Source organism: Apodemus sylvaticus, chromosome 9 (assembly GCF_947179515.1).
Source record: "Apodemus sylvaticus chromosome 9, mApoSyl1.1, whole genome shotgun sequence".
NCBI classification, from domain to species: Eukaryota; Metazoa; Chordata; class Mammalia; order Rodentia; family Muridae; genus Apodemus; species Apodemus sylvaticus.
Genome location: NC_067480.1, coordinates 59532538 through 60109253, shown reverse-complemented (window position 1 = coordinate 60109253; position 576716 = coordinate 59532538). Strand labels below are relative to the sequence as shown.

The following is a 576716-nucleotide window of genomic DNA, read 5'->3' as shown; positions in this document are numbered from 1 at the left end:
GCATTTTCCTACATACAAGAAGCATGCCACAATTACAAAGATAGATACTACTTCAGAGTAAAAGCTGGAAAAAAATTCTAAGCAAATGCTTCCAAAAAACAAGCTGGAGTTGCCATTCTAATATCCAATAAAATAGAATTTCAACAAAAGTTATCAGACGAGATGGGGAAGAATACTTCATATTCATCAAAGGAAAATCCACCAAGAGAAAGTCTCACTTCTGAACATCTATGCCCCAAATGCAAAGACAACCACATTCATAAAAGAAACGTTACTCAAAATGCACATTGAACCTCACACAATAATAGGGGGAGAATCCAACAGCCCACTCTCAACAATGGACAGGTCACTGAAGCATGACACTAAACAGTGGCACTGTGAAGCTAGTAGAAGTTATGAATCAAATGGGTTAACAGATATATACAGAACATTTCACCCTACAACAAAAACATATACCTTCTCAGCACCCCACAGTACCTCCTCAAAAAGTAACCATATAATCATTCACAAAACAAGACTCAACAGATACAAGACTTAAATAACCCAATGAATCCTATCAGATCACCATGGACTAAAGCTAGACTATGATAAAAACAAAAACAACAAAAAGCCCACATGCCCATGGAAACTGAACAACTCTCTACTCAATGATAACTTGGTCAGGGAGGAAATAAAGAATTTAAAGAATTTCTAGAATCCAATGAAAATACACAGCATACCCAAACTTATGGGACACTATGAAAGCAGTGATAAGTGCCCTCTTGAAGAAACTGGAGAGATCCTACACTAGCAACTTAATAGTACACCTGAAAGCCCTAGAAGAAAAAGAAGCAAACACACCTAAGTATCAAACTCAGGGCAGATATCAACCAATTAGAGACAGAGAACAATACAAAGAATCAGTAAAACCAAAATCTGGTTCTTTGAAAAAATCAGCAATATAGATAAATCCTTAGCCAAACTAACTAAAGGGCACAGAGACAGTATCCAAATAACAAAATTAAAAATGAAAAGGGAGATACAGAAACTGAGGAAATTAAAATAATAACAATAATTGGCAGGTCTTATTAACAAAAGCCTTTACTCAACAACACTGGAAAATCTAGATAAAATAGCTAAAAAGTATGCTTTTTTGACAGATACCGTGTAAGAAAGTTAAATCAAGAGCAGGTAAACTATCTAAACAGTCTCATATCCCCTAAGGAAATAGAAGAAATAATTTAAAAACTCCCAACCAAAAAAAGAGCCCAGGGCCAAATGGCTTTAGAGCAAAATTCTACCAGACCTTCAAAGAAGAGCTAATACCAACACTCCTCAAAATATCCCATATGATAGGAACATAAAGCACACTACATAATTCATTCTATGAGGCCACAGTTACACTCTGATACCTAAACCACACAAAGACACAGCAAAAAGAAAAAGAAAACTTCAGACCAATTTTGCTAATGAATAGCAATGTAAAAATACTCAAAAAAATAAAAAGTTTTGGCAAACTGAATCCAAGAACACATCAAAACCATCATTCAAATACATCAAACATCAAATAGACTTCATCCCAGAGATGCAGGGATGGTTCAATATAGGAAACTTCATCAACATAATACAGTATATAAACAAACTCAAAGGAAAATAATCACATAATCATCCCATTAAATGCTGAAAAAGCATTTGACAAAATACAACAGCCCTTTTGTTAAAATCATTGGAGAGATCAGGAATTCAAAGCCCATATCTAAACATAATACAAGCACTATACACCAAGCCATCAGCCAATATCAAATTAAATGGCAATTACTTGAAGCGATCCCACTAAAATCATGGACCAGATAAGGCTGCTCACCCTCTCACTATCTATTAAATATAGTACTTGAAATTCTAGCTAGAGCAATAAGACAACAAAAAGAGATCAAGGGGATTCAAATTGGAAAAGAAAAAGTCAAGATATCACTATTTGCTGATGATATAACATAGATAAGAGATGCCAAAAAATCTACCAGAGAACCTCTAGAGCTGATAAATAAATTCAGATAAGGGGCTGGATATAAAATTAACTCAAAGAAATCAGTAGCCAACTTTACACAAATGATAAACAGACTGAGAAAGAAATTAGGGAAACAACACCCTTCACAATAGCCATAAATAGTATAAAATATCTTGATATAGCTTTTACCAAACAAGTGAAAGATCTGTACATAAAGAATGTCACATCCCTGAAAAAAAAAATCAAAGAAAACCTCAAATGATGGAAAGATCCTCCATGCTCGTGGATTGGTAGATTCCAACACAGTTCTTCACAGACATGGAATGAGAAATTCTCAATTTCATATGGAAAAACAAAAAACACAGAATATCAAAAACAATTCTTAACAATAAAAGAATTTGTGAGGCAATCACCACCCCTGACCTCAAACTGTACAATAAAGAGCAAAACACATGATATTGATACAGAGACAGACAAGTTGATCCATGGAATAGAATTAAAGACCCAGAAATAAACTCACACACCTATGGTCACTTGATCTTTGACAAAGAAGCCAAAAACATCCCATGGAAAAAAGAAAACATCTTCAATAAATGGTGATGGTCACCTGGCATTCTATATGAAGAAAAATGAAAATAGATCCATATTTGTCACCTTGCACAAAGCATAAGTCCAAGTTGATCAAGGACCTCAACATAACACCAGATGTACTGAATTGAACAGAAGAGAAAGTGGGAAAGACCTAGAACTTACTGGCATAGGGAGAAATTCCTTAAACAGAACTCCAATTGCTCAGGCTCTAAGATCAACAATTAATGAATGAGACTTCGTGAAACTGAAAGGTTTCTATAAGGCAAAAGACACAGTCAATAGGACAAATTGGCAGCCTACAGATTGGAAAAAAATCTTAACTGACCCCACATCTGATAGGCATGGCTCCCAGTTGAAGGAAGGGGCCACTCACCCATCTCAGTATTTTAACCCAGAATTGTTCCTGTCTAAAGGAAATGAGGGATCAAAAATGGCACAGAGACTGAAGAAAACCCCATTTAGAGACTGCCTCACTTAGGGATCCATCCCATTCACAGACACCAACCCTAGACACTACTCTGATGCCAAGAACTGCTTGTAGACAGGAGCCTAGTAGGACTGTCCTTTGAGAGGCTCTGCCAGCACCTGACTAAGACAGATGCAAATACTCACAGACAACCATTGGACTGAGCCCAGGTACCCTAATGGAAAAGATAGGGATGGACTGAAGGAGCTGAAGGGGATTGCAACCCTGTAGGAAGAGCAACAATATCACCTACCTGGACCCCTCAGAGCTTCCAGGAACTAAACCACCAATCAAGAAGTATACATGGTTGGGCCCATGGCTCCTGCTACATATAGTAGAGAATTGCCTTATCTGGCATCAGTAGGAGGGGAGGCACTTGGTCCTGTGGAGGCTTGCTGCCCCAGCAAAGAGGGGTGCTAGAGAGGTGAGGCTGGAGTGGGTGGGTAGGTGGGGGAGTACCCCCTTAGAGGCAAAGGAGAGGGGGAATAGGATGAGGGGTTGCAGGGGGAACACCAGAAAGGGGAACAACATTTGAAATCTAAATAAATAAAATAAGAAAGAAAGAAAGAAAGAAAGAAAGAAAGAAAGAAAGAAAGAAAGAAAGAAAGAAAGAAAGAAAGAAAGAAAGAAAGAAAGAAAGAAAGAAAAAGAAAGGAAGAAAGAAATAAAGAAGGGAAGGAAGGAAGGAAGGAAGGAAGGAAGGAAGGAAGGAAGGAAGGAAGGAAGGAAGGAAGGAAGGAAGGAAGGAAGAAAGGAAGGAAGGAAGGAAGAAAGGAAGGAAGGAAGAATATCCCAGATTTAACTTCTCATGAACCCATGACGTTGATTAACAAAGTATACTCACAGCCCCTAGAAGGAAGGGATTCTTCCACCTCTCAGAAAGATTCACCATGCAAGTATTCACATCCTGTTGCCTGACATGATCATGGCCGCATTAGCCGTCAGATGCTGGGCATTAGCTGATGTCAATTCTCCCTCATGTCCTGTTTTGTTTTGTTATTTTGTTTTGCTTTGCTTTGCTTTGTCTCATCATATCTCACTCTGTATTCCTGACTGACCTAGAACTTGCTGGGTAGATGGGACTGGCCTCCAGCATTCAAAGATCTATCCCCCTGCCTCTGCCTCCTGAGGGCCATTGTGTTGTTTCAGCTTTTATTACCCTCACCTCCAAGAGTTTTTCTTCTTACCTTGAAAATTAGTTGGTAAAATTCAATATCATGTGAGTGCCAGAAGAACGGAGTGTATAGGAAGCAGGAAAAGAGATAAGTCTCATAAAAGACCATACCCGCCGGGTGCTGGCGGCACATGCCTGTAATCCCAGCACTCTGGGAGGCAGAGGCAGAGGCAGGCGGATTTCTGAGTTCAAGGCCAGCCTGGTCTACAGAGTGAGTTCCAGGACAGCCAGGGCTATACAGAGAAACCCTGTCTCGAAAAATCAAAAAAAAAAAAAAAAAAAAAAAAAAAAAAAAAAAAAAAAAAAAAAAAAACCAAAACCAAAAACAAAAACCCAAAAAATGAAAACAAACAAAAACAAACAAACAAAAAACAAACAAACAAAAAAGACCATACCCAGAAAGGTGGAATTAACCTATGCAGTGTGGTTTAGTCATTCTCCTTCCAAGTATATTCTCTAAAGAAACCTTGCTCAAATGTACAAAAAGATAGGAAAATATTTAAGGAATAGGTTTCTTTTGTTTGTTTATTATTATTATTAATTATTATTATAGTTGCTTTATTTACATTTCAAATGGTATCCCCTTTCCACATCCCTCTGAAAAACCCCATCCCATCCCCCATCCCCCATCCCCCTCTTCTCTTCCTCCTCCCTACTTTCCTGACTTGCATTTCCCTATTCTGGGGAATTGAGCCTTCTCAGGACCAATGGCCTCTCCTCTCATTGATGTCTGAAATGGTCATCTTCTGTTACATATGTAGCTGGAGCCATGGGACCCTTTAAGGGATAGTTTTATGTGTTAAAAAAAAATGCAATAGAATACCAAAATATGTCATTAAAACGTGGATAAACAGAATTGTAAAAGAATGAATCAAAATCTACTTAGAGTTATGTAGTTCACGCAGAAAGTTGAGGAAAAATAAAAATAAAAGTTACAGAATAACAGGTACACCATAATGATACTTCTTAACAGTTAAAAAATATTGTTTGTGTGTGTACATATGTGCATGTGTGAGTATACCTTTGTGTTCCTTCTTTGAGAATCTTGTCCTTCTTTTTCCCTTCACAGTCTACTTTGTTAAAATGTACATATTTTTCTCTACTCTGAAATGTAGTGAAATTCTTCTGAAAGATTAATTCCTCCCTTGGAGAAATAAATATGAAGGCCCCTCTGACAGATTGTTGAACTTGGTTTTCAGCTCTGTTCTTTCTTGTGCATCTCACTCAACCTTTATATCCTTGCTCCAAAATAACCATGCTGTGGCTGTATACAAGAGCCTCATGTATCTTTCGTGATCAAATTTAAACTAGTCTTTTAAAACACTTTCTTAACTACTCCTAATTTGAATTAAATTTACTCCTTTTATTTTTTAGAGCCACTCACAATCTCAATGGCTTCTGTCTTTTTACATGGTTCTATATGCCTGCCTTCCCACTACATCAGTTCCCTCTAAAAAGGGAATTTTCTTTGTTTCTGAATTTCTCCTTTACAACCAAAACAAGTATCAAACCTTGGAAGAATTCACCAGCTGTTTGCTCATCTTGGTTTAATATCCTCGTTTCTGTTTCTCCTAAAGCTGCTGGATGTCTATACACCATGTTGCCTAAAGTCAATATGTTTATTGCCCAACTGATTAAAATTATTTTGGGGATGAGTGCTCTAGAGCTAGCTAACTCTAAAACAATGTCTTCTCCTTTTCCCTAGGAGAAAAGGACTTCTCCTAACTTCAAATAACTATCAGCTCTTTCCTGAAATAATCCTCAGCCTATTGTTCTCTAGAATAAATGTACAGACACTGTGTGTGTGCGCGCTATTTTCAAACTTCTTTTAATTATTTTTAAATATTGAAAATGATAGGACTTTAAAAGCATTTAGTTACTCCGGATATTTTCAGAGATAATTCAATGATGATTAAAAACCTACCAATGGAGCAAATAATGACATTAAGAATCAACAACCAGAGTAAGTCAACATTTCCCTGTCACTTTCAGGATTAGAAAATTGTTGGAATTTGATAGGAAATACTGGAAGCTCTGAACATTTTCTGATAAACATCCCAAATTAGCAAGTAGTTAAGAGACTTCCTTGATAGCTTATATATAACTGAATGAAGCTAAGAAATAACCAAAACTGAACGAAACTCACTCATATTGTATAATTCTGAAATTAACATATTTAGAAGTTTCATATTCACATGTTACATGTGACATGACATATTAACATATTTCACAAGATAAAAGATACTGTGCTTTAAGTTTTTTCTTTTTTTATTCGATATATTTTTTATTTACATTTCAAATGATTTCCCCTTTTCCAGCCCCCCACTCCCCGAAAGTCCCATAAGCCCCCTTCTCTCCCCCTGTCCTCCCACCCACCCCTTCCAACTTCCCTGTTCTGGTTTTGCCGAATACTACTTCACTGAGTCTTTCCAGAACAAGGGGCCACTCCTCCTTTCTTCTTGTACCTCATTTGATGTGTGGATTATGTTTTGGGTATTCCAATTTTCTTGGTTGATATCCACTTATTAGTGAGTGCATACCATGATTCACCTTTTGAGTCTGGGTTACCTCACTTAGGATGATGTTCTCTAGCTCCATCCATTTGCCTAAAAATTTCATGAATTCATTGTTTCTAATGGCTGAATAGTACTCCATTGTGTAGATATACCACATTTTTTGCATCCACTCTTCTGTTGAGGGATACCTGAGTTCTTTCCAGCATCTGGCAATTATAAATAGGGCTGCTATGAGCATAGTGGAGCACGTATCCTTATTACATTGTGGGAAATCCTCAGGGTATATGCCCAGGAGTGGTATAGCAGGATCTTCTGGAAGTGAGGTGCCCAGTTTTCGGAGGAACCGCCAGACTGATTTCCAGAGTGGTTGTACCAATTTGCAACCCCACCAGCAGTGGAGGAGTGTTCCTCTTTCTCCACACTCTCTCCAACACCTGCTGTCTCCTGAATTTTTAATCTTAGCCATTCTGACTGGTGTAAGGTGAAATCTCAGGGTTGTTTTGATTTGCATTTCCCTAATGACTAATGAAGTTGAGCATTTTTAAGATGCTTCTCCGCCATCCGAAGTTCTTCAGGTGAAAATTCTTTGCTTAACTCTGTACCCCATTTTTTTAGGGTTGTTTGGTTTTCTGGAGTCTAACTTCTTGAGTTCTTTATATATATTGGATATTAGCCCTCTATCTGATGTAGGATTGGTGAAGATCTTTTCCCAATTTGTTGGTTGCCGATTTGTCCTGTTGATGGTGTCCTTTGCCATACAGAAACTTTGTAATTTTATGAGGTCCCATTTGTCAATTTTTGATCTTAGAGCATATGCTATTGGTGTTCTGTTCAGAAACTTTCTCCCTGTACCGATGTCCTCAAGGGTCTTCCCCAGTTTCTTTCCTATTAGCTTCAGAGTGTCTGGCTTTATGTGGAGGTCCTTGATCCATTTGGAGTTGAGCTTAGTACAAGGAGACAAGGATGGATCAATTCACATTCTTCTGCATGCTGACCTCCAGTTGAACCAGCACCATTTGTTGAAAAGGCTATCTTATTTCCATTGGATGTTTTCAGCCATTGTTGAGGATCAAGTGGCCATAGGTGTGTGGGTTCATTTCTGGATCTTCAATCCTGTTCCATTAATCCGCCTGCCTGTCACTGTACCAATACCATGCAGTTTTTAACACTATTGCTCTGTAGTATTGCTTGAGGTCAGGGATACTGATTCCCCAAGAATTTCTTTTGTTGCTGAGAATAGTTTTAGCTATCCTGGGTTTTTTGTTATTCCAGATGAATTTGATAATTGCTCTTTCTAACTCTGTGAAGAACTGAGTTGGGATTTTGATGGGTATTGCATTGAATCTGTATATTGCTTTTGGCAAAATGGCCATTTTAACTATATTGATTCTACCGACCCATGAGCATGGGAGGTTTTCCCATTTTTTGAGGTCTTCTTCCATTTCCTTCTTCAGAGTCTTGAAGTTCTTGTCATACAGATCTTTCACATGTTTGGTAAGAGTCACCCCAAGATACTTTATACTGTTTGTGGCTATTGTGCAGGGGGTCATTTCCCTAATTTCTTTCTCAGCCTGCTTATCCTTTGAGTATAGGAAGGCCACTGATTTGCTTGAGGTGATTTTATAACCTGCCACTTTGCTGAAGTTGTTTATCAGCTGTAGGAGTTCTCTAGTGGAGTTTTTTGGGTCACTTAGGAAGACTATCATGTCATCTGCAAATAATGATAGCTTGACTTCTTCCTTTCCAATTTGTATCCCTTTGACCTCCTTATGTTGTCAAATTGCCCGAGCTAGTACCTCAAGTACAATATTGAAAAGATAAGGAGAAAGGGGCAGCCCTGTCTAGTCCCTGATTTTAGTGGGATTGCTTCAAGTTTCTCTCCATTTAGTTTGATGCTGGCTACTGGTTTGCTGTATATTGCTTTTACTATGTTTAGGTATAGGACTTGAATTCCTGTTCTTTCCAAGACTTTAAGCATGAAAGGATGCTGAATTTTGTCAAATGCTTTTTCAGTATCCAATGAAATGACCATGTGGTTTTTTTCTTTGAGTTTGTTTATGTAGTGGATTGCATTGATGGATTTCCATATATTGAACCAACCCTGCATTCCTGGGATAAAGCCTACTTGATCGTGGTGGATGATCGTTTTGATGTGTTCTTGGATTCGGTTGGCAAGAATTTTATTGAGTATTTTTGCATCGATATTCATAAGGGAAATTGGCCTGAAGTTCTCTTTCTTTGTTGGATCTTTGTGTGATTATGGTATCAGCGGAATTGTGGCTTCGTAGAAGAAATAGGGTAGTGTTCCTTCTGTTTCTATTTTGTGGAATAGTTTGAAGAGTATTGGTGTTAAGTCTTCATTGAAGATCTGGTAGAATTCTGCACTGAAACCATCTGGTCTTGTGCTTTTTTTGGTTGGAAGACTTTCTATGACTCCTTCTATTTCATTAGGCGTTATGGGACTATTTAGATGATCTATTTGGTCCTGATTTAATTTTGGTATTTGGTATCTGTCAAGGAAATTGTCCATTTCCTCCAGATTCTCCAGTTGTGTTGAGTATAGGCTCTTGTAGTAGCATCTGATGATTTTTTGGATTTCCTCAGTTTCTGTTGTTATATCCCCCTTTTCAATTCTAAGTTTGTTAATTTGGATACTTTCTCTGCGCCCTTTGGTCAGTCTGGCTAAGGGTTTATCTATCTTGTTGATTTTCTCAAAGAACCAGCTCCTGGATTCGTTGATTCTTTGTATGGTTCTCTTTGTATCCAATTGATTGATTTCAGCCTTGAGTTTGATAATTTCCTGTCTTCTACTCCTCCTGGGTGAATTGGCTTCTTTTTGTTCCAGGACTTTCAGGTGTGTCGTTAAGGTGCTAGTGTATGCTCTCTCCTTTTTCTTTTTGGAGGCACTCAGGGCTATGAGTTTTCCTCTTAGCACTGCTTTCATTGTGTCCCAAAGATTTGGGTATGTTGTGCCTTCATTTCCATTAAATTCTAAAAAGTCTCTGATTTCTTTCCGTATTTCTTCTTTGGCCAAGGTGTCATTGAGTAGAGTATTGTTCAGCCTCCATGTATATGTGGGCTTTCTGTTGTTTTTGTTGTTATTGAAAACCACTCTTACTCCATAGTGATCTGATAAGAGGCATGGGATTAGTTCGATCTTCTTATATTTGTTGAGGTCTGTCTTGTGACCAATTATATGGTCGATTTTGGAGAAGGAACCATGAGGTGCTGAGAAAAAGGTATATTCTTTTGCTTTAGGGTGAAATGTTCTATAAATATCAGTCAAATCCAATTTGTTCAAAGCTTCAATTAATTTTACTGTATCCCTGTTTAGTTTCTGTTTTCCTGATCGGTCCATTGAGGAGAGTGGAGTGTTGAAGTCCCCCACAATTGTTGTATTAGGTGCAATGTGTGCTTTGAGCTTTAGTAAAGTTTCTTTTACGAATGAGGGTGCCCTTGCATTTGGCGCATAGATGTTCAGAATTGAAAGTTGTTCTTGGTGGATTTTTCCTTTGACCAGCAAGAAGTGTCCTTCTGTGTCTCTTTTGATGACTTTAGGTTGAAAGTCAATTTTATCTGATATTAGAATGGCTACTCCTGCTCGTTTCCTGTGACCATTGGCTTGTAAGATTGTCTTCCAGCATTTTACTCTAAGGTGTTTTTTATCTTTGACACTTAGGTGTGTCTCCTGTATGCAGCAAATTGTAGGGTCCTGTTTCCTTATCCAGTCTGTTAGTCTATGTGTTTTTATTGGGGAATTGAGACCATTGATGTTAAGAGATATTAAGGAATAGTGATTATTACTTCCTGTCATTTTTGATGTTCTTTTTATATTTGAGTGGTTATCTTCTTTTGGGTTTGATGAAGGAAGGTAACTATCTTGCTTTTTCCAGGGTGTAGTTTCCCTCCTTGTATTGGAGTTTTCCTCCTATTATTCTTTGCAGAGCTGGGTTTGTAGAAAGATATTGTGTAAATTTGGTTTTGTCATAGAATATCTTGGTTTCTCCATCTATGGTGAATGAGAGTTTTGCTGGGTATAGTAGTCTTGGCTGACATTTGTGTTCTCTTAGAGTCTGCATGAGATCTGCCCAGGATCTTCTAGCTTTCATGGTCTCTGGTGAGAAGTCTGGTGTGATTCTGATAGGTCTTCCTTTATATGTTACTTGGCCTTTTTCTCTTACTGCCTTTAATATTCTTTCTTTGTTTAGTGCATTTGGGGTTTTGATTATTAAGTGACGGGAGGTATTTCTGCTCAGGTCCAGTCTGTTTGGAGTTCTGTAGGCTTCTTGTATATTCAAAGGCATCTCTCTCTTTAAGTTAGGAAAGTTTTCTTCCATAATTTTGTTGAAGATATTTGCTGGTCCTTTCTGTTGTAAATCTTCACTCTCATCTATACCTATAATCCTTAGGTTTGGTCTTCTCATTGTATCCTGGATTTCCTGGATGTTCTGGGATACAAGCTTTTTGCATTTTGCATTTTCTTTGACAGTTGAGTCAATGGTTTCTATGGTATCTTCAGCATCTGAGATTCTTTCTTCCATCTCTTGTATTCTGTTGTTTATATTTGCATCTATGGCCCCTGATTCTTCTCAAGGTTTTCTATCTCCAAAGTTGTCTCCCTTTGTGATTTCTTAGTTGTTTCTACTTCTGTTTGTAGATCCAGGATGGTTTTGCTCAGTTCCATCATTTGTTTGCTTGTGTTTTCCTGTAATTCTTTAAGAGATCTTTGTGTTTCCTCTTTCATGACTTCTGCCTGTTGACTCAAGTTCTCCTGCATTTCTTTAAGGTTTTTTTTTTTTTTTTTTTTTTTTTTTTGCCTTTCTTCTTTATTGGCTTCTATCTCTTGGGCCTTATTCTCCTGCATTTCTTTAAGAGATCTTTGTGTTTCCATTATACGGGTTTCTAGCTTATTCATGTTCCCCTGTATTTCTTTAAGAGCTTCATTCATGTCCTTTTTGTGTTCTTCTAGCAGCATCATGAACAGTGATTTTAAATCCAAATCTTGTTTCTCTGGTGTGTTGGCATAACCAGAACTTGCTGATGTTGGAGAGTTTGGTTCAGATGCTGCCATATTGCCTAGATTTCTGTTCGTAGTGTTCCTGCGTTTGCCCTTTGCCATCTTGTTCTCTGGAGCTAGTTGGTCTTGTCTGTGGTTGGTGTTTCTGCCTCCTGAGAGGCTCTAGGGCTATTTCTGCAACACTGAATGGCAGGGTTTCCCCTGTTGCAGATTGTTGATGTGCTGTCCTCCTCTTGGGGGCTTTTGCAGCCTTAGTGTGTTTTGCCCCAGATTGTGACTGTGAACCAGATGGTGTCTGTTTGCTCCTTCAGGGAGTGCTGAGGGGTGTATGCTGCGGGGACCTTTTCTGCATGCTGATTACTCTGCTGGCCAGTGGAACTCCCAATTGGGTTGGTGCACACAAGGCTAGCCTTGCTGCTCAGGCCCTGAGTCTAGGCAAAAGCCTGGCAGGCCAATGTCTGAGCAAAGTTCCCCTCAGCTGTGAGTGTTAATTGGGTCTGTCAGGTGGCCAGGATGGCAGCTTGCCTGTGCTCCTTGAGAGTGCTGGGAGAGTCTGCTGAGCTAACAACTTCCTGGCCAGGTCGGCACACAGATGGCCCACCGAGCAGCCCAGGGCCTGGGGGCAGTCCAGGGCCTGACCGTCTGAGACCCTGCTATGTCTGCCTCGGGCTATGCCTGTTAGCTGGTTTGGTTTTGTCTGCTAGGACTCTCTGGCTTCCAGTAGGCAAAATGGCGGGGGGGGGGGGGTCGCGCGCCGGCCCGGGCAAACAACCCCCTGGCCGGGTTTGCATACCGGTGCCCCCCCCCACTAGCTCAGTGCCTGGGTGCAGGCCAATGCCCGCCGGGCTTAGACCCCCTCGATGTTGGTCTTGGGTTATATTTGCGTACCTCAGTCTGTCTGATTTCTCTGGCGTCCGAGAACCAATATGGAGGCCTCGTAACTGACTGGCAGGAGGCAGAGTTCTGATGTGGCTTCTGTGTGGTGAAAGGCACCATAAATCCTCCTCTGTTTGCAGCCTGGCTGGCCAGCGATGGCCAGTGGTCATGGGCGCAGGGTCTGCTTGGACCCTGTCAGCTTGGTTGCACTGCTGATGGCCCTTCCTCTGGACCAGCCGCTGCTGCTGTTGCTGCTGCCACCGCTGCTCCAGAACTTCTGTACGTTTTTTATATTACTCTCTTCATCTTTCAAAGTTTACTTATGCTCTTACTGAAACACACTCTTTAGTAGTTCTTCAGAAAAATCTGTGAACCATAAAACGATCTGTTTTTGAAGCATGGCTTATTTTGTCCTTGATTTCGAATAATGTTTTTGCCTTGGTACTTTAAGAATATTCTCTCTATGGTGTTGTGCGGCATCCATTAACAGAAGTCAAATGTCACTTTAACTGAGACTCATTTGGCAATTTTTTTTCCTGTTTATATTTCAGAATTTTACTATACATGTCCAATTATAAATGTACTGTTGTTTATCCATATCGTTATACAAGTGCATTTTAATTGGACAACTCAAATCTATTCTGTCTATCTAAATTAATAGTCCTCAGTCCCACTGTTGAAACAGCCAGAATAATCTCCAATTATAGGACATTTTTCTACTACCTCTTTAAGCTCAACTTTTTAAAATTTCCCATGTGTTTTGGGTTCAATGTAGACGGTTCCACTTAGGCTCATATGGTGGACTCCTTGGTCCCTAGATGTTGATGCAAATTTTTGAAGGTTGTGGAATCAGTCCCCAGATGCTAATGAAATTTTTGAAGGTTGTGGAATCATTTAAGTAAAGGATATAACTGGAGGCAGCCTGTTGCTGAGGGCATGCTTTGATGGCTACATCCATGCCCACTCTTGGCTCCAGCTCTGATTCCTAATCTAAGGAACAAGACCTCGGTGTGAAGAATAAGCCATATAACAGACTCCTGCTATCATAGATGGAGCCACCCAGAACTCTCTGTTCACTGCTGAAAGGTATTACATCCCATGAGCCATGAGCCAGTATAAGATTTCCCTCCCTGAAGTCACTTTTTCAGCTATTTTGTACAGCAATAAGAAATGTAACTAATAGACCACATGACCATTAGATATAAAGTACATTCTCTTCTTTTTCCTAATTTATCTTATAACTTTAATTATCAGTGTGTTTTAATTTTAATTATCAGTGTTCAGAGTAAATTTCTTTAACTTACCTTCTAACTTATTGGATTTTTTCCCTTTAAATTGTGTGTAGTGTGTAAAATACTTTCTGCATAGCAATAAGTACCTAGATTGGATCTTTATCACCCCAAATAAAAATCCAGGCACCCATTAATGCTTTCAAGATAGGTCTTTTGCTCTAAAACTAAATGTAAATTATCTTGATCATGGTTATGCATAGCCCTTTAGGATTCTCCTCTATTTGTTGCCTGTCATTGAAAAGTTTCTATCACTGTCCTTGAGGGAAAGAGTGCCCAGGTCAATCCTTCCCCATTGTGGTTTAAATTCTAGTTGTTCTTGAGAAAATCAGCTAGCTCATTTTTCCAGAAACTTTCCCTCTGCCTCTAATACTCGAGCTTGGAGACATTACAATAGGAGGTGTGAGTTCTTTGATACCACAATCATAGTGCTGCTTATCAGAGGAGAATAACCATCACTCAATTTATATCTACAGAGGCTTTGATCCCAGTGCATTGTTCTCCATTGTAACAGGATAATGACATCACTGATGCTTCCTACCTGCTTAAATCCACTGAACCAATGAGAGAGAAAGAGACATGTCCCCAGAGATGAAGAAAATAATTTTCTTAAGAGCTGGGAAACTTGACTCCCAGGCACCAGAGAGATCCAACAGACAGCACCAGGTACACAGACATAGCCTGAGGCTAACATCGCTTGGGTCTCAGCCTGTCAGGCTTTTGCCTGCACCCAGGGCCTGGGAAGCTCTGTGGGCCATCTGTGTGCCACCCAAGTCAGGGATAATTTGCCCTGCAGACTGACCAGCACTTGGAGGGGCGCTCTACCATCTTGGCTCCCAGACTCCAGATAGATCTAACAGACATCACCAGTTACACAGACATAGCTGCAGTCTAACATCACTGGGGTCTCCAACCATCAGGCTTTTCCCTGCCCCCAGGGCCTGGGCACCTCTGCAGGATGTCTGTGTCCCAACCCTGTCAGGGGTCCTTTGACCTCCAGAGTGATCAGCACTTGGAAAAGGTCCCTGCAGCATTTGCCATCTTCACTCCCTGACAGAGCAGACGGGCAGCACAAGGTTCACAGAGACAACCCGATTATAGCATGAGACACAACAGAGCTCCAAGGGCACCCAAGAGGAGGGCAGCACATCAGCAATCTGTGCCAGGGGAAACCAAGTCATCCAGCAGTGTGAAAATAGCCTTACAGGCTCACAGGAGGTTCAAGCACCAGCCAATGACAACAAGACCAACTAATGCCAGAGATAACCAGAAGGCAAAAGGCAAACATAGAAATGTTACTAACAGAAATCAAGGCTTTATGGCAGGATCTGAACTCAGTTCTCCAACATCAACAAGTCCTAGATACACCAACACACCAGAAAAACAAGATTTGGATTTAAAATCACTGGTCATGATGCTGTTAGAGGAACACAAGAAGGACATAAATAAATCTCTTAAAGAAATACAGGGGAACATGAATAAGTTAGAAGCTCTTACAATGGAAACACATAAATCACTTAAAGAAATTCTGGAGAACATGGGTCTTCTATCTGTTGATAGAAGCCAATAAAGAGGAAACACAAAAAAATATTTTAAAAAATGTGGGAGAAATTGAGTCAATAGGCAGAAGTCATGAAAGAGGAAACACAAAAATCTCTTAAAGAATTACAGGAAAACACAAACAAACAAGTGAAGGAACTGAGCAAAACCATCCAGGATGTAAAAACAGAAGTAGAAACAGCTAAGAAATCACAAAGGGAGACTATGTTGGAGATAGAAAACCTTGGGGGAAAAAATCAGAGGCCATAGATGCAAATATCAACAAGAGAATACAAGAGATAGAAGAAAGAATCAAAAATGCCAAAGATACCATAGAAATCATTGACTCAACAGTCAAAGAAAATGCAAAATGTAAAAAGCGTGTAACCCAAAACATCCAGGAAATCCAAGACACAATGACAAGACCAAACCTAAGGATTATAGGCAATATAATTGAGATTAGTTTCTGTTTTCCTGATCCGTCCATTGAGGACAGTGGAGTGTTGAAGTCACCCACAATTATTGTGTTAGTTGCTATGTGTGCTTTGAGCTTTAATAAAGTTTCTTTTACAAATAAGGGTGCCCTCGCATTTGGACCATAGATATTCAGAATTGAGAGTTCTTCTTGGTGTATTTTTCCTTTGACCAGCAAGAACTGTCTCTCAGTGTCTTTTCTGATGACTTTAGGTTGAACGTCAATTTTATCTGATATCTGGCTTCTTTCCTGAGACCATTTGCTTGTAAAATTGTCTTCCAGCCTTTTACTCTAAGGTAGTGTTTGTCTTTAATACTGAGGTGTGTTTCCTGTATGCAGCAAAATGTAGTTTCCTGTTTACGTATCCAGGCTGTTAGTCTATGTCTTTTTATTGGGGAATTGAGTCCATTGATGTTAAGAGATATTAAGGAATAGTGATTATTACTTCCTGTCATTTTTTATGTTATTTTTATGTTTGAGTGGTTATCTTCTTTTGGGTTTGATGAAAGAAGGTTATTATCTTGCTTTTTCCAGGGTATAATTTCCCTCCTTGTATTGGCGTTTTCCACCTATTAATCCTGTGTAGGGCTGGGTTTGTCAAAAGATATTGTGTAAATTTGGCTTTGTCATGGAATATCTTGGTTTCTCCATCTATGGTGATTTAGAGTTTTGCTGGGTATAGTAGTCTTGGTTGACATTTGTGTTCTCTTAGAGTCTGCATGGGATCTTCCCAGGATCTTCTAGCGTTCATGATCTCTGGTGAGAAGTCTGGTGTAATTCTGATAGATAAGTCCTCCTCTATATGTTACTTGGCCTTTTTCTCTTACTGCCTTTAATATTCTTTCTTTGTTTAGTACATTTGGGGTTTTGATTATTATGTGATGGGAGGTATTTCTGTTCTGGTTCAGTCTGTTTGGAGTTCTGTAGGTTTCTTGTATATTCATGGACATCTCTCTCTTTAGGTTAGAGAAGTTTTCTTCCATCATTTGTTGAAGATATTTGCTGGTCCTTTAAGTTGTAAATCTTCACTCTCATAAACACTACCTTAGAGTAAAAGACTGGAAGACAATTTTACAAGCAAATGGTCTCAGGAAACAAGCCAGATATCAGATAAAATTGATGTTCAACCTAAAGTCATCAAAAAAAGACACTGAGGGACACTTCTTGCTGGTCAAAGAAAAAATACACCAAGAAGAACTCTCAATTCTGAACATCTATGATCCAAATGCGAGGGCACCCTCATTTGTAAAAGAAACTTTATTAAAGCTCAAAGCACACATAGCAACTAACACAATAATTGTGGGTGACTTCAACACTCCACTCTCCTCAATGGACCGATCAAGAAAACAGAAACTAAAGAGGAACACAGTGAAACTATTTGAGGCTTTGGACCAATTGGATTTAACATATATATAAAACATTTCATCCTAAAAACAAAAGAATATACCTTTTTCTCAGCACTTCATGGTACCTTCTACTAAATCAACCATATAATTGGTCACAAAACAGACTTCAACAAATATAAAAAGATTGAACTAATCCCATGCCTCCTATCAGATCACTATGGAGTAAGAGTGGTCTTCAAAAGCAACAAAAGCAACAGAAAGCCCACATACACATGGAGTCGGAACAATACTCTACTCAATGATACCTTGGCCAAAGAAGAAATAAAGAAAGAAAGCAAAGACTTTTTAGAATTTAATGAAAATGAAAACACAACATACCCAAATCTATGGGACACAATGAAAGCAGTGCTAAGAGGAAAACTCATAGCCCTGAGTACCTCAATAAAGAAACTGGAGAGAGCACACACTAGCATATTAATGTCACACCGGAAAGCCCTGGAACAAAAAGAAACTAATTCACCCAGGAGAATTAGATGACAGGAAATCATCAAACAGAGGGCTGAAATCAATCAAGTGGAAACAAAGAGAACCATACAAAAAATCAACAAAACCAGGAGCTGGTTCTTTGAGAAAAACAACAAGATAGATAAACCCTTAGCCAGACTAACCAAAGGGCACAGAGACAGTATCCAAATTAAGAAATTAGAAATGAAAAGGGACATATAAGAACAGAAACTGAGGAAATTCAAAAAATCATCTAATCCTACTACAAAAGCCTATTCTCAACACAACTGGAGAATCTGGAGGAAATGGACAATTTCCTAGACAGATACCAAATACCAAAATTAAATCAGGATCAAATAGATCAGCTAAACAGAAAGAAATTAAAGGGGTCATAGGAAGTCTTCTAACCAAAAAAAGCACAGGACCAGATGGTTTTAGTGAAGAATTCTATCAGACCTTCAAAGACGACCTAACACCAATACTCTTCAAACTAGTCCACAAAATAGAAACAGAAGGAACACTACCCAACTCGTTCTACAAAGCCGCAATTACAATAATACCAAAACCATGCAAAGATCCAACAAAGAAAGAGAACTTCACTTCTTAAGGTGCCTCTGGGCCATCCGAATTTCTTCAGGTGAAAATTCTTTGTTTAGATCTGTACCCCATTTTTTAATAGGGTTATTTGGTTCCCTGGGGGGTCTAACTTCTTGAGTTCTTTGTATATATTGGATATTAGCCCTCTATCAGATGTAGGGTTGGTGAATATCCTTTCCCAATTTGATGGTTGCCATTTTGTCCTTTTAAGAGTATCCTTTGCCTTACAGAAACTTTGTAATTTTATGAGGTCCCATTTGTCAATTCTTGATCTTAGAGCATAAGCTATTGGTGATCCGTTCAGGAACTTTTCCCCTGTGCCCATGTCCTCAAGGGTCTTCCCCAGTTTCTTTTCTATTAGTTTCAGTGTGTCTGGTTTTACATGGACGTCCTTGATCCACTTGGAGTGAAGTTTAGTACACGGAGATAAGAATGGATCAACTCAAGAAGGAAATCGAAGGAGACCTCAGAAAATGAAAAAGTCTGCCATGCTCATGGATTGGCATGATTAATATAGTTAAAATGGCCATCTTGCCAAAAGAGATCTACAGATTCAATGCAATTCCCATCAAAATCCCAACTCAGTTCTTCACAGAGTTAGAAAAAGCAATTCTCAAATTCATCTGGAATAACAAGAAACCCAGGATAGCTATAACTATTCTCAACAACAAAAGAAATTCTGGGGGAATCAGTATCCCTGACTTCAAGCAATACTACAGAGCAATAGTGTTAAAAACTGCATGGTATTGGCACAGTGACAGACAAGTGGACCAATGGAATAGAATTGAAGATCCAGAAATGAATCCACACACCTATGGTCACTTGATCTTCGACAAAGGAGCCAAAAACATCCAGTGGAAAAAAGATAGCCTTTTCAACAAATGGTGCTGGATCAATTGGAGGTCAGCATGCAGAAGAATGCGAATTGATCCATTCTTATCTCCATGTACTAAACTTCACTCCAAGTGGATCAAGGACTTCCATGTAAAACCAGACACACTGAAATTAATAGAAAAGAAACTGGGGAAGACCCTTGAGGACATGGGCACAGGGGGAAAGTTCCTGAACAGATCAAAAATAGCTTATGCTTTAAGATCAAGAATTGACAAATGGGACCTCATAAAATTACAAAGTTTCTGTAAGGCAAAGGACACTGTTAAAAGGACAAAACAGCAACCATCAAATTGGGAAAGGATATTCACCAACCCTACATCTAATAGAGGGCTAATATCCAATATATACAAAGAACTCAAGAAGTTAGACCCCAAGGAACCAAATAACCCTATTAAAAATGGGGTACAGATCTTAACAAAGAATTTTCACCTGAAGAAATTCAGATGGCCGAGAGGCACCTTAAGAAGTGCTCAACATCATTAGTCATTAGGGAAATGCAGATCAAAACAACCCTGATATTTCACCTTACACCAGTCAGAATGGCTAAGGTCAAAAACTCAGTAGACAGCAGGTGTTGGCGAGGATGTGGAGAAAGAGGAACACTCCTCCACTGCTGGTGGGGCTGTAAGATGGTACAACCACTGTGGAAATCAGTCTGGAGGTTCCTCAGAAAAGTGGACATGACACTTCCAGAGGACCCTGCTATACTTCTCCTGGGCATATATCCAAAGGATTCCCCGGCATGCAATAAAGACACATGCTCCATTATGTTCATAGAAGCCTTGTTTATAATAGCCAGAAGCTGGAAAGAACCCAGATGCCCCTCAAAGGAGGAATGGATACAGAAAATGTGGTATATTTACACAATGGAATACTACTCAGCAATTAGAAACAATGAATTCATAAAATTTTTAGGCAAATGGTTTGATTTGGAAAATATCATCCTAAGTGAGGTAACCCAATCACAAAAGAATACACATGGAATGCAATCTCTGATAAGTGGATATTAATTAGCCTAGAAGCCCTGAATACCCAAGGCACAAATCGCATAACAAATGACTCCCATGAAGAAGTATGGAGAGGGTCCTGATCCTGGAAAGGATTGATCTAGCATGGGAAGGGAATATAAGGACAGAGAAAAAGGAGGGAGGTGATTTGAGAAGGGATGGAGAGAAGAAGGTTTATGGGACATATGGGGAGGGGGGATCCAGGAAAGGAAAAATCATTTAGAATATAAACAAAGAATATAGAAAATAAAAATATTAAAAAAAAAAGAAAAAAAAGAATGGATCAATTCGCATTCTTCTGCATGCTGACCTTCAATTGAACCAGCACCATCTGTTGAAAAGGCTATCTTTTTTCCACTGGATGTTTTCGGCTACTTTGTCGAAAATCAAGTGACCATAGGTGTGTGGATTCATTCCTGGGTCTTCAATTCTATTCCATTGGTCCACTTGTCTGTCACTGTGCCATTACCATGCAGTTTTTAACACTATTGCTCTGTAGTATTGCTTGAAGTCAGGGATACTGATTCCCCCGAATTTCTTTTGTTGTTGAGAATAGTTTTAGCTATCCTGGGTTTTTTGTTAATCCAGATAAATTTTAGAATTGCTCGTTAACTGTATTAATCCTGCCGATCCATGAGCATGGCAGATTTTTTAATATTTTTATTTTCTATATTCTTTGTTTACATTCCAAATGATTTCCCCTTTCCCGGATTCCCCCTCTTCATATGTCCCATAAACCTTCTTCTCTCCATCCATTCTCCAATCACCTCCCTTCTTTTTTTTCTGTCCTTATATTCCCCTCCAATGCTAGATCAATCCTTTCCAGAATCAGGACCTTCTCCATACTTCTTCATGGGAGTCATTTGTTATTCGATTTGTGCCTTGGGTATTCAGGGCTTCTGGGCTAATTAATATCCACTTATCAGAGATTGCATTCCATGTATATTCTTTTGTGACTGGGTTACCTCACTTAGGATGATATTTTCCAGATCAAACCATTTGCCTAAAAATTTTGTAAATTCATTGTTTCTAATTGCTGAGTAGTATTCCATTGCGATGAACATAATGGAGCATGTGTCTTTATTGCATGCTGGGGAATCCTTTGGGTATATGCCCAGGAGAGGTATAGCAGGGTCCTCTGGAAGTCTCATGTCCAGTTTTCTGAGGAACCACCAGACTGATTTCCAAAGTGGTTGTACCATCTTACAGCCCCACCAGCAGTGGAGGAGTGTTCCTCTTTCTCCACATCCTCGCCAACACCTGCTGTCTCCTGAGTTTTTGACCTTAGCCATTCTGACTGGTGTAAGGTGAAATCTCAGAGTTGTTTTGATTTGCATTTCCCTAATGACTAATGAAGTTGAGCATTTTTTAAGATGCTTCTCCACCATCCGAAGTTCTTCAGGTGAAAATTCCTTGTTTAATTCTGTACTCCATTTTTTAATAGGGTTATTTGGTTTTTTGGATGATAACTTCTTGAGTTCTTTATGGTTCAATATAGGGAAATCCATCAATGCAATCCACTATATAAACAAACTCAAAGAAAAAAAACCATATGGTCATTTCATTAGATGCTGAAAAAGCATTTGACAAAATCCAGCATCCTTTCATGCTAAAAGTCTTGGAAAGAACAAGAATTTAAACCCCATACCTAAACATAGTTAAAGCAATATACAGCAAACTGGTAGCCAACATCAAACTAAATGGAGAGAAACTTGAAGCAATCTCACTAAAATCAGGGACTAGACAAGGCTGCCCTCTCCCTCCATATCGTTTCAATATAGTACTTGAAGTTCTAGCTAGAGCAATTAGACAAAATAAGGAGGTCAAAAGGAAACAAATTGGAAAGAAAGAAGTCAAACTATCACTATTTGCAGATGATATGATAATATACTTAAGTGACCCAAAAAGCTCCACCAAGAGAACTCCTACAGCTGATAAACAACTTCAGCAAAGTGGCTGGTTATAAAATCAACTCAAGCAAATCAGTTGCCTTCCTATACTCAAAGGATAAGCAGACTGAGAAATAAATTAGGGAAATGACACCCTTCATAATAGCCACAAACAATATAAAGTATCTTGGTGTGACTCTAACCAAACAAGTAAAAGATCTGTATGATAAGAACTTCAAGTCTTTGAAGAAGGAAATTGAAGAAGATCTTAGAAGACAGAAAAATCTTCCATGCTCATGGATTTTCAGGATTAATATAGTTAAAATGGCCATCTTGCCAAAAGCAATATACAGATTCAATGCAATCCCCATCAAAATCCCAACTCAGTTCTTCATAAAGGTAGAAAGAGCAATTCTCAAATTCATCTGGAATAACAAAAAACCCAGGATAGCTAAAACCATTCTCAACAGTAAAAGAACTTCTAGGGGAATCAGTATGCTGGACCTCAAGCAATACTACAGAGCAATAGTGTTAAAAACTGCATGGTATTGGTACAGTGACAGGCAGATGAATCAAAGAATAGGATTGAAGACCCAGAAGTGAACGCACACACCTATGGTCACTTGATCTTCAACAAAGGAGTTGAAAACATCCAGTGGGAAAAAAATAGCCTTTTCAACAAGTGGTGCTAGTTCAATTGGAGGTCAGCAAGTAGAAGAATGCAAAATGATCCCTTCTTATCTCCTTGTACTAAGCTCAACTTCAAGTGGATCAATGACCTCCACATAAAGCCAGACACACTGAAACTCATAGAAAAGAAACTGGGGAAGACCCTTGAGGACATGGACACAGGGGGAAAGTTCCTAAACAAAAAACCAATAGCTTATGCTCTAAGATCAAGAATTGACAAGTGGGACCTCATAAAATTACAAAGTTTCTGTAAGGCAAAGGAAACTGTCAAAAGAACAAACCAGCAACGAACAAATTGGGAAAAGATCTTCACCAACCCTATATCCGATAGAGAGCTAATATCCAAGATATACAAAGAACTCAAGAAGTTAGACCCCAGAGAACCAAATAACCCTATTAAAAAAATGAAGTGCAGAGCTAAACAAACAATTTTCACCTGAAGAATTTTGGATGGCTGAGAAGCACCTTAAGAAATATTCAACATCTACAGAGCAATAGTGTTAAAAACTGCATGGTATTGGTACAGTGACAGGCAGGCAGATCAATGGAAGAGGATTGAAGATCCAGAAATGAACCCACACACCTATGGCCACTTGATCCTCGACAAAGTGGCTGAAAATATCCAATGGAAAAAAGATAGCCTTTTCAACAAATGGTGCTGGTTCAACTGGAGGTCAGCATGCAGAAGAATGCGAATTGATCCATCCTTGTCTCCTTGTACTAAGCTCAAATCCAAATGGATCAAGGACCTCCACATAAAGCCAGACACTCTGAAGCTAATAGAAAAGAAACTGGGGAAGACCCTTGAGGACATCAGTACAGGGAGAAAGTTTCTGAACAGAACACCAATAGCGTATGCTCTAAGATCAAAAATTGACAAATGGGACCTCATAAAATTACAAAGTCTCTGTACAGCAAAGGACACCATCAAAAGGACAAATGGGCAACCAACAAATTGGGAAAAGATCTTCACCAATCCTACATCAGATAGAAGGCTAATATCCAATATATATATAAAGAATTCAAGAAGTTAGACTCCAGAAAACCAAACAACCCTAAAAAAAATGGGGTACAGAGTTAAACAAAGAATTCTTACCTGAAGAACTTCGGATGGCGGAGAAGCATCTTAAAAAATGCTCAACTTCATTAGTCATTCGGGAAATGCAAATCAAAACAACCCTGAGATTTCACCTTACACCAGTCAGAATGGCTAAGATTAAAAATTCAGGAGATAGCAGGTGTTGGAGAGGATGTGGAGAAAGAGGAACACTCCTTCACTGCCGGTGGGGTTGCAAATTGGTACAACCACTCTGGAAATCAGTCTGGCGGTTCCTCCGAAAAATGGGCACCTCACTTCCAGAAGATCCTGCCATACCACTCCTGGGCATATACCCAGAGGATTCCCCACCATGTAATAAGGATACATGCTCTACTATGTTCATAGCAGCCCTATTTATAATTGCCAGATGCTGGAAAGAACCCAGGTATCCCTCAACAGAAGAGTGGATACAAAAAATGTGGTATATCTACACAATGGAGTACTATTCAGCCATTAGAAACAATGAATTCATGAAATTCTTAGGCAAATGGATGGAGCTAGAGAACATCATACTAAGTGAGGTAACCCAGACTCAAAAGGTGAATCATGGTATGCACTCACTAATAAGTGGTTATTAACCTAGAAAACTGGAATACCCAAAACATAATCCACACATCAAATGAGATACAAGAAGAAAGCAGGAGTGGTCCCTGGTTCTGGAAAGACTCAGTGAAACAGTATTTGGCAAAACCAGAACGGGGAACTGGGAAGGGGTGGGAGGGAGGACAGGGGAAGAGAAGGGGGCTTACGGGACTTTCAGGGAGTGGGGGGGGGCTAGAAAAGGGGAAATCATTTGAAATGTAAATAAATTATATCAAATAAAAAAAAAAAAGAAAAAAAAAAAAAAAAAAGAATTCATGAAATTCTTAAGCAAATGGATGGAGCTAGAGAACATCATACTAAGTGAGGTAATCCAGACTCAAAAGGTGAATCATGGTATGCACTCACTAATAAGTGGTTATTAACCTAGAAAACTGGAATACCCAAAACATAATCCACACATCAAATGAGGTACAAGAAGAAAGGAGGAGTGGTCCCTTGTTCTGGAAAGACTCTGTGAAACAGTATTCGGCAAAACCAGAATGGGGAAGTGGGAAGGAGTGGGTGGGAGGACAGGGGGAGAAAAGGGGGCTTATGGGACTTTCGGGGTGTGGGGGACTAGAAAAGGGGAAATCATTTGAAATTTAAATAAAAAATATATCGAATTTAAAAAAAAGAAGAAATGTTCAACATCATTAGTCATTAGGGAGATATAAATCAAAACAACCCTGAGATTTCACCTCACACCAGTCAGAAGAGCTAAGATTAAAAACTCAGGAAACAGCAGGTGTTGGCAAGGATGCAGAGAAAGAGGAGCACTCTTCCACTGCTGGTGGGACTGTAAGATGGTACAACCACTCTGGAAATCCGTCTGGCGATTCCTCAGAAAACTGGGCATGACACTTCTGGAGGAGCCTGCAATACCACTCCTGGACATATACCCAGAGGATTCACCAGCATGTAATAAGGATACATGTTCCACTGTGTTCATAGCAGCCCTATTTATAATAGCCAGAAGCTGAAAAAAATTCAGATGTCCCTCAGTGGAGGAATGGATATAAAAAAATGTGGTATATATACACAATGGAGTACTATTCAGCCATTAGAAACAATGAATTCATGAAATTCTTAGATAAATGGATGGAGCTGGAGAACATCATCATAAGTGAGGTAACCCATTCTCAAAAGAACACTCATGGTATGCACTCACTGATAAGCGGATATTAGCCTAGAAGCGTGGAATACCCAAGACACAATCCACATATCAAATGATGTCCAAGAAGAAGGAAGGAGTGGCCCCTGGTTCTGGAAAGGCTCAGTGCTGCAGTGTTGGGGATTCCCAGAACAGGGAAGTGGGAAGGGGTGGATGGGGGAACAGGGGAAGGGAAGAGGGCTTATGGGACTTTCGGGGAGGGGGGATCCAGGAAAGGGGAAATCATTTGAAACGTAAATAAAGAATATATCAAAAAAAACAAGAAAAAAAAAGAGCTGGGTAACTATTTTTAATGGTCACACTGAGAAGCTCAGAGTTTGGATTATCCTTTATTTGACATGATGAGCTGAACATCCTGTGAACAATCTGTTCCTTTGGTGAAGACTGAAAATACATACAAAGATTATGGCTTTAAGATACAATATGCATTAGTCAAAGAACCTGGAATTTGCAGATAGGAAAGCAAGCTTGTAACACCTAACAACAACTACCAGTCTTGAACAGTATTTGTGACAAAAAAAATAGGAATTTACACATGAGTTTTTCCTCTTGTTCCTCAAAAAATATTTATTTATATAAATTCAATTTTAGGGGAGACATAAAAGACAAAGGGGTACTAATAGAGAACTGGTTAATAAAATCTCTGGTCCAAAAAGCCCTGCATTTGACTTTCTGTCAACCACATCACACAATTTGTCTACAATGTAGAGATTCTAATATTTGCCGTATCATCAACAGATAAACACTCCTTGAGTGAGGATTAAGATGTCACATAAATACAGCAGAATTCAGTTCTTCCTAATGCCTTTCAAAGCCCACGAAAAAGTTAATCCATTTGAAAATAATTGCTTAATTACATGAAAAGACATGAACACCTGACTAAAATAAGATTTCACACCCTGTGGGAGAACTTGCATAGAGCTGTCTTAGGAATTTACAGAGGGAATAAATTGGACCCATAAACTTGGGGCCTCAGGTCACGTTTATCTCCATTGAAGGCTTTTTCCAACTGTAAGGGAAAAAATTTAGCCTTGTTTTATGAGATGAAAAAGTCATAAAACATACTGCCCTTACACAACCGACTGCCTCAAATTGCTTCTTCTCTGAGCAATTATCATGCAAGCCGCAGGAATCCAATGAATTCAGGGATGCTGTGGGCCACTGTAAAATGCCAATGTCGGTGTTTGAAATGAAATAGCTGACCACTGTCAGATGGAGGCTGGTGTTATGAACAGAACTAGCATTTAAAAAGGAGCAGGTCTCTGCCTACCTATCCATCGCCCCTGTGTGTGCTGGACAGAAGGTGCTCGGATGCAGAGGAGCTCACATTTGCCTTCTTTTGTCCTTTGAACTGCTTCTCCTTTAAACACATCTTCAAATGTCACCAAGAGTTGATTACAATTTGCCAAATTCGTTCTTTAAACCTCATCTGCTTTAATGTCTCTGAAACACCACATCTGCTTCCTAAAATTCACCTTGCAGCTGTCCAGGCAAGATAATACCAGTTAGTCTTAGCCAACAGCCACAGAGGTCCCTTCCACTCTTCCATAAGCTAGTCATCTACAGCCTGCACTTCATCTCTACTATCTACTGAAGACACCCAACACTAGAGAAATCCAACCTCCCTCTGGTCTTTAAAGTCAAGTTTCCAAAAGCCCCAATCCTTAAATTTACATTTCTGAAAGCTTTCACTGATGAACTCATCAGCTCTGCCCAGCTCCCACCACCCTGCACAAGAACCACCTCTCAACCCTACAGATTACTATGCTTAGTGTTAACTCTTTGTATAGTGTCCATTGCAATCAGATCTGTTTTCTTGTTATTTCTTGCTATTGTACATTGTCTTCATTGTGGTCTTTATTATCTGCCACAGTGGCCTCATAGCCATTTTAATGTTAGCAGCTTCTTTTTGACAGCCTGATTCATTAGAAGCACGAAGAACATGATCCCCTTTTCCTTTCCACACCTGTGATTTTATGTCCTTCAAATACAGTCATTTATTAGCCATTAAGTCACTGCTACATTTTGTTCCCCTCTGACATTGTTGATGTCTGTCTTCAAGACCTTTCAAAATTGGCTGCATGTTATGGGCTGAATCTTTTCTCCAGACACGACAAATTCTTATACTGAGGTCTTAACCTCCGTTGTATTTGGAGACAGAGACTTAAAGAATAAATTGAGGTTAAAAAGAGACATAAAGGCAGGTCCCTAAACCAACAGAATGAATGCCCTACATGAAGAAGAAAAGAAGTCTGTGGATAAAGAAGGACAGTATGCAATGCCACAGCAAGGAAACAGGCTATTCATGACCAGGAAGTCCATAAGCAACTGAGGATACTGACACCCAGGTCTTTAGACATCAAGCATCAGAACTTCGAGAAAGGAATTTATGTTGTTTAGCTATTCAGCCTGTGGATTTCTCTTATGGTGTCTAGGGAAAACTCATACACCATCACTTCAAGGAAATCTTTCTGAATATCTGTTACCTCTACAGAGCCCTTCATGCTTCCTTTGCATGCCACAGATTGATGTGTCTAATAAACTAGGGTCAAGTATTCATTTATTTACAGACTTTGAAATGTTTAATAAACATATCTCCCCTAGCCTAAATCTGAAACTTATTCAACTTTCATACTTGCTTTGCATATGAAGGTGAAAGCATTTTTACTGCATCTAAGTTTTGAATGTGATATCATACTTATACTCAAAGCACTTCACATCTTCTAAAGACTATTTTGATTTTATTTTACCTTTGTTAGCATTTTGCCTGCATGTATCTGTGTGCATCATTTGTGAACACAGCCTATGGAGGCCAGAAGAGTGTGTCGCATCCCTGGAAGCAGAGGTTCATGAACTGCACTGGACAATGAGACAAAAACCCCAGTCCTCTAAGAATGTGCTCTTAACCACAGAAGCATCTGTCCAGCCCCCATATTTAGATTTTCTTAACTTAAGAAGGTTCAATCTACACTTTATTTTAAATGGAGTTTTTTGATTTTAAATAATTTTAGAATTGCTAATGTGTTTCAGTAATGGTATAGAATTTGGGATATATTCCCTCACCATCTCTTACTCATGATATATTCTGTAACATGGGAATGAACTCTGGTACAATAGCTGCTAATCTCTACCCACAAAACCTTCAATCCAAAATTTGTATTGGCTACAAGATGTACAGGAATAAAGATGGAGCAGAGACTGGGGGAACAGTCAACCAGTGACTTCCCCAACTTGGGACCCATCCCATGTATACTCTGCTATACTTGCAGACAGGAACCCAGTGCAACTGTTTCTTAAGAGAATTCATCCATCAACAAATGGAGGTAGAGACAGAGACTCACAGTCAAATATCAGGTGGAGCTTGGGGAATCTTGTGGAAGAGTGGAAGATAGAATTGAACGAGCCAGAAGGGTCAAGGTCACCACAAGAAGACCTACAAAATCAACTAGCCTAGGCCAATGGGGCCTCTCAGAGACTGTGCGACCAACCAGGGAGCATGAAGGGACAGGACCTAGGCCCCTGCACATTCAGGCAAATGTGAAGCTTTGGTCTTCATGTGGGACCCCTAACAAATGAAATGGGGGGCTGTCTCAGTGTCTGTTCCTTGACATTGGATTCACTTCCCTCTACCTGGACTGCCTGGTTGGGCTTCAGTGGGAGAGACTATACCTAGTTCTACTGGGGCTAGATGTCCCAGGATGAGGTGGTACCCAAAAGGGGCTCTCTTCTCTGAGGAGAAGGGGAGGGGCAATGGGGGGAGTGGGGGGCTATGATTGGTATGTAAAGTGAGCAAAAAGAATAGTTGCGATTTTTGCCTACAGGATACCAGAGAGCTCTAGCAAGCAAAGCCGGCAAACAGGCATAGCGCGAGGCTAACATGGGGGGGGGGTGTCTAGGCCCCAACAGGCCCTGGACTGACCCCAAGAACTGGGCTGCTCAGTGGGCCACCTGTGTGTCAACCCGGCCAGGAGGTTGTTAGCCCAGCAGACTCTCCCAGCACTTTCAGGGAGTGTGCACGCCCACGCCCGCCATCCTGGCCACCTGACAGACCCAATTAACAGTCATAGGCCAAGGGGAACTTTACTCGGACCTTGGACCTTGGCCTCCCAGGCTTTTGCCTAGACTCAGGGCCTGAGAAGCTAGGCTAGCCTTGTATGTACCAACCTGGTCGGGAGATCGGCTGCCCAGCAGAGTGATCAGCACGCATAAAAGGTCCCCGCAGCATACACCATTCAGCACTCTCTGAAGGAGCAAACGGGCACCATCTGGTTCACAGACACAATCTGGGGCAAAGCACACTAGGGCTGCAAGGGCACCCAAGAGGAGGACAGCACATCAGCAATCTGCTACAGGGGAAACCCAGCCATCCAGTGTTGCAGAAATAGCCCCAGAGCACCACAGAAGGCTCAAACACCAGCCAGAGACAATACCAACTGACTCCAGAGAACAATATGGCAAAGGGCAAGTGCAGGAACACTACTAACAGAAATCTAGGCAATATGGCAGCATCTGAACCAAACTCTCCAACATCAGCAAGTCCTGGCTATGCCAACACACCAGAGAAACAAGATTTGGATTTAAAATCACTGGTCATGATGCTGCTAGAAGAACACAAAAAGGACATGAATGAATCTCTTAAAGAAATACAGGGGAACATGAATAAGCTAGAAACCCGTATAATGGAAACACAAAAATCTCTTAAAGAAATGCAGGAGAACTTGAGTCAACAGGCAGAAGTCATGAAAGAGGAAACACAAAAATCTCTTAAAGAATTACAGGAAAACACAAACAAACAAATGATGGAACTGAGCAAAACCATCCTGGATCTAAAAACAGAAGTAGAAAGTATCCAAAATTAACAAAATTAGAAATGAAAAGGGGGTATAACAACAGAAACTGAGGAAATCCAAAAAATCATCAGATCCTACTACAAAAGCCTAAACTCAACACAACTGAAGAATCTGGAGGAAATGGACAGTTTCCTAGACAGATACCAAATACCAAAATTAAATCAGGACCAAATAGATCATCTAAACAGTCCCATAACCCCTAAAGAAATAGAAGGGGTCATAGAAAGTCTTCTAACCAAAAAAAGCACAGGATCAGATGGTTTCAGTGCAGAATTCTATCAGACCTTCAAAGAAGACCTAACACCAATACTCTTCAAACTTTTCCACAAAATAGAAACAGAAGGAACACTACCCAATTCCTTCTACGAAGCCACAATTACGCTGATACCAAACCACACAAAGATCCAACAAAGAAAGAGAACTTCAGACCAATTTTCCTTATGAACATCGATGCAAAAATACTCAATAAAATTCTTCCCAACCGAATCCAAGAATACATCAAAACGATCATCCACCATGATCAAGTAGGTTTTATCCCAGGGATGCAGGGTTGGTTCAATATAAGGAAATCCATAAATGCAATCCACTACATAAACAAACTCAAAGAAAAAAACCACATGGTCATTTCATTGGATGCTGAAAAAGCATTTGACAAAATTCAGCATCCTTTCATGCTTAAAGTCTTGGAAAGAACAGGAATTCAAGGCCTATACCTAAACATAGTAAAAGCAATATACAGCAAACCGGTAGCCAGCATCCAACTAAATGGAGAGAAACTTGAAGCAATCCCACTAAAATCAGGGACTAGACAGGGCTGCCCCCTTTCTCCTTATCTTTTCAATATTGTACTTGAGGTACTAGCTCGGGCAATTAGACAACATAAGGAGATCAAAGGGATACAAATTGGAAAGGAAGAAGTCAAACTATCATTATTTGCAGATGATATGATAGTCTTCCTAAGTGACCCAAAAAACTCCACTAGAGAACTCCTACAGCTGATAAACAACTTCAGCAAAGTGGCAGGTTATAAAATCAACTCAAGCAAAATCAGTAGCCTTCCTATACTCAAAGGATAAGCAGGCTGAGAAAGAAATTAGGGAAATGACCCCTTTCACAATAGCCACCAACAGTATAAAGTACCTCGGGGTGACTCTTACCAAACATGTGAAAGATCTGTATGACAAGAACTTCAAGACTATGAAGAAGGAAATGGAAGAAGACCTCAAAAAATGGAAAAACCTCCCATGCTCATGGATTGGCAAGATTAATATAGTTAAAATGGCCATTTTGCTAAAAGCAATATACAGATTCAACACAATACCCATCAAAATCCCAAATCAATTCTTCGCAGAGTTAGAAAGAGCAATCCTCAAATTCATCTGGAATAACTAAAAACCCAGGATAGCTAAAACTATTCTCAACAATAAAAGAAATTCTGGGGGTATCAGTATCCCTGACCTCAAGCAATACTACAGAGCTATAGTGTTAAAAACTGCATGGTATTGGTACAGTGACAGGCAGGCAGATCAATGAAACAGGATTGAAGATCCAGAAATGAACCCACACACCTATGGCCACTTGATCCTCGACAAAGAGGCTGAAAACATCCAATGGAAAAAAGATAGCCTTTTCAACAAATGGTGCTGGTTCAACTGGAGGTCAGCATGCAGAAGAATGCAAATTCATCCATCCTTGTCTCCTTGTACTAAGCTCAACTCCAAATGGATCAAGGACCTCCATATAAAGCCAGACACTCTGAAGATAATAGAAATAAACTGGGAAAGACCCTTGAGGACATCGGTACAGGGGGAAAGTTCCTGAACAGAACACCAATAGCTTATGCTCTAAGATCAAGAATTGGCAAATGGGACCTCATAAAATTACAAAGTTTCTATAAGGCAAAGGACACCATCAAACGGGCAAATTGGCAAGCAACAAATTGGGAAAAGATCTTCACCAACCCTACATCAGATAGAGGGCTAATATACAATATATAAAAAGAACTCAAGAAGTTAGACTCCAGAAAACCAAATAACCCTATTAAAAAATGGAGTACAGAGTTAAACAAAGAATTTTCACCTGAAGAACTTCGGATGGCGGAGAAGCATCTTAAAAAATGCTCAACTTCATTAGTCATTCGGGAAACGGAAATCAAAACAACCCTGAGATTTCACCTTACACCAGTCAGAACGGCTAAGATTAAAAATTCATGAGACAGCAGATGTTGGCGAGGATGTGGAGAAAGAGGAACACTCCTCCACTGCTGGTGGGGTTGCAAATTGGTACAACCACTCTGGAAATCAGTCTGGCAGTTCCCCCAAAAACTGGACATCTCACTTCCAGAAGATCCTGCTATACCACTCCTGGGCATATACCCAGAAGATTCCCCAGCATGTAATAAGGATACATGTTCCACTATGTTCATAGCAGCCCTATTTATAATTGCCAGAAGCTGGAAAGAACCCAGGTATCCCTCAACAGAAGAGTGGATGCAAAAATGTGGTATATATACACAATGGAGTACTATTCAGCCATTAGAAACAATGAATTCATGAAATTCTTAGGCAAATGGATGGAGCTGGAGAACATCATACTAAGTGAGGTAACCCAGACTCAAAAGATGAATCATGGTATGCACTCACTAATAAGTGGATATTAACCTAGAAAACTGGAATACCAAAACCATAATCCAAACATCAAATGAGGTACAAGAAGAACGGAGGAGTTCTTCTGGAACCCTTGTTCTGGAAAGACTCATTGAAGCACTATAGGGCAAAACCAGAACAGGGAAGTGAGAAGGGTTGGGTGGGAAAAGAGGGGGAGGGAAGGGGGCTGATGGGACTTTTGGGGAGTGGGGGTCCAGTAAAGGGGAAATCATTTGAAATGTAAATAAAAAATTTATTGAATTAAAAAAAAAAGAAGAAGAAGAAAGCCAGAGTTGAGTTACCAAGCTAAAAAAAAAAAAAAAAAAAAAAAAAAAAAAAAAAAAGAATAGTTGCTAATCCCAACAGTTTTTCTCAAATGTCCAATTCTGGTCCAGTGAAATGCATACTCTCACATCTCATTTGTAGCTTTGTCTCCTTGGAACCATCCACTTTATGACATTCCTGCTTTTTTATTTATCATCAAGGTCTTTATGCTTTTTCAAGGTATAAAATGGTTATATGTAAAATGTCATTCAAGTTTGTTTTCCACAGTGTTTTCTCCTGATTCAATCAAGCCTCCTGTTCCTGACAACAGTGTTCAGAGGAAAGGTTGGACTCTTCTCAGCGAAACAAGATGATAAGAACCAGGCAACATTGTCCTATTTTATGGGATACCACCTTGAATGTGAGTTAAGGTAATGTCTGACAGCTTTCTTTACTATAGAGTTACTCTTTTCCCTTTGGAGTTAATAAATATCTAGAGAATATATATATATATTCTCTAGACCATATACATATGGTTTTTTTGAGACAGGGTTTTTCTGTGTAGCTCCAGCTACCCTGGAACTCACTCTCCAGACCAAGCTAACATCAGACTCAGAGATACACTTGACTCTGTGTCCCTTGTGCTGGGATTAAAGGTGTGCACCACCACCACCAGGCTGTGAGTGATACTTTTAAATTGTGCAAAATTTTGTTAATCATACTTTGCCCATGATTTAGCATCATTACATAAATCTTACCTGAAAAAATTATTATAGAGTATCTACATAATGATGGGTCTTCTACTATTCTCCTTTTTAAAACATTTACTAAATGTCTTCTACTAAGGAAATATCTGATGGTCCTTCTCCATTATTATCCAAACATTTAATTTAAGTTTTTATTTATTTTTTTTAGTTATAATCTAATACTATGCTTATTTTGAGAGGCTAGATCTTGGGTTCAGAGTCCATCTTAGAGAACCTGATCTAAGTTTGAACTCAAGTTCATTATCAAACCAATATCTCACACCAGTGTTCAGGTTTTTCCCCCAACAAGTCTGTACCTCTAGGTCACAAACCTGTCCCTGACACTTCACTTCCTAACCACCACCAATCAGGAGAAAAACAAAAGCTAAGTTTATGGTTTGGCTTCTAGCATCAGCCAATAATGGTAAATGCCATACCAAATGTGTGCCAAGCTAGATACTCTCTTCTTTTTTTTTAACTTTTATTTATTTTTTATTCGATATATTCTTTATTTACATTTCAAGTGATTTTCCCTTTCCTGGATCCCCTTGCCTCTATGAATGCTTGCCTAAAGCGAGGCTCAGGGCTGGCCCTCCCATTCTGCTGCATCATGGATGGTGTTGTGGTCCAAGTTAAATAAAGAGCTTAAATAAAGAGACACTAATGTGATTGCATCATAATTGGCTCCTTGGTAGTCTTTTCGGGTTCACGAATGATTCCTGTCACAACAGCTTATATTGTTCAAATAATTCCAGTCATAGGCTTTGATTTTGGACATCCTTAAATTTGGTTCATTATCCTCTTCTTCGTCAATGCCAGAAAAATCTGTGAAGTTCTTTGCAAAGTGTGCCATCCTGACTCTGATTCCACCATACCTCTGCATCCATAGTGAGGCTTATGAGTACATTGAACCCACACAGATAATTTAGATAAGCTCTGTATCCTAAGGTCAAGTGATAAGCAGTTTTAGTGCACCTGAAATTTAATTTCTTCTTGACAGGTAACTGCATACTCAAGCTCCTGAGGTTAGACTGTGTACGCACATCACTCTGCTCAGTATGCTTGTATCTCTGATTCTAATCCTACATCTCAGGGTTAATCCTAATCTCTGTTCCTTATTTCTGCTTCTTTCCCTGATTATGTGACCTATTACTTAATATATCTTTCTAAAAAATCACATTAAATTATGTCCAAATCGCTGTTCATACTCTATGAGAAACAAACTTAATAGACATAGTATCACACCCATACCCATTTGTTTTGTTTAATTTCACAGTATTAAACCAAAGTAATGCTTCACATGCTAGTTTTGCCTTTCCTACCTCCTCTGTTTACTTGTAGAAGAGTTAAACACACACTTAACTATGTTCCTTCGTTGGAGGCTTTCTCACATCAAGGTTGCGTTTACTTGCTTTGTTTTAATTTCCTTGTAAACATATCCTTGCTAGAATATCCATCATATCCTATGTGAATAATATTTTCTGTTGATAAAGACAAGACCACTGCTCAAAAGCAGCTCAATAAATATTCCCTTACTACAGAGATTTCATAGTCATAGACTGTAGGCCAAATACAGCCAATAATCCTATTTTCAGTAATATTTTCCAGTATTCAGCAAGTACTTATTTTTAACTTTAAAAACTACTTACAAAAACACTAATAATTATTGTCCCACATCCAAAAATTGAAAGGACAGAATTAGAACTCTAAGCTCACATTTCAGATGGCAGTAACTGGAGAGAACTAAGAAGTGATTACCTGCCTGAAAATTATGTAAACTGACTTCTTTCCTGCTTCCTGACCCCTCCCACTTTCTTCACTTTCATTCAGTGTGGGACATGGTGGACGATCTGAGGGGAATGCCACTGAGTAACAAGGTCAGGTTAGATGAACAGATTAAAACTATAGGACCACCTATTGATTATTTTAGGTATAGAAAAATTTTCAAAGTACATTCTGGACAAAACATCATTACAAACATCTCCATGAGGGGAATAAATTTCTCCTGTTTTACTAAAGAGACAAAGGAGACCCCAAGAAGTTAACGTAATGAAGAATGACAATTTGATCAGGGATTCACGGTCCTTAAGGATGCCAGATGGTGAAAACAGATGGGATGACAACATCTAGGTGATTAGAAAAGTCTGCACAAAAAAAGATCACAGAAAAACTGGAAAAGATTTTAAAAAGAAGAAAACTTTCAGAATAGCAAGATATACAATAAGAAAAAGAGAACAGAAGGATAAAAAAGTAGTTACAAGAACAGCTGGTAATGAGAGCAAAGCCCTAACCTGAAACTATCAGACACCAAGCAAAATGCAAAGAGGGTAAAGGAAGCTGCAGAATCAATAAGACCTCAGGAAGCCACTGTAGAGTGAGGACTGTCCACACATGCTTCCCAGCCCACAGCCAAGTGCTCATTAGATAGACGGGAGCCTCCCGCTTCACCACCATGTTTTAAATCAACTGCACATAACTGGTGCACTTATTTATCCTGCTTCTCCTGTGCGCTGTCTAAAACAAAGCCTTGAAAATGTGGATGGATGTTAATTGCTCCTGTTGAAATAATACTCACTCCTCAGTCATTTCTTTGAACATATTTCCTTCATGTTCCTAACTGTGGAAATCTGGGTTACTCTGGGTTACCAGGAATTACTCCCTTTTGTTATAAAACAACAAGTTTTGACCTGATTCACTCACTTCACTCTGAGCACGTGAATGACTGAATGACTTACACAAGTCCCATCGAGACACTATGAGTCACAAACAGATAAATAATCCTTTAATGCCAATAAATATCTATATCATGGATATATCAAATCAGATTAGAAACATCAAACACTTGAGCTTATTAATCGTTCCTTGGATAAGCCTCTCCCATCAGAGACTGGAAAAGAGATGCGACAAGCATGAGGACCTATCTCTTGGTTACTTGCTATGAGCCTCATTTTGGAAAGTTATTTCCATGAAGGACATTTGCCTCTGTCCCTTGCCTCTGTCCCCTTTCATGTGAAGTTTCTTCCACTCATGACATTCAGTCCACTTCAAGACACGTCAAACAACTTTACCACTCTGACAGAGCTATGTACCTCTGTTATGTATTCCAAACAACTCCTTGCCTGCAGCTTATAAAACTTCTCATCAAAACCCCTACAGAACTTCCTCTTGTGCCTGTAAGGGCCATCTCCTCCCATATTCAGAACAGCCTCTATCATGCCAAAGCCTCTTTAACCCTTTCTTAGCAATCCAGTAACACGTACATGTGTGTGGCTGGCTGGCTGGCAGATAGATAGATAGATAGATAGATAGATAGATAGATAGATAGATAGATAGATGGAGTTGCATGATGTGAGAGCTAATATTGGAAATTAAGATTGGAATGAGAAAATCGAGATTAGCAACAGTCACGAAATCAATAGGACTTGTTGAACTAAATGTACCAAGATTGACATGTTATACAATAAGTTCTGATATGGGAAGACAAAAACACGTCCATCTATGTTCCTAGTTCACTATGCTTTCAGCTCCAAACTGCTCAGCTCCAGGGTGGGATTATCCGACTGCTTTCATCACTGTTATTTTGCCTTGAGCTCCTTGCTCTGATGGTAAGTGCTTAACAAGCATTCAAGAAACAGCGGGGCAGGAAGAGGAGAGGAGATAAAAAGTAATAGGAAACTTCCCAATTGGGAATGTCTGTTAATCTTGTTGTCTATATAACTCACCCATGGCCAATTTCAAGCTGCCTTCATGATGTCATGAAAATAGAAAGAGATATGACATACAATACCAATTTATAGGGTTTCCACACAACATACATAAAGATAGTAAAATGTACAAAAATAAGTAGGATTCCAGCTGAAATCCTTATTACTTTGTTTTTAATACAATGTACTGAATCACAAATGATATCATTTAATTTTTCATAATTTTTTAGTTCAACACCCAGCTAATAAAATATCTTTAAATTTAACAATTAGTCTTTGTAAGTCAGGCTTGAGCCAGCTATTTCTTACATTTCAAAACTGTAGACAACAGGAGACATTTCAGTAGGCTAGAAATCTTATTGAAGTTTTTATAAGTACATTTATTTTTTGAATCTGAGATATCTGTTCTATAAAAATGTCATTTAAAAGGAGAAAACTGTTTGGGTTTTGCCTATTTTCTTTCTGTTTTGTTTTGTTTGTTTGCTGTTTTCAGAGAAAGTCTCAAGCCAGGTTGGCCTCAAATTAGCTATATACCTAAAGCTACCTTTGAATTCACAATCTTCCTTCCTCCACTTCCTAAGTGCTAGGATTGCAAGACTGTATGACCACACCACCCAAAAGATTTGATCTTTGTGTTGTCTCCCCCATAGATTGTTCTAGTTCATTCCAAAGTCTCTCCAGGTGTTGCAAAGCATCAGCCAGTTTCTTAGATGACAACAGAGACAGGCACAACCCAGATGGCTGTCATCTGTGTACACATGAAATCCACATAGGTCTCTCTCTCTCTCTCTCTCTCTCTCTCTCTCTCTCTCTCTCTCTCTCTCTCTCTCTCTCTCTCTCTCTCTCCCCCCATGTGCCACATTTGGACACTGAAGTGCTTTCTCTGGGTGAAATAGGGGCTTCATTCTCTGAAGGTTCACCGAAATCAAGTAAAACCGACAAACCAGTTGGAAATTGCACATGCTTATTATACTCAAGGTCCCAATCACAAAACATTATTACACAATTACACACCAGCCCAACATGACTTAAAAAGTTATGTATATTTTTCACTATGGTGGGAACTGAGGAATGACGGCTGATTTTTTTTTTTTTTGAAACTCAATAGGCTTAGAAATACAATGGCCTAGAACAAAGTCTGTTGAGCATGTCACCCAACACACAATAAGTGATTTTCTATGCGACTGAAATAGAGGACAATGGTGTGACAAATGTCTGTGAGGTGCCTTGACACATTTCACTTTCTCCTGTTTTGCGAAGGTAAGGAAAGCTCATAGAAGGAATGAAGAGGAGTCGTGTCTTTGCTGAATCAGATGAGTAAATTCACAGAGCCCCACCTTGAGCTTAGGTAGAGAGCAAGAAGCAAAACAAAGGTAGAGGGAGTTTTGCTTGATTAGAAAGGCTGCACATTTCTTTGAGACAAAATCTGTCAGAGCAAAGAAGAACATATTTTTGGAGTATTATGTTTCAGGGCCCAAAATGGATGTTTTGTGACTTAGTCTTGGAAAATTTGAATAAACATCCTTTCACCTCAAACAGATCACTGAAGACACATCAATGAGTCCGCCCAGGTCTGTCTTAGTGAACATGGGTGGAAACATGAACATTATACACCCACAACTCCCTCCACACTGAGGGTAGCTCAGGAGGTCAGCTCTCCTCACTCAGCAATTGTTACCGCTTATTAAACTTGCAGTGTGTGTATGCAGATCTGGGAGAGGGGCACTGTGGAACTTCATGTACCTGGTGCCTTTTGTTTTATTCCCTGTGTCTTAGCAGCTTCCCTGCACTATGAAGTGTTTCCATCTGGAGCAGCAACTGCCTTCAGCATCATCTGCCACCTCCCATTAGCACCCTCACAACACACCAGCCTGCTCACATAACAATCTTTCCCCAGAAGTACTGGCAGGTGAGCACAGGAGCAGATTCCTAACCTCCATGACTTCCTGACTTTCCTTCTTCCTATTCCAATCCCAAGATAATTAATTTACACCTGATAAACCAGCCTCCCACCATCTTAGGCTTAAAAAACATCTTGCAGAAAAGATAAACAAGGTCCACTCCTATTTATGATTAAAACTCTCTTTCTCAAGGATTGGGCAATGCGCACCTGTAACCTTAACTACAAATGTTCTGTACTGGCTGTTCTGGGAAATGACAATCATGTCTTTGTTTTAAAAAGTTATAACTGTATTGTAACCTTTCCTTTGTTTGAAAAGGTTGTTATGACTACCTGTTGTGATGACTGTCTTATAATCACCTTGTTATCAAGTCTTTATTTCAGAAGGTCATTGTGACTAACTTGTTATGGCTTTGTTCTGTTTCTTAAACTCTACCTATTTTGCCACCAAATCCTCCATTTGGAAACTCCCTATCCCTGAGTTATAAATACCATGTGTTCGTCATGTCCAGTGCTGACCTCTCAAAGCCCTTAAGTGGAAACAGCTCATGGACACAAATTTAAAAGGCTTGCTCTAATTAATTATTTGCTTTAATTAATTTGGCCATGATGATTTGGTTCAGCAATCCTTCTCTAGAATCTTTGGGATTAACACATCCTCAAAAGCATATTTCTTCAAGAAACTTCCCCTGTTCTCACTGAAAAGTTTGAGTTTTTAAACAACCTGAAAACTCCTGTTATTTCCATGAATTTCCCCATCATGTCCTTACCTAGAAATAAGAGGGAGTAAATAAAAGGGATACTTCAACCAGTATCTTTGAAGGAATCACTATAATAGTAAGGTGGGGTATCAATTTTAAGAAAAAAATGAATTATTTTCTATTTTAAATATTCTTCCTTACCAGTAATGCCTTTAATAAACCCTCCTAGAAGTTAAAAACAATAGGTCCTTTATCAATTCTATTCAACTTCTCCATTCCTCTTCTACTATAGTAAAGAGTCCTCTTCTCTTTGTAGTAGAGGTATGGCTGAGGAAAGACGAGCTGAACAAGAACAGTATCAGAAGAGCACTGTTTCTCTTTGATAACTGAGTTTCCAAGCCATAAACTTCTGGTACATGTTGCTCTGGACTGTTTTAGAGCCATGAATACCTGCATTTCTGTAACCTGTTGTGCTATCCCCAGGTACCTGGTCCCTCTCAGTTACTTATCACTATATTGATTGCAGGCCAGACTTCATCCTAACTCTCTCTTTGGAGACTTCTCATTCATTGGAAAGGAAGGAAAGGGAGGTAGCTTGAAAGTTCCTGCTGCCCCCAGGCTTTGTCCTCGTCTCTTGGGTGAATTCATTTCCTCCTTCATTTTCTAAAAGTTTCCTCAAGGCATTTGTGTGGTCACTGGGGAGACAAAGAGGACTGTCCATCTGTTGAGTACAATCTATAGCATAGTCAGTTCTTCAGAAATGGCAATAGTAATAAAAATAATAATAATAATAATAACTATAATAATAATTAGTACTTAAGCCCAAGATCTCAAGGATAAGGCTTATAGGGACAAATGTCTGATCTAAAGACCAAGTAAAAGTCTGACAGAAATAATAAAAACAAAAACAAACAAGAAACAAACAAAAATAAATAAAGAAGCATGACCCAAATAGAAAATGGCCTGAGCAAAGGTCCAAATATGTGACAGAACCCAGAAAAGGAAGAAAGGCTTCCACAATCACCCAGAAACTCCAAAGAGAGGTAGACAGTGCACAAATTGGGCAAGAGAGATGGGTGGGACCTAGTCACGTATTATTATGGTCATCATTCTAGAGAAATCAGTACCAAGAAATAGAACAAAGGCTAGAGCTGGCCCTCACTTTGTAAACAGGAAAGCTAGATCCAGGGTGCTTTCCTCTTCTTTTCTCAGAGGTGTAAGAATCTATTTTTAACTCTTCCCTTTGGGCATACTATGACAGGGCAAGACCATACAAAGTTTCCTCCGTCTTCTTGTGAGGCCATTTCAGGTTTAACTAGAATTTGATCTCTTTAATGAAGAAATCCTTGGAAAATTACTCAAATTTATTCTAGGAACACAAGGTCAAGATGATCTAGCTAACCTGTCTTACCTTCTTGTGCAGAACACCCTCCAGCTAACAATTTATCTTAGCTTCTGTTAAACTGCTTGCTTCTGAGATACTTTGCCCTACAGCTGCAGAGATGCAGAGCTACAGAGTAAGGTATTGGGATGTGGCTTTTGCCTTCAAAAGCCCCTTGGTCTAAATGCTCAGAGCTAAACTTAGAGCCTGATTACCTGAATGTAGTCCCAGACAGCTGGACTAAAGACTTTCCCTTGGCAATAAACTGTCTGAGTAGTCATCTTTGACAGGCTCCCCATAACAATACAACTGCATCTTGTTGTGGTTAAATTGTTTTCTTCGTACTTCATATGATCAAGTTCTGCCTCAGAGAGAAGCTTTGTTTGGAGAGACAGCCTCTAGACAGATATGTTAAAGTAGGGATATTAGGGTGGGTTAATATGCTTCGTATCCTTCTTAAAGAAAGTCACATGAAGATGTTTGAGAAGTTGGATATCTGAAGGCCAATAGTAGTAGCCTGAGCTAAATCCTTCCATCAAAGTCCTTAGAAGGAAGTAACACTGAGACAGTTCCATCTTAGCACTCCAGCCTGCAGAGCTCAAACAGTACATTTGGGCACACATTTGCGGTACTTCTTTTCTTCAGGAAACTCATAGCATCAACTTAAGGATTTCCTTAAGACCCTCTTCATCTTTCCTCTTCTGCCAGCCCCCCACCCCCAAAAGGAAACCTATTTCACAAATGTATATTACACATCTTAGAATTTCATTTCATTTGCCTTCTTTTAACATCAGTGTGTAATTTTATCTCACAAGGTTAGATGTAATGTAGGAAAAACCTCTACAATTTTCAATCCCATAATAATCAAGTTCTATAATCACACACAGAAAAGAGAAGTACAAAAGAAAACCAATGCTGAGCCCTCTTATAAAGCAAGCACAAAGGCAGGAGACAGAATTGGCGGCTCACTATCATTAGCTGGAGCAGCTCAGGCTCCTTTGTAATCTTAGCAGCTATTCCACAATCTTTTCACTCACAGTGATGAACTGAACTTTTTGATAAAAGAAAATATTTGATCTCCTTTTAGCCAAAAGTCTTCCCTTCGTAAATCCATTTAATATTCCAGAAGGATTTTCTTCCCTTTGAAGAAACATAAATTTGACATTCTAAAGGCAGTCGTGTTTTAAAGCATACAAAAAGATTTTTTTGGAGAGTACCTGGCAAAGTACTGACTTACCCCTGTGGCTCAAAAGTTCAATTATGACAGACATTCTGCTCAGAATAGCATTTCTACCTTTTAACCTTTGTCTAAATAATGTCCATTTCTTTCCCCGGTGATGGAGTTCAAGCCCTTGAAATATGCGTGTGAATAAACTGAAAGGCACTTCAGAGGTGGCCCAGCAGGTAAAAGTGCTTGCTGTAGAAACAAGCCTTACAACTTGAGTTCGATTCCAGAAACCCACAGTGAAGGGAGAACCAACTTCCAAAACTTGTTCTTCTTTGACCTCCACCTGTGCATCATAACACACAGGCACCAGAGTGCACATGTTCATGCACATGTTCATGCACACACACACACACACACACACACATATGGGGGGAATAAAATAGCAGAAGACATACAATTTTGCTACTTTTTCTCTGTTTTGAGGTTTTAAATATTGCACCTATGTAAATAAATAAATAGACCCACTAGTTTTCCAAACAGAAGGCAGAGGTGAATGGCTTTTACTCTCTCAGAAACTGAATGTCTACCCAGCACACAAACCTCTTTAATCATGAGGATCTATTGAAACACGCCCTCATTTAGAACACTTGTGCCATGAGAACACAAGGTGAGGAGATTATCTCCATGCAGAATATGGGAACTCTCTTTTAAAACTATTTACAGTGTTTGTAGAACTGATAGCTAGTCTTTCTTGTGGGTGAAAAAGACCAGTGAAACATGATTTAAAGTAACAACTTCAAACTGACTCCATCTAGCAAGAGTTCTACTCACCCCACTCATGGAATTGTCATCACATGAGAAACAGTGAGATCCATATGAAGAAAGCCCGAGGTTGAGGACAACGATGGCGTTTGATAATGTGGTTGAGAGCAAGCAAAGGGTGGAAGGGCCGTGGGGATCCTGGGAGGAGAGGTTTTTGGTATGCAATAGAAACTGACTGCATGTCTAACTGAAAGGCAATAAACAGCAAGACTCTGCAGGACAAAAACAAGAAACAGCCAGGAGGAAGAATAGAGTACCTCCATCAGTGCAAGCTTCAAGAAGGAAGGGGTTACTTACTGGGCATCACCACTGCATGAACCTGCCCAGCTCCAACTGCTTTTCTCTCGAGCTTAAGTTCAAGGTGGCTCTGGGAAGCCTTTCTCTGCCACCCACCTTGAGGAGGGAAGAAATCTTCACTCAAGCCTGCTCACAATGGAAGAGATAATATTCCCTAGAGATCCTGGGAGGTATTAAGAGAAGAAAGTTCTTCAATGGACGCTCAGTTTCATAACGTAAACTAGAAGGATAAACAAATAACTGTCCTCTACAAGTAAGCACATAGAACAGGAAAGAGTAAATATCATGTGCATTTTTAAAGATAAAATGTGCAGTTAGGAGGCAGAGGATTTCAGTTTGGAGACAGCCTGATCTACAAAGTGAGCTCCGGAACAGCCAAGGCCACAACAACAACAAAAAATCCTGTATCCAAAAAGAAAGAAAGAAAGAAAGAAAGAAAGAAAGAAAGAAAGAAAGAAAGAAAGAAAGAAAGAAAGAAAGAAAGAAAGAAAGAAAGAAAGAAAGAAAGAAAGAAAGAAGAAGAGAAGAGAAGAGAAGAAGAAAGAGAGGAGGAGTGCAAACTTCACATTTCACCTATGACTTTATGTGGAAAACTTAGTGAACTTTTAAAAGCCCAACTAGTGATAAAGGAACAAAGAAAACTTGATACAAATACATCATAAATATTAACCAGAATGAAGTTCAGTGCTTTGTGAAAACAAGGACAGGACTGAAAAGCATTATGTTACATGAACTAAGTCAGCTCTGGAAAGAGAATTACCTCATAATCTCACTCATGTGAAGGAACAAGCACAACAGCTGTCCTGAGAGGCCAGGGAGTTGGGGGACGGAGAGGCAGTGGAAGATTCATCAGTGAAAACTGAGTTACAATTACATAGGAATTGGAAGTTGTTGTGTTATTGCCAAGCACAACTATAGGAAATGATAATTTACTATGTATCTCATTAAACAGAAGGAGTAGTCAGGTTTTGATGGACTATGGTAACAACATATGTGAAAGAGAACTACTGAAAGGGGAAAAGAGTTGGAGCTGGAGCTCAGCAGACAGCACTGCCTAGCATGTGCAAGGCCTTGAATTCAGCCCCAGTCCGCACAGACACAGGCAAGCATGCACGAACACATTCTCTCTCTCTCACTCTCATTCTCTCTGTCTCTCTGTCTCTGTTTTTCTCTCTTTCTCTCTCTGACACACACACACACACACACACACACACACACACACGAACAATGAACAGATTAGTTTTGGTGGTAGTTTCAGAGATTTTAGTCCATGGCATTTGTCTCTGTTGTTTCTGGGCCTGGGAGGCAATATATAGCCAAGTGAGCTATCAGTTCATGGGGCTAAGCAAAAAAAGAGGAGACAGAGGCAGGGGATAAAATGTTCTTTCTCCCAAAGAAGTTTCTGCCATCTCCCCATGGCCATGAAGCACTGATGCCATCAATCGATCAATCCTGGATGAAGTTAGAATCCCAATCATCTCTGAACACTGTGCAGTGAGGACAAAACTTTTCACCACATGAGCATTCAGAGCTATTTCAGATAAAAACCATAATAACATGTTCTCTTGAAATATGAATAATGGAGGAAAGAGATATTTTTAACTTGATCTATACATCATACAACAGATCCACATAGGCAATATAACAGTTCTACACAAATAAATTCAATGTTTTGTTTTTCATACATCAATTTTAAAATGAGACTTAAATATTGCTTGTTAAACCTCCAGTTGTTTTAACCTTTTCATATGCTCAAAGCATATGCTCAAAGCTATCTGCTGAACTCTATAGTTATAAATTATCATGAACATATTAAAAACTTTATAAATACTTGCAAAGATTTATTCTCTAAAAGCAAGATAAAAAGCAGGTAGAGATACATGGACTCTAACAATACTTCAGGGACCAACAAGATGGTGATTCATACTATAAGGACTCTTATTATTAACCTTAACTTTGAATCCCATGTAGTAGAAGGAGCAAGCTGACTCCCTTGGGTTGTCTTCTGAGCTCCACATGTGTGTCACGGCACAGGAACTCACACACACAAAAATATATAAATAATAGGGTTCAGAGAGATTGCTCAATGAATAAAAACATTGGCTGCATTAGAAAGAACCCAAGTTCAGTTCTCACCTCCCACATAGCAGCTCTCAACTGTCTGTGACTCCAGTTAAGGTAGCCTGAACTGCTCTTGACCTCCAGAGACACCAGACACACACATAGTACACATGCATATAGACAAGCAAAATACTAGTGCACGCAAAATAAAATTTTAAGTGTGTTTTTTAATCTCCTAGGAAGGATTATTTCACAGTAGACTTTCTGATATTCTGGGCTCTATATACATTTGTGCATATATAAATATATATGCATAGCAAGAATAAAGGAAAAAGAGGCTATCAACTTGAGAGTTAGAACAATGAAATGGAAGCTTCAGGATATGTCAGGTGTTTTGCTGATAGTCACATGGTGTTTTGTTCTTGTGGGAAGACACATGATGTTTGGAGGAGTATGAATAGGACTCAGCAGACAATGACAGGTGCTTTTCATAGCTAGTTTTGCAACACTTCATTGGTCTCACATCTTCAAGATCTTCGCTTCATAGAGAGAGACATGACAAAGAGCTTCTCCTGGCATCCTAACTGGTTCTGGTTGCTCCCGCTGACTTGTGCAGATTCAGGGGAAGTCTGGCAGTTTCTCCTAGATTGTGCCACTGCTACTGGTTTGTTTGTGGTATCCTGATAATACTGAACTGGATTGCTGATATTCTGACAAACAGATTGGAGTTGCCTCAAAGAACTACTTCTAAACAGGTCCACAACCCCTTGTCCTATTTACCATCGTTTCTCCCCTACCTTTGGGCAGTGGCTAGAAGGTGGGAGGGGGAGCAAAGCATTTGAAAACTCTTAGTAAAAGTAGGTTTTGAAAAATCTAAGGTCAAGAAAGGGGTTCTAGGGAGGGGAGCTGGGAGGATCTGAAGGGAGGACAGAAAGTGATGTAATGCTATTTTGTTAAAAAATAAATTCTGGGGGAAAGGAGTTTACAATTAATGCTGAAACATTTGATATTTATGAATACTAAACTGTAGAATATACTGATTTTGATTTTAAAAGTGTGCTAAATAAACAAATCAGTTCAATAGATATTTGACACTATCTCTCTCCTAAATCCTGGGACTACAAAACTAAATGAGGCATAACCTCCACCTTGAACCCATTCAGAACCTAGAAAACTGGTAATAAATAATTCTGATGTCACATGGGAAGGCAATGACAAAATTGTATGCAAGATGCAGAAATGGGAGACAGACCTGGAAAGAGACGGTTTTAAAGGATTTGACATTCAAGGATTAAAAGTGGCTCGGAGGACAAAAACTTGCTAACCAGAAAAATAAATAACAAGTCTTGAAATGTTAAGAAATATGGGAAGACAAAAGGTAAGCAAGAAACTTATCATTGCCAGAATGTCCTAACTTAGATATGCCTGCATAACTAGTGGCTAGAGCCACAGCTTTGTATGACATAAAAGAAGCATGCTACACATTCCTCACTCCAGGAAGCTGATAGGGGAAAATAGCTATGTAATTAGAAACCCGACTATATAACATAACAAGACGCCATCTTTATTTTTTGAAAAAGTAAACATTAAAAAAGAAAACATAATAGGAAAAAATAAACTCAAAATTATAGAACAGCATCATTTCCCCACCTCTCTATCCTAAGAACCAAGAGCTCCCCATCAAAAACCTTGAGAAATGCTGTTTAATAAAAACATGTGCAGTGGATCTCTGGTATGTAAGACCACCGTCCATTTCTTAACACCCTTAGCAATGGGCAACTAGCATTCATTTCATACCATTCTCAAAAGTATCAGGGCTAGGGACTTAGCTCACTTATAAAGCATTTTCTAAATAAGCACAGGCCCTAAAGTCAGTTTTCAGTTCCAAAAGTAGAAATTTAAGCCACATTGCATTTTTAAGAAATTATTTCATCCTCAGAAGATAGCCTGTCTCTCTCTATCTTTAGCCTATCTAAGTAAAAGAAAAAAGAAAAAAGAAAGTAAAAGAAAGAAAAGAAACATTGTGTGACATGACATGTACTATAAGTGAGTAGAAACATTGGCCTTTTTTATCTTTGACCATGGTCAACTAATGCATGGCACTGCCCTAGTAATAGTTAGTGGTCCAAAGCTGGACCTGAATAATGACACCAAGCTGAAGAAAATACAATTGTCCCATGAGTGAGGGAAACCACTGTCTTTCTCTACTTCTCTCCCTGGAACTTGGAGACAAATACAACTTATTAATAGGTCAAAATTAGTGATCCTACAACTACAAGAAATAACCAAAGGGCAATGTATTCAAGGTAGGTGGTAAATAAGAAGGAGGGGATGGACAATTACAATAGTTGATGGCATCATTGAATTCCTGGATTACCCAATGCTGAGGAGTAAGACCTAATTCATGGTGCCTAGGAACTCATCTCTTAGGGAAGAAAGCACACAGGTAAGAAAGTAAAAGCCAGAGAGAGCCTCAGAGTGTGATCCCTAGTTTTCAAAATGGAGAGGCTAGTCTGTAAATGCATTTTATTGTACTATAGTGACATTTACTAAATGTTTCATCCTATAGCCTTACAAAGTCATATAATTGTAAAAAGTAAAATATCTTTTAAAAATGTAAGTGCTGAAAAGCATCTCAGAAATTTCATATGAATTGAGCCAAGGTCTCATACCTGCTAAGCATCACTCTCTCCCTGACCTACACCCCTATTCCTACCATCATTTATCTTGTTTCAGAAAAGTTTTGGTGGACATTATGAGTGGCCATGACTGGATCCTTTGAAAACATAGCCAAAATGGTAAGTTTTCATAAAGACAATCAGCCTTGTAATTATAGCTCAGAAAACTGTGTCTTTAATATACCTGGACCTTCTCAGTTGTTAAATCTTCAGTTGTATTATAAATCCACTTGGTTTGGGTTTTGTTTTAATTAAAGGAGATTCATAAATGTATAATTGGTAAGATCATGTATTACCTGGAAACCCTATGGCTAGCTAGCTTACTTCTCCACCTAATAATTTGTTAAGTACTCTTACAAGCACGTTTCTCACTACATACTAATATGCTGAACAGTCCTCATGGTTTCTCAAGGCCAGAGACTTAGAAAGAGATAACTTGAAAATGAAAACCATGTTGAAACAATTGAGTTTTCAGGAATAAAATTTAATTTATATTAATATATAATAAAAATATTATATAATATAGAATACTATATGGTACATGTTATATGTTATAATACATATTATATGATATATGTTATATAATATGTTATATCTATAATATATAACATATATTAAATATTCTTCCAACTTAATTGAACTTCTTTTGATCTGTGTTGATGAATATAAAAACAGTCTCCCATATTTCATCTTGGCAAAGTGGAAATAGATGTGAAAGTGTCGTATGCATTCATTATTAAAACTGAATCACCTACTCTGCAGAGCAAAGGCTTCTTCTATTAGCAATATTTTGACTATCTTTACGCCAGAATCTTCTTTTTGACAGTCGTGCAGCTGTGCAATTTTGCAGCTTCCTGAGCTAAACTCCAGAGGCTGAGAGTCCATGCCAGCTGTCTTTCAATTTCTCATCAACTCTCTTGGTGTTTTGTCAGCTGAAAGCTTTTGCAAAGTTTCCAGGGCCTGAATTCATTAGATAAGGGAAATGGGTCATCTAAATCTTAGCTAGACTCAACTGCTGTAGACACTCGCTACTGCAAATTCCCTTCAAGACTGGACTAGAAATAGACCCCAAGGGTTTGGGGCAGTGTTGGTATTTGATGATACCTTCGCAGCAGCAGCTGCTGAAGCTGTGTGTGTCTCAATAAAAATTTGTTTTAAATTCTTTTTCCGTCACATTTGCTGTAGAAAATTGGATCCCAACAGCTTCAACCATACGGCAAGAAGGTGACTTCAAGTTCCAGTGGGAGAGCAGATGAGAGACAAGAGGCTTGTCACTAAGGCACCTTTAAAAAGTGGCTATTAGAAGGAGAAAAATCTATCTTATTTTTAAATAGTTCTCTGGCATCCAAAAACAGATAGAAGACAGATTGCCAGGATCATTAAGGAAGCTGGAAAACAAAGCTTAGAGCAACAAAGGGAGATTCCTCTGAGAGAGAAACTGCCTGATTATCACAAGCTGTCGCAACTCAGCTGTATTTTGGAACCCTGTGCTTCTCAGATCTGTAGAGACCCAGCCCTGCCCACAGCTCGTTATTAGACAGAAATGCTTAGTGTCTGCACTTTAACTGTAAGGGGGAAAACATAAATGATACAAGGAATAAGAAAGACACAAATGAGAATCTCATCTTTGAAAGATGAAAATCTGAATCAGCCTTACCTGCTGGAATTGATAATTCCCAGGACAGTGATGGGGAAGCTATAGGGTCTAGCTACTAGAGAGAAGTAGAAATGTCATCAACTGAACTTCAGATTATGTGAATAACTTGTATTTGGTCATTGTCGGCTGCTTTTCTACTAAACTCTTACAGCAATGAAACAAAGCATGTCCTTCAGAGTCAGCATGGGCCACTCCACAGTCAACTCACAATTTCCTGTAAGACCTGAAGCATGGTGTTGACACTTTCTGTACGAGACACCTTATTAGAAAAATATGAATGGTATTCTATTTACCCTGTTGCTACTGGAATTGAGTGAGGTACAATGTACATGAGGTGCCAGGAATGCAATATGTGAACAATGAGTATGAACAATTAATTCCCAGTGGGTGCCATGGTGCAATGATTGTATATGCATTGTGCACCTTAAATTCAAAGATCAGCACATTGACTAAATCCAGTCTTCAGAGATGCTCAGGAATGTGAATGATTATTGAAGATCAATTTTTATATAGCACTTTGACATTTGGGATGGGAGGCAGAAAACATCTACTAGGCAGCTAGATCTTTACAATAGAACTCATAAGTCACATGACAGTGTTGTCCCATGGTGCTTTGTCCAATGCCAGAAACAGTCTATTCCTCATACATATGACTTACTGGAACATGAAATGTAGCTACTGTAACTAACTGAATTCCTTAGCTTTATTTTCTTTAAATCTCCCATTTTCATAATCAATTGTCTCTAATGTTGTCAAACTTAATAGCATTGCTCTATACTGACTGACACTTTCACTAGAAGATCTAGAGAATATAAAAGAAAAAAGAATAAAGTCAATAAAGGCTCAGTATAGGTTCTAGAGCGATGGCTCAGTGGCTAAAAGCAGACTGAAAGACTCATCTAATAAAAACCTCAAGTCTTTGAGGAAACAAAGAAGATATCAGAAGATGGAAAGATTTCCCCCTACTCATGGTCATCCTCCCAATGCAATCCCTGTCAAAATTCTAACACAATTCTTCACAGATGTTGAAATAACAATTCTTAGCTTCACTTGGAAAATCAAAAAACCTGGAATAGCTAAAACAATCCTGAATAATAAAAGAACTGCTGAATGCATCCAACCATCATTTCAAGTTTACTACAGAGCTATAGTCATTTTTAAAAAACACATGGTATTGACCCAAAAACAGATATATTGATCAATTGAATAAAATCGAAGCACTAGACATAAATCCACACACCTCTGGACACATGACTTCTTTTATAAAGATGCCAGAAATACACACTGGAAAAGAGACAGTATCTTCAACAAATGGTGCTGGTCAAACTGGATGTCTGCATGTCCAAATAGATCTATATTTATCACTATACACAAAACTTAAGTCCAAATGGCTCAAAGACCACAACATAGAACTACATATACTGAATCTGATAGAAGAGAAAGTAGGGAATAGCCTTGAAGTGATTGGTACAAGAGAGGACTTTCTGAACAAACACCATTAGCACAGATACTAGAAGCAACAATTAATAAATGGGGCCTCATGACACTCTTGGGAATATAGCTAAAGGATAATATATCCCACCACAGAAATGAACAATCATGTTCATTTTTACTTTCTTCATAATAACAAAAAAAAAATGAAAACAACCTAGATATCCCTCAACAGAAGAATAAAGAAAATGTAGTACATTTACATAATGGTATACTGTTACAGTCCAAACTCTGCCACGGGGTACCCAGGATTCTTTGGTCCGGGAAGGTATAGGTCTGGCTGAGTTGACAGACAGAAAAAACCACACGCGCGCACACACACACAGACAGAGGTGGTTTGAATCTGGATGTATATTTCTGGGTATCTCCTAGTCCAGTCAAGTTAACATCTCAAATTAAGCATCACATTCAACTGTAAAAGGCTAGGCTTTCTCGGGCAATACAAGGTGTTTACCCAAAGTCCAGGGTACATGCAGTTAAACAGTTTCTTCTTCATGGCTCCATTGTCGCTAGCCCGGGAGCTGAAGAAGGACAGTTCCGTGCCTAGTTTCCTGGCAAAAATGGCAGCATTGTAGAGCTTGGGAAGCTGCCTGGCTTGCTCTTTGGCTTCCAAGAGTACTTTCGCCTAGTCTGCCCATTGCATTCTTCTCTGTGCCATGCCCGGAGCCACCATAGGCTCCCCCAACCCTCCAGGCTCCCCCACCCCCACCCCCCTACAATCCATATGAAAGATATGGATTCTTTCATATCTGTATTTGCTTGGTTATACTATGTCCTGGCCTCTAGGAAGGAGGAGAGTTTTCAGAAGTACAGTAAATTGCCAAGTGAGATTTTCAGCTTCTGAATATATAAAGCGTTCCACTTTTCCCAGGAGACATTTCTCACCTCTGTCTGTAAAATATCACTTTACAAAAAAAATAAAATAAAATAAAATAAAAAAATATCACTTTACAGGCTTTACTGAGCCACCACAGCAGTGTACTACTTCATTTTTAAAAAATAATGACATCATGAAATTTGCAGGCAACTGGATAGAACTAGAAAAAAACCATTCTGAGTGAAGTAACCCAGACACAGAAAAACAAATATGGTATGTCTTAATTCATATGTTGATACTATCCATTGACTAACTGATAACCAAGCTACAATCCATATATCTAGAGAGGTTAAGCACAGAGGAAGAGACTAGTTGGGACACATGGATCTCCCTGGGAGAAAAACATAGAATAGATTTTATGGATGGAATCGGGGCAGCAAGATATAGGAATGGAATAATCTGGTGAGTGGAAGAGGAGATGAGGTTGTAGAAGGGAGTGTGGGGAGAGATAGCAGGAATTGAGGGGCATTCATGGTGGTGGTATGGAAACCTAGTGCAGTAAAAGCATCCTAAAATATGTGAATGAGAAATGAAATGAGAAAGATGGAGCCCCAACTGGCCATTTCTTGTCACCAAAGGAAGCTTCCAGTTCCAGAACTGAGTTACATACAACTGAGTTGTTGGTCAAAGGTATCCCATGGAAACCCCCGAACAACCCAGGCTGTTGCCAAAACAATACAGGTTACTCTCCACAAATTGACAGCAAGGCCCCTTTGCTGAAGACCACACCTACAACACAACTCTTGAAACATGGAGAAGTTAAGCTGTAAACCTACATAGAATGTTCACCCCTATATTCTAGTCTCTTTGGTGTGGGAAGATACTCTACAGGGTACCAAAAAAGAAATGTAAACACCAAACAAGCCACAAAACCTTTGATCTGCAATGCTATCCTGCCTGCAGAATATGCTAGGGCAATGGTAGCACAATGCTTGTGAGAGCAACCAACCAATATCTGATTTGACTTAAGGCCCACTTTAAGAAATGGAACCCATACCCCATACTGCTTGTGTGACCAACAACCAGAGACTAAATAGCCCAGATACCTAGGGTAAAACCAAATACCACAGGTATAAAAAAAAAAAGTAGTGATAAAATGGCTCCTAATAATACTATCCTAGGCTCATAGATCAGTGCCTTATTCGGTCACAATCAAGGAAGCTTCTCCCTGCAGTAGATGGAAACAAATACAGAGTCACACAGTCAGACACTATGCAGAGAGAGAGAGACCTTGGAACATAGAGCTTTAAATGGGATATCTTCATCAAATCCCTCACCTCAGAGCTGAAGGAACCCCTTGGAAGAGGAGGCAGAAAGAGTCTAAACCAGAGGGGATATAGGACAACAATAGCCCCCTGTATTAATTAAGCAAGGTGCATATGATCTCACAGAGAAAGAAGCACCAGGATTCATAGGGCACCAGGATTCACAGGGTCTGCACCAGGTCTTTATAGTTTTCAGTTGAGTATTTTTATGGGGCTCCTATGTGTGTAAACAAGTAGGTTGCTAACTCTACTGCCTTCTCTTGGGGCTCTTTTCCTTCTTCTAGTTTGTCTCATCCAATTCCAGAATGTGATGGGTTTTGTTTTATCTTACTATATTTTATTTTGTTACATTTTGTTGTTATCTCCCAGAAACCTGATTTATTTTCCAATGACAGAAAGGGAATGGATTTGGATGGGAGTAGAGGTATGGAGAAACTGGAAGGAGGGGAAACTGTAATAATGTAATATCATATGATAAAAGAATTTATTTTCAATAAAATGGGAAAGGATAATGTTACTCCAGAAATCCTGGGTTCAATTCTCAGCACCCACATGGTAGCTCAGAACCATCTATAATTCCAGTTGTAGAGTATCTGACACCCTCTTCTAGTCTCCTCATGCAAGTTGTGCACAGACCTACATGCAAGCAAAACACCATATGCATATAAAATAAAATGTTTTTAAAATGTGTGTTCAATATAGGTATCAAAAAAATCTGCTCCCTTAATGCAATTCCTGTTTCTTTAGCATGATCATATGGACTGAGCTTTGAGAAATCAGTGTTTTCCCTACTGAAATCAGCAAGGAATAAGGGAGATAGTAACATAGTGTACTAGGATACTTGAATAGCTTTCCCAGAGTCCTCAGATATGATTATCAGATGTTTGATAAAACAAAATACGCCAACAAACTCCTTAGGAAGTCCTGCTTATGTGACCTTCCCAAGAGGGTATTCCTGATCTAACTCAATACCAGTAGGAGCCAACTTTAAAAGAACTTTAAAAAGTTCTAGGCTGTCAACAGGAAGCCTGGAATGTGGCTGTTTTTTGACTGATGTGCAGCCTGAAAATCCTCATTTCCTCTTCTTTGGAATAATCCCTGTAGATCAATAAATAGTAATCTCTCTTTGCCATGGACTGAATATCTTCATAGGTTCTAGAGGCTAAAACATCTTTATGGGGCTATTATACTACCTCTCACATGTATATGCATGTATGCACATGTTTATGTGTGCATATGCACACACATATTCATTTACAGATGATACATAGATGATAGATAGATGAGAGGGGGGGAATAAGTGATAGATATCATTTAATTTGAGGACTCATGGTCCAGAAGTTTTCCATGACCATCATAACAGAAGGCATGACAAGAGAAAGCATGGCATGGAAGCAGCAGCTGAGAGCTTATGTCTGATTCAAGGCCAAGGTAGGGAGAGGAGAGCTCAAATAGCACTTTCTAGTGCCACCACTGAACACACAGCAATTCTAGTGGCACTGTATCACCCACTACCATAATAGTAGCAAACAAATCATTTTCTCCAGCACTTCAACAATATCACACCACTGTATTACAGTTCATGTATACCAGAAAATAGAGACTGTTTCTTCTATGAGAATCTATAATTAGGGATTTAGTCAATCTGACCAGAATTTGGGCTGTGTTTTAGCTTGTTATTTGTGCATTTGACACTTTGTGCTCCATAAGCATAGAATCTTAATTCATATCTTAGGCTCTATTACTTTAGTTCTCAAAGGTTCAAAATAAATTATTAATTTTCAGATGATACATTAATATTAGGGTGTCAGGGGTTTAGGATCTCAAAAACTTGATGGCCACCAAAGCTACCCTAAGCCAATGACTTTCAAGTTTTTATCCTATATATTCAAAGAATGAATTCACAGATCATGGAATGTGAGTTTTAGAGAGACATTTACTATAGATTCATAGATGGAAACTTAGGAGAAGAGGCAAGAAGAAAGATATAGAGAGATAAGGAGAGGGAGAGAATGATGAGAGACAGAGACAGAGGCAGAGAGACAGAGACAGAGAGACTCAATGTAGGGTCCCAGAAGATAAGGCACTGTGGAGCCCCTCTGCCTTGGGGTCCATAGGTTTTACCGGATGGAAGAAGTAGCAGCTAGAATGAGCTGACTAGTCTCCTTACCACTCCAGGTGTCCAGGTGCCCCAAAGTCTCATTCACATCTCCAGTATCATTTCTAAGAAAGTGCCACTTTCCTTTTGTGCCTTCCAAGAAAGGCAAAAAAGATAAAGAAAACTAACTGGTTCCCTATGTCTTGATATCATATTAGCTATTTTGTCTCTTGACTTCTTATGTCAAGTCAAATGACCTCATATCAGTAAACACTGTTTCAATTTTTAAAATTATTATTTTCTTTTCGATAGTATAATATAATTAATTATTTCCTCCTTCCTTTCCTCCCTCCAAATCCTGTCACAGACCTCTTTTTTTTCAAATTGATATTCTTTTTCATTAGTTATTGTGCAGATACACACATACACACACACAAAAAACACGCTTCTAAATACATAAATATGACATGTTCAGTCTGTAAAATGTTACTCATATCCTTGTTTTAGTGTCTGAACATTTGGTACTGGATAATCAATGGATATGCTCCTTTCAAGGAAAGACCATTTCTCTTGCTCTCAACATTCCTTAGAGGCCTCTAGTTCCTTGTATAGGGTTTAGACCTTGTGGGTCTTCCACCGTCCATATTAGCAAATCTATGGGAAAGCTTAAGCAACCAAAACTGCAAAGATCTTTTCAAAAGAGACAGGAAAGAGCCAAAGGAACTGAGTTTTCTGTGAGACTGTGTCTCTAGGGATGTCAAAACTATCTCTTAATCATCTTTATTTTCTCAGCCTATTGATTCAGCTCCTAAGAATCCTAAGGATCCTAAGGATCCAGCTCCAAAGATATACTCTGGGTTTCCGCTGGTATACGTTGGCTAAATCATTCAAATCCCCTTCCCTTTACTAGATCATCAGCATATCTACAGTAGTGTAGCAGAATTTTCCCTGTCCAATCATTTTAAATACTAAAATAACAAGAAGCCTGTGATTTGAACTCCTACTGGGTGCTCTGTAAACACCAATTATCACTGAACTCCTATATAAAAGAAAATGTTAGGGGTATGGTACAAAACTATTCTGCTCTTTGTCAGAAAGTTGGACTTCTTGCTTCCAAGGAGAGACTCCGACCTTCGAAACAGTCATGAATCATCCTCAATCTTTATCAGTCTTTCTCTATGTTTCAATCCATCTAGGAACAGCCAGTCTACTTAAAGCACCATTCACCTCAGCCGCTTAAATACCTGCTGTGTCTCCCACTGTGCTTCCTCCCATAAGTGCCCCATCATAGCCTTACCACTACTGAAAGTTTTAAGGACGATAGTGTAGCGGAGGCCAGGACCCATCAATGTCTCCTCTATTCATGAGGATGATAAACCAATGCTTTGTCCTAGCTCATAATATAGTTCCTTGGGGTCCCACTTTTCTTGCTACTAAGTAGAACAGTGTGAGCAAGGCTGGTTGACTGATTAAAACTTCAGTGATGTAGAGAGATCGGACTGTGGTAAGCAAACCATTTGAGGACCTCTTTAGCCCCTTTAGTAACCACTTACTGACCCTCCCTCTATATGCCTACCATCTTTGTGTCCGTTATGTAAGTGTTTTAGCATGTACAAACAGACCTCTAATTTTCACCAACCAAACAACTAAGAATGTGTTCTGGCTGAGATTTATCTGAGGCCTATAACATACTTACTTCACATACTTACCAACGTATTTGAAAAGCATGTCAATGTCTGGCTTCTTTGTTCCATTAACTTCATGGAATTCCACCTCACTAAAATATGGAATTTGGGAAAATCCGAAGTCTATGATCCCAGGTTGTAGTTCTAGAATAAACTATCTCTTTTGTTCCTGTGAGATGAGAGACATTTTCTTTTGACAACTACAGATTTCCCCAGTTTCATCTCTGAAGAGAGTTTCTATGGCTCCGATGTTTGCTACAGAAGGTTTATGGATAATACTTCTTGAGAATAATTGTGGAGTCCTAAAGGAAAACTGGCTGGCCAGACAAAAACAAAAATACAAAAACATTTAAATGTCATTCTTATTTTGTTTTTTCAGTTTTGTTGTTGGTGTTGCTTTTTGTTTGTTTTGCTTTGATTTGTTGTTTTAATTTAGTCAGGATCTCTTATATCCTAGATTCACCTTGAACTAGAAACAGAGTTTTAAACCTCTACAATAAACCGTTACCTGAAACACAAAGGTCTATTGAGCCTCTGGAGATGTTAGACAGAAAAAAAGCAGGACCACAACCTGGAATAAGCTTCTCAAACTACCGTGCACAGAGCTAGTTCCTGTGAAAATGCCCTCTAGCCCTAAAAAAAAAGTTCGGTTCATATTGAATTTAGTTTGCCTATAGGTAATAGGTGCATTTGCTTAGAGTAGGGAGAATCTGGGGAGAGGAGTAACAGCTCAAAGGAAATAGATTTTACTTTTAAATTACTTGAAGTTGACAGTCTAGAAAGTACTTGGCCTCAACAAGCAGGATTTGAACAAAGATTTTCAACATACACTGAAAAATGCTAAACAGTCCTATATTCTTTTTAAAATTATGAATCTTTTAAAATTTATTTTTAAAACTTAAAAATATTTTAAATATATTAATTAAATTAATTAAATATGTTTTTAAATTATTTTATAAATATTTATAGTTTTAAATTATTATATCTTACATGTATGTTTGTGTACCCTGTGCATGTCTGATGCATGTGGAAGCCAAAAGAGGGTATCAGATCCTCTGGAACAGGAGTCACAGATTGTTGTGACCTGACACGTATTTGCTTGGATCTGATCTCAGGTCCTCTGGAAAAGCAACTACTGCTTTTAACCACTGAGATATCTCTTTTGTTCATTTTAGATTGTAAACTTTCCTACTCCCCTAGCCCTTTATAATTAAATTTACAACATGTCAGAATTTCTATTTTGCCAAGGGGCTTCAGACAGTATGTGAGACCTCTGGGACTGAGCAGGTCCTCTAGGGTTAGCTCAGTTAAGTCAGGGCCCTGAGTATTTGAATCCACATAATTTAGCAATGAGTTCAAACTATTCCACAAAATAGAAACAGAAGGAACACTACCCAATTCCTTCTACGAAGCCACAATTACGCTGATACCAAAGCCACACAAAGATCCAACAAAGAAAGAGAACTTCAGACCAATTTCCCTTATGAACATCGATGCAAAAATACTCAATAAAATCCTTGCCAACCGAATCCAAGAACACATCAAAACGATCATCCACCATGATCAAGTAGGCTTTATCCCGGGAATACAGGGTTGGTTCAATATACGGAAATCCATCAATACAATCCACTACATAAACAAACTCAAAGAAAAAAACCACATGGTCATTTCATTGGATGCTGAAAAAGCATTTGACAAAATTCAGCATCCTTTCATGTTTAAAGTCTTGGAGAGAACAGGAATTCAAGGCCCATACCTAAACATAGTAAAAGCAATATACAGCAAACCGGTAGCCAGCATCAAACTAAATGGAGAGAAACTTGAAGCAATCCCACTGAAATCAGGGACCAGACAAGGCTGCCCCCTTTCTCCTTATCTTTTCAATATTGTACTTGAGGTACTAGCTCGGGCAATTCGACAACATAAGGACGTCAAAGGGATACAAATTGGAAAGGAAGAAGTCAAACTATCAGTATTTGCAGACGACATGATCGTCTACCTAAGTGACCCAAAGAACTCCACTAGAGAGCTCCTACAGCTGATAAACAACTTCAGCAAAGTGGCAGGTTATAAAATCAACTCAAGCAAATCAGTGGCCTTCCTATACTCAAAGGATAAGCAGGCTGAGAAAGAAATTAGGGAAATGACCCCCTTCACAATAGCCTCAAACAGTATAAAGTATCTTGGGGTGACTCTTACCAAACATGTGAAAGATCTGTATGACAAGAACTTCAAGACTCTGAAGAAGGAAATGGAAGAAGACCTCAAAAAATGGGAAAACCTCCCATGCTCATGGATCAGTAGAATCAATATAGTTAAAATGGCCATTTTGCCTAAAGCACTATACAGATTCAATGCAATACCCATCAAAATCCCAACTCAATTCTTCACAGAGTTAGAAAGAGCAATTATCAAATTCATCTGGAACAACAAAAAACCCAGGATAGCTAAAACTATTCTCAGCAACAAAAGAAAATCTGGGGGAATCAGTATCCCTGACCTCAAGCAATACTACAGAGCAATAGTGTTAAAAACTGCATGGTATTGGTACAGTGACAGGCAGGAGGATCAATGGAACAGGATTGAAGATCCAGAAATGAACCCACACACCTATGGCCACTTGATCCTCGACAAAGAGGCTGAAAACATCCAATGGAAAAAAGATAGCCTTTTCAACAAATGGTGCTGGTTCAACTGGAGGTCAGCATGCAGAAGAATGCGAATTGATCCATCCTTGTCTCCTTGTACTAAGCTCAAATCCAAATGGATCAAGGACCTCCACATAAAGCCAGACACTCTGAAGCTAATAGAAAAGAAACTGGGGAAGACCCTTGAGGACATCGGTACAGGGAGAAAGTTTCTGAACAGAACACCAATAGCGTATGCTCTAAGAGCAAGAATTGACAAATGGGACCTCATAAGGTTACAGAGTTTCTGTAAGGCAAAGGACACCATCAAGAGGACAGATCGGCAACCAACAAATTGGGAAAAGATCTTCACCAATCCTACATCAGATAGAGGGCTAATATCCAATATATATAAAGAACTCAAGAAGTTAGACTCCAGAAAACCGAACAACCCTATTAAAAAATGGGGTACAGAGTTAAACAAAGAATTCTCACCTGAAGAACTTCGGATGGCGGAGAAGCATCTTAAAAAATGCTCCACTTCATTAGTCATTAGGGAAATGCAAATCAAAACAACCCTAAGATTTCATCTTACACCAGTCAGAATGGCTAAGATTAAAAATTCAGGAGACAGCAGGTGTTGGAGAGGGTGCGGAGAAAGAGGAACACTCCTCCACTGCTGGTGGGGTTGCAAATTGGTACAACCACTCTGGAAAGCAGTCTGGCGGTTCCTCCGAAAACTGGGCACCTCACTTCCAGAAGATCCTGCAATACCACTCCTGGGCATATACCCAGAGGATTCCCCACCATGTAATAAGGATACATGCTCTACTATGTTCATAGCAGCCCTATATATAATTGCCAGATGCTGGAAAGAACCCAGGTATCCCTCAACAGAAGAGTGGATACAAAAAATGTGGTATATCTACACAATGGAGTACTATTCAGCCATTAGAAACAATGAATTCATGAAATTCTTAGGCAAATGGATGGAGCTAGAGAACATCATACTAAGTGAGGTAACCCAGACTCAAAAGGTGAATCATGGTATGCACTCACTAATAAGTGGTTATTAACCTAGAAAACTGGAATACCCAAAACATAATCCACACATCAAATGAGATACAAGAAGAAAGCAGGAGTGGTCCCTGGTTCTGGAAAGACTCAGTGAAACAGTATTTGGCAAAACCAGAACGGGGAACTGGGAAGGGGTGGGAGGGAGGACAGGGGAAGAGAAGGGGGCTTACGGGACTTTCGGGGAGTGGGGGGGGGCTAGAAAAGGGGAAATCATTTGAAATGTAAATAAATTATATCAAATAAAAAAGAAAAAAAAACAAAAAAAAAAAACAAAAAAAAAAAACAAAAAAAAAATGCTCAACTTCATTAGTCATTAGGGAAATGCAAATCAAAACAACCCTAAGATTTCATCTTACACCAGTCAGAATGGCTAAGATTAAAAATTCAGGAGACAGCAGGTGTTGGAGAGGGTGCGGAGAAAGAGGAACACTCCTCCACTGCTGGTGGGGTTGCAAATTGGTACAACCACTCTGGAAAGCAGTCTGGCGGTTCCTCCGAAAACTGGGCACCTCACTTCCAGAAGATCCTGCTATACCACTCCTGGGCATATACCCAGAGGATTCCCCACCATGTAATAAGGATACATGCTCTACTATGTTCATAGCAGCCCTATTTATAATTGCCAGATGCTGGAAAGAACCCAGGTATCCCTCAACAGAAGAGTGGATACAAAAAATGTGGTATATCTACACAATGGAGTACTATTCAGCCATTAGAAACAATGAATTCATGAAATTCTTAGGCAAATGGATGGAGCTAGAGAACATCATACTAAGTGAGGTAACCCAGACTCAAAAGGTGAATCATGGTATGCACTCACTAATAAGTGGTTATTAACCTAGAAAACTGGAATACCCAAAACATAATCCACACATCAAATGAGATACAAGAAGAAAGCAGGAGTGGTCCCTGGTTCTGGAAAGACTTAGTGAAACAGTATTTGGCAAAACCAGAACGGGGAACTGGGAAGAGGTGGGAGGGAGGACAGGGGAAGAGAAGGGGGCTTACGGGACTTTCGGGGAGGGGGGGGCTAGAAAAGGGGAAATCATTTGAAATGTAAATAAATTATATCGAATAAAAAAAAAAGAATTGACAAATGGGACCTCATAAAATTACAAAGTTTCTGTAAGGCAAAAGACACCATCAAGAGGACAAATCGGCAACCAACAAATTGGGAAAAGATCTTCACCAATCCTACATCAGATAGAGGGCTAATATCCAATATATATAAAGAACTCAAGAAGTTAGACTCCAGAAAACCAAACAACCCTATTAAAAAATGGGGTACAGAGTTAAACAAAGAATTCTCACCTGAAGAACTTCAGATGGCGGAGAAGCATCTTAAAAAATGCTCAACTTCATTAGTCATTAGGGAAATGCAAATCAAAACAACCCTAAGATTTCATCTTACACCAGTCAGAATAGCTAAGATTAAAAATTCAGGAGACAGCAGGTGTTGGAGAGGGTGTGGAGAAAGAGGAACACTCCTCCACTGCTGGTGGGGTTGCAAATTGGTACAACCACTCTGGAAATCAGTCTGGCGGTTCCTCCGAAAACTGGGCACCTCACTTCCAGAAGATCCTGCTATACCACTCCTGGGCATATACCCAGAAGACTCCCCACCATGTAATAAGGATACATGTTCTACTATGTTCATAGCAGCCCTATTTATAATTGCCAGATGCTGGAAAGAACCCAGGTATCCCTCAACAGAAGAGTGGATGCAAAAAATGTGGTATATCTACACAATGGAGTACTATTCAGCCATTAGAAACAATGAATTCATGAAATTCTTAGGCAAATGGATGGAGCTAGAGAATATCATACTCAGTGAGGTAACCCAGACTCAAAAGGTGAATCATGGTATGCACTCACTAATAAGTGGATATTAACCTAGAAAACTGGAATACCCAAAACATAATCCACACATCAAATGAGGTACAAGAAGAAAGGAGGAGTGGCCCCTGGTTCTGGAAAGACTCAGTGAAACAGTATTCAGCAAAACCAGAACGGGGAAGTGGGAAGGGGTGGATAGGAAGACAGGGGAAGAGAAGGGGGCTTACGGGACTTTCGGGGAGTGGGGGGGCTAGAAAAGGGGAAATCATTTGAAATGTAAATAAATTATATCGAATAAAAAAACTTTAAAAATATTTTAAATATATTAATTAAATTAATTAAATATGTTTTTAAATTATTTTATAAATATTTATAGTTTTAAATTATTATATCTTACATGTATGTTTGTGTACCCTGTGCATGTCTGATGCATGTGGAAGCCAAAAGAGGGTATCAGATCCTCTGGAACAGGAGTCACAGATTGTTGTGACCTGACACGTATTTGCTTGGATCTGATCTCAGGTCCTCTGGAAAAGCAACTACTGCTTTTAACCACTGAGATATCTCTTTTGTTCATTTTAGATTGTAAACTTTCCTACTCCCCTAGCCCTTTATAATTAAATTTACAACATGTCAGAATTTCTATTTTGCCAAGGGGCTTCAGACAGTATGTGAGACCTCTGGGACTGAGGGTTAGCTCAGTTAAGTCAGGGCCCTGAGTATTTGAATCCACATAATTTAGCAATGAGAGTGAAACAAAGGCTAAAAATGCTCACTTCAGCTAAGGGCAGTGCCTAGGCCGAGGCTCAGTTGTGAACTCTCAGCAATCAATTCTCTCTGCAGCTGCAGGAATGAGTCCTTAGAGGAAATACAAAAAAAGAAGTGGAGTCTTTAGTTCTGAAAAGAGCTGTGTGCAGCACACTCCCGCTTCTGCTACAAAGGATGCCTGTTGGACACAGAGCCTGTTAGATCACAGCTCCTCCAGCTGTCTTCCCTTGCTCTCCTAAAATTCAGGCCACACACCCCTGTAGTCTCTCCCTCTCAGATGTGACAAGCAACCTCTTTTGTCCTTATAATTTCTCTCTCCTTTGCAGCTGGAAGCCCAGCACCCAGATTCCCAGGTTCAGACAACTTTAAATTAGAACATTACAGCAGTCCATTCCTTCCAGGGAAGGGAAGCAGTGACTAGCTCATCCCTATTCCTTACTACTTAGAACCACCAATGGCTGTACCTATCAGGATCTCAGAAAAATTTCCTACCAGACAGCACATGGCCACCATATTCTTCTAAGGAACAGAGAAGGCTACAAAAAAACAAGAAACAAAAAACCCACCCAACAAAGACAAGAGCAGATATCAGCATCTTCCCAAACCTGATGCCTAGACACCATTGTGAAAGCACAACCAGTAAGAGCCAGGACAATATGTCTCCACTAGAGCCCAGCAACCTACCACAGCAGGCCCTGATGTTCCCACACAGCTGAAGCACAAGTAAAATGTCTATGAAGATGATAGAAGTCTTTAAAAAGGAAACAAATAAATCTTCTAAAGAAATCTATAAAAAAATGCAAACAGTGGAAGGAAATGAATGTTCAAGAAATGAAAGTGGAAATAGAATCAATAAAGAATACTGAAACTAGGAAAATATGAAAAAGAAAACTTTAGAAACTCAACCAGGAACCTCAGAGACAAGCCTCACCAGCAGAGAACAAGAGACAGAAGATAGGAGCTCAGGCACGGAAGACACAATAGGAGAAATGGATACCTCAGTCAAAGAAAATGTTAAATCTAAAAATATACTGGGACAAAACATCCAGGAAATCTGGGACAGTATGAAAAGACCACATCTAAGAATAGAAATACAGGAAAGAGAAGAAACCCAGGTCAGAGAAAATATTTCCAAGAAAATAATAGAAGAAAATTTCCCTACCCAAAAGGAGATGCCTATCAAGTACAAGAAGCATAAAGAATATCAAGTAGACTTGACTAGAAAAGAATGTCTCCTCAAAACATAATAATCAGAACACTAAATGTACAAAACCAGAAAGAATATTGAAAGCTACAATGGAAAAAAGAACAAGTAGCATATAAAGAGAGGCCTATTAGAATTACATCAGACTTCTCAATGAAAACTCTAAAAGTCAGAAGAGTCTGGAGAAATGTGGCACCAACTCTAAGAAACCACAGATGCCAGCCCAGACAGCTATACACAGAAAAACTTTTAATCACAATAGACATAGAAAATAACACATTTCATGATAAAACCAAATTTAAGCAATATCTATTTATAAATTCAGCCCTACAAAAGGTGCTATCAGGAAAACCCCAACCAAAGATGTTAACTGTTGAGGTTTGGTCTATTGATATGTATTGTAATGCTGAATACTGGCCCTCAAGGTCTAGTTGCCCAAATGCATGAGGAAATTCTTATGTATACCAAGTGATGCTATGTAACCTTGAACATTAATTTAAAATTATTGGATAAATAAAGATGCCTACAGCCTGTATCTGGGCAGAAGAAAGGGAGGTAGGCCTTCAGTTCCTGGGGTTGGGGTCTGAAGCAGAGCCCACAAGAAAGAGAGGAGAGAAGTGAAAAAAGGAGAAAATGCCATAGGGCAGTTGAATTGTGAGAACATGGCCATGAGGGTTGGCCAGCTGGAGTAAGGCAAGCCCGTGCTTAACACGGCAAGTTATAACTTGGGGTTATTGATTAGGAAGAAGACAAAATAGCATCAAGGGTTGATACCTGCCCAGCTCTAGTGCTTTTACGACACAGACTAACACAATGGGTGGGTACAAAGACAGACTCTATCTTTCTGCAGAATCCAAGAAATATACCTTAACATCAAGAATAGACATCAACTCAGGGAAAAAATTTGGGAAAAGATATTCCAAGCAAACACACCTAAGAAGCAAATGTATGTAGCTATTTTAATATCTGCCAAAAATAGATTTCAGTCCAAAACTAATCTCAGAAGAGATATAGAAAAACACTATATACTCATCAAAAGGGGAAAAAAATCTACCAAGACTACGTTAAAATGTTAAATGTTTATGTACCATATGCTCAAAAATAAAGGGCACCCATTTGCAAAAGAAACACTACTATAGTATAAATCACATATTGACTCTATGCTGAATAGTTTTATATTAACTTGATACAAACTAAAGTCACTTGAGAGAAGGGAACATCAATTAAGAAAATGCTGCCATAAGATCAGGCTTAGTAAGGCTGTAGATCATTTTCCTGATTAGCGATTGATGGAGGAGGATCTACTATGGATAATGCTGACCCTGGGTTCTGTAAGAAACAAGACTTCATGAGCAAGCCAGTAAGCAGCATCCATTCATGGCCTCTGCATCACCTCCTGCTTCCAAGTTCCTGACTCCAGGTTCCTGACATGTTTGAGATCCTGTCCCGAATTCCTTCGATGATAAATAGCGATATGGGAGTATAAGCCAAATACACGCCCTTTTCTCCCCAACTTGCTTTTTGGTCACTGTGTTCTATAGCAGCAATAGAAACCCTAATAAAGACAAGTTGGTACCAGGTAATGAGGTATTGCTGTGACAGACCTGGCTATGTTTTCAGGAGGATCGTGGAAGGACTTTGGAACTTCGGGTTAGAAAATCCTTTGAGTGTTGAGAGCTCAGTGAGATGTTCTACAGGAGCTGGGAAGTTAAAGAAGTTGAGAGCAGTGCACAACATGGAGGCCTGGCTTGTAAAGTTTCCAAGAAAAATTTAAAGGCTCTATTGAAGCCCATTTGCTACTTTAAATTAAGATTCTGTCATTCTAGCTAAGGGCGGTTGAAGAGTCAGCCGAGATTAACAAGAGACCAGCACCACTGAAGTGAAACTTTTTCATTACTGGGAAAATTAATGCTAGTTAGCCCGAGCTAAGAAATTAACAGTGGTTAAAAAGAAACCAGTATTGTTGAAGGGAAATGTTGTGTTTTATTAAAAAAAAAGTCAGGGTTATTTTTGGTGGAGAGGGAAGGGGTGCCCCTGCAGACCCATGCTGAGGCATCCCTACCCCTTACCCCTTGAAGTTCCAGCCATATGACAGTATAGTATAGAATAGAGTTTATTTAGGGCATGCAGAGGGGAGTTGAGGGGGTAGTAGAGACAGAGAAAGGGGGGGAGTAAAGGCCAGCCGTGAGCACATGGAGAGATGTATGTAGAGATGGAGGTGGAATGGGGAGAGAAGAGGAAGAGGGGGAAGAGATTAAGAGAGCAAGAGAAGAGAGTGAGGAGGGGTGTAAGGAACAAGATGTAAAGAAATGATACCATAGATGAATGTAACCATGGAAACCAAGCCTAGACTGTGTGCACGAGTATGATAATGTAAACACCCAATTAAGTAAGTAATGTGAACGCCTTTATTATGATTGGCTAAGAGTAGCTTAAAAAAACTTGTCTGGCCACCACAACTCACTCACTCCAGGAGTCCCACGGAGACACTGTCAAGCTGAGAGAGTCCACTGACCCAGATAAACAAGACAAGCCTGCACGGGGGACCGAGCTCCAGCAGGACCGAAAGCAGGTCCGAGTCACGGACCTTACCCGCCTTGCCACCATCGAACCAGGCTACGACCCTGGGCCAGACCGGAGATCAGTGAAGTGTGTGTGCGCACGAATGAATGTGATCCCATATTGCTACTTATTTGTCTATTGGTACCTAGGAATAAATGAGCTATCATAACCTCACCTCTGACTTCAAGACTGCCTCCTCGACTCCATCCCCAATCCCCATTAGCGCAAGGGGGCAAGCAGCCCCTTTTATATGAGTCGGGCATACCTGACTGTCAGAGATAACTGTGAAGCAGAGCCTAGAAGAAATGCCAACAGGAAGTCTTCTGGGAAGTATTTCCTCACGATCAGCACGCAGAAGCTGGGCTTGTACCTTATGATGTCCGCTGAGCTTTGTAGTACAAGAGTCACCTGGGTGGCACTGGATTTTAAGGCATAAAGGGGTCACAGAGAGCAGCTGAGGCTTGACACTGTATGTCAGGGCTGGAGTACCTTAGGAGAACGCAGGAGAGGCTACTGGTGAAACGTAGCCCAGTTGCAGCAAGGCATCTCTATGGTTATCCATGGGTGGCTACAGTATGGAGCCAGCCAGAGCCTAGAAGGCAAGTTTATGGGTGTTGCAGAGAAGAGAGTCAGAGAAATGACCCAAGCCCCCTGGAGGAGCCCAGGAGATCATGAGTGAATCCCAGATATTGGACATTGAGTTATTTCAATTAATTGTTTTTGCTTTGTTCAGATCATGACTGTGGCCTGGTTCTTCCCTCTTAAAGTAAGAATGGATTTAATTCATGTCTTTATCAGGCAGGTGCCCGTAGTCAAGAGACAGAATTTTTAAAGAGATTTTAGGTTTTAAAAAAGACTTTGTATTTATAAAAAAAAAAATGAAATTTCAAAGTGTTAGAATTTGTAATAACTGGTACTTTTTAAAGTTTAAAATGTTTTATATTTTGATATTAATGGGGATGAACAAGAATGGAAAGGTGTGGCTTAACAGTGGTGTGTTTGTCAAATTGACAAGGTATCAATTACACTGCAATTTTATGTCAATCTGACACAAACTGAAGTCATCCGAGAGGAGGGGGCCTTAATTAAGAAAATGCTTCAATAAGATGGGACTGTAGCAGGCCTGGAGGGCATTTTCTTAATTAATGGTTGATGGAGAAGGGCCCAGTTTATCGCAAAGTAGAACAATGCCTGGGCTGGTGGCCTGGGGTTTTATGGGAAAGCAAGCTGAGCAAGCCAGTAAGCAGCAGCCCTCTAAGGCATCTGTGACAGCTCCTGCCTCTAGGTTTCGGCCCTGTTCGAAGTTTTGTCCTGATTTCCTTCCATAAGCATTGAGTGACATACAAGTATAAGGCAAATAAACCCTTTCCTCCCCAACTTGCTTTTGTTCATGGTGTTTCATAACCTAAGGCAGACCCTCACCCACAGATGATAGTGAGAGATATCAATATCCAACTCTCACCAATAGACAAGTCATCAGACAAAAATTACACAAATTCTGGAGCCGAGTGAAGTTATAAACCAAATGGACTTAATAGATATTTGTAGAACAGTTCACTTAAACACCAAAGGATATAGCTTCTTCTCAGCACATCATAGAATATTCTCTAAAACTGACTACATAATCTAAACACAAGCGAGTCTCAACAGATTCAAGAAAATTGAAATAACGCTCTGCATCCTATCTAGTACCAGAGTAAAGCAACAAACAACGGAGCCTCTCACTTAGAAATTAAAGTCTTTCCAGAATCAAATGAAAATGAATGTATAACACAGTCAAACTTATGGGGCACAATAAAGGTGTCTCTAAGAGACAAGTTAATAGCACTAAGTGCCTACATCTAAAAATTAGAACAATGTAACAGCACATCCAGAAGCTCTAGAACAAAAATAAAGCACATTCAAAAGAAGTTGGTAGTAAGAAAGAATCAAACTTAGGGCTAAAAGCAATGAAATAAGGGGGTAAGGCCAGGGGGAAGCACTACAATGGGACTACTCAATGGAGCGAAGAGTAGGTTCTTTGAGAAGATCAGAACAATAAATGGGGTTCAAATCTACAACCAGGAAAAGACCACAGGCTCAATTCAAATTATAATTAAATGAATTTATTAATCACTGCTGACAGGACCACAGCCTGACAGCCAAATTGAAAGCATGCCATGCAGATGGGCTAAAGGGAGGCTTTTTAAAGGTGGAGACCACAGTTATCTCATTCCTGTAGAATGTGCAGCTGAGTGAGAAACTTACACACACACACACACACACACACACACACACACACACACACACACACACCAGTTAGTGAGGAGTTGCCTCTTCCTTGGACTTACAGCCATATAGAATCTGTCTCCCTTTACACAGTGATAAGGGGGTTTACAAAACCCAGAGCAAGTGGTTAATTAGCTCACAGCAGTTTTACAATGCTGAGGGGGGTATAGAGTCAGAGTTGCAAAGAGCTTGTCTTTTAGGAATTTAGACTGGGTGCCTAGCAAAAAATGGAGTTTTCCTCACCACCAAAACAGCACCTTTGGTGGCTCCTTGTCTTAGGACTTTTCTTTTCTTCCTTTTCTTCCAATTCTTACTTTCCTTTTTTCTTTTTTAATTTTACCTTATTTTTTAATTTTTGTTTAATTGATAGTTTGTTTTCTTCTTATCCTACAAATTCTTTAAACAAATATCATGACTTCCAGATAATGTTTTTATGGGATTCCTGAGTGTGTGAACAAAAGAATATTCATTTCTTGTTCCTTCTCTTGGGCTCTTTTCCTTCTGTTTGTTTTTCCAACTTTTTTAATTGGATATTTTATTTATTTACATTTCACATGTTATCCCATTTCCCAGTTTCCCTTCTTCAAACCCCTATCTCATCCTCCCTGACCCTACTTCTATGAGGGTGCTCCTCCACCCACCCACCCACTTTTGCCTCACAGCCCTAGCATTCCTCTACACTGGGGCATCAAGCCTTCACAGGACCAAGTGATGGAGTTAAGGCCTCTTCAGCTCCTTCAGTCCTTTCCCTAACTCCTCCATTGGGGTCCCTGTGCTCAGTCCAATGGTTTGACTACAATCATTCCTATCTGTATTGGTCAGGATCTATCAGATCCTTTCAGAAGACAGCTGTATCAAGCTCCAGTCAACAAGCACTTCTTGGCAACAGAAATAATGTCTGCTTTTGGTGTCTCCAAGTGGGATGCAGGTGAGGCAGTCTCTGGATGGCCTTTCCTTTAATCTCTATCCTGCTCTTTGTCTCTGTATTAACTTTAGACAGGAGCAATACTGGGTTAAAATTTTGGAGATGGGTGGGTGGCCCCATCCCTCAACCGGGGGAGGGGGGCATGCCTCACTTCTAGATCTGGCCTCCACATGTTTTTCTTCCTCTTTGTGGGGGTATTTCAGCTAATGTCATTCCCTGTGAAGTCCTGGGAGACTCTTGCTTTCCTGGCATCTGGGACTTTCTGGTTTCTACCCCTCATTCCCCATTCCCCATTGCTATACACCTCTGTTCAATTTCCCGACCCTCTGTACATCTCCTGCATCTCCTCCTGTACCTAATTCTTCCTCTCTTTTTCCCATCCCCCTCTTCTCTTCCTCCCAAGTCCCTCCCAGCTTCTACTTCCCTTGATTGTTTTGTTCCCCCTTCCAAGTAGCACTGAAGCACCCACACTTTGGTCTTCCTCTTGATCTTCATGTGGTCTGTGAGTTGTATCTTGGTATTCTATGCTCTTTACCTAATATCCTCTAATCAGTGAGTAGATAACATGTATGTTCTTTTGTGATTGAGTTACATCACTCAGGCTGATATTTTCTAGATCCATCCATTTGCCTGTGAATTTCATGAAGTCATTGTTTTTAATAACTGAGTAGTATTCCATTATATAAATGTACCATATTTCTGTATCCATTCCTCTGTTGAAGGACATATGGGTACTTTCCATCTTCTGGCTATTATAAATAAGGTTGTTACAAACATAGTAGATCATGTGTCCTTGTTATATGTTGGAGCATCTTTTGGGTATATGCTCAGGAGTGATATAGTTGGGTTCTCAGGTATTACTTTGTCCAACTTTTGGAGAAACCACCATACTGATTTCCAGAGTGGTTGTACCAGCTTACAATCCTACTAGCAATGGAGGAATATTCCTCTTTCTCCACATCCTGGCCAGCATCTTCTGTCAGTTTTTGATCTTAGCCATTCTGACTGGTGTGAGGTGGAATCTCAGAGTTGTTTTGATTTGCATTTTCCTGATGACTAAGGATGTTGAACATTTCTTTAGGTACTTCTCAACCATTTGAATTTCCTCAGTTGAGAATTCTCTGTTTAGTTCTGTTCCCCATTTTTAATAGGGTTAGTTGTTTCTCTGGAGTCTAACTTCTTGAGTTTGTATATATTGGATATTAGCCCTCTATCAGATGTGGGATTGGTAAAGATCTTTTCCCAATCTGTTGCTTGCCGTTTTGTCCTATTTACAGTGTCCTTTGACTTACAGAAGCTTTGCAATTTCATGAGGTCCCATTTGTCAGTTCTTGGTCTAAGAGCATAAGCCATTGATGTTCTGTTCAGGAACTTTTCCCCGGGGCCCATGTGCTCAAGGCTCTTCCCCACTTATTCTTCTATTAGGTAAAGTGTATTTGGTTATGTGTGGAAGTCTTGAAGCTACTGGGACCTGAGCTTTGTACAGGAGATAAGAATGAATCAATTCGCATTCTCCTGCATGCTGACCTCCAGTTGAACCAGCACCATTTGTTGAAAATTATATCTTTTTTCCACTAGATTGTTTGAGATTCTTTGTCAAAGATCAAGTGGGCATAGGTGTGTGGGTTCATTTCTGGATCTTCATTGCTCTTCCATTGATCTACCTGCTGTCACTGAACCAATACCATGAAGTTTTTTTCACTATTGCTTGATGTCAGGAATGTTGATTTCCCCCAGAAGTTCTTTTATTATTGAGAAACGTTTTCACTATCTTAGATTTTTTGTTATTCCAAATGAATTTGCAAATTACTCTTTCTAAATCTGAAGAATTGAGTTGGAACTTTGATGAGGCTTGCATTGAATCTGTAGATTGCTTTCAGCAAGATAGCCATTTTTACAATACTAATCCTGCCAAACCAAAGGCCTGGGAGATCTTCCTATCTTCTGAGATCTTCTTCAATTCTTTCTTCAGAGACTTCAGGTTCTTGTTTTATAGATCTTTCACTTGTTTGGTTACTGACACACCAATATATATTATTTGTGACTATTGTGAAGGGTATCATTTCCCTAATTTCTTTCTCAGCCCATTTATCCCTTGAGTATAGGAAGACTACTGATTTATTTGAATTAACATTATATCCAGTTACTTTGCTTAAGTAGGAGTTCTCTGGTGGAGTTTTGGGGGTCAGTTAAATATATTATCATATCATCTGCAAATAGTGATTTTTTTACTTCCTTCTTTCCAGTTTGTATAACTTTAACCTCCTTTTGTTGTCTAATTGCTCTAGCTAGAAATTCAAGTACTATATTTAATAGATAGGCAGAGAGTGGGCAGCCTTATCTAGTCCCTGATTTTAGTGGGATTGCTTCAAATTTCTCTCCATTTGGTTTGGTGTTGGCTACTGGTTTGCTGTATATTGCTTTTACAATGTTTAGGTATGGGTCTTGAATTCCTGATCTTTCCAAGACTTTTAACAGGAAGCACTGTTGAATTTTGTCAAATGCTTTTTCAACATCTAATAAAATAATAATGTGATTTTTTTTCTTTGAGTTTGTTTATATAGTGGATTACATTAATGGATGTTTGTATATTGAACCATCCCTGCATCCCTGAGATGATGCCTACTTGATCATGGTGAATGATCATTTTGATGTGTTCTTGGATTCAATTTATGATAATTTCATTGAGTATTTTTGCATCAATATTCACAAGGGAAATTGGTCTGAAGTTTTCTTTCTTTGTTGGATCTTTGTGTGGTTTAGGTATAAGCATAATTGTGGCTTCATAGAATGGATTGGGTAGTGTTCCTTCTGTTTCTATTTTGTGGAATAGTTTGAAGAGTATTGGTATTAAGTCTTCGTGGAAGGCCTGATAGAACTCTGCATTAAACCCACATGGTCCTGGGCTTTTTTTGTTGGAAGACTTTTAATGACTGCTTCTATTTCTTTAGGGGTTGTGGGGCAGTTTAGATGGTTTATCTAATCCTGATTTAACTTTGATACCTAGTATCTGTCTAGAAAATTGTCCATTTCTTCCGGATTTTCTAGTTTTGTTGAGTATAGGCTTTTTAGTAGGATCTGATGATTTTTTAATTTCCTCGGTTTCTGTTGTTATATCTCCCTTTTTTATATCTGATTTTGTTAATTTGGATACTGTCTCTGTGCCCTATGGTTAGTCTGGCTAAGGTTTTATCTATCTTGATGATTTTCTCAAACAACCAGATCCTGATTTTGTTGAGTTTTTGCATAGTTCTCCTTGTTTCTACTTCATTGCTTTCAACCCTGAGTTTGGTTATTTCCTGTTGTCTACTTCTCTTAGGTGTATTTGCTTCTTTTTGTTCTAGAGCTTTCAGTTGTGCTGTTACGCTGCTAGCATATGTTCTCTCCAGTTTTTTGTTTTGTTTTGTTTTGTTTTGTTTTGTTTTGTTTTGTTTTGTTTTGGAGGTACACAGAGCTATGAGGTTTCCGCTTAGCACTGTTTTCATTGTGGCCCATAAGTGTGGGTATGTTGTACCTTCATTTTCATTAAATTCTAAAAGTCTTTAATTTCTTTATTTCTACCTTAACCAAGTTATCATTGAGTAGAACTCCATGTGTACTGGTCTTTCTGTTGTTTTTGTTGCTACTGAAGACCAGTCTTCATCCATAGTTATCTGATAGGAGACATGGGATTCTTTCAATCTTCTTGTGTCTGTTGAGATCTGTTTGGTGACCGATTATATGGTCAGTTTTAGAGAAGGTACCATGAGGTGCTGAGAAAAAGTTATATTCTTTTGATTTAGGATGAAATGTTCTATAGATATCTGTTAAATCAATTTGGCCCATAACTTAGGTTAGTTTCACTGTGTCTTTTCCATGATCTGTATATTGATGAGACTGGAGTGTTGAAATCTCCCACTATTATTGTGTGAGTTGTAATGTGTGCTTTGAGCTTTAGTAAAGTTTCTTTTATGAATGTGGGCACCCTTGCATTTGGACTATAGATGTTAAGAATTGAGAGTTCATCTTGGTAGATTTTTCCTTTGATGAGTATGAAGTTTCTTTCCTTGTCTTTTTTGATAAATTTTGGTTGAAAGTTGATTTAATTCGATATTAGAATGGCTACTCCAACTTTTTTTTGGTACCATTTCCTTGGAATTTCTTTCTAGCCTTTTACTCTGAGGTAGTGTGTGTTTCCTGTATGCAGCAAAACACTGGGTCCTGTTTATGTACCTAGTCTGTTGGTCTATTTTTTTATTGGAGAATTGATTCCATTGATGTTAAGATATATTAAGGAATAGCAGTTGTTGCTTCCTGTTTTTGTTGTTAGAGGTGAAATTGTGTGGCTATGTTCTTTTGGGTTTGTTGAAAAAAATTACTTTCTTGTTTATTTTTTAAGGGTGTAGTTTCCCTCCTTGTGTTGGTGTTTTCCATCTATTACCCTTTATAGGGCTGGATTTGTAGAAAGATACTGTGTAAATTTGGTTTTGTCATGGGATATCTTCATTTCTTCATCTATGGTAATTGAGAGTTTTGCTGGGTATAGTAGCCTGGGCTGGCATTTGTGTTCCCTTGGGGTCTATATGACATCTGCCGAGGATCTTCTAGCTTTCATAGTCTGGTAAGAAGTCTGGTATAATTCTGATAGGTCTGCCTTCATATGTTACTTGACCTTTTTCCATTACTGCTTTTAATATTCTTTCTTTGTTTGTGCATTTGGTATTTGAAGTATTATGTGATGAGAAGAACTTCTTTTCTGTTCAATCTATTTGAAGTTCTGTAGGCTTCTTGTATGTTCATGGGTATCCCTTTCTTTAGGTTAGAGAAGTTTTCATCTACAATTTTGCTAAAGATAGTTATTGGCCCTTTAAGTTGGGAATCTTCATTCTCTTCCAAACCTACTGGATTTCCTGGATGTTTGGGGACAGGAGCTTTTGGCATTTTGCATTTTCTTTGACTGTTGAGTCAATGTTTTCTATGGTATCTCCTGCACCTGAGATTCTCTCTTCTATCTCTTGTAATCTGTTGGTGATGCTCGCATCTATGACTCTGATCTCTTTTCTAGGTTTTTTATCTCCAGGATGTCTCCATTTGTGATTTTTTTTTTTATTATTTCTTGATTCACTTTTAGAACCTAGATGGTTTTTTTCAACTCCTTCACCTGTTTGATTGTGTTTTCCTGTAATTTTTAAGGGATTTTTGTAATTTCTCTTTCAGAGCTTCTACCTGTTTTACCTGTGTTCTCCTGTATTTCTTTAAGGGAGTTATTTATGTCCTTTTAAAATTCCACTATCATCATCTTGAGATGAGAGTCTTTTTTCCTTATGTTTTGGTGTATCCAGGACTTGCTGTGGTGAGAGAACTGGGTTCTGAACATGACAAGTAGCCTTGGTTTCTGTTGATAAAGTTCTTGAGCTTTCTTCTTGCCATCTGGTTATCTCAGTGTTAGTTGGTCTTGCTGTCTCTGACTGAAGATTGTCCCTCCTGTGAGCCTGTAAACCTAAGATCTTAGGTGTGTCAGCACTCCTGGAGATACCAGCTCTCTCCTCAGTGGGGTGTGGGTACAGAAAACTGTGGGACAGTCTTAGCTCTAGGGTGCAGATGGAGACTAGTAGGATCCTCTTGTTTTTGTTTTTTTATTTTTTATTTATTTACTTATCTTTTTAATGTATGAGTGCTTTGTTTGCAAGTATGCCTGCATGCCAGAAGCATGCATCAGATCCCATTATAGATAGCTACAAACCACCATGTGTTGCTGGGAATTGAACTCAGGACTTCTAAAAAGGTAGCCAGTGCTATTAACCACTAAACCATCTCTCCAGCTGCAGGAAGTGTAATCTTTTAGCAAGAAACTATCGACATACTAGGTCCCAGAGATGGTAATAGACATTTTTGTTTATCATGCCATTGATTCTGACATAACACTATACTGTTATTTTGGCTAAGGCTTAGACAGTGTAAGTAATTTATCCAAGTTTAATAGCTATTTAAATATCTAATAAATGTTTCTGAATAAGGCCTGTGACCTTTCTTCAAAAATCATGCCTCTAAATCGTGTTGCCAGGCTGTTTTAGAGCAAAGGAAACTACTTTATTCTAAACTCAAAGTTCCCTGTGATGCCATTAATTTTATGAAGCCAAAAATATTCCCATCTGGATATGAAGTAGTGCCCTCATGATGCACAAGCCTTGACTTTGTCCTCTGCCCACACCCATGGTAGACTGAAAGGTAATCTGAGTAAATATCTCCACAATACAAGAAAAGTCTTACTACTTAGCCTAAAACTTAAACTATAAATAAGTACTAAGAAAGAGCCTAAGTGATAAAGAGCACCCAAAAATTTTAAAATTAGGTCAGTAAAAAGCAGAGTGAAGAAGGAAAGGGACCATGCAGAGAAAAAGACACACTAGCCCAGGTGTGAACTTTATCTCCATCTCAGTATCTCTGATGGGCCATAACTAAGTTTCATCTTAAAGTAGGAATGTCTTTCTTATGCCAAAATAAGCAGTAAAGGCTTGGAACATTGGGCCCTGTTTTTTAATAGGGCTACCAATATTTTAGCCAAGTATTCTCCAAGGGAAAAGTAATTAAAAAAAGATAAAAGACATCCTCCAATACTTCCAATCAACAAAGAGTTGAACTTCCCAAGTATCATGATTGTTATTCTGAGTGAATTTAACCCTAGAATGAGACTATTGTCTCCCTCTCCATCACAGAGGACTTAGCTATGTGAACCAAAAAATATATTGCATAGTGTACATGATGCCTTCAATATTGGGTGAGTTTGCTGGACCCTGGTCCAGCCAAACACTAACAAAGTAAGTAAATACAGACATGATAGATCTCCCAAGCAGATCAGAGTTTGGGGCCCTGATGAATAACTCTGCTGGGAAATTAAGGGAAGTGATCATTTTATATGGGAACAGTATGTCTGTCTTTTCTCAATTCAGAAAGCCTTGAGACTTAATACCAGGATTTTCTCCTGACTTTAGTCTGCTTCAGTCCGTACTCACAGGCATCATTTTAATTGATGGAATTCAGTCAAATGCCACTGCTTCCTTATAGTAAAAAAAAGAAGCTGGGGAAAATGGGTGATTTGTGTACACATAGACATTTTACTGAAAAATAAGAAGTGGAATCTTACTTTTTAATCTGCAGTGAAGAAAAGGATGGTATTCCCCTCCATTGTCTGAAGAGTCACTGGAATAAATAATAAAGATATTTTAAATAGGATGAAAAGCATAAGAATGTTTTTGTTTGGGGGATTGCTCTTTTGATGGGGGTTGGTTAGTTTTGTTATTTTGTTTTGTTGGTTTTTGGTTTTGGTAGAATCTTGTTATGCTGGTCTTAAACTATGATGGAGTTCAATAAAACGAGAAAAGACCATAGACTCAATTAAAATTTTAATTAAATGAATTTATTAACTACTGCTAGCAAAACCACAGCCTTAAAGCCAAATGACAGTGTATCTTGCAGAAGTAAGGTAAGGGTATTTAAAGGTGGGGGCCTCAATTAGCTCCTTTCTGCAGAATGTGCAGTTGAGTAAGAAACCACTTTGCTCCCCTCAGCTAGTGAGGAGCTGCATTTCCACCTACATACAACAATAAAGGAGTGATCTCATTCCCAGTAACACAGCAATAAGTAGGTTTACAAAAAACAGAGAAAGTAGTTAATTATCTCAGTTTTACAGTTCTACGGAGGAGCAAGGAATTAGAGTTTCCAGGAGCTTATCTTTTAAGTTTATAATGGGTATCTAGTGCAAAATAGTTTTCCTTAGCCACCACAGAACTTGTAACCCAAATGCAGAGATTACAGGTATGCACCACCACACTGGACTTTACACAAATTTATAACACATGAAGTAATTACAGCATAAATAAAGGTCTAATAATATGGATACCTATTGGTTTAATGTAATTCAGAATGAATATACCCCTTGCTGTGCAAATAAGGGGATAATAGGAAATGTTTTGGAAATATTGAATGATCTTGGAAGACCACAGTAGACTTGAAGAACATTTGATGGTCTGGGACAGAGTCCATTGGGCCAGAAGAATAGACAATAGATTATAAAAATAATTGATATTTATGGAATCAAAATAAAGAATGATGGTGTGCCTTCTACATAAATGATAATTAACTGAGATAAATTTAGAGGGAAAAACAGGTACATATGGCACAGTGGCTCAAGGCTAATACAACTGCAGAATTCCTATGGTGGACACCATGTAATGCTTAAACAATAATTAGACATGACCACACACAACAGGTGAGGTCAGCATAGCTAAAGAAAAGTATGTCCCATTGTTGTAACTTTTCACCATAACTCAAAAATAATCCTTCTCTCCATTAAAATTTGTTCATAGAATAGCCACTCCAAACTTCCATGATGCAACTCTCCTGAGTCGTTTGTCCCCACTTTGTTGAATACAAATGCCCTTTTCTTTGTTTTCTTTTCTAACCCACTTTTAAGTCTAAGTGTGAATTGTTTTCTTAATAAACCTTACATGTCATTAGTTATTTAACAAACTAATAACTCTAACTTTGCTTGACTTATTTTTCCTAAAACTCTTTAAAACATTTTTAATTAGAGTGCTTGTGTGTGTGTGTATGTGTGTGGTGTGTGTGTGTGTGTGTGTGTGTGTGTGTGTGTGTGTGTATTAGAGACAAACAGACAGACAGAGAGACAGAGAGACGGAGAGACAGGGAGCCAGAGAAAGAGTCAGGCAGGGAGTCATTCATGAATGTGGAGGTCAGAGGACAACTTTGTTGAGTCGGTTTTCCTCCCACAGTCACATTGGCTCTGGAGACTGAACTCATCTACCAGGCTTCAACAGCAAGGACTTTTAGACACCCAGCCCCTCACCATGAAATCCTCTCCTGGGGTGTCAGTCAGTCTCTGAGCTTCACCTAAGTAGAGGATTTGAAAGGAACACCTCAGGTGCACACCCAGTGACACCCAGAGATCTTGATTTGTTTCTGCCACTGCTAATGAAAAGACTACTTGAAGCAATAGTCCTGTTCCATGTATCTGGTCAAGTAGAAAAGAAAACTTTCCAGGAAGCCTCTTGCTGAGGCTGCAAAACAAGGGAAAGGTAGCAGGACCTTGAGTCTATAGTTGATTCTAAAGTTCAGTCTCCAAAACCAAAGTGAAAGTTGACAAAGTAAAATTATGTCACAGTGCCAGTCTTAGGACTTTGTTTTCTGAAATAAACAATTGTATTCTCCTTTCAAATAATCACATATGTATATACATCATGAAGGTTCTACTTAACTCTGATTTTTTTATACAATGTGGAAGATGAAATTAGATCATGAAGGCCCCTTAACTAGTTAAAAATAAGAAAAAAGAAAAAAGATTTCCCTAGGAAATGCAAAGCCAGAGATATTTTTCAAATCTGCATAGGTCCTATCATTTGTTTATCATGATCCACATGAGAAGCCTCTGGCTCAGTCATCTACAAGATTCAATAAAAAGCACATTGCAACCCACTGCGATATTTTCCCACAAGTACACAACTGTGAATGCCTCATACAATCAGGAAATCTGCATTCAATGTTGAATCAATAGCTACATCAGGTATCACTTTGTAACATTTTGTCCAGACGTAATAAGACATTCTATTTTTAATTTTTAAGACATTCAAGAATAATTAGCACTGAAACATTTCCCAAATGGTGCACAAGAAACACTACTCAGTATCCTCACTGTTTCTTGTGCAGCACTGGAAAAGCAGCAAGAACACACCTGACTGCTTCTGATCATTAAGCAATGGAGAATGCAAGCCAAATCCCAACCCAGAAATCCCAAAAGCAGGCTGTTCAATGCTGAGCAAGTGTATGTCATACAATATTCATTTAGCAATACCAACTGAGAGCTACAGAGGGAACAGACTAGCGGGTATGGTTCATATATGGTTTGGCTGTGTCTCTCAAAGAGTCGTGTATTGAGAGGTTGATTCCTGGTGCAGCAATGTTAAGGGGCAGCAGGGTCTTTATAAGGCAGGACCTGGTGAAACCTGGTAGAAGGACTTTAGGTCACTGTGGTGATACATCTCTAAAAGGGTAAATTCCCTGATGAGACTCTGTCCATCTTTTGCATCCCATCTGGCTATGGGATTCTCCCTCTTCTACACATACTGAAGGGGGCATAAAGAGAGAGAGAGGGGTTTAGGGAATGTGGCACGGAGATGTGGGGGAAGGGGGTGCCTAGGCGGGCCCATGCCCAGGCACCTCTTCCCCCTGAAGGACCACACACACACAGACATGGTATTGAATAGAGTTTATTCAGGGAGAGAGAGGATGGGAGTTAGAGAAGCAGAGAGAGAGAGAGAGAGAGAGTAGAGAGCAGAGTAGTAGAGGCCGGCCATGACCACATGGAGAGAGGTGAGAGTGCCAAGAGGCAAGAGCGATGAGAGAGAGATGAGAGAGAGAGAGAAGAGGGGCAAGTAGCCCCTTTTATAGTGGGCCAGGTCTATGGGGTGGGGCATACCTGGCTGTTGCCAGGTAAGTGTGTGTGGTGGGGAGCTTAGACAGAATACTAACACATACCATGTCCAGGATGCTATTAACCATGAAGACCTTCATGCTTTCACCAAGATAATGCCTACACTATGTCCTTGAACCTCCAAAACTAGAGGTAAATAACCCTCTTTGTTTGTCTTTGTTTGTCAGTCACCTGACCCCAAATGTTCCATTATAGTAACAGAGCTCTGAGTAATTGTTGTTTAAATTCCTTCCCTCAGGGAGACATAAAACAACATCCACCTCTCTTTCCAAGGTCTCAAGCACAAACCTAGGCACAATTCCATCAAAGTTCACTCTGTGGGACCAATAAATGTGTTGGACTTTCTTACAGAGCCTAGGTGATGTTCCAGTCCCAGAGTAAGAAAAGGCAGCTTCTAGGGAGGCCTTCTCCAGCTCTGGCCTCCTCTGAGTCCCCCAGGGCAGGCTCTCCCTGCAGAAGCCCTTTACAATGTAAATTAGGTCTATGTGAGAAATCTCAAGCTCTCCAAGGTTTTTTATTATACCTTGGGGGGAAAAAAAGAAAATCTTTCTAAGTCTTTCAGTCTTGCTGCCCTGCATGATCTGGCCTCTGGCGCTTCTCTGATCTCATTTCTTTACTGTTCCCACCCACACTTCCACTCAATCTACTACAGACACTTTGGCTGCCTAGCCATAAGCAAAGCTCCCACGTCTCATTTGGCCCCACTTTAAGCCTCAGCACTTGAGGATCTCTCCACCTGAACCACAAGCTCTGCCAGAGAAGCATTTGCTTCCTCACTTAAGTTGGGCTCTAATGTCACCATCTTAGGGAGGTCTCTTCTGATATCTGATGACCACAGCCCAGCACTTCATTGTCTTCAATCAGTTGCCCTGCTTTTTTTTTTTAATGCTCCAAAGAGCATTACATATTTATTATCTTCCTTAGTATAAGGAAACTCCATTAGGCCAGGGAATTCATCTCATTAACCTCAGTCCACCCTGACAGTGCATGGCACCGAGAACACAACCTATACACATTTGTTAAGAAAATGGTGACAGCTGTGTTCTCAAGGAAAATTGTCCACAAATCGCAACCTATCTAATCAACTTCTACCACCTTCCTGTACCAGCCAATGTCAGAGAAAAGTAAGCTAGCAAAGTGAGAATAATCGAACATATGAAGACATACAAAGTATACCTTTGAATAAAACAGTCTGGAAAAAAGTAACAACCAGATATTTTAAATATTGATGCAGGGAAACTTCCATCTTATCACCTTGTGCTCTGACTCTAAATCTCCTCACCGCAGCCCTGTCTTTACCCCTGGGTATTTCTGTGTCTTTACCACTGTGTAGTCTTGTACTGTGTCCAAAGCTATGGATTTGCCTGGGCCAAGCATTCCAAAAGGCTGGGAGAAATATCATGCTTGTGGGGGTCCGGGGGCGACCAGTCATGGAAGATAGGGTGTTACAGCTGACACAGCAGAAAATATATTTAACCAACACCCTAAGTTTAAACTTGAGGAATTCAAGTTCCAGACAAAAAGGTTGCCAACAAGCCATCATGATTTAATTAATTATCTTTCTTAAATAGATTTTGTTCAGAAAGTATGATTTGCCATGTCCCATGTTTTGCTCATTTCTATTGATAAATTTGTATCATATGCCCTAATTTTCTTTTTCATGTGTAACTTGCAACAAGATCCTGCTATGAAGCCCAGGCAGACTTCAAACTCATCACGTTCCTGCCTCAGCTTCCCAAGTGCTGGAATGACAGTGGGTGCCGGCTTAACCAGCATAATGAGCAGTTCCTTTAGACCTGGCAGAGTCTTCAGGGGCAGACACCTGCACATCCTGTAGCTCCTATTCCATGTCCAGAAACACAGCTCTGAATTACCTTCTCAATCCTTCTAGGATTCAAAACTTTTTCTCAAAAGTCAGTCTTCCCCTGTCCTTTCATCTGATTAACTGGAGCACAGTCTACCAAGACTTAGCAAGAATAGCAAGAGCTTGTGTCATTTGAACTCTGACCTGCTCTGGCTTTCCTTCTCTAATCTCAGGATAACAGACATTCCATTCTGAGCAGGTGCAGCCAAAACCACAGAAGTCTCTCTCCTAGCAGCTTACGGGGGGGGGGGGGGGGGGGGGGAATCTGTTGCCTCTCCAGGAGATGGAGGCCACCAGCACTCCAATACACACACACACACAGAGAGAGAGAGAGAGAGAGAGAGAGAGAGACTGATTTTGAAGAAACTGAATTCCAGGTTAGGGTTCTATTTTTCTAAACAGGCCCTGACCTGTAAAATACAAGCTGTACCCCAGACAGAGTAATAAAGTGGTTGACTTCTTGTGAAAACTAAACGTGCTTACTGTTCAACCCACTGCATAACAATTACTGCAGAGGAATAAAAATGTCTGTCCCATTGGCATTTGGAGGGTATCTCCACCATCTTGGCTCCCGGACAGACCAGACAGGCAGTGCCAGGTACACAGAGATATCCCAAGTCTAACATCACTTGGGATGCAGCCCACCGGGCTTCTGCCTGCTCCCAGGACCTGGGCAGATATGTGGGCCATCTGTGTGCCAGCCCTGTCGGGGGACATTTACCCTGCAGAGTGATCTGCATTTGGAGAGGATCTCCACCATCTTGGCTCCCGGACTGAAAAGACAAGCAGTGCCAGGTACACAGAGATATCCCAAGTCTAACATCACTTGGGATGCAGCCCACCAGGCTTCTGCCTGTCCCCAGGGCCTGCGCAGCTCTGCGGGCCGTCTGTGTGTCAGCCCTGTCCTGGGCTCTGATGCTGCAGAGTGATCGGCACTTGGAAAAGGTCCCTGCAGCATCTGCCATCTTCATTCCTGGACAGAGCAGATAGGCAGCACCACGTTCACAGAGATATCCTGAGTTTGACATCACTCAGGACACAGCCCGCCAGGCTTCTGCCTGCCCCCAGGGCCTGGGCATCTCTGCGGGCCATCTGTGTCCCAGCCCTGTCGGGGGACGTTTGCCATGCAGGGTGATTGGCGCTTGGAGGAGGGTCCCCATGGCATCCACCTTCTTTGCTCCTGGGCAGACCAGACAGGCAACACCAGGTACACAGAGATAACCCGAGTATAACATTGCTTGGGGCAAGGCACACCAGGGCTCCAATGACACCCAAGAGTAGAGGAGCACATCAGCAATCTGTGCCAGGGGAAACCGAGTCATCCAGTGGTGCAGAAATAGCCTTACGGGCCCACAGGGGGTTCAAGCACCAGCCAGTGACAACAGGACTAACTAACACCAGAGATAACCATATGGCAAAAGACAAACATAGGAACATTACTAACAGAAATCAAGGCAATATGGCAGCATCTGAACCCAATTCTCCAACAATAGCAAGTTCTGGATGCCCCAACAAACCAGAAAAAACATGATTTGGATTTAAAATTACTTATCATGATGCTATTAGAGGATTACAAGAAGGACATAAATAAATCTCTTAAAGAAATACAGGAGAACATGAAAAAGGTAGAAGCCCTTACAAAGGAAACAAAAAAAAAAAATCACTTAAAGAAATTCAGGAGAATATGGGTCAACAGATAGAAGCCAATAAAGAGGAAACACAAAAATCTCATAAAGAAATGCAGGAAAACACAAACAAGTGAAGGAACTGAGAAAAACTATCAAAGATCTAAAAAAGAGAAATAGAAACAACTAAGAAATCACAAAGGGACTACTTTGGACATAGAAAACCTTGGGAAGAAATCAGGTGTTATTGATGCAAATATCAACAACATAGAAGAATCTCAGAAGCCGAAGATACCATAGAAACCATTGACTCAACGATCAAAGAAAATGCAAAATGCAAAAAACTTGTAACCCAAAACATCCAGGAGATCCAGGACACAATGAGAAGACCAAACTAAGGATTATAATAAATGAGAGTAAAGATTTACAACTTAAAGGGCCAGCAAATATCTTCAACAAAATCATGGAAGAAAACTTCCCTAAATTAAAGATAGAGACACCCATGAATATACAAGAAGCTTACAGAAATCCAAACAGACTGGACCAGAACAGAAATACCTCCTGTCATGTAATAATCAAAAGCCCAAATGTACTAAACAAAGAAAGAATATTAAAAGCAGTAAGAGAAAATGGCCAAGTAACATATAAAGGAAGACCTATCAGAATTACACCAGACTTCTCACCAGAGACCATGAAAGCTAGAAGATTCTGGGCAGATCTCATGCAGATTCTAAGAGAATGCAAATGCCAGCCAAGACTACTATACCCAGCAAAAGTCTCAATCACCATAGATAGAGAAACCAAGATATTCCATGATAAAACCAAATCTATACAATATCTTTCCACAAACCCAGCCCTACAAAGGATAATAGGTGGAAACACCAATACAAGGAGGAAAACTACACCCTGGAAAAAGTAAGACAGTAAGCTTTCATCAAACCCAAAATAAGATAACCACTCAAATATAAAAATAACCAAAAATGACAGAAAATAATAATCACTATTCCTTAATATCTCGTAACATCAATGGACTCAATTCCCCAATAAAAAGACATAGACTAACAGATTGGATATGTAAACAGGACCCTACATTTTGCTGAATACAGGAAACATACTTCAGTGTCAAAGACAAACACTACGTCAGAGTAAAAGGCTAGTAAAACAATTTCACAAGCAAATGGTCTCAGGAAACAAGCCGGAGTAGCCATTCTAATATCAGATGAAATTGACTTTCAACCTAAAGTCATCAAAAGAGACATGGAAGGACACTTCTTACTGGTCAAAGGAAAAATCCACCAAGAAGAAATCTCAATTCTGAACACCTATGCTCCAAATGCAAGGGCACCCTTATTCGTAAATGAAACTTTACTAATGCTCAAAGCACACATTGCACCTAACACAATAATTGTAGGTGACTTCAACACTCTCCTCAATGGACCAATCAGGAAAACAGAAACTAAACAGATAGTTAACACTTTGGACCAATTGGATTTAACAGATATATAGAGAGCATCCCAAAGCAAAAGAACATACCTTTTTCTCAGCACCTCATGGTACCTTCTCCAAAATCGACCATATAATTGGTCACAAGACAGACCTCAACAGATATAAGATCGAACTAATCCCATGCCTCCTATCAGATCACTATGGAGTAAGAGTGGTCTTCAATAGCAACAAAAACAACAGAAAGCCCACATACACATGGAAGATGAACAATACTCTATTCATTGATACCTTGGTCAAGAAAGAAATAAAGAACAATGAATTCATGAAATTCTTAGGCAAATGGATGGAGCTAGAGAACATCATACTAAGTGAGGTAACCCTGACTCAAAAGGTGAATCATGGTATGCACTCACTAATAAGTGGATATTAACCTAGAAAACTGGAATACCCAAAACATAATCCACACATCAAATGAGGTACAAGAAGAAAGGAAGAGTGGCCCCCTGTTCTGGAAAGACTCAATGAAGCAGTATTCGGCAAAACCAGAACGGGGAAGTGGGAAGGGGTGGGAGGGAGGACAGGGGGAGAGAAGGGGGTTTATGGGACTTTCGGGGAGTGGGGGGCTAGAAAAGGGGAAATCATTTGAAATGTAAATAAAAAATATATCGAAAAAAAAAGAAAGAAATCAAAGACTTTTTAGAATTTAATGAAAATGAAGACACAACATACCCAAATTTATGGGACACAATGAAAGCACTGCTAAGAGAAAAACTCAGCCCTGAGTGCCTCCAAAAAGAAATTGAAGAGAACATATACTAGTAGCTTAATGGCACACCTGAAAGCCCTGGAACAAAAAGAAGCTAATTCACTCAGGAGAAGTAGAAAACAGGAAATCATCAACTCAGGGCTGAAATAAATCAAGTAGAAACAAAGAGAACCATACAAAGAATCAACAAAACCAGGAGCTAGTTTTTTTGAAAAAATGTCTGTCCCTAGGTGGCTATGGTGATACAAGGCTAACCTGAAGGATCCTTGCAATCCTATGTGTCACATGAACTTGACCAAGTAATAAACTATAAAAGATGAACTATATACACAAATGCTTTTAATACTGGTGAAATGTGTATAAGGTTAAGAGATTGTATTTGTGGCAAATTCCTGCTTATGTTGTACTACAGCAAAGTAGACGTTTCTGGGGAAATTGGGGAAAGGGCATAAGACATTATCCTATGTTGCTTTCAAAACTACTTGTGAATCAATACATGTAATAAAATTTTACAATTACTTAATGAAAGTGAATTAGTATCACAGAATTAAATGATTATTGCTAACCATTTAAACCAAATAGTTTCCTTCTTTCTAAACAGAGTTGAGCACTGAACTCAGCACTTTGCTAAGCAAGTACTCTGCTCCAGTGCCACATTCCCAGATAATTTCTTTCTTTCACACCACTTTGTCCTTTTACAAAATCAAAAACACTAGAAGTCATATTTAATGGCTACTTTCACCAGTTGTGCCTCATAATGAATCAGAGACTAGGAGGTTAGTTTTTGTTAACTGTAAATCTAACCACACAGGTAGTTCAGGAATGTATGAAGTACACAATCTATAGTGTTACGGGCACATATACTAGTAGCTTTCCCTCACTACAACAACAAAAAACAAAACAAAACAAAAACAACAACTGAGAGGATCAGCTCAGGAACTTTGGAAGATTCCACCAGACCCCTCCAGAAGGGAGGGACTAAATTACATTCCTCAGACCTCAGGGAGGTCCCTGCAGCTAGGGGAGGCCCAGAGTTATTCCGAGACCATTGGCCACTGACCTCGTTCACTAGCAACCAATTAATTTAAAGGTAATAACACTGTTCTGCCAATCACATTGTGCCTAATGGCGGCTGCCCTGAGGACTGTATAAAGGCCCGCTGAGTGAACTGTGTGTGGTCAGTCTCTCTCCATGTGCAGTGTGACCCCAACATGTTGGAGCAATAAATTCCTCTTGCTTTTTGCATCGATTCCTGACTCCACGTTGTTCGCTCAAGAGGTCCCGGTAGGCTAAGACTCCCAAGTCTTACACAACAAAAAGGCAATCCAGTCTTTGATTAGGTGATTTCATTTCTTTGAACCTCTAGTAAGAACAGCTCCTTGCAGCAGGAATACAAAGGCCAGCAAAGTTTTAACAGTGAACCAGAACACAAGGAGGAGGAGGAAAGAGCAGAGTTCCACAATCCTTTTCAGGTCAAATCCTGAAGGACCTAAGTTCCTCCCCCTTTCAAGTGCTACCCCTTAAAGGTGTCATGACCTAATAGCACCACTCGAGGGAGCAGTCCTTTAGACATGAACCTGTGGTAGAGAAGCAGTCACCAAACCATAGTAACACAAAAATGACTCTCAGCCTGCCTTGGCACAATGAGCCGGAGAACACGACAAGAGACTTAAATGTTCTCCAAGTTGGAGTTCTAAAATAGTATAATTTCATGGGGAAAATTTTTTTAAAGTGATACAAATGCATAAGCAAATGTCTTAGCATCTGGGAAATGCAAATTAAGGCTGCTTAATCAGAATGGCCATCATGAAGAAAACAAAGGACAACAAACACTGTTGGGGAAAGGAAGCTTTATTCTCTGCTGGTTGGATTGTAAACTGGTACAGCCACTATGGAAATCAATGTGGAGGTAGCTCAAAATCTAAAAACAGAATTACCATATGGCCTAGTGTAAGACTCCAGAGAGCCTTGGCTTTCTGGGGTCCACCTGAGTAAACAAGATGGAACTGAGAATCAATGCAAAATTCAAGAGGAATTTATTATTCCAATGCACTTTGGGGTTGTCCCACACACAAAGGAGAAATGGCGACACACCCCCAAGCCTGTTTGAGCAGTCTTTATGCAGTTTGTCTTGTGGAATGTGTTTACCTGCTCTAGACCTTCCCCCCTCCAAGGAGTGTTTACTGGCTCCAGACCTTTCCTTTCCAGAATGGGGGTCTCTTTAGGGTCACTCTTCTGCAGCCACCTGGGAATGGTTCCTGAACCCCTTAGCTAATGCCCTGCCAGTTCCCAAACCTCAGATGCTTCAGTCCCTTATGTAAACTATCCTAGTATTTGCATATAGCCAACACACATCCTGATGCACACACATATGATCTCTAAATAGCTCTCTTCACTAGCTGTATAACCCCTGGGTATATACTCAGTAGAATCTAAATGAGCATACACTGGAGATTCACATCCATGTACACTTCTGCACAATATCGAGGAAATGGATGTAGCCTAGATGCCCATTAACAGAGGAAGGGATGAAGAGAATGTGGTACAAATTCACTGAAATTGTATGTAGCCATGAAGAAAAATGACATCATGACATTTGTAGGAAAAGGGATTCAACTGTAAAGCATTATGCCCATCAAAATAAGCCAGATTCAGAACAAGTCCACACATGCTTCTCTCACATACAGGATATAGAGTTACAGGAGAGAAAAGGCTCAGGGAGGAAGGGAAAAGGGAGGGAGAGGAGTAATATGGCAAAGAGGGAAGGCACCAGAAGGGAAAGGAAGAGTAGGAAAAGAGGTATGAAATGTACTTGTTGTGGAAGCAGAAGTGAGGACCCTTGGTAGAAAGGGAATTAATAATAGGAGAGAGAGCAGGGAGTGTGGAGAAGGACAGTGGGTGATGGGGATGAATGAAAACAAAGTCTATCTAGCAATGTAAATGTGTAAAAATACTATTTGTGTTGCCTTGAATCTTGTTTGTTGTTTGTTTTTCAGGATACAGTTTCTCTCTGTAGCCCTGGCTGTCCTGGGGCTTACTCTGTAGAGCAGAGTGGTTCAGACTCAGAGATCCACCTATGTCAGTATCCCTACTGTTGGGATTAAAAGGGTATGTCAGCACATATGGCTGGCATAGGTCTTCTTAATGGTCTTAGTAAAGAATCCAGAGACTGCCCCACATGGGGATCCATCCCATAGACATTTGTCAAACCTGGACGCTACTGAGGGAAGTGCTTGCTGACAGGAGCCTGATATGGATGCCTCTTGAGAGTCTCTGCCAAAGCCTGACAAATACAGAGGTGGATACTCGCAAGCAAACATTGGACGAAGGCAGGGTTCCAGATGGAGGAGTTGGAGAAGTTGAAGGTGGGGGAGCAATAGTGTCAACCTGCCAGATCCCCCACCCCAACTCCCAGACACTGAACCACCAACCAAAGAGTACACATGGAGGGACCCATGGCTCTGGCCGTACATGTGGCAGAGGATGGCTTTGTTTGACATCAGTGGGAGGAGCAGCCCTTGGTCCTATGAGGGTTCAGTGCCCCAGTGTAGGGAAATACCAGGGTGGGAAGTCAGGAATGCGGGGGAGCACCCTCACAGAGGCAGGGGAAGGAGGGATGTTATAGAGGGTTTCTGGAGGGGAGATCTGGAAAGAGGGTAACATTGGAAATGTAAATAAAAAAATATCTGAGCTGGAAAGATGGCTCAGAGGTTAAGAGCACTGACTGCTCTTCCAGAGGTCCTGAGTTCAAATCCCAGCAACCACATGGTGGCTCACAACCTCTGTAACGATATTTGATGCCCTCTTCTGGAGTGTCTGAAGACAGCTACAGTATACTTATATAATAATAAATAAATGATTCATTTTTTATTAAAATTAAATTTATTTATTATAAATTTATTAAATTTTTTAAAAAAATAAAATTAAAATTAAAAATATCCAATAAAAAATAAGGAATGCTTTAAAAAGCAAAAGAATTAAACAAGTACTGATTTTAAACTGGCATAACCTCAAAGATTACCTAGCAAAACACTGAACATTACAGAAATTCGAGATAGTGGAAAGTTGTGCAGAGTATCGGAGCCAAGCCTGTCAGGAAAGGGGGTGGACATTAAGAGACCAGTCCCACTTCAGACAGACTTTAAATGTTTAGAGGTAACTACTTCACATTTTATTTCTTTTTTTAATATCTCTGCTGTTTTGATACCAAAGATATAACAATATATATTTATACCATATATGATATTTTGCCCTACTTTTAGCTTCAATTTAAAAACAAGGATAGCTTGTCTTCCTACCATCTCTACAAATAGGAAAACAATTAGAAGATGCACAGATATTTACTCCTACATGTTCTTTGGTGGTAAGAGTTCAAGCTCCTCTTGAACTCTTGAAATTCAAATTCATTACTTTCCCATTTCTTATCAATGCAGTCAAGGCATTTACTTTAGAAAATGAGCTCTGGGGTCTTTTTCCTTCATAGAAGCTGACCAGATGCTAAAATGAACAGGTTCTTCCTTGGGAGTGTTAGGACATTCTTATAGCTTTATTATAATTTTCTAATAAAATCTTTCTGAATCCAAGTTTAAGATTTCAATTTTTTTTTCAATTTGGAGCAGTGTTTTGCTTCTTCGAGTCACATATCTTATTATTTTCATACTACTAAGACCTCTATTTTCAAGTTTTCCCCTGAGCCAAGCCCAAGAATAATGTTTAGGAAAGTGCCTTCCTGTGTCCCTAGACCAGGACTGTAGTCATCTTTACGTATACACGTTCTGCCAGCCTCGTACTACTTTGTATATCTTATTCTTTAACAGCTCTACTTTGTAAGCCAGACTTGTTGAAGCAATAACTCCAAACTCCCAAAGGGATTTCTCAGCCATATCAGTTTTGCTGAATTTTATTGTGTCACCACAGGGGTTTGGAATGACAAAAACTTCTTCATGGACAGCACTTTAAACTTTGCAAAACATATTAACCCATATATTTTTACTCTGTGGCTCATTGTGGATGTTTTTTGCTACTTTTTCTTGCTTAAAAGTGAAGGTGAGAGCCAGGTGGTGGTGGCACACCCCTTTAATCCCAGCACTTGGGAGGCAGAAGCAGGCAGATTTCTGAGTTTGAAGCTAGCCTGGTCTACAGAGAGATTTCCAGGGCCGCTGGGGCTACACAGAGAAACCCTGTCTCGAAAAGTGAGAGAAAAAGTGTTCATTTAAAAAAAATGAAGGTGATAACAAAGAGAAGAGGCTGTCCATGTTCCTGAAATGGCGTTCAGGCCACAAGGTAAGTGCTACTGACTTTGGCTCATCTACTTTCCTCGCTGCTAATAAGGACTCTCCCCCACTCTCCCCCACTCTCTGCCACTCTCTGCCACTCTCTGCCACTCTCTGCCACTCTCCCCCACACTCCCCCACTCTCCCCCACTCTCCCCCACTCTCTCCCCTACTGTGCTTTCTGGAAGGCGGTACCATCCTTGCAAGGCTGACTTCACCTAGACAACCACCAAGGTGAAATGTTCCGTCTCAGGAGATTGATGTGTATGCTTGGCTCCTGGAGGAATTCAAACATCTACTAAATGGCCAATTAAAGTGGATTCAGTCAAAAAAAGGTCATTTCTAACAACAAACTCCTGTGATTGTAAGAGCATTCTTTCCACAGTCTAGCTACAGTTCTGTTTTGTTATAGATTGTCTCTTCCTTATCATGGCCTATTTCTTATTGCTAATGAGAATAAATGCTCAAGTTATTATATAAAAGAAACATTTAGAATATGTAAATGTTTGCCTTGTTTTTAGGTAGTACTCCACTTACTCAAAGTCTAAAAAAGGTTTTTTTTTCAGCTTTCTAAGTTTGCTTCCCCTACTCTACTTCAGTATAGTAACCTAGTGTAAAAGAATGACAAGAGAGAAGTGTGCTGTATCTCCACTGCCTAAATCATAGCCACATGTAGCCAGTAACCTATCAAATCCATAAAATATGACTGGAGTGACCAACTAATTTAATTTAGTTTTAATTAGCTTAATGCAAATACCCACAGGAGATAGTTGTTAGCAGATTTTATAGTATAGCATTTTACATAATCAAGACAATATTCTTAAAAACAACCATACTTCTATTCCCAGGTGAAAATTTCCTCTTGGATCCCATTTGTAAATGGGAGAGTGGCAGAAGGTAGCATCCCCAAATATACAATGAATCCTCACATTCATGTGAGGATTATTTTGAGTTTAAGGCACTTGAAAATTAACAGATGCAAGAGAAACATTCAATTCTTCTTTCTTTTAGAAGCAGAGGATATCCTCATGTGGTACACACACACACACACACCATCACCACCACCACCACCACCACCACCACCACCACCACCATCACCACCCCAACAATAAAAAATGAAATGCTCCCATCAACAATGAGGCACATAGGGCAAGAGAGCTCTGGACATCCACACCCTGCTGGAAGGCTGTCCTCTTTCCACCTCTCTGCAATAATTTAGATTCTTTGAACTTGCTTCTTTATTCTTCCTGCTATATAAGATTAGACCCTCCCTTTTGCTTGGGTTTTTCTTCTGAGCAATCCCATGTTGCAGACGGCATGTAACTGTTATATCTCTGAGGGAAAAGGTATCCTGGTCATCAGGATCCCAGGAACACCACAAAGTTATTCTGCATAACAAACCTTACACAAGAGATTTACTGGGAAAGACACAAGAGGGTGATTGCCTCTACATGGGCGAGAAATAAGAGAACTGCCTGAGAAGGAGGTTTATACAGGGTTTCGTCGGGGCAGAGTTTTCCAGGGTGATTATTTGCAGAGTGGAGATTGGTAGAATTTCAAGTCATGCGCATAGGGTAAGCTCAATGACTGGTAAGTTTTCAAAACATGAAAGTGAGCTTGGACTTTTTAATCCTATACAATATATAAAGCTTTGTGCTTCTATTCTGTGAATTATTTGTATGCCAATCAAAGCTTGTCAGGCCCAGCCAAAAGCCCTAGGGGATAGTAGTAAAATTTGTGTCTACCTTAAATCAGTGTTTCTCAAACCCATTTCTCAAAATCCTTCTATTCACAGAAGTTAAAGAATACCTATTTCTAGAGCCAAGAGTTTATTCTAATACAAGGCTGGGGAAGTTAAAGATTAATTTGGAGTGTCATTTTCAGCTTTAAAATGTATGTAAATATCTCCATCCTTGACAAGATGCTTGTCATCAAATATAGAAGAGAGTTGTTCAAGTTCCTTCATTGACTAACCAACAAGAGTCTATTTCATTAATGTTATCACTAAGTTAATGATTAACAATTTAAGAAAAAGCAGTTGCATCAAAGACTGCTGTAGAGCCACTAAGCAGACCTGACACCTAGTCAGTTGCTTTTCTAAGATGAGTGTCTTTAAATTAGTTGAGCTTCCTATTAAGTCTACAGTACAAATAGCAACTGCTTACCAGTGGGTTTATGAGCTGTACCCAGAAAATGATTGCTAGAACATTGCCAAAGCAGTAGGTGGGTGAAACATAATTTTAGGTACATGTGGGTGGATATTCACACTGTAGCACTTTGCTAAGATGTCAAATCCCTGATGTCATATGGCCAATGGTACAATGCTGTTTACCTTCCAAGAAACAACTCATTAGACCATTTTCCAGTGTACAAGGACAACTGATGATGACATGTTGTATTTTACTTTAAATATTTTCATCTTGTCATAAAAAATACATACAAACTCACTTTGAGAATTGCTATCTTCCAATATTGTTTTTAAAAATGTATACTAGCTTAAAGCCACATCCTTCTCAAGGCCCTCCAATAACCACTGAGCAGAGACTGAGTCATTGAAACCAAGGAAAAACAAAACCACTGGAGTAGAGAAAACTATGGTGTTCGTTTCCTTTTCTCCTACTTAAAGTGTTATTTGCTGTAACTGACTTAAACCTGTTGTTGGGATGAATCCTGCTTGAAGCCAGTCTCACTGGTGTGGAGAAAGGTTCATTTAAGTTTGCTGATTAAAGTTAATGTGGGAAACCAAAGATGAGAGGGCGGTAGAGTGCATGCTTAGCATGCATGCTTAGCATGCATGAGGCCCAAGGTTCAATCCTCAGCTGCAAGAATTGCACCATCATCCATAAAAGTTAACTTGCATCATCTTGTTTAAAACTCTTTCATTCAGCTGGTGGAGCACAGCAGTAGTGAATCACACCTTTAGTTCCAGCATTCAGGAAGGATCTCTGAGATAAAAGCCAGTCTGTTCTACAGAGTGAGTTCCAGGACAGTCAGGGTTACACAGAGAAACCTTGCCTTGAAAAAACCAAAACTAAAAGAAAAGAAAACTCTTTTATTCAAATGCAGTCAATTCAAAGTCTACCTTCCTGTGCAGTTTTCTTTTCTTACCTCTACTTACTTTTTCCTGTCATGGCATATGCATTCCAAGTTAAGTTTTGGTAAGCTTCCTACCAATGAACTGGGGTCACTAGTTCTTCTAACCTTGGGACTATCTATCAATCAAGACCTCATTTTTTAGAGAACTAATGTTTGCATATCACTTCTAGATAGCAATATGATTCTTATAATTCTCCCCTGTAAAATATGATCAATATCACATAATATCATTTTAACTTCCTTGTGACCATGGCTCAGAGTGTACTTATACTTGAGAAAGAAGCTGAAAGCAAGCATACAACATATACAAAATGGTAGATGGGATCTTCTTGATCACAAATGCTGTATTTTAGATAAGCATTTCCCTTTCTCTCTAGCTCTTTATTTTAGCTTCTCTGTGCACTTTGTTAGGTGGTTGCAATGGTGTTCTCCTCTTCTTTGTTTCAAGGGCCAGTGCAGTGTGTCAGGTAGCTCAGGCTTGCCAATTACCATGAATGTTGGCACTTGGTTTCAAACACCCATTGTTTTATCCAGTGACTCATATACCTAGTTTTCTGTGTAATTTTAAATTGTAATACTTTTAATATGTTAATGGACTATTGGTAGAAAAACAATCATCCCTAAGTTCTATAGAGCTTCCACTACTTCTGTGTTATCAGAGAACACACAGTAGTAAGGGGAGCTCAAAATAGAAAGTAGCTGTGAACTTATAAACTAGCTTTTGTTTGACTGGAGCTGTAGAAGAAAATTGACTACATGTATGAAACAACTACTTGTTTACATTTATTTAGATGGAATGTAAGAGGAATGGTAGTTATTCATAAACTAGTAAACATGTCTTTCTTAAAAGCATATATGAGCCTTCTAGGACTCACAGAGCAAGCTCATATATCCCCCTCAAGCCATAGTCTTCAGCTATGTCAACCTGAATATTAATACCGGTGATAGATGTTGAGCACCTCCCCGGGAAGCTTTACAACTAGCTGTCTTCCTGTGTCATCTGCTTCAGAGCCAAGAACAATAAAATCTCTCTTACTCACAGCTGTGCATGTCTCAAGGAGACCCACATCCCATAACTAGTAGACAGATATAAGGTCACTCCAACCCCATGCAGAGCAGTACTGGTTCTCCATGAAGCTGGGAGAGGTTTCCACAGAGATAAAACAGAAAGTGAGATCTGCCAGCATATAAAACCTCAAGACAGGCCTCCAGTGGTCAACTTCTTCCAGCAAGACTGCTTCTCCTAACGGTACAACAAGTTTCCCAGTATCCCCAGTTGAGAATCAAGAGTTTAAACACATGAAGTCTCATCAACATGGCAACCTAAAAAAGACCTAACAAAGACAGCATCAATCTACATGCTAATGTGGGAGACAGAAAGCTCATGAGTCCTCATCCTTAGACAAGGATCTATAGGCAACCAAGGAATGCTGGGAGCAGAAGAAATTATATTCACCAGGGAAGAGCCCCCAACTGGTTGTCTAATATCAAGAGGTCAGCCCTGAAGTCATATATATGCAAGCAGCATATAAGTCTAAGCAGGTTGTACTCATGTATTCAGGAATATTGAAGAAGTAGAGGAAACAAATTTGAGAGAAAAAGGCAAAGTATATGGGAATGATTTGAGGAAGAAAGCTAAGGGGTGGATGATGTAGTTACATTTAATTAAAAAAACAAAAGCTTTAAACAAAAGAATTCAAACATAAGAGCGTGTGTTAGGCCCTTCACATCCAAACCACAGTGCAGATCAACTCACTCCTGAAGTAGATCCAAGAAATCAGACTTTTTCAAAAGCTTCCCACAGGAGTCTCAAGTGCAACCAAGACTTAGAAGACTTAATACTCTAGATTTTGAAAAAGGCTATACAATTAAATAAAGCAGAAGGAAGGGGTCTGCTGTGTGTGTCTGGCCTTATTTTATGCTAAGATGTCACCCCACCTCCTGCCCTGTTAACCATGCTGCTCACATGCAGCCTGGCACCTGCTGCACCAAGTAAATGATGTACGCAGCTGATCAAGGTCTAGGACTAGACACTCTTGGTCTCCTCTCCTGGTCTGCAATACTGGTGGTTTCCTTTCCAGCTACAGTATTTCTTGAGTACACAACCATGCAAAAAGCACCCCATATTTATCCACCCCACCACCAAATCTCAACATTGTTGCTCCCCCAACTACTTTGAGCCTTTCAGCTCCTGCACCATTTTTCTATACCATGTTTTTTCGGGCCCTTTAACACACTTAAAGGATCCTTTTACTACTTTCTCACCTGCTACTTCCCCCTGAATCTTCTCTAATGAGCATTTTATCCCAAACCTTTAATCAAAGCTGCTCGTAGCAAGACCTCAGCAGCATTTGTATTGACTCTGCCCTCAGAAAGGATCATGAAGAAGGATGCTCAGGAGGACAAGCCCACCACTTCTACCTCAAGACCCTATCTTAAGTCTGAAGCTCTAGAGAGCAAAGACCCTGTGCCTAATCTGGAGGTCACCATCTTCTTTACTGATCCTTGTCACCTTGTCACTTTGCACACTACTTCACTGATGGACCATCTCTTATCTTTGCCATCTCTTGTTCTTGGGGAACTATGCAGGTTTTAAATACTATGTTTGCTTGATACTCTCAGTATTCCAAGCTTATCACCCCAGTTATCCATTTCCATTGTCCCTTGAATACATGGTTATTTAACTCTTTTCACAATGAAAGCACAACATTGTTTCTCTTCTAACTTGCCCAGTCTTCTCAAGCTCAGTAAACTTGATGAGACTGTACTACAACTCAGCACTCTCACCAAAATCTTTAAAGTCAATCTGAACTATTCCTTTCAAATCTGTGCCATAAAATCTGCCAATGCTACTTTAAAATATATTTTAAAGAAATATATAGAGTAAGGTCGCTTCTCACTTCTGCCCTTTTACCATCCTAACTACTCTTTGGCCTCTTGAAATAAATCTCAATGTTATTGGTGGTCTAGTGGCCTTTTCTTCTTACCTCAGGCTAGCTGACTGGTTCCAGGTCTTCCCCCATGAATAGCCAGCTTCTGGAATACATAGGCCATTTGTACTTTGTGATGTCAATCACTGCTACTGGGCTACAGGCAGGTTCTTAGTTAGCCCTCTATGGTGATTCACAGTGCAGTGACTAAACACAATCTTAAGTTTTCAATAAATGGTAAGTGGATAAATAATGGAATGGATGCACGCTAAAATATAGACCACAATGAATAAAGAGATTTATAGATCTGCTTGGCAGAAAATTCAAGGGGTTATTATTAGCTCCACTCACTGGGCATGCCAACTGGAAAGAATGTCACACCTGCTCTGACATATTCATTTTTCTCCTGGATTTGGTTGGCAGAATGAATTGTCTTTCTCCTTTCCAGAGGCTGATTAATTTAAGCAAAAGGGCATGTGTGGTGACCCACACAGCACACTGCCCAAGTCATTTGACTCCAATAATTCAATATGTATAAAGTCTGTCTGTTGAAACAAGCAAGGTGCTAATGAAGCTAGCAAAAATCAATCCTAAAATTATGAAAGGCTTAGAATCCTCTATTTTTTTTTAATGATCTCAAAATAGTTCATAAACAGATTAGGTAGGTCTGACATATTCCTGGATAACTCAAGTTGGCAGAATGTAATCTTTTTAAAGTTTTAATCACATTTATTGTTTATTTTCAATGCAAGACTACCTGATAATGGCTCACAGGGGCTTACACCTGGCCCAAATTAAAATTTACATGCATTTATTTCCCCAATGGCAGTGACTGCATGCTTTGCATTCCCCTTCATTCTCAGCAGGCTTACTCAAGATTGTTTTGAATCTGAGTTTTATAATTAGGACTTAACATTTAAATCACATTCAGGAATCTGTGCATATGGTTAAGCAGACTGTCAGAATAAATTATGACCCTATCAAATAGTAATCTGCTTGTATCTTCTCCCAAATGCACTTGTTTAGATTCCCTAGCCATAGTTCACCCCTCATCCAACCCAGGACAATTGTCCACTATGATGGCACTTTTGCCAACCTGTCATCCTGTTCCAGGACTTCCAGCCCTGGTGATTTATTATGGATCTGCAGCAGGAGGAAAACTTTCACTAAAGTGTCTAATGTGCTTTTTTATGTAAATATTATTAACCATACATATCTGTCTCTATTGTACAATATTATAGTTTACAAGTCTTCAATAATCTCGAGTAGGTAATCCTACAATGCATTGGGATAAAATGAGGTTGAGGGAGCTTAAGTGATTCCACATTTATGCCTAATCAGTATCAGACTGGACTACAAATCCGAGAGCCTTTCCAAAACTACCATCCACAGCTTTGTACCAGATGCCAGAACACCTTGACTTTTCTGATTGGTTGTTTGTTCAGGATTTTGCTTTATTATTTAGCTTCATTTTTTGCAGGGCTCAGGATCAAACAGAAGGTCCTCTGCATATTAGACAAATAACTCTAGTACTGCCTGCTCAGTTTTGCTGTTGCTGTTGTTGTTTAGTTGGTTGTACAGGTTTGTTTCTTTTTGTGTTTGTTGAATCTCATCATGTATCCCTGGCTATAGGGCTGGAATTGAGAATGGAAATCGGTGGGGGACATCTCTAGGCCTGAGACAGGGGAGGCTCCAGAGAGTCTATGAAGGTGACCCTAGCTAAGATTCCTACCAGCGGGAGATACTGAGACTGAAAGGGACACCTTCTGTAGCCAGACAAGACTTCCAGTGGAGGGAAACCCACAAAACCTTCAACCAACCCAAAATTTGCTCTGCCTAGAAGATGCACAGGGATAAACATGAAGCAGAGACTGGAGTGAGCTGTCCTGGCTGCCATCAGAGAGCACAGGCCATGGCCTCAACAAGGGTCACAAGGTGGCTAAGAAGCCTGACACAGCCAGCTCCGTGGGCGCCTCACCAAGCATACCAAGTATGTGTGGGACATGATCTGGCTTCTCCTCCGTATGGGCCAAGAGAAAGTGGGAGGAGCTGAGCAACGTGCTGGCAGCCATGAGGAAGGCAGTGTTCAAGGATTGATGAGCCCTCCCCCAGTAAAAGATCATTCCTACAAACAAAGAGAGAAACTGAAGTAAAATCTTAAGGGTTCTTTGGAAAAACAGTAGTGTTGGATGGTGTTTTGCTGAAGCAGACATAGGTCAAAGGAGGTTCTTCTAAAGAAGCATGTGAAAGGACACATGATGAAGGAGTCAAGGTTAATGATACCCTATTGGTCCACCTTGCATTGTGTAGATAAGCTCTATTTGTTGTGAGTCCATAGAGAGAAATGTACCAAAATCCTTCTGGTGCTGTGCTGTGGCTTCTTGCCGCTTCTGCTGACTTGAGCTGATTGGCAGAGTGTTGTCAACTTAGACAGACTCATGAGGACTTTTGGTAACTCACATGCTGAGACAAGACCATGGAGGACACATGATGTTTGTAGGGAGTATAAATAGAACTCAATGGACAGTGATGGAGGCTGAGTTTGGCTTGCTTATAGAGCCAACTGTGCAAAGTTTGTTGGTCTCATGCTTGTTGGTCCCTTGTCTTTGCTGATCTTTGCTTCACTGAGAGAGAGGCACAGTTCAGAACTTTCCCTGGCATTCCTTTTGTCCCTGGTCCCTCTTGCTGACTCATGGAGAAGCTGAGACCTCGCTGTTTCTGCTAGGTAGTAGGACCATTGCTGATTCAAATTTGCTATCCCAACTCTACCGAATTGGATGGCTGATATATCTGTGAAGTATGGATGTAGCTGCCACTGCTGACCTGTAAACTGGACTGCTGATTTCCTGACAATGCAGATGGGAGTTGCTCCAAAGAACCGTTTCTAAACAGGTCCACTTCCACCATATTCTTTCTTTCTCATTACTTCTGATGAGTGGTGGTCTAGAAGGAAGGTTAAAGCATTTAAGAATCATCATTAAAAGTAGAATTTTGAAAAAATTAAAGTTACAAGAGACTGAGGGTACAACCAACCAATGACTATCCCAAATTTAGAGCCATCCCATGTGAGAGTGCTAACCCCTAACATTATGGATGCTCTTCTATGCTTCCAGACAGGAACCTAGCATAACTGTCCTCTGATAGGCTTCATGCAGCAGCAAATGGAAACAGATGCAGAGACACACGGGCAAACACCAGGTATAGGTGTGGAAGAACAAGGGATAGAATTGAGCTAGATAGAAGGGTCAAGGACACTATTGAGGTTTAGTCTTTTGCTGTGTACTGTAAGACCCCCAAGACATCTCTGAGTTGACCCAGAGATGAGAGGACCTGCATGTAGACCCAAGTGAGGCTATGTGACTTTGCCCACAAGTTATTTCGGATTGGTGAATAAAGATGCCAACAGGCAATAGAAAAGTTGTGTCTTCTAGTCAAGAATTAAATGACCAAAGGCAATGTAGAAACCCCAGATTATGATTAAAAATTTTTGCAACAGAATACCACAAGGCAACATACAGAGTCAACTAACCTGAAACCAGGGGAGCTAGTAGAACTGAACCACCAAAGAGGGAGCATGCAGGAGTTAGACCTAGGTCCCCTACACAATCATGTAACTTGGTCTTCATGTGGGTCCCCTAACAATTGGAGTGGGGCCTGTCTCTGACTCTATTCCCTGCCATCAGATCCCCTTCTTCTAACTAGGCTTCCTACTTAGGCCTAGTTCTTCTGAGAGTAGATGTCTCAGGATGGGGTGGTACCCAAAGGGGCTTCCCTTTCTCTGAAAAGAAAGAGAGGATGGAATGGGGGGAAGGATTTATAAGGCTGCACTGGGAAGGGTGAAGCTGTGATCAGAATGGAAAGTAAATTTAAAAAATAAATAAATTATTAAACAAAAAATATGTAGACCAGGCTGACTGGGAACTCAGAGATTTGCCTGTCTCTGCCTTCAAGGTGCTTATATAGAAAGCTTACACCAACATACTAGCAACTGTTCTTAATCTATACACTATTATCAAAAGCTAGCTCCTGTGCAGGATGTTGGGGTACCAGTATCTGTAATCCCAGCACCACTCTGGAAGTAAGAAAGAAGGATCTCAAACTCAAGGACAACCTGAGTCACATATAAGCCCTTGCTTCAACAGCCAACACAGAGAGAAGTAAGCTCACCCTGAGCCTCAATAAAGTGTGAGTGACTAGTTATTCCCAGTATTTTGGTATTAAAGGAAGAAATTCAGAACATTAGCAACCAAATTTCAGGCTTTAGCAATCAAGTCAAAGATAAGTGGGTTGGTGTAGGATGGAACACAAAAGGAAAAGCTCTTTCCAATACTCCTAAAATAACATCTGGAAAGTTCTTGCAAATGTTAAACTTAGTACCAGACTCCCACAGAAGTTAAACATCAAGTAAAGCTGCTTCAGACAAATCTAATTTTATTCCAAAAAATGAAGTCAACATATTATCAGGAAAGGTGGGGTGCTTTAAAAGAGTTAGAATAAATTATAATAAGATGATGGGGTTCCTGGATGAGAAAATTCCACAAATAATTACAATTTGTGTTGTGATGTTAATCACATGTGCAATATTCTTTCACAAGAAAGAAAATTTGAAAATACGCCTCTTTTTCCTAAAGGATGGCATAACCACAATCTGTTTGCTTTGTTCTTGTCCATTAAATAATGCCCCTGCTGAAATCAAGTGACCTAAGAAGCCCCCTGACAGAACACTGGTAATCATCTTTGAACCCAGCATCTGTCCATGGGAAATACCACAGACATTCCTGACTGCCTCTCTCTTATCCCTATAGTGCTTTCCCCATTTTTGTCTTTCTGTTGTGTCTTGTTCTATATAGCACTACCAACTTCTCAAATGTCTTTTAATAGCTTATTGAAAATTACCCACTTGTTTCCCTTATTGAAACTATAGGAGACTGAAGAAGATTAAAGTAACTACTGAACCTAATAAAATTAGACCAGCCTCCCCTTGCAGCAATGCTACTGTCCTTTTTTAAATTCACAAAGTAATAATGTCTTTCACTTTAAATGTTACTATAAAGGGAAAGGAGGCATTGATAAGACTATCTAGTCACTGCATAAACTGAGCAGGGAGTCAATTTAAAGCCACAAAATGAAAGGTCTAAGGATGTCTGAGAGAGAGGAATGTAAATATACCCCATGCACAAGCCTGACAACATGAGCAAAACCCAAGCATCTCTGATCCTACATACAGGGAGATGAGAGTATCAAACAGGAGGCTCTCAAGAAACTCATTAGCTAGGTAGCCCAGATTTTACAGGCCCTGTCCCAGATAAGGTGGGAAGGCAAGGAGCAGAAACCAAGCATAGTCCTAAGAACCCTAAATGTGTGTGCCACCCATACTCACACATGAATGAATGCATATTCTTACATACTTATTTAAATTTTCAATAAAACCGATGTTTATTAATTCATTATTCCCACCACCAGGAAATGTAATCATCCTAGACGTCCATCAACAGATGAATGCAAAAAATAGGGTGCATATGCACAATGATATTTTGTGCAGTCATAGACAAAAATGAAATTGTGACATTTACAGGAAAATAGGTGGAACTGAAAATCATATTATTACAAAAATTTTTAAATGTCACTCAGAAATAAAGATACAACGTTTTCTCTAATATGCAGAGCCTGGATTTGAGAGAGAGAGAGAGAGACAGAGAGACAGAGAGATAGAGAGATCGAGAGACAGAGACAGACACAGAGACATAGAGACACAGAGACACAGAGAGAAAACTGAAATACATGTGGTTAAAAAGCAGAAGGGTGAACTTACTGTAAAAGTGAGGGGACCCAGCTGGAGGTGTAGCACAGACACAGGAAGGGCACTGGAGAAGGAGAATGGATGAGAACAAAGGATAATAATGATGCATGCAAAATGCCATAATGAACCTCATTGGTTTGCCTGCTAACCTAAAAATTAATTTCAAAACACTAAAGTCTGAGGCTGAGCATGGTTGTTTACACATTTAATCCAGCACTCAGAGAGTAGAAGTTACATGATCTCTGTGATTTTGAGGCCAGTCTAGCCTAGAAATCTAGTTCCAGGACAGCCAGGACTATGTAGGTAGACCTTGTCTCAAAACAATAAATAAATAAAATTTGGGTTGGCAAGATGCTCAGCAAGTAAAGGCAAACTAAGGTTTTGCCAAACTAAGCTGAGGTAGTAGAAGAGAAAGGTTATTAGGACATGGGGGAAGTGGACTTGTTCAGCAATAGTTCTTTGAGGGCAAGCTTGATCTTCTTTCTTTGCAGTTCAGTCCTGTAGCAAACACTAAATATTATTCAGTGTAGATCAGTCATCTAGGCAGGCAGATACCATACACAAACCAGCAGCTACAGTCTAGACCAGTCCTTTCAGCAGGTAGACACCAAGCATGAACAAGCAGCTATAGTCCAGTCCTTTCAGCAAGCAGACACCAAGCAGCTGTAGTTCAATCTGAAGAAAATACCAGCCTCATCAACTGGCCTGAGGCAAGGCTACCTAAGCAACAAGCTGCCACAGGAACCTCACAAACATCTCTTGGGCAAGCTTTTCTCAATGATGATATTACCACAAGTTCAGCTCAACAACATTACGTAAAAGAAACCAATACGTGTTTGTCATTAGTAAAGTGAGAAAGAGCAAACCAAACCAAAGCTCAGTGCTCAACTCCCATTGTCTATGGGGTCATATTTACACTCCTTCTTCAAGTGTCATTTCATGTATTTGCTATATCAAAGCATCCTTTCACCTTTATCTGCTTCAGGAAAACATTATTTCGTGTGTCTACTTTAGTAAGACACCCTTTCACTTGTGTGCCCCAGCAAAACATCATGTGGCATATTTAATTTTCCTTAGAACTGGAAGTTTCTACTTCAGAGAAGCCCATGAAAAATGCTCAACTCTATTCTAGGAACCCAAGGTCAAGATGCCTTATCTAACTTCACTTTTTGTGCAGAACCCCCATCATCATCCCCAGCTAACTGCTTATCTTAGCTTCTGTTGAAATGCTTGCTTGCATGAAGCTTCCCGATACCTGTGAAGTGATACACCAGGAAGTGATTTTTGCCTTTAAAAGCCCCTTGGTCTAAATGCTTAGGGATCCAAATACCTGAGTATAGTCCCAGCTGGATGGAATAAAGCTATAAACGATGTATAAGCGATCATCTCTTCTGGGTTCTCTATAACAATATATTGTTTGTAAGTTATGTCGTTATGCCTATTTATTTCTTTGTTTAAAATAAAACATTAGATATGGAAAATATGACTTATAGAAAGTCTAGAATGGAATACTTGCCTAGCAAGAATGATGCCCTAATGTCTGGCTCCAGTACTGAGGAGACTAGGGGTAGATAGAGGAACTAAGAATAGTTTTTCCTTATAAATTAAATACATAGGATCTATACTATGTATGAAAAAGACTAATTTGCTAGACACACAATAAACAAAGACAAAGAGGGTACGAAAAAGACTAATTTGCTAGACACAAAATAAACAAAGACAAAGAGGGTTCAAGAAAATGAACCAATCAGAATTTACAGGACTAGGTGACTATTTGGACCCCCCCTTCTGTCTTTAAGAAGATAACCATTATGAATTACCCATGCTGTTGGCATAAGGCTAGATCAAACTAAAGAACACACTAAGCTGAGATATCATTCCGTAAAATTTCATTGGCACAGAGAAGGACAAAGAATGTAAGAGGGATGGATGAGGCAGAGGTGAGGAAGAGGAGAAAGAAAGTAGAATTTTTTTTTTTTTGGAGGCAGTTTCTTATAGCCCAGACTGGCCTCACACTCAATATAGACAACATTGAATTTGAACTCTTGATCACCTGCTTCTGCCCCTTATGTACTGAGACTATAGGTGTGTGTTCCTACGGCTAGTTTTCGTTGTGCTAAGGATGAAGCCCACAGCTTTGTACATGCTAGACAAGCTCTATTTTAACTAAACTACTTCCATAGCCCCAAAGTAGGATTATTCTTCGCTTTACTTTAAATAAACTGAACCCTTCTTATGTCCTTAAACTTAATCTGACTCTCCAGCACAGGGGTGGCTGTTTAGCTGGAAGACCTCAGCTAAAACCAAGTGAGGATAACAACTGTTTACTTAGCTAACACTTGGCTTAAGTCTGAATAAAGTGCACACCCTAGAATACCAGCTCCTCACAAATACATTGATTCACTAATTCATTGTAATATTACACAATTTTTATCCTGCACAATTGAGGTATATTGCTCTTAAAAAGAAAAATGAAATAGTTTATTGGTACTGAGATTTACACTTGACTGACACTCATGCTAATATTGACATCCTACTTAAATTATCCAGGAATGTTTCTAAATACTCTGTAATACTATATGTTCCCAAATAACAGAAACATTAGTGAGTATGGTTTAGTGAAATCAGTCTTCCAGAGCCAACATTCTACTGTCTGTACAGTTTCAAATGCACAACCATTGTTCCTAAAATCCTAAGAAATATGACAAAGTAGAAATGATCTTACAATTAGGACATAGTGTTGGGAAACATTATTTTATTCAGAATTTTATTGTTAGCATAAGAGAGGCTGAGCTATATCTCTGTGTGTCACCTGAGGTCCACCAGGCCTACCATCAGGCTCCCTGCAAAGCTTGTCTAACCTACAGGAAGCAACTAGCAAATAGGCTCAGCCCTTCAGGAAGGAATAGAAGCTGCAGACTGAAGAAAAGACTTAGAAATGACCAAAGTCACCTTTAAAAAAGAAAAACTTGGGTGAAAAAAGAGAGAGAGAGAGAGAAAAAGGAAAGGGTCTTCTCAAAAAAAAAAAAAAAACTTTGCCAAAATGAAATTAAATTGATGCTGGGGGGGGGGGAGGAGGGAAGGCTGTTGTTTCTCAACCAAAACTTCTTTTCTAGGTCAGTCATGCTTTCTTTTAAAAGAAAGAAAGGAAGGAAGGAAGGAAGGAAGGAAGGAAGGAAGGAAGGAAGGAAGGAAGGAAGGAAGGAAGGAAGGAAGGAAGGAAGGAAGGAAGGAAGGAAGGAAGGAAGGAAGAGAAAGAAAGAGAAAGAAAGAAAGAAAGAAAGAAAGAAAGAAAGAAAGAAAGAAAGAAAGAAAGAAAGAAAGAAAGAAAGAAAGAAAGAAAGAAAGAAAGAAAGAAAGAAAGAAAGAAAGAAAAAGAAAATTGTGTGTGTGAGAGATGGGGGAAGGGGAGAGGGAGAGAAGGATGGAGGAAGGCAGGGAGGGATGAAGGACGGAATAGAGAGAGGGAGGAAGGGAGGGAAGAAAGGAGGGAAGGAGGGAGGGAGAGAGAGGGAAGAAGTGAGGGAAGGGAGGGAAGAAGGGAGGGAAGGGAGGGAAAGAGGGAGGGAAGGGAGGGAGAGAGAGGAAAGAGAGGAAAGGGGAGAGGGAGGAAGGGATGGAGGAAGGCAGGGAGGGATGGAGGAAGGGAGGGAGGGATGGAGGGAGAGAGGGAGAGATGGAGGGAGGGAGGGAGGGAGAGAGGGATGAAGGAATAAAGGGAGAGGGGGAGAGAGGGAGGAAGGAGGGATGGAGGGAAAGGGGGAGGAAGGGAAGGAAGGAGGGAGGAAGGGAGAGAAGGGGAAGGGAGGGAGGGAGGGTATGTGGATATGTGTAGGTCCATGGAGTCCAGAAAAGGATGGCCCACGTTCTGCTTCTACTGCTCTCCACCTTTTTCCCTTGGGACAGAGCATCTCACTGAATATGGAGCTAGGCTGGTAGCCACCAAAGGCCAGGGATCTTGTACAGTCTTCACCCGTACAGTGCTGAGGTTACAGGTACCCCTATACAAGAATCCTGAGAAGCAAAGTAAGAGGTGAGACCTCTTACCCACTGAGCCGTCTCTCCAGCCGCAGCAGCCAGGCTTGTGTCTCCTAGTTATCCAAGTGTTTCACAGTGTTGACGAACAGTGGGCTGAGTCTTAGGTAGCTCTCACAGTGGGAGAGTGGCAAAGTCTTTTCCTTTCTACAGTGAATCCTAGAAACATACCAGGAATGTGTAAATTACTGTTGAGCAGAACCAAGTTTTAACCTCAATGTAATCTGTTAAAGACAAGGTGCAGGTCAGTAAGACAGCTTAGTGAATAAAGGTGTTTACTGGGAACAAGAACTGACAAGCTGGCCTTGATCCCTGAGTCCCGCAGAATGGAAGGAGGGAACTAACTTCAGAAAATTGTCTCTGACCTCCACACGCATGCTGAGCCCACATACAACATAGATAGATAGATAGATAGATAGATAGATAGATAGATAGATAGATAGATAGATAGATAGATAAAGATGCTGTGTGAATCTTTAAAAAGAGTGTATTAAGGACTGATTTACTTGACAATTTTTTTCATTAAGTAGATTTCAGGTTTAAAACAACACTCAGCAACTTACTTGTTTCTTCATCTAGAGAAGGAACTTTTAAAATACAATTCTACTGCCACAATCTGTGAATCAAATTCTCAAACGCTCTGTTTTCTAAGACACATTTCCTGGTTCAAACTGTACATACACAGGAAGGGCAACACTGTCTGCTGACACTCAAAGCCATCTTGTTATCTTCAGATTGAACCAGTATGCCATGCAGATACTCTTGTGTGCATCTGCTTACAAGCAATGAACACAAGCTCGGTAGACAACCAAAAATCCAAGGGAGCGTTTCCAACACACAAATTTATCCTCTACTTCTCTTTATATTTTAAGATAGAATTGCTTGCTTTTTTAAATAAGGCTTGTAACTGTTTTCTTTGTTCAGTCTTGTATAGGTAAAAAAGAAAGACATTTACGCAGATTTACAAGCTTTCACATAGTTGAGAGGAATACCGAAGTATCTGAACCCAAGAAGGCCTGGATGTGACCAATGTGCTCCATCTTGGATCTGCTCTAAAGCCTGCTGCACTCTTGTCGGTAATCTATTCAGTTTTCATATTTACACAACAAATCCCCTGGTCAGTTTAACTCCAATCACACACTTCCTCCATTTCATCTTTAAAAATGTATAGCTATTATGCCACAAGATAAATAAATAAATCTTTGATCTTATAAGGCCAAAGGCTGGACTGACACTAGGCAACTAGACATGAATGTCCATCTCATTCTAAATCTCCAGGTTCCCAAGTTCTCATGTATTCTTCTGTCATATATCCAAAACCTCTCCATTCAACATTTCATTACTGTTCAGATATTGAAAAAGACTCAAAATTCACCCTAGAGGGAAAATCCATAGCTTGTCAGTTTCTGGTAAAAATAGAACCAAAAATAGCCAGGGACTCACTTCTTATCTAAAAACAGTTACCAAGTCAAAAGAATGTACCATAACCCAAAACATGCTAACCACAACCAATCAGGACAGTACCAAAGTGAAACTGGACTTCTTCACAGGACTTGAAATACTACTGGCACCTTATTGCTGCTTTCTTAAAATTCTGAAGGCTTGTGATATAACTCAATAGGTGCAGTCTTTGCCCCATTTGTATAATCTCTAGCTTCCCACCATCTGAGTGTAGTGACATCTACCTGTATCATTGTACTCTAAAGATAAAGGCAGAAGGATCAGGAATTCACTGTAATCTTTAGCTATGTACTGAGTTCAAGGCCAGCCTTGAATACCTAAAAAACCACACCCATAACTACCTAGTATGACCTGTGCAAAGACAGCACTGATAGACATGATACTGTAGATGGCGAAGGGGAGCCCAGGGAGCCCAACACTACCCAAAGATCTACAGGCTATGAAGGAATGCTGAGGGCAGGAGAAGTAGTCTTTCTCAGGGAAGAACTCAACAACTGATTATTCAATTCCAAATGGTCAGACCTGAAAATAAACATACAAGTAACATTATATAGACTGAACCAGTCACACACACACACACACACAATGTATTTAGGAATATATATATTTCAACATTTGAACAAAAAGGCCATGAATTTGAAAGAGAAATAGGATGATACATGGGAGGGTCTGCGAGAAGTAAAAGGAAGAGAGAAATAGTGTAAGTATATTATAATCACAAAAAAATTGAAGAGTTAAAGACAAATTAAAATAAATAAATAAATAAGTGAATGTTCCACCAAAATACCAGCCAGCAGGGGGAGCCCAAACAGAATTTTAAAATGGTGACAGTATTGCTAACATGATGGCTAGCAGAAGTACTGCAAACATGAACATTGTCGTTCTGCAGAATAGTGAACATTTGGCACGCGGTGGACTAACGATAAAGCAGAGGACGGGGAACACAGAGCCAGCTTTGTTCTGTGCCTGCTCTCGGCCTCAACTAGCTGAGGAAGTTCATTACAACTCAGCCTCAGCTTTGCTGTATCTTTAAAGCAGCAGGTAAAAGATATTTTGCAGCTGTCACAACCGAACTATCTCTAGTGTTGGAAGACCTACCAGCTCGGTGTATTATGAGGCATCTAGTATTATGACATTGCTTGTAAAAGAAATCTGAATCTAACATCAAAACTGTCGAAAGCCCATTTCATTCTTTTCAATAAACATTTAAGATAGTTTATCTTTTTTCTTCTCTCTCTCTCTCTCTCTCTCTCTCTCTCTCTCTCTCTCTCTCTCTCTCTCTCATTTTTCTTTCTCCTTTTTTCAAAAATGTGACCATATCCTTGAGGCAGAAGGAAGTTCTGAATCCTCACGGGCTGGCAAGTCCTTTTTGAAACACAAAGAATCCCTAACGTCTAGCCTTGGCAGGGCCCCTTTCTCCCTCCCCCTTTTCCTGTTGGGAGCCCTCTGAAGTCTTGTCTGTGGACTAGTGTAGAAAGCACGGCTGTGCACAAAGGCTGCTCGTCACTTCTGAACGTGCTCCATCAGCATGCTGCCTGCCACTTCATCTTGTTTAGCCTTGCGGACTGCTTTGCAGAAGGACACCGCCGCCCACATCTATCTCCCTGAGACAGGTGGAGAAACAAATCCTTTTTCCTGTCTCCAAAAGGGCTGACAAGCTTTTAGTGGTGTTTATCTTCACTGAAGGATGATAACCTTGGATGTGAACGTTGAAAGAGACTGATACGATTAAACTCCCTCGTCTGCATTCCACAGTTTTCTTTGAGAGGGTAAAAGACTGACTGAAGCTTGTCTTTTCACTTGTTTACATTGATCTTTCTAAACTTAAAGTTATATTTATATAAAAGTATATCATTTTATGAAAATTTTGCAAAAATTCTTTGGTAAACCTAAAATTCTTTTAACCGATTATGCATTTAGTATTTTCCATACTGTCCCCCATCACTCCTCCCATATTATCCACATTGGTTCTGTCTGAACTAGTACTTTGTGACTCCATATCATGTCATAGTCACACAGTCTTGAGGATCCCCTGATTGAAGTTGAGTCTAAGGACTATGATTATCTACACTGAATAGACTCAAGGGCAATATAATCTCCCCTGATTGTTGACAAGTCTACAGACTATATGATTATTTATATTGACTCAAGGGCAAAGATGGGTAAAACTAGTGTTCTACCATTAACTTGTATATTAGGGGTCTCTTGTAAACTAGATTATGGCCTAGATTCAATGCTACCAAAGTTCAATAGATACAGCTATATGTAGTAGGTGGACAGTGTCATCTCCCAGAGGACTGTTTGCTTAAGGGACTATGAAACCCCTAAGAAAGAGTTTGTCTAAGAGAATAAAAACCCAGGTACTAAACTTTGACTCAGAGGAGAACCCTCCTTCTGACTCCAGTGTCAGGTTTGCTCCAGCTCCCCAGGATTTCCTGTCTACTGCGTAGAGAGAGAACACTACATGAGCAACAATTGTGCCTAGGCTGTGGCCTCCAGCAGGCATCTATGTCACTGAGCCTCAGGGGAGCACTGTGGTTTCTAGTGAGTGATTGGCAGTGGGCTGCTAAGCACAGCAACAGCTGGGTGAGGGTGACTTGTCAGGCAAGGCTTAGGTTATGCTCTGCAGTTCACTCCAGGGAGAAAGGCGCAGGCCCTGCCATATAAATAAATAAATAAATAACCGCATGAAAGGGGTCCTTGAAGGCACCTCTACAAATCTCCTCCTCTGCCGAAGGCTTCATTTCCTTAGGAGTGCTGAGCCATTCCAGGATCTGTGGCAGGAATGAATTCTCAGATTTCAAGGCCTTGAAGGTGGCTTTACACTGGACTGGTTCCTCTCTACAGTTCCCTGACTGCCAACAGCGACTAAATCAGCATTGCCCACAAACAAGCTCTGTGCTCAGTATGTGTTCCCAAGCGGACAAAATAGTCTTGTGGTCTTATTCTGACCTGCAGGGGGTGTTTAGCTGCCTGGGCTTTGGCCTTGAATTTCTTCCGTGTAACACAAGAATATCTAAAAGTTATCCTATCCAGTTTTGTTTTTGGAAATTGAGATTGCATTCTCAGTGTGTTATCCTAATGAAACACAAGGCCTCTCTTCTTTGCAACCCATTTGTACAGAGCGTGAAGGCCATTCTTCACTCTGAATTATTTTTTATTTTTCCACCTTTCAACCTTCCCAAAATAATCCTTAAATCTTGCAGATATGCTAGGGAGCAAGATTTATTTTATTCGGTAAACTTAAACAATGTAAATTATAACGGTCTTTTAAATAGCATAATATAAAGCAGGATGAGATCAGTGAAACTCTATGACCAGGCTTTAAAATTTAAATTTAAATTAAAATTTTAGAATTGTAACACAGGGGCAGACACAATGTAACAATTTCAAGTTAATTTTTTAAATTATTTTATTATTACTATTAATATTATTGTTGTGTTTTCATGTGTGTGTTTGTGTGTATAAGTGTGAGAGTGTATGTATGTGTATGTGTGTGTGTACTAGCATAAACACACCATAACTCATGTGTAGAGGCCAGAGGAGAGCTTGGGGAAGTTAGTGTTCTCCCTCTATCGTGGCTTCTAGAGCTTGAACTTGGGTTATCAGGTTTAGAGGACATCCTAGCTAGGTTTTTGTTGTTGTGATAAAGCCATGGCCAAAAACAATTTGGGGGGAAAGGGCATATTTCCACTTGTATGTTCTAATCTTTGATAGAAGACAAAGCAGGAACTCAAGACAGGAATCTGGATTCAGGAACTGAAGCTACGATCATGGAGGAATGCTTCTTGCTAGCTTGCTGTCCCTGGCTTGCTTAGCTTTCTGCTCTGTACAACCCAGAACCATCCACACAGGAGAAGCACAGCCCACTGCAGGCTAGACCGTTAATCAAGAAAATGCCCTGCAGACATGCCCATGAATAACTGAGAAGCGATTGCTCAACTGAGGGTCCCTCAGTTCCCAAATAACTCTAGTTTGTGTTGACAAAAACAAACCATCACACATAACAAACACTTTACTTGTAAGCCATCTCACTGGACATTGATCTAAATTCTGATGGAATGCATGAAAGGAAATATCTGTTGGCTTGTTAGGAGCAAGAATGTGTTCAGAATGCTTCTCTGAGGAACCCAGACTGCAACAGAAATGTGTAACTTAAAAATAGAGATAATACATTGCATCTCTCTAGAACAACACAATAATAAATAACTATGTAGATTATCTAAAACAATATCTGTGTCAATGAAAATTGACTCTCTTGCCCTGACCCCAGCCCCTAGAACCATGGAGCCTGTGCCAGAGAAGAAAAACAAGTTTTTTGCTGTGCCACAAACCCTTAAGAAGAAGTAAAGGAACTTCACTGAGTTGAAGTGAAGCCTCTGCAGAAGTTTTCCCTCAAGAGACTTCACAAGGCATGGAGGAAGCTTACCTACGAAACACAAAGCACTTCTGCAAGGAGTATAGGCAAGTGTAGAGGACTGGGAGCCAAATGGCTAGGGTGCCAATAAAAGCTAGAAGTGTCTGTGTACCTGCCATCAGAATCTGAGAGGCCATGGTTGTAAGCCCACAGCCCCATAAAGTCTTGCAGCTTCTCCATCTACGTAGGATTTTCAGTCGCACCTTTGCAAGGCTCAATGAGACTTCAATTAGCATGCTAAGGATTGTGGAACCATACATTGCATGGGAGTACACCAACCTCAAGTCAGTAAATGAAGTAGCCTACAAGCCTGGCTATGCCAAAATCAGTAAGTAACAAAATGCCTTGATAGATAATGAGCAATCCTCTTGGTAAATATGGCGCACTCTTTATGGGGAATCTAATTCCAGTTATTCAGTTGGGAAATGCTTCAAGGAAGCAAATAACTTCCCGTGGCCATTCAAATTTTCTTCTCCATGAAGTGGAATGAAGAAAAAGACAATTCATTGTGTGGAAGGTAGAGGTGCTGACATGGTGCAGAAAACCAGATAAACAGGCTTTCCAAACCAACGAACTAAGGGGTCGCCTGTAATCTGATCAGTTTTAAACATTAATGGCTTGGCAAATTGAAAGGGAAAGAAAAGAAAAGAAAACAGACTCTCCTTTTTCAAAATCATTACAAACAGCCCTATGCTATTGCAATGAGGATTAGAGAAGCAGTATCCGTCACTTGTCTAAGTCCATGTTGCACAGAACAGAGTTTGTTGAGTATAACACAAAACTGTGAAGAAGTCACTCCTGTCTGGAAGAATAATGTCTGCTCAAATATGAAAATAGTGATCTTTGGTTACAAAGTATTGAATACTATGGAAAACTCCCAAGGATATCAACATTGCATCCCACTGTCAAAGACAAGCTCCGATAAACCCTAGTTTAACTGTGCAGCAGACCAACAGGCCTGGAACAGCTCCAGGTGAAGCCATCTGCATATTCCTCCACTGAATCAAGCCAACACCTTTATATACCTCAGTGACCCATCGTGAAGAGGACATTACACTAAACCTATAACCATGAGATCAAGAACAGGTTTCACCTCCTCCTAACTAAAAGTCTGGGCAAGCTATGCAAGCTCAGTGAGTCCCAGTCACCTCATCTGTGACATTGTTCTGTTACTGGATCTTCATTATCCTCTGTCCTATGCCAGCCTCATCTGTATGGATTTCTCAGGCTGAAGGAGTCTATCCCTAGCACTGTGTCACATTTAATTTTAATTGCCTCATGGTCTCCTTCATCAAATGAATAACAAATCTGAAACACTAAGAAGTTAATTAGTGAATATCAATGTGAAACATGAGGCGGAGCAGAAATCTGACTACATGTGCCTACCTATTATTTAAACTGCCTCCCAGAAGCAAGTGCTGAGCAGGGTATATTAAAGGAGAGAATGCAGGCATGGCCTGGCAGCCAGCTGACCTGGCACACTGCACTTCTGAATTAGAAGCATGTCACGTCGTGGTCCAGAAGTCAGAGCACTGGATTCTGAAGTACAGGTGAGTAGCTGGTAGGTGGCCTGTAGATGTGTCTGCAACTGTCCCCATATTTTTTAATGTCCTTCTTCCACATAGAGACCCTGGTGTTATGAGAGATCACTGTCTAATTTTAGGTCATGTGCTATTACCTAAATAAAGCAGATGCTATTCCCTGAAACCTTCTCTGGAGTGGTTTGTCTCAGAGCCTTTACTGACCCATGGGCATTGCTGTCTTGAAGGCAGCGTAGCTCACACAGAAGAGGAGGAGGAAGAGGGGGGAGATGAAGGAGGAGAATGAGGAGGACAAGGATGAGAATGAGGAGGAGGAAGATGAGGAAGGTAGGGAGGAGAACTGGCAAGGAGGAGGGAAAAGCAGCAAATGGGTTTTGAGTTCCTGGAGCTCATTAAACATGTACTTACCAAGCACAAATCTTCTTCCCTCAAGGTCTGAGAGTCTAGCCGGTTATAATCCCAAAACTAGCTTAGAGATGTGGGAGGTCAAATGGCCACTGTCACCAACCCCAGAAGATTTGAATGAAGCATTAGTCAGTGGGGTAATTTGCTCTGATATGATACAGATCAGAGACTGTATCTGTGATGCATATCTATCGCCAGCACCGTGTGGAGAGAACTTTAGTAGGTCTTCACAGCCATGCAGGTCATGACATTTAAGGGTTTCCTCTCTGTCAGCCCTTTCCTTCAATTTCTACTAAAGTAACATTAAAAGAAAGAAACACTTACTTTTCTTTGATCAGAAGGAAAATTGTATTTTATTTGGACTGAAATAAATTTTAAACTATCCCTGCCAAAATAATACATTTTAAAATAACATAAAAGCTAACAAAGCATGCTTGCACTCCCCGCTCTCCCCGTGATGCACACAGCTCCACAGAGCTTAATTGCTTCCACGGGCAGAGCCTAGGATGTGAAAACTCTATGGCAGTTGTGTGATGCCGTTTTACATAAAAGGATAAGACAGAAAGCTGTCTCCTTGCTCTGCCCTGCAGTCTTTCTTCTGTAAATTTACCCTTCTTTATGCTAGCTTTAATTCCCTGCCAGAAGGAGAGGAATCCTGCCCTTTCTTTCTTCCTCTCTGCCAAATTCTTATTGATCAGTTGGTGATGAGTTAGGAAGAGCTTGATGAGAACACCGCCGTCCAGGCCTTCAATGTCGAGATCAAGAAAGGCTTATAAAGAGACGCCTTTCATCTGCTCCGAAATCAGGACCTTAGGTAATCAGTTTGTGTCCAGAGGCAATGAGTCCCCCAGATGCGGGTCTGTGACTCAGAGAACTCTGGCCCAGGTTTTGTCAGCTCATTAAGGATACAGTCTGCCACAAAGTGACTTTTGAACACACTAAGGAGGAAGAATCAAATGGGTTCTGCAGTGACAGGGTCAACCGGATCAGAGCTTGAGCCTGGAAATAAATCAGATACTGAAGAAGTAAACAGAGAGAGGCTGAAGATACCGTGGTTACAGACAGAGGCTTTTATCTGTCCGCCAGCAAGCCGCCAACGCTCTTTACACGTTGGTGTTTGTAAGGTGGTGTCTTGTCGCATCCTGTGCTTCTCGTCCATCTCTCTCGGCCTGTGAGCTCTTGAACAGCCAGAACCTGATCGTGCATATTTTTATTCCATAGTTTGCCGCACATTCTTTCATATAGCAGGCACTTGATGTGTGAAGACATAAAAGAGGAAAGGAACAAAAACTCTATGTCCTGTCTCTCAGAGACATTTATAACTAGGCCTTTTGCTGTAGGGATTTTATAAAGCCACGATAGAAAACACACCCTGACTGTAGGGAATAGCAACACTGGCAGATGGCATCGGGGGTGGCAAGGGTAAGAATGATTTCTGTTTAGGGACTACCCTGTCCCAGTTTTCACGTATTGCCTCACCTAATTCTTTAAGATGATCTCAAGTGTAGGCTTTCTTTCTTTCTTTCTTTCTTTCTTTCTTTCTTTCTTTCTTTCTTTCTTTCTTTTTTTTTTTTTTTTTTTTTTTTATGTATCAGATAAAGAAACCAGGGCACAAAAAGATGAACTCAGGTTAGCTTCAAATTCATAGCAATTCTCCTGCCCCACCCTCCAAAATCCTAAGATTACAGGCCTAAAATACCCTACACAGCTCAGATTAAGTATACTAAGATATTGTTTTCAAGAAATTGAGCATTAACCAGGAATACAAAGTGATCCCAAACAAAGTGATGGCAAACAAATCCCAGGAGACCCTGGCGTGCTTCGCTTCCTGCTGTAAGAGAAAGGGTCCAGACAACACCCAGGGGATGGCTTGAGTTGATCTAGTTGTCCAAGGAGAGCCACAGCAGCTGCGAGTTGCTAAGCAGAAGTGCGGAGAGGAGAGGGCTCAGCGGAGAGCAGACACAGCAGATCTGTCGGGCTGTGCTCATTCTTCTGTGTTGGCCTTTGAGGGGATCAATGTGCTCAGGAGAAATGCTAGTGAGTAAATAAAATCATGTTCATTGTAAGGAAGCACTGGTAGCTTTTTGTGCCAAAACCACTTCAGTGAACATAGTGGACGTTTCTAAAACCCTCTGAACATTCTGTAAGATGTTCCGCCAACACCAGTGACAGAATACAAGGGCAGGTCTCTGCGTTGAGGGATTGACACTGTGATAGGAAGAAGAGTCTCCGTGGTAGTCAGACTAGTTGATTTTCTAGAAAAGGGGTAAACCAGCAAAGAGCGTTTCACAAGGCCTGGGTGTGAGGAGCCCATGGACTACTTCTCGCTGAGAACGCTGGGTGCTAGGGAACAGCCTTGTGAACCGCGAGGTTGGAAGGAACTGGGCCCAGTGAGCCTGCTTTTAATTTCATCTTTGGTTTTATTATTAAAACGCTAAAATCATGTTATATGTTTTGTTTATTTTCTCTTAGGTCAAGATCTCCCTCTGCAACGCAGGCTGACCTGCGACTGACTCTGAGTCAGGGCAGGACTGAACTTAGAAACAGTCCTCTAGTCCCAGCCTCCCTGTGCCGGGGGTGGGGAGGGGGATTGCACAAGTGAGCAATAAACGTTGAGGTCACGTTCACGTACAAAGGACTTTCTGGTAACAAAAGGCATTACTAATTCCTAAAACATAAACAAATAAGGGTTATTGACTCCCCAGTAAACAGCACTTGCTGCTGTGCAGAGAACCTGGATTCTGTTCCCAGAAATCACATGGTGCCGCTTAAAACCATCTGTCACCCCAGTTCCACAGAACCCAGCACCTCTTCTTGCCTCTAGTGATACTAAGCATATGCACGGTATAGATACATACATACAAGCAAAAAACTCAGACGCATAAAATAAAAATCGAGAAAAGCTGTTTAAAAGAACTGATTATGTAAACTGAGATTGCATAACTAATTTTTTTTTGAGGATCTAGAGCGTTCAGCATTTCTGCCTGCAGAATTATTTTTTAAAAAGAGCCATGGCTGGGATTTGGATGGTAATGAGTCACTCAGTGAATTGGGGAGCATAGCTTTCACTTCGTTACTTAATTTATAGACTGCCCAAAACAAGGAAACCTGGAAGCACTGAGTAAGAGAATGGAGAACTGCATCCGAGCTTTTCTATAGGGGCACTCAAGAACTGTAGTGACCCGCAGGTATCAATACAGACTGAACTCTATTAGCTGATCTGCCTGAGTTCCTAGATGGGCTGAGGACCGAGTGGTTTCAGGCTCTACTACAGTGCTCGATTTTCCCAGGTAGGGACAAAAGGCAGGTTCCAAAATTTCATCAAGCAGTTTTTAAAACTACTTGGGGAAAATAAAACTGTAGGGAAAAATAAAATAATACTTGTTACTACTTTTTTTACAATTCAGATCAAATACCCTCTATAAGAACTTGCTAAAATAAGTTGGCTTGGCCAGGAGGGTAATCATCCGCCACCATCTTGTCTCTAACACTTCATGCATTAATTAGCCACCAAGCTAAATTTTTCTAGGTAAGTTGTTTTTGTTTACATAGAATAGGAATAATACTTCTCTATTTACATAATTGTAATGAGAAACAAGTGGATTGTGGATGTGCTTTTACCAGAATATAGTAAACTTTCAGTTTATGATTCACTATAATTGTTTCTTTCATTATTTTTATTATCATTATTAATTTGGCTTTTATTCTGATACCCAATACAGTATGTTTGATGAATGTGTTATGGGATGAGTGCTTGTTTACCTTCAAAAATCCATGTACTGGAATTCATACACCCCAATATGAAGATATGGGATGGTAGAGCCTTAGGGAGAAGTTCTGTGCTACACTGGAGCCCTCATGTACAAGAATTGGGTGGATCAATGCAAGCAGATGGCATTCTAAAGACCTGGGGAGAGACTTCAGCAAACTCCCCATCTTCTAGATTCTTGATGATGGCCTTCCCAGCCTCCAAAATTATGAGAAATCCATGTGCTCTGTATACAGAAGCCAAAAGACAAGAATGTCAGATACTCTAGAGCTGAAGTTACAGGTAGTTACAAACTGCCCAAAATGGATGCTGGGAATTGTATTTTGAGTTCTCTGAAAGACAAGAGAGAGCACTTAACCATTGAAGCATCCTCCAGACCAAATACCTCTTCTTTCCATGGTCATTGAAGATGTGGACCAATTTTCAAACAAAAAAAAAGTTATCTTTCTCCAAATTTGACTTAGTATAGACTGCTATAGATGGTTAACACTGGTTGTCACCCGACTGGGTCTAGATCACTGAAGAGAGAAACTCTGATGGTGTCGATGAGAGAGTTTACAACTTGGGTTAATTGAAGTGGGAAGGCTGTCCTTAAATGTGGACAGGGTCATTCCATGGGCAGGGGTCATGGGGTGACCAAAAAGGAAAGATCTAGATGAACACCAGCATTTAACTTTCTGCTCTCTGGCTATGGAGACAATATGGCCGTCTGCTCTAGGCTTTTACTGCTGTTCTCTTCCTGCCACAATGGACTGTCATCTTGAGCTAGGAGCCAAGTAAACCTTCTCCCTTAAACTGCTTCTGTCAGATATTTTGGCATGGCACTAAGAAAAGCAGAGAACACAATGTATGTCAGCTTTTCTCTATTCTCTGGAGAGCATCAGAACATCACATTGGCTTCTCTGAATTACCAAAGACAATCCCTTGTGAAAAGGAGGCAGCAGGTTCTCTGGGAACACTGAGATTAGCCATGTTTAGGTTCTGAAATTCAGTGTATGGAGCGCTTGAGAAGGTGAGCCCTTGAGAATACAGTTAGGTCTGAAAGGGTTGAGACTCTATGATGGATGTTAAGCAATAGTGCAAACATTCACTTTGGTCCAAATTTTCATGAAAGATTATCAAAGGAAGAGTGTCCCTTACTCTGATCAAGACAAGCAAGCATCAGCAAATGTGATGCTAAATGGAAAGACAGCTTCTGTAAACTGAATAATAAAAAGTTTAAAGCATAACTATGAAAAGTTAAAACCATGAGAAAGAATACGTTAGCAAAAACCAGCTGACTTCCTCTTCTGAACTCCTGTACTGCTGTTCTGCTTTCCGTCTGTATTAATGTCCCAGTTTATGTGTCTCATAGAAGTGGAGCGGAGTGCTTTCAACTTATAATGAGCTTATGGAATAGTAACAGGTAGCGAATGTTTAGTCACATATTAGTCTTAATGGAAAGGCATGTAAACAATTCTGCTGTAACTCCTTGTTAATCTATGACATGAACTACTGCCTAAAACTTACTATGAGCTTATAGAATGTAAAAGTGCTTAGAAAACCACGTGACCAATTATCCTGAGAAAGTATAAATACTAAGAACAACAACAAAGAGGTGATTTACCCCTTCTGTGCTTAATCCAGTATGTGTATATCTGTGTATGCCTGAACTTTCTCCCCTTCCTTCCTCCTTCCTTCTTCCTTCCTTCCTTCCTTCCTTCTTGTCTTGTCTTGTCTTGTCTTGTCTTGTCTTGTCTTGTCTTGTCTTGTCTTGTCTTGTCTTGTCTTGTCTTGTCTCTCTGGTTCACAGAGTTGATGGCCACTGAGTCTCTCACCTGGCCAGTAAGGTGCCCTTAAGCCAGAGAGAAAAGAGCCCAAGCAACTAATCTTTTTTCTCAATCCCCTGCTGCTATCAGCAGGAGTGAAACTACAGAAACTAGCAGTTTTTAGCTACAAAATATCGAAGAGTTAAAGAGTTAATCAGCAAAAGTCATCATGTCCTCCTTCACCAATGCCACCCTGCCATTGGTTAAGCCTGTGTTGCTGAACTGAACCCTGACACTTTTTTTCCTACTGGGTTACTTCATACAGTCTTAAGATGAGGAAAGTCACCTAGTCTTATTGTAACTTGATATGTAATGTTCGCTTAATATCCCAGGACACCTGCCTTTTTCTGAAGGGAAAGGGGAAAGGTGTGAATGGGAGAGGTGTATGATCTAAGAGGATAGGATGGAGGGGCGACTGCTATCAGATTTAGTATATGAGAGAAAAACAAATAAAAAATAAAATAATTTTCTTTACTAATAGCTTTGAGCAATCAGTTTGATAAAGTTTGCCTTATGTTTCTTGTAAATGTGAGCTGTGTTAAAAATTTTATTATTATCATCTCAATTCTGACAAATTTACTCATTATTTCCTTTAATTTTTTCTCAAATCCTTATTTCAAGCACAGTTTCTGAAACAGTAAGTTGCAAACCCTTATGGGATTATATAAATAAATCTGGAGTTATGTGCACCACAAAACTGGAAAATCTTAACAAAATGGATAACTTTCTAAACAGATAACACTCACCAGTGTTAAATCAGGGTTGGGCAAACTCTTCAAACATACCTATAACCTCCCTAAGGAAGTAGAAGCAGTCATTAAAAGTCTCCCAGACAAAAGTGCCCAGGGCCAGATAGTTTTAGTTGCAGAATTCTACCAGACTTTTAAAGAATATCTAATACCAATATTCCTCAAACTATTCCACAAAATAGAAACAGAAGGAACATTGCCAAACTTATTCTATGAGGCAATAGTCACCCTGATACCTAAAGCACACAAAGACTCATTGAAGAAAAATAAATTCAGACCAACTTCCCTTATAAACATTGATACAAAAATACTCAATAAAATACTCACAAACAGAATCCAGGAACACATCAGAAAACATTATCCACCATCAGCAAGTAGACATCCCAGGGATGTGGGGATGGTTTGATACATGGAAATCCACCAAAGTAATTGTGGTGGTTTGAATATGCTTGGACAAGTGAGTGGCACTATTAGGAGGTGTGGTCTTGTTGGAGGAAGTGTGTCACTGTGAACTTGGGCTTTGAGCCACTCCTCCTAAACACCTGGGAAGCTAGTCTTTTTCTAGCTGCCTTCTGAACAAGATGAAGAATTCTCAACTCCTCCAACTCTATGTCTGCCTGCATGCTGCCATGTTTCCTACTATGATGATAGTGGACTGAACCTATGAACATATAAGCTAGCCCCAACTAAATGTTGTCCTTTATAAGAGTTGCCATAGTCATGGTGTCTCTTCACAGAAATAGAAACCCAAACAAAGACAATAATTCATCATATAAATAAACTGGAAAAATCTCATTAATCATCACATTAGATACTGAGAAAGCCTTTGACAAAATCTAAAATCCCTTAATGTTAAAAGTTGTAGAGAGATTAGGGATATAAGGTCCATACCTAAGCATAATAAAAAGCAATATACAGCCAAGCCAGTAGCCAACATAAAGTTAAATGGAGAGAAACTTAAGGTAATTTCACTAAAATCTGGGACAAGACAAGGCTGTCCACTCTCTCCCTATCTATTCAACATAATACTTGAAGTTCTAGCTAGAGCAATAAAGCAACTAAAGGAGATTAAGGGGATACAAATTAGAAAGAAAGAAGTCAAAGTCTATTTGAGAATGATATGATAGTACACATAATCAACCACCAGAATTCTAACAAAGAACTCCTACAGCTGATAAACACCTTCAGCAAAGTGGCTGGATACAAAATTAACTCAAAAGAAAGAACAAAACAAAACAAATGGCCCTCCTTTGTACAAATGATAAACAGGGCAAGAAAGAAATCAGAGAAACAATATCCTTTACAATAGCCATGAATAATAAAAAACATCTTGGTGTAACTTTAACAAAGAAAGTTAAAGACCTATCCACTGTTGGTTTGCAGTATATTGCTTTTATTATGTTTAGGTATGGGTCTTGAATCTCTCCAATACTTTTAACATGAAGGGGTGTTGTATTTCGTCAATGCTTTTTCTGCATCTAAGGAGATGATTTTTTTTTCTTTGAGTTTGTTTTTATAGTGGATTACATTAATGGATTTTTGTATATTGAACCAACCTTGCATCCCTCAGGTGAAGAAACTTGATCATGGTGAATGATGGTTTTCATGTATTCTTGGATTCAGCTTGCAAGAATTTTATTGAGTATTTTTGCATCGATACTCATAAGTGAGATTGGTTTGAAGTTCTCTTTTTTAGATGGGTCCTTGTGTAGTTTAGGTATCAGAGTAATTGTGGCTTCATACGATAAATTAGTTAGTGTTCCTTCTCTTTCTATTTTATGGAATTGTTTGAGAAATATTGGTATCAGGTCTTTGAAGGTCTAATAGAATTCTGCACTAATTCCATCTGACCCTGGGCTTTTTTTTGGTTGGGAGGTTCTTAATGACTTCTTCTATTTCCTTGTGTGATGTGGGCCTGTTTAGATAGTTTACCTGCTCTTCATTTATCTTTGATATGTGGTATCTGTCTAGAAAACCATCCATTTCATCTAGATTTTCCAGTTTTGTTGAGTATAGGCTTTTATAGTAGGATCTGATGGTTTTTTGAATTTCCTCTATTTCTGTTGTTATGTCTCCCTTTTCATTTCTGAATTGTTAATTTGAATATTACCTCTGGGCTTTTTAGTTAGTCCAGCTAGTGGTTTATCTATCTTGTTGATTCTCTCAAAGAAACAGCTTTTGGTTTTGTTGATTCTTTGTATAGTTCTCTTTGTTTCTATTGGTTGATTTCAGCCCTGAGTTTGACTATTTCCTGCCCTCTACTCCTCTTGGGTAAGTTTGCTTCTTTTTGTTCTAGAGCTCTGAGGTGTGCTGTTAAGTTGTTGGTATAAGATCTCTCCAGTTTCTTTACCAGGCAATTAGTGCTATGAATTTTCCTCTTAGCACTGCTTTCATTGTGTCCCATAAATTTGGGTATGATGCATCAACATTTTCATTAAATTCCAGGAAGTCTTTAATTTCTTTCTTTATTTCTTCCTTGACCAAGTTATCATTGAGTAGAGAGTTGTTTAGTCTCCACCTGTATGTGAGATTTCTGTTATTTTTGCTGTTATTGAAGACCAGCCTTTGGCCATGGTGATCTGATAGAATGCATAGTATTATTCCAGTCTTCTTTTATCAGTTGAGGGTTGTCTTATAACCAATTAATATGGTCGATTTTGGAGAAGGTATCATGAGGTGCTGAGAAGTTGTATTCTTTTGTTTGAGGGTGAAATGTTCTGTATATATCTATTAAATCCATTTGGTTCATTACCTCTATTAGCAACTTGCTGCACCTCAACAGCCAATATCTAATTAAAAGGATCCTTACTTGAAGCAATCCCACTAAACTCAGGGACAAGACAAGGATGCCCACTCTCCCCATATCTCTTCAAAATAGTTCTTGAAGTGCTAGCTAGAACAATGAGACAACAAAAAGAAATCGAGGGGATACAAATTTATTTTCATGGCCATCTGTCTATCTCTCCTGATCCTACACCTGATTCTGAACTCCTCCATTCCTCTCCCTGTCCCCACTCCCACTCAGTTTTCTCCCTTCATCTGCTTCCTGTGAGTATATTATTCCCCTTTTAAGTGAAAGTCAAGCATCCTTGCTTGAGTATTCCTTCTTTGTTTAGGTTCTTTGGGTTTGTGGAGTGAGCATGGGTATCCTATACTTTATCATCCATTTGCCTGAAAATTCATGTCTTTGTTTCTTTTGTTTTTTTTTTTTATTAAGTATCTTCTTCACTTACATTGCAAATGGTAAAACCTTTCCCAATTTCCCTCCTCCCAAATGCCCCCCTCCCCAAAGATTCCCAACCCCTCCTCCCACCCCCTGCCTCCATGTATATGCCCCTCTACCCCACACACTCCCACCTCCCCCCACCCCACCTCCACCCGTTTCCCTTTGTGGGGCCTCTATTGAGCCTTTACCTGACCAAAGTCCATTCCTTCCAATGATACCCAACAAGGCATTCCTCTGCCACATTTTTGGCTGGAACCATGTATACCCCTTGGTTGATGGTTTAGTCCCTGGAGTCTTGGGGTATCTGAGTGTCCAAAGTCATTGTTCTTCCCATGGGGTTGTAAACCCCTTCAACTCCTCCAGACCACCCTCCAGATCCTCCATTGGGGACCCCAAGCCAAGTCCAATATTGTTTGCTAGTTTCTGCTCTGTATTTGTAGGGCTCTGGCAGGGCCCCTCTGGAGACAGCCATGGCATTCTCCTTTTGGTATACGCTTCTTGTCATAGTGTCAGGGTTTGGTGACTGTTTATAGGATGAATCCCCAGGTAGGGCAGTCTCTGGGTGGCCTTTACTTCAGTCTCTGCTCCACACAGTCCCAAATAATATTTCATACCTAGGTGTGACCCTGACGAAGCAAGTGAAGGGTTTATATGACAAGAACTTTAAGCCTCTGAAGAAAGAAATTGAAGAAAGTCTCAGAAGATGGAAAGATCTCCCATGTTCATGGATTGGCAGGATCAATATAGTGAAAATGGCCATCTTGCTGAAAGCAATCTACAGATTCCATGCAAAAAAAAAAAAACAGGTTAGCAAAACTATTCTCCACAACAAAAGATATTCTGGGGGAATCACCATCCCTGACCTCAAGGTCTTTGTTTTTAATAGTTGAATAGCATTCCATTGTGTAGATGTACCATATTTCCTGTACCCATTGTTCAGTTAAGAGGCATGTAGGTTGTTTCCAGTTTCTGACTATTATGAATAAAGCTGCTATGAACATAGTTGAGCAAGTGTCCCTGTGGTTTAGTGGAGCATCTTTTGGGTACATGTCCACTAGTGGTATATGTTGGTTTTTCCACGCAGTTTGTCTGCCTGCATGTTGTGCAGATCACCTGTTTGCCTGCAGTGCAAACCGCCAGGGATGTGGTGGAGATGTGGGGATATGGGCTGCAATGAGGGGTCACACCAGACCAAACAGTTCCATGTTGGGCTTTATTTAAGAGGGGGAAAAGGTGCAGCGGGCAGGAAGAAGGAAGGAAAAGAAAGAGAGAGCAGAAACACTACCCAATTATATACGGGTGATGATGTAAATTACAGATAAAAGTAGGCCCATTGAATTCTGGGTATATGGTGGCTGTTTCCTTGGCAACAGGCCTATAGTCTCACTGTGCTAATTGTCACCTATATGATGTCACAGGTCTCGGTATTAACAGTATAGCTTGGTGTTGAGGTATAACTATTCCCAGTTTTCTGAGATACTGCCAAATTGATTTCCAAAGTGGCTGTACAAGTTTGCACTCCCACCTGCAATGGACGAGTGTTTCCCTTGCTCCACATCCTTGCCAGCATGTCCTATCTCCTGAATTTGTCATCTTAGGCATTTTCATGGGACAAGATGAAATCTCAGGGTCATTTTGATTTGCATTTTTCTGATAACTAATGATATTGAATTTTTCTTTATGAATTTCTCAGCCATTCAAGATTCCTTTGCTGAAAATTCTCTTTAGCTCTCTGCCCTATATTTTAATTGGGTTATTTAGGTTGTTGGTGTCTAACTTGAGTTCTTTATATATTCTGGATATTGGCCTTCTGTCGGTTATAAAATTGGTAAAGATCAGTTACTAATCTTTAGGCTGTTGTTTTATCCTATTGACAATGTCCTTTGCCTTACAGAAGCTTTTCAGTTTCATGAAATCCCATTTATCAACTGTCAGTCTTAGAACCTGAACCATTAGTGTTCTGTTCAGGAAGCTGATTCCTGTATCAATGAGGACTTTGAACATTTCTTTAGTTGCTTCTCAGCCATTCGAAATTTCTCTGTTGGTATATCCAGGGCTTGCTGTGGTAGGAGAACTGGGTTCTGATGGTGCCAAAGTATATTGGCATCTACTGCTTATGGTCTTACCCTTTCCTCTTGCTATCTGGTTATCTCTGGTGTTAACTGGCCTGGGTGTCTCTATCTGGAGCCTGTCTCCTGTGTCCCTGGGTTGCTGCAGGTCTCCTGGGAAACCAGTGGCCCTGGATATAGCAGATCTATTGGGGGGCCTTCAGACTGTGGGTTCTGTTGCCCTGGGTGCAGCAGATCTGCTGGGAAGCCTTCAGATTCTGGGGTCTTCAGAGGGACACACAAGATGCTGACCTGTCCCTGAGGAAGGCACACATCAGAAGGGCATCTCCTTTAATCGTTTTGATCCAAATTAACACTCTCCAAAATTAACTTTCCTCCAGACATGTTTAACTCCCAGGAGTATAATTCTAGCCACTTCTTAGGCAGATTCAGTGAGACATGAGTAGCGGTGGGTGTCAGGGCTAACATGATTTCAGCTGAGCAGAATTTCTGTTTAGAAAAATTATTAAAGAAAGTGACCCCTCCATGCCATTGTCTAAAGTCATACTACTTTAATTTTTATTTAAAAATATATTTAATTAACAATTTTTAAATTATTTATCTATATTCTTTTGTCCCTAAGAAGCTTTACTTTAGACAATGATCTATATTGTTATTCCTACTCATCTACCCTATACACATAGATTTAGTTTGCAAGTGAATTTTTTCCTCATTTAAATGAGAACATGAAATAATCTATAAGAACAGATCCACATATAAATAACCCAAATGGATTGTTAGACTAGAAAGAATAATTAATTAGAGGTTAACAAATTTACTCAGGTGTAGTGGGCACACATGATATGCTAAGTCAGGAGGATGATCTTTAATAGCCAGGCTAGACTGTACTGAGTAGTACTAACCTATCTTAGAATGGAAGGAGGAGGAGGAAGAGAAGGAGGAGGAGGAAAGGAAGAGAGGGAGGAGTAGAAGGACAGAAGGTGAGGAGGAAAAAGAAGAGAAACTGAGGGAAGAAGGAGACAAGGAAAAGGAAGAGGAGGAGGAAACTCTCAACAAACTGGAAGAACACTCAGTATCTCACTAGCTGAGTGTCCGTTTGGGCAAACTTCAAATTTTCCCACTAAAGAAACACTGTTGACCTAAACAAACAAACACTTTAGGGACGCATCTAGCTCTATTCTCTAATTTTTCAGTTTATCCATTGCTATTTATCCTTCTATTTTATGTGGGTGTGAATGGGGCCCAAGAAATTACTTTGCACACTGAATTAATTTTCTATTTGATAAATTATTTCAAAAATCATTTATATCCTGCTATTAAAATATGGAAAAGATTTAAGTCAACTCTAAATTTTTTTTTAGAATTATTATTTTTAATTTGAGAATTTGGGTTCTTAAACCCAAAATACATTTTTATTTCTAAAAATGTTCAGAAATCCTAAACTTAAAAAACAAAACAAAACAATAGTGTGTCCTGACTTCATCTACTTGAGAATAGGGAGCACATATTTTGCAACATGGTCATGTTCCTCTCTTTCTACCTTACCACCAACATCATGAGGCCTGGAGACCCCCCAGACTATGTTGATTTCGCCCTCACCACCACCACCACCAAGCAGTGGCATAAAGCAGAGAATACATTTATGGTTATGAGGATGTGAAGAATGTGATGGCTTAAATTACCATACACACACACACACATGTTTCTGGGAGAATGAAATGCTCACCTGGTAGAGGTAGGTACTGTTGCCCAGCCCAGTGGCCTGGGTTTGATCTGCAGGACCCATATAGTAGAGAAATGAGCTGACTGACAAGTTGCCTCCACATCTGTACCACATCACACACTGTCTCAGAATTTCTACTGCTGTGACAAAACACCACAACCAAAGCCAAGTTGGAGAGGGAAGGGTTTGTTTCAGCTTAACACTTCCATGTAACCATCTGTCACTGAGAGAAGACAGGGCAGGAACCTGGATACTGGAACTAATGCAGAGGCCAGGGAATGGCACTGGGTTGCCATGGCTTGCTCAGCTTGCTGTCTTATAGAACCCAGGACTACCTGCCTATGGGTTACACTGCCTAGAGTTAGCTGGGTCCTCTTACATCAATCACTAAGAAAATGTCCTTACAGACTTAACTACAGGCCAGTCTGGTAGGAGCATTTTCTCAGTTGAGGTTCCCTCTTTCCAAATGACTCTAGTCTGTGTCAAGTTGATAAAAAAAACTAGCCAGCATGCACATGTGTGCATGTGAACACACATTCATGCATACACATATATACACACACAATATGAATAGATGATAGACAGACAGACAGACAGACAGACAGTAATTATAAAACAATTTTATAGATGTACTCTAGGAGCTAGAGAGATGGCTCAGGATAAAAAGTACTTAATGCTTTTTGAGAGAACCTAGATTTGAGTCCCATCTATCACACAGTAGTTCACAACCACTGTAATTCCAGTTATAGGAGATCAGATAACATTTTTTGGCCTCTGAGGACCAGGTACTCATGTGGGACACAGAAAATACATACAGACTAACTAACACATATACATAAAATGAAAACTCGTGCTGGAGAGAAGGCTCAGTGGTTAAGAGTGCCAACTGCTCTTCCAAAGGTCATGAGTTCAAATCCCAGCAACCACATGATGGCTCACAACCATCCAGAATGAGATCTGATGCCCTCTTCTGTAGTATCTGAAGACAGCTACAGTGTACTTACTTATAATAAATAAATAAATCTTTAAAATAAATAAATAAATAAAGTGAAAACTTTAGAAAAAAATGTTCTAACCTTAGAAGATGAGCATTAGACCTTATTTGGAAATAGAAACTCTTAAACATAACCAAATTGGGATAGATTGTATCAGACTAATGTAAATTCATAAAAGGAAGGGTATTTAGACACAAAGAGCAAAGAGACAAGCCCATGACATGGAGGCAGAGATCTGACATAGCTACAGGGCAAGGAAGCCAAGGGTGACAGCCAAAAGTTGCAGCTAGAAATGAGGGCCCGGTCAGTGTCTCCCTCTGAGTCCCTAGAGAAACCAAGTCTTAAAACTCCTAATCTCAAACTTCAGTCTCCCTAGAGACTATGAAGCTGTGAGTCTACAATGTTCAAGTCTCCAAGTTTGTGGTGCTTTGCTGTGGTAGAACTGGGGGCTCAAAGCAGCTTCCTTTTTCTTGTGTTCCTTTTCTACAAATATGTCTCGAAACACCTGATTTGGCAGTGTCAACAGGAAGAGATTGTGACCCTGGTGATGAACCTTAAACATGTGATCAAGAGCATCTCCTCAGTCTCAACTCTTGGTCCTAAGCCTTCTCACGACCCTGGTGGATTCCTGTGAGATCAAAGTATGGTGGCTCCATCTTCCCCCATGCTGCACCCCCACACTACAAGTATATATCACATACTTGTTTTTAAGGGGTTTTTTATTGTTGTTGTTGTTATTGTTGTTGCAAAGAAACAAGGTTTCAGAAATGACTGGAAAGATGATCATACAAAAGTGATGCACATGGCCTTTCTGGGTTTGTTGTTGTTGTTGTTGTTGTTGTTGTTGTTGTTGTTTTGGGGGGGGTTTTTGGTTTTTTGGTTTTTTGGTTTTTTGGATTTTGTTTTTTCAAGGCAGGGTTTCTCTGTATAGCCCTGGCTGTCCTGGAACTCACTCTGTAAACCAGGCTGGTCTCGAACTCAGAAATCCACCTGCCTCTGCCTCCCAGAGTACTGGTATTACAAAAATCCAAATCAACTCCCCCCACCCCCCAGACAGGGTTTCTCTGTAGCCCTGGCTGTCCTAGAACTCACTCTGTAGACCAGGCTGGCCTCGAACTCAGAAATTCACCTGCCTCTGTCTCCCAAGTGCTGGGATTAAAGGTGTGTGACACCACCGCCGGTCTCTGTTTTTTTCCTATGTTCACTGTCAATTGCTTGCTTATTCCCCATCTCCTTGCCTATTTCATCCTGTTTACAGTAAAGGGAAAGCTTTTGGATTAATGGTGTGTGCAACGCCTGAGCCACACTACAGCTAGAATGGGATTTTCCAGTAAATAACACAATCTTGAAGTTCACAGTGTGATCAAATATTCTGCAACAGACTGATGCACAAAGAGTGTCTGTGTTCATCTACAGAATCACTTTGTTCACGTTTCTAAATGCAGAGCCTGTCGTGGACCACTTAATGTAAAACAGATAAGAGGACTTAGTCTTTATTCTCAAGAAATTGTGCAAAATAAGAGGGAAATATTTGTCCCAAATAGTTATTAAAAATAACTATTAATAGTTATTAAATATTGGCACAAATTACCTGTCATGAACATGTCTACAGTAAAATGACTTTGAATCGAGGGTTGGAAACTCTGTCCACTGAGGTGAGAAAGGGCACTCAGGGATAAGCAAGGTCAGGAAGTCACAAACAGACATGTCCATGTCTATGGAGATTCAGGTGTTTGCTGGGTGTAGAATAACACAAAATTTAAAACAAGTAAGAAAACTATCAGATGGAAACGTGAAAACAAAAGAAAATGTTCAAAAAATTCATAAATTCCAATCCTTTATGCAAGATATCTAGAAGAGTACTGGATTTAATCCTGAGTGTTATATGGTAGCAATAGGAAAAACAAAAGAGAATAAAGGTGAAATAAAAATGGTGACAAGGGAAGCCACAGAGTTGATTCAGCAGGTGAAGGAGCATGTCTAAGCCTAATGTCCTGAATTTGATCCCCATAGCTCACATCTGAAAAGAGAAAACAAGCTCCCAAAAACTGAACTTTAACCTCCACATGTGCAGTATAGCACACCTGTGCCTACACACAAGAATAATACATAAATGTAATTTTAAGGCAGTAAAGAGGTAGAAAAAATGTATTTGGGTCACCAAGTACAGAGGAATAATTAGAACACAGAGAATTGAAGGCCAGCTTGCAAGATTCTGGCATTGATGGCAAAAGCAGAGACATCACAAGAACGAAGGCAAGGAAGAAAATGAATTCGGTGTGTCCTAGAAGGGAATACTGGTCAAGCTATCTAGATCAACAGAGATTGCAGAACTAGAATTCAGATGACAGATATGATGGAAGTGAGAGATGTAGTATGACTGACAGATAACACTAAAGAAATAGATAAGCCGAGTCAGATGCACATATGAAATAAGAAAGGAAGGTATGTGCTCTGTGAGTGATTAAAAGCGTAGGATCTGCTACCAAGAAATGAGAGTTGGAACCTTAGTTCCTTGACTAACTAGCTGTGTTACTTGGGTACCTTTGTTGTTGCCAGTCCCTCAAGAATTAAATACCATGCAAAGTTAAGCTATTTCTGCAAAGAAATTAGAATAGTGCCTGCCCCATAGTCACTGCTCAATAATATTAAAAGAGGTAGTGAGAGAGGGAAGGAGGAGGAGAAAGAGACAAAGAAAGAGAAACAAGTGCATTTTCTCAGACGAATGGATGAGCGCCATATCCAAGTTGTGTGACTACACAGATTGGGCTGAGCCCAGTGTCCTTCTCTGTTCTAACTACCCCTAGGCCTAGGTCTGAAAGCTTCTAGCTTCTGTACAGTCTATTTGTTCAAACAGATTCAAACTGGCTTCTCTCAACTTCCTAATGAATTGTTCTGCTTGACCTTAAAATTACTTAAACAAACTTTGGCAATCTGTTTTAATCTTCTGGCTCATTCTGTCTTTACATGCAACCTGTCTCTGTAAAACTGCCTCAGTAAAACTGACCCCCTACCCCCACTGCTATCTTAAGTCACCTCTCTTTCCTGTGCTGTTATCATTTAGTTGGGCATATCCTATCTCTTATTCATTCTGTCAAACCTTTCTCTGATTCATCATTTTGTCTGCCCCTCAATCAGATAGCACTTTCAAACATGGTTGCTTTCTTCTTCAAACTAACCTTGCTTATATTGTTTGGGATTAAAGGTGTGTACTAAGGGTGTGTCTGTAATCCAGCCAGAGAGATTCAAAGTGTGTCATTCCAGCTGGATCACACAGACCTAGAAGGTCTTTGGATGTGATCCCTTGCCAGAGCAGTCCTGCTGCTGGATTAAAATTCCTCTACAACCAAGGGAAGAACTCTAAGAAAAAATGACATGTGGGTGGCAAAAATAATGAAGGAAACGAAAAGATATACTTGGAAGGCATTGACAATGAGATAGATAAGAAGGCACTGATAGTGAGATAGATAGGAAGCACCAAGGATTACAGGAATCTCAGGATGGCATGTTCAGGCAAAGGCTGAGAAGTCCAAAGAAAATAAAGACCAATGAACAGTCTTCCAGCCTAGTACTCAGTCGGTGGAATGTTCTCAGGCAGTGAAGCGAAGCAAGCGAAGCAGAAGGCAGATAGACAACCTTCTCACCAGTCTTCTGCTTCCAACATGGATGTTTCCTTGGCTTATGGGAACTACCTGATAACTAGGCATTTCTTCTGATTTTGTCAAGTTCCTGGAATCTGCACAAATTTCCCTGGGTTTGAAATTTTAATAGGATAATGCAAATAAACCAAAAAGTATGTTTTATTATATTTAATTCTTTCAGAATGCAATATCTATACGATGTATTTTGATAATGTCCATCTCCTAGTCCTCCCTGCCAATTTCTCAGTTACCCTTGAACCCGTCTGTAGCAGGAACAGGCGGGACCTCTTTTATATAAATGCAGGTGGCCACGCAGCTGCAAAAGCATCTTCTGAAGGAGGACCTAATTATGGACTGCCTGAGAGAATTGCTGGTGCTGACAATGCCAGTCAATCAGGAACTGCTGTTTAGAAGAGATGCTTTCTTGGGACCACTGTGGGTGCAGGTGGAGGGTATTAAAGGAGCTTGCAGCAGTGTACAGAGAGCTTGCTGTGGCATTTCTCACTTGCTCCCAGAGTGACTCTGGGTGCCATTGACTCTCTACCATCTCACCTCCCACCCCCAAGGGCAGGGAGGGTCAGGAGGCAAGTAGTTCAGGGCACAGGTAACACCCATCTCTATCCAATTTCATGTTCTCTTCTTGTTTTAAATAACCCACTATGCACAAGGGTACAGGGCCATCCACTGGAGTGTGGGCAATCTACTAGGTGTCATATCCCCGAAGAAAAATTACTCTCCTTTCCCCGAGAAGACATCAACTACAATAGTTCCTTGACTGGGGATGGGAGCTTGTGGCAGCTCCTCTCGCATTCATGCTGGAACTTGATCTGACTCAATCTTGTGCAGATCCTGTGCAGGTAACCACAGTGGCTGTGAGTTCACACTTCAAGGTAAAGTGGTAGCCAGAAAGCCCCAGGCGAGGTACCTTGTAGTACTTCCTCCCACACTAAAAACAGTTCCATTCACAAGTAGTTCTCATATGTTAGAGATTGATAAAATGCAAAGTACTAGCTTGTATAGTTTTTCAAAAAATGGTGTGATATTGGGCTAGGAGAGATGGTTCAGTAGCTAAGAGCACCTGTTGCTCTTGCAGGGTCAATTAACAGCACCTACACAGTCACTAAAAACCATATGAAACTCCAGTGCCAGGGGACCAGATGCCATCTTCTGGCCTCTGCAGGCTCTACATGCATAGAAAATGCACATGCAGGCAAACCTCCAAGACACATAAAATAAATATTTACTGGAGATTGTTTTACAGCTTTATACCAATATGGGCAAACTGACATCACAGCACCACTGACCTGTGCTGACCCTTCTTTCATTGTTTTGAGGAACATATTATAGCTTGCAATGTACATCTGAATATTTTATATGCATTTTATTATAGGAATTATTTATTTGTGGGGGAGGCATGCACATGCCAAGTACACATGTGGACGTCTAAGGACATTCATGGGAGTTGGTTTTCTTCTCAGACTCAGGTGGTCAGAATAAGCAGCAAGCACATGTTTGGCACTCAGCATCCCGCTAACCCCAAAATATTTAATCTTTTGACCTTTGTTTTTAGTTTTGACTTTGTGTCCATTCTTAGTTATAGAAGCAGTGTTGATTTTCATGTGTTGATCTTGTAATATCCTTAAACCCACTAACTTTTAAAACTTTTTGTGGATTCTATCTGATTTTGTGTATGTGATTATGTCACCTGCAAAGAATGACAGTTCTTCTTTACTTAAATGTCATTTACTTAAAAGAGAAGAGGAAGAAGAGGAAAAAGAGAAAGGAAGAGGAAGTGAGGGAAGAGAAAGGAGGAAGAAGGAGGAACAATAGCCAGGTTGCTGGATCCAGCACCCAATTAGGCCCAAGAATTACTTGGAACAGCTGGAAATACTGGTCCAGGATCTCACAGATGATTCACTTCATGAATGGTCCCTCAACAAGACAGGGATGGTGCTAGTGGAAGATGTAAGACCAGGAGAAGATCCTTAAGTCATTAGGTATGTACCCCCGAAAGGACCTTGGTACCCTGGTCCCCTCTTCTTCATTTCTTTTCCTTCCCAATCATTACATCAATGGTTGTTTTTACCAAGTACTCTTACCATGAAAAGTACTGCCTCATCACTACCTTAAAGCAAAATGGCCAATCAATCATGAGCTGGAATATCCAAAATTGAAGACTAGAGTAAGCTTTTCTCTGTCTAAGTCCACTTCCAAAGGTATTTTAATTAGTTACAGAAAGTTAATGATTCCCATAGGTGGAAAACTCCAGGTATAGAATTATGATATTCTGCTCTTCATCAAGAGGTGGTATCTGGGGTAAGGGATGTCATTTAAAGCACAAGGAATAAGGAGGCAACTCAGTGATAGAGTGCTTCCATATGCCTGAAGGCTGGAGTTTAATCCTCAGCACTCTGTACACACACACACACACACACACACAGACACGCACGCACGCACGCACTCATGTAGACACACACAGATACACACATATGTAAACAGACACAGAAACACAGAGATACACAGAGAGAAAGACAGACACATAGACAAACACACAGATAAACACACATGTAGACACGCAGACAGACACACGGAGTTATGCAGACACACACACACAAACACACACAAACAAATTTCTGGTCATGGGGACAATCACCCACATAGTCTTTTAAAGTAAATTAGGAGAATGTTCCACACATTCTTAAGACTATACAGTTACACCCAGCTCAGATGCGTCAAAGTAAAGACAAGCAATATTTTGTTTCCTCTGTTAAATCTCATTCACCCCCAAAACTATCCTGGTAGGTTTTAAACAACACACAAAAAGTATTAAGTTTATCTTATCAAAGAATGTGTTTTTAACTTAACTTGCTTCAAGTGAAAAATGACCTGTGACTTAATTTTTCCTCCTGATGCTTGGGATGTACAAGAATCCAAAGGAAGATGAAGTTAATGTTAAAAACCTACTTACTGTGCTTGAATATGACTTCCTTTCTATGATTCATAAGTGAATTCCTGCACAGCATGTGTTCATCATGACCATGAGTCCTTTCAGCAGCTACTTTTAAATTCCTTTAAAATGAGAAGCCTGAAATAGCTTGTGTAGGATGTATTTACTGGAACAAACTGAAGTACAGGACTTCTCTGTAATTTCAAGCTTGCATAACTTATTCTTTCTCACAAACCCAAGGCCTAATGCAGACTAGGTAAGTAATTGCTTGCCCAAATACACTCTTTAGTATATAAGTATTTTTTCCCACAACTATACATTGAATGTTGATTGTCAAACAAAAAAAGTTTAAGAAAATAATACATGTTCACTTTTCAAAAGTCAGCAGAGTAATATTTTAAGTGTTAATGCTCAAGCTTAAATATTATTGAAATAGGTATTTCATGAGAGACATATTTAGTCTTTAATAAATTGATGATATAAATTTAGAAATAAAGATTTGTGATAATTATTTACGTAGTCATAGGTCTATTTATGTTAATTTGAGGCCGATAAATATTTTAAAATAGAAACACATTTAAGGGTTGAAGATAGCAGGCCATGTGTAAGATCTCAATTCAATCCCCAGCTCTAAAATTAATTAACTTGTTAAAAAGCACAGTGTGTAAGATTAAAAAAATAAATACCCCCAGCCCCCATACTGGCAACTAGACCTAAGCACAACAGATACTAAGGAGCTGCTGTACTACTGAATTACATCCATGGCCCAATAAACACTATATAATCTCTGTCTTCTAGCTTCTAGTCTGGATTAGAAGATAAAAAGGTTTGATCTCCAGGGTGCAATAGATCCACTGCAGGTGGCTCTTAACGCAACTACTTTAGGCTAGCAATGAGATTCCAAGAATCCTGTTTCCAGAATATGATAGCTGCCTGAAGGTCTAGCTGCTAAACTGAGGTAGATAGAAAGAAGTTCCTTCTTAAAACTTAAATACATATGACATTATATAAATATCTATACACACATACATACATATACATTATGAATATTGTGCTAAGGCTTTCTCTCTTAAAAAAGAGTTTACATATATTTGTGGGGATGTTTAAGTATTAAATAAAAATAGATTTTTTGTTGTTGTTGTTGTTGTTGTAACACTCTCTCCATTCTCTCTCCCAACAAATTAATCAGTTACTGTTTGGCACATATACAATACAAAACTATTTTGTGCATTACATTCCAGATTGTGCACACTTTCTTTGTTTCACTTGCAGTCATGCCCACTGCTTTTTATCTGGGTTAAAGACATGTCTTTAAGATCTTTTCAAGTCTGCAGATAACAAATCATTCTCATTCTTCCTTAGTTACAAAATATACAGCTGAATGTCCAAGTTAGGAAGCTAGTCTCGTATTGACAAACACTCAGGTGGTTCTAACGCTTGCTAATGTTACCGCAGTGCGTGTGCACACATAAAGGACTAGTTATTAAGTTGCTGGGTCAAGGTGTGCTGAGATTTGCCATCTTGACACACATTGCCAAATTGCCCTCCACATGCACTGTCAAGTGCCAGAGCCAAGAGCTGCAATAGCAAAGTTTCTATTAACACTTTGTTCTACCTGTGGTAAGGAAAGGTGTTCTCCCCAAATACACAGGCACAAACCTGCTTTGAGAATTCCTTTCCTGGGAGACATAAACAGTTACCTCCCCCTCATGTCCTGAGGACTCACACAAACCAAAGTACAGTTTCACCAAGTCCACCCTGGACAGCCAACAAGTTTATTGTGATTAAATACAGAGGATGAATTAACAGAGTGTGGGTGGACCCAGGAACATCCCAGGCAGTCTTCTCTAGGCATGGACAATGCTTTCACCATAGATGCATAGATAGGGTCCCTTTCAGTAAATCTTCCTAAGCACTGTAGCACCTGTGGAAACACACTCACAACTAGAACAAAATTACAAAGCATGAAGTAGTGACTGAAATCTAATATGATGTTCCATGAACTTTCCCACACCCTCTTTCTCTGAGAGAAATCAAATCAACAAGCCTGCTCTTTTTTTCTTTATCCAATGCTTGTTGAAATTAAGATGTAATTGCAAGAGGAATCCCACTTACACCACATGGTATGGGCAGGGCAAAAGACACCCAGAGGCCCTGGTGCCACTAAGATGAGGAAGAAAGCGGTGGAGAGTCGGGAGGAAAAAAAGAAGCAGAGCACTGTATGTACCGTGAAGAGAAACGGAACCAGAGATAAGATGGTGAGGAACAGCTGGATGTGAGGAGTCTGCCCTGTCACCTGAGGCTGTGATGAGGTCCTGTGTGGGCCTGTGTACTGGAGACTTTCCGTGGAGATCTCTGGCCTGTCTGGGTGTGAAGGTTTAGGCAAGGGGGAGAAAGTGTGAGCAGGAAGGATGAGGCTCCACTGCTTCTGCTACCGCAACTGGCCCCACCGCAGTCTCTGTCCTTGCTTTGTCAGTCACTCCAAGTCACCCTGCGCTCAGTCAGACAGGGCTGGGCCAACAAGAGGCCAACTAGCCATCGAGGAGTGCAGGGGAGCTTCTGGTGGTGTTTCGGGAGAACAGACCTCTTCCCAAGTGGTGGTATTACAGCTCTTATGACAGAAGCTCTCAGACAACCCAGTAGTTCTCACACACCTTTAATCCTTCTGGATAGGATTCTTAAATACAGTTTTGGGGTGGGCCAGGGTCTGACAACAGGTGCTTCCCATTGGCTTGGTGTGAGAGCTTGGGGATACCTTATCTGCATGTGAGAGGACTTGGGGTGCTGCTCCTACGTGACTGATGGTCACAGACCTCTCTATGGGGGCCTGGGGGCTGTGGGAGAGTGTGGGGGGTTGTGGGGGCTGTGGCTATGTGATAGGAGCCAGGGGCCCAATGAGAGTGGCCAAATACCTACAATTCCTTGCAGGCTACGGTCACCTGCTGGGTCACCAGGGTTTTAAGCCTGAGCTCCACCAGGCTGTCTATCACAGCTTACCACCCCACAGTCCTGGCCCCCGCTGAAGCTGAGGACCATGTCTGGGTCCATGGTCCTGCAGCATGTGTCTGTGTCAATGCCCACGGCCCATTCCTGTTCTGAGCTGCCACCAGGAGCCATGTGATTCCAAGGGCTATGCCTCTCACTGGCTACAGCACCCAGAAGAATGGGGCCCACACCTTATCCAGACAGCAAGTAGAACTGGCTCTGGTGGCAGGGATGCAGGTGAGAGAGGACATGAGAAACAGAGAACTGGCCCAGCCCCTCATTTGGGCAAAACCGGAGAGTACAGCCTGGTTGTGTGGGTGCAGGAGAGCAGGTAGGCAGACCAACTCAGCTATGACCCAGGCACAGATCCAGGACCTAGCATCTACCCTCTCTATGCACTGCTAGAACATGTGAAAGGGCCAGTCCTGCAGAACCAAAGCTGAGGTACCTTTAAGATACAGGGCAACAATAGGATATCTGAGAGGAGTCGGGATAAGGATCCAGTACTGATAGTGCAGCAGAAGCCAAAGGCCTTAAACCAGACCAAAGACTTGCTACAATGAACATGTGCAGGAAAAGCTGTTTGGACAAACGGTATAATCCAGGACACACTATTATACACTGTAGCTTCCACAGAGAGATGATTTTTTTTCTTTTCTATTTATTCTTATCTTTTGTTTCCTTTTGGCAGGGAAGGTTGAAAGGATGGAGGATGGATATGGAGTGATAGGGAGATGAGTGGGTTTGGGAAACATGCTATGAAGTTCACAAAAATATCAATAAAAAGTTTTATAAAAAAAGATATAATTACATCATTTCCCCTTTGCCTTTCCTTCCCAGGCAGCCTCTCCCATTTCTCTCTCTTTGTTCCCTCACAAATTCATGGCCTCTTTTTATTTGTTATTGGGAATATATATATATATATATATGTGTGTGTGTGTGTGTGTGTGTGTGTGTGTGTGTGTGTATGTATGTATAATTATATGTATATGCATGTGTATGTATATGTATATATGCATTTACATGTATGTATATGATTCAGGACTGACCAATTGATATTAATTAGATAGCCAATTAGAAGGATCAACCCTAGCCAGGTGGTGGCGGCACATGCCTGTAATCCCAGCACTCTGGGAGGCAGAGGCAGGCGGATTTCTGAGTTCGAGGCCAGCCTGGTCTACAGAGTGAGTTCCAGGACATCCAGGGCTACACAGAGAAACCCTGTCTTGAAAAAAGCAAATCCAAAAAAAAAAAAAAAAAACAAAAACAAAAACAAAAACAAAAACAAAAAAGATCAACCCTGAAGGAAACTTTCTCCTGCTCCTAACAGTTGTTAGTTACCTTTAGTTCTTTTTCTAGGGGTGGGACCCAGAGAGATTTCTTCCTTCTGTGTTAGCATGACTATTAACATTGTTTGGGTCTATATTTTTTTTATTTTTGTTGTTTTGTTTTAAGACAGAGTCTTGCTATGTAGTTGACTGACCTAGAACTTACTATGCAGACCATACTGGCCCTGAACTCACAGAGATCTACCTGCATCTGCCTCCTGAGTACGGGGATTAAAGGGATGTAATACCATGCTTGGCTGCAACCATATTGTTTAAGTATTATGGACGAAGTCCCCCAATCATTTCTAGGACTCACAATCTCATATCAGATTTTTTGCCCCTCTTGCCCTTATAATCTTTCTGCCTCTCTTTCTCAATACTTCCTGGGCCTCAGTTACAGGAATTTTGTTGTAAACATATTTACTGGGAATTAAATTACTGGGAATTAAACCACCTAAAATCTCTGTATTTTGAATATTTGTGGTTTTCTATAAGTGGTCTCTGTCCCTTATAAAGAGAAGCTTCTTTGATGAGGAGTAAAATATATACTTATCAGTAGGCATCAAGATTAGTATTTAGAATCAGGAATTGTGCTGCTTTAGTAAGTGGTGGTATAAGGTTGTCCTCTAAGGTCCATAACCTCACTACTAATGGCAAGTTAGAAGTTTCCACCTCCAGGCATGATTCTCAACCCCACCCCTGTAGGAAGGGGGAAATATACTTGGATAGTTGGTTACTATTAAAATATAGGGATATCTCGCCATCTTCTAGTACGCTGAAAGCTAGTCTTCAGGGAAGAGGACTGAGCTGATGTGCATCAGAACCAGCTCCAATCCTCCCAGACCTGTGTTAGAAGTGCAGGGTCTTTCTTCAGCACTAATGCTTGCTCCTGATGGCTGCTTACAACCAGATTCTGCTGACCTAATGAAGATGGCAACTCCTTGCTCAGAGAACTATGTTCTACAATATTCACCATTTTGTAGAATTCTCCTTTACTTAGCAGTTTACCAGGATACTCACTAGGTTCTGGTGACAGTTCTCAAAGGCACTTGTCATATTGCAAGAATTAGTTTATTATATATGTATATATTTAGCATATTTGTTAAATGATATCCACCATATGCAATTTTCCTTAGAGTTTGCTGCTAACAGTAAAATTTTACAACCTTTCTGTATCTCATTTTGTCCTTGGGATACCTCCAGCTCCTGCACCTGGATGTTAATATTAATACTTGTTTTCTTTATATAGGACTTTTGCTCTAAGATATCAAGACACTAAGACATTAAGAACATTGTCTCATTAATCATCAAGCATCCCTTTAAGGAAGGCATTTTCAGCCGTATTTCAAAGTAATCCAGAGTCTAAGCCAGGGTGTTAAGGATGCTCCGTAAGGGTTGACATGAATTAATGGGTTTTTGTTTGCTAGTTCTCTGATTTGAGTTGAGCAAAGTTCACGACAGAGGGTCTCTAAGTTGTCTTCATTAAGAGAAGTCTTGATACTTTTATAAAACTCTAACAAGCAAAATGGGGCAGAGGTCTCCAGATGAGACAAGAGAGGTTGTAAACCCTTAATCTCAAAGGATTTTAGCTTCTTCCATTAAACAATTACCAGAAGAATAGAAGTTAGGCCACAGATGAGGAGAAAACCACACTGTAGATTAAAGTTTATTAATGTTAAGATTTGGAGGTGGTTTGAATGAGACAAATAACCTATGAAACTTTATGAGGCACCCTCCAGGCTTTAATCACACTGGAATGGAGGGGGTGTAAACTGAAAGCTATGCTGGAATTCATAGATACCAGTGTGGACATGGAGGCGATTCGGATGGACCTCCCAGGTTACATTGTCAAGCCATGTCTGATGTCTGACAACACCACCATGTGTCACAGCCCATGTGGCACCACCACTGTGAAGTCCAGTGCAGGCGCTTGGATTTCTGACCCAACATAAGGAAGGCTACTTATAGAAAGATAGCAAAGAGAGACACAAGGACAGCTCTTTGGACTTTTCTTCAGAATTATTGTGTGACTAGCTACAATATACAGTGGATCCCAACCATATCTCATTTCTATCTTCTCTCATAAGAGCTAAGATTGCATGAATACACAGAGTGTGGGAATGGAGCTCACACAGACACTACGCAAGGATCCTCTTCTTGTAGTTCAGAGGCCTTAACAGCAGGTACCATTGCTTCCTTTTCTTATAATTTAAAGCAGAACTCTGTGGCTTCAGAGGGGGTAGTCAGTACGGGAACTAGAGAGAAAAATACAAAATTCATTGTCACTTTAAGCAAGAGTGACTTATGGACAAATAACAAAGGTCAAACAACACATAGACTTTCCAGAAAATATGCTAGGGTAGACTTGGTTTTCCATTTCAAATACAAGAATAGAAGAAAATCAAGAAAATAATGTGCAAGCCATTGTAAGATTTAGCTACAAAAACTAATTTGCTTTCTGTAGCAACAAAATTAGGTGTGCCATGGAATGAAATCTCTGATAAGTGGATATTAATTAGCCCAGAAGCTCTGAATACCCAAGGCACAAATAGCATAACAAATGACTCCCATGAAGAAGTATGGAGAGGGTCCTGATCCTGGAAAGGATTGATCTAGTGTTGGAGGGGAGTATCAGGACAGAGAAAAAGGAGAGAGGTGATTGGAGAATGGGTGGAGAGAAGAAGGTTTATGGGACATATGGGAAGGGGGAATCTGGGAAAGAGGAAATCATTTGGAATGTAAACAAAGAATATAGAAAATAAAAATATATATATAAAAAATTAGGTGTGCCTGTCTTCCACATTAAAAGCAGTGATTCTTGGCTATATGCATTATGTTCATGTTAGTTCCAGTGCATCAAAAGGCTTCTCATCGTTCTTACTATTTCAAGCTGTCCAAAAGTATGAACACTCAAACAGGTGTACTAAAAGTCTGTAGTGTGCTTAACACAAAAACTTCTCATAGTAGCATACACTCAGTATCTCTGACATCGGAAAGACACAGCCAAGGTAGAGTCCTTATGTTAAGCACACATACGCACACTAGGACGCCTTCAGAAAAGGCCAGACTTCAGGGGTTCTTTTTCCCGTAAGGCTTGTCATTAGAAAGTGAGACAAATTGCCAGTACTGATGCACATAAATTTTCTTTATCTTTCTTTGTTCCAGTTGTGGGGTGTTGCCTAGTGATTTCATAGGGTGTGTGCTGTACTCCTAAGAAAATAAAATTGAGCAAAGTCTGCCTCACAGACTCACGCCACCTCCAGCTTACCCACACTCATGGGATATTCTGATTTGTTGTCAGACTCTACACTGTTATTCTCTCCAACCCTTGGGTAGTTTAGTCTTAATCACAAAAACCTTATTCTGTGAAGTCTTTTTAGATCCCTTACAGTTTTACTGGACCCCAGAGATATTTGCACTAATCTGAATCTGAAGGTTTGCTTCCAAAATTTAATTTAATTCATTTAACCACTTTGCATGCCATTGGTACTGCTAAAAGTACAAGGGACCTTTTTAGTTATCCTTTTCAATCCAGTGGTTTGGGTGGTTATCAATATAAAACCTTTGAATTCTCTAAGATGGGTGCCTTTCAAAGAATTATACAATGAAATCATTTTAGATCTAAAAGAGATTGCCACGTCATCTGTGATGGGTCTCGTGCTATGGGATGAAATATTTCCATATGATAGTTTTCTAAATATGTCATCTTTTTTGGATAAAATACTAGAAGCATATGGTCAAAACTTGAAAAGACATACTATCCTGAACAGCAAACAATAAATCTCTACTTCCTGCCATCCAGTTAGCATCCCTAAAGGAAACCATTGTTATAAGTTCTTCTGATTATTCCAGAGATATTCAATGCATACTTTGACATCCTTTTAGTCAAAACTTAAACATGATAATGTTCAAGAGGTCATGAATTAATTACATTTTCTAATTATCATAAAGTAGTAGTGAGTTAAAACAGCAAAAAAAAAAAAGTCTTAAATTGCATAGCTCACTATGTAATGTAAAATGACCTTAAATTTCTGATCTTCCTGTCTCTACATAGGTTTACACAGGTAGAATTAAAAGTTTCTGCTAGTGTTCCTGATTATGCAGTGCTGGGAGTAGAACTCAGGGTCTAAGACTGGCACTCTACCAAGTGAGTTACATCCTTAGCCCCAAAGTGGACCATCTAGGCAAGTTAATTAATGTATTCCTAAATTTCTCCATTTATTTGATAGAAATAATGGGGCCTTGCAGGTAGGATTGTCAGAATTACATGAGATAACACACCAACAATCCAGGCCTACCCTATGCAATATACAATATTTTTGTAAGAACTTTCATTTCTAATTCAGAAGCATTATCATGGTAGTTATTGTTGTACTTTGGATGAAAAATGTTTCTGTAAACTCACATATTGAACACTTGGTTCCCATATGATGAAGCTATTTGGGAAGTCTTTCAGAGGTATAGCCTTGCTGAAGGAAGTATGTCATTAGAGATCGCTTTAAGAGTTTATAGCCTAACCACATGTCTAGGTCATTTTCTCTACTTCATGTTTACATCTGACTCTATGTTATTTCAGCTTAACACGGATTTTAGATAGAATCTGTATGTAATGTGTGGAAGCATCACCTCTCAATAAAGAGCCTATGGCCAACGAGCTCAGGCAGGACTAGAAGGTGGAACGTCCAGGAAAGAGATAGGATTCTGGGAAATAGTCAGGTATGGGAGATTCGCCATGATTGACAATACTTAGAATAAAATAAATGGGATATCTGAGGAATAAGACACAGCTTTTGGCCTAGGCAATTATTCATAAATGGCTCAATCTCAGAGTCATTATTTGGGGGAACTTGGGTACAGGTGGAAAGCTAGGGGTTACAAATGGTACCCATTATGACAGGCATGTAGTCCAAATTTAACTAAAAATCCAAGCTTAGAGAGCCTGAAGAAATGCTTGCAGGTGGAGGAGGATTCCTTAGCCAAGGAGCAAGAGACCGCAGAGAGACCAAGTATAGAAGTCCAGTCCTCTTAACCTACTCCCAACCTCAGAAGCGCAGCATGACCAGCATTATAGGACAAAGAGAGCTGCTCAAAACATAAAGAAACCATTTGACAGAGATAAAGCCTCTCCTGTGGATAAAACAAGAGATTCTAAAGATGCCAGGAAAAAACCCCCAGATATTTTGGTAAACCACTATAAATGATAAGATACAAAATCACAGTTAGATGGAATTGAGATTGAAGAATTAGTGGACACAGGAGCAAATGATACTGCTAGCTTTCTTAAGACTAACCCATATCCCAATTTGGGGAGCAGAGGGTGCAAAAGGAAAAATGATGTCCCAAAATAGGAGGAAGCAATTTTAAGAGAGTAACAACCCGACAGGATGGATGGGTTTTGGCTGTAGGACCATGAAAGGCAGTCTGAGTTCTGGATGAGTGAGGCTTAAACTCCGGAGACCCAGTAGATATTCAACAAGGGACAGACCAGTTGGCCATATTCCCAGACACCAAGCTTATGACAGGAGACCCTCAACTCCGTAGTTCTGTGGCCATCAGTCACGTAGGACATGCCCCAAGGCCTTAGTATTCTGGCTGGACTCCACTCCCACAGTCACCTGGTAACAGCCAGGGCCCAGTCCACTATAAAAGGGACTGCTTGCCCCCTCCCCACCTTCTTGCTCTCTGGTCTCGTCTCTCTTGTCTCTTGTTCCCTTGCTCACCCTCTCTCCGCATTCTCTTCCCCCTCTCTCTACATAGCCATGGCCAGCCTCTACTTCTCTACCTTTCTTTCTCTGTCTCTCTCTGTCTCTCTACCTACTTTTCTACAATAAAAGCTCTAAAACCATTGAATCTCTCTCTTCTGGATCCATTGTGCTGGAGCAATGTTGCAGGTTTCCCTCCAGTGAGCAGTGTAGCCTCCTGTGGAAACCTCACAGGATTCCAGCCATGGTCACCCACTGAGCCAAGCCACCAGCAGCAGATCAAAGACTGGTCCCCATGAGAACTAGCCAGTGTTCCCCTCCTCTCCAACCTTCTTCCTTCTGCCCTGGGGCTGACCAAGTCATCCCTGGGACCCCCCACTTTGTTCTCAGCTCTTCTGCCACATTTTTCAGCATTCTGGGGTATCCAAGACTTAGAACCCCTGAGTCTGCGCTTCCCCTGACAGCGGCCTGATGCCCATCCTGCAGTGGTCCTGTGGGGTCACGCGGCAGTCTCCTGCGTCCACCTGCCCAGTGTTCCCGAGCTCTGGCAGGACAGGCATCTCACCACCCCCTTATTTCCCACATTTGGTCATAGATAGCTGGTCTTCAAAACCCTCAGAGATCTATAGAATATGGCATTTAAAGATGTTTTATAAATAACAGGCTTTTTTTTTTGACAGTGAAACATGTCAGCTTCTGTCACTAACCCCATTCTACTTCAAAGAAGATGATGAGCATCAAAAAACCTTCATTTGTTCTTTGCTTCAAAAGTGGCAAGCTATCCACTGAGCAAGAAACTGCCCTTACTTCAACTGCTGACAATATGCTGTCGAAGCTGTGGACAAGCAAAATGAAGGGACATTAACTGCCAAGCTTTGCCAAGACAAAGTAAGCATGTCCTTCACAGTTCCTGCTTCATAAAAAGGTCTGTCAGATAACTAGGCCAGAAGGCTGAAGATGATGCCCCAACAACATAGAGAAACTTGGGATGAGTATCCAGACATCCAGCTTTCTCTGTCATTCCTACAGTTCTGGAAGCTGCTTGCCTACACTTCCTGAATACTCAGGTAATATTCCTTCTAAAGACTCTGATGGAGTTAAAGATGAGATGGTTACAGTATCACATAGTGAAAGGATAGAAAATAATACAGCCTAATTCTAATGACCCCAAGAAATCAGGAGTTTAAAATGCTATCTCGCTTTGTTAGAAACTAGGTAAAAGGTCACATTCCAGAGCCCGCCCTTTGTTTAGACCTAGCAGAAAGGCCTTGAATAGGTGATCCTGGCCCCATAGGATAACTGGAAATGGGCTAAGCTTATCTTGCTTCTGTAAACTTACGCCATTACCCCTAAGCAGGAGTTCACGCAGCTATAGACATTATAGAAAACTAATTGGTCCACTGAGCGCAGGCTCCGATAATTTAAACTGATTGGCCTAAAAACTATGGAGTGGTACAAATCAATTGGCTCGCATTTCATGGGCTCTCCATGCTAAGAAATGATTGGTTTGTGATTCGCGGACTTTGTCATAAACTTATAAAAGCTGTCGCAATTCCGCACTCGGGGTCCATAGTCCTCTGACCCTGCGTGGTGCACGGCTATGGAACCCAGAATTCTGAAATAAAGAAATCCTCATGCTATTGCATCGAAACCGTTTCTCGAGAGTGATTTGGGTGTTGCCTTCCGGGATGTGGGGTGCTGGGGCACCCTCGGTTTTGGGGGGTCTTACATTTCTTGGTGCATTGGCCGGGAAGTGCGATTTCCCTTCACACGCAAGAACCAACTTGGAGGTAAAGGGGATCCCCTCTGGAATGTGTGTGTGCCGGCGATGTTTTCGTTCTAAATGTCCTGAGTGTTTTGAGTGCGGCACTGCTGTGTATGTGCATTGGTTTCTGTTTGTTGGAATAACAGAGCAGACATGGGACCCTGCTCTTGCAGCTGCCACTGCGGCCCGTGAGGACCCAGTGGCTGTGGAAGAGGACGCCCTAGGGCCGCAGGCTGTAACCCCGAGGATGCTTCCAGGGTGAGAGACAATCAGGGGAGCCTGATTGTGGTTTTTTGGGACGAAGGGGATAGCGTGCTCCTTCTACTGAAAAAAGTGGATGTGGAATCCCACAAGGTAGCATTTGGCAACTTTTGTTTAAGTCCAGATGCGGATGAGTGTGTTTGGTACACTTGTTAGTTTTGTGTGTCTTTGTCTACAGTTTGACCATTAGACGGTACCGCGGGTTTGTTTTCTGTCTGTCTCACTGTGTCTGAAAGCTTTTTGTTTTTGCTTACAAGCTTCTGGGAGCTCGGAGAGTCTGTCTGGTGCAATGTGTTCTACTGACTGCAGTTAGAGTTGAGAGCGTGGGGGTCTAGAGGAAGCTTTAGACCCGGGAGAGAGCTGAATAAGGCTCTCCATCTGTAAACAGCAAGTCAGTAATGGCGGAAGCCATGTTCTGCTGGAATCTGGTATCTGGTGTCCTCTAGGGGCAAATTGTGTGATTTTCCTTGCTCTGTGTTCTTGAATGTAGAGGCCTGATGGTGGCAGGTTCAGGCCGTCTATGTGGTGTTGTTTTGTATAGTGTTTTGTGTTCTTGGACTTAGACTGACAATATTATTTTGACTTTGACTGAAAAGCAACTCTGTGGCACCAAAATCAGGTCACATGACTCAAGCGTGCCTCAAGCACGCCAACTTCGAACAAAAGGAGAGACAAAAATACTTGAGTTCTGATGCCCCCTGAAAAGGAAAACAAGTCTTAACAAGACGCTCAATTTGGCAGGTGTGAGAATTTTGGGTTTAAGTTGGTACAAATGGTTTATTTCTTTTATTTTAACTTGTTTAAATTGCTGTGCTCGATGTGATGTTAAACTTTGTGGTTATATTGTTCCTCTGGGAGAGAGGTCAAAATAAGGGAGACCTCCAGAAGACTAGATTCTAAAATATTAAGTGAAAAAAAATCTGTCTTTGTGATACTAAAATCTTTATAATTGTTATTAAGTTCAAGGCATAAGTTCTTATTTGACACAGGTTTTATTTTAGTACAAAATCAAGGTTTTCATTGGTATAAATACTAAAAATTTGAAAGTACAGTATTTACACCCAGTTCTTTGTTATTATTACTGATCTGAAATGTGTTTAAGCCTATGAGTTTAGGGCTAAATAGAAATATAAGGCTCTGAGTTTATTGTTAGGGTGTTTTCTAGGTTTTAATCAGAAATAGCTGAAGATAGTTTAATAGACAACAGTCCACATTGCTTTACATAGATAGTTGGTTTTCAAAAATGTCAAAAATCCATGGTATATGATGTTTATGTCTTAAAAGCTATATAAAGCTTTCTATATGTTTTCAGTTACTATTGGTCACTCTTAGATTTCTGATGGGGTTGAAGACTGTTAGTCTCACAGACATCCCAAGCTGTTTAATCTTGAGAAAGCTGATATAAATTTAAATGATTTTCAGGTGACATAAAATTTAAAGCCAGGACATGAGTCAATTCTTACAATGTTAATTCTTAAGTGTTAATTCTGACAGTCTTTTCAGATAATACAGATGAAAAGGGTTCTGTTTAATTGACAGGGATGATAAACTAGGTGTTATGTCTATGTTATAGTTTATAATTTACAAAATGGTAATAATTATGCTCAATTGATATTTAGAGAGTACCTGAGACCACCTATCCTGATACCATGGTAGCTCTCTCACTAAGGGTATATTTCCGAAGAGACTAATTAATCTCTTTGAGACTGTTTTATTTGTAATACAGGAAGCCAAAAAGATTACCCTCAGACAAAAGGTAAGAGGCATCTGACAGACCAACACCAGACTCCATTGGCAGGTCTCGAGGGCATGGCAGCCCATGAATTTGGCCAAGGTATATAAGGTTAAGCAGGGACCTACAGCTTTTCTAGAGCAGCTCATAGAGAGGCATTCTGCCAATATACATGCTATGAATCCAGGGGCTTGGAATATAAAGCTACTATGACAATGGCTCTTATAGACAGGGCTAGTAGAGATATCAGGAAAGAGCTTCAGAGGGTAGAGGGATTTGATGCCGGTTGCTGAGAAGGTCTGTAGAAGGATTTAGTAGTGTAGGTTATCAAGAAAGTCTGTAGAGAGATTTAATAGTTTGCTGAGACAGGGAGACAGAGGAGGAGAAAAAACGGAGAAAAAGAAAGTGACAGAGAAGGAAAGAAGCAACAGAGAATTCTAGACATGATAGTTAGAAAAAGCAGAAAAGGGAGACAGAAAAGGACTGATGTGCATACTATAAGGAAAGAGGCCACTGAGCCAGAGTGTGCCCTAAGAAATAGAAGTCGGGAGCAGGAATTCCCAGGTCTTGGGAAAAGTGTCCCCAAATGGCAAAGCCAGGTGTTAGACCTGGGTGAAGACAGCGACTGAAGACAGGAGATGGGTTTTCTGACCACCTCCCCCAAACCAGGATAACTGTGGGAGTGAAAGAGAAACCCACTCAGTTCTTGGGGGACACAGGGGTTCAACACTTGGTCTTCCAAGCCAATGGCGCTGTTTCCAAGAAAAGATCTTGGATCTAAGAAGCCCCTGGCACCAAACTATATTCATGGACTACCCGAAGAACAGCAGACCTAGGGATGGGATGGGTAGCCCATTCATTTAGGGTCACCCCAGACTGTTCCTACTCTCTGTTGGAGTAAGACATATGCTCCAAAATGGGGAGGGGGCAGATATGCTTCCTGCCCAAAGAGCTGCAGCTTACTGGCCCAAAAAGAGAGGCTGACCTCTGCTGAAACTTGCTACAGACCGGAGCAGTTTTCTCCATGATGGAAGCAGGTGCTGCTATGGTGGACGGCACAAATGTCTTCTGGGTAGAAGAATCTTTACCCCCTGGCATGTCAACACAGAAAGTGGAGCTCATTGCCCTCACCAAGACCTTGGAACTTGGAACCAGCAAGAAAATCAACACCCACATGGATAACAGGTATGCTTTTGCCACAGCCCATGTCCACAGGGATATATGCCAAGAGGACTGCTCACATCAGAGGAAACCAACAGGAAATCTTGGACCTCTCAGATGTCCTAATGAAGTCAGCCACTGTGAGTATTCACTGCCCAGGACGTGCAAAGGAAAAAGACTCAATGGGCAATAGCCAGACAGAGCAAGTGGCTCCAGGAATGGATATGCAGGAGCCTATACTGATTATGGGTCTGTAAGAGACACCCATTGGGAAATGGGACAAAATTAAGGAACAGCCTCACTTAAAAAAAGGACTGAGTATTGCTAGCCACCCTACCAATTATTACCAAGAGAGGGTGCACACAAGAAGGAAGAACTATACTCCCCAGAAATTAAGCCAAAGACTCACTAGGCCAAATGCACAGATGGACTCATTTAGAGGATTTAAAAAAAAAAAAAAAAAAAAACTGTCCTGGCAGTTAAGGGACCAAACGTATATATTTATGACTCAGGTTTTATGCTAGAGAGATAATAGAACAGTGTAAGATATGCCAGCAAGTAAATGCTTATGCAGTAAAGAGTAAACAGGGCAAAAGACCTAGAAGAGAACAGCCTAGAATATATTAAGAGATTTTATAAAAAGGCAGGAGAATATGGTTAAAAAATATCTTCCAGCACGTATAGATACTTTGCTCTAGATGGGTTGAAGCAGGAAAGAGCTGCCAAGATTAGAAGAAATTTTCCCGAGTTTCAGAGTGCCCAAGGTAATTGGATCAGATAATGGTTCTGTTTTTGTTTCTAAGGTAAGTCAGAAATTGACAAAGATATTGGGGACTAATTGGAAACATTGTTGGACGTACTGTCCCCAGGGCTCAAGGCAGATAGAGAGAATAAACAAAACCCTATGAGAGACCTTAATTAAATTGGCCTTGGAGACTGGTTCAGGCTGAATGGTGCCTCTCCCCTTGTTTCTGAAGAGCCCCTACCATTTTAACCTGACCCCTCTAGATATCTTCTTTGTTACCCCAACTCCTTTGGTGTTCACTGGGCCCTCCCATGAGGTGTCCCACAATATGAGATTTGCTTAAAAGCTCCAGGCATGCTAGAGACTCCTCACTGCTTCAGATAGGTGACTGGATCTGTATAAGAAGGCTTCAGAAACTGTTGCTGGAACCCTGATGAAAGAAAAGCTCACCAAATTGACCACAGAGACTGGTATTAATGATTATTAGATAGCTCTCCTACCCTTTTGCTTCAGGCTTTTGTTCTCTAGGCTCAAGGCCCTCGAGTGGGTGAGACAGCAAGTGTGGAAGCAGCTCCGGGAGGCCCACTCAAGAGAAAGAGACTTGCAAGTTCTACATGGCTTCCAATTTGGAGATTCGGTCTACGTTAGACGCCACTGTGCAGAAAATCTTGAGTCTCAGTGGAAAAGCCCTTATCTTGTACCCTTCACCATCCTACTTTCTGTTTTGATGAGACCCTTTGTAATTTTACTCCTTTTGCTTACAATTGGAACCTGTGTGACTAACCAGTTAATAGCTTTTGTTAGGGAAATGTATAAGTGCTGTGCAGATTCTTATGCTATGCCAACAATATCAGAGATTTAGGGCAGGACAATCCAGAATATATAGAGTCAGAGATTCAGCTCTATAGTTCTAAGATCAGAACTATTTACCAAGAAAAAATGCTCACAACCTGAAAGACAAAAGGCCTCTCTAAAATATTTTACTTTCAAAGATTTTATACAGGTAATATTTGTGGTGCTTTGGGTGATCAGTATCCTCTATAGTCTTGAACTTTAGAATACTTGCTCCACAGTTGGTGGCACTAGCTGGGTAAGTTTAGGAGATGTGGCCTTGCTGAAGGAAATACTTCCCTTGATATAGACTTTGAGATTTTGAAAGTTTAAAGCAACCTTTCTATTTTTCTCTTTCCAATTTCTGGCTCAGGTGACCCGTCCAGCAGGTCCAGTTATTCCAGGGTCCCGAAGAGGCACTACCTGAGGGTCAAAAATGGGGGGAAGAGAGAAAGGAAGCCAAGCACACTAAGAAAGGCAAAGTCAGTCTGGGTTCTGTCAAGGCCTCATTTAATGTCAGGGAGGTAAATGAGTTTTAAGGCTTACAGAGAAGGAATTGACCTTCACACAAGAACAAAGGAGGAAAGGGCAGAGACACCGCTAGTGATCGAAGCAGGAAGCGAGAAGGTCATGGGGGGTGGGGAGACACCCAGAGTTAACACTGGCAGGAACATTCCGTGGTTAGGGCAGGAATATCTTGTGGTATTCTCAGGAATCTTCTCGCACCGCTCATGGGGAAGGCTCTAGTTAATTGTTCTTATATTTTAGCAACCACCACCTTAGGGCTGTGAGTAAGCATTAAATCTGAATATCTCAGGACAGCTTCCTACACTCAGGATGTTAGCTCTCATTTTGCTGCCATGGCTCCTGCCTTATAGACACCTATCCCTCTGGAACTATAAGTCCAACCAAACTCATTCTTCTTTAAGTTACCTTGGCCCTGGTATTTCATAGAAACAGAAAAATGATACATCATTGAGAAACTAAGAGGACAACTTATCACATCAGAAACTTTGCTGATATAAATAATATATGTCAGGCAAAACAATGGAAATAATGCTAAAAATATATTTACTTAGAGCTGATTAGTTCCTAGTGAGTTTTTTTGGTAGATATCATTAACTCATTCAAATGTAAGGTTTTAACTACACAAGAAAGAAAATCTAACCAAATAGTTTAAATGATCCAGGTCCACGTGTCTCAGGATGTTGGCTTTATGAAAACCTAAGGCCCTGGAGTATCTCTGCTTCTTTCTTTCCACTGGTACATGATGCTGCTTCCCTCCTGGAACATTTCCCCTAACAGCAGTTAGAAGCAGCCCCAGCTTCCTGAATTAGATCTGACAGAGCACAGAGGATCTTGAAGTAGGTCCTGTGGATTAGTGAGGAATTTTCTCTTCCAAAACTCGAGCAATTGTCTCTTTAATTTCATTGTCCATAACTGGTTCCCATGCTTATCCCTGAGTCCATCCCATTCATGGTGCAATGCAGTGTTGCTCACTACATCAAGATAACCAAAGACTTTCCCTGGAAGTAGACAGTTCACTCTGATCTCATTGAAAAATGGACTACTTAATGAGGAGCAGGAAACGTGTTTATAGTAAGCAGGGGTTTCTCACATGTCAGCTGCAGCCCCTGCTTCTTTCTGCACACAGCTTTACATGCAGTACTCTCACGCTGGCTCCACATGCAAGGCTTCGTTCTGGCTTCTCTTGGACTCAGATATGCACCTAACCAAGACTTGATGTGGAGAGTTCTCATACCTCTAACCATAAAATCCCAGATCCTCCTTTCCATGACCAATTCTTTCTGTGGCTAGTGAGACAGCCCAAACATCCTCTAACTAGTTTGGTCTGACCTGGTGACAGACTCCCAGAGGTGGTCCTTAAAGGCAGTAGCAAGGCAAGTGGACTACCTACAAACCTAGACACTAAGCACATTTGTTCAGGAGAGAAACAACTCCATTTAGGAGATGCCAGAAAGGCACACAGCTTTAGTATAGTCCTGGGGATGAAAATGATAGGAAGGAAAGGGAACAAAATTAAAGACTTTTTAAAAAGTCATGATTAACTGATTGGTCAGATTTGTGTTTTAATCACTTTGTTAATCTTATAATTTCTGAAATTCATTTTATGGACAACCAAAACACTTCTTTGGGGAGAAACACTATAGAAGAAAACAAAGCTTTTATCATAGATACCTAAAAGGGTATTAATTAAGCTTCTTGTAACCCAAGTGGTAAAGTGTCAAAGCATATATTATCACTTCCTCAAAATCTTTTGAGAACTGAAAGGAAGCCTAAGGCGGGAACATTTTTTGAGTTTCCGGTCATTCTTGGCTGCATTCTAACCGTGGCTTCAGGAAACACTTGTCTCAAAAAGCAAAAACAAAACAACAACAACAAAGCAAACATTTCGAAGGGACTAACAGAATATCACAGAAGAATTTAACTTCACATAATCCATTTTCTTCTGATTTCTAAAAGAATGTAAGGAACCCCTCCACCCTCCAGCCTGTTGGGGTATTTACTGGAGAGAAGTTTTCAATTTTCAACAGTTGCTTTCCCATTAGGAAAAGAAGTGTTGTGTGTCTTTTGCAGATGTCCAACCAAACCTCTGAAGAAAGATGGAAAGGCAGGTCTTTGACTTCCTGCTCTTATGATGCATGCTATGATGCATGCAGGTATCCAACTGTCTGACTGGATACAATTTCAATGAGAATTAGGAAAGGATTCACCCTGTCTGTATAACCCTTGGAGGAGATGGATTGAGGGTATCAGATTTTTTTCCTGAGTCACAAAAATTATGCTGATTGTTTTCTGGATGGTCTCAATACTTAAATACATAATACTATACAACTATTTCTTAGATAAAGTATTTTTAAAATAAAGTTAAAACAACAAAGAGCTACAGAGGACTGGGAAAGTAGCACTTGCGTAGCATGCAGAAGTCTCTGGGTTCCATCCCAAGCAGTGCCAGTATACAAAAGAAAGTCCAGAGATGGCTAAAGTTAGAGATGATTGAAGTTTAAAAGAAAGAAAATGTTAAAGATATTGGTGGAAGAGGAGGCTGATTGAATCTACAGTCAATGCATCAGCTCCACATGGCCTTCCCATTTCTCTGTAGCTTTGGTTTGTGGAAATGGTTATGTCATTGTGTCCCTGTCCCTGTCTCTGTCCCTGTCACATGTGTATCTGTCACAGCATGCAGGCAACAATCACAAGGAAACAACTGCACAAACTCAAAGCTGGAGACTTTGATAAGAGTTTCTTTGCACTTCACACAAAGATTTTCAACTTGGTGTTTTTCTAAGACAACTGAAACTTTCTCACTGAGCTTAAACAGGTGGGTGTGAATACACTAAAGTCTCTCCTTGTCTTAAATGTATCTAGAGCAGGAAGACTGAATAATTGTGAATGCTTAACCATAAAAATACATTGGGCTGTAGGATCTTACAGTTGACAGATTATTGATCTTTCTCTAAAAAAAATAAAACACCTGTGCCAGCTGTTTTTAAAACAGAAGAGAAATGCTGTGGAAAATCTTTCCCTTGGGAAACATTCCTGCAGCCAACCAGAGAGAAGTCTAGGCACTTTTGAAGAGGCTTTGGTACAAGAAGCCAGCTCTTCACAGCCATTAGTTGGGCAAAACAAAGACAGCTTCCTCTGGTCCCTATTTTAGTTTTACTCTTTGAACTCCCAACGGTTTATTGTTATTGTTATTACTCTTAGTTTGGCACAAATTCTTTAAAAAATTATCTTGGTTCCCATTTTTGAAGTCTTTTTCTTGGAAAAAAAAAGTTTTGTTGACTATAGTTTTTTAACGTGTCCCACCTCTGCGCCATCATTTCTTGAAGGATGCAGCCCAGAGAGCATCATCAGTTCTGACCCCAGCTGCAGCCTGGATGTGAGGGCACAGTAGCAGGTCGTGGAGATCTAAGGTAGGTGCAACACAGTTTCTCAAACATGGCTAGATGCAAGCCAGTGATGGAGTTTTACATGCTGGGGGCATACAGCTCCTCTCTATCAATACCATTTAATATGATTTTGTTCTATCAATACATCTCATATCTACCTCCATCTCCAGTTTATCTCCATCAATACAATTCATCTCTATCAATTGTACTAATATTTACCAGTAGTGCTCAGCTCTATCAATGATCCATTATTATAAGTTCAGAACATCTCTATCAACATAACTCATTTCTATTAATACTAATTCACATCCCTATGGATAAGACTCATCTATTAATATATCTCAACACTATCGATATAACCCCCTCTGTCAATCAACTTATCTCTGTCAATCTTAGTTCTCTCAGATTTTCTGTCTTGTGCATAATACTCTAGAAACCATTTCCCATTGTCCGCAGCCACTTCTTTGCAAATAGTCATCCATGGTCACTCATCACTAGAGGGCATTGTGCAGTGTTTCTTGAGAGCAGTAACTAAATTGGCAGAGCAACAGATTGAATTATTGTTCAGCATTTTTTCCTTTTGATAGAATTGTAAGCATCTAAATCTGACTCTGAAGCTTGGGACATAGATCAGCCTTTAGCAGCACACTCACACACACAAATCAATCAATAAATACATCTGGATAATTCTTTTTTATGGAATTTATAGGTTTGGCTCTGTGAAATTTGTTTCGTCTTTGATATTTTTCTCCCCAATGTATTTTCCTAGACCATAATTCAACAATTAATTGATTCTTCATTTAAGTTTTATTTTCCAAGTCTTATATACAAACATTTACTTAGAGACCTTACAGATTGTTTGTGGGTGTGTTTGTGATGGTGATGGTGGTAGTGGTGGTGGTGGTGGTGGTGGTAGTGGTGGTGGTGGTGGTAATGTTGAGAATTGTAACCACATTGTATCAATGCTTCTGGATCTGAGAAATAAAGCTCAATACATCTAAAATATAGCAAGTATGTGCACATATATACAAATGCAGGCATATAAACATATACATACATATGAACATGGATAAACCATGTGCATGTAATATTATAAAAGTGCTTTCATAAAGATGAACTTTATTAAGGAATACAGCAGTTATAAATAAAACTAATGTAAATGTATACTTATGAAAAGTTTTATTTTCTTGCACATATGACATTAATTGGCCATTTTAACTTGTATTGCCATAGACTTTATAATATTACATTTATAATATTAAATAATGTATTCTAATGTTTATATTATCAATATGGCAGAAGCCTTTTAAAATTATAATTAAAACTTAAGACCTGAAAATGTGTAGCTAATAACTGATTAAAATATACTATATGAAAGGAGGTCAATAAGATTAAAGACAGGCATATAGACAAATGATACACATAAATTAAATTGATGGCTGGACTGTGGATAATATCTAATAAAGTATTCCATACTGAATAGTTAGCTAGAAGTTATATTAGGACCGGGAATATAGTTCAATAGTAGAGTGGCTGCCTACCATTTGTGGAGACATGGTTTCAACTCTTTTGGGGGGGGGGTGGATTTGGTTTCTTTGAGACAGGGTTTCTCTGTATAGCCCTGGCTGTCCTGGAACTCACTTTGTAGACCAGCTGGCTTCGAACTCAGAAATCCACCTGCCTCTGCCTCCCCAGAGTGCTGGGATTACAGGCGTGCGCCACCACCGCCCAGCTTTTTTTTTTTTTTTTTTTTTGGATTGGTTTCAACTCTTAGTGCTACATTAAATTAAATTAAAAATTTTAAACTATGATATTGATCTTTTTTCATGTAATATCTGAAAAGATATTTCAATTGCCTTTTAATTTCTGTTGTGTTCATTCATCCACTCTATAAGCACTAATTGATTTGCTTGGACTTGAATACTGGAAATGCAAAGACAAATAGCATACTAAATTTGTGCCCAGAAAACTGTTAATCTATTTTTTTCAGCATTCATGAAGTGCATTTCAGGACCACAGAGAGGAGGAGGAGGAAGGGCAAAGACAGGAGAGAGGCGCACTTCAGTGGTAGATGAGGAAACAACTGCATGCTTTAGACTCTGCAGTCTCAGGCTATAACCCTGAACCACCATCATTGAACCCTCATATAAAACTGTATCAAAGTGATTTTACGCCAGGCAGTGGTGGTGCATGTCTTTAGTTCCAGCACTTGGGAGGCAGAGACAGATGAATTTCTGAGCTTGAGGCCAGCCTGGTCTACAAAGTGAGTTCCAGGGTAGCCAGGGCTACACAGACAAACCCTGTCTCAAAAAAAAAAAAAAAAAGTGATTTTTATATATGAAAGTGATTTTTAAACTGTAAAATACTTTTTAAGTGAATTTTTTATCTTATAAATGTTTCCTGTAAGACTATCATTGTCTTTTTTAAATAGAAATTTGATTCTATAACCATGTGAGCCTTTTCTTTAAATTTTCTATTTCAAAATCCCAACAGGATGAATAAAACGAATAAATTTTCAACACACCTTGTCAAACAGGAAGTGGGCAGGTGCATCCTGATTTTAGAGAGAGTGGTAGCTAACATAGAAACCCTAAACTGCATCAGTCTCAGATGTAGACTGTGACCACTCCCTCTTCTACTTGGTTAATTCTTAGTGGGGGTTTTCTTGGTTTGTTTCTTTCTATAATAATAAAACACACACACACACACACACACACACGATTTAAAGCAAATTTTGTTACACTGGTTCAATGTTTCTGCAAAATGCCCATTTTTCCTTAAGGCCAGTCATACCAAAAGCTGCAAAGATCTCGTCTACAGACTCGAGCAGAAAGCTGTATAAGAAACAGTTAGCAGGATGTGTTGAGTTTAAAAGACCACAATGAAGACCCACAAAAGTTTCCCTGGAACAAGTCCTCAGCTGGAGCTGGGCATATGTGGAGCAGCCTCTTACCTTGCTTCCTGGTCTATTTTGTGGGGACTTTGCCTTCTATTAGATTACTGCATTAAGTTGTATTTGTAATATGCTCACAGTTTATGGTAAAAACAACTACCAATTTTCAATCTAGTCCCTCAGTATATTGATATAGTCGGACCTGAAACAGTCATATTCCATCAAGAGATGAAAAAAGATTAAATTCATTCTACTTGTAAAAAAATAAAACTGCTTGAATTTATTTTGAGTGATGAATCATTCCCTAATATTTGCCATCAAACATGTGCTATGAAAAACATGGAATAGGAGAAAAAAATCAAAACAATATTTAGTATATTACTTCTTTCTCGAATTTACCTTCATTTTTTTAGTCTGAAGATTTTTTTTATTTTTTTAAAACTCCCTTCCAAGGCTGCTGAATTACAAAAATGATTTGTGAATACTTGCTCAAAGAAGCCAAGGAAATGAAATTATGCTTCAAGAAGTTCAAACCCCGTACCACTTAAACTTTCCACTATGAATGTATTTGGGAGGATGATGTCCACCATGAAAGCAGATTATCCACTCTCAGCAGTGGACAGACAGAACTTCCCCAAAGCAGGTAGAGATTTAAAAAGAAGTTATTTGAGGAAAAATGTACTGAGTCTTCTCTCTATAAAGTGGCATTTCATCAGCCTTGGTCATCTTTTATGATCACAGATTCTCAACAATCTAAAATCAGCTAAATGTTATTCTCTTCTAAAACGGCTAAGTGTATTTCCTTTAAGCTGTATTTTAAAACAAAAACAAACTTTACCCCTTTGAAGAAACTGCAGGAAGCCATATGGTCCCACCCAATGTTCCTGCAGGCAAAATGGCCTCCTGGGGAAGACGCTTCCAGGTGTTCTAAAGAAAGGAGCTTTCATGTTGCTGCGCAGTAACAATGGCACTTCCTGTTTTGACCTCTAGCAATACTGAGGCTATCCAGGAAGCAGCTCAGGGACTTCTCCTTTTTGCATAGTACACAGGTTTTAATTTCCCTCATAGTGTGTATAGAGTTCAAAAGGAGATGGACACTATAGGTTCTCCCAAGGACATGTAAATTAACCAACTGAAACTTCACAAAAGGTTCAATAATTTATGCTAACCTAGCCTCTGGGCATTGATGCCAATAGAATGTGCAGATTTCCCTCTCTATGGTGGTTTGAGGTTCCTTGCTGTTCTCCACGGCCCATGTTTTATTAGAGCTTTAACAAGCTCAATACTACTTAAGAACAGTGATTCCTCCCTTCTGTGTAAATTCTTACTTTTCTCTTTTTTTCCTTTCATTTTAGTCATTGTAGTGATGTATGTATGCATGTATATGCCAACATGCCCTGCTAAACTACTTTCTGTTAAAAAAAAAAAAAAGAAAAAGAGAGAGAAGAGAGAGAAAGGAAGAAAGGAAGGAAGGAAGAAAGAAAGAAAGAAAGAAAGAAAGAAAGAAAGAAAGAAAGAAAGAAAGAAAGAAAGAAAGAAAGAAAGAAAGAAAGCCAAAAGATAGCCTAATTTTTAAATTTTTAGATTTTTTAAAACCTAGTTATTAGAGTCAATAGGAAAATAATTTAACTTTTGTATCAAATGGTATGAAGTTTTCTTCTTAAATATCAATGCACATATTATTAGAAATGTATTTAATTTAAAATAAGTCTACACTGGTATAAATGTTTCATATGGCTGCTTCATTTAAATTATTTCTGTAATTGAGATAACTATAACAAAAGCAAAATCCTTGAGGTGTTGCAATTATTATTGTCACTAATTGCTTTTGTGTCACTTACTTTAAAAATGTAAAGCCCATCTGTTTCAGACGCACATTCCAAATTGTTATTCAGACCAAATGATATTAAAGGACAGAACGTCACTACAGCAGAAGATGAGCCAAACATCCACAAAACACAGGATCTTGGAAGCCACGCATCTAATAGCAACTTGTAAAGACTGGAATCTGTGCCAAAGGATGAGCAGAGGTTTGAGGATATCAGCGGGAGAACTGCAGGAACCAAAGGCAATTAGGAACGAGGGTTTTTTAACAGAATGCATTCTGGGATGGAAATAAGCTTTAGGTGCTGAAGCCTTTCTGACACGATCATGATTCAGACTTTTGATTAGTAGTCCTACAAATGTGAGCATCTGAAAGAACAGTGAGTGAGGGTCCAAACCAATATTCCCCTCCCATGGCTGTTAATTCCTGAAAAAAAAAATTCAAATCAGATCAGAAGAAGACAGCAACTAAACATTTTCATTCCTACTGTGACACATAATTTTCTATCCAGGTAGTGGCTCATGTACATGCTGATGTTTCTCCACATTGCAGTAATTTGAACAATAAATACTCATCCAAGTAGTTAGCAACTTAGGAAAATGTTCACACAGATCAGGGGGGGGAAAGCTAGAAAATTATTAAAATTATCAGATAAACAATATATGCAAAGCAGTGATGAAAGAGAACAGTGTTGCTGGCTTAAGCTTATCTCCTGCAATTGATCATTAATCTCCAAATGGTTGGTTCACATTATAGGTTATACTCAAAAAGACAAGACGAAATGACCATCCTCAGTGGGCAAAGTGCTTGCTGCCCAAGCCTGACAACTTGAGTTCAATACTACATAGTAGAAGTCGAGAGCCAATCCTTACAAATCATTCTCTGACCTCCACTTCTAAATTCTATGCCCAGGACTCACATAAAAAGAATGAAGGTAGAAAACAAGCTCAGACTGACAGCTTGTCACTCCAGTGTTGGGGAGACAAAGTCAGGAGGATCCCTGGGGCCTTCCTGCCAACCTACCCAACCAGGCCTCTGAGAGACCTGTCTAATGTCAAAAATACAAAAGATTCCAAGGTGGATGGTTCCTGAGGAAAGACATGAGAGGCTAACCTCTGGTCTTCACATGCACATGTGTGAACAGATGTGCATCTATATACATTTCCATACAACACACACACCACACACTCACACACAAAAAGAAAGTATACACATTAAGGCATGCTTAAAAATATGTGTAGTATTCATGCTACTGGGATTACATATAGAAGAGTCAAAGATAGACAAAACCAAAGCTATGGTCCTGCATTAGTATTTAACATGTCCTGAGGATGTACTATTGAACAAATAAAAAAGAGGTAAAAATTTTAAATCCTGCTTTCTTCATCTCCCTTGGCATTGCACTATGTCTCTCTCTCTCCCTCTCCCTCTCTTAATGTTACACCTTGAGATTAGCTGTAACAAAGGTCCAATTTTAGAGATAAAAGAAAATTACTTACAGGCCCAGGCAGATGGGTAGGCATTCCAGGTCAGTGCCAACTATGAAGCACACAGGGGGGGTCCACTTTCCTATGTAGAAACTACAACTCCAGCTATTGGAAAGCTGAAGTGTGAATTAGTGTTGATTACAACCGTCTTCCAACCTCAGACACTCCTGGCTGCCCAATGTAGGACGTGCATTTTGAGCTCAGAGTTCCAAACTCTTCTTTCAGAAACTATGTGATTGTGATTTAGGAGAAAGAATCAGGAAAGCAGGGACAGAAGTAATCATGTAGAATCCTCATTATTGTTTGTCATTCACTAAAACAGGGCAGGTATGTGAACACAGTAAAATTAGGACCAGGGCCTCATCGGGAGTCATAGGTGTGTGTGTGTGTGTGTGTGTGTGTGTGTGTGTGTGTGTGTGTGTGTCTGTCTGTCTGTCTGTCTGTCTGTAGGGGAACATCATAAGGATCAAATCCAGGGCCTTGTACTTGTTGGGCAAACAGTAACCTAAGCTACAACTTTAACCCCAGTAATATGAGTCTCAAGAGTCTTTGTTTCATATCTGTTGAAATTGGTGCAGCAGAAATGTGCTGTGTGAGAATCCTGAGTATGAAGCAAGCTTGAAGTAAATAACTAGTTTAAGAATATCCTGATATATATACATCCTGAGCTATTGAGAGATCTTGCCTCCAAAAAGTGGAGATGCCAAAATTTGGGAGAGAGAGGGGTTAGATTTTTGTGAGTTCAAGGTCAGCCACAAGGCTACACAATAAGAACCTGTCTCAAAAAACAGTTGAGGATTGAGGGGGTTGTCTGGCTAGGGAGAAGACTCTGTCAGTAAAGACTTGCTTTGCAAGAATGAGGACATGAGTTTGAATTTGATCTTCAAAGATCATGTAAAAAAAAAAAAAAAAAAGCATACTGGCAAAACAGACAGATGACACTTGGAGCAGGGAGGCCAGCCAGTCCAGCCTTCTTGTCAACTTCTAAGTCGATGAAAGACTGTCTGAACAAAAGAATGTTGATAGCACCTGTAGTAAGCTGAATGAAAAATTGCCCCACAGACTTGGGGGCTGGTTGGTGGTACTGTTTTCAGAGGCTGTGGAACCTTTAGGAGATTAAGCCTGGTGGGATGGTCTATAACTTTGACCACCCTCAGTTCCTTCTTTCTTTCAGTTTATGGTTGAAAACATGATCTTTCAGCTTTCTGATCTGTCTGCTACTTCCATGCCTTCCTCATCATTTATGGATTCCCCTTCTGGAACCAGCCACCAAACTGAATTCTTTATTCCATGTTGCTTTTGGTCATGGTATTGGTACCACAACAACAAAACTGTAACTAATACAGTGGTCAATGTGAGTATGTGGACTGCTGTTGTGAAGATGTTGGCCATGCTGTTGGATTGGTTTTTAGTTGGTTTGGTTGGGTGTTGTGGTTGTTGTGTTGCTTGTTTTGTTTTGTTTTTCAAATGTGGAAGACTTGAGAACTTAAGACTAGAAAAACAGTTGAATACTGCAAGGCAGAGCTTAATAAGGCATTCTAGCAGGAGCTTCGAAACAGTACTGCTAAAAGTAATGCAGAAGGTAGAGGCCCAGTTTATGTGGTCTCAGAGGGGAATAAGGTCTCTATTAGCAACTGGGTTAGAGTTCATTTGCGTGAGACTTTGGCAAAAACCTGACTACCTCCAACCTGTGTCTTAAGAACTTTCAAGAGGCAAAGCTAAAAAGTAATGAACCAACTTCTTTCTTTCTTTCTTTTTTTTTTTTTTTTTTTTTTTTTGGATTTTTTTTTTTTTTCCGAGACAGGGTTTCTCTGTGTAGCCCTGACTGTCCTGGAACTCATTTGGTAGACCAAGCTGGCCTCGAACTCAGAAATCTGCCTGCCTCTGCCTCCCAGAGTGCTGGGATTATACAGGCATGCGCCACCACCGCCCAGCTGACCAACTTCTTTCTTAAAGGAAATTTCAAGACAGCATAACATTTCAAATGTTTTTTTCTTTTTCTTTTTTATTGGATATTTATTTACATCTCAAATGTTTTTCCTTTTATTTGTTTATCCATTTGAAATGTTAAGTAAAGAAAACATCCAATAAGAAAAAGAAAAAGAAAAAGAAAAAAAGCATAGCATCAATCTGTGGCACTGTCACTACTGGCTATTGTTATACAAATCTACAAAGGGGCAAGAGGGGCACATAGAAATGCCAAATGTACAAAGTGGAGAACAAGCAACATGGTCTGAGCTAAGGGGGAGGCTGTAAATTGTTAGGGAAACACTTTCTATTCTGAATGGAGCCATGGGAAGGCTGAACTCAGGGTGAGACAGAGCCTGGTTTGCCAAAGGAGAAAGCCTGAGGGGTCACTTGCTCTTAGAAAACAATTGTTCCAACAAATAAAAGTTGCTGCTAATGTGGTCAAAGGTCCAGGAACCATCCTAAACTGCTAAATCCAGGACTGATGGAGTCACGGATTATTTCTCCAGGGTTTCAGATAGCCAACGAGGCCAGGCAAGGTGATTCAGTGACAGAGTCACTGAGAGACGAGGCCCTGAGTGGCCATTGTGTGAAGCTGTGAAAGTGAAGCCTGGAGCCTGGGTGGAGGTGGAGACCCCAGGATGCTGGAGATGCTAGAGCCATGTAACCAGCCCAAGGGAGACATGTACACGGTAGGCAATAAATCGGGAAGAACAGAGCCATCTACACCCTTTACAATTCAAGTTCCAGACACAGAAGTACACGATTTGGTATTTGCTCGGTTAAGTCTCTGTCTTTATTTAATTCACTATTTCCCCACTATGCCTCTGTTCCTCCCTTTTAGAATGAGAATGTATATTATCTGCCAATATACATATATGATAGAAGCATGTAATTTTCCTTTTGATTTTATAGTGGGCCATACATAGTCAAAGACCTTGGACCTTTGAACAATGTGGGCACTGATAAAGATTATGGAGACTTTTTAAGTTGAGCTAAATTCATTGTGTATCGTAAGATGGCCACATACCTGCTGAGCAGCAGGGAGTGGAATATAATGGTTTGATTGAGAAATGTCTCACATAGGAGCAAGCTTGGTACGACAGACCGCCTCACAAGGATGCCCTGTGTGGGAGAAACATTACTTGATTCATTATCTGTACTAAAGTTGAGCCGTTGGCTGTGGGGCCTTGAGGAGGAGCGAGCTGCGTGATGGTGAACCACAGATGTAATGCTCATCATGGGGACTTGGAGTGTCTCCACGAGCTGCCATGTTCACACTCTTGTCAGCAGATTCCTGGTTACAAAAGAAGAAGGGTTTTGAATTCTTTGAATTCCTCAATCTTTTTTTTTTAAAAGATTTATTTACTGTTATATCTAAGTACACTATAGCTGTCACCAGAAGAGGGCGTCAGCTTTCTTTACGGATGGTTGTGAGCCACCATGTGGTTGCTGGGATTTGAACTCAGAACCTTTGAAAGAACAGTCAGTGCTCTTACCCGCTGAGCCATCTCTCCAGCCCATGAATTCTTCAATCTTAATATCTGCTATATCTACCCCTAAAATGAAGTATTTACAGGTTTTTTCCAGACACTACAATGTTTGATTCAAAAAGTTTTTTGAAGTAGGCAGTGCTAATATTTCATTTTTTCTTATGATAATAAACAAAAGCAAAACCAAGCTACAGAGATGGACACTTTAAAATTTAATTTTATTCTTTTTTCAATTCCCTTTTTAAAAAATGTGTTTATTATGTGTACAGCATTCTGCCTGCATATATGCCTACAGGCCAGAAGAGGGCACCAGATCCCACTATAGATACTGGGGACTGAACTCAGTACTTCTAGAAGAGTGGCCAGTGTTCCTAATCTTTGAGCCATCTCCCAGCTCCTCCTCCCCTTTTTGTGAATGGGTGCTTTGTTTGCATGTACTACATGAGTACTGCAAGGTTCATGAGTGCAATGCATTCAGAGGCCTGAAGAGGGGACTGGATCCCTTGGAACTGGAGGTACAGACAGTTGTTAGCTACCATATATGTGCTGAGAATCAAACTGGGATCCTCTGGAAGAGATGGCAATATTCTTAAGTGCTGGGCCACCTATTCATTCCAGGCAAGATGGAACGTTTTGACTCACCATTTTTTGTCCACATTTCTAACAAGACTAGACACCCGATGTCTTTAGGTGTGCTAAGTGAAAAGAGGGAAAGAAAGTGAATAATATCATTTGCTTTTGTCTAGAATCTGGTTTATATACAAATAAAAACCAAAAGGAACCAGTGGTGCTCATATACAGGTACATTTTCCCTATTTTCAGTCCTGATGTTGTGATAAGAAAACCTCCACAAAAGTCATTACAGCAGAATTCAAGAGAGTAGAGACTTGTCGCAGATAATCATACCACATGCCCAGTTGAGAGCACAGAGAGATGAATGCAGGCATAATTACTATTAGGTTGTTTTCTTCACGCTTGTACAGTCCACAATCCAAAAGCAAGGAAAGTTCCAACCCACAGTGGGATAGGTCTTATTAGTGTATTAGTCTTAGTTACCCACATCTATTAATGTAACCAAGATAACCCACAGCCTTGTCTATAGGCCAACTTGATTTAGACAGTGCTTCATTGATAATCTCTTCACAGGTGAGATTAGGTTGTGTCAAGATGAGAATTAAAACTATCAAAACACTTTACAATATTGTAGGAGAAATTTAAAGCCTTTAACTATGTCAAAGAAGGCTCTCAATTAGAACCCGTGGTATGGAAGATTAGCCACCCCCACCCCTAAAAGCAGCTCAGAATAAAGTAAAGCTTGGAGACCTTCTAATACAGAGATATTTTTCTATGTTATTCTTAGACTTTAGATACTAAATGGGTCATCCATTCCTCCCCAAAATTCTTTAATTAAAGGAAATGGAAAGATTAAGCCAGAAGTACCCAACTTTCAACATCTGCAATGCCACAAGCTCTTTAATGGACTCTCGAGGACAGACTTTAGCTGTCTTTGCTATGCCCCTGCCCTTTGCTGGCCTAAAGTACCAATGGCAATGCAGTTGGAGTCTAGATTTCTTTCTGGGTACAGCAGCATCCTTTCTCAATGAGTCACTGGCTTTTATAAAGTCATGCCGGTAATGCACCCAGTATTGTGAAACTTGATTTTAAGTTTAACATACATATATATCGTGTAAGAAAAAAAAAAATGAAGATGTATAAAAAATTCAAAAGCCAAAGCAAAACTACCTTGTACAATAAAAAGTCCTTTGATTTTTGAAATCAAAAGTCGTTTCCATTTCAGAAAAGAAGAGGAAACCAGAGGGAGAGAGGACAGAAAGGAGGGGAGGGGAGGGAGAGTGAGCTTTTTCCAATTTTACCCCTTGACAGAAAAGAGCAGTCTGCAGCAGAAGACTGAGCACTGAGCTCGCCTTAGGATCCAAAGGACAGAATGAGACTGTGTATCCCCATGATGGAAACAGGATGGAAACCCTTGCTACCTTTTTCCAGTAAGCTAATGGGTGCCATGGTAACTCACCAGGCTAAGAAACTATTGTAGCTTTTGGGATACATTTTTTTATTACACTCTTAGAAGAGGATATCAAATACTTGTATTAAAAGGGTGTGAAAGGAATCTTTTGGAAGCAAAGCAAAGCTGGCTGATGATATTGGTTTGAACTTTTGAAGCAGTGCCTTGGGAGGAAAACAAAAGAGATATATCAACTAGTGAATCTGGCTAAACCTGAAAAAGAGGACATGCCTAGATATCAAAGCTAGCCAATCAGGACTCTAAAATAATTGACATGTGCACCTTTCTATAGGAATCTAAGGTGCAAGGTAATTTTTTTTTTTTCTGCTTGTTTCATTTGTCTCTTGGTTTTACTTACAGAAGACTTCATTTCAGTGGATTAAGGCCTTTTATTGTCTTTTTTCTCCCCATTTACTCTGGCCATACATGAAACCCTTCTTAATTTTCTTCACAGAAAAGCAGAAATGAAAACATTCTTGTTGCAGAAATTTACAGTTAGAACAATTATTCCTAGTGGAAGCTTGATAACTGTGATGTGACCGGCTCATTTGTTGTTTGCTTTTTGAAGTCCTGGAGTTAAAGCAAATGCTATACCACTGAACCAGAGGTGCACCTCAGTTTTTATTTTTTCTTAATTAATTTTTTATTTTAATTTTTAACAATAAAATTTTTAATATTAAATTTTTTAACAGTGTCTCTGGGTGTGGGTCTGTGAAAGCACAATCAATGCCCTTGGAGGCCAGAGGAGGGATCAAATGTTCCGGAGTGGGAGCCACAGGCAGTTGTGCTGTAACCTACTTACGTGCTGGAATGGAACTTAGGTCCTCTGGATGATCATCAAGGTCTGCTAACTCCTGAGCCATTTCCCCCTTCCTTGTTGACTTATATTCACTCTGTAGCCTGGGTTGGACTTGAACACAGGATCATCCTGCCTCAGGCCACTAAGCAGCTGAGATTCAAGGCTGTACTTGAGTCTGCCCTTATCTGACTTGTTGCTTGTGGCAGTATCTGACTTTGCCACTTGGCCTTTTCAGAGCAGTGGACCATGCTCTTGCAGAACTAGATCTGAAGGAACAAACAGGCCTTCTGGGATCTGAATCAACAAAGAGGCCTTCTTCTTAGAAGTTAGATATTTGCCAGGCCATGGTGGCGCATGCCTTTAATCCCAGCACTTGGGAGGCAGAGGCAGGCAGATTTCTGAGTTCAAGACCAGCCTGGTCTACAGAGTGAGTTCCAGGACAGTCAGGGCTACACAGAGAAACCCTGTCTTGGGAAAAAAACAAACAAACAAACAAAAAACAAAACAACAACAACAAAAAAGAAGTTGGAAATTTGCAGGCTAATTGGGAACTAGAAGCTAAATACATACAAAGCAACATTTAAGACAAAAGCATAGAACCTAAAGGAATCATACAACTTCTTGTCAGGCATGCTGAGGGGTCACCCTGTTTAATACCTTGTAACAACTTTAAAAATCCAAGACTGAAACACCTTTGACAAAATTCAATATTTATCCATGATAAAAATCTCTGAAGAAAAGCCCATTAGTGGTGGTACAGGCCTTTAATCCCAGCACTTTAGAAGCAGAAGCAAATAGATCTGTGAGTTCAAGGCCACAGTGGTCTACAGTAGATCGACGACTTCCAGGACAGCTGTGGCTACACAGAGAAAGTCTGCCTTGAAAAAACAAAAACAAACAAAGAAGCAAACAAGCAAAAAACTAACAAACAAAACTACTACTACAACAACAACAAACCCATCCCTCAGCATAATCACAAGACCTCAGCTATGACAGGCCTATAGCTAATATTATCTCCTCCAAATTCTGCAACAAGACAAGGGCGCCCATTCTCTTTACTCCTATTGAGTAGTGCTAGAAATCAAAGCTAGAGCAATAAGACAGAAAAAGAAATAAAAGGAATATGGCTAAGGAAAGAAAGGAATCAAACTCTCTGTTTTTAGATGGCATCATCCTATAGTTACAAAAGCAGAAGGACTTTGCAGAAATTCCTAAAATGGAAAGCACACTCGGCAAAGTCTACCAAAATAGTCATCGTCAAGAAAACAAATGAGATGACAGAGCCTCTCTGTATCGATTACATACTATGGTACAGATTAATATGAACACCTTCACTTTTATACTAGATCTTCTTTATTTATTTTTCTACAGTTTATAAGGTGAGAGTGATCTTTTTAAAACTTTTTAGTGGTTGAAAAAATAGAAGAGAATATTTTTGACTCCTGGAAATGATATGAAAGATGAATGTCACCCCCACACCTCACACAGTTTGATTGCAAGATGGCCACTCTTGTTTACATATGGACTATCTGCATCTGCTTCTAAACAGTTGCCCACAGACCACCTCTAAGGCTGGCCTCTGACAGAAATCATGATCTCCACTCTTGCCAGAGTACAACCTGAATTATCTAATAATGTCATTAACCAGATTATATCAATACTCCACTAAAACAAATTGTTTCAATAAAAGCTCACTGTCCTGGTACAGAAAACAAAACACAGAGTCCACACTCCTAGGATTAAACATGAAAAAGGTACAATTCATAAAAAACGAGAACAAGAGTTACTAGGCTTCCAAGTAATTTCTCTGACAGAAAACAAGAAGCTTTTCAGGGGAGTTTGCAGGCGGTTCCTTTTTCACATAGGAAACTAAAATGTGGTGTTTTCAACCAAGTAGAAACTATAAAGATACCACCACTTCGTGGTTCTTTTTCCAGAATTAATTGCTAGTATATGAAAGTGCAATTTCTAGCCTTGTTTGTCAGTCTGAAGTTGAATGTTCTGGAAAGAACAAAGGAAGGGGGCTGCAGAAATGCCCCTGGGACTTCCTTCATCTTTGATTAAATCCAGGAACCACCACAGCACTTTTCTGAGTAAAAAGATAAGCAGCTTCCTTTAGCCCAGGAAAGAAATTCTTTTGAATCAAAAATCTATTTGTGATTCTCATTTAGCCTAGTTTCTGTCCCACTATTAAAATCAGGAAAACATTAGTATGTTTTCTGAGTGCTTGGAGGTGGTTCATTTTAATATACAATTGAATTTCCAGTTATATAACACTTTTTAGGCTAGGGTGTGCTTCAGTTGTTCTGCTGTTATAAATTGTGGTTGTTGTTTTTCTGGGGGAAATACTCCTTGGAACTGCCCAAGAGTCTACATAGTTCTAAGATCCCCTGGGTGCCACGTAACCACTCATACTACACTCAGGCTGGTAGAATACAAAAGAAAGCATGAGTCCACTCCTGTGAGTTTTAAGTAAATGGCACTACATATGCCAGTATTAGCAGCCCAAGCCAACAGTGAGAAGTAACACTCAGGTTGCATTTTCTTCTGATTTGGACTGGATCATCGCTCTGCAGGGTGACTGAATTGTGACTGGGCTCAGCAGGAGCTCAGGGAAGAAGTCTGCAGATAATCAGAGTGCTTTTCACAAAATAGTTCTTTATCTTGATGGATAGAGGAATGCCTTAGTGATTTATCTGACCAGACGTCCCCGTTAGTTACAGGACACTTGTTTATATTTCCATATGCTAGAAGGCTGTCACCTGACCTTTGGCCTATTTATTTCCACCAATACAACTACTACCCTAGGAGAGTCCTCATTCAAGTATGTTGGTCAGGTACACAGAGGAGGCAACTTGACAATAATAAATGAAGTAGCAATGCACTGGAAATCATAAGTTCCAGAAAGATCAGACAACTTGCTTTGCAGGGTCAGGGGCAATGCCATCTGGGTCACGCATGCTCAGTTACTAGGTAAGAAACAAGAGAAAGTAAGCCATCAATGGACCAAAGCTTTTACTGGGATCCAGAGCATTATGGCAAGTTGGCCCAAGTTCAATGCAATCAAGATGTGATTAGGGGTGGCCAGTACAGGATATTGGCCCCATCCGTTCAGAGTGTGGGGATCAGTGGGAGAGCCGTCTAGACTATCTAACTCTTCCTGAGGGAGGTAGTATAGAGTCCACTATGTACAGTAGATAACTGGATTCAGCTACCCTAGGCACTGGGAAGAAGCAGAGAACTGGAAATCATGCCAAGAGTGCCTGAGTACTGCTTCTGTATAGGAAAAAAAATGTGCTTGCATTTTAGACAGATGTAAAGATACTATCAAATTATAAGATTTGGGGTGAGGGGGCATTGTTCAGTTAGCACAGTGTCTGCCTGGCTTGCAAGAGGTCATGGATCCAGATCCCAGCTCCACAAAAAAAGATGGGTGTGGAAGCGCACACTACAGTCTTAGCAGGTGAGAGGCAGAATGGTGGCCTTAAAACCACCTGGGCATCAGCCTTAAGGGAGAGCCTCAGAGTCAGCACCACAGCTCTTCTGTGAGAGGAGACTCAGAAAGCTGAGTTTACAGATTCTTTTTTTTAAAGATTTATTTATTTAATATTATATAAGTATACTGTAGCTGTCTTCAGACACCACAGAAGAGGGTGTCAGATGGTTGTGAGCCACCATGTAGTTACTGGGATTTGAACTCAGGACCTTCAGAAGAAGCAGTCAGTGCTCTTAACCACTGAGCCATCTCTCCAGCCCCAGAGTTTATAGATTCTTACAGCTTACATCTGACACATAGAGTTCATTCAGAGATCATTGCCTATCAGTAGGTGGGCTTGGGCACAGGTAAGTGTTCCACTCTGACCCTTCTCCTATTCCTCACAGGCCATCTGGGATTGCCAAGAATCTCACCCTCCCCACTCCCCAACGTGCTGTGGAAAAGATTGTGCTCTGCCAGGATCAATCATTTCCTTGCATGTTCTGCAGCCTTTTCAAGACTGTGATCAATCTTATTGAAGCTGACACACACTCTCTGAGGGCCATACCTTCCCAGCATCTCTGTCCTTGAGCATTTAACAAAGCAGTTACTTCCAGAATGAGCACCTGTCAAAATCATTTGGTACCAAATGTTCTAGCATGTCTTTTAAACAATTTCAGTACATTGAAGCACTAGTAGTGGCCCGATACAAAGGTAAAAAGAATGTTTGATATGCTGGCCAGCCTTATGTCAACTGAATATAATCTGGCATCCTCAGAGGGGCAAACCTCACTTGAGAAAATGCCTCTGTAAGATGGGGCTGTAGGCAAGCCCGTAGAAAATTTTCTTAATTAGTGGCTGATGGCAGAGGTCCCAGCCCATTGTGAGTGGGGACACCCCTGTGATTGTGGTCCTGGTTCAATAAGAAAACAGGCTGAGCAAGCCAGGAAGAGCAAGCCAGTGAGTGTGCAGCATTTCTCCATGGCCCCTCTGCACCAGCTCCCGCCTCCAGGTTCCCACTTTGTTTAAGTTCCGGTCTTGGCTTCCCTCGGTAGACTGCAATTTAGGATACCTAAGCTAAAGAAACCTTTTCCTCTCCAGGTTGTTCTTGGTCATGGACGTTCACCACCACAATAGTAAACTTTTCAGGGAAAAATGTGATTCTTAATTCAATACACTGGACTTTTAGATTTCTTGGGTCTTAGTTTACAGTGCTTCTAAAATACACAACTGCAGGGCCAGTCAGGATCACTGCCGCAAATCTACAAGGAATCTTCATTTCCAATAGAGCCAAAGGTCTGACTGCCAAAAAGAGGAAGGCACCTCTCGGGCTGAAGTGGAAGGAGAGTGCCTTGGCAGGACGTGTGTTCTGCAGAAGCTAGGGACTGCCCGGGAAGTGAGGCTTGTTGCGAAAACTGGGATTTAATTAATGTCAGATCTCTAGATAAAAAAAAAAATGTACGTAATATAGATCTGAATTTCTGGAAATGACTTACATGGCTTGGCTGCCACAAATCAGCACTCCAGCTTTCCACAAAGCCCTGTCCATCTGGCTGGAGGTTTTCTCTATTTCTGAGTTCTGATTTGGAGATTAAGCATCTGCTACTTTAGGTTTTGTTGTATTTTTTTTTTAAGTCTTCCTTTCTGACTTTCGGACCATATCCTTTCTATTAATTGATATTTAGTTTTACATCTTTTAAAAAAATTCTTTTTACTTTATTTATCCTTTCTAAGACAAGCTTCCCCCTGAGTTTTCCAGGCTGGTCCCCTTCCTGTAGTCGAAGTGATCCTTCTGCCTCAGCCCTCCTCGTAACACTGGGAGTACAGGCATTACAGGCCAATGTCACTTCTCCTGTCACTTCTCCGTGCCTATCGTCCACTTTACAGTGCACCCACGTCTCATGGCTGTGGTTCAAATGTGAAATTTCCCACACAGAATCGTGTGTTGGAACACTGGGTCTCTATATACGGCGTTGTTCTCAAGGGTTGCTGGAGCTTTGGGAGGTGGAGCCTAACTGCAGGAAGTGTGTCTCTGGAGGGCGGGCCTTGAAGTTTAGAGCTTCCCCGCCACGCCCACTCCCCGTGCTTCCAATTCTTCTAAGAGGTACAGCATCCCAGCTAACAACAACCACAGCCTCCGGGTTCCCGCCACCCTGCCTTCCGTGCCCTGAAGGGGCTGTGTCTCCTCAAATTGTGCACCAAAATAAATCCTCCTTTTAGTGACTTTCTTAGTTATTTGGTAACAGTGATGAGAATAGAAACTACAAAAAACTGGAAGTGAGAAGTGAGCTTGCTTGTGCGGTAAATCTGAATGTGTGATTCACAAGCCTTAGGAATTAGTTTGAAGCTGGGCAGTGGTGACGCACGCCTTTAACCCCAGCACTTGGGAGGCAGAGGCAGGCGGATTTGAGTTCGAGGCCAACCTTGTCTACAGAGTGAGTTCCAGGATAGCCAGGGCTACACAGAGAAACCCTGTCTCGAACCGCGCCCCCTCCGCCCCCCCCCCCCCCCCCACCAAAAAAGGGAATTAGTTTGAGGGAAGAATAAGGAAGGCCTCAAAAGTCATAGGCAAAGCTTATTGGGCCATTTCCTCGTGTATCGATAGGTACATGGCTCTAATCTCTAAAACAAAAGACAGATTTTCTTTTTCAGAAGAAAGCTGTAATACAACCACTTTAAGCTTACAAATAAAAGACTCAAACTGTGGTTATTTTATTTGGCTTTGACAATTACTGGGGCTGGGATAATCTTTAATCTAGTTTTTCTAATGGCTGTCCTGCACCTCCCCAGTTGTGTACCCTGTAAGACTAGACCAGTCTTACCTTACCGGACCCCCTGAGTGGACCACTCAGACTGAAATCGATGCAAAATGCATGAAGAATTTTTATTTAAAAAACTAGCATGCTGGGGCCGCTCTGTATATGAAGAGAGAGCGACCTCGACCCGGCCTTTCTACCCTCCTCAGAGCGGCCGCCATTAAGCACAATGTGATTGGCAGAACAGTGTTACATTCAAACTAATTGGCTGTTAGGTGGTGAGGTAGTGGCCAAAGGTCAGTCCTTCAGAATGTGTCCCCACCCTTAGGTCGGTCTCCCCCTCCCCTTTGTGGTCTGAGGAAAGTAACTTGGTCTCTGCCCTTTTTAAAGTTCCTGAGTTAACTCTTCACTCCAGATACTTGCTGTTTCTCCTGGCCTCGCGCTTATGGTCCATACCTCCTCATAGCTGCTTCCTCCTCTTCTTCTCTCCGTCTTCCTTCTCTCCTGGTCTCTCCTCACTTCTCTACCCCCATCCAGGTAACTCAATATCTACCTACTTCTAATCCCTCCAGTAACTGGCTATAACCAATTTTATTTAACCAATAGTTTTAAATCAAAGAACAAGGTTTTTACAACCAAAGCTTCTAAATGTGAGAATTCGCACCTAGGCCTAGACCTTCTTACAGAATTGAGCATTACAATATATAGCAGCAGACCAATCCTCAGCAGAAAGCAACCAACTTAACATAACTTTTATAAGAGTTGGGAGACCACAAGAAATGCACACCCAAAGAAACCGGAGGCCTTTTATGCTTAGATTTGAGAAATAGTGAAAAGCCATGGAAAGTAAGAGGAAAGGTTATAGTCAGATATAAATGATTTGAGAGGAACTTAGCAAAGGTGACTGCTTAAAATAGAGGTTCTCAGGGACTTCCTATGTCCGAGTCACAAAAAAGAGCTATAGGAAGGTCAGCGATCTCCCTGCTTCCGGTCCGCTCGAACCCAAAGATGCCATATTTGGAAGTATGCCTGTCATTACCCTGAACCTTATCGGGTTTTTTTTTCTGTTATGACCGTGGGCATGTTTTCTTTCTTTTCAAATCCTTATGTATCATTTCTTCCCATTATCATTTGTTTACTGGAGACAGGGTCTCACTATGCTGCTTGCACTGGTTTCAAACTCCTTCTCTTCCTGTCTAAGCTTTCCTAGTGCCTGGGATTCCTGGAGCGGACCACTATGCAAGGATGTGCTACATATTCTTGAACGTTCCGTGTACACTGAAGAAAGTATAGGCTCTACTGCTTCTGCATACAGTGCTCTGTGTGTGTTAATTAGGTGAGGTTGTCTGGCAGTATTGATAGTTTTTTGTTTGCTGCAATACCCCAGGTGTCAAGATGTGTGGGTTCTTTATAAATGGGTTGTATGGATGAGAGAATGAATGCATGAGATTGATGAGTATTATTATCATTTTTTTATCCTTAACGAGAATCTTTTCTCTCTCTCTGTCTCTCTGTCTCTCTCTGTCTCTCTCTGTCTCTGTCTGTCTCTCTCTCTCTCTCTCTCTCTCTGTGTGTCTCTGTGTCTCTGTCTCTGTCTCTGTCTCTCTCTCTCTCTCTTCCCTCCTTCCCACCTCCTTATGTCCCACCCCTCACCAGTGCCTGGTGCTGATCAAGAGCAAACTCAGTTCCTAGCACTGTCCCAGTCCCCAGCTTCAGAATTCTAAACACTGGACTTGCTGAAGAATAATGTCAAACCTACCCAAATTTGTCTTAATATGTTATAGACAGACACAAATAAACATCAAGTGGAAGGCTGTCCTTTTGTGAATCTATCACCAGTGTGCACAGTATTCTCAGTTATTTAGAGTCTGGTGATTGCTGCCTTTCAATAATGTATTGAAAGAAAAAACAATCACCCAGATAAAAAGACCTTAATGTTACAGGGCTGGGGCTGGAGCTTGGTGAGCAGGCCCAGTATTGAAAAAGGGGTGTGTGTGTGTGTGTGTGTCTACCCCCAGCACTAAAACACAAATGTGACTCACTTCCCAGTGAACAGCTAAAGATGGGGAATGGAGGGACCAGAAAGGAGGGATGTTGTGACAACTGACATTTTAAATTTTTTTTTATTATTGTAGAAGGATATTCTTCAATTTTTTATTATTATTTTACTCTGTCCTTACAAGGTTTTCTGGTTCTTTGCATAACTCTTTTTAAAAGAGATATCAGTCGTGTTTGTGGCTCATTAAAAAATCGCATTGCCTGGTACCAAGACTTCAGAGTGCTCTCCGTGTTTCCCACCAAAGTTATATTTCAAATTTATGTCTTTTTAAAATTCAGGCAAATCAATATTAATTTTATCTTGAGACTTTTACAACAGTCCCTGAAAGTTCTATAAATACTCTGGCATGTTGGAAAGCCAGGGTTTCTGGACTGGGCTTGCGACCAGTTTGTAGTTGTGAAACCTGTTTATCATCAGTGCGGCCTCCTGTGGGTAAGGGGTAGTATTCTGCTCTTACTACAGCTAAACTAATCCCCATCAAATTCGTGAGCAATCAGGTCAGCTCAGCTCTCTGCCATTTCAGTTCTCTAAAAGACTAATACCTTTCCTTCCTTTCTTTCTTTCTTTCTTTGTTAATTCCCTCTAAGAAAACCTTGATAGAAATCAGGTCTGACCGGTTCATCTAGCTCTTACATTAAGCATGAGTACTCATGAGTACTATCTTTGCAATCACAGAGACTTGCTTGCTAGTCTGTTTTCAATTAGGTAAGGCATGTCTTAGCCTGAGAATTTATCTGCATAATTCTAGGCTTTAGTATGTAAGAAAGCTAGCCAAGAGAATATTACTTGTGATTTTTTTTGTTGTTGTTAAACAGATTGAAACTAAACTTAATGCAATCCCTGTAAAAAACCTTCTCCCTACCTGCTGAAATCTTTTAATTACATACTGCAGCAGGCATGCAAACATTACCTTGACATTCTCTTGTTTTAACTCATATCTCATTCCTTCCTTCTTTGATTCTGCCCACATATTACTAAACCCAAAAGGAGTTCTCAGCACTTTGCCTTTGCCAAGAGTAAGAGTGGTTCTGCTCTAGGGTGAACAAGAATTGTTTCAAATCCACAAAACTCCTCATGTTGGGGACCACAAAAGGAGCCACAGTTTAGGGACGGCACTACCACATTGAGGCTCCTAGCAGGAATGCTTGCTAGGAAAGGTGAACTTGCTACTCAAACCACATGGTGGGTGAGGGCTCAGCTGTGAACTCAGAGAGCAAGCCAGCACCCCCTGCCTCCCTTAGATACCAGGAGGCCATCGCAGATTTCCTGGTAATAGAGCTGTATAGTGGTGCAGGTCCGTAGCAACGAGTAATGGGTTCCTTCTGAGTCCTGGTGTAAAAATTCAATTAGGTATTCTGAGGTGGCCTCCTTGAGTTCCTCACACCAACATACCCTGGAGAACTTTTTGCTGGTTCTGGAGTGTGCCCAGGACTATTGCTTAGTTCCTTCTGCCTAGGCAGGCAAACTCAGCTTCCTACACACCCTTTGGCTTGTGTGGAGTCCTGTGCTAACACACAACAGTCATGGTTCTAGGGTTCCTCTGTCTCAGGTTATTCCAGTATCTGTAACCCCTGAGGAGTAACACCACTGACAGGGAGTTACAGGTGAAGGCTGGTTATTACAAGTTCAGCAGAGAGAGGATATAAAACAGAAAATCGGCCCTTTGGTGTCTTGGCTTAAATTTCCCTTTCAATCAGGTCTTTTCTTGACAGATCACCCGATCTGGAATACTGGGACTTTTTCTATTTCATAAAAGAAATAATTATCACATATAACAATTGTTACTTATTTCTTTTGTGTGAGGTAGACCAGGCTGGCCCTGAATTTGCCACGATCCTTTTGCCTGTGCCTCCCTCTTAAAAGCTGGGGCCATAAGAGTGTATCCACTGGGCCTGGTCTTATATCTTGCTTCTAAGATATAAAGATAAAGTTTCATGCTGTAGCCCAGGCTAGCCTAGAACTCATATGTAACTTGATAAGTTCCAGACTTGATTTTTATCAAGGTTTTCTTTGAGGACATTAACAAAGAAAATAAGAAAGGAAAGGAAAGGAAAGGAAAGGAAAGGAAAGGAAAGGAAAGGAAAGGAAAGGAAAGGAATTAGTCTTTCAGAGAATTGAAATGACAGAACTGAGCTGAAACTTAACTGTACAGATTTGATGGGGATTAGTTTAGCTGTACTGACTAAGAAGAGAATACCCCCCTTCCCACAGGCTAGCCTAGAACTCATACGTAGCTTAATGAAAATCAATAATCATCCTCTGACAACCTCCACAATGCTGGGTTACAGTCACTATACCTGGCTCAGCATCTTACTGTCTCTCCACTATCTCCGTATGTGTTCACCAGTGTACTCTCAACACACAGTCAATCCACTTGGCACAGAAGCCACATTTATTGAGCTTTTGTTGAATGAAGCAGCCTCTGACCATGAGGAAACAGAATAAGTCTGAAACAAGAAAAGACAGAGGATGAACACCAGATGTCCTTGCTCCGGAGACAAAGTCCATCTAGTGTCCCATGCTTTGTGGCCCTTCCTCGTGCTTTCTCCTTCCAGATGGAGGCTGAGCAGATAAAGTGTCACAGTGATTAGCCAATATTCCTCAGAGAATGTCGTTCTTGGGGTCACCTAACCTGCACAACGAGTCCCCAAGAAATAGGCATACTTCTCCTGTTTTATGTAGAAAGAGCCTAGCCTTGGAGGGTATGGGTGTATATTAGCTATATTGTCAACAATATGACAAGATCAAGACTTACCTCATGGCCTGTTTAGCCTCTTGACCCAATCTACGTTAGATCTTTATAGGCATTGGAGAGGAGTTCATCTGTGCCTGTGCCCTAGTCTAGTAAATTTCCTTCTCATTACTTTCACTCCTTTCCTGCCATGTTCTAGAGTCTATAACATAGTCAGGGAACTACCTGTCCATATTGAATTCAGCCCTGGGCCAGAAGCAAGCTATGTCTCACCCTCAACAAGGCACACCAGGACCCAGTTATAGAGCTCCCTGGGGTGCTCTGTCTTCCAGGCCAGGGAATTTTATATTTGTACTTAGAATTTAACTGGAGAACAAAGAAAGATTGAAGTAGGATGATTTTTACTCCTCAATTTTAACAGCTTCTAATAATTCAATCTCTTTTGCTTTTTTGCTTTGTAACTGCTGGATACATAACTAAGCAGACAGTTTGAGAATGTTAGCCAACCCCAGGAAGAAACACAGGCAAGTCCTCTTCAAACCAACATACTGTCAATGCTACTACAAGAGAGAGAGAGAGAGCGAGAGAGCGAGAGAGAGAGAGAGAGAGAGAGAGAGAGAGAGAGAGATGAGATTCAATTATATTGTACTACATACTCACTAAATGGAATATTATTTTAGTTACAGAAGATATATCATTTTAACATATGCAAATTGCATTATAAGTTAAAGGTTTGTTTCTTTTTATTGTTTATTAGTTTGTTTGTTTGCTCATTTGGGGGGTTGTTTTGATTTGTTTGGTGCTAGAAACAGAACTCAGACCTCAAGCCCAGAGTTTTGAGAATGCTAGGCAAGTCTTCATCATCAAACTGCACCCTAAGCACCTAATGTAGTCATTCTTCCTTTAAACATAAGTGTTGAAGGCTCTGATGACATAGAACAAATCAGGATAAACAAATAGGCTAACTCTGGGAGGTTGAGAATCTAGTTGCAATTGTTCATAACAAGATCAAGATATAACAAAGTCTTTTGATCTTCAGTGTAAGACAAATGCCAATGTATTGCCTCCTTAACCAAACTTCTATACCAACCTCCCAACTAACTGCTGGTGATGTTTGGTGGCTCACCCTGCATTGAAGAGAACAGAGAATGAGATACAGAGAGCACAGTAGAATTACACGCTTGCCTATTGTGTTTCTCCCTTCCTTGTCCCAGACCAATTATACAGGTGAAACTATGTAGGCAGCCTAGTCCAACTTCCACACCTGACTGTGAGGTAGCAAGGGAGATGTGCAGCCAGGGACTCACTGATCTTCTGGACTGAGGAATCTTGTAGACAAAACTGAAGTCAAACTTAGGTGGGAGCTACTGTGTTGAACTTAATACATTTTAATTACTTGCTATAATTACCCATACTCCACAGAAAGAATTCCAAAGTCACACAAATATGTCTGCCCTTTGTGTGAGTTCTTTCCTGTTCAGTTCTAAACTCTGCTCATTTTGAATCTTTCTTTCCTTTTTTTAAAATTTTGTCTTTTTCTTTTGTTTTTGAGGTGTGTGTCTGTGTGTCTGTGTATCTGTGTGTATGTATTTCTCAAGACAGGGTCTCATGTAGCTCCAGCTAGCTTCTGATAGATCAAAGGTTGACCTTGAATTCGTGATATTCCTGCCTCCGAGTGCTGGGATCACAGATGTGCACTGCCACACTGAGCTTCGTTTTGAGGCCTTCAGTTTAAAAAATAGAGCTGCGCTGGGCCAGCACCATCTGCTCTGACAGTGTGCTGCAGAGTTGAAGCATAGAGATAAGACTTTTCTTTTTCTGTTTACTAGACAAAGGGATCCTGATCAAGGTCAAGTAATTTGTGTTAATTTAGTAAATATTTATTCAGCATCCTTAAAAGAACTGATCTAGGTTCTTTCAGTAGAAGAAAATGAAACAGAATCCTAATGAGGAAATAAGACAAAGAAAAAAAATCCCTACAAATGAAGTGTTTGATGATTATTTAAATGAGGGGGGACTTTATAGCTGGTAGAAAAGATATGTGAGTAGTCGTTGTGGGATAGGGCATTTAAAAATTATAATAATATTTAAAATTCACAAATAGTAAAGACATGGAATAAATCATGTTTTGACATATGTGCATATTATGAAATACTTAAACCAAGCTAATTAATTCATTGTTTTAATGTTTGGATTTTGTACTGGAAATCTGTTAACTATATCTGTGAGTATAGTTAACATAACTTTGAAGTATGTAGCAGATTTTTATTTATTATAGCTACTATTCATTCCAGGAGATCAGTAAAGTGTATTACTTCAGTGTATTTGAGACAGCCTTTCTAGGTTGCCCTGGCTATTCTAGAACTTTCTCTGTAGACTAGGCCAGCCTTGACTTCACAGAGATCGGTCTTTGTCTACCTCCTTGAGCTGTGATGAAAGTCACGCACTCGCACTATGCCTGGTTACAATTGTATGACTTCCTTCCTCAGCTTCCGGTCACTGTCACTGTACTGTTTACAGTGAGTCTCTTGGGCTCCCTATGGAAGGAGGATCCATAGCCTTTGTTGTTCTGTACTGGGCTTATTCGAAGCATAATGTCCTCTGGGTTCATGCTTGTTGTCATAGATCTTTAAGCTAGATAGTTTTCCATTGTAAATACGATTGTCCATTTCCTTTATTTACTCATCTCAGGTGAATACTTAGCATGGCTCCATCCATGTTTTGGCTTTTGCAAATGTATCAAGTCCCTTTTCTGTGACCCTGTTGAAATACCATTGTAGGTGCTATTGGGGGGCGGGGGCAATGTCTACTTTATTGGGTTCTTACATCTGCCACCCTTCCAACACTTAATCCCTTCTAGTCCCCCAACACTAGGAAAGAGAGAAAGATGGTTAGAGGGGAAAGGGGGCCATAGACCTCTTTAGATTACTTCCTGCTGACTAGTGGCATCAGCCTTTTTTGTCAGAATATCTCCAACCAGCAAACCAGCAATAGTAAAGGCAGCACTAGAATGAGCAGCAGCAAGGAGAGCCACCACTGTCACAGGCACGCTAGGGGTCTCAAGAGTCTCCAGGATTCCAAACATAAACTGTCTGCAGCTGGCAAAATCACGCCCCTCCGAAAGCATGAAACAATCGTAGTTAGTGGCTGTGGATAACCTAAAGCAGCCCGATGTCCCCACATGGGATTAAAACAAAAACATATTCACATAACATAACTGGGTTTTTAAGGATAACAAAATTCTCACTACATACCATGATTAGGGACTTACTGAAGAGGTTGTTTTGGCTTATGATGATTGGGGGGAGGGGGGCATAGCAAAGAGGGGTGTAGCCGAAGAGGAAGTTGAGTGATCACACCTCCGAAAGAACCAACATGAAGTAGTGAGGCTATAAACTCTCAAAGCCCACCAGCAGAGAAGTGCTTCCTGCAGCAAAGCTGTCACTTCCCAAAGAAACCTGTGACAAAGGTGGCTATTAGCATACCAGAAGAGCCTGCTTGGCCTCCAGGTTTACTCCAAACCTGTGTCTCCTATCAGCACCTCTCACCTCCCCCACCTCCCCCCCTGCCCCTTCCCACCCCCCACCCCCCTCCCGCCCTAAACTTCTCCAGCCCAAGGGACTTTGGATCCCCCCTCCTTCTCACACCTATATAAACCAGCTATTTTGACCTCACTGAACTCTTGGTTCTCTCTCTCTCTCTCTCTCTCTCTCTCTCTCTCTCTCTCTCTCTCTTTCCCCCTCTTTCCCCCAACTCTTCCATACCCTCCCCTCCCTCCTCTCCCCCTCCCCTCTCCTCTCCTCTTCTACTCTTGTTCTCTCTACCTCTCTCCTCATAGCCCAGTTAAGTCTGTACTTTTCTAGAGGTCTCTGGCTGTTTTCTCTCTCCTCGCTCTCTGTTTTGTTTTGTTTTAATCTCCACACTGTTCTCCATCATGGCGGGACTAATTGACACACCTACCATCTGTGCAGGAGAATTTTCATTTCTTTATCTCCTCTCATCTTTTTAATATTATTCATTCTAACTGGTTTGAGTTTTTAGTGTCTATGGTTTCAATTTACAGTTTCCTGAAGACTAGTGCTAAACAATACTTCTCTCTCTCTCTCTCTCTCTCTCTCTCTCACACACACACACACACACACCTGTTACTAGCTGTAGATCTTATTTTGAGAAATGTCTGTTTAAATCTTTTAACTTTGCAACAGGTTAGTTCATTCCTCTCAGTCATTAGAATTAGAAGGTGGACTCTATTATCATTTAACTCAAGATTCTCCAAGGTCTATGGCCTTGAAAGAGGCATTTACAATTGAGTCCCCTAGGGTTGGGGGATTAATTCTATTCCATCTCTTTTATCATTCTTTCTTCTTAAAAAGAAGAAACTAATATAAGGCCAAATCCTTTGTTTTCAAATGTAAACTGTAGTTTTACCCAACTGCGAATCTGCAAATCATACAAAATATTATATTTAAATGGAGAACATGATTCACTCTGTTGGAAAGTATATAAAACTTGCAAGATTTTAAAAGCATAATTCACATTTAAAAGGGGAACGCTGGAGACGAGCCACGTAAAGGGAAAGCCAGAATGTGGTGCTTCTGGTTTACACCAGCCAGGGCGCTGTAAAGCACAAGTCCGGGAGTCCTTGTTTTATTTATTTAACCACACTGTCTCCTGAAACTTTTGGATGCAAGTGCAGAAATAAAGGTATTTATGAAGTCAGACTTGTAATTGTCAGGAAGTAATAACAAATGCCAACTTAGTCCTTACTACCTGTGTAAGTCCTAAGGGAAAGATGAGCTCATGGATGCGTGTACAGAGAGATCATTACTGGGCTGAATTAAAATACATTAAATATGGAAGTCGGAAATAAAGCCCTGAAAATTATCCAGCATAAAAAGAACAGTAGGAACAACTTGGAGGTTTAAAAGGAAGAGACCCTAAGATTCTCGCTGGCTGGGTGAGGTTACTAAGCATTGTTCAATAGAAACACCTTGTGTGAAGCCCTGGCAACTGACTGGTCCAAAGCAGTGCAAATTTAGGTGGAGGGATTTGCTTTAATCATCCACTTGTGTCTGCCTAGTCCCCAGGTCCAGGAGACGAGACGGCTGTAACTGACACCTGAGCTGGAGTGAGCTGAAACAGAGGCAAAGACCCTAGAGCATCTACTGAGACTTTCTTTAAAAGGTACGATTTCCTGTTTTTCTTTTGTTGTGTGGTTAGTCGCTTAGCAAAGCACATGCCATGGGTTAAGCAGTTGAACATTTTAATGTTTTACTTCAGAGTGACAATGCCTTTAGTCATACAGGGATCAATACGAGTGGCAGACATGCTCCCCCACTCACACACCCCAGAACTTTCATACTCCGGAGTAGCAGCAAGCAAACTTGGGGTGTATTAATAAATTGGCATCACTGCAGACTGAAGACCAAGAGGAAAATCCTTAATGACTTTAAAATAGAAGAATCACACACAAACTGATTCACACAAAATCATTTTATAGAAAAACATGTTCAAAATGAGAATTAGAGTTGGTAGAAGCTGAGATAACGGAAACAGGAAGGAAACCTGTGTGTGAAGAGTAAGATTCATAAACCGCAAGGTGGGCAAGGGATTGCCTACAAGAGTCAGTAGAATACTGTTCTTTAAAATAATTCAAAATGATTGAAAAGGATAAAATAAGCCGACATATACCTTCCTTTAGTCATGAAATCATTACTTTTAATGATACCCGAGAGTGAACTGTAGAGGTGATGGAGAGGAACAGAGGGACTTTACAGTGCAGGGAAGGCATTATGAAGCTGGCAAGAGCATCTATGTCATCAGCACCATCATGTACAAAAGGAAGGAAGACAAAATATTGACACCTGCACTGATATGGTTTGACTCCTCCCAACCTCATCCCTGAACCCAACTGGGAATTTTGCAGTTTGGGTTCAGAAGCACAAGCCATTTATTCACCGTAATTCTGATGCAAAAATACAACCTTCATCTCGAAAATCTGGATACATCTACGTGAAAACTAAAGCCGTTGTTCCTGCAAGATTTCTATTCCATGCTAGAACTTTGAATTATGAATGGTCCCCATCTGTCGAAATCAGGATCTCAATTATTATAATAGAGAGAGAACTCTGATGTGCAGTGCCTTGAAATAAAGAGTCACTTTAACTGTGAGGACTCATCAGCAAGAAAGGCCCAGGCCGAGGCCTTTCAGTAGCATAGCAAACCACAACCCAATGTAAAAGAAAACAAAGTGAAATCAGAGTGGGTTTTTGTGTTTGGTTGGTTGGTTGGTTGGTTGGTTTCTTCAGGTATAGGGCATGAGGGATTTAAATCTTGTTCAGGACTTTTTTCTGCGTGAGAAATTAACTGTAGGGAGACACAACTCAGCAAGAAGTGTTTTCAGGATTTTAGGTATTTTCTGGTCCAATGAACTGGTCATCAGCCTACTTTAATAACAGTCGATTTTAGCTATAGGCTTCATTTTGTGTAAACAAAAGACCTTGTGTTTACATATCGTGGGTTTTTGTTTTTAATTTTCTGAGTCAATTGTCAGTTTTTTCTTTGTTATTGCTTAGCTAAGTTGACAAAAAGCTAATGCATTCAATGTTGTAGGCTTTCCTGATTTTACATTTTAACTGTATTATTATCTTATGTGAGTAAATTTTGTTGTTATTGTTGTTTTTGGTTTTTCAAGACAGAGTTTTTCTGTGTAGCTCTGGCTGTCCTGGAACTTGTTCTGTAGACCAGGCTGGCCTGGAATTTAAGAGATCTACCTGCCTCTGTCTCCCAAGTGCAGGGATTAAAGGTGGTGTGCACCACCACTGCTTGGCTTAGTTAAAAAAAAAAAAAAAAAATCTGCAAATGCTTGAATTGAAAACAACAATGGCAATGACTTTGGTGATTCCAGTGTTTGAAATGACCTTCCAGGGTGAGGAATCCAGAAAAAGAAACTCCAAAAGCTTGGGGGAAAAGACAGTTAGGGGAGGAAGGAAGGAAAGGAAGGAGGAAAACAATAGTTAAGATAGGAATTCTCTGGGTATGCTAATACAGGCTCTGAATCCCAGCATCAGAGGTTGAGGAAAGAAGATCTCCTGTGGTGTGGAATCTTTACATTTTCATAGAAATTCTGGTAGCAGATGGGAGGATTTATAAGCACTCAATTTATCTGGCTCCACATTAGTTAGTTGTATTATTTTAATATCATAATTCAAATGAGGATAAAACTTCTGTTGTTCCAAATTATAAAGACAAAACTTAGAAAGGGACTAGAGGTAGAACGTGCATAGACATGTGCAATATAAAATCTTAAAACTCATAATTCCTGTTTTATAAATACACCATCTAACTTACACTAATGTGTAGTGGCTAAATAGGTAGGACTTAGGCCATCACAGACTGTGTCCCGCTGTGGAAATCTCTGTGTACTTCCCAAACAATCTGGAGCATTACAGCTTGTCTTTTTTAGAAGACTGCAAACCACAGCACCAGTTGCAACATCCAGACTTTGTAGACTTTTCCTAAAAGGTTTCTGTTTTGTTTTGGATTTTTGTCTGCTTGTTTGTTGGTTGTGATTTTTAAGATCTTAGTAAGGAGTCTAAGATGCAGACGTGCAGAGAGGCAGCAGGCGAGGCATCTCGAAGTGTGAAGCAGGCGCAGTAGCACCCCAAGCCCTCACCAGCTTACCCACGACTCCTCCATTTTGATTCCTTCTACTTCCTCTAAAATTCTTTGACACTTTTTTTGTGTGATTTTTCCCTCTGAGTTACACAAGTCCCTAGACATGGAAATCTGCTTCTTTGAGCTGTAGAATCTTCCAATTAATAAATTAAGTATGTAGACACTGGTGATTATTGTATTCTTGCTGGCTTAGTTGTTGGGGAAGTGCATATTCCTTGTAACACCATGCATTGCTAGGTGTTAGAATCAGGATATAATTATTTTCAACTAAGTTTATTTATATGAAGTTTTCAAAGCTTCATAATCAATTATATGACATCGTCACAAAGCCTTAGAAATCAGTCATCAGATGTGGTGACTTACAACTGTGGGAGACTGAGGCAGGAGGATTTTAAATTTGAGGCCAGCCTGGATTACTTAGTAAAATCCTATCTTAATAAATAAACAAAGTTGGCAAAATTCCTCTCCATCCTATAGGCAGTCTTCACTATGCTGTTTCCTTTATTTATTTATTTATTTATTTATTTATTTATTTATATATTTATTTATTTTGGACTTTTTTTTTCGAGACAGGGTTTCTCTGTGTAGGCCTGGCTGTCCTGGAACTCACTCTGAAAACCAAGCTGGCCTTGAACTCAGAAATCTGCCTGCCTCTGCCTCCCAAGTGCTGGGATTACAGGCGTATGCCACCACCGCCCAGTTAAAGACAGGGGGCACCTTTTTTTGTTTGTTTGTTTGTTTAATTGTTTCCTATTTGTTGGGAAGAAACTTTCAAAATAAATAAAAGTCCTTTGGTGTAGCAGAATGAACTGCAAAGCTTATGGAAACAGCGGAGAAAGCGACTTCACAAATACCCTAAGCCCAATCTGAATATCGGGTTTTTTTAAGCAGTATTTTTAAAGGGGGCGGAGATGGATTGCGAAAATGTCTCAGTGGATAAAATGCTTGCTGTGCAAGGATAAGGACATAAGTTCAAACTCCCTAGCACTCATATACAAAGCCAACGGGGTATAACCTGCCTGTGACAGTAGTGCTGGGACTGGGGACCAGCAGATCCTGTAAAGGTTCCTGGAGCTTGCTGTCCAGCCGGTTTAGCTGTACCGATGAGCTCCGATTTCAGTGGGAGCCCGTGTTTCAAACAATAAGGCACAGAGCAAGGGAGGAAGACACCATGTTGACCTATGATCTCCATAAGCGCAAACACTGGCATGAGCAACAGCGCGCGCACGCGCGCGCGCACACACACACACACACACACACACACACACTCCTATACCAACTATACACGCACTTCTTGGTCTCCAGGTTTTAACAATCATAGGTAGATTTTGTGTGTGATTCACTGCCCCAGCTCATAGGCCATGAAAATTGCTCCTAAACATTAAAGGCTGATGTACCGGTAAAGCATCCTTAACTCATTCTCCATGTTCTAGAAACAGCCTTATTTTAAGGCTGTACAGGCAAAAGCTGAGAGAGAAAGATAAATATTTGTATTGAAGGGAGGTGGCCATAGAACTGCAAATAGACAATATAGACATAAAGGCTGGAGGTTGGTCTTGTTCCCCAGAAGGACATGCTTTATTCTGCCTCATTGTCTTGACACAGGAACAGCTCCCTGTGGGACACATCTCAGTTTTATCCAGACCAAACTTCCAAGGTATCATTCACACCTTCCTTAGAATGTGCTCTCCTTGTGTTGCTATGAAAAAGCCTGCTTGGTGCCTCTGGGTTCAAATAGACAGAAGTGATAAAGATAGAGGGTGAGAGGCTATTTAAAAACAAAGAAAAGAAAATCCTACCTGGGGCAGGTTTTGAATTCCTAAGGTCGTATTTAACTTGTTCAGGATTTTCATTCAACATTTACAATTGGCTCAGTGTTCTGCTGAAGGGAAAACCTGTTGATACAGCTCCTTTAAAGACTGTGGTTTCCAAACAACTCCAGATAACATACATTCCACTGGTAAGAGGTAGAACGCTGCAGCTACTCTTTCCCATTCATTCCAAGAAGGGGGAAGGAGATTCAACTTACCTCTCAACAGATGAAGTTAAGCAGGTCCCGAAGGTGGATTGACTTGTTTTATGATTCAAGGTTCTGATGGTAAGGTCTGTAAGCTATGTTCTCTCCCCACCCTGTCTCCCCCTACCCTCCTCTCCTCTCCCCCAACCCCGCACCTCCTGAGCTCACAGTTGTGAAAGTGTTTCTGGTTCAGGGCTGCCTGTCTCTTCCTCCTTAAAGATAGTAACTCTTCTTTTTAGCTCCAACAAGATTGTTGCTTTCTTTCTTTGTTTGCCTATCTAGTATATTTATTGTTTCTCCTTTGTTCCTTATGCTTGAGTACATCTGAAAAGCAAATGTAAGCTTTGTAGCAAAACAAATTGAATGCATACTTCATAAAACCGTGGATGAGGCTGGTCCCGGTGGCTATATTCTTAGTTTAAAATTCTGGCGGTAGTTACATTTTTTTTTTTAAATTACCACACAACTTTGTCTAGAAAGCCGTTTTCTGAGGCTATTTTATTTGTGGTCTTCTGGATTATGTATAATAATACTCAATGTGCTTCAGAAATAGTATGTGCATTTTAATTATGTGGAAATTCAACAGATTAAAGCTTTTGAATGATGTTTTGTTTCTAATAAGTCAGTTTTGCTTGTCTACGGTACTGATTGAATATACTTCAGCAGAGATATATACAAACATTACCCAGTATAGCAATTAAACTTAATAAAGACTAACAGGACTCAGGTATATAACATGAGAGATACTACCTCTTGAATAGTTGCCCAGCACCACACACATGAAAGTGCATGCACGCATGCACACACACACACACACACACACACACACACCAGCACATGCATGCACACCCACACACAGATCATTTAAGAGGATTCTAGGTAGAAGTGAGAGTGCTTGCTGCTGTTATTCCTTGAGAGCTGGTTTGTTTAAATTTTGTGGCTGTTGTTAAACTCTTTAATGATGTAGAAAGAAAACAATGGTGTGTTCTCATGTGTTCTGTCTCTTCCTTTATTCCTTTATTAATACTCACAGACAATGAGTCTGTTCTCAGCCTCTCTCTCCCTCTCTCTCTCTCTCTCTCTCCCTCTCTCTCTGGAAGGGACTGCTGTCACCCACACATTTATCTTCTGAGATCATGGATTTTAGGAATAGTAACATTGGTCTCCAGGAGGCTGGTTGGCTGGGCACCCATATAAAGTCCCTGACCGCAGAAGAGGACTTGGTTAGCATCTGATACATAGTAGGGTGCTTCACAGAAGAGGACTTGGGATATCATCTGATACATAGTAGGGCCTTAATAATACATAGTGGGGCAAGTGTTTGGGGCATGAAAGTCTTCAGTCATTTCCTTTACACCAATCTGTTTCCAGCTAGATCATGAGGGAGAAAGTTTTCTTTTTTGTCTGTTTTGCAGTGACTTTACACTGACAAATTTAAGCAGATGAGCTTTAGTATAGCATTCCGAGCCTTCCAAAGCCTTTCAGCCTCATTTCTGATATTCCCTTTGAATTTTGCTTTAAGGAAATCTCGAAGTTGAGTTGCTGTACCCACCCTACCCACTGAGATGAGAGCAGTGCTGTTTGTGGCTCTCTGTTGTGAATTATTTGCTACTAAATTGCTTTAGTGGCTCAGAGAAACTCTTAGGTAAATACTAGAAAAATCCACACTGCCTCCTGCCTGAAGACAGCCTCAGCTGAACACATTCATCATGCCCTCTCCAGCAGAGTAGGAAGCATGGTCCCAGGCTGACGGTTTGCAGCTGGTTTCAACTCTGTACTGTTACGGGAACAATTAGAGCATTTACAATCACAGGGTTTCATCCCCTGTGGGAACACTGGACAGATGCCCTGAGTAATGAATGTTCTGTCCTGAGCAGGATAAAATCTCCTAGATAAAACAAGGCCTGGTTGAAAACTTCTAGACCTCTTTTATCCCCTACTTCCTCCTCCCCCCACCCCCATCCAATTCATTCATTTCTCACACATTCCCTCTCTGGCCCCTATAGGTTTGGGATATTCTGAATTAATCATCTTCCTTGAGGGAATCACACCAGTCCTTGAAAAACAATTTTTAAATATCATTGCTTTTTGTTTCAGATATATACTATATTTTAAAAATCCTCTCAGCACTGAGGGGGTACCTGGGTTGGTAGAGTGCTTGGTAGTATGCAAAAGCCCTGAATTCAGTCCCTAGCACTGAATTAAAACAGGCGTGATGGTACAAGCTTGGAATCCGCAGCCTTCAGAAGGTGGAAACTGGAGGATCAGAAGTACAAAGTCATCCTCAGCTGCATGGCTCCTACTTGGGATCCTATCTCAATAAATAATGAATAAATAAATAAATAAATAAATACCCTTCTGGCAGTCACCTTGCTGTGACTCACACAACATAATTTGCAATTCCTAAGGCAATGACCACACTATAATTATGTGTATTTATCTCACCTGCCCCGGTTCATAAACTGCCTGCAGGCCAGATTGTCTCAACTCTTTTATCTTTTCCTGTGGCTTCAACCCATTGCCCCCCACCACGCACTGAGCATGCATGTGTTTATTCAACAGAGATTCCGTGGGAGCGTGCACATAGATTCCCTGAACCAATCATGTCAGGTGCTGGTGAAACTTGTGAAACCAGATGCCTTCCCTGCCAGCAGTTAGCAGCTCCATATACAGAGAAGAACAACTATTCACGAGGATCTGCCAAAACACTTCTAAGAGTTCACTGCGCCAGGAAGGAATTTGAACTCAGGGAACAGTAGAGAGCAAAGAGGCAGCTGCTTGGAGGTGGGAAAGAAGAGCAAATGTCTCTGTAAACCCCTTGGTCGGGAAGTGGCAAAGGGTCTGGTGACTGAGCTTATTAGAGAGTTCAAGATGAAAAGATGTTTCCGAGGACCTAAGGAAAGTATAAAAAACTTAGCAAATATTAATGACAGAAAAATGGCATGCCTCCGAGCTAATGAGAATATAGTGAATTAAGTTATTTCATAATACCATGATCGAAGCAGGAAGTTTCAATCTCTAAGAGGCTACAGACTCCAGATATATCATCTTGACATTTGGTATTCCTGACAGGACTAGCAGTTTACATTAAAAATACGAGTGACCCTAGACAGTGAACATTCAGTGTCTTATAATCCCTGGCAACATAAAAATAAATTAAAATTTTCAGTAGTGATACATTTGCATGACATTTTAAAGAACTGAAGGTTTGGGTGAGGAACGCAATGGTAGAGTTCAGGGCCTTGGGTCAGGCTGGGTCAAGGTGCTGCTGCATCAGCCACAGGCACTGAAGGGGGAAAAAAAAGAAAAATGAGAAATTAGAAATTGTTTTTTTTTCACTGAAAAATATTCTTCTTATTCCAATCTCCCATCAACTCAGGTATCCAGACAGGTGACAACTCTTAGCAGTTTTGTATACTTTGAAGTGTGTTCAACTTAATGCATGCTAAGTATTCTTATTTATTTCACTTAATTCACTCGTCAGTACTAGAGATTGAACCCACGGCTTTGTACAGCCTAAACAAATGCTCCACTTCTTTATTTTCATTTTATTTTAGAATGAAGTCTCACTAACTTGTCTAGGCTGACCTGGAAGTCACTTTGTAGGCTTGGATGGTAATACTTTTGCCAAAGTCCCAAAGTTTGCAGTTTTGTATTACAAACCCTGATTCTAAGTACTGTATTCTTACCTCTAAAACATGTTCTCTTGCCTAAGTAGTCATTCTATATTTCTTCTCATTTCATTTGGTAGTATTCCTATATTTTCATTTTTTTGAGTGTTTTGTGCATGACAGAGAGAGCATCAGATCTCATTATAGGTGGTTGTGAGCCACCATATGATTGTTGGGAATTGAACTCAGGACCTCTGGAAAAGCATCAAGTGTTCTTAACTGCTGAGCCATCTTTCTAGTTCATGTATTCTTATTTTTGCTTGTTTGTTTTGTTTTGTTGGGAGGGGTTGTTTGTTTGTTTTTTTGAGACAGGGTTTCTCTGTATAGCCCTGGGGGTCCTGGAAACTCACTCTGTAGACCAGACTGGCCTCGAACTCAGAAATCCGCCTGCCTCTGTCTCCCACGTGCTGGGATTAAAGGCATGCCACCACCACCCAGCATGTATTCTTATTTTTTAAATGGGGGAAACTGTGTTCCATCACTTCTCCATGCTTTTTATTATATGTTATTATATATATGATATATAATATATAATGTATCAGTTAAGGTTGACCCTAATATTCTGTTTTTATAAACACTATCACAGTAAATACTTCTGCACATTTTCCTCATATCAAAATGGATCAGTAAGATAATTTCTGAGTCCTAAAGTCATGCAGTGTAATTTTGAGTGATGTTGTTAAGTTAAGTTACCATCTATAAAGTATTGCATAATTTTGTAAATCAGCAACATCCCCTCTTACCCAACAATGTCTGTGGTGTATTTAGTGTGTTCTTTAGATTCAAGAGTTAATAGGTATCTTTTAATATCTTAATCGGATCTCTTTTATTATGATTGAAGTTGAACAGCTTTTGTTATGTTTAAGGAACAACTGTACTTTTAGTGAGAACCATCTGTTTCCATAGTGTTTACCCAGTTTCTTAAAAGTAGGAGCTAAATTATTTCTCCAGTTGATTGAAGTAGAGTCAAGTTTCAAAGCATTAAATAAAGAAACAAAACCAATGAAAAGCACTGGCAATGTTGAATAATGGGTTGTTAGTTCTAAAAGCTCTTTATATTTTACAGTTGTCACTTTTTTTTAGTGTAAGCTGCTAATAATTCTCCCAGTTTCTTTTTTGCATTGTCTTATAATATATGGAGGGTTTCTGTTAATGTGTTTACTTGCCCATTTATCTTTCTTTTACTGACAAAATCTTGATAATATCATTTAAAGGGCTAAGGATGTAGTTCAACAGTGGAGCATTTGCCTAGCATGTATAGGACCATGTGCTCATTCCTCAGGGCTGAAAAGTTAGAAAGGAGAGGGGAGGAGAGGGGAGGAGAAGGGAGGGGAGAGGAGGGGAGGAGAGGAGAGGAGAGGAGAGGAGAGGAGAGGAGAGAAAAGAGAAAGGGAGGAAGGAAGACAAGAGAAAATATTTCAAACAAAAACTAGTACTTCATGCTCTTCAACTTATTTTTCCTATTATAATCTCTGGATTTTGAATCGTTGTTACCCAGTCCTCCACTATATAATTAAAAGTGAGTTCTTTTATGTAATAGTCTAGGACACTTAAAATTCCACCCTTATCCTTTGAATCCTTAGGTCTTCCATACATATTTGATATATCACACAGGTGCATATGGCATAGGGGATGTCCATCTCCTATTAAAATATCACTGTTTGAACTTTTTAAAGTTAACAGATCATGAAGAATGAAAAGCAACACTTGAAAATAGAAGATCAGTTCTTGGAAAATAAAGTTTGAACTACCAAACCAAAGACAGAGTCCAGGAGATTAAATATTAAATCAGTGTGACAAGATGGCAGCAAAATCAGTGTCACATAGGTTCTGTCCTCATCTCCCTTTCCTAGTGGACACCAGCCATCTTTCATAGCACCTCGTACCATGTGCTTTCAGTGATCAACTATGCCACACTGACAAGCCTTGGTGAAAGACTTGGTTGTGAAGAAGCGGTAGGACATGTGGTTGAAAGGAGGTGATGTCAGGTTCTTAGATGCACATTGAGCAATGGAGACAGTGACATTTTCATCTTAAAAGTAAAAAAAAAAAAATGGTGTTCTAAGGTATGTGTGTAGAGAAAGGACAGCATCATGAATACAAGGAAACAGGAGCTACCCTGGTACTCCAACACAGAATGAAACTAAACAGGGTATGTCTGAATTAAGCCCACTAGAACTTAGAAACAAATTAGTTATAAATGCTAAGAGAGGAAGACTACAAGCTCTACCTTAGATATGTAATGGTGTGGGGCATCTAGAAAGAGAACATATGAAGGCAGACACACATTTGAGGATGGAGACATAGTAATAACAGATAGAATTTGGTTTTGGATTTCAGATGTCGATTCAACATTAGGACTCATTTGGACGGCTTCCATTTTTCTAGCATTGGGTCAATACTATGAACATTTGGAAATAAAGAGAAAGCTCAGTTGATTAAATTTGTGAAATCCCAATATAAAAGTCACTGCCCCATGAATGATCAGATGGGATGAAATTTTAAGTGGAAGGAAAAAGGGAGAGAGGGAGGGAATTGCATAACAACATAAACTGGAAGAGGAAGTCTGAAGGGCTGTAATCATAACGATTGAGCATAGCTTCTACCTGCCAGTACCAGCATATTATATTCAGAAATAGGCTTCAGAGCTTCAGATATTAAAATCCTGGAAAGTGTTCAAAGCTGAACAAAGATAATTATAGGATTAGGAAAAATTGTGAAGATATGAACACGTGCTTGAGTTGACTTGAAGAAAAGAACAAATGCTGTCTTTACTCACAACAGATAGATGGATGCCCTAGATTTATGTCTCTAGAGTTCAGAGCAAGAGACGAAGGGATTAAGTTGTAAACTAAGATGCATGAGATGTAGGACATGACTTCCTGGGGTGGAGCTTAAATATCAGAGCTGAACTTGGTGGCTTAAGTTGTTCATAGGTTGTGAAATCTTTTATCTGTGAATCTGTAAAGCACAGATAGCTATATAGAAAACCCTGTGGTTAGTAAGGACTTTATAATTACAGACTGGGGGTTCTGATCCTTCCAGAAATTTCCCACCACAAATCTTCAGTACATATCTGCCATAAAACAGAAAGTATCCACTCTAGATAGACACACGAGGGCCCCTTCAGGAACCAGTTCTTTATTTAGTAATGGTGTGTGTGTGTATGTGTGTGTGTGTGTTCTTGAGGATTGAGAATGCAGGGCTTTTCTCATGCTATGCATGTGCTTCTCCACTGACCTACGCAGTAATGAATGTACCAGTAAATATTAGGTGTCATTGCCTCCTAGGTATACATATGTGTATTTGCCTTATTCAAAGCCTGTCTCATGCAACCGTCACTACTTCCTGGATGCCTTGTCTAATTCCTCTTGTTTTTCTAGCTCTGGTATCTCAGAGATTAGTGTATCAGACTAGAGAATCTTTTCTCTGAAACTAAGCAGAAAGCCCAAGAGTCTTGGTCATCCATTATAAAAAGTGTGTGGATTATCTGTGGCTTTAATTTGAATCAAAGTCATTGAAAATGAAATTACTTAGACGATCATTCCTTTTGAATCCCTGCTAACATGAGTGTTTAACATGGATTTGTGGCGTAGACCATGATCTATTTTATTTCCTTAGACAGACAATATTAGAATATGCATCATTTAAGTTCATTTAGGTAATACAACCACACCATGTGTTCATAAGTATTTAATAATATAAAACAACTCAGAAAACAGACCAACACAAGAGTATATTTTAAGCTTATATTTCACAGTAGAAATTATTATCATATGTACTATGAAGTTTGATTTTTTGTTTTGTTTCATTTTGTTTTTGTTTTTTGAAGATAATATTTGATGGAGTTTCCTTGGTACTGAATTCAGCATCGAACTAAGTTTGAGCAGTTTATAACTTTGTAGATGTTTATGCCCACTGGAAAGCTCCCTATAAGCTGAGAAATAATTTCCTTCTTGTTATTATCTCAAAGTACTTTGCAGGGGCCTGAAGAAGAACTCAGTGGGAAACCACTTTTCTAGCATGCTTGAGGCCTTAGGTATGGTCTCCAGCAATAATCCACACTTCCAGATTCTGTGACTCATCCTGATAAAAATTGCTTCAATTCTCCTTATCAGGCTGGCAGTAATGGAAGTAGAGTAAGGAGAAAAGATGCAGAAGCAGTGTGCTTGTAAGAGACCATTTGATTGGTAACATTTTCATCAAATTGTAGATGCACAGGGCTGCCAGAAGAAATCTGTACAGCTAGGTACGAAGTATCTAAACCCTGCAAAAAAGTTTAGTTTGAAAAGATAAATAGTAAAGGGTAGATATTTAGAACTGTAAATGAATAGATTGACGATGATTTTGAAAATAGGTTACGAGGGGAGGGGTAATCCAGAGCATTCTGAGATGATGATGATGATGATGATGATGATGATGATGATGATGAGGAGGAGGAGGAGGAGGAGGAGGAGGAGGAGGATGTCTGGTTATGTAGCCCAGGCTAGCCTTTAACTCATGGCAGACCTTCTGCCCTCAGCCTGGCAGAATAATGTAATTAAAGTATGTGCCAACATGACTTCAGGGTAAAGCACTTTGTTTTTCTTTTCCCAATGCTAGATAGGGAGCTCCGGCCTTGCACAAATGAGGCAGGTGCTCTGCCACTGAGCTGAATTCCTCACCTCTGTTTTGGTTTTCATGAGCATCACCTGTTCTGATAACAAACCCCATGGTCCACTTAGAACACGTAACACCTGCAATTAAAGCCTTCCAAGCATTTTCCCATGACATCTTCATAAATACCCTGTAAAGTAAAGAGCATTTTGTAGATAAGAACATCATGGATGAAACAGAGAAATAATTCCCCTTGCTTAGTAAATGGAAGTGCTGGATTCAGAACCAAATCTCCCTGGTTCCCAGCCAGGACCCTCCTTGCTCTGCTTCAGTGCATTCCTCTATCGTAGCACCTCATTTCATGATAGCTACAAATTCCAGCAAAATAAGTGATTTCGAATTTTCACATCAAGCATTCTAAAATTTTCAGAATGTTTGTGTTAGGTGAATGTCTTCGCTGTGAGGTCAAGGGTTAATAGGTGACATTCCCCAACCTGTAACTAATCAACCTCATACCCAGGCATTGGAAAAGGGACTCTCTTAAGGGCAAGACATTTAGTGAGAACTCAAGAATTCTTAAAAATAAGTCATGGTAAATGTGACAGATTGATTTGAAAATAAATATCAAGAAAGTTTGGATACCACGGGAGCCTGGGCTTGAGGAATAAATGAAAGGGGAGCAGCAGGGGCCCCTGCCCACGTGACACCAAGTGGTCATGACCTGGGCCTGCAGTCATGATTGGAAGAAGCATGGAAAAAGCAAGAGTAAATGTTGGTGTGTAGATGAGTCCTATCCCTTAGAGCTGTTGGTACGTAGATGGGTCGTGTCCCTTAAAGCAGACGTGAAGAGCGACTTGATAAGAGAGGGTCACTATGTTCAGGGCTACTGGGCCCAGTTACCATGACAGCATGCATTCCTCATGACTTTCATGATTTTGAGTAGGTTATTCTGTCGAGAAGATTCCCCCACAAATTGTTATTATTTAAAGCCAATGTCATTTAAATATTAATGCCTGTATTTTAAAGTTCATTTAGAATTGCCCTATGGCTTAGTATTTATACAAATAAAGACCCTTCTTATTTATCACACCTTCCGTGGTGTGTGTTACATAACTCAAATTCGAGTTGATATGAGATATTCTTATCTAAAAGTGCCCTCTATAAATGTCCCTAAGTGAAACAGAACACTATGTTCAAATACTATGGAACAAGTAACTGGTATTCTCTACTTACTGTTTTATGGAGAGTTCTCTTGACTTTGATGATGTAGCTAAAGTCTGAGGCCATACATGAACTTTATGCTTTAGCTCTCAAGCAAAATTTTGTCCAAGAAGAGAAGACACTTTGCACTTCATTAAATTAGTTACTGGCATTTGTTTTCAGTGCCAGGCATCAGACCCTGTGGCTCACACATCCTAGGTGCACTGGACAATAAGGCAGCTACCTCCCCGCCAGCCCTTGGATTTTAAATGGGACAAAGCATCTATAATGTTTCATACATGTTTACTTAAATTATTCTTTTGTTTCCCAACAAGTTACTCTTTTTAATGGTTGCAAGTGAAGACTCCCCAGAACATTATTATGAATGTGCATCTACATGCAAAAGTATTCCATCGTAGTAAAGACATTCTGTTCATTAAGAAAGAGAGAAGAAAGAAAAAAAAACAAACAAAAATCAAAACCAAGTCAAGTAAAGAACTATAGACACTTTTGCCCTGACATACATACATTATACATACACCCTTGAGTATAAACGTTTGAGAACACTGGACTAAAGTTAAAATGAAGGCATTCTTATTTCAGAAAGTCTATGATCAGGGAAAAATCAAAGAGAGAAATCCTGCAGCTGCAGATACAGAATGCCTGAGTTTTGCATGTAAAATGTGCCAGCTGTCTATTCAGGAAGAAGGGAAAGTAGACTCTTCTCCCATAAGCGGTCAAACTTTAAAAGTTAATTGGAACAGGAACTAAAGTTTGACAATAGCCGATATTGTGCAGTAACGCATTGGTGATATAAAGCTCTGTTAATAACTTATTCTAGTTAGCCAGCTGTGTAAGGAGGACATCTTCACCACTCTCCATCCCCATGCCAAATGCACTTAGTAAGCACCCATCTTGTATGTGTCTCTGGGCGAGAAAACAAGCCAGGAAATATGTTTAAGATAAGGCCGTTGCCCATTTTAGATTTTCAGTCAACATGGGCAGAGCACTGAGAGCAAGGGGGAAGAAAGCTCAGTGGGGGATGAACTTAAATTTGTATAAGAAAAAATTGTAGTGAGCTGGAGATATATTCCAGTGACAGGAAGCATGTCTAGCATGCATGAGGGCCTGAGCTTGCTCTTCAGAATCTCCCCCTTCCCCTAACCTCTGCCTCACTCATGTATGTGTGCTCACACATATGCACACACACACACATGATATTCATGCATGTGTGCAAATTGTCAAGTTTACAGGACTTGGTTCTGTCCTTCTACCATGTAAGTTTGGGGAACTGAACTGAGATCATCAGATTTGGGGATGAGAACCTTCACCCACTGAACCATCCTGCCAGTCTAAGCACTCCCCCTCACATTGACCCCATTTTTTAAAAAAAAGCCATGAAAAAGCTATCAATTTAAGTCAGCATGTAATTTGCAATTTATATCTTGATACTGACTTTACTTCATCAACATATGGGGAGTTACAATCTCCTCAGAACTTTAAATCCTTTCTAAGTTAGGTGCTCCTTAGCCTTCCTAAACTTGAAATTAAAAGTGTCTGATTTTTTTCCTTCTGCTCCATTTTCTTTCTTTCCACTGTGAATGCATCACTCCTATATTGGAAACTGTTTGCAGGCTGAGAGGATCTGACTGAGATTCAGGTGCAAGGGCCGCACTGCAATGAATCCAGTCCTGTCTCCATGCTATGGTGGCAAAAAGAAAGAATACTGCTTTCTGTCTTTGCTCCTATTGCCGGCATTCCTATGGTTCTGTGATAAACAGATAAGAACCAATGGGTTGTAGTGATGTGCACGTTTAATCCCAGAACTCAGGAGACAGAGGTATGCGGATCTCTGAGTTAGATACCAACGTGCTCTGCCTAGAGAGTTCCAGGATAGGCAGAGCTATGTAGAGAGGTCTTGTATCAATCAATCAACCAATCAATCAGTAAACAATTTTAAGCTAAGCATAATAGAAGTACTTTTTTTTCCTTGGTTGCAAGATCAGTATTACTAATCTAGATAATTACTTTTGTTTAAAAAAACTTGTAAATTATGTGGAAATTAAATTTAAAAGACTTCTTTTCAAAAACCAAACCGTGCAAGTTTTTTAGTGACTCTTGCTGCAGAGCAGATATGTAGCTGGATGCCACTGGAGGATATCTGTGCACAGTACTGATAAGAGCGCAGGGGATACCAGGTAAGGTATTGCCGACAGGTAATAATTTCCCTGAGCAAATTTTCCCCCAAAGACATGATTTTTTTGTATAAAGTTGCTCATCTGTACCCCAGGCCCACAAACCGGCTGGCAAGTTTTATTGGCAGGAAAACTGATAAATAGCGGTAGCCTGGAGATGCAGTTTCTCTCTTTGTACATAACTGTCTTCCCACATCCCTTGGCTGTTTTTATCTCAAAGCATTAATCTATGTTTCCGGGGGGAAATATATTCATGATGATGCATCAGTAAATTTTCTACAGCCTTAAAATTGTATTTTAAAACTTCACCTTTCTATATCAAATGAAGAGTTTGCTCTATCCTAAGGGGTCACATAGATCAGGCGAGAGCTCTGTGATTCTATTCAACCAGTGATCTGTATAGATTTCAAATTGCTTCATGATTTTGGTGAGCTTGGTCAAGGGCCAGTTCTTAAACCTCTTTGAAATAATAGGTTTGGAAATCTACATTGGAAAGAAACACCCTTTGCCCATTTCCAATGATGCATACTGTCATAACAGGAAAGCTATAGTCTAGAAATCATCCTTCCATGGGACTGCATAGTAAGGATGTAGCTAAGTGCTTTGAGTACACCATTCTGTGTTGCAGAACATTGGCAACAGAATTTGGGCAGCACCAACTACTCATCTTTAGCAGCACACTGTAAGGGCAATTGCATCACTCAAATTAATATGCCCACAAGAGTAGCTGAAAATTGAGGAAGAGGCTCTTCTAAGCCCTACCTGTTCCAACATGTGTGCATTAATTCACAGCTAGACATTGCCTCATAGGATAGAAAATAAAAGGAAGGAGTTGGAAACAAGACAGGTAAACCCAAGGGAAGAGAGATGCGCATAGTATATCAATGGTCAGACACTGTCCTGAGAACCTCTAAGCACAGAGGGGCAGTAAAAACTCACTAAAAAGGAATAGGAACTGTAAAGATGGGAGTGAACGGCTTTCAAAGTCAAACAGGGCTGACCTCATACTTCTAGTAGCTTTTGCTGTGTGAACAATATATTAAGGCCTCAGTGGAAGGACTACCCAAAGAGAGACTGAAACACACTTTGGAAAAGGACCTTTGGTATAAAAAGCATTTAGAGAAATGGGCAATCTGAGTAAGACCAACAAAATGCCAGAAAAATCAGTGTCATTTCTAACTCATTTGCCAGAACTATAATTAAAGCATGTAAGAGGATGCTGAAAGCTACAATTAAAGCATACATGGAAACAGTAAACATTGATGGGCTATTCATTATACATATGAGAATCGGGGCACAGATGCTGCCTCCATTCTGGGAGCTTATGAGAGAATAATGGCTGCTTGATAAACTGTCTGCACTTTAAACGTGGAAAATTCTTCATATGAATTCTTACATCACAGATCATCTACGGGAGGAGACTTGGACCAAAATGCCTGCGGCCTTTCCTATTTACTCTTTTGTATGTGTTTTCATTCTGGGGGATTGAACCCACGGCCTGGTGCGTGCTACATGTGTGCTGTACCATGGATCTAATCCTTCGCTGCTTAATTTATTCTCCCTTTAGGAGAGGGCAAAATAAATACCTGGCTAGCATTTTAAATCGTTGCACAGATTCATCATCGTTAAATTTCCGTTACAACCTTAGTAGGTTCCTCTGCGTCTTGACCAACATCACTCCAGTTCCCTGCTAGGTGCTCATGATATGTATTGTGCGGCTGCTAGTGCACTGAGCGTGAGGAATGCAGATTGAAACAAAAAGCCTCTCGCTCATAAAATGCACTTTCTAGTGGAAAGACAAAAGCATACCACTCCAAACCAGTCAGCTACAACTTCTGACAAACTCTCTGAAGGATGAGGGCATATGGATGCCACTGATTTGGGTGGAGGAATCAGTAAAGCTCTTTCAAGAAAAGTGAAAGAAAGAAAGAAAGAAAGAAAGAAAGAAAGAAAGAAAGAAAGAAAGAAAGAAAGAAAGAAAGAAAGAAAGAAAGAAAGAAAGAAAGAAAGAAAGAAAGAAAGAAAGAAAGAAAGAAAGAAAGTCAAAATGGCAGATCCTGTGGGCTGTTGTTACTCTAATAAAAACAAAGTGGTTCTTAAGTTTTCTAGTGAGAAGTCCTAGGGTCTCCCTTCAGTCTACCCGATTTTATCCAGTTTGATGCTTGCAAGAATCCTCTGAATGCATGCAAGAGGACCCTTTTTTCCTGGTTCAATGGCATCTTTGGGTCTTGACCTGAGTATTCTGTTACTGTTCACAGTTGGACCTGAAGTATCCCTCACAGGCTCACCTGTTTAAATGCTAGGTCGCCAGTTCTTCAGCTGTTTCGAGAGTTCGTGAGGTTTGGGGAACAGAAGGCATGGCAGGCAGAGATGGGTTCCAGGGTGCAGGTGTTCAACGGGTCAAGTCCAGCTTTGGTTCTGGTACCATCTCTATTTCCTGATCAGTACCTCACACTTGTGCTCTAGCGTCAGAGATTCCCTAACTGTCATTCTCTCACAGTCTGAGCCAAAAACCAAGACTCCCCTCTCATAAAGTCAGCTCAGTGTTTAGTCATTGGAATGTGAAGCTATGGGTTTTGATACAGGCTTATTCCCTCAGTGAGCTGTGGCAATCACTGAGGGGCCACCCCTGCTTCCACTTCCATTTCATTTTCCTTCACTCTACTCTCTTTTGCTGAAAGATTTTTCTGTCCACACAATTTGTACCCATTCTCATAAAGCACAGAGCCAGGGCTCTCTGGTGAGCTCAGTTCTGTGGTATATTTCTCTCATCTTCTCCGGCTGCTACTTCTGCATTGTCCTACTTCTGTCAGCAACTACAAACACAGGAATATTTTTATTTTTGTATTTTTGTATAGCCACAGGCTGAGCCGAGCATCTAACATTGGCTAGGCTGTGTCATGGATTAAGTGCTCTCCACTTACACAAGTACTCACACCAAATCCTTCTTGTGGGCTAATGAAACTATCAATAATCAAAAACTAATTCCTGTTCTTGTGGTACCTAACTGAAATGGATAACTTGGAGAAGAAATTTTTCCACACTATTCAACAGCTATATTTCAAATGCCAAAGTGAATCTCCAGTTAGAAAACCTTCAACATAACTTAGCTTCAAGATGTATACTACTAAGCATGCCTTTTTCCTTCCCTAGCCTCAAAATAAAATGCTTCCCTGGAGTTTAGAGAAACGTATGTGTGTCTATGTGTGTCTGTGTATGCCTGTGTGCTTGTGTGTGTCTATATATTTGTGTTTCTCTATGTTGTGTGTGTCTGTGTCTCCATATGTGTCTATCTGTCTATCTAATGTGTTGTGTGTGTTTCTTTTTCTCTCCCTCTCCTCCTTCTCTCTCTCTCTCTCTCTCTCTCTCTCTCTCTCTCTCTCTCTCTCTCTCTCTCTCTGGAGTAGGAGAAATATTGACTTCACCATATTATCAATCTTACTCCATTATAATGCAGTGAGGAATTCAGAGATCTGTGGATATACTGATCGTCATTAATAAGCTATAAAGAAGGAAACAACTAGAATGTCTTCACGACTTCACTAAATGCTCAGATACTGGTCTCAGCTACTGAGTGTATATGGGCACCTATTGTTTGCACAGAGCATGGTTCCTGGGGCTGCTTTATCCTACCATGACTGGATCTCCTAATTTAGGTATATACTTTCCATTGCAGAGGCTCTGAACATCATTGTGAGTTGGTTTTGATATTACAAAAGAGAATTCAGTGTGCTTTTCATTCGCAGTTAAATTTCTTCCAACTTCATCTTTTTGTTCTTATCAATTCCTATTTCAGGAATTCCTTGGAATCTTTGATGTAATCACATTTACTCATTCCTCAGTACGTAGCATGAGTCTTCTTTACGTGTGAGTTTAAAACACACCATCTTTTGGTTTTAAAATCATTATACATTAGAGGAGTTAAAGTTTATATGTTTACAGAATTTTTTCTCAGAACTATTCTATGAAGTAGACTAAATTCTTTTTGTAGAAATAAGAACATAGATGTTGAAATGCTTAGACAACCAGGGATCATTTTTGCTTTTCCATTTTTCCATGATCCAAAAGGGATTTGCAAGTGAAAAATAATATTTGTTTGTTTGTTTGTTTTTGGTCATAGGTCCAGTTTTATTCTTCTCTTATATTTCTCTGATTTAAATATCGCATTTCTGACTCCAATGGAAATTAAAGTGGTAGTTAAAGATGAGAAGAGACTATAGAGCTCCAGGCTTACATTCAACTTCAAAATAACACCCTTATTTTATAGATAGCTCTTTGCTATAACTTGACACTTCTCAGATTTCCTTTTCTCTCTTTCTCTTCATCATGACTACATCTTCATCTTTGGCAGCAGAAGTCTACTTGTACTCACACATACACAAAAGTACTTTTTTTTCACTGTATAATCTCTTTAGTTTGTGGTCAGTAGGGCTTTCTGAATGCTAGGCAAGGTATCCACCCCAGAGCTGTATCTCTAGACCTCTTTTTGCTTTGTATTTGAGGTAGAGTCCCACTCAGTTGTGCAGACTGGCCTTAAGGTCACCCTGTAGTCCATGCAGTCTTCCAACAGTCAATACTGCTACCCTAGCCTCTGGATAACTTAGATGGCATGCTGTACCACTAGGCCCAGTTTGCTTTGGCATCTTGGTACTTGGGCAGCTTTTCATCTGCAAACCTGGTTACTTTCTGATCCCAATTAATAATGTGTTTTAATCCTTGAAAGCCTGATGTTATAGTCTTATCTCCTTGAGAGGTCTCAATGTTCTTGTATTAAAATTTAACTTTTTCTTTTTTATTAGACTTGCCTCCACAGAAACCAGAATTCTAGTTCATCAACTTAATGTGCCTCTTTCCAGCTTCTGTTCCTTGTTAAAAGGCTTGTAATAATTTTATTTTATTTTTCTTGCTCATGTCATAGAATTTGAAGTGTATCTGACACTGGGAATCAGACTCTTGGGGCTTTTTAGATAATGGTAGGTTGATTGGAAGTATGAGAACTCATTTGAGTAGAGATACTTTTGACTCTAAGAAACAGAATACCTGTGTAAAAGTCACTTAACCAATGAGGAGTTATGTCACATAGCGAGAATTCTCAAGGGAAGGTAGTCGTGGGTTGAACAATTAATTTCCTTATTCAACACTGACATCAGTTTGCCTTGATGTCTTTTCTTCTATTTCCCCATATTAGAGATGTTGCTTGTCCTCTCAGGTGAGTGATTTCTAGTGTTCTCATGTAGTCCTTGAATCTCCAGTCAGAAAAGGGATGTTCCAGTTAGATACATCTTGTTCAGAGGAAGTACCTTCCAGAGGCCCCTTCAGTTCATCAGACAGGCATATCTCACATGCCTCTTCCAGAATTCAGTAGCGAAGAAATGGAGCAATGCATCTCATTGCTTAGGTCAGCAGTGGACCCCAAACCTGGAGTCATGAAATCCTTTCCAGGAGTTCATGAAGTTAAAGGTATTTCTCCAAATGAAGCTAATTTCTTATCTTTTCTTCTTCACTGAAAATGCCATAGTCTGAACCTCTGCCCACGGTTTACCATCAACTAAAGGAGAGTCGCCAAACTATGGTCAAACCCTTCACTGTCAGGAGCTCATGTCAACTCCTTTAGTCAGATTTTCACCCCCATGCATGCCCTCTCATCTCTCCCTCACTTAGGCAGTCCTTTGTATTCTGAGGTGAAACATTCACTATTTTATAACATTCATTTTTCCCTCTAAGAAACTAACAAGCAGAACGTGGCTGCTCAGACTTGAGTCTTTCACAGACATTTCTTGTATATGAATAAAATAAGCCTGTCAGTTCAAGGAAAACAACCAGCAGTATTTGCTGCAAATGATAAAACCCCAGCTTTCAGAGGAAAATAAGAATGTTGGAAAACTTGTATCTACCCCTGGGAGCTTGGCAGCTTTCCAGAACAGAGAGATTTTTCTGACAAACTGATGAGATTGGTGGAAATATGAACCAGAGTGATATTTTGGAGAGTGTGATGAAATATGGCAACATAAGAGAGATCCACATGACCCAGTGAACCAGTATTTTTCCAATGACTGATGCAGGTTACAAAATCACAGTTGAGTAAAAGAAGGGAAATCTGAAGGGCATCAGAGAGCAAACGCTCACCGAGTCTTTTCCTGAGTCCATGTTGCAACCAACCTTCAATAAACTACTGGTTTTTGAATGTTACTGTAATAGTAAAAATATCTAAAAGTATGTGGAAAACCTGTGACAATTCGCCTTCCTCTTTAAATTAAATGCCCACATGGGAATAGAAAGCAACCATAGCAACAGCTTGAGACCAAATCAACAAAATGGATCCAACACTAGATATGATAAGTCATGCCATCAATTAGAAAGATGAATGGTTTTCTGAGTGACGAAATTAAAATTATTTTTCCTACAAAGTACTATCTAGAATAATACATAATATATTTATTATGTCTTTTTATCCTTTCTTTCTTTCCTTCTTTCTTTTGTAAACATAATTTCTCTTTGTGGTCTATGCTGGCCTGATTTTGAGACAATCTCCTCCCTTAGCATTTCAAATCTGGGATTATAAAATGAGCCTCTGTATACACAGCTTATATTTATTTCCCAAACATGAAATTATCATGTTATTGTAAATATTGATAAAAAAAAAAACCTATGTACCCAAATGTACTTTGTAGTCTTTAATTGACTTAGAGAATGGAAAAGGGCCCTGAAATCTATATGTGTGAAAAACACTTGATTTAAACTTATTAAAGATAAACCATTTCGAGCTTGACTTCTGCCTCCCATGTGATAACATAATTTCTGTTGTCTTAATAAAGTCTATTAACAAGGAGGACGGAGCTGGGGACCCAGGAAATGTCTTGATGACAACAGCCACCTGTCAGTGTTGAAGCAAAGGAGAATTTTTCCATTAGCATCTGGCAGTCATCACATTGTGAATGCTTATGCAAAATGTTGGCAAAGGAACAAAGAACCCACACTGCAATGTTCTAGGCTACCAGATCCAAGGAGGCACTCGCTTGATAAACTACATATCAATAGTGGACAGACATAATAGTTAGGGTCCTGCTACATCCATTAGGAGTATCCTATGTCTATGGTCTGACTCCTAATAGTAATAATGCATTTTGCTCTACACGGAATGAGTCTTGTTTCTTTCCTAATGAATATAAAATAGTAACATGTCTTACTGCTATCCCATACTGTGTTCTTATGTCTCAGCTGAACTTGGACGTACCTCCTCACTTCACAAATCTGCTGTGGTCATTTTAAATGATGGTGTAGATATTATTCAAGGAAATTAATCGAGGGAAGCAAAGGAAACGAATTAGAATTAGATTAAAAGAATATTGGTATGAGATCAAAAACTAAAGCAGTCATGAGGATATTTAAGGACCCTGTTAGAATGACTGGGAAAGCTGCGATGACCACCTGATAATCAGGCTTGGGGACATCACAGGATTTGGGTTTTAAAATGAGTTTTCTCCTTTGGACATTACCATGAATATCCTTGAAGGCCTGTGCATAAAGATGTCCACTTGGTATTTGGAAGAAAAGGCTGACCTTTCCATGAGAGATTAGACTCAGAATATAGACTTTGGAATGTTCACTCTAAAGGACATAGTTGACGTTGTGGGAGTTGCTGATTTCTTTTCCCCTGACACATAATATAAAGTGATATAGCACTCAGAGTTAAGGAACAGGGATTGGAAGAGAGTTCTCAGCTAAAAGCATGTTTGAAGATGTTAAAGGAGTGTTTCTAAAAGGAGGTCATTAACTGAGAATTCAGGATGAAATGTAAAAGTCAATAAAATCTTATAATAAGTCAATAATGACTTTGAAAAATAAACTATGTTAGGGCAGCTTTAGTGTTATAGAATATTTCATAAAATGTTGCAAATATAGTATACAACAATCCTACATGTCAGTTCTCCTATTTCTAACCTCTAACACTTATATATGTTTTCTACTAATATTGATTTATTTTTATCATTTATTGTCTATCCAGCTATTTATCATCTATTTTCCATCTATCTAGCTATCCATCAATCCACTTTCTAACTTCTGTCTAGAGACCCTGAAATCTAGAGCTCCTGCTGTGGTTTCCAGGATGGCTTTTAACTCCTTAGCTCAAGCAGACATTCTGCCCAGCATTCTGAGTGTTTGGTACTCTAGGCACACACCACTGTACCTGGCTCATGAAGATACACAATTTGTTTCCCCCTCAGACAGGGTCTCACTCTGTATTGCTGGCTGGCCTGTGACTTGCTATGTTAGACCAGATTGTACTTGAACTCGAGATTGTACTTGAACTGGAGATCCAGCTGCCTGTCTCTAGACAAATATGTGTTTATCAACTGAAATTAATATTTTGTTTCTTTAGTTCATGCTTCAGAATCACATATAAATTCATATTACTTTTGGTTACCTTGTCTTTGCTTTTATGTAATAGGCCTGATGTCTTTCTCATGCTTACATCAAAGTTATAGATCCTGGACAGGAGGATAATTTCTCTCTCTCTCTCTCTCTCTCTCTCTCTCTCTCTCTCTCTCTCTCTCTCTGTGTGTGTGTGTGTGTGTGTGTGTGTGTGTGTATGCGTGTGTGTGTGTGTGTGTGTGTGTGTGTGTGTGTGCATGCTAATGCTGAGTTACTGGGGATCAAACCCATGGCAACACAGCTGCTCCACAGATGTGCACCACTACACAGTATAGCCTCAACCCTGAAGCTCCATTACACCACATCATATCACAGGCACATCTGCAACCTGACATCACTGCTGCTGAGTCTGACAGCCAAACTGAGAACATCTGTCAAGTTCTCTACTTAATAGCTGTTCTTTCTTCTCCCGCCATTACTCTTTGAAAGGAAGTTCCCAAGCACAGATCACATCTACTGACTGGGAAATTAGGTCTTACCTCTTCATTGAGGTAATTAGCATCCACACCATAATTCTAAAATTCTACGTGAAATATTTCTGTCTTCTTTGTCAGTGTACTCAATCATTTGCTTATCTCAGTACAGACTAATGTGTGTTTATTTTAAATATGAATTATAGCACAAGACCAAATTTGATTCTATTGCTTAAGTCCTTTCAAATTTCATCCCTAGGAGCTCTTTTAGTTGGTGCCCATGTCTCTCAAATACTCTCAATCAATTAGAGAAACAGCTCCCTCAGCTTTGTGAATACACAGTACAAAGTCCCAACAGTAAAACATCAAGGCCCTTAAACAACAAGGAAAAGTGTAATATCATCCTCAACAAGCCGTAATCATAAAAAAAAAAATGGAAAGGGATGAAAGCAGTAGTTATGCCATGAAAAGATTGAAAATGTTTTTTCTTAAAATCTCAGAGTGGTCAAATTAAATGGATGCTGAGGGTGTCGTTTAAAATTTCTCTCTGCTGAAGTTGAGGGAAGTGAGTGGTTACTGTCTGTTCCTACTGCTTTTATATTTGGCACACACTATTTTTTTTTCAAACAGCAAGTAATGTGGTAAACTTTAATTATAAAGTGAGTGTGCCAGAATTTTTGATGTGCCCAAAACTTCTCTGTGAATGCCAGGCTCACAGGATTATAGAGAAAATGATTGGATTTCAGGTCTCATTTAAATTCCTGCAAAGACTTGATCTTAGGAAATGCTATAAAAATGTATTCCAACAACGAATAGGTGATTCCTCACACAGTATTCACTAGCATTCTTCTAGCTAATTCTTCTAGCATTAAAACAAGTTTGAAATATTTAGGAGACAAACCTGTATACATTTTGTTCATTTGTTCATTGTGTTGTCTTATCTTTTCCTCCATCACATTAATTAGTAAAATTTTAAGCTTTTACTGGGATCAAAAGAAATTCAAGTGAGCTGGATGCATTGTCGAACAGGATGTAGACAAGTTAAGAATGAAGAGAGAATACTTATGCATAAGCCATCCTGTACACGTGCCATCAGCCATATTTCCTGGCTTTTGGTCCAGGGAAGCCATTTGCAGTATCCAATCTAGTAGAGTTCAGAAAGTGCCTTCTTTGTGCTAAGCAGTGTAAGTGATATTGATAACCAGGCACAGCCCCTGCTACTAAGAAATTAGACACATCCTGGCTTACAGAGTGTAGACAAACAGACCACAAGTGCAAGCTAAGTGCTGTGCTGAGGAGTCCAACTGCTAGTGTGGACGAAGACTCCCAAACCAGAAGTTTGTATAGGGAGAGGAGTAAGAAAGCTAGAGCTACCCTTCAGTGGAGCCCTGCAGGACAAGTAAGAGATGAAGGGAAGGAAGGTGCAGAGGAGAAGGGGTTCTGCAAGCATAGAAAAGCAGAGCTTTACAGCAGACAGGACAAGTCCTTCAGGGTGGCTGGCTCCATGTCCAGTAGATACACGGTCCATACTGCAAACCACAGGTAGAACTGAGATGTTATGAAGAAGCTAGTCAAATTTTAACATTTTTATTTAGCACATATATTTAAAATGTCACCTCAACATATATTCCATATGAAAAAGCATTGAGACAGTTTTCAGCTTTGAACTAAAATTTAGAAATCCAAGTATGTTTCACAGTATATATCAGTTTAGACTACGCGAATTTCAAATGCTCCATAGTCAAACATGGTCGGCTAATGACTGCCATATCAGACATCCCAGTTCTAGAGTGGAGTTAGGAGAGATCACTCTGCAGAGATACTACAGGCACAGGGTAGGTCCAATGTTTGTCATCTTAGGTCCTTACCTCAGAAGCTATGGGAAGTCCTGGAAGTTTTATGCAGGGAAGGAATTCATCAATTGCTTTTTCTGTGCAGGATGGATTAGAGGCAAGCTTTTTCTGCAGCCAGCCAGTTCTAGATAATAAATAACTTTTAGTAAGGGAGCAATGTGGGCACGATGCCATGCAAGGGTCAAGTCATAAGCATAAACTGGTGCAGTGGCGGCATGCACCTGGTATTCCATCGACTTTCAAGGCCAAGGAGGCAGGACAATTGCTTAAGCCCAGGAGATCAATCATGGGATGTGTGTGTGTGTAGGAATTGTAAGTAGGGGTATTGATAGGTATAAATGATTACATTGCTTCTGTTTCCCCTTCTTCACCCTTCCAGGAAGTACTACGGACCCATTCTGGGAACTAGAGCAAGCTATGAGGGGTAGACATTTGAGCTGCTGGTGAGACAGCCCACTGTAATGTTCAAAGCTAAAACAGAGTCAGATGTCACTGGCATATAATTAGTAACTGAGGTCATGGGGACTAGCTGAAGTCTGGATGTGGTTTGTCCTTAAGATTAAATGTGTCAGAAGGTTGCTACTAAGAGTGGTAATGTTGAGAGGGCTTTAGACTTTTAAGAGGTGGGTCCTAGTAGGTTGTCATTAGGTTTTTGGAATGCCTCTCAGAAGTGTTTAAGGTATTTCCCACAGGTTGATGTCTAGCTCCTGGGAGAATGTGAGAAAGACCATATATATACACACATCCATTATGCCCTCTGACTGTCATGGCTCCCCAAGGGGTTCTCACCAGAGACCAAAGCAGTTGGGTAACCTGATATTGAACTTTCAGCCTCTAAAACTGAGGTAAACAAACCTCCATTTTTCTCAAGGCACTCAACCTGTTATTTTCTAATAGTTGTAGAATGTAGACCAAATGGAGATACATAAAATTACCCAGCATGAGTGTGTTTTTTCCAAGGCACCAAATCTCTGTTGTATTCTAATAGTTATAGAATGCAGACTAGATGGAGATACATAAAATTGCCCAGCATGAATGTGTTTTTGTGATTCTCTAATTTGATTTGTTTTGGAGAGACTGAGCCCAGTCCTCAAGCATGCTAGGTAAGCATTCTGTTTCTGACTTACATGCCCTGCTCCTCCAGTCTGATTTTTTTGTTTGTTTGTTTTTGTTTTTTGAGACAGGGTTTCTCTGTGTAGCCCTGGCTGTCCTGGAACTCACTCTGTAGACAAGGCTGTCCTTGAACTCAGAAATCCACCTGCATTTGCCTCCCAAGTGCTGGGATTAAAGGTGTGCACCACCACTGCCCGGCCAGTCTGATGTTTTAAAAACAGTTTCTAAGAAACTTATTTAAAAATGCAGAATTTGGTTTTCACTCTTCAGTTTCCTAGGGAATGCTGGACTCTGCACTTTGAATAAGAGTCCTTACAGATGTTGATGCAAGTGCTCCTTAAACCGTATAAACACCAGTACAGTGTAACAAATACAGCCATTCAGAAGAGAGTAGCTATGTGTAGAGAGCTAAGAGTAAGGGCCCTTGACTAAACTAGGAAATGAACCACTAGAGAGGTTAAAGAAAGACCAGAAGAATGCTGTCTGCAACCAACGTGCAGAGCATGCCAGATTCTTCCAAAGGGGAAGTGAGCTCGGCAGTGGGGAAGGGCTGGCCTCCCCTACAGGGGACAGTCAGCAAGGGACTACCCAATCTTGGGCTACTAGGTACGGTGTCTGTTCTAGGCACGTCTTCTCATCCTGTTACACTCAACAGATTCCTGAGCATCTGAAAGAAATGGTTAACTGCCTCAAATGTGGTGGAGAGACATAATTGAATAGCATTTGAAAAACGACAAAGTGGTCTGCTGACTAAGACGAGCAGTGACAATCTGGGAGATGTGGTGGGATGGACAGCCCACATCAGTGAGTGATGCAAGGAAGGTCAGGTACAGGGAAAGTCTTTTTAGGTAACCATGGCTTTAAGGAGGAGGGAAGAGAAGACAGCACGGGAAGGGCTGCTTGCATGGGAAATGCTGAGGGGTGCAGGGGGACCCCCAGATTTCAGTTCTTTGTATCGAGGGAGTCAATACTGTGAGATTATAAAATCCGACCCTGATTCATGGGATGCAGCCATTAAATAATATTAATGACACTCCGCTTACAAATCTTAACCAGTCAAATGACACTCCCCCAGACTGTCTCTTCCTAGTTCTTGGGATGGATAAACCATTCTGCAGTATGGCCACCTTATTACTGATGATGTGCACGGAGCACTAAGCTGCACTATGGTGGGATCAGATGATAAAGGAGACAAAACCAGAGCTTTGCAATTGAACTTCAGTCGTCTTCTCACCCCCCTTTGCTGAGCAATCATCTCTAATGGGCAGGACTCGCCCATCCCTCCCGGAAGGTCAAGTCATCTAGTCCTGGTTTCCTCACAAATCAGCTATATAGTTCTGATAAGTGAGAGGCCACTGTAGTAATAATGCGCTAGCTTTTATTTTTCTCTCTACCCCATGTCACCACTATTCTATTACCTGCTTTAAGTAGAAAGTCAGATTATCAGCCATTATACTTGTCATTTAGCATTGCTGAGTATTATTTTAGATACTGTACAAATGCAGTCAATATTTAAAAAATGAGCTTTGCTCTCAGAACAAAATTTCAAATAAAATGAGATAGACATAGGCCCGCAAGAGGCTTACTTCTAAACAAAGCTAAAAGTTTAATTAGGTTAAATGTAAGTTACTTTAAACTTTACTGCAAAGAGGGTGGATCTGTTTTGAAGCTGAGCCAGTTAATTTTAAAACCACATCTGCATCATCTTTAAGGTATGTCTGGTAGCTCCACCCACGACCAATCTAACTGCTTTATTTTTAAAAATAGCTCATTTGGTAAAATGTTTTCCTTGCAAGCAAGGGGAACTGAGTTTGAATCCCAGCATTCACAGAAAAAAGTCAGGTGTGATGATGTGTGCTTGTCATCCCAGGATTGGGGAGATGGTGTGTGCTTGTCATCCCAGGGTTGGGGAGATGGAGATAGGGAGACAAGGGGGATCACTCGCCAGCAGCATAACTCAGATAAGCCTCAGACCAAAGAAACCCTGTTACAAAAGTGGGTGTGACACAAGTGGTTATCTTCTGACCTACACACACACACACACACACACACACACACACACACACACACGGAGAGGGAAAGATGGAGGGGGTAGGTCACTGGGCTGAACAATAGTAGCACAGTAGCATTATTCTCTCTAGTAATTGCCAATTTTGGCAATTTATTATACCAGGTAAATGATTACATAGAGTTTTTGTTGGTTGTTTGGTTATTTTTTATGAGATAAGGTCTTACGTATCCTAACTTGTCCTGGAACTCCCAGGGACAAAGCTATTGTTTTATATATGAAGTTCTGAATTAAAATCCAAGAAGAAAATGACATTTTTCCTTCCTTCCTTTCTTCCTTCCTTCCTTCCTTCTTTCCTTCCTTTCTTCCTTTCATTTTTCAAGACAGGGTCTCACTATGTTGCTCTGGCTATCCTGAAACTCATTCTGTAGAGCAGTCTGTCCTTGAAATTCACAGAAATCAAACTGCTTTTCCATCCTAGTGTTGAGATTAAATGTTGCACCCATATTCCCAGCAGCAAAATTAAAACAAACAAAAAACAAAACAAAACAAAAAACAACCCTACTAAAGTGGAATAGCTCTAGTAGAAGGTACGCTTACATGCATTGGGTCCTGCTCCATAGAGCATATGTGGTAGTATACATGCCTTATTTTAAAAGTTTATAGTACTGAGGCAGGAGGATCAATATAGAGAACACACTGGGCTACATTGGGAGTTCCAGGACAAGTTAGGATACGTAAGACCTTATCTCATAAAAAATAACCAAATAATAAGCCCAACAACCAACAAAAACTCTATGTAATCATTTACCTGGTATAATAAATTCCAATTCCTCGAATACTATACACACCAGGTACTATAATTGTTTATTTTGTATTTATTGCAACATTTTAGTTTATTTTTGATCATATTTTCATCACCTCAAATAGACACTATGTACCCACTAGTCATTAACTAGCCATTACGGTGCCATCCCCTCCCTACTGAAACTCCTCTCTTCTACTTCCCATCTTTATGAATTGCCCGCTGTATCTCACAGTTCAGCTAAGCAGTAGTTATGCTTTCAGTGCCATATTTCACTTAGCAGAGTAGCTTTAGGATTCATTCATCTTACAACAGGTATTTCTATTTGAATTTTGGTTGCTAATCTTAATGTATTTGTTACGTTAATACCACCCAATAGAAATTAAACCAACCCAAATCCTGTTGCCCCTCTTATAGATAAATGACAATGAAGGTAGAGGCCATAGGTATGGAATAGAATTTAGGTTCAATTTGGATTCTATCTCTTTTACACTTCTCATTTTTAAAGCTTTCTAACTTTGGTTTTCTAATAGTCATAACATGTCTCCTTAGATTTGGTATCTTAAAACCTTAAAAAAAAAAATAATTCTTTCGCAGTTCCTGAAGGTCTGAAGCCTGGCTCTGCCCTTCTTGAACAAAACTCCAGACACCGACCGGTAAGGCCAACTCTTGCCATTGCTAGTTTCTTGCCGCTGCCCACGGTCCGTCTATAGAGGTTTCTGCACCACTGATGATTATTTTTCTGCCTTACTTTTCAAATAACTTGAAGGGCCGGAGCCTGTGAGTGAGTGCGGAGGGCAGCGGAGAGTGTGCGTTGGTTCTCACTGTCCTCCAGGTGGGCTCTGGGACCAAGCTCGCAGCAAGCACCTCTGCCCTGAGCCATCTTACTGCCTCCTCACTCGTGTCTGCAGCAGACTTTCTTCCTTTCCCTCTTTCTTCCTTGTTTAGGGATTTGTGTAATTAAATTAAGCCCTTAATTCCACGATCAGCTTTTATTTCTTCGTGACTTAGCATCCACACAGGTCCATGGATTACAAGAAGGGCATCTTTGGGGAGGAGACAGACTGCTTCTGCCCACCACACTAATCTTCCTTACTGCCTGGGCTCACAGCACTGCCTGCTTAAAATTCTCCAGGGGCTCTTAATGTTCTCTGGTATTCAGATGCCTTAACCTGGTACACAAAGGCCCTGCTTACCAGTCCTGCCTCATCTCTCCTAATCCTCCCTGCAAAATAAACTACAGCACCCCACCCCCACCTCGAGATAGAGACACAGAAACAGAGATACAGAAACAGAGACACAGAAACAGAGACACAGAAACAGAGACACAGAAACAGACAGAGACACAGACACAGAGAGACACAGAGAGACAGACACAGACAGACTCACAGAGAGACAGAGAGACAGAGCATTGCTTGGCTCCCTGTCAGTTCCCTAACTGAAACCCGTGCCCTCGCTGGGACCTCTCACCTGTGTGCATCATCTCCGGGGCCCCGTGTTGTGTTTTAACCTGGCTCTCCTCACTCACCCTTAAGTCACATGTCAGATGTTGCTAAAGCCTGATTATAACCCATTTTTACCTTTGCTGCCATAGCAACCATACCTCTCCCTAGCCTAGCATTTGCCACTGTATGCTATAATTACCTCTTTAATTACCTCCTCCACCAGACCATAAGCTATTTAAGGGCCAGAATCTCATTTTGTCCACCCTGGTATCCCAACTACCTAATGCAGTGGCTTGCATATAACAGAAGCTCAAAGTCGTGCTTGAGATTTTTATCTATCCCTCAACGCTGGACTGTTTTTCTAAGGCCGACTAATGAATTTCACTTTAAATCTTCTTGGGTATATTTTTTTCAAACCCAACCAAGTCCTGACTGACTCCACATTAGTTGCTTATATTTAAATTGTAGGAAGGAAGGCCTTAACACATACCTGATCCGCTTAATTTTTAATATAATTTTACTGATATAAATATATACTTGAACATTAAGATCAAATGGCCATGATAGGGAGGAAAGATTTCACAGGAAGGTAAAAGTGGATTGGCTAATGGTATTCTGTGTTGTAGAAATTATTTAAAACACAGCCCAAGGTTTCTACCCTGCCTTAATTACGTTCCTCGGTGAGAGACACACTCAGTCTTTGTATTTACAATAAGCCTTAATCCGTACAAAGCTGGGCAGATACCTAGCCTCCATGCTGTCAGAGTCTACTTTCCTATCAAGAGCCCCTGGTTATTACTTACTATAATATTTACTATGCTCCATCTGAGCTGCTCTTAACTACAACTGGCTAGCGCACAGAGCCATGTTTTTTATGGTTCACCTAACTCTTCTCCCTCCTGGACTTTCTCCTCCTCCTCCTTTTCCTCCTCTTCCTCCTCCTCTTCCTCCTCTTCCTCCTCCCCTTCCTCCTTCTCCTCTTCCTTGTCTTCTTCCTCCTTTTCTTCTTCTTCCACCTCCTCCCCCCCTCCTCCTCCCCCAAGCCAGGAAAACCTAAACCCCACCTATGCCTCTTCTGCCCAGTTATTGACTGTTTGCATCTTTATTCACCAATTAGAAGTATCTTGGGTCAGGGTCACAGGGGCTATGAGCAGACTCCGGGTCTTGGGGGCCCACACTTAGCATTAGACAGTAAAAGACAATCAACAATTCTGATTTAAAAGACCAAAGAGAACATCACTCTCAGAGCGGATTTAAGCTGGTGTAGTTGAAGATAAAGCAAAAGGAAAGAATAAGGGTTCACAATACAAGTACCTCAACATGTTTTTGTTTTTATTCTTTATTACATTTACCATTGCCATTACATTTAAAGTTTCTATTGGCCCACACTATTTACAGACTGGCAAGAGCCAGTTCATGGATTCTTTTTCTTTCATGTTTTAATTACCACCATTTCAGAGAAAGTATCTAGATATCTTCAAAAAAAAATCAGGCCTGGCCCAGTCATGCATGTATGTGTGGGTGGCACATGCATGCAGATGGAGGCCAGAGAACAGCATCCAGTATTGTTCCTCAGGTGGCAGCCATCTTGGTTTTTTGAAACAGTCTTTCTCTCATTGCCTGGAGCTTGACAAGCAGGCTAAGATGATTAGCCAGGAAGCCCCATGGACCCATCACTAGGGTTAGAGATACTTGTCAACACACTCTGAGCTTTTCATTGGGTTCTCTGGATCAAGCTCAGGCCTCCATGTTTGTGTGGCAAGCACCTTATGGGCTAAGCTGCCTTCCCAGTCTCTGGCCCAGCCTTGCAATCAGAGGCAGAAGTAGGAGCAACATCTCAGGAGCCAGACACCTAGGATTGGGATCCTGGTTCTGCCATCTTGAGATTTCAATAAAATGGACAGGCACCATGATATCCACTTTACAGGGTTGTAGTAGGAAGGAATTCTATTTAAAACATTGAAATGTTACCTGACACTTTTTAAACCACCCATATTCATGTGCTTAGGGTGGGAAGGCAGACTATGAAATATAACTGCTTAGAGAAATGATGTCCTTATCCTTATAATTAGAATGAAACTTGAGAATGAAATCATCAGATGCTATGGGTGAGATCATCCACAAGAAAGCAAGCAAGCCAGGCACTGTGAGTCCTCCACTACTGGCCATTGCCAGATGGGTTGTCCATAATCATGGGAAATTACCTAAAACTTCTCCTAAAACTTCTTCAACCTATGTGATGAAAAGAAGTGCTGATTTATGCACATCTATAAAGAGCAAAATAGCAGCCTTAAGTAAATAAAGCATGCTACTTCACTGAGAAGCAAAACTAATGCAAGAGAAAGTCAGAAATTACTATGATACTTTAAAAAAAAAATTAGCTTTATTTACTTCATGGTATGAATGTTTTGCCTGAATGCATGTGTGTGTACTGTGTGTGTACCTGGTTCCTGTGGGGGTCAGAAAAGGGCCTTGGCTTCCCTGGAACTAGAGCTCTGGATGTTTGTGACCCCCTGCATGGGTGCTGAGAACTGACCCAGGCCTTCTATACATTCAACAAATAAACTCTCTCGCTCATGTTACTCATTTCAACACTTCATTTATCGATTTCCCTAAAATGTACAATGTCGTTGCATATTTTGCTGTCAAAGTTTTAACAAATGAAAGTAGGCAATATTTGCTAAGGGTATCTTGGCTCAAGCGATAGACTTGCTTGTTTTTGTAGATCTCAATTGTGAAGTGGTTCTCATTATCAGAAAGCTTTGGGCAAGATCTGAAACTTGTTTTCCTGTGATGACATTTAAAAAAATGAACCTTTAATGTGTGTTTATACTTTTGTTTCAAGTAATTTAATAAACGTTTAAGATATTTAATGGTAGCTCATGGTTAATTGTTCTCATGTTGGTAATTTCCCTTAAACTGAAGTGTACTCATAAATACATTTTAGATTTGCGATATTAATATGATCATTTTTGCTGTTTTTGCTTCTAATTCCTTTGCACTAGGAGCTGAGTTTTTGATGGCCACGTCAGCTTGTGCAGGTGGGATTTTAAAGGCTCTAAACTGGTTACCTGGTGGCAGCTGGGTCTTGTGTTTCCTACTGGGGCCCACCAAACCTGTTTTCCTTCGTTGTAGTACTCTTGAGTGAGAAATGCTGGCGGAGAGAAGAGTGGGAAGTGTGCTATTAGTTTATCTTGGTCCTGCAGCCTCCTACCCTTCCACCTTTCAAATCTAAGCACATTTGCTGCTTTCTTGGAACCTCTTTGCCACAAAACGCCTGAAAAAAAGATATATATATATATATATATACACACATACTCTATGAGCAGCATAAATAAATAATAGAATAATAACTGGAGAGAATAACTTCTCTCAAGGTCAAAGACATTGGGTCTCAAGGCCCAGCACTGAAGGGCTAGCAGGGGTGTGAGTATGCATAATAGGTTTGGAACAGGAAAGCTTCCTGATACCACATGGGCAAATGTCTTTGCTTGAATTTTTCTTCTGAGTGAGCCTTCCTCTTTCTCATGAGTTGGGTCATTTTTTCTGAAGGGCACACTGTAGTGAGGCAGCTCTATAGCGTCTCTGCTGTGGCTCCTGCCTCAGTGGCCCTCAGAGGAGAGCCCTTCTCCTAGCAGTGCTGTGGCCAGTCCTACCTCAGTGGCCCTCAGAGGAGAGCCCTTCTACTAGCAGTGCCGTGACCAGTGACCAGACACAAGGGCGCAGCTATTTTAGTGGAATACTCAGCTTCACAAATGTTGCTGAACTCAAGGTTTTCACTCCCAAGCATGGAATACAGAGCCTCTAGGAATGATGGACAGCTGTTCATTTTGAAGGCTACATTCAGACCTGTGCTCACAGGTGTCTGACGCTTTCCTTTCCCAGGTTTTAAATTTCTATTCTAGTGCTCAATGCCTTGGTTTTTCATTCTATTTAATCTTCCTTCTTCCCTTAATGACTTTTCTAGGCTGATCCAAACCTACTCGGCCATGTGAAAATCAGTGTTTAGAGTCAAGTGAATTCAAGATTTTTTTTAATTCATTTGTTATTACTAATCTTAATTCATGAAACCGAGTTTGAAAGTTCTGATTTCTTAGAATCTGTCCGGCCCTTTGTAGATTTCATTACCACCATAACTGTGTTGTGGATGGTGGGCACTTTCTCCAAAATTAGGAGGAAAGCTGGGCCTCTGTCGTGGGCTTCCTTTAGTGACCGAGTTCAACGGAGGGTGTGATTCGTATTTCCGTCGTTATATTTGGCTCTCTCCTAATCCTTGAAGAACTAAAAGGTCCATCGGGTACATTACATTGTCTCATGGAGGTAAAATGTTTGCCCTTGAATTTCAGATACAGATACATGAAATAACACGGTGACTGAAGCTTTAGCCCCTTAGCTGCCACAATGTGGTATTCTCGGAAATCTTGAAAGGACCGAGAGATTGGGGAGTATGGAGGAATCCCACTAACCGCTGTAGTGATTAACATGTATGCTTTTCATGGCCAGACTTCAAGTATTTAGACGGACTTGTGCAAACCAGGTGAACATTTGCTTTGTAAACAAATCACTGAAGATGCTGGAAACATTGACTCGAGCTCTAGCTTGTTTGGAAGATGCTATATATATATTTTAAAGAAGTTGACAGTGTGTTTAATCAAATAATTAGAAGTCTTAAAATACCATGGCAATTTGGATATTTTTATGCTTTGTACCAAAAGGATCTACTGATTAACTCTCTACAGCTTAAGTCATTACTTTTTGTGTAACTCCCAGATTAAGTCATGGGTCTGAGGACTGTGGTCACAATGCTGTCTTCTTCCACTAGTGGCAAGGCCTGAGGACCTCAGAATGGCTTCCTCTGACAGCAGGAGTTAGGTCATGGGTTGTCTTCTCCGTATAAGAAAGAGAAAGAGGAATAGGAGAAGCTCAGCGTGCTTTTAGCCAGACATTTATTAAGCGCCTGGAAGATGTTCCGTATACAGGGAGAAAACAAAAGGCAAAACAGCTTCTTTCATGGAGTTCGAGTCTGCCAGACAGGCCACGTAGCCATGCTGAATAGGTTTGGCTCTCTATGCCCCTCCTCGGTTCTCTCAGGCAAGTTACTTATTTCCTATGACTTTATTTCCTGGGTAATCATTCTTCAGTCTGTTAGGAGTATTAAATTAATCCACACGCAAAGCATGTTGGAGGTACCTGACACATAGAGCTGGCAATTACTACTGCTCAGAGTTATATATGCACTCTGCCGATCCATAAAGCAACCCCGGAATTCACTTTCACTAGTAAGGACGCTCCGCTTGAATACAGAAACACGGGCATCTGGGCAGAATACAAATAAGCCTAGACATGAATTAAGAGCCAGGAAGCAGAGTAATGAATAATGAAGCAAAGGGTTTGCCGAGCCTCCTTTTAAGAAAATTGTGGGTTGTTAGTTGCTTAAGAGGGGAGGAGGCCATTGAGGATGGCGGTGTGAGCAAAGGGATACAAGAATCGGCAGGATGTAAGCATGAGTCCACCGGTGTCGCTGGGCAGATCTGGGTCTTGCCTAGGGGTGTAAAACCGTTCCAGTAGTAGTTAAGGTGGTGGGAAGTCCTTGGATGGGTACCCAAAGCTACCAGAATTACGCGACACTTTTAAACTCGACTCCTTTCTGTTTGGGAAGACCCACTGTAAGCGCTCTTTAAATGGGGGTGCGGTGGGGGGAGTTATGCAAAACACTTTGCACATAGCACTAAAGTTTTTAGTTTTGCCCAAAGACTGGCACGGTGGCTGGGAGGGGGGTGGAGTTAATTTAGAGTTAGATGTCTAACCCGCGTACGAATCAGTAGTCCTAATTGATCACTCCGAAGCTCTGGTCTAGGACGCTCGTTCTCAGGGCTTCTCGGCTCATCCGCTAGTCCAAGGCCTCAGCAACCGACGTGCCAGGCCAGTCGAGGCGACCAAGGCCACTCCACGCATGCGTTAGAAGCCGCCCCAACTCCCCCCAGGAGTCCTTTCTCAGAACAAAACTAGCGCGGAGCTACAGAGCTCCGCAATTTGCGTAGATCTAATTTCTTCCAGTTCCGCCTGTCTATGTAGCTCCCGCCGCTGCCGCGGCTCCCCCTACGCCAGGCGCGTCCGCGAAGTGAATGGCTGGGCGCTGCGGGTGCGCCGCCGGCGTAGCGCTGAGCAAGCCGAGGTGCGGCTGCGCAGGGCGCCGGAGCGGGCCGGGTGCGCCACTGGCGTAGCACTGAGGCGGCCAGGGTGCGGCTGCGCAGGGAGCCAGAGCAGGCTGAGTGCGCCGCCGGCGTAGAGCGCCGGCTCGCGCGCTAGGCTCCGGGACGCAGATAGCGCAGGTGGCTTTGGAGAATACACGACTGGGTGCAGCCGGGGTTTGGTACCGAGCGGAGAGGAGATGCACACGGCACTCGAGTGTGAGGTAACTATAAAACCCCGATTTGTTTACATTCCCTCCCCCAGAACCGGCCCCGTGCGCGGCGGAGCCTGGGAGTCCCGGGACGGCAGGGGAGGCCGGGCGGCCGGGCTGGGGCTGGTACGGGGGCCTCCGGACTGGGGCGCCGGTGTTCGCTGTTGCTGCAGGCAGTGGCGGCGAGCAGGAGATCGGCGCGTGGGGCTGGGGCCAGCCGAGTACACCGCGGGCGGCGGTGGGGACCCGCGCCCCTCGGCCTGCTGCGGGACCGCGGGGCGGGCGGCGCCGGTTGAGGGCTGCGCGGGCTTCCCGCGGCCGCTCTGCGGGGACCCGGGACCCGAGGCAGGTCCCAGGGGCTCGTCTGCGGGGGGGTAACGGACGGCGGCCGCTCAGCTCCTAGCCAACCGAAAAGGCTCGGAGGGGCGCGCGGGAGCTGTGGCGTAGCCCACGGTTCCCGGAGCCGGGTCGTGAGGCGACCGTGGCTCGGCCGCGGGCTTTGTTCCCGGGCAGCCGGGTGCAGGGTGGCGTGGGCGCGGTTGGGAGCGGAGGGAAGTGGCGGGCCCACTGCGGGGTCCGCATCCGCTCCACGCTTCGCTCCTCCCTTGGGGGGTCTTCGGAACTCCCCAGCCTGCCGAGGCGTCGGCTGGCGTGACGTGGAAGGGCTTCCTGCGGCTTCAGAGAAGACGAGTTCACGTGGGAGCCTGTCCACATGGGCCGAGTTTAAGGAGCTGGGCACGTGGAAGAGATCTCACCGCAGGACGCCCCGCCACCGATTTGGAAGGGTCCTTCACCCAAGTGTCTGCTCCAAGTGACACACAAAGCATGAGTTAAAAGACAGTACAACCCACCGTCTTCTAGAAACTTACATTTATGTCTCCATTGTTAAGTGCGGTAACTAGCGGGTGACAGGTTTCTTGTATATTTTCTTTTCTGGATGTGTAGCTAATGATACTTAAGAAACAGTAATACAAGAGCTGGAGGCTTAGAATTGTAACAGTGCAGATAGGAAGCCTATACAAAGCAAAACTGCTGTGAACAGAGTAATGTTAGGATTCCCCTAATCCACAAGTATTTGAGTACCTTGTGAGTCATTTCTCCTGGACCTTGGGAATCCATCCCACACACACCACTTCCTGTGTGCGTTGGACGTTACACTAGGAAGAAAGACATGTCAGTGATAAATGCTGTGAGGGAAATAAAGTGTGCTGGTGGGCATTTTTAACATTTTGTGTTCTAGACTAAAGGGTTTTAGATTGTGACTATAGATCAGTAAGGATACATATCTATAGTTCAGTTACAATGAAACAGTTACGGGAAACTGATTGTGATGGAGTAATCCATACTTTAATAAAACATTAAATATCAGTGGTACTGGCCTGCCTAACAATGACCACCAACTTCAAACTATCAAGGACTAAAAATTATACTTCAAGGATTTGTTTAAAGTGTTTTGTATTATTGTAATTTTTGGCCTGTATTCAGGAAATTACTTCCTCACTAGAAAGTAACTGAATTTCAGTGGTTGTAATCTCTCCCCAAATTGACGAAGCTGAATTCTATCAATTAATCATGGTTCGGAACCCATGTGCAAGAATGAGTGGTTTTGGTGCTGCTTTAAAAGAGGTGGCAAAGGCGATTTCTCAGATGATATCTAAAGGCACAGATCTATAAACCCAGCTAGTTGGGGGACTGAGGAAGGAAGCTGGCAAGGTTGAGTCCTGAAGCTTGTCTGTCTTTCCTTTCCTTTCCTTTCCTTTTCCTTTTCCTTTTCCTTTTCCTTTTCCTTTTCCTCTCTCTCTCTCTCTCTCTCTCTCTCTCTCTCTCTCTCTCTCTTTCTCTTCCTTCTCTTTCTTCTCTTCCTTCTCTTCTCTTCCTTCTTTAATGTGAGTACACAGTAGCTTTCTTCAGACACTCCAAAAGAGGGCACCAGATCTCATTACAGATGGTTGTGAGCCACCATGTGGTTGCTGGGATGTGAACTCAGTAGAAGAACAGTCAATGCTCTTAACCGCTGAGCCATCTCTCCAGCCTCCCCATTTTATTTATTTATTTTCCATTCATTTACCTGGAGCTTGACTTAAAAGTTAACTAAGATAGCTCAGTGGTAGGAACCTTCCCTAGGGTTTGCACAAATCTAGGCTCAGTAGAACTACAGATAATGGACACGTGTGTGGACATGTGTCATGAGCTGTGCAGGTGAATACCTTCTCTCTGAAATGTTCAGACCCAGAAGCGTTTCCAGCTTTTGTTTGTGAATTGGGAGATATTTGGATATATTAAATAGTGGAGAGTTTCTTAGGCTAGGGCACAATTCTAAACATGAATTCAACTTTTGTATAAGCCAGTGTACTTATATTGAAGGTAATTTTACAACCTTCTCCCTAAAGTTGGAGTTTGACTGAGACCTATCCAGACACAATCGGTATATGTTAGATCCCAGAACATTGTAGATTTGGTAACAGCATCTCCGATTTTATTACAAGGTGCAGCCTGCATTAGGTCCTCCTTTTACAGCCTATAGCCCACCGATAGCTTGTAATCCACCACCCTCTGCCCACCCTTTGTCCAGACTTTTGTTTTTTCTTGATGCCTTCCCTCTGTAGCTCTTGCGTGCCTGCAACTCAGGACCCCCTTCCTCAGTCCTTGGAGCCACAGTTGGCTCTCATCAGATTTTCAATGTTTACCACACAAGCATTGCTCTAGGAAACCTAAGTGATAAGTGGTGTGTATGTCTGTTGTCCCTACAAAACCCCAGTTATTGAGCAGTATTGGGATGAATTTAGGGATTTGGAGTGAAGTTAAAGATTCAAAAACTGCATATACTATTAACTAACTTGCTTACCTTTGCCAGTTGCTTTGGACTGGAAGTATTATAAAACCTATTTTAGAAATTTAATACAGCCTTTAATGATGTTGAACCAAATAGCTATTCTAACTTTTTCTACATCCAAACTTTTCTGTGATAATTGAATTTACTCTCTTTTTGTTTTGCCCGATAATTGATTAACCCCAGGATGATACTTTATGGTTTCTGCTCCTTGGGCCTTTGGGAGGATATACCTTTTAAATCCGTAACTCATATGTAATAGCTGATAACTGTAGATTTGCTTTTTTGTCTCACATTTATTCTGTACTTACCTGTGTATGTTTTGGTTTCTTTACAAAGCCAGATTTCTGAAGCCTATACCCCACAGCCTTTTGTCACAAAGCATCCCTGTGCCATGACACATTCCGTAACTGCACGTAGGTAGGTAGCTTTTCTGTTGGTTTTAAATTCAGTAGTGCCTGCCTCAGGAGTGGAAGTGCTGAGTTTTGTATCAAAAGGACTTTGTCACTAATACTTTAAGCCAATATTAGATAAAGTAGACTACTGAAACTGTTAAGAGAAGTGGAGGCAGTCAAAGCAGCTTTTTATCACAATATTTAATTTTAAGCCATCTTTCATTATCATGTAATTCAGATTAAAAATATACAGAAGGCTGGGGGTGTTTCTTAGCAGATGAACTTCCGTCGTGACTTCCTGGGTTCTCTCTAGCCCTATAGCAAAATGAGTGAATACAGTCTCATATCCTCTTTCCCTGTCTTTGTTGTCTGTCTGTGAGTTGATTGCCTGGTACAATCCTCAACAGTTTGCTGCCCCCTAGTGTTTGGTTTACTTTGAAGTTTCTTGGCACCTGTCCTTAGTACTAAAATTAGACTGCATTCCCATGGATGCTATGGCTTTCCACTAGCTGATCACTGCTGCCAATAAGAACATGTAGCTATTTTTTTTAAAAAAACTGATTGTGATTTCATTTAGTCCCCAGTTTTCCAAATACGAGGAAAAAGTTGGATAGACTGAGAATCAAGGTACCTTCCAAAAGAATGTGTTGGCTATTTTTGTTTTTAATTGCAAAAGCAATTGTTAAAATTAAGTAACTGTTTGATGTTAGCTTTGTATATGAACAGTTTTCTTTATTTAATCTGGGCTTCTTGTCTTGAAAAGGGTGATAAACTTTCTGGCTTAATTTGTCCCATGTAACTTTATGTTGCGCTAATAATAAAGTTTGAAAATGTCAAATTCACATGATGACTTTGTTTTAAAAATTAATTTTTGAAAAAAAGAAAATCTCTAGGTTCTTATCATTACCATTAGAGTTCTTCATCTTTTATGGTTTCAGATATTGCCAATTATCAGTTTTCTAAAATATTTTTTTTTAAAGATTTATTTATTATATGTGAGTACACTGTAGCTGTCTTCAGACACACCAGAAGAGGGCATCAGATCTCATTACAGATGGTTGGGAGCCACCATGTGGTTGCTGAGATTTGAACTCAGGACCTTTGGAAGAGCAGTCAGCCCTCTTAACCACTGAGCCATCTCTCCAGCCCAAATATTTGTTTTTATAAGATCTGTGATTGGGCCACAGTCATGCTTAGATTTTTCTGAAATAAGAAAATATTTTAATTCTCAGTTAAAACATACTGGGACATTTAAGAGTGTGTTCAATAGGTATAAAGCTGAAATGAGAAGGTTTGAATAGCAGCGAGGTTACTGAAAGCATTCCCAGCTCATTCTGTAGCTCATCTGTAGTATTTAGAAATGTTATCATTGTATTCTATACTGTCACATAACAGTATAGAAGCTTATTTTCATAATCATTTTTGATAGAACAAACTCAGGAATATAGGCTACTCAGATACAGGGACTGGGTACTTAATGAACTTTTTATTGTTAAAAAATGTTCTAACAGGATATTAACAGTAGCTACAGGTTTATTCAAATGTACAGATAACCTCTTGTTCCAGTACAGGTGGCTTGGTTTATTTTTTTCCTTTTTCTTTCTCTTTTCTTCTTTGCTTTATGGTGATGGTGGTTTTTCTATTTTTTTGTTCTTTTCTTGGTTAATTGGTTATCTAAAAATTAATAGTAGAAGATTTTATAATTACCCACTTTCATAAGCACACTTTATAACCCCTTTAAAAGATATTTTGCCATTGAAAGAAAGGGAAATATCAGCTAATAGTCCTTGAATTAACATTTCAACAGCTATAATTTTGTTCTTAATTTACATTCAACTTTTAGAGAGAGCCAGCTCATTGCACAAGCTTTTAGGGATGAGATATTATTCAGAATGTTGTAGACCATCCTTATTGGCCAGAGTGTTACAAGAATTGCTGAGAATGTTAGCAGAGGCCGGTCTTCATTCTTATTCATACGAGACTTTTCAGGATCAATGTAGGATTCAGGCTGATTTTCATTTAATATCGGAGTTAGAAAATCTCAGTTGCAGTGAGGTAATAAAGATCTGTATCCTACTATGCTGTTTGATGTCTTAACAAGACATTTCAGATGGGACTTTTAACAAATCCAGAGTATTTGTGAATTCACTGTCACATAGTTCGTGAACTTTGACTTTTAAAATAGTTTCTCCTGAATTAGTTTCTAATTTGCTTTCTGGAGTGTGTGTCTTTATGTGGGCTAAATTTGGGCAGTAATGAGACAAATCTTTAGTGAACTGTCCCTGGATGTGGCTTGCTCATTCTTGTCTCATCTGCATGGCTGCAGATGTAGAGGCGTCTGACTGAGATGGTGGGGACAGCAGTGGGGACAGCAGGCACTCAGTCTGCAGCTTTATCTGACTAGTCCGTGGATCCATTCGGAGCACTCCATTGCAGTTCTGCCTGTTGCTCTTCAGGATCTCCTGGTAGAATACTTGATTAGTAAAGCATTCGTCCAGATGATAACGCATAGCATAGCTAACTGAGAAGCTTTGAGAACTCCCCCTTTGCATTTTCTACAGGAGAAATGGCACCTCTCTTATGTTTGGAGGGAAGGTGTGCTGGCTTGTCCTGGAGGCCTGGGATGGGACCCCACTTGTCACCACCCTAGGTTTCTACATTCCCCATGTCTCCTAGTCTCATTTCTCTAATGCAGAAGTTGAATGTGTCCTCCTTGTAACTTCTTTAGAGCAGAAAATACATTTTCTTTGTTTTTGATGCCTTCTTTTTGCCTCTGTTTCCATTCCTCCTATTTCCTGTTTTACCTTTCCCCTCTTCATTAAGCACCTCATAGTTGTATATACACAGGCTGGTGAGCACATATTCAGATCTGTTAGCTCTGAATACTCCGTACTGAAGATTCTCTTACCTGTGAAGACACATACTGTCCACTATGTTAGACACAATCTCTTTATGAAGGAGGCTGTGAAAGATCAGGTAGATGCCATTAGTGATTTCTTCCTATGCTGTAAAATGATTTCAGTAAAACAACATAATAGAATTGTATATCACATAACTGTAAAGCCTCATATAATTTTAACAGTATATATAAAGCATAAAGTATTTAGCATACATGTGGTATGTGAATGGATATATATATATACATACATATATACTGTTAAGTATATATACATATAAATATGTAGTATACATTATAGTTTATATAGTATATATTTTATGTATGCATATATAGTGTGTATAACATACATTATATAAGATATATATTTATACACACACATATAAGTAGTAGTCTTTTCCTGTAAACCATTTTTGATAACTTTTTAATGCTTGGAATATTTTTGTTTTTAATATTTTTTTTTTAAATTAGGATATTCTCAAGTGAGTAATTGAATGTACATTAGCAGTGTACTACAAGCAGCTCAGTTTCTGTAGAGATATAGTAGTCATCTGGAACAAGATAGGGAGCTTCATATTAGATTTTATACTTTTACTGTCTGATACAGTTCTATGCACTTACCACCAAATCAAAAGTTCATAACAATTAAAAAGAATAAAACAATGAACTTTCTACCCCTTTTCCTAACGTGTTTATTACGTGCATTCTGTCCTTGTTGATTGCCTTTTTGCTTGCTGTTTGTGGTAAGATCCGATCTAGAGCCTTGAGCATACTGTGAAAGTGCTGTACCACTCAGCTACATCCCCAGACGCTTAGATCCTTGCTCGAGGCAGGGTCTCACTGTGTAGTCTAAGCTGACCTGGAATTTTCTAGATATTCCAGGCTGGCTTTGAACTCATAATCCTTTTATTTTGGCATCCTGAGTGTTGGGATTTACAGATCTGAAAGCTTTTTCCTAAAAAGGAAATGGATATCAAGAGATCCTAGTATTTTAGAGGTACTGCTGTTTTTAACTATGCTTGTAAGCTTATATATTAAATATGGTGAGGGGGGAAAATTTGTATTTAAGAATCATATGAGAAATTCCAAAATCTTCATAGGCATGATTGCTTATATATGGAATTATCAATAATGACAATTAAATAGTGACATTGAAAAATCACCATAATAGTTATCGAAAAACTATGTTGATACAACTGTTGGCAAGTCAGGAATAACTGAAAAATATGAGGCAGGCCCTTGGACTAATTGCAAAGGGAGCAGAACTGTTAAATGAGAAGGATGTAATTATACTCTAGATGGCAATGCGGCAAAGCTGAGCCTTGGATTTCTCTGTTAAATAATTTGAGTGTAAAACTAAGCTGTGTTCAAATTTTGTGATCATTCCTCATCTTGGAATTAATTATAGGCAAGTATCCAGAAATAATGGTGTAAATTAGAATTAAGGTATATATTGTTAAAACTACGCAAATGCTTATGACGTTCTAGACTGGCGTGATTTTCTTCTACATAAGCCTTGGCTTTTATTGATTCATTAGCTAAATATTTTTAAATTTCATTGACTTTGAGGATTTTCTCAGTGTACTTACCACTCTTCCCACCTTTCTGGTTCCTGTACTACTACTACTTACTTAGTAATCTTGGTTTAGTACTTTACTTAGTGTTATGTTTTTATGATTTAAATGTTACTACAATTGATCCATTGTAGGAAACAATTACTTTTTTTCCTGCAGTACTTTCTTTTCTTATATTTTCCTTAGATGTCATCCTTGTCACTTCTTTTCTCCTAGATATTAAAATCCAAATCTGCTCTGTGCTTTGGAATGTAGTTACAAGAGGGAAATGAATTTCTTTAAGTCTTTGTGTGGGAATTTAGACCGTTTTCTTATATGTTAGAAATGATTAAGCCTGGAAGTGTGTTATTGGGTTGGTAATTTAGATTCCATTTTTGTACAAGATTGCTAAATGATTGAACTGAGTCAATTCACTTTGTTCGACAATTAGAAGACCCTAGTGGCTCAAAGTGAAAATTACTTAGCCCCCGATTTTCCCAGTAGAGCAGTAGCCTCTGTGTTGTCAGCAGCATCAGAACATCCTCTAGTGTTTGAAAAGCGTTGCCCTGGGATCCGTAGTCATTGCCCTAACTCTGCCCTCGTAAGGATCATTTTAACTGGCAGTTCTTGTGAGTGGCAGGATGGTGCAACATCAGGGAAGTGTGACTGATACCATGGTGAAAAGGAAAGATACAGAGGGAAAGCAAAAGAGGGTCCATGGGGAAGTCATTGGCAGTACTAGTTCCAAGGATAAAGGCATCTCTTCCTCATGATGAGCGATTTTGTAAGGAAGGCTGTGTTTGCAGGGAACAAAAAGGCGTCGAAGCCTTTACTGAAGAGTAACAAAAGCCATACATTTCAGGAGCTTTAAAGGCATTTCAGTAATTACTGACTGGAAGGCATCTTATCCAGGGAGCTTTTGCTCATTTTAGGTATTCCTTGTATCTATAAGTAGAAAAGACTAGCAAAAACTAGTGTTATCTTCCTACTATATGCTTCAGGGTGCCTGTAACAAAAGATTAAAGTGCAGAAATAAAAGTAGTTGTACAGATACTTAATAAACTAAATGTACATTAGTGAATATAAGAATACAATATTGGGGTAATATGCTGTTTATTGTAGTTTTGTTGGATGTTTTTAATGGGGTATCTTAATTCAAGACATAGATGTTTAAGGTCTATTTTTTAAATCATAGAGAAGTCAAACACTGAATTATACTCTTGCTCGGTGAACACATCTACCATTGTCATGTAAATGAATCTCCTGGAAAGGTTAAGAGATTGTCTTGTTGTGTTTAATTTAGTTATTGAAAGTTTGATTGGCATTCCAAACTGTGAGCATGGCTTTGGGAGGTTAGCTAGCTGGTCGCAGGGAAGCAAACCACTGTACTGCTGGAGGATTCTGTCTTCTTCTGAGAGCTCCCTGCTGCAGTGCTGTGTCCTTAAATAACTGCATTGTTTGGATGAGTCTATCCTACTTTTGCTGACATTGAATGACCCTGATTCCTCTTAGCTGTGGTTTTGCTAGTTGGTAACATTTTGATAACAGTCTTTTAAGCTATGACAAAGGGTCTTTTCTCACCAGTTTTGTACTTTGTATAATTTTAAGTCAAACATTAACCATATCACATCTAATAATGGTAATGTCTTACATTGGTAAGACATTGCTAATTGCTTTCCAGAGCAGTTTTGGATGCATTATGTTAGTTTTCTTGGTAGATAAGCATAGATGCTATGGACTTCATTTTGCTGAGGACAGTCAGTGGCAGTGATATGGTAAATAAGAAAGTGTTTTTGATTTCTGGTCCGCAATGCTTTGTATAAGATGATGCATCTAGTGAGTGCTAAGGAATGAGGATGAAGTCTAAGTAATACTTGCACATAAGGAACATGTAAATAATGCGACATCGGAAGATAAAAATGTAAGCTTTTACCACTCAAAAATATATGAATTTTTATTTTGTCTTGTTCTTGGCTAACTATAAAACAAGTAAATGTCAGTAGCCCCATGTTGTAAGTGCTAAGAATTAAAAGATGTTACTATTTCCTGAAGGGCTCATGACTAATAAGGCAGTCTGTCTTTAACACATGTTTTAAAAAGTTTAATTATAAATTTACTTTTATATGTGCGTGTACATGGAGATGAGGGGGGCACCTGGTACACAGTACATGTGTAGAAGTTATAGGACAGCTTTGCAGAGCCGGCTCTCTTGCAGGTTCTGAGAGTCAAACTAGGCTAAGGAGGCTTTTGCAGAAGCCTTTGCTCCTGCCTCACTGGCCCTTCTAGCAGACCTGACTATATAAGCTGACCCCTCCCACGCCTCACCTTTTCTGCTCATACTGTTTTGATCAAAAGAGGGAACCTACTTGTGTTTTCCTGAAGAAGTGCTGTGATGAAACTTTTTAAAATGTTCATTTAAAAATTTTTAACTGTGGGTTCATTTTGTGAATGGATTTTCACATGTTTACTAACAGTATTATATACTTATAGAATCCCAACTGAGCAGTTTAGTGTTTCTTTTCGAATTTCTACCTCCTTGCCTTTCAAAATAACAATGAAGAACATCTAAATGGTTAGCATAATGAACTTATAATACTTGCTTGTTAGTATTTATTACATGTGTGTCTATGAGAGAGAATTTGGATGAGGTATTGTATTCTTCAAAAATACACTCTAAAATGCTTTTTGTACCTCTTTTTTAATTTTTAAAAATGAAATAATTAGGTGATAGATATAGTTTATATCTAGTTGATTGCCCTTTCTAGAAACCTAGTGCTGGAAATAGGATTTATTAGTATCTGCTAGTATTTTTTTTTCCTGTGTCACATTAGTATCTAATTAAATAATGACTTTGGTTTTTTTTTATATTGTTTATATTGGCTAAATGTTATTACATGATTTCTTTTCCCTTTAAAATAGGCTTTATCATGTATTAGATGAGTCACTTTCCTAGTGTCCCATCTACATTCTGGTTATGGTGTGTGAAATACAATTATATGGTAAAAAGAGGCCCTGACTGACTGGTGAGGTTAGTGCTGCAGTCTTGAAATCTCACCTTAAATGGAGGGTCTACCTTCAGGGTTAACGATTCTCTAGGGCATTTTATCTTTTATTTTGTATATTTACATGTATTTGTGTAGAATAAAATATCTATCAGATATGTGTAGAATGTCTATCAGAAAGTTTGTAATAATAGCAATTAATGCATAAGATATTGTGCACTATTTGCCTGAAAAATTAAAGTGTATAATCTGACATTATATAGTTAAAAAAAAAAAACTCAATAGAATCACTAATTGAACAATTTTGTAAGCCTTTATGGAAGAATGTCTTATCAAATGTCTCAAGCTTTCTGTAAATTGACAAGATTCATCTTTACTGTGTATGTATTTTGATTGATGTTTGCACTGTTAACTGGGCAAGTCAGGCCAATTAACATTGTTCTTTACAGTGAGAAAGAACTCCTGGAAGCACAAAGCACTCGCGTGTGCCTGGCTCAGGGTCTGCCCGATCCACCTGTGTCCTTTCAGCTGTAGTGCACGTGTTGCTGACCTGAGCACCCGGCTTGATTTCCTGTAAGGATCTGGGTAGAATTTCTCTTAACAACAATGTATTCTGTTAAGCAAGACAAATCATACCTTTTCCTTAAACTCTGATTAAAAGTGTTTTTGGGTTGGGTTTTTTTTTTTGTATTTTTTTGTAAGAGTGCATGTAAATGTGACAGTCAAATATCTTTTATAGCTTTAACATTTATTCATATCAGTCTCTTGGTTTTGAACATGGCCTGAGATTATGTAAGAGCACTGGGGAAAGCTGACTGGAAGGTGTTGTGGGAATAGAGGAGCTGTCTTTATAACTGCTGGATTTTAAACTATTTCAGAGTAAATTAAAAAAAAATTTATCTGTGCAAACTGTTTCTAATTTTTTGTTTTGTTTCGTTTTTTGGTTTTTGGGTTTGATTCAGAGTTGAAGTTTATATTCTTTGGACAGTCGTTAAATCGTAAGCATTGGTTGAATGACAACACTCTTGTAAGGGACGTATCCATGGCTAAGTGTAAAAGTCATCTGTTCTCATGAAGTGAAAATACTCACGTGGCCAGCACCCAGGTAAAGACAACTTAATGATCCAGAGTTGGATATAGCCAAAGTGTGACCGCAGCTGTCCTGTAGAGTTTGGAGAATAAGTACACAAGGACATTAATGAACTTCATGTCTTTTCCTTTTCATCCAAAGAAATTGTTTTGGATTATTGTAATTGCATAATGATAAAATTTCCTCATTATAAATTAACCTTCTTAATTAGAAATTATACAAGTATGGAATATTTAAGCTTTGGACTGTGATGCTGTATGCCAAAGCAACAGTGAAACATGACCACACGTTTAAGGTGACAGCTGCTAGGTAATTCATTGTCGGAGCTCATTCTTCTTTTTCTGGGGCAGTAGGATTATATATGTCTGCAGAGCTAGCAGAAGTCTTGCCAGCCAAAAACTATCCCTAATTATAAAAGTAACACTCCCAATATATAAAACCTGAGGAACTCTAAAACAGAGACACAGTGGACTATGTTTTAGTGTACAGCCCAGGCCTCTGAAGGTGGACTTGTATATTTAAGGTGGAGTAGTATATCAGCTTGCCTGACCTTTCCTACATTCTTTTTCCTACCCTACAGATGATCTTTGGGAATTAAAAGAGTCTCAACTTGCATGGAATTCCTAGGGAGTTTCATAAATTATAGGTGCAGCTGGATTTCCCAGCCTCGTGTCCAGGCAGGTGGCTGTTTTCAGGTGGAGAGGGAGAGAAGTACAGTATCTGCTTCCCCAGCTGTGAGAGTGGATTTCTCAACCTGCTGGTTTCTTTTTTGTCTCTTTCCATTGTCTGAGGAAGCATCCGTCCATGGAAGGTCGATGTTTGTGAATAAGCACCGCAGAAGCCCTGACAACTGGGCTAGTCATAGGCAGTGGGACACAGAAAGGCACTGTTGGTTCCTTTTGAGAAAGGCTCTCTGCAGAGCTTCTGAGCCTGGTCAGAGGAGTGCTTCCAGCCCATCTGCAGCCATAGCACTGAAGCTGCTCTTGGGTCACTTATGTTCTTACCTGTTTTTCTCTCTTGAGTGTAGTAATTAAGAGACTCAGGATTAGAATCTTTGCGATACATTGAACTCTTTACACAGGTGTAAAGAACAGTGACAGGTGCCAGTATAAATCTCATGTATACTTCGAAAATACACTTATTACCACTGGTTCCTGTTCATCGAACAGTGAGAAAATACGCATTAAAGAAACCTGTGATATTTGTGTATCAGGCGAGTGGATAAACTCAGACCATCACCTTATGCCAACATCTCAGTGGAGACAAGAGGTACCTGCAGGGAGTGTACGGACAGAGAGGAATGGGAATCTTCTGCTTAATAATGATCGCTAGAAATCGTCCATTGCCTTTCATTTTCATTAGTGTACAAGTAAAATTAATTTGATTTTTATCCAGGCCAAACATTTTATCTCTGAATTATTCTCTTGAACATTTCAGTGCTTATAAAATAAAGACAAAACCCATATGGTTATAGAAGTAGTGTCTTCATTGGTCTCCATGAGCTACTGTTTCCTCAGAATTCATTCTCTTTTGAATACTGAAATGCCTTGGTTGGGGAAAAGCCGTACGAAATAAAAAGAAGGATTTCTTTTGATACACAGGCCGGGGAGCCTGTTGCTTTGATTAGCATGCCCCCTACCACAACACACCTCTGCTGCTCATCCTGTTGTGTTTGAGAAGTTGACATTTTATCCCTCCTTTTCATGGACTATTTAACTTTAATTCTAAATTGCATGGCATTTTCTTTAATCCACAATTGGTTATTACTACTTAGATGTAGTCAGATACCCAGAGTTGACATCCTGATCTTGCTAATTTTCAGTGAGTCCTTATATTGCTCTCCTAAGGCTTCTGTAACAGAATGCCTAAAATTCATGATTTCACCAACAGTGCTTTACTGTCCTACATCCCTGGAGGCTAAGTAAGTCTGAACCCAGGAGTCAGACACAGGCTCTCAGAAAAATTTAAGGGAGAATCCTTAATTCCCTCACTGCCTTTTCCTTGTTTCTGGTGGTTTCCAACTCTGTGACTTCTAGTCACATCACTAAATTAAACATCTTTAATAGTGATTTTATTAATGAGACTAAGAAATTGAAGTGTTTGGATTAAAAGTCAAATCTTATTGTAGCGTTGGAATGAATACAGTTTGTAGATTGTAAAAATTCTTAACTGCATGTGTCACAGATAATTCAACCTGATATATTCAGATAATTATAACCTTTGGTTGACTACAGTATCTAGGAGTGTTTGAGAATTTATTGGAATAAATTATTAGAACTCAAACTTTAACTAGTTTATATCAGACTCAGTAGAAAAACTGGACTAAAATATTGTTTGCCCATAACCAAGATGTTGATGTACCAGGTCTGAGTAGGGACTTCTAAGTCCAAGATGATCCTGATGTTTCTGATGCTACTCCATCACTACCCCTTAACACTGGGTTAGGCTGTATGGTACACAGAACACAGTGGACACGCCCGCCCTGTTATCCTACATTAACAGATGTTAACAGTTTTGTGAGAGTGCTTCAGAGTATCTTCTCTCATCCTATGAGCTACCCATGAGTGTGAGTGTTCCTTCCACTGCTGGGTCTCATCTCTCCTTCCTTGAAAATCTAATCTTCTCTACTGTCTGGCTACACATGTTCATCTCAAAAAGGAAAGTTTTCTTTGGTTCTATGTTTCAGGCATTTTTTTTTAAAACTTTCTGAGATAGGGTTTCTCTATGAAGTGCTGGTTGTCCTGGAACTAGCTCTGTAGACTAGGCAGGGCCTCAAAATCACAGAGCCTCTGCCTCTAGGGTGCTTGGGATGAAAGTCATAGCCACCACCCAACATGTATTTTGGCATGTTTTAAATCACCTATACATGATACAGTTTGTATCTTTCTGCTCCCATCTGCTCATGGTAACCATCTCCTAGTGTATGGTTTGCTTTTTAAAAGATGCTAACAAAAAATAGTTTTGTTTTTTTTAACTCTAGAGAACTCATCCAATGCATCTTGATTTTATTCATCCCCTTCTCTGCTTCCTCAGACTCATTCCAACCTCCATACCTATTGACTTGCTTGCTTGCTTGTTTTTAATTTCCAGAGATGCCCTTGGAACAGAAATCCTTAATTTTAATGAAGTCAATGACACCAGTTTTCTCTTTTCAGTGACTTCTGTCTCGTAACTTGAAGTTCTTAGTTTCTCAAGTAACTTTTGTAGGTCTGTACTTGCTAGTAACAGTGGTCAATAGTCACATGTGACTGTTGTTGGACACTTGCAGTATGTTTAGTCTGAATTTTAAGATGTGCTATTTGTCATATTGATATAAAATATGCAGCATTAAGCAGGATGTAAAATATCTGGCTAAAATTTCAGATGTTAGGTAGAATGTAATATGAAATTAGCTTCAATATAAACTCTAGAAAAGCTCCAAATAACAAAACTAACTCACATTGTATTTCTAGATTCTAGAAGTGTGCTTTTCAGGAGACGATTGGGTTCTGTGTCTGTACTGTCCAAGACTAGAACCCTTAGCTGCATGTGGAGGAACAGCATGTTAAATGTGGCCATGAAAACCGAGAAACTGAATTTTAAATTCAAATTCAACTCAGTTAGATTTGAGTACCCACGTTCTCAATAGCTGCTTTGTTGACTTTTTTGGACACTCTCCTGTTTAAGCAATTATCGTCTGAAATTTAGCCTATTTTTATTTGTAGTTGATTCTCTCTGTGGTGTTAGATAGAGGTCAACCAGGTTATATCTTTCTTCTGTATGCAAGTTGAGCCAACCAGATACCAAGGAAAACAAGACTTAAGACTCCCTTTTGTTCCTTTCACATATCCCTTTTTTATTTTTACACTTTTAATTCTTGAACTCTTGTCTGCTCCCTACCCCCACTCCACACAAGCCTGTCATGGCCATCTTACCCCTGACTGTGTTCACATAAATATTAAGTATATCTCATTGCTTTTCACAAAGAAACTTCCAGGATTTTGATTGAGATTGTATTAGAGCCATAGTTCACCTATTCATAAGCATAGCATAGCCATGTATTTTACTTAAGTATTTAATTTTGCTCAATAATGTGTGATGTTTTTCTATGGGCCTTACATATGTTTTGTTAGAGTTATGCCTAGATACTTGTTTGCTATTAATAATGTTATTAGTCACTAGTTTCATGTTCTAGTTCGTCTGGTATATAGAAATATATTTGATTTTTAAGTTATTCTTATTTCAAGCATCTATAGAAAATTAACTTAGTCTTGGATTTTTATTGTATTCAATTCTAAGCATTTGTGAATACCGAGCAATTTTTCCTGATTTTTAAAACAATTTACTCATTTTTAAAAGATTTATTACTTGTGGATATCTGTGTGGATATATGTGTGTGAGTTTAGTTATCCATGGGGGCTGGAAAAAGGTATTAGATTCCCCTGGAGCTGAAGTTACAGCTGGTTGTAAGCTGTGTGATATTGCAGCTGGTAACTTTTGATTGGAGTCCCCTGTAAGAGGAGTATATATATGTTCTAACTGTTGAGACATCTTTCTAAATCCCATTTCAGTCATCTTATTTCTTCCCAAAGGCTGCCCTAACCAGGACTTCAGTGTGCAAGAACCAGCAAACTTTGTTTTAAGCCAACAGTAAAAATGTATATGGAGTCTTCAACATTTTAAAAGTAACCAAAATAGTTCTGTGTCTTGATAAGTTTGTATAAATTAAAAGATCTGTAGACTAATATAATTAAATAAAAGGGGCTATTTTTCATAGAGGATATTGATGAAAGAATGACTATAGTCATGAAGGAAATGGGATAAAATACTTGGTTAATGGATTGGCAATTGCAAAATAAATTTTATTATATTGAACATATGTACGCGTAAACTAATCACCTATCTTTTTAAATCCCTTTAGGAAAAGTAGAAATGAAGGTGCATATACACACAAAATTTTGCCTCATCTGTTTGCTGACATTTATCTTCCATCATTGCAACCACTGCCATGAAGACCATGACCATGGCCCTGAGGAGCTTCACAGACATCATCGTGGGATGACAGAGTCAGAGTCAAGCAAATTTTCAGTGCAGGATGCTGAAAATGAAAAAAAGTACTATATTGAAAAACTTTTTGACCGTTACGGTGAAAATGGAAGATTATCATTTTTCGGCCTGGAGAAACTTTTAACAAACTTGGGCCTTGGAGAGATCAAAGTCGTTGAGATTAATCATGAGGACCTTGGCCATGATCATGTTTCCCACTTAGACATTTTGGCAGTTCAAGAGGGAAAGCATTTCCATTCACATAACCACCAGCATTTTCACAATCATTTAAACGCAGAAAACCATACTTCAACCAGTGTACCATCAAAAAGAAACCACAAATGTGACCCCGAGAAAGAGGCAGCTGAAGTGCCTGTCAGATCCGATAATAAACACCTGCATGACCGCAATCACCGCTTCCATCATCGCCACCGTTTGCATCATCACCTAGAACATAACACAACTCGTCGGGTTCATAACGACTCCATCGCTCACAGTGAGCACGGGGAGCCCAGTCACAGCCCTTCAACCGAGACCAATAAAACACAGGAACAATCTGACATGAAGTCAGTGAAGGTCAGGAGGAAGGAAAAAGGGAAGAGGAAAAAAGAAAACTCTGAGGTCAATACACCAGGTTTCCTCCCCAGCCATGATCACAGTGAACAATATGAGCATAATCGGGTTCACAAACTTGACCGTGTTCATAGCCCGGGCCATCCTCATGCGCATCTTCCTGAGCACAATGGTCATGAGCTTGGCCATGGACACCAAGAACTTGATCCTGATGACGAAAGTGAACTTCGACATGCTAGAAAACGAGAAGCACCACATGTTAAAAAAAGTGCAATTTATTCTACTCCTAGCCACAAAGACCACAACGAAGACGACCGCCAGCATGAAGTAGGTATTTGACACAGTGTGCAGTGGTGTGTGTTCCTGCTCACTCAGTATTCGTAGGCAGGCATGGAGCAGTTTAGCTAAGGATAATGAGGTTAACCTTAGAGCAGTCGCAGCACAACTCAGCCATGAGTATACTCGTGGAACACCATTGGGCAGAATTAAGGAATCAAAATCAAGGTTGGAATTTTTTTGTTGTTGTTGTTTTTGTTTTTTGTTTTTTGGATTTGGTTTTTTCGAGACAGGGTTTCTCTGTGTAGCCCTGGCTGTCCTGGGACTCACTCTGTAGACCAGGCTGGCCTCGAACTCAGAAATCCGCCTGCCTCTGCCTCCCAGAGTGCTGGGATTACAGGCATGCGCCACCACCGCCCGGCTAAGGTTGAAAAATTTTAATCAGGGTTTTATTTATTCTCAAATTTAGGTTCCTCAAGCCTAGTCTAGATATTTAAGTGTTGTTTGATAATATATCCTTTAATTCATTTTGCTATGTTATTTTTATGAATTCTGACTCTCTAGTAACAGTTTTCACTGTTAATACTATAGCTGGCTTCTAAATATCAGAAAATTGAAACATGTTTGCTCTGTTCAACCTGATCTTTTCAGAATTAGCTAGCTTCTCTTGCATAATTATTAATTTATTAAAAGAAGTTAACACTTCCCAGTCATCACTTTAGCTTCTGAGTTTTTGTGAATGTGTTGGGCTTCTCTTCTGTATTACTTTTTGATAAGGCCTATTGTGATAAGTCTTTACAGGCCCTACACAAACCAAAAATATATAATTATTGGAAATCCCAAGACTACTGGAGCACTCCTGTTTTTCTCCTAAGCCTTCATACTTCTGAAAACTTTACCTTCAATTATGTCCTACATTTTTTAAAAGTATTTCCATATACATACATATATATATATATATATATATATATACCAATACTATTTTTTATTCTGATTTCTTAACAATCTCGTTAAAACTTAGAAATGTTTGTTTTATGTATGTTTCTATGAATAGTAAGCAGCACCATCCACCGTGGGAGGTAGACATGTCTTCTTTGTGTTACTGCTTTGCGGCTAGTGTACATCTGAGTAAATTCCAACTATTTCTTCTCTGACTCAGTCACCAGATACTTGGTTCCAGCAGTTATAAACTGTGGTTTTAGCAATAAAATATATTAAAATCTTAGTGAGGTGTTAAAGTGTGCTTTTATCATTGTAGATAGGATCGTAGCGCCTTCCCTGGATGAAACTGGTGTGCACACTTACGGTGTGCAGCAGACCCGAGGTCCGTGTCCTCAGTCCGCGCTCTCGTCCTCACAGCTCTGTGCCCCGGCACCCAGGAGACTTTGAAAATGTCTTCAGCATTGAGTAGGGTGGTACCTCAGCGTTACCAAGACCTGAGAGCTCGTTTTGCTTTTGTGCTTATGGTCATTTTGAGGTATTGATAAAGTGAGGTACTGTGTCAATAAAGAAGCACGCAGCCAGACTGGGTAAACACAAAAGGAAAAGAGAGGCCCAGGTCTGTGTCTTAATATAAGATGCTGGTGTTTGCTTCACGGTGGATCCAAACTTGGGTCACTTCTTTCTGCTTGGTCTTTAAAATGTCAGTGCCTGCATCTCTTTTTTTTCTTTCTTCTTTTTGTGCCAGGATTAAACCCAAGACCTGGCAGTGAGGACAGCCCCAGTTCATGCTCTTTCTCATCTTGGTTTCCCTCAGCTCACATTGGGCTAGAATTTATTGACACTACCTTTTTGTCCTTTAGCATGTGCGTGTGTGTGTGTGTGTGTGTGTGTGTGTGTTTAATGGATTGTTACTATTTTGTTGTTGCGATAATCAAACTCAATGAACTAAAATGTGCCCCAGCATTCAATATAACATTCTTTTGGAATGCCTTTGGCAGGAAAAAAAATATCGGTACTAATGGATTTTGAGTCACTGATACTGCAGTTTGGTAGGGGAGGGCCCTTCTGATACTTACGAATCTTGGAAACGTGGTTGAGTCATCTTCCATGTGTTGGAACAGGAAAAAGATCTCTAGAAATTCTCTAGTAATCTAGTAGAATGTTTGCCTATTTTAATTTTTTGCATAAATTCCTATGGAAAGCATGATTCTTATGTATTTGTATTACATAGGAATCTCATTTTAAGTGATATTTAGAATATTTTAATTGTACAATAACATTTTCTGCATAATCTTAAAAGCCTGCTTTCCTCTCAGTTTGTTTTTCCCATTTCCTTGCAGTGTTTGAACGTCACTCAGCTGTTGAAGCACTTTGGTCTCGGCCCCAGCTCTCCCATCTCGCCGGATCTATTCACGTACCTCTGCCCTGCGCTGCTGTATCAGATCGACAGCAGACTTTGTATTGAACACTTTGACAAGCTTTTAGTTGAGGATTTAAATAAGGATAAAACTCTGGTTCCTGAAGATAAGGCAAATATAGGAGCATCAGGTAAGAAAGACTCTTCTTCCTCCTTAAGGTAGAACTCACAACTGTCTCTTAAATTACATATTAAGATGAAATACTAAATTGTTGGTTTCATTTCAGTGTCAGATTTTAATGTTCTAACCAGATTTAGATATCCATATAAGATATTGGAAGAAGCCAAGAGGCTTATTAATGTTTTTATTTTATTTCTTCTGACCCTGTAGAGGACTGTTTTGTTGAAAACAGCAAAAAAGATTAAAAAGGAAATAGAAATCTTTTTGACAATCAGTCATAAAATAGGAACTCTGGTTAAAGTTATTTTACATTATGTTATTTAGTCTTTAGCAAGGTTCAGGCTTCATGGAAAGCAAAGATGACTGTATTTTAAAGAAGTAAACTGGGAAACTAGAGGCTAACGGATGGAAGTGTCTCAGGCATGCCAGCCGGCTGGCATATGAACTTCATCCTGGTTCCCCTTCCTGGTTCCAGTTGGATGACACCAATACTGTTTTCAGATTGTGCCCAGGCTAGCCTGGCTGCTCATTGTATCTATTTGTCTCTGCAGCACCACTGTGATGGTCACATGGCTTCCCTCCTGACATTTTAAAACTCCACCATGTGAAAATGTGTAGCTCTCTTGGATCTGAACCACGTCCATTCTTTTGACTTTTTTTGTTTCCCTCTGATTTTCTTCTTTCCCTCTTTGTTTTTCTATATTCAGGAGTCTAATTATATATATGTTATAAACTTTGCTTGTAGTCATTTTGTTTTTATTTGGCCTTTTGATTTTTGAAAAGCTTCATTACCTTTTTGCCTGTGTTCCTACCGTTTGCAAGACATCTCTAGATATATAAACTAGATTTATATTCTAAAATCTAAGTAGCTCCTCAGAAGTTTGTGTTTACTTGTGATGGTTAACACTGTGGTGATACTTTAGTTTATTTACATTACAAACACATACTCTAGGCATCAATTAATGTGCTTCTCCCAGGATCCTGTGAGGCTGGCAATATTATTCCTCCCAGCGTCTCAGGTTGTAGGCAGTTGTGCCAGTTCAACCTGTATAATTAACATACTTTGGTATTTGTATGTCAAATGTTTTATATGCTTTTGTTCCCCATTAACTTTTAGTAATAATTCTGAAAGAAATTTTGTGACTCTTATTTTTAATTTTTTGTGTGTGGCTTGTTTTCTTTTTACATAGAAACCGAGCCAGGGGGACGTTAAGTAACTTGCCCGCAATTCATAGACTTAATGAGTAAACAGCTCACAAACATTGAGGTTTGTTTGCCTGATAAAACTTGTAGGCAGCTCATCCCTATACTGTTCCTTTCTGAACTTAGCTAAACCTGAATTAACTCTTTGATGTTTGCCGTATCTTTACACTATATAATAACTTTCCGTTTTGTCTCTGATACCTTTTCTTTTTCTCATGCAAACTGTCTGAGAACTGCAAAATGTATACATGCACACTGTGCCATTTAGTCTCAGGGTCAGAACTTAGGTTTGCTTGGGACTCCGGCTTTCTGCACCTCTCACGCCCTTTCTGCCTTTGCATCTGAATCCCTACATTTCTCTCCTCGACTTAGTAAGCTTAGCAGATAGCTGATGATGCTGTTTGTCCTTCGCTCTGCTCTACCGTCAGTGTTTCTTTAGAGATTCAGCTCAGGTCTTAGACTCTGTGCTAAACTTACTGTTCATCTATAGCTTAACCACGTTCCTCTGTAGTGTGCCCCTAATAGTAGAGATTTGGGGGAATCTTAATAGATTAACATGTTTTTCTTGGGCCTCAGTTACTTAAAGGTAGTAACTAAAACTTTTATCTCTACTTATAGTAAAGAGAGCTTTGTATGAGGAACAAGGATTAATATTGACTGAATGAATAAATTGTTTTGTTGCTTTTTTGAATAAATTGTTTAATATTAGCCTACATGCTTTCTGTTATATTCTAGGAACATGCTTATTTAAAATTTGTCCTTGAAGTTCATTAAATATATAATTGGAACAATAAACTTGTAAAAATTGCCAATTTCTGTAAGTCACTTAACCATGTGCAAAAACATGGTGGTATTACTTAAAGTTTAGAATAACGAACAAAATTCAGGTTGAAGTACCCAAGGGGCTCTGACCCTAGGAGATAGTGATGGAAGTTTATAAAAATACTATTTATTGATATGGATAAAAATTGAATTCTAGCATGGTGAAGGACAGAATTATTTAACATACTTTATTTCATAGTGATAAAGTAGACACATTTAGGAGTACCTGGTTCTCACTTGTAAGAATTTTATTTGGGATACAGATAGTTCTTACATCTTGGAATACTGCAAATAAAAGGAAATATTCTCTTAACAAGGTCAGTCAGTTTTCTCAGGGCCTGCATTTCTATTACTGCTTAATTTTTTTTTCCAATGTGAAAATAGACTCGATAAATAAATTATAATACACTACAGTTATTGGACCTTAGTATGTATTAAATTGAACATTTATACAAAGAAATTACATTCACTCAATCACTCACCCATTCCTGAGTTGAATTCACTTGGGCTCACTGTTACCCAGACTTGCCTAGGACTTGGGTTCTAGTAATGCTGCTTCAGCCTCCAATGTGGCTGTGACCACATGCTGTTCCTCACTCTGACTTACCAACTCCTCAAGATAGGTACTTTCTGGTCTGTCAGTTTTGTGAGGCATAGAGAAGTGCTTTGCTCTTCTCTGCCAGTCTCGAAGTGCTGTGGTATGAGCTTCGGATTCTCCGTGTGGTGTTATAGCCCTAATTCCTACTCTCTCTCCTGCCGCATGTGGTCCCTGATCCTTACCGAGTTGGATCTTATTGCTTTATTAGAATGTAATGAGAGCAGAGTGAGGAGGTGGAAACAGTCATATATGTATGAGCATATTGACAGACGTGTAGACCAAAGAAGGAAGTTGTAAAACCATATTAGTATAACTGTGGCTCTATGTGTTTGTTGAATAGTTGTTGAGAAAATATACTTAAGAATGATAGTAAGACCTGGATATGGCTCACATGCCCTGCAGTCAAAGAACGTAGAAATCAGAGACAGGTAGAATCTAAAGTCAGCATGTTCTACATAGTGAGACCCTGTCTGTCTCTAAGAGTAGAAAGGAAAGGAAACCCCTCATTCCATCTTCACCCAGGCAGGAAGAGTAGAGACAGTAAGTCCACAACTGAATTTGAATGTTCATTGTGGAAAAACTACAATCTGTCCTTCTTCTTGACCTCACACATCTGTTCTTTGTAGATGAGAGACTGTCCTTCTCACCAACACAAAAGGGGGGTTGTTGTGGGAAATGCGAGAAATATTAAAAACTGAACCCTCCAGCTCTCTGAGGGGCCAGACCAGAGCCATTTGCAACTCTCCCTAGCCAGCCCCCGCTGCACTGCGTTCCCAGCTCTCATTTGCTTGTTCCTGGTGCCACTAGTTCTCCCTCAGCCATAAACCCATGTAGTCTGTGATCCCACATTCCAGTAACTAAATAGAACCGCCAACCTCAAGGTTGCATACCCAGTAACCCAGTAAAATCAAGACTCTTAATAACCAATCAGATTGATGTATCAGTGATATCACAATTTATAAGATGCCAATACAATAATTTCAGAGCCTATTAATAATGATAAATGCTTTATCCCAATTAATCTAACCTTATGATACCACAACTACTTGTGGCTGGTAAACACCATGCAGGTTCACATCCACAGCCAGCTTCCTCCTTCTACCCTGAGACTGCCTGACTGAGAGTCTCGGTGGGTCTCTCTCTCTCTCTCTCTCTCTCTCTCTCTCTCTCTCTCTTTCTCTCTCTCTCTCTCTGTAACTCTTAGCTCCACTTCCCTTTTCTCTGTCTAGTCACACACCTCCTCCTCTGTAGTGATGTAATTGGACAGGGAAAATCCTGCGACAGGGAGTCAGGGATTAAATTTAATTGAGAATAAAATGTACTTTTCCTGTATAGGAAAAAATGGAAAGTAGCAAGTTTGTTTCCTCTGAAGTTAAAACCTAGTTTTTATTTTGAAGGAGCCTAAAAAATATTTCAGTTCATTATTTTCATGCCGGTGGTGGATTAGGGCTTTTTAATTAGCGTTGTCTATATTGTAATGTTGCCATAATCTATAGATTGAAATAAAGCTGTTGACAGGTATGTAACAAGTAATACAGGAAGTTACAACTTATTCAATTTGAAATCCTTAGAGGAAATTGTTTTGGAAACAAGTATGTTACAAATACTGAATATCGATTAGTTGTTTGCAGGTGGTTTTTAGCATTGTCAGAAATGCAGTTTGAATTAATTATGTCCTGATAGATGTTAATAATTGTTAGAGAGAATGGCCCACTAGTAATTATTTTTAATGACTGCTGCGCCATTCAGAAAGGTTAACTTGTTTTATATAAATTTCCCAGAGTGACTCAGCTACTACCTCATTAACTTTGTTCAAAGACTGCTGTAAACCAAATGCCCTGAAGAGTGTGCGCGCATGGTAGAAATCGTTTGTTTCACAAGATTGGCTCATTTAGTCATAGAGTTGACCCTAGCTTAATTACCAGGGGGGCTGTGAATAGGCTGCTAAGCATTTTCTGCCAATTAAAATGCTGAAACAGTGTGGAAACTGCCGGCTTGCACATGCTTTGCACCAAGTTAATTAGAAAGTTTCCACAGATGAGCGCTTCTTTTTAAAAGTGCATTTTCTCCCTGGTAATGAGGAAAGGAGTTGGTGAATAACTAAGCTTGAAGACCTGTAACGTTTCTAGCAACCTAATTTGCAGAATAAGTGAAGCTTGCTTCAGACACTTAGCTCTTTTTATTACATATGGTATCTTGAGTACAAATAAAGAAAACATTTGCTAGTTGTATTTAATAGTTTGCATATTGCTTGTTAGGTATGAGTTTTCTAAAAGATACATTTCCAGCTCTGTTATGCTTTGTTTTATACTAAATAACTTGTGATTTAAAAAGCATAATAATTTGATTAGAAATTGGAAAATTTTGCATTGCTTTTTTTTTCCCCCTCTGGTGTATTTAGAAAATTAGGAGCTTATGTAAGCTAAAAATCAGTAAACTACCTGGAAAGGTATTGCTAAATACAATATATTCAAAACTAAATATAGGTCAAAAGACTTTTTTTTCTTAAGAAAAGATTAAGTTGCTAGAAAATGTATGCTCAAACTTATAGTAATAGAAAACTGAGATTATTTCTTTGAAAAATTAAAAGTAAACAATTGTAAGAGGAAGTTGATACTAGTACCACATGTACAGGAATGGTTGTGCTGGTTCTAAAATGAAACAGTTGTCATGGAGTATTGTCAACTACAGGAGATGTCTGGGTGTTTCTGAAGCGTTTGCTTGTTTGTTTGTCTGTTTGTTTGTTTTAATGTGTATGCAGTTTTGTCTGCATATATGTCTGTACCATGTGTATGCCTTGTGCCTGCAGAGGCCAGAGAAGACACTGAGTCCCCTGGAACTAGAGTTCAGATGATTGTGAATTACTATGTGGGTGCTAGGGATTGAACCCAGGTCCTCTGCAAGAGCAGCTGGTGCCTTAACCACTGAACCATCTCTCCAGCTGCCTGACTTTATTATTCCTTAGGACTAGCAGAAACAGGTGATAATTCACAGTAGACAAATTACTAACCTACCTGCTAATGCCTAGTGGCTTTGAAGAAAATGTAAGTGAATTGTGATAATTTTATGAAGTTACATAATGTTGTCTTCATTTTTATCATAATTAGTTCACATATGTAAGATAGTCATTTAAATTAACTGTTAACATTTCTTCTCTCAGGCATAATTATACTTAATTTTTCTTACCTATCCATCTGTTGTATATGTAGCCCCCTTTAATAAAGTAAATCAGTGATGTATAAAACCCTTGGCTAAGAATTCTCTGAAGGTGCAATGATTTGATGAAGGAACTGTAGCAGTTAGAGGACTGACTCAGGTGTCTACCGTCCCTTCTCTGACTGTACTGTGGCCAGCCCTGTCTGTCCGCTGGGATCTTGTGCTTCTGGGGAAAATCCCCAGCTCCCATGTATAGTTTTGACTTTTTAAATTAGCTAATTTTGTGTTAAATGTTTTACCACAATTTTTAAAAGTCAATAAAATCTTCCCTTTTTAGAAAATAAAACAATTTGATCTTAGTTATTATTAAGTGTACAATACACTGATAACAAATAGACTCATAACAAACAATAAATCTACAACTCTTCATCTTGCAAAACTGAAACTTTATTCCCATTAAGCCATAGTTTCTCATTCCTCCCACCATCTAGCCTCTAGAGATACTGTACCTGTACTCACTAAAAACTATGAGGCCAGCACAATGACCTGTAGCAAAGTCAGACAAGGCCCTACATGGAAATTAGAGCCCAGTGTTCCTTACAAACATACATGTAAAGTTTCTTAATAACATAGCAAAGACCAACCTTCAAAGTTTGTGATGAGAAATCTGCTGGTAGCCCCACTGGGGAGCCCTTTTGTGTGATGGGTGAGGTGTTTCATCTTGTAACTTTTAAAGTTCCTCCTTGTTTCTCAGGAGTTTGGGTATATTTTTGCCTTGGTGTGGATTTCTTTGAATCTCTCCTAAAGTTCATCTACCATCTTTCTTTTCCTTTTATATTTATAAAAATATAAAACACCAGTCGTCCGCCAACTTTGTGACATTTTTAGCCTTGCTTCTTCACATACTCCTGCTGCTTCTTTCTGGAACTCCATTGTGCATGCCAGTCATTGTGTTGGTGGCCCAAAGGTCCCTTGCATATCGTGCTCACTTTTGTCAGCCTGTTCTCTTTCTCCAGCTCAATTACCATTGCCCTGTGTTCCAGGTTTGCTGTTTGTCCTGCCTCCTCAAACCTGCCTTCAGATCCTAGTAACAAGTTTTCACTTCGTGTATTATTATTCACTGGCTTCAGGGTTCCTTTCGTATTTTATTTAGGTTTTCTGCCTCTTTATTTCCATTTTGTTTATATATTATATATCGTTGGCTGTGCATCATGTTTTTGTTTTGCACTGAAGCACAGTGATGTCATAAGCTTTCTCATGCGGTCTAGGGAAGGTGGTGTGTCTCATTGACTGCCTTATCTCCTGTTGGTTTTTACAGCTTCCCTTTTGTGCTGTTGACTAATGCTGACTGTTTCCCTGCAGCGTGGATCTGTGGCATCATTTCCATCACCGTCATCAGTCTGCTTTCGTTGCTGGGTGTGATTTTGGTTCCCATCATCAACCAAGGATGCTTCAAATTCCTCCTCACGTTCCTTGTTGCGCTAGCTGTAGGAACAATGAGTGGAGACGCCCTTCTGCATCTAATGCCCCATGTAAGAATTCCTTTTACTCTGCGAGAAGTTACACATTTGTGCTACTAGTGTTGAGTGTCCTTGGATAGTACACCATAGTAGTGTTGCTGTGCACACCATATTTGTACACCAATAGTGTGCACCAGTTTGTTAAACTGTATGTTCTTATAGGTTGAAGTTTGTTTTTCTCGTTTTTGCAGTTTTAATTGAACTATTTTTAAATAAATTGAATCATTGGGTATTAAATGAGACCAGGAGTGAAAGATCATCTGATCTTTCTAGACATTAAGAAAATTGTTAGAAGAAACATATATTGTATGTTGTAACGATTATACATATAGCCAGGAGTACATGGGAGCAAACTGCTTTGAATCAGCTAGTGACTTGTTTTATTTTTACTAAGTATTTGTGATTTAAGTGGTATTAATTTATGTTTACAAAGGACTCATTAGTTTTTGCTATTTATTTTAGGTTCACTCACTCACTAGTATTTTTCTAACCCTTAGAGGCATTTGTTTCTAATGAAATATAATAATTTCCAGATAGTAAGCCAAGGAAATTAACTGGAAGACAACATTATATACTGTCAGTGAAGCACCTTGAGATTTAAAAAGATCTGAAACCTTCATCTCATAGAAGGTGAAGGACAAGAGAAGGGCTGGGGGAGGTTATGTTGTCAGTGGTTCCTAAGTCACAGTCATGTGGGTGATGTGGCTGCGTATGAGGGGACTCTAGGTAAGGATAAAGTGAAGACAGGTGGACGATAGGTAAGGATAGTGTGTGTGTGTGTGTGTGTGTGTGTGTGTGCACATGTATGTATGTGATAAATGTTTAAAGAAACTTAATGTGACTTGAACATTGTATAATACATGCATGTATCTAAATATTCAAAGAACCCAATAAGTCTGTATAATTTTTACATACCAATTAGAAGCTTAAAATTAGATTAAAAATGTAAAATCTAGAGGATAATCTTTCTATGTCTATAAGATGGTATAGTCAAAAATCTGAAGTAATTTCAGTTATTTTCTTCATTATCTAATAGTCTCAAGGTGGACATGACCACAGTCATCAGCATGCGCACGGGCATGGTCATTCACATGGACATGAATCTAAGAAGTTTCTGGAAGAATATGATGCTGTTTTGAAAGGACTTGTTGCGCTAGGAGGCATTTACTTACTGTTCATCATAGAACACTGCATTCGAATGTTTAAGCATTACAAGCAACAACGAGTAAGTGCTCCTCGCTAGGTGCTCCTCGCTAGGTGCTCCTCACTAGGTTGTTTACTTAGGTACACATCTGAATAAAAAGCACCTCTTTCTAAACACACTTTTTCTTAATTATGATGTTGGTGTATAGGTCATCTCTATCCTTTATTTTTCCTGTCTCTAATCTTTGTCACTTTGTGTCATTATGTCTACTTTGGCATTTATAATTAAGATACAGCAGTGTCTGAGATAGCTTGTGTTTCATTATACCTATGGAGTTAAGCAGAATGGGAAAAGCTGTTGACCCACTTTTAAATAAGAATATAAAAATGAAAACGAAACCGGTCTCATCAGACCTTAAAATGAAGTTTTACACAGCACCTCCTTTATCAGAAAAACTTCCCTGGTAGTAGAAGTGCCAGAGGGCAGACGAGGTGAGAATAATAGAACATAGTCAGGAGGCAGCAGAGACAAGGACAGAGAGAAGTAATGGAAGCAGTGATTCTTTAGTATTGGCCCACCACTTGGGAGAACTTGGCTCAGCAACCCTGGTTTTCATGCAGCTGTCTCTGCCTGATGTTCCACCTATGAACATCCTCCAGAAAATTGTTTAAAGCCCCTACTATTCTCTGTGGTTTAACTGAATTCACATTCGTTCACATTGGCGTAAGCAGCCCATCAGAGTCCATGCTAGTGGTGTGTTTGAGGTAGTGGCACACAGATGGCCTGAGCATGTTAGATAATATGTAAGTAAAACTTCCCACAAATGGACAAGAGTTAGACATTTTTATCTAATACTCTTTTTCAAGTACTCTGGGTAGGCATAATTTTGCTTGTTTGCTTCTCTGCATGCACACACACATTTTTGTATTTCTTTAAGACAAAAGTGACTTGGAAAAGATCTGTGAACTGGGATCAGGAGAGTGATTCTAGTCTGTGCAGACATTAGATGTGTGACTGCCTTAGATCTTCATGATCTCTAGTTACTATTTAAACAAGACAAATATTTTATTTCTTAGCTTATTTTCATATCACATTTTAAATCATGTACTTAATTTTGATTTCTTGTCTTTATAGGGATACTAATTAAGATGAGAATCCCAGAAAAAAATGGTTTATTTGGAGTGTTAGAAGGAGCTAAAAAAGGAAGGGGTTAAGAGAAAAGTCAAATGAATATAATTATGTAATAATGTAATCTAATTACATATTATGCCTGAAAAGCTATGTGAAGGATACAATAATTATTTCTAAGAGCTGAGTGGACAGTAATTTGGTACTGAGGATGCCAAAGTTGGCCTGGCTGGAGGGACACAGGAGCTGTTGATGGACCCACTGCAGAGTAATGTGGGAGACAGGTGATAGGAACTCGAGCCAGAAGGTGCTGATAGGAATTGTGGAAGTAGTGTGGATAAGAGAGGCGGTAAGGTGTGATAAGTGATTAGATGAAGTAGAGGAGAGTTGAAGACCATGTGTCCTATAAAGCATCCGATTAGCTCAGCAGATACAGGAAAGGAATTCGGTAAAATCATTATCGTTATTATGATGATGATGATGATGATCAAACTGACATAACTAGACAGTTTGAGTACAGCGCCTCAGCACTTCAGCAGGTGTCTGTGATAAACCGGTGGCCAACATGATAGTTAGTTGGGAAAGCTGAGAATGTATTTCTCTCCTGATTCAGAACAACAGTATGGTACTAGAAATCTTAGTTATGGTGGTCCGAGAAGAGACAGTAACAACAGGAAGCTTACATGTAGGATGGAGGAATTCACAGTATTCCAATTTGCAGAAGATGCAACTCTGTTCACAAGAAAAACTAAAAATTCTACCAAAAGACAAGCAAAACTGATAAATATGTCCAGTTAAGTTTTAGGCTTCAAAATCAGTTGACAAAATACTACGTGAGCGTCCTGAGAAGAGTAGTGTGCAAGAAATCCCACTGCAATAGCTACCAGGTTGAGAGGGGAAATTAGGAAACACCTGCTTTCAGAAGAATTAATGTTGCTAACATGTTCATAAAACCCAGACTAATATGCAGATTCCATGCAGTACTCATGGTGGTTAATGGCAATCCTCATAGACTTAGAAAAAACTGCCAACACGGTCTGAAACAACAGGAACACAGAAGCTAAAGGCTCACAGAAGTTAAAGGCCTGACTTCAAGACAGGCTCCAGCGCTGTAATAACCAAGACTGCTGTAAGTGGTGCTGAAAATCCTCAGGCAAAAGGTTGAAACCAGACACTCAGAAGTTAGAGACCTGAGAGCATAAACTGCTAGGAGAAAATAAGGGCTATTGGTCTAAACTGCGTTTTGTTTGTTTTTTATTTTTATTTTTTAAAGTATGATGCCCAAAGTACAGAAAATAAAAGCAAAAATTGATCAGCTGTGTCATGGTGAATGTGAATGTAAAAGCCTCCTGCACAGCATAGGAAACAACCTACAGGATGTGAGAAAATACTCAAAATGATCATTTAATGCATTAGTGTCCAGAATAAGCAACTCAAAAGCATTTAGCAACACAAGCAAACAAATAATCCAGTTGAAAAACAGTGAAATAGGCATGTGTATTAGACACATAAAGATAACGAGTACCAACAAGTATGTGGGCAAAAGAAAATCTTTGCATGCCACAGGAAGATACACAAAATACACTAGCCATTACACAAGCTGTCTGGAGGTTCCTCAGAAAATTAAAAATAAACCAACCACATGATCCCTCAATGCCAGTACTAGATATAAATCCAGAGGAAGTGAAGGCAGTGATAAGGAAATACCTGCAGTCCAGGGTCGTAGCATAATAGCTAGGCATAGCCTAAGCATCTCATGATGAATGGAAAATGAAATTATAGAATATACGCACCACGGGATACTATTTATACATAAAATACATGTATTGCTACTTGCAACAAGGTGTACAGGACTAGACATTGTTCATGTCAATACATAGTAGGTTGGCCATAAGCAGCAGTATTGCACCTTACAGTTTTCAAAGCTTCAGGAGATCTTGCATATTTCTTCTACAAAGAGATAGTGTTTGAGATGATAAATAGGCTCAGTCTGCTTTAGACAATCAGTGTGTCCTTAGATCAGAACACAACATAATATCCCATGGAAATGTGTGTGTGTTTTTTTAATTTATATGTTAGAATGGGCAAATGATATGAATAGAAATTGTCAAGAGATATGAATTGCCAGGAAATACACAAAACAGCAAACAACTCCATAAGCCTTAGAGTAAAAGTGAGCATACATTTTGAGATGTTTGCTCAGCTCAGTGTGTGAGGGAGGCCCTGGGCTCTAGCTTCAGCACCACCAAGAAGAAAAAACTATTGAAGCCGAGTTCCCATCTCACCCACTCCCAAGGCTATTGTCAGTCTCGGAATCTTGTGGTAACAGTGTGCTGTGAAAAGGACCCTCCCAGTGTTGGTGACAGTGTAACTGCTGTGGTTGCAGAGAAGATTCCTCCACAAACTAAAAGTAAATGTACTCTGTAAACCAGCTGCCCCATCTCTTAGTATGTCTAAAGGAAATGAAACCAGCTAAAAAAGTCTAAAAACAGTCTAAAAGCCTGTCAAATATATATATATTGCTGCACAAGTCACAGTAACTATAATAAGGGATCATCAGCCCCTTGTAAATTGAGAAGTAGCTGGTATAGATGCAGAAAAGAATATTTTCAACCACAAAGAAAATTGAAGTTTTATCAAGATACGTGGGCCTTTCAGGTATGGTAAGTTAAATGAGCCAAGCCCAGGAAGACAAATACTGCAGGCTCTTACGTCTTGACACTGACACTGTCACCTGCATGTAGAATAGTGGTTTCCAGTGGTTGGGAAGATGGGAAGAAATAACCGAAACCACAACTCAGAAAGAGTAAGTTTCAGTGTTTCTGGAACCTGGTGACAACTGTAGTTCAGAGTGATGCAGTCTATAGATAAAACTCCTGAAGAGAGGATAACAAACGCTTTCAATAATAAATGATAAAGGAGGGAGTATTAATTACCCTGCTTTGGTCAGTCCATCCAAAATACCCAACTGAACCCCACTGATATGCATGATGACTGTCTCTTAAAAGGAAAGGATGCTCATAACATAAGTGAAGTAGAACAAAGCACTGGGAAGATGTGGCAGCCAGTAAAGTGCTTGCCATGCTAGCAAGAGCCAGCTTCAGACTCTAAACCCGCACAAAAGCTGGGCATGGCGGTGCATGCTGTAACCCACCAGGCTAGCCTGAAGTTCCAGCCCAGTAAGAGACCAAGCGTCAGAAGAAAAAAACACTGGGTGTGTACTCCTGAGGAACAACCCCTGAGACGACTTCTGGTCTCTGCAGATAGGCACCCATGTGTTCACCCATGTAAACATACTCACACATGCGTGTCTGCATACACAAAAGAAGAGAAACTATATTGCAGAGTATGCTATATTCTGTTGGTCATGGTCCTGGCAATAGACCCATGTCCTTCTAGAGGCAGCAGGGCACTCACACAGGGAGACAGGAGTCAGATAGATAGTGCCTGTCTATGGAGACTGCTTCAGACCCAAGCTGCAGAGCAAACATACACAGCAGTTAGAATGATCACGCACCTGCCTTGGGGTTTACATCCTAGAAACCATCCTGAAAGTGCACACGGCCAGACAGGAAGCACTCCCCGAGAGCAGGGGCTCATTTTCACTGTTGTAGCATAAATGCTTCTTTAAATTAGGATTGGAGGACAGCAGAAACTTTAGTGCAAAGAGTTCTTAGTCTTGGTAGTTACAGTGACAAAGCTATGTAGTAAAAAGCCACATTGCTAAGTCAGGAGAGAAGCACTCAAGCCTAACCCATGCGGTGTAGCAGTTAGTACCTTAAGCAGTCGTGAAGGAAATCACTCGTTGTCTGCTTATGAAATCAGAAGGAAGGCCACTTATTTTTCTTGTTAATGTTTTGTTAAGCTGTTAAGAATCGGTGATTGTCATAGGTCACCTTATTTGATCCTCACAAAATCGCTTCCATTTTGCAGGTGAGTTGTTATATGTTCTGTGTTAACAAACTTCCCCTTGCACATCTCAGAAGCCTGCTACAGACTGAGAGTTCACGTTTATGTTTGACTCCTTCCATCATGCCCCATCCAGAGAAGTGAGAGAGTCCATTGTAAGGAGAAAACGAGCAGGCTAATAAGAGGATAATTAGGAACTCTCTGCTACTGTATAGTATTACAGTGCTTTTAGACGACGTATTTCACACATTTGGCTTGCATAATAGTTGAGTGCTTTGCACTCTATGACGGAGATGAACTGAGCCAGTGAGATGGCTTAGTGGGTAAAGGAGTTTGCAGCCAGTCCTGACTTCTATACCCAAGACCCATATCAAATAAAAATGTAATGATAAATAAGAAGCAATGTAGAATGTTAGCATCAATTGCTCCCAAAGGGGGGTTAATAAACACATATTATTACTAATTATTGCTGAAGATTTTATGCCAATACCAGTTTTTTGTTTTTTTTTTTAATCCCCACAGGGAAAGCAGAAATGGTTTATAAAGCAGAACACAGAAGAATCAACTATTGGAAGAAAGCTTTCTGATCATAAGTTAAACAGCACACCAGAGGCTGACTGGCTCCAACTCAAGCCCCTGGCTGGTAGCTAACTATTCTAATGAAAAACTTAAAATGGAAAAGTTGTTTCTATGCAATGTGTTTGGAATTTCTTTTCTTTGTGGTTTTCCTAATTGTAATCTTTCTTAATTGTGAGTGTATCTTGTAATTCCAATACTGTTCATGCCAAGCAACCAGGTATATTAGGAGCAGGGAGAACGTGCCACTTCCTTTTTAAAAAATCCCTGAGTGAAATGAAACAAGGGTCAGGCATGGTGGCGCTCACCCAACATCTTAGCATCTGGGAGGCTGGGGCAGGAAGATGTTCAGTTTAAGGCCTGCCTAAGCTACTTAGCAAGACCATTCTGTCTCAGTGTCTCAAAAAGAAGAAATAACATGCTAAGCCACTCAGTATCAAAGCTAGACCAACGCACAGGATTCGGCAGTGTTCTGTGTCAGTGGTAGCACACTCCACCCTCTGCCACCGCTTTCCCAGGGCTGGATGGCAGGCATGGATTACCATGTTCAGTGAGGGCTACAGTTCTTGACAGTGTGCAGTTTCCTTTATATGTGATTGATTATAGAAGGAAAATGAAAAACTGCCTCAGTAATTAAAGAATAGCTTGCCCCTGAAATTAAAGAAGAATAACTTGCCCTTGTATTTAAAGTACACATTCTGTTATCAAACAGAACAAGGTTCTCAGCATAGATGGCAGCCTTCCCTAGCTATGCAACTCTCCCAGAAGGCGATTGGGAACTATCCAGGTCTTTGTCATAAAACAGATAGTTCTCGAAAGTAATCTTTTAGAATGACTTACCAGATGTGGCCAGCACGTTCCAAGGAAGATCTCTGAAGTCTTATCCTTGGTGAAGCACATGTGTAGAGAGCTTTGCCATCAGCTAACCTGGGCAAGTAATTTAAATTTTAGCTGATAAACTTTAGAAAAATTATTCTAATAGGTTGAGTTTTAAAACACATAAGGGAAATACATTCATTTTTGTTGTGTTCACTGCTGCTCTGCCCAAGGCTATTTTAGATATCTACACATACAAACGCACTTGCTAGACCAGCCTATCCTCTCTTCTAATGCAGGAACGGATGACTCGGTAGTTTCTGAAGACAGACTTAATGAGACTGAACTGACGGATTTAGAAGCCCAACAAGAATCCCCTCCTAAAAATTACCTGGGTGTAGAGGAAGAGAAAATCATGGACCATTCTCACAGCGATGGGCTGCACCCCATCCATGAGCACGAGATCCACGTGACCTCACATAACCACCATGATGAGGATAAAGCTGTGCTGAGGAAGCACAGCCACCAGTGGCACCACAGACACGCCCATCATTCCCACGGGCCCTGCCACTCCGGCACAGACCTGAAGGAAACCGGAATAGCCAATATAGCCTGGATGGTGATCATGGGCGACGGCATCCACAACTTCAGTGACGGCCTCGCCATTGGTGAGTGTCCTGAAGCTTGGGTTACAACTTATTCTTTAAGCATATTTTCCTTTTTCTACTACATTCCTACCAATCTTACAAGCTACAATCCATAAGGTTAAAATGTACCTACAATTTTTAAATATCCAGCTATTTATTATTTTTCTATTTTTATTCTATTCCATTTCTATTTTTTTCCAGCAGATATGGTATTTGGAAGTTAAAAAAAAGAAATTTTAGTACTTTTTGGTTCTATTAAAGCACAGTCAGCTTACGGAAACAGCTATTTTTAACATATTCAAACTCATAGGCATACCTATAAGAGCCCAATGCAATTTCAGTCTTGAATTTAAAAAAAATTTCACAGCTTTCGAAAAGTTTCACACCAAAACCCACAATAACAAATTCACACACTTGTGCAAACTATATATGCAGCTGCTGGGATGTAAACTAGTGACTAGTTTAGAACATTCACTGTCACCAGGGCATGGTTCTCTTTGGGATCTAAATTTTTATAAGTCAGAAATGGGCTTTGGTTTCTTCCAGAAAGCAGAGGCCATATTGATAGTAAAGAATATTGACTTCTGCTAGTGGGATGACCTTACACACCCAGTGGGTATTTGTTCAGAAGCCATGATGGGTAAGTGGGGTGAGTCACATTCAGAGTGAAACACCGCAGCACAGTGGAAGAACGGGAGGCCCGAAGCTTGCTCACTGATCCGTGTTCATCATCCTCTCCAGGGGCAGCTTTCAGTGCCGGACTGACGGGAGGCATCAGCACTTCCATAGCCGTCTTCTGTCATGAACTGCCACATGAATTAGGTATGAGCCTCAAAAGTCTTACTGCCTTTCATCAAATCTAGGCTCCCTTCAGCTGTAAAATGCACTAAACTGCAGAGATGTTAAGACAGAAAATCTGCTGCCATGGTAAAGTGCCATCTATTGCCAGGCATATCCCAATGTAAGACCAAAAGTAACTGCTGCTTGTATCAGTGTCAGTGCCTGGGTGCTTTTTGCTGCTGAAACAGTGATTCTGTTAAGAAGGATCACATGTAATGACTAGGTTGGTGATCATCAATTAAAAGGAAGTATCATTTCTCAAATGTCCAACTATGGTATTAGCCCTTTTCTATTTTATTTCATGTATCGTATACATTTTATTTTCTTAAAGGAGCAGGTTAAAGTTTGCTATTATATAATTGAAAATTGAACCAGAGAAACCTAAGATGGTTATTTCATCACAGATGATGGAGAGATCACATTGTTGTCCAGATACTAAACAGAATGTTGTTTAAAGACACTTGGGTGTGTGGATGGCTATTATAGAAACTGGAAAGTGTTCCTGATTGTCGCTCTTTAAGGACCACTGAGGTTTTATAATAATCATTAACTTCTAATTATTTCTTTTTTTAACCATAAAGTTAGATGTTTGGACAGTCTTGTGGGCGTGAGCATGCATGCGTGATTCTTCCATGATTTTAATAAAGTAGAACCCTCAAAATGTTTTCAGGGTCTTTTTCTCTTTCTTTTTTTAAACGTTTTCTTGCTCATGATTGTATACTATGATCTCAATATCTAAACTGTTCTGTGCAGGTTCTTATTTTCCTATTCATTTCAATTTCCCTGTCATTATTGATAATGATGTCTTGTGTTAGTTAGTTTTATAATTGTTATTAAATGTTCTAATAAGAAGTATTTGGGGATTTGTTTTGTTGAGATAGGATCTACCAGATAAACCTTGCAGGTCTGGAACTTGCTAGGTAGACAAAGCTGATTTTGTGTCAGTCCCACCTCAACCTCCCAAGGGTTGGGATTAGAGGTGTGTGCCACTGTGCTCCACCCAAACTCCCTCTCTTATTCCAAGCAGTGTGTTTTAGCAGGAAGGAAATCACATTTGATAAACAAATCATGTTTTTAGGACTCAGCTCAGATAAGATGTAGTGCTATGCATTTCCCAATCCCCCTCAAGTACAGCAGAGATTAAACTTAATTCAAAATAAGTTCTCTGTAACATGCTTAGTTGTCTGAGGAGCTGTCTAAGGAAAGTTGGCCATTCACTATTTAGATTTATACAGAATTTTCTCTTAGTTTTTATTCATTTTTGGCTTGTAGATGGTTTGCTGCATGCATTTCCATACACCATGCATACCTAGTCCTCAAGAACGTCAGAAGATGGTATCAGATCCTCTGACTCTAGAAATACAGATGGTTGTGAATCACATTATGAGTTCTGTGAGTCAAACCCAAGTACTCTGGAAGAGCATTCAGTGTTCCTAATCACTGAGATATCTCTCTAACCTATATAATTTTTTAAATATGCAATAATAAAGAATATCAAAATTAACTTTTTTTTTAAAATCTCAGTAATTATTGTTAGTAACCATATTATTGGATCACATTCATTAACAGCTTTGGCAGGCACTCTCCATTTGTTGTACTAACTAATAACGTGTCAGCAGAAATAAAGGAATAATGATTTATCTCATTATGAAGAGTGTGTGCTCTGTCTAATCTCATTTGTAGGTACTCCTTTGACTTAGTTATAATACACAGGCTTTTTATTGAGAAGGAAGGTGGAGTAAATATGCAAAACCTCAGAAACTTCACAACCTAAAATAAGACTAGAACAGAGAGTTTAAGTGAGATATCTCAATTTATTCAGACTCTGTAAGACCATCCCATTTGTATTAAGCTTAAATCTAACTGCATAGAGTCTGTTTACAGGAAACTACCATTACCAACTGAAATCAGAGGTAGCTTTTGAACTAGAAGGTTCAATATTAGTGCATTTTTTTTTTTCATTTAGATTCCCATCAGTGAGAACAACAGCAGGCTCATTTTACAGAGATTAATGAGTTTTTAAAAAACTTTTATGTGAAAAGGAAACAGTTTGACATCTAGAAAATTTTGAAAAATGACAATAAATTGATTTGAAATTTGGTGTAGCCACATACCCAAAATGGTGGTACTGAGAAAAGGACAGACATGACAACACTGAAGCAGCTTAGTGTCTCCATGAATATATGTGGGAGGTTTGTGGGGTTTTTTTTTTTTTCTTAACAGAGGTACAAAGAAAATTCCACACAGGTAGACTTCAGCAAATGGTAATTCAGTGTGGGATGCTCACTTGCCAAAAGCAGAAGCTGTCAGACTCTGTGACTCACACCCCACACCATGAATCAAAATTAACTCTAAACAAACCATTAATCCATAGTCTAGGATAGTTTGTATCTTCTTAGGCACATTACTAAATGTATAATCTATTAAGAAAATAAAATAGATGACTCCAGACATATTTAAAATGTAACAAACATTGTTTAGAGAGTGGGGAAAAGATTTATAAAAAGCCTTTAGGACCACAGTATTAAAGTCTTATTAATTTAGTGGCGGGAACCTCTCTAGATAGACTCCCCACCCCTCCAAATAAATCAGAGAAAAAAGCTTGAACAGACATTTACTAAAGAAGATAAAACTTTGTATCTAAATATGAAATTTCAGTTTCTGAATTTGTTATATGTTATCAAGGATATGGACAACTATAGTCTTATATTTGATGGCAATGGAATTTCTTAAAAATTAGAAATATAATGAACAATCTGGCTTTATCGAAGAGAAATGAAAAGTTGAGTTGATACAAAAGCCTGTTTACTGTATTCAGGGATTTCATAATTGCCTCAAATGATACTTAACCTAAATGCTCTTCAACTGGTAAATAAACAAAGTGTGATTCATCTGTGGGCTGAAGAGTGCTAAGTAATACAATGTAATTTCCTGACGTAGAGTGCCGAGGGTGAGCCTTATGTGCAATATGCCAAGTGATAAAATTCCAGACCCAAACAGTGCATGTTGTGTGACTGTCCATACAGTATCCTGGAAAAGACATACAAAAAACACAACACAAAGCAAATTGTTTGCTGTGTTAGTGGTAAAGGACCCAGGGAATTGGAGAGCAGGTAGAGTAGTTGCAGAGTTGGTTAGTAGTTGTGATTACAAGGTACATGAGTTGGCAAAGATCTGTAGAGGTCTAAGAAGAAAACAAGAGTAGTTTTTGTGAGTCATGTTTTTATGAAGCAAAGCTAGAGTTCATAAAAGAAACGGCTTTAATATAAATTACGTATAGGCTACATTGAGAGAAAGACCCCAAGTGATCTAGACAGAACACATGTGTGCATGATTTAAGAAAATGACAGTTATACACATCACTGGAAGGACAGAGGTAGCTATATCTTATTTTTGTAGGAATTAAATAATAATTCCTTCTGAAGGATCCAAAGTTCAAGGCCAGCTTGGGTTGCATGAGGTCCTGCCTTAGCAAACACCCTCTATTTTTTTTTTTTTTTTTTTTTTGAGACAGGGTTTCTCTGTGTAGCCCTGGCTGCTGTCTCCCTCAGAAATCCGCCTGCCTCTGCCTCCCAAGTGCTGGGATTAAAGGTGTGCGCCACCACTGCCCGGCTCACCCTCTAGATTCTGATTGGTTAATTCATTCTCCTAGTTCCCCTAGAATAGTGGGAAAAGACTGAGTGTTTGATACAGTTATACAGTTTGTCCTTTATCAGTGCTCATTAAGTATTAAACCATGCTCCTTTCTAAGCCACATTTCTGAAACCATAAAGAAAGCAATGTGCTTCAAAACCAACCTACAGGAAATGCCAGCGATCTCATTTTCCATTACTCGGCTCCCTACTAAGGCCCTCCTTTAGAATTTAGCACAGTTGGTTCAGTGTGAATTACTGCAAGTACACAGGAGAAACTAATGGAGAGAGAAGTGAGGTAGCTCCTTCCATACAGGAGCCTAGAGGAGACTGGACAAATACAGCAAACACCAGGGAAGAACGGAGAGAAGCAGCCTGTGCAAGGCTCTGCAGGAGGATTGGGAGCAGTTGTACTAGCTAATTTTATATCACCTTGACACAGCTGTGGTCCAGAGACTACTCTGACTGCGAAAATGCCTCCAAGAGATCTGGCAGCCAGACATTTTCTCCTCCTCCTCCCTCCTCCTCTTCTTCTTCTTCTTCTTCTGCTGCTTCTTCTTCTCCCTCTCCCTTCTTCTGCTGCTTCTTCTTCTCCTTTCCCTCTCCCTCTCCCTCCCCCTCCCCCTCCCCCTCCTCCTTCCCCCTCCCCCCTCCTCCTCTCTTTCTCCTCCTCTCTTCCTCTTCTCCTCCTCCTCCACTCTTCTTCTTCTCCTTCTCCTCCTCCTCCTCTTCCTTTCCTCTTCTCCTCTTCTCTCTTTTCTTTTCTTCTTCTCCTCCTCCTCTTCCTCCTCCTCTTCCTCTCTTCTTCTAATTCTTCTTCTTCTTTCTTTTCTTCTTTCATCTTTCTTTTTTAAAAAACAAAACAAAGCAAAACAGGATTTCCCTGTGTAGTCCTATCCCGGAACTAGCTCTGTAGACCAGACTGGCGTCAAACTCAGAGCTCTGCTTACCTCTGCTATGGGAGGACCCGGTCCATTGTGGGTGATGCCATCCCTGGGCAATGGTCCCTAAGTTCAAGCAAGCCATGTGCAGCAAGCTACAGTAAGTAGCTTCTCTGGCCTCTGAGGCAGCTCTTGCTCCAGGTCACACCCATCTCCTCATTCTGAGTTCCCGCCTTGGCTTCTCTCCGCAGACTGTGACTCTGCATATGTAAGCCAAAGACACCCTTTGTTCCCCAAGTGGCTTTTGGTCATGTAACCCTAAGTTACAGCAGCAGTAACCCTAGGAGAAAGGAGGGAAAGGAATAAGGAGACTAGTAGTATATAGAAACTAGAGAATGGTAATGTTGAAGACTTGGAAGAGCTAATATTCAAATAAATATAATAATTGAAAGATAGTGCTTTTCGTAGTTGATAGCAGTTGATTGGAATATGGAGAAGTAATACTTTGAAGCAGTTTTTCTGTTGTTAACTTACTTACTATAGATGAAAGCTTTGTAGTTGTGTTGCCCTCTAGAGCTGGGCGGGGCAGTCACATGCGCACATGGAAGATGAAGGCAGAAGCTCTTTGCTCTCCTTACATTTTGGGGTTTTCCAAATTAAGGGTTTGTTGTTATTATTTCTTGGGGAAAAAAACGAACACATCCATAGCATAAAATACATATAAGAAGATATTTTACTACTCTTCTAACTTTGCCCATTTCCCATTGAAGAGCAGAAATGAACTTTGAATTGTTACTTTTAAAAGGGCATGGGTTTATTTATTTTCTCCTTTCATTTTGTTTTGATTTTAGTTTGTTTCTGTTTCTTTTTTGCTTTTTCAAGACAGGGTTTCTCTTTATAGCCCTAGCAGTCTTGGAATTCAATCTATAGACCAGGTGGCCTCAAACACAGAGATCTACCTGCCTCTGAATCCCCAGTGTTAAGATTAAAATGTGTGATACTACACTTGGCTTTTGAATTGGCTTTGTATATACAGTTGCTTGTCTCTTCATGTGTTTATATACTTACGTCACTATACCTCATGCAGGATGTAGAACAGTTCTGTCACCCCTATAGCTTTTGCTCTACTGTGATGTGTCTTTATAGTAGTGCATTCTTAATTTTTTAAATAGTTTTTTTATTCACTCAAAGTTATGCTTTCAAATCTTGTGCTTAAAAACAAAACAAAACAAAAACAAAACAAACCCCAACCTCTTCCATTATATCTGAATTGCAGGCGATTTTGCAGTTCTTCTAAAAGCAGGCATGACTGTGAAGCAAGCAATTGTGTACAATCTGCTCTCTGCCATGATGGCTTACATAGGGATGCTCATAGGCACAGCTGTTGGTCAGTATGCCAACAACATCACACTCTGGATCTTCGCAATCACGGCAGGCATGTTCCTCTATGTGGCCTTGGTGGATATGGTAAGATACTTCAGATAACTTTTCTGTTATATATACTAAACTTGCAAATAGAATACAGCCTTCAGAAATGGAAGACATATTTGGAAGTAGTTGGAAACTGCAGTGTATTTTTAAAGAATATGGCCAATTTTAAGGACTGTGGCATCTAAATAATAATTAGGAAAAGCATTTACTTTAGAATTTCTTGGACATGCTGAAAATTTCAAACCAACTGTGCCACAACTCAACTAATAGTAGGATTTAGAGTTACAATTACAGAATTATTAGACTCATTGCTAAAAGCCAAGAAGAAAGGAGACCTCCTATGTGCATGCTACTCTTTAAAGTTACTAACAACAGCAGTCGTTCATTTCCGCCTTACACCAGTACTTCCCGTTAGACAGTGTTCTGTGAGGCTATCAGTTTCTGTAGGTTTCAGGTTTACATTTTAAGTAGATGATACTTTGACCTTTCTTCCTGGCCACACATTGCATTCCAAGAACAGCACCCCTAAGTTCCTCCATTGCCCTGCCAGGCTCTCGCCATCCTGTCCACTCTATGCTCTGTCGTTTCCTCTCTGAGTCACAGAGCTCCTTTCCCCAAGGGAGAAACTCCTGCTTCTTGCAGACCCTTTGTGCTTAGCTTACATCTCCTGGGCAGCAAGTCACAGGAGTGGAACCTGCTAATTCTTGCTGTGCTTTCTGACCATGGCACTTGTGTCTTGATCTATTGATAGCACACCAACTATTTGACTTTATTTCTCAAGCTTAGTGCCTTTCCCACAAGGAGACAGCTCTAGTGGGGCAGACATTATTGTCATCATTATTAGTTGTCATCTGCCACTAGAAATGCAATTCACAGCCACTAGCAAAGAAGGTGGTCTAACCCTTATGCTAGGAAGCTAGCCATCAGAAGAAAGATTTTACAGTAAGAATGTGTGGGAGTTTTTTAGCTAACATTTTTATTTATTCCTTGGTATTTTTATGCACTATACTGTGAGCTCCTTACCCAGCTCCTCCTAGCCCCTTCCGCAGCTTAGGTCAGAGTCATACACTATATTTGGAACTATAAAAAAGCTGACTGACAAGAGAATTAGAGACATTTTGTTTTTCTAATAATATGAAATCTGTTCTTAGTTTTAAAGACTGTGGAAGAGTTTGTTGGGAACAAGAGGAGCAAATAGAGGAGGTCCTCAGTCCAGTGGTCACAGAATCCCTCTGGCTGTCAGGTCTACTCTGGGGATTGTGCTCTGAAATAACTTAAGGGACAGTCATCTGTTCAAGAAGCAAACTAAGAGGAACAAGCCTGCTCTTGGCAAAGGATGCAATTGTCTCAGAGACACTATGGTGTTGACATAGAAGGAATCAAGCCCTCTGGATAGATAGATGTTCTAGCACATTAACACAAAATGACACTTTTCTGATTAGCAGAAAATGACTTATTTAAGAATAACATTCAGGGCCAGCGGGAACACAGCAGATAAAAGCAGTTACCACCAAGCCTGGTGACCTGAGCTCCCTGAGTTCTCAGGTGAAAGGAAAGACCCAACTGCTTACTGCAAGTCATCCTCTGACCTCCACGAGTGCTCTGTGTCATACACACATATAGTTACTCTCACACAAAATAAGTAAATGAAATAGAACTTAAACATCTTAAGGTGAAATTGTCAGGTACAGTATGTCATTTGTGAACTGTAGAAAACCTTGATGGGGCTACAGCTGTTGAAAACGTGACCACATTTTTATTTTAGCCCAATGCCCTGACTGTAAGAAAGATTACCCAAAGCCATTAGAAGGTATTCAGGTAGGTACTGGCAACACATAGAGGAACTTGAGGTTCCTAAAGGAGCTGCTATAGAAATGCCTGTTTAGGTAACTTTGGGCAGTGCTATTTAGCAACTACTATGGAAATGTATGTGCTTGTGCATGTGTGTGTTACAGATAGTCATACCAAACAAAGGTCCTTAGGAATACCAGTCAGGCTGTACCCCAGGGCCTCATGTTTGTGACTAGTCATAAGTGCTGTGTGTCAGGAGACGCTGATCAGTTCTCTGCCAAGTAAGGACAGTTGAGGTGACATTCAGGTAAAACTTTGGAATGGCAGAGACCCAGCACTGTTTCAGTCTTGCTGCCAATAGGAACCCAGAGGGCGTGTCTGTGAACCATTCTGTATGTTGTTTGTACTTCAACATTAAGGGAAGTCAGAAGGAAAAGTTATGGTGACAGTAAATGCTTAGGGAAAGGAAGAGAAACGCTGTAATAAAAACAGGCTTACTAGAACAGGATATTGGAAGTTGCCAGTCTGTGAGCCTGACATATTTTCAGTGTCTGTGTTAAGATGCATTTCTCCTTTCAGCTTCCAGAGATGCTGCATGGGGACGGAGACCACGAGGAGCATGGCTTCTGCCCAGTCGGGCAGTTCATTCTTCAGAATTTAGGACTGCTGTTTGGATTCGCCATCATGCTGGTCATTGCCCTCTACGAAGACAAGATTGTTTTTGACATCCAGTTCTGACCGCTCCGGTCTCTGCTGACTGCGAGGACTCGCACGGCCTGCCTCTGCTCCTTGTATTGTATGCGCATCGCTCAGAGAATCCAGTGGCCTGCACTCTTCACAGGTTCTGTAGATTTGACCACGAAAGACTGGTGCTCAGTACTGTTTTCTCTGCATGGATGGGTCTTTTAAAAGTTTGTGATAACGTCAGAACATGGGACTCCATGTACCAATATTGATAGAAGTTTAAGAGAATCATATAAAACACTAGTCTTTTTATTAGTAGAAACTTCTGTGGCTATGCAGAAATAGAAATTAAACCAAAAAAAAATCATTTAAACTTTAAAAATATTTTAAATGAACTTTGAGCAGACATTTTTGTGTGTGTGCTATGAATGAATTTTAGTGCCCTCTATTCAGCTACATATATACATATGGAATTAATAGAGATCAACTTGACACAACTTTGAAACTGCATAAAGTTGACTTTACGAACTAGAGGGAAGGCCAGGCTGCACTAGAGTATGGATTTAGCATTGGGGAAAGCCCTTATTCTTGAGTCTAGAGTTACTATTTTTGTATATATTTGCATAGTGTTCAAACTTGCAGCCTAAACTACTGAAATTTGTGATTGTATGTTTGTGTGAACTTCAGTTTAATGAGAGATTCATGATGGTTCTTCTCATACTATACTTGGTGTTGGGTTTTCTTTTTAACTTTGTTTTTATGGGGGGGTGAGTCAGAGCATGTAGTCAGATACCTTTTTCTTAACATTACTACTCTAGAAAAATATCAAAGAAGTGGCATTCCATTTACCTAGTACTAACTAGGCTAATTGGAAATTTTAAGTTCTGGGTCTTCACGTTACTTTACCAGTTTGGCATTGGAACTCAGAGCACATGCTGTGGCTGGTTGTAAAATCCAAGTTTGCCATGCCTATAGTCTGTATATAAAATGTCGGCTAAATGATTACTGCACTGGCACCATAGCTACTTTGGTACCAAGTATATGATTAAGCCAAAATCACTTTTATCATTTTGTGCCAAGATACACTGCTGGTGCCTGATGGAATGGTCTGTGATTGGGTGCCTGCTCTTACACCACTGGTGCAGTGATGTGTGAGGTGTCTAAGTACTGTTTCGTCTGATTGTGACTGCTAACTTGTAGACTAGTCACATGCATATAGCTGTTTACATCCCATGCCACTCACTCTTGACTTATGCAGGCAAATGTCTGAACCTCGTGCAGCCAGCTCTATTTTAACTGCTTGGCAGCCAGGATACTCCTTGGGAAAAACCACACAAGAACCAAACCCTGTCCATTCCATTTTAAATATTCTTATTCAGTCCCTCCTCTGGTTCTTTTCCTCTTACTCTGATTTTTCTTTTAAGACAAAAATAAAACTTTGAGAGTAGCACCTGCACCCAGGTGTTAGAGGGTAATCCCCAGTATTTCTTTGTTATGTTATAAGCAAGGGTTATCCGGTCCTAACAACAGTTGTCTCTTTCTGAGCCCTCCTTGCTCACAGTAAGTGGTTTCCTACAGTTTCGGCACTGGGCATGCCTGCCACAGTCCTTACTTCACCTCATCGCTTGGCCCTTTGAGCAACCTAGCTAAAAGGTGCTGGTGGCTCAGTGCTGTCAGCTTCAAGTGACTCGGATGTTTTGCTTTCAAAACCAAGATACACTTATTCTTCATTTTTGAGTTTTATTCCCAGGGAGGATTGTGCATTCCAACATTAAATGTGCTTCATTTCAAACAACTGCCGGATTATACTCCCACTCTAAAATGCCTCACACAAAGCTGTTATGCTTACAGTATACAAAGTTTCATATTCTCAAACAAATAGTATTATCCTTATTTGCTATATTTTAGGCATTTCAGAGGGCTTTAACAGTTGCTGCTAGTATTTTGATAGTGTTCCACCAGTATTTAGTTTTTACATCATTCTAGTGTGTAGTTTCAGGTCTCACTAGACAATCCTAATTCCACTACATTTCTCTTTGGCTCCAACATTCCGCTTAGCCTGACTAGCCTAATTTTAACATATGCTTGTTGGAGGTCACCAATGTTACTTGTACAATGCTGTCACCATGTGACATCCATATGGATTTTGGTGTATATCACATTGCATTCAATCAGCTGTGATTATGCTTAGAAATACTGTAGTAACTAGATGCAGTGTGAACCTTTTCCATTAACAGTAAGTCAGTGGCTTAAATGTGATTATGGTCCTGCAAGGTGATACTTGCTAAAATATCTAAACATTTTTTGTTGTAACGGAATCATTTTTTTTTAAATTTATAAAGCTGGAAGTGATGAAATGCTGTTTTTTTCATTGTCAACAGTGGTGTGTCATTTTATATATGTTCCTAATGCTTACGGAACTCTCCCAAAATAAAGTTATGCAGAAAGAATGTGTGGCGTGTTTTCAGAATACTGAATCTTCATTGGTACTTCAAACAAGCCAGAATAAAGTCATATTTAAGAACGCTAAGTTTATTTAAGCCAAAAAAATTTAAACAGTAAAATGTGTTTTATTCAATCTAACAAGAAGTTGGAAGAGACTCCGCCGCCTTCGGATTATGAATTTAGTTGACACAGCAGGGCCACGCCCCGTCCGATCCAGTGTTCCTTGGGCTGGTCAGAGGGCAGAATCATGGCAATCACGAAATTGGTGGAGTGGCCAGTGGTGGAGAGCGTGCCCCGCCTCTCGCTTGTCTTATACAGGGGAGCCACGTAACTGGGGCGTTTGGGGATGTCTGACTTCTTACAGGGCTTTAACCACATCTGGAAGAAAGCACAAATGCCTCTTTTAAGTCAGAGCCATTAACTGGCGTGTACTTTAGCTGCTGTGATAGTCCCAGAGTAAGGTTATGTCTAAAACCTATGCCCTACATAGATTGCATTTTTTGTCAACAGTGAAATGAATGTTGAGATATAAAGATGCCTACCTAGCTCAGGACAAAGTGAACAGTCTGCTTCCGTTAGTAGCACATTGCCCACTCAGGTATATTTTAGATAGTATCTGATTTAAATGAGTTAATTGGGCTAGCCTTGGAAACGTTACCATTTTTACTCTTTTTATACACAGAAAGTATTCTTAGTGAACTTAATTGTAACCCACACTTAATAGTGATTTCTTAGCAGGTTGTATGTAAAATGTTTTTATAGTAAACAGTTAATTTATAAAATACTGCATTGTGCCATAATAAAGACACTAATTGCTTAAAAACATATTACCCAACTATTCATCACCTCTTCCCTGGGGGTGATTTACAAAATTCTATATATTTTCAAGAGATATTCTACTATTTATACTCAGAGTCATATGACTTATTTATTTAAAGACAATTAATTCTGAGGAGATTTTTTTTTCTGGCAACAGTTATTTTACTAAATCACCTCCCCACTGTGGAGGAATAATATGCGTCTGTGCTGTGTTTGACAGCTGTGAGGCAGGCAAGACGGTTCAACAGAGGCACCTTGCAGATTACCTGCTCCTCCACAAGAACTAAGCCAAGACGGTAGAGCTATAGCTGGAGCTGAATGACTTTGGGAAAACACTGGAATTCAGTATCCGGATACAAAAGCATTGTAGTATCCAGACCTGGGACAGCAGCGAGGCAAGAGAAACAGTCCACCTGCCACTATTTCACAGCTCTGGGATGGCCTCACTTCCAGCAAATGTCCGGTAGGTACACTGAGGTTGCCAGGTCCTTCCAGGTGTACATACAGCCAAAGAGGTAAAAGCCATATTGGTTGGCTTCACCCTTCCAGCAGATCTCTAAGGCATTATAGTCCGTAGTCACCCTAAGAAGGGGCCTGATTGGATTGTTCTAAGGGTCAAAAACCTTCACACAGTCTCACCTTAAACCTTGGAGCCATTCTCTACCATACTGACTTAGCAGGAGATGTGCTCAACAGGTTGAGATTACTACGACGTGGTGATGAACGGGTATAATGTAGAGGGAGGTAAGGAGCCTGCCTGTGATAGGATCCTGGATGTCGCATATCTCAAGCAAGGGTGAGAAAGATTCCACTGCCTCCAGCCTATATTGTTTCATCCAAACCACACCCCTCCAGCTATAGCCCTGCCCCAGAGGCATGGTCCTTCCTGGAAATTCTCAAGGAACTAGACACTGCTGTGATGACGACAGTGCAAAGGAAACAGAATAAAGTACTTACAGCAACCCTTAATGTACACAGCCAAAGGTATAGCTAAGAACTGCCTCAACACTTATCCCTGCCCTCCTTCCTGGGAGAGGGATTCTGCATGACCTCAGCCATGACGGCTGCTATTATTATATTACATATATTACATCCATCCATCCATCCACATATACATACATAATATTACATATTACTATTGCTAGAACAATCTGGAAGCAAAGCTCCTGTAGCCACGGAAATATTTCCTCTATCCACAGGAATGTACAGGTCCCACTGAGGGATGCTGCTGGGTAGACATACCCAAAGTCGTAAAAAATAATAAATTACCCCACTGCACTTGTCCTGGGCTCCTGCATCAGTTGCCTCACACTTACCTGGTCCCACACTGCTCACAAGGAAAGGTGAGTACTCCAGGGGTAGGAGGAATTCTGACTCCAATCGCTCCCTTTGAAGCAACTGTACTTAGAGTGTCAAAAGAGTACTTCACTGTTGTTAGAGCAGCCTAGACTAGAACCCATTCAAATAACAGAGCCAGTATCTACAGTACCTGAGAAGCCCTACCACTGGATGAAAACCAATATTCAATTATCAGAGGAACCATATAAGGAATACTCTATCACCTCCACTATAGGAGGAACCACATAGGACTCCATCACACCCTGTATAGAAGGAACTATAAAGGGAACACTCCCATTCACTGTTACCTAGTCCCTTAATACCTAAACTGTTAGTGTCCCTCTCATGGGTAATTCATTGACAGGGATCTTTCAAGTATGTGCTCTGCCAAAACTTAATAACTACAAAGAAGCTACAAGGACATTGTACTGCAATACACAGCAGGAAGTGAACTCAGCATAGCAAAGTGAACTAACACCTTGATACACATCTTTAAAAGAAAGTCATATCCTAAGAAGCCTATCCTGTATAAGAGAGAGTCCATTTCACTGGATGCACAGATTTCAACATATATACAAGAAGTAGTTTTAAATATTTTTAAATGATACATCTCTTAAAAATAACTCCCTAGTGTGTGTGGGGGGGGGACGAGAGGGAGGGAAGGGGGAAAAAGAGAGAGAGAGAGAGAGAGAGAGAGGTATATACGTTATATGCAGAAGTTTAAGACACAGAAAGAAAATTGAAAGACAGTAGAAGAGGTGACTAGGAACCAGAGTAGAAGAAAAGGAGATGGCCATGTCAAAGCACAATATACAGATGTAGGAACACATAACAGTGACTCCTAATGTCTGCATGATGTGTGCTAATAATTGCAATTTCTCCCCAGCCACGTTATTAAACCAGTTATGTAACACATAATTTTCCAACTTAGATAAAAAATATAACATAGTTCCATTCCTCCTTTAGCTACAATACATCACATTCTTTTTAGTCATTTAAGCAAGTTTCAAGACTATTACTGATGTAATTTATTGTAGAATGTGGCTAGTCTTTAGAAGAAAATTTAAAAGCCAGCTGGCCTTTGACTTATATAGGCAAAGAGCAAACTAAAACCATAAACATCTTTTAGAATTTGACCAAATTAATTTATCTCATAGTAATGAGTAGTCCTTTAGGGTTCTTAGGTCAAAACACAATCACATGAAGAAGCCAGTGACTATGACCCAGTCGTATCCATTCCTTCCATATCACTGTGGGATCCTGGTTATGGAGGCTCGACAAGCCATAGTTTAACAATAATAACATAACTCTTAAAACACTTCCAACTTAATGAACAATGTATTTAAGTGAACTGTCATTTTAAGCAAAGAATGGATTTTACTCATAAGACTTCTTTGTTGAGAAGAATAATTATCTGTTTGTAGACACCCTCCCTCCCTCCCTCTATTCCCTGCAAGCTAATTAAGGATGTCCTCAGATAGGAAAGGAATTGCAACCCAGCCAGCTCCTGAAATGGCAAATGTTTATTTCACTATTGGAGTCTCCTATTCTAAACCTTCTCTGCCTAAAGCATCTTGGTATGTAGAAAAGAGGATCTAGATGAAACTCCTAGGGTATGAGCCCCTTCCTTTATAGCTGCTACGGTGAGTTTTCAACTGTCTCTAAGCTTCTTACAGAATTCTACAATTCATGTGACTCTATACTCTTTGTTTTATCATACCATCCTGGATGTGCCCTTCAGATTATATAAATATCTATTTTGTCATGATGCAGTTACACACAGAAACAATTGTATGGCATTGCTCCTAACCATTCATTAATTCCTTATTTGCAAGTTTCGTGAAATATCAAAATTAATTTCTCATCCTATTACCAATCCTGGCAGTGTGTTTGCAGTCATTTACTGCAATTGGGTTGTCTTTATCCCACAACCATCTTAAAGTCTGTAGTTGGACCACAGGAAATCCTGCTTTCTTATTTTCAGTTCTTATAACTATAAACAACTGTATTCTTCATGGTCTATTTTGTGCTCAGTTGTTAACATTCTTTGCTTTGTTGGCATTCCATTGTGCAAAATAACTTACAGGCTAAAGGCTGCAACACAGTCCAGTGTTCCTATGTGCAAGAAGGTCAAGGGGTGAGCTTAATCCAGTGAGAATCACAGTGCTACTGACTGTGAGAGAACTCATACTAAATAAGTTTTCTTTAAACAGACACAGTACAACAGTATGTATCAATCAACTAACAAAAATGCTGATACCATAGAACCTACATTCAGAAACCCATTAGGAACAAATCTATTCAGCAATTCAGCATTGGGACCAGCTTTACAGAGCAAAGTTACCGTGAACAAGAACAGACTGGGTGTTCATATATCCATATGCAGACACATGTGCATGTAATCCTTAGTAAATACTAACCACAGGGACTGTGTCGTAGAGAACTTTAGGATGTGATTCTGCAAGTTTCTTGGTCTTCCTGTTCCAGGAAGCTCCATCCAAAAACAACCCATGAATGTAAACACCTAAATAACAAAGAAAGAAGTTAGCATTCAAAAATGCTATTTGACGGAGTCCTGCGTCTGAGATTCCTGTCTGGGGAGAGCAGACTGACAGAGTGCCAGCCACAGTCTCTCACATTCTTTTCTTCTCTACCTCCCTTTCTACTATTCAGTGCATTCAGTAAATTACTGAGTCACCTAGGTGAAACTAGTGCTTCAGATAATAAGAACTGTGGGCAATACGCCTGGAATCACCAACACTAAACGGTAAATAAACTGGCAGTGGCTGCCTCAGTTCCCCGTGACCTTTAGTTATCAGTTTACTTATTTATCTGTGCAGACAAGGCTTCAAGGGAGCCAGACAGGCTGTAAGCTCTCAGTACTCCTGCCACAGCTTCCTAAGTGCTAATGTCTCATGTGTATCAACACACTGGGCACCATTTTGCTCTTAGTAAACAGGGCAAGCCAGACTTCTAAGGCCAGAGATCTGGAATATTAAAGTATATAAAAAAAAGAAAGACAGGAGTTTGGGGAAAAACTCAGATGGTGTCTGTGAAGCCCCTCTAGGGCTCCTATTGAGAAAGGAATTCCTTTGGAAAATCCTAACTTTCCAGATCATTCTATGGATTCTCATTTTTTTATGAAGTAAGCATATTTTTTTTTTGCTGGTAAAAATGTTCAAGCATGTTTGTGTGCATACAAAATAAAATTGATAATTTAACAAATATCTGTCCTCAATGATATTATTCTGGGTGGACACACTGATAGTAAAGTAGGTTGCCTAGCTGAAGGCCACTCAGCTATTTACTGAGCAATTTTGTTACACCAAGTAAGCTCTACTAATCATTAGATAAATTGTGTTTTATATGCTGCTCAAGACAATGCTGGAGTTGTAATGCCTGATAACCTGTTTTCCTGAGGTAACAGGTAGATGCAGACTGGTAAAAAGGAAACCAAACAAAGGAGTCTGAATAGTTTCTATGCTCGCTGAATACAACTCCACAGGTTGAGTATGGGTAATTGGCCACTTTTAAAACTTTATTCAATGCTTTCATAACTTAAACATTGTAGCTGGCTCCAAAAATTGTATAGCGTCATCAGCTCCACTCGGGTGTCAATGGGAATACCAATTTTTTCCTATATCAGAAGGACGCTGAGAAAAGTTAGGAAGGGTCAAGTCCTGAATACAGAAGTGACCATAGTTTCATCAAGACACTTTTCACGAGAATGAATTGTTTTCAAACTCCTTCATGAAGTCTTCAGCATCGTAGGCTGGGAAGAAAACAGTTAAGTGTGCAGCCAGAGGGCCTGCACTTGTCTCCTCCAATGCTGCCATGAGCCCTTGGGGAAGGCATCTAGCCTCCCTGAGCCCAAGTGTCTGCCTCTATATAATAAAGACTGGACTGTGACGGTTACCATGAGGATTAAATATAAAGGGCTGGGCAGTTTCTGTGGCACATATGTGCAAGAGAATGCTCCCACTGGGCTTCCGGCTCTCCCCTTGATGCCCCTGCGCTCAAAGCTCTTTAGCTTGCTTCCTGTGTACTTTGTTTGGAATAAATATTTACCCTTGACATGCTCCTCAATCCAGCTAGCTATGTTGAATTTTATGAAAACAGGTGCTCAGATAGTTTTTTTTATAGTAGTAAACTGTGTGAAGAAGGGATTTTAAAGTGTACATAATAAAGAAAATAATAAATGAAACGAGTTAGCCAAGGGTAGTTAAGCTTGAGATTCAGCAGTGTGCACGTTCCAAATGCATCAGTAACAGGGACTCTGAACAAATGGTCAGATAATGATGGGTTAGGCACCTGCTGCTGGGGAAAGCACAATTAATTGTAATGTGCCATGTGTCCCAGAGTCTCTGCCTCCCTGTGTGCTGCTTGTCCCTAAATATGTTTCTGCAGTTAAGTATAGGAATAAAGGTGGTGTGAAATCTTGGGCTAGCTTCCATAAACCTGTAGTGAGTTTCAGTTCTATGGTGCACTTCGGTTCTGTGGCACACTCCACTACGGCAGTTGAGGTCCAGGTGCTGCTAGAGACTGAGTAGGGAAGGGTGAAGTCAGGAAGAGAAACAACCAAGGGAAACACGTGACTCACTGTTGCATGGACTAATGCTGCCAACTTCGTGAGAAGACTGGATGAGAACAGGAAGGCAAGATAATAAGCTGGCCAGGCACAGAGGCCTGACAAATGGGGGTGGTAGTGATGGAGGAGGAGGAGGAGGAGGAGGAGGAGGAAAAAGTCATAGGATTCTGACTGCTGTGGTGTTATTTATTGAAATTAATTATAAGTTCTACATATCTAGGGGATACTAACATAGAGATAGCAGTTCTGGATACAGGCTTCTGGGGCACAGAGGAAGCATCTAACAAGGAGGTATTCAAAGATACAAAAATGGATGAGTTTACCTAGGGAGAGGATGAATAAGTAAACAGAAATTGTTCAAGGACTCTGTTCTTGAAAACTCTAAGAGCTGAAGAATAAGCCAGCAAGAAGCATAAATCTGGACAATAAGGGAAATAAAAACTCAGCCAAAACCAGGAGACAATGTCCTAGAAACAAAGAGAGGAAACTGTGTGGAGGAAGATAAACACACAAGGAGAAATAGCTAAGAAGTTAAGATGAAGGCCAAAGGAGGTTCATCAACATGGAACCTGTCAGTAGCTCTGAAGAGAAAGGCGTCTATGGAGTGGAGAGGATGTAAGGTAGAAGGAAAACAGCCGAGAACTCAGCTTGCATGCAAAGACAGCCTTCTGAGATATTGTGCTTTTAGGAAGCAGGGATACAGGGCAGCAGTGGATATCAAGATGGCAGAGAAGTTCATAGGTTGCTTCTAAGATGTGAGATGCCAGACTATTCTGTGGGTAGGTAGGGACTGTCCATCTCTGAGTTCAAAGATTCTGGAAAGAGGAGGTGCCACTAAAGTAACAAAGATGTAGAGGAGAAAAGAAAGGTAGTGTGGATTCCCGAGAAGTGCATCCGTGCATAGGCTCCCAGATTTGGTGGTGTTAGCAGCTGTCTTCTTAGCCTTTTCCCTTCACAAGGATGAGGCAGGAGAGGAAGGCATGAGGTGTCAATGGGACACAGCAGGATGGCTTCACATCACCAATGTCGTGTGGCACCCAGTCTTGAGTTGTGTGGCACCCAGTTGATAATTGCCACAGTAAGGTAAGGCAATAATCAGACGCTGTTGTGTCTCTCACTTGGCCATGAACTGGTCGAGGGGGCAAGAGCCTATGCCGTTTCTTCTCCATCTTCAGTGGCTACCAGGGTGCGCCAGTGATAACTAAGGAAGGACAGCTGCCTGTGACACATGGGCTGACATGGTTTATATTAGCAGTCGCCGAGAGACAGATGTCGTTCATTCCAAGTCATCGCCATTCTAGTAAAGTTTAGTACATTTTAGCTTTTTGAGTAAAAATATGTATCTAAAGTAGTCACCTTGTCTACTGCATTTATGGTTTATTTACTATGTCTTTGTGTTTATTACATTTTATTTTTTTAATGTATGTGAGTGTGTGTGTGCATGCCAAGGCACATGTGGAGGTTAGAGGAGAGCTTGTGGGAGTTCAGTTCTCTTTTTCCACCACAAGGATCCTGGGGATTGAAATTAAGTTCTCTGGCTTGGCAGAAAGTGTCCTTTCTCATGGAGTCATCTTGCTGGCATCACAGATGCCACAAAATATTTAAAACACAACCAATCAAGAATCAGAGTATTTCTTTATAACCACCCTCCTAATCCTTAAGCATTCCCTGGGCCTTAATTCTCAAGAGTGACTGCTGCTTAAGCCTTAGAATTTTGTTCAGATCCCAGCATCCATGTAAAACACTGGGCATGGCTCCTGTGCGCACCCAACAATTCCAACACTGTAGTGAGTGGAGACAAGAAGATCCCTCGGGTTCACGGGAGGTCACCCTACTACTAGGTTTAGTGAAAGAGCTGTCTCAAAGAAATAAGGCAGAGAATGACAAGTAGGATATCATCATCCTCTGGTCTCCAGAAGCATTTTCACACAGATATGGGCTTATATCACAAACTCACATACCCTCATCTCTGCCTCTGTCTCTCTTTTACACACAGCTGTATATCAACTGATATATACAGCTGTATATCAACAGCTGTATCAGAGTAAAAATATATAACAGTAGAGGATACAGATATCAGGGTTTTGAAAAGGTGTGGTCTTTAAGAGACTCTTTCCTCTTGATTGCTTAGAGTCAACGCAAGGTTATAGATGATTAGCCTATGTACTACTAATTTGGCATATGATGATAACTACACATGATTTAGAAATCAATTTCAGTTGACTCAGTTTTGGAGGTGCAGAGATGTGTGCCTTTTATCAACATTCATCTATTTATGTTCTTCTCTATTTGCTTCATGATTTGTTTCAGGGTATTATGCACATGATTGCTTTTTGACAGCTGAGAAGATAAGCAAAAGTGCTCTGCTTCTGTCCACTGCACAGACAGGACCCAGTTCACTCTGCCGCTGCACTTACCATCCTCTGGAGCATTTTTATATTCCTTGTCATCCATAACTTCATAGTCAAACCCAAGAAGATCAATTGGAATCGTGAATTTTCTCGCATAGTTCTGCTGTGCACCAGTCAGGAAGGCTTGTGTGAAGAAGAAGCCAGAAAGCCAGAAGACTGGAGGAGGGCCAACCTCATACCATTGCTATAGTGGATCCAGACAAAAGTGACATAGCAATAGTTAAAAATTTCCAATGCAATATCAATAAAATATATCTCCAAACATTGACTATTACTTTTAAAACAAACTAGCAAATGAAATTCAGTGAATATCAAGGCACACTCTTAAATTTGAAAATAGAAGTATTTGGTTCTGACTCAACATTATATCCATTACACTAGCTTTGGAATTACAATGTATGAAATACACGAAATATAGATGTCTGTTTTATACACATCCAGTGTTTTCTCCAGAAATCCTACGTATCACTGTGAACATACTACAAACTTGTTGTTTGAAAGCATGTCATGTTATATAAATGAGTAGGTCTCCATGAAGTCTGGTCATATAGTAATATCCACATCATTTTTCTAACTAATTAGTTGTTACTACAAAGTAAAATATTTTCTTGGAAGTTGTTTTTCTTTCTACTTTACTAAAATGCCATGAAATCCAACGTACTATTACACAGACACAGGACTATAAAAGAAAGGACGCAAACAAGCAGGGTGGTCAATGCTTATGGGGTTTAGAAATTTAATGACCCTTTAATTTTCTATTTATTTCATAGGTTTTGATAATGAGCTATCGAATAACAAGTGACTGAATAGGAAATTATAGAAGCCTTTCTGAAGAAATGAATTAAAATCCTTTATTCAAGAAGAGCTCACAGTTCAACCTCAGTTTCCAAGAGTCATCCTGGTCCTCTGGTGGTATATCAGAGGGACTGTGCTATAAATGGGGGGGGGGCTGCTCATTTAGTCCTGCAGGAAATTCCTCTATGTTTCTGTTTTGTTTCGTTTAAAGATTGTAGCTGGCCTGAAATTCACTGTACAGCCCAGATAGTAACATAGGTTGGTCTTTAACTTGAGGGTGATCTTCCTGCCTCAGGTGGCAAGATTTCACATATGAGCCACCATGATAGACTTCCCCATAGGTTCATGTCATATACGCAGTATCTGTGTAATTAATTGTTCTTTCTGTACAGTGAAGCATCAATTGGCAGATAGCTAAGAGCAAGGATTCTACCCACTCAATATTCCCTGGGAAAAATAATCACTGAGGTAGGTCATTGCTGGTTTAGACTGAGATGGCAGAGCTAGAAGGTTTCTGGGCAATTTTCAAGCTTGTCTGGCTTTCTAAGATGCTCTGCTACTGGTTTCTACTTAATGCTGTGGAGAGTCAACATGCTAGAAGTTTCTTTCTCCAAAGGTTGTCATTTACTTGAATGTCAAAGTTTACAAAACTTCCTACTTAAGATGCAGAATATAAAATATATTCTCTCTCTCTCTCTCTCTCTCTCTCTCTCTCTCTATATATATATATATATATATATATATATATATACATATACACACACACACACACACACACACACACATGATATGTTATGTGATTGAATAGAGGTTATTTGTGCCTTGAATACTCAGGACTGTGCAGTGCCATTCACCCACACTCAGCATTCTGATGAAGAAAGTGAAGTCAGAGGAAGTTAGTTGGACAGCAGTGTGCATATGGATAAAATCACCTGCAGGAATTTTAGTCTTGCGAGGAAGTCGTTCACATAGCTGCCGAGTGGCTTCAGGCTGGGGTAGGATTTACCCATCCACATCCCTGGGATTTTGACGTTCAGGATGCTGCTCACCACTTCCTCCAGCTCTGTGGACATCACAACTAGTCCCTGAAACACAACAGAAAATAGGACAGGCAGTGACTTGGCCGTGGAGGTCTATCTTTCAAAGCTTTTATCACATTGTCTTTGTTAACAAAAGGAAGGTTTGTTTCAATTTGTGAGGAAGGCATAGAGCTTTTCAAACCTTCTTTAGAAAAATAGTAACGGTTTCTCTAGCCACATTTTACTGGAAAATCTTAGCCAATACATGGCTATTTAGTAGCTACTGGATCATAGTCTACTTTTCATTCAATTTACCTGTCCATTAAAGGTGCATTAGTATAGGTCTTCTAGCCAGCTTCTTAAAGTCACAGTGACAGATATAAAACTAGAAAGCATATTACGAAGTACTCTAGAAACTCAAAGTAGTCCGAAATTCAACCCGAGGCCAGTAGCCCCGATTATGTTTTGAATACCCCATGTGTGGGCGCTGAAGCCCTGAGGCTTCAAATACTCTTCTTAGAAAATTTAACAAGAAGTAACTTGAAAGAATTAGTCCATTTTTGTTATCTATGAAGTTTAATTTTCAAATTAATGTTTATTTGTTTGTTCTTGCATTTGGGCCACATTTTATTTGTCATTTCTGCTAAAAAATTTTTTTGAACTAACTTGAAGATTTTAGAATAAATTCACTGGATTAAATGAACATATTTCACTTGACTTTTTGACAACCTTTCCCACATCCCAAAACAGGAGAGATTTTGGGCTCTGCCTGTTTTAAGGCATAAGCCCAGAAAGTCTAAACAGAAATGGAGAAAGGTGTCATGACCACAGAGTGTGGGAGCTCAGACGCTACCCCTAACAGCCAACACGGCTTTGCGGGGCGTTTGCAGTACTTTAGCTCAAACCTAAGGTTTGAATATGCTAAGCAAGTGCTGTGCCACTCTGTATGTCCTCCACCACTCTTGTTGCTTCTAAAAGTCAGGGAAGATGGCTGTGCTAAAAGAAAAGAAATTTAAAACCTGGTTTATAAAGTAGATTCTTAAGTCTCTTCCTCAAAGCTGCATACCCTTAGCCTTGAATGTAACATGGAAATCCCAACAAATCATCATCATCATCAACATCATCAACAACAAAACAAAACAAAAAACAAAAAGCCTGAAAATGGGGATAGCATGTGGACTTGAGGTCAGTTATCACCCTAGAACCAAAGGTTAATGAATGTATGCTTGGAAGTACAGACCGCCCCCCTAGGCCTCTTTTTTTTTTAGTTCCACCACTTCTCTAAGATCGTTTTGATCTTCTAGGTAAGAAGTAGAAAGGGCTACATCAAGGAGATACACCTGATGCTGATGCTGTTGTTTGCTAAACAATCTAGCCAAGAGCACACTGCAGTGAGACCACAGTCAACTGTCATCAGTGCCATTACACTGTCCTCTGCACCCGTCCTATTCCCAATGGAGAGTGGACAGCTAGGCACTGTATAAACACGCCACAGGAGGCTTCCAACAGTGGTCTTCAGCTCAGCACTCAGTTCTTAAACACAAAAAGGGGAACAGATCTGTATTCCTTGCATCATTTGTAACCTCTCCTGTTAACTCATTGGGATAGACTGTCCGGGATACAGACCTCAGACCTAGTGGGCTTTCCTGCCCAGCCGTTGTTTTGTTTTTAGTAGAGCTTAATATCTTGGCTCTTACTGTGTGTGCTGGCTGGTTTTGTATGTCAGCTTGACACAGGTTGGAGTTATCACAGAGAAAGGAGTGTCAGTTGGGGAAGTGCCTCCATGAGATCCAGCTGTGGGGCATTTTCTCAAATAGTGATCAAGGTGGGAGGTCCCCCTGAGGGTGGTATCACCTTTGGGCTGTGTTCTTGGATTCTATAAGAGAGCAGGCTGAGCAAGCCAGAAGAAGCAAGCCAGTAAGGAACATCTCTCCACGGCCTCTGCATCAGCTCCTGCTTCCTGGCCTGCTTGAGTTCCAGGCCTGACTTCCTTTTGTGATGAACAGCAATGCAGAAGTGTAAGCTGAATAAACCCTTTCCTCCCCAACTTGCTTCTTGGTCATGATGTTTGTGCAGGAATAGAAACCCTGACTAAGACACTGTGGTAGAAACCCAAAATAAGAACAATTTTTAGACATTGGGAGTTCATTGTAATAAGGCTGGACACTTCAATGTCCCTCACATCACCAAAGGATTCTACATCCATAGTAGCTAAGAGTTGACAGTTCTGCTGTGCCAAGGAATGAATTGTAGGCATGATTATTTGGATACAGATTTCCTACTATGGTCAAAACTATTTGACTTGAGTGATTGTCATCATTCTCAGCCCACAGGGAACAGGTCACATTCATTTAAGAAATGGTGTGTGTATTAAGATGGTCTGTCCATGAAGTCATTCTTCAACTGTTTCAATGAACAATGGTTCTGCTTAGAGGGTGGCACAGACATTAGGTGAGGGTAAGATTCTGGTTCATTGGCTGTGATGATTTTGAAAATCATTCATCTCAAAAAAGAGCAATTTCTTCAAAATTGACACAATAATTATAAATATCAAGCAAAACATTCAGTCTCACTTTTTGTTGTTCTCTTACAACCCAGCTCCCAAATTGTCTATGTTTCTTTTGGCTGTATAAACAATTTTGAAATATGTAAGCTGTTCTGAAAACCATAGTATAGTGTAAAAACATCAAATAAACAATACTACTAATAGAGAGGCTGAGATAGGAGAAGGATGATTTCAAGACCATTGTGTGGTACACAGCAAGACACAGTCATGTACAAGCAAGCAGAAAGTGTATATCGATTGTACAATATTGGACATATTTCTCCAATTACCAAATTAGACCACTGGGTGACAGCCAACAAGTTTCTAATTCCTCATATTTTTGAATTTCAATTGATTAGGATATGTTGGTAATATTAATTTTCATATTAAGAGATATTAAGAAAAAGGGATTGTTCCTGTTGTTTTTGTTGTTGGAGGGGGAATTATACTTGTGTTGAAAGATTACTTTCTTGCTTTTTCTAGGGTGTAGTTTCCTTCCTTGTGTTGGTATTTTCCACCTATTATCCTTTGTATGGCTGGATTTGTGAAAAGATATTGTGTAAATTTGGTTTTATCATGGAATATCTTGGTTTCTTTATCTATGGTAATCAAGAGTTTTGCTAGCAGCCTGGGCTGGCATTGAGTTCTCTTAGGGTCTGTATGACATCTTCCCAGGATCTTCTAGCTTTCATAGTCTCTGGTGAGTAGTCTGGTGTAATTCTGATAGCTCTGCCTTTATATGTTGCTTGACCGTTTCCCTTTACTTTTAATATTCTTTTTAATATTTTTCTTCATTTTGTGCACTTGATGTTTCGATTATTATGTTACGGGGCGGGGAGGGTTTGGATTTCTTTTCTGATCCAGTCTATTTGGAGTTCTGTAGGCTTTTTGTATGTTCATGGGCAACTCTTCCTTTAGGTTAGGGAAGTTTTCTATAATTTTGTTGAAAATATTTACTGGCCCTTTAAGTTGGGAATCTTTACTCTTTTCTATACCTATTATCCTTAGGTTTGGTCTTCTCATTGTGACCTGGATTTCCTGGATGTTTTGGGTTACAAGCTTTTTGCTTTTTGTGTTTTCTTTGACTGTTGTGTCAATGTTTTCTATGGAATCTCCTGCACCTGAGATTCTCTCTTCTATCTCTTGTATTCTGTTGGTGATTTTTGCATCTATGACTCCTGATCTCTCTCCTATGTTTTCTCGCTCCAGGATTGTCTCCATTTGTGATTTCTTTATTGTTTCTAGTTCCATTTTTAGATCCTGGATGGTTTTGTTCATTTCCTTTGCCTGTTTGGTTGTGTTGTCCTGTAATTCTTTAAGGGATTTTTGTGTTTCCTTTTTAATGTCTTCTAGCTGTTTTCCTATGTTCTCCTGTATTTCTTTAAGGGAGTTATTTATGTTCTTCTTGAAGTCCTCTATCACAATCATAAGAAGTTATTTTAGATCTGAATCTTGCTTTTCCAGTGTGATAGTGTATCCAGGACTTGCTGGTGGAAGAATTGGGTTTGATGATGCCAAGTAACCTTGCTCTGTTACATACGCTCTTACACTGGCCCTTTAAGTTAGGAATCTTCACTCTCTTCTATACCTATTATCCTTAGGTTTGGTCTTCTTATTGAGTCCTGGATCTCCTGGATGTTTTGGGTTAGGAACTTTCTGCCTTTTGTGTTTTCTTTGACTGTTGTGTCAATGCTTTAGTGTTTCCTGTCCTAGCTATGTCTGACTAGAGCCTGTCCTTCCTGTGATCCTGGTTGTGTCAGAACTCCTCAGAGTCAAGCTGTCTCTGTGATCCTGTGATTCTGGGATCCTGTGATCCTGAGATCCTAGGTGTGTCCAAGCTCCTGGGAGTTAAGCTGCCTCTGAGACCCTGAGAACTTGGTGTGACCAAGCTCTCAGGATCCCGGGATCCTGGGATCCTGGGATCCTGGGCTTGTAAAAGTGCCTGGGAGTGGAGCTTCTTCTGGGTGTTGTCTGCTCAGAGTACCGGCCCAAACAGACTGAAGTAACCCATGCTACTGGTTGGGGAGAGTCCCTGCATGCCTGTGCCTGGGTCCTGCTGGTCCTAGTTGCTCCCAGTGTTGGGCCAGATGTTGTGTCCTCCCACTTCTGGTCCTATGATCCTGGGCATGTTAAAGCACCTTGGAGTGAATCTTCTTCTGGGTATTGTGGGACTGGCTGCAGAGCTTGTGCCTAAGGTCTGCTCAGGGCATCGGCCCAGACAGACCCAGGACTGGATTCTTAAAAGAGAGTCACTAAATATCACTAAAGTCTGAAAACTGCTGCTTAAGCGAGAACCCTGAACACAGGTGGAAACCTGATCTTGGTACGGCCTGGACCTGAAAATCACATTGTGGGGGCCACTAAGAGTGCTGAAACTTTGTTTGCTTATTCTTTACAATGGTAAATTAAAACTATTGCTCTCAAGTGGGATAATTATACTGCACTTTGTAAAATCATGTCTTTGTTGTTAGGAAGTGTGTCATGAGTTGTTAAGAGAAAAGTGATATAATGTAAGGAAGTTAATTTCAAATCATTTATTAAATATTTATATGTGCAGGTCTACTAAAGAGAAAAGGGAGAGAGCCAATATAAGGAGGGGGTAGAACTTCAGGCAGATATACTCTTACTGAGCATATAACCATATATGTAACCAAAATGTGGCTACATTGATACCTTAGCCACAGAGGCCATTGTAAGTTAGCATTTTCAATTTTGGATCATTTTACCACATAAGTGAGTTTCAAAACATGTGAAATGTCACTATTGCCTGAAAACTCCTAATGCCCTTAAGATTCTAGCAGTGGCTGACAAGGCCATCATGCACACACACACACACACACACACACACACACACACACACACCACCCATGCTCATCCCGGTCTAGCCCCATCAGCCTTGGTGCTTCTGGTCCATGCCATATTGGTACTGCTGTTAGCTTTTAGCATTGTTCAGTCATCGACCTAATGATCTTCTCTTAACAGTCCCAGGTTTCTTCTTCAATATCCTTTAGGCCTCTGTTCTGAGAAGAGTCTGCACCAGCCGCCTCCACCCTCCACCCTTACTGCTGTACTCACTATCCCGTCATCTTTTCTAAAGAACTTAACACTTAAAATTGATATCTGGGCCTAGAGAGATGGCTCAGTAGTTAAGAATGCTTACTGCTGTGGCAGAGGACAGGAGTTTGAACTCCCGTGTCCACACAGGATGGCTCATAAACATTTGTAGCTTCAATTTTGAAAGATCCTATGCCCACTGCTGGCCTTCATGGGCACCTGCACACACACACACACACACACACACACACATGCACGTATGCACGCATGCACACTAGCACATGAACATACATATGCACACATAGACGAACAAATGGAAATAAAATAAATCTTTGACTATTTCATATATATTTGTTTAATGTTTTGCTTATCTACATTGCTAACACGTAAGCTTGTTCTTTAAGGCACAATGTCTTCTTAGCATGCGCCCTTCCCAGTACACTGTATTATCTAGCATACCCTTTGTACTTATATGTCTCTTTATTAACTGTTATCCCCAGAATTTTATAAGCTAATAAAGTTCAGGGACTTGTTTTCTATACTTTGGATCAAGAATAGTGCTTGTCAGTAACTGAAATTAGTAAATATTTGCTAAATTGATGAAAATGAAAGGTTTAACTTAGCGATTGTTTTGTTCAGTTCACCTTACCTTGATTGCTTTTTGGATATTGATGCATGATTCTCTTATGGTTATCAGCAACTTATTGAAACGTCCCATCTCTTGGACAAGGACAGTGTTCATGCTCTGAGTGTAGGTTGTTGGGTATCTCCTCATGGCAGCCTCAATATCGAAGTTGTTTGGAAGTTTACCCAGGATATCTCCAGCAACCTCATTTACTACCTCATCGGATGACTTTGTCCCAGAGCCTGATGAACGAGACTGAAGAATTCAAACAATTACAAACACCCTCTTAAAGGTCAAAGGACAGCGGAGAGGGAAAAACTGTTAGGTAAATCTAAGAACTAATCAATCTGTTGTGTTGATAATAATTCTTCACACACAAGATTTATCAAAAGGATTGTAAGAGCTTTGGAGAATGGAGTTTTGAGAGGTGATTGTGAGACAGGAGGAGGAAGAACATGTGATATGTCCAGAGAAGCAGGACCTCAGGGAAGATTTGCATGTCCCACTGCCTGGAGGCCTTGCCTGAGTGGCTGGTCAATGACAAACGTCAACACCCTCGAGGAGGGAATGTGAGTGTGTCTTGAGAATGCTTGCCACAAAATCTATTGGCCAATAATTGATGCACACTGGTTGCCAAGGGCACAGATGCGGCTTTCTCCTTGAGCCTGAGGGCAAAGAAAATCAGCTCACTCCCTCAAGGTGGCTCAGAGTTACAGAGAAAAGGTGGGCATTAGGGATTCCCCTCAGACGCTAGGAAGGAGCATCTGATGCAATTTGTGTTTCATATGTTTATAGTGACACCTCATATATGAATCTATATTTTCTGGAATGTCTTTTAAAAAAGTCTGAGAACAAATATACTCCTGGGGGTGGGTGTCTGCTGGGGGAGAAAAAGCACTATTGGAATGTAATTGATTAAGTCACATTTTTCCAGTCCAAGAAAACTGACTTTAGTTTCCTTCCTATTTTGCATGTCTTGATATCTTTATGATTAATATTATACATTCTATTCTGTGAACACTATTTTAATTTAGATTTCTACCTACCTGTCACACACCACTAGAAGAGTTTTTAAAGTCTGACAATGAAGCAATTAAATGCTTGAAAGTTTTAAATGCCTTCTAGTAAAAAGAAAGAACTATTGCCACAAAATAATTATTTCTTACAGTCCTATGGTACTTAGTTTAAAATTAATATTTAAAAGAAATAATAGAAGGGGAAAAAAGATACTGAATGCTGGGTCCAGACTAAATGAAATATCTTTCTTTTTACTGCACTTATAGAATTTGCATAAATGCATTAGAAATCATTCTATTTTATACTAAGTGCTGTACCTTTGCACACCTGAGCCTACAGCTGGGGTTGCAAGGTTTGGAATGTGGCGCTCAGCTGGTGTGAGGCGTCCAAGCTACCGGATGCCACTCATTTGCAGTTACTGAGCTGGGCCTCTTGTCCCTGCTCCCTGCACAATCACCACTCACAGCTTCTTAGGGGATCTTCCTTCCCTTTTCTACCTACAACCTGTGGCTTTACAGTTTCAGTTGTGCTAAACCAGTAGTTCTTATCCTGTGGGTCATGACCCCTGTGTTGGGAGTTGTCAAACAACCCTTTCACAGGGGTCACCTAAGACCATCGGAAAATGCAGATATTTAATCACAATTCATAACGGTGGCAAAATTATAGTTATGGGGTAGCAATGACAATAAAATTTTATAGCTGAGGGTACTGCATTAAATGAGGGACTCTATTAATAGTCTCAGAATTAGGAAGATGGAGAAGCGCTGCTCTAGACAAACACTATGCCTCTAAGCTACAGCTCAAGTGCTTGTTGCTCTTGCAGAGGACTCGGGTTCAGTTCCCAGCCCCGGGGTTGGAAGGCTCACACTGCCTGTAAGTCCAACTCCACGGCATCTGACTCCGTCTGTGACGTCCACAGGCACCCACATACACAGGCACAGACACTCAGAAGGCAGATGGCTCACTGATCTGCCCAGGCAGGCCTTGAACTTGAGAGCCTTCCAGTTTGGCCTCTCAAAGTCTGCCATTACAAGTCGAGTTGCCTCACCTGGTTCAGTTGTCTTCCTTTTATTGAGTAAAGATGAGTGGGCTCTATTTTAAAAGAGACCTTGCAGAATTTAGCCTTTTCAGAGAGCCTACAGCATATTGGTTTTATAATTTTCCTTTTTTTTTTTTTAAATTACTTTCATTTGTTTACAGTGCAGTCATTACCTGCCTCCTGGTCTGCCTTCCCACAGTTCCTCATCCCATTCTTCCTCCTCCTCTTCTCTGTCTCCAAGAGGATGTTCCCCCATCCCTGCTCTCCCCAAGCCTCCACACCCCCTGGGGCCTCAAGTCTCTGGAGGGTTAGGCCAGTATTCTCCCACTGAGGCCAGACCAGGCAGTCCTCTGCTGTACATGAACCTCGGGCCAGCTTGTGTATGCTGCCTGGTTAGTCGCTCGGTGTCTGAGAGGCCTCAGGGGTACAGGTTAGTTGAGACTGCTGGTCTTCCATTGGGGCCATGCTCATTTTCAGCTTCTTCCAGCCTTTCCCTAATTCACTACAGGGGTCCCCGACTTCAGTCCAGTGGTTGGGTGCATAATTTCCGTTCTTAAGATAAGGTATGACCATTAAGCATTAGCAAAAGATCACTGATAAAAATCACACTCTCAACTCTGCCATCCGCCTCTTCTGTTTTTCTCTGAGATGTGTTTTGACCAAGGATATTAATAGGAAAGTTGTGTCATCATTACTTAGTCACCAGAGCTCTGTAGTTCTGTTCTCTGCTTCTGAGTTGTGACTCAAGAGTAAGACTACCCAGTATGAGAGTTACACTTGCCAGTCTGAGTCCAAGGATTATGAAACAGGCTGTTTATTTACATACTGAGGAGATACCCGCCCCCCATGCATTCAAACTTATTGGTTTGGTTCCGAACCTACTGTTTTATGGGTTCTGCAATGTGACACACACTAGCGAGTTTAAATAAAGCCAAAGACACTGAAATAATCCTGCCATTAGGCTATCACACATGAGTAGCTAATGCTCCTCAGGACTGACTTACTCATGTTTGTCCATGTACCCTGTGTGTACTCTGACAATAACAGGTTTTCCTGTCATCAGTGTGTCACATGAATATTAAAATAGTTTTTAATGGGCATACAAACAGAAGCTAGATAGACAGGCTTTGTAGACATACACATTTATAATACACCCCATATCCTCTGACTCTCGGCCTTTTCAGCATCTTAGGTCTGACCTATCCACAGAATCTAGAAGAGCGCAGGACAGTGGCTCAGAACACAGGTTCTGGAGCTGAACTGGTTAGGGTCACATGGTCTGGCTTTGAGTGTAGGCTTGAAACTGGACTCCCCAACTTTGGTCAAACTACTTAATCCTCTTGCATCTCAGTTTCCTATCTATAAAACAGGAATTTTTTAAGGCCCTTTGTTCCTTGGGGTTACTCTATTACCACAAAGGCAGGTCTCTAAGTGTGCTATGGAAGAGCCAGCACTGTGGGAACGTGAACCATCCCTGCTTTACTCTGAGGGGCCACAAAAGGGGCCCCTGCACCTTCCTGACTGAACAGCCAGGCATCCTTAGTTCATTTTAACCTCTGTGGGAGCTCATGGCATCTAGATTAATTTGCTTCCAAAAAATTACAAAAAAAAAAAAAAGGTGAGGTTACATCTAAACAGAGAAAGAGCGAGAGAGAGCGAGTGAGAGAGAGAGAGAGTCTCACTGAATCCAGGATTTACAACTGTTCAACTCACCCACTGCCGCCCACATTTAAGATCTTCCCCTTCTGCCCACCTGGGCATATTTGTTCCATCAGCAGGGCTTCCTGCCTTTTAGTGCCGTCTACCCATAAACTCTTTATTTAAATGCATTTTATAATATTGCTATCATATACTTAAATGTTATGAAATCTACTAAAAAATAAAAGTGAAAAAGGAACTTTTTATGCAAACCAGGTAGAAAATGTCCTTGGATAGTAAATAAAGATGAATCGTAAAATAAGCAACTGCTGTTAAATCAGTAGGAGACTAGTAAATAAAACAGGTAAAATTCTGCACAGATCCTGCTCCCAGACTGCTTCCCGGGTATCTTTAAAATGATGGTTTCCACCTAAGAGAAATGAAAGAGAGAGAACATCTGCTGTTTGGGGGGCAAGGCTTAGGCATAAAAGCAAAACAAAATGGAATTCCAGGAAGCAAGAGACTCAAAGAGATGCCTTTGTTCCAAAACGACTAATGAAAAAGAAAATGGCCAATGCCCACATTCTCTGTGCTGAGTCTATAATTAAGGGATTATGTGGCTTTTTTTTCTTCCTTTTGCTTTGAGAGCTTCTTCACTCTGGCAGTTTTGTAGGAGCCTCTGCTGGATGGTGGGGCTGACACATCTGTGAGGGCTCAGCTCAGGAGCTAGAGCTACACAAGCCTCACACAATACACACCTGGGTAAGGAGGATATTATCGAACAGCAGCTGTGTCTCCGACTGGTCCTTGGTGATGTCGGCGTTGGCATTCATCCCAAAGATTTCTGGTGCTGGGGTCAGTGGCAGAGTCTTTGTGTATTCGATGTAGCTTTTGTGCTGCAAAGATGAGTGGAAGAAGTCAGGAGGTTAGACACAGCCGTGAGGTAGAGCTTGGCTTGGAGACGATGCTTTCCAGTCTCAGTCATGGAGTGGATGCGCCTGCGAGACTGAAGACTGCTCGCTTTCCCTGTCTCTCAGTAGGGACAATGGTTAAACAAATATGGGTACATTTAGAGAGAAAATTTAATGTCTAAAGTTTAATGTCTACTTATTATAACATTTTTAACAAGGAAAGAGATGTCTAGGAATCTAGACAATATGGAGGAGCAGGACAATGGGAGATAGAAACTGGTCAGGTGGACAGGGATGAAGTCTGTTCCGTGGACTTCTTCGCTGGAGCCAGAACTCCAGAAGAGTTTTCTGCCTCCATTTCCTTGTTCTTTGAACTGAGCAGCTCTTCCCAGAGCTGAGTAACCCCTGAGAAAGCACCTAGATGCTGTGTGGGAGCTGACTACAGCCCCCAGGAAGCACCAGGACTCAACAGCTCACTTCCTCTCCTATGCCTCAGCGCCATTTCTGCATAAGCCCGTAAAAGGATTGCATTTTGTTTTGCTTTCATGCCTAAGCCTTGCCCCCCAAACAGCAGATGCTCTCTTTCCACTCTTAGGTGGAAACCGTCATTTTAAAGATACCTGAGAAGCAGTCTGGGAGCAGGATGTGTGCAGAATTTTACCTGCTTTATTTTCTAGTCTCCTGCTGATTTAACAGCAGTTGCTTATTTTACGATTCATCGTTATTTACTATCCGCGGACATTTTACCTAGTTCGCCTAAGTCCCCAGCCTAAACTCTCATCGGTATTCCCAAGGCCTCTGCTCTGCTCCAGCCTTTCTCTCCTCCCAGCCCTGCCCCCTCTCACCATCTACAATCGCTTGGAAGCCCCCATCTAAAAACCTCCCTCGGACACCCTCTGTAGGCTGTGTGTGGATTTCACTCTCCAAATCTGAAAGACAACACCTGGAAAGCCACCGACTCAGAGCAGTTTTGGTGGCTGCCCGGTCTGCAGGGCACCGGTCCCGCAAGACAAGCTTCGTAAGAGCTGAGAACGGTGGCACTGTCTGTTAGCATTTGGTCCAAGCTCCGCCCACAGTTACCTGGCCGCAGCCAGGCAGGCCTGACTCTATAAACCGGGCTGCTTGCCCCTCCTCCCTCTCTTGTTCTCTTGTTTCTCTCTTGCCCTCTTGGGCTCTTCCTTTCCCTTCTCCCTTCCCCATTCCCTCCCAACCTCTCTCTACGTGTTCATGGCCAGCCTATGCTTCTCTACTCTGTCCCTCTCTCTGCTTTTCTCTGCCTCTACTACCCTCTTAACTCCCCTCCCCAAGTCCTGAATAAACTCTATTCTGTATGGTACAGTCTGTGGCTGGTCCCTTATGGGGGAAGGGATGCCACGGCATGGCCTGCTGAGTCACCCACTCCATCACCCCTCACCACACCCCTATAGAATACATCCCATCTCTCTTTATCTTTTTATAAACATACCACTGTCCAAGACACCCCAATATTTCTGTATTGCTTGATGAATTTTGTATTACATTTTTTTTTTGGTGACTTTTTTTGGTGTGTGTGTGCTGAGGTGTGTTCGTTTTTTTAAGTTTTTTGTTTGTTTGTTTGTTTGTTTTCTTTAGGTTGGTTGGGTTTTTTTGTTGTTGCTTGGATTTTTGTTTTTTGTTTTTTGTTTTTTGTTTCTTGTTTTTTTTTTTTTTTTTTTTTTTTTTTTTTCCGTGTTTTATATTTGTTTTGCTTTTGGAGACAGGGTTTCTCTGTGTAGCCCTGGCTGTCCTGTAACTCGCTCTATAGACCAGAATAGCTTTGAACTCAGAGATCTGCCTGCCTCTTCCACCACAGTGTTGGGACTAAACGTGTGCACCTTGAACTCTTTAACTCTTGCTTTAGCCCCCTTAGTGCTAGGATCATAGGTGTACCTTCTACATCTACCTTCCTGATGACGATTCTTAGTTTATCATAACTAAAATAATCTTTTCTGGTTTATTCCAACTTACTCTCATAATGGAAAATGGACCTAAATTTAGAAATAAAGGTTATCTAAATTTTGTTATCCTGAAATACCCATCATTAATATTACATATCCTTTTATTCATATGTGCATAATTTTATATTTATATGAAAAATTAAAATTTTTCATGTATCAAAATTTATATTTATTGAATCTGAAAAGATGGTTCAATAGTTAAGAGCATTTGTTGCTCTTGCAGAGGACCAGGGTTCAGTTCCAGCACCTACAGCAGGTAGCTCACGACAGCCTAAAACTCTAGTTCCAGGGGATCCAATGTACTCTCCTAGCCTCTTCTGACATTACACATACATGAAACACTTACATACATGGGCAAAACACTCATACACATAAAAATAAATAAATCTTAAAATAAAGAACTTACTCTTTAAAAAATCATGTTTTCACTAATGATCATATAATCACACATTAAACACATTGTTAGCCTTGAACCATGAATGAACACATGGCATGGATGTTTTGCCACTATTTGTTTTATGATGTAGGTCATGTCACATATGTGTCCCATCACTTGTTTGTTTTTGTTTTTTTTTTAACTCCCAACAACTCATCATTACTGGTCTTGTTACCCCAGCATCAGCCCCGGTAGATGGTGGGTTTAGATTATCAAGATATTTTGCGAGACTCTCCTGCAAGGGACCTCAGGTTCATCCTTAATACATGTTATTTGACCATGGGGATCAAATGGGAAATGACTGGAGCACACTGGAAAGCCTTTGAAAGCAACTGCATGTTTTGTTCTGAAGGCAGTACCTGGGACTGGAAGGAGAAACACAAGAGAGCAGGCCCAGTGCCTCTGCCTTTCTGCCTGCTGCTTGGGCCGCCTCTGGCAGGCCGGTCAGCCTAGGCGTATGTGCTTCCTTGTTTGTAAAGAGTGATACAAGGTTAATTTGATGCTCCCCAAGACCATTACTTTGGACTAACTAAAATTAACTGCAATATAAATGCTAATTATTACTTCTAACATTTTATGATCCCCATCTTGTGCAACTCATTTAACTGTGACAAGACATTTTTATGCAAACACCAAGCCCACAGCGATGACATCTCGGGTCACCAAGAAAACCCTCCTACTTTGCAGTGAGTTAGAGTAGGAAGCTCTAACTCCGTTTGCACTTTGTGTATGGTCTGTTCATCTATGGCTTAGAAAAGCATAGGCCAGGACAAACAATAAAATTAAAAAGGCTTGTAGGAAATCACCATTAAAAACTATGCTGTTTGTTCTTAGGAGTATCATGCTTTTCTGCTCTTGGGTTTCTTTTTTTCTTTTTTCTTTTCTTTTTTTTTCACAGTTCAGCACTCTCTTTATTCCAGTCTTGATTGGATTCTGTGCATTGTAATACTTTTTAATGTATATTTTTTATTACTTCTTTTTTTATTCGATATATTTTTATTTACATTTCAAATGATTTCCCCTTTTCTGGCCCCCCACTCCCCAAAAGTCCCATTTATCAGTGAGTGCATACCATGAGTGATCTTTTGAGACTGGGTTACCTCACTTAGTATGATGTTCTCCAGATCCATCCATTTGCCTAAGAATTTCATAAATTCATTGTTTCTAATGGCTGAATAGTACTCCATTGTGTATATATACCACATTTTTTACATCCACTCTTCTGTTGAGGGATACCTGGGTTCTTTCTAGCTTCCGGCTATTATAAATAGGGCTGCTATGAACATAGTGGAGCACATATCCTTAATACATGCTGAAGAATAGGGGACATACTTACATCACCAGAAGGAGGGACGAAATAGATGCCACTCGAGTCAAATTTGTACTGAGGATTTTGAACTAATTCTGTGCAGAAGAATTTGTTGAGGATGCTGCGCAGCGTGCGGCGGTCCCAGTCGTCGGTCACCCGGCCTCCGTAATTACATTCTCCAGTCATGTAGCGGAGGGCATCATAAGGAAGTTCCTACAATTGAGAACTGCAGTGAGATGCCAGTGGTACAGGACACGGAAAAGTGTCCCTGCGTGGCCACCACCGTTAAGCTAAACATCTTCCTCAAAGTTTGCAATTACATGACCTCTTTTTATATATTCTCCTGCTAATTATTGTTGATGTCCCCACGATCTTTCTCTTATTTTATTTCATTTCCATTCAGCCAATGCCCGGACCAAAACTCCTGTATTCTGCGCTGACTTACTTAATGATCAACTATAGGATTTGAATTAATAATATTTTTAAACTACTATTGAGGGTCTTAGTTGTACATATTTCACTGACATTTGTTCTAATGTAATTCAAGGCCTTCCCTTCTCTCCCCTCCATTTAATATCTAAATCACCTCACTCCTTTCTCTTCCAGAGGCACTGTACCTCTGCCATGTTCCCTACTGGGCTTCAATTCTTAGTGCTGCTTGCCTGGTCTAGATGACTTTTCCGTGGCTACAATTCAGGGACTAAAATCAGAAGAGTAGCAGCACAACATCAACCCAATGCTGGGAGCATGTTTGCTACTGGCTGTCTGGGAGGAGCGTGCGTGTGCGTGTGTATGTTTCTTGGCCTGCGGATCAGGATGTAGCTCTCAACCTCTGCTCCAGCGCCATGCTCCCCACTGTGATGACAATGGACTAAGCCTCTGAAACTGTAAACAAGCTCCCAATTTCATGTTATAAAAGAATTGCCCTGGTCATTGTGTCTTTCTACAGCAATGGAACAGTGACTAAGAGAACATGCCTTTTCATGGTGACCGAGTGGTATTCGATGCCTACTTTACTGAGAGTATTTTTTTTATCACTAATGAATATGGGATTTTGTCAAATGTTTTTTTTTCCTGTAATTACTGATAAGATCTTGTGTTTTAAATTCTCTTTAGAATGTTTATACGGAGGATTTAATTTTTTTAAGTGATAAACCAAGCTTGCATACTTAAACGTATTTTAATTAACTCCTCACTATAGACTATATTTTAAGGTAAAATATATTCTCCAGATATTCAGATTGCTAACTATCAATATTCCTCACTGGTTCTGTATAATCTTAGTTCAGATGCCTCCCTCTCTGGCATCTATTTTGTCTTTATTATTATTTCCTTTCCTTTGTGGAGATCTGACTACAAGGAAACAATGTGTCCCACTTGTGATTCATGTGAATCCTTCTGCCACCTGAACTCTCCATCTTTATTAGTTTCTTGTTTGCTTTTATGGACATAGAAGTCAATCCTCCCCCATTTGCAAGCCTAAGTTAAAAGTTTGATATTCCAGTGATAGATTTAAATAAAAATATCCAGCTGAATTTGAATAAGATTCTTCCAAAATTTAGACAACTCGATTTCCGGAATGGGCAGAGGGGAGAGCTCCCTACGCTCACAGGCACCTGCAGTGATTTACAGAAAAGTTTCCCAAAGTTTCAAACTTGTTTATAAGCAGTTGGCAGAGAGCCAAGAGGACATCCCATCATGCTCAATGTTTGATGTTCCTGAGAGAGTGGGAAGGCAAGACAGAGAAAGAGGGAGAGTAAAGGGGATTCCAGTGGAATGGAGGGGAGGGCAAAGGCTGGGAGGGAGGAAGAAGGGGGAAGATGTACTACTGTGAAACTTACCCTAGAGGTTGAGGCAGGAACATCTCAAGCTCAAGACCTACCTAGCCTACAGAGTGAGATCAAGGCTAGCCTGGGTAAGGAAATCAAATGGTGCCTCATGGGAAAAGAAAAGGAAGAGAAAACATTGGGGTGGTGATGCATAGGTGGTAACCTTAACCCTAACCCTAACCCTAAAAAAATCCAGTATTTGGTAGACTGAGGCAGAAGAATTTCTGTGAGTTCCAGGCCAGCCAGGGCTATATAGAAAGACCCTACCTCACAAAGGAAACCAAACAAGACAAGCCCCAGAAAGAATCAGCCTCAGGGTGAAGAGAGCCTGGTGTGACTTTAGCTCTCTGGCCTCCTTCCAGAATCTAATTGACTTTTTAAATAGTTTTAGATAGTTTGTTTCCAGGCTCAACAATGAAAATCTCACTTCTCAAAAAATGAATTCATGCTCCAGAAAAGAAAACTGATCATCCTCCCATCCCACCCCACTTCCTAACCCAGATGATTTATACTCTTTTCATAATAAATATAACATCATTATTTTTTAAATCACCACAGGTGGCTATGTGCCAAAATAAATGATAAAACACAGGCTCCTAGGAGACAAACTGACATCCTAACTAGCTCCTAAAGCATTTATAATTTCCTGTTATAATAACGTACCATTTAATAGGCTATTGGGAGCTGCCTTGCAATTTATTTCATAAGAACAGAATTAATCATAAGTCCCTTCTCACTGCACCACCACAACACAAGAAAGAGTAAAAAATGTAAGGTCCTTGCTGTGCTGTTTATGGTACCTCATACTGGTTCAGGAACATGTGGAGTTGCTGCACACTGATTCTTAGATCTGTCTCATTGAATTCATAAGGAATATTCCACCCCAGGGGTCCGAATTTTCGTCTCTCTTGTACCAAAGCATGAAAGAAACAGAGGCCATAAAGCAATTTCTTGAATTCCTCCTGTAATGAGAAGAAATTGTCCCATGACATTATTTCTCTGTGAATGTGGCATCAAACTTGCATCAGATTTGAATTAGTATAGTTATATTACTTTGCTTATAAATACTTTGAGGCTCTTTTCACACACCCCCAAAAACCTAAAACACAAGTGTTTTTCCACAGGTGTTTCAGGCAAAAACATGCCCATTCATACTCAAGTCCATTTGGACCACATGGCCGTGTATACTAAGTTTCTAGGAAACAGAGCAAGTTCATCTAATTTAAATTTTACAGGATTTTTTTTGGGGGGGTGAGGTGGGAGTGGGGGTGGTATTTTAACTGAAGCAATGCAACACAGGAATTATGAAGTCTATGTATAGTCCCAGACTATTGTGGAGGAATTTCAAAGGAGATAATGTGACCTAAATTGGCAGTTCCAAAACTTCAAGAATACAGAATGCTAACAGCAGAGATGAGGTAGGACTCTAATAATTTCCTCTGAAGTGACAGCAGCTGCTCGCTGTGTCATGGGGTCATGAAAATGAGGTTGGCATCTCACTCTCTTCCTGATAGGATGCCACCTGGCCAGCCAGGGATTCTGGGGAAAGCTGGGAGAAACCAGAGCCTGTGTTTTTAATAACAGGGAAGCAGTAATTAACATATTGTGTCATACCTCCCAATTCCTGGCTCAAGCTCTCCTTTAAACTGAAAGTAACTATAAGACGTTTTACTATTTAACAAAATCTAGAAATATCACAGAAATGACTAGATTTTATCCCACAGCATAAGGTGCCTTCACAGAATCAACTTGAAAAAGAAAATAGAAAACATGGAAATAGAAAATCAACCAAAAAAAGTGAGAAAGAATGAAACAGGTCTGACAAAAGAGAGGTAGCATAAACTTAACTAAAGACATTGACTAAACATGCTAGTATTACTCTGAATTATTTTGGATACATTGAATCATTGATTAAGTCAATAGTTAATTGTTGGAAGCCAGATGTCTCAATGTAAAAGAAAAGTCAAACATGAAATGAAGACAGACAAGAATGAATGCAGAAGATGCAGTGAAATTGAAAATTCTGGCATGTAGTTTTCATGTCTAGAGGGCCTGTAGGACATGTATGTATATTTGTTTGTTTGCATGCCTATAGATTTTCTTTCTTTAATTTTTTGTTTTTGTTTTTATATAGGGTCTCTCCATTTAGCTCTGGCTGTCCTGGAGCTCAATACATAGACCAGGATGACCTCAAACTCACAAAGATCTGCCTGCCTCTGCCTGCACAGTGTTGGGATTAAAAGTGTACACCACTATTCCTGGCTGTGTGTCTATATTTAAATACCAAGGAACTCATCTAATAGCCATTGAGTTCTCTAATACCATTAACCACTCAAAAGAAGCAGAACTCTTTGGAAAAAATATCTGACTCTGTGACAGAGTCTTGACAATTCCATGATGAGCCTGGAATATCTTACATTAGAAAGTGAGAGCTGCTAGCAACATAGAATTCCTAAAGTTGAAATACATTCAGAAACAAGTTTAATGGAGATCCATTGACTAAACTGGAATAATGTAAGTGTAAAATTTTTGATCAATGAATTGCAAATCCCTGGGGGGAAACCAGTAAACCCTATGTCCATACTTATATCGGAAGGAGCCACTGCTTAGAGGAATAAGTGCCAAGCATTGGAAGTTCCAAGTGCTGCAACTGGGAAATAACCACTTAAGGACCAACTCAATGAGGTGAGAATGCTCAATAGATACTAAATATGGATGGAAGAGCCATCCATATGGCTTCATCCCCAATATGAAAGAGAAAAAACAATTATTAAACAGTGGAGGAATTAATCAGTGCCTTTTTAGATAATCAAAATTAGTTTCATCTACTGAGACACAGCATCACCTACTTAAAAATTTGGCTAAGAATAATAAAAAAAAAAAAAACAACAAAAAAAGCAAATGTCACACAGATTCTGAATGAGGAAAATCCCATGTTAAAACAATATCATGAAGCACATTCTCCAGAAAGGACAGTATGGGAAGGCAAGGAGGGCTGAGGAAATGCTTCAAGTTAAAGAAAGCAGGCTCCTGAAAGCGAGCTTGGATTTGGGAGGAAACAAAACAGCAAATCAAATGGTATAAAAATTAATAGCAGGTGAATATGAAGAAGGACATAGATTGTTCCTTATACTATTTTTATATTTTAAATTTTCCTATGAGTATAAAAATCATCTTCAAAATAAAAAGTTAAAATGTAAAGTTGTAAAGTGTTGTGGAATTTAATGAGATTTTATCTTGGGTTGGAGCTGTTTCATAAATGCCTCTGCCTCTAAAATGTGATCACTATGAGAGAGACCCTTTAAAATGAAGAGAAGGTAGGTTACACTTGCAAAGGGGGCTCTGTTCAGTCTGTCATATGGAGAAAGAACTCCATATGATAGAGTGGCTCTGTTCAGTCCGTCATATGGAGAAAGAACTCCATATGATAGACTAACTCTGGGAGTCACCAGCTTTCACCAAGCCTCATCAATACAAAAGCCAGCTATACACGGGTCCTGGAGGCTCAGGACAAGGTTGACTTGGTTTTAAATGTATATTTTTGGATTTCTTTCTTTTTTCTTCGTGTGTGTGTGTGTTCGAGCACATGTGCATGTGCACAAATTTTTGCTTAATGAAAGTACTTTAATGTTTTCTCACATTGTGCACTTAAGTAATATTCAGACCTCAGGACTATGAGCTTCGAATGGCAAAACTTATGGAGGTTCATAACCCTTCATATAAAAGAGCCCTTCCATTTTTAATTACAGCAAAACACCATGAAACAATTTTAGGTCACAGACACTCAGACAGAATTCTAATCATGAAAACAGTGGGTGTTTTCCCTGCTTGCCTGGTGGCTCCGGAAAAGACCCTTATGAGTCCCATCAATCGAGGAGGAAAACCATTTTGGCTCTCATTATGGTTATATGGAGGAAACGTTTTTATGTTTTAATTTAGAGCGATGGTTCCAGATAGCAAAGGGCTCAGTTCATATCCTGAAACAAGTTCTCCAGCCTTGCAGATTTGCACTGGGAATGGCTTACAGCTGACTCTCTCATCAGAAGCCTACATTATTAATGATACTCCATAATATCTCAGCTGAGCAGGATTGGGGCTGGTGGTAAAATTAAAATAAAATATTAATAAAATTGACTTCAGCACAGTCAATAATCAGTAACTGTGCTGCAGAGCAGGGGGCCTATTTAATTTGTAGTTTTACTCTATGCACACATCCCTGATCACTAGGGGCCACTTGAATTGCTATACAGGGCTGGGGTGACAGGATTTAGCCATCACTAACAGGCTTTTTGCAGCTGCCAAAGAATTCAGGGTCAGAGATCGGGTCCATGAGGTATGATCGGATGATATTAGCCCTCAGTCCTTTTGGTGCTTCATTGGTCATTTTTACTCCATTCTGCAGGACCGACACAGGGAAATTTGGAGATGGGTAACTCGTTAGCCAGATTCTGAAGTCAGGGTGTGTTGATTCTGCGCTTAACTCCTGCAAGAAAATAAATCACAAACAAGCGTGAGTAAGACCGAAGGAATCATCTTAATGTCTGTAAGGAACAGTATGGAGAGGGAAAGAAACATCTATAAAACAGAGATGGAATTGTTGCAGCTTAAGCAAAAGCCAAACACTCATTTCTGAGTCACCACACTTCACTGAGAAGGCCCAGAGGGTTGTCACGCTACTGATAACTAATTTACACGACTGTGCAGCTTACAGAAGTGCTATGTAGCTGGCTCGAAGACTAAAGCCTTTTTAACGTGTTCATGCCTGCACTGATGTTTCCGAAATATTTAAAAACTAATTCTTTATCCACAGCCACCTTAAAACTAACTCCCTCCTCTTGCTGCAGCCGGATTTGGGAGTTAAGCGACCACTGAAGACAAATCAATATTACTGGGAGCTGGAATCATTTATTTAAGAGGGAAGGATGTTTTAAAGGGTGAGAGTTCCTGTATTCTGAAGCCTCGGTATTTATCACTATTACCTCTACAGTGAACCCTAGAGGTCACCGAGCCCTCCATTAGCACTGTGATGGTAAGGCCTAGGAATGTGAATGTTGAGGCCTGTTCCTCTGAGTCATCGACATTCTGAAATATAATATAAGTACTCCTCTGTGTGCAAAGGTGCCTGCTATGCCCTGACTGTGTGTCTGTCTCTATTTTTTTTAGGTAAAGTGTTTAATATGAGCCCATGTTTACAGTGATCCAGCTACAACCTTAATCTGAAGCCTGCCAAATGGAAGAACAAAAATGAGGCGCATGGGTGGTATGTATATGAAAATGAGAGCGGGGAGGAGACACTAATAAATACACACATCTGCATTTTTACCTCACAAACTTTCTCAAGAGTTGGCATCCAAGAGGTGGCAAGGTGACAGTTTTGAAGAACAACCCATGTTCCATCCTTGACAGCTTTCTCTAACATCTTCATAGCGATGGGCCCTTGGCCTTGGCCCAGAGAGAGAGAGCTAAGTTTTGAGCCCCCATATCCCTGTGTACAAGAACAACAGAGATGTCATTTTAGCATCTTACATTGGTCCAAACAGACATAACCTAAACACATGCTAATCAATATTTGGATGAAATAGTATAGAAATTATCATGGTGATAAGAGGAAAACTCTGAAGGATCTTTGGCTGTTGACGTAAGGTATAGGAAATAAAACATATTAAGAAGACTTTAATGAAAGAGCAGATTAAGGACACAACTGCCATTTAGCAACCCCTAAAACACAAAGCTGAGATGGAAAACATGAATTGGAAGATGAACTTGCCCAGCCACCTTGAGCAAGTGTGTCAGTTACTCGCAAAATTAGAAGAACAAAAGCATTAACCACTGACTGCCAGTCAACAGCTTCCTTCAGAAACGCTGTGGGGATGTTTCCCCAGCTCAGCTATGGCTTTTGGATCTCCTCATTTTAGGGGTAGTGTCCCCAGACTTTCTAAAAGAGGTGCCCAGAGACAGAGGCAGCGGAAGAATGAGCCTTAGTCTGGTTCCAGGGAGTCTCCCCCTCCAACCTCTCATTGCATATAGCCACTGTCTTAAGGTTCTCCTACTGTGAACAGACACCATGACCAAGGCAGCTCTTATAAGGACATTTACTTGGGCCTGGCTTACAGGGTCAAAGTCTATTATCATCAAGGTGGGAGCATGGCAGTATCTAGGCAGGCATGGTGCAGGAGGAGCTGAGTGTTCTACATCTTCATCTGTAAACTACCAGAAGAAGACTGGCTTCCAGGCAGTTGGGATGAGGATCGTAAGCCCACATCCACAGTGACTCGCCTCCTCCAACAAGGCCACACCTCCAAATAGTGCCACTCCTTGGGCCAAGCATATTCAACCTATCACAGTCACTGACTCTGTGAGAAAAAAACAAAACAAAACACTTGGAGGGTGGGAAATGTAGAGGTAGGAACTGGAGATAATGTAGAAGGATGACAGACAGGGCAAGAGAATGGCAACATTGCTTAACACCGAGAGACACACAGAGGAAACAGCTCAAAAGGATGTTGAAGTATATAGACAAGCACGTTAAAGTTGACTGTTTCATGGACAATTATATAGATAAAACGGTAGGTATAAAAAGCCTTTCTAAATTAATTGAAGGTGGAACTAAAAACATTTTGTGATAAAATCAGAGATTTACATGGAAATCTTTCTGATAAAATAAAAGAAATATATAGAAAAACATGTTAAAATTGAAGATTATAATGAAAAATAATGCAGATAACATGGTAGGCATAAAGAAAACATTACTAAATTAATTGAAAGAGGAATTACAAACATTTTCTGATAAAATTGAAGATGTACATGCAAAATATTTCTGTTAGTCTATGTCTTTTTATTGGGGGAATTGAGTTCATTGATGTTAAGAGATGTTAAGGAAAAGTGATTGTTGCTTCCTGCTGTTTAATTTTAACATGTTTGTCTATATAGTTCTTGAATTTTATCAGAAATATTTCCAGTGTAAATCTTCAATTTTACCTGAAAATGTTTATAATTTTACTTTCAATCAACTTAGAATTATTTTTATGCCTACCATTTTATCTGTATAATTTCCATGATAATCTTCAATTTTAACATGTTTTTCTAAATATTTCTTCAATTTTACCAGAACTATTTGCCATGTAAATCTTCAACTTTATCAGTAAATGTTTATAATTCCACTTTCAGTCAATTTAGGGATACTTTTATGCCTACCATTATTATATCTATTTAAAAATTTCCATGATAATCTTCAATTTTCACATGTTTTTCTACATTTTTCTACAATTTTATCAGAAATATTTTCTATGTAAATCTTCAATTCTATCATAAAATGTTTCTACTTCCTTTTTCAATTAATTTAGCAATGTTTTTATGTCTACCACTTTACTCTTTAATTTTCCATGAAAACTGTCAACTTTAACATGTTCTACATATCTCTTCTATTTTATCAGAAATATTTTCCACATAAATCTTCAATTTTATCATAAATTTTTTTACTTCATTTTTCAATAAAAATCATGCTTTAAAAAAATAAGATGTTGAAGCAATGTTGATTTGCAGAGATTAGACTCATGCATGATAGTCACTTGAAGCTACCTCCACTCTAGATCTGCTACTGCATTTCTTATCTCATTTCCAATATCCCTGCCCCAACTAGTGGCCTGCTTCCATTTTGCAATATTCAAGTCAATCCTCCACAGTCCAACTGGGATGGCCCTGCTCATGAATGCTCATGCTACTTAAAGCATCTCTATCTTTAATCTGGCATCCATATCTCGACAGTTCTGAAACAACCAGAGGGCTATATCAGACAGCCATAGCACTCATACAAAATGCAGGCTATTCAAGCGCAAAGTGACCCAACAGAGACTGCATTAATTTTGAAGTCATGTAGCTTTCAGGAAGCTTCTCTCTCTTTGCTTTAGTATCCCTCACTATGAAATTGAGATGCAACCATTTACTTTAAAGTCTTCTGTATAACTTCAAAGAGAAAACATTAGTAACATTTACCACCAAAGTCTACTGAGACCATGACTCAATCCAAAGTTCATTATAGGTCATGACCTCAATGCAAATGTTCCCGTCAGTTTTTGAAACTGCCGGAAGTTGTTTAGATTATGCCAAAATGGGGATCATTAACTCAGAACTATCAAAAAACCTGTTCTTCTAGACAGTGTGACATAAAAACACTTATAGCAAATTAATTTGAATATGTTTTAAAATCTCTTACAAGTATATACAATTGAACATACTCTAGTAGCAGTGAGGCTATAATGTATGGCTACTCTGAGAGTCAAAGAGGGCTGCCACCCTTCAGAGACTAAGAAGAGGGGTGTGCCTAGAAGGTTCACCCTGGAGTTCCTGCCCGAACTAAATCAACCAAGTCTGTCCTGGAGTAAATGCTGCATGTGTTGAGAGAAGCCAGTGCTCCTCAACCCCCAATTTCCGTACAAGTTGGGTCTCAAACTCATGATTCCCCTGCCTCTTCATCCTTCAGCAAATCCTAATGGCGTATGCCACCACAACCAGAGATGCCCGATTTTACTTTCACAAGTTGTGTAAAGAGCCACTTTTAATATAAGTACTGCCATTGTGTGTCATTTTCTTGTGACTTTGTCCTGTTTCAGAATTCCAATCCCTTCTTATGACTGAGTGACAATTTTTAGCTTTCTCTCATCCTTTGAGAAATGGGTTAGAGCAAAAAAAAAAATTATAAAGAAATGTGACAATGTCATCATGTCAGATAATGTCATCTGCTGTGAAGTACCTGGTCATCAGCGAATTTCAGAAGAGCATTCATGGGATCCGCTCCAGGGGAGAGCACAAAGATCAATGGTGCACAGCAGTTACTGTCCCCAAATGCCTTGGCCAAGTCAAAGGGGGGCGGCTCAATGAAAGGGCGCCCCAACTTCTTGATTATGAATTCCTGCAGCATTGGGATAACCTAAAAGGGAAAAGAATGTATTTGAAAGAATAGTCAAAATGGTTAAAACTTCCAGGAGTTCTAAAACAAAACAATCAGTGGGTGTCCTAGCACACGCATGTCATCTCTCAGCACCGCAGAGTCTGAGGATAGAAGTTTTTCTGAGTAAGTGAAATCAAGCTTTATGCCAGGTTAAATTCATTACAATATTCTTCAGACTTACGTCACAGGAATGAAGGAGTTAAATCCCGTATGGGATGCCAAGCATGGGCATAGGGTCAAAGGACAATGTCTCCTCTTTGGCTTTCTAAGAACAGCATGTGTACACTGGATGCTGAATGTGAGAAGGCCCAGCATTTGGCTAATACAGCACCAGATCCCATGAGAACATATTTTTGCCTGCCTTGCTCTGCTAAATATTCATTTTTCTCCTTTAAATATAGGAGCACCAAGCAGAATTAGGACTGGCTGCAGTGCTGCAATGCCAATGGACTCCCTCAAAGCCTCCTTTAACTCAGCTTCTTTAAAGATCCATATCTTTATCTCTCACACACTTGCAGTTTTTGAAACTCATATTCCCTTTGATAACAAGTTACAGCTACAGATGCTCAGATGACTAACATCATACATATAATTTATTTAATTACCTAACTTCAGCTTATGTTTTAAGCAGTAACACCAAATGTACTTTTAACCCTGCTCCGAAACCCTTATGTCTGTTCAAATTTTGAAGGCACAAATAGTAGCTCTCTGTTTCTTTATCTTGTTCTCACATACTAATCAGTCCTGCCATGCAGAACACTGTGGGAATCTCTGTAAGAGCTTAGTTATCCTAGAAGGAAGGTTTGAGTCAAACACGCCAGCTGTAGGAGGGAACCCAGGCTGCCCCAGAGGAAGGAGTCATGGAAGGCACGCGTGAGGACCCCGCAGTCATCAGCAGAATGGTTGCCATTATACAAGGATGGAGCTGTACAAATATGTAACACACCCTGCCCCGAGCCCAGGGTAGCAATTCCACATGCCTGGAACATTCTTCAACTGCAGGAGCAATTTTCATGTGCCTAGTATCTAAAAAAAAAAAAAAAAAAAAGGTATCCTCTGGAAACAGCTACAAGTGCCTCCAAACACCAGTTATATGGTCTCTGCAACATCTATTTGAACAAGATTTGTGAATAAAACCATCAGCATATCACAGTGCTTTTTTAAAAGTCAGGCACACGTGTTTTCCTGCACATGTGTGTGGCTAGGTATGCTGAACCAACAGAGAAATATCCAGATTCAAGTTAGACTTTACTTATTTCTTTGTCTGTCTGTTTTTTTCGGTGTGTGTTGCAAGGCAGTGAGTGGGCATGACTACAGAGAGAATGGAGGTTACAGGTCAGCTGCTGGTCTCTGCTCCTCCTTCCTGAGGGTTCTGGGGCTCTAACTCAAGTCACTAGGCTTAAGGAGGCACCTTTACCCGCTGAGTTATCTTGCTGGTCCAAACTAGATTTTTAAAGTATCTAGTTTGGCATAAATGCATAAATACAAAGTCTCAAGATTAAAATTTTATAGAGTCTAATTCCAGAAATTCTAAACAATAAGAAAACATCAAATGATGAATTCACACACACACACACACACACAAACAAACACACATACATACATTAATATACATAAACATGCACATATATACACACACACACTCAGTTGATTTCTAGATAATTACTTCATGCTTCAACTCCTTTGAATAATCACAAATGTCAAACTCACTGCAGAAATATTAAAAATATCCTAATTTCCTACCCTAGGACTCATCCTTGTCTTTCTCATTACTATTCTTTGCACAAAGGGATTTTTCCTCCTTCATCAGATTAAAACAACAAAACACAACATTTATTCAACAGCACCTTTCCTCCCCAAATTAGCTTTAACCTCATCACAAAATTATAGTCTTCCCCCAAAAAAATGACAGATTCGGAGACCTGAAGCTTCTTAAAAGCTCGTTTGTGATAGGAATGGCCGAGTCTGAAAAGAAGGACCTGCTGATTTACCTGCACAGGTAAACATGGCTGACCGTGCAGTGATTCTTGTGTCTGTTAGCACTGGAGGCCCCAGTTAGGAATGTGAGCATCTCTACTGAAGAGAAGAGGAGATAAATTCCACAATTTCACTTTTCAAACTATAACAGAGCAAAACTTGCTTGCTTCCCAACAGGAGACTAGAACTCCCAAGATAAAGGCAGACTGTGCCAGCAATCAGGCTCTCTGGGTGATAGACGGGTCTGTGTCAGCAATCTCATCATTCCAGCATTAGGTTTGTAAAATGAGATCTGTCAGCAGCAAAGATTTCAGACTCATGATGGCAGCCGTCTTCTCAAAGGCAGGAGAGAAGCCCGTGGTTTTGCTATGCATGTTCTTCTGTTCAGTGAAAATTCCTACAACATTTATCTGAGGTCAGAGACGCTTATTAACTTGCATTTGACAAGTTTCTTATTGAGAGCTGATGGATTTCCCTTTTGTTTACAAATCAGAATGATAGAACTGTGGCCAGTGGCTCTTTATTTTACAAATGACTCTGAACACTGCATACCTTAGTACTTTCCACTCGACATATTTCTTCCATCAGTAAGGTAGTATAACTATTAAATTTTAAGGGAAACTATAAGCCAACCTCATTTTCCTACTGGTGACTTAGCAAGAATCTTTCCAATTTCTCAAAAGTATAGCATCGGAAAGGCTGGCAACCTCTAATTTCTGACTCAGTGGTTCTCAACCTTTCTAATGCTGCAACCCTTTAATATAGTTCCTCATGTTGTGGTGACCCCCACCATAAGATTATTTCATTGCATCCTTAGTCATCAGGGAATTGCAAATCAAAACAACTCTGAGATTTCACCTCACACTGGTTAGAATGGCTAAGATCAAAAACTCAGGAGACAGCAGGTGCTGGTGAGGATGTGGAGAAAGAGAAACACTCCTCCACTGCTGGTGGGATTGCAAGCTGGTACAACTACTCTAGAAATCAGTTTGGTGGTTCCTCGAAAAACTGGGCATGATACTACCGGAGGACCCCATTATACCACTCCTGGGCATATACCCAGATGATTCTCCAGCATATAATAAGGACACATGCTCCCCTATGTTCATAGCAGCCTTATTTATAATAGCCAGAAGCTGGAAAGAACCCAGGTGTCCTCAATGGAGGAATGGATACAGAAAATGTGATATATATACACAATGGAGTACTATTCAGCTATTAAAAACAGTGAATTCATGAAATTCTTAGAACAATGGTTGGAACTGGAAGATATCATCTGAGTGAGGTAACCCAATCACAAAAGAACACACATGGTATGCACTCACTGATAAGTGGATATTAGCCCAGAAGCTTGGAATACTCAAGACACAATTCACAGATCAAATGATGCCCAAGGAGGAAGAAGAACAAAGTATGGATACTTTGGTCTTTCATAGAAGGGGGAACAAAATACCCACAGAAGGAGACACAGAGACAAAGGGTGGAGCAGAGTTTGAGGGAAAGACCATTCAGATATTACCCTACCCAGGGATCCATCCCATATACAGTTACAAAACCCAGACACTATTGTGGATGCCCACAAGTACTTGCTGACTGGAACCGGACATAGCTGTCACCTGGGAGGCTCTACTAGTGCGTGAGAAGTACAGAGGGAGACACTCTCAGCCATCCATTGAACCAAGCACAGGGTCCCCAATGGGGGAGCTAGAGAAAGGACCCAAGGAGCTGAAGGGGTTTGCAGCACCATAGGAGGAATGACGACGATATGAGATGCCAAGTACTACCAGATCTCCCAGGAACAAAACCATCAACCAAAGAGTATACATGGAATTACCCATGGCTCCAGATGCATAGGCAGCAGAGGATGGACTTGTTAGACACCAAAGGGAGGAGAGGCCTCTGGTCCTGGAAAGACTTGATGCTGTAGTGTAGAGGAATACCAGGACAGGGAAGTGGGGGAGGGTTGATTGGGGAAGGGGAGATGCTTATGGGATTTTTGGGGGAGGGGGAGCCAGGAAAGGGGACAAGATTTGAAATGTAAACAAAGAATATATCTAATAAAAAAAGTGAGAAAAAATATTATTTCATTGCTACTTTATAACTGAAATGTTGCTACTGTTGTGAACTGTACTGATATATAGCAAAACTGATATGCAGCCCCTGTGAAAGAGTCATTTAACACCCTACTTTTCAAGGGGTCACAATCCACAGGTTAAGAACCGCTGTCCTGACCATTCAGTGTTAGGGTAGGGTTTCAAGAGGACAAAATGGGAAGAAGACCCACCTCTCAAAACTCCCTCAAAAGAATTTTGTTAATGTTCCTGGTAGGTATATATATTATCTTTTAACCTAGAGACAGTAAAGAAAAAAATGTATATACTACTATCTCAAATGTTAGTCTCTTATACTGCTGTTTTCCTCACTAGACTAATACTATTCTACTCTGGGAAACCATCCTTTTAAAGGCAGAGTAGGCAGATATCACCATATAGCATATAGCTTTCAAAATAATCAATTTACCACTAAAACTTCGAGTACCCGGAAACACTAAGTAAAAAGAGCATGAGGTTTCTGGATAATGTAATAGCATTCTAATAATTATTTTTTCATTAAAAACATACATGGGTATGGTGGTATAGAAAATTGTGACCAATTAATTCCTTCATTTAGGATAGATGGAAAATATGTGTAGCTGTAAATTATTTCTAAACTGAAGTGGCTTAACGCATATGAGCTTATTTGTCGAATCTGCAGAGTTATCTGTGATCCAGGCACTCTCCAGGTATGGACAATGATCAAATCTTATGGCACTTAAAGATCAACACAGACGTGTACAGATTTGATGGCAGAAGTGTCTTGAAAAACCTTGCTCCATAATATCAACTATCCAAGGCAGGTTTGTACCCACCGTCATCACTTTAGATGCAATTAAAGAAGAAGAAAAATTGAAATATTGTTATATATCGTTTTGTAATTTTTCTATCCAAAAATGGGAAAAATAGGAATATATTAGAAAATGTTGTAGGAAATGTTGTTATATGGGACAGGTCAGTATGAAACAGGTTAACTATGATTTAAAAACAAACAGAATAACATCAGTCAACAGAAAAACAGACCCCTACACACAAAAACACCTAAGTCTATGTAACTCCCACCTTCAAAAACGTAAAAATATGGAAAGTAATATTTGACCTATTTATAGTTTAATATATTTTCAGATTAAAATATCAAGTTTCAAAAACATAAACCTGCAGAAGGATATATGCAGATGACGTTGTCACAACTAGGAAATTGTTCATTAGCCCAAGACAAAGGCCCACAAAACCCTGGGAGCAATTCATTTTCTCTACCTTAAAGTAGAAAGTGAACATCTGAAGCTTCCCGCTGAAGTTTCTATGAAAAGCCGTTCTTTTCAATGTTATCAAAGGGTGCATTTGATCAGTTAACAAACACCCAACGAGTGTTCATTTACTTCAGCCACAGAGGACAGGGCGCAACTGTGACTTTCATAGGCCATAGATACTTTGTAGGCTACTTTCTCTATTTAGAAATCTCAAATATATATTCTATAATTCTTTTATATAAAGATAAATCTAATACAGGCTGGACTCTACTCTGACTAAAAACTTAAAACATGTGGACAGACGTTGAAGCTTGGGCCTTGGCTAGGTTCTGAAATCTGGAAGCTAAGCAACTATGGCTCTGAGAAAGGAACACCTCTACACCTCAGATTATCTCTGACATGTATAAAGAAGCCTATTATATATCACTGTCGCCATTTATATTCTGCTTTTATATGGAGGAAGAGCTGGAATATCTTCAATTTCTTCAATTCAATTTCTTTGAAAACAAATTCAAATTGTAGATATTGTGAGTTTTGTAGTAATTAGTGAAACTCTAATTTGTTTGTAGCAATGGCAGTTATGATAGTTCCCCAATAACGTCCTGTTCACATTATACTGGTATCTCTGAGGCTATAGTTCAACAAACGCAGGCAAATTCATTTTCTATAGACTGTAATACAAATGAGGATATTAATAAGTATTGAAAGCACAGGTTTACTGCTTTGCTGGTTATATATTTATTATTTAAAGAAGTTAAAATAACATTACTAATATTACCTTTTACGTCAACAATGACTAAAACTTTAAAATATTCCACATATTTACTAAATGCTGTGGTGTGGCGTGTATAAATATAGACCCACATTTAGAGAAAACACTCTAGATATTCTAATATATAAACTTGACGTTAATGCCATTGACTAGTTTCACCAATGTAATAAAATAAAATAAAAATGAGATTATAGCAGGCAAAGAGAGAAGTCTTTGACACAGAGGAACAAAAAATCATAAAGAGTAATCATAAAATCATATTATCAAAAATACATTCTATTAGCTATTAACCCAGATACAGACACGGTTAGGAAATTCGTTAGAAGGATGATGAGTTACTGCTGCAGATTTCTCCATCCACCCTGAGTCTATGAAGAAAAGGAGTGTGTCTGGGCTGTGCAGAGAGAGGGTGGGATGAGTGCTGCCCAACAAAGCCCACACTTGCCTTGTCTGGCCTCAGGCAACGGATAATCAGCATCCTTTGAAAGTCATTTGCTTTATTCTCCCAATCTTCTGGAAACATCTCATGGTGTGGCTCCTAAAATTATAGTACGTAAGTCACGGTTAGAGGATATTTCTAAAAGTAATAATATTTTATAACTAAGCGTATACTTAGAGAAGACATAATTCCTGAAATCAGAACATTTGTGTAAATTTCATTTTATTTAAGTGGTGGGGAAAAATTGATGTCAACATTACAATGTTTCCTGTAAGCATTTGAAGTTTCCAAACAAGTTAGTTACTTCCTCTCTCCTGGCTTCACACAGTGAATGCAATTGCAATTTTAAACTAAAAAAAAAAAAAATACTCACAAAAAGATATTTGTTTCTAGGAAATATTTCCATTAGCAACATGGAAACCCATCCCAAATGACTGAACCCATTCTCTTTATCATATATGACAGTCCGCCAAGTAAGGCCAGCTGTCAGCCCCCAGGGGCTACTACCTACCTACCTCATTCTGGTTGATCTAGCTGTCTCTATACAGAGCAGCTACCTATTATATTCAAGAGTAGTTAAAGTCATAAGACCAGAAACAGAGTAGAAAAATAACCTGGGAACTTGGAAATTCTTAATCTTTATGCCAAAATAAAGCTGAAAAAAGGACCATTGTCTTACTTAGGGTTTTATTGCTGTGAAGTGACCCCATGATCAAGGCAACTCTTATAAAGGCAAACCTTTAATTAGGGCTGGCTTACAGTTTCAGACGTTTAGTGTATTATTATCACTGCAGAAGGCAGGGCAGCATCCAGGCAGATGTGGAGCTCGAGGAGCTTAAAGTTCTATATCTTGATTCAAAGGTAGCCAGGAAAAGATTGACTTCTAGGCAGCCAGGAGGAGAGTCTCAGGGCCCATCTCCACAGTGACACACTTTCTCCAACAAGGCCACACCTACTCCAACAAGGCCACACTTTCTAATAGTGCCACATTCTGGGCCAAGCATATTCAAACCACCACATTCTACTCCCTGGCTCTCAGAGGCTTGTTCAGACATGAGTCTATGAGGGTCATCCTAGCCATAATATAATATAAAAAACATTTAATCCAACTTCCAAAGTGCCCATATTCTATAGCAGTCACAACACTGATAAAAGTCCAAAGTTCAAAGTCCCTTCAGAGATTCATCTAATTACTTAACTGGTAATCCCCTATAAAGTCAAAGTAAAAAAAAGCAGACCACAAACCTCCAATATCACAGGATATACATTACCATTCCAAATGTCACAGTGAGGGAATACTCAACCAAAGAAGGACCAGAAACCAGCTGGGCTGACTCCAAACCCAAACTCTACATCTCCATGTCTGATGTATATAAAAGCACTCTTCATTTCTCCAGCTCCTTCCATCTTTGTTGACTGCAACAAATTTCTTTCTCTTGGGGTATTTCCAATTCCTGTTAGCAGCTTTCCTCAGCAGGTATCCCACAGCTCTGACATTTCTAACATCTTATCATCTAACAGCAACTTTATACTTTCTTGGTCCAAAGTCTGGGATCCACACACAATCTTCTGGGCCTCTCAAAAGGGCTTGGGTCACTTCTCCAGCTCTACCCTCTTTAGCACGCTAGACTCTGCTTGACTCCACTCCACTGCTGCTGCTGTTCTTGGTGATCATTCCATGTTATTGGCATCTCCAATACACTGGGGTCTTCCACTGTAACTAGGCTCCACCAATAGCCTCTCATAGGCTCTCTCCATGATGCCAAGCCTCAACTTCTTTGCATGACCCCTTCAGTACTGGGCCATCAAATGCAAGTGAGGATGCATCTTCGCCAATGGCCTTTCCTGGCTTCTCACAGTACCAAGCCTCTGCTGCTCTCTATGATTCCTTCATGCCTTCAAAACAAGTGCCACCTGGGTGATTCATACATATTACCAAGTCCAGCTGCAGCATGAGGTACAACCTTGGCTATCTCTGGAACACAGCTTCTTTGTGCTCTCAGAAAACACTTCCCAGAAGATTTCACCTCAGTGATTATGGTCTCTGCTATGGTATCACTGCTAGTTTCTTAGCCCCAGCTATCCAGCACCAATTGTCTCAGTAGTCCTTTCTATTCTTGACTCTAATGTCAGAGCCACAGGGCCAAAGCTGCCGAGTTCTGCCGAGTTCTGCTGCTTGTTGGAGCTGGAACATGTCCCTCTTGTTCTATTACATCATCACCAGCCTTCCTTCTTGCTTTCTTTCTGTTTTTTGAAGATTTATTTATTTATTATATGTAAGTACACTGTAGCTGTCTTCAGACACTCCAGAAGAGTGTGTCAGATCTCATTTCGGATGGTTGTGAGCCACCATGTGGTTGCTGAGATTTGAACTCCGGACCTTCATAAGAGCAGTCAGTGCTCTTAACCTCTGAGCCATCTCTCCAGCACCCATCACCAACTTTCTGTTTTTTACTCCTTTACAGACAAAGATTGGCTGTCTGTGAACTTGCTCTGTACATGACCCTGTCTCTTGAATGCTGAGATTAAAGACATGTATCACCAGACCTGGATCCAAGCTTTTCTCTATTTAGAACTTGTTCTATACCAGGCTGGCCCTGAACTCAAGATATCTGCTTGTCTCTGTCTCCTGAGATTAAGGGTGTGTACTACCTACCATGCCTGGACTTAAGCTTTTCATGGCCACTGTTTCTCAGTATCTAGAACAAAAACCTGTCTCCTCCATTTCTGGATTGTAGTTCATTCCAGATTAAAAGTCCAAATGAAAACAGTAACCAAATAATAGCTTTTCCTTGTTTAATGACAAACGTATAAGCAGTAAGCTTAGCTGGGTGGGATCTTGTCCCAAAGTCACCACTCCCTTAATCTGCTTTGTCTCCTCTATCACAGGATTTAGCCCCATTATACTTGCTGGTGCCCTTTAATTATTTGACCTATATATTTTGTATTTTTACTTTCTAAACTTGATTACACTTAATCAAAATGCTCTTTATGAGAGTAAACCAGAGGATGAAATCTGTGCTGGGCTTTTCTGAGACTTTCTTTGTCAATGCAATTAATATGAATCTCTTCACCTTAGCCTCAGGCAAACTCCTTAGAAAATAGTAAGAAGCAGCTACATTCTTTACCAAATCATCTTAAGAATGATCTCCAGACAACATACCAAAATTCGTCTTCTCTGAAACCTCTAGAGCCAGGCTTCCACAGTTCAAATCACCCTCAGCACCAATGTCTTCCATGTTCCTATTAGGATGGTCCATTAAACACTACTTAAAGCTTTCCATTGCTTTCCAAACCCCAAGGTCCCAAAGCCACATTCCTCCAAACAAAAATATGGTCAGACCCATCACAGCAATACCCCAGTCCCTAGTACCAACTTCTGTCTTTTTTTTTTAACTTTTTTATTTTTTAAGATTTATTATTATATGTAAATACACTGTAGCTGTCTTCAGACACCCCGGAAGAGGGCATCAGATCTCATTATGGATGGTTGTGAGCCACCATGTGGTTGCTGGGATTTGAACTCAGGACCTTCGGAAGAGCAGTCAGTGCTCTAAACCACTGAGCCATCTCTCCCGCACCAACTTCTGTCTTAGTTTGGGTGTTACTGCTGTGATGAGACACAGTGGCCAAGGAAATTCTTATAAAAGCCAACATTTATTTGGGGCTGGCTTATAGTTTCAAAGGTTTAGCCCATCATCATCATCATAGCAGGAAGCATGGTAACATCCAGACAGAGGTGGGGCTGGAGGAGCTGAGAGTTCTACATCTTCATCCAAAACCAACTGAGAGAAGTCTGACTTTCAGGCAACTAGGAAGAGGGTCTCAAAGCCTACCACCATGGTGACACATTTCCTTCAACAAGGCCATACCTCATAACAGTGCCACTCCCTGGGCCAAGCATATTCAAACCCCACATCTATAATAAACTTTCTCCTCCCCCACACCTAGCAGCAGTTGCATTTTTTCAATCATTTATGGAATCTTGCTTTTATACAAAGGTAAAGACATGATATTTAACATTATCTTCTCCACTGAAAACCATTGAAATAAGGAAAAGGATGAAGACATACCATACTATCATATACTTTTTTCCATCCATCCTTTAAGCGCATAAACTCCCTGCGAATGGTCTTGAAGGCAGGTAAGTCATCTAGTCGGCAAATCTCATCCCAGGACTTTTGAGGAAGCCAGGGGCAAGGGTTGGTATAAGGATTATCCAACCCAATGCCACCAGTGAGCAGAAACCTCCACTCTGTTTTGTTAATCTGTGGTAAACAAACATCATAGAGAGTCATACAGAAGGTATTGCTAGTTAGTTACAGCCATCATAGTAAAGTAGCAGTCCTTTCAGATTCTCGTGAACGTCCACAGCTGATATGACCTTCTACTTAGTTGCAAAATACCCAACTACTGAACATGGCCAGTGTTTTTTTTAAAGGCACATTTAAGTAGCTACTCTTGGATCATGTTCTTCAGAATATCTAGCCTAAACATGAAGTCCTGAATGTATTCTACTTGGATAATATATGTTCCTCAAAGTGAATGTTTAAAAAGCCCCAAATATTGGCTCTGATAAATCTTAGAAAGGTAGAAAATCAGTAATCCCCCATGCTTTCATTTATTCTTTATAAAATAAAATGAGTCACTATGAAGTGTTTGCAGGAAATACAAGGAAAAGGATTGGTATGAGATCTTACAAGTCTTAAATACATAAATGTATAAGAAGACTGTGATGCTTCTCTTTCATTTGTAAAGCACTTCCTATCTTTTAGATAAAAAGAATTTATTGTTAACTTACATTTAAGTAAGATGGTTAAATCCAAATGGTTAGATCTCGGTAATATGCAAAGTTCTTAAGGATCAGAATAAATTATTTAGTAAAGGTAGGTGCATGATTACGTAAATTCTAATAGAAACAAATTGGGTTGTTTTTCTTTTTGGTTTTTGTTCTGTTTTGTTTGTTTGTTTTAAGAATGGGGCATTGAGTTGAGGTTATCCTCAAACTCACTGGGCAGATTGAGCTCTGCTCAGACTCACAATCTTCCTATCCTAACTTCCTAAGTGCAGGGATTATAGGTGCATACCACCACACAAGGCTCAAGAAATAGTCTTTTAAACTAAAATACATAAAATATTAAGTAATAGTAACATACTCTTCTTAATTTATAGTAACTACTCTGAAATTCGGTCTTGTTTTGCCTTGCCTTAATTTCATTGTCTGGTTTTAATTAGTATATGTATATATTCCCATGTGGAACAGTAAACAACTCAATGCTATCATGATAGTGTTACTAGCTAGACAAGCATTGTCAGGGTGGAAGGATACTGAAAAGGGGCTTCATACTCATGGTAAGCTTTAGATTCCACCTTCAATTTTACCTCATAAAATTGTACAGGTTTCAGTGCTTTGCTGGGGCATATTCTGGGAAAGCTATCCTCCTGATTATAACAATTCAATTTCTACCTCTGGCCAAGGAGAGACATGATATTCTGATCTGCCCCAAAGATTAGAAAATGACTACTCTTATCTCCTCCTCGAACAGTTAATACAACTGGTCCTGGAGCTGCGGTCCTCCTAAGCTAACTTTTGAGTTGTGTTATTGAGACACGGAGAATCTTTGACACTGGTATGATATCTTGATATACCCCAGACCCTCTCCCCGTAACTAAGACTGAACCCTTACTGACCGCATTGTCGTGTATCAGCAGATTCACAGTGAGACAAAAGGAAAACAGCATCTTGTCCTTTTCAAAGAGCGAGCGGCAGATGTTGACGTAGAGTGAGTAGGTGAAGTGATCCCTGAGAATCTGCAGCCTGAGGACCAGCACGGGAGAGATGAGCACACACAAACAGGACCACCAGGAGGGGATGCTGAGACTGCCCCACAGCACAGGACCACCAGGAGGGAATGCTGAGACTGCCCCACAGAACAGGACCACCAGGAGGGGATGCTGAGACTGCCCCACAGATCAGGACCACCAGGAGGGGATGCTGAGACTGCCCCACAGATCAGGACCACCAGGAGGGGATGCTGAGACTGCCCCACAGCACAGGACCACCAGGAGGGGATGCTGAGACTGCCCCACAGATCAGGACCACCAGGAGGAGATGCTGAGACTGCCCCACAGATCAGGACCACCAGGAGGGGATGCTGAGACTGCCCCACAGATCAGGACCACCAGGAGGGGATGCTGAGACTGCCCCACAGCACAGGACCACCAGAAGGGGATGCTGAGACTGCCCCACAGCACAGGACTACCAGGAGGGGATGCTGAGACTGCCCCACAGCACAGGACCACCAGAAGGGGATGCTGAGACTGCCCCACAGCACAGGACCACCAGGAGGGGATGCTGAGACTGCCCCACAGATCAGGACCACCAGAAGGGGATGCTGAGACTGCCCCACAGATCAGAACCACCAGGAGGGGATGCTGAGACTGCCCCACAGATCAGGACCACCAGAAGGGGATGCTGAGACTGCCCTGCAAACTCTTAGACCTGTCTTCCAACCGTTTCTTTCAGTTCCCACCCAAACAATCAAAGATCTTTATTCCTTGGGTTGCCAGTTTCAGACCTAGACAAGGTAGACGCATTTGAATAGAATTCACTGCTGACTGATGTTTTTCTTTATACTTTTCATTTACAGAAAAGTACTTGGCATCTTAATCCATTAAAAAAAGTTATAGACTTTTTAACTATGAAGTATTGCATTAGGGGGCAAAATTTGACCTCTTTACAAAGTAAATACTTACAAATATTTTATACTATATTAAATGAATAAAACTAATAGCTTGCATTAAATTAATGGTGAAACCTAATGCTATGCAACACTGAACATGAATCTATGAGAGCCCCTCCCAAAAAAATCTAGTAGAGTTGATTAAAGTACATTTCTCTTTATGAAACTACATTTTACAGAGAGAAAACATGCACATATGAATAATTGTTGTAATGCATGTGAGCTATATCCATAATAATTCCTAATGTCAATACAATGCTTCATTCATTTTAATATAAGAACTTCATGAAATAATCATTGAAATCAAAATTTTAAATTACAATTATTGCATAGACATAAAAACTATAATTTTAACCTGTCAACAGAAAAACACTTATAGAGAGCTAAAAAAAATCCACAGAGAGATTCATTACTTTGTATAGAGACACAGACTAATGAATCAAATCTTCTAAGCAGATCAATTATCTGAGGGAAAAAGCAACATAGTTTATTAGTAATCAAAATTATACTGGTGTTTCTTAAGACAATAAGGGAAAAAATATCCACCCATCTGTGCCAAGAGTTTAGCTCTTTTTCATACTACATTGTCCTTGGCTTGAACTCATCGTAATTGATGTTTTGTTTTGCTTTTCATTTTTCCTCTTGTTTATTTCCTTAACTATTTTCTCCCACACCAGCACTGCCATCAGAGAATGACAGCAAGAGGACACATCTTATTTTTAGCTGAGAAACAGTGTAGCGAGACAGAAGTCCTTGAAATACAGCCGAGGTTGAGATTTAAAATAAGCATTTTATCCCTGTGTCCACTGCTGTGCCACTAGGTCTTCTCATACATGAAATCTCTCTGTCCTCTGGTAGGATAATTAATGCAAAGTGACTCAAAGTTTGTCTTCCTAGAACAGAGTCAAAAAGTGTACACTTCAAGACAAGTTTCTTCTGATAGATAACAACATTTCCCCTTCCTTTTCTTAATGACCACGATGCCGAAGGAAGGAGAGGGAACAGATACTCCACACCTGCCAGCAGCCTGAAGCCTTCCCTCAGACCGTCAGGAACCTCACCTCAGGCCAAACCAAGAGGCCAGTAGAACAGACCCAAGTGGATGTACAGGCCCCGCTGAGGAAGAGCAAATAGTCAGTCATCTTAGTATTAGCCATGTGCAATCATTTTGGTAGTACTAACTTGTATGTCAAAGGCTTCCTGTCTTAGAATTTTTATTGCTGTGATGAAACACTGTGACCAAAAAGCAGGTCTGGGAAGGAAGAGTTTGTTTGGCTTATACTTCCACACCACTGTTCACCTTTGAAGGAAGTCGGGACTGGAACTCACACAGGACAGACACCTGGAGGCAGGAGCTGCTGTAGAGACCTTGGAGAGGTTTGCTCACTGGTTTGCTTCTCTTGCCTTACTCAGACTACTTTCTGGTTTTGTTTTATTTTTTTAAAGGTTTATTTATTTACTTTTGGGGGGGTTGGTTTTTGTTTGTTTTTCTTTTTGTTTTGTCTTGTTTTGTTTGAGACAGGGTTTCTCTGTGTAGCCCTGGCTGTCCTGGAACTCACTCTGTAGACCAGGCTGGCCTCGAACTCAGAAATCCGCCTGCCTCTGCCTCCCAAGGGCTGGGATTAAAGGCATGCGCCACCACCGCCTGATTTATTTATTTACTTTTGTATATGAGTACACTGTAGCTGTCCTCAGACACACCAGAAGAGGGCACTGGATAGTATTAAAGATGGCTGTGAACCACCATGTGGTTGCTGGAAATTGAACTCAGGACTTCTGGAAGAGCAGTCAGTGCTCTTAGCCGGTGAGCCATCTCTCCAGCTCCCAGCCTACTTTCTTATAGAACTCATAGTGGCACCATCACAATGGAATGCCCCTCCCACGCCCCCCATCAATAACTAATTAAGAAAATGCCTTACAGCCGGATCATATGGAGGCGTTTTCTCAATTGAGGTTCTCTCCTTTCAGATAACTCAGGTTGTGTGTCAAGTTGACATAAGACTAGCCAGCACAGCTACAAAAAAAGGTTTGTTGTTGCTTTTGTGTCTTTCTCTTATGAGGAGAGATACTTGATGTCTCAAGTATCAAAGACTCAAAAGATGTCTTGAACCGGATAATCTGACAAGGTAAAACCAGGAGTCACTGCTGGTATACAAGTAGTTTAGTTTATGTCTTTGTAAACGGGGTTTCTAGTGCAATTCTAGAAAAATGTAGGTGGTAGCTGGGAGGGGGGGAAAGGCCTTTAGGCAGCCATTGGTTGTGCTGCAATCCCTGTCCCACTGCTGGCTCCTATCCTCTATTGCAAGCTCACATTCACTCTCATTAGTGATAAAGATTAAAATACTCTGTTTTAATGATATACTTCAGTGGGGCTAGAAGACTAAAAATTATTCAGTGTTTATCGAAAAAAATTACTAAATCCCGGGGACGTGGTTCATTACCCGCCTCAGTGCTTTAAGTTCCCGAATGAAAGACACACACACAGCCTTTATATTTTAATATGCCTTAGACAACTGGGCCATCGCCAAACCTCTACGTGGTTAATCCCGACTTCTTACTAATTCTGTGTTCTATCTTGGCTGCTCTGGGCTCAACTGAGCAGGCCTCTGGGCTGCGCTCACCCGCCTCCCTCACAAGGCGGCCATGCCTCTCTGTCCCGCACTCTTCTCACGCATGTGCATGAGTCTCTTCTCGCCTCCACATTTTTCCCCAAATCGTAGATTTTTTTTCCTGGTCCCAAGCCTGGGAAATTCTAAAATCCTGCTTCTGTGTGTCCTCCCTTTTATGTTTTTTTTATTTTTTTATTTTTTAATATTTTTATTTTCTATATTCTTTGTTTACATTCCAAATGATTTCCCCTTTCCCGGATCCCCCCTCCCCATATGTCCCATAAACCTTCTTCTCTCCATCCATTCTCCAATCACCTCCCTCCTTTTTCTCTGTCCTTATATTCCCTTCCCATGCTAGATCAATCCTTTCCAGGATCAGGACCTTCTCCATACTTCTTCATGGGAGTCATTTGTTATGCAATTTGTGCCTTGGGTATTCAGAGCTTCTGGGCTAATTTATTACTTATCAGAGATTGCATTCCACGTGTGTTCTTTTGTGACTGGGTTACCTCACTTAGGATGATATTTTCCAGATCAAACCATTTGCCTAAAAAGTTTGTGAATTCATTGTTTCTAATTGCTGAGTAGTATTCCATTGTGTAAATATACCACATTTTCTGTATCCATTCCTCCTTTGAGGGGTATCTGGGTTCTTTCCAGCTTCTAGCTATTATAAATAAGGCTGCTATGAACATAATGGAACATGTGTCTTTATTGCATGCCGGGGAATCCTTTGGCTATATGCCCAGGAGAGGTATAGCAGGGTCCTCCGGAAGTGTCATGTCCAGTTTTCTGAGGAACCGCCAGACTGATTTCCAAAGTGGTTGTACCATCTTACAGCCCCACCAGCAGTGGAGGAGTGTTCCTCTTTCTCCATATCCTCGCCAACACCTGCTGTCTCCTGAGTTTTTGACCTTAGCCATTCTGACTGGTGTGAGGTGAAATCTCAGGGTTGTTTTGATCTGCATTTCCCTAATGACTAATGATATTGAGCACTTCTTAAGGTGGCTCTTGGCCATCCGAATTTCTTCAGGTGAAAATTCTTTGTTTAGATCTGTACCACATTTTTTAATAGGGTTATTTGGTTCCCTGGGGTCCAACTTCTTGAGTTCTTTGTATATATTGGATATTAGCCCTCTATCAGGTGTAGAGTTGGTGAATATCCTTTCTCAATTTGATGGTTGCTGAACTCCTACAGCTGATAAACAACTTCAGCAAAGTGGCTGGTTATAAAATCAACTCAAGCAAATCAGTTGCCTTCCTATACTCAAAGGAAAAGCAGGCTGAGAAAGAAGTTAGGGAAATGGCACCCTTCACAATAGCCACAAACAATATTAAGTATCTTGGTGTGACTCTAACCAAACAAGTGAAAGATCTATATGACAAGAACTTCAGGTCTCTGAAGAAGGAAATTGAAGAAGACCTCAGAAAATGGAAAAATCTGCCATGTTCGTGGATCGGCAGGATTAATATAGCTAAAATGGCCATCTTGCCAAAAACAATCTACAGATTCAATGCAATCCCCATCAAAATCCCAACTCAGTTCTTCACAGAGTTAGAAAATGCAATTCTCAAATTCATCTGGAATAACAAAAAACCCAGGATAGCTAAAACTATTCTCAACAACAAAAGAAATTCTGGGGGAATCAGTATCCCTGACTTTAAGCAATACTACAGAGCAATAGTATTAAAAACTGCATGGTGTTGGCACAGTGACAGACAAGTGGACCAATGGAATAGAATTGAAGATCCAGAAATGAACCCACACACCTATGGTCACTTGATCTTCGACAAAGGAGCCAAAAACATCCAGTGGAAAAAAGAGAGCCTTTTCAACAAATGGTGCTGGTTCAATTGGAGGTCAGCATGCAGAAGAATGGGAATTGATCCATTCTTATCTCCATGTACTAAACTTCACTTCAAGTGGATCAAGGACCTCCATGTAAAACCAGACACACTGAAACTAATAGAAAAGAAACTGGGGAAGACCCTAGAGGACATGTGCACGGGGGGGAAAAGTTCCTGAACAGATCACCAATAGCCTATACTCTAAGATCAAGAATTGACAAATGGGACCTCATAAAATTACAAAGTTTCTGTAAGGCAAAGGACACTGTGTCCTCCCTTTTAATACTAGCCAGAGCCAACAGGGGGCAGGTTCCCAGAAGTTACATGTAGATCTTGTGCAAATAGGTTTTTTTTTGGGGGGTGGGGGAGAACATAATTAGCATTCGTAATATAAGCAGCTACAAATGTTGGTAAGTGGTATGATGATATGAGACAATTCAAGTTTCTCTAGTGGAGTTTTATATTTAAATAAACTTATAGGAAAGGAGCTCAAGTGAGGAAGTTAACAGTGCATATATTTGTATTTATTTTAACAGTATTTACAATACTTACAAGTCTTACCAAATTATACCCACAATACGGTCTATTGAACAGCTTCTAAAAATTGTGTTATAGAGGAATATTGATAGAAGTAACAGGAATGCAAAAATACTCTGTGTATGTGTATGCTTGCACACGTGTGTACATTTATGTATGCACACTTACTTAGAAAAAGTTGCACTTTGACCCCTTTAATGAAACAATACCCTACTTAGATATTTTTTCTGCATTTCCCTGTTTTTGTTTGTTTGTTTGCTTCTGTTTTCCACTACAATTATTTTAGCATTTCCTACATAATGATGCACTAATCCGTCAACTTCAATAAATCACACACTGTATTATGGCAATTTCACAGTGTCTGCTGCAATGTTCATGATATATTATTCTTGGTGTCACACTTAAGTGAAGCATAGGCATCGAAAGGCAAATACGGAGTGCATTTGTATACTTCAGTAAGAGGCACGAGAAGGAATACTAGAGTAATCCTAAGATTTGAACAAGAGTGTCTTTGATAGGCAGGCCTGTGTGAACCATCCCGGGCTTCCTGGGCTTTGGGGATAGCTGAGTCTACCAACTGCTAAACTCCCACAGGTACAATGTTTATTAATAACTGGGAGATCACAAGTCATTCCTATGAGATTTTGTTCTCTCTTTGATCTTTGATCAGCAGTTGGCTTTTCAATTGGCACTCTTATTTTGCTGGGGGAAGATGATGAAGAGGGCTGTCTAGAAGGTTCTTGGAAAACGAGAGCATACGCATCGCATGCATGCTTGTCCCTGTCAGCTGCATTCCATTCGCTCCTCCACAAGTGTGTGTGTGTGAACCGGCACCAAAAGCCACGCATGTGGATGCGCCACACATGTGGATGCGTCACGCATGTGGATGCATCACGCATGTGGATGCTTGGCGGCGGTGGCAGCAAACATCTGCTGTGGCCCTAGACTGGAAGCCCATAGTCCCAACAGCAGAAGGGACCAATGGTTTTTGGTACAGAGTCAGGCCAAACAAATGTTTAAAAAGTAAGCAGAAGAGCTTCTTTCTCCTGTTGAAAATAAAGGGACTGTCCACCCCTTACCTCTCACTTCTTAGAGGCTCAAATTAAAGAACGTTTTCTAACTATTTTCTAATCTCTGATGCTTGTAAACTCTTATTTTGTTGTTGTGTGTGTGACAGATAGGTGTGGGTGCACACATGCCACAGTGCACCTGTGGAGCTCAGAGAATGACTTTCAGGGGTCCCTCTCCTTCCTCCATGGGTCTGGGGATGGAACTCACGCCAGGATTGCAAGACAAGTGTTGTTACCTAATGAGTGTATATTATAGAGAAATGTATATTATTTAGCATATATGGTATTTAGAAATGTATATCTAAAAAAAAATCACTTCAAAACTTAGTCAGGACTTGCTTTAAGACCCAGGAATATCTTAAATGTCTGCCAACATCCTGGAAGCCATTGCTTTGAAGCACAAACCAATGCCTGTGGAAGAACAGTTGCCCTGACTTCACCAGGCTCCTTGCTTTACGGTTCAAAGTCATCTCTTCATATGTAAGTGTGAAAAGTTTGTTCTTCTTCTAACTAAAGTCAATTTGCTAGCACAGATGGTCCCCTCAGTTAGCAGGCAGAGTGAGGATGACTTACGCCTGACTCTATGCTTGGTTACTTTAAGGGGTGAGACCGCTATGTTCTTTGCAATCTCCCTGCAGATTGCCTGCGATGTATAGCGTACTCTGGTTTATTGCTTATTCAGCTTTCAAACTGCTTTCTTCCTCTAATGCCTTTCTGGAGAGGATGCCTGGGTTAGAAGAAGATTTAGATTTTAATTAGCCTTCCCTAACAATAAGTGCACATTTAAAAATGAGAGCTGCACTACATGAAATGATACTCATGAGTTCCGCGGATAAGGGGTTGAGTGCAAAATGCCAGCCCCGGAGAACACATTCACTGGGTCTATTTAGACAAGTCTCTAAACCAGGCAAATCTGCTTCTGGTGCCGGAAGCTGGACAGTGGCTGCCTTGCAGAGGCAGGGGCTGCCAAGGGCACTGGCTGCTAATGCTGTCTGACTGTCTGGACCTGGGTGCTAGCTACACAGGCATGCTTCCTGGTAAAAACTCATTTCTGCGCATTTCTGTAGGCATAATGCTATCTTCAAGGTAAATTTTAATTTCATCTTCTCTGTTAGTCTTTTTATACTTTACATTTGCGCTAGTCACACATACGGTTTTCATTGCTTACAGATAAAGGATTTTAACTACAAATAAAAAGCTGTGTTCGTTTTTTACATTTTTATCCAAATCATATATTAAGGTAAAAGGGATTTTCTCTTCTTTAATTTCAAGGGCTTTGTTACTGGTATGAAAAAAAAACCAAAAACCAAAAACCAAAACCCAGTTTGGATCAGTCTAATTTGGTACAAAAAAAAAAAAAATCACTTTTGAAGAATGGAGTCTTTGTAACTTTTCAGTCCTGAACAAAAAACCTGCACTGAAGAGATGAGGAGAACGATTCTCTTCTCACAGACTCCAGAGAGTAGCTAGACATAGACTACATACAAGATAACATTGTGGTGGCTAGTTTTTTTTTTTGGTATGTTTTGTCTGGTTTAGTTTGTTGTTCTTTCTTTCTTCTTTTCTTTTCTTTTCTTTTTCTTTCTCTTTCTTTTTTTCTTTCTTTCTTTCTTTCTTTCCTTCCTTCCTTCCTTCCTTCCTTCCTTCCTTCCTTCCTTCCTTCCTTCCTTCCTTCCTTCCTTCCTTCTTTCTTTCTTTCTTTCTTTCTTTCTTTCTTTCTTTCTTTCTTTCTTTCTTTCTTTCTTTCACTGTATAGCCCTGGCTGTCCTGGATCTGTGCTGTGTAGAGCAGGCTAACCTGAAATTCACAGAGCTCTACCTGCCTCTGCACTGTCCAGCCACTGCCCATTTGGTATTGTGCTGAATAAGGTTGAGATTATAAACTATACTGAAAAGGAACATGGTGAGACCAAGAGATGACTCAGCAGGTAAAATACCCTTGCTACACACACTTGAGGACCTGAGTTCAAATACCTAGAGGCCACAGAGAGTTGGGTGTGGTAGTGAATGATTATAAAACGGGAGGCTGAGGCAGGGAAAGCCCTCTGTGACCCCCAGATCAGCTAGCGTGGAGTACACAGCACTAAACAACCAGTGAGTCCTGGCCTTAAACAAGAACAAGATAGGGACCAACTCCTAAGTTTGTCTTCTAATCCCTATGTGTGTGCTGTGACAGGCTCCTGCCTTTGCAGGCAAGCATGCATCGCGCACACACACACACACACACACACACACACACACACACACACACGCACACTCATACAGTGGTCAAAATAAATAAAAGTCCTGTCCCAGAACTTCAAATCCAGTGTAGAAAACAGATGTGTGTGTCTAATTAACTGGAAACATATGGAATTTTTTTTTAAGAGTCACCTACAATTTTGTTTTTCTTCAGTAATCCTCACTAACTTGAAAACTTCAAGGACTAGAAACAAACACTAAAAATTAGAAACAAATGCCAAACTGAAAATTTCTCTCACTGACAAGTCAAATGAATTTTATCCTCTTGTTGACTTGAGCTTAAACAAGATCTTAATGCTTGGTTTCTGACCCCAAGACAAGGGATTGAGGTGCATATTTTATATATCAAAGCAGACCTGGCTTCCAGGTTCTCCCAGCATCCCTCAGTGCTGGGAACCTCCTGACTTGGAGAGGGTGTGGCCTGGTCAGAATAGGACTCTGGTGATGGCTTTAAAGTCTGAGGGTCTCAGGGCTTTCTAGCTCTCTAACTGTACTGAAGTGCTGATGAAAACTTCTAAAAAGTCCTAAACACTGTCTTGCTCTTTCTGAGGGTGAAAGACTGCTGGCTTAGGTGGTTAACACCTGCAGCTTAACAGTGGAGGATTAAGCAATGTGGCCTTTATTGTATCTCAGCTGAAACTGCTGGGCTCTAACTTTCAGTCTGCTAGTTGGAAGTCACAGGAAGAAAAGGGGACACTTAAAAAAGTTATTATAGCATTTATTACTAAGTTGTAAAAAGTTTCCTATAAAAGCTGTCTAGGGGGAAAAGCAGAAAGATCCTAAGCAGGGAAAGAGAAAAATTCTTTTAAGTGGGGAAAGAGAAAAACTTTCTATTCTAAGTGGGGAAAGGCAAAAAGACTCTAGACTGAGTGGGGAAGGGAAAAAAATTCTACTCTAACTCGGTCTCAACTCTTTTTTCCTCAGTGCTTCTACATCTTTCAGAATATATAATGTATGTTACAAATTTTATCACAAATTCACACAAAAATTCAAGTCATAAATTGAAATAGAAGTTTACAACAGAGAATGTTTGCATGCATACCCATTAGGAGTGATTATCTGGCTAAATATCCATTACCTGTCTCAGCGCCACAGATTCACTGAAGCTTTAAAAACCATAACTAAGTTATTAGTGAAGTTTTGTATTGATAAACCCAGCCAATATTTTATCTTCTGTCCTAGCACCCATAATAAATTGTTAGTTTCCTTTCTATGACCTTTGGTTAGTTGCTTTACAACCTCTTGGAATGTGCTCTGAGAAAGTTTGGTTATTATCTAAGAGCAATTAAGTGGTGACACCTGGGAGACTGGCAGAGTTCTCATGGCAGTTTTGACTATCAGAAAAGGATCTAACAGCAGCCCCACTATAAAAGAGCTTAATAATCAGAGATATAATTTTAGGAATTCTTATAGGATCATCATTAAAACTTAAGTCATCTATTTGTCTACACAGCATCACTGTAAGATAGCACGTCTTTGTGGATCTGCAGAGATCTGCTCCAAAGGGGTGTGCTATTGCTTGTTGATTATTATATATGTTTAATAGTAACAGGAAAGGCATATTGATAGCAGGACTCTTTCCTAAACTGAGTCCCTTACAGCCTTGCTTAATACCTGCTAGTATTTAGTTTGTCCCATTATGGCTCCTGACGTCACAGTCCCTACCCGACATAATGCCTCCAACATTGAAGTTTCCAGCCAGGGTTTGGGCTGCCCTTCCCCCAGAAAAATCTTCTTTATATAATCCAGACATTTTAGTTTCTTGCTCTTCCTTTTCTCTTCTCTCTCTCTTTTCTCTCATTCTCCCTCTCCTACGCCCCCCCCCAATTCCCCATGGCGACTTCCTGGGCCTTGGTCCTTGGGGTCAGTGAACTCACCACCTGAGAGCAGCTTCCCAATAAGCCTGCCTTTAATATAATCTAATCTGGTTTGATTTGGCTCATTTCACTCGTGACTGAGAAATAACCTATTGTTTAATGCTTTTGCTTTTTTATATACTATTCAATACTAAATAATATGCTTTCAACAGATAATCATAAAAAAAAGTGTGATTATCAAAAATAATCAATATCAGTTTTTTGTTTTTGTCCTGGTATTTGGCAGAGTTTCGATGAAGTAAACTCAAATGTAAAACTATAATTTCAGAGATGGCTGAGAGTGTCTGCTTATCAATGGAGGACAAAACTCCTGTCTCCATCCCTGCAGTCAATAAGGGATTCTGCAAATGGCAAATAAAGTAATTGATTCCTGTAATTATATTACAGTCCTACTGAAAGGTTCAGAACTGGTTCAAGATATCCCAAGACCAAGTTGTCCGCACAAAGGAGATTTACTTGCCCCAGAGAGACAATGAGCAGGGAATAAGAGACAAACAGAAGTAATAGAAGAGAGGGGGAAAGGGGAAAATAAAGGAGAGGGGGAAGGGATATTTGTCCTACAGGAGAAGGGGGAGGGGAAAGGATTGCCTCTGGATAAAGAGAAGAGGTCGAACATAGGAAAATGTTGATTTATAAAGATAAAGGGGGAAACTCAGTGATATCTAATTTTAATTGGGCATTTTAATTAGGTGAGCCAAAGTGGGCTTTTGATTGCTGGACTTCAATACTTTGACATCTGGACCTTGGTAGTAAGCCTCAGGAAGAGGAAGTGACCAAATAAGGGAATAGACCGCTGGTGGCTAGCTTTAGAAATATAATCTAAGTAGTTATAAAGAAGGCATAGGGAATGGGAGAGAGAGACAAAGTCTGTCAGAGCCATGTGTACCATGCTCGAACTGGCTAGAACCTCTTCACCATTATTTCCCAGCTAAAGTTACACACATCTGTTCTATTTCTGGGAAAATGATGAGTCAAGCTCCCATAGGGTTCATGGCTGTGGCATTCACACCATCCTGCAATGATAATCAAAACATTTTCCCTAGTGTAAGATTAGCATTCCCTTTACATACCTTTTTGATAAGTTCTCTGATTTCTCCGAATTTTCAATGGACAGGATGAACAGATTAATAAACCAGGTCAGAGAATACTGGTACATGGGCTCAATATTGGCTAGATCAGCGATGGAAAAGAACAGGATGGAAGAGTGGATAGCGATGGGCCGATAGCCCATGCGGGTGTTGTCAATCTTTTTCTCCGTCTCCTCAGCCACTTCCTGCTTCTGAGAAATCTCATTAGCTAAAGCCTTGGAGGAAGATAATATCTTAATCGCAGTCTCATCTTCTAATATATTGCCTTCTGAAGATGAGAGAACTTCTAAAATCTTGTCTTCTATTTCCTTTAACTGCCTAGAATAAAGTACAGCTTTCTCAGAAAAAAAAATGGTTTAAAAATTACTTGAAATATGCAGTCTTTTCTAAGAAACAGAGACGTTGTAACCTAAAGAAATGTGTCATGCCGTGACAATTATCTGAAAAAGGGATGCTGCAAGATTCATTTCTTATCTTGTGAAATGTCACTAAGACATGGCCTTTCTGCTCAGCTCCCTTTAATGATCACTCATGTGACGTCCCGAGGGAAATGGGGCGAGCCCGTCTCCTCTGCCACCCAGTACTTTGGCCCAGAGGGAACTCAAGGCTCCACTCCATTCACTTCCTGAAGTTTTACATGATTTAGAGAGTTTAATGCTATGTAGACACTATGCCCCAAAGAAAACAGATCCTTCTGTAGGCCCTGCATTAAAAACTCTTCCATATGGGGGAGGAGTTGGAAAGACAGCTCAGCAGTTAAGAGTGCATTGCTCTTCCAGGACTCAGGTTCAAATCCCAGCACTCACACCAGGCAGCTCACATATGTGTGTAACTCCACGTCTAGTGGTTCCTCTGCCACTCTCACCCTTTTCTGGCCTCTAGAGACACACATACACAAGGCACACATACACATAAGTAAATAAATAAAATAATTTAACCTTAAACAAAACTCCCATTTGATATATATATCATAATATATATATGAAACAATCTAACTAAATAGATGCTAAATATACACTACTATAATCACAAAATAATCATTCTGCACTTCAAACCTTTTGTTCTCAGCTCCTTGTAGAATCAAGGCTTGCTTTTCTTCTTCGAGGTCTGGCCTTTCCCGTGCCACTACAATTCCCAAAAGCTGATCTTGCATTCCCTCAGGAGTTATCATGAAGTTTAACAATGTGACCTATAAGTAAAAAGATGAATTTTGAAAATGCATTGTTTTTTCCACCAAGAAAACTTTTGTATGTGTGATTCAAGGTTCCATTCATTGAACACATATTGTGGCAGTCATATGAATGAAAATAGAATTCACAGAGATGATAACCAGCAATGGTACAGGAAAGCCTCACTGTAATGAAAATAGAATCCACAGAGATGATAGCCAGCGACAGTACAGGCAAACCTGACTGTTGATGATAGCCAGCAAAGGTACAGGCAACCCTGATTGTTGGATTAAAAACCCATAAAAGCTTGTGACAGTCAGAAATCAAATACTTATAACAGTTTATATATTTCCAATTCCAAATGGTCCAATTTCTGATGATTCTTTAACAGTGAAATCAGTTAGAATGAGGTTGGAAACAACGTTTACTACAAGCTAGACTAATTCTCTTTTTAAGGCTCATTAGAGGTGTCATGAAACAATCTTGAGAAAGACAAAAAGAGAGAGCACTATTCTGATATACTATGAATGAAGTTCTTTTGTGTTTATGAGCCACTATCCTGCAAGAAGAAACATTAGGAAATTTACCTGTTTTTAGTGCCCATCAAGGGCTATCTGCTGATATCCACTCTATTCAAGTACCGAATTAGGGGAGAGGCTGGTGTAGTTGTGCATGCCTATACATATATCTTTATAATCATCCCTTTCTGGTACTTCCCAATAAATATGTTAATTTAACGTTCTCCAGAAAACTATTCCTCGTCCCTACAGCTCTAGAATGATCTCTACTCGTCACAATTACACTTGCTGACAATACTGTTTCCCTCCCAGTGTCGACTCAGCCCTCTGTAGCCTGCTCCCTTCCCAGCCCCTCTGTACCCACCAGCGTACATGACAAGAAAACAGCAGCTGTCTAGTTCTGGCCACCAAATGATCTAGAAGCCAATACATACCTATATGAGCTTGACTTCCTTTGAAATTCTCACTTACTGGTTTGTGTGTATTTGCCAGTGTGCTGTCTGATGTTTTAAAATAAAATCCCAATTGTTCAATTTTACCAATGAAGACTCCAGATCCAGATGTTGGGTTGAAACACTGCTAACTCCGAGAGGCAAAGCAAGCACCCAGGTGACTTTCCTCCTCAGCCAACATCCTAGAATGAATCCTCCTCTCTCACAGTCTCAAAAAGACCCTGTAAAACTATACTTTTATTTCCTGTATGTCTCTCTATGAGTCTTCCTGACTCCCTCTTACTCTCTAAGGCTTTTTCTTAATAATCTTATGTCCATTTCCAGTCAACTGTCTGCTCTGCTTCTTGACCTGTGTGGTTGACTTTATTTAATCCTGTTTACAATATTCAAGCAGAAGGCTTTTGGATTAAAGGTGTGTCCTAAGGCTGAGCCACACCACAGCCAAAACAGGATTTTTCCAGTAAATAATACTATCTCAGGATTCCTGGTGTGATTAAATATCCTGCAACAGTTGCCCACATGCCTTAGGGTCTGCAACCTCAGAAGACTCTGAAGACTCAGCCTCCTCTCCTTCTGTTCACGTCTTTTACTCTATCAACACTGTGAGCTCAGTGCTTGCTCTACTGCACACCTTGACCCTTGGAATATGCCACATCGACTCTCCATTTCCTACAGTGCAGATTTATGTCCTCGGGAGCACCTTCTCGACTCTCCATTTCCTACAGTGCAGATTTATGTCCTCGGGAGCACCTTCTCAGTGTGCTCCAGCCCCACCCCAGCAGCTGCCTGGGCTTCTTTGTTGGCTCCTACCTTCTTACAGCATGCATGTGTCTAGGTGTAGCCATGCGTTTGTTTGTCACCTGGCCTAGGGTGGAACAACATCCAGTCGGACAAGGTTCTAAAAGTGATAAATATTTAGGACTTAGAGGAAAGGGATCTAACCTGACCCACGGTGACAAGGGGGCTCTACCCCAGAGACAGGGTGCAGAGGTAGATTGTGCAGGTGGTTAGCAGAAAGCTGAGCGAAGGTCAGGACAGCATTATAGGCCAAACAGTTTCAGCACTGTAGTTTGGTGGAATGCCCCCCCCCCCCCCCCCCCCACTGACCTGCGAAGCCAGTAGTAGTATCTAGATTTCATCTCCAGAGACTCTTTTTTAATTGGTCTGGAGTGGACCCATTTTGGGTAGATGACTTGAATGTGCAACCAAGGCTGAGAAAGACTCCAGGCAAAGGAAACAGCACAGTAAAGGAGGAAAGGGAAATTCCATCATTCCAACATGGAGAACATGTGAGTAGAAACTACTCCTAGGCCACTGATAAATGAAGGTAAGCAGTTTCTATCAAGTGTGGCCAAGAACTCAACATTTTCTTTATTGTTCATAATGTCAAAAATTATCTCCTTAGCCTTGAAAGATTTTACAATCTCAGTAACTGCCAGAAGCCATCAGAGACAGCTCAGTGCTTGCTCCTGCTGTCACTAGTTCCTTAATCAAGGGATGTGACTAGGTGCTGAGATGTGAGAGATGGCTCAGTGGTTAAGAGCACTGACTGCTCTTCCAGAGGTCCTGAGTTCAATTCCTAGCAACCACATGGTGGCTCACAACCATCTGTAATGGGGATCTGATGCCCTCTTCTGGTGTGTCTGAAGACAGTGACAGTGTACCCCCTTCATGAAATAGATAGATAGATAGATAGATAGATAGATAGATAGATAGATAGACAGACAGATGAATATGACTAGAAACAACCCATCTAAACTCAGGAGCAGCATACAACACTGCATGTTGTTGACCATTCTGTTCAAAAGGTTTACATATATAAAAAAATATATATTATATATTCTTTTTTTTTTTGTTTTGGTTTTTTGAGAAATGGTTTCTCTGTGTAGCCCTGGCTGTCCTGGAACTCACTCTGTAGACCAGGCTGGCCTCAAACTCAGAAATCCACCTGCCTCTGCCTCCCAAGTGCTGGGATCAAAGGTGTGAGTCACCACTGCCCGGCTTTACATATAGTTTATGTCACAACTTGCCTAGATCATTGCAGCAAAAATTGCAGAAAAAATTTCATCATACCTAAATCTGAGTGTTTTTCATATTAAGTCAAGAGAATAAACAAAATAGAAAAACTCAGCACGGAAGCATGGAACATTCCACAAACAGCCCAACACACACCAGCTTATTAGAAGGATTATTGGCATCATAAAGGGGTGTTGCTTTGCTTTCTACCCACCAGGATTTGATACTAGGTGGAGGGGGAAGGGGCTCTCACATGGATTTAAAGCAGGGTACATTTCAAAAACTGAAATACAGATCAACGGAATAGAATGGAGTTCTAAACATAAGCCCAGACAGCTATAACTACTGAATTTTCAACAACAAAACAAAAATACAAATTGTTGAAAACTCTATCTCTATGGCATGTGATACTTAGAAAACTGGGTGCCCACTTGGAGAAGCATGAACTAGATCCTATCTTTCACCCTGCACAAAGACTCCAAATGGATCAAAGACTTTAGGGTCAGAGCCAAAACGCTGATATCATCAGAGGAAAAGAAGGGTAAAGATTTAAGGGTATAGTCAGAGGCAACAGCTTTCTCAATAAGACTCCAGGAAATAAGAGCAGTAAGTGGTGCATGTGGCTTTATGAAATTCCTCATCATCCAGGGAAACAGCTGACTGGATGAATAGATAACCTGCAGAAGGGGAGAAAACCTTTGCCAATTATCCATCTGATAGAGGATTAATAGCTAGAATATTTCTTCTGATTTCTGCCTCATTCCAAAACAAACAAACAAACAAACAAAACAACAAGTAAACAAAGCACACAATCAGGTAAATGGGTTAATGAACTGAACAGGAAGTTCCCAAAATGAAATACAAATGGTCAGTAAACGTGAAAAACCAGCCCTCTAAGCCACCAGAGGAGAAAATCAAAATTATATTGATGTTCCATATTACTCCAGTGGAATGGCAATTATCATAACAAACAATGCATGCAGACAAGAATACAGGGGAAGGGTTCAGATGATGGTGGGGATGTAAACTATCCCAACCTCCAAGGAAATCAGTATGGAGATTTCCTTAAAAAAAAAAAAAAACTATAAAAAGAACTTCCATATGACCTGGCTATATCACTCCTGGGTATTTTTTCGAAGGACTCCCGGTCAGCTAATTACAGAGAACTGTGCACACTGATGCTTCATAAAGCACTATGCAAAACAGCTAAATTATGGAACCAACCTAGGTATCCAACCACAGAGCGATAGATCAGGAAAATGTCATGTATACATGTACTGGTATTTTTTTTTCAACCCTAAGAATAAAAGAGAAAGGAAAAGAAGGAAAGGCAAGGAGAAAGAGGAAGAGAAGGAGGAGGAAATAGAAGGGAGAAAGGGGGAGAAGAAATAAGAGGGGGAGGAGGGGGAGGGAAGGAAGGGAAGAGAATCCCTGCTTTCTGCTTCCCTGCCCCGCTCCGCACCACGACAAGTCCCAATGTGGAAAGGAAGGTCCGACCTCCAGGCCTGTCCGGGTCACAGCATGAGCCACCGCTCCTTCCCTTAAGGATGAGTGAGGGTCAATGTTATTTTTTTTTTTTTATCTCTGATTTATATAGAACCGTTGGTGGGTTTGCCTGGCTTGTAAACTGGTTCCACTGCCCAGGCACACAGGTTTCCTTTTCTTTTCTTTCAAATGGAAATATTCAGTGCGGCTACAGATGCCATAGACCCCTATTTCATCCTTGTCTTTTCAGCACAGTGCTTGAAATCTGGCTGCTGTACAGGTGACATCACATCCCCCTGCCTTTGCTGGCAAGAGACTATTCCTTCTGCAGGGGCCTGCCATTTTGCTTTTCTATGGAAACTTGCTAATGGAGGCAGGCATCAAGTGCAAAGCAGCTTCTTCTGGTACCCCTAGAAAGGTGATTCACTTCTCCCACCCAGACCTGATGCCTGCTTTGTGTTAGTGTCACCCCGCTGTTACCCCATCTTCTCAGTGCTCAGCCTGAACGTGTTAAGGTTTTGTCTTTTACTGTCTATTGTAATGGACATTGGGGGTTAAGTGCTGGCCCCCAAGACCTGGAGTCTGCACGCAGGCCCTGGGACATTGTCCGGGGGTTAATTATGATTGGTGACTAACGATGCGGATAGGCAGTAGCTGGGCGGAAGAGTCCTAGGTGGGGTTCAGGTTTCAGGAGAGAGGACTGTGAGGAGGGAGGAGAAAGAAGCTGCTGCTGTGTAATAAAAGAACAATGTTCAGGAGGGAAAAGGAAAGCTGCCCGGGGAAGCTGAGCCGTAAAACCTGTGGCCGTGTGGACTGGCCAACTGGCGTTAAGAGCATAGATAGACCATAGTGTATAGTAAGTGGTAATTTGGTGTTATTGATAGGAACCAAGATTCTAATGGCATGGAGGGTGGGCAGTCACCCAGCTATTGTGCTGCCTGAGGCATATTAAAAATATAAAGACTGTGTGTGTTTTGCATTCAGGAACATAAATGGTCTAAGGCGGGGAAGAAGCCCTGGACCAGGATCTTAAGATGTTTTACTGCATCCAGTGCCACTGGGTACAGTTTATATGGATGCAGTCATAGGTTTGGATGAGGTAGCGATCACGAAAACAAACAAAAGTGATCCTATCAACAGATTAATCCTGAAGGAGGAGTCAGTTATACGGGGCATATTCATTTTCATGCAAAAACAATATTAGCAGTATGCCTGCTTTATGCCTTCTGTTTTGCCGCACACAGACAGAAACCTATTCATTGCAAGGCTAATGATGCCGGATCTTTGAAACCAAGATTTTTGCAAATGTAGCCACATGTTCACAGAGCATTCGAAACCCTACAAACACAGCCGCAAGATTTCATTTTCATTTAGACTCCTAAGGGTGTGAGCAGCGTGGCACCCTCCCGTGGGTGCTTTTGAGAGGAAAAGGTACAAGAAAGACCCAAAATGTGAGGGCAAGAAGACACATTTAAATATGTAAATGAAAGTAAGTAACTACCTCACCAAGCTTCCTGATCCCCATTTAATCAATCCCAGCAATTAAAATAATGGAGCAATAAAACACTCTGGGGATCATAGGGATTTCAGTGCTGAACCTTACCCAGATCTGTGGCCTCCCCGCCGCGTCTTACGGCTTCTGTCATAACCAGTTATTATCCAACCAAGGGCTGTTTGCGCTCTATGTGAGACTTCCATGTGCTTTACTGGAAAGTAGAAAGGGTTGTTTTCCATCCTGTTTATTAATCTTTTTCTTAACACAGCCTTGGGATTTTATTTCCTCGTGTTTTATTCTTTTTCTCCTTATGTTGAAAAGTTAAATAGTCATGCTAATGGTTAACATTCATATAAACTCAATCCACTAGGCCTCATCCAGAGATTTTATGGAAGCTAACTTATTCAGAATTTTACTTCACTCAATGACATGGTAACTTTTATTATGATCATTTACAAATGAGGGGACCGATGCACAGGGACGTTGAACAGTGTGGCCACGTCTGTGATAGCGCAAATCTACATCCTTAACTATGTGAGTCTCTTTCCTAATGAGGAGAGAGATACCAGGTGGGTTGGGTTGGTTTTTATTTTTTCCTTTGTTTTGTTTTGTTTGTTTGGTTGGTTGGTTTTGAGTACTTAAATAACAGTGTGTTTAGCTAATTAAAAACAGTGGCCACAGCATTTCCATTGTGTTTTCAAAACCAAGCTGGACCATCACACACTAACATCCATCTCCTCTAGACCTCTTAGCTGTCTTCATCAGTCCATGTGTGTACTTTGAGGTTCCAAAACACACTGTGGCCACCACCATGCCCACTGCTCATGGCCCACACAGTACACTCACTGTGCACACACACTGCTGTGCGTGTGCACAGTGTGAACCCCTTGAGAGCAGGTATCATGCTCACCTATCATGGATGGAATGATTGTCCCAACATTCTCTGCCATCTGCTGTTCAGTGGAGGTGCCGTATTAAGTATTTTTAATAATAATAATAAAAAGATCTGCGTACACTGGACAGATATTTTTTCCTAAATGTAGTTTAACAAATCAGAATAACACGGTAAATAAACTCACTCTCAAACATTGAGTGACAACCAGGGTTGAGAATAAAGGAGTTAAAATAGACTATGTAAAGCCCCTAACCCCAGGAGCCCAGCCTTAGATCAATGTTACAGTCATTTTAATCTTTGCATAACATGCTAACGTTACCCTTTAAAGGAATTTCCAGTATTAAAAAAAAAAAAACACTGATCATTCCTTTAAATAATTTTGCAAAATCAGAAAGCAGCAGCCTTCCTCTGAGAAAGGGTGGAATCCTGTTTCTAAGTGTCCACTCCAATAGGGAGCATATCGTCTACTACAAAGCAAGTATGTTGGCACATGACACCTGTGAAATCGTCCAAGGATGACTGTGCAGATTAGATTCCGGTGGCTGTTCTTTCCAGCACATAATTTCAGGAAGTAGAGAGGGCAAATTTCAGCTGTCTTAGGAAGACCTGGTCCTCTTAGGTCTGAGTAGGGAAATAGGATCAGAGTTCAGGAGATGTGATAAGGGAAACTGAGGTACTGATGTACCTTCACTGATGTCTCTGGGAGATAGTGCGGGTTCCTCAGCTTGGTTGTGATGTAGAAGCGGAAGTCCGGGGCATACTCGATTGTAGAGTCTCCAAGCCGAATACATGTGCTGCCACCCTGCTTGAAGGTCTGCTTCAACAAAAGAGGCTCTAGAATCGGGTCCAGTTCTTCTCCCACATTTTCTAGCAACACTAAAGGCAGAAGAAAAAAAATATTCCATCATGCTTAAAATATTGACTACAGTTTCCAGTGCCCCAGCTCTTTCATCCCTCCAGATTGTTTCTGTCCCAGTAGCTGCCTATAATGTTGCTTTCATCTTCTGTGAGTACAGAGAAATGATGTCATAACAACACTGCCTGCTGCGGGAAGGATCGAGTAGGTCTACACGGCCTCACCACTTGCTTCTACACCCGTTAGCCAACCAGCCTGGCTTGATGGTCTCCACCTGAGACTAACTGTATCTAGGCATGATGGCAAATGCATGCATGAGCAAATGCATTTTGGGGAGCTATTTCAGTGTTCACTGCATTTTTATTACAAAAATAACTCATACATATTATAGAACATCAGGAAATTATGAAGAAGAAATTGGGCCACTATCTCTAATCGGATTTTCTTTATCTTTCTCTCTTCCTTTAAATAGCTTAGGTTGACATATGTAAGTTGATAGAAAATGATGCGAAACTTCATATAACATAATTATCTAATGAATAATTCTCAGTTGAATTTTTCTATCAATTTCTCTACACATGCTAAAGATGAAACAAATATCAATTTCTGTCCTAATTATTTTGCATGACATTTAACAAAATAATCCTGTATTATTAAAATTAACAAACATATTACTGTCATCTTTTAACCAGTGGTGTGTTTTTGATATTATTATATTTGGATATTTTTCTATTTTAAGGCATAAGTATGACTCTAAGCAAAACTTAGCATTTCAGAATATTTTCTTTGGATGTCATTCTAGAAAGAACCAGAGACAGATGACCCCTAACAGTATTAAACTCCTAGTGCATTTTCTAAGTTAAAGTGTTACATGATGGTGCTTAAACTTCTGACATAGGCAATTGTCAATTCACATACCTGGTAAGTGTCCCTTGAAGGAATGGGGATAATCCCGGGTGGAAAGAGTGGCCTCAGGATTGAGGGACTGGTAGATGTTTGCATTGCACATGCAGACATATTCTTTCCTCCCCTGGTTACTATGACTGAATGAATTTCTACATCTACCTCCCTACCCATTCTTCCACTGCTGGGATCCTGGCCAACAGAGACACAGAAGGTAACTTTTAAGAACTCGTTTTCACTTTCTGCTCAGTTATTTTTATAGTTAAATAAAATGAATATACCATAATGAATAACTAACTAATTTTCCATTGTCTAAGTTATTCTTTTCCCACCATTATTAGTGACACGGTGAATGTTGTTTTCCCTAAAAGTCTGTTCCTGATCCTGTTCATGCTGGTTCTAGAAGTGAATGCACAGTCAATTTTTTGAGACACTTTATGTCACATTACAAACTACTTTCCTGAAAAGCTGTGAGACATCTGAGCTGCAGGAGGGCGGTCACTTCATTGCTGGCAGACCTATCTGTACAAAGCTTGATACAAAGCAGGGGAGGGGGGATGCTGACAGTCAAGATAGGAAAAATTAGCAAGGCCTCGATAAGACCATATCTCTTACCATTTCAATGGAGAGTGCCAATGGTCTGTGTAGATTAACTTCTTCTCGGCAGTGTTTAATTATATATATATATACTTTATTGATTGATAGAAAATGCAGGTACACCTAGACTTTCAATATCATTGGTTGTTGAACTTTTGAAATCACAGACTTTTAAAATATTTTAATAAAGTGGGTCTTATTTTAAAACTCAATACAACAAAAGAAGAGAGTGAGACACGACTCTCTTTGAAGTAGAGGCAGATGGATGAAGCTGGCAAAGCCCTCTGCATTTCCACCCAGGCTGCCTGTGAAGACTAAGAGATTTAAAGCCTCTGACCTTGGATAGGCCAGCAACTAAAGATAACTTCTCAAGCAGAAGGAGCTTTAACCACTCTTTTTTTTTTCAAACTTTTACTGAATGGTTAAATATATAGATTAGAGCTTGCCACCTTTCTATGAGAATTTAAATCTTTTATTCCTTTCTGAGGTTCAATGTTAGAAGACATGGTTAAAAAAACAAAAAACAAAAAACAAAAAACAAAAAAAAACAAAAAACATTAGCCAGAGGCAGAAGACCTAGGAGTTGTGGCCAGCATTCTCCTCATGGGACATGCACTCCTAGCTAAACCATTGAGCTTTCTCTAATATTTCACCTACCTTCTTAATAAATGACATGATAAGAGCTACGGTGGGAGTCCAACTTTTGTTGATGAAACTCAGCATAAGAAAACACAGAAGCCCATTTAAATCCAGTGCACAGTGTATAAGAAACAAGTGTACGGGTTTGTGCAATGTTGCTCACCCCACCCGTACACTGTCACCTACAATCTTTTGTTCTCTCCTGTTGCATCTCACTGATGGATGCTTAGGATACCCAAAGTAGTCTTTCTCTCCCACGATTAGGACACTTAATTTTAAAAGCATTAGATAGTTCACCTCTATTGCCTGCCCTATAATTATGGAATTTAAGCATCAAAGTCTATAACTGAGATTTTAAAAAATGTCAAGAATGCCAGGCAGATGGTAGGCACTCCATCGTCTTACTTTTATCATACTAAATATTTTAACATTTACATTAAATGATTTCAATCGCTTGAAGAAATTGAAGTGACAATTCTGTCTAGAAATTCTCTCTGATTTTTTTTTCTGAATCCACACAGAGCATCATCTATGGCTTTCTCATTGTGTTTTAAAATATAGAAGTAAGCCACTTATCACATTCTGAAAGACTGTGATAAAGTCCCAGGTGTGCTCCCCAGTAATTAAAAAAAGCCAACACAAGCTATACCACCAACAAAAACCTATGGACTGAGCAGTCATCGGACACTAATTATACGATAAATAATAAGTAATTTCTCCCTCACACTACACAGCTAATGTGCAGGTGAGGAAACTGAGTTATTGAATTAAATACTGAATGGCAAAGGCAGAAATCCAGACCCAAGGGGCCAACCCAGAATAGCACTCTAAGAGATACTCGGTTCACTGGTCCTTGCGTGAGGGATTCTCGCGTCTGTCTTTATTACATCAATACACGAATGATTCTGACATCGCACAAGCAATATAGTTGAAGAGTAGCAATCAAGTTCCCTTTTTGTGGAGCTCCTACATCACCCACAATACTTTACATACAAGTTGATCCACGTCATACTGAAGTGACTACAAATAATGTACTGTACACTGTTCTAACAAGTTAGAAAGACTTTGAATATTTTACCGTATAAAATGATGTTTGAGGATATAAACATGTTTTCCAACATTTGACAGAATGTACATGAATGAGCACTGCATGGCATACCATAAATGTGTACATTTATGTGCCAACTTAATGTGAATTGAAAATAGTTTAAAGCTCAAAAACAGCATAGAATGAAATACCATGTGTGTGTTTGCATGTCTGTGGACAAAGTCTTAGAAATAAGTTTAGAGTTTTTTCATTTCATGCTTACACTAAAATCCTAAAATTATAATTAAAACTTGAACACAAGCTTATTGCTAACAAATAAACATAGATACTATGTGACTGCCAGCATGCTTGTTATGTCTCTGAGCTATATGGTTCTCACAGCAAGCGGGACCTGAGGAATTTCTCTTGGAGTCACATGTGCTATGGTTTCATAAGTGCTTGTCTTTATTTGGCTAAGTTTGATAACTTACACAGATTTCAAATAGGACCCAATTAGTGCAGACCGAAAGCATCCTGCATTTTGTGTTGGCAAGTGTGCCACCTGCATAAGACCTTGATTAAAAACAATTCTTGTCATTTTTCTGATCTCTCCATTGCGAATGCCAGATAACAGTTAGGCAGGCAAAATCTGCTCAATTTCCCTGGCGCTTTTGTAGCATAATTCAAGAAGAAACAGAAAATGAAGCCAACTGTTGTATTAAAGTATGATTGGCATAGCAGTATCAAGTGGGCTTTTTAAACTGTAGAAGATTAATAATGAAAACTGAAGAAAAGCAGATAGACAAAAATTAAAACAGCCAACTTAGAGTCAGCCCCACAGCTGCACTTTATAACTTCTCGTCTTCTAGAGGTTCACTGGGAGGTCCTCGCTTGATTATTAATAAATACTGAGGGTTCAGCAAGGTCGTCATCTAATAACAAACCTGACAAGCCAGATGGGAGTGGGGCACACCATTAACCCCAACACTCAGGAGGCAGAGGAAAGTGGATCTTCCAGTTCAAGGCCAGCCTGCTCTACAGTTCTAGGACAGCCAAAGCTACACAGAGACACCCTGTGTTGAAAAAGCCACAAAAAAACAAAACAAAACAAAAGCAAAACAAACAAAACAGCAGGCCTGACACAGATGTTTTCAAAACACAGCTGCAAGGCGTGTGCTCATTGTGCCCTGTCTGGGCATTCCCACACCTGCACTTGTTACTCATCTACATACCAGGAGTTCCAAACTGGATACAGTTTTCCAAAGTCCTGACATAGTCAGGGTCACTTAGTTTAATGAGCTGAAGACTATTGGTTTTCTCCATGTTCTTGATCCACTTATTAGCCTGACCTTGAGGGTCTATCATCAGAGGCCACCTTCTTGCATTCCTGAAACAGAGAAGAGAGATAATTCTGGTCAGACCATAATTAGGCTCACATGACTCTAAGTTTAGCCTTTGTTAGTAATGTTTTACTCCCCCAGGCGATGGAAAATGATGTTCTTGACGCAGGGACATTTAGTCTGAGCAAACTGACAGAAAAACTGCCAAGGCCATCTCACAAAGTTATGAGGAATCCTTTAACTCCTTTTGGAATACTACAGTCTCTAAATTTTAAATCACATGCTATGTAATATTTGCAGTTCTTACAAAATATGCTACAATGAAACGCTACTTTCTACCTAGGCTTTGCTATCAATAAATCCCGTGACCTGATCAGGTTAGTTCATTTCCTGAGCTTCTAAGTGTTTCTGTGTGTTGATGTTTGTGTAAGAGAAAGAAAAAATTGATTCATTCCTAGTCTGTGTGTCTGTCTCTCTCCCTGTCTCCCTCTCTCTCTCTCCCTGCCACACCTGCCTCTTCCAGCCCCAGTCTCCCTCCCCTCATCTCCCTCTCTCCTCTTCCCATCTTCCTCTCTCTCCCGCATCTTATCCCTCATCCCTCTCTTTCCCTCTCCCATCTTTAGTAGAGTTATAATGATTTAAGAAAAGTGAACAGCATAGCTTTCTATCATCACACTTCCATAGTAGTTATGAACACTGTAGGGTTATAACCACAGACCCATCTTTGTTTCAAACACTTACACATATGTCATCTATGTAGCTCATTGTACACCTGACGCGTGATTGTGAGCTTCCTAAGCGCAGCAATGAACTCTCTGAAGGTCGAGGTTCACGCCACGGAAAAACTCTACCTGCTGATTTATTCCCACTGAAAAGTGCCCAGAGCAAGAGCGGCAGCCGTCAGGACTCAATTATGTGTAGAACTGGGGAACCAGAAGTTATCCAGCATCTGCTACCTTCTGGAGAGATGCAGCCATGTAGCCTCCTGCTCTGTGTGAAATGTGATCAGCCCTTAGTGCTTTAATAAACACTGGCCAGAACTGTGGCCAATTTCTTTTAAGCGGGACTATAGAAAAATTCATGGAGAACGATAGAAGGGTAGTAGGGGAAAATGGAAGAGGATTGAGCGCAAGAAGATAGGAATGGAACAGGAGAGTATTAAATTCACTCTTATAATAATATGAATTTAGAATGTCATTGGATAATTTATCTCCAAAAATTGAAAGTAACCAGACCAAAGATTAGTATTATATCTTAGATACAAGCAAATAAGAAGAGAACTGTATGCTTCAGAAAATGAAGGGATATGAAAGTAAATTATAAAAAAATAAAATTGTAAGCATGTAAAGATTTTCAGCTTGTCACATTTTAGAAATATTTTTAAGTTCTAAAAAACATGTGTTAAGTGGCATTGAGACTTCTCAGGAGAAGCTGAGCAACTTCTTCCTCGTTCTGCTTGTCCCCTCCCCAGTTATTTTAGCCATGATAATCAGGCTCATGCTGTTTCTTTGTCCAAAATAAACTTCTTCCCAATCTTTTCATAGCTAAATTCCACTCACATTTCAAGGTCAGTTCAAAAACCTACATAGACAACAAAGCCTTTCCAGATCTCTTTTCTCTTGGAATCTCCTCAGCAGTTCGTCCTCATTCCATTTAAGGGACTTTCACAGAGTGGTGAGATTCTATCATTTCTTAACTACATCATCCAACTAAATTGTGTAGTCCTTTGAGGGATGGATACATGCTAATTCTTAGTTTTCATTTTATATCTGATAAATTTTAATATGGTTATATTTAATAATATTAACTTAAAACAGCAAAAATATCTGGCAAACAATACAAAAAATTTAATTATTCAAAAATTTACATTTTCTACATAGTTGTCTCTACAGAGAAAACATGGTTCATTGAACAGTATTTGAAAAGGACTTGGTAATACTGACCAGGACATGCCTATTTAATCCTGCCTCTTCCATTGATTACCTATGGCACGACCCTCAATAAAGCCCTGTTCAAATTACAAATTTCAACTACTTTCAGATTTTAAGAAATGAATAAAAGGGCCAATGAATGACAAAAAATGTAGTAATAATCAGTAGAAGGCTATGACTAACCTGGATTTTCTCCCTTTTACTGTCTGAATTAATAAAGTCACTTTATAGCAGCCATAGGGTTGAAGTGGGGATCTCTCTCAAAGTGGAGAATGAGAAAATGCCCATGTATCAGCCAGTCAGCATAGGGGTGAGACTGGAGGCAGGGGAGGGGAGGGACAAGAGCTTATACCCTTCCCTCAAATTTAGTCGGGTGATATAGTTAAGAAATGATAGAGTTCAGACACTATTGTGGATTCCAAGAAGTACTTGCTGTCAGGAGCCTGATATAGCTGTCTCCTGAGAGGCTCTGCCAGTATCTGATAAATACAGAGATGGACACTCTCAGGCAACCACTGGACTGAGCACAAGGTCCCCAAAGGAGGAGCTAAAGTAAGGACCGAAGGAGCTGAAGGAGCTTGCAACCCTGTAGGAGGAGCAACATTATGAACCAACCTGTACCCCCAGAGCTCCCAGGGGCTAAATCACCAACCAAAGAGTTCACATGAAGTGATCCATGGCTCCAGCTGCATATGTAGCCGAGGATGGCCTTGTTGCACATCAAAGGGAGGAGAGGCCCTTGGTCCTGAGAAGGCTGGATACCCCAGTGTAGGGGAATGCCAGGACAGGGAAGCAGGAGTGTGTGGGTTGGTGAGCAGGGGGAGGGATGAGATAGGGGGTTTTTGGAAGGGAAACCAGGAAAGGAGTTAACATTTGAAATGTAAATAAAGAAAATATCTCATAAAAAAGGGAAAAAAGATAGAGTTGCTAGAATGGGATATCAGCATTCTGTGAAAGTAACATAAATGTAATGACGATGAAATTGCTAAAGGGATTCTGAAAGAAAAGAAATCTGTTTGCTGTTCTCTCTCTGTCTCTCTGTCTCTCTAACACACACACACACACACACACACACACACACACACTAAGGCTTAGAACTATTACATAAATCTGGGTCCCAGACTAGCCTCTGGCTAGTGTGCTCAGAAGCAGACCCAAAAAGCCTGCCAAAGCCTTTTAAGTCTGAGCTACTGCTGGAGAGCATCGTAACTAGAAGATAGATATTAATTGACTTGTCTGACTCATAAAACCAAACTCAGTCTTGCCCAGAAAATTTTAGCAAGACCCAGGTTTTCACAATCAGAAGGACTAGAAAAGGCTACTTAGTATGCAAAGAACCAGAATGCATTTTCTTCCCAGAGGTATAAAGACATTGAATCAACCGGACACAGAAACAGCCGTGAGCAGCTGGTAAGTACAACTATTCTTGAGGAAATGAGGGTAAATATGGTTTAAGCAAATGGAGAAACAAGATTTCAGAACTGAAAAACATAATGTCTGAAATAAAGATTCTACTGTGGGTTGCGTAGTATAAAAGGAGATGACAGACCTATTATATCCACATATTTCCAGATAGATGAACATAAAATGAGCAAAACCAAACAAGGAAGAAAAGAAGACTGGGGGAAAATAGTGACTCAGAGATTTGTTAGATAACATCTGAATTCTGAACATCTTTGCCCCAAATGCAGAGGCACCCACATTTGTAAAAGAAACATTATTAAAGCTCAAATCACACATCAAACCCCACACAATAATAGTGGGGAACTTCCAAACCCCACTCTCATCACTGAAACAAAAACTAAACAGAGAAACGATTAAACTAACTAAAGTTATGAACCAAATGGATCTAACAGATATTTACAGAACCTTTCACCCCAAAACATATGAATATACCATCTTCTCAGCACCTCACAGAACATTCCCTGAAATTGATCATACAATTGGGCATAAAGCAAACCTCAACAGATATAAGAAGATGGAAATAACACACTGCATCTTATCAGATCACCATCAATTAAGGCCAGACTTCAAAAACAACAGAAACAACAGAAAGTCCACAAACTCAAGAAAACTAAATAACACTGAACTAAATTGATCACTTGGTCATGAAAGAAATAAATTAAGGACTTTCTAGAACTCAATGAAAATGAAGGCACAACTTACCCAAACTTATTGGATACAATAAAAGCAGCACTAAGAGGAAAGTTACTAGCATGAAAGGCCTTCAGAAAGAAATTGGAGTGATCTCATACTAGCAACTTAATAGCACACTTGAAAGCTCTAGAACAAAAACAAACAAACAAACAAACAAACAAAAACCCAAACACACACAAGATGGCAGGAAATACTCAAACTTAGGACTGAAATCAATCAATTAGAAACAAAGAGAATAATACAAGGAATCAATAAAATCTGGTTCTTAGAGAAAATCAACAAGATAGAGAAGCCCTTAGCCAAATTAACTAAAAGGCAGAGAGACGGTAACCAAATTAAAAAACAAATCAGAAATAAAAAGGGAGACCTAACAACAGAAACTAAGGAAATGAAAAAAATCATTAGGTCTTACTTCAAAAGCCTGTATCCCACAAAACTGAATAATCTAAACAAAATGGATGATTCTTCTAGACAAATACTACTTAACCAAAGTTAAATCATGATCAGGTAAACTATCTAAAAAGTCATATAACCCTTAAGGAAAATAGAAGCAGTTATTAACAGTCTCCAAACCAAAAAAATTGGCCAGGGCCAGATGGTCTTAATGCAGAATTTTCCCAGATATTCAAGGAAGAGCTAATATCAATACTCCTCAAACTATTCCACAAATGGGAAACAGAAAGAACACTGCTAAATTCATTTTATGAGGCCACAGTTATTCTGATACCTAAACCACATAGACTCAACAAAGAATTTCATAACAAGTTCCCTTACAAACATTGATACAAAAATACTCAATAAAATTTTCGTAAACTGAATCTAAGAACATATCAAAAACATCATTTGTTATGATAAAGTAAGCTTCATGGCAGGGATGCAGAGAAAACTCAATATACAAAAATCCATCAACATAATCCACAATATAAACAAATTGAAAGAAAACTCACATTATCTTCTCATTCAGTGCTAAAAAGGCCTTTACAAAATCCGACAGCCCTTCATATTAAATATCTTGGAGAGATCAGGGATACAAGGCACCTATCTAAACATAGTAAAAGCAATAAATGCAAGCCAATAGCCAATATCAAATTAAATGGAGAGAAACTTAAAGCAATCCTACTAAAATCGGGGTAAGACAAGGCTGGCCACTCTTTCCCCATCTTTTCAATATAATGCTTGGTGTTCTAGATAGAGCAATAAGACAACAAAAGGAGATCAAGGGATATAAACTGGAAAGGAAGAAACTGAAGTATCACTGACTGTAGATGATATGATAGTATACATCAGCGACCCCCAAAATTCTACCAGAGAACTCCTACAGCTGGTAGACACTTTCAGCAAAGTGACTGGACACAAAGTTAACTCAAAGAAATCAGTAGCTCTCCTTTATAAATGATAAATTGGCTGAGAAAGAAATTAGGGAAACAACTACCTTCACAATAACCACAAAAAATATAAAATATCTTGTAACTCTAATCAAGCAAGTAAAAGCTCTGTATGACAAGAACTTCAAGTCTCTGAACAAAGAAATCAAAGAAGACCTCAGAAGATGGAAAGATCTCCCACGCTCATGGATATGTAGGATTAACATAGTAAAAATGTCCATCTTACCAAAGGCAATCTACAGATTCAATGCAATTCCCATCAAAATCCCAACACATTTTTCACAGACCTTGAAAAATCAGTTCTCAACTTTATATGGAAAACCAAAAAACCCAGCATAGTTAAAACAATACTAAACAATAAAAGAACTTCTAGAAGAATAAATATTTCTGATCTCAAGCTATACTGCACAGCAATAATAATAATAAATACTGCATTGTATTGGTATAAAAACAGACAGGGTGATAAATGAAATTGAATAAAAGACCCAGAAATAATCCCCCCATATACACCTTTGAACACTTGATTTTTGATAGAGAAGCTAAAACCATACAATGGAAAAAAGAGTATTCAACAAATGGTGCTGGTTTAATTGGATGTCTGCATGTAGAGGAATGCAAATATGATCCATATTTATCACACTGCAAAAAATTCAAGTCCAAATGGATCAATGACCTCAACATAAAGCTGGATATACAAAATCTAATAAGGAAAATGTGGGGAAATGCCCTGAACTTATTGGTACAGGAGACAACTTCCTGAAGGGAACACCAATGGCTCTGGGTCTAAGATCAACAATTGATAAATGGGACCGCATGAAACTGAAAAGCTTCTGTAAGGCAAAGGACAATGTCATTAGGACAAATTGGCTTCCTATAGATTGGGCAAAGATCTTCACTAACCATATATCTGACAGAGAGTTAATATCCAAAATATATAAATAACTCAAAAAGTTAGATTCCAACAAACCAAATAACCCAATTTTTAAAATGGGGTTAAAAATAGAGAATTCCTTAACAGAGGAATCTTGAATGGCCAATAGGCATTTAAAGAGATGTTCAATGTCCTTAGTCATCAGGGAAATGCAAATTAAAACAACACTAAGATTCTACCTCACACTAATCAGAATGGCTAAAATTTAAAAAAGCAAAGCAAAACAACAACAATAAAAACCCTCAAATGACAGCACAGGCTGGCGAGGAGGTGGGGAAAGGGGAACACACCTCTACTGCTGGTGGGAGTGCAAACTTGTACAACTACTCTGGAATCCAATTTGGTGGTTTCTCAGAAAACTGGAAATAGACACAGCTACACTGCTCCTGTATCCCCAAAAAGATTTTCCAACATACCACAAGGATACATGCTCCACTACATTCACAGTAAGTTTATTCATAATAGCCAGCATCACAGTAAGTTTATTCATAATAGCCAGCAATGAAAACAACCCAGATGTCCCTCAACCAAAGAATGGGTACAGAAAATGTTCATTTATAGTGTTCATTTATACAACGGAATACTACCTAGCTATTAAAAACAAGGATATCTTAAATATTGAAGGCAAATATCCTGAGTGAGTTAACCCAGACCTAAAAGGGCATGCATAGTATGTAACCCATTGATAAGTGGTATTATCCATAAAGTACATGATACATGTCACAGATCCAAAGAAGCTAAACAAAAAGGAAGTCCCAAGCGAGGATGTTTGAATCTCACTTAGGAGGAGGAACAAAATATTCATTGGGATATTGAGAGGGAGGGAGGAAATTGAGGAGAGGGGATGGGGATGAGAATGGGAGGGGGTTTGGGATCAGGTGTGGGGAGAGACTGGAGAGTGGGGTACAAGAGCATGAATGGGAATCTGCATGCAGCTTGCAGCTGCCAGGGGTGGGGGTGGGGGTTCTCTAGGAAGTGCCAGAGAGCTAGGATGGGTGAGGCTCCCAGGAGTCAATGCAGGTAATGCATAGCAGTGGGGATATGGAACCTGAGGAAGCCACCAGGAACCCCCTTGGAGGGATAAGGACAAAACTTTCAACCTAAAATATGTTCTGCCTAAAATACAGGGACAAAAATGGAGCAGAGACTGAGAAATGGCTAACCAATACCTAGTCCAACTTAAAACCCATCAATTAGACAAGCACCAATCCCTGACACTATTAATGATACTCTGTTATGCTTGCAGACAGGAACCTAGCATAACTGTCATCCTCTGAGAGGTTCCACCCTGCAGCTAACTGAAACAGATGTAGATACCCACAGTGAAACATTGGACAGAGGTACTTATGGAAGAGTTGGGAGAAGGATTGAAGGTCCTGAAAGGGGACAGGAATTCCACAGGAAGACCAACAGTGTCAACTAATCAGGACCCCTGGGTACTCTCAGAAACTGAACCCTCTGGACTGAGGCCCCTCTCACATATGTACAGATGGGCAGCTCAGTCTCCATGTGGGTTCCCTAACTGGAGCAGGGGCTATCCCTAAAGCTGTTGTCTGTCTGTGGATTCTGTTACTCAACAGAGCTGCCCTGTCTGGCCTCTGTGGGAGAGGATATGCCTAACCCTGCAAAGACCTGGTGAGAGGTGATACTCAGGGGTGAGGCCCACTCTCTCAAAGGAGAAAAGGGAGGGGAAATAGGGCAAAGGACCATGTGGGGAGAGGACTTGAAGGTAAGGAAGTGATTGGGATGTAAAAAGATAAAATGAAAACATTTTAAAAACTAAAAACAAATAAAAAAACTTTCTTCTCATGAAACAATAAAAAGAAAAGTCAGTACACAAATAAAAAAGAATACTAAAAATTATCCAAATAATTTAAAAATTTAAGAAACAAGAAACTAACAAAACATCAGATATAAAAACACAAAAATGGTAGACTTATCTATTCTATTTTTTTAATGTTTTCACATGTGCTTAAAATCTAGTTGCATTTCCAAACAAGAGACTCAGTTAAGAAGAACAGTATTCTTAGTAGTTCAGTTCAGATGGTAGACTTACAGTCAGCGGTCTCAATAACTACAAGAGGAAGGGCACGAGAAGAGACTGTTAGGTTCCATAAGAATATAAGGTCTAGGGGCAAAGCGAGACAATGGTTGAGTGATACCTGTAGTGAGAATTTTGGTTTCTTTTAAAAACACAGAAATGTTAAGTGAATATGGTTTGTTTTAATCCCAGGTGTGGGATATGAGACTGTTCCAGATTGCCCACAGCAGCTAACTATGATTTGTCTCGTGCTCTGACAGAAGTATGATTTCTGCCAACTGAAGATAGTTTATGTTTGGAATTCTGGGGACTCCTGAGAGGGCATATAAATGCCGAGCAATGAAAGAGGCACCTGTTGCTCCCCCTGCTGCGGCTGCTTCCTGATGCAGCTTTTGCTGGTTCGCTGTTGTTGTTTGCTGATAGCTTTTGTTGTCTGATGGATTTCTAGTTGGAGATATCCTAATAACAGATGGGATTTGACACTAAGGAATTCAACACTCCTAATCTCCAGGAAGTAGTCTAAAGAGTCTTTCTCCCTCTAACATTCTTTCATGCCTATCTAGTATTGGTGGATTGGAAAGGATTGGGGTGGAGAAGGGTGGTAGATAAAACAACCCAATAAAGTAGATAAAGTATAGTTAATGTGATGGTTTGTATATGCTTGGCCCTGGGAGTGGTGCTATTAGGAGGTGTGGTCTTGTTGGAATAGGTGTGTCACTGTGGGAATGGGCTTAAGACCCTCATCCTAGCTGCTTGGAAGTCAGTATTCTGCCAGCAGCCTTCAGATGAAGATGTAGAACTCTCAGCTCCTCCTGTATCATTCCTGCTGGGATGCTGCCATATTTCCTCCCATGATGATAATGCACTTAACCTCTAACTGTAAGTCAGCCCCATTTAAATGTTGCCTTGGTCATGATGTCTTTTCACAGCCATAAAACCTTGACTAAAACAGAAATTGGTACCAAGAACTGGGGTATTGGTGTGATGGGCCTGACCATGCTTTTGTTTGGAGGAATGTGCATTTTGGAACTTTGGATTATGAATGCAGTGGAATGCTTTAAGTGGGGCTTAATGAGCCCTCTTAGGAGGAATATGGAAGACACTAGTGAAGTAAACTGTTCAGTCCTGGCTCAAGGAGTTTCACGGAAGAATTTTAGTATGTTTCCTAGAATCATTCTTCTGATATTTTGGTGAAGGCTGTGGCTGCTTTTTGCCCTTGTCTGAAGACTCTACCTGAGGCTAAGATAAAGAGATTTAGATTAATTGCATTGACAAAGGAAGTCTCACAGCGTGGCTCGCCAACCTTTCATAATTCAATGGCTTTTCTAGCCCAAAGTTTCAAAGTTCTTCCACAATCCTCCCCAAAACACATGGTCAGGCATGTTATAGCAATAACTTATTATCCTGGTAACAATTTCTGTCTTGATTAAGGATTCTATTGCTGTGATGAAAGACCACCCTAAAAGTAACTTGGGAAACAAAGGGTTTATTTCACTTATAATTTCAGGTAACAAACTGCCGTGACTGAGGAAGCAAGGGCAGGAACTCAATCAGCCCACAATGGGTTGGGCCCTCCCACATCACTTAATTAAGAGAATGTTTACAGCCAGATTTTGTGCAGGCCTTTTCTCAATTGAGGTTCCTTTCTCTCTGGTGATCCTAACTTATGACAAGTCAACATAAAACTGGCATACAAACTGAAGGAGATTTTCATTTACCCAATGAAACAATGTAATAGCCAAAACCACTTGTGGTTCTCAGTATGTTTCAACTGGGTGGACAACAGTGTTGTTCAATTTAATTATCCATTTGCAGCATTATACTGGAAGCCATTGACAGTGCAATAAGCCAAGGAAAAGAGGTGAAGGGCACACAGTTAGAAAGAAATTAAAGTGTCACTGGGTGCACAGCATGATTGCCAATATACAATATCCTAATAAATCAACATAAAATGCCAAATGAGTTTCTAAAAGTTGCAAGGTACAAAGTCAGTATGCAAATCTTTTCTAGAATATTGGAAATCTTGATACTAGAAGTTTAACAACCAAACCAAAAAAATGCAATTTATAAGAACAAACAAAAATTAAATACTATTCATATATAATCCAGTAATATACTTAAAAACCTAAAACAAGTGGAAAAATATACAATATCCATCTGTTAGAAGACTTCCTAAATTGTCAATTTATAATATTGATCAGGAAATCAATGCAAGCAAAATTAAAATTTCAAGAAGATATCTTTAAGATATTTATATTTTATTTTAAAATTTATATTGTGGTAACAACTAAACAAAAATGATTTTTTTAAAAAGAGAAGACAAAAAATTCGAGACATGTAGAGGAATTTTTATACAGCAACATGGCTGCTCAGGAATGGAATCACTTCCAAAGAGAAGATTTAGCTGAAATGATATGCTTTGGATTACAGTATGATCCAACCGAAATATAGACATGTCCTTAATATATACCTTTATTACCAAACAATGTAGATAAGGTTAATTTGTACAAGGTAGTGTCCATCTTTGAAAGTAATATCTAATTGAGGGGAAGACAAAGTGACACATCAAACAAAGACTTGACAGAATGAGTCAGAGACAGGATACGCTCAACTCAAATGAGAACAGCAGAGGAAGAGAGACTCACTGAAGAACATTGAGACTGGGGAAAAGGAATGGTGTGATGGGTTGTGCGCATGTATAGCAGAGTTTTACAGAGACAAGTTGTAGAGAGAACAAGCTAGGCACAGGTAAAGCCAGAGAATGAGAAGGAGCCAGAAAATTAGAATAGATTGCCAAATGAGGCCTATGAGGCCAGGCAGAGCAATTGAGTCAGAAGCAGAGAGAAAGTGGACTGAATCAGTCAGCTTGGAAGATTAGATCGTAAGAAGCCTAGAAGCTTCCAGGCCTAGACCTAGGGATAGTTAAAACAGAGAAAGAAGTGCTCTGGGCCCAGCCCAAGCCGTTTGTTCACACAGCTTGTGTACGGCGCTCATCTCATCACTTCATCTGAGGAAATAAAAGTGATAAAGACATATTACCTAACTCAAGACTATGCAAAGTTTCCAGAACCAAGATGATATAATACTTGCATCGTGGTAGGCAGATAGCTCAAGATATAGAATAAAGAAGCAGCAGACTTATGTACATTTTCAATAAAAATACAGCAGTGAAATTGATGGGGAAGCGATAACATTTTAGAAAAGCCGTGCTGGGGTAACTGTCTCCCCCTTTATGTAAGCATATGAATGAGCCTCTGTAATTACAAGCAAATGAATAGTGTTCTATACCTAGTTAACAGCTATAGCCAACTTTTGTGCTATCAAATAATGTTCTTCATGTGATGTTGTAGATGGGCCTGGTGCTGTTCTTGTGAACCAATCCCCTAAAGAATAAAGGAGACAATAACTGGGTGAGTAGGTGGGACTTCTGGGTTGGAGGGAGGAAGAGAGGAAGCAGGAGTGAGAGTTAGTCCTCTTTGGAATCAGGACAGCAGAGGGGTAAGATGTAGCCGCTAGAGTTTCCTAGTATCATAGCAAATCTGCAAGGATTTGACACCAAAGGAATCAGATTTTAAGGCTTACAGGATTAGGTTTTAGTTGTTGCACCCAGAGACTGAGTTACCATTGTTTCTGAACTAAGTTTGTGCTGTGTTTTCCTTCAGGTGGTGGCTTGTCTGGGTTCAAGAGAGAAAAGTCATAGGGGGATTTGAAGCACAGGATTGGCGTGGTGGTGACTCACCAGTGGGAACCTAGTGAGCTGGGAGGAGAGATTGTGGGATTCAGAGTCAGAATCTCCACAAGATAAAAATAGGTTTGCCATTGCTCACCAGTGCATGGCCAGTCAGCACGCCCCCCCCCCCCCCAAGTGCGGAAAAGAGCGAGTGCGGTCCACTTTATTTAATATTTCCCTCAACAATGTGACTTCTTCATCGAAGATCAGAAAAACAAATTCAGCTTTTTTGGTGGGAGAGGGGACTTCCACAAGATATTAGGTGAATACAATGCAGATAGATGGAAAAGTAAATGCTGTTTTTTAGAATAACCAGTAGAAGCATTTATTGTGGAAGGTGTTGTACAGCATATTTTAGTGGAACGAAAGCATTGAAATAAAAGTGAACAAGCTTCCTATTTACTTGCTTACATTGCCACAATTATTTTACATTATTTTTGACAAAAATAAAAATAAAATGTGTTTCTCTTCATTCTTCCTTTCTTACTTCCTCCATCAAATGTCCTTTCGTTACTATTTTAAATGTTGGCTTATTTATTTATTCATTTGTATATCTGTATGTGTCTCTGTGAAGGTCAGAGGACAATCTGTGGGGAGTTCATTTTCTCACTCAACATTGAAGTCCCTTGGGATCAAATTCAGGTTGGCATCCTGAGCAACAGGCACCAGTACCTGCTAAGCTTTCCCACTGGCCCTCAAACATTCCTGAATTTATAAATGTTTAAAATCAATTGTTAGCAAATGGAAACTGAATTTGTTAACAGTTACTGTTTCTGATGTTGACAATTCGATCTTTAGTTGATGTATAAAGAGAATTCTTCTTTAATTCACTTTGGTGTTTTTTAAAAATGCAGATTTCTAATCATGATAATGTCTGTTGGTCACAGCAGTTGGCATAGGACATAGAATTAGAATATTTAACTCTTGAGGGCTAAGTTAGGGGGGGGGGGCTTTCCCTGAGGTCTTAGGGGAAGTAACTGAAAGGGTCAGCTCAGGAACTTTGGAAGAGTAATGGAACACTTGCCCCTCCCAGAAGGGAGAGGCTAAATTACATTCCTCAGACGGCAGGGACTTCCCTGCAGGTAGGGAAGGCCCAGAGTTATTCTGAAACCATTGACCACCTACCTCATTTCCCTAACAACCAATTAGTTTAAAGGTAACACTGTTCACCTTGTACCTAGTGATGGCTGCCCTGAGGACTGTATAAAGGTCCATGCAGCCGGATGTGCGTGGTTGTTCTCTCCCCAAGTGCACCCAGCATTCTGGATCAAATAAAGAAATCCTCGTGCTTTTTGTATCGATTCCTGTCTCCACATTGTTTACTCAGGGGGTCTCTCTGGTAAGTTAAGGCTCCCAGAGTCTTACAGAATTTACCCCATTCCTTGTCTAAAAGGAAACATAAATTGGCAGAGCCTGTCCAGTTTTGGCCTGGGGCAGGGTCTTTGGAGTCTGTGTCTCTTTCCTACAGAAAAATCAAAGTCTGCCTCTCAAAAAATGAAGTTATGTATGTTAGAGATAGAAAGAGCAACTCTCAAATGCATCTGGAGTAACAAAATACCCAGGATATCAAACACCATTCTCAACAATAAAAGAACTTCTGGGGGAATCACCATCTCTGACCTCAAGATATACTACAGAGCAATAATGATAAAAACTGCATGGTTGGTGCAGAGACAGACAGGTAGAATTGGAATGGAATAGAACTGAAGACTCAGAAATGAACCCACACACCTAGAATCACTGGATCTCTGACAAGGGAGCCAAAACCATTCAGTGGAAAAAGGACAGCACTTTTAACAAATGGTGCTGGTTCAACTGGTGGTCAGCATGTAGAAGAATGCAAGTTGATCCATTCTTATCTCCTGTACAAAGCTCAAGTCCAAGTGGATCAAGGACCTCCACATAAAACCAGATACGATGAAATTAATAGAAGAGGAAGTAGGAAAGATATAATCCAATTATGCATACCACTATTATTGACTTTGGAAAGCTGAGGACTTTTTGGTATTAATAGCCCCAAAATTTAATTATATTCTAACTTGTCCAAATTTTATAGATTCTTACAGTTTTCCAAAATAATCATGTCTTACTCAGCTGTAGTGGGAAATTAAGGTGAGCCATTGTACCTGGCATAAACTCTGGACTGATGGTGCACCTAGGCTTTGAAGTGATCTTTTTGTAAATAATCAGTGACTGTTATCTGAGCTTTATTGAGTTGACTTTCTTATAGGAGCTTCAGAACCTATAACCACCTTCCTTCAGTCACAAAACATTCCTGGCAAGCCAGGGAGTCTTGTAATGGCTGAGAAATGATTGGGTAATGTGTTCCTTTAGACAACACCTACATCAGATCAAAGGTTCTGATATTTAAAAATTGACTTGCTAAAAAATCCTTCTGTGTAACAATTAAGAAAAATACTTCTGTAAGGCAGTGTGGGGTTCAGTCTACTGAGGTGACCTCCCTGCTCCTCCAGGGCTTCATTACACCCTCAGTGCCTCTCTTTCTTTGGTAGTCCCTTGTGAAACAGTTAACCAACACTTGACTGATCATAATATGTATTACGTACTTAATATGCTAGATCAGTTCCTTAGTGTTAGGGATTAGGATTACCAAGCAAACATCTTTGGGAAACAGAAGGAAGCATTATGCAACTAAACATGATGCTTGTCCAATGATTTCAAATGATGCCTTTGTCCTGAAACTTCTGCCTAGAAGGTTGCCAAATACACTGACCCAAAAATATACAAAATGAACGATGTTAGAACTTTCTTCTCAGTCAAGTTGTTACCATAAGATTTACAAATTCTTCAATTTTTCTATGAATTAATAATAAAGATGTAGGGGTATTAGGCATTGATAAATCTCTATTGCTTCAGGAGAAGGGTGGGGAGGAAGAGGGGAGGGTGTTGGAAATATGGATATGTGTTGTCTTGAATAATGGTCATTAAAATCTTAGAATCTTAAAAGTAAGATATATTAACCAACAGTTGAACATGAAATATGAATTGAAGTATAAATAACACCCAAGTGGGTAAGGAATACCATACAATCTGGTCTCTAATGGATATAATGGTTACAGACACCTTTTAGTCGGTAGAGCAAAGGACATAAATTACAAAATAAAAGAAAGAAGGCATGGCTATCATTCTGTAGGAGGCAATCAATTAGAAACACAAGTGTTTGAAGAGAGAAGTGTTTTCCGAGAGAGGAATGTAATAGCCACAGGGCACTTCTATCAGGACAACTGGATGAGCAGTGATGAGGGAATACCAAAGCTTTACTTTATTTGACTATTTTCATAAATATTGCACACTCGCCATAAGCCATACCTATCAGTTATTTATGTCTCAAGGCTTTATATCTAGATTCTGACCATTTTTACCTGCACTAGTGTGACTTCAGGTGGGCTTTTGTTGTTGTTTTCAGTAAACAAACGAATCAAATCCAATGACTCTGCAACACAGACCCGAATGTTTCCAACTGATGGCTGAACTGAGTGTTTCTTACTGATGCTAAGAAACACCATGCTGTTCCTAACACTCCTAAACTATAAAATGCTTTGGCCAGGTCAGAAACAAGACTGTGAACTTAGAAATAAAATAGATACTTGCTTTCACATGTAGACATGTTGACCTGTGAGACCTGAAGAAGAGGGTGTGGTTGGACAGGTCTAGTTTTCCCCTGGCCGCTTCTCTATGTCTTTTCATCAGCCAGGAGATTCTGTGACAGGTGGTTACTGATCAACTCACACTCGTCTCAAAACGGAGACAAGGACAGATTTTTGAAAAATGACCGCAATTACCATCAAAGACTTACCACGGTATATCTATTAACATTTTATAACAAGATTTCTATTTTATGGAAATAAAAATTTTGCTCTTTATTCCCAAAAGAGTTTCCCTCTTATAATCTTAAAGACCTATGAAAACTCAGGCATTTATTTCTGTTTGTTTAGCATCGCTTCTGACAGTTGACTATTATAATATTAACAGAAGTTATTCATGCTTAACATCGCTAATTAGCAAATATTTCAATATTGTAAATGTTTACTAGCTAAAACCATTTTTTAAAATGTTTGAAAATAAATGTATCTACTAATTAGATCTTAAAGCTCATCTGTGAGAAGAGATTTTTTTCCTTACATTATAATGATCCCATTATCAATGGAAAAAGAGTCTGAGGGTAATCCAGCAATATTCCAAGCTCGAATCGTCACGGCTTCTCCTAGTGTGCCCATAAGGGAGTAGTCATCTGAGCAGGGGATGTCTCTTTCTTTACATGACTGTGACCACTCCTTGGTTTGATTCTTCAAAATAGTCACAGAAAAATAGAAACATGAGTTGTTGGGACAGTGGCCAAAGGGATACTATCTAACTTCTATTTACTATTTGCTGTTGAAGCTTTACCTCAAACATGATTTGTGTACCAAACCTTTTTCAAATAAAATTATAACAAAGAAAGTAAGCTAGATACTCTAATAAGCAATGAGATAAAGCCCAGCTGGACCACATGACAAAGTTGGAATTTTTTATTTGGTATAAACAATTACTGTGTATTTTTCTAAAGTTTAAACTTACAAAGTAGTTGACATTCTCTGGCTGAGTTTCATTTCTGTTGCTATGATAAAATCACCAAGCAAAAATTAAGTTAGGGGGAAAATGGGTAAATTTTGCTCCCAGTTAAATTCAGAGTGGAAGGAAGTTAAAGCAGCTGGTCACCGTCACAGGTGGGAGCAGAGTGAGGATGGATATACCCCTGCCTCTACTGATCACCTCACTCTCCTGCAGAACCTACGGTAGGAAATGGTCCTCCCCACATTCACGGTGGATCATCCCATTTCAGTTAATCCAGTTAAGAAAATCCCTCACAGGAATCCTCATGCCCTGCCCCCCCATACAGACAACCCCTAACTGAGACGCCCTTTGTAAGTGATTATAGATTGTGTCAAGTTGACAGCTAAAACCATCATATTCTCCATGCATGTATATTTAAATCATAAATATACATAAAAATACTATATTATTTACAATACAGAACTAAGCCTGTGGAATAGGTAGAGAACACAGAAAACATTTATTCCTGGCTCCCAAGTGCTCTCTGGGAAGGATACCTGAAGTATATTGAGTTGTAAAGGGTCAGGACACATTTTGGATTCTGTCCTATCTACCAGAGGCATGCTCTGTTATGGTGGCCAAAAACCAGGAGAATGCTCAATACGAAAATTCAGACTAACGTTCAAGTTCAGGTTACAGACCAAAGGCTTCAGAAATAGTGAAAGACATGACTGGAGGGAAATAGAAACAGGCAAAAAGAGGGCGTCCATAAGCGAAGTGGGAAAATAAATTCGCATGATGCTCATACCTGTTTGGGCCAATGAGGATGTCCTGTATATGTGCATGTGTGTGCGAGCGTATGTGTGCACATGTGCATGTGAGTGTGTGTGTGTGTGTATGTGTGTGTAGGTAGTGCTGGGAAGGGTTTGGTTGTTGCTACCCTCTCCCTCAGGTTCCTGCTGAGTAGGTTGTGTCAATATTCTAGTTTTATGCATAAAGGCCATGGCAGATTTGGGTGAGTGGCAACTTCATGACCTTAAAAGTTGTTAATATATTATTTAGAATGTCCAATATCTCTACCAGCGGTAAAATTACAGGTGACACTGTTTTCCTCATTGCATCCCATAAGTAGCACATAATTCCAAATTATTCATCTACCAATGATGCTAATTTTTTAATCACTTTAGTAAAGTCAGGCTTCTGTTTCATAATTATTGGATTATAATTATGTGTGATTATTGGTCCTTTGGATCTTAGACTATCACACAAAGATACTTGGCTGAGTGAGAAGCAGAGTTCTCTTATCACTGTGAGTGTGGGACAGGATTTTCACTGGGAGGATCTGCTGTAGTTGGAGCAACAGTTTATAATACAGTAAGTGGGATGGCAGGAGTTAGATTTTGTGCACTTCCTGGGAACTGCACATCTGAGTAATTCATATGGAGATAACAAGAGGTTCCCTTGGAAACCTGAGTAATTCAAGGGCCTCTGAAAGCTGTCCATTGTCCTGCAGGAGAGTTAGAGCCTCAAAGGGAACTCACAGGGCTCAGAGCTTAGCAACCTGCACAGGAAAACATGGATGCTTTACCCACAACTGAGAACACCGAAGACAGCAGTTGTGAGGTAAGTTTTGCTCCTTGATCCTATCCGTTTGTTAACATTCAGCCCTTTGTGGGAGACACCTTGTGATTAGGAAAATGCCTCTGGTTTTTGTCAAGTGACAGTTCATGTCTTAAATTCATCTTTTCATATTTTATCCTATAAGTTATATTACTATCATTTTTTTTTGTGCTGTTGAAATTGCCCACAGTTTGGCAGTACCCTATCCTGAATTTTTTGTCTGTTCCCCCATGTTCCCATCCTCCTCTGAGCATTTCCTGGTGTTTTCTCTATGATATATTTGAGGCTCTTTCAATAACATATACAATAACCAAGCATCAGGTGTGCTGTGGCATGGCGTGGCATGGCGTGGTGTGGAGTGGCACTTCTAGCTGCCCAAGCAGCAGGTAAGTACTCAGTGGAGGTCACTGGGATGCCCAGGAGTGTGCTTTAATCTAACAGAGGTGGGAGTGAGTGCCTGCTAGTATTTCTACTGTCCCAAGTCCGTGTGGGAAGACAGAGTCACGTGACCATGGCTCTTGTTTCCACACACACACACTCTCTGAGTAGTTTGATGGCTCTGCCTGGTGATTTGTGTCAAGCTTTATAAGTTTCCTTGTCTCAAGCTGTCAAGTGAACTAACCCATCACTAACCAGGTAAGTTAAATGCGATCCACCTGAGCTAGATATATGATGTTAATGCCCCACCGAGCAAACTCAAAAGAACAGGCGGAGCTGAAAATGCAAAGTCGTTAACAAGGTAAGCAGGGGCCTCCAAAGTCAAAAGGCGAAAAGTAGAAGCCCCATCTATGTGGGGATTTTAAAAGTTTGTTTTTTAAAGTTCAATAATCAAAGAAACCATAATGGGCATGGGGGCTCAGTTCTATATGCAAGTGTGTTAAGGGAAACCAAGAAGCCCAGGATTAAGGTCAGTGAAGGTCATCTTGTCTCCAACCACTCAAGTTTCAGCCTCTGATGTGGCTTTAGAATGACTTATTGAGATCCATGCAGAGTAGTTAAGGCATGGATCCCTCACACACGCATGTGCGCGCGCGAACACGCGCACACACACACACACACACACACACACACCCTGATTGCTGTACACTTAGGAACTAAAAATTCATCTAAAGTCAGCCAGTTTAAAATTAGATTTTAAAACAATATTTCACGCGGCATCGTTTGGCTACCAAGCAATTTACAGGGTGTTTAAAATTTTTTGATTACGAATAATTTAAAAGTATTCTGCTTTTCCTTGCAGTAACCAAAAATTAACACAAAATCAAAATCATACAGATGGGGAAAAAATTCCCTCAAGTTCCCCACCACCACCAGCAGCAGCACAAACAGACCTGAGGTTAATGTTGCTATGATTTTGGGAAAGCAAAGGAGAGCCCCAGAGGCATCCCTCACCTGTCTGTAGTTAGACGTAAAGGCCCCCAGGTAGGCGACGACCCCTGAGGAGATGAGGATGTCGCCTGTCAGGTTTATGTACAGGTGCCCAAGCTCCAGGGCGGAGTTGCTCCACCGGGTTTTCTCGCCTCCCAGGCCCCCGATCAGCTGCTCTGCTCGTTCCAGCTTTTTGCTGCACAAATCAACCTCAAAAATAAAGGTGAGCGTTTATCAGTATCTACGAGGGAAATGGGCTGAGAGCTCTGCAGATTTCCCAGCCCGAGAGACAGGTTTTCTCTCCATCACAAACTAGACAGATTCTAGAAAGCACTTGGAAAAGGAAAAGCACGATGCATCTCTCTGAGATACAGAACGTTGGGGACATTGCGACTAAAGAACAAGTGACTTCAATAAGCTCAGGATTCCTACAGAGCATCTAACACACAACAATGCAGGCAACGCTAAGGAAACGACCTTCAACACAAGAGACTGGCATTAAACTAGTAACAAACACTCTCCTGCAAATATAGATTTAAAAAAATATGACAAAAATAGGGGAGGGCTCTGGATGAAGCAGGCTAGCAGAGTATTTGCATAGCGTGCCAACGGCCCTGGGTTCCAGAGCTGGCATTGTATTTTAAATATTTGATAAGTGTGTCTCCTCACTTAGTGTGTTTAAGGTTGCCTTTAAAGGTTAAAAGTTTTAGCAATTTATGTTTATTCACAATGCACGGTCTTCCAAGTCGTTAAGTGGCATCATTGTCCTCTCAGACACCTGCAATTAAGCTTCAAAGGGAACATCAATCACTAGCTAAAAGCCTGCTTTCTGCATTGGACCATCAGGCCAAAGTTTATTTTACACAATTAAACAATTCAATAAAAAGGGAAAGGAGCAGATGTTTATCAAGGTGGCCAGACTTGGGGAAGGGCTCCCTAACCTGTGTAAGATCAGTGTTCCACAAGATGCTTAGACAGAGTCATTGCAACTTAATTTTTTTTTTTTTTTCCGAGACAGGGTTTCTCTGTGTAGCACTGGCTGTCCTGGAACTCACTTTGTAGACCAGGCTGGCCTCAAACTCAGAAATCCGCCTGCCTCTGCCTCCCAAGTGCTGGAATTAAAGGCATGTGCCACCATCATCCGGCTGCATCTTAATTTTTAAGCATCATTATTTTTTTTTAAATAAAATCAACTATATTTTACTTTTAAAAAGTACACCTGTTTTCTTCTCTTAGATCCTCCTATATCCTCTCAAGTTGATAGCACTCTTTCTATTTCTATTTCTCTCTCTCTCTCTCTCTCTCTCTATATATATATATATATATGTGTGTGTGTGTGTGTGTGTGTGTGTGTGTGTGTGTGTGTATGCACAACACACATTGCTGAGTCCAGTTTTCTTGTTGGTGTATACGTAGTTTCTAGGCTGTCTACTCTGCATCATACAACAAATAAAGGGCGAGGCTACTTCTCCCGCTCTGTCTGTGTTCTTTGTCTAAGAGTGGAACCTCACAACCCCTTCCACGAAGGCACATCCATCAATACTGCTGTTGTTCCAGCCTTGTTTATGCAGCCGTTCCCAGCAGAGACAGTCTCACAGCAGGCTGCCTGGAGTTCTGGCTCACTTGCTCAGGCCTGTTCACTGCTGCTCCACTCACAGTAGTCAGGAAATAGGAACAACCCTAAATGTCTTTCAGTGGGCAAACTGATAATGAAAATGTGGTACATATGCCTCCTTGTGGTTTTTCTCAGACACTGGAACCCAAGAATCCTGCCTATCTCTCTTCTGCCCAGCTACAGGCTGTGGGCATCTTTATTCACCAATCAGGGATAACCTGGGGCAGGTTTACATAGTGTTACGTGGGTATGTCACTCAGGTAAGTCACTTGGGTATATGCAGAGTCTCTCATGCCTGGAGGCGATCAGACCTTGGGGGCCAGGATTTAGCATTATAATACAAACAGAAGACCAAATCTCAACAATACATACGCAGGCACACACATCATGAACACATAGCAAAAATTTTAATATTTACTCAGAAATAGAGGTATCTTATAGATAGCAAGCTCTTGATAAATGTTGACTGCTACAAAATATTGGTATATTTTCCTGCTACAGTATCAGACTTTAGCAGATACTTTGTACGAATGGGACCACTATATAAATTCTGACAATGTTTTTTTTTGTCTTAAGAGTATTTTCAGGGGCTGGTGAGATGGCTCAGTGGTTAAGAATACTGACTGCTCTCCCGAAGGTCCTGAGTTCAAATCCTAGCAACCACATGGTGGCTCACAACCATCTGTAATGAGAGCTGAAGCCCTCTTCTGGTATGTCTAAAGACAGCTAAAGTGTATTTACATATGATAATAAATAAATCTTTTTAAAAAAAAGAGTATTTTCAGTAATGGTTTCGAAAATGCTTGTCACAGCTCTGCCAGGGCTGTGGTGTGAGCTCTCTCAGTGCTGCTATCGTCCATTTCCTCCTCCTTAAATGAAAAGAGATGGAAATAACTCAGCTTTCATTTCCTAAGCGTGAAAAGTGAATGAGTGATGCTTTGTGGACCAAAGGGCCAAGACCGATGGCTGCTTGAAGTCACGTGATCATGTTTCAAGTGCCAGAACCACTCCAAGTTCCGGGGTCATGTACAACCAGGTATCGGGTAGGTCTGGTCTTGGACTCATAACTCTCGCTAATCATGGCTAGGAAGAAAACAGGATTGGCGAATTTTGTGCTGGTCACATGTCTTATTTCCCAGGTGATCTCAGCTCACATTTGCAACAGTCAGCGACCTACCTGGTTTTCCAAGTCTGCTTTCTTCTGCTTATTCAACTCAAGTGTGTCTTGAAGTTTGGCCAGCTTGTCCTGAACCTCATACAGGGCAGCCTGCTTCTTTCTAAGGCCATCCATAGCAATCCTCAGCTCCCCTTCGGCTGCAGCCAGCTTTATCTTTTTGGGAGCTACAATTTTTGCCACTCTACAAAACAATCAAGTCGGGAAATTAAATTCCCCCGAACATAAGGAGCTTTGCAACCTAAATTGACCTGAATACTCTTTGCAAGGACTTAGGACTCTTTTTATGCAGAATTTACACCCAATTGTAGGGTCCATGTTTCATCTAAGAATCAAATCTGATACAAAGTCTGGAAAATGATGGTTAAGACTTGCGGGGTAAGAGAGCAGGTAAGGAGCTGTCACGCCTCAGAGTCTCTCAAGCTGGCCTGGAACTTGCAGAGTAGGCTAAGAGAGCTGGCCAGCGGTCCCGAGGCACTGCTATCGCACTGCTGCCTGCCGGGTGCTGAGGTTCTAAGTTAGTGCCACCATGCTTGGCTTCTCTTATGTGGCTCAGTGTGTTGAACATGGGTCCCCGCGCAGTAAGACAAGTACTTTACAGACTGAGCTGTCTCTCCAGTCCAAATATTCGTACGTCCTAGTGCTAGCGTCCTGTAGATGCTAGGCAAGTTCTCTACCACTCAGCTGTACCCCAACCTCTTCCCTATTTTAAATAAAATTTACATTTGTAAGATATTTTTAAAAAATCAATCTTTACTCCCATGCATAATTTTGTTTATTTTTAAGTGACTTAGTAAAAGTTTAGTACTTCTTCAATTTAATTTTTTTCAACATAGTAAATAAACAAAAGCTTTGGCTCTGGAGACTTTAGAAATTTTTTAGTAAAGAGTATTCCTAACTCCCAAAACTTTAATGATCATTAAGTTACATATTACTTTTAACTGCCACAGTTTGGACTCTAGTAAAAATAAACACAGCAATTGAGACCTGTGTTTTCTGACAACCTTTTTCTTATATGGGCTCCTGGCTTTCTCTTGTCTGTCTGAGTGGGAGGGCAAACCCAACACCCGAGTCAGGTTTCTTCTCCACACGCACTTACTTGTCGTAGGAGTCCATTGCGATGACCCACTTGCACAGACCTTCAGCGGCTGTCGAAGCATTCCGAATCTTTTCTGGAACGAAGTCTGGGTTGGGGATATAACTCTTCCTTATGATATTCATATAAGCAGGAGGAATATTGTCCTTGTCGTACTCATGAAGTGACTGCAGAAACCTTATGTCACCGAGAAGTCTCTTAGCAGGGCCCCAGAAATCCTCAATTTTCTTCCCTGAACCTGTTGGGTCAGGGATTTTGTCGGCTTTGATTCCTTTCAATATGCAGATAGCTTCCATGACAAGTTTGACACCAGCAGGGGGACTCTTCATGGACTTCACAACGGTGATATCCTTGAAAAGCAATGTTTTGTTATTAATAGAAATAAATGTCTGCTTGTACATCCATTGTAGTCATATTAACAAGTTCAATCTTTCAAACTAGGGTTTAAGGTACCTTAAGGTACAGACATTTTCTGTGTTGGGCAGAAATGGCAGAATCGTGGCAAGAATTTTGACCAGACAATTGGGGGGGAATCTTAAAGTGACAAAACAATAATCATGGGAACTTATAGTGGGGCGGGTGGAGCAGGAAGAAGCGGAGGTAGAACTAGTTGCAGGCGGTTGTGGGGGCTGTGGTGGTGGTGGCAGCAGCTCCTGTGGTGGTGGTGGTGGTGGTGGTGGTGGTGGTGGTGGTGGTGGTGGTGATTGTAGTAGCAGTGGGAGTGGTATCAACTGGCAGCTTTGTCCTTTTTCAAAAATGCCTTTGTCATAAAAACGCATTTCTTTTCAGGTAAACTAGAGAATTTTTGGATGCTAATTTGAGAGACACTAAACTGTGTTCCCCAAGGCAAAGCCTCAGCCCCGGGCCCAGCTCTCACCTGCGCCGTCAGGGTATCAAGGGCAGCCAGTGCGGACTCCAGGATGGGTAGGGCTCCAGCCAAGTCGGCATCACATTCATCTTTGATGGCTTTGGCGGCCATGGCTTGTTCGTTCGCTACTGTCTCGTCAGCTTTCACGATCTTCTCAGTTTTGGCCACCTCCATGGACTCCCTCTCAATCATTATCATCATTTCGTCAACCTCACGGCTGGCCACTTTCAACTGCGGGTGCAGCGCCTCCAGCTCGCTCTGCATGGTGGCCACCTGAGACGCAGCCGAATCCAGTTTGTCCAAACCCACCTCATATCGCCTTTTCATTTTCATCACTTCACTGGAAGCAAACAGAGGGAATGAGGTGAGCTGCACCGATCTGTTTATCGCATCAAGGGACATCCCGGACGCTCTTGAGTCTTTTACCTCCTTTGAAGTAACTAAAGGTGTGACCTCAAAGTCCTTCGCAGGTATTGGGTGTGAAAAAATAAAAATACAAAATCTTGAAGAAAACAATGCTGGATTGTGCGGTTCTGACCAACCAGTATATTTCAGACCCTTCTGTGTTTTCAGTGCCTCTGGGTATAAATAAGAACACTAGTAACAAGGCAAAAAGCCCTCTGTGACAAAAAATCGAAGGCCCCCTCTAACATTACTCTCCACAGTGAGCCACTTCCAACAATACTATAGTTCTTGCTTCACTTACTTCAAAGAGACCTTGACACACAAAATACGTCATTTTGAATATTGCCACATAGCAGGAACACATTCAAAAGTTATTACATCTTCCCATTGTTAGGAAGTTGAAGGCTAACCAGACTGTGCTACATTAGCCTAAAGTACATAGTGATACGTGTATTTAAAATGCGTTTAAATTACATCTTGAAATAAGAATTTTTTTATTAAGGCAAAAGGAGACTGATATTGAAATGCAACACTTTTTATGCAAAGAGATTTTTTAAAGAAATGATAACTAATTAGAAATAATTTTAGTCCTTTTAAATTTTATTTTAATAGTCTTTGAAATGCTTGTTCGTGTATGTTCTCTACTAAGAAAAATCTCCTTATCTATAACAATTCATTTTAAAATATTACATTTATTCAAAGGTGATATGTTTCAAAATTCAAGAGAGTAGCTGGAGTAAGGACACTAGCTTGAAGTATATAAAGTAACCCAACTTGAGGTAAACGACAAAACCCAGCTTATCATATACAAAGTAACCCAAAGGATCAAAAACAAACCAACCATTGGAAAGACTGTGGTAGGGAAGGAAAAGAAAGTCAGAAACACACATTTCTATCATGTGTTGAATTCCCTCTGATAAGGTAAAATATTTGACAAAAGTAGGAACAGAGGCACCAGATCTATGTATAGTCCTGGCGTATACGTGTCAAAGCTCGGAATTCTACAAAAGTTTTGCTCCTGTCAGCATGAGACAGTAACAGCACTCATCCCAGATGACTCTTTGACTTTTGGTCAGGTGACAGGATGCTTTGGTTTTCTGGTTATAACTAGCTATTGAGAGATCTGGGATTTAAGCATCTGAAACGACCACAAACACAAGTTAAGAATTCTAGTTGAAATTAGAAGAGAACTTTAGATTTTTAATTTGCAAGAACATTTGAAATTTTTCATCAAAGAAACTTCTCTGTACAGCAAATTGAGCCGATTACAGAAACCCACAACTGGACATGATACAAAGAACAGTGACTGAAGAGAGCCTATCCCTTCCCTGCTGGACAGGTACATCTGAGATATAGCTCCTGCATCTATGGCTCAGGAACATCATAGAAAACGGGACAGAAAGATTCTAAGAGCCAGGATACAAGGGAGTCTGTTTTGAGGCCCCCTCTCTTAGAAAGGGCTACATAAATCAAGATTGGAGCAAAAGCAATATGAATAGAAATATTAACATGGAAGGGGAAAAATCCCACAGGATCCCACCTGAGTCAGGGAACAAAGGCAACTAGTGACTGCCAAGAGGGAGAATTAGTCTTTCCCAGAGATGAGCTCCTGACTGTTTATCTAACACAAAGTGGTCAGCCCTGCAACCATACACACAAACAACAAAAATAGACTCAGCAAGTTGTGCTTATATATTTGTGTGTGTGTGTGTGTGTGTGTGTGTGTGTATAAAACAATAATTTAAGGAAAAGAGGTTATCAATTTGAGAAGGAGACATGGGAGGGATTGAAAGAAAAAAGAAATGGGAAGGGAGAAAAGATATAATTATATTTTAACCAAAATGTAAAAATAAATATTAAAAATTAATTTGCAATAAATTATGAAGGGAGACTGAAGTATTAAAAACTTGAAAGGGTAACAAGAATATTTGAGATGCCCAGAAAGCCATGACTCTTCAACCTTACCATCAGTTCATGTCTTGTTAGCTTTACCTTGCTTTCAGTTAGGATAACCATGAGTATACAAGTGAGAGTCTTGTTCATGAATGATATCCAAAACTTAATCTCTGAGAATTTATGGTCTTCCTTCATAGGCAAATCAAAAAGAACAAGCAAGATTGCTTTAGGTTAAGAATCTTGAGAGCCAAATTCAAGTCACAGCCTTGACTGGGAATTGTAGATTTCATTAGACTGATGGAAAATTTACTAACACACTGGGGTATGGTTCAAAGGGACCAGGACAGCCCAGCCTGGAAGAGGGTAGCAACTAAACTCTAAGTGGGGACATTAGGAATGCCCTGTAAGTGTCTTGGGACCATCTTGTTCAATATGAGAAACAAGACTTCAAAATACTTATGCTCTTGAGCTGACTACTGGGAGACTGTGAACTTAATTATGGAAATACATACTAATATTTCATGTTAAGGAATCTGTTTTAAATGTTTTTTAATATTTAAAAGAATTTGTTCTGTTAGGTTAATCATCTTGAATCCATTGTAAATATAATGTAATTGAAACATAGATTATGATCTCTGTTTTAGGTTTAAAAAAAATCTTTAGAATTTTATAATGTATAATTTATGGTTCGCAGTACAGATAAGTTTGATTAACTGCATTCATAAATTATTTAAGTAACTAAACTTGATTTGTTAAACCGAAGATAAAAATACATCAAGGGTAAGAATGCAAAGTTATCCAGAGTGTTTCTGTGCCTCTCAGTAAAGCTTGATTGTTTTCCCTTTGCAGAAAGTATAAAGACAATATAGAATTCACTTTATTGAACATTTGAGTCCCAGTATTAACTGAAGGCTTTCTTAAGGGACACCACTAAAATTTTCTAAATTTCCAACTTCCAAGTTTAATGTTAATAAATTTTAAAATTTTAGACTATGCATTCCAACTATTAATTTTTTTGATAGAAAGTCTAGGGTGACTTTTTCTGAAAACTCATCTTGACACTTGCTGTGGCATAGTTTACTAACATTTTCTAAATTTTTAACTTCTAATCTTAATGTTAGTAACTTTTAAATTCAAGTGTAACCACAGGAAGTTTGAGATTAATTTCTCTGAAAAACTCCCGTAGACAATGGCTATGGCCTATGCCTCTTGCACTCTGTATTGACATTTTCAAATGGAAGGTTAGTAGAGAAGAAAATCTAGCTCCAAAAGCGGAATGTTGGTCTCTGGGAGTGTGGCTGTAGATATTCCAAAGAGAAGGCTTATCTATCAGCTTATTCCTAATAAAAGGGGAAAAACACCACTCTTAAGTGATCCTTACTCAACATCATTGTCAAGGAATCCTAGGGAATTACCCACTGCCCTAAGGGAACAACTCGCTCTTCCACGTGTGGACGAAACATATTCTTGACGTGCACATGTGTATTAGTGTTTTACAGCCAGTGGTCAATTTGGGGTTTCATTCCTCAAATACCATCCACCCTAGTCAATCTGGGTGGCCAGTGAGCCTCAGGGATTGGCCTGTTTCCATCTTCCAGCGCTGGGATTATAAGCACACACTGCCATGCCCAGGGTCTGCTCCCTGCTGGGGTTCTGGGGATTTTAATTAAGTTCCTCATGACTGTACAGCCATCTCCCCAGTGATACTTCCATTCTTGCAGTAAACGCAATGATAAACTTATGGTGTACTAGGCAACATAATTACACCCAGGAATAGACTGCTTCCTACCCTCAGAGTCTGTAAGCACTGACTCTCAGTTTTGATAAAATATTATATGCATAGCATCTGTTTGCACCATTGCTATGCCACTTTTGTACAAATATTTTAAAACCTTTGTTGCTTACTTAAAGACAGAACATTTCGTCCTTACTTTCTTTTCTTTTCTAACAACAGTTTGAAGGTGGAGATCAATTCCAGGTAAGAGGTGGGAGTCACATAATTGTATCTCTGAAGCTCATTGTGGAAGGTCGTGGACAAGTTGATGGTGGAAGTGTGGAAGCTTTTGCACATGTCGATACAGCCTTCCCGGATTTCCTCTGACATCTCAATCTCTTCCAGGAACCGTGACGCCACGGCTTCCAGTGCATCTTCTGGCCACGACTAAATTTAAAATGAATATTTTAGCAATTCATTAAGGTTGGTAATGTGCTCCTGTTCCTGCTGCCGCCTTTTGCAATATGTGGGCTGGAGACAGGGAGGAACAGTTTGGGACACGCAGTGGGAAAGACGTGCTCGTGAAGAGCCTGCCCAGGCCTGCCTAAGACAAAATGACAGCGGCCAGGGCAGGTAGCAACTCTCTTCAGTTTACTCTGGGTTTAGAGACATTGTTACCAGGTGTTAACAGGACAAAGAAAGGGGAAGGGGATCTAAACTCAATGTGTGTTTCCCTGTGTATGTTACAAATTATTTCATTTAATCTTCCTCTCATTTTTTTTAAATAATTTCCTGTTAAACAATAGAGTCACATAAATGACTACAACCTATTTCTTGGAGAGCTCACAGACACCTCAGTGTCAACAAGCCTGTACCACGATTTCTCCCTCTCCATCAGAGCATATTCTTCTGCAACTTAGCAAATGTCACCATCAGTCACCAGCGTGTCTGTGTCAAAACACAGGGATCATCCTTCCTCTGGTCTGCTTCCTCAGACCTCTCTGTAGTGCACGAGAAAGTTCTACAGGCACCTCACTCCTTAGGTCACAGCCAAGCTCTCCCTTCTCTCCACACCACTGCCGTCCTCACTCAATGCTTTTGTTATCTTTAGCCAATATGTTCCTGTGTTACCCTCCCAGCCGCCTTCATTCTTCAGAAAGACACAAAATGTCTTTTCAAAATAGAAACCACACTCGTAACACACTTCCCAGTACAACTCAGGACGTCCTCCCAGTGTGCATACGAAAGGATCCCAACCAACTTGCAAACTTGCTAACTCTTACCTGATTTGATCCTTCCTAACTTTCTGATCTCCTATGACGCCTCCCTCTGAGTTCCTCTGCTCCTGTTATCCTAAATCCCTTCTCGTCCACCCAGCCCCATTTTCTCTAGGTCATATCTCTCCCAAGGTCTTAGTCTTGGTCAGATTTGTTTTTGTTTGTTTGTTTGTTTTTATTTCTTTTAAAAGTTGTCTGTAGAAAGCCTTGTCTCCCTGCACGCACCTCTCTTCAACTCTCATTGTTACAATATTACCTAGTAGGTACAAAGCAAGAAAGAAAGGAACAAAGGATGCTCGCCTGAAATAAATTATGAGGCAATAGAGATAAAGAGCCTATGTAAATTTCCAGCATCATAAATGGTTGTGTCAGATCTGCATACAGGATTTCAGCTACAGCCCCACATGCACTGTGTGTGGGGAGGCTGCTCGGGGTACCATAGAAAGCCTGGGGGCATCTGAGTTCTCACACATTTACTGCTTTCCCTCCCCATCTTTGTCCCAGCTTCTAAGGTCTCCGCCTGCGCTTTCTGAGACAAAGCTCTACTACAAAAACTCCCATAGTGTTTTTCCTTGATTTCTGTTGGGTTTGGTAAATAGGGCAGAGGGTGGAATAAGCCAGAGGATGGGGTTCTGTCTGAGTTCTCCGAGTCCTGCCACCACCACGCCCTCTTAGCTCTCTTCCCTATACAGTCCTGCTGTGGCCAGTCCCTCCCAAGCTCTGCTCAGCTAGGTATAGTGCTTCCTATCAGGACTCTGATATAAGGACAGATTAATCCTATCATTCTGTTCTGTGGTATATTGATATTAATGGATGATGTCCTATAATGATTCATGCTGATATAACTGTATATGATGCGTTATGATAAAAAATCAAAGAGTTTACTAGTCTACATTTTGAGATGGCGTCTATAAAACATTTCACGGTGATGATGGAGATTTGACATTTCAAGGACTCTACCTACATTTTACATGGAAATACCTGAAACCAGTCAATGGTACAGCAGTTAACGAGAGCAGGGAATTTCCGAAGACGAATCCGAAATGCATCACCGATGGGACTCATGGCCAGGACCACGTGCAGCTGGTTGCGGCAGCGGTCAATAAACATGTTGAAAAGAGCTATGGGGCTCCCGTCCGTCTGCTTGGTTTTATCCCGTTGGCGATCTAGCTGACGCATCTTTTCACATATTTCTTGCTTCTCGTCTAAAGCAAAGAGGTTCGGGACCTCGCCAGCATTGAGGAGATTATTGACATCTTCTAGAAATGACTCTCTTTTGATTTGTGTGTCTGTGAACAGGAAGACCCCCTGCATGTCACTTTCTGCACACTTCCTTAAGATCACTTTTAGGTCTTCATGCCACTCATGGCTACCATAGCCCTTGGAGATTTCCACCTGGAAAAGTGAATAATCAGCCATGTGTGCAGCCAGTCTGGTGACGGACTGCCTTCCGCTCCCGCCAACCCCCACCAGGAGGGCGTGGCTTCGTGGCTGCTTCAGGATTCGAGAAATTCTACTTATGTGTTCTATGGCAAATCGGAATAAGACGAGGTTCATGGGCTTTTTGCTCATGTTGTTATATTCATCTAGATGACCTTCTACAATCATCCTGAGAGCATCCACATTTGCAATTTCTCTGTAGCCGAAATCTTCCCTCTTAGGATCGTGGAAATCACAAAACATTAAACTTCTTAAATCATCTTCTTCTACAGTGCCATCATTATCAAAATCCAAGTTTCTAAATAGTTCATGAAAATCTTCCTGCATGTAATTTTTCAGAATTTCTTGTATGTAGTTAATAAGCCAGCTTCTGTCAGCATTATCCAGAAGGCGATCATAATATACTCTGAGGACCTGAATAATTTTAAAAGAGGCATTAAGAATATTTTGTTTGTTTATTTATTTTGTGTAAATTTAAACAAAACATAAAATAAGTAGTACAAAATACCATTATAAAATATCTACAAGTCTTATTAGAAGCATATATTAATACTTAAGATTATTTCATACTAAAGTTTAAATATTAATTTTAACAATGTCTATTTGATACAATAATTTGCTTCAGTGATCAATACAGGAAAAGTAACTTGTATCCAGTATGATGTCTATAAATCATATCAATGACCAGCTGACCAGCTGACCAGCTGACCAGCGTGGCATGACAGCCCTAAGGGTGCAGTAGTGGCACACCTGCCTTGGTGGTAACCAACAGCTCTCTAATTAGACTTAACACCACGTCAAGAGGAAAATTATGTCTGGAACTTGAAATTTAGATAACTACTCAGTGCTGGTAAAGTCACAGTTATTGCAGGGAAACCTATAGCTAGTACTTTACTAAACCAGCATACTCCCTGACAGCAATCTAAAAGTTATCCTTATTCTCAAGGTAACAACAGTCTTTGGCCCTCATGAAGGAAACTTATCTTTGCCGCAGATGGAGACCACTATACAAAACCACAACCAATAATGCAGAATTGTGGATCCTGGTCCCAATGGATACATCTTCAAAACATTCCCACACCTAAGGCTCAGGGAACAATGTGGAAGATGGGACAGAAAGATCCTAAGAGCCCGAGGATCCAGAAGGTTGCTGAGCTCATGTCTCCTAGTAACATCCGAAACTATATCTACAAAGTCTCCCTCGCATCACTGCCCACATACAGGCTGAACGAGGATGACACTATTAGACATGCCAAACTGGATGAGGAAAAGCCCAAAGGCGCAACTTCACACAAAGGACTACAGGCAACGGAGAAAAGACGGGAGTGGGAGAGGTGATCTTCCCCAGGGGTCGACACACTGATTGGTTCAGTGCCAAATAATCATCCCTGAGGACACTGTGCAAATAACAGTGTAAGTACTAAATAAGTTGTTATATTTAGGAATATGTATGTATACATATAAGTATACAATAACAACTAGTAAAAAAAAAGGGGGAACATGGATGCAAAGGAGAGAAGGAAAGGGCATATGGAGGGTTTGAAGGGAAGAATGGAAGGAAGAAATGTTTGTAATTCTATTATAATCTCAAAATAAATAAGGAAGTAAATAAATAAATAATAAATACAATTTAAAAGTAACTTGCAGAGACTGATAGATTGTATATATGCAAAGGAACTGAGGCCCTGAGAAGGTGACTGACTACTTCAGCTGATCACTCGGCCCAGACCACAGGATGTGGTCACTGGAAGCCAGGGATCAATACCTCCCTTTCCAGGATGTTTCTTTTCTTTTCCAAGACTAGTAAATTTTTAAAGGTTATTGACAAAAGTTATTTGTTGTGTTTGTAAGTATGTTTTAGACAATTGTCTTAGATCAAGCGACAGTTGTTTTAGATATATGGTAGACGTCTGAAGTAGTCCAGGTATAAGTTATTACAGAAGCAGTATATGTAAAATAAATCTAACTATATGCATACACTCTGGGGCCACAACAAGCAAGGTTTCTGCCTTCAGTGATTACTGCTTCCTGCTGGCTATTACTGTCCTGAGGTTATAGTTCATTTTGGACTGAATTACACAGCCCTGCATTTGGAGACTGGGCCTTCAAGAGACAATTACAGCTAAATAATATCAAAATGGTCCCTAATCTGACAAAACAGGACATATATCTACGGGAAAAGGATGCACTCTTGCTTTCCTGCCACACCCTTTCTTTCTCTAACTAACTCTGAAGACAAGCATTTGGAAATTAGCATACCAAGTGTTCGGTTTTACTATGGTGAGTTTAGTTGTAATTTTTTTCTGATGTATGACAGATATTTCATATTTATCTAATATGCAGTTTACAAACACTGTCTCTGTCCTACATATTGTCTTTTCACTTTCTTAGTTTCCTTTGAGGCATGAAAACAATTTAATTTTGGTGAAATTCATTCATCTCTTTCTTTCCTTGGGGTTGTTGTTTTGCCTTGTTTTTGTGGAATACCTATATTTAACAAGTAAACTAGGTAATAAGCTTGCTAACGTTTGGACATCATAGAGAAACCACAGGGAATGAGAGGAAACCAGTTTTCTTCAAAAGCCTTTTATGAAATGATATCATGTCCTTTCCAGTTATTGCTAGAAAGGAAAAAAGGCACAGGCTGTAGTCTTCCACATATATTAAGCCCTGGAGGAAGCTTTCTCATGTGAGCAGGAATAAACCACAGACTCAGTTCAATACTTCACATTTTTTGAAATACTAAAGACAATGTGTCAAATGTTCTTGGAATGAAGGATAAGTCAGAGGAAGAAAGGAAAAAATATTGTCCTTGTGAAGCTGGTATGCTAAAGGAGATGGACAATAAACCTAACAAGCAAACCCTTCAACAAGCTAAGAGTTCCAAAAACTATGGAAAGCGAGAAAGAGAAAAACTGCTGGGTGAGAGTGGGCTGATGGGCTGTAGTATTAGACAGCATGGTCACTGGAGACCTCAGTGAGGTTAGCTGTGACCAAAGGCAGGGAGGTAGCTAGGTCCAGACACCAACATCAGGCAGAAAAGTTGACACCCTGAGGGGAAAGGACATAGGTACCCAAACCCGTCCCTGTGAACCACTGGATTAAAATTTTGAGCTTAATTATATACTCACATGTGTATATCTGAGAATATAAAATAGTCATTAAAATTAAAATTTATTTTGTTATGGACCTTGTTAAATATCCAAAGAACTATTAGCCATTGTTAAAGTTAAATAATCTGATAGAATCTGCAAAGGGCTCAAAGGAGACTGTGTATGTCATACATTCACAGCAGCATATATAATCCCAAGTGATAAAGTTGATCATGCAATATCCATTTTGCCTGCCTCCTTCCTCTATGTACTTCCTCATGTACCAGTATTTACTGAGTGCTTGTTACATGCCACACACTAGGGAACAGGCAACGGCTAATGCAGTAGCAGAGACAACAAGCAAACAAGCAAACAAAACTCAGAATGAGCCAGGTGATATTCTGTGTTATAAATAAATCAAAGTAATAGTTAATGACTGTGGATTTGGGGTGGTTCCTGCAATTGCACTATATGCTGTATAATAAAGCGATCTCTAAGTAATGACCACAGGCATTCCACATAATGAGAAGAAAATACTGCAGACACAAGAGTGAGCAAGGACAAAGCTCCTGGGATGGAAAATTCTAGATGTTTCCTAGAGTGAGACTGTCTTGTGATGAAATGCTTCCTTGTTCTAAATCTTTCTGTAACTGCAGAATTTATTATGTGCTGATATCTACCCTCCAAGATGGTGGTATTAATAGGTGGAGCTTTGAGGAGGTAATCAAGTTATGGGGCAGAGTACTCATAAATAGATTAACATTTTGTAAAGGAACTGCAGAGTCCTTGATCTTGTGAACACAGGGAGAAAGCTGTGTTCACACACAAACAAGCAGAATCTCCACAAACACCACACTGCTACTACCTAGACTTGGACAGTCTTGGACTCTAGAACTGAGATAAAATGCCTGTTATTGATCTAAAGCCACTCAGTCTAAAGGTTCTTGGTTAAAGTATCTACCATCCCAAGAAGGTATTAAATATAATAGTTATATTAAGGCAATGATAAAAACTACAGCAGTTGGTTGGAAATTGAGCCAATACATGATTCACTTTAGAAGGTCTGGTTTATTAGGATAAAAGACTATGCTCAGGCCTCTAGGTGGAAGGAGCATCATTAGACAGAAACAATACAATAGATGTAGATGCAAACATAATGAGGCCTCATGGAGAAGGAGGGGCTTCCCTTTAAAACCTGGAGAGTTGCTTCATGAAGAAGAGAGAGGAGAGACTAGTAGTGGGTGGGGTAGAGAGGAGTCTCCTTGGAGAGCAGCCTTCAGAATACTTCCCTGAGCAAATCACAGAACAGACAGAATATTAGACATTTCTAAGCCTGAGGGACTGGAGGGAACTTTAACTTCACACGATTTAGTGCACCACTGTGTTTGTGATAAAGAGTATAGAAAAGTTAGGTCCTATACACCGGGAGCTTTCAAGGCTCTGCTCCGTGGCCAGCTGCAGGGAGGCATGGTCTTCATGGGGTGGGATCTGGACTTTTAGAAGTGACCACTGTCTTTAAGGTGCAGGCTATGTTCTAACAGGCGACACACTCTTCCAATACGTCACCCTTGGCCCCCTCTCTAACTTGTATGATATTTCTGTGATTCATTTGCCCACTAAACATGGGGCCTCTGTCCCCATCCCCAGATGTGACACACACTCAGCCAGTTAGCTAACTCAAGAATGTCAGGGAGGTCATACTTTCCCCAGATGTGACACACACTCAGCCAGTTAGCTAACTCAAGAATGTCAGGAAGGTCATACTTGCCCCAGATGTGACACACACTCAGCCAGTTAGCTAACTCAAGAATGTCAGGGAGGTCACACTTTCCAGAGAACAATATTAGCCTTGCTGAGGCTATAACTTCCAAGTGCAGATGGCCACTAGAATTAAGATTTGTATTTGTAAGGATTTAGGAACTCAAGCATTATATCAAAAGTGCCTTGGGAAACTGGTATGTTGAGATCTTTTAAATTTTACTGACTGTAGCACATGGGTTTAGCATAGCAGCATATTCTGATTGCTAGGTTAGTAAAGTGAGAACAACTATATTATTCACATATAGAACATGGGATAGGGTTGGGTGTTTCTGCCTTTCTGTAGTCTCTGTGACCATTTAAAATATCAAACTATTATTTTCTATGTATCACTTTTTGTATTTTCTCCCTTCCTTCTTTCTACCAAGGCTTTAGAAAAAAATGCACATAGACAGAAAGAAGAACATCATTGCCTTATTCCCCAGAGAACTTAGAAGATACCTTTTGGGCTCTCAAACTAGGGATCCTGACACTGGTTAGTTTCATAGTTTTATTTTCCTTGAACCATCTTCAAGTAAATAACAATTTAACTGATAAAGTCACTTTTTATAAAACTACCTGTTTAACATTTCTTATCACAAACAAACAAAACCTGTCAAACAAGGACCTAGGGAGGGGTACAATGCTTAAAGGAAATGGGCTGAAATTAATTCATACTTCAAGATATTCTGTATGCCAAAATGGAAGACTAGACATTACGTACTTTAGAATGTAAGGTTTTAAATACTTTAAAATGTGCTTTGACAATGGCCTAGTATAAATACCTAGTGGACTTCAGAACATGCCTCCCTAAGTATTCCTTTTGACTCAGTCACTGTCATGGTGGTTCTTGCTCGTCTGTAATCACATTTGAATGATTTGGAATTTTACCTCATGAACCCACAGGCGTTTAATGGCCTCTTTGTTTTCTGCTGTTTCCGGTCTTGACAGACAAACACCTTGTATGACTCGGGAGAAATCACGAAGGTTGAACAAATAGTGAGACTTAGCTGGAGTAGGTAAGAGATTCTTCATGGCATCTTTGTACAGAGTCATTGTACCATTCACAATTTGTGTGGTCAAATCTAGAAAATCATCTGGAAACTTATAACTTAGGGGGGAAAATGTAAGAAAAAAGTTAGCAGACACAGGAACACTTCATGTAACTAATGTAACATTTTTGGTTGTGATTCAATCAATTTGGCTGATAAAATTCCTATTCTAATTATAACACTTGACATTTTAGTTATTTTAAAGATGCTTTCCATTTACTATTTTATGAGGTGTCCAGAGGAACCCTGGGAATTCAGCAGGATAAATGGGTATAGTGGATTTCAAGTGTGCACAAAAGCACAAGAACCAGACAGAAGCCACTATGCTCACACCAAGTGCTTCCTAACTCTTTAACTCTGGTATTTCCAATTTTATATCAGTAGGATCCATAAAAACATAGGTATTTTCAAAGAAAAAGGAGAATAAAATTACAAAGGAAAAGAAAACTAAGAGAAGCAAAGTAAATGATTAGGATAAAATAAAATATATATTATTCATTTGGAAAAATTAGCTGCATACAACTCGTGGTTAATGAGAAGCCGGGTGTCTGCTCTGTCATCACTGGGCTTGGCAAAAAAATAACAATTTCCCACGAATAGGCACCAGAGAGCCAAGATGGCTGACAGCCAGGTAAGAGTGGCTCCACGATGCCCATGCATCTTCTGGATTAAAGTTGAATCCCCGGAGCTGGAGAACATTTCTCCAGGGAACAGGCTCAAGTCTCTGTTCTGAAATGTGGGCATGGAAACACCTCTGCAGGTTTCCTCAAGAGAATATCAAAGTAATAACATAAACTGGACACTGCTTTTCAGCCTTCATTGTACTCAATTAACAAACCTCAAGGTGAGCACCCACACATGGACATACTGCAGAACAGAGTGCAGTGGCCCATTCGTGAGAGTGACGTCAGCTCTTACCTTTCCCCGTCTAGGGATGCTTTCATAGGAACACGTAATAACTACCACTTATTTGATATGTTGCTACAAGACTTTATGTTCTTTAATGAGAAAGAAAAGATAAGCACTCTTGAATTACCTACCAGGTCCTTAAATGCCAGGTCAGGATTCGGGAGAAGATTGTGAACATGGACTTGTCACTAAACTCATTGATAGTTACAATATTGAAATGTCTCATGTAGCGAGGAGTTACTGGATTCCGGCCACCACCTGGAGATTAGAAATATAATTCTTAATAATATTGCTGGAATAATTCCAAAGTATATTCTTCACTATTTTGTAGTTTGAAGTAACCTGGGAGATGATCAATTCATGGTATGCCAAAAGATTTAAAAGTAATTACCCCACTCTCCCCCTCTCTCTGCCTTTCCCTGCTTCCACTACCCCCCTTAACTCTCATCCCATGCCCTAAATAAACTCTATTCTATACTAAAAAAAAAGTAATTACCTGTTTGGGGAGACACTAATATCACAACTTATTTCCATTCAAACTTAAGATGAGGTTTCTCTAATCAAACTATTTGAGTAAATTCTATTTGGTTATTCTATTCTAACTCTTCCCCCACATCTTGACCAATTTCTTGTAAGACTAGTCTATAAGTACATATGTCCATTTCACTGGGTACTTATAAGAATCTGAGAAATGTCAACCTTCCATAGAATAATAAACACATTTTCAAACACATGAGTTCTATAAGTGATAGCATTTAACATGCCACTTCACAGAACTAGATCATAATTAAAGTGTATTTAAATATGTATCATATTTAAAGTGTATTGGGCTGTGGCGAAGCTCAAGAGAAGGACAGAGCTTTACCACCCTCCAGGCTCTCAGCTCAACAAATAAAATACACAAATAGCAGTTCATCTAAAAAGGGAATTTCTCACATATTCTCAGTAAAGAAGTAATTTAAATAGTATATAATAATTGTAGCATATAGTGTGCACAAACATAGTCTTTGAAGCAGTATATTCAGAGTTCTTAGTCAAATGTCAGATTGAAGGCAGAAAGAATTTAGTGAAAGGTCTCTGCTTAGCAGAACTGAGCCATTTTAGGCGTGCCAGGATTAGGTCAGGTTACAAACTCCTCTTTGAAAAAGGAAAGGAAACAGAAGAGTCCATTCCTCTGGGTTTTCACTACTTTAATTACTCTTACCAAAATTTTAAATGCAGGAATTATTGAGAAAGGCTGTGCACTAGTGTGGAATGATGGTTATCTGGGATGTGTTCTCTATTCTCCAGTCATCGCTGTAGATACAACCAGAGTTGTAGTAGTCTTAGTAGTCACAAACTCAGAATGTATGCATACCTGGAGGGCCCATAGCGCACATGATCTGGATGTCCACTAGTTTAATCACAGAGCAATCTTTGAGGTCGTACCAATTCCAATGATCTAACCACTGTCTAAGTAACTCAATAGGAGGCTGAGCCCCATAGACCTCACGAGCAGGCATATTCACATCATCTACAAAGACAATCTAAGAAAGAAAAAGACATTAGAAAATATTAGTACATAGGCCTCTTGTAGTGGCACATGACTATAATCCCTGCACTTGGGAGGCAGAGGCAGGAGATCTCTGAGTTTCGGGCCAGGCTACCGAGGGCTACATTAGTGAGGCACTGTCTCCAAAAGAAAAACACAAAATAAAAGAATAGAATAGAAAATATTAGCACTTGACATAGAACCCTACTACATAAACGATGTGGACAAAGTGTTAGTCTGTATTCTTATGGCTGTAGGATGTATGTATACCTGAGAGGTGAGCTTCTTTTTCAAACAAAAATACTATCTTTAGGTTCCTACAGAAATAAGGAGCCCGCCTCACTGCTGATATTTATAGGTTGGTGGTTCAAAGCTTACAAATCCTCTTAGGCCATTTACAGCTCACTGTACTCTTTCCCCTTGTGAAACACTCTGAATCATTAACTCACAAAGAAAGGTGTAGCCATTAGGTGAGGACAGCCTTTGAGTAGTGAAGGCTCAGTTGAGAGGAGTTCCTTACAGAGAAGCATAAATAAGTTGTTTTGTAGAGAGAGTTCTTAAAGAAAAAGCATTAAACATGCAGAGAGTGTTAGTACACACAGGAGTTAAAGTTTAATTTTTCCCTTCAATATTTTGTTTTCTATTTATAAGGCAGCAGCTTAAAAGTATCAAAGGGCAGGCACTTAAAAAAACATTAAGATGTTCATTGTCATACAAATATGACTGGTTACGGACTCTTTTTAAAACAGATATGACCTATTTTAAGAAAAATGTTTTTCTTTTCTTTCTTTTGTGTTTTCCTTTTTCCTTTTTGAAGCAAGGTCTTATGTATCCAAGGCTGGCCTTGAACTCAGTATGTATCCAGGAATAATCTTGAATTTCTGGCCGCCCCCTCTTCATCTCTTGACAACTGGCCTCATAGGCTTTTGCCAGTACACACAGTTTGCTGGTAACCAAACCCAGGGCTCTGTGCGTGCTAGCAAAGTACTCTACTTGTTATGTTATATTCCCAGCCTATGAAAATTTAAAATTAAAAAAAATCATTTAAAAGAGAAGGGCCAATGATAGATAGAAAGATATCTTAGAGGGTCAGTGTGCCCACTGTCAGGACTAATGCCCTGGGTTTGATTCCAGAGTGTGTGGTTGAGGGAGAGAATCTTTTCCAAAAGTTGTCTTTTTGCCCCAGTACATGCACTGTCTGTCTGTCTCTGTCTCTCTGTGTCTCTCTTTGTCTCTCTCTCTCTCTCTCTCTCTCTCTCTCTCTCTCTCTCTCTCACACACACACACACACACACACACACACACACACCAAATCATTTAAAACACAAACAAAAAAATAAACCAAAGATGCCAATCTTTAGCCTGCCAGGTTTCCTTGTTCTGATTGTGGCAGTGGGGACATGAACGGGCCCAGGGTTATCCGAGACAGAATAAACAGTGGGGGAAAATCCTTACCATTCTCTTGCCTAAAGGAGGGCCAAAGACTCCTTTTCTTCTTTTGTCCAGCTTCGACATGATGATATTCTGAGTTTGGGCTGCTGTAGTTTGGGCTGAGAAGTTAACTATAAGAGGTTTGTAGATGTCCTTATTGAGTTGATTTAAAAGAAAATTCTACACGACAGGAAATAGTAGAGTGAGCCACAGTTGAAACATGCTTTGCCATTTCAGAATAAACATGAAGCGTCACTGTTGACAAACTCGAGTTTAACCTGACATATCAGAACAATGCGAAGAAGGCATGGATATGAACAAGTTACCGTGGCAACGGCATGTCTCTACCTATCCAGGTGATTTGCATGGATTTTCTCTGATTTTCACAGCCACATTAATAGTACACATCACTCAACAGTAACCAGCAAGGACTGAGAGTTCAGGACAGTTACCTCCAGCCTTCGAGGAAGGACAAGAATTTAGTCTGCTTTTGTCTCTGAATAGACACAGTTCTTTCAGATGCTCATTACTGCCTTTGTTGTTTCATGCCCAGTCATCATTCTGTCAGCTAAACTTAAGCAACAGAATCCATCGCAAGGCAAGTGTTAGCAGTGCAGTTCTTCATCACTATGTGTGACAGGAACAAATAATAGCTACATATAATTTCATGAAAGGTAATGATTTTAATACCAGTACAATCTATGGGCTGGGTTGAATTTGAATTTGGTTTTTGATACTAGTGAGACCTGTTGCATGGGTATAAGTGGCAAAAAGTTGTGTTTTCCTCAGATTCTGCCTCAGTAAATGAATGGTCCTAAGACAACTAATATACACCCAAATACCTTTCAGAATGGTTAAAGGATTCAACTTAAATTAAGATAACTGAAGAACCAGAAACAAACATCAAAAACTGGAGGAATGTGGAATAATTGGAAACCTGGAATGGAAGGCAGTGGAGCAATAACACCTTCCTTCCTCTCCTTTAGCTGAGACTTGGGCCGCATCTGTCATGGCACCTGGCACCGCACAGCTAACAGCTGGCATAGTGTGAGACTCACTGTGGGGAGTCCATCCTCTTAATACAAAGTAATCAGCAGTTATAAAATAATTCAGAAAAGTAACCATCAAGTCTAGTTACTAAAACAGTTTCAAGAGACATAATCCTGACCCTAAATAAATTATTCTTATATCAAAATGAGTGAGACAGTGATTCAGTAGCATCAAACAACATTATCACCTAATATATGCAGCCCACCAGAGACAAAACTGCTAATAAGAGTTTTTTTTAAAGTACATCTTTTAAAAGTTTTCTAAAAATAAAAGTCAGTTGCTCCCCAATCCCCTGCAATTAAAGCAACAAAATAGTTGAGTACATTTTTAAATTAAGCCAATCTTAAACATGATCATTCTGAATACATTTACATTTCTATAGTACTCACAATGATATAAACACTCTTTCCAGTCCCGGTTGGTCCTACAAATATTGAAGGCTTTTGATGGGTGGTCAGTAAGTTCATTAGGGCAGAGTAACGGATCGTGTCTAAAGTTGGCACAATAATCTCATTAAACTGTACATCTTTGGGAATTGGAGGAGTATCTGCCAATTTCTTTATCCATTGTTCCCATCTTCCTAAGCCCTGTTTACAGTAAACAACCAAACAGTCCAAGTTGTTAAATCTTTTCAAAAGCTCTGTACTTCTGTGCAATTGTAGAAGACATCAAGATCAATACAATTCTGATGTTTACTCAGTGGTTTTGTTCTTTAGCACAGTTATCCTCTCAGTTTGAAAGTTGAATTCTATGAAAATGGAGGAGAAACTCAACTCTCATGGGACTATCACTGCACTGGTAGTGCTTGGGCATCTCAGATGTTCTGAAACCACAGCTATGAGAGCTCCATCATCAACATTGGATTCTTTAATGACATTGACAAAATTTGATAAATCAATGGTTAAAGAGTAAAGAATTTTATTTAATCTGTTGCAAAAACAGGCAATAATTTCCCTAGAAGCTAACTAACTGTATAGCACTTGACTTTAATGGTTATATTTGGCAATATTCATTTTGTGAAAATTTAATATAATTTAAAATCATTAACACATACAAAAATTAATATATACAACTAATATAAAAATGTATTAACTATATTTACAATGAATTATAATAAAGTACTATTTCCAATTTGTGATTATCATGAAAATATTATGCTACCTATTTGCATCCAATTAGTCTGTAAACTATATAATTTGGTTTTTTATAGTAAAGTTTCAAAATCATTCCACTCTAGAAAAGTACTATTACCTTATCAGCCTGTCCTTAATACCAACTTAGAGATAAACTTCTAGTGATTCCAAACACATCAGATGCAGACCCATCTTTTCTTGGCATTGTCAAATACCCACAACTAGTCCTCACTGGTGGCTATCCTAGACAACAGATGTCTCCTCCACTTGGCCTTTGCACCATATTCCCTGAGCCTGGACCATGGCATGATGCTCTTCTGAAAAGCATATGGACTCACTAAGCCCAGCTGTATTTTATCCATTTTTGTGTGTTCTGGCAACTAGCTACACATTTGGTGAAGACACTAGGTTTATTGAGGGCCCTGAATTCATTTTCAGCCTAAAAATTATTCTGCAGATTTCTCTATAACTGGTGAGAAAAAAGTTCCTTTTCATGGTCTTTTAAAAATTTGTTTGCTTGTTTATTTATTTATTTATTTATTTATTTTTCAGTCCAGATTTTATCACCAATGGCTCTGGTTCAACATCCCATACCTCATTCCCACCCTCCTGTCTCAATGAGAATGTCCCCAACCCCAATCCTACCCCCCACCCCACCTGACATCTCAACTCCCTGAGACCTTCTAGCCTCTTAAGGGTTAGGTGCATCATCTCTGACTGAACTTAGACCTGGAAGTTAGTTCTCTGTTGTATATGTGTTGGAAGCCTCATATCAGCTGGTGCATGCTGCCTGTTTGGTGGTCCAGTGTTTGAGAAAGCTCCAGGGTTCAGATGAATTGAGACTGCTGGTCCTCCTAGAGTGTCATCCTCCTCTTTGGTTTCTCTTAGTCTTTCCCTAATTCAACCACAGGGGTCAGTAGCTTCTATCCATAACTTCAAGTCTCTCAAGAAAGATATGGAAGAAGATCTCAGAAAATGGAGAGATCTCCCATGCTCATGGATTGGCTGAATTAAAATAGTAAAAATGACCATCCTACCAAAGGCAATCTACAGATTCAATACAATGCCCATCAAAATCCCAACACAACTCTTCAAACACATGGAAAGATCAATTCTCAAATTCTTCTGGAAAGACAAAAAACCCAGAATAGCAAAAACAATTCTTAACAATAAAAAAGCAGCTGGGGAATCAGCATCCCTGACTTCAAGCTTTACTACAGAGCAATAGTGATAAAAACTGCATGGTATTGGTACAGAGACAGACACGTTGATCAATGGAATAGAATTGAAGACCCAGAAATAAAACCATACACTTACAGATACTTGATCTTTGACAAAGATGCCAAAAATAGACAATGGGGAAAAAGGCATCTTCAAAAAATGGTGCTGGTCTAACTGGATGTCTGTATGTAGAAAAATGAAAATAGACCCATATTTGTCACCTTGCACAAAGTTCAAGTCCAAGTGGATCAAGGACCTCAACATAAAAGCAGATACACTGAATCTAATAGACGAGAAGGTGGGAAAGAGCCTTGAACTTATTGGCACAGCAAGAAATTTCCTAAACAGAATGTCAATGGCCCTGGCTCTAAGATCAAAAATTGATAAACGGGACCTCAGGAAACTGGGAAGTTTCTGTAAGGAGAAGGACATAGTCAATAGGACAAATTGTCAAACTACAGATTGGGGGAAAAAATTTCACTAACCCCACATCTGATTGAGGGCCAATATCCAAAATATATAAAGAACTCAAGAAGCTAATCACCAAAAAAAACAAAAAACAAAAAAACCACAAACAGCCCAATCAAAAAATTGGGGCATAGAACTAAACGGAGAATTCACAGCAGAGGAATCTCAAAAGGCTGAGAAGCACCTAAAGAAATGTTCAAAGTCCTTAGTGATCAGAGAAATGCAAATCAAAATGACTCTGAGATTCTTTCTACCTTATATCAATCAGAATGGCTAAGATCAAAACTTCAGGTGACAACACAGGATGGCAAGGATGTAGAAAAAAAGAGAACACTCCTCCATTGCTGGTGGGATTGCAAACTGGTTCAACCACTCTGGAAATCAATCTGGAGGTTTCTCAGAAAATTGGAAGACCCAACTATACCACTCTTGGGAATATACCCAAAAGATGCCCTATCATGCCACAGGGGCACATGTTCCACTATGTTCATAGCAGCCTTACTATAGCCAGAAGCTGGAAACAATCCATATGTCCCAGGACAGAAGAATGGATACAGAAAATGTCGTTTGTTTACACAATGGAATACTACTCAGCTATTAAAAATGAGGACATCCTGAGTTTTGCAGGCAAATGGATGGAACTAGAAAATATCATCCTAAGTGAGGTAAAATCAGACCTAAAAGGAAATGCACGGTATGTACCCACTAATAAGTTGATATTAGCCACAAAAAATAATAAAAAAAAAAATCCCACAGGGGAAAAAAAACCCCAAGATACAGCCCACAGAACTCAAAAAGGTCAACATACTGAAAGACCCAAGTGAGGACAACTCAGTCACACTTGGGAGGGAGAAGAAAGCAGTCACAAGTGGAAAGGGAGGGAGATATCTGGGCGGGAAAGTAGACAGAGTTGGCGGTAGGGGGGAGAGGGGAACCTGATCTGGTATTGGGTGAGGGAAAAAGACTGAATGCCCGAAGTCCAGCAGAAAGAATGGAAACAGGCAACCTTGGGAGGTAGGAGGTTGGGGGGACCCTCCAAAATGCACCAGAGACCCGGCAGGTGAGAGACTCTTGGGACTCAAAGGGAGGGACCTTAGATGAAATGCCTGACAGTAGGGAGAAGGAACTTATAAAATCCACCTCCAGCAAGAAGACAGGGCATCACATGAGGGAGGGGGTTGCCATCCCACAGTCACAACTCTCACCCATTGTTCCTGTCTGAAAGAACTACGGGGATGGAAATGGAGAGGAGCCTGAGGAAAAGAAGGTCCAGTGACAGGCCTAAAGTGGGATCCAGCTCAAGGGGAGGTCCCAAGACCTGACACTATTTCTGAGGCTATGGAGCACTCAGAAAAAGGGACCTGGCATGACTGCACTCTAGAAGACCCAACAAGAAGCTGAAAGACTCAGATGCAGATATTTGCACCCAACCTTTCATGGCCTTATTGTCTATTCAGACATATACCTTTGATCTCATACAGGAAAGGAAGGATTAAAACTCAGTGAGCTGGGGTGTACAGTCATTTAAAGGCTGTGACCTTAGAGAAACAAACCACTTAAGTGCTCCGCATCACAGGTCCCTCCATAGGAAATATCTCACTCTCTGTATTTTCCTCTCTCTGGAAATTCCAGATTTATGAATAAATTGAAATAAAATTTTTGTTGGGAAGGATGAAAAAATTCCTTGTCAGATGAAATTGGCAGTACAGCTCTAGAGCTATAAAAATTAGAAACTCCTAAAAATTTGTCCTAAGTAAATAATGTGATGCACATACCATAGTCTTCTAAGAATTTTCACCAAAGCAGTAATTATAAAAGTGAAAAACTGAAGACTTGAAAAGCATCCTGGTAGATTTAGGAAGAGCCTGGGAAATAATTCTACTGAAGAAACATCTAGTGATATGGAAAGTTTCCCCCTTATTACGTAGGAAAAAAAATAGAACCTGCCTATGACATGATCCTATATCTACTAAGGTTATATATGTCTAAATTATTTATTATGTCTAACGTTTGTCCTAAGCACAGTGTTTGTGGAAGTTACACCAAAACCAACAAACAGAACTCAAGATTCATAGTCCAATCCATCAGAAATTGTTCATAGGAACATGCATTTACTTCTACAGGACTCTGCCTGTAATGTACATACAAATGAATCTCCAAAAGATGGCCTTGAATAGCATGTGCCCAGTGCTAGGCTAAGTATCATAATGTGTAATTGTATTTAATAGGTATAATTGCTCCATTGGTTATTAGGACATTTTATCACCGAGGAAAACTACATTTAAGAAAATTATCCCATCTAAGACTATACAGGAAGAAAATAGCTTCTCTAGGACTAGAACTCAGGGTGTCTTGCTGCAAAGCTGACACACCTTCCTCTAGTTCACACCATCCGAGGGACAAATGACCCCAGAGCCACCCCATGCTCTGTCCCACGGGAGAGACTCTGCCAGGCTGGCAGTAACACATCCTGCTTCAGAACTCACCTCTGGGACAAACTGATAATCATATATTGTTCCCTTCTCAGGAAATGGCACTGTCAACGCCTTTGAGGATGTTTGCTCAGTACCACTCAGTAATTTAAACTTATTTCGAGTTAGGTCTGTAATTGGACCTTCCATTAGCTCTCGGAGGATCTTATTGAATTTCAGACGATCATCATCTGTACAAGATGCACCGACAGACCAGATCAATGAAAACAGGAAAATGCCCTGCATTGGAGAGATGAGAAGATGGGGGCAATTAAAAGAGATGCCTTAGGCTATCCTGATGGCTTAAGTCATCAGCCAGATTGATATCTCTGAGAGGAAGTATGTGAGCTGCGGTGTAATTGCAGGTCATCTAAGGATTCTATAAGAATTACTTTCCCCCCAAATTATGTCTCATAAAATCTTTACAGTGATGCAATGCAGCATATATTCAAGCCAAGACAAACCTTACAACCACGACTCTAATAAATCCTGTGTCTCAAACGCATGCTAGGGCTTGTTCTCTGAAAGAACATTGAAGTAACTTTGGGGGCGAAAATTCAGACACATTTCATTTCAATTTTGATGCAGGTGCACTGGATTTAAACCAAACAAGTCTCTACTTTTTATTTGAAATGCTATCTCAGCATTAATTATACAAACTAGATTTGCCATTCCAAAAGCATCCTGTTTCCATCAAAGCACTGAAGATATCTCCCCCCTCTCTTTTTCTCTCTATTTATTTGGCATTTTTGAGGCAGGGTTTCTCTGTGTAGCCCTGGCTGTCCTGGAACTCACTCTGCAGACCAGGCTGGCCTTGAACTCAGAAATCCACCTGTCTCTGCCTCCCAAGTGCTGGGGTTAAAGGCGTGCGCCACCACACAATCACAACCATAAAGAAAGGCTTTTGCTTTTAACCCTGTTTGTGTAACATCTAGTTTATGTGAACACTTCCTCTTGCAAAAATATTTGTCCCTAAATTAAAAGCTAACATTATGAATTATAAGAGTTACACACTGGGAAAATTATGTGATGAGCAGCATAGCAATATTTTTATCTAAAACATCTATCAAGGTCTATTGATAGTAATGTTCTTTATAAATGCATAGTATGTTTAAATTGTGTGCCTGTATGGGATATGTGCACATGAGCATAGGTATTGACAGATATCCCTGGAAATAGCTTCTTGAGTCACCCGAATTGAGTGCTAGGAACTGAACTATGTTCCCATGCAAGAGCAGCAAGCTGTCTTAACCATGGCACCGTCTCTCCAGCCCTATATTACTATATTACTATATACCTATATACCTATATTACTATTTTTCAAGCTTACGATGTAGGTTAGTGGCAAATCACTAGCCTAGCATGCCTGAGTTCCTGAAGAAAAGCTTTGTGACAGAGACCTCGTTTGAGGCTGGTCAGGACCTGGCTTCAGTGGCAGATCCTCGCTGATCTGCACTGTCTTCTGCTGCTCAAAGCCCAGCATCTCTACCAGCGCAGTTTTCCTAACAGCACTGTGCATTTGGGACTCAGCCTCTTCCTCCCTCTTAAGTTTCCACAACTTCCCTCTGTTGGACACCGTTAATTAAGGTCAAAGTCTACCATTGTCCAGATAGCTCTCTGAGCTGGACAAAACAGGAGACTCCCTTAACCAGCAGGGCTTCCCTTTCTCTGACTTTGTCCAGGCAGCCAGAGCCCCCACTCTCTCTACCTGTCAGCTTCCTCTTCTCCCGATAAAAACCCAACCAGCAAATCCCTGGGATTCCTGGAAAGCCTCTCCATGCAAAGGACACATTCACAGAAGTTTAAACTCCAGCCAATAATTTTCATTTTCTCTGAAACTCCTTTCTACTCTACAAAGTCCACATATACCCCTGTTTTGCCAAGAATAATGAATATGCATACAAGCTAATATCTTCTCAGAGAGCTGGTTCATTGAAGATTATCAGAGAAGGCCTTTGTCTAAAAGAGCTGTAACACCAAGATCCTCAGAGAAGGCCTTCTCTCTCTCCTCCCCATCTCCACCCCTCAGCTCTCATTCCTAGCTGGAACAGATCCTGCAGAACCACATCCATTCAGAACTGCTCTTCATCCTGCTAGCCCAGGGTGCAGAAACATCTAGACACACTGAGAGGGAGGAATCAGAGGACTCGGAACCACAGCTAGAACCCCCAAATGTAAACCTCATCCCTGAGTCCAATTTCAGGAGCAAAGTGGGTCTCCTTGAGAAGGAGGCTTTGGAGAAAGCAAAAGACATTTGTTTTTCTACTGCAAGACCCAGAAAACAGTGAGCCACCTTACCTCCAGCAAAGAGAAATTTTCTCTGTCATTTCTTTCCTTTTGTTTGTTTTCATCAGCAAAGTCATCCATAAAACAGTCTATGAGATTCATTAAGGATCGGACCAAGTTTGTATCTGACGTGGGAGAGAGCTCCTGGAGAGTCAGAAGGAAGGGTCTGTCAAACAAATGAAGCCAGGCACCAGTACACCTGCAGCTCCTGTTTAGGGAGCCCGTTTAATCCAAACAGGCACAGAATCTATGAAAAGGTACTCTTGTGATTCTTATTTATGAAGAGAAACTGAGGCCTACATTCATGTCTTCTCTACAGTGACTACCACGCATCAGTAACACATACTCTTTATAATATGTGGTACCTGTATGCACCATTGTACCCACGTGGAAGTCTTTCAGGAGGTGAGTCTTTTCCTACCATGTTGAGGCAGGGGCATTTCTTTCTGCCTTTCTATGCCCCAATTATCTGGTCTGTGGGCTTCTGAGTGATTGCCATCCTGCCATTGACATTTCAGAGGTATCTGTCACATCTGGCTTTTTGTGAGTTCTGAGACTAGAGCGCTGGTTCGCCTGACAGATGTTCTTACCCACTGAGCCATCTCAGCAGCGGTGGTATACACCTTTTTACAACCTCTCCAGTTAAAAGATATGTGTTTATCTTAATCAAAGGCATAATTCTATCCATTATTAATCTTAGAAATCAAACTATGAAAGAAGTTAGAAATGACACTTATTTTACCTGTATGCAATTCTTTTTTCCAAGAATTAATAAAAAGTTTAATCAATAAAAAAAGAATAAAAGAAAGGAAATGTTCAAGAAATTTAATGTCATAAGCAGGAAAGCAAAACAAACAAAATGCCAAGCATAACACTTTCCTTCAAAAGGTTCAGGATCTACTGAGGATGTAGCTTAGTGATAGAAATCTTGCCTAGTCCTAGGTTCAATTCCTGGTAACACACACACACACACACACACACACACACACACACACTTCTTAATTAGTATTTTCAGACTTTTCTGTGTGATAAAATCACTTTCTGTAGTTTAACATTTATTTCAGAATTAGTCTAAATATGTCTATTTGAGTTGCACTCTTAGCTTAACTTTGCACCTAAAAAGCAGATTAAAACCCACCTAAAGATTTGTTTACAATCCATAGCTATAGATACAGTGAGTTCATCTCCATGATAGATTTCCAAGTCCACTCAATGTCAGTAAAAGCACACATTATCAATATATCTCCAGGTTTCTAGCAACCCACCCAAGAGTGCCCGACCAGGGGCTAAGTTTTTGACCATGTATGGACACAATCCCAAGTATTAGTCAACACGTCATCTCTCCTCACCTAAGCTCTATAAAACCCCCTTGCCTGATATGTGACTTCACTGACCTCCACCTGGGAGATCAGTGGACCCACCCGAGAGCTCTCTCCTAATAAACCTGCCTTTACTTTTAATCTGGTCTAATCTGGCCTCTATCTGTGACACCGGGGAGAGAAAAAACCCAATCAATGACATCTAGATATTGTAATGCACAAGGCTAGGCAGGCTTTTCAGGTTTTCTTCATTTTTAAGAAAGAATAATTGCACTGATAACACTGTCCCCATTTCTAAGATGCTACAGTTTGCCTGTTTTTGGAGAATAATAGTTATAAATTCAAGCCTTTTTATTTTAGTCTGAGCTAAGGTTTTAGCAGGGAGTGCTGGCATATGCCTGTAATCACAGCACTTGGTAGGCAGAGACAGCCAGACTGCAGGTACAGGCCAGCCTGGGCTCCAGGCCAGAGGAGATTTTCAACAAAGAAAAGAAATAAAAAAGAATAAAATGGAAAAAATGTCCAGCCATACCTGACAAAAGTATGTTTTCTATTAGTTTTCAAAAACACATTGAGATTAATACATTTAATTCAAGTTTCCCATTTTTTTAAATCTTAAAATTCCTGTTTGTCTTACCTTTGTATGCCTTCTAATGAATTCAACAGAAAGAGGGACCATTCTATCGAACAAGCCTTCTATAAATTCCTTTTGAATGATACTGACTGACTGTGGTAAAGTGTTTATCCAGGACACCATCAGCGGTCTCCAGCCTAGCATGTGAGGCTCCATGTAGATCATGCCACAGCGGGAAACCTGGAAGGACACGTACTGTTTAGCATCCAAGGAATGCTCAGAAAGTCCCATTACTACCCAGGGTCAGCCTGCTCGCATGACAGGCAAGGGACAGCCATCGCTTGAGGTGGATATAAGGAGACTTTTCAGAATCGATGTTAGATGCCTTCTAACAGATGAAGGTTGGAGGTCACCTGATGTGCATCTGTTCCCAGGCACCTGGTCAGGGATGCCTTTCCATTTTACGTATCTCAAGAACAAAGATCACCAAGTCCTTTGCTAACCTCACCACTGATTCAGTTTGGCCACGTGCAGCGCCTGACACAGGGGACTGACTACAGCAAGCAGCTTTAAGAAGCCTCTTGTTCACCAACAGATTTCCCATAATAAAAAGAAAATCTACTTCAATCACTGGGACAGAATCAGATGAGGTTAAGCAGGGGAGTCCTGTGTGCGAGACCTGGTTTCCTTCTGGGCATTAAGATGAGTTGGGCCATCTGTTTTTTACAACCCTTAAAATTAAGGACAAAGACTTAATTTTATGTAATTCCATGATCTTAGCCTATGTGTGTGATTTTGTAAAAGGTCCAAGAGAAAAGAGAGAAATAAACAAATTACTAAATCTGCCATGGCGTGTGAGCAGACAACGCCTGCCGGCTCAGGACCGCAGATCGCTCTCACAGGGGAACGTGGAAATACATTCAATTTAGAGCAAAGCTACCAAGTAAAAATAAACATTTGCAGAAATTGTGCAGTTCATAGGCAGACGCCGAAGTTGAGACCTTACAGTGGCAGGAGAGGCGACTTCCAGGTCCATCGGTTCAAAAATCAGGTTCATTTGCGGTGACATTTGAATAATCTCCCCACTCATCAGACACAGCTTCTTGTTGTCGTCCAGCACAGTGTTCATGTTCTCAATCCACACCGCATCAACTGGCCCGTCAAAGATTAACCACTTCCTGTCCGGAGTCTACTTCACATACAGGGTGCATAAAGGACAAGTGTAATGGAGGAAACAGATCAATAATATTTAAAAATTTAGAAATATGATTTATTTTACCATGAAAAAATAAAACAGTACTCTTTAAAATGAACCATAAACATATAGGTGCATGTATACATCCACGCAGGTACATTAGTACACACACACACACACACAGGCACATACATACACACACACACACACACACACAAAGGCATAGAAGAAGAAGCCTTATGAGTTACAATGTAGATATCTGTGTTTTTCAATGGCTTTAGGTGACCCTTATGAGAAAGTCATTCTCCCCACAAAGGGGTTGTGACCCACAGGTGGAGAACCACTGGTATAGGATGTAAAACTCAATATAACATTTACACAAAGTTCTGTATGCCAGTAATAATATACACCAGTGATGTATAGATAGTGTAAAATTAGTATAATGGCCTGACAAATATTATGAAATATAAAAATGCTTACACATTGTCCAGAAATTAACCACCTTTCTGATTCCTAGAGTTCCACCTGCTCATGTATGCAAATGATGTTTGGTTCACTGTCACCTAACTTGAGTTCCAGCGCTGATGGAGCTAAGTCCTTCTGACCACAGTCTCAGACCTCATGGTAAACTCCATAGGACTGTGAGCTGCCCCAGGGTCAAGCCACCCTATGTTCACACTGAGGCTGGTACTTGTGTGCCCAGAACTCAGGAGGGCAGCATGGAGGAGCACCGATTACAGATTACATTATACTCTGGGTGATCTGAGACCAGCACTCCCTGGACTCTCCACTAGCAGCACCTATCAACTGGCACTTTGGGGACACTGCTGTGACCTTGATCTTCATCTTCTGAAGGACTTCTTTTACACTCTCCTCTCCTGTTTTTGAGTAAACTACTGCACTTCACTGAGATTTAGTGTACATAGGGCATAGCTTTCTACACAATGCAATGTAAGCTATGTAAGGGCACATTGCACAGAGGAACCCAAGGCTGTTTCTATGTAAATGATGTGTCTGTTTACATTGTCTAGAAGCCTCAAGTTACATTATTCTGGGCCTGAGCACACACGCACTTTGGACTCTGCTTATGAGTGTGACAGTCACCCCCACAGAACAAGGCACAGAAGAGACACCAGTCCTGCAATGTCTAAGTTTCCTGCTTTCCACAGTGTAGCCTCTTCTCCTCCAAGCATACTACAAGGAAAGTGCTGGAACACTGGACATTTTTGTTCTGAAGTGTTTCTAACAAGGATACAACAGAAATGATGTCAGAGAGGAGACTGCGTGCCTTGCCAGTCTCCTGACTCCCAAGAGTTCTGTCAAGGACCTCCAGGTCAGAGGTGCCTGGGGATATGGTCTGGGCTGTTCTTGTATGTGCTACCATCATTCCTCACAGAAATAACACCAAAGCCTCCAGTAACAGGCTTTCAATAAATATCTTAAGACGTAAACAGAAATGTTTGCTTAAAATAACTGGGAAAGGATCAGATACTGGTTACCGGACACGTAACCACCTTTGAAAAATCTACATGTAAAAAGACAGACTCTTACCGAGGAAGCTGCGAAGGCTCTAAAACTGACAGCCAGGACGCCATCGGACCACTCGTGGGAAACCAAGTCAAACTGCCCATAAAGCTGGCCCATGGTGACAGACTTGGGATTTAGAACTGTTATTTGAACCTTGTTTTCTTCCATTAGTCCCTTAATGAAAAAGAAAAAAAATAACCCAGCATTATTTATTTCAAAGGATACTATCTTTCCTCATTGAAAACATGACTGTGTATATAAAAATATCTTTAGAAGCCTACAAAGGACTGCCAGCAGGGAGGAGTGAGTTTAATGAGTTTAACAAGGTTCCAAAGCCCAGAGCTTGAAAAGAAGTCCTTCCTATGTTCTCTGTAATGACAATGAACAACCGAAAAGTCACGCTTTGAAGTGCCGTTCACAACAGTATTTTTTTTGTTTTTGGTTTTGGTTTTTTGAGACAGGGTTTCTCTGTGTAGCCCTGGCTATCCTGGAACTCACTCTGTAGACCAGGCTGGCCTCGAACTCAAGAGATCTGCCTGCCTCTGCCTCCCAAGTGCTGGGATTAAAGGCATGCGCCACCACTGCCCAGCCATAACAGTATTTTAAAGCAATTAAATACATAGGGATAAATTAGTAAATTGTGTTCAGTCTCGTAATCTGAAATCAGAGAGAAAGACTTGACAACTGCTTTCGGAGAAGGCCCACATAGCAAGTGATGTAAGCCTCTGGTGTTCTTGTTCTCTTTCAGTTAAAAAAAATTGTAAAAACTGTTGACACTCTTCTGAGTTCATCGACATTACAAAAATAAGTGTTGGCTGGATTTGGCCTGTGGGCTGTAAATTGCTGACCCTTGCTACAAAATGTTCTCTGAGAGAAAATAAAGAGATATAATGATAGAGACTTCCCATGGAGTCAAAAACTTAATATTAGTAAATTGCCCATTTTGGCCAGAACCCTGCCTCTATGGCATTATTAATGAGGCATGTTGGCACCCCTGGGGCACATAAGTCTTGTTTTTAAATTAACAGAATTAATTTTTTAGAGCAGGCTCAAATTTATGGAAAATTGAATGGAAAATACAAAGCCTCTGGAACCCTCCCTTTGCCTCTCTGACAATGCCCCTCCCCCACAGCAGAGCGCACGCGCACACACACTCTCTCTCTCTATCACACACTGGGTAACACAGGGAGTTACTGATGGTTGTGTGGAGATGCACTATTGTTGAGCAACGTGTATAACTTTTATTAGTGTTGACTAGGTGTTTAACTTTGTGGGGTTTGCTACATACACCATGATAGCATTATACAGAATTATAGCATTGTGCAGAATAATCCCCTGTGCTCAATCTTCTCTTAATCATTTATTTTCTATGCAACAGCATAGCAAGTCCAGTTCTTATGATACTGCCCAAGCTTTGAAGCGGCACAAACCAGTAAATCAAAGGACAGATGTGTAAATATCTTAAGTAACAAGGCAAAGCTCAAAATCTTTGCTATCGTCCCTGTGCCTGAAAGGGCTTTACCTCGAAACTTCCCCAGTGTAGAAGCATAGGGAAACTGTACCCATTTATATTCAGGATGAAGGTGCTGCCCTTAAAGACAGGTTTTATTTCAAAGGCCAGTGAGAAGCTGTAGGTAGCGTATGGTAGCTAAGGAAACAGCGATGTTATTCTTAAAATTTCCAGAGAGTGAATGAACCATTTGAACTTCACAGGACACCAGAAAACATTCATATAACTTTGTGGGTCCTGCCTCCCACTCAGCAGTGTGGTGCTTTCTCCTTTCAGAGACTTTATTTTTGTGTGTGGCAAAACCAGTCATATCATAAGAGTGATACAGTAGCATGGGCAAGAATATAGACAGGTTAAATACAGGAAAGGGAAGATAGGAAGGCAAGCTGAGGGTAAAGAACAAGAGGGAAAGGAAAAAGAAGGAAGAGAGAAAATGACATGAAAATAAAAGAGGTGGAAAAAATAGCAAGCCAGTTTATGATGGCAGACATAAATCTCCTTAAATTCCCCTATAAAATAGAGGACAGTGGATTTGGGTGAACACAGGCTCCCACCCCTGCCTACACAGTGATTTGTAATTGGAACCCAAGGAAAAGGGAAAATTGGCTCCTAACAATGGCATGTCACTGGGTATATGAACCACTCTAGAGCCAGCTCCATCCCCAGGAGTAGTGGGCCAACGAACTCTATGTTGTTTTTTTGTTTTTGTTGTTGTTCTTTTGTCGGTTTTTTTGTTTTGTTTCATTTTGTTTTATTTTGGTCTTACTTGGATCTTGTTTGTTTTCATATTTTTCTTTTCTTTTTCTTTTGAGGGAGAGAGAGACAGAGAGAAAGAGAATGTGAAGTTGGGTGGATAGGAAAATAGAAAGGATTGGGGAGATTGGGGAGGAATTGAAAGAGGAAAAACATGATCAAAATGTATTGTATAAAATTTATAAATAAAAATTAATATAAACATTATCAACCTGAAGAAATGAAAATCCAAGTTGTTTATTATTTTAAAAAGGTAAGTCACAATGATAATAAGAATAGGTTTGAAGCCACAGGTAAACAGGTACACAGGGAGAACACAGAAATAGTATTAATGAAACAAAACATAGCAGATCCAAGGTAAACAAGACAGGTGAATATTTTTGTATTCATTGAAAGAGAAACTTCATGCCGGGTGGTGGTGGTACACGCCTTCAATCCCAGCACTTGGGAGGCAGAGGCAGGCAGATTTCTGAGTTCAAGGCCAGCCTGGACTACAGAGTGAGTTCCAGGACAGCCAGGACTACACAGAGAAACCCTGTCTCAAAAAACCACAAAAAAAGAAAAAGAGAGAGAGAGAGAGAGAGAGAGAGAGAGAGAGAGAGAGAGAGAGAGAGAGAGAGAGAGAGAGAGAGAAGAAGAAAGAAAGAAAGAAAGAAAGAAAGAAAGAAAGAAAGAAAGAAAGAAAGAAAGAAAGAAAGAAAGAAAGAAAGAAAGAAAGAAAGTGGAACTTCCCAGTGGACATATAATGATCAGAGACCCCATTACAGGCCCCAGGCACTGAGATAGGGGGGAAAAGCTATCTAAGGCGCAGGAGAGATGAGCAGAAGAGCAGCAGTATCAGCTGCAGAAGTTCATTGGTTTAGCACATCAAGGTAGGACTCAGTGTGACTTGCCTAGAGAAGCTCTAGGCACTTGCCTAGTTGGGAGCTCTAGGCATGACCCAGAAGTTAAGAGAACTTGCTATTCTCCCAGTGGGCCTGGGTTTGGTGCCCAGTTCCTATGCCTAGTAGCTCACTTCTACCTCTAAATCCAGCTCCAGGGAATCAGCTCTTTTCATCTCTAAGGGCACACACACACACACACACACACACATGCACACACACACATGCACACACATGCACACACATACACACACACAAACACACATGCACACAATCACATACACACACAAACACATGCACACACACATGCACACACACATGTACACACACAAACACATGCACACACACGCACATAAATAATATAATACAACTTGAAATTTGAATAGTAGTCACATATGCGCATGTATATACTATATACATATACTTATGCACATACATGTCTTAAAACTAAGCTCACGGGCATCTCATAGCAGAAGCTCACATTATAACTTCTCAGGGAAATAAAAATACTCTCCTAAAAGTATTAAAAAAAACCCTTCAATTGCTTGTGTATTTTCATTTCTTTTTTTACAAAAACAAACAAACAAATAAAAAAACCCATGTACTACTTTTAACTAAAAGAGAAGAAATTAAAGACTGAAAGGTAAATTTGTAGGATACTCATTGCGTGTTGGACTCATTGCTTGTTTCGTTTTGCCCTTTTAATATTATCATCTGTAACTCATGTTCTGTTTTTAGGGATTTTACACTCTGCCATGGAAAGACTATTTCAAAACCACCCCGTATCCTTTATGACACAAAGCTAATCATCAGTAAGTTAATATATTGATAGCACTGTACAGACCTTTTCACAAATGTCATTTAATGCTCCAGCTAGAACCCGATACGCACTGGTCTTCCCTCCAAATGGCTCTCCAACAATCATGAAACCATGGCGCACAATCATCATCTCGTAGATCTGAAGGATCTTCTCAGAGAAGAAGTTGGTCATTTGCAAATTCATGGTGTGGCAGTTGTCTCTGATGGCTGCCAGCAGATCATTGTAATCTGGCTTCGGTAACTTCACCCCAGGAAACAAATCTGAGGTGATTCCCTGGTAAGAGGTGGGCATTTTACATTGAGTATATTTATAACCAAAAGACATAAGCAAACGATATTCTATTAGCCAATGTATAAAATAAAATTGCATTTAATATAAATGGGAATAGTGCTATTGTAACCGTTTGAGTCTTTGTTTTCTGGTAGAAAAACTTACACCCTGAAGTCTGGCAAACTAATTTAAAAATTGGAAGTTGGTCATGATGTGGCTGATAAACTGATTATGAACTACTGCATTAGTGTTTGGTAACACATCACCAGAAGGGAACCAGAAATTTATCTACTCACATGCTGGAGCAGGTATGGCCTTGTTGAAGGAAGTGTGTCGCTAGGAGTGAGCTTTGAGATTTCAAATGTTCAAGCCAGGCCTAGCAATAGATGCTCAGAGACACAGACCAAAGGCAGGTCAGTGAAGAAAAGTGGCTTACACATTACTGGTTCTAGAATAACTTGCTATGCCCAATAATTAACTTTGATACTAGCCATTTACATAGAAAACAGCAAGTTCAAAAGTAATTTAAGTACAAGCATGTATTGTGCAGGTTGAGTGCTTTGGGTTAACCCAGAACCTTAGAACAAGACGTATATGAAAACTTTGGTTTCCCCATGCCGATGGTTAGGTTGTCACACTAGAGAAGGATGATGCTATCTGTCTAAGAGAAAGAGGAGAGGGTGTGTAGATGCTTGGACACAGGAAAGAAGGCTGTGTGGCAATAGAGATTAATGTGTTCATATGAGATTAGTATAAAGCAACCACAAGACAGAAAACATCTAGGATTGCTGGGAGCTACCAGGAGCTAGGAAGAAATTGAGGAAAATTCCATAAAAATGCCTGTGGTGGTTTGAATGAAAATGTTCCCCACAGGCTAATTGGGCACAATTAGGGGAACTGGCCTTGTTGGAGCAAGTGTGTCACCGAGGGTTGGCTTTGAGGTTTCAAATGTTCAAGCCAGGTCCAATGTTACTCGCTCTTCCTTCTGCCTGAGGATCCAGGTGTAGAGCTCTCGGCTTCTTCTCCAGAACTAAGTCTACCTGCATGCTGTCATGCTTTCTGCCCCGATGATAATGGACTGAACCAGCCCCAGTTAAATGTTTTCCTTTTTAAGAGTTGCCTCACTCTGTCATGGGTATCTCTCCACAGCAGTAAAATAGTAATAGTAATTGAAAACCTATGTCTTGGTCTCTGGTACTCCCATTTAATACTTCTTGACTCAGAACTAGAAGAAAGTAAGCGTTTATGTTGTACTGCAAGTTTGCAGGATATCATTATGACAGCCTTACGGAAGTTAACACAATCACATCATGTACATTTGTAAGAGTTGAGACTCTACCTGTAATGCTTATGAACATGAAGTTCATTCCAAGATCTAAGGGACAACCTTTATAAATTAAGTCTATTTTATAAATTTCATTACAACTTATATGAGAATTTATTATTATTTTTAACTCTGAAGATAAAAGTAAAATTTCAGAGGTAATTAATGTGAAAGCATATGCCTGAGTTGTATTTTAAAATTTGAGTTACCAATTTAATCACTCCCTCAACTAAATCAGTGAGCTCCCTTGGGGCGCTGTAGCCTGGCTGGCCAGAATCCCTGCCCTCAAACACATGATGCCACTTGCTCCTGTTTGCTATCTGGAACAAGAAATGTATGTGGACAAAGTTTTGCATGTGTATCAGGGTGGTCTATAGTTTGCCATGTGGCATAGGCTGGCATCACACACGATATTCCTGCCAACATCAATTGATCCAGGCTGGGGACATAATAGATATGTATAGGTATGTGCTTAACACAAGCAAGGCCCTTATTTGATCATTTGATCTCTAGTGCAAGCACGCATGTGCACACACACACACACACACACACACACACACACACACACACGCACACATGCACACACTCTCACAGTATGTCACCCATAGTGAAATGTAATGGTTTCTAAATACAAATACCTTTCACACCATAGCGTTCAAGTACTTTGAGTATAGCCCTGAAAGAAGAAGACAACTTGGACATTGTCTTCCAGGGATTCTCAACCAAGAACAATGAATATTCCTTGACTCTCCTGCCAGGTAAAGACTGGACATACTCATCTTTCTGCCTGCTACTGTGCAGTGTGTAGACATCTCACTCAGGTGGGAGGTGACTTGCGCTCCATGAGGCTGACTTACACAGGAAATTTTCCTGACTGGAAATGTCAAGTGCACTCCACTTGAGAGAGACAACATTTGCTTCACAGAAACACTACTGCACATGAATCTGTCTACAGACACACACTCCTACCTTCAGAAAGGAAATACAGCTTTTGTTTCCACAAAATCTGTGTTTCAGCACCAAGGGTACTACGGAAGGAAAACTTTAAGCAAGAACACTTGAAATCTTTCCCTGTTGGTTTGTTCCACAAAGATATGTGTTCTGCCACATCTAGATCCTAGGGAGAATCCCTTTCAAAATGATGAAAGACGGTTGCTACAGGAGTACACTCATAGAAGTATATCTCATCTTCCTCCAAGGGCAGCTATGGGGCCTTCCGCTTTTACTTGCGGGAAGCTAGCAACCCGTGGTGGTTCAGAACCACACAACTACCATTTAGTGGGAACCAGCGACCTATGGTTTTTTATAGTACACGAAGAGAAGCATAGGAGATTGATTATAGAGACTATTATTCTAATCCTTCTTCCTCCAGCTCTTCATAATCTAATCTTAAAATATAACAAGATATTCAAACTTGATTCTTACATAAAATTATCCTGAATAAACAATTTCCTAAAAGTCACTGTACTCTTTTAAAGAAATATAATTCTTATTTTATCAAATGCTAAAGATTCAACAGTGTGCTAACCTAACTAGTTTTCAACATGGAGTCTACATTCTCATGGAATTTATAGAACATATTTTATAACTTTCTATGTTAATTACTATTATGCAGTAAAAAAAAATCACATAAAATATCATGTTGTTAAACGTGTCAGAAGCAACAACCTCAGCAAATATATTTCACATAAAAGTAGGAGTGGCTTGTGTTCCTCTGAACATTCCTCCCCACAGTGCACATTCCTACAGAGAGCTCTGCAGACATGGCTGCCTCCGCGCTACCGTTGGAATGCCAACACGTGGAAGTAACAAGTGCTCTTACCTCAAAGAGCGGCAAATCATGGGACAAAAACTTCGGCAGATTTACATCAATAATAGATCTAAGCAGCAAAATTTCTTCATTTTCATTTGGATATTTCAGCTAAAAGAAAATACAGTCATGAGGATTTCTGCCACAGACACCTTTTTTAGGTCTATACTTACACAAATGCACAGCACCTAGCAATCTAAACAAAATATTGTTCATGGTTTTACTGTTTTTCGTTATAGAAACTGATGCCTATACTCAGTGGATCCCTAATAACATGAACACAGGCAGAACTGACTGCATTTCCACGGATATTCTGATACAGGATTAGTGACCAAGAATTCAATACATTGAGAGTTGCCAATGCCTGCTTATTGGTTAGTACTTGCTTATTCAAGACCCCTCATAGGTTAGTTTTGTAAAACTCTGAGTGAGGAATATTGTGAGTTTGAGTGGATACGCCAAGCACCACAGTGCCTGCTGGCGACCCGCTGACTGCCTATTCACACCATGTAATCATTGAGCTCTATGGAGAAGACAGAGATGGCTAATTCAGTCAAGGAAGGAATATGTAAGAAATCTTAAACTCTGAATATCTGTGTACGTCCAGTATTTACTAAAATTATGATGGAACTTGGAACACATTGCTTATGCATATGTCAACGTTCACATAATTAGTGCTTCCCAAATCTAGCTTTAGAATTACTTCTCCCAAACTTAACTTACTCAATATCTCATTCAAAATTTCCCCTACCATTAGGTTTGTTTATTTGGTTGTTCTCTAGAATTCTCTCGTCTTACCAAAAAATATATCTATCAAAAAGGAGAGGAGAGGAGAGGAGAGAGAGACAGAGACAGAGACAGAGACAGAGAAGAGAGAGAGAGAGAGAGAGAGAGAGAGAGAGAGAGAGAGAGAGAGAGAGGGAGAGGGAGATTCGTGTTCTTTATTAAGCAGCGCAGGTGTTTGGCTGTCAGCACATCTCTGACTCTCCAGAGCTCCCAGAGGTCAAGGTTAGCCCTGCTCATCTGGTCTTAGTTTTTGATCAATGTAACATAAAATGAATTTTGAAGTATCAAACTCTATGTTTATTATTTGAGAGGCTATTATTTCTAAGCAAATGCTTAAATTGTCTCTTGGTAGAACAAAAACAAACTTGAAGATATTTAAGCCAAAGCATTCAACAATCTAAATTAGCTTATAACAAAGAGTGATAGAATTCATTTTCAGGATTCATTTGCAGCCTAACTTTTATAGCTCAATTCCAGTCAAGATTCCAGCAATGATTTGCACTAGGACAATGTATTATCTCTCCCATTATCTAGCCACAAAGTAATCCTGACATGCCAGGGTAGTATAAATTGTTGCTTCTGGGCACTTGTGTTTATTGCAAAAAAAGAGGGGTGGGGTTGAAGTTATGTTAGGCTAATATAAAATAGAATATAGCAACCATATATCAGAGTTCTTAATAGCATTATGATAGAGGATAAAAATGCAAACCATTGTTAATCACATGAGATGTATTTTAAACTCTGTATCTTCTACAAATTGTAAATGTGACCATTTCATAAACTCCAAGGTCACATTTCTGGAGCTTGCTCTTAACAGTAACTTATCTTGCCTTCATAAATAACTAATATACAGCTCTATTTCATGGCTCTACTTACAGAGAGAGACGCCAGCCATGTCCTGAGTTATCTGTTGTCTTCATGTATTTAGTTATGATTTTAAAATGTGAACACAATTACCATTAGCCACATGTGACTACAATTGTCAGTTACATAAGTGCAGGATATTTGATCACATTGTGAACCCTGAGATTGTGTTTACTGGAGAAAAAAACTGTTTCTAACTGTGGTGTGTGTGGAGACCTATTGGGGCTGCTTCTAGGCAATTGACAAGAATATTTGACATTGGGCTAGGAAAAGGAAGCAAGCTCAAGAAAAATACAGCTGAGGAATATACTCATTAGTATCTTGATCATCTTGATAAGTCCCTGAATACAGTGACCTCCAGACTTGTTCATGCCATGTTTGTTCCTTGACTACTGAGTTTATGCCTTAGAACTGACCCTATTCTTTTCATGTACCTAAAGTAATATAAAAGCACATTGGGAGAAATTAAACCCACGTCAGCATTTGCTGCAATCATACTACAATGCTGTATAGTTGCCTTTCTTTTTCTTTAATCCTTGCTCCCTTGAGACCCCATTGACTGACTGAGCTGGCTTGGTCAGGGGCTGGCTCAGCCTTAGCACACACTCTTAATCCCAAACAATGAAGATAAAGTTGGTGTGTAGAAGGAAGCACCCATGTTTGAAAGTGCTATCTATTGAGTGGCAGACAAAGTGACAAATCGGAGAATAGAATAGGATATGCCCAACTCTTACAAGAAGAGAAGGGGAAGGAAAGTTATAAAAGGGAGCAATGCAGGCTGGTCAGATGACTCAGCGTTTAAGAGAACACTGACTGCTCTTCTGAAGGTCTGAGTTCAAATCCCAGCAACCACATGGTGTCTCACAACCATTTCCAATGATATCTGATGCCCTCTTCCTGTGTGTCTGAAGACAGCTACAGTGTACTTACATATAACAATAAATAAATCTTTGGGCCGGAGCCAGCAGAGGTCCTGAGTTAAATTCCCAGCAACCACATGATGGCTCACAATCATCTGTACAGCTATAGTGTTCTCATATACATAAAAAAGAGGGAGCAATGAAGAAAAAAATGGGGAGAGGAAGCAGTTTTACCAGGAGAGTTTTTACAGAGACAAATTGAAGAGATAACAAGCTAGACACAGGTAAAGGTGAAGACAGAATGATCCAGAGAGTGAGAAGGAGCCAGAAGACTAGAACATATTATTGTCAACCTCAGTATGAGGCCAAGCAGAGGAATTCAGTAAGGGACTGAGAGAAGCTGGGTGGAATCCATCAGCTTGGAGAGGAGTTTTGAACCGGAACAGTGGAGTGGAACCAGCCAGCAAGAGTTCAGAAGCCACAAGAAAGGGTGAGCTTATTCAGCAGTGAGTCTCAGAGACAGAAAACACTCTAGGCCTAGATAAGATTGTACAGAGGCTTAAAGCTTCCAGGATTAGGCCTGGGTTAGCAGACTTCGTGACCCTCCAGGATGACCATTACATCAGGAGAATAAAAGCCCCTGTAGCACATAAATAATGATGTTTAGGGGTTTCTATATATTAATTTCATTATGCCCCACAGAGTGCCGTATATTGTGTAAACAGAAAGTCTTCAAAACCATTTATTGAAAGTTTGTGACTGTGCTCTTCAGCTCTACCTAACTCAAACACTAAGCATCACCTGTATATTGTCTTACAAAAATTATAACATTTTATTTTCATTGTCAGCAATGTATTTTTTCAGCTAATTGACGAATGCAACCAGATGCTGGAACTCTTCTGAACACACTTGGTCCTGAGATTTAAGAATGGAAATGCAATGATCACAGCACTTGGTTCTACCTTCAGATTGCCAGCGGCTGTGAGCACAGACTTCACAGCTCTCATCCCGTAGTCATAGTGGTGCTGGGACGACAGTTGCTCTGAGCACAAGCGGTATGTAGCCACAATCTTTATGGACAGCGGCCGAGCAGTAACAAAGCCACAAGAGTAGAGCACGATCTCCGCAATCATGGCATAGTCAGGCACCATCATGGCCACTGTCCGGAAGAGAGCCTGCGGTGCATGAAGGAGGTCATTCAAATGGTGTAGAAAGGCAATGTTGCTCTTGTTTAATCAAGCACTATGGCTTTAATTGCTTTTCTACAGTAATTTCATACCTACCACAATGTTTGTGATTTAATATACACCAGTTACAATATTCACGTCATATAGATAAAGAAATTAAACTTGGTTTTTCATTAAGGCATATGTAATAAGCATACCATAAGCTTTAGGTAAACTGTTCTTTCTAAATGTCCAGATTCAGTTTTGCACAGTTCTTTGTGGAAAGCAACATGTTACAGAAAAAAAAATAGCATCAAACAGCCAGGATGCAAGCAAATTGGGCCTCTCACCCAAGATCGTGATAAAGATCCTGCTGCTGGGAGCCTGGTTTTAAGTCAGGCTCTCGAGGGATCCAATTAACTTATAACCTGGAGGGAATCTGCTGCCCCAATGACAAGACTGTGTTAAGTAAAGGAAATATTTTGAGATACTCAGGATCTTTTAAGTCTGTAGAAACATGACTAGTCCTTCTGCAAATAAATAATGCAAAGAACACTGAAAAGCCATAGATGGTCACTATTCAAAATCAACAATTTGCAAGCTATGAGATCATTTATTATTATAGAATTATAAATGTTATAAAGCAACTAAATGTGATGGGACAGTAAGCAAATATAAAATTGAATAAATTTTAAAGAATAAATATAACATTTATGTTTAGAATATTAGTGTACATCAGGGTTCACTTTAATATATTTTGTATTAAAACATTGCTTCCTCACACACACATGAACATACATAAAATTTTGAAAAATATAGCTTGAGCAAGTAACTTGAATATAGACCATTGTATGCCAAAATTAAAAATTATTAAAGACCATTGCTATTCATATGGTATCTCCTCAAAGAGATAGATTCTCACCTACTTTAATTCATGAGAGACTGAATTTACAATTTAGTCAGCAGCTTCTGTCTAGTTATGAGCTATGCAATCTAGCTTGACAACAAAACAAAGTATTATTGCAAGCTTATTTCCAGTGCTTTATGTGGCAAGCTGAACTCTCACCTTCCCAGATTGCTATACCCCTATCTCACATTTGCCATAACATGGCGCTGGGACACTGTGAACATGCTTATACCAAAGGGCCAACAGTTAAGGTAAGTAAAGGAGTTCCAAACCATATCACTATGGTGTTTCACTTAATAGAAATCTTTTTTCTAAAGACAACAGGTGACACTGAAATTGTTCAAAGTGAGGAATTTTTTATGGGCCAATAAGATTTCTCAGTAGGTAAAGATTCCCGTTATATGAGCCTATCGCCAGAGTTTGAGTCCCAGAATACATAATAAAAGAAGAGAACTAACTATAGGAAGTTGTTCTCTCACCTCTACACACATGCTGTGGTAGTCCAGCATCCATACTTGTACATGTACACACACACACACACACACACACACACACACACACACACCATAAATTGGAAAAAAATATTTTGGGGCCTAGTCAGGTGATTCTCAAACATTGTGTGCCATACTGATATCAAGTTTGATTTTGGAGTGCTAGTATGTTTCTGAGCATTGCAGTTAAGTCTGAGGGAAATTCAGTGCTTTGAAAACAAAAGCAAATTAGATTCTAACTAACTGGTAGCAGGTCTTCTTCAGTACCAGAAAGAAACAGGGCAGGGGTGAGGCAAAGATCTCAGTAACACATCAGTGTGAATATATTCTACCATACATAGAATGTGAGGACAATCCTCTGTGTTTATTTCAGCAGAGATACAAGAGATAAGTTTCTACAGGGTCTACTCCGCTTGTAGAAGGGCGCTGTATGAAGAACTGCACCTTCTGGAGTATGATCCAAAGGCCTGCAGATGCTGCAACTGAAAACAAAGAAGCTCTCAAGTGTTGGGGATGTGGAAGTCAACTTTGTGATGGGAAAAGTGGGTGGAGAGGGGGAAAGTGGGTGGAAAGGGAGGGGCACCAGGCTTCTGTGACTCCTCGAAGAGTCCTGATCTGCTAAACATGGCATTAGACTGAAATTGGCTCCAGGAACACTGATGAGATAGCAGAGACCAGAAACTAAGACCAGAGTGGTGCTGCTTCCCACCCCCACCCCATGCCACCACCTGCCTTCACGGAAGTCCTAAGAGGTGACTCTGCTCCCCCTGCTCCTTCTGAGTTACCTGGTCAGACAGGGCTTTCATTGGGAGCATGGTGACTTTGTGGCAAGTAGCGATTGGCGGAGGATTTAGGGGCTTGGGTTTGACACAGCACTTATAGATAAGCTTATGCGATAAACTCAGATCTGCATCCTGATGCTGCTCCCGGGAGTCTGATTCCTGGGATTCTTCATGTGACTCTATCACCTCTCGCCCTGATGGCCCCGTCCTTGTTTCTGTTCCCACACTCAAGCAATATTTTTTTTCCTAAGATTTCCAAGGATATGGAAAGACATGTCATAAACATGTGGTTTTATTCAAGGAATGAGATATGAGTTGACTGTAATGAGTCTACTTTCCTTCCTTGCAAGAGAACTGCATACTACACACTCCCTGGAAGGCTGTGTATGTGTCAAGCTATTGGCTTTGTAACACCAATAGATCTGGAATATACCCATTTTAAAAACTACTCTGAAACAATCTTGAGTAACAAGTCTTTGGAGTGGTTCCAATCTAAAGCATAGCTTCTCTGAAGTAAAGATGTGTTCAAGAAATTGCAGGTTTTATCTAGACATGATCAAATGTTAAAAGGAAGATTCTTTCCACACAAAATAATGCTTATCAGTTATCAAAATATATGCAAGCTATAGTGTATGCCAAATTTACAAAAGAAGTATACATAACCATTGAACCTTCTCATCATGAAATATTTGGAGAGTAAGGAAGAGGGGATGTGTGGAAATATTCTCTTTGATGGGAGCAGCTGGTCAGATCTGAGCTCTCAGTTCTCCATACCATCCCAGAGAACAATGAACAGTTGGGAGGGCTCTCAGCATTTGAGAAAACAGAAGTGGCCTCTGGTCCCAGGCTCAGTGCCCAGAGCTTGCTGAGAAGAGGATGTGGGACATGCGCATGCTAAAAGCAGCAGCCAGCAGTCCCAGAGCTCCAGGCAGACTGCGGGCGGGCGCACCAACTTGGAAATTTGTGTGGAGCTGGCCTCCAGCAACCCAGGAAGAAGAGAGAGCCAGGAGGAGAGTCTCCACAGACCCTACAGACATGTGCCCAGCCCAGGCCATAGCCCATGGCCATTTCTGAACTGTTTGTATGCTCAGTGGTTCTTTGCTCAAACAGTGAATTCATTTGTCAGGGAGGAAAATCATTGCTAAGGTGAGCACTTCAGAGAGAGAAAAGAGCATGCAGAAAGGCATGGGGAATGCAGAGGCTGAGAGATCACTGTGACAGATACATAAGCCACGTGTGATCTGCAAGGAACAGCAGTACATGTGCAGTAGCTCTTAATAATTTCTTTATTTTGTGGACAAGAAAAAAAAGAGCCCAATAGTCTTAAAGGTTTATTTTATGTCTTAATTATATGTACGTCTGTGCCGGTGTCTGAGTCGGTGTATACGTGAATGCATGTACGTGCTGACTCCAGAAGAAAGCACTGGGTCTCTTGGAGCTGTGGTCACACTGGCTTATGAGCCACTCAGTGAGAGTGACAAGAAGCAAACTCTGGTCCTCTGCAAGGGCGGGATATGTCCTTCACCCCTAAGCCACCTCTTCAGCTCTCCAGTGGCTTTTACGTCTGGGATTACATAGTTGGATTTCTTTTGATAGAAGACATTGGTAGTATTGCAACAGTAGTATTCAAAGCTCATATCCTTTTGTTAGAATTCCTTTTGTTTCTTGTCCCTGCCAGTTCGTAGCCAAGGATGACTTTGAATTCTTGGTTCTCCTGTCACTGCTTCCCCAAAACTGGATTACAGGCTGGGGGCCACCAGGCACAGCTAGGAATTTCCACACATACTTGCAAACTGGTTTCTATAGCAACTCCAGCCACAAAGAGGGAACAGTAGCCACAGAAAAGCCAGGGAAGCTTCACAGGGGCTTTAGTTTAATGCAGAAAGAGCACCCAACACCTCCAGGAGCCGCAGGGCAAATATCTGTCTGTTACACACACACACACACACACACACACACACACACACACACACACACACGGTGTGGGACAGTCAACACAAGGCATTAGCAGATTCAACTAATCATGTCTCCCAGCTTTTTATGACCAGCTACTCACAGAATTTTGCCTTCTGCTTTGGTGTCTCTTTATGAACCCAGGCTGATCCCACTGAATAGCAGACCAGTCTAAGTGTAGAACAGAAGGAATGGCTACAGAGAGAGCTTTCCAGAACAAACTGCAAGATGTCACAAACTGCCTTTTAGCTAAAGAATTTACCACTTCCCTCTTTTAAAATGTATTATATATACTTATTGAGGAGGGTATGCATGCTACAATCCCCAGGTGGAGGTGAAAGTGTGAAGGCCAGGGTTCAACTTGAGGGAGTCAGTTCTCTCTTTTCCCATGCAGGTCCTGGTCTCAGGTGTTTGGGCTTAGAGGCAGGAACATTTACCCACTGAACAATCTCTTCACCCTTCATTTCTCATCTTTAAATCATCCCTTCCTTCGCTAAGGCAAACTCCTTTACCACATAAGCACATAAAGGGCCAGTTTAGAAGTACTCATCTATTTGGTAGCAGTTGGAATGATTCTGGGGTGCCGTTGTGGCACACATGTGACAAGTAGAAGGCATGTAGGATTTAGTCAGAAATCTTGGGGCAGGGTCTATAATTATCAATGTACTATTCGCCAACAAATATTGTTCCTTATACACAATCCATAAACCTTGAAAGTATATAATAAAGAGGGTGAAATGGTGAAAGTCATTCACCTTGAAAGTATATAATAAAGAGGGCAAATATACAGAGAAAGCAACATCTTTTAATTAATAAATGAAAATTACTTTTTTAAAGTGAAAGTTTTACTCTATTCATCTAGGACAGTGTTTTGCCCCTTATAAAGTAAAAGAAAAAACATCATATATTAACAGGCACCGAGAGACTCGATATGACAAGTCAATGTTTCTACTCTGTGTTGAAAACAATTTAGCTAAGGGATGTCTTCCAATGGAGAGAGGCCTTCAGCAACAACAGTCTTTAGTAGTGTTATTTATAATAGAGGAACTGAAAGCAACTTAAAATTCCATCAGAAAGACAGCTCAGTAATCCTACTTGAAGTCCAGATCACGTTTACAAAGACTGGAAACTGTTCATCCTGGCTTTAAATTAACTTTAAAACAACAACAACAACAATAAAAAAGCAAAACAATCTACCACTCATACACAACTGTCAGATTTGAGCCCTTTAAAATGCATATAAAACTTAAAAGATAGAATACAATAAGATATATTGGGTATTTTTCTGTCTTTTCTCATTTGTGATAATCAATACCATTGTAAAAGTATAAAATTTTGGAGTTGTGCCTGCTTTATTTTGTAAAATTATTTGAAGCTTTAATCATTATCTTCTAGAATAATTTCCCAAAATGGTGTGCCTAAAAGCAGATTTTTTTAAAAACCACAATCCTAGGATCACATCTTCTCTTTGCATTCATAAATGGTGAAAAAGAAACATGTTATGATTACAGCCTCCATACCTTCAGGTTGTCTGGCAGCTCTGACCGCCCAGCATACCCAGGGTTCATTGTTATAAAGACAGCGCATGTGGGGTCAAGCTTTAGTTCTGTTCCTTCAAACACTAGGAGCTCGGTACCCGCATTGATGCCTGTGGGGACCACAAGTGCAGTGACTTAGCTTTGCCTCAGCTCGGGCCACTTGCTGCCCATCCCCCGCTTCCTTTGTTTTCACTGGCTGCATAGACGGACAAGCACCTTACCTCTCTGGATAGTAAGGATTTGTTGAGCAACCACAGAAAGCACTTCCAAATCAATTCTGTTAAACTCATCAAAGCAAGCCCAGGCTCCACAAGATAACAGTCCCTGGGAGGAAAGAATAATAAAAATTTTCAACTCTATCTGATTGAGTATTACATTGAAATGATGCATTTCACCTGATCTTTTCAGGGATTTAATATCCCATCAAGGAAATTGCTTATTTACCTTTATCTTTAAAGACAGCTCATTTTTTTCATTACCAATTCATTATTCTAGGTGAATAAAGAGTTTGATCAACTGGAAAACTTCCCAATTTACTGCCTTTGCTCCGAGTATGCCTTTAGGTATTTAGGGGTGCATCTATAATTTCCAAGTCTTTATTTACAAGTTGATTTTATTTGTTTTTTTTAAAATAATGGATTGCAATAACCATCTATGCAGTATGACTTCCATTGCCAGAGATAACTGCTTTGTAAGCATAATAGCCAACTAACATTCAAAGCCCAATTTATAATCCTAAAAAAAGGATTGCCTCACAGATCTGTGCTGAACTCCATGCATACCAAAGACTAGTAAGTCTTCTGAGAGCACACTACCCCTTACTTTGATTTCCAATGAATAATACAATGAAAGCTTTAGTTGTCACAGAGAACAGGCTGTTTAACATCATATAGGCAAATATGCAGATTGTGATGATGTTTTAAAAAATAATGCTTGAATGATTATGAGGTTCTTAATAGTAAGACCTACACCTTTATTTGTACTCCCACTGTTCAGCGTGAACTTCACACCAAAAATGCACAATCAATTTGTACTTAGCAATAGTTCTACTGAAATCCATCAATCTAAATCCAAGACTGAAGAATGTTATGATAAAGAAGGCAGGCATTGCTTTGAAAACATTGGAATGAACTATTTATTCAAGCCATACCTAGGCTCTTCCAACTGCCCCTCCTTTCTTAGTCACTGTCAAGCTTATATGGCACTACAGAAGACAAATTAAATAGCATTCTGGTGTCTATCATTTTATTTCTTATCATTTTGACTTCCTTCAAAAACAACCTTACCCTGTTTTCAAATCACAAGTAAAGTCTTAGACAATTATAAAATTGTTTAAAATGACCAGTTGCATATCACTCAAGGAAAACAGTTCACTGTATTGGATAGAAATAATATATTTTGGTTACTTTAATTTAAAAGTAAATTTAAACATTTAAAAGTAAATAGTACAAAATAGTTAAAATATATTTGGAAAATTACAGAAAAAAAGAAAATGAAGTAAATGCAAAGGGTCAGCTGTCCCAAACAGATGATTTTATACTGCACAGCCTGCTCTAGTTCAAACAAGCACAGTTCACCTTGATTCTCCTTTTCACAATCTTACAGATCGATAGGATCTAAAAAATTGAGCTAAATAAACCATGAGCGACAGCAGGAAGGTGTGTGAGTTGGCCAGGGGCCGGGGCTTTTGGGTCTGAGGTGATGGCTCAGTTGGTAAAATGCTTGACACACAAACATGAGAACAATTCCCAACACACACACACAAACTGGGCATAGTGCCACATGCCTCTGCTCTCAGTGCCTGGGAGGCAGAGCCAGGCAATAATTCCCTGGGACTCGATGGCTAGCCAGATTAGCCTATTCGGCAAGCTCTAAGCCAGTGAGAGACACTGTCTCAAAACTAAGTGGAGTGCAATTGAGAAGGATTCTGGCATTCTTGACCTCCTTGCACATGGGCACACATGTCCATGCACACTCACAAACACACAAACATATCTGTGGACACATATCCACACTATTAAAATAAAGGAGAGTTACACATTTCCAATGCAGAAAACCTAAGATGTTTTTAGAATAGTCCATTAATGAACTCTGAAACTTATTAATAATGCAGCATAGAGATTAAAGAAATCTTTGGAATCCCACGCCACAGTCTTTACCCAGTGGGTGGTTCTCAAACTTTTATCTGCCCGATATATTTAAAGATCCCATTCAAAGCAAAGTTTATTTGCTTTTTTAGAGAATGAGCTGTAATAACCCTCTATGCAACATGACGTATGTGACCAGAGAGACTGCTTTCTGGTCAGAATACAAAATAGCTAAATAACATTTCTAAGTCTATGACCTAATCAGGAGTAGTCAGGTAGAGTGGCCTCCACAGCAGGGACTGGAAGGAGGCAGATTGTGCTTGTTAAGACTATACAAGGTTTAGTAAAGCTTCTGTTTGCAGCCTGGTGTCTCTCGTTGTAACCCCCTTGCCATCACCCATCAGCTACCCTAGTGTAAAGAAATGAGGAGTTAGTGGATTCAAACCTTAAAGAATTTTCCTAAAGCCAAATAATCCAGCCCATCGGAGCAGTTGAAAACAACACACTGTTTGGCAACAGCTTTTGCTAAATCCTTGGTTGTTTCTGTCTTTCCGGTGCCAGCTGGACCCTCAGGTGCTCCTCCAAGGTGCAGGTGAAGGGCTCCAAATAAGGTCCTAGAGTAAAAGAAATGGATAGAGTGATTAACACATAGGCAAAAGAAAAGGTTAAATTGAATCCTAACTGTCAGCCCCCTTTTCAAAATTTCTCCCCCTCCCTGCTAACCTCAAAAAAATCTCTAACAGCACATTTCTTTGTTATTATTTTTTCTTCTAAAAGTAGACAGATGATTGAAGATGGATGGATGGATGGATGGATGGATGGATGGATGGATGGATGGATAGATGGGCTGATGCATAAATGAATTCATGGAAGGAGGGTCAGGCAGGCAAATAGAATGCATGTGCATATTTATATACATGACAAATTTAGAACTTCTGGAATTCAGTCCTGACTTCTGGTCAATGTGGAGAATCCAGCCAACTCTATGAACACCCAACCTTACTAGAAGAGTATAGAAATATTACATGGTAGAGAATGATTTTAAAACTCATAGCCATCATTTAAAGAATAAAAGATGTCCCCAATGGGGGAATTCAGTGGTTGAAGCATGGTTACGTGCAAATCTGCAGAGATATACAGTACTTGGTTGAATACAAATAAACACAAATATACTTTGGGCAACACTGATTCGAAATCATTAGAAATGAACAAGAAGGGGAAATGGGATAAATTTACCTCTTAGACCTATTAAGGAAGCTTGAAAAGCTGCCTTGTCTCTAATGGACACCACATTTCCCTCAGCACCCACCAGAGAGTCAAGGAGGTTAATCAGAGAAAGGCAAAGGAAGCTCACAAGCTCACCACTCATGCGGTCTGGAGAACAAGCCTGCATTGCGCCTCAAGAAGAGAATGGGTCAAATTTCCATTTCTCATTGCATATGAGCCAAAACTCATGGGGAAAAACATTTTGTTTTTGTTTTTGTCTTTTCTGAACAGAAGAAAACTCTAAAGCCTTCTTTATAGATTGGTCTGAAACTGTAGCTGTGCCCACAACTAAGATCACTATTGAGTCAGACACACAGTACAGCAACAGTGTCACTACATACACAGTATCCTGTCCTTCCCTCTTTGGTTCCTAGCAGTCAGAATCAACCAACCAACCAACCAACCAACCAACCAACCAATCTCTCTCTCTCTCTCTCTCTCTCTCTCTCTCTCTCTCCCTCCCTCTCACTCTCACTCTCACTCTTCCCTCTCTCTCTCCCTCTCCCTCTCTCTCTGAGGCAGAGGCCATTTTTTATAAAAAAAGCAACTTGAAATTCTATAATAAACTTACACTCTTGAAAACTCAATAAAGAGTTAAATATCAGAATAAACATAAGGAAATAAAATTATTTGTTAGGAGGTAAATATAAGGGAATTGCCCAGAGAGTTATAAATCAAATATATATATAAAGATAAAGGACAAAAAATAAAGAAGGGCAAAATGATAAGGAGCCAAAATTTAAATGGCAAAGTCTGAGGACTTTCCAGAATGGAAGAAACACATGAACAGAAGGAAATCCCAAGTAACATAAATAAATAAATAACTTCTAGTAACATTATAGTGAACATCAACAACCAGGAGAAAAATCCTTTAAGCATATAACAGAGATAAAGAGAATGATTAAAATAATATTTAATTATAGTGAATAAAAAATGAATGAATTAAGATCAAAAGTAAAGCTCTGGGAATATAAAAACACAGTACAATTATTTTAATGAGCCCAAGTAATTTGATAATCATATTAAATATAAGTGGATTAAATTTGCTAGTGAAGTACAGAGAGCCTTTTCCTTTTCATGTGATCAAATCCATTTACCATGCAATATATTGTCTCCATTCAGGCCCTGTTTAGTTCCCATCTGGGTTACACACCTATGCCACTTAATGTTTCCCTCTAGTATCTCACTCAGCACACACTATTGCAATTGCTTTTTAATCTAGCTTTCCCAACTGATGGAAAAACATTTGAGTGATGTAACACAATCTGTATTTATTTTCTAAAGCTGAAAACAATAGCATGTTTTTACTTATCCTGTGTTCTGCTAAGGTTATTACCAGATAATGAAATGGTGTGCTATATTGTTTCCTAGTCATATTCATTTTGATATAAAAATAGAAAAGGCTTATATATTCCATCTTTGCTCTGTGAAACCAGAGTTCATAGCTTGTGTCTACAGATACTAACACTATACCTGAAAGTCACCATAATTTGTAATCAAACATGTAATTTATCATAATGTTCAACAAAAGCATTCACAATTTTGAGTATTCTCTAAGAGTATAATTTAAAACTGCTGTTCAGTATACTTTATTTAATATATCCTTTATGCCAGAGAATGTGGTGGTTGAAGACAAGGAAAAAAATAGCACATAGTCCTTTTCCACGAAAGTCTCCAATAAATAAAATAAAGCAAGCATGCCTCAACCCCTTGTGATGAACAATAAGACAGAGGAAGAAAACAGGTGCGACAGGGAATGCAGTAGGGAAGTTGCACATACGAACTATAAGTGATTATGGCAGCATGCTCAAGACCTGTGCAAGCTCACATCAAGTAAACTCTCAGCACAGAGAGAGGAGGCGGCACGGAGCCCCACCTCTCGATGAGGAGCTATTGGTATTGGTGGCTATTAAGAGAGGGAAAGCTCCCTTTTTTGTTTGATTGTTTGTTTGTTTGGGTTTTTAAGGATGTTACCCATGGTGGATCAAACATTCAACACTTCTAAGAGTACATGGGCAACACTCACTGGGATCAATAGAGTAAAAAAAATAAATAAGAGGACACAGAGATGGGTAGGTACGGAATGTGGTGGGGGTAGGGATCTAGGAAGAGGTGAAGGAGGGGAATGAATAGAATCAAAATATAATGTATGTTTATATCAATCTTCTGAGATGTACCATCTGGGAAGCAAAACTAACTTAAAGATAAAAGGGTTAATTTCCACTGGGGAAAAAATATAAACTCTCAAAGGAGATACCCACCAGGCATGTGCGCTGTGAACCACTATAGGAGAGAGGTCCAGACATGGTTCTTTAGAACATGGGTAAAGCCTGAAAGTAAACAGTCTGGAAATCATGGAATATGGAAACAGAACTCTAGAAAATTCAGCACTTCAGAGGAATGAAAAAGAGTATAACTCAAAGGATCCAAAAAGAAGCCAGAGAACTGGAGGGAAAAAGAAGGCAAGGTGGGAAGGGGACAGCAAGAGCTAACCACTGCCACGGCTAAGAACACCCTGATCCCCCAAGATGAAAACAGGAAAGCAGCAGAGAATGAGAAGATGAAATCTGAGAGGAGACTTATGGGACTGGGAAAAGAACACAGGATACGTTTATAGACTGCAAGGTAAAAAGAATTAACTTTAAGTGATTTGAGACATACTTAATCACTGGTCTAGGGTGTGTGTGTGTGTGTGTGTGTGTGTGTGTGTGTGTGTGTGTGTGTGCAAGTTATTTCTCCCCTGTCTTTGGCAGGGTTTACCTGTAACAGCGGTCTGTGAGTGGGGTTATGACTAGTCTAGGGGAATTTCCCAGATATTCATAGCCGTATCGCAAACCAGCATTGATCATCTTTGTTTCTAAATTATTTTCCTAGGATCAATCAGAAAAAAATGGAATTGGTTAGGAAACAAAATTTCAAACAATGTGAAATCACAAGATCTTTATTAAGAAATAAGCACAGTCCAGACATGTGTAGACTATCCTCTCGGGCATCAGTTCACCTACTAGAAGAATTCAATAGCTAGTTTTCTGAACGAATAATGGAAGTCAATGGCTTTCTACCACTGCCTTAGTTAGGGTTCTGGTGCTGTGGAGGGCCGCAGTGACCACAGCAACTCTTGTAAAGGAAAACATTTAACTGAGGCTGGCTTACAGTTCAGAGATTTAGTCCACTATTGTCATAGCAGGAAGCACACAGGCAGACATGTGTTGCAGTGATAGTGGAGAGTTCTACATCTGAACCAGCAGGCAGCAGGAAAAGAAGCAACCTTGGGCCTGGCATCTGAGACCTCAAAGCCCATCCCCACTGAGACATGGCCTCCAACAAGGCAACACCTCCTTATAGTGCTGCTCCTTTTGAGCTCATGGGGGCCTTTTTCATTCAAACCACCACAAGCACTATTACAATTTTACAGCTGAGGAGACCACTGCTTACAGAGATAAGCACCTTGTCTATAATCTAAGAAAGAAGGATCTGGCTTCTGAAACAAGGATCCTATCACCCATGATCCTACCACCAAATATCATGGCTCTGAAAAGGCCTACAAGGTTCTGGTCCACACCTGTCCCCTCTTTCACCTACCTCCTAAGACTTAAAAGCAATCCTGAGAGCTGCTGAGCTCCAACTCTCCCACACTCAGCAGGCTTGCCTCCCCCCCCCCCCTTCCTTCCAGCCAAGATTAGCATCATTATCCTCTCAGACAGCCTGAAAAGTTCCTTCCTTATGGATCATGTTTCTGGTTTCTTTAATGACTAAACCAGACAAGAAAGCTGACTTATATCTCATTTAAGTGCATCAGGAATCTAAAAACACAATTTAAGCTAACTAACCGCAACATTTTGTAAATAACAAACATAATAATACATTAAAAAGTAGCTAATTTCTGTTCCTGTTGGTACCTTCACATGTACATGTATATTAATATATGATATGTTTGGATACAAATATAGGTATGTAAATATGGATACTGATGATAATAGATATTATTATTGGCTCCTTTAATTTTCAATCTAAAAAATCATATATAAGAATTCATCAGCAAAAAAAATAATCCCTTTTAATGATCTTATTACACAGCTGAGCAAGTGAGTATGATTTAAGAAGCTACGGGCTGAAATTGCTGGGAGAGACCACTTACTTGCCAGTAGTATCTAAGCTGACTTAACCACTCAAAGTCAGTGTCATCGCTGATTTTTTTATTTACAAGGTTGGCAAGGACATCTCTAGCATGAACATCCAACACCACAAGGGCTCCCAGAGTAACTCGGTTCTGCTTGGACAATTTGCCACGGACCAATGTGACAATATCATCAATTTGATGGTTACATTTTGCCAAGTAGTCTTCAAGGGCCTGAGAAAAATAAGGTATAATTTCCCAATGTGATCAGAATCATTATGAGCAAAAACATTTTGAACTAGTATGTTTATTAATATATGTGTGCTGTTCTCATAAATTATATTCTCACATATATAAGATATCCTCTGCATAATTTCTATTTTTCTATAATTTAAAAATAATCTATTTTCCCTACTACACAGTTTTAAGTAAGCAGACACAGTGGGCAAACATGGCTCATGTCAGCCTCTTCTTTTTCTACCCCTTTCTATTCTCTGTGGTTATGTCGGAGCTGTCAATCTTACTGCCCCATCTCATGGGATATGAAGGCGGGGAAGAGACCCATTGAGAGTCAACCATAGCTCTCCCTGAGGACCCAACCAAGTGTTTTTCCCTAGACTTGGTCAATTGTGAGCATGTGACTCTAAGCTGCTGAAAACATTCTCTCAACAGAGACGTGTAGAGAGGAGAGGCAGCAGGGAAAGTGGTACTAGGAAGGGTTCAAACCCTGAGACACTTGGGCCATCTTTTTCTCCCTCTACTCTCATGGGTCCTCAAAGCATTTTTTCCATAAGATTGCTATATGAGGTTTGAAATACTAGTACCGTTATGGTTTAAATGTGATTTTTCATGTGCCCCTTGACAGTGTGGCAGTACTGAACTGGTAGAAGCTGTAAGGAACTGTCACCAGGCAGTGAATAGCACACTCAGGTGTGTGTGTGTGTGAGGAGGGGGATTAAGTGAGGCTCTCAGAGCTAATCTCATTCCCTTAAGAATGGATTATACTCTGCCTTGACTATAAAGTGTGCCCTAAAGGGTATGGTTGTTGGTGATGGTATTTGTTGGGAGGTGCTATAAACTTAGTACAGTGAGCTTAGTACAAGGATGGATCAATTCCCATTCTTCTGCATGCTGACCTCCAGTTGAACCAGCACCATTTGTTGAAAAGACTATCTTTTTTCCACTGGATGTTTTCAGCTCCTTTGTCGAGGATCAAGTGGCCATAGGTGTGTGGGTTCATTTCTGGATCTTCAACCCTATTCCATTGATCTGCTTGCCCGTCACTGTACCAATACCATGCAGTTTTTAACACTATTGCTCTGTATTATTGCTTGAGGGCTGGGATACTGATTCTCCCAGAATTTCTTTTGTTGTTGAGAATAGTTTTAGATATCCTGGGTTTTTTGTTATTCCAGATGAATTTGAGAATTGCTCTTTCTAACTCGATGAAGAACTGAGTTGGGATTTTGATGGGTAGTACATTGAATCTGTATATTGCTTTTGGCAAAATGACCATTTTAACTATATTAATCCTGTGAATCCATGAGCATGGGAGATTTTTCCATTTTCTGAGGTCTTCTTCCATTTCCTTCTTCAGAGTCTTGAAGTTCTTGTCATACAGATCTTTTACTTGTTTGGTCAGAGTCACACCAAGGCACTTTATACTGTTTGTGGCTATTGTGAAGGGGGTCATTTCCCTAATTTCTTTCTCAGCCTGCTTATCCTTTGAGTATAGGAAGGCTACTGATTTGCTTGAGTTGATTTTATAACCTGCCACTTTGCTGAAGTTGTTTATCAGCTGTAGGAGTTCTCTAGTGGAGTTTTTTGGTTCACTTAGGTAGACTATCATATCATCTGCAAATAGTGATAGTTTGACTTTTTCTTTTTCAATTTGTATCCCTTTGACCTCCTTATGTTGTCTAATTGCTCTAGTCAGGACTTTAAGAACTGTATTGAAAAGATATGGAGAGAGGGGGCAGCCTTGTCTAGTTCCTGATTTTAGTGGGATTGCTTCAAGTTTCTCTCCATTTAGTTTGATGCTGGCTACCAGTTTACTGTATATTGCTTTTACTATGTTTAGGTATGGGCCTTGAATTCATGTTCTTTCCAAGACTTTAAGCATGAAAGGATGCTGAATTTTGTCAAATGCTTTTTCAGCATCTAATGAAATCATCATGTGGTCTTTTTCTTTGAGTTTGTTTAAGTAGTGGATTGCATTGATGGCTTTCCGTATATTGAACCAACCCTGCATCCCTGGGATGAAGCCTACTTGATCATGGTGGATGATCGTTTTGATGTGTTCTTGGATTCGGTAGGCAAGAATTTTATTGAGCATTTTTGCATCGATATTCATAAGGGAAATTGGCCTGAAATTATCTTTCTTAGTTGGATCTTTGTGTTGTTTTGGTATCAGCATAATTGTGGCTTCATAGAAGGAGTTGGGTAATGTTTCTTCTGTTTCTATTTGGTGGAAAAGTTTGAAGAATATTGGTGTTAAGTCTTCTTTGAAGGTCTGATAGAATTCTGCACTAAAACCATCTGGTCCTGTGCTTTTATTGTCGGAAGGCTATCTATGACCCCTTCTATTTCTTTAGGGGTTATGGGACTGTTTAGATGATCAATTTGGTCCTGATTTAATTTTGGTATTTGGTATCTGTCTAGGAATTGTCCATTTCCTCCAGATTCTCCAGTTGTGTTGAGTATAGGCTTTTGTAGTAAGATCTGATGATTTTTTTGAATTTCCTCAGTTTCTCTTGTTATAGCCCCCTTTTCATTTCTAATTTTGTTAATTTGGATACTTTCTCTGTGCCCTTTGGTCAATCTGGCTAAGGGTTTATCTATCTTGTTGATTTTCTCAAAGAACCAGCTCCTGGATTTGTTGATTCTTTGTATGGTTCTCTTTGTTTCCACTTGATTGATTTCAGCCATTAGTTTGATGATTTCCTGTCTTCTTCTCCTCCTGGGTGAATTGGCTTCTTTTTGTTCCAGGGCTTTCACGTGTGCCATTAAGTTGCTAGTGTATGCTCTTTCCCATTTCTTTTTGGAGGCACTCAGGGCTATGAGCTTTCCTCTTAGCACTACTTTCACTGTGTCCTAAAGATTTGGGTATGTTGTGCCTTCATTTTCATTAAATTCTAAAAAAGTCTCTGATTTCTTTCTTTATTTCTTCTTTGGCCAAGGTGTCATTGAGAAGAGTATTGTTCAGCCTCCATGTGTATGTGGGCTTTCTGTTGTTTTTGTTGCTATTGAAGACCACTCTTACACCATAGTGATCTGATAGGAGGCATGGGATTAGTTCGATCTTCTTATATTTGTTGAGGTCTGTCTTGTGACCAATAATATGGTCGATTTTGGAGAAGGTACCATAAGGTGCTGAGAAAAAGGTATATTCTTTTGCTTTAGAGTGAAATGTTCTATAAATATCAGTTAAATCCAATTGGTCCAAAGCTTCAATTAGTTTTACTGTGTCCCTGTTTAGTTTCTGTTTTCCTGATCGGCCATTGAGGAGAGTGGAGTGTTGAAGTCCCCCACAATTATTGTGTTAGGTGAAATGTGTGCTTTGAGCTTTAGTAAAGTTTCTTTTATGAATGAAGTTGCCCTTGCATTTGTTGCATAGAGGTTCAGAATTGAGAGTTCTTCTTGGTGGATTTTTCCTTTGACCATCAAGAAGTGGCCTTCCATGTCTCTATTGATGACTTTAGGTTGAAAGTCAATTTTATCTGATATTAGAATGGCTATTCTGGCTTGTTTCCTGAGACCATTTGCTTGTAAAATTATCTTCCAGCCTTTTACTCTAAGGTAGTTTTTGTCTTTGACACTGAGGTGTGTTTCCTGTATGCAGCAAAATGTAGGGCCCTGTTTTCTTATCCAGTCTGTTAGTCTATGTCTTTTTGTTGGGGAATTGAGTCCATTGATATTAAGAGATATTAAGCAATAGTGATTATTACTTCCTGTCGTTTTTGATGTTATTTTTATATTTGAGTGGTTATCTTCTTTTAGGTTCGATGAAAGAAGGTTACTTTCTTGCTTTTTCCAGGGTGTAGTTTCCCTCCTTGTATTGGAGTTTTCCTCCTATTATTCTTTGTAGGGCTGGATTTGTGGAAAGATATTATGTAAATTTGGTTTTGTCATGGAATATCTTGGTTTCTCCATCTATGGTGATTGAGAGTTTTGCTGGGTATAGTAGTCTTGGCTGACATTTGTGTTTTCTTAGAGTCTGCATGAGATCTGCCCAGGATCTTCTAGCTTTCATGGTCTCTGGTGAGAAGTCTGCTGTGATTCTGATAGGTCTTCCTTTATATGTTACTTGGCCTTTTTCTCTTACTGCCTTTAATATTCTTTCTTTGTTTAGTACATTTGGGGTTTTGATTATTATGTGATGGGAGGTATTTCTGCCCTGGTCCAGTCTGTTTGGAGTTCTGTAGGCTTTTTGTATATTCATGGGCATCTCTCTCTTTAGGTCAGGGAAGTTTTCTTCCATAATTTTGTTGAAGATATTTGCTGGCCCTTTCAGTTGTAAATCTTCACTCTCATCTATACCTATAATCCTTAGGTTTGGTCTTCTCATTGTGTCCTGGATTTCCTGGATGTTCTGGGTTACAAGCTTTTTGCATTTTGCATTTTCTTTAACTGTTGAGTCAATGGTTTCCATGGTATCTTTGGCCTCTGAGATTCTTTCTTCCATCTCTTGTATTCTGTTATTGATATTTGCATCTATGGCCCCTGATTTCTTCTCTAGGTTTTCTATCTCCAATGTTGTCTCCCTTTGTGATTTCTTAGTTGTTTCTACTTCTGTCTTTAGATACAGGATGGTTTTGCTGAGTTCCTTCGTTTGTTTGTGTTTTCTTTCAATTCTTTAAGAGATTTTTGTGTTTCCTCTTTCATGACTTCTGCCATCTGACTCACTTTCTCCTGCATTTCTTTAAGGTTTTTTTGTTTTTTTGTTTTTTTTGTTTTTGTTTTTGTTTTGTTTTGTTTTTTGAGTTTCTTCTTTATTGGCTTCTATCTCTTGAGCCTTATTCTCCTGAATTTCCTTAAGTGATTTTTGTGTTTCCATTATATGAGTTTCTAGCTTATTCATGTTCCCCTATATTTCTTTAAGAGATTCATTTATGTCCTTTTTGTGTTACTCTAGCAGCATCATGACCAGTGATTTTAAATCCAAATCTTGTTTTTCTGGTGTGTTGGGGTATCCAGGACTTACTGTTGTTGGAGAGTTGGGTTCAGACACTGCCATATTGCCTAGATTTCTGTTAATAGCGTTCCTATGTTTGCCTTTTGCCATCTTGTTATCTCTGGCGTTAGTTCGTCTTGTTGTCACTGGGTAGTTTTTGAGCCTCCTGTGAGGCTGTAAGGCTATTTCTGCAACACTGGAGGGCTGGGTTTCCCCTGTCACAGATTGCTGATGTGCTACCCTCCTCTTGGGTACCCCCTAGTGTGCCTTGCCCCAGATTGCCTCTGTGAACCAGGTGATGCCCATTTGCTCCTTCAGGGAGTGATGATGGTGGATCCTGAGGGGACCTTTTCTGAGTGCTGATCACTGCTGATGCCCTGTATCCTTAAAAGCATAATGGACCCAATCATTGTCTGCCTCTGTTTTCTCTCTTCCCTTTCCCCGCTAACTCTCTTTATCCCTCCCTCCCTGTCTGTCTGTCTGTCTGTCAGTCTTCCTTCCTTCCTTTCTTTTTTCCCACAAGCCAAAATCATTCTATCTTCCTCTAAGTTTGTTGTCTCAGGAGTATTTTTACATTGATGGAAAGTTAACTCGGATTGGTATTTAAAGGGAACCTGGCCTCTTGTCAGTCTCTGTTGTTTCTCTCATATTATGTGTCTTTATCTTGTACACTATCTAGCCTTGGCCTTATGCACCATTTTGTGATATAACCAGAAGGCCCTTATCGGGGTCCAAAACCAAATAGGGCTGCCTAAATCTTGAACTTGCAGTCTTCAGATATAAGATAAGTAAAGCTGTTCTCGGTATGACATTTCTACCTTTTGGTATTTTCTTATAGCAACAGAAAGTAGCAAAGAAATAATATATCTACCTTCTGATATTTTCTTACAGCAACATAAAGTAGCAAAGAAATAATAATAATGATAATACTGAAAAATATTGCCAAGTTATTTGGTTTATCTTGAACTAAGGCAAGTTCTAAGGAAGAGTCTCGCTTTGGAATCTGTCTTCCAGTAGATAAAAAAAAAAAAAATTACAACAGGAAGAGGATTTAAGATGAGAGTAAATTGCAATGAAAAGTAGTGTGTTTAAGACTGGTGGCCAGTTTCTCCACTCCCATACTTTTTAATAAGTGCTTTATTCCAAGGAGTTTATTTTAGTCTTGTTGTTAAGAGGCAATAATAAAACCAAAATAAATAAATAAGTAAATAAATAAAAGCTTCGAAGGATGTGAACTTTAAAGAACCAAACTAGGACAAGACATTTCTTCCTCAAAGATTTTATCTCTTCAATTTTTACTTTCGCAAAAGCTCTTTATTCTGGCCCTTTGGGGCTTATATACCATTTCATTTCTATTATTTACATGAATGATTTTCTACTAATTTGCTTCTTAAGTAATGAAAAATTAACTTCTGCTCCATCCATGTTTAGACACAGAAGAATTTAAATCCATGCAGACAATTAGTGAACTTCACGGAATTTAGAAGCTACCCTAGTAAAGACAGTTTGGGATCCTAGAGTCACATAAGGTACATCCTGGTCCTCTCACCAGGGCAGTTTGGCACCTCCTGGTATCACCACCAGTCTTCACATTCTAACATGGCACAAATAAAAAATTTAACATTTGGACATATAGGGTGCACATACTAACTACATGCCCTTAGAAATTTATCTACACTAGAATACTGTATTTTCCTGTGATAGAACAATAATGTCAGAACTGAAATTTGGCTCCAAAATACCAAAAGCTGAGCTCTTTTGGAATGATGTTGTATGAATCAATGACAATTTAATTAACTAGACTGGAAAAATGATATGATAATGCTTTCATCACATTTTATTCCTTGTCAACATTCTCATCGTGAGCCAGTGAAGTTAAAGGCACCGTGTTACCTGGAATTGATCATTCTTGTCATGCCTAGACCCTCCTGCCTTCCTATCCCCAATAAACTAACTCAAAATCACATTCATGCTTTCAATATCCTGGCATTTCTTCCATTTATTTAATAGGCCCTGTGGTGTCACCCACAGTCTCATTTCACAACCAGCACTTATGGACTAGGGAAATGGAAACACAGATTCTGAGGTGAGCATGGTCTCTGCGTGCATCAGCATAGTAAGCAGCCATGGTTTTCAGCTTGAGGAAACTGTAGGTGTTCATAGTCTTCAGCCACTCAACCAAATCATCAGTTTTAAATGTCAACTACTCACTTGTTAGGAGAAAATAATAAGCACAGTGAATATTTTTTTTGAATCTTTTTTTATTCGATATATTTTTTATTTACATTTCAAATGATTTCCCCACTCCCAAAGAGTCCCGTAAGCCCCCTTCTCTCCCCCTGTCCTCCCACCCACCCCTTCTCACTTCCCCGTTCTGGTTTTGCTGAATACTGCTTCATTGAGTCTTTCCAGAACAAGGGGCCACTCTTCCTTTCTTCTTGTACCTCATTTGATGTGTGGATTATGTTTTGGGTAATCTAGGTTTCTAGGTTAATATCCACTTATTAGTGAGTGCATACCATGATTCATCTTTTGAGTCTGGGTTACCTCACTTAGTATGATGTTCTCTAGCTCCATCCATTTACCTAAGAATTTCATGAATTCGTTGTTTCTAATGGCTGAATAGTACTCCATTGTGTAGATATCCCACATTTTTTGCATCCACTCTTCTGTTGAGGGATACCTGGGTTCTTTCCAACACCTGGCAATTATAAATAGGGCTGCTATGAACATAGTAAAACATGTATCCTTATTACATGGTGGGGAATCCTCTGGGTATATGCCCAGGAGTGGTATAGCAGGATCTTCTGGAAGTGAGGTGTCCAGTTTTCGGAGGAACCGCCAGACTGATTTCCAGAGTGGTTGTACCAATTTGCAACCCCACCAGCAGTGGAGGAGTGTTCCTCTTTCTCCACACCCTCTCCAACACCTGCTATCTCCTGAATTTTTAATCTTAGCCATTCTGACTGGTGTAAGGTGAAATCTCAGGGTTGTTTTGATTTGCATTTCCTTAATGACTAATGATGTTGAGCATTTTTTAAGATGCTTCTCCACCATCCGAAGTTCTTCAGGTGAGAATTCTTTGTTTAACTCTGTACCACATTTTTTAATAGGGTTGTTTGGTTTTCTGGAGTCTAACTTCTTGAGTTCTTTATATATATTGGATATTAGCCCTCTATCTGATGTAGGATTCGTGAAGATCTTTTCCCAATTTGTTGGTTGCCGATTTGTCCTCTTGATGGTGTCCTTTGCCTTACAGAAACTTTGTAATTTTATGAGGTCCCATTTGTCAATTCTTGCTCTTAGAGCATACGCTATTGGTGTTCTGTTCAGAAACTTTCTCCCTGTACCGATGTCCTCAAGGGTCTTCCCCAGTTTCTTTTCTATTAGCTTCAGAGTGTCTGGCTTTATGTGGAGGTCCTTGATCCATTTGGATTTGAGCTTAGTACAAGGAGACAAGGATGGATCAATTCGCATTCTTCTGCATGCTGACCTCCAGTTGAACCAGCACCATTTGTTGAAAAGGCTATCTTTTTTCCATTGGCCTCTTTGTCGAGGATCAAGTGGCCATAGATGTGTGGGTTCATTTCTGGATCTTCAATCCTGTTCCATTGATCCTCCTGTCTGTCACTGTACCAATACCATGGAGTTTTTAACACTATTGCTCTGTAGTATTGCTTGAGGTCAGGGATACTGATTCCCCCAGAATTTCTTTTGTTGCTGAGAATAGTTTTAGCTATCCTGGGTTTTTTGTTATTCCAGATGAATTTGATAATTGCTCTTTCTAACTCTGTGAAGAATTGAGTTGGGATTTTGATGGGTATTGCATTGAATCTGTAGATTACTTTTGGCAAAATGGCCATTTTAACTATATTGATTCTACCGATCCATGAGCATGGGAGGTTTTCCCATTTTTTGAGGTCTTCTTCCATTTCCTTCTTCAGAGTCTTGAAGTTCTTGTCATACAGATCTTTCACATGTTTGGTAAGAGTCACCCCAAGATACTTTATACTATTTGCGGCTATTGTGAAGGGGGTCATTTCCCTAATTTCTTTCTCAGCCTGCTTATCCTTTGAGTATAGGAAGGCCACTGATTTGCTTGTGTTGATTTTATAACCTGCCACTTTGCTGAAGTTGTTTATCAGCTGTAGGAGCTCTCTAGTGGAGTTTTTTGGGTCACTTAGGTAGACTATCATGTCGTCTGCAAATAATGATAGTTTGACTTCTTCCTTTCCAATTTGTATCCCTTTGACCTCCTTATGTTGTCGAATTGCCCGAGCTAGTACCTCAAGTACAATATTGAAAAGATAAGGAGGAAGGGGGCAGCCCTGTCTAGTCCCTGATTTTAGTGGGATTGCTTCAAGTTTCTCTCCATTTAGTTTGATGCTGGCTACCGGTTTGCTGTATATTGCTTTTACTATGTTTAGGTATGGGCCTTGAATTCCTGTTCTCTCTAAGACTTTAAGCATGAAAAGATGCTGAATTTTGTCAAATGCTTTTTCAGCATCCAATGAAATGACCATGTGGTTTTGTTCTTTGAGTTTGTTTATGTAGTGGATTGCATTGATGGATTTCCGTATATTGAACCAACCCTGCATTCCCGGGATAAAGCCTACTTGATCATGGTGGATGATCGTTTTAATGTGTTCTTGGATTCGGTTGGCAAGAATTTTATTGAGTATTTTTGCATCGATGTTCATAAGGGAAATTGGTCTGAAGTTCTCTTTCTTTGTTGGATCTTTGTGTGGTTTTGGTATCAGAGTAATTGTGGCTTCGTAGAAGGAATTGGGTAGTGTTCCTTCTGTTTCTATTTTGTGGAATAATTTGAAGAGTATTGGTGTTAACTCTTCTTTGAAGGTCTGATAGAATTCTGCACTGAAACCATCTGGTCCTGTGCTTTTTTTGGTTGGAAGACTTTCTATGACTCCTTCAATTTCTTTAGGCATTATGGGTCTGTTTAGATGATCTATTTGGTCCTGATTTAATTTTGGTATTTGGTATCTGTCAAGGAAATTGTCCATTTCCTCCAGGTTCTCCAGTTGTGTTGAGTTCAGGCTCTTGTAGTAGGATCTGATGATTTTTTGGATTTCCTCAGTTTCTGTTGTTATATCTCCCTTTTCATTTCTAAGTTTGTTAATTTGGATACTTTCTCTGTGCCCTTTGGTCAGTCTGGCTAAGGGTTTATCTATCTTGTTGATTTTCTCAAAGAACCAGCTCCTGGTTTTGTTGATTCTTTGTATGGTTCTCTTTGTTTCTACTTGATTGATTTCAGCCCTGAGTTTGATGATTTCCTGCCTTCTACTCCTCCTGGGTGAAATAGCTTCTTTTTGTTCCAGGGCTTTCAGGTGTGTCATTAAGCTGGTAATGTAAGCTCTCTCCATTTTCTTTTTGGAGGCACTCGGGGCTATGAGTTTTCCTCTTAGCACTGCTTTCATTGTGTCCCATAGATTTGGGTATGTTGTGTCTTCATTTTCATTGTGTTCTAAAAAGTCTTTAATTTCTTTATTTCTTCCTTGACCAATGTATCATTGAGTAGAATATTATTCACTTTCCACGTGTATGTGGGTTTTCTGTTGTTTTTGTTGTTATTGAAGACCACTTTTACTCCATAGTGATCTGATAGGAGACATGGGATTAGTTCGATCTTCTTATATTTGTTGAGGTCTGTCTTGTGACCAATTATATGGTCGATTTTGGAGAAGGTACCATGAGGTGCTGAGAAAAAGGTATATTCTTTTGCTTTAGGATAGAATGTTCTATATATATCTGTTAAATCTAATTGGTCCAAAGCTTCAATTAATTTCATTATGTCCCTGTTTAGTTTCTGTTTTCCTGATCAGTCCATTGAGGAAAGTGCAGTGTTGAAGTCACCCACAATTATTGTGTTAGGTGCAATGTGTGCTTTGAGCTTTAATAAAGTTTCTTTTATGAAAGAGGGTGCCCTTGCATTTGGAGCATAGATGTTCAGGATTGAGAGTTCTTCTTGTTGTATTTTTTCTTTGACCAGCAAGAAGTGTCCCTCTGGGTCTCTTTTGATGACTTTGGGTTGAAAGTCAATTTTATCTGATATTAAAATGGCTACTCCAGCTTGTTTCCTGAGACCATTTGCTTGTAAAATTGTCTTCCAGCCTTTTACTCTAAGGTAGTGTTTGTCTTTGACCCTTAGGTGTGTTTCCTGTAAGCAACAAAATGTAGGGTCCTGTTTACGTATCCAGTCAGTTAGTCTATGTCTTTTTATTGGGGCATTGAGTCCATTGATGTTAAGAGATATTAAGGAATAGTGATTGTTACTTCCTGTAATTTTTGACGTTATTTTTTAAATTTTATTGCTTAACTTCTTTTGGGTTTGATGAAAGGTTACTTTCTTGCTTTTTCCAGGGTGAAGTTTCCCTCCTTGTATTGGTGTTTTCCTCCTATTATCCTTTGTAGGGCTGGGTTTGTGGATAGATATTGGGTAAACTTGGTTTTGTCATGAAATATCTTAGTTTCTCCATCTATGGTGATTGAGAGTTTTGCTGGATATAGTAGTTTTGGTTGGCATTTGTGTTCTCTTAGAGTCTGCATGAGATCTGCCCAGGACCTTCTAGCCTTCATAGTCTCAGGTGAAAAGTCTGCTGTGATTCTGATAGGTCTTCCTTTATATGTTACTTGGCCTTTTTCTCTTACTGCTTTTAATATTCTTTCTTTGTTTAGTACATTTGGTGTTTTGATTATTATGTGACGGGAAGTATTTCTGTTCTGGTCCAGTCTGTTTGGAGTTCTGTAGGCTTCTTGTATATTCATGGGCATCTCTCTCTTTAGGTTAGGGAAGTTTTCTTCCATAATTTTATTGAAGATATTTGCTGGCCCTTTAAGCTGTAAATCTTCACTCTCATCTATGCCTATAATCCTTAGGTTTGGTCTTCTCATTGTGTCCTGGATTTCCTGGATATTTTGGGTTACAAGCTTTTTGCTTTTTGCATTTTCTTTAACTGTTGAGTCCATGGTTTCTATGGTATCTTCAGCGTCTGAGATTCTTTCTTCTATCTCTTGTATTCTGTTGTTGATATTTGCATCTATGTCCACTGCTTTCTTCCCAAGGCTTTCTATCTCCAAAGTTGTCTCCCTTTGAGTTTTCTTAGTTGTTTCTACTTCTGATTTTAGATCCTGGATTGTTTTGCTTAGCTCCTTCACTTGCTTGTTTGTGCTTTCCTGTAATTCTTTAAGAGATTTTCGTGTTTCCTCTTTCATGACCGCAGCCTGTTGACCAAAGTTCTCCTGTATTTCTTTAAGTGTTTTTTGTGTTTCCTCCTTATTGGCTTTTGTATTCTCCTGGATTTCTTTCAATGATTTTTGTGTTTCCCTTGCAAGGGCTTCTAACTTTTGATCCATTTTCTCCTGAATTTCTTTAAGTATGTCCTTCATGTGTTCCTGTACCAGCATCATGACCAGTGATTTTAAATCCAAATCTTGTTTTACTGGTGTCATGGGGTATCCAGGACATGCTGGTAAAGGAGAATTAGGTTCAGATGTTGACATATTGCCTTGATTTCTGTTAGTGACGTTCCTGCGTCTGCCTTTTGCCAAAGCACAGTGAATATTAAATGCACATGGTAGAGACCTCCAGGAGCTCCACCCACATACCTACCACTGTTGTGGGAACTCTATGCCCTGATATTCTGGTACCTGAAAATTCTTGACCTAGTACCACTTTCACTTCATTAAGTGAAATATTGATGAGGCGGAGTGACTTATACACATGCAACTCAGTCCTTCCCTATTGGAAACTGCTTGCCTAAAGAGAACAAGAAGCCCTCTCAAACTCCAACACTAACTTAGTTTTCAATAGCACCTTAAAGTCATGTCAAATTCCTCACCAAAAATATATTTAAAACTCTGGAAATCAGTCTGGCAGTTCCTCTGAAAACTGGGCACCTCACTTCCAGAAGATCCTGCTATACCACTCCTGGGCATATACCCAGAAGATTCCCCAGCATGTAATAAGGATGCATGTTCCACTATGTTCATAGCAGCCCTATTTATAATTGCCAGGCGTTGGAAAGAACCCAGGTATCCCTCAACAGAAGAGTGGATGCAAAAATGTGGTATATATACACAATGGAGTACTATTCAGCCATTAGAAACAATGAATTCATGAAATTCTTAGGCAAATGGATGGAGCTGGAGAACATCATACTAAGTGAGGTAACCCAGACTCAAAAGATGAATCATGGTATGCACTCACTAATAAGTGGATATTAACCTAGAAAACTGGAATGCCCAAAACATAATCCACACATCAAATGAGGTACAAGAAGAATGGAGGAGTGGCCCCTTGTTCTGGAAAGACTCAGTGAAGCAGTATAGGGCAAAACCAGAACAGGGAAGTGGGAAGGGTTGGGTGGGGAAACAGGGGGAGGGCAAGGGGCTGATGGGACTTTCGGGGAGTGGGTGTCTAGAAAAGGGGAAATCATTTGAAATGTGAATAAAAAAAGAAAAAAAAAGGAATAAAGGAGTTAAAGGAAATAAAAAAAAACTCATTACTTTAAACTAAGGATCAGTAACTATACTAGGTTCTAGTTGACTCATTGGTCAATTACAAGTTGACTCACTTGAACTCCTTCAAGTATAAAGAGTGTCTTATTGATTAAGGCCTGCCAATGAAATAGAACCATGAAGCCATAGCCTGTGGCTAGGCAGGTCACAGGCCCTAAAGGAAAACCTACTTCTATTATTCTGCTAAATGGACAGAGAAATAAAATGACTTCTAATGACTTATTGCTGTACCCATAGATCAGCGCATTTCTCAGCCTACATCAGAGTAGCTTCTTCTTGTGGTAGATGGCAGTTAATACAGAGCCCACAACTGGTCAGCATGTGCAGAATAAAGGACTATAGAGTGTTCAACCCTAAACGGGATGTCTATATGGCACTCACGCACACATGCATGACTCAAGGATCTGTATGGAAGAGGGGGCACACAAAATCCCTGCGTGGATAAAGGGAAGTGGCCACAGAGTCATCTGTAGCTGGGAAGGTATTGGCATTTGATTGCTGCTTGGAGAGAGAGAGTCAGCTTCCTCTGTATGTAGACCCGTATGTAGACCACACACCAGAGAAAGCCTCACTCCCATCAGTAGTCAGGTGATAATGAACTGGATTTGGGAGGTTAAAAAAGGTCTGACCACTTAAATTTACAAGAACCAGAAAGCACTCTGATACATACACTGTTATAGTACTGGTAGGGAAAACAATGAATGAGAACATGAATCCTTACAGTTTCTGACAAAAGATGTGATTTCTAACTTGAAGCATGTCTCAAATTCTCAAGTAATGTTTACAGACTAAACCATTCCACAGCGGCTTTCTTTAGCTTTCTCTGACATTCCCCAAGACTCAAAGACAAATGAAAGCTCGTAAAATGAATTTACGTAGGAACTCGAAAATGTTTCATTCCAGCTCTTTCCTAGTTGAGTCAGTACCCAAAACAAATCTTAGATGATGTGGACACTCGTAGTATCTCTGATGAATGAAGAAATGCTAAATATCCCTTCACTTAGAAAGGAGCATCACTTGAAGGTAATTTACTATTTTGTTTTTTTAAATTAATAGAAGCCATCCAAATAATATTGTTAAACCCATATACTTGAATGTGTTTGAATATTTGGTATTAAACTCAAAATGTTCATTTATTCAAAATCAACACATTAAAAAATAAAAAGTAGTCAGAATAAGAGAATTGGTGCTTTTTCTGTACAGGGTAGTTTTACTCGGGGCACAAAAAAGGATTCCATTATTCCATATCCTCCTGATGTTTCTGAGCATCATAACTTTCCTTATTCTATAACCATTCTATCTGTAAAGGATAACAATGTGCAAACAACAAAACCAAGAAGCAGGCACCCTTGACTCTGACTGATGTGAATAAAGAAATGGTTCAGATAGAAATCTTGAATAATAATGTATCTTTTTCTATATATTTTATTTTTAAAGCCTATAACTTGACTTGTAGCAAAAAGAATATTTTTGGATGGACAACCTTCATTTTATAGTTTAGGGTATAACTATATACCCTAGGTTCTGAAAAATGTGAGTAATAAAAGCTTACCTGTTGCCCCTCAGGTATAGCAGTTTGGACTTCTACCGTCCAAAAGGTTTGAGATACACAGAGAACAGTCTGTCCAGGCCAATCTCTTACCCAATTAATTCGTGCATTTTTTGTATAGGCAGCAATTGCATCTCCAATCACCTATTTTTTTTTTAAAAAAAGGTAAAAATGAACATTCTAGAACAAGATAATCATTGGAAAGCTAAACTATTAAACTAAATAAACTCATATCACTCAACTTTTTACAACATGCTTATCCAGTTGATAGATTCACATAAAGCATGCAATTAAAATCCTCGCATACAAGTTAATTCATATGAGCAGGCATATTACATATTATTTTGCCAAGAACTATCAATTTGCATAAACTGCATTTATCAAATTATTATATGACTGGTTTTAGCCAAAGATATCATAGATACATATGTGTTGGATAAGTCTGTACACAATTTCGGTGCAAAGTATAAATTCAAGTAATTTCAAAATGACAGCTATCAAATTTGTAGCATAGGATTTTTGTTCAGTTGAGTCACCTCTCCACACAATCTCATGTACACACAGACAGAGTACACAGTTCCCTAACTGCTACCTGTGTCCCAGACCTTCTCAGCCTGTGTTACTCCCTTCTCTAGACATAGGTCCAATGCACAAGATAGTAATGATGGTCATATGAGACAGATGGACAGATCTCTCATGGAAAAGAGAAGGCTACAAATCCACAAGTCTAACTTATGTCCTTTGTTATAAATTTTCAATGGGCCGATATATCTACCTTTTCTATAAGATATCAACTGGGAAACACTTTAGTCTGTGTTATATACCAAATAAAAATAGTAACATCCTCTGGGAAGTGACACTGATTCAGGGTTTAAATTTCAGAAGGGGCTGTCAAAATTAGAGTTTCCAGAAAAATGGATAAGAACAGTTAAAACTTTCTAGACTTCTGGTTTAGCCAGAGTCTCGTAGAACAAAGACAATGTCAAGAGGTAACTGCCAATGGTAAAATTTTAAGCAAACCACAAAAAAAGCACAGGCAGGGAAGATAAGAAAAGAAAAGAAATGGCTAAAGAAACAATGAGGGCATCAGGCACTTCAAACACAGAGCCCAGAGGACCCAAGCTCAATCTAACCTGAAAGCCTCCTCCCCCAAGGTCTAGTCCCATGGTACCAGAAATTGCCATGCAAGCTTCCAAAGGAAGGAAGCAACCAGAAGCCCTTCCCAGCTAAAAGGCCAGTAAATCACAATGACCAGCATGGCGAGATATTCCTAAAGGTGCAGTAGTGGCGCACATACATTGGCAATAACCAACAGCCAACATTATTGCCTTAAGACTCTCTCAACATAAGAGAAATCATCCCTGGTACTGAAAACCTAATCGTGGAGGAGGAGAATCTAAAACTATCACTTCATTAAACCAGCATAATTCCTAACTGCACTCTAAATGTTTATCCTTATACTCATAGGTAAATCTAAAGTGTACTTCTTACCCCTCAATAAATGGGAGCAGAGAACCATGAATGACCAAAATTCAGAGTTGTGGAGCCCAGTCCCAGCTAATACATCTGTGGCCTAACTTCTGCACTTAAAGCTCAGAGATTACTGTGGAAGCGGTGGCAGAAAGAAAGCGGGGGCCAATAGAACAGGAAGTTTGCTGTGAGGTTGTTTCCAAAACATGACATCTCACCTGTATGGCTGCCTAAATATAACCTGAACTAGAATGACACCAACAGAGATGCTAATGTGTAAGGGAGAAAAGCCCACAGCCTCAACCCTACACAAGGAACTACGGGCAGCAAAGGACTGTTAAGAGCAGGACCAGAAGTCTTCTCCAGGGAAGAGCGTATTAACTGGCTATCAAATGCCAAATGATCAGCTCTGAAAACATACATATGAGAAGCATCACACAGACTGAGCAGACTGAATTCATGTATTTAGGCAAGTGTGCACACACCTATAATAGCAATTAAAGAAAATTAAAGATTAGAAGAAAATTTAAAAAAGCATATTGGGTTTGGAAGAGAACAGGTGTGTATAGGGGGTAAATGAGAGAACCTGGAAGAAGAAAGGGGGAAAGGGAAATTATAGAAAAATTAAAAGATTAAAACAGAGTAATGAAACAAACAAAGGCTAGAAGAGGACGGTAAAGACAGTCAGGTTGTGTTCTAGGACACTGTGGGAACCGAAAGAATGAAACTAAAATTTAAGTTACACAAACAGATCCTGCACAGTTTGGTGAAGAGAAACACAGTTATAAAAATTATCTACAGTATTCAAGGTAGCATCTACTAAGCTCATTTAAGCCATATAGTGTGTGTGTGTGTGTGTGTGTGTGTGTGTGTGTGTGTGTGTGTGTGTGTGTGTGTGTGTGTGAAATCAACACTTCCCAAGTAAAATTCATCCTCTCTGGCCTGGTGGTCACATGTATTAGCATTTATCAGAAAAAAATAAATGAAGGCAGTCATATCCAAAGGGACACTCACTGAACTGAAACTCGGAAAAAGGATGATGTGGGACTGGTCTAAATGATTTTTGGGGTTTTTTTTTTTTTTTTTGAGTTTTTTAACAAAATCTTGGGCTGGAGAGATGGCTCAGTGGTTAAGAGCACCAACTGCTTTTCTGAAGGTCCTGAGTTCAAATCCCAGCAACCACATGGTGGCTCACAACCATCCATAACAAGATCTGATGCCCTCTTCTGGAGTGTCTGAAGACAGCTGCAGTGTACTCACATATAATAAATAAATAAATCTTTAAAAATAAATCTCAATTGCTCAATTAACCAATGAAGACTGGAGAGTCAGATGTTGAGGTGAAAGCCCACTAGATCAGAGAGGCAGAGAGAGCACCCAGTCGACTTCCTCCTCAGCTGTGCTCCTGAGTCACAGGACAAACGCTCCTCTCCCAAACCATCTCAAAAAAGCCCCTTCAAACCAAATGTCCTTCTCTTCTACTCCTGTGAGTCTATCCATCCTCCTGACTCCCTCTAACTCTCTTATTTTTTCCTTAATAATCTTATGTTCACTTCCTGTCAATGGGTTTCCTGCTCTGCCTCTTGACCTATGGTTGACTTTATTTAAGCCTGTTTACAATATTCAAGCAGAAAGCTCTTGGATTAAAGGTGTGTGCTAAGGCTGAGCTACAATATAACTAAAAACCGCTTTTTTCCAGTAAATAATACACTCTCAGGGTTCACAGTGTGATCATATATCTTGCAACAAGCTTGCATACATTTACTAGATAAAAGATTTATTTTGGATTATAACATTATACCACATGGTGACATGAAACACCTGGATTTGAGTTAACTCCTTCAATAGCGTATGGGAGGAAATGAAAAAAAAAAATTAATGTTGACATTAGTTAGTTACACTCCTTGCAGGCTCCTTATCATTTATAGTTTTTTATTGTTATACTAAAAACGTGATTACTAAGCCCATACGAAAGTAAAATGAATTTAAGTACTCATTTTTTACTTACTGGCATAACACAAAAAATAATTATCAATGACTGTGATAACAGTGCTTTGTGAGATGTGGAAAATGTGAGGTTGATATAGACTGGGGAAAGTATGTGTGATTTTCTGGTGTCCTGGTGGGTATTTCGCATATACACAGAGCATTAAGATTCACATGCACCAAGTATGTGAACTACCCAAAGATGCCTCCAAGGCAGGACTAAAATTACATAAGCAACAGCATGTCTTGTCACAATGAAAGCACCCGCATGCAGCTGCACACAACCAGGCAGACATGCTGCTACAGCCTGAGTGCCACTGACAGAGAGGGCATTTTGTTCCACCTTAAGTGAGTTTGCAAAAATTTCCTCTGCTCATTTCCTCTAAGTTATCTGCAATGGCTATTGATACTAACTACATGAGTTTGACTCAATTTAGAATCCTCTCTGCTCGTGTTCGTCAGTGTTTCCAGACAAGTGTAACAGAGGAGGGAAGACCCACCCTGAATGTGGGTAGCATTGTCCCAGACAGTAGGTTATCATAAGTAAATTATAAATAAAAATGAGGAAGTGAGCTGAGTTCCAGCATTCACGTCTGTCTTCCATGTTGTGACATGGGTCCCTTTCAACTGTGAGCCCAATACGAAGCCTTTAAACTGCCTTTGTCAAACATTTTGTCACAGCAAGCAGGAACTAATACATTCATTATCAATTATACTTTGAATAGTAATTTATGCCTTATTAATTACTACCTAATTATTAGTCTACTTATCAATGACATATTTGTAGCAACATTAACAATCCATCATTTTTTTCCTAAAAATAATAAATATAACCAATTACCTTGTGAATGGACTTAATCATAATCCTCTCTAACTCAACCAACCACTTCTCCACCTGGCCCCTGGCTTTGGCTGTTGAAATGGTATCTACGAGCTCCACAACTTCTCCTTCACTACTCTTCATATGTGTAATATCCAAAGTTTCCGTAAATTCCACCTTTGCAATTCCTTCAAAGCATTTCTTGAGGTGAGGCTGCACTCTGTTGGAAAAAAAAAAAACAACCAATCGATCAAAGTAATACAGTTCCTAACACAGCGGCAGGGCAGGGTTCTTCGTATGCTGATCTTTGCTTAACATCTAAATGGGTACAAAGTAGTAGGCGTGTCTTTGCTGTCCTTGCAATGTGCCGAGATGCTAAAGAGGAGCACAATGAACCAAGCAGTTTTAGGTCTAGCGCTCCAGCACTGTGGGACAGTCTTCCAATGCACATAGCCATTTCAAGTGGGATCCTCAACCGTCTGGAAACTCAAGGCCTAGGCTTCAGTATCTAAGTACTTTACAGCTTGGTGATTCAACAGGTCTGGCATGCCCACCATGTTTCTGGCCACTGTAACACAGACTGCGATTAACACCTCACTTGGGCACATTTTCAACTCATTCATCTTTAAATGAGCAAAGAGAAGTAGTGAATAAAACTCAGGTGGAAATGTGAGCCTGAACTTATCTGTCTGGACTCTGTGGCTTTTCCTGTGTGGGTATACAAGATACACAATAAACAAATTTGTTCAATAAAACATTTATTCACTGCCTGTTTTGGGTCAGATTTTTTTCCTAAGGATCAAGCAATGTGCAATCTAAAAACAACAACAAATCCTAGCGAATTCCTTTGCTGCTGTGGGAGCTTGTTCTGCTAAGGAGGAGAAGCAGTCAGCGAGCCTGTTAGAGCTCATGTGTGTGACAGCAAATATAAGAATGAAAGCAAGACAGAGTCAAGCCTCAGGGAGAAGTGGCCAGAGCAGGCTGGCTGTTGGAAATATGCCATTCTCAGCTGAGTGGATGGGAGTGGATGTGAGCAGCAGATGTCGGCCCCAGGACCTCCTGGAGACAGATGAGGAGGTCAATGGCTGCTGAAGGGTTGTGCTAAGCCCGTGGTTCTCAACCTTCCTAATGCTGCTATACTTTAATACAGTTCCCGGTGTTGTGGTGACCCCCAACCATAAAATTATTTCCTTGTAACTTCATAACTGCTACTGCTATGAATCATAATCTAAACATCTAGTTATTTTTATTATATATATATATATATATATATATATATATATATATATACATTTATTATATATATAGGATACATTGCAAAATAATTTGCAAAGTACATTAGTGATAAAAATATAAAACTTTTAAAATATAAATGCTCCAAAAGAGTCATGGCCCACAGGTTGAGAACCACCGAGCAGAGAACCATGGAACATGAAGGGGAGGTGCCCCAGTTGCAGGATAGCTGCAGGGAGGCGGGTGGGGCCAAGCAGAGTGAAACAGTGAAACGGCCACTGAAGCCAACCTGCAGGCTCTCCAGCTTTCCCTCGATAGCTACAACTGCCAGCATGCGCTTGCTACAAAAATAAGATGTAAACAACAGCCACCTAAAAATGCTAGCTATCAGCTTCATCCCTATTTGTGTATAGTTGAGAAAGGCCCGCCTCTGAGACTATAGCAAGCCACAAAGCACCACAATGCCTGGCTTCTATTGATGTACTTTGAATACGGACGAAAAGATTGATATTATGAGGAGCAGAGATGTGCCCTCAAAACTCTTAAAAAATGCAATAAAATAAAAATTCTACTCCAAGGTCCATGCTATTCAGAAATCCATATTTATGTATATTTTCAATAACTGATAACCTATCATTGCAAATAATCTTAGAATATTCTTGTAGGGGGTTCACATAAACATAGCTACCTGTCCATTGTTATTTATGTTCTATCTTATTCCAAGATACTAAAATCGAACAGCATCTGGGCATGGGTGTTACTTACCGGGTGGGATCCTTAGTCTCAGACAGTATCTCAAGGAGCTCATCATTCGACAAGAAGAAGAACCGGGGGAAGAAGAGGCGCTTCTTTTCCAAGTACTCATTCAGTCCTTTAAGAATGAGCTCCAAGAGTTCATTGGACTTTTTCAGCCTCTCCAGCATTCTCTCGATCGTCACAACTGTCAGGACATGCTTATTCTAAAAAATAGTAAGTAAACAGCACTTGTCTCAGTTTGATTTCTGTCATTGTGATAGACACTATGACCCAAAGCAACTCATGGAGGAAAGGGTGTTGCTCATCTAACATCTTCAGGTCACAGCCTGAAGGAAACCACAGCACTGAGGAAACCAAGGAAGGAGGTCAAAGTGAAACCTGAACTCAGGAACTGAACCTTAGACCACGAAGGAGTGCTATTCCTCAAGGCTTGCATAGCCTGGTTTCTTACCCAACTCAGGACCAAGTGACCGTGTGTGTGTGTGTGTGTGTGTGTGTGTGTGTGTGTGTGTGTGTGTGTGTGTCTGTGTGCACACGCTCGCACGCGCATGCGTGCATGTGTGTGTGTGTGTGTGTGTGTGTGTGTTGTGATCGCCCACAGTGGCCTAGAATGTACCACATCAATCATTACTCAAGAAAATACCCCACAATCATGCATAGGCCAGTCTGATAAAGGCAATTGCTCAGGGAGATTCCCTCTTCCCAGGAGCCTTTAGTTTGTATAAAGTTGAGGGGAAAAAAAAAACTACCCAGTGCAGCGTGGAATTCAAAATAGTGCTTATTAATTATATTTCTATTTACATTATAATTGAAAATCTTCATTTAATAGAACAAAGATTATGGGAACTTTTAAATGGTAGTAGTCAATATTCTATGCCTGCCAAGTTCTTTCATGTAAAAGTCATGTTGTCTGTTCTTAAGCCATGGCATCCCTAACTTCCCACTGTTAACAGAAACGTACTAGGACATCCTAGGAAGGTTACATGAAATTCAAACAAGAGGATGCCATTTTAACAGTAAACTGAATTTTAAGATAAACTAATAACTTATTTTTTCAATTGCACTCAACCATGACTGAAAGGCATACAAAAAATACCAGTTGTAAATTGTTCCACATGTGAATTTTATTCTAGGACTAGAGATGGGGCTAAATCATTCTTCAGCACATTCAGGGTTCTGGTTTCAATTCTGAGCACAGGCAAAAAGAAAACTCCCTTTCTTTTCTTTTCTTTTCTTTTCTTTTCTTTTCTTTTCTTTTCTTTTCATTTCTTTTCTTTTCTTTTTCTTTGTTTTCTCTCGTTTTGTAGTGGGGCTCAGAAAATTAAATTTCTTTTTTTATTGGATATTTTATTTATTTACATTCGACCCTTTCCTGGTTTCCCCTCTGGAAACCCTCTATCCCATCCTCCCTCTCCCTGCTTCTATGATAGTGCTCCCCCATCCAACCACCCACTCCAGCCTTCCTGCCTTGCCATTCCCCTACACTGGGACAGAGCCTTCACAGGATGAAGGGCTGCCCCTCCCGTTGATGTTCCATTGATAAGACCATCCTCTGCTACATAACACAGTTGGAGCCCTGGGTCCCTCCATGTGTACTCTTTGGTTGGTGGTTTAGCCCCTAGGAGCTCTGGAGGGCCTCATTGATTGATATTGTTGTTCTTCTACGGACTGCAAGCCTCTTCAGCTCCTTCAGTCTTTAGCTCCTCCTTGGGGATTCCATGCTCAGTCCAACGGTTGGCCGCAAGCATCTGCCTCTGTATTTGTCAGGCTCTGGCAGAGCCTCTCAGGAGACAGCTATATCAGACTCCTGTCAGCAAGCACTTCTTGGCATCAGCAATAGTGTCTGGTGGATGGGTGCCCAGGTGGGGCAGTCTGTGGATGGCTGTTCCTTCAGTCTCTGCTCCACACTTTTTCCATATTTCCTCCCTTGAGTATTTTGTTTCCCCTTCTAAGAAGGACTGAATCATCCAAAATTTGGTCTTCTTCCTTCTTGAGCTTCATGGAGTCTATGAATTGTATCTTGGGTATTCTGAACTTCTGGACTAATATCCACTTATCAGTGAGTGCATACCATGTCTTTGGTGACTGGGTTACCTCACTCAGGATGATATTTTCTAATAGCTGAGTAGCACACTATTGTGTAAATGTACCACATTTTCTATATCCATTCCTCTGTTGAAGGACATCTGGATTCTTTCCAGCTTCTAGATATTATAAAATAAAGCTGCTATGAACATAGTGAAGCAGGTGTCCTTGTTATATATTGGAGCATCTGTTGGGTATATGCCCATGAGTGGTATAACTATGTTCTCAGGTAAAACTATACCCAATTTTCTGAGGAACTGCCAAACTGATTTTCAGAGGTGGTGTACCAGCTTGCAATCCCTCCAGCAAAACAGGAATGCTCTTCTTTCTCCACATCCTCACCAGCCATCTGCTGTCATCTGAGTTTTTGATCTTAGCCATTTTGACTGGTGTAAGGTGGAATCTCAGGGCCATTTTGACTTGCACTACCCTGATAACTAAGGATATTGAACGTTTCTTTAGGTTCTTCTCAGCCATTTAGTGTTCTTCAATTGAGTATTCTTTGTTTAGCTCTGTACCTCATTTTTAAACAGGGTTATTTGATTCTTCAGAGTGTAACATCTTGAGTTCTTTGTATACATTTGATATTAGCCCTCTATCAGATGTAGGATTGGTAAAGATCTATTACCAATCTGCTGGTTGCCATTTTTGTCCTATTGGCAGTGTCCTTTGCCTTAAAGAAGCTGTGCAATTTTATGAGGTCTCATTTATTGATTGTTAATCTTAGAGCATAAGCCATTGGTGTTCTGTTCTGGAAAATTTCCCCTGTACTCCTGTGGTCCCAGATCTTCCTTACTTTCTCTTCTATGTGATTCAGTGTATCTGGTTTTATGTGGAGGTACTTGATCCACTTGAAGTTGAGCTTTGTACAAAGAGGTAAAAATGGATTGATTTTCATTCTTCTACATGTTGACCTCCAGTTGAACCAGTACCATTTGTTGAAAATGCTGTCTTTTATCCACTGCATAGTTTGAGCCCCTTTGTCAAAGATCAAGTGACCATAGGTGTGTGGATTCATTTCTGGGTCTTGAATTCTTTTCCATTGATCTACCTGTCTGTGTCTGTACTAATACCATACAGATTTTTTTTCTTATCACTATTGCTCTATAATACAGCTTGGTGTCCGGGATGGTGATTCCCCCAGAAATTCTTTTATTATTGAGAAAAGTTTTCACTATCCTGGGTTTTTTGTTATTTCAAGTGAATTTGCAAATTGCTCTTTCTAACTCTATGAAGAGTTGAGTTGGAATTTTGTTGGGGATTGAATTGAATCTATAGATCGCTTTCAGCAAGATGACCATTTTTACTATATTAACCCTGCCAATCCATGAGCATAGGAAAACTTTCTGTCTTCTGAGGTCTTCTTCAATTTCTTTCTTCAGAGACTTGAAGTTCTTGCCATACAGATCTTTCACTTGCTTGGTTAGAGTCATACCAAGGTATTTTATATTATTTGAGACTATTGTGAAGGGTGTCATTTGCCTAATTTCTTTCTCAGCCTGTTTGTCCTCTGAGTAGAGGAAGGTTACTGATTGGTTTGAGTTAATTTTATATTCAGCCACTTTGCTGAAGTTTATCAGGTTTAGGAGTTCTCTGGTGAAATGTTTGGGCCCACTTAAGTATATTGTCATATTATCTGCAAATAGTGATATTTTGACTTCTTCCTTTCCAATTTGTATCCCTTTGACCTCCTTTTGTTGTCTAATTGCTCTGGCTAGGACTTTGAGTACTGTATTGAATAAGTAGGGAGAGTACGGGCATCTTTGTCTAGTCCCTGATTTTAGTGGGATTGCTTCATATTTCTATTTAGTTTGATGTTGGCTACTGGTTTGCTGTATATTGCTTTTACTATCTTTAGGTATGGGCCTTGAATTCCTGATCTTTCCAAGACATTTACCATGAAGGTGTGAGATGTTTACAAATACTTTCTCAGCATCTAATGAAATGATCATGTATTTTTCTCTTTGAGTTTGTTTATATAGTGGATTACTTTGCTGGATTTTCATGTATTGAACCATCCCTGCATCCCTGGGATGAAGCCTACTTGACCATGATGGATGATCATTTTGATGTCTTCTTGGATTCAGTTTGCAAGAATTTTATTGAGTATTTTTGTATTGATATTCATAAGGGAAATTGGTCTGAAGTTCTTTCTTTTTTGTTGGATCTTTGTGTGATTTAGGTATCAAATTGTGGCTTCATAGAATGAATTGGGTAGTGTTCCTTCTGCTTCTATTTCGTGGAACAGTTTGAAGAGTATTTGGTATTAGGTCTTCTTTGAAGGTCTAAAAGAATTCTCCACTAAATCCATCTGGTCCTAGGCATTTATTGGTTGGGTGACTTTCGGTGACTGCTTCTATTTCTTTAGGGGTTATGGGACTGTTTAGATTTTTTTTATCTGATCTTGATTTGACTTCGGTACCTGCTATCTGTATAGAAAATTATCTATTTCTTCCAGATTTTCCAGTTTTATTGAATGTAGGTTTTTGTAGTAGGATCTGATGGTTATTTTTTATTTCCTCAGTTTCTGTTGTTATGTCTCCCTTTTCATTTCTTATTTTCTTGATTTGGATACTGTCTCTGTGCCCTCTGGTTAGTCTGGCTAAGGGTTTATCTATCTTGTTGATTTTCTCAAAGAACCAGCTCCTAGTTTTGTTGATTCATTGTATAGCTCTTTTTGTTTCTACTTGGTCAATTTCAGGCCTGAGTTTGATTATTTCCTGCTGTCTACTCCTCTTGGGTTATACTTGCTTCTTATTTTCTAGAGCTTTCAGGTGTGCTGTCAAGCTGCTAGAGTATGATCTCTCCAGTTTATTTTTAGAGGCACTCAGCGCTATGAATTTTCCTCTTAACACTGCTTTCATTGTGTCCCATAAGTTTGGGTGTATTGTGCCTTCATATTTATTAAATTCTAAAAAGTTTTAAATTTATTTATTTATTCCTTGACAAAGTTATCATGGAATAGAGTGTTGTTCAGCTTCCATGTGTATGTGGGCTTTTGTTGTTTTTGTCCATGGTGATCTGATAGGACGCATGGGATTATTTCAATTATCTTATATATGTTGAGGCCTCTTTTGTGACCAATTATATGGTCAATTTTGGAGAAGGTATGGTGAGGTGCTCAGGAGAAGGTATATTCTTTTGTTTTAGGATGAAATGTTCTATGGGAACATTAGATATCTGTTAAATCCATTTGTTTCACAACTTCTGTTATTTCACTGTGTCTCTGTTTAGCTTCTGTTTCCACGATCTGTCCATTGATGAGAGTGGGTTGTTGAAGTCACCCACTATTATTGTGTGAGGTGCAATGTTTACTTTGAGCTTTAGTAAAGTTTCTTTTATGAATGTGTGTGCTTGCATTTGGACCATAGATGTTCAGAATTGAGAGTTCATCTTGGTAGATTCATTTGATGAGTATGAAGTGTCCTTCCATGTCTTTGTTATCACTTTTATAAATTTTGGTTGAAAGTGGATTTTATTCAATATTTGAATGACTACTCCAGCTTGTTTCTTGGAACCATTTGCTTGGAAAATTGTTTTCCAGCCTTTTACTTTGACGTAGTGTCTGCCTTTGTCACTGAGGTGCATTTCCTCGATACAGCAAAATGCTGAGTCCTGTTTACATATTCAGTCTGTTAGTCTATGTCTTTTTATTGGGGAATGGAGTCCATTGATGTTAAGAAATATTAAGGAAAAGTGATTGTTGCTTCCTGCTATTTTTGTTTTTAGTGATGGAGTTATGTGTGGGTGGCTATCTTCTTTTGGGTTTGTTGAAAGATTACTTTGCTTTTTCTAGGGTGTAGTTTCCCTCCTTTTGGGGGGGGGAGTTTTCCATCTATAGTTCTTTGTAGGGCTGGATTTGTGGAAAGATATTGTGTAAATTTGGTTTTGCCATGGAATATCTTGGTTTCTCCATCTATGGTAATTGAGAGTTCTGCTGAGTATCATATCCTGGCCTGGCATTTGTGCTCTCTTAAGGTATGTATGGCCCAGGATCTTCTGGGTTTTATAGTCTCTGGTGAGAAGTCTGGTATAATTCTGATAGGTCTGCCTTCGTATGTTACTTGATCTTTTTCCCTTACTGCTTTTAATATTCTTTCTTTGTTTTGTGCATTTGATATTTTGATTATTATATGACCAGAGGAATTTCTTTTCAGGTCCTGTCTATTTGGAGTTGTATAGGCTTCTTGTATGTTTATGGGCATCTCTTTCTTGAGGTTAGGGAAGTTTTCTTATATAATTTTGTTTACAATATTACTGGTCCTTTAAGTTGGGAATCTTCACTCTCTTCTATACCTATTATCCTTAGGTTTGGTCTTCTCATTGTGTCCTGGATTTCCTGCATGTTTTGGATCGGGAGCTTTTTGTATTTTGCATTTTTTTCTGTTATGTCAATGTTTTCTATGGTATCTTTTGTCCCCGAGATTCTCTCTTCTAACTCTTGTATTCTGTTGCTGTTGCTTGTATCTATGACTCCTAATCTCTTTTCTGGAGTTTCTATCTCCAGGGTTGTCTCCCTTTGTGATTTCTTTATTGTTTCTAGTTCCATTTTTAGATTCTGGATGGTTCTGTTCAATTCCTTCACCTGTTTGGTTGTGTTTTCCTGTAATTCTTTAAGGGATTTTTTTTTTCTTCTTTAAGGACTTCTACTGGTTTACCTGTGTGTTCCTGTATTTCTTAAAGAGAGTTATTTCATCATCATGAGATGTGATTTCAAATCTGCATCTTGCTTTTCCTGTGTGTTATGGTATCTAGGACTTGCTGTGGTGGAAGAACTGGTTTATAATGATGCCAAGTATCCTTTCTGTTGCTTAGGTTCTTAAGCTTGCCTCTCACCATCTGGGTACCTGTAGTGTTAGTTGGCCTTGCTGTCTCTGACTGAAGCTTGTCCCTCCTGTGGGCCTGTGAGCCTGTGATCTTAGGTGTGTCAACACTCCTAGGGAGACCTGGGCAGGATTTAGGACTGTGGGACAGCTTTAACTCCGGGCAGGCACAGATGGAGACCAGATGCGTCCTGTTCCCAGCTGTTCAGCTGTTCCTGTGCTCTGTGCACTCCTGCAAGGTCTCTCTTTGGACAGTTGTTGGAGCAAAAGTGGTGATCTCACTCTGGGCTTAGGAGTAAGAGCACTCCTGGGAGGCCAGCATTCTCCTGGGCAGGATTTGGGTATGGAGAGCTGTGGAACAGCCTTAACTCACTCTGAGCGCAGATAGAGGCTGGAAGGATCCTGTCCCCAGATGCTCAGCTATTCATCTTTCTTTTCAAGAGTCTCACATTTTTTTTTGTTTTTTTTTGTTTTTTTTGTTTTTTTGTTTTTTTTTTTTTTTTTTTTTTGTTTTGTTTTTTTTGTTACTGCCCTTTTGGCTTTTTTTTTTTTTTCTTTTTTAAATTTCTGGTCTCGAATTTGCTGTGCACCTATCCTGGAGCTCCTCATGGACCTTGCACTTCTGCCTCCTGTGTGCCAGCATACAACCTCTCTTATGGCACCACTCAGGGCTTTTGTTTAGTCATTAGAATACTACTGAAAAGAGCATAGTTTGCTTTGTGATGAATTATGAGGATGTAACAGAAACACAATAATTTAGCAAAAAAAATAACTATCATTAATACGTGTGTCATCAGTAAAACAAAAGTATGGAACATGTGCAATGAGAGATTAAGGGATCTCCAATTTTTAAAGACATTTCATTGCAATTTTCAGAAGATTTCGTGTTTCAAATAGACATTTAATACTCTCAGTCTCCCTCCTTTGTCTCTATCTCTGTCTCTGTCTCCATCTCCCTCTCCTCTTCCCCCTTCCCGTCCTTACCTCCACCCTTCACATACACTGACAAACTCAGGACATTTTTAAATGTTCAAGCTATGCAATGTGGACTAGTGCTGTTATGAACCTAAATCTAATATCCAAAATAGTGTTCTTTGAGCGCCACCATCTGGAAGAAGATGTACTTCTCTTGTTTGGAAAAAAATTACTGCTAATAAAAGTGAAATTTTTCTTTCACAAATTAACAATAATTGTTTGGTTTGAACTCTGGTAGCTTATTATAATTGGACTATTTTAGGTCTGATATTTAAAAGTTATGATGTTCAACCTTTAGAATACCTGGGTTTTGTTCAGTAAATACTATAATTTCTGATCAACAACAAATAAGCTCCCCCCCCCAAAAAAAATTTCAGTTACAGTTAATAAGCTGACTATCTCCCATCTGAAATGCTTAGGAACAGACATATTTTATATTTCAAAGCTTTGTGGGTTGTTAAATATTTGTACACACCTTACTGGCTGAACATCTTAAATCTGAAAGTCAAAAACCCAAAATAAAAGCTTCAGTATTTGAGGCAACACATGATTTTAATTGGATATGTTAAAGCTGTTCTAAGTTTCTGAGATCAATTCTACTTAGTTGGATTAGCTCAATGGCTCTGACTCAGATACAAACTTCCTAATGGTCTGTATGCATTTGCATATGGACCGAAGCCACAGGAAGGTATCCTTACATGCCTGGAGGATAACTCACACAGAGGCAGACTCAGTGAAGGATAGTTTCGACAAGGCAAAAGGCCCTGGTGAGACACACTGACTTCCACCCTGCCCTGCACGCTCTTGGACCCGTCTAATTATATATCATGAGTTTAATCTCCTTTCTTTAAAATGGGAAAGAGAGCTCTTTCAAGGTTTATGCTCAAGGTTAGCATAAAGACAGAGAAATCAAAGAACATTGGACCTTCTACACTCTGCATGACTGCCATTGATTTGCTTAGATACAATAGCAAGTTGCTTTAATAGATGCTACTAGAAATTTAAAATGTAGTATGACTTCCTTTGACTATTATATCATTTTTGGTTAAGGAAATGCTTTTATAATGTGCGTGGGGGGGCACGCGGGGTGTGGAGGGGTAATTGTTCATAACCATCACCAGTTTGCAAAGCCCAAACGAGGATTGATAAAATTGATTGACATGTCCAGACCAAATGACCTGCAGAGCCTGAAGCTTTCATTTTGGCTAATGGAGAAAGATTTCTCATCCCTGATGCCAGGAGATTTACAGGAAATATAACATGTATGTGTGTAATGGAATTAAGCTCCAACCACTTAGTAAGCTTTTGGAGGAATTACCTTCCCCATCTTAAATCCCCGGACAACAGAGAACTGGTAAGGAGCTCATTAAACCTCTAGCACTAAGAGTAGTAAGGCAGGCTGACTACAGACCCATAAGGCTCTTCTGACGCTGAGACTCCAGTTCTGTCAGGAATTGGAAATCTTTAAGACCCAGAACATTAATATAGATCCCAGGGACCATTTACCTGAAGTTGAATTTTCAGAAAATTTTTTTTCAGAAATCTTTAGAACTAGTAATAATTCCAGGATCAGTCCTGATTATTCAACAGCTATCTCTCTAAGGCCCAGCTCTGTCAGCCAGTTCTTGGGGGCTTGGTAACAGCAGTGAATATAACAAAGATCCCAGACTCCATGAATAGTGAGGAGCACAAAACAAATAACAGAGGTAATGATGAGTAAGCTTCACATTCATCACACTCTCTCCTGTCGTTCTTATGCTGGGAAGATGCTGGGAATGAATGTCTGTGGTGACCTGCGCCAAGCAGCCCCATCCTTGTCATTTTTCCAGTAGCATGCGCTCACTTATGGTCATGTTTTGGTAGTTTGGTAGTCACAATATGTCAAGCCTTTATTATTACCCCTGCTGTGGAGATCTGAGATCATTGATCTCTGGTGTTACTATCCTGACATGTGGAGCAGCATGACTCACACCACATAAAACAGCAACTTAATCAATCTGCCTCCCCCACCCCTCACACACAGCAGTGTTGAAACATGGCCAATTAATAACCTTACAATGGTGTCCAACTGTTCAAGAGAAATTAAGTCAATGTCTCCAACTTTGAATCAAAAACTAGGGATGGAAGGAAGGTCTGCTGAGAGCCGGGACAGGCTCTGAGCCAAGATCACCATGACAAACAGTTAATAATGCTGTGCATGCAAAGTTCTGGGGGGAAATTAAAGGTACCACCATAGTGGACACATGAATAGTAAAATAACAGCTTTATAGCTCACATGGAGAAGGTTCTCATGGTCCGGAAAGAAAGATATCTATGGCTGGAGCCTTCTTTTAAGACAGGAGCACTGAAGAAGCTGCAGAGGAAAAAGTTAAGTTTGCAGAGGTTGAGCTACAATGTTTAAGGAAAGACATTTGGACCTGGTAGCACACACTGGAGCAATCACTGCTGCAAAGAAGTTACAGCTACCCAGAAGCTGAAGTAGAGGAACTGGGGAAGGTGGCCACACTAAAAGGCTGAATTTTGAAAGTAAGAAAAATAGTCTTTTTTTTCCTCTAAGACTTTCACAGCTATAAAAAAAAAAAAAAAAAAAAACCCAGTGCCAAGATTAACCTACAAAGACAGGCCAAATTCCTCTGTCAGAATTTTTTTCAACTCTAAATTGAAACCAGTTCTTGCTTACTGTAAAAGTAACTTTTATTTATCAGATGTAATTGTCTCAGAGACTTATTGCTGAATATCTCACCCTTACTAGCTCTTTCTGAACTCTGGCTGGCTGGTTCAACTCAGCTGTTCTGGCCCCAAATCCTCTCTAAGATGACTGATTCAAATTGGCTTTTCTCTGCTTCTGACTGAATTTCTCTGCTTGACCTCAAACCAACTCTGGTAATCTGTTCTAATCTTCTAACTCCTCATTCTCTGGCTTCTGGCTTTACCTGTGTCTGGCTTGTAAAACCTTGCCAATAAAACTCCTCCTTATCTCTCCCCACCAGTGTTTTCTCTCTGTGTTCTCTCTCCTCCCCCCACCGCACTTCCCCTCTCTCTTTCCCTCCCCGCCCTCTCTTGCCAGAGCAAATCTCTGGCCCATAATTCCTTGCCAGAGAAGCCATGCTGCAGGATTAAAATTCCTTTGCAATTTACTATTTCAGAAAACCTAGGAACCTAAGAATTCTACTAAATCTTCAATCTTCTCTGCCTGCACTCTCTGTCTCTGTCTCTCTCTCTTTCTAGACTCTCTCTCCGTGTGTGTGTGTGTGTGTGTGTGTGTGTGTGTGTGTGTGTGTGTGTGTTTTGCTCTCTTTCCTGTGCTGTTCCTGTGAGAATTAGGCATATCCTATCTCTGACACATTGTGTCAAATCTTTCTCTAATTCATCATTTTGTCTGCCCCTCAACTAGACATCACTTTGAAACATGGGTGCTTCCTTCAATAAACTAACCTTACTTTCATTGTCTGGGACTAAAAGTATATACTAAGGGTGTGTTTGTAAGGCTTAAAAGTGTAAGGTGAGCTTGCACTACAATCAGATCACACAGACCTACAAGGTCTTTGGATCTGATTCCTTGCCAGCGCAGTCCTGCTGCAGGATTAAAATTCCTTAACAATTTACTGTTCCAGAAAACCTAGGACCCTAAGGATTCTACTAAATCTTCTCAGCCTGTGCTCTCTGAATGGGACAACAAAGTCTCAGTGATGGCGCTCTTACAGCACGGATTACTTAATATTTAAATCCACTTATAAGAACAGCTTGAAAAGAAAAACAAAAAATTCCTTTCAAAATCTTATTTTCCTTGACAATATATCTGTTCATTCAAAGATGTACAATAAAATGAACGTGTTCATGCCTCCTAGCATAGCACCCACACTACATCCCAAGGACAATTTTGACAGGTAAGTCACTATTTCAGAATATTCTGTAAAGCGTCTAGCTGCTTGACATTTAAGCATGGGGCCCTGAGTTCAGTCTCAAGAACCCACATGACAATGACAGTCATGAGTGACAAGCACTTTTATTCCAAGGCAGAGGCAAGGATCCCTGGGTTTCACTGGCCTGCTAGCAAAGTGGGGAACTTCAGGGACAGATTCTGGTACTAATTCCAACACCTCCTTTCCTTTGTTTTTAGCTGCAACTTTATGCTGCAATCAGCATGCTCAGGAATGCACCCCTAAAATGAGCATGCCTAGGAAGAAATCAGCCCAAGATTCTAAGAATACATGTAGTCTCCCTGAGTAAAATCCAAATTGTTTGTTTGGGAAGAGCACCACTTTGGAAATGAATCACCTTGCCTGCTAATGGTAATATATCTTTCTCTATTATCTTATGTCTTGGCTATGTTTATCTTAACTCTTCATGTACCAAGATTCAAATCCACTGTATTTGGTTACAGCAATAGGAGATGGTGTCACAGAAACTAAAGTATTTAAAGAATAACATGAAAAGTTGATCTTTGGCCTCCATACCCACATGCACACATGTGCACTCCTGTACATGCAAACATATACAACAATTAAAAAATAAATAAACCTGCACACAGAGCTACCAGAGATGGTGATGGTGATTCCAGAAACCCTGGGAAGAATCACCATTACAGGTGTCATTAAAAGACATTTGTGACTCACAAGAAGAGGTCAAACCATGAACATCATCATGCGCTTCAGAGCAATGTTTCCAGCCCGGATGGGAAGGATGACTTTGAATGGCCTCCAAACTTGAATGGAGAAGAAGCAGATGCAGGAGAGATGGTGAAAGATCTAGAGCCTGAAGCCGTGGCAGGATGGCACCGGTTTCTTGACAACAGATGCTTTAACAAATTAGCGTGAGCAACACAGTAGCTTCCTGAGGAGTAGCCTGCTCTCTGTGAAGAATGCTGTAACCACTAAGCAAAGACAGGGAGTTTCCACTGTTACACAAAATTAGCAGGCGAAGTGGTGGCAGGTTTGACGTGACTGACTCCAATTTTAAAAAACTCCACTGTGGGTAAAAAGCAAAATGCCACGCCACCAAGCCAAGCGACACTGCTGCTTGGAGAGGGGTCTCTTGTGAATGGCACCTTCATTGCTGCTGCATTGTAAAGAATTCCCTTAGGGATCACAGCCTTCAGCAGCCACCAAGCCACTGGCCAGCAGGTAGCATCAATGTGGAGGGCCTTCACCAACAAACAAGGTTACAGTGAGAGCAGGAGGCTCTTTAGCATTGCTTGGCAGCAAAAGACTGCTTGGCAGCAAAAAGACTATTTATTTTTGGTTTTCTTTTTAACACATTTCTGTCTGGATACCTTTCTTTTAACTTCTGGTTTTTCATGAATTGCAACACATTCTTTTTAAACCTGTATTCCTCTTTAAATTAACTTTTAAGTTAGTTTATGAAGTAATAGGTTTCATCACGGCATTCTGGAGGAAAGGGGGCTTATGTGACTTTCGAGGAGTGGGGGGACCAAAAAAGGGGAAATCGTTTAAAATGTAAATAAAAAAATATATCGAGTAAAATTTTTAAAAAGTCATTATTCTTTTTCTAATCCCCACCTGCTTCCTCATACCACCTCTGGCTGGTCCCTCTCTTGCTCAGATAGTCCCCCCTTCTGATTCCACGCCACAGAGATTTTACTTTCCTATCTTCTCTCAAGATCTCTGCACACACACACATACACACACACCATACATTTCACATACAGGACAAAGCATAAGTAACTGTCTTTCTGAGAATGACCTATTTTACTTAACATAATGATCTCCAGGTTCTATCACCCTTTTTCCTGATAAAATGCCATGATTTAATTTTTCTTCACAGTTGAATTCCATTGTGCATAGTAATGTCCCTAAGAGAAACATTGTTCTTCCATTATTCAGACTGTTCTGTCTCACCAGCAGACTACAGCGGTGCACATGACTTTCCTGTTCACTAGGAAGCTAAAAATGGCATGGCTCCCTCAAAAACATGAGAATGTAAGTGGAACTTGTTGAGAAGACAAAAGGCACCAACAGAAATGGGAAGGGCATGAGAGGTTAATGGAAAATACAGCCAAAGCACATTATACATATGTATTAAGATCTTATAATGAAACTCATTATATAATTAATTAATATATGCTAATACAACTTCTGATATACGTATCCTGGTTTGTTATAATGTTTGTGTGCAGTGGTCTAAAACAGAACCCTAGTTATATCTGAGGCATGCATGTAGCAAGTTAGAAGACAGATACCACAAAAGGAAGAAGGAGAACATGAGGTACCAAAACAAAGAGGCAATTCCATTTAAAATAAAGTGCTTTGTGTGTGTCTCTTCACGAAGGTGATAGGTGAGCTGACTCCAAGGATGCAAGGCGGTTTTCTGGAGATATTTACAGAAAATGTTTCCAGGAAAAGTTTTGCCCACTTAACAGCTCAAAAGAATTCTATGAGGGATAGAAAGAGGAGGGGGAAGAGGGAGAGGAGAGTGGGGAAGAATAGAGAGGCACAGGAGGAGAGGGAAGGAGGAGGGAGGAAGAGAGGGGAGGAGGAAGAGAGAGGAGAATAAGGAAGAAGAGAGACACAGGAGGAGAGGGATTGGGGAGGAGGGAAGGGGAGGAAGGGTAGAGGAGGGAAGAAGGAAGGAACCAAGGAAGGAGAGGGGAGAGGAGGGGAGGGGAGGAAAAGGGAGAAGGGTGGGAGCCAATGAAGCTGGAAGAGAACAGGAAAAGTAGGCGTTCTTCATCCTCACCAAGAGGTAAAGGGATGGCACGGCCACTCCAGACTTCCCACTCAGTGCAACCCATGGTGTCCCAGGCAGTGCTACCTTTCAACAACAGAGGCCAAAAGTTCAGAAGCTGACTTGCTCTGGTAAATGTGGTAACCCTATTTTTGTGCCTCGACCCCGGATTCTCACTGTCTGTGTCCTAGCCGTATATTTGGCATTAATAAGAATCATATTCACATGCCTGGATAGTCTTAAAACACATCCATATGCCTGGACTGTCATCTTCCCCCAGCACAGCAAATAAAGGAGTATTTCTACTTCTTTGAGCCGTTCTGATTTTTATGAGGTCAATGCTCATAGTAGGACCTATAAATCTCATGAGTGTCAGTCAATTGCCTCATTTCCCTTGTAATGTGAGTTCCTTGGGAGAAGCAATGTTGTGTGGAAAGAGCACAAAGGAATAAGTCAGGCAGGAAGTCAATGAGTGACAGTGCTCCAAGACGCTTGGCACAGAAAAAAGGAAAGAGCTATCTGCTGCAGACAATCGCTGCTCTCCTCCATGCTGAAAAAAGCCAGTGTGCTCGCCTCCTTCTTCAAGGCCGCATGGCTCCTGCAGGTGGGGTGGTCTCTCTGAAGCACTGTGCTAGCATCGCCTATTGGAAGCTGGGGTAGTCATGCTGACTTGTAGGCTCCGTCGTGGTAAGCCTTTACACAGTCACCATTGCTGCCACTGCGATTTCTGTGTTCTTTGTCTGGATTGACCATGTATATGCTCCAGGAGAAGAGTTTTGGATGTTGCTTATCCTGCATTGATTATGAGCTCCCTTGACCCTCAGAGGTTCTCCAGGCTGGATAATACAGTACCCAGTCACTTTATTTCATAGCTCACTGTGCACACACTGGATGATGCTAGCTGACATTCAGAAAATCTGTCAACTGGTCAACTAGATAATTGAAAATACGTCAACTGGTCAACTGTATAATTATGTATGTCCTTTTGTAGTTGTGCTTTTTACTAAGCATTCATTTAGAATGTAAGTATGCTCACATCATAGTCTGGGCTGTGAGCCCTTAGATACTTCTTCCTCCTCTTCAAACTTCCTTGATATAAATCTTTTCCATCTTGTTTCTGACCATGATCGTTTGGGATACACTGTGTGGAGATGTGTCTCTGTATATTCAATTGTTAATTCTGCACCGGCAAAGAGCTAACCACTAGCCAGATCTTGGTATTGTTATTTCTATGGCCCATCACCAATTTATAAATATTTTATAAATATTTATTCCTTACTCACCTACCTAAGGCAATCTAGAATTGTATCTGATCAGCTTTAATAAGAGTTGAGGGCCAATAGGTGGGCAGGGAGTGGAAGGTGGACCATGCAGGCAGAGATAGGGACTCTGGGAGAAAACCTGAGAGGTGGGAGGTTCAGCTAGCAGGCACAGCATAGAGCAGAGAGGGACATCTGGCCATGTGGCAGGACATAGTGCAAAATTAGTAGGGTTAGAGTGGCTGGGAGTCTGCCCTAGCTAAAAGGCCTAAGCTTTAAAATATTAAAAGTCTCTGAGTCTTTATTTATAAAACTGGTAGGTCCAACAAAGTTCCATTATAATGATCAATGCAAGGCCACAACTCTCATCCTTTTAGACCATCTGTCTTCCAAATAAGGTGTTAAAGTAAATCACTAATAGGCTCAACTGGGTGTATTGGGAGGGTCCCCTTCCTACTGTCCTGGAAGGCTACACTTAAGTGTCTACCAGCATATTTTACTTAAATGTCTGTAAATTGATGTCCAATTTCCCTTGGGTCATATCAAAGATTTTACCATGGTTTCATCTCACTGAAATGAGACATAGAAGTTGTTTGGTTAACAGAACTATACATGCATGCCTCTTTGAGTCTCTGATAACTGCATTCACATCAACATATCTGACCATATCTAAGAGGGTCTTTACTCCCCAGACAAGCATTACTGCAATATATTGTTACCTATATTTTCTACAGGTCTCTGACAAGACTTCTAGTAAGAGTCAGCAGAATCTGAGGTGCTGAGTACCGCGCATTCAAATATCCCCCCTTTCAGCTTTGACCATTCTTCTTTTTCTCAATGAATAACCGTATTTCCCAGAACACGTCCAGCAAGATCATGTATAATTATAACCAAAGTCAGTAAGTCACTGAATTTGACTCTATATTTTGAGATATGTCAAGCCCCAGCTCTAAGAAAAGCAATTACAGATGCTCTTTGTCCTTGAAAACATCTTAGAGAATTTAAAATATTAAATTATGGCATTTCATTGCATCTCTAGTGCTTAAAAAATCATTCCTGTTATGGATCTGATTTAATGTTTATATTATAGGTTTACAAATTGCATGAGAATCCTACATGTAAGACATTGTGAGTCTCTGTCCCCAGTTGGTTCTGATTGGTAAATACAGTTGTAGATGACAAGGGCTAGTCAAGGAGAGAGGTGGAACTTAAGGTATCCCAGGCAAGGAAATCCGGGGAAGAAGAGGGATTTAGTTCCGCCATGTCAGGGAAGCAGAAGGGTCAGGCTTGGAAGCTACAGAAGAGAGAGCATACAATCATGGAAGAAGGGAATCAGGGAAGAGCGGCCCAGGGTCCTCTCCCCCACTTTGGGTCTAGGGTGGCAAAGATGGAATATAGATTTTAGTAATAGTTCAGGAATATTGGAGAGGAGGCATTAGCAACGTGGAAGTTTGGGAGTGGCCCACCCATTGAACCTATTAAGGCATATTAAATATATGGTTGCGTATGTGCATCTTTCTTTTTAATTCTTTAATCCTTTTTAACAGTCCAGTCTTTATCCCCCCTCCCAGTCTGCCCTCTGACTGTCATCCATACCTACTCTTCCCCCACACAGACCCCCCACACACACCCACATACCGTCTCAAAGAGAATGTCCCCAACCCTAGGCCACCAGACCTTCCCACTCCCTGGGGCCTCAAGTCTCTTGAGGGTTAGATGCATCTTCTCTGACTAAGTCCAGACCAGGCAGTCCTATGCTACCTGGTTGGTGGTTCAGTGTCTTTTAGTGAGGAACTCATGCTACCACTGCTGCCACCACCACCACTGCCACTGGGGAGATTAAAGCAGATTAACTAACTACAGCAACAGACAGCAACCAAAGTGAGGCTCGAACTCATTAAAAATTAATTAGAGATTCTTGAATGCACCATGATGCTAGATAGGGAGGAGAACTGGGTTCTTAACAGAGCTATAGGTATTTCCAGAACCACATGATTCCTCCCCAAGCCTCGCAGGTTTGGTGCTAGGATAAAAGGCATGCTAAATTGGCACACATAATTCTGGGGTTTGTGGTTTGAGACTAGGACACACCCAGGCCAACCAAAGGATGTGGGATAAGGATTCATCCAGATGCTCTATCTTGTTCTGGACTACTGTGAAGAGCTTGAGCCACAGCTGCTGAGAGCTTCTGCTGAGATAAGTCAGGTTGAGGGCTAAATAAGATAGGAATCAAGGAAATTATATTGTTTTAAGGATAGAAAGTTATGTCTAGTAATAGGCTCATACAGAAATACAGAAGAAAATGTAATTGAATTTAAATACATAGGAAAGGATATTGATTCAAGTTCTATAAAGAGAAAGGGGATATATACATATATACCCACAGAGACACTAATCTCCATAGAAGGAAGATTAGCGCTTTAACAGAGCTATAGGTATTTCCAGAACCACATGATTCCTCCCCAAGCCTCGCAGGTTAAATATACATAGATGAATAAATAAATGTAGGCCTTGGTCTCACTATTAAAAATTAATTGTGTAAGAACAAGAGAGGGGATAATGGAGGAACACTGTCTGAATGGAAAATGGTAATTGTTTAGATTTCTTTGATGGTTTTGAATTGTTTTAATTATCAAAATGTGTGTCATTGTACATTTGGTGGTTATAATATTAAAAAATACTCTGGGAAAGAGGTCAAAATAGAGCAGGCCTGAAGAGAAAGGAAGTTGCTAAATTGAATCAATCTATACCTTTGATGATTTCAGGTTACTGGACCAAGGACATGCTATTTTGGGAAAGAGGCTCTGTATTTATGTTAATAGGAAAGAAGAGGTGGCTTTGGACCGATTTCAGAGTAATATAGATCAGAAACGATAGGAGGAGACCTCCTGAAGATCATGGTTACAGAAAAGAAAAATTTGAGGAACTCAAACAGGACAGGTAACTTGATCTACTGATTCCTCAACATAGAAACGGCCCAGTAACTGGTTTAGACATAAACATGTCTCTAGCCAAAAACTTCAGCTAAAACTAAACAATGAATCTGGTTGGTTATGGAATCCTTAAGATTCTTCATGCTCTCCTTCATATGTCATGAATGAAGATTTATCACAATTGGTTATTGATCAAATTAATTCATAAAAAGGACATGTGTCTTTCACCTGCTCAAATAAGGAGCAAAATTTCATCCTTAACTGATCTGTGCACTTTGTATAACTCATACAAACACCTTAATGGTACTAAAATGGGTTGTGAGATTCATATATTGCAGAATGTACAGCTCTGACAAGAGCCATCTGTTGGGACGTTGAATTGACCTGCTGTTCCAGCCACCTGCTTCCTGATGCTGCACAGAGACTTGCTTCCTGAACAGCTTCAGGGCCATTCATGGTCCTACCTTAGCAGTAAGCAGTCCATAGCACTTTGGGCTTTGGTCCTAGACTAGGGCTATGCTGGTCTCTGTGAGAGGAAGTTTGACAGTATTGTTGGTTGTGGATGTGACATGGAAGCCTGAGGCTCATTCATCCATGGTGATTCTGTGTGGAGTCAGTCTATAGTTCCTGAGAGCAGACTGGATCACAGATAAGAATGTAGGCTTGAGGTCTTACACTCCTAAGATGAATCTTGTAAAAGTAGACTACCTGTTCTTCTAGTTCATCAGAAGAACACACACTTGATACACATCCAACTTTGGAGCACCCTCCAGTACTCAGACAGTGACCACACAACAGCAGCAGATGTCTGAGCAATCTGGACCAGGGTGTCACCCAGCACTAACGAGGGATGTGACTAATGTCTCAGAAGCAGGCAAGCTGCCTATCTAGAGGTTCTGGAATGACAGAGGCAAAGCCAGGTCAGGAAGATGAAATAGATCTGTGCCCAGGTGACTTCACACACCAACAGGTACCAAATACTTTCAAGAAATTGCATTCTCACATAACAATCAACATGAGGTGCCAGGAACTGACCAAACAACCATTGCTATGGGTGACAGGTGTGCTAATGGAGAGGTTTTAAAAGCTGCTTTAAGACAAGAAAAACTCAATGAGATTCAGGAAAATACGGGAGCAATTCAGGTCTATTACAAAGAAAGTTCGAAAAGAGATGAAAGCAATTTATAAAACTCAAACTAAAATCTAGTTGAAAATAGAGCTGGCCGAATTTAAAATGTGGTAAAAAGGTATCAAGAGCAGCTAGACCTCCCTAGAGAAAAATTAGACAGCGGGAAGGAAAGTTATTTCAAACTACAGCTGGAGGAAAAGAAAAAAGAATGAGGAGGAATAAAGAAGACTTAGAGGAACCGTGGCCCGTGTTAATAGAGAAAATGTTTAGGCTACTGGGTTAAAAGGGAAACTTGAGAATGACAGCAGAGTACAGAGTTTATTAAGAGTGAAAAACAAAACAGACAAACATAAGGAAGGATACAAATATCAGCTGCAGGGAGGTTAAAATGGCATCAGACCGGTTGAACGTAAGTGTATCCCACACCTCACATCAGGCTCTAAAGAGGCAATAATGAAGCACATTCTCAGGGGACGGAGGAAGAGGAAATCAGGAGCCTGATGCCCCAGAGGCTGGCTCCTCAGTGGAAGCCAGGCCAAGAGGCCGTGGAGTGAGTGACTCAAACACTAAAGGAGAAAACCTGCCAAGCAAAACTCTCCCTTCAGAAAGAAGGAGGGATAAAGCCATCCCCAGACAAACAGAAGCTGTGAGAATAGGTCTTCACTAGACATCTCCTACAGGAAACTTCAAGAGACATTAACACAGAGTGACAAAGCATAGGAAAGTGTACAAGAACAGGCAAGAATAATCACAGAGAAAAATCCAGGGGTCTCTTGCACAGTGAGAATGTAAATCCATTCGGCCATTATGGAAAACAGTCAGGAGATCCCTGGGAAGCATTCAAAATAGAAGAAACATGTGATCCAGCCACCCCACTAAGTACACATCCAACACTGAAATTGAGCAGGCATCTCCACTTCAGTGTGCATTACGTAGCCAAGGAAGGCAAACCACCAGACACGTACATGGCTGAAATGAGACCTTGTTGCTTGTGACAACGCACCAGGCCCACGAACACAGCACTGCATGGCCCCACTCATGCGTGGAATCTTAAAATGGTTGGCCTCATAGAAGTCGAGATAGACTGGTGACTACCAGAAGCTGAGGAGACCAGAGGAGGAGGGAGGTTTAGGGAAAGTTTGACCCATAGTGCATTGCAGTAAGGCAGGACCGTGCTACTGAACAGCAGTAACATGATAATAACAAACTGTTATACTTCAAATCATCAGAAGAAATGGCTTGGAAAGCTTCCTCTTAAAGAAATAATAGGGATTTAAGGAGAGGGAAATCCCCCGCACAACCTTAATAAGCGATTGTTCATCTTATGACCCGCCTACAAAAGGAGCAGCCATTTTGGCTGTGAGCCTCCCCAGGAGTGCTCTTTTTCTGCATACCCCACTCCTCCCAATCCCTGCTGCTCTCCTCTGCCCTCTGTCTCTTCTCCTTCTCCTTGTCCCCATGCCAGATCATATGCCTTTGAATGACAGAAGTAGCATGGGAACCTATGCTGTGTGGAGGAGAGGTCTGAGCAGAACATGAGCCGTCACAGACAAAACTGTGCTAATAACCAAAGCCAATTGGAAATTTCTATAGTGAGAGATCTTTGAGTGAGATAGGTCAGTGTATTGAGTGAAAAAAATTAAACTACTTAATGTATACACGCTGGATAAGAGACCGAGCTATCAGTCAAGCCTATCACACTAGCCATAGTAGTGATGTTCTGTTTTCAACATCTGGAATTTTGTTGTGGAAAAGTCCACCTTATAGAGAACCTTTCTTGGAACCCCTAGGATGAAAGTGGAAACCTTTTGTACCAGGCAATTAATCCACTGGCTTCTGTCACACAGACCGTGCCATTGGGGTTCTTGAGAGAATATGGCCATGCACTTATCTTCAAAGCTTTGGAGACTGTGCACAAGACCTTCTGTGGATACTAACATTGAAAGTAAGAATGTACAAGGCAGTTAGGGAAGACAATTGTGCTGTGCAGCGATCATTAATGAACTGTTACCAAAACAAACAGTAATAACAACAAACCCCAAACCCATTTGCTTGGGCGTTAGGACGTGGGCTGTTTAGTTCTTGAGTCTCACAGTTCCATAGGGCCACGGGCAACCCTCCCCTCGTCACTCAGGCCAGCATAGCTGCCCCTACAAGACACTGAACCAAGTGTAACACTCAAGAAATCTGGGACTTTTAAGACTATTTCCATCAAATATCAGAAGCAAAGGGTTTTCTGGTTTTGGATTTGGTTTTTTGTTTTCCCCAGGAGAGGTAGTATATGCCTTTAACCTCAGCACTCTGGAGACAGGAACAAATGGAACTTTGTGAGTTCAAGCTCAACCTGGCAGCAAGTTCCAGGTCATCCAGGGCTACAAAGTGAGACTCTGCAATTATACATATGTTTGTGTTATGTTATATATAATATAATATATAGAATATAGAAAATAGAACATACAACAGAACATAGAATATAGACCATATACACACATAGTATATATAGTATATCAATGAGATGAATATATACTTTTATGTCTACTTTTGAGGGAAACAACAAAAATTCTACTTAAACCTTTTCTTATTTACTTATTTTGGTTCTTTTGTTTTTGTTTGGTTTCATTTTGGATTTTTTTTTTGTTTGTTTGGTTTGGTTTGGTTTGGTTTGGTTTTATGAGATAGGGTTTCCCTGTATAGGCCTGGCTGTCCTGAAACTCGCTCCATAGAACAAGTTGGTCTCAAACTCTGAGATCTGCCTGTCCCTCTGCCTCTGCCTCTGCCTCTGCCTCTGCCTCTGCCTCTGCCTCTGCCTCTGCCTCTGCCTCTGCCTCTGCCTCTGCCTCTGCCTCCTGCCTCCTGCCTCCTGCCTTCTGCCTCCTCTGCCTTTTCTGCCTCCTTTGCCTCTGCCTCTGCCTCTCTCTCTCTCTGCCTCTCTCTGCCTCTCTGCCTCTCTGCCTTTGCCTCTGCCTCTGCCTCTGCCTCCTGAGTGCTGGGATTAAAGGCATGCACCAACCACTACCTAGATTTTGATCTTTCTTAATGAAATTAATACACATTATAAGGGTTTTGCATTGTAGTAAGGAAACTATATAACAGTCTGTATTTGTGAATTACATTAGAAATGATTCAGGTGTTACACAGCAACTCCCTAACTGTTCTGCTAAGTGTGTACTTCACTATACTGTGATTAATTTTACAGCTTGGTTTGTCTGTATTTAGTGATATTGTTACAAAACCAGAGCGAGCCTGCTAAACAAACCCATGTCCATCTTTCTGGTATCATATTGTCAAATCATATAGTTGCTGCTGACAAATTATGATCAGTGTTTAGGACTATAGGCAGAGCTTTGTTTAAGTAGTGAATATGTGTGTATTGCTATCAAGTTAGGACATCTTAGATGCAATTCCTCTATCTTAGTATACTTGATTAAAATATCAATGGAGGAGCTTATGTTCACGTCATAACATAATCAGCACCTTCAGAACTTATGTGTGATGTTTTTCAGTCTGACCAGACTTTATTAAATTCTTCCTTAGTTTGAGCTCTCCTCTCTAGGATCTATGCATTTTATGATTTTATTACATTTTGGTAGAATTTCTGGTCTCACTGGCTAGAGTTCTCTTTGAATTTTTATTTTCTGTAAGCTCCCTGGGAGAGACATTCCTGACTAAACATGCTTTCTGGCTGTTCCCTGTCACAGCGAGTCTCAGCAGCAGTGCAGCCATAGCATGGACAGCACCATGAGAGAAACAGAGAGGGTGCTGGCCTCCAAGCAGAGCCCCTGGTAAGAACTGTGCCAACCACCGAAGGTCACACTGAGTAAACTCGATGTACTGTGAGCCTTAGGGGAATCAGGACAAGATATCTACATTTTTTTTCCTCTTGGAATTCTAGAATAATAGCCGAAAGGAGAATGCATGTTGCAGGAAAGTGATGGGTTACTAGAAGCAGTAACTGCTTACATGGATTTTTAAGACCCAAAGTTGTCATCGCTCCTATGCCTAGCCAGAGACTTTCACCTACTTGTACGACGGTTTTCATCACATCCCTCCAGGTCTTGTCCACGGCTGTGAACCGCCGGCCCTCTTCCGGCATTTGCGACATGATATCAGGGGAGCTGAAAATGGGCTCCAGGTAGAGCCAGGTGGCCTGCACCTTGAGCCACTCGTCCAGGATCTCCTGCAGCAGCAGCAGCTTGCCCTCCCATTCCCTGAGAAACAAGCAGAGGCGTCTCAGGACAGCAGACAGCAGCCTTCCAACCCACAGCTGCCTCCCAACCGTGTGTGTGTGTGTGTGTGTGTGTGTGTGTGTGTGTGTGTGTGTGTGTGTGATGGTGCTACTCCCATTTTTACTTCTCTGCTTGCACTCAAAGGTAAATCAATAAAATTGTCTTAAATAAAGCCTGTTTCAAGAATAATCACAAAATTCACATTCCCCTAAACACAGTGTGGCACACACGTGGATGAGGCAATATTTGGATTACAGTAGGTTATCGGTTCATCTCTAAATATGGAACACCTAATGACTAACGTTCCTTTATGTGTAAACATCATAATTACTCCAAAATTAACAGATTTTAATTGCAGTTTAAATAATCTCTCTGCATTTTCATCCATCTTTGCAATAACCCTGTGCACAACCTTTACTTAACAAATGAGGCTAGGGTGACCAAGGTTAAGTAGCAGGTGCAAGCCCTCCCAGCTAACAAGGATAAGCTGAGACTTGAACCCACAGCTATAACTGTCAGAGAAACCAGAACACAAGGAAGAAGGCTCTATTAATCAATGAAATTTGGAAAGAAATAGCTTTGTTTGTACATTAGTGCCTTACTTATTTACAAGAAATAATCTGCAATTTTCAATTGTTAAAAGAAAGAAGTATAAATACTTCTCCCAATTACAAGGTGATTTCAAATGTCTTTTCAAAATGATATTTATCTGTGAACTGGTGGCTGTTCTTCCCATGGAGCAAGGCTTGTCTCCAACTGGCATTTCTCCTGGCACTTCTCCTTTCCTCAATCCCTTTACGATGCAGAACCGGTCCCACTAGCTAATGATGTTATGCCCAGCCCTTCAAAAGAGTCTAGCGATACCATTTTCAGATGAGTTTACTCTCTGTGGAGCCTGGAAGGAAGCAACACCCATCTGAGAGCTTCTGATTGTCTTAGCTGCAGGATGAGCAGAGGCAGAAACCTCCAAGTCACTTTCCCTTGCTCGTCAAATGCATACTGAAGACAGCAGTCTAATTTGGTTGTCTGTCTCTTAAGGTGAACTATAAACTGTTTAATGTGCATTACAAAAACAAGCCAAAAAACAAAAACTAAAGCAGTCAAGAACAGAGTGAGAGTTGGGTGTGTTTAGCAGCCTTTTTTTTTTTAAGAACTTTTGATTAAAATCAGTTTGTTTTTCTCATTTGCCAGCTATTGTGCATAAATCTGATACTACAATATATGTCCAGGGGTGTCTCTGACAATCTAGTTTCCAAACTTGGGGAATAGCATTATTATCTTCAGTTTTATACTTTACTCTCCTTAAACTATGTTCAGTCACAAATTTCTTAAAGTTAAAAAAAAAAGTCAGATCAGTTTGTTGACAGTAAAAATGAGTGTCTGAATGTTGTCTGGTGCCTTTGTCATAACGAGAGCAAAGGACCATACTTTTGCAAAATTAATAAAGGCTACCTATTCTTTATAATGAATTTGACAGGATGCTACACCCTCTTCTGGCCTCTACAGATACCTAGACATATGCACACACACACACACACACACAGGTACACACACAGGCACACACATAACACATCGAGAAATAAAATAATAAATTTGAAAAAAGTAAATGTGAAATGCATAATCAATCCCCAGAAGAACTTTGAGTTGAAAGCATGGGGCTTGGGTAAAAGTATAAACACTACATTTTGTTTTTACCTCATCTGCTTTTCATAAGGCTTGATGAAAGGAGATCCTCGCATCGTTTGTGTTTTGATAATGTGGTCATCCAGCAACATCTGAATGTCGTCGACTGAGGACAAAATGTATGTCCCGCTTTCTCTGTAAGGATGAATGACAAATTCCATGGAGTCCCATTCAGTCATCATCTTATCCATGGCCTTTTCAAGAGAATATTCTTTGCTAGCTGCTTCACTAATGCCTTCAAATCTGTCTAAAAATGGCTCGAGGTTCATATCTATGAAAGAGAAGACTGTAGAGTCATCGGAGGGCTGCAGAGGGTAGCCAACGATGGCAGACATGGCTTCCCAGTGCCTGGGGCGCAGACCGGGATTGCAGATCACTTGGATGAGAGGGATGTACTGCTTGAAATCCTCCACCCTTGACCGCACCTTCTTGGTCATTGCCAATGCATTTGGAGAATCATGGAAGACCTTCTCTAGCTTATAGAGCCCTCTCCAGTAGTTCCCAACATCCGCTTCTACTTGATCTGGGTTCACCTTGTGGTATGGTCCTTCAGTCCACCCTCTGTGCTTGGTGCCAAACTCCACAGCAGTTTCATAGAGACGGAGATAAGGGTTCAAACCATCCTGGATCTTTTTACGTTGAGGATATACTGATGGGATCCAGCCAAACGCCTCCTCTTCTGCATTGAACTGCTCAATCTGGGAAGATGAGTGTTGAATAAATGATTCTGAAGGTGAATGATGTTTAAAAATGTTAAACACCAGCTCTCTCTGAGCCCTGACAGTAAATTCAATAAGAGTACAGACTGAGCATTAATCTATTTCCTCTTTATTTTTTCAAATTAATAGGATTTGTGTATTTATAGTAGTCATATGTATAAATTCTGAAATAATTAACTGTAGCTAATGAGTATTGCATTACCTCAACCCTGAAAAGTTATTCTCTTGGTAATTTTCAAATATGGTCATAGTTAAATATAACCACAATGCTATGCAATAAATATGCTCAACTTATTTTTCCTATTTAACTGAAGTTAAAGAGTTTCATATGCTTTAATCAACACCTTCCAATCCCTACGCACCAGTAACTAACATTTGATGCATGCTCCTATAGACCTGACTCTTCTCAACCCCATCATGCAGAGTGAGCCTTGCTGTATCTGGTTTATTAAATTAACTTAACATATTCCTTCTGGACTCAGCTAGGTTGTCACACATGATTTATATTTTTAAGGACTAAATAACATTTCCATATTTCTTTGTACTCATATTTTTGGGGCAATGTTTTGTTATGCTGGCTTAAACATTAGTCAAATAAATTTGCAAACAGAAGGAAGTTTTACCCACTAAGGCATATCAAAAATCTGGCTTTGTTCATTGAAAGAACTTAAGTGCTTTGAATAAGAAGCATAGATATATACTATGAGAAACAGAAAAAAAGGAGTCCATTCCTAAGAGTTATTGATGCAGCTCAGAAAAGATGACTTAAATAGGTGGAAACACAAAGAGAGGCCATTCAATAATAATTCAAAGTAAACAGGAGAAATACTGCATACCAGTCGCTACTAGCACATGTATAATATCACGTGTGCATACATATGTGCTGTGCCTCAGAAGTATACAGAAGCAGAGCAGTCACAAGTCTGTCACAGAGAAGAAGCCATCAGACAACAGCACAAGATAAATAGGAAGAGACAGGGGAAACATTTTCTTAGTTGTAATCTCAGTGAAGCAGTAGTCTGTACAATCTACACAACTGGAAAGTCACAGCTAGATATATCAATAAATCAAGTGACCGAGAATTCAGTGGCCCCTCTTATAAACCACCATGAAAGTTTAGTTCTACTTTTTGTTATGTGTTTGACCTATTTGCGATAATTATAAAGTATTTAATTACCTAAGTGGACATTCAGGACGCTTAATGTAAGAAAATACGGTTTGTTTCTATCATAAAATATAAGGAAAATTGCATTATGTGTGGTAAAGGATATAGCTTTCCTCTTCCAGGTTTTCTAATAAGCGAGCTGACTCTGACGCAGCAATGTGGGAACACAGTGGCTCAGTCAGAGACAATAATGGGTCCAATTTTAAAACAGCTGCACAATCTAAGCCAGCATCTATGAATACACAAAAACTAAACAGCAATCAGCTGCTATTATGTGTGTGCTTTCCTCGGTGATTACAGGAGAGCTACCATGCAGATGACTGAACGGTGCAATGGCGGACACACTGGCAGAGATAACAGCTCCATCTTTAAAATAACCGCTGAGGACCACAGAAACACATCACCACCCACAGAGGGCCACCCTGCTGCTTCTCCTTGAAGCATGACTAGAAATGTGAATCGCTTCTATTATTCTCTTGTTTAATGCAATTCAACTGTTTTATCCATTTAAAAAAAAAATGTCTCACTTTGTAACCTAGGCTGGCTTCAGACTTAAACTCCTGCTGCCTCAGCCACTCAAGTGAAGGGAGCAAGGCATGTACCAGCACGCCTGGATGAATCGATTTCTTAAACCTGGATACTCAATACAAACACGCTGTCTTTTTTTCCCATTGGATCGCTTCATAGTTTAGAGATTTTAATTGTACCTTGTCCGCTGCGGCATCCAACTTTGCATTCAGCACCTGGGCCTTTTTCAGGTACCTCTGCACATCCTGCAGGTCTCCAAATGTATGAAATTCTTCTGCTTGTTTAGCATAACTCTCCAATTCCTCCACAAACCGCTCACACCGCAACTAATCAGAACAACACGTGTGCTTACTATTGTTATAAAATAAAAACCCCTGGGTACCAAGAAAAATTTTAAGTATTTGAAAGGCTTATCAAAATTATTAGTATGCTTTTTTTTCATGACAAAATATAAAAGAAGATAAGCTAAAAGATGACTGGGATCTAAAATACAAAAAAAAAAAAAAAACCTGAAATTTAAAATTAACATGCTTAAAATTCCTCTAGTTCCCTAGTTTAGTTTATAAGTTGGCCCTATACAATGTAAGGAATTCTGATTCGATCAATAAAAATATGTTAAAATTATATTTTTTTAGCATCTTGAAAAACGTTCTTTTGTTCACTTGTTGCAAAAAGTGACTGAACATTTGAAAAACTCCTAATATCCAGGATAGGGTTAGAAGAAAGATCTGTTTATTTAAGGGCTAGACAACTAGCTGTATTATTTTCACAGCTTTTGTGAAAGAATGGACTCCTTTACTTCTCTGTTGCCCAGACAGGTCTTGGATCGGCAACACAGAACCAAGACATGTGAAAGTTATTGTCATTTTCCCATGAGTACTCAGGACAGGAGCTATTCGAAGCTAATAAACCCAGGTGTGAAATATTAAAATTTTAATATTCCAACATAAAACAGACGTGTATGCCTGGTGCAAAACACTTATTATAAAACTGTCATCAGTAAGCTATCCCAAATCAAATGACTCTAGGAATATCTATTAATGAAATATTAAAAAGTCAAATCTAGGTTATTCAAAAATAGGAACTTTTTTCTATGTCATGAATCCTAGGTTGATTTCTGTCTTCCTTTCTCTTGTTTCCCAGGAAAGTCATTGCTCCCACTTGATGAATGAAGGAAATAAAAGGAAAACGGCACCAACGCTGCGTGTGGACTTTTGCAGTAGGACACTGTCTAATGAAGTATAGACAGTCCTGGACCAGTTAGGAATTTTCTAAGAATCAATGATTTTATGGCTTAAGTATCTTATATTCATTGCTCATGTTTTTCCCATTTAAAATGTTAGAAATGGCCAGGTTGTAATGTAGAAATATTAGCCATAGTTTAAAAATAAAACAATTTCAAGGCTATGACCTAGTCTCCAAATAATCTATAAACTGAATCTTCTTTGGTGTGATAGAAAAGCAGTTGGCTTGTGATCAAAGACTATCTTAACTGGCTGACCTGAGTCAGCCTTAAGAATTTTAGGTACTTCTATAAAAATAAAACTGAAAAGTGTAAAACTGAAATTTTTTGTTGATTTATTCATGACTAATGTGTTTTAGGTTCTGTAGAGTGCTGATGGCCCTCGCAAAGTCATGGTTTGAATGTGTCCCATGGTCATGCGTTGGAGATAAACATGGTAAGAAATGGAGCACGGAGAGTGGGCAGGGTCTAAGGGTGCTGGCCTCGTGTACGCAATAATTCTGTTACCATGGAAGCAGATTAACAGGAGAACAGGCTCATAGGGAAAGGGTGGCCTTGGCCACTTTCTCTCCTCCCTTTCCTCTCCATTATTCTCTTTTTTTGTAAGTGTGCCCTCCCAATCGCCTGCCTTTCATTTTCTGCCAAGGGGTGATACAATAAGGCCTTCAGCAGATGCTGGTCTCTTGAATTTGGACCTCTCAGCTTCCAGAAATGTAAGCAATAAGTTTATGCTCTTTCTCAATTACCCAGCCACAAGTCTTCTGTTATAACAGCACAAAACTAGCTGAGGCTCTGTGGGCCAGTCACTGTGCTAGCTAGTGGGATAGAAATAGAGAAAATAGAAAAAAAAGTTCCCAGGAGCTGGCTGTCTAGTGGCAGATAGACTTGACAGTAATAGTAGCGATTTGGTCATTAATCTAGTAGAGGTGTGTTAAAGGGTGCAATCCGAGCAATGGAGAAATTCTCTGAGGTCTAGAGGGCATCTTGGAAAAGGCAGCTGAGTGTGACTGGCATGTGTCAGTCAGGGCAGAGTGCAGCAGAGTGCGGAGATAACATGCAGCGTGATATGAGAGATTCACAGAGCGGAGGACAAGATGATGCTTGGAGTTAGCAAGTCACGAGTGCGCTAAAAGCAGGGAACTGGAAGCTGGGCTTAGACAGTAGGCAGAGGTAAGCTGCAAACCTACCAGAAAAAAAAAAATGGTAGGTAGGCACTGGGTTCAAGAAAGCCAAAGTGACTACAAGACATGAAAAAACATATCAGCAGATCTTGATGTTGGAACAATAAATACAAAATAAACCAAAATCAAAACAAGTAAGGGGAAAAAAAAAACCCTGGAAGTTAGTACCATAAAGTGTACAAGATAAACACTGTCTTATTAACGGTCACTTGTGAGCAATGTTTTCCAACATTTTCTTCATTCTACCTTTAAAAAAAAAATCAAGAAACAACCCCACGTCAATCAGGCTCTTGAATCACTCCTTAAGCCTCCATAGAGAGATCCAGCATGCGTACTCTCATCTGAGATTACAGGGGAGGAAGCTACAATGCTGGGCCCATGTATACAAAGAGTTAAAAATCCAAACATTTGAAAAAAATGAGAGCAATTTGAAAAATCTACAATACCAACCTTAAGGCCTTCTTGGTATTGTTCTGTTTTATCTTTAATGATTTTCCTGTGCTCGTCAAAAATCTCCCCCATTCTGCCATACCACTGGAAAACACTGTTATTTAGTCTGATGTCTGCAGGAGAAAAGTTGACGCACTCGATGAGGAAGGCGAGGCAGTTTTTAGAATCCACTAATCTCTGTCCCAGCTCCAACATGTCAGTTGTCTCCACTTTCTGAATGTGAGCCTGAAGGAAAGCAAAGGTTACAGACAGCACTGTAAGAGAGAACTCTTACCAAACACGTCCTGTGGAAAAACACTGCATAAATACACACAGATGCATCAAAAAAAAAAGTGTGGCTCAGAACTAGGGACCTCCACACAACTTACTTCTCAATTACCCTATCCACTTCACTAAAATAAGAGAAAGAAAAGAAAGTGAGAAGATACTTAACAATACACACATGCACATACATACCCACAAAACCATGCACACACATTCACATGTGCACATATATGCACACATGCACACGTGCACACACATGTACACATTAGTGTGCACACACACATTCCCATGTACATTCACATGTACATACACATGCATATGCACACACATTCTATCACACACACACACATGTGCACACATACTATCACACACACTATCACATACACACATACACACACACACACTCATACTCTATCTTTTATACATACACAGCAATGGAAGACCAGGGAATATGCTGTGCATCATTCCATGATAAAAGCAGATACCACCTGAGTGACTTCACTTCTTTTAGTATTATGCTTTGGGCCACCAGATGTACCTGACACATTTGACAAGTGCTGTCAATGAAGTGACCATGGGCAGACCCAGCTTCTACCATAATGGCGTCATCAATGAGAGAGATGGTCATTAGTCAAATAAATGCAAACGCAAACTCTTGACATGGACAGCGCTGCACCCAGAGGCCTGCTGCTGCTGCTGCTGCTGCTGCATGTCACAGACTTCTGAGGTAGCCAGACAAACACACATGGAAGAGGCACTGAGATGTGACATGTGGAAAGGGGCCAGCAGAGGAACACAGGTGAGGGTCTGAACAGACGCCAGGGCTGCAGCAGAGAGCCAATGTAAGATGCTCATTTTTAAAGGTTTATTCTTATTTTTAAGTTATGTGCATGGGGTTGGGGGAAGATTAAAGTCACATGAGTGCAGTTGCCCATAGAGGCCAGAAAAGGGTCTCGGAGCCTCTGGAGTTGGAGTTAGCGTGCTTGCCAGCAACCCAAAGTGAGTGCTGGGAACCAAACTCAGGTCCTCCAGGAGCAGTATGCATTCTTGAGAGCTGAGCCATCTCCCTAATCCCAGAAGAATGGTTTTAAAGTGAACCTGGATCCAACCAGGACTTTCTGGGCTCTAGTCAACTGCCCAAATCAACTGAAGGGAGAAAGACTGTACCTAGTCAAACTTTGTCACCTCACTTGCCTGGGAGAAAATACTAATTAAGTAGCACAGATTTCAAAATAAGTCTAGAATGTATAGCTATAAGACAAAAACACACAACCAACCATGCCCCAATGCATAAGCAATGGATTGATTTAGAAACTATAATTTTCACAAGTAATAAATGTCTAGTCAAACTATGTATTTTTGAACTTAGTTAATCAGTTTCTTATAGAGCCCAGTGACTGGGTTTCTCTTTCTCCTTATATATAATAATGAGTGATTTTTGTAGTGACTACATTTACCATCTGGTTCATCCTTACTGAAATAAACTTTTTAAAAACACAGATATTGAGCCTGGTGGTGGTGGTGGTGCATGCCTTTAATCCCAGCACTTGGGAAGCAGAGGCAGACAGATTTCTGAGTTGGAGGCTAGCCTGGTCTACAGAGTGAGTTCCAGGACAGCCAGGGCTACACAGAGAAACTCTTGTCTCGAAAAAACAAAGACAAAGACAAAAAAACCCAGCAACAAACAATGAATCTTATTTGCTAATATTGTGAAAGATTATTAAATGCAATAGAAACTCAGATTGAATAACCCCCCAAAATTTTAAGCCAGTAACATCCAGGAAGATAAGCAGATGGTAATCTGCACAACTTCTCTTTCCACATGAGTTATTTTCTAACAAAGAGAAAGGCACAGTGATTATTTACTCCAATTAGCAGCCACAGAAGTACTTGATAGCTGATGACAGTTAGCAAAACGTAACTATGCCTCTTGACGTCCGTATGAGTATGTAAGAGTGCTCACACACTCAGAACTCCAGCCCAAATACAGACAGCTTCAAAGAACAGAAAGACTTTAAAGAAAGTGCGATTCTGAGTAAAATTAAAAAAAAATGTAAAATTTAGTTTCAATGATTTTAATAAATTTGTCTAATAAACAATAATTTGAAGAATATGTACATGTAACCACTTGGATTCAATTTTATAATTTTCATACATTCAGAATTTTGAATGAGTTTACATGTTTGCAGGTTCAGTTAAATATCTTAAATGCCTTAAATATCTTAAGCTAAATGCAAAGGGTTCTAATTTAAATTTGAGGAATTCAACCTAAAAAATCCCATATCCCATAAAGATAATGTTATAGGAACAAAAGGAGCATAAAAAGGAACTGCTATTAGTTATATTATATTACTTTGTCTGCTTTTAGATAGAGTTAAAAAACAATAGAAGTGAGGAGAAAAATAACCAATGTGAAAATGGAAGGGTTTGATGCTGGCGACATTTCAGCCAACCGTCATTGAAGGTGTTAGTGCATTGCAAAACATAGTCTTTTCAGACACAGAAGAAAACGCAGCCCAAGGACTGAATATCTGTTGATGAAAATGGGAGTAAATGTGCATCTCAGGTTACCCTGACCCGTCCTGGCCAACGTAATGCTAGCACGCTGGTAATTACTGTGCACAGCGTTCTCAAGAACATCCTGTTAGATGACTACATTTGTTGTTCCGATGCTTTCCAGTGTCCATGCCATGCTGTGTCCTCTCGCTCTGTCTAGATTTGGTCAGTGAAATATTAGCTAATGTGACCCCAGCAGTAAAGCTCTTATACGATGGCATGCTTAAGTGCCTACTCTGCCAGGGGAATATGCCTGAGGAGACTGCTCGAACTCGGAGGCACGTGGAGCAAAGTTAATTGCCAGAGGATAGTCTATTTGCCAGAGAATATTTGCAATATTGTTAACTCAAGCGAGCGCGAGCTCAGCAAACAGAGAGTACTATAGCAGGTGGTCTAGTTGCGCGAGCCCACAGAGGCGAGCAGGGGCACCCAGGAGATGCCAGCCTGAAGCACGGCTGCTGGTTTGTGAATGAAACGTTTGAAACGTTGATGATCTGCCTTAGCCTTCATGGTGCCCTGTTTCTCTGCACCCTTGGGACAGTTAGATCCCGACAGTGATACAACAGGCTCTGCAACAATACCTTCATCTCCATGAGCTCCGCTGTGTTTGGAGGCGTGCTCAGAGCCTTTTCAGCTATCTTCTCAAACTCATCACATAGCCTGAAAGAGCAGAAAATCCAATCTTACAAATCTGCGGTTTAATTTTACCCCAATAGTATAGCATGTTCCACTGCGTGATTGTGATTCATCTATGTGATGTCTAATGTATGAAATATACATTTGTGTTAATTTACTTATTGGCTCCGTATAAACTTAATGATCACTCATAGTCCAAGCTACATCATTAAATGACCCTGGAGCAGCTCACAGTCAGATGCCAGAGACAATTCCGTCGGGGGGAGGGCGGGAGGGCAGTTCCTGTACGGATCCCGGGAGATGATACAATGAGAGAGACTGACTAACTCTATTTACAGGGAAAGATTAAAAACAAGCCTGTTGCTCAGAAATGTCTGGCACATGCCAGAACTTCCTACTGGTCTGCCTTGTAAACAATAAAGATAATGAACAAACTTAGAGTTGGAAGAAAGAAAAAGGCCAGAGGTAAGAGACTTCAGGGGGCGAAATAATCTTTACAAAAACTGGCTGGCGAAGAGCACGTGGACCGTGCCGAGCTGAAGGCGGAGCTGGAAGATGGATAAGCGTTTTGAACACGTTTGCAAACCTCAGTGGCAGAATCAACAGAGAAGGGCAGGGGTGCCGTGAAGGGTGCAGACAAGAAGCCGTGGAGTGGAGCTGTCAGGCAGAGGGAAGCGAGAACAGGTAACACCACATTACAGGGCTTCCTGGTGAGGCAGAGACGTGGATAAAGCAGCTGAGCCATCCCTGTCCAGGGCCCCTGCAACAGTTTCGCTGCGCCTTCTGTACGCCAGTGAGTCTGACATCATTAAAAAGAATGGAGGAAGAAAGCCGAGCTGCCAGGAGCTCGGAGGGCGGTGAGAAGAGGTGGGGCTACGATAAAATTAAAGCTGCTGTTTCACCCAGGGCAAAGGCCTGGGATAGAAACATTCTGTGAGCAGGCGTAGCGATTCGCATCTGTAAGCCCACTAGGATAGCGAGATGACTACGTGGAGTATCTTGTTTTCCCCCAGTCAGCCCAGGGACTTAATGAGACCCTGCCCTCAAACACTACACAAGGAATAGTCTAGTTTTTTCTGTGTTTCTACCTTGTAGCATTAGAAAAGAGGTTGGAGGGCCAGTTATACTGACCGTGCTTCGTGACTTAAATAAGTAGTCCTCCAGCTTACCTCTGACTGGTATTCTCCGAGTTTAGGCTAGCCAGATCTCCTATCCCCACACCCTGTTTCGTCAATAGTTCTCCGGTTAAGATACTTGGTGGCTAGAGACATGGCTCAGTGGTTAAGAGCACTTGGCTGCTCTTCCAGAGGCCCTGAGTTCAAATCCCAGCCCCCACACGGCGGCTCACAATGGTCAGTAATAGAATCTGATGCCCTCTTCTGATGTGTAGGCATACATACAAATAGAGCGCTCATGTACATAAATAAGTACATCTTGCAAAATAAGCTTAAAATCTTTATAAAGATAACAACTTGCCAAGGCCTTAAAGTACCAGGAGCCATCCAAGGATAACAGGTGACCTTCCTGGAGGTGGCCCACCACTTTGCGTGGTCTGTGGTGAGCTGAATGACAAGGACCCACGAGACTTCATCTCAGGACTGCCTCCTGAAGCTAATACGCCTTTCCTGTCATTATTAAATTAATATAATCATCCCTGGGCATTAGGCCACCCTATTGATCACATTTCCTGAAGATCACCATAAAGATAAACTTTCATGAATTAATGCTGTATATATGAATTAATGATTCTAGAGAATTCCCGATTTGATTCAAATAAATTTAGGAAGAAGGTTTTAAGAGATGGTTTTAGTTGCTTCTCTAGACAGATATAATAAAGTTAGAATCAAGAATGGGATGTGCCCATTACTCATATAGTAAGTAAAGTCTGCACAATAAGAAATACAGTGAACTTTCATAATTACACAAAAAACTGATATAGGCTTGGGACAAATTTGTGTTCAAGAAAAAACATTTAGGTCTAGAGAAATAGCCACAGGTGTGCACTATGATAATGCAAGGCCATGGAAAAGTTGTTACTCGGAACTTATCCTGAGCATGTTAGAATGAAATACCACTTTGAACATGTTATCAACATCCTTCTGTAACTCTCATTTTATGCAACATTTTAGTTATGAGGAAATTTTCTAAAGAACTTTTTGTCTAAGAAGGTTTAAAAAAGGGGGGGGCAGAGAAAAGAAATAAAGTTGTTGGTTGGATGGTTTGGCTTGAGGAGCTCTTGCCGCCCACCCCCACCCCCATCCATCCAAATGTATATTTTCTCTGTATGTACGTGTAGGTAAATATGTATGTATATAAGCATACATGAATGTGTAAGGAGTTGATTGAGACAAATGGTTGGGCCTAACCAAACTGTGGATGTACGAATGTATATATGCCTGTGCATATTTGCCTGCCTAAAGCATTTTGATTTTTTTCCTTTTCTTCCTCTCTGGTTAAAAGGAGTTAACCAGCCAGGCCAGTGAAGGGCTCTGGCTAACTGGACAGAGAAGGGACTCCTAGTCATAAATCCTTCACCTAATCACCATGCTGTTAGCAGCAAGTGTCAATAGATCCATCCGCAGTTTCTGGCCTCAGTAACTTAAAGTCAAGATAGGCATATGTTATTACGGAGAACAACCCTACTCTCTCAGAAGACCAAGTCCTGCCCCAGGATGCTCTTCCCCTCGGCTGCTTCAGAGAGGACCCAGCCCCTGGGCTACGCTCCCAGCATTAAAGAATGATGGTAGTATGACAAAGTTTGAATTTTGTCAGCACAGCTCTTAGAGTCCACCCACAGCTCCTATACAGATAGACTCTAAAAACTAATTCATGTATGAATTACAACAATTTTTAAAGTATGAAGTGAATGTCCACATGACTTGTGCAAAAGAAAGGAAGCACACTCATTAATTTAGATGATTGGGAAGGCATATGTGTGGGGGAAAAAGCATCCTGACTGACTGCATCACGAAGTGTCACTCCATGTGGAAATATGTTTAGCATAACCCTTTCTTTGAAGTCCCTGTGACACTGTTCGACCCACTTGCAGTGCCAGTGACACAGGACCACTCCTAGAATGCAAACGTAACCACCCTGGCACTCCCGTACGTACATGGTGTTTACTTCCTGGTGATCACGGAACATCTTGGCTATCAGTTTCCCACAGATGACATCTGCTCGCTTCACCAGTGATCTGATCAGTTCCTCACAGTGCATTTCAAACATCCCCAAACGAACAGTCTGGAAAAGATTTACAAAGCATAAATTGGAATAGGCATAAGAGGCTTTCTTCATTTTTACAATTCTCCTGGTGCTGATTTGTGTGTACAATGTAATAAGGTCAAGTTTTGAGATTTTTCTTGGTTTTTGGTTTTGGTTTTAAATTGTTCTTGGGCAACAAAACCAGGAAGAATAGGTAATTTTGAGGTCAGCCTTGGCTATGTAGAGAGTTCCAGGGCAACCTGGGCTAAAGGCAAGATCCTGTAACAAAACCAAACAGAAGATAACAAATTCACATGTGGGGCTGGGGGAGTTTCTAATATCTGACCCTTCCCCCCCACTCCTCCCCACTTCTGGCAACAAGTTTGTTATCTTGGAATCTATTTTATAATAATAGTAATAATAATAATAATAATAATAATAATAATAATAATAATAATAATAAATGGTTTTTAAAAGTTTAGGAAATTAGGATATTCCTAATAACTGGATGAAAACTAACTTCCTTGAATTTTTTTTTTTTTTACTTTAATTGGTTTCATTTGTTTTCAGACATTGTCTTGCTTTATGGTCCAGACTAGCTGACCATGAACTTGAGGGCCACCTGCTTCCTGAATGCTGGCACTAAGGTGTGTAATTACATTGTGGTGCCATTGCTGTCGTTTCCAAAAGATTTGTCAACATGAAATTTAAAAGTCAGGTTCTTGGAACTGGGAGGAGGTTCCGTACTTACACTTCTTCCTCTTCATGTTTCTCACATCTTTTGTCACCTTGTGCTTGCATCTGAGCATGTGAGCACAAGGCCTACATGTGTCCTAGCTGCTTGACACTGAGACCGACCCACGCTGTGCTTGGCAGCACCAGTTCTGGGCTCATGCTCCTCCTATGGACAGCACTCTTGGTTTTCTTCACCGTGGGCTCTAAAACTAGATGTTAATACACCTGAGACAGACCATTCTCCTCCATCAAGAGTCATAGAGAAAAGGGTAATTTACCTTTCGAGACGTGTACTGTATTTCTTCTTCTAGCTTTTGGTATTTGCGAATTTCCTCTATTAGTCTCTCATAGTTCTGACTTTGGAACAGGAACTGATCAATATCACGCTCAGCTTGCTTAGTAATCAAGAACTGATACTTGTCATACATCTTGAGGTGTTCAGTTGGCGCCACGCTCTCTCGTAACACCACCTGCCTAATCTTTTCTTTATGAGCGTCTATAATTTCATTCAGAATTATGGGCTTCAAGGTTGTTGGCTTAGACTTGCTTTCCTGAGCGGACGAGGAAAATAATGTTATTTCATGTACCTTTAGCTAAATTAACCCTACTATATTATCTCCCTGAAAGTGTCAATCTTACTATATTACCTTTTCTATACATAAGAAAAGGCTGTTGTAATTTACTAATCTCTAATCTATAGAAATATGTTCAGTCCAACCTGAAGAGTGTTGTAAACTGTAGGTTATATGTAATTTTTGTTTTCCATAAGGACTACCTGATGTTTTGATTGTTTTGTTTTTGTTTCTCAGTACCGTTGGGCAAATGGTCATTTGAAAGTACATGAAAAAAATAAAACCTAGGATGAGAAACAGAAAAGCCCAAACATTGCTGTGCTAGCTTTCCAAGGCTGGCTTTGGCCTTCACTCTGAACAAGACAATGCTTGTGTGGAGTCCCCTCCTCAACAGCTTGACCAAGAAGTGCAGGAGTGTGGTCAAACCAAAGAAAGATAGACACTCCCTAGGTGGCCTTCGATGCTGATGCTTAGTGGCCAAACTCCTATTCTTCGACCAAGGTTAGAATAACAGTGAGCAAGATTGTACAAGAACAATTTTAAATTAGCACATGAATGTCAACATTCAACTCCTTCCCCTTGTAACTAAGAGGATGAATCCGTGTGTTGGCATAGTTTATAATCTGCATGGTAACTCCTAGAAACATCTGTGTCCTGCCATCGACAAGAAGGCATTTTAAGCCTGTAATGAAGAGAAGTCACAGTCTGTGGTGGGTATTCTATGACACTGAAATTGATCCCACCACCTTAGGTATCCAGTGAGTGCTTGCCAGCTATGCCTCCTACTGGACACTTCCAAAGATCAGGTGTCTTAAAGCTGGAGTGCTTACAGGAACACTACAGAATGTTACTGCCTCATTCTTGGGCTCAGTATGCACTTGGTGTTGTCTCTTCTACAGAACGGCTTTTAGAATACTGCATTCCACACAATGGGCTGTGTGCAAGGTAGATTTATGGGTCCTCATGTGAAGGTCATTAATACTCATCTTAGACTGTTTCTTACATTTTTAGCAGCTTGTCTAATTTCTAAAATAGAGCTATCTTTCTAGACATAATTAGATTTTCAGACAGAATCACCTTAGAAAGTTTCTAATATTAAATTTAATTAGTACCCATTGAGAGTTAAGAAAAATGGTATTTCATGTGATACCTCAGGTGTTCTAAGAATATCAAATTAGATCATGAGACAGTTATGAGCTTAGACTCACGGTGCATCGGCTCTTACCAGTTTGCCTTCCATGGGAAATAAAAGTGTATTTTAATCTATTTTCCGTTCCTATCAAATATAATAATGAACAGAAATATGAATCTGCTTCTGCATTTACTGCCAAAGGTCACTGAGACACTATGTAATTATTTTATTCAAACTAGTCTTATAATTTATTTCAAAATCTGGCTGTACCTCAAATCACCTAAAGACATCAATGTGTAGTGATCATGATGAACTCCATAATTTTTACTTTTTTAAAATATGACCAAGTAAGATCAACAAAACCATCACCCCATCTACAATGCCCCATACAAGTCCTAGCTCTAAAAATCTGATGCAAAACAATCTCTTCTCTAAAGTCTAAATTACATATTTTCATACTAATTTAAACTCATCGCATATACTCTTTACTGTAGGCACCAAGAAGAGTAGAATCATCTTTTATAACCATAAAATCATAGCAATAGAGGTCATTTGGATAATTATCAGTACTTAGAGCTTGGTAATTCTTATCTTATTAACTTGCTATATCAGTGTGTTTCATAAATTACTGTGACATTTTCTGTTCTTGAAAAAAGCAAAGTATTAGGAATAAATGTGATAAATGAGTTGGAGTTAGGCAAAGACAAAGTAAGCAGTGAATTTTGACAGACTTTGAAAGGTGGTGATATGAAAAACTGATAAGCAGAAAACAACTATTTCAGAATACACAAATATGTAAGAAAATTGCTAAATATGGTTCTTCTAATGTATGGTGAGGAATCAAAGTAAAGGGGCGGGGGTCATGGGGGGGGAAGTCTATGGAGCCAAGGTGGGAGAAATATACAAAAACCCTATTAAGTCTACTTTTTAATATAAAAATTAAGAATAGTCACTCCAAAACCCAGGCTAGTGATGCTTCTACTAAAGGCTAAGATGGGATCTGAGGTGTGACGCAGGAGAGCTTCCAGGACAGCAATAGATGTCCTTGTTACTTACCCATTTGGAATACAATTTTGTCTCAACTCTTGGCACAAAGCTGACAGCCTTAATCATGATTTCATAAACATTTACAAGGATATCTATGTAGTCATTAAACTCAGGTTCAAACTTAATGGCCTTTTTATCAAGAACCAGCCTCATGATGAAACCTGGATGCTCAAAAGCTCTAATTGATTCCTATAAAAAGAAATAAAATAACCATAGGTAGACACAGAGATATAGAGATATGGAGATCAATTACTGTGAATGAAAATTATGCCAGCCCCCAATTACACAGAACACACTTTCTCTTGTACCTGAGACGCTTAAACAAGAGAAATCCTACTGGAAAGACTGCAGAAGTGATTGCCATCCTTGCTACTGCTTGGTACTGTCTTACCGGACCTAGAGGTTAACTAGGGGTCAAGCACGTAGATCATGCTGTCTCCTTTCAGGGATAAAAGGAACTCCTCAAAGCAAGCTATACCCAAGCCTTCAAAACTCAATCATACCCCAAGGATTTACCCAAATCCTCACCATTGTGATGATAATCTTATCCAAACTGAGCAAGTTGACCTAACCTTTTAGCACATAAGTGTAATAGATCTGAAGCTTCTATTCCATTCTGCTGTCTCATCAGAAAGGCTCTCTTGCCAGTTTTCTTTCTGAAAGGGCACACATTTCAAAGGCACACCTGCTAGCTGAGCTGGACTTACGGGAGGTTGGGCGATGAGGTCTGTGAAGTCTTGCATGGAGACGAGAATGAGGTCCTGCAGCTGTAAGGTCATGAGCGTAGCAGCGCAGTTGAAAAAAGAGTCCAATTTGGCGCTGCTGTCGCCAGTTGGCAATTGCTTTTTTTTATTGCCTTGGTAATAAATATTCTGCACTTCTGGAAACCACCTTGAAAGAACAAAAGACATTTAGAAGTCAATACTCTCAGGGTATTATTCCATTTACATTAAGCATTAACAGTAAATTCTAGACATCCAAAGGTCTTCATAAAGGGGTATATTGCTAAGTGACATTATCTATTCTCTAAGCCCCAAGTGCTAGAGGATTTCACTTCTCCAAGGAAAAGAAATTCTAAATCATAACCAATAGAAAATGAGTCAGTGATGGGTTGCTATAAGACATAAATCTACCCCTGCAATTATAGTTCCTGCAGGTTTTGAAGAAATATGAGCAATAACCTTACTGAACACTTCTCTCCAGTCTCTTAAATGGTCCCAATGGAGTATCTGTTAGTTTAAAGCCATAGAGTGAGTAACTGATCAAAGAGCTAGCTTATACCAAGTTAAACTCGCATGGTATGGCATGCTACCAATAGCTTAAAAACAAGGCACAAATCAAAAACACCATGGATTTTATTTTCCCAATTTCCCTTAATGTGAAATACTGAAAGAATGACTGATTTAAAATGAAGTTTCAAAGGTGCGTGTGTCCTTGTAATAAAAGAATAATAGTGCAATTTCATATAAAGGTACCTCATACTGAAAATCACTGAAGTTTTCAGCTTATAAAATCCTTGTTGGTACTGAAAGATTAAAGAATGCTGATACTTTCTGTCATGAAGGATAATGAGCTTTTAAACAATAGTTGATTGGAATGACGAGTATCCTAATAGAAGAAATCTAAGTTTTAAATATAAACCTTTGCTTTATATGTACTGCAAGTACACTTATGTCCTAGGCACAGTGTTTCAGAAGGTATAAAATGATATTACATCATCTTTTCTCTCATAGTCATGAAAGTAGTGGGTGCATCGTGGTAAATAGCTAGAAATCAAAGGACAGAGAGACACTTTAAATCTTGGAGAAAGGCTTTACTATGAAAACAGTAATTTCCAAAGCCCTAGCAGAAGCATCTGAGGTAGAAATAGGATAAAAACTAAAAGGATTCATGCTGTTTCATGTGTAAGTCCAAAGTGAAAGTATACTCAGAGGGGAGGACAAGAGAGATAAGAGTCACGCTGCAAGTTTTCAAAACAAATTAAGAATTGGTATTCATCATTTTGTCATTGAATGGGAGATACTAAAATGAAGGGGACATTTACAGAAACAAAGGGATGGAGAAGCCATTTATAATTTGCAAGGGTCTGCCTCAATGGCTCTCAACCTGTGTTATGACTCCTTTGAGAGTCAAATGACTCTTTCGTAGAGGTCATATGTCAGATATCCTGCATATCATATATGCACATTTATATTATTATTCATAACGGTAGCAAAATTACAGTTATGAAGTAACAACAAAATAATTTTATGGTAGAGGGTCACCACAGCCTGAAGAATTGTATTGAAGGGTCACAGCATTAGGAAGTTGAGAGCCACTTCGCTATCTACATATTGGGTAATAGACAGCTAGGAAGATAGCTTATCTGATGAAGCACTTTCCGTGTAAGCATGAGGACATGAGTTCAGTCCCCAGAACACACAATATAGCAGTGCACTCCAGACTCCAGTGTTGGATGGGCAGAGATTGGAGGATCTCTGGGGTTTCCAGAGATCCAGTAAAGCCAAACTCACAAACCTCGGCCAATAAGAAAACCTGTCTCCAAAAACTAAGTGTAGCCATCTAAGGACAACATCACATGCACATGTGTATGTACCTCAACACGCATGATTGCTTGCATGTACATATGTGCATATGTGCATATGTGTGCAAACATGCACACAGTAAAAATGTGCATACCAATGGCAGAAGAAATGGGAATTAAGATGAAGGGGACACAGATGGAGTCTCAATGAATGGTGGTCAGAAAACAGGTCTTCATAGATAGAAAAAGATTGGGCTTCAAAGTTAGAAATCAAAACATGATGACTGGAGAGTCATAAGTATGTGAAGATATACACAGACATAGATAGACAAAAATTATAAGGCCAATTGGAAAATAATGTGAGTGAGTATGACATTATATACTAAACTGAGGAATAAACGTCCGTGAACAGTGGGAATTTTCAGCTCTAAGCACCTACATTAAAATACAAGAAAATTCCACTAGACGTTAAAAAAAGGGCAAACTAAACTCAAGACAAGAAGGGAAGAAGCTGTACCAACAAAATAAAAAAAAACATAACAAGTCAACATGCCCATGGTCCAGTGTGATGGAAGCAAGTCCTCATTTGTGCTTCCCTCTTCACAAGTGTCTTTAGTTTGGATCAAGTTGACAAAAAACTAACCAGCACAGTGCTGTACCATAGACAAGCCTTGGAGGCATGCTTCCCATAAGAAACCCAAAAGAAATGGCCACATGCAGCTGAAGTGTAATTTCCCAAAGAGAAAAGTCCACAGAGACAAAACTACAATCAGTGATCAGCAGGGGCTTATGGGATGGAGACTAGGTCGTGACTGCCAAGGGAGAAAGTGTTTGTTTGGGGCAAAGAAAACATTCTGGAATTTAGTGGTGATGACTGCCCAGCTGTATGAATGCTATATAAGCCACAGCTCTACACCTATATAAAAGTGAATATTACAGTAAGTAAATAAAATCTCAAAAATAACACTGCTATGATCAGTGTGGAGGTACTGAGAAACTGTAGATGAACAATAGGGATTTTTAAAAGCCACAAATTTTAGGGTTCTCTGGGAATGGTCCAGAAGAAGACTACCAGGCTTACAAGAGAGTACGTAATTGTTATGGACGCGATGTGGTTTGAACGCGGGTAGGTATGCTCCGCACATGTTCGGTAAGGGCCTAGAGCTCAGAGGACAGATGTGATGCTGCAGTGGCTGAGACCAATGAAGTGATGGAATTGATGTAAAGACGAGGAGGCCTCAGGAAGTAAAGACAGGAGGCCTCGGGAAGTAAAGACTCAGGAACTAAAGACAGGAGGCCTCGGAAGTAAAGACAGGAGGCCTCGGGAAGTAAAAACAGGAGGCCTCGGGAAGTAAAGACAGGAGGCCTCGAGAAGTGCCCCTTTTAGGAGACAATGAAGTGAGGAGAATCAGAAAAAACGCAAGGGTGTGAGTGAAGAGCTGGAAAAGCAGAGGTGCAGAGAGATGTGGGTCTAGAAAGTGGACAGACCTCAGCAGCTGCTGAGGGCCAGGGGGCCTGCAGGCACTAGTTCATGTCACTAGTTCATCTGTTGTGAGCTGGTTTCTGCCTTTTAGAAATGCTGAACACATCCTGGCTCACCAAAAGGTGCTTAGAGTCAATGTGAACGTTCTAGGACTGTGAACGTGCAGTGCTAACCAATCTACATTTTTATCAGAAAAGAAATCAATGAAGTTTTGAGCTCTGCTCTATTCTGTGACACCATCTTGCTCAAGTTTGAGGTGGGTTCTGTCCCCAGAGCTACAGGTTGAGGTAATCCATCCATGTCCTGTCCTGAAGACATCATCTTCTGCTCTGCACTTTTATACAGTTCCATTCTTTATCTATCTGCTTTCTACCTTTATTTTTCTGACAACGACATATAATTTAATTTATAATCTAATAAAAAGGTTAGCTTTTTAAAAGTAATATTATTTTAATTTATTGGAGAAAAAAAGATTAAAAAATATATTTAATCTTAAATGATCAAGACACATGTCTACTTAACTTTTAGAAATCATGAGTGGCCAAAACTTTTGTGTCTTTTGTTAATTTCAATTTGACCTAATTTAAATGCCCTATATTTAATAAATTAATGACCGAGATAGAGACAATTGTCCTACGTGACCCCATGTAATTGTCTGGCACCAATGTAATTAATTATCATATGTGTCTATTACATTCTGGAGGACCAATCCAAGGAGATATTTAATTGTGTTTTAACAGATCTAATAGCACTGAGGGTATAGAGTTTTTTTAAAGCCATATGCATTCCCTTCTGGGTCATCCTCTAAATGCCTCTGTGTCCCTCCCCTAAAGCCATGAGAGAGCACAGCCTGTGTCTGGCATGTAGATGTCACACCAAGCCTGGGTGACTAGGGCATGATCCCTTCAGCCTGGCGCCCAACAGCTCTCGGAGCAAAGGCAATAGCAACACAGTTACAAGAAGGCCACCGTTAGTGACAAGCATTTCAACTTCTTTCTGCTCGTTGCTGTCTACAACATCTGGACATGTTGCAGACCAAGATAATTAAGGACAAATTTAACTCTGAGACAGAAATGTGTTAAAAAAAAAAAACTTGTTGAAATGGATTTTCTAGAAGTTGTTAAAATGAAACACTTCACCAATCACATCTCTAAACTTAAACATTCTTACTGAGAGTCCAAAACGTTACGTTTTAAGTAGCGTCTCCTTGGCAGATTCCATGTGTTTAATGACAATGTTCTGAAAACCTGACAGCTCTAATGCATCCTGGCGGTTGTGAAATTCTTCTATGTCAACTAAACGCAATTTCCTGCAAGAGATAAAAATAAACAGCAATTTGAGATAAAGATTTTGTGGTGCTTATGATTTTGCTAATTTGTCTGTTCTGAAAAATACCGTATTCCTAGATTTATCATCAAAATCTGTACTCTATAAAGTTGAATTGTCAAGAACATGAGGTTTTCTGTGGTGGTCAGCTTTCTGTTGCTGTGTCAAAATGCCAGAGAAAGACAAGGGCGGAAAGCTTTGTTTTGGCTCCTGAATTCCAAAGTTTCAGTTCCTGGCCTGTGGCTTGGCTGTCTTGTTTCAGGGCCTGTGGTGATGCAGAGTTTCATGGGGGAGCGACAATGATGACTCAGAAGTGTTCAGGCTAAGGCAGCAGGGAGGAGGGAGGCCAAGGCAGCTGGGAGGAGGGAGGCCAAGACAGCTGGGAGGAGGGAGGCCAAGACAGCTGGGAGGAGGGAGGCCAAGACAGCTGGGAGGAGGGAAGCCAAAGCAGCTGGGAGGAGGGGGGCCAAGACAGCTAGGAAGAGGGAGGCCAAGACAGCTGGGAGGAGGGAGGCCAAAATAGCTGGAAGGAGGGAGGCCAAGACAGCTGGGAGGAGGGAGACCAAGACAGCTGGGAGGAGGGAGGCCAAGATAGCTGGGAAGAGGGAGGCCAAGACAGCAGGAAGGAGGGAAGCCAAGACAGCTGGGAGGAGGGAGGCCAAGAAAGCAGGGAGGAGGGAGATCAAAGCAGCTGGGAGGAGGGAGGCCAAGACAGCTGGGAGGAGGGAGGCCAAAATAGCTGGAAGGAGGGAGGCCAAGACAGCTGGGAGGAGGGAGGCCAAGACAGCTGGGAGGAGGGAGGCCAAGACAGCAGGGAGGAGGGAGGCCAAGACAGCAGGGAAGAGGGAGGCCAAGACAGCTGGGAGGAAGGAAGCCAAGACAGCTGAGAAGAGGGAGGCCAAGACAGCTGGGAGGAGGGAGGCCAAGACAGCAGGGAGGAGGGAGGCCAAGACAGCAGGGAGGAGGGAGGCCAAGACAGCAGGGAGGAGAGAGGCCAAGACAGCTGGGAGGAGGGAAGCCAAGACAGCTGAGAGGAGGGAGGCCAAGATAGCTGGGAGGAGGGAGGCCAAGATAGCTGGGAGGAGGGAGGCCAAGACAGCTGGAAGGAGGGAGGCCTAGACAGCTGGGAGGAGGGAGGCCAAGACAGCTGGGAGGAGGGAGGCCAAGACAGCTGGGAGGAGGGAGGCCAAGATAGCTGGAAGGAGGGAGGCCTAGACAGCTGGGAGAAGGGAGGCCAAGACTGCTGGGAGGAGGGAGGCCAAGACATCTGGGAGGAGGGAGGCCAAGACAGCAGGGAGGAGGGAAGCCAAGACAGCAGGGAGGAGGGAGATCAAAGCAGCTGGGAGGAGGGAGGATAAGACAGCTGGGAGGAGGGAAGCCAAGACAGCTGGGAGGAAGGAGATCAAGGCAGCTGGGAGGAGGGATGCCAAGACAGCTGGGAGGAGGGAGACTAAGGCAGCTGGAGGAAGGGGGAAGGGCAAAGAGCCTTTGAAAGTGCAGGGCTTGAGGATAAGATACAATCTTGGAGGGCAGGCCTCCAGGATCCACTCTCTTCAGCTAAGACCCACCTCCTTAGTTCCTGAGTTTCCTTCATTTCCCAATAGGCCTAAAGATGGTGAACTCACAAAGGGATTAATCTACTGAGGCCAGAGCCCTCTCCATCCACTCACTCCCCAAAGCCTTACCTCTGACTACTGAGGAACTGAGAACAAGCCTGAAGTTGAAACATTTGAGCCTCATAGCGGACGTTCCAGACCTAAACCATAGCAGTGACTGAAATTTTAAAGTAATGTATATATTTAGATTCAACAGGAATATGACACTGTGGAGTGTCACTGCAAAGTGGAAGAATATAGTAACTGGAATTTGATGAGAATTTAAACTGGGCTTTCACAGAAACCAGAAGGGTTGAACAGAAAGGGTGGTAAAGCTCCGTGCATTCAGAGATGGCTTCTAACGCCAAGAACAATACTTCCAAAGGATGTCCTGAGGAGCAGGGAGCCTGGGGAGAGGAAGCTCTCTGCCAAGGAAGCCCCAGACCCCCAAATCCTAAACCTGTGTGACTTTCTAAAGACAAGACTTGCTGAAGCCCAGATCAGTCACAGGGATGCTTGTAAGATACTTGGGGGGAAAATAGAATATATCTTCATTTATATGTAAAATGTTTGTTAAACATGCTTTAAGATGTTGCAACAAATCACCAATTATTGAGTACTCTGTGTGGTGCATGTATGTATGGGGGTGTCTTGGTTTGGGTTCTACTGCTGTGAGGAGATGCCATGACCAAGAATTCTTAGAGAGAACAACATTTGATTGGAGCTGGCTTATAGGATCAGAGGTTCAGAGTCTTACTCCATTATCATCAAGGCAGGGGCAATGGTAGGCATGGTGTGGGAGGGGCTGAGAGTTCACTTCTTGATTAGAAGGCTCCTAGGAGAAGACTGGCTCTTCTGCACTGGGCAGAGCTTCAACCCCACCCCCACGGTGATGCACTTCCTGCAACAAAGCCACACTTCCTGTAACAAAGCCTGCTACTCCCTGGGCCAAGTATATTCAGACCACCACAGGGGCATCTGCACGCATGTGGTTAAATGAGTACAGAACAATCCCCAGCACTGCAACTGTTCAGTGTGTCACTTCTTTGTCTTCTTTGGAGGAAAGATGAAGGGTGGCATCACATTTACCACAGGTGCAGGGATGCCCCACGTTTTAGGGGGTCTAAAGAAAGGTTGTCTTTAAGAAATCTAATTTTGAACCAACCCTGCATCCCTGGGATAAAGCCTACTTGATCATGGTGGATGATCGTTTTGATGTGTTCTTGGATTCGGTTGGCAAGAATTTTATTGAGTACTTTTGCATCGATGTTCATAAGGGAAATTGGTCTGAAGTTCTCTTTCTTTGTTGGATCTTTATGTGGCTTTGGTATCAGCGTAATTGTGGCTTCGTAGAAGGAATTGGGTAGTGTTCCTTCTGTTTCTATTTTGTTGAATAGTTTGAAGAGTATTGGTGTTAGGTCTTCTTTGAAGGTCTGATAGAATTCTGCACTGAAACCATCTGGTCCTGTGCTTTTTTTGGTTGGAAAACTTCCTATGACCCCTTCTATTTCTTTAGGGGTTATGGGACTGTTTAGATGATCTATTTGGTCCTGATTTAATTTTGGTATTTGGTATCTGTCAAGGAAATTGTCCATTTTCTCCAAATTCTCCAGTTGTGTTGAGTATAGGCTTTTGTAGTAGGATCTGATGATTTTTTGGATTTCCTCAGTTTCTGTTGTTATATCCCCCTTTTCATTTCTAATTTTGTTAATTTGGATACTTTCTCTGTGCCCTTTGGTCAGTCTGGCTAAGGGTTTATCTATCTTGTTGATTTTCTCAAAGAACCAGCTCCTGGATTCATTGATTCTTTGTATGGTTCTCTTTGTTTCCACTTGATTGATTTCAGCCCTGAGTTTGATGATTTCCTGTCTTCTACTCCTCCTGGGGGAATTGGCTTCTTTTTGTTCCAGGGCTTTCAGGTGTGTCTTTAAGCTGCTAGTGTATGCTCTCTCCATTTTCTTTTTGGGGGCACTCAGTGCTATGAGTTTTCCTCTTAGCACTGCTTTCATTGTGTCCCAAAGATTTGGGTATGTTGTGCCTTCATTTTCATTAAATTCTAAAAAGTCTCTGATTTCTTTCTTTATTTCTTCTTTGGCCAAGGTGTCATTGAGTAGAGTGGCCCCTTGTTCTGGAAAGACTCAGTGAAGCAGTATAGGGCAAAACCAGAACAGGGAAGTGGGAAGGGTTGGGTGGGAAAACAGGGGGAGGGAAGAGGGCTGATGGGACTTTCGGGGAGTGGGGGTATAGAAAAGGGGAAATCATTTGAAATGTAAATAAAAAATATATCGAATAAAAAAAAAGAAAAAGAAAAAAAAAGAAAAAATACAGGCATATTTTTGTTACCATCCAAATGAACTTCAATTTAAAACTGAAAAAAATCCTTTTACATTCTTCTAGTGAATGCTGCATGTGTTTTATTAAAGAATTCTTTTATTTTAAAAAAAGAAATCTAATTTTGCATTACTTCAGTAAATTTTAAAGCGTGTGTCCATATCAACAGATTGCTGAGGTGCTTCTGTGAGATTTATAAAAGGTCCGTGAGAGAGAGCACATGAAGCTAGAGTTCCCATGCAGCATGGTAGGTCCTCTTCTGTCTGATGGGGTAAGGCTTTTTGTTCCTGGTGCACCAAGAAACCTTTATATCCACCCCTGCTAAGCCCTTCCTGTCCACAGCTGCTCTGCCCTGCTAGAAACACCTGGGAGGCAGGCCATGCTCCCCATCAGCTGTCAGGGGACTTCAGTGCAGGCTATTAATTTGGGCAGTGTTTATCATGTTTATGAACTAGTCTGAGCACTGCAGCAGCTAATGTTAGGGGTCACTGAAAACAAGGTGTGGACACTGAGTCTCTTTCTGAGAGTATCCTTAAAGCACATATGGTGATTATACAGAGAAGACATGGCTTAGATGTAAAACAGAGTGTTCCCTTATTATTCTATATGTTACATATTATTTATTAAAGCCATGTTTTCATATTTGCATTATAATTTTAATTAATTTTAATTTACAATTAAAATAATAAAAGAAATAAATCATATACGACTAAAATATCATATCATTTTTTTTAAAATTTTAGTGAGAGGGCATAGATGATGGCTTAGTGGTTAAGAGCACCCACTATTGCACAAACCCAGGTCATCTCCTAGAGCCAACACCACAGGCTTAGAGCCGACCATAACTCCAGACCTGGGGAAATCCAACGACCACCCCAGGTACCTGGCACGTACATGTAGACAAAACACTCACAGACATTAAATAAATAAAGTTAAATTGTTTTTAGTTTCAAAAAGCCCAGAAATACTCACTTAAAAGTGCTATGCCATAGATCCAGCACAGCCAGCATTGTAGGGTTCATTGCGTTCAAGTGGTCCCTAATGTAACTGCATGCAGATAGGAAAGACCTCCTCCATGGCTTTGGCAAGACCTCCATTCTGAAATAGAAAGAAAAACTGAGGTATCTTCCCTGAAAACCAAAAAAGTCATTAGCTTGGGCATTTGGCTCAGTAGTAGAGCACTTGCCTAGATCACCCAAGGTCCTGTGTTTAGTTCTAAGAACTACAAAAAGTATTTTTTTATAATAAATATATATTTTGAGTAATAATCATTTTTGTTCTAATATCATCTCCTAGAAATTACAAAAATATGACCCTATACATTGTAGCAGATGTACAGCTTGGTCTTCATGTGGGTCCCCCAACAACTGTAGCACGGGCTATCGCTGAACCTGTTGTCTGCCTGTGGATCCTATTCCCCTAACTGGTCTGCTTTGTCTGGCCTCAGTGGGAGAGAATACACCCAGCCCTGCAGAGATGTGCCAGGGTCACGAGGAGGGGAGACTGGGATGAGACAGGGGGGTGGGGGCTGTGATCAGGATGTAAAGTAAATAAATTAATTAATGAAAAAAGTAGTAGAAATTTAAAAATATGTAATTATATTCTACAACATATACTCTGTGGTTAGCATAACTTAATCTTGACAATAAACATAAAGTTCGTTTTAAATATTTAACATATAAGGTATACTTGTCTCTAAATACTTGATCCTATTTAATCTGTAAATAATGTACAATGATCTAACGCAAGCAATGGCAAGTTAGCTTTTCTAAATGAAGACTATGTCTTCACTTCAGTTGCTTTGATATAATACTCTGACAAAAGGCAATGTAAGGGAAAGAGAAGTTTTCAGCTTATAATTCCAAATTGTAACCCATTGTAAAAGGAAAGTCACAGAGGAAGGAGCTCAGAACAGCTATTGAATCATATGCAGTCCAAAGAAAAGAGATAATATATGCATGTTGAATAGCTCAGGGCCCAATCTAGGAAATGGTGTTACCAGCAATGGGTTCAGTATTCTTAAAAACATGAACAACCAAGACAATCCTGCACTGACATGCTTATAATACAACCTGATATAGGTAATTCTTTATTAAGGACTCTCATTCTGGTGATTCTAGATTGTCAAATTGGAAGTAAAGACCAACTAGTACAAATTATGCTTTTATATATATATCATGTTAGTAAAATTTCATTGATAATTTAAAATCATATTCTTTCTTTTAAACCCTAGTAAAATGGTCCTTAGGCTTCTTTTTAATCCATTCATTTCCATGGTATTAACTCTCAAAACAGCAGACCTCAGTTGAACAGAAGGAATTTTTTCTATCCCTTTCCCTGATTCAATTCCTACTCCACAAGCCTCCCAGCCTTGGAGTGACGACAGCTTCTCATGCTTATCTAGGAATTTTCCCATACAAAGCTTGTGCTGTTGTTGAAAAATTAAAATTATTTTAATCTATGTTTTATGTTTCAAATATTTAAGAATTGTACTCTGAAATACTACTTTTTCAGAAAAAAATGTACAGTGTTTTGTTTTACCATATGTTCTGAATCCATCAATAAATAAATTGAAATATTCTGTGGATGTATTTGGTCTTTTTCAATGTTGCCAATATGTTTTTGTACAAACTATCACCAACTTTCCATGCTTTAGTACCTGAAGCCTGATCTACATGCTGTGGAGACACAAGGCCATAGCAAGTCCTTCCCAAAAGATTTGTGTCTTGTTTGTTTGTTGAGTGAGTTTTTCGTTTGTTTGGCTTTTGGTGTTTTTCTGAGACAGGGTTTCTCTGTGTAATCCCAGCTTTCCTGAAACTTGCTCTGTAGACCAAGCTAGACTTGAACTCACAGAGATCTGCCTGTCTCTTACTCCGGAGTGCCAGGATTAAAGGTGTATGCTGCCACTGCCAGGCTCACAACACGATTTTTTAATTTGGTCAGTTGGTTAGTTGGTATAGTTTTGTTTTGAGACAGGAGCTCTCAGACTCACTTATGAGAAAACTATGTAGATATGGCACGAACATGCGCGCGTGCATGTCTGTGTGTGTGTGTGTGTGTGTGTGTGTGTGTGTATGCTTATTACATATTTCTGAGAACAGTAATTCTTTTAAAATTAATCACTTAAGCTGTTTTAGTTCTGTAATAAAGAGAAATTTATGCATTTATAAAGAATATATATTTAAATAAGTAAAAATATAGATAATATATTTATAGATATATAACATAAAATATATAAATTAAAGCACATATATGAGAAATGTATATATGCATATATGAGAAAATGCAAACATGAGGGCATCTCTTTTGAATTTGGCAGTAGTTCTATATTGTCGGTCATCCAGAGTGAACACTAGTAGGAAACGTGCTCACTTACTCAGCACGGTGTGGTGGGAGTTCAGCGGTCTTGCTATCATCCTCTTTTTCTCTGGGATCTTTCAAAACAAAGTCAACTAAAAAAAATTGAAAAGTTTGGATAAATAACCTTAATTACAGCATATTTCTAAGAAAAATAATTCTATTAAAATTAATCACTTAAACTGTGTTAGTTCTATAATAAAGAGAAATTTGTGCATTTATGAAGAAAATTTTGTGAGGAAAACAAAAAAATCAATCAAGCCTGTGTCTGTGTTCTCTTTCTTAACAATGTGTTCCTATTGCTTCATTTGGAAATGATAACTGACTTTAATATTATACTTTTCTTTATACTTATTTCATCAAAAGCACTCTTGTTGAATTGTAAGTCAACAAAAAGAGGAGAATTTCTTTCCCTGGAAAAGCACACATTGCCTTGTTGCATTTGAAATTGCATAAGAGTGTCACACAGGCATTATAAAATCAGCCCAGCAAGCAAGCCCCTCTGCTCCTGTCCGCTGTGTCCTCAATCACAATGACTCCATTTTCCTGCCTGTCTTTCAAGATGCACTTTCTACAGTGCAAAAATGTGCTGCTACCCCCTGCTGAAAATTCTTCAGACAGTCCTTTTACTTTCAAATTCTTTAAAGAGAAGCACTCAAACCCTTCTCAGATACTTTCCCTTTTCCTCAAATGCACCTTAGACTTTGACCAACATTGTGGCTCACAAGTCTAGAACAGCCTTTGAAACATGTCTGCTGTTGCTTGTGTCATTGCCTGGACTAAACATATTAGCTAGTAGACATTTCTCAGGTTTCAAGATTCCATCCAGGAGCTGTGAATGCTACACACATGGATTCCAAGGACTAGGTAGGCAGAGACCAGAGGATCTCAAATTCAAAACCACCCTAAGCTAGTGAGTAAAGGCTGGCCTTGCCTACTCAGGGAGACCCTGTTTTCATCCCCACCTCCCATGCCACAACTGCAGAGTCAGTTCAGAAGATTCTAGAGTATACCCTAAGTCAAGCTGACCTTCTTTACACCCTAAGTCAAGCTGACCTTCTTTATATATATATATATATATATATATATATATATATATATATATGTATATATTCTTTGTTTACAATCCAAAAGCTTTCCCCTTTCACAGTCCCCCCCCCCCCATATGTCCCATAAGTCCTCTTCTCTCCATCCATTCTCCTATCTTTCCCCCTCCCCTTTCTCTGTCCTGGTACTCCCCTACAATGCTGGATCAAGCCTTTCCAGGATTAGGGCCCTCTTCTTCCTTCATCATTGGAATCATTTGATATGCTAATTGTATCTTCAGTATTCAGAGCTTCAGGGCTAATTAATATCCACTTATCAATGATTGCATTCCATGTGTATTCTTTTGTGATTGCATTACCTCACTTAGGATGATATTTTCCAGTTCCACCCATTTGCCTAAAAAATTCATGAATTCATTGTTTTTAATTGCTGAATAGTACTCCATTGTGTAAATATACCACATTTTCTGTATCCATTCCTCCACTGAGGGATTCCTGCACTGATTCCAGCTTCTGGTTATTATAAATAAGGCTGCTATGAACATAGTGGAGCATGTGTCCTTATTGCATGCTGGGGAATCCTTTGGGTATATGCCCAGGAGAGGTAGAGCAGGGTCCTCCGGAAGTGTCATGTCCAGTTTTCTTAGGAATCGCCAGACTGATTTCCATAGTGGTTGTACCATTTTACAATCCCACCAGCAGTGAAGGAGTGTTCTCTTTCTCCACATCCTCACCAACACCTGCTGTCTCCTGAGGTTTTAACCTTAGCCATTCTGACTGGTGTGAGGTGAAATATCAGGATTGTTTTGATTTGCATTTCCCTAATGGCTAATGATGTTGAGCATTTCTTAAGGTGCTTCTCAGCCATCCAAATTTCTTCAGGTGAAAATTCTCTGTTTAGGTCTGTACCCCATTTTTTAATAGGGCTATTTGGTTCCCTGGGGGTCTAACTTCTTGAGTTCTTTGTATATATTGGATATTAGCCCTCTATCGGATGTAGGATTGGTGAAGATTTTTTCCCAATTTGTTGGTTGCCGTTTTGTCCTTTTGACAGTGTCCTTTGCCTTACAGTAACTTTGTAATTTTATGAGATCACATTTGTCAATTCTTGATCTTAGAGCGTAAGCTATCGGTGTTCTGTTCAAGAACTTTTCCCCTGTGCCTATGTCCTCAAGGGTTTTCCCCAGTTTCTTTTTTATTAGTTTCAGTGTGTTTTACGTGGAGGTCCTTGATCCACTTGGAGTGGAGTTTAGTACATGGAGATAAGAATGGATCAATTTGCTTTCTCCTGCATGCTGACCTCCAGTTGAACCAGCACCATTTGATGAAAAGGCTATGTTTTTTCCACTGGATGTTTTCAGCTCCTTTGTCAAAGATCAAGTGACCATAGGTGTGTAGATTCATTTCTGGGTCTTCAATTCTATTCCATTGGTCCACTTGCCTATCCCTGTGCCAATACCATGCAGTTTTTAACACTATTGCTATGTAGAATTGCTTGAGGTCTGGGATACTAATTCCCCCAGAAGTTCTTTTACTGTGGAAAATAGTTTTAGATATCCTGGGTTTTTTGTTATTCCAGATAAATTTGAGAATTGCTTTTTCTAACTCAGTGAAGAACTGAGTTGGGATTTTGATGGGGATTGCATTGAATCTGTATATTGCTTTTGGCAAGATGGCCATTTTAACTATATTAATCCTGCCAATCCACGAGCATGGAAGATTTTTCCATTTTCTGAGGTCTTCTTCAATTTCCTTCTTCAGTGACCTGAAGTCCTTGTCATATAGATCTTTCACTTGTTTGATTACAGTCACACAAAGATACTTCATATTGTTTGTGGCTATTGTGAAGGGTGTCATTTCCCTAACTTCTTTCTCAGCCTGCTTATCCTTTGAGTATAGGAAGGCAACTGATTTGCTTGAGTTGATTTTATAACCTGCCACTTTGCTTAAGTTGTTTATCAGCTGTAGGAGTTCTCTAGTGGAGGTTTTTGGGTCACTTAAGTATACTATCATGTCATCTGCAAATAGTGATAATTTTACTTCTTCCTTTCCAATTTGTATCCCTTTGACCTCCTTCTGTTGTCTAATTGCTCTAGCTAGAACTTCAAGTACTATACTGAAAAGATATGGAGAGAGAGGGCAGCCTTGTCTAGTCCCTGATTTTAGTGGGATTGCTTCAAGTTTCTCTCCATTTAGTTTGATGTTGGCTACTGGTTTGCTGCATATTGCTTTAACTATGTTTAGGTATGAGCCTTGAATTCCTGTTCTTTCCAAGACTTTTAGCATGAAAGGATGCTGAATTTTGTCAAATGCTTTTTCAGCATCTAATGAAATCATCATATGTTTTTTTCTTTGAGTTTGTTTATGTAGTGGATTGCATTGATGGATTTCCTTATATTGAACCATCCCTGCATCCCTGGGATGAAGCTCATGTGATTGTGGTGGATGATCGTTTTGATGTGTTCTTGGATTCGGTTAGCAAGAATTTTTGAGTATTTTTGCATCGATGTTCATAAGGGAAATTGGCCTGAAGTTCTCTTTCTTTATTGGAACTTTGTGTGGTTCTGGTATCAGTGTAATTGTGGCTTCATAGAACGAGTTGGATAGTGTTCCTTCTGTTTCTATTTTGTGGAACAGTTTGAAGAGTATTGGTGTTAGGTCTTCTTTGAAGGTCTGGTAGAATTCTGCACTGAAGCCATCTGGTCCCGTGCTTTTTTGGTTGGGAGACTTTCTATGACCCCTTTTATTTTTTTAGGGGTTATGAGCCTGTTTAGATGATCTATTTGATCCAGATTTAATTTTGGTGTTTGGTATCTGTCTAGGAAATTGTCCATTTCCTCCAGATTCTCCAGTTGCGTTGAGTATAGGCTTTGGTAGTAAGATCAGATGATTTTTTGAATTTCCAGAGTTTCTGTTGTTATATCTCCCTTTTCATTTCGAAGTTTGTTAATTTGGATACTGTCTCTGTGCCCTTTGGTTAGTCTGGCTAAAGGTTTATCTATCTTGTTGATTTTCTCAAAGAACCAGCTCCTGGTTTTGTTGATTCTTTATATGGTTCGCTTAGTTTCTACTTGATTGATTTCAGCCCTGAGTTTGATGACTTCCTGCCTTCTACTCCTCCTGGGTGAATTTGCTTCTTTTTGCTCCAGGGCTTTCAGGTGTGTCATTAAGCTGCTAGTATATGCTCTCTCCATTTTCTTTTTGGAGGCACTCAGGGCTATGAGTTTTCCTCTTAGCACTGCTTTCATTGTGTCCCATAGATTTGGGTATGTTGTATCTTCATTTTCATTAAATACTAAAAAGTCTTTGATTTATTTATTCCTTGACCAAGGTATCATTGAGTAGAGTATTGTTCAGTTTCCATGTGTATGTGGGCTTTCTGCTGTTTTTTTTTTTTTTTTTTTTTTTTGCTATTGAAGACCACTTTTACTCCATAGTGATCTGATAAGGAGGCATGGGATTATTTCAATCTTCTTATATTTGTTGAGGTCTGTCTTGTGACCAATTATATGGTTGATTTTGGAGAAGGTACCATGAGGTGCTGAGAAAAAGGTATATTCTTTTGCTTTAGGGTGAAATGTATATATATATATACATGTTAAATCTAATTGGTCCAAAGCTTCAATTAGTTTTACTGTGTCCCTGTTTAATTTCTGTTTTCCTGATCAGTCCATTGAGGAAAGTGCAGTGTTGAAGTCACCCACAATTATTGTGTTAGGTGCAATGTGTGCTTTAAGCTTTAGTAAACTTTCTTTTATGAATGAGGGTGCCCTTGCATTTGGAGCATAGATGTTCAGGATTGAGAGTTCTTCTTGGTGTGTTTTTCCTTTGACCAGCAAGAAGTGTCCCTCAGTGTCTCTTTTGATGACTTTAGGTTGAAAGTCAATTTTATCTGATATTAGAATGGCTACTCCGACTTGTTTCCTGAGACCATTTGCTTGTAAGATTATCTTCCAGCCTTTTACTCTAAGGTAGTTTTTGTCTTTGACACTGAGGTGTGTTTCCTGTATGCAGCAAAATGTAGGATCCTGTTTACATATCCAGTCTGTTAGTCTATGTCTTTTTATTGGGGAATTGAGTCCATTGATGTTAAGAGATATTAAGGAATAGTGATTATTACTTTCTGTCATTTTTGATGTTATCTTTTATATTTGATTGGTTATCTTCTTTTGGGTTTGATGAAAGAAGTTGGGTTGATTGAAGATATTTGCTGGCCCTTTAAGTTGTAAATCTTCATTCTCATCTATGCCTATAATCCTTATTATTGTGTCCTGGATTTCCTGGATGTTTTGGGTTACAAGCTTTTTGCATTTTGCATTTTCCAGGGTGAAGTTTCCCTCCTTGTATTGGTGTTTTCCTTTGTAGGGCTGGGTTTGTGGTAAGATATTGCATGAGATCTGCCCAGGATCTTCTAGCTTTCATAGTCTCTGGTGAGAAGTCTGGTGTGATTCTGATAGGTCTTCCTTGATAAGTTATTTGGCCTTTTTCTCTTACTGCTTTTAATAATCTTTCTTTATTTAGTACATTTGGGGTTTTGATTATTATGTGACGGGAGGTATTTCTGTTCTGATCCAGTCTGTTTGGAGTTCTGTAGGCTTCTTGTATATTCATGGGCATCTCTCTCTTTAGGTTAGGGAAGTTTTCTTCCATAATTTTATTGAAGATATTTGCTGGCCCTTTAAGTTGTAAATCTTCACTCTCATCTATGCCTATAATCCTTATTATTGTGTCCTGGATTTCCTGGATGTTTTGGGTTACAAGCTTTTTGCATTTTGCATTTTTCTTTAACTGTTGAGTCCATGGTTTCTATGGTATCTTCAGCATCTGAGATTCTTTCTTCTATCTCTTGATTCTGTTGTTGATATTTGCATCTATGGCCCCTGATTTCTTCCCAAGGTTTTCTATCTCCAAAGCTGTCTCCCTTTGAGATTTCTTAGTTGTTTCTACTTCTGATTTTAGATCCTGGGTGGTTTTGCTTAGCTTCTTCACTTGCTTGTTTGTGTTTTCCGTAATTCTTTAATAGAGTTTTGTGTTTCCTCTTTCATGACCTCAGCCTGTTGACCAAAATTCTCCTGTATTTCTTTAAGCGATTTTTGCGTTTCCTTCTTATTGGCTTCTGAATTCTCCTGAATTTCTTTCAATGATTTTTGTGTTTCCCTTGTAAGGGCTTCTATCTTTTGATTCATTTTCTCCTGAATTTCTTTAAGAGATTTATTTATGTCCTTCATGTGATCCTGTAACAGCATCATGACTAGTGATTTTAAATCCATATCTTGTTTTTCTGGAGTGTTGGTGTATCCATGACATGTTGTTAAAGGAGAATTGGGTTCAGATGCTGCCATATTGTCTTGATTTCTGTTTGTAAAGTTCCTGTGTTTGCCTTTTGCCATCTAGTTCTCACTGGTGTTAGTTGGTCTTGTTATCAATTCTGGACTCACCAGTGCAAGCTTCCTCTTCGCAGCTGGTCTACAGGTGCACAGCTGGCCTCCTGCAGTGCCTGGAGCCTGGGTGCAGTGGCCCAGGCTGTTCCCAATCCCGAAGAGGAGGCCTGAAGCCTCCCGCCAGAGGCCTCAGGGCTGGATCCTCTGCTCTGCAGGGCCTGACTCACTCCAAGGTGACCTTTTTGTCCTTTGATACCTCCTCCTCACTGCACTTGGTGTTCTCTTTCATATCTTAAATGTCTGTTCTCTGGAAGGCTAAATCAATCAATGCATTCTGATTTTACCACCCTTTAGTGGAACACTCAGCATGTATACTCTACTATCGCAATCAACTAGAAAACCTTTCTTAAAAGTACATATTCTAAGGTTCTGGCTTCAGGGACTTTAGTCTAGATTGGACCAGAAATCACTATTTTAAAAATTATTCCTGTTTCTGGTCTGCACATATACCTGCAGCAGTTGTGAATTACAAAACCATGCTCCACCCCACAGCTCTGTCTACCTCTTAGGAGGCTTGCTCGAACCTGGGATACCCAGGGCAGCCAACACTAGAGACAACCAGATGGCAATGGAAAGTACAAAAATATAAACAATAGAAACCAATACAACATGGTACCATCAGAAAACCCAGCTGTCCTACTACAGCAAGCCCTGGATATCTTAACACACCTGAAGAGCAAGTCTGTGATCTTAAATCCCATCTCATGAAGATGGCAGAGGCCTTTAAGGAGGATATAAATAATTCCCTTAAAGTAATATGGCAAAACACAATCAAACAAGTAGAAGCCTTTAAAAAGGGAACAAATAAGTCCCTTAAAGAAATATGGGGGGAAAGCAGGCAAAGAAAATGAACTAAAAATGGAAATAGACACAATAAAGAAAACACAAATGGGGGCAAACCTGGAGATGGAAAACCTAGGAAATATATATATATATATATATATATATATATATATATATATATATATATATATGCAAGTGTCACCAAGAGAATAAGACAGAAGAGAGAATTTCAGGTGAGAAAGATGGCATAGAAGGAATAGAAACATCAACCAAAGAAAATGTCAAATGTAAAAAGCTCCTAACTCAAAAACATCTAGGAAATTTGGGTCACTATGAAAAGACCAAACCTAAGAATAATAGGAATAGAATAGGGTAAAGATTCCCAGTTCAAAGGGTTAGAAATTATCCTCAACAAAAAAATCACAGACTAAGAGCTGTAGAGATGGCTCAGAGGTTAAGAGCACTGATTGCTCTTCCAGAGATCCTGAGATCAATTCCCAGCAATCACATGGTGACTCACAACCATCTGAAATGAGATCTGATGCTCTCTTCTGGTGTGTCTGAAGACAGAAACAGTGCACTTGTATACATACAATGAATAAATAAATCTTTAAAGCAAAATCATAGAATAAAACTTCCTAAACCTAAAGAAAGAGATGGCTATAAACATACAAGAAACTTACAAAACACCAAATAGATTGGACTAGAAAAGGAAATCCTACCACCACACAATATTCAAAATACTAAATGTATATAACAAAGAAAGGATATTAAATGCTACAAGGGGAAAAGCCAAGTAACATGTAAAGGCAGACCTATCAGAATTACACCTGACTTCTCAACAGAGACTCTAAAAACCAGAAGATACTGGACAGATGTCTTTCAGAGACTCTAAAAGCCAGAAGATACTGGACAGATGTTAACCTAGACTACAATAATCGGCTAATATCTCAATCACCATAAACAGAAAAATTCCATGAAAAAGCCATATTTAAACAGTACCTTTCTACTAATCCAGCACTACAGTGAATACTAGAAGGAAAACTAAAACAAGGTGAGAAAACACAAGAAATTAATCATCTCATGCAAAACCAAAAGAAGAGAATCGTAGACAAATAGTAATATCTCTAACAACAAAATAAAAGGAACTCACAATCATTGGTCATTAATATCTCTCAATATCAATGGACTCAATTCACTAAAAAAGACACAGGCTAATAGACTGGATGCCTAAGCAGGGTCCATCATTTTGCTGCATCTAAGAAACACACCTCAGCAACAAAGATAGACAATGCCTCAGAGTAAAGGGCTGGAAAAAGATTTTCCAGGCAAACAGACCCAAGAAACAAGCTGAAGTAGCCATTCTAATATCTAATGAAACAGACTTTCAACCAAAAGTTATCAAAAGAGATGGAGAAGGTCATTTCATACTCATCAAAGGAAAAATCCACCAAGATGACATCTCCATTATGAAAACCTATGCACCAAATGCAAAGGCACCCATATTTGTAAAAGAAACATTATTAAAGTGCAAATCACACATCGAAGCCCATACAATAATGGTGAGAGACTTCAGCTCCCTACTTTCACTAATGGACAGGTCATTAAAGCAGAAACTGAACATGGAACAATGAAATTAACCTGTTGTAAACCAAATGAATTTAATAGATATCTACAGAAACTTTTACACAGAATACAAAATAACATATCTTCTTCTCAGCACTGCACAGAAACTTCTCCAAAACTGACCATATAACCAGGCACAAAACACGCCTCAAAAGATGCAAGAAGATTGAAGTAACCCATTGTATTCTATCAGATAATCACAGATTAAGGATGGACTTCAACAACATCAGAAACCACAGAAAGCCCACATACTAATGGAAACTGAACAATTCTTTACTCAATGATCACTTGGACAGAGAAGAAATAAAGAAGGAAATTAAAGTTTTTCTATAATTCAATGAAAATGAAGGCACAACATACCCAAACTTCCAGGAAATGATGAAAGAAATGCTAAGAGGAAAATTCATAGCACTACATGACTTTATTAAGAAACTGGAGAGAGCTCATACTAGCAACTTAATAGCACACCAGAAAGCTCTAGTATAAAAAGAAGCAAAACCACTTAAGAAAAGTAGAGGGCAGGAAATAGCCCAACTCAGGGCTGAAATCAATCAAATTAGAAACAAAGAGAACAATACCAAAAAATCAACAAAGCCAAAAGCTGGTTCTTTAAGAAAATCAACAAGATGGATAAGCCCTAGCCAAACTAACTAAAAGGCACAGAGACAGTCTCCAAACTAATAAAATCAGAAAAGATGGATAACAACAGAAACTGAGGAAATTCACAAAATCATTAGGTCTTACTTCAAGAAACTATACTCAACAAAACTGGAAAATCTTAAAGAAATGAATGGTTTTCTAGACATATACCACATACCAAAGTTAAATCAAGATCAGGTAAATCATCTAAACAGTCCCATAACTCTTAAGGAAATGGAAGCAGACATTAAGAACTTCCTTAACTGGGGCCAGGCAGTGGTGGCTCATGCCTTTAATCCCAGCACTTGGGAGGCAGAGGCAGGTGGATTTCTGAGTGTGAGGCCAGCCTGGTCTACAGAGTGACTAGGACAGCCAGGGCTGTACAGAGAAACCCTGACTCGGAAAAAAAAAAGTGGGAAATAGCCTTGAGCACATTGGTACAGGAGACAATTTCCTGAACAAAACAATAATAGCTCAGGCTCTAAGATCAATAATTGAATAATTGATCAATAATTGATAAATGGAACCTCATGAAACTGAAAAGCTCCTTTAAGGCAAAGGACACTGTCAATAGAACAAAACAGCAACCAACAGATAGGGAAAAGATCCTCACTAACTCTGTATCTAATAGAGGGTTAATATCCAAATATATAAAGAAGTCAAGAAGTTACACTCCAAAAAAAAACAAATAACCCAATTAAAAAAATGAGGTACAAAGCTAAACAACGGATTTTCAGCAGAGGAATCTCAAATGCCTAAGAAGAACTTAAAGAAATGCTCAATATCCTTAGTTATCAGGGAAATGGAAATCAAAACGACCCTGAGATTCCACCTTACACCAATCAGAATGGCTAAGATCAAAAACTTAAGGGGCAGCCTGTACTGTGGAGAAAGAGGAGCATTTCCTCCGTTGTTGGTGGGATTTCAAACTTGTACAACCACTCTGGAAATCAATCTGTCAGTTTCTCAGAAAATTGGAAACAGTTCTACCTGAAGACCCAGCTATATCACTCCTGGGCATATACTGGACAGATGTCACACCATTCCCCAAGGACATGTGCTCCACTATGTTCATAGCAGCTTTAGTCATAATGGCCAGAAACTGAAAGCAACCCACATGTCCCTCAACTGAAGAATGAATACAGAAAATGTGGCTCACTTACATATGGAATACTATTCAGCTATTAAAAACAAGGACATAACAAATTTTGCAAGCAAATGTATGGAACTAGAAAATATCCTGAGTTGATATATATATAGTCTGGTAACCCAGACCTAAAAGGACATGCATCACATGTACTTATTGGTACGTGGATATTAGCCATAAAGTTTAACATACCCATGATACCGCACATAGACCCAAAAAAGTTAAATAAGAAGGAAGGTATAAGCAGGGATTCCCCAGCATTTAATAAGGATACATGCTCCACTATGTTCATAGCAGCCCTATATATAATAGCCAGAACCTGGAAAGAACCCAGATGTTCCTCAACAGAGGAATGGATACAGAAAATGTGGTATATATATACAATGGAGTGCTATTCAGCCATTAGAAACAATGAATTCATGAAATTCTTAGACAAATGGATGGAGCTGGAGAACATCATCCTAAGTGAGGTAACCCAGTCTCAAAGGATCACTTATGGTATGCACTCACTGATAAGCAGATATTAGCCTAGAAACTTGGAATACCCAAGACATAATCCACACATCAAATGATGATCAAGAAGAAGGAAGGAGTGCCCCCTGGTCCTGGAAAGGCTCAATGTAGCAGTATAGGGCAAAACCAGGACAGGGAAGTGGGAAGGGGTGGATGGGGGAACAGAGGCAGGGGAGAGGGCTTATGGGACTTTCTGGGAGTGGAGAGCCAGGAAAGGGGAAATCATTTGAAATGTAAATAAAGGAAGACACAAGCAAGGCTGCTTGAAACTCACTTAGAAGGGGAAATAAAATAGTCATAGTCAGAGGGAAGGAGCAGACAGGTGGGGAAGGTGTGGGGAGGGACAAGAGAGGTCTAGAGGGCCAGGATAATGGATAGAAATCTGCAGCTGGGTGGTGGGGTCAAGAATCTGAAGGAAGTCTCAGAGACCTAGGATAGGGTAGGCTCCCAGAAGTCAATGCAGGTGAACTTAGCCAAGATTCCTAAGTGGGTAGACATGCAACCTGAAGAGGCCACCTCCTGTAGCTTGGGAGGACCCTACTGGAGAGATAAAGACATTAACTCACCCACAAAACATTCAACCCAGAAATTTCTGTCTAAAAAACAATGCAGGCATGGGACAGAGACTGAAGGAAAGGCCAACGAATAACTAGCCCAGCTCAAAACCCATCCCACAGGCAAGCAAGCACTAATCCCTGATATTAATGATACTCTGTTATACTTGCAGATGGGTCCCCTAACTGAGGGGACCCAGCAGAAGAAGACGGAAACAGATGCAGATACCCACAGCACAACATTGAACAGAGGTGAGGGACACTTGTGGAAGAGTTGGGGGAAAAATCGAAGGTCCTGAAGAGAAAGGGAACCCAGCAGGAAAGACCAATGGAGCCAACTAACCTGCACCTCTAGGAGCCCTCAGAGACTGAGCCACCAACCAAAGAAAACACACGGGCTTGGAATGAGCATACATGTCACATACAGGCAGCTCAGTACCAGGCTCCATGGCTGCCTCAGTGGAAGAGAATATGCTTAATCTGGCAGAGACAGAGATGTGACAGGGTGTAGGGTGGAGGGGGGAAGGGCACCTTCTCAGAGGAGAAGGGGAGGGGATAGAGGAAGGAATCTCAGAAGGAAAGACCAGGAGGGAGCAGCATTTGGGGTGTAAATAAATAAATATTCTTATTACCTACTTAGAGAGCAACCTGTTAAGTGCATACCATGGTTCAACAAATCTCTTACACAAGAGGCCATATTGTAAAAAATTTCGCTTTGGGAGACACAAGGCCTCTGTTCAGCTGCTTGGCTCTGATGTTATAACTCAAAAGCAGCCACATGCGACATGTTCAAAAGATATTAGAATGTCTATGTGCTATTGAAGCCTCAATTACAGAATTTTTTGGCCACCTTTTGGGCTGTAGCCAAAATGTCCTCAACCATATTTGAATTTCTTATGAGCAGTGTTAATGATAGTTGGTAATGGTTAAAATTTTTGGTAACTATTCACCCCCCCACACACACACACACAACACACACACAGTGTGTATGTGCTCATATACATGCATACACCATATAAATATACAATGCACAAACACACAGACAAACACACACACATGGGCATGCCTTTTTTCTGCCACCCCTGCCAAGAAAATTTTAAATGAGGGACAAACCTGAAGGAAGAGATGGCTTCCTATGTGCCTAATGCTTTTTCTTGACTGAAACATAATAAAAATTTCGAGGGGCGAAAGATAATGCTTTATTACTTTCCTTGGCGTTATCTCTTAATGAAGGACAATATCTTTAAAAACAGCAAAGTTGATTTAAAAAATAATTTATACCTAATTAAAGAAAGTTGGCTGAGGTTTTAAGTAATGCAGCAGTGAGGTGGGAAAGAGCATAATCAGTCAAGGGAGCGTGTCAAAATCAGGTGTTAACCTTCCACACAAAACTTGCCTTTAAGGCAACACAGACTCAAAATAGAAAAGACAGCAATTTACCTATGGATTTCTTTACACTAAGAAGATAATCTTCTCTCATCTCATCTGACAAGACCGTGATGCTGTTAGTCAGGACTTTCAGATGCTGTGGAACCAACTGTAATACGTGCTCCAGCCAAGAGTCTTCCATTGGAGCCACGTGATCAGTATCAATTCCATGGTGAATGTAGTAGTAATACCTCTGTGATAAATGAGAAGGCAGAGATTTAGTACTGTAGTGAGTGTGTGAAGGGTCAGAACACAAAACCACAGGGGAAAATGTGTCTGGGGAGAACAAAGTATTTACAAATAAAGCAAAGTGCCTTTGTGAAATTCACATAAGCATTGTTTGAGATCTCTTCATTTTTTTAAATGTTATTTCCTAGAAGCAAAAGCAATTTTTCATAACTATACCACAAGTATCAAAGTTGCATCATCAAATAGATGAGGTATGGAATCGAGTACATGCTGAATTACAAGTTGGTGTTTGTAAACTTTTGGAATGTATTATTATTAGGTCTGATGTTTTATTTTTGATAATCAGAGGTCGATCTTGAAAGCTGCATTCAAGTCAATATCCTTTTACACTAACTCTAGAAGCATGCAACAGAATCGAATTGTGCGGGTTTGAATGGGAATGGCATAGGCTCATATTTTTGTGCGTTTAGTCCCCACTTGGTGAACTGTTTGGAAGGATTGATTAAGAGATCTGGCCTTGCTAGAGGAGGTGTGTCACTAAAAGTGGGCTTTGAGGTTTCAGAAACCAGCCAGGCCCAGTGGCTGGCTGGCTGGCTCCTCTCTATATCTCTGTCTCTGTCTGTCTCTGTCTTTATCTCTGTCTCTCTCTGTGTCTGTCTGACTCTCGTCTCTCTCCACCTCCATGTGTCTCTCTCCCCTCCACCCCTCTCTCTGCCTGCCTGCCTGCCTGCCTGTGCTGCCTGCCTGCCTGCCTGCGCTGCCTGCCTGCCTGCGCTGCCTGTCTGCCTGCCTGTGCTGCCTGCCTGCCTGCCTGTGCTGCCTGCCTGCCTGCCTGTGCTGCCTGCCTGCCTGCCTGTGCTGCCTGACTGCCTGCCTGTGCTGCCTGCTTGCCTGCCTGCCTGCCTGTGCTGCCTGCCTGCCTGCCTGCCTGTGCTGCCTGCCTGCCTGTGCTGCCTGCCTGCCCTGCCTGCTTACATGTCAACATGTATGTCGCTCTCAGTTGCTTCTCTACCATTATGCCTGCCAGCATGCTGCCTTTTTCCCTGATAACAGACTAAACTTCTGAAACTGTAAGCAAGCTCCCCAAGTAAATGACTTTCTTTATAAGAGTTGCCTTGGTCCTGGTGTCCCTTCACAGAAGTAAAACACTGATTAAGACAGCCCATTTCTATCCTTTATTGTGCTATAAATATTATACATGTTAATTCTCACTTTAAAATCTGATAAATCTCCATTTTTCATAATTATTGACACAGCACTCGGAGCAAAAATTAAAGTTCAAACTATTTTCAAATTCACAGAGCTTTTACTCTTTGTATGTGTTTTGTCTGCATGTATATTTCTTCACTATATGCATGCACGCTGTCCACAGAATCTGGAAAGAGGTGCTGGACTCCCTGGCATTGGAGTTAGGGATGGTTATAAACTGCCATGTGATTGCTTGGGATTAAACCCGGGATCTGCAGAACAGCCAGTTCTCTGAAGCTCTAAACCATCTCTATAGCCCATAATGTTATAATTCAATGCACACATTTTAAAATGTGTTTATGCATTTGAAACACCAGAGTATTGCTTCTAAAATAAGTTAATGTGCTTTTTTAGAATATCCATTATCATAACTCAGAAAAACTATTATAAAAGAGTAATGTTGGATAAGGATGTATATGATTGAGACAAACTTTAGGATGAGATCAGGCAGGTTTACAATGGCTTAACTGTGCTCTTCGGTGGCAAGAAAAGGAATGCTTTCTTCATTAATCTAATAGAATAATCTGACGCAACTCTCTGTTCATTCCTGCATTCACAAAGACACACACGGCAGGACAGAATAACCTCAAAGACATGCAGTATTCTAAGGCCTTCCCCCTATTTGCAGTTCTACTGACAGAAGCGAGTTGTTACCAAGATGTCTTTCTCTATTGCAGAGGTGGTCGATTTTGGAATACCGCTCTCATCAGTGACTTCGGACTCTAAACCACCATCTTGTTGCCTGAGTCAGTGATAAACAAAGATGAGTCAGAAGCGTGCAAACACAGTTCAAACACAAAACACGGATGTAAAAACGTCAGGACTGCTCTCTACTAAATCACCAGAAAAATAAATGGTTGAACCTATTGGCTTGGTGGCCCTTTCTCTCCACGTGTGCGGAGACGATTGGAAGTGCTCTCTGAGACCTACCTCATGGGAAGCACCCCCTGCAGTGGCCTCTGCACATTAGCTTTCACTACTACAAAACTGACTTCTTTCTCCTTTGAACTCGCAAGGCATATTCTTGCATTATCCCTAAACCATGTTGTTTATTAAACTGATTAAAATAAAATGATGATAGAAAAGTCAAGTGCTGTTTTGCAGAAAACACAGTCACATTCTCTGAAGATCTCTAGGGACATACACGTTGACACCAAGCAACATAGAAACTCAATTGTTCCTTTGCCTTTTTAAAATTTATGCCCATAAAACTCCTGTGATTGATGTAATTTGGTTCAAAAGCTATACCAGACATGAACCACATTGACTTTTCCTGGGGCTCCACTGTGCAGAAAGATAAAGTTTACAGCTCCAGCGCAAGTAACAGGTTGTACTGGGCTGCCTCTAACTTCTGTATCGTGATCCAGAGCTCAATGTCATCTGTGGATACAAATCAGTGGTACTGAATAAAAAACACCTGTCGCCTTACTGACTGATTAGCAGATGCTGAAGATTTGCTGAAAACGTTTCTAAGAAACCATGCTAAAGTAGGAACCCAGGAAATATCTTTTAACTTGTCTTTTCTAATTCCAAGAATCCAATATTCAGTGAACATCATATTGTGGTTTTAAAGTATGTAAGAAAAGTCCATTTAATTTAATAGATGATAGGTAATCAATAAATCCTTACCAAACAGCAGAATATGAATATGAAAGTAGTGGGGGAAATCCTCATAATATTCAGTACATAAGAAGACAAGAATTGATTATTCTAACCACAAATGTAATCTCATTATGCCGTTGCTTGCCCAGAAAGGAACTAATAAAAAACAAAATACTGTGTTTTCAGATCATCAAATCTGGGTTCACATTGCACCACTATAAATGCATGACTTCAGTAAGTGGAATCTGTGGTTGTTTTTAGTGCAGAATCCTCATCCTGCCAGCCTTCCTACATCAGCATCCGCCGCCTTTCATCCTTGGTGTGAATAATGTCTAGAAGAGTACAGTCACTAAGGCCGGACGGGAAGAAGACCACTAGGCGTGTAGAAACCACTATTGACTCTGAGTGAGTGTCAGCATCCCTTCAGCTCTACAGACCCACGATTCTAGGGCTACATTCTGCCCACCAGAAACTATAAGAGCCCTTAGTGGTTTTAAAAGTATTATTTCTAAGCCTCACATGGACGGCTGAAAGTTGTAATTATCCCCACTTCACAGAAGAAATTAAATGTCAGAGAGATGAAATAGCCCCCCTTTGGTCACAAAGCTCGTCACATGTGGAAAGAGGGGGCTGTGCATCATGGTGTGAGTCTGAGCAGCCCTGCTCCTTCCAGAAGGACGGCATTCCATTCAGAACGAAGGCAATCAGAGTAGGAGATGCTTTCCCTAAAGAAAAATAGGGTAGCTCTCTGACCCTTCTCTCTCTCTGACTCTCTTCTCTCTCTGACCCCTTTGTCCCCCTCCCTGCTCTGTCTCTCCCTACATGTTCCTGGCCTGCCTCCTTTCCCCTCCCCTCCCCTCCCCTCCCCTCCCCTCCCCTCTCCTCCCCTCCCCTCCCCTCCTCTCCTCCCTCCCTCCCTCGCTCTCTCTCCCTCTCTCTCTTCTTTCTCTGCCTCTACTCCCTTCCCATCTTCCATGCCTCCCAAATAAACTCTATTCTATACTTTATAGATTCTATTCTTTAAAAAAAGAAGAAAAGAAAATTAGGATATACTTTATTTCTCAAAAGTGAAAAATAGCTATATTGGTGTTTTTCTGTTTATAAAATTAAGACACTTTTAGTTCAAAATAGCAGTGTGAATCACTTCATTTTAACCCATGATTATGAGGAGACAAGAAGAAAAGCCAGGCAATGAGGGCATGGGTCACAGAAGGCAGATAACACAGCTTAAAATGCTGCTGTCCCTCTGTCACAGGAGGATGTCAAGCAACTGGCCTGGCACCTCCAGAAAGGCCCTCACCCAGAGTCAGCTGGTACCAAAGGTGGCAGAAAATGAGGTTATCTTGATAGCTAATTACACAGAAAATTAGACAGCTGAATGGGCGCGACACATACCCCAACGGCAAAAAGGTTCCAAACATGGCTCCAGTAAAAACACAAAGACTGGATCAATGTCGAGCAAATTAATTAAATTAGTAATTAATAATTTCCAAGAGAGAAAATTTCAGGTCGAGGTAGCCTCACTAATGGATTCTGTCAGGGAAGAAATCCAACCAATTCGATAGAAACTTCTTCAGAAAAACGGAGAAAAAAAGCTCACGGTCCCAATTTATTTTGAGGCTAGTAGAGACTGGATTACCGAGCTAGAGACATGACACAGCAGGCCCAAACTTCTCACCTTGCTTAAAAAATCCATCACAAAACATCAAATCTCTCTCTCCTCCAGCAGAACAAGATGCCAGAAGGAAAGGAGGAAGAGAGGGAGAGCGGGCCTGTGTCCTGCTGCTGAGAAGACGCGGATTTTGCGCATCCTCTGTGAGCAAGGGCCTGGGAACCAGGGCGCTGGACAGGACGTCCAGGCTAGTGAGGCCTCATCGCTTTGTTAGGTGTCCCAGCTGCCATCAGCCTGCTGCAGCAGCAGTATGTCCTGTAATCACCAGGGAAATTAACCAGTTCCCCGAGCCATGGACAGTAGCTCCCCATTGCTTCGGCCATAAGCACGCCAGAGGAGCAGAGCCCATCCTCATGAAGAGATCACTGGGCTTCAAGAAGGGCTCAGTACTGCTATGACCTCGGAAGAGGGCAAGAAGGCACAGCTGGTGTTGGGTGGACACAATGTAGCCCTACCCAGCTTTGTCCTTTCTGTCTGTCCTGAGTTGCAACGTTTGGGGGAAGGGGCTACTGCACCATCAAAGGCTGGGCAGGTGGTCTGCAGGAACACATGTAGGAACACTGTTGCTTTCCCACGTTAACCAGGAAGACTAAAGAACGCTGGATAAGCTGGTGGAAAAGCTACCAGAGCCAATTACAACAGAAATGGTGGGGAAGCAACATTCCAAATGTGTGACTTGGCCTGCCAAGCTGGACAAAGCAAAGACCAAGGAACTTGCCACCAAACTAGGTTAAAGGTGCTCTATGGAGTTTTCTGTACAAAAATATGAATTTCAAATTGTCCTTCAACAAATTTAGTAAGTAAAATCCAGCAATATCATACAGATTAAGGTATGCAGTAACTGCGTGAAACCCAGGAAAGCCATTAGTGAAATGTATCATATAGAAGAGAACGAAGGAGAAAGGCCAATGGGCCATCTCAGCAGGCACAGAAAAAGCATTCGGCAAACATGTAGCATCTAGTTACAACAAAGCCTAGGAAAGGAAGGAGGCTCCTTCAACCCATAAAAGTCAGCTTTCATCTTCATTTGCACATTCATTCCATAAATTGCAATTTTATCTCTTTTAATTTAGTGATAAGTTTTTCTTAAGCAAAGTTATAATGTTGTATTTATTATGCAAAGGGTGATACTGTGACTTATTAATGCAATGTACAATTAAGTCTAGTAACATGGACTGCCTCAAATGCTTTTTTTTCCAGAATAAAACTTTGTAATCTACTCACCTCAGTGATCTTATCCTATATAGTTGTTATTTGCTCTATTTCCCCTTGTTCTGCAAAGATTGTCTGGAAAAATACCTCTTATTCCTCCTGCATATTTGATGCTTTGTGTTCTTTCATAATCTACCTAAATTCTCTCCAACCTTTGATAATCATCATTATATTGACTGAGGTAACCGGGACCCAGAAAGACAAACCCTTGTCCTCCCTCAGCTGAGGCTCTCAGATCCAGATCTTCGGCTGTGAGTGTATAACTTGGAGAGAAACCAGGTTATAAACTGCGGACGCCAGTTAAGTAAAAAGGGACCATTGGAAGAAGAAGCCCTAGATAGGGAAACAGCAAGATAAAAGTGCAATAATGGGGACGATGGAAAATGGGAGGAGCTGGCGAGGAGGAGGAGGAGGAGGTCAGGACAAAGGGGGTAAGGAATAAACAACACTAGGAATATTTGAAAAAGCCTTAAGGAATCATATTCTTTTATATTTGGCTAAAATTATCTACATATCTTAGATGAAGTAATGCTACTTGGGCTGACAATGCTCCTTAAAAGAGCCATTGGGAGTCTGAGAGATTCCCAAGGCAGCATAGACTGTTGATGCTGGCATCCCTTGCCTCTCAGAGAGTGTTGCTGAAAACACCACATCAGACCCAGGGCTCAGGAGATTCCAGCTGGATCTAACCTGAAAGCCTTCTCCCTGAGCACCAGCTTTCATAGTGTCGGAAGCTGCCAAGGAGAGAAGTAATTAGTAGTCCCACCCAGTTGTGATGTCTGTGAGGCACAGCAGTAACCAGCATGCCAAGATGTCCCTAAAGGTGAAATAGTGGCTCTTGCATGCTGCAGGTGGTGACCTACAGATGCGTAAATGGAATTAAAGACAGCTCAACAATATTGAAATCATGTCTGGTACCAGAAATCTCTTCAACTACCCAGGGCTAGTGAGGCCACGGATCTCAGAGGAGAGCCTACTGCTGACACTGTACTAGGACAGAATAGTTACTACCTGCCTTCTAAGTACTTAGCCTTATACCTACATGTAAGTGTAGTTCTCACTTTCCAGACAGAGCGAGACAGACAGAGACCGTCACCAAAAAAAAAAAAAAAAACCTGTAGTTAGTCACAATGCAGAGAACAACTGATCCTGGGGTACAGAGTACTAACAGATGTACAAAACAACCCGTGCACTTAAAACTCAAGGAACACTGAGGAAAGGGGGAGAGAAAGACTGTAAGAGCCAAAGGACTAGGAAGTCTGCTGAGGTTGTATCTCCTCGAAATGACAGGAAGTTATACCCATGATGCCTCAACAATATGGCTGCCTAAAAAGGAGTTTAACAATGACAATACCAATAGCTATGCTAATATGGAAGAGAGAAATCTCACAAGGGCCCCACCCTTGGCCAAAAAATACAGGCAACCAAAAACTAAGAAGGGAGGATTTGTCTTTCCTACAGATGAACCCCCAGTTGGTCAATATCACTGGGCCAGCCCTGAAACCATATACATACAGCATATGTATGTATATACACAAACACTAAATGGACTCAGCAGGGTGTATTTCACTGTGTGTGTGTGTGTGTGTGTGTGTATGTGTGTTTGTGTGTAAAAAATAATAATCAAGAAAAATCTTTCAAGAAATTGGGTGGGAGTCAAAGAAGGGCTGAAGGAAAAAGACATGGGAATGGGAGAGGGTGACTGGGGCCCCAGGTCTTCATGCTTAAGTGAGGAAGAAGATAATTCTACAAGCCCAAGTGAAATGAGGAACTCAGACTGAGACCCTGTATCAAACTGAAACCCAAGACTCATTCTTCTTTCTTTCCTTTTTAAATGAGGCCTAGAAATTACAAGAAGTTGCATCAAGTAAGATCTTGCCAGGCCATGCTGTGGCATCTGCGGGGTTTGACTGGGGCCCTTCTGGGGCCCGTCTTCCCAAGCTAAGGAGACAGGTTCACTTTCCAAAGAGCCGGTCAGTAACACTGGGTCCATCTACTCACTAAGTGCTGCTATTTTATGCGTGTAAATTGTTATATCTAAACCATATTATATCTGAACCAATGTTATATCTAAACCAGGTAAGGGGGGAGAGGAAGGAAAGAGGAGGGCACAACGAATAGGAAGGAGCAAAACAAGATGATATTTCCTGTAGGGTGTTATGGCACATGTCGACAGTACCAGCTACTACTGAGGCTGATGTAAAAATGACGCCAAGTTTTAGGCTACATAATAAAACACTATCTTGAGCTAAAAGTTAAAAGAGGATTGCGTACATAGTTCAACAATACAGTACTTACTTAGCATGCATGATGTCTTGGGTTCAACCCCCAATACCAGGAATAGGGTCGAGGAGCTTTTCTTCCACAAATGTGTAACTATGGGCTCTTTCTCCCAAGGATTTGGTGTTGACTATACACCTGCTGATCTGAATGAGCTCATGCAAAGAAAACAACAAAAGTGACGCAAGTGGCCCAAGATGCTAATCTTCTCATGGCATGGTCAACAGCAAACTCAAAACCACTCTAGACTAGATGTGATGGTACAAGCCTATGTTTCCTCCAGCACTTGAGGATACAGACAGGATTGTGAATTTGACTTTATCCAGGACTATATAGTAAGATCCTGGATGAAACAAATAAACAAAAATCAAAACCAAAAAACCAAACAAACAAATAGATAGAAACAACATTCACATCTACCTGTGAGAAGACTTGCTCTCCGTAAGCTCTCAGCACCCACTGTTCCCCTCCAGATAGAGAAATGGCCCACGGTGGAAGCAAGCAACCTTCTATGACTACACCACTTAACACAATGGGTCATGAAATCCTATGTGCTAAATGGGCAGCAGTTAGCACCCTGAGAGTCAGAATGAAACAAAAGAGAGAGCACCAAACAACCTACACAAAGCTGTGTGGAAACGGGGCAAAGAGGGCATCATCAGAGCCTCCTCTGTCTCCATGGAAAGCTCAGAAACCCAGGCTGGGTAAGGCCAGGCATGTTCACCCTGCTTACCCTTCCACACTAAGTCCTGTTCTACACGGAGACCTCCAACATCACAAAAGTCATTGTGTCACCTGAACAGACAACATGGCGGTGGGAGGCAACCACATCCTCTCCCAGCCACCATGATGACAGCCAGAACTCCCACCTGGTCCCTGCTCACTTGTCTGACATCAAATGCTAGCAGGGGCACCTTTACAAGTGGTGCCATTTAAAAGTGAGACATACTTCACAGGGTAGACTCAAACTCTTCCATTCTCTCTTCTTCCACTAACCTCGCTGTAACAAGGCTTGGAGGCACCCACTAGAGATGTACGGGGTGCTTCTATTTTCAGTGTTACTTCCCAGGGCTTTCCTGAGGTAACACGCTGGTTAGCTGGCAGCACTCACATAATGACGTTGACGAGGGTGCTTCTGAAATTCTCTCTCTCCTTATGTGGAGATTTGACCTTCGATCTGGAAGTCGATGGTGCAGAACGGCTATCATCAATTTGGTCCAGTAATTTGCCTTTTTTCCCAGCGTGCTCCATATATTCAGCTTAAATTTAAAAAGCAACAGTTGTTCATGTTAAAGGTAGGCTAAAGCATGTAAGTCCTTAGACTAAGACGTGGCCGCACCATCTAGAAAAATATTCCATACTTTACATTCTCATCTCAAAGAATCATGATGTATATGGCTTTACTACAAAAAATTAAGTGCCTACTTTAAGTCACCATGACAGAATCCTCTAATTATTTTAATAATATTGTTGGATTGTGTGGTGCTTTGATTAATATAATAAACAGTTTCATTAGAGTCTCTTAAAAGGATTAAAATGTAGACTATGATTAAAAAAAAAAGTTATACTGTTCAAGAAAAATTTAAAAGATCCCTGGTTTCAAAAGCATGCAATTGTGAAATGTAATCACTCTAATAAGTGTTGATACATTAGAATTCTTAAAGATGGTCACGTGTATCTCTGTGTGCACACGTGTCAGAAGCATGTCTTTGTCACCTGACTCTCATGGGCTGGATGGCTAGCCAGCCAACCTTGACACCCCCCCATGTCGTCTTAGCACTGAGCCTGTACGGGCACACAGCTACAGCTGGACTCAGGCCCTTAGTCCTCATGTTTACTGACTGAGTGACTACCCTTCAGGCCCTAGAGTAAAATTATTTTTTAGATGACTAATTTGGAAATATTATCCACAACTTAGGACATTCTTAGAAAAAAAAAAAGTTTTGACACAGAAGGTCCATCAACTCTGTAAAGAGAGGTGAGCTCATAAGGTCACACCCCTCCCTGAGGAACCTCGGGCAGTCAAGGGTTGGCTCTCTAAGACAGAGAAGGGATGGTATCCCTAAGTGGTAGCCACCATAAGTTACCTTTCCCATGTTCATGCAGGCAACCCTAAGTAAATACAGAAGAGACTTGCTAGAAGAAAGGGGTTGGGGACCTGTGAGAGAGGAAGGGGGATAAGAAAAGAGAATGGAACAGAATGTGACGATGATGATAATGATGATGTTGTGTGTGTGTGTGTGTGTGTGTGTGTTGTGCATGTGTCTATGTATGTGCATGTACAGGTGAAATGATAGAACAAACTAGAATTTAAAAAAATAAATGCTTTTTTCACAAAAAGCATTGACTGGCCTCAAATAACTAGGACCTGGAAACAATTATTTTATGATAGTAAATGTATAAAGAAATTTTTCTACATGATGTGTACTGCTTGGATTTTATAATTTGATGGCTTTATTAACTATCCATGTTTTTAGTAAGAAAAATAAAGTTCTTACCATACGACTGCTCATTTTTAACAGTATAGGGTTCTAGAATCGGGTTTTCCTGTTTGATATTTAAGTGGAATGATGGCGCAGTCTGCTGCCACTGGGGCTTGACTCCTGTCTAAAATAGAAAATTTAAGTAATGGTAGTAAGTAACATAGAAAATGCTTCATTTAATGCATGAGTATCTGTACGGGCAGCTCCAACATTTTCCTAAGTACATCAGGGGAGACACACAGACATCAGCAGCAAATCTTCCCTTGCCTGGACATTATCAGGAAATAGTCACAAAAGCCCGGATGGTACTTGATTATGAGTGTTTATTACCCAAACCTGGAGTGTCTATTCCAGTGTCAGCCACTCTCTACGAGATGTCTTTCAACTTGGTTTTATCAGATGGAGAACAGTGTGACATTCACACCAATCAATACACACCCAGGGACCACCATGGGGTGCTTCAGTACTTGCACACATTGTGTCATATCTAATCGAGGCTAAACCAATCTCCTTGAAAATGTATTGTTTGTGGAGGAAGCTTTAAAAACCCTGTTAACTTTCTGAAATGTGCACTGCATCCCTGCTCTTTGTGGCTACTGACACCAGCAGGCTGGGCTCCTCCACCTGTCCAGCTGTGACTTAGTGCCCCACCCCTGCATCCTCACTAAAGGGGGTAGGTGTCCAGGAATTCATCTGTTCCTTCTAGGTTTTCGAATCCGTCATCACACAGTTGGGCATGACAATCTCGAGCCCAATAATTTTATTCCTGTGGTGTTAAGTTGTGGCGTCTCCCTTTTCATTTGAAATCTACATTTTCCCAGCTTTGCTGAGTTTTGCTTTTGTTTTTTGGGTTTGTTTTGTTGTGATTTGGTTTTGTTTGGTTTTGTTTGGTTTGGTTTGGTTTGGTTTTTGGTTTTTTGTTTTGTTTTGTTTCTCAGATCCACCAGGGATGACTTTTCAGAGACCATTCCCTTTTCTTGATCTCTCTCCTTTCCTAGTCTCCTTGGGGTCCTGCTTGCTGAAATGCAGAAAGGGCTTAATCAGGGCCATCTTTCTACTTTGCCATCGACCGCCCTATGACCTTTCTCAGGGCTTAGTTCGCACATTCTGGAATATTATCTTCCCAATTTCATTTTGTTTTTAAATTTCCTTCTCAACTTTTCCTTCATTTGTAGTTAAAAAGCAGTTTGTTTAATCACAATGATTTGTATAATTTGCTAAGGTTTTCTTATGATTTTTTCAGTTCTGTTGCACTGTGGCAAGAAAAAAAATTCCATATAACCTCATGTTCTTAAAAAAAAAAAAATGGACTTTGCTGAATCCCTATTTAAATTTAAATCCCAGAAGCTACAAGAAGGTGATTTGATGGTATTGAAGATGGTATTGAATTCAGGATAGCTATGAAAGAGACTCAGCATTAACTAGTCCAGTGCTTCAGTAATTAAAATACCCACTGTCTTTCCCATAGGACCCTGATCATTCAAGGACCCGCAAGATCCTTTGTTGAATGACCTTTTAGCACTGAAAGGTACATCACCACAGAGATAATCAAATACTCCCATTTTCAGAGTCTGAGACTCAAAGAAGGAAATGACTCCCCAAAGATCATGGGGTTCTGTTCTGAGCCATTACTTCCTGACAGTGATATTCCTGCTAATCCATCTTGATAAATGTCTTTATTTTTCATTGAATATTCTGTAAACAATAAGAAATTATGGGCACAATGATATATACATATATATTTGTGTGTGTGTGTGTGTGTGTGTGTGTGTGTGTGTGTGTGTGTGTGTGTGAATTTCTCTATCAGAAAAGAATCAAATCAGAACACAAACAGAAATTCGGTATTTCGTTTTCAGTTTGGAACCAATAAACCTTTGAAAACTGCTGAAGTGGAAATTTCTGGATATATCAGGTGATGCAGACTCACGTGGTGTGTTGCTGAGGCAAAACCTGTGGTAGGATGCGACGTGATGTTTGGAGAACGTATAAATCGGATTCACTGGACAGTAATGGTGCTTGCGCAGCCGGCTTTGCATGGCTTTCTTGATCTCGTGTCTTCACTGATTTTCCATTCACCGAGAGAGAGGCACAGCAGAGAACTTCCCTGGCCTCCTGGCTGATTCTGGCCATCCCTGCTGACAGGTGTCCTTTCAACAGGGCTCTGATGGTTTCTGCTGGATCCCGCCATCACTGCTGACTCCCGATTGGTATCCTGTCACTACTGACCTGGACTGCTGGTGTCCTTACAAATGGAGATCGGAATGGCCCTAAAGAACTACAACTTCTAAACATGTCCACATCCTCTTGTCCTATTTACCATCTTTTCTCCCCTACCTTTGGACAGTGGGCTAGATGGCGAACCAAAGCGTTTGAGAACTCTTATTAAAAAGTAGGTTTTAGAAAAACCCAAGCCTACAAATGGCAACATTTTAGAAATTATATAGATAAATTACCAAAGTTAACTGTGGTAACACTCTTGTCGGCAGCTTGGCTTTTTCTTTGCTGGATAGTTTATCCTGCATAAAACACACGAAAGAGGAAAAGAACATTAACACAAATTTTGTATTGTCCGGTGGTTTTTCTCAGTCACTTGGTGTGGCTGGCGGCCAGCACTCAGCACCTGGCCAGGGCACACTCTCTCCCCTTTGTGTCGCTGACCCGATGCTGATCCTCTAGCGCATTTTACTGGCATTTCATGGTGGCTTTCTACAAGTGTCACCAAGTGCCAAGTGCCAGAGAGACAGAGATTTTCTCTCAGGGTTTCAGCATCCCAGCAGGTGGCACCACCTCAGCAGCAGGTGAGCCTCAGCAGACACTGCCTTCCCTGAGTTCCGAGGCTAAGCTTTGTGGAAAACAATGGACCTTGAGCACTCTCCTTGAGATCTACAGAGAGTGGCTCTTCCAGGGTCTAGCCTGGTCTTTACACCTATTCTGCCAAGCAGCCCCCTCAGTCCTCTGTGGCTAAAATCACTTGAAATATGGCTGCTCTGACCGGAAACGTAATACAAATAAAATTTGTGCTGGATTTTGAAGATAATTGAAAGCAGAAGATGTAAATTATTTCACTACAATTCTTCAAATTGATTACATTATATTTTATACTGACTGTATCATATTTGGCATAGTCCATAAAGTTATTATAAAGTAGCACATTTACTATTACTTAATGAATATTTAATATAATTTAATATTAAAAATTTTGACACAAATGCTATTGGAACACTGTCATGTCTTTTATACAGATAAGGAATGGTCTGTTTTCTGTTTTACATATAAAACACGATGTGTGTCTAACCAGGACAGAATGTAAAGAATAGTCAAAATTCTTTCAGTCTTTTGAAATTTTCAAATGAAAAACTGATGGCAGCCAAACCTTGAATAAAATTGGCTCTCCACAGAGAAGGATAGCAATGTGCTAACTGAAGACAGGAAGGGCATCAGGAACTGGAGGCCAAAACACAGGAGCAAGCTTGAGAGAAGCTATTGGGGCGAAGCCAGGGTCCGAGGGTTAACTCAGCCCAAAGGCAAGTCATTCCTTTCAAACAAGGAACTACTGAGCCACTACCATATGCTGGCTTTACTTAAGGCAGTGTGTCGTACCTGGTCCTCCCCTCATGGTGCCTACACTCAGGTGGGGTACACAGCTGTATCAGAATGGATGTGTCATACAGTACCAAGAAGTAATAATCTAACAGAGAAAAATCAAAGAGTGAAGACTCGGTGATGTGCCAGATGAGACAGGATAAAAAGTGACTCTGAAAAGTTAAGTTTATGTGAGAACCTAAAACCAGAGTGAAGGATAGGGGTGCTCTTGTATCATCTTATATCATGGACGATAGGGGTTTTGGACTCTGGCTCCAAAGTCACTGCAGTCCCTCTTGTGGTGACTTTAATCCCAATTTATGAGAACATAGTCTCACTTTACACCTTTTGCCCAAGCACAGTTAGGAGTACTTTCTCTTTCAATGTTTTGGATGACAAGTTATTCCGTTACCCTATTGACAGTACAAAGAGATACAAAATATTCCACACATACTTTTAGAAACAGTGAACACAGTACATACGAAGAGAGTAAGGTCCGTGGTGGGACTAGGCTGACAGCAGTCTTAAACATGGCAGGCAGCAGAAGACACGGGTCTTGGTTTACAGGCAGTGCTGTGACAGAAGGCTGCCTCAGCCTTCCTAGGAACCTGCTGACCACTCTGATCAGAAACATAAACAAATTCCCAGGAAGGGAGAAACAAACCTTGGTCTTGGTTTTCAAAGCTCTCATCCACATTCTTCAAACTATCTCACTTCCAAACTATCTCCTCCATTTTGTTGCCATATGACCTGTACTGCATAGACATTGCAGGTCAGCAAGAGTTGAAAAAGTGTCCTTTATCGTTCGTCCTGGTGCCCAAGGCACAAAGGCCACCTGTGCCCCGAAGCAGGACTACAAGATAGAGGAGGGCTATCTCACTTCTGTCACATTTCATGAGCATAGAGTAATTGTGCTGGGTCAGACCTCTAAGACTTTGTGAAGCTCCAGTGCTTTCACACAAGTGTGAACTTAATGTTTAGATACCAGCAAGGGAATAGATTATGTTAAACTATCCCAAAAGTATGATTTCTCATAAATCACAAATATTCAAAAATATAAAACAAAACCCATAAGACACGCTCAAATATGAGCATTCTGTAAGCTTTTCAATCAGCCAGAAAACACATTTTAAATAACCATATGGTTTATTGGCATGAAAGACTCATTCATCTGACCCCAAACACTCAATCAGTGACCAAACACAAGTCTAACAGGTTCAAACACCCAACAGCAACACTTTCAATTTTATAATTTGTTAAGTTTTAAAAAGATATTGTTTTTTATTTCAGTACTTTGATTTGTGAACTAGAAAACATAAAAACATTGCTAAATGTAAGAAAGTTGTGGTTTTACTTATAAGGCTTCTAATAATCCTGGCTTAAACATTGCAAATAGACTGAAAATTAAAACAGGTGCTTCGAAATGTTCAAAATTATTCCCTTAATGCTTTCATTTAAGTTTCTGTTTTTTTGTTTTGATGCATTTATTTAATAAAAGAAACAGAAAAAAAATGTTAGGAATCTTCCCTGTACAAAGCAATGCATATTCCATCATAGATTTCATTCTAAGACTTGAAAATATATTGCAAAATAATATCTGTTCTGAAACTCTTAAACTCAACTCTTAGAAGTAATCAGAGTGTAATTCAAAGTCATTAAAACCAACATAACTAGTAAATAGCAAGTTTCACTGCAATGGAACCTAACTTTTCCAATGCTTTGTCCACTAACAATGCCTATTTGCTGCCTTTTCCACAGACAATGGTAATTTATGGAGAAATATTGAAAGCAAAAGCCAAAGTCTACAAAATCTTTTGTCGTACAGCCTTCCATACTAGAAGAGCCATCTCCTCGGATGTCATGAAGGTGGTTCAGAGAAACAAATGACCCCCTCAGAGGTCACAGTGCCAGACACATCACTGTGATGAAAGCCCTTGTTTCCTGACGCCAACACTGACACCTCTCCTTGAAATCATCTGGGATTTCTTTGCCTCAGATTCCTCAAACAATCCATCCATGCTAGAAATTACTAATGTGGATATGCACCACACAGGATTTTTCCATCAGGATAGAATCAACTAGAACACAGAATTTGAAATCAGACAATAGTAAGCAACACTATGTAAGCAACACTATTTTTAACAGAATAAAGAATGATAATATATTAACAAATTACCATAGGCAACTGTGGTAGGAATCTCACTGGTGTCTTGGATTTTTCTTTACTGGATTGTTTATCCTGTGAAGGGAGGCAAGAGCCAGTTTAATTTAATTCACTCAGCCAAATTTTACACTGTTTAGTCTTAAAGTCAAGCATATCATCCAAAATATCCTAAAACATGACTTACAGATAGTATGATCTTATATAGAGAAAATTTTATAATACACCAAGGAATTATTAAAACTAATTAGTTCATTCGGCAAGGTTGCAAGATACAAAATTCATACATGTGCATGCGTGCATGAGCGCGTGTGTATGTGCACACACACACACACACACACACACACACAGGAGAGAGAGAGAGAGAGAGAGAGAGAGAGAGAGAGAGAGACTAGTACTAAGCAGTTGAAAGTTGAAATTAAGAAGCAGTTTCAGGGTTGGTAAGATGGTGTCTCAGTTAGGGTTTCTATGGCTGTGATTTATTTGGCTTACAGGTTATATTCCATCATCGGGGAACCCAAGGCAGGAACCCAAAACAGGAGCTGAAGCGGAAACTGTGGAGGAGCACTGCTTGCTGGCTATGCAGCCTGCCTTCTGTGCTTCAGGACACTTGCCCAGGTGTGGCCCCACCCACAGTGTGCTGGGCCCGCCACAGAGTAAACACCCCACAGACTTGCCCGCAGGCCATAGTTAGAAGAGAGATACTTTCTGCACAGAGGTTGTTCCATTTTTGTTTTTTGTTTTTTGTTTTTGTTTTTGTTTTTACAGATAATTCTAACTTGTGTCAGTTAACAGAATTAATTAGTTAGAGTTCAATTAAAATAAAATAAGCTACTTAACCAGAGCAAATGACCGTGCAGTTAAGGCACTTACCACCAAGCCTGACCACATGAGTTCAATAGCCTGGGACACACAATGGAAGGAAAGAACAGGCTTCTGTAAGTCAGCCTCTGTCCTCCATTTTTTAAAAAGATTTATTTATTTATTATATGTAAGCATTTGTTTATTACATGTAAGTTTATTATATTTATTATATGAACTATCTTCAGACACCCCAGAAGTGGGCATCAGATCTCATTTCAGATGGTTTATGAGCCACCATGTGGTTTCTGGGATTTGAACTCAGGGCCTTTGGAAGAGCAGTCAGTGCTCTTAACTGATGAACCATCTCTCCAGCCCTTTTGTCCTCCATTTTTGTGTTCAGGAATAAATTTGGGGGAAAAAAGATGTTAGATGTTTTAGTTAAACTATATCATATCATTACCAATGCTTTTGAATCTGGAGCATTCGCGCATGCTGGGCACTGGCTCCCAGATGATTTGTGGAGAGGAAAGTGCATCTGCTTATAATAGTTTCTTTCTATGACGGCTTCCTCTATTTTCAGTAATTTGTCATAGCTCTATTGTTTACCCCTGCCTGAGTCTCTATTTTTCCCTGCTCTGGGATGAAGATGATAAATTCCATGTACGGGCATCATCCGGGCATCATCCGAGCATCTAAGCCTCAAACTTCCGGTCAGAACTGACCAATAAGAGGCGTCCCAACATCCTGAGTTCCAGGAGGAAGGGAGCGGGGATATTTACGTCCAAGTACTGGGGAGGTATGGAACTAACAGTCCCTGGACGCGGGTCCTGGGACAATGGCTGTGTTCCGGACTCTCACGGGCTCACCGACCCCTCAGCCCGGGCCGTGTGCTTCCTGCTTACTCACTGATTCTCTCAGCCACATTTTACATTAGCTCTAAAATAAAGCGTGCTACACACTCCTCCGTGCCCCCTGAACCCCTGACCCCCAGCCTTCTGCAAAAGCTCGCATTCCAACTATTCTTTAATTACCTTTTAAACTATGCCATCTGTTTTCTGTAGGAACTCAATATAAACTTATACTCCACAATGAATTGCTAAGAGTCTAATCCTTCAGATTTTTCTTTCTTCGTTTTTATCTACTCAACACTAGGAAGGGATATTGCGAAACCTGTTACGTAACCCAAGCATTAGCTGTGCAATCAAAGGTTTCTGTTAAATTGACAATTTTTTTCTGCTAAATTTCCAATAACCTCTCAAAATGTAATAGTGTTGTTAGACATAATGTCATACGCCTGCGCCCCAGCACTTGGGAAACTGAGATAGGAGGATTATGTGAGTTCAAAGTTAGTCTCAACTCTGTAGTAAGTCCTTGTTTCAAAAATAAATTTTAGCAGGTTAGTCCAAATATGAGTGTCACACGTTTGAGTTATGGTTGATAAAGTTGTTACTACAGTACTTGTCTCACAGTAAACTTTATCTTGGTTTCTTTTTAATGATAATCAGGCAATTCGATGGAGAGACAGCTCAGTTGTTAAGAGAGCTTGTTACTTTTGCAGAGGGCCTGGGCTTGTTCCCAACACTGACCCAGAGGTTCTAATGCCCTCTTCTGGCCTTTGAGGGCACTGCACACATGGTGCACACACATATACAAGTAAAACTCTCATACAGATAAAAAAAAATTTTATTTTTTATTTTTTAGCCAGGCAGTGGTGGCACACACCTTTAACCCCAACACTCAAGAAGCAGAAGCTGGCAGATTGCTGTGAGGTCAGGGCCAGCTTGGTCTACAGGACAAGTTCCAGGACAGCCAGGACTATACAAAGAAACCTTATCTCGAAAAACATCATCATCATCATCATCATCATCGCTTTAAGCAGTTAAGCGTGGGCAGACAAATGATGGTCACTTGGCTCTGTAACATTAACGAGTGCTGAGCACAGTGGGCCTGCAGCAGTGAAACTTCCCCTGCCCACAAGCTACAGCCCGTTTGTGAGGATTTTCCTCATCGCTCAGAAGTGACATTTTTTAAATTCTGAAAACTTCTTCAACTGAGTCTTTGAAGTGTCTGAAGTTTTTCCCTAGCATTAAAAATGAAATGAGCAACTGGAAAAGACTTATATTTCTCTTTAAATACCGAACTTAAGAGAAAAACCCAGACAGCTATCTCTGGAAAATGCCACGTCCCTCTCAACCTTCCGCTAATGAGATGAGTATGTTAAAACCTCCTCAGTAAATACGATCCTGTCCCCTGCTCACTTCTTCAAATGGAATGAATACGTAAGTAAATGTCACCTTAAAATGGAATTTCCGAAAATTTAATCCATTTTATTTGTTTTAGATTAAAGTATAAAACTTTCATCTTTTCAAAAGGAAAACTGTACTCTTAAAATAGCATAGAAGGATCAAGATGAGTTTTAAAATTGCAGAATCAGCCGAAACAGTAGGAGAGCGCCCTCTGCTGCTTAAAACAGTGCATGGAAAGTGGCAGAAATCCCAGGAGGCTTAATAATGCCGGTTCATGGTGATCCCAAGATTTCTTCAATGAACCATGACCCTTCTGGGGATCGTCCGGAGGCCGGGGGTTCGGGTCCCAGTATCATTTTATAAAGATGAAGCAAACTTGACTTCCAATGATGATTTAGTGGCTGCTTCCTAGCTCGAGCTGGATGGGTGAAAGTAATTAATAAAAATACCTTTCCAGGAAAGCCACTGTACAGTCAATAAAAGAGGTGTTTTAGATTTTGGCAGTATAGACTATGGTCCCATGATTGGGCCAAAGACTTACTTGGCATCGAGCAAATGAGTAACTCAATCATAACGAGTTGTGATTTTGTTAAGATCTACCGTGTCCTTCCTGCCTTTGTGCCTTTCAGTACAGTGCCCAGAAACGCCCAGAGCCCAGTGACCTCTAAAACCAGGAGACAAAATAAGTATTTCCTCTCTGAGTTGCCTTGCTCTACTTTGTCACAGCAACAAAACCTGAACATTACAATAAGACTTTAAACTGCCCTCCACTATGAGAGTGTGTGTGCGTGCCCATGTGTGCGTGTGTGTGTGCCCGTGTGTGTGTGTGTGTGTGTGTGTGTGTGTGTGTGTGTGCCCCCGTGTGTGCCCATGTGTGCGTGTGCCCGTGTGTGCATGTGCCCGTGTCTGTGCGTGCCCGTGTCTGTGCGTGCCCGTGTGCCCGTGTGTGTGTGCCCGTGTGTATGTGTGTGTGTGCCCGTGTGTGTGTGTGTGTGTGCCCGTGTGTGTGTGTGTGTGTGTGTGTTATATGTCCATGTTTTGTACACAGGTGCCACTGCCTATGCACAGAAGCCAGTAAATCACTCACTGACTTACTACTTTGAGACAGGGTCTCTCACTGAACCAGAAACTAAGGGGTTGGACAGGAAGTTGCAGCCACCCTCCTATCTCTGCCCCTCACAGTGCTGGGGTTATAGGCAAGCTCAGTCACTCTGGGCCTTGAAGTGGGTGCTGGGGATTTGAGTCTATGTCTTCATGGCTTCACGTCAAGCTCTTAAGCACTAAGCCATCTCCCCAACCCCCTCCCCCAAGTCATCTTTTACGAACATCTTCACAACAAAATTTATAAGAGAAACCACTATGAAGTGATGAAAAAAATCTTAAAAGCTGAGTACAATTTTCAGATTGAAAATCAACTCCTTTTTATTTGGGTTGCGCTGGCATCAAAACCACTGACCAAGTTTCATGTTATAGTTACTCAAGTTCAACAAAGAAAGATTTTTATTTTTACAACGTAACTATTGTAGATTGCATCTTTTATTACACACCACAGGACTAAGTGACAACCCGGGGTGGCCTATAATCTCAGCACTGGCGGGGGCGAAAGAGGGTTCTGTGAGTTCAAGGCCAGCCTGGCCTAAATAGCGGACCCCAGGCCAGCTTGGGTGGGAAGGCTTTGCAAAAAGCCTGAGGGTGGGGAGGAAGGGGAGACCACGCCCACAGTGACGTCCCGCCCAGCCTCCTGCCACCCAGACACTCCCGGAGTGCAGCTGGGGTCGCTGTGGAGCCAGTTTCTGCAGCCCGTACATCTTGAGAGTGTTGCGTCCCATCCCGTTGTTACAACAACAACGAGGTCCAGCGGTTGGGAAGGGAACCGGAGGGAAACACTCAACGCCGGGGAGGTATAGAGTCGAGGTTCCCCGAGGGCGCAGCCCGCACTGCTCCTGCCCGCCTGGCCCCCCCGGGACCAGCGACCCTGGTGGCCCCGCTCTCACCTGCTCGCTGCTCATGGCGGCAAGGACTTGCGGGCCACGCAGGGCCGGCCGGGATCGCTGCTAAGGGACCCAGGAAGGAGACCAGAGTTATTCGCCGCCGGACAGCTCGCTCAGACTCCTCTCTCTCTGAGCTGGGAGCTTTAGCGTCCCTGGTTCATTCGTTGCTAAGCAACAAGCTGGCGGATTCCACTTCCGGTCACTGTACCTGCCAGATCTGGGGTAGAACTTTCTGAGAGGTCGAGCAGGGTAGCTCTCTGGGGCCTCGGTGGCTTCAAGCACTGCCCTCGGCCTCTTGGGGAGGGTGGCAAGCAGCTGTGAGGAGGGGAAGACCCTTTGATGGCTAAAGTGGGTCCTCAAATTACTGCCCCTTTCACCGAGTCTGCGTGGGCGTGGTCCTCTGCCTTAAGCCTTCATTCAGCTGTTTCTGCAGATTTCATTGCTAATGTAGACAAATAGAATAATGAGAAGGCACTCAAGACTGAAACCTGTAAACGTGCTCATTATCCAGGGGCCTCGGCGTTCAGTTCTGTTGACTTCCCTAACACACTAGAAAGTGAGCCTTCAGAAATTCATTTAAATCCACGCAGGACTGACTACAGGAACCATGCTGTGCCAAGACAGTCCCTCAGGCACAGGCTTGGGTGCGTCAGGAACGTGCTCATAGCTAATAGAAACAGTGCTGTGAGTCACTTCTCTTAGAAAGGGTAGAAGAGATGTGAAAACGGAGGTTTGAAAGAGGACACACACTGTGCAAGGAATCATAGGCAAAAGATCACCGGACACAGAGATCATAGGCAAAAGCCTGAGCCATTGCATGGCTATTAGAAGAACAAAAAAAAATGAAATCTACCTGCTGAGGTTGGGGTAAAGCACATTGGAGTCCAGTGATGAAGACGAAGAGATAAAAATTCAGCTGGCAATTGGCGGAGCGGAGCGAAGCCGGAGGCCGCTGATCACAGAACCTGGCGGGAGCATGGGCAGAGCTCCCGAGAAAAGCACGCGTGTTTTTAAAATTACACACTACAATATTCAAAACATGACTAGGAGGTAAAGACATGGGCCTGGAGCATTGCCCAAAACAAGAACTATGTTATTTTAAACGGGAGAGTTTTGCTTGTGTTTAAATACAAATGAAAAGGAAACAAAATCAAGAGAAATAAATGAAAGATGGTAATCCAAATAAAGACACTCTGGAGAGGTCATCTTATGGTTTGTGGTTAAAAAGTAGAAGAACGGAGGAAAGTTTGAAATAAGCAGCTTACTGGAAAGGAGAAACAGTGGAGGAGATGAAAGGCTTCGCCCGTGGTGGACAAAAACCTATCAATTAGTGATGGCGGCTGCTTTCCAAACGACTCAGCACCTAGGCTTTGGATTTAGAGACAAGCGTCCTGAGATGGCTGGTACCACATCAGGACGATGGAGAAGAACATAGAAGAGTCTGGTGAGGGAAGGTGAACTGGAGAGTCTCTGAGCCTGAAATCCACAGAGGAAGAAAGGGCTATTGAGTGCCAGGAAGGAATATTAAGTGGGAAGGTGGAGGCTCAGCTGGGGGTGGAGCTCAGCGGGGAGGAGCCTCAGCTGGGGTGGAGCCTCGGTGGAGTGGAGCCTCAGCGGAGGTGGAGCCTCGGCAGGGGTAGAGTCTCAGCAGGGAGGAGCCTCGGTGGGGTGGAGCCTCGGCGGGGTGGAGCCTCAGCAGAGGTGGAGCCTCGGCGGGGTGGAGCCTCAGCAGGGAGGAGCCTCGGCGGGGTGGAGCCATAGTAGGAGCGGAGCATCAACAAAGATGGCTGCATGGGTGGAAGTCATTCTCAAGGACTAGGGTCAAGCACTGACTAGGATTACAGAAGTGTACCGCATTCCTGTTTGGTCTTGGAAGTAGACATCTGAGGGAAGGACTGGCCATGGGAACTCAAATGTAATGTCACAGTCATTTCTGTGAACGGTAAAAAGCTGAGGAGGAAAAAAATACTGATTAAGTCTTCAGTAAATTAAACAGGAGACAGTAGGCACGGTTGGTAAGAACTGGTACCAGAAAATGGTCTGCAACTAAGCAAAATAGGTCCGTATCTCCGTGAGTACAAAGCCAAAAAGTACCAAGCAGATGGCAGAACATTCTAGAAAGATGTGTTGCCTGCAAAGGGTAGGGAGACTCTAGAACCAATTTGAACACTATGCATCCCTGAACAAAGGAGAGCTGGGGTTTTTATTTGTGATCTATCTTTTTATATAGGTAGGAACTTGGGGGTGAATACAGCCCTGAGCTTGCTCAGCTCAGGGCCATAAAGCCTGCTTCTGGGAATTTTCAGTTCCATTTTTAAAAAATCATTTATTTTTAGTATACACTAATTGTATAAAATAATGAATTTTATTAAGACATTTCATATATTTATACCTGTACTTTAATTGTATTTTGCCCCGCTTTTCCTCTTTCTACTGAATATTCCTTCTAATTCCTTGTAACTTTTTTCTTTTAAACCTAGATTTGCCATGAGAAAAATAATGTAATATTCGTGTTTCTGAGTCTTGTTTATATTACTTGACAATCTCTAGTTGCATTTTTTTGCAAATAACACAATCTCATGCTTCCTTGATCAATATTCCTCATTAATATTCTGTATATCACATTTTCTTTACCTATTAATCTGCTATACCTAAGTTGATTCCCATAAGTTAAATGTTGTAAACAGTGCCTTGATAAGTATGGATGTACAAGTATTCATGGTATATGATTACTTAGGTTTCTTGGCTATATGCCTAGTAGTCATACAGATGGATCATGTGACTTCCATTCTACCTTTAGAATTCATTCCTTCTCTTTCTTTCTTTCTTTCTTTCTTTCTTTCTTTCTTTCTTTCTTTCTTTCTTTCTTTCTTTCTTTCTTTTAACCTAATGTCAATTTCCACAGAACCATAATAATTCAAATGTCTACCAATACTACATAACGGCTCTACATCCTTGCCAGAATTTTTTTTTTTTCTTTTAAGATAGGGGTCTCACTGTGTAGCCCTACCTGGCCTGGATTTTTTTTTTTTTTTTTTTTTTTTTTTTTGTACTTCAGACTGACCTCTTAGTCACAGAGGAGATCTATCCATCTGCGTATAATTCCCAAGTTCTAGGATTAAAGGTGTGCACCACCACACTCAGCTAGTCCTTACACAAGGATCAGGATGGCTCCATTGTTCTGCCTGTTTCTTGTAAGTTTCTCTGGAGTTTTAGTTCAAAAAAATTAAAAATGGACAACTCCAAAGTGACTTCACATAGGATTTGGGCTCTAAAGCTACCTGACTCACATAAATGCTGCAGATTCCAAATCTCGAGAGTGGAAACAAATTTCAGGAAGAGACGTGGGGTGAAGATACATACAGTAGCTGTCCTTCTGCGCCCCAGAGGCACAGTGAGAAGATTGGAAAACCCGTCGAGAACACCAGTTTGAGTCACCCCATGGAGAAATATTAAAAACATTTAGAAGGTAAGAAATAGGAAGAGAAAAAGTGACCTCGAGGCCCACAGACTGTGAGTGGGAGAGAGGAAGGTGTGGCCAGGCTAGCAGCGAACAAGGCCTTCTCCAGGCAGTTCCCAGGAAGCCCAAGGTCAACTGCACAACTTCATGGAGGCTCACACCCACCTGAGGGGCCATCTAGGGAAACCACCCTAGACAGACAGAAGCCTGAGACCGCCAGCCATTTGCCACCCACAGTTTCCCAGCAACAAGCGCACTCCAGTCTTTGCTTTCTGGCCACATGCCCCAGTCTCAAAGGCCCACAGTTGTCATGGCAGACAACCCATTACTGTGACTTTCTGCATAGCTTCTTCAGCCTCCCATTCACACTGCTTCCCTGGTCAACTTCTCACTTGCAGGATCCTGCTTCTAAATCTGTCTTCAGCAAGGCACCATGCCAGAGTTCTGGCAAAGAAAGCCATTTAATGAAATCCGGCAAAAGCAGCGCTTTTATGTCTGCCGGTTGTCCTGCACTCTGTCAGGCAGAAGGAATGTGGCAGAAGGGGCTGAGTTCCCACAGTAATTCTCTTCATTGTCTGGGATGCCATGGACTGAGTACTGACATGAAAGAAAGAAAGTAATCCCTTCTCCTTGCCTTCAGGCTAAGCCCAGCTCAAATTTTGACAGGCATCAATGGAGTCCTTAAAGTGAGTTTTAGATCAGAGATGTTGAGCTACTGGGTCCGTCAAGTGATGGAGAGGCATTATTTCACTTCTGTTATCTGTCTCGTATAGCTTTTATGTCAGCTACTTAGAGCTTCCCTTGGGTAGAGTTATCAATATAGGTTTGATTTAGTAATCTATAAATGTGGAAGTGCATTTTAGGTAAGAAGATCTGCTTCCCAGCTAACTGTGAAAGGCTAAGTGGTGAACAGGAATTTACTTCATATTTTAGTTCCCCTAGCTCTGTGTCCAGTTGGATGTTTTCTGGCCTGTGTTCTCTTCACAGTTTCCAGTGCTGGGTTATTTTTGTTTTGTTGCTAAGATGATTTTTTTATTGAATATGGACCAAAAGTTTGTTTAAGGATTGTATATACTAATCCTTATGCTGATTCTAGGACAATCTTTTTTTATAAGCAGATTTTTTTTGTTTGCCTTTAGAATATATTGTTTTAACACTAGCACTTAGGAGGTAGATGCTAGAGAATTAGCAGTTCAAGGGCAACTTCTGCTATGTAGAGATTTACAGTGAGCATCTTAGGCCATATGATTTTGTCCCAAATAAATAAACAAAGAAGGGACAGTGGTATGGCTTAGAAGGTAATGGAGATTGCCACCAAGCCTGATGGCCAGAGTTCAATCCCCAAGCCCAACATGGTAAAAGGCAAGAACCTACTCCCAAAATGGTCCTCTGAACTCCACGCACAGACTGCGCACATGCATGCACACAGTAACATAAATAAATGTAAAAAACAAAGTTTATTGTCTGAGCTTAAGCCAGCCACAGTCCTGGGTGTTGTGATGTTCTTTGTTAGTTTATTTTGGAACTCTCCTTTTTGAAACTGTGGGCATGTTGAAGAGAGTAATGTGTGTGGTGTTGATCTTCTTTGGATCAGGCAAGCCAACCAGAAATCTAACTGGAGATGGCAGCAAGGGAACAATGGTGACTGGGAAGCAGCTGGGATAGTGGAACGGGCTGGGGAGGGGCACAGATCAGAGATTGCTCTGAAGGAAACACAGATGGGAGTTGCTAATGCACTGGAAGTAAGGAACCAGGCTGAGGTCAAATGTCAGTTAGGGTTTGACTGGCTGGCTGGACCTTTGGTCTAAGGCACTTGGTAGATGGTGGAAGCTGAAAGAAATTAAAAATTAGGGGCTAAATAGGTTGAAGTTTAAGATGACTGTTAGAGAACCAAGAAAGATGTTGGGGTGGAAATAAGCCAGACAGCTCTGGCTGCATTAGTGATCAGGATATAGACTGGAAGTTCATCCACAGATGGTAACTAAAGCTGTGGAGACAGATGATGCTATCAAATAAGGTGGAGGTGGAGAGTTGGGAGAAAAGCAGGGAGGGAAGGGAGGGAGGGAGGGAGGGAGGGAGGGAGGGGAAGGAAGGGGAAGGAGTGCGGAAGGGAGGGAGGGAGAGGAAGGAGGGGGAAAGGGAAGGAGAGAGGGAGGGGAAGGAGGGAGGAAGGGAAGGAGAGAGGGAGGGGAAGGAGGGAGGGAGGGAGGGAAGGAAGAAGGGAAGGATGGAGGGAGGGAGGGAGGGAGGGAGAGAGGGAGGGAGGGAGGGAGAGAGGGAAGAGGAAGAGAAATTATGTTTATACTTTGGTTCCCTAACTACCAAGTTCAGCTGGATTTACACTGGCCCTCTCCCTCACAGTTTGGATGTGTTATTGTGCTGTTTCTTTTTGCTGCTGAGATGGTTTTATCCTGGAGGGGAAGAGGAACAAAGGCTGTCTGAGGGCAGACCCAAGGCTTCTCATGTCCTCTTTCAGGACACTTAAAAAAAAAAATCACACATTTTTCAACTCTTTAACAAAGTTATGCAATTTCAAAGTTAAAGTCACAGCAGATAGATTAGATGTAAAAGAACCCTACAAAATGAGGCCGGCAATCCATGCCTGCGGTATTTGTTCAGGGAAACATTGGAATGTATGTGGAACAATTCCTAGGAAAACAAACAGTGATGCTGCCTTTTTTTTTTTTTACCACATTTTGACCTTCTGCTAATCACAACCAGACAAACGAGAGTGACTGCATTGTTTTCTTTGAACACTAGAGGGAGATAGATTCACTTGCAAACTGGCAAGAGAAACTTGTTTTAGACAGAGCTTCACTTTTAACGTGAAACTTTTAAAATGGACTATTTACATTTTACATTTTGCAGTCACCGAGAAGTATTAAAATTGAAGTAAATGACACATGTGAAAAGCAAATCGAATTCATTGCCAGACCAGGATTTTTATGAATGGGTTCCATTGTATTTGGTGATTGTATGCTGTATTTTGGGGGCCATACCCTGAGTAATTTTCCTCTTGAACCGTATGAAGCAGGAAATATACAGACTGGCGAGTTTTTGTTTGTATACGCATCAGTTCTTCCTCTCTGGGAACTTGTGATTTGTACATTGTAAGTCACATCATCCAAAGCTTTTATAGACTGGATGCCTGCATGCTTTTACTTCATCATATCCTTGTCTGTCAGGTGACTTAAAGGTCACTGGCACAGAGATCATTCTGGTCTTTATTTGCCCAATAAAATGCTTTTCAACTTTGCCTTGTAATCACATAGATATGTAGTGTTTTCATGATTGCTTGGGGCAACTGAAAAACTTTCTCTTTATTTACTTTGGTAATCTTTCCAAAGAACATTCTGCAGACATTCTCTCTCCTTTCTAGATCAAAGGTTGAGTGTGGTCCTGGCCAGCCGTTCTCAGCCTGCCAAGTGCTTTGCTTGACCTTGTAAGATTACAAATTAATTCTATAAATCTCTGTCCCACATATTCCAGCACTGAGACATTTCTGGCAATTTAAGGCAAGGTGTCTTTTCTATCTCCAAGGCAGAGAACAGAGTCTATTTTCTGTAATCAGAGCTGGTGTTAGTCAAGCCCTAGTCTCTACTGGTTGGTGAGTGTCAGCAAGAAATCTCTTCATGCCCACTTTTGTCTCCCCAGTGTGGCATTGCACCCCTTCAGAATGGTGGGGATTGGTTCACACAACTTATAAAATGGATCCTGTTTAGTGTCAAGTGCAAATCAAGCACGCCAGTTCCCCGTGTCTTTCTTGTTGTCTATCTGAAACACTGTCACTATAAATCATGTGTTTGCATGTTATGTTCTCAGAAGGGATGATGCTAAACACTGAATGTGACCTGAGTCACATTATAGTGCCCTGGGCTCTGCTCCATTTATGCAGATGATGGACCTCACCGAGACCCCAGGTGGTAGACTGTCAACCTCTCCTGAATATGGCTTGGGAGAAGGGAGACGAGAGGGAGGCAACTGGAAGTCAGGCAAGGAGAGAGACTGTCTGTGAAGGAGACCCCTGATCTTTTACTTTTACAAATGTAAATTCTACTTCCCATCTCCACAAAGAACCCATGCAGACCTTGTTTTCCATTCAGGTGTACTGAATTAACCTCTCAGAACACCTTGTAGTCCAGTCATCTGGGAATACATGCTTTGAGTTTCTACTTAACCACTTGATCTGTATGCCTCACCAACCAGGACAAGAGTCATGTTCCATTTTGCAGTGTTTCACAAAACACATTTTACTATGTCTTATATGAACTAGGCACCATATGCACATTTGAGTGAGTGTATTTTCATACCAGATTCCACCATCATGTGCTGGTCAGTAAAGCTTGTTGGAGTTGCTATACAGACACACTTTGAATATGATTTATTAGTATTGTCTGAAAATTACCCTCTTCCTTCTAATTGTAGATTCTTAAGAAGAAAGAGCCAAAAGGCATACAATGGCAGGCTTCTATCTGTCTGGTTTCTTTTGGTACCCATGCCAAGGATGGAAAAAGAGCCAGAAAAGCACATTCCAAAACAGTACATGCAGAAAATAATGTGGAGGTGGATTCCCGGTCTCCCTCTAATGGATGATGGATGGATGGTTTTCTCAGCTGCAAAATACAAGCTTAAGTAGCAGCCCCCAAATGCATACATATTCTCCAAATGGGTGGTCCTTATCCCAAACCTCCTTCCTCTTCATGGTATCTTTGAAAACCTTCATCTGACTTTCATCTCTGTCATCCGCACAAACAGCCTGTGCCACCAATGTCCTAGAGCTGTATCTTTGTTTTTCTTTACTTACTTCAGAATTTATTACTGCTGTCAGGTCCAGTCCTTAAACGAACCTCCTTCTTGGTCTTGAGTGACTACTCTGCCTTGTCCCCTTACCTCTCCGACATTTCCTTTTGTGTCACTTCTTCCATCGTGGACATTCACTAATACTCCCTACATCCCAGCTGACAGCCTCTCCCTCTGCTCTCACACAGATCTACTTTTTGCCAATGGAGGTGCTCCATTTGCTACCTCCACGCTGTGGTTCCAGATGCTGGACTCTCTCAGCTCTGAACACCAGTCTCTATGCCCCGTCATTAGCTTACTCTTCAAAACTGTAGGTCCAAAAGCGTCCTATTTTTTTCTCTTTGATCTTACTTACTGCCCCATCCGTTTTCCAAGCGCAGTGTCTTGAGATAGCCTCTTTCCCAGAATCCTAATCCAGCATTACTTCCTCTTGTGACTCTTTCATGAAAGTGTCATACAGATCATCCCTTCCTGCTAAGTCCTACTGGGTGATGAACACCGAGGTTTGAGTCCTTAGTGTTCTTTCCTTCCCTGTCCCTGACCTAACTTGATCCAGAACTGTATTCATCAGTCCTTCCTCCTTACCAACCTGACCATAGCTCCTCCCATAAGCCTTTTCTCAGTGCAGACTCTGTACTGGTCATCATGGAGCCTCTAGTTCAACTATGGTCTCTACCTCTGGCAAACAACTCTCTCTCTCTCTCTCTCTCTCTCTCTCTCTCTCTCTCTCTCTCTCTGTCTGTCTCTGTGTGTGTTTGTGTGTGTCTCTGTCTCTATGTGTGTGTCTGTCTTTCTATCTCTGTCTCTCTATCTCTGTCTCTGTCTCTCTCTCCATATATATATATATATGTGTGTGTATCTATATATATAAAATGTCTATGTCTATATCTGTTATAACTTTATTATACCTGCTTCAGTGATATTCTATCAACTGAGCTTTCTGCTCAAACATCCAACCATAATTGTCTGGTTATTTAATAAGATTTCATGCAATAGAATCTTCTCATTTACTGTACTAGTTTACATGAATGCTGACCTCTTCTCCATATATATTCTAATATGTACATATGTATATAACACAATTTTAACTTTTACTGCCTCTTTAAGTTCCAGTTGAAAGATGATCTCTTCTATAAAGTTCCCCCTTAACATTCAAGCCATTTGTGACTGCCAAAGTTACCAGATGTAGTTCCACATATCTAATTGAAGCAATAAAATGTTCCACTTCTGTATTTTGAAGAATAATGACTTCAGTGAAATTAATTACCTTCTCAGACTAAAAGAATATACACATAAATTAATAAAAGATTCCATTTCCAGTGAAATACATATATATTTCCAGTGAAATATAAGAAGCAACATGTTTATGAAAGATTTCCTACCTCACCTTTATACAATGAACATCTGTTTGTTTGTTTGTTTGTTTATTTGTTTTTCGAGACAGGACTCCTCTGTGTAGCCCTGGCTGTCCTGGAACTCACTCTGTAGACCAAGCTGGCCTCAAACTCAGAAATCTGCCTGCCTCTGCCTCCAAAATGCTGGGATTAAAGGTGTGTGCCACTACTGCCCGGCCTGAACATCATTTTATAATTTCCTAATTTCCTCTCTCTCTTGTAGATAAGCATCAGTATACATTTGTCAGAATTATAGACTACAAAGAGTAAATCTTAATGTCAATTAAGGACCTCACCTAATTATTATTAAACTGTGATTTTGCTCACTACAGGTAGAAATGTTACTACACTAGCACTGGTATCATTAATGGTACAAGAGATTAAACCAGTCTATGGGAACTTTGTTATTTTCCATTGTAATTATTCTATAAACCTGAAGTTAGCAAGAGCAAATAAAATATTTAAGAACTTTTTAAATTAAAAATAATAGCATTCAGGAGTTTGGGATGACAATGTGTCCATGCAAATTCATGAACTGTCACAAATATGTTGCTCCATGGGGGTGTCTACTTGCAGGAGGGTATGTGCGTGTGGGGCGAAGCTCAATGAAAGATTCCCAGAAGTCCCAGCTTTTCTGTGAACTTAAAACTGCTCCAAATAGTAAAGCCATGAAAATGTCAAGCCTACTTAAAAACCTTTATACTGCCACATGCATAAAGAGGAAAGTAAAAACTGTCCACACGCCCACTACATTATCGCTGACAAATGTGTTAGTGTCCTAGCCTGCTGCCCCCCTGTTCGTTCACTTGTGTGTCAGTGGATATCATGCTCAGTGGTAGTACTCGGCTTGTTTGTATGGGATGTAAATACATTTGCATTCCTGATCTTCCTTTCTCAAATGTTTAGAGTGAGTTCTATAAAATTATCTCTGACTCCACCTGAGTCAGTTTCACTGAACCATTCTTTTTAATTGTGGTAGCATTTCTTTCGGGATCGCATTAAATCATTAGAGAAGAGTGCTTTTAAACATATAGCAGAGATTAATGGTAGACATAATTTTTTATATCTGGCGCACCATTTCCATACACACGGGTATTTCTTGACTTACTTGTGTTCACTTGTCCCAAGTGTTTGGTCATGAAGCCGGGTTAGAAGTTAACACCATACAAGCTGGGTCTAGTGTCTCAGGAATTTCCTCCCAGCTACTTGTGAGGCTGAGCCAGGAGGACTGTAAGTTTAAGGCCTGCCTGGGTACAGAATGAGTTCAAAGCCAGCCTGGGCAACTTAGTAAGACACTGTTTCAAAATTAAAAAATAAAAAATTGCTTGAGAAATTAGACCACTGGTAGAGAATTGCTTATATTCTCAACCCCTGATTTCAATCGTTATTGCCAGAAGATTAAGAAAGATGAGGAAGGTGAAGAGGAGAAAGAAGGAGAGGAGAACAGAAGTTACACCTCGAAAAGTGCATTGTCGAAGAATTGATACCTGTGTATTAAATTGGGTCAAGTGATGGGCCAAACTTTCCGATGATGCTGGCCTGCATTATTACTGGGAAGTCACACATCAGTTTTAACATCTTTCATTTATGTATGCAATGCTTTTTCTCTGGCTCTTTTTCAGTTTTCTCCTTTTTGTTGATTTGTACTAATTTTATTATGACAGGTCTGATGTGAGTTTGTTTAATATCATCCTGCTTTATCGTGATCAGTCTTCTTGGGTGATATACATCCTCCAATCTGAAAGCCATTGGGAATGGGATTGCATCTAAAATCTCTTTCTCTATTTATTTGTTGGTGGTGTATAGAAAGCTATTGATTTGTGAACGTTGATTCTGTATCCTGCCATATTACTGAATTTATTATTGTTTCTAGAATTCTGGCAAATTTGAGGGAGTTTTTAATGAGCAATATCATGTCATCTACCAATAAGGATTTTTTAAAACTTATTTTCCCATCTGTATCCCTTTAAATTTCCTTCTCTTGTCTTATTGTTCCAGTTGGTGCTTCCAGCATAATGTTGAGAAGGAGTGGGGATAGCAGACAGTCCTGACTCATTCCTGACTTCAGTGAGATTGCTCCAAGATTTTTCTTTCCATTTAGGATGTTGTTGGCTGCTAATCTTATATAGAGATTTTATTATGTTGAGGTATGTCCTCTCTAGCCCTACATTGTGTAGGACTTTTATCGTGAAGGTAGGTTGGAATTCGTCAAAGGGCTTTTTTCTTCACCTATTAAGATTGTCACATGATCTTTGAAAACCTTTGACCGGTATTTCCTTGAATCCTTATCTGATCCAATATGTTCCTACTATTTAAGGTAGTTTGACTGCTTGTGTCTCACAGGTCACCAAGACTTGCTTTTTTTTTTTCTTGTGACTCATGGTCTCACTGGCTTAAAATCACAACCCTCCCACCTCAAACTCACATGGCTAGCAGCTCAAGTGTGTAGTGCAGAGCCTGGTTGTCACTTGTGTGTGTTGGGGGAGGGGGTGCTTTCTCCTTTTTGTTGTTGTTTTATTTTGTGCTTCAGTTTTATTAGTTCTGTGACCCTTTAAGATTTTTCTTCTGTGATGTTAAGCTTCCTTTGTAATAGTTTCGTTTTCTGGGTTGTATTTTTCAGTTATAGAACTATTTTATTCTTCTCAAAACTGTCCATTGCTCTGTTACACATTTCTTTCACTTGGCTACTCCTTATTGCAATCTTTATAATAAAACTACAATTATAACTCTATAGCCTTCCTAGGGGTTGAGTCATCTTTGCAAATCATTGTTTTACAGTTGCAGGGAGACCATGGGAATCCCCAGATTTACAGGCAGTTAGTCAGAGCACACATGACTATCAGATCTTACAACCAGTGTCTGAAGTGAGGATAATTTTGTGAGACTGACCAGTTTGCAGACTCTTTGCTATGGATACTTAATGTCAGGGTGGTGGAAAGAAACTGTAGATTAACATATTAATAGGGAAACATTTACAGTTGTCTCAAAAGTACGAATTGGTGGCAGATGTTTTAGGGTAGAGCTGGCTGACAACTTGTCCAGACTCCAGGTAAGCACACATGGTATGGGTGACAAGTGAACCAAGCCTCAGTATGTCCTGCAAAAACCAGAAGCCCCAGGCTGAGCTGTTTCTCTAACTTTAGGAAGACTTATCCATTTTTCTTTTTGTATGTCACATAGATTGTTAAAATTTTTTGGTGATTTTGTTGAGATAAACTTTACTCAAAGAACTATGTTATCTTCACTTATACAGTCTTCATTTAAGTAGATCCTATATATTTTTTTAAAAAAATGTCTGTTTGTCTTAGGGTTTTACTGCTGCGAACAGATACCATGACCAAGGCAACTCTTATAAGGACAACATTTAATTGGGGCTGGCTTACAGGTTCAGAGATCAGCCCGTTATCATCAAGGTGGAAATATGGCAGTGACTAGGCATGCATGGTGTAGGAGGAACTTAGAGGTCTACATCTTCACCTGAAGGCTGCTAGGTGAAGGCTGGCTCCCACATAGTTAGGTGAAGGGTATCTTTACACAGTGACACACTTCCTCCTATAAGACCACACCTACTTCAATAAGACCACACCTCCTAATAGTGCCATTCTTTGGAACAAGCATATTCTAACTACCACAATGTCTATAACTACTAGTAATCTACTCTTTTCTCCATTTCCTGAATTAAATTAACTACTGTGACCCACGACTCTTAGGTCAAAGTATCTAAATGTCCTTCAAGTAGGATTTATTACAGTCAAGTCATTTGTCTTCAAATATAATTTTGTTCATTAATCAGACTTGTATTTTTATTTCCAATGTGCTGACTGGTTCAGAATCTCAGTAAGGAAGAAATATTGGATTTCTTGACCTCCTAATGTGCCAGTGCATAAAATTTCCAAAGAGACTCAAAATTGGCAGATGAGCACAAATAGAACCTAAATGTGTTTGTTAATCTTTTTGTTTTTCTTTTCAACAACTGAATACCGATGACTGGGTAACTAATAGAGGAAGTGTATCTATTTCTTACAGTTCTGATGGCTGGGAATGTAAAAGATCTGGTGAAGGCCATCATGTTGCATCAGAACGTAGCATAGGGCTTCACATGGTGAGACAGCAAACATGTACGTCATCTTATACAGCCATGGATGCCATCACAGGGCCCTTATCACCTCATCAAGTTCTACTTATGAATCATAGGCTCTACATCAAAGTGCCATCAACCCATGAACTCTGGGATTAAGTTTCCAGCCAATGAACCTTTTGCAGTAGATATAAACCTTAATACCAGGCTTTACAATGACATGCAAACATTTCATAAATCCCTTCTATGATTATAAGCTGCCACTTATAATGGCAGTCTCTGTACATTGACCATCTCCAGTCTGAGCCACCTAACTTACATTCTGCCATTACTGAATTAGCATCAAATGAGCCCCAGGACAGTTTCTCTCTTTTTTGAGTTCTTCATCTCTTTCTTGAACTGTCTATATAATACTTTATAGGACTTCAGTGGTGACTCAGGCCCAGTGAACAGAAGCTGCAATTGGTGAGTTTCCAGACTACACATTTCTATTTTTCAATTCTAGTCCACCAGAAGCACCTTATAGAAAGCATCACATAACGAATTGTTCTGGAGCAGATATTCTACTGCCTTGACCAAACACCATGACCAAGGCAGCTCATACAAGGAATGTTTATACGGACTGACAGCTCCAAAGGAATGAGAGTCCATCATATCAGGGAAGGGGTAGATATGACAGTTGGTGTAGCAAGCTGAGAGCTCACAGCTTGAACAACAAACAAGAAACAGAAAACCCACACTAGGAATGTGGTTAGTCTTTAAATCGTCAAAGCCCATCTCCAGTGAGGCTTCCAACAAGGCCTCACCAGTTAAGCCTCACAGACAGCAATACCAATTGAGAACCTAGAATTTGTATTCCAGAGTCTATGGGGACATTCTCATTCAAACCATCAGAGGCACCTTCCAGGTAACTTTCACATACAAAATACATACATTAAGACTTTCAAGATCAGTTAACAGTATGTTACTGAACACCATCCCCTCTTTATATGGAATTGTCAACTACAAACTAAGGAAGAGAATCTCTCCTAGTCATATTTCTGCCATTGTTTATACTATCACCCACCCAGACAGACACCCCCCCCATATCATTCCTCTAGTAGCACTACGGTATCCCCTACTTCCACACTTAGCATGAACAAAATACCTTTATATGAAACAACTAACTTAACATTTTATTTTTGTCATGAAATGCCAAGCTTATCTTTGGGATTTTTATTGATAATGTTACACAGAATGTACTTCCAATAAGGCATGTTACTTAGCCAAAGCTAAGGCCCATACAAAAGCATCTCTTGTTGGGTCAGCTTTTATTAAATTGTCCCCAAAAGCTGATAGTTGGGGGAATAAAATGTTATTAGTAAAGAAAAGCATGTAAACTTTCCAAAACTAAAATGTCTGTAACCAAAGAGAGGATAAGATTTCAAGGCCTGTACAGTAAAGCAGCTGTGTGATGATTTACTGGAAAATTCCTCCAAAATATAACAGGAGCTGCTGCTGCTGCAAAGGAAATATTTTCCCTTCAAGTGCATGCCATTAAAGTTCAGTGTGTTATGTACTCCAAATACCTCCCTGTTAAAATCTGAGATCTTTCGCAATAACCTCCCCCTTAGGGGCTTGACTCTTGTTCTGTCCGTCTCTAAAGCTATGGCACCACTGGAGTGAAATTCACGACATGAACCCTAACCTCCAGGGACCTTTCGTGTAGCATCCAGCACCAATAACTAAGGAGCCAAGCTTCGGGCACAAAAATGGCTTATGCTGGAGGGTGCAAATCTGATGAAATTTTGCCTTCAACTAGAGAAATTATCTTACACTTCCAAGGATGGGGATGGGGTGGGGCAATGTGTGACTTATATGGTAACTAGACAACTTAGAGCACCGGCCCTAGCCTCTATACATAAGACTAGTATGCTAGAAAGTGGTCTTTGTGCTCTGTTAGGGACCTGTGAAAACACTGAAGTGGGCAGCGCACAGTATGGCCACTAGTCTACATACATGGCACACAATTAGTACTAAATTTGCCAAAAAATAAAAAGCCCTCTTAATCGTCCCCCAAGCTGTCCTATGAAGCTTATTCCTTGGCTCTGCTAATTCCAAGAGCACTTCTTAGAAGTCAGCAGAAACCTCTTGAACTCTACACAACATCATATTTGCACATACACAGGTTGGTTCAAACTACAAGGATGGCTCCTTCTATACAAAGGGCACTGCACCATTGCACTCTCGGATGGCAATCATCCCAGAGATTTTGGTCTATGTGGGAAAGTAGAAGAGCAGTGAGGAAAGGCAACAGTTATAACAAGAGGTAATCCAGTTTCTTTGACATTCCAACTACCCACCCCCAGCCATTGTAGCAGGAGAACCTCTCCACTAGACAGCTTTATGTCTGGCTGTCCATTCCTGGTGACGATGAGAGATCAGATCTTGGGTTTGGACTCCATCTGAACCTGACCGGAGGGTGAACTCTCTAGCACCAGTTTCCAGGTTACTCCCCATTAAACCTGAGTCTGGAACCAGGTTCCAGGTTATTCACCAACAAATTTGCACCTCCAGGTTACAAGCCTGCCCTGGCTCTTTACTCTCTAACAACCACCAATCAGGAGGACAGCAGAAGTTAAGTTTATGGTTTGGCTCCCAGCACCAGCCAATTATTTCAAAGGGGAACAAAATTTCATAATAGCCCCCCAAACAGATGTGTGCCAGACTTTAGAAACCTCCTTGCTTGTTTGCCATTTCCTATAAACCTTGTCCCGCTGAGAGCTCGGGGCTTCACCTTCCCACATCTCTGCATCAGAGACGGTGGTGTGGCCCAAGCTCCAACTTGACGAAAGAGACCCTAGTGTGGTTGCATCAGAGTTGGCTCCTTGGTGATCTTTTTTTTTTTTTTTTATGCTTGTAAATGAGGCCCAACAATGAAGCTGCTTTTTAATTAATCTAGAAAGTTTGTTTTTGCGCGTGCCTTCCTTTGGTTAAAACACCAAGCTTTTCTTAAGCATGGAAATGATCTGATCACAGCAGGGCATGTAGATGGGAGCAGGCTGTCCAACAACTATGGTGTACGTGCCAACTAATCTGAGCTGGGTCTGACATCTGACATGAACCTCTCTGTTGTGGAACAGGGAACAGGGGGCTGAGGCTCTAAGGGTGGCTTTACAGGGAAAGCCTGAGTCCCTTTGTGGGTGACTCGGCTCTGCTATGCATGGGGAAGGTAAATTGTCACGTGCTTTACTCTTGCTGAGGGGTAGGGGGTTGTGGAAAGAAACGTGTCTTTTGGGTCCACTGAGAATGAAAGGGCTCTATCTGAGAAGATATGAATTGGGTCTGCAACGATAACTTTTCCTTCCTTGTGATAAAAGATTATCTGCAAAGTTATCTGGAACTGTTACTACGCAGCAGACCCTTTGAGCTGGGTAGATAAGAATGGAATTCCATTTACTCTGCCACTTAACTCAGCCATTGCCTGCTGTCCCAGCTCTGAAATCTGTTCTGCGTCTCAGCTTGCTCAGAGACATTGGGGACACTTGGGCCCATGCATACAGTGTCTTTCTGCATAAACATGCTAAACATCTTGCATTCTGACCTTCATACCTGGTTAAGAATAAATCTGTAGCCTTGTGAACCCCACATCTGGAGCCATCCTTTATACCAACAGAGGAAAACACTACACCTAGATAACCTGGTATGGTGTGCTGTAATGTTAGTTTGGATGTTTTTGCCACAAGGAACAGTAGCTACAACTCAAAATAGCTCAAATAGGACCTATTGTCTCATGCATGAAAAGAGAAAGAGAGCTTTGGAGTCAGCACTTTTCAGGTTAGCTAATTCAACAGTCTAACAGCATCATGTGGTCCAAAGGTAGTCATGCCTCTTCCTTGGGTGTCTCAACCTGAAGACTGAGCTGGTCTGTTCCTGGGTAAATTTGTTTACTTCAGTTCAAAGCACTTGGTCAGTAATGCCCAAAAAAGGTAGTAAAGAGAGCTAGCTGCATCATGTATTGGTTTCCAAGCACTGGGAATGTGTTATGTCCTCAGAAGCAAGCAGCCAGCCATCCCTAAGCCAATTGCTAGGGAAGCAAAGAATCAAGCGCTGCTCACTGGAGTCATGAAAAGGGCTTGAAGACCTCCTTCCTGGTTCCTGTGAGGAAGGATAGGGATCAAGGAAGGTGTGTGGCAGACAGTGATGATAACAGTATCCACCCTTTCTCAGGATCCTTCAGAGCAATCAGCTTTCTGACTGACGAAGCTTTATCTCCAGTGCCCACTAATAAGGAAAATGAAAGAGCTGTGCTATAGATGTCACTATTAAATGCCTTAAATTCAATGAATTTCAATGTAATTCTTGTTAAGAATGATTGTTAGTAACTTAACAGTATGTTTAATTACTAATTACTAATATATTAATGGTATATTATAATCTATTTTGCTATGCTATATTTTAATACTAAAGTATGTCAATCTTAATATTTATACTAATTAAGGTATTAAGTATTAATAAAGTACTGGGCATTTGTATATACACATGACTGTGTATGCATGAGAGAACTGAGAAGAATGACAAGAAACATGAAGTTTGAGGTATGATTATCTCAATCAAGAAGGTACGAGATCAGGGTGCGAAGTGGGATGAACACAGAGGGCTGGTGTTTGCCATGTTCCTCTTCTGGGTCTCCGCTGCCTCGCTACCTGTTTAACCTCGAGTCTCAACTCTCTCAGCATTATACTTCAGCAGGCGTAGAGGACAACGCCAGGGGCACATACCTGATCCGCTTCTTCATTGTTACTTAATGATGAAAAAATGTAATCAAATGGACGCCCATGAACCAATGAGAAAAAATACCATGAGCCAAGAATTACAATTCACTCGGTTCTCACTCTTGCTTTTTTCCCATGCTAAGATGAGTGTTTTTAATAAAAAAAAAAAAAGCAAAACAAAACAAACAAATGGAAGAACCATGATGTGAACTAAAGGACAAGACAGAGCATGACACTCACTGCACAAACCTTCCAACGTCTGCTCTACAGTCATTTTCAACACAAGTGATCATTTATGTAATATTCTTATCACATGCTAATTTAAAAATACCTTGAATTGCATATAAATAGATTTGTGTAGTTTTTTGTTGGTTATTTTATTTATTGACATTTCAAATGTTACCCCCCTCTCCCTTCCTTCCTCCCCTGCCTCTATGAGGGTTCTACCCCACCAGCCTCAGCACCTCTACCCTGGGACGTCAAGCCTTCACAGGATAAAGGGGCTCCACTCCCAGTGATTCCCAATAAGGCAGTTCTCTGCTACATATGCAGCTGGAGCCATAGGTCCCTCCATGTGTACTTTTTGGTTAACGGTTTAGTCCCTGGGAGCTTTGTGTGTTTGGTGGAGGGGGGGTTCTAGTTGGTTGATATTGGTTGTTCTTCCTATGGGTTTGCAAACCCCTTCAGCTCCTTCAGTCCTTGCCCTAACTCCTCTCAGCTCAGTCCGACGGTTGGCTGCGAGCATCCGCATCTATATTGGTCAGGCTGTGACAGAGCCTCTCAGGGAACAGCTATACCAGGCTCCTGTCAGCAAGCACTTCTTGGCATCAGCAGTAGTGTCTCGGTTTGGTGTCTGCAGATGGGATGGATCCCTAGGTGCGGCAGTCTCTAGATGGCCTTTCCTTCTGTCTCTGCTCCACTCTCTGTCCCTGAACTTCTTCCTTTTGACAGGAGGAATTCTGGATTAATATTTTTGAGGTGGGTGGGTGGTCCCATCCCTCAACCAGGGACCGTGCCAGTCCACTGGATATGGTCTTCACAGGTTCTATCTCCCCTTTGTTGGATCTTCTGGCTAATGTCCTCCCTGTTGGGTCCTAGGAAGCTCTTTAATCCCTGGCATCTGGGGCCTTTTGGTGGCTGTCCCCAGTTCCCCTTCCCCACTGCTACTCTTCTCCTTTCAAATCCCTGGCCCTCTGTACTTCTCCCCCATTTCTTCCTGTATCTGAACCAGCTCCCCCTTTCCCTCCCCTCCCCTCCCCTCTCCCTCCCAGCTCTCTTTCTCTCTCTACTTACCGAGCTTATTTTCTTCCCCTTCTGAGTAGGACTATAGCATCCAGACTTTGATGTGGTCTATCTTCTTAGGTTTCATATGATTTGTGAGTTGTATCGTGGGTATTCCGAACTTCTTTTTGGCTAATATTCACTTATCAGTGAGTATATTCCATGTGTCTTCTTTTGTGTCTGGGTTACCTCACTCAGGATGATATTTTCAAGTTCCATCCGTTTGCCTGTGAATTTCATGAAGTCATTGTTTTTAATAGCTGAACAGTACTCTGTTGTGTAAATGTACCACATTTTCTGTATCCATTCGTCTTGTTAAATCATGAGATGAGTGGTCTTGCTTTATATACTTCCACGATTTCTAAAACTCTATGATTAGCACTACATTTGTCAGATATAAAAATAAGAAGCATATAGATTTCTAAAAAATCAGGAGATAGGAATGCACATACCTAAAGAAGCTAGCTTTACCAATTTAGGACAGAGACCTACGCCAAAAGCTATGGTTTAATTAACACTGAGATGCAAACAATGCATACTTATATTATCCAGGCTTGACTTTAGATTCTTAGTCCTGATAATTCTGCATGCCTCTCTGAGAATCTGATCAAACTGGGTCCTATAACAATCTCAAAGGGTTATATTTTATCATCACTACTAACATCGATTTAGCAATTAATTAGATTTATTTTATATCACATCTCAGGCTTAGTATTTTCTCTCCATGGTCAGATTTAATGTTTACAGTGAATAAAGGACAGTTTCTGGTATTGTTAGAACTTGACAGATAAGGAAATTGGGAGCCAAGAGTGATGCCTTGTCTAAGATCCCCAATAATGATTGTTTAGCACAGATGAGAGGAGTCTGGCCCTTAAAACCACAAGTATGGGTGATCAGCTGTATAGTGGCATCCAGAGAGAGGCTAGAGGTGCCCAGAAGCCAAAGAAACAAGGAGGCAAAACAGACCAGTGCTTGAAGCTGATTAGGTTTCTATTCTGGCTTCCATCCCATGAGCCCTGTGGCCTAGATCCCTGGATTTCCATTCTCATGGCCTTGAAACTGGGATGACAGAGATTCTGCATATCAATTGGCTTCTCATCTGTGGGGCACTTAGAGCAATGTCTGATGCACAGCTGGCACCCAGCGCCAGCTGTCGTAATTCTAGCCTGTATTTTTATAACTTTATTATCCCTGATATTCTCTCTTCTTGTCATGCCTCATCGCCTCATTAGACAGTCCCTGGGTTTCTCAGAATTAACTGGGAACTGAGACAAGATATAAACAAATATAGAAGAGAAAATAACCTTTATCGGGTTATTTGAATCACTTCAATGTTATGGAATAGTCAAAATAGCACCAAGCTTTTCTTTTGTAGTTGACAAAGTATATTTCTAGGAATGTGTGATAGTGTGTGATCTCCATCACTAATTCTCCCAAATAAACCTCAGCTCTATGAGTCCCAGTCTCTGACCTGACAGGCAGAGGTGACAGCAGTAGCAGTGCCCCCTCAATGCTCTATCCTGGCACTCCCCAGTGACTCTGTTAGGTCATCATATGGCCCACGTGTGTGTTTAGTGGGTACCTACTCTGTACTAGTCAGTCAGAACATGAATAAACAGTCTCTTGAGTAATATTCAGAGGAAGGACCTGAAGCCCTAGACAAGTGCACATGTGATGTAGAGAACCAGTGTGGGCATAGATGGGTGTGGTGAGCCTTAGAGACAAGACAAGAGAGTGGCTGTCTCAACTGTAAGTGACAACTTTCTGGGTTTGTTGTTGCTGTTGTTGTTGTTTGTTTTGTTTTGTTTTGTTTTTGTTTTTGTTTTCAAGACAGGGTTTCTCTGTGTAGCTCTGGCTGTCCTGGAACTCACTCTGTAGACCAGGTTGGCCTCGAACTCAGAAATCCACCTGCCTCTGCCTCCCTAGTGCTGGGATTACAGGTGTGCGCCACCAGCACCCAGCTAAGTGACAACTTTTAAACTTCGAAAAATCTGCCAACCACAAACAGAAAATAGCTGGCATCAGTCTTAATCATCCAGTAACATATCCCTCTCTTTCTGACTGAGGCATATGCATATTTCCTAACTTCAATTGTCTACATCATAAAAGTTCGGCTTGTGTTTATTTTAACTCACTGAAAATTCCACATACCTCACTTCAGCTTCCCAGCCCAGAGTATTTCTCCTAAACAGTTTTTGGCAGAAATTTTCTCACTTTAATGTTTGATTATTACGTTAGATAGAAAATATACCACTGTTTCTTTCATGCTTCTCATCATTGACATTTTCCATAAAAAAGAAACTTAGATCACTGTCAAAGACGAGCTTCGGTCTTTGGGCGTCAGTCCCCTGGGAGAAAAGAATGTGGGTCCCTGATTCAGTAACAGATGGAGCTGAATTTGATAGTTCTAAGCTACCTGCCAATAACAGCCTTGTAGCTACAGATATTGTGACTCCTGGGTGCTAAGGTTTGGAGTTAAGTGAGAAAAGGCCTACTGTGTGTCATAGTCTTCATCCTTTTCCCAGATCTTCTTAAGTTCATTCAGTGACCAACAGGTGTGTCCATTCACAGCAGACAGCCCACACACTGATGAATGTACCACACTGTCTATTTTCAAAGGCCTTGGGCTTTATGACTAAATTAAAAAGAATACAAGAAAAATGGTCTAAAACCTGGTATTCAATCTGTAATTGGGATTTGGTATTATTTAGACTGTGACAAAATTATTTTAAAATCTTCTTTCTTAATGTGAAATAAAAAGAGAAAAATGAAAGGTACACGAACAACCAAAAGGTAAAATTTAAAAAGTACCATTTTTCTATGAGTATAAAATAAAAATGGAAACTCAGCTGATGGACCTTAAAATATCAGTGGTTATTTTTTTCTCTATTCTCTTCCTTCTTTTTTTAAAAATGTATTTCTTTCTTTGTTTTACACTCCATATTTTATTCCCCCCTCACCGTCCACCCTCCAACTATTCCACACCTACCTATGCCCTTGTCTCCATGCAGATGTCCCCACACCCCACCCCACCTGACCTCTAAACTCCCTGAGGCCTCCAGTCTCTTGAGGGTTAGGTGTATTCTGGAGAGTCCCGCAACCTCCTATATCCTCAGGTTGCCTGTTTTCGTTATCTCTACTGGCCCTAAGGGCTTCAGTCCTTTTTCCTCACACAATACCAGAGCAGGCTCCCCTCCCCTCTCCCCCAACATCCCATCCACTCTCCCTCCCGAGGTCCCTCCTTTCCTCCCCACTTGTGATTGTTTTCCTCTTCCTCCCAAGATGTACTGAGGTGTCCACACTTGGGCACTTTAGCTTGTTGACCTTTTATAGTTCTGTGGCTAATATCCACTTATTAGTGAGTACATACCATGCATGTGGGTCTGAGTAACCTCACTCAGGATGATATTTTCTAGTTCCATCCATTTGCCAGCAGAATTCAGGATGTCCTCATTCTTAATAGCTGAGTAGTATTACATTATGTAAATGAACCACATTTTCTGTATCCGTTCTTCTATCATAGGACATCTGGGTTGTTTCCAGCTTCTGGCTATCATAAATAAGGCTGCTATGAACATAGTGGAACACATGCTTCTGTTGCATGGTGAGGAATCTTTTGGGTATATTCCCAAGAGTGGTATAACTGGGTCTTCCAATTTTCTCCAGGAGCCTCAAGGAACCTCCAGATTGATTTCCAGAGTGGTTGTACCAGTTTGCAATCCCACCAGCAATGAAGGAATGTTCCACTTTCTCCACATCCTCTCCAACATGTATTGTCACCTGAGGTTTTGATCTCAGCCATTCTGATTGGTGTAAGGTAGAATCTCAAGGTCATTGTTATTTGCATTTCTCTGATCACTAAGAACTTTAAACATTTCTTCAGGTGCTTCTCAGCCATTTGAGATATCTCTGCTGTGAATTCTTGGTTTAGTTCTATACACCATTTTTTGATTGGGTTGCTTGGTTTTTTTTTTTCGTGATTACCTTCTTGAGTTCATTATATATTTTGGATATTAGCCCTCTATTGGATATGGGGTTAGTAAAGATTTTTTTCCCAATCTGTAGGTTGCCAATTTGTCCTATTGACTCTGTCCTTCTCCTGACAGAAGCTTCCCAGTTTCATGAGGTCCCATTTATCAATTCTTGATCTTAGAGCCAGAGCCTTTGGAATTCTGTTTAGGAAATTTCTCACTGTGCCAACAAGTTCAAGGCTCTTTCCCACCTTCTCTTCTATTAGATTCAGTGTATCTGGTTTTATATTGAGGTCCTTGATCTACTTGGACTTGAGCTTTGTGCAAGGTGACAAATATGGGTCTATTTTCATTTCTATTTTCTACATACAGACAGCCAATTAGGCCAGCACCATTTATTGAAGATGCTTTCTCTTGTTTCCATTGTATATTTTGGGTTCTTTGTCAAAGATCAAGTGTCTTTAAGTGTGTGGTTTTATTTCTGGATCTTCAGTTCTATTCCATTGAACTACATGTCAGTCTCTGTACCAATACCATGCAATTTTAATCACTACTGCTCTGTAGCAAAGCTTTCAGTCAGGAATTGTGATTCCCCAGTCGTTCTTTTATTAAGAATTGTTTTCATTACTCTGGGTTTTTTGCCTTTCCAGATGAATTTTAGAATTGCTCTTTGCATGTCTTGGAAGAATTGTGTTGGGATTTTGATGGGAATTGCATTGAATCTATAGATTGCCTTTAGTAGGATGGCTATTTTTGCTATGTTAATTCTGCTAATCTGTGAGCACGGGAGATTTCTCCATTTTCTGAGATCTTCTTTGATTTCTTTCTTGAGAGACTTGAAGTTATTGTCATATAGGTCTTTCACTTGTTTGGTTAGAGTAACCCCAAGATATTTTATATTATTTGTGGCTATTTTGAAGGGAGTTGTTTACCTAATTTCTTTCCAGCCTGTTTATCATTTGTATAAAGGAAGGCTACTGATTTATTTGGGTTGATTTTATATTTGACCACTTTGTTAAAGTTGTTTATCAGCTGGAGAAGTTCTCTGGTAGAATTTTTGGAGTCACTTATGTATACTATCATGTCATCTGCAAATAGTGATACCTTTATTTCTTCTTTGCCAATTTGTATCACCTGATCTCTTTCTGTTGTCTTATTGCTCTAGTTAGCACTTCGAGTACTATATTGACTAGATATGGGGAGAGTGGGCATCCTTGTCCCCAATTTCAGTGGGATTGTTTCAAGTATGTCTCCATTTAATTTGATATTGGCTGTTGGTTTGCAGTAAATTCCTTTTATTATGTTTATGTATGGGCCTTGAATTCCTGATCTCTCCAATATTTTTAACATGAAGGGGTGTTGTATTTTGTCAAATTATTTTTCTACATCTAAGGAGATGATCGTGTGATTTTTTTCTTTGAGTTTGTTTATATAGTGTATTACGTTAATGGATTTTCATATATTAAACCAACCTTGCATCCCTGGGATGAAACCTACTTGATCGTGGTGAATGATGGTTTTGATATGTTAGATTTGATTTGCAAGAATTTTATTGAGTATTTTTGCATTGATACTTATAAGTGAGATTGGTCTGAAGTTCTTTTTTGGTTGGGTCCTTGTGTGGTTTAGGTATCAGAGTAATTGTGGCTTCACAGAATGAGGTAGTGTTCCTTCTCTTTCTATTTTATGGAATAGTTTGAGGAAAATGGGTATCAGGTCTTCTTTGAAGGTCTGGTTGAATTATGCACTAAATACATATGGCCCTGTGCTTTGTTTGGTTGAGAGGGTTTTTAATGACTTCTATTTCCTGGTGCATTATGGGCCTGTTTAGATAGTTTACCTGTTCTTGATTTAACTTAGGTATGTGGTATCTGTCCAGAAACCTACCCATTTCATCTAGATTTTCCAGTCTTGTTGAGTATAGTAGAATCTGATGATTTTTTTGAATTTCCTGTTTCTTTTGTTATGTCTCCCTTTTCATTTCTGATTTTGTTTATTTGGATGTTGCCTCTCCACCCTTTAGTTATTTTGGCTAGGGGCTTGACTATCTTGGTGATTCTCTCAAAGAACCAGCTTCTGGTTTTGTTGATTCTTTGTATTGTTTTCTTTGTTTCTATTTGGTTGATTTAGGCCCTGAGTTTGACTGTTTCCTGCCTTTTAATCCTTTTGGGTGAGTTTGCTTCTTTTTGTTCTAGAGCTCTCAGGCAAGCTGTTAAGTTGTTAGTGTAAGATCTCTCCAGTTTCTTTACCAGGGCACTCAGTGTTATGAACTTTCCTCTTAGCACTGCTTTCATTGTATCCCATATATTTGGGTATGATGTGTCAACATTTTCATTAAATTCCAGTCTTTACTTTCTTTCTTATTTCCCCCCTGACCAGATTATCATTGAGTAAAGAGTTGTTCAGTTTCCATGTGTATGTGGTCTTTCTGAAGTTTTTGCTGTTCTTGAAGACCAGCCTTAAGCTATGGTGATTTGATAGGATACATGACATTATTTCAATCTTCTTGTATCAGATGAGGGTTTTGTGACCAATTATATGGTCAATTTTGGAGAAGGTACCATGAAGTGCTGAGAAGAAGGTGTATTCTTTTGTTTTAGGGTGAAATGTTCCGTAGATATCTGTTAAATCCATTTGGTTCATAACTCCTGTTAGTTTCACTGTGTCTCTGTTTAGTTTCTGGTTTCATAATCTGTTCATTGATGAGAATGGAGTGTAGAAGTCTCCCACTATTATTGTGTGAGGTACAATGTGTGCTTTGGGCTTTAGTAGGCTCTTCCGACTTTCATAGTCTCTGTTGTTTCATAGACTGGTGTAATTCTGATATGTCTACCTTTGTATGTTACTTGGCCCTTTTTTCTTGCAGTTTTTAATATTCTTTCTTTGTTCTGTGCATTTAGTGTTTTGATTATTATGTGATAAGAGGATTTTCTTTTCTGTTCCCATTTATTTGATGTTCTATAGGTTTCTTGTACCTTTATAGCCGTCTCTTTCTTTAAGTTGAAGAAGTTTTTTCCTATAATTTTGTTGAAGGCATTTTCAGGTCCTTTGAGCTGGGAATCTTCATTCTCCTCCAATCTGATTATTCTTAGATTTGGTCTTTTTGTTGTGTCCTGAATTTTCTGGATGATTTGGGTTAGGAGTTTTTTTATGTTTTGAATTTTTTTTGACAGTTGTGACAATCTCTTCTATGGTATCTTCTACACCTGAGGTTCTCTCTTCTATCTTTTATATTCAATTGGTAATACTCAAATCTGTAATTCCTGACCTCTTTCCTAGGTTTTCCATTTCCAGGTTTGCCTCCATTTGTGTTTTCTTTATTGCTTCTACTTCTACTTTTAGGTCTTGGATCACTTTATTCAATTCCTTCACCTGTTTACCTGTGTTTTCCTGTATTTCTTTTAGTGAGTTATTAATATCCTTCTTAAAAGACTCTATTATCTTCATGAGATAGGATTTTAGGACCGATTTCTGATTTTCAGGTGCATTGTTCTATTCAGGGCTTGCTGTGGTGGGAGAACTGGGTTCTGATGATGCCCATGTATTTTGGCTTCTGTTGCTTATGGTCTTGAGCTTGCCTTTCACCATTTGGATATCCCTGGTGTTTGTTGGTCTGGGTGACTGTCTAGAGTCTGCCTCTTTTGTCCCTGGGTTGCTTCAGGTCTCCTGGCAGGCCTGCAGCATTGACTGTAGCAGACCATCTGTGAGGCCTTCCAACTGGGGGGTTTCAGGAGAGCAAAGAAGCTGCTGACCTATTTCCCTGGCTGCAGTAGATCTCCTGGGAGACTTTCAGACTGTTGGGTCTTCAGTGGAGCAGTCAAGCTGTTGTCCTACTGCTCTGAGTGCAGCAGGTCCCCTAGGATGGGTCAGGATATAGTGTCTTCATGGGAACAGATGAACTAAGAGTCTGCCCCAGAAGAAAGGACTGAGAAGAAGGGTCAGAATGGACAGAAGAGTGGAATTTGGGAGGGCAGGGGTTTTGGTGGGTGATGGGTTCTGAGTCCACTGGGGTCCCAGCAGTAGCTCTTGGACTCTGGAGGGGAGAAGAGTTCTTACCAACTGCTCTCAGTGTATAGGATCCTCTAGGCTGGATCAGGATATGGTGTCTTCACAGGAGCAGATCAGCTAGGAGTCTACCCCAGCAGAAAGGAATGGGTAGAAGACACATTTTTTTCTAAAAGAAAAAAATTGAAAATGTATTGACCTTGAAATTCTACATTCAAGAAATTATTCTAAGGAAATAATTGTGAATATATGAAAAATCCACCTTTAATGATAATAGCTGCCTTGTCATCAGTAAAGAATAGTTTTAAGATGAAACATGCAAAGATGATAGGACTGGTTTAATAAAAGTACTCTCAAAACACTATGTGATGGAATTATTGAAAATAATGCGTGTTAGGATATTTTGTGGCTAGAATATCCTTGCAATGTGTTAACTAAAACTCCATGAATACCTTATAGATTTTAATTGATTTTATTTTCTTGCACTTTCTATGATACATGCATTTTCTATTTTAATTAAAAAACAATAAAGTGAAATAGAATGTTTTTTCAGTAAGAAATCTGTAAAACATGTTTCTTAAATATAAACTCCTAAATATTGTTAAACAAATATGAAAATTCACCTTATTATTAATAGAATCTTTTGGTTAAAAAAGGCATTCATTTAGTTTTTATCAATATAATTATAACAGCAAATGAAATGTTTTTGAAGGTACTGTCAAAGCACAGGTTTCCACTGCTTCTCTATAGACAGTTTGTATAATACACAAGTAGGGGTCACACAAGGGAAAATGGCTAAATGTTAAGCTTGCTCCAGGAAAAGATGGTGGAAAGGTTGAGAACTGTAAACAGATATGTGTGGGTGAGTCATTAAGGACAGGACAGTAGCTCTGGTAGTCAGGGAGCCTTGAGGTGCATCTGCTCTGTATTGTCTACTACTATGGACTGAATTTTTAGTCTGCCTCAGAATTCATGGGTTAAAGTCTCCAGTGACGGCATTTGGAGTTCTGGGTCTTTGCAGGTGATAAAGACAAAACCTCCATAGGAGGAGAAAGAGATGAGGCTCTCTCACCATGTAAAGATACAATACGAAGACAATCTGTCTAAAAATCAGGAACTGAGTTGACTTTGGTCTTGGACATCCATCCTCCATAACTGATTAGCATGTAAGTCACTCATCTTGTGACCTTTTCGTGTATTAGTGAGAGTTAACTCACAAGTATGAAAGGTTTGCTTGACTCCATAAAGCCTTGGAAAGTACAGAATCCAATAAGGGCTGGGCCACAGTCGAACCACTTCAAATAGCATGATGCTTTTCTTATCCTTAAAACTATGCAAATGCTACCATAGTCTTTAAAAGTTGAATGAAAATCTCCACCCAAATTTGTAAACATTGCTGTAGCCCAGATATGAGTTGTCTGGACACAAGGAACAACTAGACATGCTCTTTGCACCATGCAAAGGGAACAGGTACCCTTCTATGTGGTAAAACAAGACACCAAACCCACCAGATAGAACAATGTCTATCTGAAGGAAAAATACTCAAAAATACAGGAAAATTTACTCAAAAGGAAAACCCTTAGGATCAGCTCATCTTAGAATAGAACTAGTTATTAAGAACTACAACTAGGTGCATGGTTACATGATCCCACCACAAAGTTCCTCAGCCTTGAACAATGCAGAAAAAAAGATTTGATTCAAAAAAAAAAAAAAAAGAAAGAAAGAAAGAAAAGAAAAGAAAAAAAAGAAAAGAAAGCAAAGGTTCATGTTTCAGATTTTGAAAAGATATAATTTAGAAAAATGATAACTACAGACAATACTCTCTGCTAAGAACAAAAACTGAAGTGAAAAAATATTTATGGACATTCCCATAATTCATATGGAGGCTTTGAAACATCAACACCCAACAGGAAATGAAAGGCCTTTGGGAGACTGAGGACAGCGGCAGCCTGTCTTCTACCCACACCTCTCTGAACTGGGGGGGAAAAAAGCCCTTATTTTTAGTAAGATTGCTATCACAATTGCAAACAGCACTTCTGGATGTGTGTCTGCAGCCCAGTGCCAGCATCTCTGTGGTGCTGTGGAGCCAAACCCACCAGAACATTCTGTTTCTCAGAAGTAGCTTTGTCTCAAAATACATTCACACAGAGAGCAGGGAGGACTAGTGTCTGAGGAGCATTCCAAACAAGGAAAATCTGGGAGAAGGCTCAAAGAGTCTCCTGCAAAGGCATCGTTTTTAGCTCCAAGTGAATTCCTCCGAAATTAGTGGTTTGTCTTGAAATGACAGCAATTGCAAGAACTGTGGCCAAAGATTCACTGTTTGCCTGCTTCGCGGGGATATCCTCAGACTCAGGAAAACATGGTGCAGGAAATTTTATGGCACAAAAAATGTTTTCAAAGACTTATGAGCCTCTCTTTTAAAGATACACGAAGCAAGAAAAACAGTAAGAAAACAAAACTGGTCTTTCATCAGGATTTTCCAGATCTTGGAAAATGAACGGGGTGCTCCAGTTCCACAAAGTATTGTTTCTGAACAAGGAAATGTACCTCAGTTTTCCAAGCTGCCCTCCAAGAAGCAACTTAAACACTTGAAGAGATGCAGTCCAAGATAAATGGCTATGGAGGGAAGATGACTTTAATTTCCTGACTTTATTTTAACAGATATAATACAATGTCATGAAACACCGTCTCAGGCTTTCCAAACCATCACAGATGTTTAAAGATAATCTATTATTTTAATTTTACAATTTTTATGCTCCTGCTGAGACAATTTTCCACCTCTGTAGTAAAATGCCTGGTTATAAAAGAAAATACTTCTTCATCATAGATAATTGTAAAGCCTGGAAAAAAAATCCACACAGTGGAATCCAGGTTATATGACTGAAGTAATTCCTGGGCTCCTCTGTGTTCTGGCCTATATGTGAAATGTCCCCTGAGACCTGTACATTTCCTTCAGTGGCACAACTGGCTGACCATTGCTCATGTTCCTGTAAATAATTTCACACTCACCACACCTGAAAGAAACTCCAGTTAAAATTGTTGCTTCACTCTCCTCAAGCTGGGTGCAATGGTTTCTTTGGTCTGGGTTGAAGCTCTATCTAGGGGAAAATTGTCTCTACAGGAGAAGGAGACATCACAGTCTGTAATGCAGTAGTGTTCATTTGGAAATTGATGGGGTTACAAGAGTTCTATCTTCAAGAATTAGTCCACTGCTAGAGTCATAATCCAATAGCATTATTAGGAAGTAGAATTCAGAAGTAGGCCTCATTGGAGGAAATATGCCCTAGGAGGTGTGCATTTGAGAGTTATATCTTGTCCCTAGATTCAGCCATTGTTCTCTCTTTCTGCTTTTTGAGCATCATGAGGGGGGACAAATATCCTGAATCTTCTTGTTACCATCATACTGTCTTGCCTCAGACCTCAAGTCACCTATCCAGCTCTCCACAGGCTGAAACCACACAGGAAATAAGCTCTCCCCTACCACTTAATTGTTTCTCCCAAGTATTTGTCACAGAAACAGAAAACTGGATCAGAGAGTCAGCTTTCTGCTCCTGTAGGAAAATTCCCTGAGACAATCAGCTTACAATTTGGGAAGGTATATTTGGCATATAATTCAGAGCTTCAGTGTACTGTCACTTGTCCTGTACTTGGGGTATCGGGTAACATCTTTCTGAGCAGGCCTGTTGCCTTATGACAGCAAGTGGTAAGGACTGAGGAAGAGGCCAGGCCCCATGTCCCCAGTGACCCAACTGCTTTCCACTGTTCTGCCACGTCCTGATAGTGTCACAGGCTGGTGACCAAGCCTTTGACGTGACTGTGGGGACACCCCCCAAGCACAGCATGGATGCATCTTTTCATATTCATACTCATATGTGTTTCTAGATGCAGGTGAAACTGTATTACACCTGTGGAGCTTCCCCCACTCATGCTGATAACCCAAGGTTGAGGAGATAGTACACCGTGTCCTTTCTGAAGACAATAGTACTTAATGCAAGAACATGTCAGAATTTGCCAAAGAGTCTCTATATTTTGTATAGTTTCACACTTTTAAGATGCTTTGTTTTTGCAAGGGATGAGTAGATTTTCCTGCTAAACTGTGATCAAACTGTATCTGAAAGGCATTAATTATCTTACACACACACACACACACACCTTCATGCCCAAATCAGATATCTTTCATCTAATATTTCTTTTCTTTGATGAAGGCCCTGAAGGCTTTGTGGAGGCTTGCCTGTATGTGGAATATATACACAACTTCCACAAAACATAATAAAAATGAAACTATTCCATTTAAAATTTGACAAAATATTTGAAGTCATTTCTCCAAAGAATATATACAAATGTCAATAACTGCTTGAAAAAACCTAAAGAACATATGTCATCTTGAAAAGGCACATTAAAATGATGCAGAGATGTCACTGCCCAACACTAGGACACACACACACACACACACACACAGGCAGGGAGAACATTGTATCTTTAGGTTTACTGTTAACATGGATGTAAACCAGAAAACAATGTGTCAGTCAGTCGATTACCATATACCTTACAATTCTTCTTTTCCGTATATGACCAAAAGAATTGAGAGCATGCATTCCCACAAAAACATGTACATAAATGACCCTGATTAAACAGTATTTGTTTTTGACCAAAACGTAGAAATGAGTCAAATATCTAACAACTAAGGATAAACAATATGGGATATATCTGTATACAGAAAATATTATTCAACAAGACAAAGTAAAGCAAATGTTGATTTAGGCTCTACCACTGATAAATGCTAATATACTGAGGGAAAGAAGCCAGTCACATTTTAGGATTTCATTTGTATGAGATGTCTAGAATGGGCTGCTCCACAGTGATAGACAATAAATTAGTGGTTGTCACAGGCTAAGAAGGTTTACAGTAAACACGTTTAGTAGCAAATGCTGGATTTCTCATTGGGGAGGATGTTACGCTCTGGAATTAGCGTTGTTGGTTACATAAGCCTGTGAATAAACAAAAATACCAACATAAATTTTAAATCTTCAAGTGGGTTTATTTATCATGTGAGAATTATACATTCAAAACCTGTCATCGTGCGCTGAGGAGACAGTGACGCGCCTTCTATAAGCATGAGGGAGGCCCAGAGGCCAGATTCCCAGCAACCACACAAGGCGGCCTGGTTCTCTGGATCTTGGGATTCACTGGCCAGGCTGGCCAAACCTTCAACTCCAAGTTCAGCAAGAGCCTTTGTCTCATAGAATAAGGTAGAGGGCTGGGAAATGGCTCACCAAAGAAAGTTCCTGGGCTCTAGTTCCCCAGAACCCACATATATGCTCAGTGGGTGTGGCAGCCTGCCTGTAGTTCTGCTACTAGGAAGGTAGAGACAGGATTACAGGAGGAAGCTAGCTGCTATGGGCTACCTCTGGGCTTGGCTGAGGACCCGGCCTTGATGAATAAGCTAGACAGCGATCTAGGAAGGCTCCTGATGTTAATCTCAAGCATTTACACTTGCAGGCTCACAGCCATAAATGCACATACAAGAATATGTGCACACAAACAAAAGTTATTCAAAGCATAGGCGAAGAATTTACTATGAGATTACAGGTGTACTATATCCAAGCAATATTTTTCCAAGCCACGAAGCAGCATTCAGTGACACATTTCTTCAATGTGCTTGAAATGACCTTTACTGCCATTTCCAGGTAGACTTTCAGATTGCAACTCAAAAATGCTTGGTATTTGGACAATAAAGTTTACACTGAGGAAAGCTAGAGAACAGTGAGAGAATTTTTAATTTAATTCACTGGCTTTTACTGTAAGTTCAAAACTAATACAGAACACCCCTCATTTAGAGAATGCAATAGGGTTAATTACATTCAAAGGTTAGGTATGTCATAACAAATTAGCTAATAATTCTATAAATTTCACTGTTGCTAATACTTCTTCCCAGGGAGAGGCATAAAGAGCACCTACACCCTCCTCCTAAGGTTCCAAAGAGAAGATGAGCCCCACGTTTCTACCAAAGTTATCTCCAGGGGACCAATGAGTTTATTAGGCTTCCTTACAGAAGGGATAGGTATTCAACACAAGATACCCCAAGACCAAATTCTCAGCACAAAGAAGATTTATCTATCCCAGAGGGACAAAGGGCAGGGGCTAAGAGACAAAGACAGGAGACAGAGGACAAGGGAAGGGGAAGGCAACAAGAGAGGGAGGAAAGAGGTATTTGTCCCAGAGGAACAAAGGACTGCCTCTGGATAGAGATGAAACAGACAGGGATCATAGGCAAATGGCAGTTTATAAAGGTAAAAAGGGAAGTCCCATGTTAGGATGAGGTGTTTAATTTTAATTGGGCATGTTAATTGGAGCATCCAAAAGGGGGTTTTGATTGCTGGACTTCAACACTTTGATAGCTGGACTTTGGTAATCCTCCTTAGTGGGAGGAAATGGCCAAATAAGGGAATAGACCATGGTGGCTATAATCTGAGAGTTTTAGCGAGGCAGATGGAATAGGGGAGAAAGGCAAGACCTGCCAGAGCCGTGTTTACCATGCTCAGGCTTGTTAGAGTCTCTTAAGATGCTCCCCACAAAAAAAGCCACAGTAGAAAGTTTTTTACCAACACTGGTAGCCTGCCATAACCTTATATAGTCTAGCCCTTCCAAAGCCAATGTAATTAACACAGCATGGTATATAGCAGGTGGTAGGGAGAGGGTCTCATGACCCTCCCCAGCCCTCTATGAGGGCATGAAAATAGTCAACAAGCTAGAGTAATCTTTTGCAAGTGGCACATTTGAATTTCCAAGATAGCAATTACTTGGTTCAGAGGGTAACTCTGTGCAATGTACATGTATACAAAGTTGTTCCCACTTCTAACCTTTCTAAGAGAAAGATCCTTCTGGTCAGTTGATAGAGTTGGCCTTTCTTTAACTTTTCACATGTATTTTGACAGCTCACACATGTTGTGCAGTGACATAACAGAGATGGGGAGAGGGGTTACAGAGAGCATGGTAAGGCTGTGTGAGAGCATGAGAGATCTCCAGTGCTTCTCTGGACACTTGGAGAAAGGTCTTCTGTTTCTGGGGATAGTTTACACCTAGTCATTTTCACTTTTGCATGAATATACCTTAGTCTATCAAGGGATTTCCATAACAAGGAAAGAACTAGATGCTAAGACTTCATGGATAGGGAGGGCTATATGGATAGCAACAGAGAAAGACCAGCAGCCCTTGCATGTCAGCACGTACCTCACATACCCAGTGAAGCGGCTTTTCCTCTCTGGCTAGGAACGGCAGATGTTCTGTGAGAACAGATGCTTTATCTTCTCATAGTTCCTCCAAGCACTCCCTTCCACAGTTTCCCTCCTTGTGGGATCCTATTGAAGAGGATATGACAGAAATCCAGGCCTGAACTGTGTTTTCAGCTCAATTCTTCCTTAATCTGAGCTCACCATCCTGTTTTCTTGCAGACAACACCTAGATTTATGTTTTTGTGCTTTCCAAAAGCCAGAATTCCAACACCACCAGACAAACTGAACCATCTTGTCCATAACCTGCTCCTCCATCCTTGTACTCTGTGTTACGAAGTTGACAACTATAGAAATTCACTTGAAAGGGAAACCCTGAACGTGATCCTGAACAGTTTCCCCCGTGGGGCACACCCAAATAACCAGGAGACTTTATCAGTTCAGTCTATCAGATTTTGTTGGAATCCATCATTTTCTCTCAGCCCCACATCCCCATCCTCTTGCCAGGATCCTTGGAACCATGTTCCTACATAGCACTTCTTAGATCTAATCCTTATCAACACGTCCTCCACAACACGCCCGTTAGAAGATCTTTAAAACATGAAATATGATTATGTCAAAACCAGCCTTAAATCTCTAGGAAGAGGAGCTCCTTGCCCCTGAGGGAAAAACTAAGCTTAAGTCAACTTTGCCCACACCACTCTCTTCTCCCCTCACCTCTTTCTGGAGGTGACTCTCCTGGAGACTCTCAGCTCCTTGGATGAGTCAGGCATTTCTTGCCTCAGAGCAAGTGCTGATCACACCGCCTGGAGAAATTCTTCCAATGAGAACCATGCTAATCAGATCCTTATCACACATTGTGATTAAAGAAGACCAACACTAACCAATCTCTGATTCAAGTGTAGCAAATCACCTGTAGATAGAAGTAGGCCGTACAATACCTATTTGTGTACAGTAGAGATGGCGGAGTATAGAGACATGCACACATCTCTAACACATGCCACATTGTATACCACAACACATATTGCAATGTAGAATATTATGCTACAGATTTCATTGATTTCGTGATGTATTTTCAGTTTTCAACCATGCAATTCATCAATTAAAATGTATCTATTTTTCAAAGAATGATCAGGTTCCACACTTTCTATAGTTTTAAAATGATTCCTGGAAAATTTAGTTCCATTTTAGTATGATCAAAAGGCAAAGAATAAATGACAAGTGTCTTTTTGAAATGCATTTTTAGAATACTTTTACAAGGCAGGAAGGAAGAAAAGCTAGTAGGCAGGAGGATGACAGGAAGACATGCATTAGTAGTCGGGAAATCTGGGTGCGGGCGAATCCCAGGACCTGCTCAGTAGAGATAGCTTTGGGAGGTAACCTGACTAAGTCTCTGCTCCCTCACCTGCCCAAGGAGAGTGGAACTTCATTTGCAGACTAATCATGTTAAGTTCATGAAACAGCATGGCTACAAGAGCCACATCTACCTCCTGACTCATGGTGGGTCCTTTAACATTCTTTATTTTTTTTTAACCTTTATGTATTACATATCTCAGAACACAGACATAGCCACAGGCAATACTTTTCACATAGACACACAAACACCCATTCAGTAACAACACATCCTGTAAAGAGAGTTGAGAATGAGGCTGACTATTTAGATCCAATATTGTGGGGTTGTTTGTCATGTTTGTTCAGGAATACTGGAGGAAAGCCAAAGTAATTAAATCTCTAACAAATTTAGTAATATAAAAGTCCCAGCCACTGGCCAGAGTAATCACTCAACTTCTGGGAAGAAAGGAGACAGGTTCATTTGCAGTGTCTCATGCTTAATCATTAGTGTTAAATGAATTAGGACCAGAATGAATCAAAGAGGCAAACATCTGATGGCGGCTGTTTCTGGAAGAGAAAGAAGCAGTTGATATTCACACAGGTTACAGCAGCCAAAAAGGCCTCTCGGTAAATGGCCAGGCGCTTTCTCTCCCTTTAAACTTGTTTTCAATGGTCTTTAGTCTGTGATTACTTAAATATTCATTTACTCCAGAGGCCTTTTTGTGCATCTCTCAGTTTAGAACCTAATCACGTTCCCATTCAATTGGGCTAACAACTAACTTCAAAGGAAGAAATACGCTGTAATATTTTATCCAGAAAATTTGACTTTGAGCAAGACAATATAAACAGTTAATTCAGTTATACAAATTATGAAATTTAGGTATGAAATAACCAAGGTTTCAAGGGTGAAACCAGAGAAAAACAAAGAATTGTATAGGTTCATGTGTGATTACTGATTTACAGACTGAAGGGATTGGGGTATACATTATAAAACAGAATCTATTGTCTTATTTGTTCAGTAAGTCTGCCTTATAATTTCCACCAATATATTTTGTATTTGTCATTCTGTATAACTAGGCTGATTGTACACTTGCAACTGCGTAATTGGTGACCCAATTGCATTTTACAATCTGGCTAGAAATATCGAGATAATTAGCATATATCTTTCCTTTGGTCTTTCAAAGGGGTATTATAATCGCTAAATTTAAATTCCTGCGGCGAACCACAGAGGGTGGAATCCTCTGAACTAATTATAAAATAATCCCCCCCTTTTTTTCTTATTCTAAGGGTAGACTACAGTGTAGGTTTGGCATAAGCCTATACATGAAGGATTATTCATTTGATTCTGGCCATGTTTATGGTTGTTGTTCCCACTGGAAGTGTTTTAAAAGTCTCCCGAGTAATACATTCTAAGGAGAAGAAGCCTATATACTTCATTAAGTTGGAAGATTGATTTACTTCCTATAAGAAAACCTTTCATATTTCCATATAAGAACACAGAAACGTATGACTGTAGGTATGTACACATGCATATTTGACTGTAAGAAAACCATATAGGAAAATATTGGCGATTTTTTGTTGTTACAAGATATACTTGGTAAGAATGCAAAGATATAAAAAGACCTTAACTTTGAGTTATCGGAAATATCACAAAAAAGTGATGTGTTAATGGAGGAGAAGCTGAGAGAGTGAAAATTCTGGAAGCCCAGGCATGGCCAAGCTGAGTCTTGAGCAAAACTCCAGGGCAATGACTTTCTCTCTAGGAAAGGTCTTTGGGATATCTTGGGACCATGAGAGCCAGCGCATGTTGTACCGGAATCTGCTACTGATTCCTAACATGGATGTGAAGCTGAGCAGCAGAATGGTGAACGTGGTCTTCTTGGGCCCAAGGCCTGCCTTCCCATCCCTTTCTCTAAATGTGGTTTGATGTCTCCCCACATGATGACTCACCTGTTTGGACACTTGGTCCCAAGCTAGCAGCAGTCCTGGAAGGTTGTTGGAAGAAGTGAGCTACTGGAGGGTGTTCCTTGAAGCTCTTACCTGTACACACTTCCTGTCTATCTCTGCTTTCATTCTATGGCTGACACATGATCAGCTGGCTCATACTCCTGTCACAATGCCTTCCCTGCCTTGATGAGCTGTAAAAGCTGATCAAACCCTTCCTCTCCTAAATTGCTTCCCGTCTGGTATTTTGTCACAGTAACAAGTAACTGTGTGTGCACAAAAAAAAAATTATTTAGCTCTCACAAAATAATTTATGTTCTGTTCTTGGATAAGCAAAATTTTGAATGCCACTGAGCCACTGCTTCTCCATCTAGCACTGTTACAAGTGTCCATAGGTAATGTCCAAAGAGATGTTAGCTTTGTCAAAGTAATTATGAAACACAGTTTATGTTAGATATCTCATTTGGGGATTCCCCTGAGCAAATTAAAGTCGCTGAGAAAGACAGCAGTGGAAATACATGAGAGTGTGCGCTTGCAAAACATCAACGCTGTCAAGAATTCTGCTAGAATAAGAATTTGGGAAACAAAGATAATTGTGTAAATTAAAATTCTCTCAATTGCTAAATGTCAGAAAGCCTCAAAGAAAGCAGTTTAACTAAATAGAGCTTTATTTCTATTGCATACTGGCAAGACAAGAAGAGGTAGCTTCTGGCACTTCAGTGATGTCAGTAGGTCAACAATGGCAGCACTAGCACCTCCTGGATTTCTTCATCCTTCCTTTCAAAGTTACAAAGTAGTCCACATATGAGATGTTGGGAGCCCCCAACACCATTTCTGGCTTTTCTCAAAAAAAAAAAAAAAAAAAAAAAAAAAGCCCAGAGACCTCTCAACAGATATCCAGTTCATCTTCAATTTCAAGTGAGCTGGAAGACACTGTGTTGGAGGTAGAAAGGGAAGAAGAAGGCTGTGGCTGACAGGGCAGTCAATGGGTAGTATTTTCAATGTTTACCTTTAAGAACTTGCCCTAAGATCTTAGGTTGGTGGCTTCTGTGTTGTTAGACCTGGTTACATGAATTCTATTTTCCTATAACAGCAACATTTCTGTTCATGATGTCTTTCCACATTAGAGGGAATGTACAACACGGCCCATTGACTGCTGTTAGATCAGTGCTCTCTCTCCCCCCTTTCCTTTCTGCTATGTATTCCTTAATCAAAAAAGCATAACTACTCCACTTAACCCCGGAAGCTCCCAATCAACCACTGTCTTTTCTCCTTAAATTAGGGAACTAGGCATGGGCTCACTCTAACATGTAAATATGATCTCTCTTTGTTTTCTTTCCCATGGGTCCCTCCATGTGTATTTTTTGGTTAGTGGTCCAGTCCCTGGGAGCTCTTGTGGAATCTGGCCTATTCACACTGTTGCTCTCTCCATGGGGCTGCAAACCCCCTCAGCTCCTTCAATACTTCTCCAACTCCTCCATCAGGGATCCCCACATTCAGTCCAAAGGTTGGCTGTGAGCATCTGCCTCTCTGTCAGGCTCTGGCAGAGCCTCAAAGGAGACAGCCATATCAGGCTTCTATCAACAAGCACTTCCTGGCATCCACGATAGTGTCCAGGTTTGGTGACTGTATATGGGATGGAGCCCCAGGTGTGGCAGTCTCTGGATGGCCTTTTCTTCAGTGTCTGCTCCACACTTTGTCTCCAAATTTCCTCCTATGAGTAATTTATTCACCCTTCTAAAAAGCACTGAAGCATCCACATGTTGGTCTTCCTTCTTAGGCTTCATAAGGTCTGTGAATTGAATCTTGGGTATTTTGAACTTTTGGGCTAATATCCACTTATCAATGAGTACATACTATGTGTGTTATTTTGTGATTGGGTTACCTCACTCAGGATGACACTTTCTAGTTCCAACCATTTGCCTGTGAATTTCATGAAGTCATTGTTTTTAATAGCTGAGTAGCACTCCATTGTGTAAATGTACCACATTTTCTGTATCCATTCCTCTGTTGAGGGACATATGGGCTCTTTCCAGCTTCTGGCTATTATAAATATGGCTGCTATGAACACAGTGAAGCATGTGCCCTTATTACATGTTGGAGCATCTTCTGGGTATATGTCCAGGAGTGGTATAGCTGGGTCCTCAGGTAGTATCATGTCCAGTGTGGACAAAGTAAACTCAGATGAGTCATTTCTCCCTTAACTGTTGACCTTATGCTGCCCCTTTTAAGTTTATTTTTATGTATATGTATGTGTGCCTCTGTGAATTTATGTGTAGCATGTGCTTGCAAGTGTCTGTAGAGGTCAGAGGGCATTGAATCCTTTGAAACTTGAGTTTGAAGCCTCTATGAGGAACTTGATGTGGGCTCTGGTCCTCTGCAAGAACAATGACTGCTCTTAACTGCTGAGCCATCTCTTCAGCCATAGCCCTGTCTCTTTTTGACTTCTCCTCCCATCTTAATCACATTAGGGCCAGGAGAACAAGTAAAACATCCTTGTAATGAACAATTGGGATTGACTAAAAAGTTCCTTTGTCTATCTTAATACATTTTTATTGGAAACTTAATAATTCACATTGTTCACAGTTGCCTTTGTGATGAAAGTTTAGTAGTCAAAGTGGAAGCTGTTTAACTTATTAAACTTGTAACATTTAACAAACTGGCCTTTAAAATGTTTTTTTTTTAATTTCAATTATGACCATTTGTGAGTGTGTCTAGGTGTGTTCAGGGGCCCATGGAGGTCACAAGACTATGTTGGATCCCCTGAAGCTGGAGTTAGTCATGAGCCACTTGTGTGAGTGCTGGAAACCAGACTCAGGTCCTTGGCAAGAACAGCAAATGAGCACACTTAACCACTGAGTCATCTCTCCAGCTCCGGCTACTGGCCCTTTAGAGAAAAACTTTACTGACTCCATTATACATGGTCTAGACAATCTAGATCTAGACTGAAAACCGAGTGGTAAGCATCAGGAGATGATTACAAGATGCGGTAAGGAGATATGAATTATAAGTTAAAGGGGTGTAGTAAGGAACTCCATAAACTGGAATGACACCTAGAGATCCCAGGAGTGATGCACACGTAAGTGACACTATCTCAAGCAAGGGACTGGTTAGAGCCAAGGATAGAGCTAGATGTGGTGGGAATATGGGTGTGTGTGTGGATGGTGTGCTTTTCTTGGGGATATTCCATGTTTGGGGATGCAATAGAAATGATACCTGACTTAATGCCCAGGAGGAGAATCTGAGCTAAAAAGAAAAATCTGGAACCATTTATGTGCCAGAACAAGACAATAAAGCCTGGACCTTGCAAGGCAAGGCAGGCCATCTCAAGGTAGCCCCACACAGGTTTCTCCTTACCACAGACTTAGCTGACCAGTTCCAC

General features: G+C 40.2%; 2 protein-coding genes, 1 long non-coding RNA gene and 1 pseudogene across 10 annotated transcripts; 2 read left to right on the top strand and 2 right to left on the bottom strand.

Moving 5' to 3' along the window:
• Positions 1–114329: 114329 nt before the first annotated feature.
• On the top strand, positions 114330–115040 carry LOC127692950 (60S ribosomal protein L7-like; annotated as a pseudogene).
• A 109861-nt stretch (positions 115041–224901) lies between these two features.
• On the top strand, positions 224902–272406 carry Slc39a10 (solute carrier family 39 member 10). 8 transcript variants are annotated; one of them, XM_052192386.1, is made up of 13 exons: positions 224902–225070; positions 228228–228308; positions 236184–236307; positions 236697–236839; positions 241725–242749; positions 244981–245188; positions 252320–252489; positions 253514–253702; positions 259181–259301; positions 260350–260718; positions 261439–261519; positions 267327–267517; positions 269852–272406. In XM_052192386.1, exons 5-13 carry the CDS (start codon positions 241736–241738, stop codon positions 270008–270010), a joined length of 2502 nt encoding a protein of 833 aa, XP_052048346.1. In that variant the 5' UTR covers positions 224902–225070; positions 228228–228308; positions 236184–236307; positions 236697–236839; positions 241725–241735; the 3' UTR covers positions 270011–272406. The 8 variants fall into 8 exon arrangements, with proteins under 8 accessions (XP_052048346.1, XP_052048352.1, XP_052048353.1 ...); XM_052192390.1 differs by lacking the exon at positions 224902–225070 and adding an exon at positions 225104–225407 and having other exon boundaries at positions 228232–228308; XM_052192389.1 differs by lacking the exon at positions 224902–225070 and adding an exon at positions 225104–225952 and having other exon boundaries at positions 228232–228308.
• On the bottom strand, positions 229776–236901 carry LOC127692234 (uncharacterized). The gene is made up of 3 exons (XR_007979429.1): positions 236825–236901; positions 231192–231245; positions 229776–229957 (listed from the first exon to the last, which is right to left on the bottom strand). It is a non-coding gene; the product is annotated as an uncharacterized LOC127692234 (long non-coding RNA).
• A 166-nt stretch (positions 272407–272572) lies between the features above and the next one.
• On the bottom strand, positions 272573–535104 carry Dnah7 (dynein axonemal heavy chain 7). Its single transcript, XM_052192567.1, is given in 66 exon segments — positions 272573–272779; positions 276979–277082; positions 281564–281741; positions 283285–283437; positions 289620–289850; positions 294048–294185; positions 297949–298134; positions 300551–300712; positions 304033–304233; positions 305074–305235; positions 308500–308676; positions 315235–315327; positions 319302–319496; positions 320920–321046; positions 333223–333558; positions 334296–334429; positions 341956–342146; positions 346525–346679; positions 362951–363114; positions 366374–366559; positions 369142–369322; positions 370238–370584; positions 371112–371442; positions 375335–375564; positions 377376–378248; positions 383615–383834; positions 384816–384942; positions 386042–386210; positions 387671–387826; positions 389086–389283; positions 394005–394229; positions 396288–396419; positions 398232–398408; positions 399175–399357; positions 400915–401064; positions 404879–405127; positions 408271–408369; positions 411731–411943; positions 417588–417715; positions 417827–417929; positions 420138–420306; positions 423719–423828; positions 425097–425309; positions 440336–440476; positions 444630–444828; positions 446607–446800; positions 470507–470693; positions 472407–473092; positions 474986–475132; positions 477681–477905; positions 481082–481160; positions 484249–484376; positions 485351–485623; positions 487833–488012; positions 488531–488714; positions 493020–493139; positions 498055–498180; positions 500459–500534; positions 513629–513809; positions 515708–515795; positions 522931–523078; positions 524318–524426; positions 534850–534933; positions 534936–535000; positions 535003–535054; positions 535057–535104. Coding segments are annotated over 66 exon segments (12183 nt in total).
• Between the last annotated feature and the right edge of the window lie 41612 nt (positions 535105–576716).

Excerpts from the sequence above, each read along its gene's own strand:
- Slc39a10 (XM_052192392.1), top strand. The coding sequence starts at position 241,736 with ATGAAGGTGCATATACACACAAAATTTTGCCTCATCTGTTTGCTGACA. Across the intron at positions 242,750-244,980 it reads AAGACGACCGCCAGCATGAA|TGTTTGAACGTCACTCAGCT; the intron begins GTAGGTATTTGA and ends ATTTCCTTGCAG. Across the intron at positions 261,520-267,326 it reads TGAACTGCCACATGAATTAG|GCGATTTTGCAGTTCTTCTA; the intron begins GTATGAGCCTCA and ends TCTGAATTGCAG.